Source organism: Lycorma delicatula, chromosome 7, assembly GCF_047948215.1.
Source record: "Lycorma delicatula isolate Av1 chromosome 7, ASM4794821v1, whole genome shotgun sequence".
NCBI classification, from domain to species: domain Eukaryota; kingdom Metazoa; phylum Arthropoda; class Insecta; order Hemiptera; family Fulgoridae; genus Lycorma; species Lycorma delicatula.
In genome coordinates this window covers 23,884,549-24,326,754 of record NC_134461.1, presented here as the reverse complement: position 1 = coordinate 24,326,754, position 442,206 = coordinate 23,884,549, and the positions used below count along the sequence as shown (strand labels likewise).

The window sequence follows — 442,206 nt, the reverse complement described above, 5'->3', positions numbered from 1 at the left end:
TGCTCTCACACAGTGTTTACATTATTCAATATGAATTTGAAAGCCTATATATTATGAACCAATGCCAACATACATTCACCTAGCAGTATCAAATACTGCACTAAATGTAGCCCTCTTAATGAGTTTAGTACACTGAATATGAATTTGAAAGCCTATATTATATGAACTAATGCCAACATACATTCACATAGCAGTATAAGATTCTTCATTTATATTTGCTCTCTCATTGTGTTTACTACATCCAATATGAATTTGAAAGCCTATATAATATGAACCTATGCGAACATACATTGCCCTTTCTGTATCAAATTCTACATCTAATGTAATCCTCTGACTGCATTTACTACATCTAATAAAAATTTTAATGTTAATATAATACGAAACAATGCCAACATACATTCACCTAGCAAGATAAAATTCTTCCTTATATTTGCTCTATCGTTGTATTTACTACATTCTATATGAATTTGACAGCCTATATAATAAAAACTACATTCACTTAGCAGTATCAAATACTGCCTTATTGTTTGAATTAAGTTCATCCAATATGAATTTGAAAGCCTATATAATAAAAACCAATGACAATATACATTCACATAGCAGTATCAAATTCTGAAATTAACATTGCCCTTTCACTGTATTTAGTACATCCAATATTAATTTGAAAGTCTATACAATATAAACCAATGCCAACATACATTCACGTAGCAGTATCAAATACTGTACTTATTGTGGCCCTCTCACTGTGTTTAGTACATCCAATATGAATTTGAAAGCCTATATAATAAAAACCAATGACAATATACATTCACGTAGCAGTATCAAATTCTGAAATTAACATTGCCCTTTCACTGTGTTTAGTACATCCAATATGAATTTGAAAGTCTATACAATATAAACCAATGCCAACATACATTCACGTAGCAGTATCAAATACTGTACTTATTGTAGCCCTCTCACTGTGTTTAGTACATCCAATATGAATTTGAAAGCCTATATAAGAAAAACCAATGACAATATACATTCACGTAGCACTATCAAATACTGTACTTATTGTAGCCCTCTCACTGTGTTTAGTACATCCAATAGGAACTTGAAAGTTTATATAATAAAACCAATGACAATATACATTCACGTAGCAGTATCAAATACTGCACTTATTGTTTGTTTTTAGTTCATCTAATATGAATTTGAAAGGATATATAATATGAACCTATGCGATCATACATTCCCCTTTCAGCATCATATTCAGCACTTTTTGCCCTAACACTTTGTTTACTTCATCCAATATGAGTTTAAAAAGCCATTAAAATAAGAACCAATGCCTACATACATCACTCATTAGTATGAAATAAAGCACATTTTTGCCCTTACACTGTATTTACTACATTCAATATGAATTTGAAACCATTTGTAATATAAACTAATGCCAACATTCATTCACCTAGCAGTATCAAATACTGCACTTAATGTAGCCTCTTAATGAGTTTTGTACACCTAATATGAATTTGAAAGCCTATATTATGAAAAAATGCCAACAAAAATTCACCTATAAGTATCAAATTCAAATCTTAATGTTGGCCTTTTAGTGTGTTTACTACATCCAGTTTGAATTTGAAAGCCTGTATAATATGAAAAAATGATAACATACATTTACCTATCAGTATCAAAGACTGCACTTAATGTAGCCCTCTCACTGTGTTTAGTACATCCAATATGAACTTGAAAGTTTATATAATAAAACCAATGACAATATACATTCAAGTAGCAGTATCAAATACTTCACTTATTGTTTGTATTTAGTTCATCAAACATGAATTTGAAAGGATATATAATATGAACCTATGCGAACATACATTCCCCTTTCAGTATCAAATTCTGCGCCTAATGTTGCACTCTCACTGCGTTTACTTCATCGAATATAAATTTGAAAGCCTATAATATATGAACTAATGACAACACACATTCACTTATGCTTATCAAATTCAACACTTTTTGCCTTTACACTGTGTTTACTACTTTCAATATTAATTTGAAAGCCTATATATTGTGAGTAATTGACAACATACCTTCACCTATCAGTATCAAACTTTTTTACCTAATGTCGTCCTCAAGCTGTTTTTACAACATGCATTATGAATTTGAATGCCAATATAATATGAACCAATGACAGCATACATTCAACTATGTGTATCAATTGCAGCACTGAATGTTGCCCTCTCCCTGTGTTTACATAATCAAATATGAATTATAAAGCCATTATAATATGAATCAATGACAACACACATTCACTTTTGAGTATCAAATTCTGCACTTTTTTTGCTCTCACACAGTGTTTACATTATTCAATATGAATTTGAAAGCCTATATATTATGAACCAATGACAACATACATTCACATAGCAGTATAAAATTCTTCACTTATTTTTGCTCTCTCATTGTGTTTACTACATCCAAAATGAATTTGAAACCATATGTAATAAAAACCAATGCCAACATACATTCACCTAGCAGTATCAAATACTGCATTAAATGTAGCCCTCTTAATGAGTTTAGTACACTGAATATGAATTTGAAAGCCTATATAATATGAACTAATGCCAACATACATTCACATAGCAGTATAAGATTCCTCATTTATATTTGCTCTCTCATTGTGTTTACTACATCCAATATGAATTTGAAAGCCTATATAATATGAACCTATGCGAACATACATTGCCCTTTCTGTATCAAATTCTACATCTAATGTAATCCTCTGACTGCATTTACTACATCTAATAAAAATTTTAATGTTAATATAATACGAAACAATGCCAACATACATTCACCTAGCAAGATAAAATTCTTCCTTATATTTGCTCTATCGTTGTATTTACTACATTCTATATGAATTTGACAGCCTATATAATAAAAACTACATTCACTTAGCAGTATCAAATACTGCCTTATTGTTTGAATTAAGTTCATCTAATATGAATTTGAAAGGATACATAATATTAACCTATGCGAACATACATTCCCCTTTCAGTATCAAATTCTGCGCTTAATGTTGCCCTCTCACTGTGTTTAGTACATCCAATATGAATTTGAAAGCCTATATAATAAAAACCAATGACAATATACATTCACATAGCAGTATCAAATTCTGAAATTAACATTGCCCTTTCACTGTGTTTAGTACATCCAATATGAATTTGAAAGTCTATACAATATAAACCAATGCCAACATACATTCACGTAGCAGTATCAAATACTGTACTTATTGTAGCCCTCTCACAGTGTTTAGTACATCCAATATGAATTTGAAAGCCTATATAATAAAAACCAATGACAATATACATTCACGTAGCAGTATCAAATTCTGAAATTAACATTGCCCTTTCACTGTGTTTAGTACATCCAATATGAATTTGAAAGTCTATACAATATAAACCAATTCCAACATACATTCACGTAGCAGTATCAAATACTGTACTTATTGTAGCCCTCTCACTGTGTTTAGTACATCCAATATGAATTTGAAAGCCTATATAAGAAAAACCAATGACAATATACATTCACGTAGCACTATCAAATACTGTACTTATTGTAGCCCTCTCACTGTGTTTAGTACATCCAATAGGAACTTGAAAGTTTATATAATAAAACCAATGACAATATACATTCACATAGCAGTATCAAATACTGCACTTATTGTTTGTTTTTAGTTCATCTTATATGAATTTGAAAGGATATATAATATGAACCTATGCGATCATACATTCCCCTTTCAGCATCATATTCAGCACTTTTTGCCCTAACACTGTGTTTACTTCATCCAATATGAGTTTAAAAAGCCATTAAAATATGAACCAATGCCAACATACATCACTCATTAGTATGAAATAAAGCACATTTTTGCCCTTACACTGTATTTACTACATTCAATATGAATTTGAAACCATTTGTAATATAAACTAATGCCAACATTCATTCACCTAGCAGTATCAAATACTGCACTTATTGTAGCCTCTTATTGAGTTTTGTACACCTAATATGAATTTGAAAGCCTATATTATGAAAAAATGCCAACATAAATTCACCTATAAGTATCAAATTCAAATCTTAATGTTGGCCTTTTAGTGTGTTTACTACATCCTGTTTGAATTTGAAAGCCTGTATAATATGAAAAAATGATAACATACATTTACCTATCAGTATCAAAGACTGCACTTAATGTAGCCCTCTCACTGTGTTTAGTACATCCAATATGAACTTGAAAGTTTATATAATAAAACCAATGACAATATACATTCAAGTGCAGTATCAAATACTTCACTTATTGTTTGTATTTAGTTCATCTAACATGAATTTGAAAGGATATATAATATGAACCTATGCGAACATACATTCCCCTTTCAGTATCAAATTCTGCGCTTAATGTTGCACTCTCACTGCGTTTACTTCATCGAATATAAATTTGAAAGCCTATAATATATGAACTAATGACAACACACATTCACTTATGCTTATCAAATTCAACACTTTTTGCCTTTACACTGTGTTTACTACTTTCAATATTAATTTGAAAGCCTATATATTGTGAGTAATTGACAACATACCTTCACCTATCAGTATCAAATTTTTTTACCTAATGTCGTCCTCAAGCTGTTTTTACAACATGCATTATGAATTTGAATGCCAATATAATATGAACCAATGACAGCATACATTCAACTATGTGTATCAATTGCAGCACTTAACGTTGCCCTCTCCCTGTGTTTACATAATCTAATATGAATTATAAAGCCATCATAATATGAACCAATGACAACACACATTCACTTATGAGTATCAAATTCAGCACTTTATTTGCTCTCACACTGTGTTTACATTATTCAATATGAATTTGAAAGCCTATATAATATGAACTAATGCCAACATACATTTACCTATCATTATCAAATTTTGCACCATATACTACCCTCTCAAAGTTTGTACTACATCCATTATAAATTTGAAAGCATATATAGTATAAACTAATGACAACATACATTCACTTATGACTATCAAATTCAGCAGTTTTTGCCCTTACACTGTGTTTACTAAATGCAATATGAATTTGATAGCCTATATATTATGAATAATTGACAACATACATTCACCTATCAGTATCAAATTTTTTACTTAATGTTGTCCTCAAGCTGTTTTTACAACATGCATTATGAATTTGACAGCCTATATGACATGAACCTATGTCAACATACATTCACATATCAGTATCAAATTCTGCAATTAATATTGCCCTTTCACTGTGTTTAGTATATCCAATATGAATTTGAAAGCCTATATAATATAAACCAATGCCAAAATACATTCACGTAGCAGTATCAAATTGTGCACTTAATGCTGCCCTCTCTTTGTGTTTACTTCATCCAATATGACTTTAAAAGCCATTACAATATGAACCAATGACAACATACATCACTCATTAGTATAATATTCAGCAAATTTTTTCCCTTACACTGTGTTCACTACATTCAATATGAATTTGCAACCATATGTAATATAAATTAATGCCAACATACATTCACCTAGCAGTATCAAATACTGCACTTAATGTAGCCCTCTAACTGTGTTTACTTCATCGAATATAAAATTGAAAGCCTATATAATATGAACAATTGCCACCATACATTTACCTATCATTATCAAATTTTCACCTAATGGTACCCTCCTCACTGTGTGTTACTACATTCAATATGAATTTGACGGCCTATATATTGTAAAATAATGACAACATACAATCACTTATGATTATCAAATTCAGCACTTTTTGCCCTAACACTGTGTTTACTTCATCCAATATGAATTTTAAAGCCATACAAATATGAACTAATGCCAACATACATCACTCATTAGTATGAAATAAAGCACATTTTTGCACTTACATTGTGTTTACTACATTCAATATGAATTTGAAACCATATGTAATATAAACCAATGCCAACATACATTCACCTAGCAGTATTAAATACTGCACAATATAGCCTGTTAATGAGTTTAGTACAACCAATATGATTTTGAAAGCCTATATAATATGAAACAATGCCAACATACATTCACCTATCAGTATCAAATTTTTTACCTAATGTTGTCCTCAAGCTGTTTTTACTACATGCATAATGAATTTGAATGCCAATATAGTATGAACCAATGACAACATACATTCAACTATGTGTATCAATTGCAGCACTGAATGTTGCCCTCTCCCTGTGTTTACATAACCAAATATGAATTATAAAGCCATTATAATATGAATCAATGACAACACACATTCACTTTTGAGTATCAAATTCAGCACTTTTTTTGCTCTCACACAGTGTTTACATTATTGAATATGAATTTGAAAGCCTATATATTATGAACCAATGACAACATACAACCACATAGCAGTATAAAATTCTTCACTTATTTTTGCTCTCTCATTGTATTTACTACATCCAAAATGAATTTGAAACCATATGTAATAAAAACCAATGCCAACATACATTCATCTAGCAGTATCAAATACTGCACTAAATGTAGCCCTCTTATTGAGTTTAGTACACTGAATATGAATTTGAAAGCCTATATAATATGAACTAATGCCAACGTATATTCACATAGCAGTATAAGATTCTTCATTTATATTTGCTCTCTCATTGTGTTTACTACATCCAATATGAATTTGAAAGGATATATAATATTAACCTATGCGAACATACATTCCCCTTTTAGTATCAAATTCTGTGCTTAATGTTGCCCTCTCACTGTGTTTAGTACATCCAATATAAATTTGAAAGCCTATATAATAAAAACCAATGACAATATACATTCACATAGCAGTATCAAATTCTGAAATTAACATTGCCCTTTCACTGTGTTTAGTACATCCAATATGAATTTGAAAGTCTATACAATATAAACCAATGCCAACATACATTCACGTAGCAGTATCAAATACTGTACTTATTGTAGCCCTCTCACTGTGTTTAGTACATCCAATAGGAACTTGAAAGTTTATATAATAAAACCAATGACAAAATACATTCACATAGCAGTATCAAATACTGCACTTATTGTTTGTTTTTAGTTCATCTAATATGAATTTGAAAGGATATATAATATGAACCTATGCGATCATACATTCCCCTTTCAGCATCATATTCAGCACTTTTTGCCCTAACACTGTGTTTACTTCATCCAATATGAGTTTAAAAAGCCATTAAAATATGAACCAATGCCAACATACATCACTCATTAGTATGAAATAAAGCACATTTTTGCCCTTACACTGTATTTACTACATTCAATATGAATTTGAAACCATTTGTAATATAAACTAATGCCAACATTCATTCACCTAGCAGTATCAAATACTGCACTTAATGTAGCCTCTTAATGAGTTTTGTACACCTAATATGAATTTGAAAGCCTATATAACATGAACCTATGTTAACTTACATTCACCTATCAGTATTAAATACTGCTCTTAATGTAGCCCTCTAACTGTGTTTACTTCATCGAATATAAAATTGAAAGCCTATATAATATGAACAATTGCCACCATACATTTACCTATCATTATCAAATTTTGCACCTAATGGTACCCTCCTCACTGTGTGTTACTACATTCAATATGAATTTGAAAGCCTATATATTATAAAATAATGACAACATACAATCACTTATGATTATCAAATTCAGCACTTTTTGCCCTAACACTGTGTTTACTTCATCCAATATGACTTTTAAAGCCATAAAAATATGAACTAATGCCAACATACATCACTCATTAGTATGAAATAAAGCACATTTTTGCACTTACACTGTGTTTACTACATTCAATATGAATTTGAAACCATATGTAATATAAACCAATGCCAACAAACATTCACCTAGCAGTATTAAATACTGCACTTAATGTAGCCTGTTAATGAGTTTAGTAAACCCAATATGATTTTGAAAGCCTATATAATATGAAACAATGCCAACATACATTCACCTATCAGTATCAAATTTTTTACCTAATGTTGTCCTCAAGCTGTTTTTACTACATGCATTATGAATTTGAATGCCAATATAGTATGAACCAATGACAACATACATTCAACTATGTGTATCATTTGCAGCACTGAATGTTGCCCTCTCCCTGTGTTTACATAATCAAATATGAATTATAAAGCCATTATAATATGAATCAATGACAACACACATTCACTTTTGAGTATCAAATTCAGCACTTTTTTTGCTCTCACACAGTGTTTACATTATTCAATATGAATTTGAAAGCCTATATATTATGAACCAATGCCAACATACATTCACCTAGCAGTATCAAATACTGCACTAAATGTAGCCCTCATAATGAGTTTAGTACACTGAATATGAATTTGAAAGCCTATATTATATGAACTAATGCCAACATACATTCACATAGAGTATAAGATTCTTCATTTATATTTGCTCTCTCATTGTGTTTACTACATCCAATATGAATTTGAAAGCCTATATAATATGAACCTATGCGAACATACATTGCCCTTTCTGTATCAAATTCTACATCTAATGTAATCCTCTGACTGCATTTACTACATCTAATAAAAATTTTAATGTTAATATAATACGAAACAATGCCAACATACATTCACCTAGCAAGATAAAATTCTTCCTTATATTTGCTCTATCGTTGTATTTACTACATTCTATATGAATTTGACAGCCTATATAATAAAAACTACATTCACTTAGCAGTATCAAATACTGCCTTATTGTTTGAATTAAGTTCATCTAATATGAATTTGAAAGGATACATAATATTAACCTATGCGAACATACATTCCCCTTTCAGTATCAAATTCTGCGCTTAATGTTGCCCTCTCACTGTGTTTAGTACATCCAATATGAATTTGAAAGCCTATATAATAAAAACCAATGACAATATACATTCACATAGCAGTATCAAATTCTGAAATTAACATTGCCCTTTCACTGTGTTTAGTACATCCAATATGAATTTGAAAGTCTATACAATATAAACCAATGCCAACATACATTCACGTAGCAGTATCAAATACTGTACTTATTGTAGCCCTCTCACTGTGTTTAGTTCATCCAATATGAATTTGAAAGCCTATATAATAAAAACCAATGACAATATACATTCACGTAGCAGTATCAAATTCTGAAATTAACATTGCCCTTTCACTGTGTTTAGTACATCCAATATGAATTTGAAAGTCTATTCAATATAAACCAATGCCAACATACATTCACGTAGCAGTATCAAATACTGTACTTATTGTAGCCCTCTCACTGTGTTTAGTACATCCAATATGAATTTGAAAGCCTATATAAGAAAAACCAATGACAATATACATTCACGTAGCACTATCAAATACTGTACTTATTGTAGCCCTCTCACTGTGTTTAGTACATCCAATAGGAACTTGAAAGTTTATATAATAAAACCAATGACAAAATACATTCACATAGCAGTATCAAATACTGCACTTATTGTTTGTTTTTAGTTCATCTAATATGAATTTGAAAGGATATATAATATGAACCTATGCGATCATACATTCCCCTTTCAGCATCATATTCAGCACTTTTTGCCCTAACACTGTGTTTACTTCATCCAATATGAGTTTAAAAAGCCATTAAAATATGAACCAATGCCAACATACATCACTCATTAGTATGAAATAAAGCACATTTTTGCCCTTACACTGTATTTACTACATTCAATATGAATTTGAAACCATTTGTAATATAAACTAATGCCAACATTCATTCACCTAGCAGTATCAAATACTGCACTTAATGTAGCCTCTTAATGAGTTTTGTACACCTAATATGAATTTGAAAGCCTATATAACATGAACCTATGTTAACTTACATTCACCTATCAGTATTAAATACTGCTCTTAATGTAGCCCTCTAACTGTGTTTACTTCATCGAATATAAAATTGAAAGCCTATATAATATGAACAATTGCCACCATACATTTACCTATCATTATCAAATTTTGCACCTAATGGTACCCTCCTCACTGTGTGTTACTACATTCAATATGAATTTGAAAGCCTATATATTATAAAATAATGACAACATACAATCACTTATGATTATCAAATTCAGCACTTTTTGCCCTAACACTGTGTTTACTTCATCCAATATGACTTTTAAAGCCATAAAAATATGAACTAATGCCAACATACATCACTCATTAGTATGAAATAAAGCACATTTTTGCACTTACACTGTGTTTACTACATTCAATATGAATTTGAAACCATATGTAATATAAACCAATGCCAACATACATTCACCTATCAGTATCAAATTTTTTACCTAATGTTGTCCTCAAGCTGTTTTTACTACATGCATTATGAATTTGAATGCCAATATAGTATGAACCAATGACAACATACATTCAACTATGTGTATCAATTGCAGCACTGAATGTTGCCCTCTCCCTGTGTTTACATAATCAAATATGAATTATAAAGCCATTATAATATGAATCAATGACAACACACATTCACTTTTGAGTATCAAATTCAGCACTTTTTTTGCTCTCACACAGTGTTTACATTATTCAATATGAATTTGAAAGCCTATATATTATGAACCAATGCCAACATACATTCACCTAGCAGTATCAAATACTGCACTAAATGTAGCCCTCTTAATGAGTTTAGTACACTGAATATGAATTTGAAAGCCTATATAATATGAACCTATGCGAACATACATTGCCCTTTCTGTATCAAATTCTACATCTAATGTAATCCTCTGACTGCATTTACTACATCTAATAAAAATTTTAATGTTAATATAATACGAAACAATGCCAACATACATTCACCTAGCAAGATGAAATTCTTCCTTATATTTGCTCTATCGTTGTATTTACTACATTCTATATGAATTTGACAGCCTATATAATAAAAACTACATTCACTTAGCAGTATCAAATACTGCCTTATTGTTTGAATTAAGTTCATCCAATATGAATTTGAAAGCCTATATAATAAAAACCAATGACAATATACATTCACATAGCAGTATCAAATTCTGAAATTAACATTGCCCTTTCACTGTATTTAGTACATCCAATATTAATTTGAAAGTCTATACAATATAAACCAATGCCAACATACATTCACGTAGCAGTATCAAATACTGTACTTATTGTGGCCCTCTCACTGTGTTTAGTACATCCAATATGAATTTGAAAGCCTATATAATAAAAACCAATGACAATATACATTCACGTAGCAGTATCAAATTCTGAAATTAACATTGCCCTTTCACTGTGTTTAGTACATCCAATATGAATTTGAAAGTCTATACAATATAAACCAATGCCAACATACATTCACGTAGCAGTATCAAATACTGTACTTATTGTAGCCCTCTCACTGTGTTTAGTACATCCAATATGAATTTGAAAGCCTATATAAGAAAAACCAATGACAATATACATTCACGTAGCACTATCAAATACTGTACTTATTGTAGCCCTCTCACTGTGTTTAGTACATCCAATAGGAACTTGAAAGTTTATATAATAAAACCAATGACAATATACATTCACGTAGCAGTATCAAATACTGCACTTATTGTTTGTTTTTAGTTCATCTAATATGAATTTGAAAGGATATATAATATGAACCTATGCGATCATACATTCCCCTTTCAGCATCATATTCAGCACTTTTTGCCCTAACACTGTGTTTACTTCATCCAATATGAGTTTAAAAAGCCATTAAAATATGAACCAATGCCAACATACATCACTCATTAGTATGAAATAAAGCACATTTTTGCCCTTACACTGTATTTACTACATTCAATATGAATTTGAAACCATTTGTAATATAAACTAATGCCAACATTCATTCACCTAGCAGTATCAAATACTGCACTTATTGTAGCCTCTTAATGAGTTTTGTACACCTAATATGAATTTGAAAGCCTATATTATGAAAAAATGCCAACAAACAATCACCTATAAGTATCAAATTCAAATCTTAATGTTGGCCTTTTAGTGTGTTTACTACATCCTGTTTGAATTTGAAAGCCTGTATAATATGAAAAAATGATAACATACATTTACCTATCAGTATCAAAGACTGCACTTAATGTAGCCCTCTCACTGTGTTTAGTACATCCAATATGAACTTGAAAGTTTATATAATAAAACCAATGACAATATACATTCAAGTAGCAGTATCAAATACTTCACTTATTGTTTGTATTTAGTTCATCTAACATGAATTTGAAAGGATATATAATATGAACCTATGCGAACATACATTCCCCTTTCAGTATCAAATTCTGCGCTTAATGTTGCACTCTCACTGCGTTTACTTCATCGAATATAAATTTGAAAGCCTATAATATATGAACTAATGACAACACACATTCACTTATGCTTATCAAATTCAACACTTTTTGCCTTTACACTGTGTTTACTACTTTCAATATTAATTTGAAAGCCTATATATTGTGAGTAATTGACAACATACCTTCACCTATCAGTATCAAATTTTTTTACCTAATGTCGTCCTCAAGCTGTTTTTACAACATGCATTATGAATTTGAATGCCAATATAATATGAACCAATGACAGCATACATTCAACTATGTGTATCAATTGCAGCACTTAACGTTGCCCTCTCCCTGTGTTTACATAATGAAATATGAATTATAAAGCCATTATAATATGAATCAATGACAACACACATTCACTTTTGAGTATCAAATTCAGCACTTTTTTTGCTCTCACACAGTGTTTACATTATTCAATATGAATTTGAAAGCCTATATATTATGAACCAATGCCAACATACATTCACCTAGCAGTATCAAATACTGCACTAAATGTAGCCCTCATAATGAGTTTAGTACACTGAATATGAATTTGAAAGCCTATATTATATGAACTAATGCCAACATACATTCACATAGCAGTATAAGATTCTTCATTTATATTTGCTCTCTCATTGTGTTTACTACATCCAATATGAATTTGAAAGCCTATATAATATGAACCTATGCGAACATACATTCCCCTTTCTGTATCAAATTCTACATCTAATGTAATCCTCTGACTGCATTTACTACATCTAATAAAAATTTTAATGTTAATATAATACGAAACAATGCCAACATACATTCACCTAGCAAGATAAAATTCTTCCTTATATTTGCTCTATCGTTGTATTTACTACATTCTATATGAATTTGACAGCCTATATAATAAAAACTACATTCACTTAGCAGTATCAAATACTGCCTTATTGTTTGAATTAAGTTCATCTAATATGAATTTGAAAGGATACATAATATTAACCTATGCGAACATACATTCCCTTTTCAGTATCAAATTCTGCGCTTAATGTTGCCCTCTCACTGTGTTTAGTACATCCAATATGAATTTGAAAGCCTATATAATAAAAACCAATGACAATATACATTCACATAGCAGTATCAAATTCTGAAATTAACATTGCCCTTTCACTGTGTTTAGTACATCCAATATGAATTTGAAAGTCTATACAATATAAACCAATGCCAACATACATTCACGTAGCAGTATCAAATACTGTACTTATTGTAGCCCTCTCACTGTGTTTAGTACATCCAATATGAATTTGAAAGCCTATATAATAAAAACCAATGACAATATACATTCACGTAGCAGTATCAAATTCTGAAATTAACATTGCCCTTTCACTGTGTTTAGTACATCCAATATGAATTTGAAAGTCTATACAATATAAACCAATGCCAACATACATTCACGTAGCAGTATCAAATACTGTACTTATTGTAGCCCTCTCACTGTGTTTAGTACATCCAATATGAATTTGAAAGCCCATATAAGAAAAACCAATGACAATATACATTCACGTAGCACTATCAAATACTGTACTTATTGTAGCCCTCTCACTGTGTTTAGTACATCCAATAGGAACTTGAAAGTTTATATAATAAAACCAATGACAATATACATTCACATAGCAGTATCAAATACTGCACTTATTGTTTGTTTTTAGTTCATCTTATATGAATTTGAAAGGATATATAATATGAACCTATGCGATCATACATTCCCCTTTCAGCATCATATTCAGCACTTTTTGCCCTAACACTGTGTTTACTTCATCCAATATGAGTTTAAAAAGCCATTAAAATATGAACCAATGCCAACATACATCACTCATTAGTATGAAATAAAGACAATTTTTGCCCTTACACTGTATTTACTACATTCAATATGAATTTGAAACCATTTGTAATATAAACTAATGCCAACATTCATTCACCTAGCAGTATCAAATACTGCACTTATTGTAGCCTCTTAATGAGTTTTGTACACCTAATATGAATTTGAAAGCCTATATTATGAAAAAATGCCAACATAAATTCACCTATAAGTATCAAATTCAAATCTTAATGTTGGCCTTTTAGTGTGTTTACTACATCCTGTTTGAATTTGAAAGCCTGTATAATATGAAAAAATGATAACATACATTTACCTATCAGTATCAAAGACTGCACTTAATGTAGCCCTCTCACTGTGTTTAGTACATCCAATATGAACTTGAAAGTTTATATAATAAAACCAATGACAATATACATTCAAGTGCAGTATCAAATACTTCATTTATTGTTTGTATTTAGTTCATCTAACATGAATTTGAAAGGATATATAATATGAACCTATGCGAACATACATTCCCCTTTCAGTATCAAATTCTGCGCTTAATGTTGCACTCTCACTGCGTTTACTTCATCGAATATAAATTTGAAAGCCTATAATATATGAACTAATGACAACACACATTCACTTATGCTTATCAAATTCAACACTTTTTGCCTTTACACTGTGTTTACTACTTTCAATATTAATTTGAAAGCCTATATATTGTGAGTAATTGACAACATACCTTCACCTATCAGTATCAAATTTTTTTACCTAATGTCGTCCTCAAGCTGTTTTTACAACATGCATTATGAATTTGAATGCCAATATAATATGAACCAATGACAGCATACATTCAACTATGTGTATCAATTGCAGCACTTAACGTTGCCCTCTCCCTGTGTTTACATAATCTAATATGAATTATAAAGCCATCATAATATGAACCAATGACAACACACATTCACTTATGAGTATCAAATTCAGCACTTTATTTGCTCTCACACTGTGTTTACATTATTCAATATGAATTTGAAAGCCTATATAATATGAACTAATGCCAACATACATTTACCTATCATTATCAAATTTTGCACCATATACTACCCTCTCAAAGTTTGTACTACATCCATTATAACTTTGAAAGCATATATAGTATAAACTAATGACAACATACATTCACTTATGACTATCAAATTCAGCAGTTTTTGCCCTTACACTGTGTTTACTAAATTCAATATGAATTTGAAAGCCTATATATTATGAATAATTGACAACATACATTCACCTATCAGTATCAAATTTTTTACTTAATGTTGTCCTCAAGCTGTTTTTACAACATGCATTATGAATTTGATAGCCTATATGACATGAACCTATGTCAACATACATTCACATATCAGTATCAAATTCTGCAATTAATATTGCCCTTTCACTGTGTTTAGTATATCCAATATGAATTTGAAACCCTATATAATATAAACCAATGCCAAAATACATTCACATAGCAGTATCAAATTGTGCACTTAATGCTGCCCTCTCTTTGTGTTTACTTCATCCAATATGATTTAAAAGCCATTAAAATATGAACCAATGACAACATACATCACTCATTAGTATAATATTCAGCAAATTTTTTCCCTTACACTGTGTTCACTACATTCAATATGAATTTGCAACCATATGTAATATAAATTAATGCCAACATACATTCACCTAGCAGTATCAAATACTGCACTTAATGTAGCCCTCTAACTGTGTTTACTTCATCGAATATAAAATTGAAAGCCTATATAATATGAACAATTGCCACCATACATTTACCTATCATTATCAAATTTTCACCTAATGGTACCCTCCTCACTGTGTGTTCCTACATTCAATATGAATTTGACGGCCTATATATTGTAAAATAATGACAACATACAATCACTTATGATTATCAAATTCAGCACTTTTTGCCCTAACACTGTGTTTACTTCATCCAATATGAATTTTAAAGCCATACAAATATGAACTAATGCCAACATACATCACTCATTAGTATGAAATAAAGCACATTTTTGCACTTACATTGTGTTTACTACATTCAATATGAATTTGAAACCATATGTAATATAAACCAATGCCAACATACATTCACCTAGCAGTATTAAATACTGCACAATATAGCCTGTTAATGAGTTTAGTACAACCAATATGATTTTGAAAGCCTATATAATATGAAACAATGCCAACATACATTCACCTATCAGTATCAAATTTTTTACCTAATGTTGTCCTCAAGCTGTTTTTACTACATGCATTATGAATTTGAATGCCAATATAGTATGAACCAATGACAACATACATTCAACTATGTGTATCAATTGCAGCACTGAATGTTGCCCTCTCCCTGTGTTTACATAACCAAATATGAATTATAAAGCCATTATAATATGAATCAATGACAACACACATTCACTTCTGAGTATCAAATTCAGCACTTTTTTTGCTCTCACACAGTGTTTACATTATTGAATATGAATTTGAAAGCCTATATATTATGAACCAATGACAACATACAACCACATAGCAGTATAAAATTCTTCACTTATTTTTGCTCTCTCATTGTATTTACTACATCCAAAATGAATTTGAAACCATATGTAATAAAAACCAATGCCAACATACATTCATCTAGCAGTATCAAATACTGCACTAAATGTAGCCCTCTTATTGAGTTTAGTACACTGAATATGAATTTGAAAGCCTATATAATATGAACTAATGCCAACGTATATTCACATAGCAGTATAAGATTCTTCATTTATATTTGCTCTCTCATTGTGTTTACTACATCCAATATGAATTTGAAAGGATATATAATATTAACCTATGCGAACATACATTCCCCTTTTAGTATCAAATTCTGCGCTTAATGTTGCCCTCTCACTGTGTTTAGTACATCCAATATAAATTTGAAAGTCTATACAATATAAACCAATGCCAACATACATTCACGTAGCAGTATCAAATACTGTACTTATTGTAGCCCTCTCACTGTGTTTAGTACATCCAATATGAATTTGAAAGCCTATATAAGAAAAACCAATGACAATATACATTCACGTAGCACTATCAAATACTGTACTTATTGTAGCCCTCTCACTGTGTTTAGTACATCCAATAGGAACTTGAAAGTTTATATAATAAAACCAATGACAAAATACATTCACTTAGCAGTATCAAATACTGCACTTATTGTTTGTTTTTAGTTCATCTAATATGAATTTGAAAGGATATATAATATGAACCTATGCGATCATACATTCCCCTTTCAGCATCATATTCAGCACTTTTTGCCCTAACACTGTGTTTACTTCATCCAATATGAGTTTAAAAAGCCATTAAAATATGAACCAATGCCAACATACATCACTCATTAGTATGAAATAAAGCACATTTTTGCCCTTACACTGTATTTACTACATTCAATATGAATTTGAAACCATTTGTAATATAAACTAATGCCAACATTCATTCACCTAGCAGTATCAAATACTGCACTTAATGTAGCCTCTTAATGAGTTTTGTACACCTAATATGAATTTGAAAGCCTATATAACATGAACCTATGTTAACTTACATTCACCTATCAGTATTAAATACTGCTCTTAATGTAGCCCTCTAACTGTGTTTACTTCATCGAATATAAAATTGAAAGCCTATATAATATGAACAATTGCCACCATACATTTACCTATCATTATCAAATTTTGCACCTAATGGTACCCTCCTCACTGTGTGTTACTACATTCAATATGAATTTGAAAGCCTATATATTATAAAATAATGACAACATACAATCACTTATGATTATCAAATTCAGCACTTTTTGCCCTAACACTGTGTTTACTTCATCCAATATGACTTTTAAAGCCATAAAAATATGAACTAATGCCAACATACATCACTCATTAGTATGAAATAAAGCACATTTTTGCACTTACACTGTGTTTACTACATTCAATATGAATTTGAAACCATATGTAATATAAACCAATGCCAACATACATTCACCTAGCAGTATTAAATACTGCACTTAATGTAGCCTGTTAATGAGTTTAGTAAACCCAATATGATTTTGAAAGCCTATATAATATGAAACAATGCCAACATACATTCACCTATCAGTATCAAATTTTTTACCTAATGTTGTCCTCAAGCTGTTTTTACTACATGCATTATGAATTTGAATGCCAATATAGTATGAACCAATGACAACATACATTCAACTATGTGTATCAATTGCAGCACTGAATGTTGCCCTCTCCCTGTGTTTACATAATCAAATATGAATTATAAAGCCATTATAATATGAATCAATGACAACACACATTCACTTTTGAGTATCAAATTCAGCACTTTTTTTGCTCTCACACAGTGTTTACATTATTCAATATGAATTTGAAAGCCTATATATTATGAACCAATGCCAACATACATTCACCTAGCAGTATCAAATACTGCACTAAATGTAGCCCTCTTAATGAGTTTAGTACACTGAATATGAATTTGAAAGCCTATATTATATGAACTAATGCCAACATACATTCACATAGCAGTATAAGATTCTTCATTTATATTTGCTCTCTCATTGTGTTTACTACATCCAATATGAATTTGAAAGCCTATATAATATGAACCTATGCGAACATACATTGCCCTTTCTGTATCAAATTCTACATCTAATGTAATCCTCTGACTGCATTTACTACATCTAATAAAAATTTTAATGTTAATATAATACGAAACAATGCCAACATACATTCACCTAGCAAGATGAAATTCTTCCTTATATTTGCTCTATCGTTGTATTTACTACATTCTATATGAATTTGACAGCCTATATAATAAAAACTACATTCACTTAGCAGTATCAAATACTGCTTTATTGTTTGAATTAAGTTCATCTAATATGAATTTGAAAGGATACATAATATTAACCTATGCGAACATACATTCCCTTTTCAGTATCAAATTCTGCGCTTAATGTTGCCCTCTCACTGTGTTTAGTACATCCAATATGAATTTGAAAGCCTATATAATAAAAACCAATGACAATATACATTCACATAGCAGTATCAAATTCTGAAATTAACATTGCCCTTTCACTGTGTTTAGTACATCCAATATGAATTTGAAAGTCTATACAATATAAACCAATGCCAACATACATTCACGTAGCAGTATCAAATACTGTACTTATTGTAGCCCTCTCACTGTGTTTAGTACATCCAATATGAATTTGAAAGCCTATATAATAAAAACCAATGACAATATACATTCACGTAGCAGTATCAAATTCTGAAATTAACATTGCCCTTTCACTGTGTTTAGTACATCCAATATGAATTTGAAAGTCTATACAATATAAACCAATGCCAACATACATTCACGTAGCAGTATCAAATACTGTACTTATTGTAGCCCTCTCACTGTGTTTAGTACATCCAATATGAATTTGAAAGCCCATATAAGAAAAACCAATGACAATATACATTCACGTAGCACTATCAAATACTGTACTTATTGTAGCCCTCTCACTGTGTTTAGTACATCCAATAGGAACTTGAAAGTTTATATAATAAAACCAATGACAATATACATTCACATAGCAGTATCAAATACTGCACTTATTGTTTGTTTTTAGTTCATCTTATATGAATTTGAAAGGATATATAATATGAACCTATGCGATCATACATTCCCCTTTCAGCATCATATTCAGCACTTTTTGCCCTAACACTGTGTTTACTTCATCCAATATGAGTTTAAAAAGCCATTAAAATATGAACCAATGCCAACATACATCACTCATTAGTATGAAATAAAGACAATTTTTGCCCTTACACTGTATTTACTACATTCAATATGAATTTGAAACCATTTGTAATATAAACTAATGCCAACATTCATTCACCTAGCAGTATCAAATACTGCACATATTGTAGCCTCTTAATGAGTTTTGTACACCTAATATGAATTTGAAAGCCTATATTATGAAAAAATGCCAACATAAATTCACCTATAAGTATCAAATTCAAATCTTAATGTTGGCCTTTTAGTGTGTTTACTACATCCTGTTTGAATTTGAAAGCCTGTATAATATGAAAAAATGATAACATACATTTACCTATCAGTATCAAAGACTGCACTTAATGTAGCCCTCTCACTGTGTTTAGTACATCCAATATGAACTTGAAAGTTTATATAATAAAACCAATGACAATATACATTCAAGTGCAGTATCAAATACTTCATTTATTGTTTGTATTTAGTTCATCTAACATGAATTTGAAAGGATATATAATATGAACCTATGCGAACATACATTCCCCTTTCAGTATCAAATTCTGCGCTTAATGTTGCACTCTCACTGCGTTTACTTCATCGAATATAAATTTGAAAGCCTATAATATATGAACTAATGACAACACACATTCACTTATGCTTATCAAATTCAACACTTTTTGCCTTTACACTGTGTTTACTACTTTCAATATTAATTTGAAAGCCTATATATTGTGAGTAATTGACAACATACCTTCACCTATCAGTATCAAATTTTTTTACCTAATGTCGTCCTCAAGCTGTTTTTACAACATGCATTATGAATTTGAATGCCAATATAATATGAACCAATGACAGCATACATTCAACTATGTGTATCAATTGCAGCACTTAACGTTGCCCTCTCCCTGTGTTTACATAATCTAATATGAATTATAAAGCCATCATAATATGAACCAATGACAACACACATTCACTTATGAGTATCAAATTCAGCACTTTATTTGCTCTCACACTGTGTTTACATTATTCAATATGAATTTGAAAGCCTATATAATATGAACTAATGCCAACATACATTTACCTATCATTATCAAATTTTGCACCATATACTACCCTCTCAAAGTTTGTACTACATCCATTATAACTTTGAAAGCATATATAGTATAAACTAATGACAACATACATTCACTTATGACTATCAAATTCAGCAGTTTTTGCCCTTACACTGTGTTTACTAAATTCAATATGAATTTGAAAGCCTATATATTATGAATAATTGACAACATACATTCACCTATCAGTATCAAATTTTTTACTTAATGTTGTCCTCAAGCTGTTTTTACAACATGCATTATGAATTTGATAGCCTATATGACATGAACCTATGTCAACATACATTCACATATCAGTATCAAATTCTGCAATTAATATTGCCCTTTCACTGTGTTTAGTATATCCAATATGAATTTGAAAGCCTATATAATATAAACCAATGCCAAAATACATTCACATAGCAGTATCAAATTGTGCAATTAATGCTGCCCTCTCTTTGTGTTTACTTCATCCAATATGATTTAAAAGCCATTAAAATATGAACCAATGACAACATACATCACTCATTAGTATAATATTCAGCAAATTTTTTCCCTTACACTGTGTTCACTACATTCAATATGAATTTGCAACCATATGTAATATAAATTAATGCCAACATACATTCACCTAGCAGTATCAAATACTGCACTTAATGTAGCCCTCTAACTGTGTTTACTTCATCGAATATAAAATTGAAAGCCTATATAATATGAACAATTGCCACCATACATTTACCTATCATTATCAAATTTTCACCTAATGGTACCCTCCTCACTGTGTGTTCCTACATTCAATATGAATTTGACGGCCTATATATTGTAAAATAATGACAACATACAATCACTTATGATTATCAAATTCAGCACTTTTTGCCCTAACACTGTGTTTACTTCATCCAATATGAATTTTAAAGCCATACAAATATGAACTAATGCCAACATACATCACTCATTAGTATGAAATAAAGCACATTTTTGCACTTACATTGTGTTTACTACATTCAATATGAATTTGAAACCATATGTAATATAAACCAATGCCAACATACATTCACCTAGCAGTATTAAATACTGCACAATATAGCCTGTTAATGAGTTTAGTACAACCAATATGATTTTGAAAGCCTATATAATATGAAACAATGCCAACATACATTCACCTATCAGTATCAAATTTTTTACCTAATGTTGTCCTCAAGCTGTTTTTACTACATGCATTATGAATTTGAATGCCAATATAGTATGAACCAATGACAACATACATTCAACTATGTGTATCAATTGCAGCACTGAATGTTGCCCTCTCCCTGTGTTTACATAACCAAATATGAATTATAAAGCCATTATAATATGAATCAATGACAACACACATTCACTTCTGAGTGTCAAATTCAGCACTTTTTTTGCTCTCAAACAGTGTTTACATTATTGAATATGAATTTGAAAGCCTATATATTATGAACCAATGACAACATACAACCACATAGCAGTATAAAATTCTTCACTTATTTTTGCTCTCTCATTGTATTTACTACATCCAAAATGAATTTGAAACCATATGTAATAAAAACCAATGCCAACATACATTCATCTAGCAGTATCAAATACTGCACTAAATGTAGCCCTCTTATTGAGTTTAGTACACTGAATATGAATTTGAAAGCCTATATAATATGAACTAATGCCAACGTATATTCACATAGCAGTATAAGATTCTTCATTTATATTTGCTCTCTCATTGTGTTTACTACATCCAATATGAATTTGAAAGGATATATAATATTAACCTATGCGAACATACATTCCCCTTTTAGTATCAAATTCTGCGCTTAATGTTGCCCTCTCACTGTGTTTAGTACATCCAATATAAATTTGAAAGCCTATATAACAAAAACCAATGACAATATACATTCACATAGCAGTATCAAATTCTGAAATTAACATTGCCCTTTCACTGTGTTTAGTACATCCAATATTAATTTGAAAGTCTATACAATATAAACCAATGCCAACATACATTCACGTAGCAGTATCAAATACTGTACTTATTGTAGCCCTCTCACTGTGTTTAGTACATCCAATATGAATTTGAAAGCCTATATAATAAAAACCAATGACAATATACATTCACGTAGCAGAATCAAATTCTGAAATTAACATTGCCCTTTCACTGTGTTTAGTACATCCAATATGAATTTGAAAGTCTATACAATATAAACCAATGCCAACATACATTCACGTAGCAGTATCAAATACTGTACTTATTGTAGCCCTCTCACTGTGTTTAGTACATCCAATATGAATTTGAAAGCCTATATAAGAAAAACCAATGACAATATACATTCACGTAGCACTATCAAATACTGTACTTATTGTAGCCCTCTCACTGTGTTTAGTACATCCAATAGGAACTTGAAAGTTTATATAATAAAACCAATGACAAAATACATTCACTTAGCAGTATCAAATACTGCACTTATTGTTTGTTTTTAGTTCATCTAATATGAATTTGAAAGGATATATAATATGAACCTATGCGATCATACATTCCCCTTTCAGCATCATATTCAGCACTTTTTGCCCTAACACTGTGTTTACTTCATCCAATATGAGTTTAAAAAGCCATTAAAATATGAACCAATGCCAACATACATCACTCATTAGTATGAAATAAAGCACATTTTTGCCCTTACACTGTATTTACTACATTCAATATGAATTTGAAACCATTTGTAATATAAACTAATGCCAACATTCATTCACCTAGCAGTATCAAATACTGCACTTAATGTAGCCTCTTAATGAGTTTTGTACACCTAATATGAATTTGAAAGCCTATATAACATGAACCTATGTTAACTTACATTCACCTATCAGTATTAAATACTGCTCTTAATGTAGCCCTCTAACTGTGTTTACTTCATAGAATATAAAATTGAAAGCCTATATAATATGAACAATTGCCACCATACATTTACCTATCATTATCAAATTTTGCACCTAATGGTACCCTCCTCACTGTGTGTTACTACATTCAATATGAATTTGAAAGCCTATATATTATAAAATAATGACAACATACAATCACTTATGATTATCAAATTCAGCACTTTTTGCCCTAACACTGTGTTTAGTTCATCCAATATGACTTTTAAAGCCATAAAAATATGAACTAATGCCAACATACATCACTCATTAGTATGAAATAAAGCACATTTTTGCACTTACACTGTGTTTACTACATTCAATATGAATTTGAAACCATATGTAATATAAACCAATGCCAACATACATTCACCTAGCAGTATTAAATACTGCACTTAATGTAGCCTGTTAATGAGTTTAGTAAACCCAATATGATTTTGAAAGCCTATATAATATGAAACAATGCCAACATACATTCACCTATCAGTATCAAATTTTTTACCTAATGTTGTCCTCAAGCTGTTTTTACTACATGCATTATGAATTTGAATGCCAATATAGTATGAACCAATGACAACATACATTCAACTATGTGTATCAATTGCAGCACTGAATGTTGCCCTCTCCCTGTGTTTACATAATCAAATATGAATTATAAAGCCATTATAATATGAATCAATGACAACACACATTCACTTTTGAGTATCAAATTCAGCACTTTTTTTGCTCTCACACAGTGTTTACATTATTCAATATGAATTTGAAAGCCTATATATTATGAACCAATGCCAACATACATTCACCTAGCAGTATCAAATACTGCACTAAATGTAGCCCTCTTAATGAGTTTAGTACACTGAATATGAATTTGAAAGCCTATATTATATGAACTAATGCCAACATACATTCACATAGCAGTATAAGATTCTTCATTTATATTTGCTCTCTCATTGTGTTTACTACATCCAATATGAATTTGAAAGCCTATATAATATGAACCTATGCGAACATACATTGCCCTTTCTGTATCAAATTCTACATCTAATGTAATCCTCTGACTGCATTTACTACATCTAATAAAAATTTTAATGTTAATATAATACGAAACAATGCCAACATACATTCACCTAGCAAGATGAAATTCTTCCTTATATTTGCTCTATCGTTGTATTTACTACATTCTATATGAATTTGACAGCCTATATAATAAAAACTACATTCACTTAGCAGTATCAAATACTGCCTTATTGTTTGAATTAAGTTCATCCAATATGAATTTGAAAGCCTATATAATAAAAACCAATGACAATATACATTCACATAGCAGTATCAAATTCTGAAATTAACATTGCCCTTTCACTGTATTTAGTACATCCAATATTAATTTGAAAGTCTATACAATATAAACCAATGCCAACATACATTCACGTAGCAGTATCAAATACTGTACTTATTGTGGCCCTCTCACTGTGTTTAGTACATCCAATATGAATTTGAAAGCCTATATAATAAAAACCAATGACAATATACATTCACGTAGCAGTATCAAATTCTGAAATTAACATTGCCCTTTCACTGTGTTTAGTACATCCAATATGAATTTGAAAGTCTATACAATATAAACCAATGCCAACATACATTCACGTAGCAGTATCAAATACTGTACTTATTGTAGCCCTCTCACTGTGTTTAGTACATCCAATATGAATTTGAAAGCCTATATAAGAAAAACCAATGACAATATACATTCACGTAGCACTATCAAATACTGTACTTATTGTAGCCCTCTCACTGTGTTTAGTACATCCAATAGGAACTTGAAAGTTTATATAATAAAACCAATGACAATATACATTCACGTAGCAGTATCAAATACTGCACTTATTGTTTGTTTTTAGTTCATCTAATATGAATTTGAAAGGATATATAATATGAACCTATGCGATCATACATTCCCCTTTCAGCATCATATTCAGCACTTTTTGCCCTAACACTGTGTTTACTTCATCCAATATGAGTTTAAAAAGCCATTAAAATATGAACCAATGCCAACATACATCACTCATTAGTATGAAATAAAGCACATTTTTGCCCTTACACTGTATTTACTACATTCAATATGAATTTGAAACCATTTGTAATATAAACTAATGCCAACATTCATTCACCTAGCAGTATCAAATACTGCACTTATTGTAGCCTCTTAATGAGTTTTGTACACCTAATATGAATTTGAAAGCCTATATTATGAAAAAATGCCAACATAAATTCACCTATAAGTATCAAATTCAAATCTTAATGTTGGCCTTTTAGTGTGTTTACTACATCCTGTTTGAATTTGAAAGCCTGTATAATATGAAAAAATGATAACATACATTTACCTATCAGTATCAAAGACTGCACTTAATGTAGCCCTCTCACTGTGTTTAGTACATCCAATATGAACTTGAAAGTTTATATAATAAAACCAATGACAATATACATTCAAGTAGCAGTATCAAATACTTCACTTATTGTTTGTATTTAGTTCATCTAACATGAATTTGAAAGGATATATAATATGAACCTATGCGAACATACATTCCCCTTTCAGTATCAAATTCTGCGCTTAATGTTGCACTCTCACTGCGTTTACTTCATCGAATATAAATTTGAAGGCCTATAATATATGAACTAATGACAACACACATTCACTTATGCTTATCAAATTCAACACTTTTTGCCTTTACACTGTGTTTACTACTTTCAATATTAATTTGAAAGCCTATATATTGTGAGTAATTGACAACATACCTTCACCTATCAGTATCAAATTTTTTTACCTAATGTCGTCCTCAAGCTGTTTTTACAACATGCATTATGAATTTGAATGCCAATATAATATGAACCAATGACAGCATACATTCAACTATGTGTATCAATTGCAGCACTTAACGTTGCCCTCTCCCTGTGTTTACATAATGAAATATGAATTATAAAGCCATTATAATATGAATCGATGACAACACACATTCACTTTTGAGTATCAAATTCAGCACTTTTTTTGCTCTCACACAGTGTTTACATTATTCAATATGAATTTGAAAGCCTATATATTATGAACCAATGCCAACATACATTCACCTAGCAGTATCAAATACTGCACTAAATGTAGCCCTCATAATGAGTTTAGTACACTGAATATGAATTTGAAAGCCTATATTATATGAACTAATGCCAACATACATTCACATAGCAGTATAAGATTCTTCATTTATATTTGCTCTCTCATTGTGTTTACTACATCCAATATGAATTTGAAAGCCTATATAATATGAACCTATGCGAACATACATTCCCCTTTCTGTATCAAATTCTACATCTAATGTAATCCTCTGACTGCATTTACTACATCTAATAAAAATTTTAATGTTAATATAATACGAAACAATGCCAACATACATTCACCTAGCAAGATAAAATTCTTCCTTATATTTGCTCTATCGTTGTATTTACTACATTCTATATGAATTTGACAGCCTATATAATAAAAACTACATTCACTTAGCAGTATCAAATACTGCCTTATTGTTTGAATTAAGTTCATCTAATATGAATTTGAAAGGATACATAATATTAACCTATGCGAACATACATTCCCTTTTCAGTATCAAATTCTGCGCTTAATGTTGCCCTCTCACTGTGTTTAGTACATCCAATATGAATTTGAAAGCCTATATAATAAAAACCAATGACAATATACATTCACATAGCAGTATCAAATTCTGAAATTAACATTGCCCTTTCACTGTGTTTAGTACATCCAATATGAATTTGAAAGTCTATACAATATAAACCAATGCCAACATACATTCACGTAGCAGTATCAAATACTGTACTTATTGTACCCCTCTCACTGTGTTTAGTACATCCAATATGAATTTGAAAGCCTATATAATAAAAACCAATGACAATATACATTCACGTAGCAGTATCAAATTCTGAAATTAACATTGCCCTTTCACTGTGTTTAGTACATCCAATATGAATTTGAAAGTCTATACAATATAAACCAATGCCAACATACATTCACGTAGCAGTATCAAATACTGTACTTATTGTAGCCCTCTCACTGTGTTTAGTACATCCAATATGAATTTGAAAGCCCATATAAGAAAAACCAATGACAATATACATTCACGTAGCACTATCAAATACTGTACTTATTGTAGCCCTCTCACTGTGTTTAGTACATCCAATAGGAACTTGAAAGTTTATATAATAAAACCAATGACAATATACATTCACATAGCAGTATCAAATACTGCACTTATTGTTTGTTTTTAGTTCATCTTATATGAATTTGAAAGGATATATAATATGAACCTATGCGATCATACATTCCCCTTTCAGCATCATATTCAGCACTTTTTGCCCTAACACTGTGTTTACTTCATCCAATATGAGTTTAAAAAGCCATTAAAATATGAACCAATGCCAACATACATCACTCATTAGTATGAAATAAAGCACATTTTTGCCCTTACACTGTATTTACTACATTCAATATGAATTTGAAACCATTTGTAATATAAACTAATGCCAACATTCATTCACCTAGCAGTATCAAATACTGCACTTATTGTAGCCTCTTAATGAGTTCTGTACACCTAATATAAATTTGAAAGCCTATATTATGAAAAAATGCCAACATAAATTCACCTATAAGTATCAAATTCAAATCTTAATGTTGGCCTTTTAGTGTGTTTACTACATCCTGTTTGAATTTGAAAGCCTGTATAATATGAAAAAATGATAACATACATTTACCTATCAGTATCAAAGACTGCACTTAATGTAGCCCTCTCACTGTGTTTAGTACATCCAATATGAACTTGAAAGTTTATATAATAAAACCAATGACAATATACATTCAAGTGCAGTATCAAATACTTCATTTATTGTTTGTATTTAGTTCATCTAACATGAATTTGAAAGGATATATAATATGAACCTATGCGAACATACATTCCCCTTTCAGTATCAAATTCTGCGCTTAATGTTGCACTCTCACTGCGTTTACTTCATCGAATATAAATTTGAAAGCCTATAATATATGAACTAATGACAACACACATTCACTTATGCTTATCAAATTCAACACTTTTTGCCTTTACACTGTGTTTACTACTTTCAATATTAATTTGAAAGCCTATATATTGTGAGTAATTGACAACATACCTTCACCTATCAGTATCAAATTTTTTTACCTAATGTCGTCCTCAAGCTGTTTTTACAACATGCATTATGAATTTGAATGCCAATATAATATGAACCAATGACAGCATACATTCAACTATGTGTATCAATTGCAGCACTTAACGTTGCCCTCTCCCTGTGTTTACATAATCTAATATGAATTATAAAGCCATCATAATATGAACCAATGACAACACACATTCACTTATGAGTATCAAATTCAGCACTTTATTTGCTCTCACACTGTGTTTACATTATTCAATATGAATTTGAAAGCCTATATAATATGAACTAATGCCAACATACATTTACCTATCATTATCAAATTTTGCACCATATACTACCCTCTCAAAGTTTGTACTACATCCATTATAACTTTGAAAGCATATATAGTATAAACTAATGACAACATACATTCACTTATGACTATCAAATTCAGCAGTTTTTGCCCTTACACTGTGTTTACTAAATTCAATATGAATTTGAAAGCCTATATATTATGAATAATTGACAACATACATTCACCTATCAGTATCAAATTTTTTACTTAATGTTGTCCTCAAGCTGTTTTTACAACATGCATTATGAATTTGATAGCCTATATGACATGAACCTATGTCAACATACATTCACATATCAGTATCAAATTCTGCAATTAATATTGCCCTTTCACTGTGTTTAGTATATCCAATATGAATTTGAAAGCCTATATAATATAAACCAATGCCAAAATACATTCACATAGCAGTATCAAATTGTGCACTTAATGCTGCCCTCTCTTTGTGTTTACTTCATCCAATATGATTTAAAAGCCATTAAAATATGAACCAATGACAACATACATCACTCATTAGTATAATATTCAGCAAATTTTTTCCCTTACACTGTGTTCACTACATTCAATATGAATTTGCAACCATATGTAATATAAATTAATGCCAACATACATTCACCTAGCAGTATCAAATACTGCACTTAATGTAGCCCTCTAACTGTGTTTACTTCATCGAATATAAAATTGAAAGCCTATATAATATGAACAATTGCCACCATACATTTACCTATCATTATCAAATTTTCACCTAATGGTACCCTCCTCACTGTGTGTTCCTACATTCAATATGAATTTGACGGCCTATATATTGTAAAATAATGACAACATACAATCACTTATGATTATCAAATTCAGCACTTTTTGCACTAACACTGTGTTTACTTCATCCAATATGAATTTTAAAGCCATACAAATATGAACTAATGCCAACATACATCACTCATTAGTATGAAATAAAGCACATTTTTGCACTTACATTGTGTTTACTACATTCAATATGAATTTGAAACCATATGTAATATAAACCAATGCCAACATACATTCACCTAGCAGTATTAAATACTGCACAATATAGCCTGTTAATGAGTTTAGTACAACCAATATGATTTTGAAAGCCTATATAATATGAAACAATGCCAACATACATTCACCTATCAGTATCAAATTTTTTACCTAATGTTGTCCTCAAGCTGTTTTTACTACATGCATTATGAATTTGAATGCCAATATAGTATGAACCAATGACAACATACATTCAACTATGTGTATCAATTGCAGCACTGAATGTTGCCCTCTCCCTGTGTTTACATAACCAAATATGAATTATAAAGCCATTATAATATGAATCAATGACAACACACATTCACTTCTGAGTATCAAATTCAGCACTTTTTTTGCTCTCACACAGTGTTTACATTATTGAATATGAATTTGAAAGCCTATATATTATGAACCAATGACAACATACAACCACATAGCAGTATAAAATTCTTCACTTATTTTTGCTCTCTCATTGTATTTACTACATCCAAAATGAATTTGAAACCATATGTAATAAAAACCAATGCCAACATACATTCATCTAGCAGTATCAAATACTGCACTAAATGTAGCCCTCTTATTGAGTTTAGTACACTGAATATGAATTTGAAAGCCTATATAATATGAACTAATGCCAACGTATATTCACATAGCAGTATAAGATTCTTCATTTATATTTGCTCTCTCATTGTGTTTACTACATCCAATATGAATTTGAAAGGATATATAATATTAACCTATGCGAACATACATTCCCCTTTTAGTATCAAATTCTGCGCTTAATGTTGCCCTCTCATTGTGTTTAGTACATCCAATATAAATTTGAAAGCCTATATAACAAAAACCAATGACAATATACATTCACATAGCAGTATCAAATTCTGAAATTAACATTGCCCTTTCACTGTGTTTAGTACATCCAATATTAATTTGAAAGTCTATACAATATAAACCAATGCCAACATACATTCACGTAGCAGTATCAAATACTGTACTTATTGTAGCCCTCTCACTGTGTTTAGTACATCCAATATGAATTTGAAAGCCTATATAATAAAAACCAATGACAATATACATTCACGTAGCAGAATCAAATTCTGAAATTAACATTGCCCTTTCACTGTGTTTAGTACATCCAATATGAATTTGAAAGTCTATACAATATAAACCAATGCCAACATACATTCACGTAGCAGTATCAAATACTGTACTTATTGTAGCCCTCTCACTGTGTTTAGTACATCCAATATGAATTTGAAAGCCTATATAAGAAAAACCAATGACAATATACATTCACGTAGCACTATCAAATACTGTACTTATTGTAGCCCTCTCACTGTGTTTAGTACATCCAATAGGAACTTGAAAGTTTATATAATAAAACCAATGACAAAATACATTCACTTAGCAGTATCAAATACTGCACTTATTGTTTGTTTTTAGTTCATCTAATATGAATTTGAAAGGATATATAATATGAACCTATGCGATCATACATTCCCCTTTCAGCATCATATTCAGCACTTTTTGCCCTAACACTGTGTTTACTTCATCCAATATGAGTTTAAAAAGCCATTAAAATATGAACCAATGCCAACATACATCACTCATTAGTATGAAATAAAGCACATTTTTGCCCTTACACTGTATTTACTACATTCAATATGAATTTGAAACCATTTGTAATATAAACTAATGCCAACATTCATTCACCTAGCAGTATCAAATACTGCACTTAATGTAGCCTCTTAATGAGTTTTGTACACCTAATATGAATTTGAAAGCCTATATAACATGAACCTATGTTAACTTACATTCACCTATCAGTATTAAATACTGCTCTTAATGTAGCCCTCTAACTGTGTTTACTTCATCGAATATAAAATTGAAAGCCTATATAATATGAACAATTGCCACCATACATTTACCTATCATTATCAAATTTTGCACCTAATGGTACCCTCCTCACTGTGTGTTACTACATTCAATATGAATTTGAAAGCCTATATATTATAAAATAATGACAACATACAATCACTTATGATTATCAAATTCAGCACTTTTTGCCCTAACACTGTGTTTACTTCATCCAATATGACTTTTAAAGCCATAAAAATATGAACTAATGCCAACATACATCACTCATTAGTATGAAATAAAGCACATTTTTGCACTTACACTGTGTTTACTACATTCAATATGAATTTGAAACCATATGTAATATAAACCAATGCCAACATACATTCACCTAGCAGTATTAAATACTGCACTTAATGTAGCCTGTTAATGAGTTTAGTAAACCCAATATGATTTTGAAAGCCTATATAATATGAAACAATGCCAACATACATTCACCTATCAGTATCAAATTTTTTACCTAATGTTGTCCTCAAGCTGTTTTTACTACATGCATTATGAATTTGAATGCCAATATAGTATGAACCAATGACAACATACATTCAACTATGTGTATCAATTGCAGCACTGAATGTTGCCCTCTCCCTGTGTTTACATAATCAAATATGAATTATAAAGCCATTATAATATGAATCAATGACAACACACATTCACTTTTGAGTATCAAATTCAGCACTTTTTTTGCTCTCACACAGTGTTTACATTATTCAATATGAATTTGAAAGCCTATATATTATGAACCAATGCCAACATACATTCACCTAGCAGTATCAAATACTGCACTAAATGTAGCCCTCTTAATGAGTTTAGTACACTGAATATGAATTTGAAAGCCTATATTATATGAACTAATGCCAACATACATTCACATAGCAGTATAAGATTCTTCATTTATATTTGCTCTCTCATTGTGTTTACTACATCCAATATGAATTTGAAAGCCTATATAATATGAACCTATGCGAACATACATTGCCCTTTCTGTATCAAATTCTACATCTAATGTAATCCTCTGACTGCATTTACTACATCTAATAAAAATTTTAATGTTAATATAATACGAAACAATGCCAACATACATTCACCTAGCAAGATGAAATTCTTCCTTATATTTGCTCTATCGTTGTATTTACTACATTCTATATGAATTTGACAGCCTATATAATAAAAACTACATTCACTTAGCAGTATCAAATACTGCCTTATTGTTTGAATTAAGTTCATCTAATATGAATTTGAAAGGATACATAATATTAACCTATGCGAACATACATTCCCTTTTCAGTATCAAATTCTGCGCTTAATGTTGCCCTCTCACTGTGTTTAGTACATCCAATATAAATTTGAAAGCCTATATAACAAAAACCAATGACAATATACATTCACATAGCAGTATCAAATTCTGAAATTAACATTGCCCTTTCACTGTGTTTAGTACATCCAATATTAATTTGAAAGTCTATACAATATAAACCAATGCCAACATACATTCACGTAGCAGTATCAAATACTGTACTTATTGTAGCCCTCTCACTGTGTTTAGTACATCCAATATGAATTTGAAAGCCTATATAAAAAAAACCAATGACAATATACATTCACGTAGCAGAATCAAATTCTGAAATTAACATTGCCCTTTCACTGTGTTTAGTACATCCAATATGAATTTGAAAGTCTATACAATATAAACCAATGCCAACATACATTCACGTAGCAGTATCAAATACTGTACTTATTGTAGCCCTCTCACTGTGTTTAGTACATCCAATATGAATTTGAAAGCCTATATAAGAAAAACCAATGACAATATACATTCACGTAGCACTATCAAATACTGTACTTATTGTAGCCCTCTCACTGTGTTTAGTACATCCAATAGGAACTTGAAAGTTTATATAATAAAACCAATGACAAAATACATTCACTTAGCAGTATCAAATACTGCACTTATTGTTTGTTTTTAGTTCATCTAATATGAATTTGAAAGGATATATAATATGAACCTATGCGATCATACATTCCCCTTTCACCATCATATTCAGCACTTTTTGCCCTAACACTGTGTTTACTTCATCCAATATGAGTTTAAAAAGCCATTAAAATATGAACCAATGCCAACATACATCACTCATTAGTATGAAATAAAGCACATTTTTGCCCTTACACTGTATTTACTACATTCAATATGAATTTGAAACCATTTGTAATATAAACTAATGCCAACATTCATTCACCTAGCAGTATCAAATACTGCACTTAATGTAGCCTCTTAATGAGTTTTGTACACCTAATATGAATTTGAAAGCCTATATAACATGAACCTATGTTAACTTACATTCACCTATCAGTATTAAATACTGCTCTTAATGTAGCCCTCTAACTGTGTTTACTTCATCGAATATAAAATTGAAAGCCTATATAATATGAACAATTGCCACCATACATTTACCTATCATTATCAAATTTTGCACCTAATGGTACCCTCCTCACTGTGTGTTACTACATTCAATATGAATTTGAAAGCCTATATATTATAAAATAATGACAACATACAATCACTTATGATTATCAAATTCAGCACTTTTTGCCCTAACACTGTGTTTACTTCATCCAATATGACTTTTAAAGCCATAAAAATATGAACTAATGCCAACATACATCACTCATTAGTATGAAATAAAGCACATTTTTGCACTTACACTGTGTTTACTACATTCAATATGAATTTGAAACCATATGTAATATAAACCAATGCCAACATACATTCACCTAGCAGTATTAAATACTGCACTTAATGTAGCCTGTTAATGAGTTTAGTAAACCCAATATGATTTTGAAAGCCTATATAATATGAAACAATGCCAACATACATTCACCTATCAGTATCAAATTTTTTACCTAATGTTGTCCTCAAGCTGTTTTTACTACATGCATTATGAATTTGAATGCCAATATAGTATGAACCAATGACAACATACATTCAACTATGTGTATCAATTGCAGCACTGAATGTTGCCCTCTCCCTGTGTTTACATAATCAAATATGAATTATAAAGCCATTATAATATGAATCAATGACAACACACATTCACTTTTGAGTATCAAATTCAGCACTTTTTTTGCTCTCACACAGTGTTTACATTATTCAATATGAATTTGAAAGCCTATATATTATGAACCAATGCCAACATACATTCACCTAGCAGTATCAAATACTGCACTAAATGTAGCCCTCTTAATGAGTTTAGTACACTGAATATGAATTTGAAAGCCTATATTATATGAACTAATGCCAACATACATTCACATAGCAGTATAAGATTCTTCATTTATATTTGCTCTCTCATTGTGTTTACTACATCCAATATGAATTTGAAAGCCTATATAATATGAACCTATGCGAACATACATTGCCCTTTCTGTATCAAATTCTACATCTAATGTAATCCTCTGACTGCATTTACTACATCTAATAAAAATTTTAATGTTAATATAATACGAAACAATGCCAACATACATTCACCTAGCAAGATGAAATTCTTCCTTATATTTGCTCTATCGTTGTATTTACTACATTCTATATGAATTTGACAGCCTATATAATAAAAACTACATTCACTTAGCAGTATCAAATACTGCCTTATTGTTTGAATTAAGTTCATCCAATATGAATTTGAAAGCCTATATAATAAAAACCAATGACAATATACATTCACATAGCAGTATCAAATTCTGAAATTAACATTGCCCTTTCACTGTATTTAGTACATCCAATATTAATTTGAAAGTCTATACAATATAAACCAATGCCAACATACATTCACGTAGCAGTATCAAATACTGTACTTATTGTGGCCCTCTCACTGTGTTTAGTACATCCAATATGAATTTGAAAGCCTATATAATAAAAACCAATGACAATATACATTCACGTAGCAGTATCAAATTCTGAAATTAACATTGCCCTTTCACTGTGTTTAGTACATCCAATATGAATTTGAAAGTCTATACAATATAAACCAATGCCAACATACATTCACGTAGCAGTATCAAATACTGTACTTATTGTAGCCCTCTCACTGTGTTTAGTACATCCAATATGAATTTGAAAGCCTATATAAGAAAAACCAATGACAATATACATTCACGTAGCACTATCAAATACTGTACTTATTGTAGCCCTCTCACTGTGTTTAGTACATCCAATAGGAACTTGAAAGTTTATATAATAAAACCAATGACAATATACATTCACGTAGCAGTATCAAATACTGCACTTATTGTTTGTTTTTAGTTCATCTAATATGAATTTGAAAGGATATATAATATGAACCTATGCGATCATACATTCCCCTTTCAGCATCATATTCAGCACTTTTTGCCCTAACACTGTGTTTACTTCATCCAATATGAGTTTAAAAAGCCATTAAAATATGAACCAATGCCAACATACATCACTCATTAGTATGAAATAAAGCACATTTTTGCCCTTACACTGTATTTACTACATTCAATATGAATTTGAAACCATTTGTAATATAAACTAATGCCAACATTCATTCACCTAGCAGTATCAAATACTGCACTTATTGTAGCCTCTTAATGAGTTTTGTACACCTAATATGAATTTGAAAGCCTATATTATGAAAAAATGCCAACATAAATTCACCTATAAGTATCAAATTCAAATCTTAATGTTGGCCTTTTAGTGTGTTTACTACATCCTGTTTGAATTTGAAAGCCTGTATAATATGAAAAAATGATAACATACATTTACCTATCAGTATCAAAGACTGCACTTAATGTAGCCCTCTCACTGTGTTTAGTACATCCAATATGAACTTGAAAGTTTATATAATAAAACCAATGACAATATACATTCAAGTAGCAGTATCAAATACTTCACTTATTGTTTGTATTTAGTTCATCTAACATGAATTTGAAAGGATATATAATATGAACCTATGCGAACATACATTCCCCTTTCAGTATCAAATTCTGCGCTTAATGTTGCACTCTCACTGCGTTTACTTCATCGAATATAAATTTGAAGGCCTATAATATATGAACTAATGACAACACACATTCACTTATGCTTATCAAATTCAACACTTTTTGCCTTTACACTGTGTTTACTACTTTCAATATTAATTTGAAAGCCTATATATTGTGAGTAATTGACAACATACCTTCACCTATCAGTATCAAATTTTTTTACCTAATGTCGTCCTCAAGCTGTTTTTACAACATGCATTATGAATTTGAATGCCAATATAATATGAACCAATGACAGCATACATTCAACTATGTGTATCAATTGCAGCACTTAACGTTGCCCTCTCCCTGTGTTTACATAATGAAATATGAATTATAAAGCCATTATAATATGAATCAATGACAACACACATTCACTTTTGAGTATCAAATTCAGCACTTTTTTTGCTCTCACACAGTGTTTACATTATTCAATATGAATTTGAAAGCCTATATATTATGAACCAATGCCAACATACATTCACCTAGCAGTATCAAATACTGCACTAAATGTAGCCCTCATAATGAGTTTAGTACACTGAATATGAATTTGAAAGCCTATATTATATGAACTAATGCCAACATACATTCACATAGCAGTATAAGATTCTTCATTTATATTTGCTCTCTCATTGTGTTTACTACATCCAATATGAATTTGAAAGCCTATATAATATGAACCTATGCGAACATACATTCCCCTTTCTGTATCAAATTCTACATCTAATGTAATCCTCTGACTGCATTTACTACATCTAATAAAAATTTTAATGTTAATATAATACGAAACAATGCCAACATACATTCACCTAGCAAGATAAAATTCTTCCTTATATTTGCTCTATCTAATGTCGTCCTCAAGCTGTTTTTACAACATGCATTATGAATTTGAATGCCAATATAATATGAACCAATGACAGCATACATTCAACTATGTGTATCAATTGCAGCACTTAACGTTGCCCTCTCCCTGTGTTTACATAATGAAATATGAATTATAAAGCCATTATAATATGAATCAATGACAACACACATTCACTTTTGAGTATCAAATTCAGCACTTTTTTTGCTCTCACACAGTGTTTACATTATTAAATATGAATTTGAAAGCCTATATATTATGAACCAATGCCAACATACATTCACCTAGCAGTATCAAATACTGCACTAAATGTAGCCCTCATAATGAGTTTAGTACACTGAATATGAATTTGAAAGCCTATATTATATGAACTAATGCCAACATACATTCACATAGCAGTATAAGATTCTTCATTTATATTTGCTCTCTCATTGTGTTTACTACATCCAATATGAATTTGAAAGCCTATATAATATGAACCTATGCGAACATACATTCCCCTTTCTGTATCAAATTCTACATCTAATGTAATCCTCTGACTGCATTTACTACATCTAATAAAAATTTTAATGTTAATATAATACGAAACAATGCCAACATACATTCACCTAGCAAGATAAAATTCTTCCTTATATTTGCTCTATCGTTGTATTTACTACATTCTATATGAATTTGACAGCCTATATAATAAAAACTACATTCACTTAGCAGTATCAAATACTGCCTTATTGTTTGAATTAAGTTCATGTAATATGAATTTGAAAGGATACATAATATTAACCTATGCGAACATACATTCCCTTTTCAGTATCAAATTCTGCGCTTAATGTTGCCCTCTCACTGTGTTTAGTACATCCAATATGAATTTGAAAGCCTATATAATAAAAACCAATGACAATATACATTCACATAGCAGTATCAAATTCTGAAATTAACATTGCCCTTTCACTGTGTTTAGTACATCCAATATGAATTTGAAAGTCTATACAATATAAACCAATGCCAACATACATTCACGTAGCAGTATCAAATACTGTACTTATTGTAGCCCTCTCACTGTGTTTAGTACATCCAATATGAATTTGAAAGCCTATATAATAAAAACCAATGACAATATACATTCACGTAGCAGTATCAAATTCTGAAATTAACATTGCCCTTTCACTGTGTTTAGTACATCCAATATGAATTTGAAAGTCTATACAATATAAACCAATGCCAACATACATTCACGTAGCAGTATCAAATACTGTACTTATTGTAGCCCTCTCACTGTGTTTAGTACATCCAATATGAATTTGAAAGCCCATATAAGAAAAACCAATGACAATATACATTCACGTAGCACTATCAAATACTGTACTTATTGTAGCCCTCTCACTGTGTTTAGTACATCCAATAGGAACTTGAAAGTTTATATAATAAAACCAATGACAATATACATTCACATAGCAGTATCAAATACTGCACTTATTGTTTGTTTTTAGTTCATTTTATATGAATTTGAAAGGATATATAATATGAACCTATGCGATCATACATTCCCCTTTCAGCATCATATTCAGCACTTTTTGCCCTAACACTGTGTTTACTTCATCCAATATGAGTTTAAAAAGCCATTAAAATATGAACCAATGCCAACATACATCACTCATTAGTATGAAATAAAGCACATTTTTGCCCTTACACTGTATTTACTACATTCAATATGAATTTGAAACCATTTGTAATATAAACTAATGCCAACATTCATTCACCTAGCAGTATCAAATACTGCACTTATTGTAGCCTCTTAATGAGTTCTGTACACCTAATATGAATTTGAAAGCCTATATTATGAAAAAATGCCAACATAAATTCACCTATAAGTATCAAATTCAAATCTTAATGTTGGCCTTTTAGTGTGTTTACTACATCCTGTTTGAATTTGAAAGCCTGTATAATATGAAAAAATGATAACATACATTTACCTATCAGTATCAAAGACTGCACTTAATGTAGCCCTCTCACTGTGTTTAGTACATCCAATATGAACTTGAAAGTTTATATAATAAAACCAATGACAATATACATTCAAGTGCAGTATCAAATACTTCATTTATTGTTTGTATTTAGTTCATCTAACATGAATTTGAAAGGATATATAATATGAACCTATGCGAACATACATTCCCCTTTCAGTATCAAATTCTGCGCTTAATGTTGCACTCTCACTGCGTTTACTTCATCGAATATAAATTTGAAAGCCTATAATATATGAACTAATGACAACACACATTCACTTATGCTTATCAAATTCAACACTTTTTGCCTTTACACTGTGTTTACTACTTTCAATATTAATTTGAAAGCCTATATATTGTGAGTAATTGACAACATACCTTCACCTATCAGTATCAAATTTTTTTACCTAATGTCGTCCTCAAGCTGTTTTTACAACATGCATTATGAATTTGAATGCCAATATAATATGAACCAATGACAGCATACATTCAACTATGTGTATCAATTGCAGCACTTAACGTTGCCCTCTCCCTGTGTTTACATAATCTAATATGAATTATAAAGCCATCATAATATGAACCAATGACAACACACATTCACTTATGAGTATCAAATTCAGCACTTTATTTGCTCTCACACTGTGTTTACATTATTCAATATGAATTTGAAAGCCTATATAATATGAACTAATGCCAACATACATTTACCTATCATTATCAAATTTTGCACCATATACTACCCTCTCAAAGTTTGTACTACATCCATTATAACTTTGAAAGCATATATAGTATAAACTAATGACAACATACATTCACTTATGACTATCAAATTCAGCAGTTTTTGCCCTTACACTGTGTTTACTAAATTCAATATGAATTTGAAAGCCTATATATTATGAATAATTGACAACATACATTCACCTATCAGTATCAAATTTTTTACTTAATGTTGTCCTCAAGCTGTTTTTACAACATGCATTATGAATTTGATAGCCTATATGACATGAACCTATGTCAACATACATTCACATATCAGTATCAAATTCTGCAATTAATATTGCCCTTTCACTGTGTTTAGTATATCCAATATGAATTTGAAAGCCTATATAATATAAACCAATGCCAAAATACATTCACATAGCAGTATCAAATTGTGCACTTAATGCTGCCCTCTCTTTGTGTTTACTTCATCCAATATGATTTAAAAGCCATTAAAATATGAACCAATGACAACATACATCACTCATTAGTATGAAATAAAGACAATTTTTGCCCTTACACTGTATTTACTACATTCAATATGAATTTGAAACCATTTGTAATATAAACTAATGCCAACATTCATTCACCTAGCAGTATCAAATACTGCACTTATTGTAGCCTCTTAATGAGTTTTGTACACCTAATATGAATTTGAAAGCCTATATTATGAAAAAATGCCAACATAAATTCACCTATAAGTATCAAATTCAAATCTTAATGTTGGCCTTTTAGTGTGTTTACTACATCCTGTTTGAATTTGAAAGCCTGTATAATATGAAAAAATGATAACATACATTTACCTATCAGTATCAAAGACTGCACTTAATGTAGCCCTCTCACTGTGTTTAGTACATCCAATATGAACTTGAAAGTTTATATAATAAAACCAATGACAATATACATTCAAGTGCAGTATCAAATACTTCATTTATTGTTTGTATTTAGTTCATCTAACATGAATTTGAAAGGATATATAATATGAACCTATGCGAACATACATTCCCCTTTCAGTATCAAATTCTGCGCTTAATGTTGCACTCTCACTGCGTTTACTTCATCGAATATAAATTTGAAAGCCTATAATATATGAACTAATGACAACACACATTCACTTATGCTTATCAAATTCAACACTTTTTGCCTTTACACTGTGTTTACTACTTTCAATATTAATTTGAAAGCCTATATATTGTGAGTAATTGACAACATACCTTCACCTATCAGTATCAAATTTTTTTACCTAATGTCGTCCTCAAGCTGTTTTTACAACATGCATTATGAATTTGAATGCCAATATAATATGAACCAATGACAGCATACATTCAACTATGTGTATCAATTGCAGCACTTAACGTTGCCCTCTCCCTGTGTTTACATAATCTAATATGAATTATAAAGCCATCATAATATGAACCAATGACAACACACATTCACTTATGAGTATCAAATTCAGCACTTTATTTGCTCTCACACTGTGTTTACATTATTCAATATGAATTTGAAAGCCTATATAATATGAACTAATGCCAACATACATTTACCTATCATTATCAAATTTTGCACCATATACTACCCTCTCAAAGTTTGTACTACATCCATTATAACTTTGAAAGCATATATAGTATAAACTAATGACAACATACATTCACTTATGACTATCAAATTCAGCAGTTTTTGCCCTTACACTGTGTTTACTAAATTCAATATGAATTTGAAAGCCTATATATTATGAATAATTGACAACATACATTCACCTATCAGTATCAAATTTTTTACTTAATGTTGTCCTCAAGCTGTTTTTACAACATGCATTATGAATTTGATAGCCTATATGACATGAACCTATGTCAACATACATTCACATATCAGTATCAAATTCTGCAATTAATATTGCCCTTTCACTGTGTTTAGTATATCCAATATGAATTTGAAACCCTATATAATATAAACCAATGCCAAAATACATTCACATAGCAGTATCAAATTGTGCACTTAATGCTGCCCTCTCTTTGTGTTTACTTCATCCAATATGATTTAAAAGCCATTAAAATATGAACCAATGACAACATACATCACTCATTAGTATAATATTCAGCAAATTTTTTCCCTTACACTGTGTTCACTACATTCAATATGAATTTGCAACCATATGTAATATAAATTAATGCCAACATACATTCACCTAGCAGTATCAAATACTGCACTTAATGTAGCCCTCTAACTGTGTTTACTTCATCGAATATAAAATTGAAAGCCTATATAATATGAACAATTGCCACCATACATTTACCTATCATTATCAAATTTTCACCTAATGGTACCCTCCTCACTGTGTGTTCCTACATTCAATATGAATTTGACGGCCTATATATTGTAAAATAATGACAACATACAATCACTTATGATTATCAAATTCAGCACTTTTTGCCCTAACACTGTGTTTACTTCATCCAATATGAATTTTAAAGCCATACAAATATGAACTAATGCCAACATACATCCCTCATTAGTATGAAATAATGCACATTTTTGCACTTACATTGTGTTTACTACATTCAATATGAATTTGAAACCATATGTAATATAAACCAATGCCAACATACATTCACCTAGCAGTATTAAATACTGCACAATATAGCCTGTTAATGAGTTTAGTACAACCAATATGATTTTGAAAGCCTATATAATATGAAACAATGCCAACATACATTCACCTATCAGTATCAAATTTTTTACCTAATGTTGTCCTCAAGCTGTTTTTACTACATGCATTATGAATTTGAATGCCAATATAGTATGAACCAATGACAACATACATTCAACTATGTGTATCAATTGCAGCACTGAATGTTGCCCTCTCCCTGTGTTTACATAACCAAATATGAATTATAAAGCCATTATAATATGAATCAATGACAACACACATTCACTTCTGAGTATCAAATTCAGCACTTTTTTTGCTCTCACACAGTGTTTACATTATTGAATATGAATTTGAAAGCCTATATATTATGAACCAATGACAACATACAACCACATAGCAGTATAAAATTCTTCACTTATTTTTGCTCTCTCATTGTATTTACTACATCCAAAATGAATTTGAAACCATATGTAATAAAAACCAATGCCAACATACATTCATCTAGCAGTATCAAATACTGCACTAAATGTAGCCCTCTTATTGAGTTTAGTACACTGAATATGAATTTGAAAGCCTATATAATATGAACTAATGCCAACGTATATTCACATAGCAGTATAAGATTCTTCATTTATATTTGCTCTCTCATTGTGTTTACTACATCCAATATGAATTTGAAAGGATATATAATATTAACCTATGCGAACATACATTCCCCTTTTAGTATCAAATTCTGCGCTTAATGTTGCCCTCTCACTGTGTTTAGTACATCCAATATAAATTTGAAAGCCTATATAACAAAAACCAATGACAATATACATTCACATAGCAGTATCAAATTCTGAAATTAACATTGCCCTTTCACTGTGTTTAGTACATCCAATATTAATTTGAAAGTCTATACAATATAAACCAATGCCAACATACATTCACGTAGCAGTATCAAATACTGTACTTATTGTAGCCCTCTCACTGTGTTTAGTACATCCAATATGAATTTGAAAGCCTATATAAAAAAAACCAATGACAATATACATTCACGTAGCAGAATCAAATTCTGAAATTAACATTGCCCTTTCACTGTGTTTAGTACATCCAATATGAATTTGAAAGTCTATACAATATAAACCAATGCCAACATACATTCACGTAGCAGTATCAAATACTGTACTTATTGTAGCCCTCTCACTGTGTTTAGTACATCCAATATGAATTTGAAAGCCTATATAAGAAAAACCAATGACAATATACATTCACGTAGCACTATCAAATACTGTACTTATTGTAGCCCTCTCACTGTGTTTAGTACATCCAATAGGAACTTGAAAGTTTATATAATAAAACCAATGACAAAATACATTCACTTAGCAGTATCAAATACTGCACTTATTGTTTGTTTTTAGTTCATCTAATATGAATTTGAAAGGATATATAATATGAACCTATGCGATCATACATTCCCCTTTCAGCATCATATTCAGCACTTTTTGCCCTAACACTGTGTTTACTTCATCCAATATGAGTTTAAAAAGCCATTAAAATATGAACCAATGCCAACATACATCACTCATTAGTATGAAATAAAGCACATTTTTGCCCTTACACTGTATTTACTACATTCAATATGAATTTGAAACCATTTGTAATATAAACTAATGCCAACATTCATTCACCTAGCAGTATCAAATACTGCACTTAATGTAGCCTCTTAATGAGTTTTGTACACCTAATATGAATTTGAAAGCCTATATAACATGAACCTATGTTAACTTACATTCACCTATCAGTATTAAATACTGCTCTTAATGTAGCCCTCTAACTGTGTTTACTTCATCGAATATAAAATTGAAAGCCTATATAATATGAACAATTGCCACCATACATTTACCTATCATTATCAAATTTTGCACCTAATGGTACCCTCCTCACTGTGTGTTACTACATTCAATATGAATTTGAAAGCCTATATATTATAAAATAATGACAACATACAATCACTTATGATTATCAAATTCAGCACTTTTTGCCCTAACACTGTGTTTACTTCATCCAATATGACTTTTAAAGCCATAAAAATATGAACTAATGCCAACATACATCACTCATTAGTATGAAATAAAGCACATTTTTGCACTTACACTGTGTTTACTACATTCAATATGAATTTGAAACCATATGTAATATAAACCAATGCCAACATACATTCACCTAGCAGTATTAAATACTGCACTTAATGTAGCCTGTTAATGAGTTTAGTAAACCCAATATGATTTTGAAAGCCTATATAATATGAAACAATGCCAACATACATTCACCTATCAGTATCAAATTTTTTACCTAATGTTGTCCTCAAGCTGTTTTTACTACATGCATTATGAATTTGAATGCCAATATAGTATGAACCAATGACAACATACATTCAACTATGTGTATCAATTGCAGCACTGAATGTTGCCCTCTCCCTGTGTTTACATAACCAAATATGAATTATAAAACCATTATAATATGAATCAATGACAACACACATTCACTTTTGAGTATCAAATTCAGCACTTTTTTTGCTCTCACACAGTGTTTACATTATTCAATATGAATTTGAAAGCCTATATATTATGAACCAATGCCAACATACATTCACCTAGCAGTATCAAATACTGCACTAAATGTAGCCCTCTTAATGAGTTTAGTACACTGAATATGAATTTGAAAGCCTATATTATATGAACTAATGCCAACATACATTCACATAGCAGTATAAGATTCTTCATTTATATTTGCTCTCTCATTGTGTTTACTACATCCAATATGAATTTGAAAGCCTATATAATATGAACCTATGCGAACATACAATGCCCGTTCTGTATGAAATTCTACATCTAATGTAATCCTCTGACTGCATTTACTACATCTAATAAAAATTTTAATGTTAATATAATACGAAACAATGCCAACATACATTCACCTAGCAAGATGAAATTCTTCCTTATATTTGCTCTATCGTTGTATTTACTACATTCTATATGAATTTGACAGCCTATATAATAAAAACTACATTCACTTAGCAGTATCAAATACTGCCTTATTGTTTGAATTAAGTTCATCCAATATGAATTTGAAAGCCTATATAATAAAAACCAATGACAATATACATTCACATAGCAGTATCAAATTCTGAAATTAACATTGCCCTTTCACTGTATTTAGTACATCCAATATTAATTTGAAAGTCTATACAATATAAACCAATGCCAACATACATTCACGTAGCAGTATCAAATACTGTACTTATTGTGGCCCTCTCACTGTGTTTAGTACATCCAATATGAATTTGAAAGCCTATATAATAAAAACCAATGACAATATACATTCACGTAGCAGTATCAAATTCTGAAATTAACATTGCCCTTTCACTGTGTTTAGTACATCCAATATGAATTTGAAAGTCTATACAATATAAACCAATGCCAACATACATTCACGTAGCAGTATCAAATACTGTACTTATTGTAGCCCTCTCACTGTGTTTAGTACATCCAATATGAATTTGAAAGCCTATATAAGAAAAACCAATGACAATATACATTCACGTAGCACTATCAAATACTGTACTTATTGTAGCCCTCTCACTGTGTTTAGTACATCCAATAGGAACTTGAAAGTTTATATAATAAAACCAATGACAATATACATTCACGTAGCAGTATCAAATACTGCACTTATTGTTTGTTTTTAGTTCATCTAATATGAATTTGAAAGGATATATAATATGAACCTATGCGATCATACATTCCCCTTTCAGCATCATATTCAGCACTTTTTGCCCTAACACTGTGTTTACTTCATCCAATATGAGTTTAAAAAGCCATTAAAATATGAACCAATGCCAACATACATCACTCATTAGTATGAAATAAAGCACATTTTTGCCCTTACACTGTATTTACTACATTCAATATGAATTTGAAACCATTTGTAATATAAACTAATGCCAACATTCATTCACCTAGCAGTATCAAATACTGCACTTATTGTAGCCTCTTAATGAGTTTTGTACACCTAATATGAATTTGAAAGCCTATATTATGAAAAAATGCCAACATAGATTCACCTATAAGTATCAAATTCAAATCTTAATGTTGGCCTTTTAGTGTGTTTACTACATCCTGTTTGAATTTGAAAGCCTGTATAATATGAAAAAATGATAACATACATTTACCTATCAGTATCAAAGACTGCACATAATGTAGCCCTCTCACTGTGTTTAGTACATCCAATATGAACTTGAAAGTTTATATAATAAAACCAATGACAATATACATTCAAGTAGCAGTATCAAATACTTCACTTATTGTTTGTATTTAGTTCATCTAACATGAATTTGAAAGGATATATAATATGAACCTATGCGAACATACATTCCCCTTTCAGTATCAAATTCTGCGCTTAATGTTGCACTCTCACTGCGTTTACTTCATCGAATATAAATTTGAAAGCCTATAATATATGAACTAATGACAACACACATTCACTTATGCTTATCAAATTCAACACTTTTTGCCTTTACACTGTGTTTACTACTTTCAATATTAATTTGAAAGCCTATATATTGTGAGTAATTGACAACATACCTTCACCTATCAGTATCAAATTTTTTTACCTAATGTCGTCCTCAAGCTGTTTTTACAACATGCATTATGAATTTGAATGCCAATATAATATGAACCAATGACAGCATACATTCAACTATGTGTATCAATTGCAGCACTTAACGTTGCCCTCTCCCTGTGTTTACATAATGAAATATGAATTATAAAGCCATTATAATATGAATCAATGACAACACACATTCACTTTTGAGTATCAAATTCAGCACTTTTTTTGCTCTCAAACAGTGTTTACATTATTCAATATGAATTTGAAAGCCTATATATTATGAACCAATGCCAACATACATTCACCTAGCAGTATCAAATACTGCACTAAATGTAGCCCTCATAATGAGTTTAGTACACTGAATATGAATTTGAAAGCCTATATTATATGAACTAATGCCAACATACATTCACATAGCAGTATAAGATTCTTCATTTATATTTGCTCTCTCATTGTGTTTACTACATCCAATACGAATTTGAAAGCCTATATAATATGAACCTATGCGAACATACATTCCCCTTTCTGTATCAAATTCTACATCTAATGTAATCCTCTGACTGCATTTACTACATCTAATAAAAATTTTAATGTTAATATAATACGAAACAATGCCAACATACATTCACCTAGCAAGATAAAATTCTTCCTTATATTTGCTCTATCGTTGTATTTACTACATTCTATATGAATTTGACAGCCTATATAATAAAAACTACATTCACTTAGCAGTATCAAATACTGCCTTATTGTTTGAATTAAGTTCATCTAATATGAATTTGAAAGGATACATAATATTAACCTATGCGAACATACATTCCCTTTTCAGTATCAAATTCTGCGCTTAATGTTGCCCTCTCACTGTGTTTAGTACATCCAATATGAATTTGAAAGCCTATATCATAAAAACCAATGACAATATACATTCACATAGCAGTATCAAATTCTGAAATTAACATTGCCCTTTCACTGTGTTTAGTACATCCAATATGAATTTGAAAGTCTATACAATATAAACCAATGCCAACATACATTCACGTAGCAGTATCAAATACTGTACTTATTGTAGCCCTCTCACTGTGTTTAGTACATCCAATATGAATTTGAAAGCCTATATAATAAAAACCAATGACAATATACATTCACGTAGCAGTATCAAATTCTGAAATTAACATTGCCCTTTCACTGTGTTTAGTACATCCAATATGAATTTGAAAGTCTATACAATATAAACCAATGCCAACATACATTCACGTAGCAGTATCAAATACTGTACTTATTGTAGCCCTCTCACTGTGTTTAGTACATCCAATATGAATTTGAAAGCCCATATAAGAAAAACCAATGACAATATACATTCACGTAGCACTATCAAATACTGTACTTATTGTAGCCCTCTCACTGTGTTTAGTACATCCAATAGGAACTTGAAAGTTTATATAATAAAACCAATGACAATATACATTCACATAGCAGTATCAAATACTGCACTTATTGTTTGTTTTTAGTTCATCTTATATGAATTTGAAAGGATATATAATATGAACCTATGCGATCATACATTCCCCTTTCAGCATCATATTCAGCACTTTTTGCCCTAACACTGTGTTTACTTCATCCAATATGAGTTTAAAAAGCTATTAAAATATGAACCAATGCCAACATACATCACTCATTAGTATGAAATAAAGCACATTTTTGCCCTTACACTGTATTTACTACATTCAATATGAATTTGAAACCATTTGTAATATAAACTAATGCCAACATTCATTCACCTAGCAGTATCAAATACTGCACTTATTGTAGCCTCTTAATGAGTTTTGTACACCTAATATGAATTTGAAAGCCTATATTATGAAAAAATGCCAACATAAATTCACCTATAAGTATCAAATTCAAATCTTAATGTTGGCCTTTTAGTGTGTTTACTACATCCTGTTTGAATTTGAAAGCCTGTATAATATGAAAAAATGATAACATACATTTACCTATCAGTATCAAAGACTGCACTTAATGTAGCCCTCTCACTGTGTTTAGTACATCCAATATGAACTTGAAAGTTTATATAATAAAACCATGACAATATACATTCAAGTGCAGTATCAAATACTTCACTTATTGTTTGTATTTAGTTCATCTAACATGAATTTGAAAGGATATATAATATGAACCTATGCGAACATACATTCCCCTTTCAGTATCAAATTCTGCGCTTAATGTTGCACTCTCACTGCGTTTACTTCATCGAATATAAATTTGAAAGCCTATAATATATGAACTAATGACAACACACATTCACTTATGCTTATCAAATTCAACACTTTTTGCCTTTACACTGTGTTTACTACTTTCAATATTAATTTGAAAGCCTATATATTGTGAGTAATTGACAACATACCTTCACCTATCAGTATCAAATTTTTTTACCTAATGTCGTCCTCAAGCTGTTTTTACAACATGCATTATGAATTTGAATGCCAATATAATATGAACCAATGACAGCATACATTCAACTATGTGTATCAATTGCAGCACTTAACGTTGCCCTCTCCCTGTGTTTACATAATCTAATATGAATTATAAAGCCATCATAATATGAACCAATGACAACACACATTCACTTATGAGTATCAAATTCAGCACTTTATTTGCTCTCACACTGTGTTTACATTATTCAATATGAATTTGAAAGCCTATATAATATGAACTAATGCCAACATACATTTACCTATCATTATCAAATTTTGCACCATATACTACCCTCTCAAAGTTTGTACTACATCCATTATAACTTTGAAAGCATATATAGTATAAACTAATGACAACATACATTCACTTATGACTATCAAATTCAGCAGTTTTTGCCCTTACACTGTGTTTACTAAATTCAATATGAATTTGAAAGCCTATATATTATGAATAATTGACAACATACATTCACCTATCAGTATCAAATTTTTTACTTAATGTTGTCCTCAAGCTGTTTTTACAACATGCATTATGAATTTGATAGCCTATATGACATGAACCTATGTCAACATACATTCACATATCAGTATCAAATTATGCAATTAATATTGCCCTTTCACTGTGTTTAGTATATCCAATATGAATTTGAAAGCCTATATAATATAAACCAATGCCAAAATACATTCACATAGCAGTATCAAATTGTGCACTTAATGCTGCCCTCTCTTTGTGTTTACTTCATCCAATATGACTTTAAAAGCCATTAAAATATGAACCAATGACAACATACATCACTCATTAGTATAATATTCAGCAAATTTTTTCCCTTACACTGTGTTCACTACATTCAATATGAATTTGCAACCATATGTAATATAAATTAATGCCAACATACATTCACCTAGCAGTATCAAATACTGCACTTAATGTAGCCCTCTAACTGTGTTTACTTCATCGAATATAAAATTGAAAGCCTATATAATATGAACAATTGCCACCATACATTTACCTATCATTATCAAATTTTCACCTAATGGTACCCTCCTCACTGTGTGTTACTACATTCAATATGAATTTGACGGCCTATATATTGTAAAATAATGACAACATACAATCACTTATGATTATCAAATTCAGCACTTTTTGCCCTAACACTGTGTTTACTTCATCCAATATGAATTTTAAAGCCATACAAATATGAACTAATGCCAACATACATCACTCATTAGTATGAAATAAAGCACATTTTTGCACTTACATTGTGTTTACTACATTCAATATGAATTTGAAACCATATGTAATATAAACCAATGCCAACATACATTCACCTAGCAGTATTAAATACTGCACAATATAGCCTGTTAATGAGTTTAGTACAACCAATATGATTTTGAAAGCCTATATAATATGAAACAATGCCAACATACATTCACCTATCAGTATCAAATTTTTTACCTAATGTTGTCCTCAAGCTGTTTTTACTACATGCATTATGAATTTGAATGCCAATATAGTATGAACCAATGACAACATACATTCAACTATGTGTATCAATTGCAGCACTGAATGTTGCCCTCTCCCTGTGTTTACATAACCAAATATGAATTATAAAGCCATTATAATATGAATCAATGACAACACACATTCACTTCTGAGTATCAAATTCAGCACTTTTTTTGCTCTCACACAGTGTTTACATTATTGAATATGAATTTGAAAGCCTATATATTATGAACCAATGACAACATACAACCACATAGCAGTATAAAATTCTTCACTTATTTTTGCTCTCTCATTGTATTTACTACATCCAAAATGAATTTGAAACCATATGTAATAAAAACCAATGCCAACATACATTCATCTAGCAGTATCAAATACTGCACTAAATGTAGCCCTCTTATTGAGTTTAGTACACTGAATATGAATTTGAAAGCCTATATAATATGAACTAATGCCAACGTGTATTCACATAGCAGTATAAGATTCTTCATTTATATTTGCTCTCTCATTGTGTTTACTACATCCAATATGAATTTGAAAGGATATATAATATTAACCTATGCGAACCTACATTCCCCTTTTAGTATCAAATTCTGCGCTTAATGTTGCCCTCTCACTGTGTTTAGTACATCCAATATAAATTTGAAAGCCTATATAATAAAAACCAATGACAATATACATTCACATAGCAGTATCAAATTCTGAAATTAACATTGCCCTTTCACTGTGTTTAGTACATCCAATATTAATTTGAAAGTCTATACAATATAAACCAATGCCAACATACATTCACGTAGCAGTATCAAATACTGTACTTATTGTAGCCCTCTCACTGTGTTTAGTACATCCAATATGAATTTGAAAGCCTATATAATAAAAACCAATGACAATATACATTCACGTAGCAGAATCAAATTCTGAAATTAACATTGCCCTTTCACTGTGTTTAGTACATCCAATATGAATTTGAAAGTCTATACAATATAAACCAATGCCAACATACATTCACGTAGCAGTATCAAATACTGTACTTATTGTAGCCCTCTCACTGTGTTTAGTACATCCAATATGAATTTGAAAGCCTATATAAGAAAAACCAATGACAATATACATTCACGTAGCACTATCAAATACTGTACTTATTGTAGCCCTCTCACTGTGTTTAGTACATCCAATAGGAACTTGAAAGTTTATATAATAAAACCAATGACAAAATACATTCACATAGCAGTATCAAATACTGCACTTATTGTTTGTTTTTAGTTCATCTAATATGAATTTGAAAGGATATATAATATGAACCTATGCGATCATACATTCCCCTTTCAGCATCATATTCAGCACTTTTTGCCCTAACACTGTGTTTACTTCATCCAATATGAGTTTAAAAAGCCATTAAAATATGAACCAATGCCAACATACATCACTCATTAGTATTAAATAAAGCACATTTTTGCCCTTACACTGTATTTACTACATTCAATATGAATTTGAAACCATTTGTAATATAAACTAATGCCAACATTCATTCACCTAGCAGTATCAAATACTGCACTTAATGTAGCCTCTTAATGAGTTTTGTACACCTAATATGAATTTGAAAGCCTATATTATGAAAAAATGCCAACTTAAATTCACCTATAAGTATCAAATTCAAATCTTAATGTTGGCCTTTTAGTGTGTTTACTACATCCAGTTTGAATTTGAAAGCCTGTATAATATGAAAAAATCATAACATACATTTACCTATCAGTATCAAAGACTGCACTTAATGTAGCCCTCTCACTGTGTTTAGTACATCCAATATGAACTTGAAAGTTTATATAATAAAACCAATGACAATATACATTCAAGTAGCAGTATCAAATACTTCACTTATTGTTTGTATTTAGTTCATCTAACATGAATTTGAAAGGATATATAATATGAACTTATGCGAACATACATTCCCCTTTCAGTATCAAATTCTGCGCTTAATGTTGCACTCTCACTGCGTTTACTTCATCGAATATAAATTTGAAAGCCTATAATATATGAACTGATGACAACACACATTCACTTATGCTTATCAAATTCAACACTTTTTGCCTTTACACTGTGTTTACTACTTTCAATATTAATTTGAAAGCCTATATATTGTGAGTAATTGACAACATACCTTCACCTATCAGTATCAAATTTTTTTACCTAATGTCGTCCTCAAGCTGTTTTTACAACATGCATTATGAATTTGAATGCCAATATAATATGAACCAATGACAGCATACATTCAACTATGTGTATCAATTGCAGCACTGAATGTTGCCCTCTCCCTGTGTTTACATAATGAAATATGAATTATAAAGCCATTATAATATGAATCAATGACAACACACATTCACTTTTGAGTATCAAATTCAGCACTTTTTTTGCTCTCACACAGTGTTTACATTATTCAATATGAATTTGAAAGCCTATATATTATGAACCAATGACAACATACATTCACATAGCAGTATAAAATTCTTCACTTATTTTTGCTCTCTCATTGTGTTTACTACATCCAAAATGAATTTGAAACCATATGTAATAAAAACCAATGCCAACATACATTCACCTAGCAGTATCAAATACTGCACTAAATGTAGCCCTCTTAATGAGTTTAGTACACTGAATATGAATTTGAAAGCCTATATAATATGAACTAATGCCAACATACATTCACATAGCAGTATAAGATTCCTCATTTATATTTGCTCTCTCATTGTGTTTACTACATCCAATATGAATTTGAAAGCCTATATAATATGAACCTATGCGAACATACATTGCCCTTTCTGTATCAAATTCTACATCTAATGTAATCCTCTGACTGCATTTACTACATCTAATAAAAATTTTAATGTTAATATAATACGAAACAATGCCAACATACATTCACCTAGCAAGATAAAATTCTTCCTTATATTTGCTCTATCGTTGTATTTACTACATTCTATATGAATTTGACAGCCTATATAATAAAAACTACATTCACTTAGCAGTATCAAATACTGCCTTATTGTTTGAAATAAGTTCATCTAATATGAATTTGAAAGGATACATAATATTAACCTATGCGAACATACATTCCCCTTTCAGTATCAAATTCTGCGCTTAATGTTGCCCTCTCACTGTGTTTAGTACATCCAATATGAATTTGAAAGCCTATATAATAAAAACCAATGACAATATACATTCACATAGCAGTATCAAATTCTGAAATTAACATTGCCCTTTCACTGTATTTAGTACATCCAATATTAATTTGAAAGTCTATACAATATAAACCAATGCCAACATACATTCACGTAGCAGTATCAAATACTGTACTTATTGTGGCCCTCTCACTGTGTTTAGTACATCCAATATGAATTTGAAAGCCTATATAATAAAAACCAATGACAATATACATTCACGTAGCAGTATCAAATTCTGAAATTAACATTGCCCTTTCACTGTGTTTAGTACATCCAATATAAATTTGAAAGTCTATACAATATAAACCAATGCCAACATACATTCACGTAGCAGTATCAAATACTGTACTTATTGTAGCCCTCTCACTGTGTTTAGTACATCCAATATGAATTTGAACTACATTCAACTATGTGTATCATTTGCAGCACTTAACGTTGCCCTCTCCATGTGTTTACATAATCTAATATGAATTATAAAGCCATTATAATATGAACCAATGACAACACACATTCACTTATGAGTATCAAATTCAGCACTTTATTTGCTCTCACACTGTGTTTACATTATTCAATATGAATTTGAAAGCCTATATAATATGAACTAATGCCAACATACATTTACCTATCATTATCAAATTTTGCACCATATACTACCCTCTCAAAGTTTGTACTACATCCATTATAAATTTGAAAGCCTATATAGTATGAACTAATGACAACATACATTCACGTATGACTATCAAATTCAGCAGTTTTTGCCCTTACACTGTGTTTACTAAATTCAATATGAATTTGAAAGCCTATATATTATGAATAATTGACAACATACATTCACCTATCAGTATCAAATTTTTTACTTAATGTTGTCCTCAAGCTGTTTTTACAACATGCATTATGAATTTGATAGCCTATATGACATGAACCTATGTCAACATACATTCACATATCAGTATCAAATTCTGCAATTAATATTGCCCTTTCACTGTGTTTAGTATATCCAATATGAATTTGAAAGCCTATATAATATAAACCAATGCCAAAATACATTCACGTAGCAGTATCAAATTGTGCACTTAATGCTGCCCTCTCTTTGTGTTTACTTCATCCAATATGACTTTAAAAGCCATTAAAATATGAACCAATGACAACATACATCACTCAGTAGTATAATATTCAGCAAATTTTTTCCCTTACACTGTGTTCACTACATTCAATATGAATTTGCAACCATATGTAATATAAATTAATGCCAACATACATTCACCTAGCAGTATCAAATACTGCACTTAATGTAGCCCTCTAACTGTGTTTACTTCATCGAATATAAAATTGAAAGCCTATATAATATGAACAATTGCCACCATACGTTTACCTATCATTATCAAATTTTGCACCTAATGGTACCCTCCTCACTGTGTGTTACTACATTCAATATGAATTTGACGGCCTATATATTGTAAAATAATGACAACATACAATCACTTATGATTATCAAATTCAGCACTTTTTGCCCTAACACTGTGTTTACTTCATCCAATATGACTTTTAAAGCCATAAAAATATGAACTAATGGCAACATACATCACTCATTAGTATGAAATAAAGCACATTCTTGCACTTACACTGTGTTTACTACATCCAAAATGAATTTGAAACCATATGTAACAAAAACCAATGCCAACATACATTCACCTAGCATTATCAAATACTGCACTAAATGTAGCCCTCTTAATGAGTTTAGTACACTGAATATGAATTTGAAAGCCTATATAATATGAACTAATGCCAACTTACATTCACATAGCAGTATAGGATACTTCATTTATATTTGCTCTCTCATTGTGTTTACTACATCCAATATGAATTTAAAAGCCTATATAATATGAACCTATGCGAACATACATTGCCCTTTCTGTATCAAATTCTACATCTAATGTAATTCTCTGACTGCATTTACTACATCCAATAAAAATTTTAATGTTAATATAATACGAAACAATGCCAACATACATTCACCTAGCAAGATAAAATTCTTCCTTATGTTTGACTATCGTTGTATTTACTACATTCAATATGAATTTGACAGCCTATATAATAAAAACTAATGACAACATACATTCACTTAGCAGTATCAAATACTGCCTTATTGTTTGAATTAAGTTCATCTAATATGAATTTGAAAGGATATATAATATTAACCTATGCGAACATACATTCCCCTTTCAGTATCAAATTCTGCGCTTAATGTTGCCCTCTCACTGTGTTTAGTACATCCAATATGAATTTGAAAGCCTATATAATAAATACCAATGACAATATACATTCACTTAGCAGTATCAAATACTGCCTTATTGTTTGAATTAAGTTCATCTAATATGAATTTGAAAGGATATATAATATTAACCTATGCGAACATACATTCCCCTTTCAGTATCAAATTCTGCGCTTAATGTTGCCCTCTCACTGTGTTTAGTACATCCAATATGAATTTGAAAGCCTATATAATAAAAACCAATGACAATATACATTCACATAGCAGTATCAAATTCTGAAATTAACATTGCCCTTTCACTGTTTTTAGTACATCCAATATGAATTTGAAAGTCTATACAATATAAACCAATGCCAACATACATTCACGTAGCAGTATCAAATACTGTACTTATTGTAGTCCTCTCACTGTGTTTAGTACATCCAATATGAATTTGAAAGCCTATATAATAAAAACCAATGACAATATACATTCACGTAGCAGTATCAAATTCTGAAATTAACATTGCCCTTTCACTGTGTTTAGTACATCCAATATGAATTTGAAAGTCCATACAATATAAACCAATGCCAACATACATTCACGTAGCACTATCAAATACTGTACTTATTGTAGCCCTCTCACTGTGTTTAGTACATCCAATATGAGTTTAAAAAGCCATTAAAATATGAACCAATGCCAACATACATCACTCATTAGTATGAAATAAAGCACATTTTTGCCCTTACACTGTATTTACTACATTCAATATGAATTTGAAACCATTTGTAATATAAACCAATGCCAACATTCATTCACCTAGCAGTATCAAATACTGCACTTAATGTAGCCTCTTAATGAGTTTTGTACACCCAATATGAATTTGAAAGCCTATATAATGAAAAAATGCCAACATAAATTCACCTATATGTATCAAATTCAAATCTTAATGTTGGCCTTTTAGTGTGTTTACAACATCCAGTTTGAATTTGAAAGCCTGTATAATATGAAAAAATGATAACATACATTTACCTATCAGTATCAAAGACTGCACTTAATGTACCCCTCTCACTTTGTTTAGTACATCCAATATGAACTTGAAAGTTTATATAATAAAACCAATGACAAGATACATTCAAGTAGCAGTATCAAATACTTCACTTATTGTTTGTATTTAGTTCATCTAATATGAATTTGAAAGGATATATAATATGAACCTATGCGAACATACATTCCCCTTTCAGTATCAAATTCTGCGCTTAATGTTGCCCTCTCACTGTGTTTACTTCATCGAATATAAATTTGAAAGCCTATAATATATGAACTAATGACAACACACATTCACTTATGCTTATCAAATTCAACACTTTTTGCCTTTACACTGTGTTTACTACTTTCAATATTAATTTGAAAGCCTATATATTGTGAGTAATTGACAACATACCTTCACCTATCAGTATCAAATTTTTTTACCTAATGTCGTCCTCAAGCTGTTTTTACAACATGCATTATGAATTTGAATGCCAATATAATATGAACCAATGACAGCATACATTCAACTATGTGTATCAATTGCAGCACTGAATGTTGCCCTCTCCCTGTGTTTACATAATGAAATATGAATTATAAAGCCATTATAATATGAATCAATGACAACACACATTCACTTTTGAGTATCAAATTCAGCACTTTTTTTGCTCTCACACAGTGTTTACATTATTCAATATGAATTTGAAAGCCTATATATTATGAACCAATGACAACATACATTCACATAGCAGTATAAAATTCTTCACTTATTTTTGCTCTCTCATTGTGTTTACTACATCCAAAATGAATTTGAAACCATATGTAATAAAAACCAATGCCAACATACATTCACCTAGCAGTATCAAATACTGCACTAAATGTAGCCCTCTTAATGAGTTTAGTACACTGAATATGAATTTGAAAGCCTATATAATATGAACTAATGCCAACATACATTCACATAGCAGTATAAGATTCCTCATTTATATTTGCTCTCTCATTGTGTTTACTACATCCAATATGAATTTGAAAGCCTATATAATATGAACCTATGCGAACATACATTGCCCTTTCTGTATCAAATTCTACATCTAATGTAATCCTCTGACTGCATTTACTACATCTAATAAAAATTTTAATGTTAATATAATACGAAACAATGCCAACATACATTCACCTAGCAAGATAAAATTCTTCCTTATATTTGCTCTATCGTTGTATTTACTACATTCAATATGAATTTGACAGCCTATATAATAAAAACTAATGACAACATACATTCACTTAGCAGTATCAAATACTGCCTTATTGTTTGAATTAAGTTCATCTAATATGAATTTGAAAGGATATATAATATTAACCTATGCGAACATACATTCCCCTTTCAGTATCAAATTCTGCGCTTAATGTTGCCCTCTCACTGTGTTTAGTACATCCAATATGAATTTGAAAGCCTATATAATAAATACCAATGACAATATACATTCACGTAGCAGTATCAAATTCTGAAATTAACATTGCCCTTTCACTGTGTTTAGTACATCCAATATGAATTTGAAAGTCTATACCATATAAACCAATGCCAAAATACATTCACGTAGCAGTATCAAATACTGTACTTATTGTAGCCCTTTCACTGTGTTTAGTACATCCAATATGAATTTGAAAGCCTATATAAGAAAAACCAATGACAATATACATTCACGTAGCACTATCAAATACTCTACTTATTGTAGCCCTCTCACTGTGTTTAGTACATCCAATAGGAACTTGAAAGTTTATATAATAAAACCAATGACAATATACATTCACATAGCAGTATCAAATACTGCACTTATTGTTTGTTTTTAGTTCATCTAATATGAATTTGAAAGGATATATAATATGAACCTATGCGATCATACATTCCCCTTTCAGCATCATATTCAGCACTTTTTGCCCTAACACTGTGTTTACTTCATCCAATATGAGTTTAAAAAGCCATTAAAATATGAACCAATGCCAACATACATCACTCATTAGTATGAAATAAAGCACATTTTTGCCCTTACACTGTATTTACTACATTCAATATGAATTTGAAACCATTTGTAATATAAACCAATGCCAACATTCATTCACCTAGCAGTATCAAATACTGCACTTAGTGTAGCCTCTTAATGAGTTTTGTACACCTAATATGAATTTGAAAGCCTATATAATGAAAAAATGCCAACATAAATTCACCTATAAGTATCAAATTCAAATCTTAATGTTGGCCTTTTAGTGTGTTTACAACATCCAGTTTGAATTTGAAAGCCTGTATAATATGAAAAAATGATAACATACATTTACCTATCAGTATCAAAGACTGCACTTAATGTACCCCTCTCACTTTGTTTAGTACATCCAATATGAACTTGAAAGTTTATATAATAAAACCAATGACAATATACATTCAAGTAGCAGTATCAAATACTTCACTTATTGTTTGTATTTAGTTCATCTAATATGAATTTGAAAGGATATATAATATGAACCTATGCGAACATACATTCCCCTTTCAGTATCAAATTCTGCGCTTAATGTTGCCCTCTCACTGTGTTTACTTCATCGAATATAAATTTGAAAGCCTATAATATATGAACTAATGACAACATACATTCACTTATGCTTATCAAATACAACACTTTTTGCCTTAACACTGTGTTTACTACTTTCAATATGAATTTGAAAGCCTATATATTGTGAATAATTGACAACATACCTTCACCTATCAGTATCAAATTTTTTTACCTAATGTCGTCCTCAAGCTTTTTTTACAACATGCATTATGAATTTGAATGCCAATTTAATATGAACCAATGACAGCATACATTCAACTATGTGTATCATTTGCAGCACTTAACGTTGCCCTCTCCATGTGTTTACATAATCTAATATGAATTATAAAGCCATTATAATATGAACCAATGACAACACACATTCACTTATGAGTATCAAATTCAGCACTTTATTTGCTCTCACACTGTGTTTACATTATTCAATATGAATTTGAAAGCCTATATAATATGAACTAATGCCAACATACATTTACCTATCATTATCAAATTTTGCACCATATACTACCCTCTCAAAGTTTGTACTACATCCATTATAAATTTGAAAGCCTATATAGTATGAACTAATGACAACATACATTCACGTATGACTATCAAATTCAGCAGTTTTTGCCCTTACACTGTGTTTACTAAATTCAATATGAATTTGAAAGCCTATATATTATGAATAATTGACAACATACATTCACCTATCAGTATCAAATTTTTTACTTAATGTTGTCCTCAAGCTGTTTTTACAACATGCATTATGAATTTGATAGCCTATATGACATGAACCTATGTCAACATACATTCACATATCAGTATCAAATTCTGCAATTAATATTTCCCTTTCACTGTGTTTAGTATATCCAATATGAATTTGAAAGCCTATATAATATAAACCAATGCCAAAATACATTCACGTAGCAGTATCAAATTGTGCACTTAATGCTGCCCTCTCTTTGTGTTTACTTCATCCAATATGACTTTAAAAGCCATTAAAATATGAACCAATGACAACATACATCACTCAGTAGTATAATATTCAGCAAATTTTTTCCCTTACACTGTGTTCACTACATTCAATATGAATTTGCAACCATATGTAATATAAATTAATGCCAACATACATTCACCTAGCAGTATCAAATACTGCACTTAATGTAGCCCTCTAACTGTGTTTACTTCATCGAATATAAAATTGAAAGCCTATATAATATGAACAATTGCCACCATAAGTTTACCTATCATTATCAAATTTTGCACCTAGTGGTACCCTCCTCACTGTGTGTTACTACATTCAATATGAATTTGACGGCCTATATATTGTAAAATAATGACAACATACAATCACTTATGATTATCAAATTCAGCACTTTTTGCCCTAACACTGTGTTTACTTCATCCAATATGACTTTTAAAGCCATAAAAATATGAACTAATGGCAACATACATCACTCATTAGTATGAAATAAAGCACATTCTTGCACTTACACTGTGTTTACTACATCCAAAATGAATTTGAAACCATATGTAACAAAAACCAATGCCAACATACATTCACCTAGCATTATCAAATACTGCACTAAATGTAGCCCTCTTAATGAGTTTAGTACACTGAATATGAATTTGAAAGCCTATATAATATGAACTAATGCCAACTTACATTCACATAGCAGTATAGGATTCTTCATTTATATTTGCTCTCTCATTGTGTTTACTACATCCAATATGAATTTAAAAGCCTATATAATATGAACCTATGCGAACATACATTGCCCTTTCTGTATCAAATTCTACATCTAATGTAATTCTCTGACTGCATTTACTACATCCAATAAAAATTTTAATGTTAATATAATACGAAACAATGCCAACATACATTCACCTAGCAAGATAAAATTCTGCCTTATGTTTGACTATCGTTGTATTTACTACATTCAATATGAATTTGACAGCCTATATAATAAAAACTAATGACAACATACATTCACTTAGCAGTATCAAATACTGCCTTATTGTTTGAATTAAGTTCATCTAATATGAATTTGAAAGGATATATAATATTAACCTATGCGAACATACATTCCCCTTTCAGTATCAAATTCTGCGCTTAATGTTGCCCTCTCACTGTGTTTAGTACATCCAATATGAATTTGAAAGCCTATATAATAAATACCAATGACAATATACATTCACTTAGCAGTATCAAATACTGCCTTATTGTTTGAATTAAGTTCATCTAATATGAATTTGAAAGGATATATAATATTAACCTATGCGAACATACATTCCCCTTTCAGTATCAAATTCTGCGCTTAATGATGCCCTCTCACTGTGTTTAGTACATCCAATATGAATTTGAAAGCCTATATAATAAAAACCAATGACAATATACATTCACATAGCAGTATCAAATTCTGAAATTAACATTGCCCTTTCACTGTTTTTAGTACATCCAATATGAATTTGAAAGTCTATACAATATAAACCAATGCCAACATACATTCACGTAGCAGTATCAAATACTGTACTTATTGTAGTCCTCTCACTGTGTTTAGTACATCCAATATGAATTTGAAAGCCTATATAATAAAAACCAATGACAATATACATTCACGTAGCAGTATCAAATTCTGAAATTAACATTGCCCTTTCACTGTGTTTAGTACATCCAATATGAATTTGAAAGTCCATACAATATAAACCAATGCCAACATACATTCACGTAGCACTATCAAATACTGTACTTATTGTAGCCCTCTCACTGTGTTTAGTACATCCAATATGAGTTTAAAAAGCCATTAAAATATGAACCAATGCCAACATACATCACTCATTAGTATGAAATAAAGCACATTTTTGCCCTTACACTGTATTTACTACATTCAATATGAATTTGAAACCATATGTAATATAAACCAATGCCAACATTCATTCACCTAGCAGTATCAAATACTGCACTTAATGTAGCCTCTTAATGAGTTTTGTACACCCAATATGAATTTGAAAGCCTATATAATGAAAAAATGCCAACATAAATTCACCTATAAGTATCAAATTCAAATCTTAATGTTGGCCTTTTAGTGTGTTTACAACATCCAGTTTGAATTTGAAAGCCTGTATAATATGAAAAAATGATAACATACATTTACCTATCAGTATCAAAGACTGCACTTAATGTACCCCTCTCACTTTGTTTAGTACATCCAATATGAACTTGAAAGTTTATATAATAAAACCAATGACAATATACATTCAAGTAGCAGTATCAAATACTTCACTTATTGTTTGTATTTAGTTCATCTAATATGAATTTGAAAGGATATATAATATGAACCTATGCGAACATACATTCCCCTTTCAGTATCAAATTCTGCGCTTAATGTTGCCCTCTCACTGTGTTTACTTCATCGAATATAAATTTGAAAGCCTATAATATATGAACTAATGACAACATACATTCACTTATGCTTATCAAATACAACACTTTTTGCCTTAACACTGTGTTTACTACTTTCAATATGAATTTGAAAGCCTATATATTGTGAATAATTGACAACATACCTTCACCTATCAGTATCAAATTTTTTTACCTAATGTCGTCCTCAAGCTGTTTTTACAACATGCATTATGAATTTGAATGCCAATATAATATGAACCAATGACAGCATACATTCAACTATGTGTATCATTTGCAGCACTTAACGTTGCCCTCTCCATGTGTTTACATAATCTAATATGAATTATAAAGCCATTATAATATGAACCAATGACAACACACATTCACTTATGAGTATCAAATTCAGCACTTTATTTGCTCTCACACTGTGTTTACATTATTCAATATGAATTTGAAAGCCTATATAATATGAAATAATGCCAACATACATTTACCTATCATTATCAAATTTTGCACCATATACTACCCTCTCAAAGTTTGTACTACATCCATTATAAATTTGAAAGCCTATATAGTATGAACTAATGACAACATACATTCACGTATGACTATCAAATTCAGCAGTTTTTGCCCTTACACTGTGTTTACTAAATTCAATATGAATTTGAAAGCCTATATATTATGGATAATTGACAACATACATTCACCTATCAGTATCAAATTTTTTACTTAATGTTGTCCTCAAGCTGTTTTTACAACATGCATTATGAATTTGATAGCCTATATGACATGAACCTATGTCAACATACATTCACATATCAGTATCAAATTCTGCAATTAATATTGCCCTTTCACTGTGTTTAGTATATCCAATATGAATTTGAAAGCCTATATAATATAAACCAATGCCAAAATACATTCACGTAGCAGTATCAAATTGTGCACTTAATGCTGCCCTCTCTTTGTGTTTACTTCATCCAATATGACTTTAAAAGCCATTAAAATATGAACCAATGACAACATACATCACTCAGTAGTATAATATTCAGCAAATTTTTTCCCTTACACTGTGTTCACTACATTCAATATGAATTTGCAACCATATGTAATATAAATTAATGCCAACATACATTCACCTAGCAGTATCAAATACTGCACTTAATGTAGCCCTCTAACTGTGTTTACTTCATCGAATATAAAATTGAAAGCCTATATAATAAGAACAATTGCCACCATACGTTTACCTATTATTATCAAATTTTGCACCTAATGGTACCCTCCTCACTGTGTGTTACTACATTCAATATGAATTTGACGGCCTATATATTGTAAAATAATGACAACATACAATCACTTATGATTATCAAATTCAGCACTTTTTGCCCTAACACTGTGTTTACTTCATCCAATATGACTTTTAAAGCCATAAAGATATGAACTAATGGCAACATACATCACTCATTAGTATGAAATAAAGCACATTCTTGCACTTACACTGTGTTTACTACATCCAAGATGAATTTGAAACCATATGTAACAAAAACCAATGCCAACATACATTCACCTAGCATTATCAAATACTGCACTAAATGTAGCCCTCTTAATGAGTTTAGTACACTGAATATGAATTTGAAAGCCTATATAATATAAACCAATGCCAAAATACATTCACGTAGCAGTATCAAATTGTGCACTTAATGCTGCCCTCTCTTTGTGTTTACTTCATCCAATATGACTTTAAAAGCCATTAAAATATGAACCAATGACTACATACATCACTCAGTAGTATAATATTCAGCAAAATTTTTCCCTTACACTGTGTTCACTACATTCAATATGAATTTGCAACCATATGTAATATAAATTAATGCCAACATACATTCACCTAGCAGTATCAAATACTGCACTTAATGTAGCCCTCTAACTGTGTTTACTTCATCGAATATAAAATTGAAAGCCTATATAATATGAACAATTGCCACCATACGTTTACCTATCATTATCAAATTTTGCACCTAATGGTACCCTCCTCACTGTGTGTTACTACATTCAATTTGAATTTGACGGCCTATATATTGTAAAATAATGACAACATACAATCACTTATGATTATCAAATTCAGCACTTTTTGCCCTAACACTGTGTTTACTTCATCCAATATGAATTTTAAAGCCATAAAAATATGAACTAATGCCAACATACATCACTCATTAGTATGAAATAAAGCACATTTTTGCACTTACATTGTGTTTACTACATTCAATATGAATTTGAAACCATATGTAATATAAACCAATGCCAACACACATTCACCTAGCAGTATTAAATACTGCACAATATAGCCTGTTAATGAGTTTAGTACAACCAATATGATTTTGAAAGCCTATATAATATGAAACAATGCCAACATACATTCACCTATCAGTATCAAATTTTTTACCTAATGTTGTCCTCAAGCTGTTTTTACTACATGCATTATGAATTTGAATGCCAATATAGTATGAACCAATGACAACATACATTCAAATATGTGTATCAATTGCAGCACTGAATGTTGCCCTCTCCCTTTGTTTACATAATCAAATATGAATTATAAAGCCATTATAATATGAATCAATGACAACACACATTCACTTTTGAGTATCAAATTCAGCACTTTTTTTGCTCTCACACAGTGTTTACATTATTCAATATGAATTTGAAAGCCTATATATTATGAACCAATGACAACATACATTCACATAGCAGTATAAAATTCTTCACTTATTTTTGCTCTCTCATTGTATTTACTACATCCAAAATGAATTTGAAACCATATGTAATAAAAACCAATGCCAACATACAATTCATCTAGCAGTATCAAATACTGCACTAAATGTAGCCCTCTTATTGAGTTTAGTACACTGAATATGAATTTGAAAGCCTATATAATATGAACTAATGCCAACTTACATTCACATAGCAGTATAAGATTCTTCATTTATATTTGCTCTCTCATTGTGTTTACTACATCCAATATGAATTTGAAAGGATATATAATATTAACCTATGCGAACATACATTCCCCTTTTAGTATCAAATTCTGCGCTTAATGTTGCCCTCTCACTGTGTTTAGTACATCCAATATAAATTTGAAAGCCTATATAATAAAAACCAATGACAATATACATTCACATAGCAGTATCAAATTCTGAAATTAACATTGCCCTTTCACTGTGTTTAGTACATCCAATATGAATTTGAAAGTCTATACAATATAAACCAATGCCAACATACATTCACGTAGCAGTATCAAATACTGTACTTATTGTAGCCCTCTCACTGTGTTTAGTACATCCAATATGAATTTGAAAGCCTATATAATAAAAACCAATGACAATATACATTCACGTAGCAGTATCAAATTCTGAAATTAACATTGCCCTTTCACTGTGTTTAGTACATCCAATATGAATTTGAAGTCTATACAATATAAACCAATGCCAACATACATTCAAGTAGCAGTATCAAATACTGTACTTATTGTAGCCCTCTCACTGTGTTTAGTACATCCAATAGGAACTTGAAAGTTTATATAATAAAACCAATGACAATATACATTCACGTAGCAGTATCAAATACTTCACTTATTGTTTGTTTTTAGTTCATCTTATATGAATTTGGAGGATATATAATATGAACCTATGCGATCATACATTCCCCTTTCAGCATCATATTCAGCATTTTTTGCCCTAACACTGTGTTTACTTCATCCAATATGAGTTTAAAAAGCCATTAAAATATGAACCAATGCCAACATACATCACTCATTAGTATGAAATAAAGCACATTTTTGCCCTTACACTGTATTTACTACATTCAATATGAATTTGAAACCATTTGTAATATAAATCAATGCCAACATTCATTCACCTAGCAGTATCAAATACTGCACTTAATGTAGCCTCTTAATGAGTTTTGTACACCCAATATGAATTTGAAAGCCTATATTATGAAAAAATGCCAACATAAATTCACCTATAAGTATCAGATTCAAATCTTAATGTTGGCCTTTTAGTGTGTTTACTACATCCAGTTTGAATTTGAAAGCCTGTATAATATGAAAAAATGATAACATACATTTACCTATCAGTATCAAAGACTGCAGTTAATGTAGCCCTCTCACTGTGTTTAGTACATCCAATATGAACTTGAAAGTTTATATAATAAAACCAATGACAATATACATTCAAGTAGCAGTATCAAATACTTCACTTATTGTTTGTATTTAGTTCATCTAATATGAATTTGAAAGGATATATAATATGAACCTATGCGAACATACATTCCCTTTTCAGTATCAAATTCTGCGCTTAATGTTGCCCTCTCACTGTGTTTACTTCATCGAATATAAATTTGAAAGCCTATAATATATGAACTAATGACAATATACATTCACTTATGCTTATCAAATTCAACACTTTTTGCCCTAACACTGTGTTTACTACTTTCAATATGAATTTGAAAGCCTATATATTGTGAATAATTGACAACATACCTTCACCTATCAGTATCAAATTTTTTTACCTAATGTCTTCCTCAAGCGTTTTTTACAACATGCATTATGAATTTGAATGCCAATATAATATGAACCAATGACAGCATACATTCAACTATGTGTATCAATTGCCGCACTTAACGTTGCCCTCTCCCTGTGTTTACATAATCTAATATGAATTATAGAGCCATTATAATATGAACCAATGACAACACACATTCACTTATGAGTATCAAATTCAGCACTTTATTTGCTCTCACACTGTGTTTACATTATTCAATATGAATTTGAAAACCTATATAATATGAACTAATGCCAACATACATTCACATAGCAGTATAAGATTCTTCATTTATATTTGCTCTCTCATTGTGTTTACTACATCCAATATGAATTTGAAAGCCTATATAATATGAACCTATGCGAACATACATTGCCCTTTCAGTATCAAATTCTACATCTAATGTAATCCTCTGACTGCATTTACTACATCCAATAAAAATTTTAATGTTAATATAATACGAAACAATGCCAACATACATTCACCTAGCAAGATAAAATTCTTCCTTATGTTTGCTCTATCGTTGTATTTACTACATTAAATATGAATTTGACAGCCTATATAATAAAAACTAATGACAACATACATTCACTTAGCAGTACCAAATACTGCCTTATTGTTTGAATTAAGTTCATCTAATATGAATTTGAAAGGATATATAATATTAACCTATGCGAATATACATTCCCCTTTCAGTATCAAATTCTGCGCTTAATGTTGCCCTCTCACTGTGTTTAGTACATCCAATATGAATTTGAAAGCCTATATAATAAATACCAATGACAATATACATTCACATAGCAGTATCAAATTCTGAAATTAACATTGCCCTTTCACTGTGTTTAGTACATCCAATATGAATTTGAAAGTCTATACAATATAAACCAATGCCAACATACATTCACGTAGCAGTATCAAATACTGTACTTATTGTAGCCCTTTCACTGTGTTTAGTACATCCAATATGAATTTGAAAGCCTATATAAGAAAAACCAATGACAATATACATTCACGTAGCACTATCAAATACTGTACTTATTGTAGCCCTCTCACCGTGTTTAGTACATCCAATAGGAACTTGAAAGTTTATATAATAAAACCAATGACAATATACATTCACGTAGCAGTATCAAATTCTGAAATTAACATTGCCCTTTCACTGTGTTTAGTACATCCAATATGAATTTGAAGTCTATACAATATAAACCAATGCCAACATACATTCAAGTAGCAGTATCAAATACTGTACTTATTGTAGCCCTCTCACTGTGTTTAGTACATCTAATATGAATTTGAAAGCCTATATAAGAAAAACCAATGACAATATACATTCACGTAGCACTATCAAATACTGTACTTATTGTAGCCCCCTCACTGTGTTTAGTACATCCAATAGGAACTTGAAAGTTTATATAATAAAACCAATGACAATATACATTCACGTAGCAGTATCAAATACTGCACTTATTGTTTGTTTTTAGTTCATCTAATATGAATTTGGAGGATATATAATATGAACCTATGCGATCATACATTCCCCTTTCAGCATCATATTCAGCATTTTTTGCCCTAACACTGTGTTTACTTCATCCAATATGAGTTTAAAAAGCCATTAAAATATGAACCAATGCCAACATACATCACTCATTGGTATGAAATAAAGCACATTTTTGCCCTTACACTGTATTTACTACATTCAATATGAATTTGAAACCATTTGTAATATAAATCAATGCCAACATTCATTCACCTAGCAGTATCAAATACTGCACTTAATGTAGCCTCTTAATGAGTTTTGTACACCCAATATGAATTTGAAAGCCTATATTATGAAAAAATGCCAACATAAATTCACCTATAAGTATCAGATTCAAATCTTAATGTTGGCCTTTTAGTGTGTTTACTACATCCAGTTTGAATTTCAAAGCCTGTATAATATGAAAAAATGATAACATACATTTACCTATCAGTATCAAAGACTGCAGTTAATGTAGCCCTCTCACTGTGTTTAGTACATCCAATATGAACTTGAAAGTTTATATAATAAAACCAATGACAATATACATTCAAGTAGCAGTATCAAATACTTCACTTATTGTTTGTATTTAGTTCATCTAATATAAATTTGAAAGGATATATAATATGAACCTATGCGAACATACATTCCCCTTTCAGTATCAAATTCTGCGCTTAATGTTGCCCTCTCTCTGTGTTTACTTCATCGAATATAAATTTGAAAGCCTATAATATATGAACTAATGACAATATACATTCACTTATGCTTATCAAATTCAACACTTTTTGCCTTAACACTGTGTTTACTACTTTCAATATGAATTTGAAAGCCTATATATTGTGAATAATTGACAACATACCTTCACCTATCAGTATCAAATTTTTTTACCTAATGTCTTCCTCAAGCTGTTTTTACAACATGCGTTATGAATTGGAATGCCAATATAATATGAACCAATGACAGCATACGTTCAACTATGTGTATCAATTGCCGCACTTAACGTTGCCCTCTCCATGTGTTTACATAATCTAATATGAATTATAAAGCCATTATAATATGAACCAATGACAACACACATTCACTTATGAGTATCAAATTCAGCACTTTATTTGCTCTCACACTGTGTTTACATTATTCAATATGAATTTGAAAACCTATATAATATGAACTAATGCCAACATACATTCACATAGCAGTATAAGATTCTTCATTTATATTTGCTCTCTCATTGTGTTTACTACATCCAATATGAATTTGAAAGCCTATATAATATGAACCTATGCGAACATACATTGCCCTTTCAGTATCAAATTCTACATCTAATGTAATCCTCTGACTGCATTTACTACATCCAATAAAAATTTTAATGTTAATATAATACGAAACAATGCCAACATACATTCACCTAGCAAGATAAAATTCTTCCTTATGTTTGCTCTATCGTTGTATTTACTACATTAAATATGAATTTGACAGCCTATATAATAAAAACTAATGACAACATACATTCACTTAGCAGTATCAAATACTGCCTTATTGTTTGAATTAAGTTCATCTAATATGAATTTGAAAGGATATATAATATTAACCTATGCGAACATACATTCCCCTTTCAGTATCAAATTCTGCGCTTAATGTTGCCCTCTCACTGTGTTTAGTACATCCAATATGAATTTGAAAGCCTATATAATAAATACCAGTGACAATATACATTCACATAGCAGTATCAAATTCTGAAATTAACATTGCCCTTTCACTGTGTTTAGTACATCCAATATGAATTTGAAAGTCTATACAATATAAACCAATGCCAACATACATTCACGTAGCAGTATCAAATACTGTACTTATTGTAGCCCTTTCACTGTGTTTAGTACATCCAATATGAATTTGAAAGCCTATATAAGAAAAACCAATGACAATATACATTCACGTAGCACTATCAAATACTGTACTTATTGTAGCCCTCTCACTGTGTTTAGTACATCCAATAGGAACTTGAAAGTTTATATAATAAAACCAATGACAATATACATTCACATAGCAGTATCAAATACTGCACTTATTGTTTGTTTTTAGTTCATCTAATATGAATTTGAAAGGATATATAATGTGAACCTATGCGATCATACATTCCCCTTTCAGCATCATATTCAGCACTTTTTGCCCTAACACTGTGTTTACTTCATCCAATATGAGTTTAAAAAGCCATTAAAATATGAACCAATGCCAACATACATCACTCATTAGTAGGAAATAAAGCACATTTTTGCCCTTACACTGTATTTACTACATTCAATATGAATTTGAAACCATTTGTAATATAAATCAATGCCAACATTCATTCACCTAGCAGTATCAAATACTGCACTTAATGTAGCCTCTTAATGAGTTTTGTACACCCAATATGAATTTGAAAGCCTATATTATGAAAAAATGCCAACATAAATTCACCTATAAGTATCAGATTCAAATCTTAATGTTGGCCTTTTAGTGTGTTTACTACATCCAGTTTGAATTTGAAAGCCTGTATAATATGAAAAAATGATAACATACATTTACCTATCAGTATCAAAGACTGCACTTAATGTAGCCCTCTCACTGTGTTTAGTACATCCAATATGAACTTGAAAGTTTATATAATAAAACCAATGACAATATACATTCAAGTAGCAGTATCAAATACTTCACTTTTTGTTTGTATTTAGTTCATCTAATATGAATTTGAAAGGATATATAATATGAACCTATGCGAACATACATTCCCCTTTCAGTATCAAATTCTGCGCTTAATGTTGCTCTCTCACTGTGTTTACTTCATCGAATATAAATTTGAAAGCCTATAATATATGAACTAATGACAACATACATTCACTTATGCTTATCAAATTCAACACTTTTTGCCTTAACACTGTGTTTACTACTTTCAATATGAATTTGAAAGCCTATATATTGTGAATAATTGACAACATACCTTCACCTATCAGTATCAAATTTTTTTACCTAATGTCGTCCTCAAGCTGTTTTTACAATATGCATTATGAATTTGAATGCCAATATAATATGAACCAATGACAGCATACATTCACGTAGCAGTATCAAATACTGTACTTATTGTAGTCCTCTCACTGTGTTTAGTACATCCAATATGAATTTGAAAGCCTATATAATAAAAACCAATCACAATATACATTCACGTAGCAGTATCAAATTCTGAAATTAACATTGCCCTTTCACTGTGTTTAGTACATCCAATATGAATTTGAAAGTCTATACAATATAAACCAATGCCATCATACATTCACGTAGCACTATCAAATACTCTACTTATTGTAGCCCCCTCACTGTGTTTAGTACATCCAATAGGAACTTGAAAGTTTATATAATAAAACCAATGACAATATACATTCACGTAGCAGTATCAAATACTGCACTTATTGTTTGTTTTTAGTTCATCTAATATGAATTTGAAAGGATATATAATATGAACCTATGCGATCATACATTCCCCTTTCAGCATCATATTCAGCATTTTTTGCCCTAACCCTGTGTTTACTTCATCCAATATGAGTTTAAAAAGCCATTAAAATATGAACCAATGCCAACATACATCACTCATTAGTATGAAATAAAGCACATTTTTGCCCTTACACTGTATTTACTACATTCAATATGAATTTGAAACCATTTGTAATATAAACCAATGCCAACATTCATTCACCTAGCAGTATCAAATACTGCACTTGATGTAGCCTCTTAATGAGTTTTGTACACCCAATATGAATTTGAAAGCCTATATTATGAAAAAATGCCAACATAAATTCACCTATAAGTATCAAATTCAAATCTTAATGTTGGCCTTTTAGTGTGTTTACTACATCCAGTTTGAATTTGAAAGCCTGTATAATATGAAAAAATGATAACATACATTTACCTATCAGTATTAATGACTGCACTTAATGTAGCCCTCTCACTGTGTTTAGTACATCCAATATGAACTTGAAAGTTTATATAATAAAACCAATGACAATATACATTCAAGTAGCAGTATCAAATACTTCACTTATTGTTTGTATTTAGTTCATCTAACATGAATTTGAAAGGATATATAATATGAACCTATGCGAACATACATTCCCCTTTCAGTATCAAATTCTGCGCTTAATGTTGCACTCTCACTGCGTTTACTTCATCGAATATAAATTTGAAAGCCTATAATATATGAACTAATGACAACATACATTCACTTATGCTTATCAAATTCAACACTTTTTGCCTTAACACTGTGTTTACTACTTTCAATATGAATTTGAAAGCCTATATATTGTGAATAATTGACAACATACCTTCACCTATCAGTATCAAATTTTTTTACCTAATGTCGTCCTCAAGCTGTTTTTACAATATGCATTATGAATTTGAATGCCAATATAATATGAACCAATGACAGCATACATTCAACTATGTGTATCAATTGCAGCACTTAACGTTGCCCTCTCCCTGTGTTTACATAATCTAATATGAATTATAAAGCCATTATAATATGAACCAATGACAACACACATTCACTTATGAGTATCAAATTCAGCACTTTATTTGCTCTCACACTGTGTTTACATTATTCAATATGAATTTGAAAACCTATATAATACGAAACAATGCCAACATACATTCACCTAGCAAGATAAAATTCTTCCTTATGTTTGCTCTATCGTTGTATTTACTACATTCAATATGAATTTGACAGCCTATATAATAAAAACTAATGACAACATACATTCACTTAGCAGTATCAAATACTGCCTTATTGTTTGAATTAAGTTCATCTAATATGAATTTGAAAGGATATATAATATTAACCTATGCGAACATACATTCCCCTTTCAGTATCAAATTCTGCGCTTAATGTTGCCCTCTCACTGTGTTTAGTACATCCAATATGAATTTGAAAGTCTATACAATATAAACCATTGCCAACATACATTCACGTAGCCGTATCAAATACTGTACTTATTGTAGCCCTCTCACTGTGTTTAGTACATCCAATATGAATTTGAAAGCCTATATAATAAAAACCAATGACAATATACATTCACGTAGCAGTATCAAATTCTGAAATTAACATTGCCCTTTCACTGTGTTTAGTACATCCAATATGAATTTGAAGTCTATACAATATAAACCAATGCCAACATACATTCACGTAGCAGTATCAAATACTGTAGTTATTGTAGCCCTCTCACTGTGTTTAGTACATCCAATATGAATTTGAAAGCCTATATAAGAAAAACCAATGACAATATACATTCACGTAGCACTATCAAATACTCTACTTATTGTAGCCTCCTCACTGTGTTTAGTACATCCAATAGGAACTTGAAAGTTTATATAATAAAACCAATGACAATATACATTCACGTAGCAGTATCAAATACTGCACTTATTGTTTGTTTTTAGTTCATCTAATATGAATTTGAAAGGATATATAATATGAACCTATGCGATCATACATTCCCCTTTCAGCATCATATTCAGCATTTTTTGCCCTAACACTGTGTTTACTTCATCCAATATGAGTTTAAAAAGCCATTAAAATATGAACCAATGCCAACATACATCACTCATTAGTATGAAATAAAGCACATTTTTGCCCTTACACTGTATTTACTACATTCAATATGAATTTGAAACCATTTGTAATATAAACCAATGCCAACATTCATTCACCTAGCAGTATCAAATACTGCACTTGATGTAGCCTCTTAATGAGTTTTGTACACCCAATATGAATTTGAAAGCCTATATTATGAAAAAATGCCAACATAAATTCACCTATAAGTATCAAATTCAAATCTTAATGTTGGCCTTTTAGTGTGTTTACTACATCCAGTTTGAATTTGAAAGCCTGTATAATATAAAAAAATGATAACATACATTTACCTATCAGTATTAATGACTGCACTTAATGTAGCCCTCTCACTGTGTTTAGTACATCGAATATGAACTTGAAAGTTTATATAATAAAACCAATGACAATATACATTCAAGTAGCAGTATCAAATACTTCACTTATTGTTTGTATTTAGTTCATCTAACATGAATTTGAAAGGATATATAATATGAACCTATGCGAACATACATTCCCCTTTCAGTATCAAATTCTGCGCTTAATGTTGCACTCTCACTGCGTTTACTTCATCGAATATAAATTTGAAAGCCTATAATATATGAACTAATGACAACATACATTCACTTATGCTTATCAAATTCAACACTTTTTGCCTTAACACTGTGTTTACTACTTTCAATATGAATTTGAAAGCCTATATATTGTGAATAATTGACAACATACCTTCACCTATCAGTATCAAATTTTTTTACCTAATGTCGTCCTCAAGCTGTTTTTACAACATGCATTATGAATTTGAATGCCAATATAATATGAACTAATGACAACATACATTCAACTATGTGTATCAATTGCAGCACTTAACGTTGCCCTCTCCCTGTGTTTACATAATCTTATATGAATTATAAAGCCATTATAATATGAACCAATGACAACACACATTCACTTATGAGTATCAAATTCAGCACTTTATTTGCTCTCACACTGTGTTTACATTATTCAATATGAATTCAAAAGCCTATATAATATGAACTAATGCCAACATACATTCACATAGCAGTATAAGATTCTTCATTCATATTTGCTCTCTCATTGTGTTTACTACATCCAATATGAATTTGAAAGCCTATATAATATGAACCTACGAATGCGAACATACATTCCCCTTTCTGTATCAAATTCTACATCTAATGTAATCCTCTGACTGCGTTTACTACATCCAATAAAAATTTGAATGCTAATATAATACGAAACAATGCCAACATACATTCACCTAGCAAGATAAAATTCTTCACTTATTTTTGCTGTATTGTTGTGTTTACTACATTCAATATGAATGAGAAAGCCTATATAAGAAAAACTAATGACAACATACATTCCCCTTTCAGCATCAAATTCTGCGCTTAATTCTCACTGTGTTTACTTCATCGAATATAAATTTGAAAGCCTATAATATATGAACTAATGACAACATACATTCACTTATGCTTATCAAATTCAACACTTTTTGCCTTTACACTGTGTTTACTACTTTCAATATGAATTTGAAAGCCTATATATTGTGAATAATTGACAACATACATTCACCTATCTGTATCAAATTTTTTTAGCTAATGTCGTCCTCAAGCTGTTTTTACAACATGCATTATGAATTTGAATGCCAATATAATATGAACCAATGACAGCATACATTCAACTATGTGTCTCAATTGCAGCACTTAACGTTGCCCTCTCCCTGTGTTTACATAATCTAATATGAATTATAAAGCCATTATAATATGAACCAATGACAGCACACATTCACATAGCAGTATCAAATTCTGAAATTAACATTGCCCTTTCACTGTTTTTAGTACATCCAATATGAATTTGAAAGTCTATACAATATAAACCAATGCCAACATACATTCACGTAGCAGTATCAAATACTGTACTTATTGTAGCCTCTCACTGTGTTTATTACATCCAATATGAATTTGAAAGCCTATATAATAAAAACCAATGACAATATACATTCACGTAGCACTATCAAATACTGTACTTATTTTAGCCCTCTCACTGTGTTTAGTACATCCAATAGGAACTTGAAAGTTTATATAATAAAACCAATGACAATATACATTCACGTAGCAGTATCAAATACTGCACTTATTGTTTGTTATTAGTTCATCTAATATGAATTTGAAAGTATATATAATATGAACCTATGCGATCATACATTCCCCTTTCAGCATCATATTCAGCACTTTTTGCCCTAACACTGTGTTTACTTCATCCAATATGAGTTTAAAAAGCCATTAAAATATGAACCAATGCACACATACATCACTCATTAGTATGAAATAAAGCACATATTTGCCCTTACACTGTATTTACTACATTCAATATGAATTTGAAACCATTTGTAATATAAACCAATGCCAACATTCATTCACCTAGCAGTATCAAATACTGCACTTAATGTAGCCTCTTAATGAGTTTTGTACACCCAATATGAATTTGAAAGCCTATATTATGAAAAAATGCCAACATAAATTCACCTATAAGTATCAAATTCAAATCTTAATGTTGGCCTTTTAGTGTGTTTACTACATCCAGTTTGAATTTGAAAGCCTGTATAATATGAAAAAATGATAACAATCATTTACCTATCAGTATCAAAGACTGCACTTAATGTAGCCCTCTCACTGTGTTTAGTACATCCAATATGAACTTGAAAGTTTATATAATAAAACCAATGACAATATACATTCAAGTAGTATTATCAAATACTTCACTTATTTTTTGTATTTAGTTCATCTAATATGAATTTGAAAGGATATATAATATGAACCTATGCGAACATACATTCCCCTTTCAGTATCAAATTCTGCGTTTAATGTTGCCCTCTCACTGTGTTTACTTCATCGAATATAAATTTGAAAGCCTATAATATATGAACTAATGACAACATACATTCACTTATGCTTATCAAATTCAACACTTTTTGCCTTAACACTGTGTTTACTACTTTCAATATGAATTTGAAAGCCTATATATTGTGAATAATTGACAACATACATTCACCTATCTGTATCAAATTTTTTTACCTAATGTCGTCATCAAGCTGTTTTTACAACATGCATTATGAATTTGAATGCCAATATAATATGAACCAATGACAGCATACATTCAACTATGTGTATCAATTGCAGCACTTAACGTTGCCCTCTCCCTGTGTTTACATAATCTAATATGAATTATAAAGCCATTATAATATGAACCAATGACAACACACATTCACATAGCAGTATCAAATTCTGAAATTAACATTGCCCTTTCTCTGTGTTTAGTACATCCAATATGAATTTGAAAGTCTATACAATATAAACCAATGCCAACATACATTCACGTAGCAGTATCAAATACTGTACTTATTGTAGCCCTCTCACTGTGTTAGTACATCCAATATGAATTTGAAAGCCTATATAATAAAAACCAATGACAATATACATTCACGTAGCAGTATCAAATTCTGAAATTAACATTGCCCTTTCACTGTGTTTAGTACATCCAATATGAATTTGAAAGTCTATACAATATAAACCAATGCCAACATACATTCACGTAGCAGTATCAAATACTGTACTTATTGTAGCCCTCTCACTGTGTTTGGTACATCCAATATGAATTTGAAAGCCTATATAAGAAAAACCAATGACAATATACATTCACGTAGCACTATCAAATACTGTACTTATTGTAGCCCTCTCACTGTGTTTAGTACATCCAGTAGGAACTTGAAAGTTTATATAATAAAACCAATGACAATATACATTCACATAGCAGTATCAAATACTGCACTTATTGTTTGTTTTTAGTTCATCTAATATGAATTTGAAAGGATATATAATATGAACCTATGCGATCATACATTCCCCTTTCAGCATCATATTCAGCACTTTTTGCCCTAACACTGTGTTTACTTTATCCAATATGAGTTTAAAAAGCCATTAAAATATGAACCAATGCCAACATACATCACTCATTAGTATGAAATAAAGCACATTTTTGCCCTTACACTCTATTTACTACATTCAATATAAATTTAAAACCATTTGTAATATAAACCAATGCCAACATTCATTCACCTAGCAGTATCAAATACTGCACTTAATGTAGCCTCTTAATGAGTTTTGTACACCCAATATGAATTTGAAAGCCTATATTATGAAAAAATGCTAACATAAATTCACTTATAAGTATCAAATTCAAATCTTAATGTTGGCCTTTTAGTGTGTTTACTACATCCAGTTTGAATTTGAAAGCCTGTATAATATGAAAAAATGATAACATACATTTACCTATCAGTATCAAAGACTGCACTTAATTTAGCCCTCTCACTGTGTTTAGTACATCCAATATGAACTTGAAAGTTTATATAATAAAACCAATGACAATATACATTCAAGTAGCAGTATCAAATACTTCACTTATTGTTTGTATTTAGTTCATCTAACATGAATTTGAAAGGATATATAATATGAACCTATGCGAACATACATTCCCCTTTCAGTATCAAATTCTGCGCTTAATGTTGCACTCTCACTGCGTTTACTTCATAGAATATAAATTTGAAAGCCTATAATATATGAACTAATGACAACACACATTCACTTATGCTTATCAAATTCAACACTTTTTGCCTTTACACTGTGTTTACTACTTTCAATATGAATTTGAAAGCCTATATATTGTGAATAATTGACAACATACATTCACCTATCAGTATAAAAGTTTTTACCTAATGTCGTCCTCAAGCTGTTTTTACTACATGCATTATGAATTTCAAAGCCTATATAGTATGAACCAATGACAACATACATTCAACTATGTGTATCAATTGCAGCACTGAATGTTGCCCTCTCCCTGTGTTTACATAATCAAATATGAATTATAATGCCATTATAATATGAATCAATGACAACACACATTCACTTTTGAGTATCAAATTCAGCACTTTTTTTGCTCTCACACAGTGTTTACATTATTCAATATGAATTTGAAAGCCTATATATTATGAACCAATGACAACATACATTCACATAGCAGTATAAAATTCTTCACTTATTTTTGCTCTCTCATTGTGTTTACTGCATCCAAAATGAATTTGAAACCATATGTAATAAAAACCAATGCCAACATACATTCACCTAGCAGTATCAAATTCTGCACTTAATGTTGCCCTCTCATTGTGTTTACTACATCCAATATGAATTTGAAAGCCTATATAATATGAACATATGCGAACATACATTGCCCTTTCTGTATCAAATTCTACATCTAATGTAATCCTCTGACTGCATTTACTACATCCAATAAAAATTTTAATGTTAATATAATATGAAACAATGCCAACATACATTCACCTAGCAAGATAAAATTCTTCCTTATGTTTGCTCTATCGTTGTATTTACTACATTCAATATGAATTTGACAGCCTATATAATAAAAACTAATGACAACATACATACACTTAGCAGTATCAAATACTGCCTTATTGTTTGAATTAAGTTCATCTAATATAAATTTGAAAGCCTATATAATAAAAACCAATGACAATATACATTCACGAAGCAGTATCAAATTCTGAAATTAACATTGCCCTTTCACTGTTTTTAGTACATCCAATATGAATTTGAAAGTCTATACAATATAAACCAATGCCAACATACATTCACGTAGCAGTATCAAATACTGTACTTATTGTAGCCCTCTCACTGTGTTTAGTACATCCAATATGAATTTGAAAGCCTATATAATAAAAACCAATGACAATATACATTCACGTAGCAGTATCAAATTCTGAAATTAACATTGCCCTTTCACTGTGTTTAGTACATCCAATATGAATTTGAAAGTCTATACAATATAAACCAATGCCAACATACATTCACGTAGCAGTATCAAATACTTCACTTATTGTTTGTATTCAGTTCATCTAATATGAATTTGAAAGGATATATAATATGAACCTATGCGATCATACATTCCCCTTTCAGCATCATATTCAGCACTTTTTGCCCTAACACTGTGTTTACTTCATCCAATATGAGTTTAAAAAGCCATTAAAATATGAACCAATGCACACATACATCACTCATTAGTATGAAATAAAGCACATTTTTGCCCTTACACTGTATTTACTACGTTCAATATGAATTTGAAACCATTTGTAATATAAACCACTGCCAACATTCATTCACCTAGCAGTATCAAATACTGCACTTAATGTAGCCTCCTAATGAGTTTTGTACACCCAATATGAATTTGAAAGCCTATATTATGAAAAAATGCCAACATAAATTCACCTATAAGTATCAAATTCAAATCTTAATGTTGGCCTTTTAGTGTGTTTACTACATCCAGTTTGAATTTGAAAGCCTGTATAATATGATAAAATTATAACAATCATTTACCTATCAGTATCAAAGACTGCACTTAATGTAGCCCTCTCACTGTGTTTAGTACATCCAATATGAACTTGAAAGTTTATATAATAAAACCAATGACAATATACATTCAAGTAGTATTATCAAATACTTCACTTATTTTTTGTATTTAGTTTATCTAATATGAATTTGAAAGGATATATAATATGAACCTATGCGAACATACATTCCCCTTTCAGTATCAAATTCTGCGTTTAATGTTGCCCTCTCACTGTGTTTACTTCATCGAATATAAATTTGAAAGCCTATAATATATGAACTAATGACAACATACATTCACTTATGCTTATCAAATTCAACACTTTTTGCCTTAACACTGTGTTTACTACTTTCAATATGAATTTGAAAGCTTATATATTGTGAATAATTGACAACATACATTCACCTATCTGTATCAAATTTTTTTACCTAATGTCGTCATCAAGCTGTTTTTACAACATGCATTATGAATTTGAATGCCAATATAATATGAACCAATGACAGCATACATTCAACTATGTGTATCAATTGCAGCACTTAACGTTGCCCTCTCCCTGTGTTTACATAATCTAATATGAATTATAAAGCCATTATAATATGAACCAATGACAACACACATTCACTTATGAGTATCAAATTCAGCACTTTATTTGCTCTCACACTGTGTTTACATTATTCAATATGAATTTGAAAACCTATATAATACGAAACAATGCCAACATACATTCACCTAGCAAGATAAAATTCTTCCTTATGTTTGCTCTATCGTTGTATTTACTACATTCAATATGAATTTGACAGCCTATATAATAAAAACTAATGACAACATACATTCACTTAGCAGTATCAAATACTGCCTTATTGTTTGAATTAAGTTCATCTAATATGAATTTGAAAGGATATATAATATTAACCTATGCGAACATACATTCCCCTTTCAGTATCAAATTCTGCGCTTAATGTTGCCCTCTCACTGTGTTTAGTACATCCAATATGAATTTGAAAGTCTATACAATATAAACCATTGCCAACATACATTCACGTAGCCGTATCAAATACTGTACTTATTGTAGCCCTCTCACTGTGTTTAGTACATCCAATATGAATTTGAAAGCCTATATAATAAAAACCAATGACAATATACATTCACGTAGCAGTATCAAATTCTGAAATTAACATTGCCCTTTCACTGTGTTTAGTACATCCAATATGAATTTGAAGTCTATACAATATAAACCAATGCCAACATACATTCACGTAGCAGTATCAAATACTGTAGTTATTGTAGCCCTCTCACTGTGTTTAGTACATCCAATATGAATTTGAAAGCCTATATAAGAAAAACCAATGACAATATACATTCACGTAGCACTATCAAATACTCTACTTATTGTAGCCTCCTCACTGTGTTTAGTACATCCAATAGGAACTTGAAAGTTTATATAATAAAACCAATGACAATATACATTCACGTAGCAGTATCAAATACTGCACTTATTGTTTGTTTTTAGTTCATCTAATATGAATTTGAAAGGATATATAATATGAACCTATGCGATCATACATTCCCCTTTCAGCATCATATTCAGCATTTTTTGCCCTAACACTGTGTTTACTTCATCCAATATGAGTTTAAAAAGCCATTAAAATATGAACCAATGCCAACATACATCACTCATTAGTATGAAATAAAGCACATTTTTGCCCTTACACTGTATTTACTACATTCAATATGAATTTGAAACCATTTGTAATATAAACCAATGCCAACATTCATTCACCTAGCAGTATCAAATACTGCACTTGATGTAGCCTCTTAATGAGTTTTGTACACCCAATATGAATTTGAAAGCCTATATTATGAAAAAATGCCAACATAAATTCACCTATAAGTATCAAATTCAAATCTTAATGTTGGCCTTTTAGTGTGTTTACTACATCCAGTTTGAATTTGAAAGCCTGTATAATATAAAAAAATGATAACATACATTTACCTATCAGTATTAATGACTGCACTTAATGTAGCCCTCTCACTGTGTTTAGTACATCGAATATGAACTTGAAAGTTTATATAATAAAACCAATGACAATATACATTCAAGTAGCAGTATCAAATACTTCACTTATTGTTTGTATTTAGTTCATCTAACATGAATTTGAAAGGATATATAATATGAACCTATGCGAACATACATTCCCCTTTCAGTATCAAATTCTGCGCTTAATGTTGCACTCTCACTGCGTTTACTTCATCGAATATAAATTTGAAAGCCTATAATATATGAACTAATGACAACATACATTCACTTATGATTATCAAATTCAACACTTTTTGCCTTAACACTGTGTTTACTACTTTCAATATGAATTTGAAAGCCTATATATTGTGAATAATTGACAACATACCTTCACCTATCAGTATCAAATTTTTTTACCTAATGTCGTCCTCAAGCTGTTTTTACAACATGCATTATGAATTTGAATGCCAATATAATATGAACTAATGACAACATACATTCAACTATGTGTATCAATTGCAGCACTTAACGTTGCCCTCTCCCTGTGTTTACATAATCTTATATGAATTATAAAGCCATTATAATATGAACCAATGACAACACACATTCACTTATGAGTATCAAATTCAGCACTTTATTTGCTCTCACACTGTGTTTACATTATTCAATATGAATTCAAAAGCCTATATAATATGAACTAATGCCAACATACATTCACATAGCAGTATAAGATTCTTCATTCATATTTGCTCTCTCATTGTGTTTACTACATCCAATATGAATTTGAAAGCCTATATAATATGAACCTACGAATGCGAACATACATTCCCCTTTCTGTATCAAATTCTACATCTAATGTAATCCTCTGACTGCGTTTACTACATCCAATAAAAATTTGAATGCTAATATAATACGAAACAATGCCAACATACATTCACCTAGCAAGATAAAATTCTTCACTTATTTTTGCTGTATTGTTGTGTTTACTACATTCAATATGAATGAGAAAGCCTATATAAGAAAAACTAATGACAACATACATTCCCCTTTCAGCATCAAATTCTGCGCTTAATTCTCACTGTGTTTACTTCATCGAATATAAATTTGAAAGCCTATAATATATGAACTAATGACAACATACATTCACTTATGCTTATCAAATTCAACACTTTTTGCCTTTACACTGTGTTTACTACTTTCAATATGAATTTGAAAGCCTATATATTGTGAATAATTGACAACATACATTCACCTATCTGTATCAAATTTTTTTAGCTAATGTCGTCCTCAAGCTGTTTTTACAACATGCATTATGAATTTGAATGCCAATATAATATGAACCAATGACAGCATACATTCAACTATGTGTCTCAATTGCAGCACTTAACGTTGCCCTCTCCCTGTGTTTACATAATCTAATATGAATTATAAAGCCATTATAATATGAACCAATGACAGCACACATTCACATAGCAGTATCAAATTCTGAAATTAACATTGCCCTTTCACTGTTTTTAGTACATCCAATATGAATTTGAAAGTCTATACAATATAAACCAATGCCAACATACATTCACGTAGCAGTATCAAATACTGTACTTATTGTAGCCTCTCACTGTGTTTATTACATCCAATATGAATTTGAAAGCCTATATAATAAAAACCAATGACAATATACATTCACGTAGCACTATCAAATACTGTACTTATTTTAGCCCTCTCACTGTGTTTAGTACATCCAATAGAAACTTGAAAGTTTATATAATAAAACCAATGACAATATACATTCACGTAGCAGTATCAAATACTGCACTTATTGTTTGTTATTAGTTCATCTAATATGAATTTGAAAGTATATATAATATGAACCTATGCGATCATACATTCCCCTTTCAGCATCATATTCAGCACTTTTTGCCCTAACACTGTGTTTACTTCATCCAATATGAGTTTAAAAAGCCATTAAAATATGAACCAATGCACACATACATCACTCATTAGTATGAAATAAAGCACATATTTGCCCTTACACTGTATTTACTACATTCAATATGAATTTGAAACCATTTGTAATATAAACCAATGCCAACATTCATTCACCTAGCAGTATCAAATACTGCACTTAATGTAGCCTCTTAATGAGTTTTGTACACCCAATATGAATTTGAAAGCCTATATTATGAAAAAATGCCAACATAAATTCACCTATAAGTATCAAATTCAAATCTTAATGTTGGCCTTTTAGTGTGTTTACTACATCCAGTTTGAATTTGAAAGCCTGTATAATATGAAAAAATGATAACAATCATTTACCTATCAGTATCAAAGACTGCACTTAATGTAGCCCTCTCACTGTGTATAGTACATCCAATATGAACTTGAAAGTTTATATAATAAAACCAATGACAATATACATTCAAGTAGTATTATCAAATACTTCACTTATTTTTTGTATTTAGTTCATCTAATATGAATTTGAAAGGATATATAATATGAACCTATGCGAACATACATTCCCCTTTCAGTATCAAATTCTGCGTTTAATGTTGCCCTCTCACTGTGTTTACTTCATCGAATATAAATTTGAAAGCCTATAATATATGAACTAATGACAACATACATTCACTTATGCTTATCAAATTCAACACTTTTTGCCTTAACACTGTGTTTACTACTTTCAATATGAATTTGAAAGCCTATATATTGTGAATAATTGACAACATACATTCACCTATCTGTATCAAATTTTTTTACCTAATGTCGTCATCAAGCTGTTTTTACAACATGCATTATGAATTTGAATGCCAATATAATATGAACCAATGACAGCATACATTCAACTATGTGTATCAATTGCAGCACTTAACGTTGCCCTCTCCCTGTGTTTACATAATCTAATATGAATTATAAAGCCATTATAATATGAACCAATGACAACACACATTCACATAGCAGTATCAAATTCTGAAATTAACATTGCCCTTTCTCTGTGTTTAGTACATCCAATATGAATTTGAAAGTCTATACAATATAAACCAATGCCAACATACATTCACGTAGCAGTATCAAATACTGTACTTATTGTAGCCCTCTCACTGTGTTAGTACATCCAATATGAATTTGAAAGCCTATATAATAAAAACCAATGACAATATACATTCACGTAGCAGTATCAAATTCTGAAATTAACATTGCCCTTTCACTGTGTTTAGTACATCCAATATGAATTTGAAAGTCTATACAATATAAACCAATGCCAACATACATTCACGTAGCAGTATCAAATACTGTACTTATTGTAGCCCTCTCACTGTGTTTGGTACATCCAATATGAATTTGAAAGCCTATATAAGAAAAACCAATGACAATATACATTCACGTAGCACTATCAAATACTGTACTTATTGTAGCCCTCTCACTGTGTTTAGTACATCCAGTAGGAACTTGAAAGTTTATATAATAAAACCAATGACAATATACATTCACATAGCAGTATCAAATACTGCACTTATTGTTTGTTTTTAGTTCATCTAATATGAATTTGAAAGGATATATAATATGAACCTATGCGATCATACATTCCCCTTTCAGCATCATATTCAGCACTTTTTGCCCTAACACTGTGTTTACTTTATCCAATATGAGTTTAAAAAGCCATTAAAATATGAACCAATGCCAACATACATCACTCATTAGTATGAAATAAAGCACATTTTTGCCCTTACACTCTATTTACTACATTCAATATAAATTTAAAACCATTTGTAATATAAACCAATGCCAACATTCATTCACCTAGCAGTATCAAATACTGCACTTAATGTAGCCTCTTAATGAGTTTTGTACACCCAATATGAATTTGAAAGCCTATATTATGAAAAAATGCTAACATAAATTCACTTATAAGTATCAAATTCAAATCTTAATGTTGGCCTTTTAGTGTGTTTACTACATCCAGTTTGAATTTGAAACTAATTTGAAACATTCAACTATGTGTATCAATTGCAGCACTTAACGTTGCCCTCTCCCTGTGTTTACATAATCTAATATGAATTATAAAGCCATTATAATATGAACCAATGACAACACACATTCACTTATGAGTATCAAATTCAGCACTTTATTTGCTCTCACACTGTGTTTACTACATCCAATATGAATTTGAAAGCCTATATAATATGAACCTACGAATGCGAACATACATTCCCCTTTCTGTATCAAATTCTACATCTAATGTAATCCTCTGACTGCGTTTACTACATCCAATAAAAATTTGAATGCTAATATAATACGAAACAATGCCAACATACATTCACCTAGCAAGATAAAATTCTTCACTTATTTTTGCTGTATTGTTGTGTTTACTACATTCAATATGAATGAGAAAGCCTATATAAGAAAAACTAATGACAACATACATTCACGTATCAGTATCAAATACTGCACTTATTGTAGCCCTCTCACTGTGTTTAGTACATCCAATATGAACTTGAAAGTTTATATAATTAAACCAATGACAATATACATTCAAGTAGCAGTATCAAATACTTCATTTATTATTTGTATTTAGTTCATCTAATATGAATTTGAAAGGATATATAATATGAACCTATGCGAACATACATTCCCCTTTCAGCATCAAATTCTGCGCTTAATTCTCACTGTGTTTACTTCATCGAATATAAATTTGAAAGCCTATAATATATGAACTAATGACAACATACATTCACTTATGCTTATCAAATTCAACACTTTTTGCCTTTACACTGTGTTTACTACTTTCAATATGAATTTGAAAGCCTATATATTGTGAATAATTGACAACATACATTCACCTATCAGTATCAAATTTTTTACCTAATGTCGTCCTCAAGCCGTTTTTACTACATGCATTATGAATTTGAAAGCCTATATAACATGAACGTATGTTAACATACATTCACCTATCAGTATTAAATATTGCTCTTAATGTAGCCGTCTAACTGTGTTTACTTCATCGAATATAAAATTGAAAGCCTATATAATATGAACAATTGCCACTATACATTTACCTATCATTATCAAATTTTGCACCTAATGGTACCCTCCTCACTGTGTGTTACTATATTCAATATGAATTTGAAAGCCTATATATTATAAAATAATGACAACATACAATCACTTATGATTATCAAATTCAGCACTTTTTGCCCTAACACTGTGTTTACTTCATCCAATATGACTTTTAAAGCCATAAAAATATGAACTAATGCCAACATACATCACTCATTAGTATGAAATAAAGCACATTTTTGCACTTACTCTGTGTTTACTACATTCAATATGAATTTGAAACTATATGTAATATAAACCAATGCCAACATACATTCACCTAGCAGTATTAAATACTGCACTTAATGTAGCCTGTTAATGAGTTTAGTACACCCAATATGATTTTGAAAGCCTATATAATATGAAACAATGCCAACATACATTCACCTATCAGTATCAAATTTTTTACCTACTGTTGTCCTCAAGCTGTTTTTACTACATGCATTATGAATTTGAAAGCCTATATAACATAAACCTATATTAACATACATTCACCTATCAGTATTAAATACTGCTCTTAATGTACCCCTCTAACTGTGTTTACTTCATCGAATATAAAATTGAAAGCCTATATAATATGAACAATTGCCACCATACATTTACCTATCATTATCAAATTTTGCACCTAATGGTACCCTCCTCACTGTGTGTTACTATATTCAATGTGAATTTGAAAGCCTATATATTATAAAATAATGACAACATACAATCACTTATGATTATCAAATTCAGCACTTTTTGCTCTAACACTGTGTTTACTTCATCCAATATGACTTTTAAAGCCATAAAAATATGAACTAATGCCAACATACATCACTCATTAATATAATATTAAAGAAAACAACACTCATATTAAACACACTCTATTAAACACACTATTAAACACACTCATATTAAACACACTATTAAACAACACTCATATTAAAGAAAAACAAACCAACATACTTGGCGTTTATAGACCTAGAAAAGGCTTTCGATAACGTAGATTGGAATAAAATGTTCAGCATTTTAAAAAAATTAGGGTTCAAATACAGAGATAGAAGAACAATTGCTAACATGTACAGGAACCAAACAGCAACAATAACAATTGAAGAACATAAGAAAGAAGCCCTAATAAGAAACGGAGTCCGACAAGGATGTTCCCTATCTCCGTTACTTTTTAATCTTTACATGGAACTAGCAGTTAATGATGTTAAAGAACAATTTAGATTCGGAATAACAGTACAAGGTGAAAAGATAAAGATGCTACGATTTGCTGATGATATAGTAATTCTAGCCGAGAGTAAAAAGGATTTAGAAGAAACAATGAACGGCATAGATGAAGTCCTACGCAAGAACTATCGCATGAAAATAAACAAGAACAAAACAAAAGTAATGAAATGTAGTAGAAATAACAAAGATGGACCACTGAATGTGAAAATAGGAGGAGAAAAGATTATGGAGGTAGAAGAATTTTGTTATTTGGGAAGTAAAATTACTAAAGATGGACGAAGCAGGAGCGATATAAAATGCCGAATAGCACAAGCTAAACGAGCCTTCAGTAAGAAATATAATTTGTTTACATCAAAAATTAATTTAAATCTCAGGAAAAGATTTTTGAAAGTGTATGTTTGGAGTGTCGCTTTATATGGAAGTGAAACTTGGACAATCGGAGTATCTGAGAAGAAAAGATTAGAAGCTTTTGAAATGTGGTGCTATAGGAGAATGTTAAAAATCAGATGGGTGGATAAAGTGACAAATGAAGAGGTATTGCGGCAAATAGATGAAGAAAGAAGCATTTGGAAGAATATAGTTAAAAGAAGAGACAGACTTATAGGCCACATACTAAGGCATCCTGGAATAGTCGCTTTAATATTGGAAGGACAGGTAGAAGGGAAAAATTGTGTAGGCAGGCCACGTTTGGAGTATGTAAAACAAATTGTTGGGGATGTAGGATGTAGAGGGTATACTGAAATGAAACGACTAGCACTAGATAGGGAATCTTGGAGAGCTGCATCAAACCAGTCAAATGACTGAAGACAAAAAAAAAAAAAAAAAAAAAACATCACTCATTAGTATGAAATAACGCACATTTTTGCACTTACTCTTTGTTTACTACGTTCAATATGAATTTGAAACCATATGTAATATAAACCAATGCCAACATACATTCACCTAGCAGTATTAAATACTGCACTTAATGTAGCCCGTTAATGAGTTTAGTACACCCAATATGATTTTGAAAGCCTATATAATATTAAACAAGGCCAAAATAATTCACCTATAAGTATCAAATTCAAAGATTAATGTTGGCCTTTTAGTGTGTTTACTACATCCAGTTTGAATTTGAAAGCCTGTATAATATGAACAATTACCAACATACATTTACCTATCATTATCAAATTTTGCACCTAATTGTACCCTCTCAAAGTGTGTACTACATCCATTATAAATTTGAAAGCCTATATAGTATGAACTAATGACAACATACATTCACTTAAGATTATCAAATTCAACACTTTTTGCCCTTACACTGTGTTTACTACATCAATATGAATTTGAAAGCCTATATATTATGAACCAAAGACAACATACATTCACCTATCAGTATCAAATTCTGCACCTAATGGTACCCTCTCATTGTGCATACTAAAACCAATATGAATTTGAAAGCCTTTATAACATGAACTTATGTCAACATACATTCACCTATCAGTATCCAATTTTCACTTAATGTTGTCCGAACATTGTTTTTAGTACATTCATTATGAATTTGAAAGCCTATATAATATGAACCAATGCCAACATACATTCACCTATCAGTATTAAATACTGCTTTTAATGTAGCCCTCTGTCTGCGTTTACTACATCCAATAAAAATATGAATGCTATTATTATACGAACCAATGCCAACATACATTCACCTAGCAAGATTAAATTCTTCACTTATTTTTGCTCTCTCATTGTGTTTACTACATTCAATGTGAATTTAAAAGCCTATATAATGTGAATCAATGCTAACATAAATTCTCATATAAGTATCAAATTCAAATCTTAATGTTGGCCTTTTAGTGTGTTTACTACATCCAATGAGAATTTGAAAGCCTGTATAATATGAAAAAATGACAACATACATTAACCTATCACTATCATATACTGCATTCAATGTAGCCCTCTGACTGTGTTTACTACATCCAATATGAATTGGAATGCCTCTAGAATATGAAACAATGGCAACATAATTTACCTATCTGTATCAAATTCTGGACTTAATTTGGCCTTTTCATTGTTGTAACAAAATCATCCAATATAATTTTGAAAGCCTATATAATATGAACAATTACCAACATACATTTACCTATCATTATCAAATTTTGCACCAAGTGATACCCTCTCAAGGTGTGTACTACACCCATTACAAATTTGAAAGCCTATATAGCATGAACTAATGACAACATACATTTACTTATGATTATCAATAAGCACTTTTTTCCCTTACACTGTGTTTACTACATTCAATATGAATTTGAAAGCCTATATATATTTATATATATATATATGAACTAATGCCAACATACATTCACGTAACATTAAAAATTCTTAACTTATTGTTTGTGTTTTGTTCATCCAATATGAAGCTGAAAGGATATATATTATGAACCTATGCGAACATACATTCCCCTTTCAGTATCAAATTCTACGCATAATATTGCCCTCTCACTGTGTTTACTTCATCGAATATAAAATTGAAAGCCTATATAATATGAACCTATGCGAACATACATTACCCTTTTTGTATCAAATTCTACACTTAATGTAACGCTCTCCCTGTCTTTACTACATCCAATATGAATTTTAAAGCCTATATATTATGAACCAATGACAACATACATTCACCTATCAGTATCAAATACTGCACCTAATAGTACCCTCTCACTGTGCTTACTAAAACCAATATGAATTTGAAAGCCTATATAACTTGAACCTATGTCAACATACATTCACCTGACAGTATTAAATACTGCTCTTAATTTAGCCGTCTGCCTGCATTTACTACATCCAATAAAAATATGAATGTTAATATAATACGAACCAATGCCAACATACATTCACCTAGAAAGATCAAATTCTTCACTTATTTTTGCTCTCTCGTGTTTACTATATTCAATATTAATTTGAAAGCCTATATAATATGATTCAATGCCAACATAAATTCACCTATAAGTATCAAATTCAAATCTTAATGTTGGCCTTTAAGTGTGTTTACTACATCTAATTTGAATTTGAATGCCTGTATAATATGAAAAAATGACAACATACATTTACCTACCAGTATCAAATACTGCACTTAATGTAGCCGTCTGATTGTGTTTACTACATCCAATATGAATTGGAGTGCCTCTAGAATATGAAACAATGGCAACATACATTTACCTATCAGTATCAAATTCTAGACTTAATTTGGCTTTACATTGTGTTAACAACAACATCCAATATAAATTGGAAAGACTATATATATATATATATATGAACCAATGCTAACATAAATTAACGTATCAGTATCAAATTCATCACTTATTGTTTGTAATTAGTTAATCTAATATGAATTTGAAAGGATATATAATATGAACCTATGCGAACATACATTCCCCTATCAGTATCAATTCTGCAATTAATATTGCCCTTTCACTGTGTTTACTTCATCGAATATAAAATTGAAAGCCTATATAATATGAACCTATGCGAACATACATTCCCCTTTTTGTATCAAATTCTACACTTAATGTGACGCTCTCCCTGTCTTTACTACATCCAATATGAATTTGAAAGCCTATATATTATGAACCAATGACAACATATATTCACCTATCAGTATCAAATACTGCACCTAATACGTACCCTCTCACTGTGTTTACTAAAACCAATATGAATTTGAAAGCCTATATATTATGAACCAATGACAACATATATTCACCTATCAGTATCAAATACTGCACCTAATACGTACCCTCTCACTGTGTTTACTAAAACCAATATGTATTTGAAAGCCTATATAACTTGAACCTATGTCAACATACATTCACCAAACAGTATTAAATACTGCTCTTAATGTAGCCGTCTGCCTGCGTTTACTACATCCAATAAAAATATGAATGTTAATATAATACGAACCAATGCCAACATACATTCACCGAGCAAGATAAAATTCTTCACTTATTTTTGCTCTCTCGTTGTGTTTACTAAATTCATAATGAATTTGAAAGCCTATATAATATGAATCAATGCCAACATAAATTCACCTATGAGTATCAAATTCATACTTAATGTTGGCCTTTAAGTGTGTTTACTACATCCAATTTGAATTTGAAAGCCTGTATAATATGAAAAATTGACAACATACATTTACCTATCAGTATCAAATACTGCACTCAATGTAGCCCTCTGACTGTGTTTACTACATCCAATATGAATTGGAATGCCTCTAGAATATGAAACAATGGCAACATACATTTTCCTATCTGTATCAAATTCTGGACTTAATTTGGCATTTTCATTGTTGTAACAAAATCATCCAATATAAATTTGAAAGCCTATATAATATGAACAATTACCTATCATTATCAAATTTTGCACCTAATGCTACCCTCTCAATGTGTGTATTACATCCATTATAAATTTGAAAGCCTATATAGCATGAACTAATGACAACATACATTTACTTATGATTATCAAATTCAGCACTTTTTGCCTTTACACTGTGTTTACTACTTTCAATATGAATTTGAAAGCCTATATATTGTGAATAATTGACAACATACATTCACCTATCAGTATCAAATTTTTTACCTAATGTCGTCCTCAAGCTGTTTTTACTACATGCATTATGAATTTGAAAGCCTATATAACATGAACCTATGTTAACATACATTCACCTATCAGTATTAAATATTGCTCTTAATGTAGCCGTCTAACTGTGTTTACTTCATCGAATATAAAATTGAAAGCCTATATAATATGAACAATTGCCACTATACATTTACCTATCATTATCAAATTTTGCACCTAATGGTACCCTCCTCACTGTGTGTTACTATATTCAATATGAATTTGAAAGCCTATATATTATAAAATAATGACAACATACAATCACTTATGATTATCAAATTCAGCACTTTTTGCCCTAACACTGTGTTTACTTCATCCAATATGACTTTTAAAGCCATAAAAATATGAACTAATGCCAACATACATCACTCATTAGTATGAAATAAAGCACATTTTTGCACTTACTCTGTGTTTACTACATTCAATATGAATTTGAAACTATATGTAATATAAACCAATGCCAACATACATTCACCTAGCAGTATTAAATACTGCACTTAATGTAGCCTGTTAATGAGTTTAGTACACCCAATATGATTTTGAAAGCCTATATAATATGAAACAATGCCAACATACATTCACCTATCAGTATCAAATTTTTTACCTACTGTTGTCCTCAAGCTGTTTTTACTACATGCATTATGAATTTGAAAGCCTATATAACATAAACCTATATTAACATACATTCACCTATCAGTATTAAATACTGCTCTTAATGTACCCCTCTAACTGTGTTTACTTCATCGAATATAAAATTGAAAGCCTATATAATATGAACAATTGCCACCATACATTTACCTATCATTATCAAATTTTGCACCTAATGGTACCCTCCTCACTGTGTGTTACTATATTCAATGTGAATTTGAAAGCCTATATATTATAAAATAATGACAACATACAATCACTTATGATTATCAAATTCAGCACTTTTTGCCCTAACACTGTGTTTACTTCATCCAATATGACTTTTAAAGCCATAAAAATATGAACTAATGCCAACATACATCACTCATTAGTATGAAATAACGCACATTTTTGCACTTACTCTTTGTTTACTACGTTCAATATGAATTTGAAACCATATGTAATATAAACCAATGCCAACATACATTCACCTAGCAGTATTAAATACTGCACTTAATGTAGCCCGTTAATGAGTTTAGTACACCCAATATGATTTTGAAAGCCTATATAATATTAAACAAGGCCAAAATAATTCACCTATAAGTATCAAATTCAAAGATTAATGTTGGCCTTTTAGTGTGTTTACTACATCCAGTTTGAATTTGAAAGCCTGTATAATATGAACAATTACCAACATACATTTACCTATCATTATCAAATTTTGCACCTAATTGTACCCTCTCAAAGTGTGTACTACATCCATTATAAATTTGAAAGCCTATATAGTATGAACTAATGACAACATACATTCACTTAAGATTATCAAATTCAACACTTTTTGCCCTTACACTGTGTTTACTACATCAATATGAATTTGAAAGCCTATATATTATGAACCAAAGACAACATACATTCACCTATCAGTATCAAATTCTGCACCTAATGGTACCCTCTCATTGTGTATACTAAAACCAATATGAATTTGAAAGCCTTTATAACATGAACTTATGTCAACATACATTCACCTATCAGTATCCAATTTTCACTTAATGTTGTCCGAACATTGTTTTTAGTACATTCATTATGAATTTGAAAGCCTATATAATATGAACCAATGCCAACATACATTCACCTATCAGTATTAAATACTGCTTTTAATGTAGCCCTCTGTCTGCGTTTACTACATCCAATAAAAATATGAATGCTATTATTATACGAACCAATGCCAACATACATTCACCTAGCAAGATTAAATTCTTCACTTATTTTTGCTCTCTCATTGTGTTTACTACATTCAATGTGAATTTAAAAGCCTATATAATGTGAATCAATGCTAACATAAATTCTCATATAAGTATCAAATTCAAATCTTAATGTTGGCCTTTTAGTGTGTTTACTACATCCAATGAGAATTTGAAAGCCTGTATAATATGAAAAAATGACAACATACATTAACCTATCACTATCATATACTGCATTCAATGTAGCCCTCTGACTGTGTTTACTACATCCAATATGAATTGGAATGCCTCTAGAATATGAAACAATGGCAACATAATTTACCTATCTGTATCAAATTCTGGACTTAATTTGGCCTTTTCATTGTTGTAACAAAATCATCCAATATAATTTTGAAAGCCTATATAATATGAACAATTACCAACATACATTTACCTATCATTATCAAATTTTGCACCTAGTGATACCCTCTCAAGGTGTGTACTACACCCATTACAAATTTGAAAGCCTATATAGCATGAACTAATGACAACATACATTTACTTATGATTATCAATAAGCACTTTTTTCCCTTACACTGTGTTTACTACATTCAATATGAATTTGAAAGCCTATATATATTTATATATATATATATGAACTAATGCCAACATACATTCACGTAACATTAAAAATTCTTAACTTATTGTTTGTGTTTTGTTCATCCAATATGAAGCTGAAAGGATATATATTATGAACCTATGCGAACATACATTCCCCTTTCAGTATCAAATTCTACGCATAATATTGCCCTCTCACTGTGTTTACTTCATCGAATATAAAATTGAAAGCCTATATAATATGAACCTATGCGAACATACATTACCCTTTTTGTATCAAATTCTACACTTAATGTAACGCTCTCCCTGTCTTTACTACATCCAATATGAATTTTAAAGCCTATATATTATGAACCAATGACAACATACATTCACCTATCAGTATCAAATACTGCACCTAATAGTACCCTCTCACTGTGCTTACTAAAACCAATATGAATTTGAAAGCCTATATAACTTGAACCTATGTCAACATACATTCACCTGACAGTATTAAATACTGCTCTTAATTTAGCCGTCTGCCTGCATTTACTACATCCAATAAAAATATGAATGTTAATATAATACGAACCAATGCCAACATACATTCACCTAGAAAGATCAAATTCTTCACTTATTTTTGCTCTCTCGTGTTTACTATATTCAATATTAATTTGAAAGCCTATATAATATGATTCAATGCCAACATAAATTCACCTATAAGTATCAAATTCAAATCTTAATGTTGGCCTTTAAGTGTGTTTACTACATCTAATTTGAATTTGAATGCCTGTATAATATGAAAAAATGACAACATACATTTACCTACCAGTATCAAATACTGCACTTAATGTAGCCGTCTGATTGTGTTTACTACATCCAATATGAATTGGAGTGCCTCTAGAATATGAAACAATGGCAACATACATTTACCTATCAGTATCAAATTCTAGACTTAATTTGGCTTTACATTGTGTTAACAACAACATCCAATATAAATTGGAAAGACTATATATATATATATATATATATGAACCAATGCTAACATAAATTAACGTATCAGTATCAAATTCATCACTTATTGTTTGTAATTAGTTAATCTAATATGAATTTGAAAGGATATATAATATGAACCTATGCGAACATACATTCCCCTATCAGTATCAATTCTGCAATTAATATTGCCCTTTCACTGTGTTTACTTCATCGAATATAAAATTGAAAGCCTATATAATATGAACCTATGCGAACATACATTCCCCTTTTTGTATCAAATTCTACACTTAATGTGACGCTCTCCCTGTCTTTACTACATCCAATATGAATTTGAAAGCCTATATATTATGAACCAATGACAACATATATTCACCTATCAGTATCAAATACTGCACCTAATACGTACCCTCTCACTGTGTTTACTAAAACCAATATGAATTTGAAAGCCTATATATTATGAACCAATGACAACATATATTCACCTATCAGTATCAAATACTGCACCTAATACGTACCCTCTCACTGTGTTTACTAAAACCAATATGTATTTGAAAGCCTATATAACTTGAACCTATGTCAACATACATTCACCAAACAGTATTAAATACTGCTCTTAATGTAGCCGTCTGCCTGCGTTTACTACATCCAATAAAAATATGAATGTTAATATAATACGAACCAATGCCAACATACATTCACCGAGCAAGATAAAATTCTTCACTTATTTTTGCTCTCTCGTTGTGTTTACTAAATTCATAATGAATTTGAAAGCCTATATAATATGAATCAATGCCAACATAAATTCACCTATGAGTATCAAATTCATACTTAATGTTGGCCTTTAAGTGTGTTTACTACATCCAATTTGAATTTGAAAGCCTGTATAATATGAAAAATTGACAACATACATTTACCTATCAGTATCAAATACTGCACTCAATGTAGCCCTCTGACTGTGTTTACTACATCCAATATGAATTGGAATGCCTCTAGAATATGAAACAATGGCAACATACATTTTCCTATCTGTATCAAATTCTGGACTTAATTTGGCATTTTCATTGTTGTAACAAAATCATCCAATATAAATTTGAAAGCCTATATAATATGAACAATTACCTATCATTATCAAATTTTGCACCTAATGCTACCCTCTCAATGTGTGTATTACATCCATTATAAATTTGAAAGCCTATATAGCATGAACTAATGACAACATACATTTACTTATGATTATCAAATTCAGCACTTTTTGCCTTTACACTGTGTTTACTACTTTCAATATGAATTTGAAAGCCTATATATTGTGAATAATTGACAACATACATTCACCTATCAGTATCAAATTTTTTACCTAATGTCGTCCTCAAGCTGTTTTTACTACATGCATTATGAATTTGAAAGCCTATATAACATGAACCTATGTTAACATACATTCACCTATCAGTATTAAATATTGCTCTTAATGTAGCCGTCTAACTGTGTTTACTTCATCGAATATAAAATTGAAAGCCTATATAATATGAACAATTGCCACTATACATTTACCTATCATTATCAAATTTTGCACCTAATGGTACCCTCCTCACTGTGTGTTACTATATTCAATATGAATTTGAAAGCCTATATATTATAAAATAATGACAACATACAATCACTTATGATTATCAAATTCAGCACTTTTTGCCCTAACACTGTGTTTACTTCATCCAATATGACTTTTAAAGCCATAAAAATATGAACTAATGCCAACATACATCACTCATTAGTATGAAATAAAGCACATTTTTGCACTTACTCTGTGTTTACTACATTCAATATGAATTTGAAACTATATGTAATATAAACCAATGCCAACATACATTCACCTAGCAGTATTAAATACTGCACTTAATGTAGCCTGTTAATGAGTTTAGTACACCCAATATGATTTTGAAAGCCTATATAATATGAAACAATGCCAACATACATTCACCTATCAGTATCAAATTTTTTACCTACTGTTGTCCTCAAGCTGTTTTTACTACATGCATTATGAATTTGAAAGCCTATATAACATAAACCTATATTAACATACATTCACCTATCAGTATTAAATACTGCTCTTAATGTACCCCTCTAACTGTGTTTACTTCATCGAATATAAAATTGAAAGCCTATATAATATGAACAATTGCCACCATACATTTACCTATCATTATCAAATTTTGCACCTAATGGTACCCTCCTCACTGTGTGTTACTATATTCAATGTGAATTTGAAAGCCTATATATTATAAAATAATGACAACATACAATCACTTATGATTATCAAATTCAGCACTTTTTGCCCTAACACTGTGTTTACTTCATCCAATATGACTTTTAAAGCCATAAAAATATGAACTAATGCCAACATACATCACTCATTAGTATGAAATAACGCACATTTTTGCACTTACTCTTTGTTTACTACGTTCAATATGAATTTGAAACCATATGTAATATAAACCAATGCCAACATACATTCACCTAGCAGTATTAAATACTGCACTTAATGTAGCCCGTTAATGAGTTTAGTACACCCAATATGATTTTGAAAGCCTATATAATATTAAACAAGGCCAAAATAATTCACCTATAAGTATCAAATTCAAAGATTAATGTTGGCCTTTTAGTGTGTTTACTACATCCAGTTTGAATTTGAAAGCCTGTATAATATGAACAATTACCAACATACATTTACCTATCATTATCAAATTTTGCACCTAATTGTACCCTCTCAAAGTGTGTACTACATCCATTATAAATTTGAAAGCCTATATAGTATGAACTAATGACAACATACATTCACTTAAGATTATCAAATTCAACACTTTTTGCCCTTACACTGTGTTTACTACATCAATATGAATTTGAAAGCCTATATATTATGAACCAAAGACAACATACATTCACCTATCAGTATCAAATTCTGCACCTAATGGTACCCTCTCATTGTGTATACTAAAACCAATATGAATTTGAAAGCCTTTATAACATGAACTTATGTCAACATACATTCACCTATCAGTATCCAATTTTCACTTAATGTTGTCCGAACATTGTTTTTAGTACATTCATTATGAATTTGAAAGCCTATATAATATGAACCAATGCCAACATACATTCACCTATCAGTATTAAATACTGCTTTTAATGTAGCCCTCTGTCTGCGTTTACTACATCCAATAAAAATATGAATGCTATTATTATACGAACCAATGCCAACATACATTCACCTAGCAAGATTAAATTCTTCACTTATTTTTGCTCTCTCATTGTGTTTACTACATTCAATGTGAATTTAAAAGCCTATATAATGTGAATCAATGCTAACATAAATTCTCATATAAGTATCAAATTCAAATCTTAATGTTGGCCTTTTAGTGTGTTTACTACATCCAATGAGAATTTGAAAGCCTGTATAATATGAAAAAATGACAACATACATTAACCTATCACTATCATATACTGCATTCAATGTAGCCCTCTGACTGTGTTTACTACATCCAATATGAATTGGAATGCCTCTAGAATATGAAACAATGGCAACATAATTTACCTATCTGTATCAAATTCTGGACTTAATTTGGCCTTTTCATTGTTGTAACAAAATCATCCAATATAATTTTGAAAGCCTATATAATATGAACAATTACCAACATACATTTACCTATCATTATCAAATTTTGCACCTAGTGATACCCTCTCAAGGTGTGTACTACACCCATTACAAATTTGAAAGCCTATATAGCATGAACTAATGACAACATACATTTACTTATGATTATCAATAAGCACTTTTTTCCCTTACACTGTGTTTACTACATTCAATATGAATTTGAAAGCCTATATATATTTATATATATATATATGAACTAATGCCAACATACATTCACGTAACATTAAAAATTCTTAACTTATTGTTTGTGTTTTGTTCATCCAATATGAAGCTGAAAGGATATATATTATGAACCTATGCGAACATACATTCCCCTTTCAGTATCAAATTCTACGCATAATATTGCCCTCTCACTGTGTTTACTTCATCGAATATAAAATTGAAAGCCTATATAATATGAACCTATGCGAACATACATTACCCTTTTTGTATCAAATTCTACACTTAATGTAACGCTCTCCCTGTCTTTACTACATCCAATATGAATTTTAAAGCCTATATATTATGAACCAATGACAACATACATTCACCTATCAGTATCAAATACTGCACCTAATAGTACCCTCTCACTGTGCTTACTAAAACCAATATGAATTTGAAAGCCTATATAACTTGAACCTATGTCAACATACATTCACCTGACAGTATTAAATACTGCTCTTAATTTAGCCGTCTGCCTGCATTTACTACATCCAATAAAAATATGAATGTTAATATAATACGAACCAATGCCAACATACATTCACCTAGAAAGATCAAATTCTTCACTTATTTTTGCTCTCTCGTGTTTACTATATTCAATATTAATTTGAAAGCCTATATAATATGATTCAATGCCAACATAAATTCACCTATAAGTATCAAATTCAAATCTTAATGTTGGCCTTTAAGTGTGTTTACTACATCTAATTTGAATTTGAATGCCTGTATAATATGAAAAAATGACAACATACATTTACCTACCAGTATCAAATACTGCACTTAATGTAGCCGTCTGATTGTGTTTACTACATCCAATATGAATTGGAGTGCCTCTAGAATATGAAACAATGGCAACATACATTTACCTATCAGTATCAAATTCTAGACTTAATTTGGCTTTACATTGTGTTAACAACAACATCCAATATAAATTGGAAAGACTATATATATATATATATATATATATGAACCAATGCTAACATAAATTAACGTATCAGTATCAAATTCATCACTTATTGTTTGTAATTAGTTAATCTAATATGAATTTGAAAGGATATATAATATGAACCTATGCGAACATACATTCCCCTATCAGTATCAATTCTGCAATTAATATTGCCCTTTCACTGTGTTTACTTCATCGAATATAAAATTGAAAGCCTATATAATATGAACCTATGCGAACATACATTCCCCTTTTTGTATCAAATTCTACACTTAATGTGACGCTCTCCCTGTCTTTACTACATCCAATATGAATTTGAAAGCCTATATATTATGAACCAATGACAACATATATTCACCTATCAGTATCAAATACTGCACCTAATACGTACCCTCTCACTGTGTTTACTAAAACCAATATGAATTTGAAAGCCTATATATTATGAACCAATGACAACATATATTCACCTATCAGTATCAAATACTGCACCTAATACGTACCCTCTCACTGTGTTTACTAAAACCAATATGTATTTGAAAGCCTATATAACTTGAACCTATGTCAACATACATTCACCAAACAGTATTAAATACTGCTCTTAATGTAGCCGTCTGCCTGCGTTTACTACATCCAATAAAAATATGAATGTTAATATAATACGAACCAATGCCAACATACATTCACCGAGCAAGATAAAATTCTTCACTTATTTTTGCTCTCTCGTTGTGTTTACTAAATTCATAATGAATTTGAAAGCCTATATAATATGAATCAATGCCAACATAAATTCACCTATGAGTATCAAATTCATACTTAATGTTGGCCTTTAAGTGTGTTTACTACATCCAATTTGAATTTGAAAGCCTGTATAATATGAAAAATTGACAACATACATTTACCTATCAGTATCAAATACTGCACTCAATGTAGCCCTCTGACTGTGTTTACTACATCCAATATGAATTGGAATGCCTCTAGAATATGAAACAATGGCAACATACATTTTCCTATCTGTATCAAATTCTGGACTTAATTTGGCATTTTCATTGTTGTAACAAAATCATCCAATATAAATTTGAAAGCCTATATAATATGAACAATTACCTATCATTATCAAATTTTGCACCTAATGCTACCCTCTCAATGTGTGTATTACATCCATTATAAATTTGAAAGCCTATATAGCATGAACTAATGACAACATACATTTACTTATGATTATCAAATTCAGCACTTTTTTCCCTTACACTGTGTTTACTACATTCAATATGAATTTGAAAGCCTATATATTATGAATTTATGACTACATACATTCACCTATCGGTATCAAATTTTTTACCTAATGTTGTCCTCAAGCTGTTTTTACTACATGCATAATGAATTTGAAAGCCTATATAATATGAACCAATGCCAACATACATTCACCTAGCAGTATCAAATTCTTCACTTATTGTTGCTCTCTCATTGTGCTTACTACATTCAATATGAATTTGAAAGCCTATATATTATGAACCAATGACAACATTAATTCACCTATCAGTATCAAATTCTGCACCTAATGTAGCCCTCTGACATTGCATTTACTACATCCAATATGAATTTGAATGCCTATATAATATGAATTAATGACAACATACATTCACGTATGAGCATCATATTCTGCACTTTATGTTGTTCTCTTCAAATTCATATTGGATGTAGTAAAGCCAGGGAGAGCGCAACATTAAGTGTAGAATTTGATACTAAAAGGGGAATGTATGTTTGCATAGGTTCATATTAAATATGCTTTCAAATTCATATTGGATGTACTAAACACAGTGAAAGGGCATATTAAGTGCAGAATTTAATGCTGATAGGTGAATGTATTTTGGCATTGGTTCATATTCAATAGGCTTTCAAATTCATATTCGATCTACTAAACTCACTCAGAGGGCTACAATAATTGCAGTATTTGATAGCTGAATGTATGTTGGCATTGGTTTATATTATATAGGCTTTCAAATTCATATTGGATGTACTAAACACAGTGAAAGGGCAATATTAAGTGCAGAATTTGATACTGATAGGTGAATGTATGTTGTCACTGGTTCTTAATATATAAGCTTTCAAATTCATATTGGATGATGTAAACACAGTGAGAGTGTACTATTAAGTGCAAAATTTGATAATCAGTGAATGTATTTTCTCCTTGGGTCATTTTATATAGGCAATCAAATTCCTTTTTGATGTAGTAAACGCAGTCGGGGGCTACATTAAGTGCATTATTTGATACTATTGATAGGTGAATGTATTATGGCATTGGTTCATATTATATAGGCTTTCAAATTAATATTCGATGAAGTAAAAACAGTGAGAGGGCTACATTAAGCGTAGAAATTGATATTGAACGGGGAATGTATGTTTGCATAGGTTCCTATTATATACGCTTTCAAATTCATATTGGATGTACTAAACTCACTCAGAGGGTAACATTAAGTGCAATATTTGATACTGATACATGAATGTATGTTGTCATTGGTTCATATTATAATGGCTTTAAAATTCATATTCGATGAAGTAAACACAGTGAGAGGGCAACATTAAATGCAGAATTTGACACTCAGAGGTGAATGTATGTTCTCATTGGTTCATATTATATAGGCTTTCAAATTCACAAACAATAAGTGAAGAATCAAATTCTTCACTTATTGTTTGTGTTGAGTTCATCCAATATGAATTTGAAAGGATATATAATATGAACCTATGCGAATATACATTCCCCTTTCAGTATCAAATTCTGCGCTTAATGTTGCCCTCTCCCTGTCTTTATTACATCGAATATGAATTTGAAAGACTGTATAAGTTGAACCTATGTCAACATTCATTCACCTATCAGTATCAAATTTTGCACATAATGGTACCCTCTCAAAGTCTGTACTACATCCATGTAGTACACCTTTAAATATGGTTCAGGTCATGCAACATCTGTTATTTCTAGTCTAGATTTATGATATGAAACCGTGGCCTGTATAGCGTTTACATCATCACTTGTACGTTTCAATAGTATTTCTTGCCTGTTGTTTATAGTTATTTTCTTATAATCTTCGGCAAAACCCAACAACATTGAAAGGAGAATGTATAAAGTAAACGCCCCATCTTCGTCTATATTAATTTTATTTGTACCATAAACCCACCCGCCTTGTTCCATCAATAGAATGGATTTGTTTGTTATAAAATTACATTTTTCATAATAGTGGTCACGCCTGCGTTTTTCGGCTGGACATCTTTTGCCCGTTTATTTTGTAAACAATCTCATCAAATGGAAAGGCGCCGGCAAAATTAACCAATTCTGATGTTCTTGATTTTTTTATTATTTCCACCAAGTTTCCCACGAATATGTAGACAACAGTATATGCCCGGACCAATTTACTCGTCCGGTTGATTTATTCTTATTATAATCTTGTCACCCGTTTTAAAGTTGTTTTCATGGGTGTGTTTATGTATTTGTTTATATGTTAACGATTCGTCAGTAGACGCGACTTTTTTAACATTTAAATAATTCGTCTCTATATAAGAAAAAATTATTTTTCATTTCAACAGCCTATTGGTACTTTTTAATTTTCCACCAACAATTTCAAATCCTAGAGATTTTGTTTTTTTTTAGAGATATACTGCTTAAATTTCAGATGGCCACGAAATGGTACTAGTTTCATCAATAAACACTGTTTTGCCAGGCACAATTGCAGTTTTATAGGCCTTTTTCTGTAGGTTTAATTGCTCCTGTGGCCAGGCAACTCGCCACACTTAAAACCCAACTGAAAATCTTTGGGCAATAGTTCAAAAATGAATTGTACCTCTAAAAATTTACATTGCAATGGTTTTATGATGAAAAAATTTTAGCACACTTGGTGAATCGATGCCAAATCATTGTAAATCATGTAAAGCGATTAAGAATTAAGGAAGGCATGTTAATAATCACAAATTATACAAGTATGATTGTTTTTTAATCCAGTTATTTTTATTAAATAACAATATCATGTGATTGTATAATATTTCTTGTTACATGGCATTTTCATTACAGAATCTTTGACCAGGTAAAGCAATGGTATTCATTTGACAGGCGAATTTCCAAATTTTGATAGTATCAAAAAAAGCTGATAGCAATTGAACTTGAGCTTCTGACACTGCAGAGAAGGAAGTTTGATTTGTAGACTACTTGAATAAAAAGAGATATTACTTTTCTGCCATACGTACATTATCCTACACTTAATTTTATGAAGAAAAGTAGTTATAAAGGTTTCTTAAAAAGAGTTAACGAATATTTTAACGTTATACTTATCGCATGACAACACTGTTCAATTGTTTTACATCATTAATGATTGTCTTGCAGTAGTATGCACAGTATAACATGTCCATATAGTTAAAACATTATGGAAATGTGTATTCTGTAAAAAAATTCATATTATAGTGTATAAATTCTGGATCAGTAAAAAAAATAATGCCTAACCTAAGAAAAGTACTGCTGAAGATCAAAAAGTCAATTCCTTGCCAGATTAGGTTCTTGGAAACAACACAGTTAACAATTTTGTACGAAAATAATTTCTAGTAACAAAACCCATTATTACTTTTAATGGGTAGCTCAACTGTCACAATGAAAATCCACAAGAGGTGATAAAGTTGCATTATGTTGCAGTTTATAGGTTGGATATTATCGGGCATTAATTTTTAAAACAAAGTACTTATAATGAATGGTAAATGCTACTGAATTGACTTTTTTGGCCACAATTGATTGATACAGATTTATATATGAGGTTCCTTACTTAAGTCAGTACAACACACTACACTACCAACAAAATAATATATTGATAATAAATTAGAAATATAATTCTTTCATGAAGTAGAGATGTAGATGTCAACTGATCATAACAATAGACTATTGTTATGTCAACAACAAATAAACAAATTGTTCATGAGCTAAGGATGAGGTTTATCATCCAATTTGGGTACTGAAACAATTACGTCCAGGTGTCATTGAAAATTTCAATAATTAAATTTACCAAAAAATGACAGAGCAATATTACTATATTAGAACTAAAGATGTTGAAACATTTTAAAATCTACATATTTTTCTTATTTAAAAAAAAAAAATCTTTTAGATTTTAAATATTTATATACTGGTAGTTTTTCTTTTAATTAGACAAATGTGTTAAAAGACCATGAAAGAAAATTATATCATAAACACGTTCAAAATTTGAATAATATTAGAATTAAAATAATGGGTAGTTTTCTTGCAGATGAGTACCTGCATTTAAAAGGAAAAAATATTTTCCAGGAGTACAAATAATTGCAAATGCACAAGTGCAGTTTATGATATACGTTCAAAGTTATAAAATGCGATAATTTTGCCATACTTATACCAACCTGAAACAGTTTTGTGTGTTTACAATTTACCATGTTCTGATAACCCAAACACCAACTAATTTGCTGCAATGATAAATAATGTCACTGAGCTAAGATTACATATTTTATTTTATGAAATCTAATTTCATATAATTCTGCAGAATTATATGAAATGTTTTCTTATATCTATAAACAAATCTTATAAAAATACATTTCATGAAAATGCTTATAAATGTACGGCAACTATATAAATCCATAGAACTTGATTTAGTGTTGCCTGTTTTAAATGATTTTCATTAGAACAATCTCAAAATTTCATGTAAGTACAGATATAGATTTTTGAACAAGCAATGTTCATGATATTGCAAAAGGCTATTTAACACTTCTAATGATGCCAGACCTTTTCAATTTTCAGGAAAAAAAAATGAGAACTAAAAGAGTAGCAAGAAGTTGCATTTATATTTCGTGTACTCATCAAAGTGACAATTGTCAACAGCCGTAATGTTTACTTATATGCTACTCAGTGGGCATATAATAACCGCTATCTTTTTGTTTCATGTTAATTTAACATAAGTTGAGTAAATGTCAGTAGTCAATCAGCAAACATGCCGATGAAGTATAATACTGTAGATGACAAATAGCATAAATACACATAGTGTTGATTGTCTTTTCATCATAAGAAAATATACATGCAAACACTTTTTTGTCATATCATTTCACGATTTCTGAACTAATGGTTCGCAATAAATTAGTGAAGTAGGTACTTAACTACTGAATGTAGTGAATAATTATATACCAATCTCACTATGAGAGTAATTTTAAAACTAACAATACTGAACAGATTAATTGATAATACTTTTAAAATTTATTTCCTTATCTGAGAAAACCCACAGATCTTTAAAGCAGTTCAATTTATTTACTTAATATAATGTAAAATAAAATGATTTATTTTGGCAACATCATTATTGGTAATGAAAATCTATTCTTCATAATTAATGTATTTTCTCATATTTTACTGTAATATAAACATTAAAAATAAACTGCTATAAGCGAATAATTCACAAGCAAATGAATGTTTCTGTTATAGGTGTTGCTTACAAAATTAACTGGTTTTTACTTGAAAGGTTCCAACTGAGAAATTCATGAAATGCTTAAATGGTAGCAATTAGTCTAATTGAAGGTATTTCCTATTTATCCAAATTCCCTTTATTTCCTTAACCTTTTCAGATCATTTAGTCTTGGAACTGGTTACGTACGGCGTTCTATAAATAATATCTTTTCTGACAAATGATATCGGTAAACAGGTAACACATATTGATTCGTAATGAATAATAGTATACAGTAGAAATGGTTTTTGTCTTTCTGAATAGCCTTTTGAGTGATGGGAGTTTTTATAAAACGTAGTTTTCTGAATCTACTTTCACTTACACTAACATATGTTACTAATCTGTGATTTATGACATGGGTTTTTCAACATATTTTGCCCAATTTTCAACCGATTTGCTTGAAAGTATTATTTTTAAAATCAGCAAACTGTTTCATAAACACAAAACAAAAAAAAAAAAAAAAAAATTCACTAATAAAAAACGCGGTAGAAATGAGTAAAAAAATTCTGCAATTAAATTATCGTAATTTTTGTACTGTTTCAATTTTTTTGTTGTTACAGGTATAAAAAATATCCAATCGTAACGGTTTTTTTGTCAGAATGTTAAATCTCTTTAATATACTGTAATTTTTTCACAAGAGGGTAGCATAAGACTATGAATGGAGGCAATCGGATACAAACATATTTTCGCAGAGTGCTAATCAAGCGCGGATCATTGTGATGGGAGAAGGTTAATATAAACACAGGTAGTTTATATTAAAAGAATTTAAAATATAAACAATGCAGAGTAATAATAGTAATCTTAAAGATTAATTTCAATAAAAAATATAAACACAGTACGTCTGAAAAGTTCCAGAACTAAATTTCTGTAGTTTATACAAGTAGCACCATCTCTCAGACAACCTTAAGGAACTATGTAGTACGATGTCTGATGAGTGTGTGTACAAAATATCATCACGTTTCAGTACTCCAGTCTAAAGTTATATTTGACCGCGTACATTGTGTTCATGTGACCTTGTGTAAGCTCATGACATGGAACAGAGAAGTGCAATAACATTTTATGTTCAGACTTCAAAAATTTTTTGTTGAAACTTACTCTATGATACAGCAAGCATTCGGTAATGAAGTCGCACCTCGCACAACATACAAGTGGTGGAAGCGATTAAAAGCTGGTAGGGAGTCGTTGGATGATAATGAACAAAGCAGGAGGCTGTCAACAGCTGTTCACGGCAAAAACATTGCGAAAGTGCGCACGTAACTGGTCAAACCATGAATTCTAAATTCTATTTGGAAGTAATGAAAAACCTGATGTGTCGCATTTGTCGAGTCCGACTCTCTTGCACAACTACGCCTCAGCACACACGGCAACAGTTTTAACACGTTATTATGCTGCAAATCAAATCATCGTCTTATCCCACCCAATTTGGTTCCAGAAGACTAGTTTTTGTTCCCAAAACTCAAGTTGAAGATGAAAGGCTGCTTTTTCGATGACATTCCGGCCATCCAAACGGCTTGCATCGAGCAGTTGAAGACAATCCCACAAAGTGATTTCTCCAGAACATTTGAAAGGCTCTACCGCCGCTGCAACAAATGTATAACTAGAGAAGGGTTCTATGTAGAGGGGGAGTAAATTCATTTATCTTTAAATCTGTATTTTTATTTAATTTAGTTCGGGAACTTTCCGACATACTGAGTATACCCACAATCTACATAAACAAAAAAAATGAAAAGAATTCAGGATACATCTACAAGTGAAAACAAAGCAAAACGTTCATTTAAACACATTCAGATATGCTTATCTTCTATTTATAACTAGAGAAAAATTTTGCCCTGATTTATGCTTCAAGGGAAAAATGAAGTCGTACTGAAATTTTTATCAACTTAAAAAATTTAAGTTAATTTTTTAGTTTATATGGTTTTTGAAATCAAAAACTGAACGGCCCCAAAAATGCATCCCTGGAAACATTTAAATTAAGGACAATAATTTTGTTATAATAGTAAAAAGAATTTGTAGATAATTTAATTTTAAGAAAATCTTTGGAACTGAATGAAAAGTTTAAAAAAATTTAAACAAACAAGAATCATTTCAAAACTTTAAAATATCCACCAGGATATTAAGTCATCAGTGCCTTGATATGACAGATTGTTTCATATAATTTAACTGTTGAAAATTCTTCTTTTCTAGTTATTTTTTGTTCAAATACTAATGATTTCACATAAACTTACAGATACGGATAGAAGTCCATTGGTATTAAAGTCAGATGATCTAGATCAATTAATTGATCACCTTGTTTGTACCAGTTGTTCATAAATTTTATTTTCAAAAACTCCTAAATTCTTGACAAAAATTTGAGGAGTCTCGACATGTTGGAAAACTATTTCTTGTTAGCAGTGAAAAATTATTTTCTAAGAAATTTAAGTACAACTTTTTTGTGAAGAGATCCTCAAAAGTAAATGGTCAAATAATATGCTTCTCGATAATCTAAAAATTAACAAAAAATCTATACTTTCTACTATCATGTGGATTTTTGAAACTCTAATGACTATACTGCTATGACTATCTGCATCTATCTGCATCTCTTAAAAAATTATCTCATTGGTAAATAAATAGAACCTCCTACTTTATGATGGTTGTCTTAAAGCCAGTAATAGAAATTTAGATGTAGCAGAAAGTTTCAAGGAACTAAAATTTGAACCTACTGGAAGCAGTACAGTTAAGAGATTTATGAAGAGTTCATCATATTGAACTGCATAGATCAACCAAATGCTCTTTGAAATTTGTCTAGTACTGGAATCTGGGCTATAATAAACTTGCCTTATTACATTACATTCTTAAACACGTTTTTCTTTGTATTCAACAGAATAAAGGTGATAAAAAAGAAACACTTGTTTGTTATAAATACTGAAATACTTAAGAAGCAAAGGTTTTTAGATTTGGAATCTTTCTATTAGGGAATTTACAATGGGCAATATAACATACTTGCATGTATTCCCATTAAAATACTCATAAACGACTGATATGGTTGCTTATTCTTTATTTGAAAACCGAAGATGCATTTTTAGAAACCGAGACTCAAGCATTGTAATTTTCAAATTTTAAAGTGTACAAAAATCTTCAAGACAACAGATGAATTAAAATTTGTCATTGGCCGTTAAACTGACAACTCACAAAGACATTTTGCATTTATTTTTGCAAAACTACTTCAAAATAATGAATTTTCATTTAATACTTTCAACATACACAATGAAATTTAAATAATGCTATTTATTGAACTACCATCTTATATAATTGTTATTTTTGACTGATTCTATTTTTAGATATGTTCCAGTATCAAAATAATTCTCATTTCTTGCAATTTGTGTAAAAATTATTTTCTTTGCAAAAAATTGCAATTTCTGATACCTACTTTTTTAAGATGTAGCTTCAGTATGTCTTATTCGATAATTTAAGTCAAAAACTATGAAACTTAACCCTTAATTTAAGCTGTAAGAATTTCAGTATGGTTCCATTTTACCCTCAGGGCAGAAATCAGAGTGAAATTTTTCACAAGCTGTAACTCTATAACAAACTGTTTTTCTTAATTTTTACTTTTAGAGCACGTCCTGAAATTCTTTATTTTTTATTCTCGGTTTTCTTGTTTCTTTCTCTGTACAGATAAAAAAATTTGTAAATATTTAAAAATTTTTGTGATCAATCAGATAGGAATTAGTGAGTTATTTAAATAACATGATTTGAATAAAACAATTTTTTATTTCATTATCATACGGCATCATGCTAGTTTCATCTTTTATCATGGCTTTAAAACAGTTAGAAAAGTGTAAAATAATGCTTAGGAGTCCGATGTTTAGGGATTAGGGATGTTCAGGGAACATCCCTAATGTAAATGAGAGAGATAACTCTCATTTACATTATATGCGTATAACAACTAAACTTTTATATATATAAACAAAGTATTATAATAAAAACAAAGTAATATATATATATAAATTATTTCAAGTGAAATCCTGTACAGAGAAGAGCAAATTCATATATATGCAAATTGGCACAAACAGGTTAGCCTATTAAAGGGATAATCCGTTTCATTTAAATACCAAGCTGATAGCGGATTGTAAAATTTAAATAATGATAGGTTATTATATGCTACATATTTTCATGAAAATATCAATTTCTGAGTAATAAAACAAACACAAAGAAATATTAGAACATACCTGAAAAAATGAACAAAAATCAATATTAATAATAATATTTAAAAATGATTTTCAAATAAATCTTGTATTTTTTTTAAAAAAAAGGTTTTACAATCAATCAATCAAATTTACAAGGCAATTACATTGAAACTGGTATTTTGTCAGTTAATATATTACAACACTATAATAATACATTAACAGAAAAAAACAAAAAACCAAATAATATAGGTTTGTTTATTTTATTTTATTATAATATTATTATTTTGTGTACCAATGTAACAGGAATGAAACAGTAATAGTTTACATAACAGTTATTATAATAATAATAATAATGATGATGATGATGATCATAGTACGGTAATGTAAAATAATATTCAAGTCTAGGAATTATATATAATAATAATAATTATTATTATAATACAGTTAACAGTTGTTTTTATATATTTATCAATAAAAATAACAATAGTCCAGTGTTATTTTTTATTAATATAAATCATCAATCTTTTGACATTAATTAATTCTCATACCTTCTATCTAGATCAATATACACATACACACTACTTATTATTTATTAATAACAGCATCATTTTTTTGAGCTTATTAAACAAGGAATTAGAGACAATCAATGAATAAAAATCGCAACAATTCAATAATCATCGATTTATATTTTGTTTTAAGTAATTTTATTTTGGCTTTGTACACATTAAGCTTCTTAATTTTTTTTGTAAATACATTATCGTATCAGCAATCGTAGTAATAATGGGAATTAATAATTTCAATAATTTATAACAAGGAAATATATATAATAATAATAGCTATAATAAAAAATATTCATAAATATAATATGAATATTCTTATCATTAAAGATCAATAACAAGTCTTTATTCCTTTTTTAGTTATTTTATTTAACACACCTTCGGATGAGAATATACTTTAAAATTACTAAAGATAAAGAAGATTCCATCCATTATTTTCATTATAAAAACACAATACACCAGATCATAAAACATCTTGTCCTGCAGTTGTAGTAGGTAGTTGTTATGGGTACATTTTATATATATATATATATATAATTATATAAAAAAAGAGGATAAATCCATTTCTGCTATTAACAGATTTTTTCTTAATTAATCTACACTACGATGAGACAGGACAATTATTATATTATGTGATATATTAACTGATCGATTACAACGATCACAATTTACTCTTTCTAATGATCTTTCTAACATCAATAATCATGAGATCAATCTTTATAGATCGTTTAAATCAAATTGTCAATTAATAGATTCCATTTCTGTAACAAAATGATTTTCCTCCTTCATTTTCTACTTTCATATAAATATGTCAACAGATTATCCTCAGAAGAAATACATAACTGTCAATTGAATTGTATTTCTTATATTATATAATATCAATCATTATTTAATTACAACCACTCCCACAATTATAAACCACTCCCATCATTTAATTATTAAAACATCGTCATATTATAAGCAGCAGAAAATTAAAACATTTACCATTACAATACATGTGACAGTAATAGTAGTAGTAGTAGTAGTAGTAGTAGTAGTAAGATTAATAGTATTATGTCATCTTCATCAAATTCATTTCATGTTTCATTATTCATGTAATCATATGTAACTGAACATTGCAAGATTTTTTTAAGATTATCTAACAGTGTTATATACGATACTAGAGTATTACATTATAATATCTCCACATAATAAAAAAAACCCAACAAAGAACATATAAGTATACACATCTCAGCATTCTAATAACAATTTCTATTGCCACAAATCACAAACAGTAATTAAGTCCCAATTTTTTTTCTTTATCGCAATCATTATCAATAACACACAAATAACATTAATCATATACCAGCCAAGTAATATAAATGTGTAGTATAATAATAAGTAATATTAAATAATATACAATCAATAAATTAACTAGTTAACTTTATAAAAAAAAGAAAGAAAAAGTAAAAGATGGAAGAGGCTATGCTATAATGTAACAGCAATTTATATATATATATATATATATATATATATATATACCTGTTCAACTATTATCACACAACTTTTTTTATAAACAAATACAGCAAAGTAAAAACAAAATACATTGTAACAATGATAATATATAATTCTTTTAAATAATTAATAATACAATAATACCATTTCAATCACAGTGGCATGAAGGAAATTATAAAATGAAAAATTAAATAAAAGAATAAAATAATACCTTTTCATTGCTCACATTGAAAAATTGTCCACCATGCAATTGTAAACGATTTTTGATGCTATTATGTAATAATTTAATTACTTTATTTTTTTAAATATTTCTCTTGTGACACAATTTTCACAATGAAAAAATTTGTCACACAAAACATGCTTAATAGTAATAATAATAATAATAATAATAAAAATAGTAATAATAATAATAATAATTCAACGTAACAGCTGACAAACAAAATAACAATGAAATCAAATAATGCGATTACAAGGCAGATAGAACTATCAATGAAGATAACATCCAAGATTTTTTATAAATATAATTATTATAATACATAAGCAAAAATAAAAGTAAAAATAAAAAGTATTACATGTTTATAATAATAATAATAATAATAATAATAATAATAATAATAATAATAATAATAGTAATAGTAATAATAATAGTCTATAACATAACACAATAATGTAAAATTTAATGAAATCGATTGAAAAAAAACCCAATATACCATAAATTAACTTTGCAATATTGTTAATTAATTACAAATGTTCAAAGAACTACTAGAATCATTTATATAACACAGCACCCCAAACTAATAATAAAATAATAATAAAAAGGCGTCTTGAAGAGCACACTTTCATTTCAAGGAACTAGCATCACAATGACTGCCGATTTATTAATTAAAATAATTTACTTTATCAAATCATTTTAACAGCATTATTTACTGAATGCACATAAACAAAAATTAAATGTATGTGTATAAAATATATTTGTATTATGAAAATTATATTTTAAAATTATACATACAGTCCCTAACCCATTAAAAACAACCAACATTTTATTATTAAATTATTTCATAGTAAATCACAAGCACATCCATTTTCTTCCTCTTATTTGTCTTTCAGTACTCAATTTCTTTATTTCTCACAAATCCTATGGAAAGAAAAAAAATATTAAGTAAAGGAATCGATAAACCATGAATTGCCAAACAAGTAAATAAATAATATAAATATTGTTAACGGTGGCGATATATAAACAATTATTTATACAATTACTTTATTCATTCAATTAAAAAAAAAGAACTCATGATCATAAATACGAAAAATACACAACACATATTAAAAATGAGTGTGGTATATTATTATATAAATATATACAGTTATTATTTCTTAAAGACAGAGATAAACGCTGAACGATAATAACAACAATACTCTGTCATTATAATTCTTCATAATAAAATATCAATACAAATCCCATTAATTATTTATATAAAATGACAATAAAAAAAATACATATTAACAGCTGTAGGAAAAGAAAGTAAGCAGTACACCAGGTCAAAATATCAAATTTTCATTAGTGGCAAAATTTTTTTATCTTCTCATCCATTTCATTATTGCACGATGCAAAATGGACTCTTCATGATAATGAAAAATATCATCAAAAGAGATCCTCAAAAAATTACCACAGTAATTGTTTTAATAGTAGAATAATAAAAAAAAAAAAACATACTGCGAGCAATTAACATTATGAAATATTATTACTAGCTTGTACCTGAAGACAGTATTAATACATCTGTTATAGTAATAAGAATAACAGATATTTTTAGTATGTATATATATATATATATATATATAAATATACATATACACACACACACACACACATACACACACATAAAAATATATTTAAAAACTCAGTTACAAATGTTAGTACCATTAAGTAATTAATAATAAACATATATAGTTGTTATTAGCACTGATGTAATAATTTTACACAGAATATCTTATCCCATCAGAAATAATTCATCTCTCAGAAATACTCAGTTTTCAATAATCTCAAATGATTTTTTTTTTTTTCAATAAATAAAAAAGACAAATCCTTACAAAGTAGTTATAATATTATCTTTTAAAAGAAGTCAATCGTTTGTGTTAGAAGAATTATGTCCGTCGTGGGAATCCTTTGTATTATCAACGATAGTAGCAGATTGTTTATTTGTTGTATTTGAATTATCATTTACTTTGCAAACGGTTTCATTTTTCGATTCTAATCCAGCAGCATTAGAAGTAGGAGCTGTGTTCGAATTTGATCCATCTAATTTCACATTTACATTCACATTATTGCCGGTGTTACCACCAGTGCCACCTCCACCTGCGAATACAGAAGACTTTATATAAAACTAAAAAAAAGTTAGAGTTATAATTTTATATCAAAACAAAAGGTGGAAAGGATAGAAAGTTCTCCATCCTCGCTTATTATAATCTTGACTCATCAAAATTACTGTTAATGAGATTTTCACTGACAGGAAAAATTATTCCTTATAATTTAATTTAATTAATTTTTCATAAAAATCTTCACGGTATAATTCACTAACATAAATCCAATTTTAGTAAATTTGGAAATTTTTTGGTTTTCATTTTAGTTATAAACAGAATATCATAAATAAAACATGTTTATATAATTCTGTCTTTGACAATATTCATGTTTCTTAATTTGAGCGATATAATTTTTTATCTTATGAACCTTCCACACTTAATATGTCTTCACAATAAAAGGGTATGGAGAAAAAATCCATCCATTAATTTTTTTCAATTGAAGTGCTCAGAAAATTTCTGGAGTACAAATTAAAATGAAATTTTAGGAAAGGCAAACGAATATTTATTATTAAGAATGGAGCAGTTGGCTGTGATAACGAATGAACATTGATTGAAAGAATTGGGATAACTGGCGCTTTACCATGTCATAATTTTGTCTTCAATGATGTCCTTCCCTGATATTTTATGATCCTTGATTTATGAAGTTCTGACTTAAAAATTGGGCTATAAAAAATTGTGCGCCAGTTGGGAGCCAAAGATGTTAACCAACGCACTTAAGGAAACTGTCTTGCTGCAGCGCATGAATTTTTGCAGCGTTATGAAAAGGAAGATGATTTGTACAATCACTATATTATCGGAAATGAAACCTGGGTTTTTTATTCAAACATCAAGACAAAGCAGCTGCTGATGTAATTTCAGCATTCATTATCTCCTAGCCCAAAGAAATTCAAATAAGAATGTTTGGTATAGAAGCTTATTGGCTACTGTTTTTTGGTGGAAAAAGTCTTGACTGTTGAATTAACTGGTACCAACTACTAAGAATGCAGATGCTTATTGTGAAACATAAAAAATTTTTAGAAGAAATGACATTAGATGTTTACTAACAGAATTGAGTTTTTGCCTGACAATACCAAGCTACACATGGCAAATCCAACAGCTAGGCGATTGGAAAAATTCTGTTGGGAAATCTTCACCCAACAACCCTGACTTAATACCAGCAATTACTCATTTTTTTCTTCTTTACCTTAAATGGTGCTTGCATCAGAAAGGTTTGAAAATGATAGTGAACTGAAAAATGGCATTACTATGTGGTTTAAGTCATTGGTGTGGTGAAATTTCTTGAAAAGGTTATGAAGAAACTTCTGAAATACTATGAAAAAATTTTTTAACGAATTTCCAAAGAATTTGGAAATAGCTACTAATACCCTGGTTATGTTTATATAAATATATATAAGATTTTTTTTGTCTGCTTTAACATATTTTATGAAACTTGGTTGGTGAGGTGATGTAAACCTATTGATTTTAGTAAAACTATTGAGGTTTTAGTAAACCTATTGTAGTAAAACTATTGAGTTAAGTAGATGATTTAATTCATCTGAAAAACCTTTTTTTGTGCTCTTAACTGTGCGGTACCGCACATATTTTTCAGATGAATTAAATCATCTACTTAACTCATACTTTCATGAAAACTACCGGCCCATTTAAGTATAAATCCAATACCAAAGATTGCAGAAGTATAGTTTTACTGAAAGTACATTTTATAAAATCTTTTTCTAAAATATTTTTACTACTTTTTTTAATTTTAAATATTAAGCTAAATTATTTTGCAGGTTTTGTCTGTATTATTGTTATAATTTAAAAAATAATGTTTATACATTTTAAAATAATCAGCTTAATTAATATTTGATGTGTACTTAAATGAAGCTGTAGTTTTCAGGAAAACATTAATCAAGTACATGATTTAATTAAGAGGCGACAGGTATCAGAGAAGATCCCTGTACTTTTCTTTGAAAGGTTGGTAAAAAAAAAACAAGAAAACGAACACAATTTCATAAAAAAAAAGTTAATTTCACCTGTAGTACTTCAGTTTTGAAGGGGATTAGAAAAAAAATCAGTTTTGACGTTTTTTAATCATATAGTACTAACATAAAATCGAATACAAAAAGAACAATAAAAGCAACATTATTTTCAAAAATCATTAGCTGTACAACATCTTTTTCTCATAACTAAAACTGGAAATCCATCCTTCCGATGCACTTACTGCCTTAGAGTTATATATACAATGCATTCTGAAAATCACTGCAGTATGCTTTAGAATTATGTGGTGCATTCAGTTCTTTTGGTGTTAGGTTGGTTGTCCTGTGCGTTCGTTGGACACTGCTCAGTAATAAACAAAGACGTCAGTTGCTGAGTTGTGATTGAACATGCTTCGTTTCATTTATCAGAATCAATAGTTGTGAGAAACATAATGGCTCTTTCAGTAGAGAAATGCATTTTTCTCGTTGAACACGTCTCTCGTGAAGGTGACAAAGTATACTGATTTAGTGAAGCACAAGTTTTCTGAAAAGTTTACAAATACTCCTCCTGTCCTCATGGCAATGCAGTTCAAATTCTTATCAAAAAATTTTGAGCAACAGGCTCTGTTAAAAACGCTGATTAAAGTGGAAGACCACCCACACAAAATGAACAGAAGCAGCTTGATATTTTGGATGCTATGGCCAAAAAGTCCATCTATATCAATGCATAAGTTAGCACAGAAGCAAGCTATCAGACTTGCTACTGTATGTAAAGTTGTAAGAAAAGAAATTAAAATTTTTGCCCAAACAAAATAACGTGTATTTAAGAACTAAAACCTAAAGATCACGCCAGAAGACTAAATTATTGTCAATGGTTTAAACGTTTTATTGACCAAAATTCCATAAATATCCTCGATATTACATTTTTTACAAGTCAAGTGTTGTTTCATCTGATAGGGTACAAAAATTCACAAAATACACAATTGTGGTCGAAAACTAACCCCCATGATTACACAATCTTTACATGAAGCGATGATTGGAGTCTGGGTTCGTGTGAGTAGAACATATATCGTGGATCCAGTCTTTTTTAAAAATACATTTTGATTGTGATCATTACTGTGCTGTTTTAACTAAATTCATTAGTCAGTTAACAGAAGTGGAAATCAATTGCAGTTGGTTCCAACAAGATAGCGTCACAGCTAGCAGGTCAATGACTTTTTTATGATACGTCTTTGGTAAACAAATAATTTTGAGGAGTTGTAAAATTGCCCGATCTGACTCCCTTAGATTACTGTCTACAGGGGAGCAGTGAAACAAGCAATGTATTGCAACAGACCACGCATTATTGACTAATTAAAAACCACAATAAACTGCATACATACATCAGCTGATTAAAGTGTTTGAAAATAAACTGAAACATGTGCAGTGTTGTATTGATGTTGGATGAGGTCATTTTCAACACCTATAAACTATTTCAGTTATTGTAATATCAAATTCTATAAAATAATGAATTAAAAATAAAAATTAATAATTATGAAAGTCTTGTCATTATACTTCCATTATTCCAGTGCACAGCAACTTTCCAAATGTACTGTATTATGATATGCAAACATTTTATTATTTTTCAACCACAGTTCCATTTCCTACTCGAGGGCTTCAATGGTTTTGGTAATCTTTTTTTGTAATTTACAATATTGTCTATGACTGTAATAATTTCATGTTATTACAGATTAAAAAATCTAAAAAAAAGCTGGCAAATCTGACTTCAAGGGCTTCATCCTCGACAGATTATTTCTTAGTAAGAAAATTTAAGTGAAACATAAATAAGTATGTAAACACACAAGTAAAGAACTATGTAAAAAAATTATTCTGCTCTTATAAATAATATTTTGAGATGTGGAACCTGGGTTATGTAATTCTCACCTCCTTGACAGATTGAAACTAAAATTAATTGGCATCAATTATGTATATTTACAAGTCATGGTACAAAATTTCATAAACATTAGTTAACTCAATCAGAAGATGTCAAGCAAAATGATAAATGACAAAAAGAAAGAGAAAAGATAAATTAGGCTGACTAATCCCATCCCTGAGTGAAATTTTCTCAAAAAAATGATATACCAGCATAATGGATCATTTAATTATTACAATAATGAATCCAGAAGTTGCAAAAAAGAAAGTATGGTTTTTGCCATCGTACCCTTTATGGAGGTTTGAATACAAAAAAACACATCAGAAAGTATCTTAAATATCTAATAGTATTAAATTATGTAAAAAATTTATCTGGCCTTTTGAGTAAAATTTTAAGATATGGGCAGGGCTCATGGGGTTTGTATCTCCCTGTCTTTAAGGCTGATTATGATCAAAATTTAACAGCATCAATCCAAACATATACAAACATTAACATATGAAATTTCATCCAAATCAGCTCATCGATCTGTAGTGTCAAGAAAAACAAATGGGCAACTTACATGTCCTTCCAAAATTTTTCATGTTAATATTCTGTTTTTTTGTCAAAGAAGGTCCTGGATGTCAATATTTGCAAAAATGATCTAGGCAAAATCTACAAAAATTTGACCTGACTGGCATACTTTTCCCTAAGTATTATACCATATATAACATAAGCTGTGAAATATAATTATATAGCTTGCTTAGTATAGGGAAAGTAGAAACGATAATGTAATGTATTTTTATGAACCCACTTTAATATTTTTTTTTTATGAACAATCCTCTGAAAAGTTATACTCAAGAATTAGTTATAAACATTCTATCACTAGACTCTGCTAAGTCACAGCTTTCTCTAGTCACCAGGCAGGAAGGTAGTTATGGGACAAAGTTCAATCAGTAGGCCAGCTGCCATTGATCTACGCCTAGCTTATTCTTTTTTCATTCAAAGAATATCATCAGTTAAATTTTCAAAAACCAACCTAAGCTGGACAAATCTTTATGTTCATGTCTAAATATATGTAAGTTATGACGGCCTAATATAAAAATGGTTTTATGCTAGTGTTTTTGAGAATATACATTTACAGGTTTCAAATATTACTGTTAATAGAGTGTAGTTATGCATTCATTTTACAGAAAGTTTATTTTTTCCTAGAATGAAAAAATAATGTTAAAAGGAATAAAAAAAATGACATCACTTTGCATTTAATTTAAGGTAAGAACTCAGTAATAATATGATACAATTTATTCATTTTAAGACTTCTTGAAATAATGATGAATTTATGACTTCAGTCTGAGAAATAATAATTTCTCACACTTCACTATTAGCGATAAATTGACTAAATGGAATTAACACTCTTTTGGTTATAAATGAAAGAAAACTCATTCTATTTGGTTATAAATTAAAGTTTTTTAAGGATTTTTACAATAGTTTATCCATAAAATAAAAAAATATATATATACCGACATCATATCTTATATATATAATGTGGTAAATCACTCTGTATATGTGTTTCACATTATACAGACACTTTGGCAGCTCATTCTACATGTAAAAGTAAATAAAAAAGTACATAAATTAGTATGGAAGTGCTTCATTAATGAGTTACAGCTGGTAAAAAGTTTCACCCAGATTTTATTTCCTGCAGTGAAATGAAGCCATAGAGATTCTTGGGATGCAAAAATATAAGTTAATTTGATGGTTTCTTATAAAATTCAATCTGACAAATTGAAAACAAGTCTGAAAACTGTTAACTTCTTAGTCTTTTTTTTTTAGAAAACCAGATAAAAACTCACTTTCTTATATTTAACTTGTAATACCTTTGTTAAATCGCCAATAAACAGTTTAATAAAACTTAAGAATCATTTTCCCGTTAAATTTAGTTTTGTATTGCTCTATATAAAAGTCCTTTTTTATTTAACTGTTATTACTTCATTTTTAATTTATTTATACTATTCTATTTAGAATTAAATTGCCTACAACTTTTATTAAAGAGTTTTATTTGTTTATTGGGAATTTATTAAAGTTATTACATATTAAATGTAAAAAAGTGTGTTTTTCAATTCCAGTTTGTTTTTTTTTTTTTTTAGTTTTTCACCAGGGTTTTCTAAAAGAACTACAGAAGTTACAGTTCTTGGATCATTTTTTTTTCAATTTGTCAAATTGAATTTCATATGAAACCATAAAAAATTAGCTTACCAAGAATTGTGTCCCAAGAATTTCTGTATGCTTTCATTTTACTGGAGGAGATGAAATTGAGAGAAATTTTTCATCATCTGTAACTTATACAAAAGATTTCCAGACCTATGTTTATAAGTAATTTTTTCTTTATTTTTACATGTAGAATTAGCTGCCAAAAGTATTTGCATGATGTGGTACATCACTCTGTATAAAAATAAATTTTTTCATGAATTACTATTGGTTATGATTGTAAATTATTTGCTGTACCAATTTTAATTTAAACTGGTTATTTAATTTTTCTTAATAATGTGCACAGCATCAAAGATTAAAAAAAAAACAGGATTCAATTAACTGTAGAAGTGATGGTTTCAAGATACATATTCGGTAAAACCAAAAAGATAACTTGATCTAACCTATTGTTATCTGATATTAAATATAAAATTTCAAAATCTGCATTTTCAATTTGGTTACAACATTTACTGTAACACTGGCAAGCTAAGTTTCAGTAAGTCTATTTACTGGGGAAAGATAAATAATTTGTTCAAAGAAGAAAAATACAGATGGAATTAAAATTTGTAAAGCTTAGCTTCTTATGTGTTCAAATATTCCGTGAATCCTTTCAGCTATCCTTCCATGTACACAATTAACATCCTAAAAACATTTTGCTCCTCAATTAACGTCCTAAAAATTTCAGTACGACCTCACTTCACCAGGGGAGCTGAATCCATGCAAAATCTTTCACTAGCTGCAAATTGCTAACAAAGTGTTTCCAGACCTGTGATTTATGTGAATTTTTTTCATTTCTTAGAAGAGAGGAAACACCTGTAAAGTAGGTTCGTTTCGTTATGGGAAACCCTGTCACTATCCAGGGTAGGAGTACAAAGCATAATCAGTGAATAAAGTAGAACTACGATACATAACTTTAAAAACGTGATTTTGGTAATTAACAATAATCTAAAACTACTGATTGGATTTGGCTATTTTCACATAATAGAACTTACAATGTTTTATATATATATATATATATATATATATATACATAGCCTTATTCAATTGCAATGTAAACTGTTCATCTAATTATTTTAATAAAATGGCTGTTTTTAGGTCAATGCATTAGGAAAAACATTTAATAAAGTCGTTTGAAACAGGGAAGCCAGAGGATATTGTTTTTGCTTATTGCTGAGTAGCACTTTTTAAATTGAAAATAAATAAGAGATAAGCGATATCTTTAAAGAACTTAAACGCTCTCTTCTTTTCCATTAATAGTAATCCTAACCATTTGAATAATAATGATAAAACATTTGTATGGCTTACTACATTATTATTCAATCATATGGTTCAAACATTGTAATTTTTAATTCTTCAATAGGGTTTATAATAAAGGATGGGATGGTAAAAATTTACAACAGCTTCTTTTGTTCACATTATTTTAAATACTCTTCAGATTAGACTTTTCAACTTTAATTTCTAGTTTTGATAATTTTATAAAATAGAAAATAATTGGTAATAAATTAAAGTTCACACTAATAAAAAAAAAAATCAAATTTCCTTGTTTTATCATTAATTTTCCCTACTATTAATTCAGATATTTTAGAAATGTCCATTATTTAAATCTTTGAAACTAGATGAACTTAATCTAAAAAGTATTTTTATTTTATAATAAAGAAATTCTGAATGAGGTTTTCATTCTGAATTTTTGTATATAAGTTTTTCGTTTCACCATATGATCTTTTTTCTTTTGGACATTTTCTTTTAACAAGAAGAGCATGAATTACATATTCAGGTAAATATGGTAAATATCGTTGGGCAAGCTTCAGATTTAAGTCTTGATCAAATTAAGGTAATAATTATATTAGCTTCAATGGTACGAATAGTAAGTCCTCTGAAACTTAAACAACTGCTGTCTGTGGTAAATTAAAATTACATTTTATTAATATGAACTGATTCTATTTTATAAAATACTATTTTATGAAAACGATATTATAACATCTAATAACTATATCAGCTGGAAACAAATAGCTTCAAAATAAATTAAGAATAAAATTCTTTGAAAACAAAAAATCAGTCTGCATGTTATCTGCATATAACAGACTTTTCAGTTTTACTTCGGATATCATGAAAACTACTGGAGAAACAGTTCTGGAACCTATTTTATTCAAATTTGTAAGTCAAAAACCATAGGAACACACTATTTACGCCCCTCAATTAACATCCTAAATATTTCAATACAACCTCATTTCAACAGGAGAGCTGAATTCTGGGCTAGTTTCAAATCGCTAACAAAGCATTTCATTTATGTGAACTTTTTTCATTACTTTGATGAGAGGAAATACCTGTAAACTGTGTTGGTTTCTTTATGGAACTCTCTGTATAAATGGTTTTTCACTATCCAGGGTAGGAGTAGAAAGTATAATCAGTGAACAAAGTACATAACTTTTCAAAACTGTTATTTTTATAATTAACATTTATAATCCAAAACTACTAATTGGATTTGGATATTTTGACGTAACAGTACTTACCCTGACCAGCAGAATAGTATGGAGAAGTAGCTGGAGATGGTGGCATTTTATTAATCAATGCTTGGGTTGAAGTCTGTGGAATTCTTGTATTTTGTCTATGCCTTCCTTGGTTATTGTTATTATTACTGTTATTTGTATTATTGGCATTATTATGAGCAGCATTGTTATTGTTTGCAGAATTATTAGCAGACTGCTGTTGTATTGTTACAGCTGTCTGATACGGAATAGGACGCTGAATTGGATTTGGGTAACGATTTGTCTGCCCAGCCATGTTACTTCTAACCATTGTTACACTCATCTGTCCTCCACGCTGTTGAACAGCTTGCTGCTGGACTTGCTGTTGTTGTAAAGGCTGTAATAATAAATAAATAAATAAAATCCACTAAGAAAAAATAGAAGATAACCATTACACATAATAAATAAATAATTAAATATTTAACTATAAATCAAAATTCATAGTAAAGTGATTAATCGCCAAGATGGTGATTTTTTAAGTTTAAATGGTTTGTGCTTCGTAATTGTTAGGTGTATTTGTAATAAAATTTCATTTTTTGATTTTATTAGCTGATTTCATTAAATGTATGAATCTGTGCAAATTATTGTTTTCTTCACATTTATACCAATATAAACACTTATTTTGTCTTATTGTATACTATTAGTCTAGATGAACATAACCTCTAAACATGCTAAAATGTTAGCGCTTATTATTGATGGAACTTGATTACTGTCAATGTGCTTTGCTCAGAAGACTAAATAATGAAAAAAGGAGAAAATGATTCAAGGCGAGAAAAATAAACATTTATCAGCCATTACAAATTGTTTATCAGACACAGACAATATATTTCCATTGAAAAAAGAGCATGTACTATTATTATATTTTACGTTATTATATTATTATGCTATTGTTATATTATATACTATTAACTAAGAGTATATAATTATTTATTGTTTTTAGTAGACTTTTAAACACAATTTTCGTTTAATGTGTAATTTGGTGTTCGGTGATTTATTTTATATTCATATATATGGCAGCAAACAAGTGTATAAGATGATTTCAGACACGCCTTCGAAGTAGTTTTTTAAATGCCACAAATAAATGTTATTTAAAAGCAACTTGTGCATAATTTGTAAAAGGTAGAAGTGATTTTGATAGATTAGATAATGGTTTTTATATTGACAATTCCCTAATGGTTTGCCCAGAACATCACGACATAAGCATAAACTCTGCCAATTCAAAAGTAATGAAGCTAGAATACTAATAGCAAAGATGAAATGAAATGTAAGCAGCAAAAAAAGTAGCATTTCACATTGTAGCATGCAAGAGAAGAAATCTAAGCTGCATGAAGCAACTATAGTGGCCTTGGCTGAAGAGGTTGGCGACTACGTAAAATTGATAAGTTGTTAAAAGTCAAATGTGCTTTCTTGGGATATTAAATAGCAAATAAGTAGAAGAAAAATAACTTACTAAAAGAAATGATTCAAGGTGAGAAAAATAAACATTTATCAGACACAGTGTATTTCCACTGAAATGAGAGCACGTACCTGAGATGTTTTACAGTGATGACTAGGAAAAATAAAATTCTACATTTGATCACATGGCCAGCATCATTTTCTGTAAAATATGTAATTGAAAAACTGATGGCTGTTACTATTAAATGAGGGAATACAAGATCTTATTATCTGTAGCATAATAAGTGTTAAATGATGAAATCAGAGGTCATTCTGTGGTTATGACATAACAGCTGAGGAAACTATGAAAGTTATCAGAATTCAATGATCATAATGTTAGTTAGACCTTGTGGAAATTGTGCACGAATTGGCCATATTGAAAAAATGGACTAATTAAACAATCTGCCTAAAATGTAGTAGCAAACATAAAATTAATGACAGTAACCAATCCTTTGTGAACTACACGTAATTGATGTGAAACAAAAAAATTATTAGGAAGATGTGCCAGTGGCAAATCACATTGCTATAGATGCTAAATATTATGACTGGTTGAAATAAAATATTAACAGACTGACTGAGTTGACTGACTATCCATTGAGATCTGAAGTTCCCAAACTACTAAGTTTCATCAAGATAAGCAGTATTTTATCAGATTTGAAAAAGCAACTCATTTTCAATAGCAACAGCGTCAACTTCCCACAACCAAAAATCAACCTACTGCAAATGGTTAATGATATATAACTGAATTTATGTAATAAGTGTTTTGAGATTTCAAGTATGAACAAGATTTCATGGATGGGATCTCATAGAGGGAGAAATTACAGCTGATATCATTTAAATTCAATAGACAACTTTTTTAACTTATAATATTATAAGTAAATAAAAGCAGCTTGAAACATAATTTAAAAAAATTAGAAGCTTTATTGCATATTCTTAATGCAAAGCCATCTGTGATTGCATAGGTGGAAAAATGGTTACTCAAAAATTGTGAACTTAATTTTTATAATATACAAGATTATAATGACTATACGAATGAGTCACTTAAATAAAAACAAAGCTGACAGAATAGTTATTAATGAAAAAAAAAATATTCAGCATGTTCTTCCTAAAGAAGCGATGGGACTATCTAATATACTGACTGCACAGCTGAATAGTTTATATAATAATCAAGTATACAGTAACATGCAAATTAATCCGAACATGTATGGTTTATTAATAACTTTATTTGGAAAAGAATCATAGCAGTAAAATTTTTGAATATCTAGTAATTAATATGTTGTCCTTTATTCTTAATCGCTTCAAGTACACAATTTGGCATCAATGGAGCAAGTATACTCGACATTTTTTTCATTTCTTCATCATGAAACCATATCGGTATTATTCCTTTAGTGAGGTTATTTTTGTGACATAATTCATTTTTGAGTTATTTTTTTACTACTGCCCAAAGATTTTCAATTGGGTTTAAGTCTGAGGAGTTGCTTAGCCATGGGAGTAATTTAATTTCGTTCTTAGAGAAATTTTTCCCCTTTATGAGTGAAACCTTGTTGGAACACTCCTTGCCTTGTAGGAATTTGTTTTGAAGTTGTGCCACAACACTTTCCTTCGGAATCTTGATATACCCATCACTTTTTAATATATAATCTACTTCAAATGCGAAACACTTTTTCTGGATATCCCAAAACATTTTTTCTGAATATGTTTAACTGACTGTTGAATACAAGCCAGTGATTTATCTTTATCTGATCTTTTTTAACATATGGAACCCTTTGCCAATAATTATAAAAATGTGACTCATCAGAAAACAACATTTTCCCAATCTTTTTTTATCCATAAGAGCCCTTTTTTGCACAGTGTAGATGTTTGAAGCAGCTTTTTAACTGCCAACAAGCTTTCCGTCTAGCTGGAAGAAGTTGGCATCTAATAGCTGTAACATGTAAATATGTTCCACTGGCTACTAATTCTCGATTTAAGTACACAACAGATAATTTTAGATCCAGTTTACTTTTTTCACTAATAACCTATCCTGTGTTGGAGTGGTTTTTCTTTTACAGACACATTTATTTTCTTTTAAGGTGAAAAAAACCAGTTTCTTTATATGGTTTTAAAATAGCATTACCTGTCGCCAGTCCAACATTACACTCAGAAGCTATTTACCGATGTGTCATACTGGTAGGCTCAGAAAGAGAAACAATTTTCAAACACTTTGTTGGAGTTATGTCCATTAATATATATTCAAGACATACAGAACAAATAATACAAAAACATGATTTTGTAATAAAAAATGAAATAAACATTCACAAAACACTATTTATATGATGAAAATTGCTAAATAACCAAAGAAAAACCTCACATTACAAAGGTAACTTGAGAAGAATGTGTGTGGTTAAGCAATGGAGCCACAACATAGAAATAAACAAAAAAATTCCCTGTATTTGGATTAATTCTCACGCTACTTTACATAAATAGCTTATATCGTTCGATCATTCTTATGCATGTAACAAAAAGGTTTTCATACCTATGTAACGTACATTAGGTATGTAACTATAACATTACAAGAGCGGTTCGGAAAGTTCAATTTCTCAAGCTCTGCAGAATAGGCATCTGTCTCAGCTATGACTTTGCCATTTGAGGCAAATCTTCACCCAGCAAGTCATTTCTTTGAATTTGGGAACAGGAAATAATTACTTGAAGCTTAATACAGTGCATGCGGAAGCAATCTGAAGTGCAGTTCATAAATTTAAGCAGCAACAACAGAAGATGTGTGCACAGGTGCATTGTCATGGTGAAAAAGCACTTTTTTCTTGCCCAAATCTTAATGGTCTTCAATTGCTCCAACAATGCTGGGTTATACACTCTGGTGATTGTTTTTCTTTTTCCAGATAGTCTAGGAGTATCACATCACGAACATCACAAAAATAGTGGTCTTGACTTTTCTCGCTGATCGAACACTTTTTCCTTCTTTGGAACACTTCTACCGATTTTGATCCACTGTTTGGTTGTGGTGACCAACTTATATAGCTTTCTCATATCCAAATGTTTGTGTAAGATCTGTGCAAGCTCGCATATCTTCAATCATCAATATTTTAATACTGCATTGTGGATTTTTATGATGTTTTCATTGGTCGCGGTTGTAGCAGGGCATCCTGAACACTCATCATCAAAGATGGAGGTTTGACTGCATTTGAATTCAGCTTCCTGCTTTTTTACGATCAAAAACGATGAAGATTCCTTTAATATTGAATCTAACTACTTGGATTTAAACCTTTCACAATAAGATATTTTATTACTGCTTGAATTTTGATATTATCCAGTTTGCACAAAACAACAACACTTATCTACTACCTCTTAACCACAACAATTAAATAACTGAGAAGACATCTTGGAAACTGCTTAGTATGCCCATCTAATGGATATTACATTAACTACAAATTACCATTTGTACTTAATAGTGGTATTTCTATATCAGGCCGTGAACTTTCTGAACCGCCCTCATACACACTTATTTCTTCTCACTTCTGCTTGTCTTTTGTGTGATCACATGTGTATGCATGGGTATAATCGAGACATCTTAGCTAAATTTACATATGAGGGGGTACCCAAAAATAACAGTTTTATCTTTTTTTTCCCAAAAAACCTTTAATCCCCTTCAAAATACTCTCCAACATAGCGAATACATTTGTCCAATCTTTTATTCCATTGTTCCAAACATTTTTTAAAATCTGTCTGTTGTGATGCCCGACAACATCTTGTATTTTTGTATTTTTCTTAACCTCATCCATATCAGCAAAACACTTTCCTTTCAGGTCCCTCTTCATTCACAGGATAAAAAAAGCATGGAGCTAAATCAAATGCAGGGGTGGGGCAAAGGAGTCATGCCATTTTTTGTTAAAAATTGGTATGATGTGAGCAGGTGCATAGTCATGGTGGAAAAACCAGTCACCTGTCTGCCACAAGTCAAGCCTTTTTTACTGGAAACTGTTACACAATCTTCTCAAAACCTCCGGTAGAAATGCCGGTTAACAGTCCTGACTGCCGGAATGAATTCCGAATGCACCACTCTTCTCGAATCGAAAAAATAAATGAAATAAGCATCGCGTTGTCTTGATGTTTGACTTCATTTAACAAGGTTTTTTGAGCAAGGTGATGTTGCAGTCTTCTACTAGCTAGAATGTTGTTTTCGGGAGTCGTAACCTTAGCGTCAAGATTTGTCACCAATAATGATCCTGGAAAAGAATTTGGATCAGTTTGGGATTATTCTACTAAAACATGGCATCATTCCAAGTGGAGGAGTCAGGAGCTGAGGCATAAACTTCACAGTTACCCTTCTCATCTCCAAATCTTCCAATAAAATTTGTTTAATTGATTTCTTCAATGGTTCGTCATCAATCTTCAAGAACAAATGCCCAAATTTTTTTGACATTTTTGTTCGTCCAGAAAGTAGAAGGATATCCAGAATGCAGTGGTCATCAATCAAGATACCACCTTTCTTGAAACGTGAAAACCATTTGTACACTAGAGTATTTCCCATAGCAGTATACTTGTAAGCTGTTTTCAACATCACAATCATTTCTGTGGCCATTTTTCCTGAGTAGGAAGCAAAACTTCATGGCTGCATGCTGTTCATTAAAGTCCACCATGACAAAAAAATTTCAGACAGAGGATTACAAAAGCACAAATAAGCAAGTCAAAGCTTATTTTGATATCAAAAGCATTATTTTAAGTTCACAATAAAATTAACATTTTTATCCCTAGGTTCTGGCATATCTTCAGGAAAAAATGAAGAAAACTGCCAATTTGTTAAAAAAAAAAAAAAAAAATAAGTGGATTCTACATCAAGTTATTACATCTGTACACTCATCTACCTTCCCTGTAAGGCAGGTTTTTGTTAGAAAATGCATAAGAATTTTGATTTTCTTTTAAAATAGAAAATTTAAAAAAAATGCTTTGGTGACTTATTTGAAAAAATCAATATTTTGTTGAAGATACTTGTTTGGATCCATCCAATGACAGAAGTTAAAATTTTTTCTGAACTCTAAAAATCCTTTCAAATTTCTAAATAGCCTTATAAGCAAAGAATTCTAACACTCCTTTTAGTGTAAAGTGAATATGGAGAATATTGACCAACACTGGAAAGTACAATGGTGGCAAGTTCCCAATTAAAAGCAACTACTTTTTTGCTAGAGGGAGAGAAGTATAATCTCTAATATCATGAAAAAGATCACATTTTACTGAGAAAAAACAAACATACTTTTTTATAAATTATAAAATTATCTTTACTGCACAACATTTTTTTCAATGAAATGAGTATTTTTTTTGTAGAAAACAAGCTTTTACCAAACTTGAAAAATATGTTATTGAAACAAATTGGTTGGAAAAAAGGATAAGATGCATTTTTAAAGTAAAAAATAAGATTTAAAAGAAGTTTCTGATATATTTTAAAATCAAGTACAACAGACACTTAAAAATGAGAATTTAAAAAAAATTATTTTTGATTGAAAACTGTGTGCATTTAGGTGCCGAACCTGTGGTAAAGGGAAACTCATTATTTTTAAAAAAGTGTTTGTTTTATATAAAAATCTTATTGAAGCTGAGTTAGGTAATAGTAAAATTTCCTGAAATTCTACAGAAATAAATTCTTTTTTACAATAACTGAGAATAAACCAACTAAAATTTCTTGTAATTATAAGACAAAAAAGGGTAACTTTTAAGCTCTGAAATCAAATACGTGGAGTTTTTTCAATCTATAAAATGTGATTTATAAATGCAATATATGGGCAAGTAGTTTCATTTCAAGATTATACCTAATAATCTAATTTTTTTATCTTTGAGGTAAATGGGAGAGGGAAGACCTCAGCCTACGACAGGAAAAATTTATGTTCTCATTCATTTAGTGAATATTGCTCTAGTAATCCATTGATTGTTTAGTTTCTACATATACTGAAATAGTCTCATAATGCATCAAAGCAACTATGATCAGGGGGAAAAATTATAATGCAACCACATAATTTATACTTAAAAGACTAGATTTCTTTAGATGAACTGTTATAACATCAGGCATGGGTATCAGAATGTTTTTCTAATTTTATTGTATAAATAACAGAACAATTAATATCAGTAGAAACACCATGAATAAAAAGGATAACACAATACAGTTTAATTATAACAATTACACAGTGAAATCACCTTAAGACAACCATTTGCTTACACAAATTAAAGCATCATCTAAAAGAAGCCGGGATTCTTCATCTTTTTTCATCGTAGTCTTTTCTGCATTTTTCAAAGCAGCAGTATTAGCATGCTTATCCAGAATTTCTTTTTTCCAATCATTTTCAATTTCAACCTTATCATCTACATTAAAGTGAAAATTAATGTCAACTCCAATCTACTGACCTAGTTCTATAAATTCTTTTTTAGTGTGAATTACAGTTTCTTCATTCATATTTTCTTCCTGGGGTAACCCAAAATCAATACCACCTTTCTTAAAACACATTTTTAATGTACTTTAGCAAGTAAAATAAACACTCCTTTACGACAATTTTGGATGACATGGGCACTCGCCAAAATTAGCAGCACTTTTCTCTAGAAATAAATTCAATTTTTTTTTCAATTCAACAGTGAAAATGGAGCCTGTCATCCAAGCCTTTCAATTTACGTACCATTCTATCTACTTTCAGTTACAACAAATTGACATATCTTGGCCACAGCGAAATTTTTATTATTAATTGAGGTTCTTTTTCTCCAATAGCACTGACACACAACATCACTATTATTCTTTGTTTTACTTTTTTTAGTACTGTACACATTAGTACTTATGAATGTCTAGGTTTGTTAAAGCTCAATAAAAGTCCCATATTGTCAATGTTGAAAATGTCCTTGAGAGTGTAGTCAATCTGCCACTATGTCTTCACTGATGGATTCACTTTCACTACACAAAGTTTTTAAAACAATATTATTTTGGTGGCAGAATTTTTCCCAATCAACCACTGCTTTTAGTAAATGTCTTGATTTGAAATTGTTGAGAAAAACTTGTCATTTTTCTTGTAGAAGTTTACTGCTAATAGATAATTTTCGTCCTTGGGCACCTTAAAACCAAGCCATAGTTAAATCATTCACTTCTTTGTACAGCTGAAAAGTTTCTATTTTTTTTTTTTTTTATTAGCATTTTAAAACTATTCTTCTTTTAAATTTTTTGGATTTGTGTTTTACCACAATCATATTTTTTCGCTAATCTCTTTATAGTAGTCCATCCAGTGTCTTTAATTACTTTTAATCGCATTTCTAAATATAATGTTTTTATTTTTTGTTTTTCCTGACATTTTACAAATGAAATTAAAAGATAAAAAGTTGGAAACAACATTAAAATAAGACAGATGTACAATTACATGCCTACCTCAACTGAATGCAATAATGACAAAATCAGAACTTTAAGTCTGTCACCAACTGAATCACTTTTGACTGCCACCAACTTGCTGACGGCAGACATAACAATATTTTTAATATTAAAATATTAATATTTTACAATATTGTTAAAATTTTTGTTTTGCTATGTAATATTAGAAGTTTGCATTCTATAACGTAGGCTATGATAAATAACTTGGGCATAGTGACTATAAAAATGAATGAATAAGCAATGAATTTTTGTATATGATTTAAATCTATATTTTCTTGTCTAATTTTTTTAAAATTATATCTATTTTTGTAAATGACTGAAAAGTTTTTGTAGTAGAATTAAAATTTTCTCCTTGTTACATTAAATTTGTAACCGACGTTTAATTTTATATGAAAAAGAAGCAAGGAATTAGTCATCACCTTCAATGAATATTTGATGGTCTCAGTCAGGTTAAGGAGTAGTCGTATTGTAAAACAATAATACCATTGTCAGTACTACAATTTATTTACATTTCAAGAAATACTGGTCTTTTATGGAGGTTGTTGCCATGAAAGATTTCACTGTTTTTTTCCTCATTTTGCAGAAACAAAATGAGAAAAAAAACACAAAACTTGCGTGAAATATTGTATACGCAAAAAAGGGAGACTAAGGGATCATTAAGGAACTAACGAAGAAAGTAATAAGATGGATGTTAAAAAATTTGTCGCCATGAAAATTTAATTTATGAAACATAGGTAAAATTGAAACAAAATTCTAACTGCTGCTGATAAATGAGCATTATTACATGTTATGGGTGCTAATTACCAAAGTATAATTTATGTATGTGAATTGATAAAAGTGAAATGTCGCTCCTGAAAATGGTTCTCAAGCATATCAAGTATCTAATGTTATGCTTATTAGGAAAAGTGAGAAGTTAAGTGGTTTCCCATTGTCTTCTTTAATAGCCATTGCATCATCCATAATGTCTAACCCTTTGAAATTATGGTTGAATTCAGTGATATTCAGCCATACAAATGACATCACTCTAGTCATGATAGGGGCAGGCTATAAAATGAGCACCATTACTGTCAGAAAAAATAACTCTCTCTCTTTTTTTTCTGTTTACCCTCTGGGAATTACCATTCAGATATTACTTCAGAGTATGAATGAGGATATGTATGAGTGTATATTACTTCAGAGTACTACCATTCAGATATTACTTCAGAGTATGAATGAGGATATGCATGAGTGTAAAGTGAAGTGTAGTCTTGTACAGTCTGAGTTCGACCCATTCCTGAGATGTGTGGATAATTGAAACCCAACCACCAAAGAACACCGGTATCCACGATCTAGAATTCAAATCCATATAAAAGTAACTGCCTTTACTAGGACTTGAATGCTGGAACTCTCGACTTCCAAAATCAGCTGATTTTGGAAGATGGGTTCACCACTAGACTAACCTGGTGGTTTGAGAAAAAATAATTCTGGTACTACTTTTAGTACCTTAGATATTTTACATATATACGAATGGAGGGTTCAGTGGGAGTAATGGAGGGGGGAGAGAATGTGAAGCAACTAATTAATGTCTCATTTGTTACAAAACTATTTATTTTATATACTGCTTAACTTCACACACAAAAACATCATACATATCTAAACAAAATTAACCTAATGTATATATAAATGGATCTCCCCTCAATTGTAGAAAACATACTGTGAAACTATAGACAGAAGTTAGTCTCAAAGCTTTAATAAATACAAACAGTTTTTAATAAAACATAACCACCTAGAATACTGCCAAATTTATACTAGTTGGGATTACTATTCAATCTAACATACATAATAAATGATTACATTATAGTTTCCCCGGGCAGAACATCAGGCAACATAAGAAATCCATCTGTAACCGGCGCGCCATAAGTACAAACAACAAAGGATAACTTTTTTTATATTTAACCAAATATTATATGGTAGTACCACTAATCCTTTACCACCTGATTGAATAAATCAAAGTACATTTACCATCCTGCAGGTTTCCAAAAGCAAATAAAAAATTTGAGTGAATTTGTAAACACATGTTGATAATAGTGTGAAGTTTATATTGAGCAGTAGCCTATTTTGAATGAGTTAAGCAAACAGTTAAGCAAAATATACCTACAACACATTTATCATAATATGAACATGTTACATTGTTTCATTTTGCAATGATGTGTTTTTAAAAGTTTCATACTATATAAGTAGAAAATTTTAATTAAAAAAAGGCACAAAATTAAAGTTTTGCTAAGACTATGTATATATCTGGAATAATTATATTGCCATTTTTAAATGATAAAAATTCAAAATAATTTTATAAAATTGATTACTAAATTTCTTTAAATAAAGAGAAGTTAAAAACCAATTATTTCATGTTGTAAACATTGGTGAACATTTGTAATTAAATTACTAACAACAAATTTTCTTATCAACCTTGATATAATGGAGGAACATTTTTCAAACATTATCCTAACCATTAGCTTTTTATTTAAAATATATATAAAATAATATTATATACGACTGTGAATAACATTTTATTAGATTATAAAAAAACTCCTCTGATTACGGCGTAAGTCATCAAAATAATTTAAATGCATTAGGAGCTTGTTAAAAATGATAAAGCATTGCATGTTTGAAAAAAAGTTAACTCATAAATTAAAGAATAAAAATTAATTAATGAATCGCTGAGCAAGAATCTGAAAATTATGACCTGCTTAAGATAGCAACACAGTAATAAAACAGAATGAAGGGATACGATAACAGCCGATAACAGCCTTCACTGTTATGATCAACATGAAGTTTTTAAGAATCAGATGATTCATTTGTCATAAGGATAACAATATATTAGTGTATACATATTTTTTAAGTATAACCTTGAAACTGATCCTGTGTTAAATGAGGTAAGAAATACTTATGCTGTATTAGCAGTTGTTATTAGACAGAATGAAGGTGAATATAGAGTTTATCACTGTTAACAATCAGCTTTACCCTGTAAGCTTTAAACCAATATTCCATAAGTATACATTATCAAAACTTACGTACCACACATGAGATCGATTGCAAGGTTCCTCATCAACTACATTTTTTTTTCTCACTTTTTTCCTACGAAACTAGAAAACTCAGCATAAACTAACAAGTATATTGTGATTACTGACAACTGATAGAGGTACATGTTCTGTCTGAAATTATTGGCTGTGATATAAACATATCAGACAATGTTTAAAGAACACTTATTAAACTGCAATGTAGTAAATGGCAGCATCCACCCTAATGTGATACCCACATGCAAAACAGAAAACTATACTAATTACTTTTAATGTTAATTTAAAATATAATTAATTGAAATGTTCAAAGAGCTGTATATTATTACAAAAACAATAAAAATAATCTTCACTGATAGGGTCTATTACTAAATTCACTCTATAATGAACAGTGTGTAATGCATCTGAACTCAGAAATTGAAAATCAAATGAGAATTTACTTAAAGATAGAAATAATTTGCATGAATGAATGAATACTTGCTATTTGGACCATCCCTTCCTAAAAAGCAAGGGAAGATTGTTTGTTTAAATAAATGAATTAAAATTTTTTTTTCACAAGGTAAAACTAGAATGAAAATGTAAATGTAGTCTATATTAATATGAATTTAATTTTTAGCTAAATAATACAAATATGAAAATAGTTGCAGACAACTGTAAAGGAATTACGGGATTAGCCGAAACAAAAAAAAAAAAAAATACTAATTTAATGTTGGTCCTAATCCATGTCTATTTTAATATTCTGGGCTGACTATAATATTCCTTTATCTTAATCAACAGAGTATAATAACAATCTAAAAAAAGAAAACACATATATTGGTAATATATTTATATAAACTGTACAAAATCAGAAAATGCAAGTATACTTCACTTCAGCAAATTTTATGTCGAAAAATTCTGGCTATGAATTATAGAAGTCACGCAAAAGAAAAGAAAGAAGCAAGAAAAATATTCCATAACAACCTGCCCTGACTCAGTTGATACAAGAAAATGAGGAATCTCCAAAAACTATTCAATATTTTACCTTCACCTTACAATAATTGGTCAGGTAACAACCTAAAGATACCACATGCGACTGACTCCCTCCACAAGGAAGTGCATTAACCCTCAAAAAACTAGGGTACCATCAGGCGCATTCCTAGTAGTTCGAAAGACCTTCAGTGGTCGGACTGAAGGGGAATTGCATCGGGAGAAGGATGCAAATATTTTGCTAATCTCCTATGGAATAATTCAAATAAAAACATTTCAAAATCCGAAAACACAATCCTCAACTTTGTCCATCTTAAAAAAACATATATATATATTTTTTTTAAACCAATTTTTTAAGAATCATACTCCTCTGTACTATGAGGGTGATCCAGAAAGTAACTTACATTTGTGCCCAGCGTGGAGATGGGTGGGGTTTGAGCTGCCATCTTGGCGTCAAAACTACTCACATTCAGTACCAACAAGTATGCTCACACCCCACTCAAAACGCATCTAGCTGTTGTAGCGTATGGACTGTGATTTTTCTACTTTTTTGTTGTGAATTATTGAAATGTGCGCTTCAATAGAAATTCCCGCGAGTTGTAAGGTACATTTAGTGATTAGATTTTCACTGGCAAAAAAACTGAAATCAGTAACTTTGTAAGGTGTATGGAAATGGAATAATGAGTAAAGGTGGAGTGAGGCAGTGGTCGGCTTAGCCTTGTGGCTGATGAAAATCAACGATAAAATTTGTGAAAATCACTGCGTTTTCCCCCCAAATTTCACAAAGTTTACTGCATGAAAATTGTATCGGAGAAGCTTGGTTATCACAAGTTTTGTGCACGATAGGTGCCAAAAATAAAAGGCGGCAAATTTCTAAAGAGAAGTAATTGAAAAGCTTGTGCATCATCATGATAAGTGATACAATTTAAATGGCGACTATTAGAAAAATAAGATTGCCCCTTTTAAATGTATATAATAAAATTTATTTTTTTTATTTGGATGGATCTTTATTTCAAAACATAAGTTACTTTCTGGACAGCCCTCATATATATAATGTATTTGTTTTATTTTACTTTGTTAGATCATCTGAGGTTTACTTACAGGAGTTTGAAAGTAAAGCTGTTTACAGGATAACTCATATGCATGATATTTTATTACAGACTAGATATGCTGATGATATTTATGTAGTCTATAATCCAGTTATAAGTAATGAGCATTTAATCATTTTGAACAAATTAAATTCCTACTATAGTGGATTGAAATTTACCTTTCAAATTGATAATAGAGAAATAAATTGTTTGGATGTTAATATTGAAATTAATAATAAAAATAAACAATGTATTACTTCAGTATGTAGGAAACCTAACAACACCATTATATCCTCAAATCACCCGTGGTAACAAAAAATTAGTACTTACACAAACATGGTAAAATAGAGCAATTAATTACACAAAGTATAATGAAAATAAAAATAAATTAAACAAAAAAATAGGCATTATAATACAAATCACCATATATAACGGTTATGATAATTCTTTAGTAGATAATATATATAATATAAATAGATAATATAAAAAATATATAATATAAAGAAACACATGTCAAAAATTAAAAATAATACACGATTAATAACATTAAACAGCACACTAAAGTTGACAATGTATATTTAAAATATGTATATACTGATAAAATAGTAGAACATATTAAAAAAGTTTATGATAATAATAATAAATTTCAACAACCTGTGTATCAGACAAATATAAACATAATAGATAGATAAATAAACATAACGATTCATCTGATTTATATAATTTTAGTGGTATTTATAAAATTTAATGTAATGATTGTGACCATATTTATATTTATATAGGAAAGACCACTAGATCCTTGAAACATTTTAGAAGTTACAAAAAAGGTCAACTGGATTTCTCTAATGTATCTGATTAAGAATAAACATACAATCTCTCATATTAGGGCAATTTTAAAAATATAATAAGAATACAAATATTAAGGGATTAGACATTTTAGAAAGATACTATATACGAGGTTTGTTCACAAATTAACAAGAATTTTGAAATTTTGTGGGTTGTATTAATCCAATTCTCAAGATTTTTTGTTGTTGTACTGGTAAACATGTCTGAAAAGTACCTGTACACTTTTAGCCATATTGGATGTTTAGTCTGTTGTCAGCTGTCAAAAGGATAACACATGTTTTGGTATGATCGCAATTTTATATTTGTATAAATAATGAATCAGAGAATTTATATTAAATTTTGCTATAAGAATGGAATAAAGTATAGCAATGCTTTAAAAATGTTTTTTTTTAAAAAGCGTTTCCAAGAAAGTCGTGACGATGTCGAGAAGTCGCTGATGATGTTGGGATATCAATTGGATCATGCCATAAAATTTTTTCAGATGCTTTGGGTATGAAACATATGACAGCAAAATTTGTTCCAAAATTCAGCAAATGGAAGTTGTTCAGAAGTCACTACATGACGTCAATAAAGATGCAAGAACTACTGAAACGTGTCATAACAGGTGATGAAACATGGGTTTACGGATATGATGTCAAAACTAAGGTTCAATCGTCCCAGTAGAGGCATTCTGGATCACAAAGACTGAAAAAAGCTCGACAAGTACGGTCGAATGTGAAGGTTATGCTCATCGTGTTCTTAGATTTTAATGGCACAGTGCATCATGAGTTGTTGCCACAAGGTCAAACGATCAATGAGTATTACCTAAATTCAATGCCGTTTGCATGAAACAATCCATGGCTTTTGCACCACGATAATGCACCTGCTCACACTTCATTGCTTGGTCATCAATTTTTAGGCAAAAACAACACAGTAATGATACCCCAGTCACCACATTCACCAGATATGGCCCCGTGTGACTTTTTTTATTCCCAAAAATAAAGAGAACCTTAAAGAATCATCGTCTTACAAGCATAAATGAAATTAAAAGTGAATAGCTGAAACAGCTAAACACTATTCCAAAGATCAAGTTCCAGAAGTGTTTCAGGGATTGGAAAAAGCGCAGGCATAAGTGTACAATATTTAATGGGGACTTGTTTTTTAAGGGGATAACATCAATGTAGATGAATAAATAAAATTCTTTCAAAAAAACAAAAATTTTCATTTTTTTGAATACACCTCGTATATAAACATAAAACTATATTTAATATGATCAAACTTCAGAAAGAATGTGAGGATGACAGTATTTTGAAAGCTGCAATAGATGGCACCACCATCTATTATGGCAGTGATATATAATTTAATATATTTCAATCAGTATAGTAAAGAAAGTTTTCAGTTAAACTGACAAAACATGCATAATTGCTTTACTTAAAATTATTTTTATTTGTTTTAATTTGATTTTATGCCTTGATGTCATATTTTTTCATATGTAAAAATTTTTACAATTTAATTTTAATTTATGTCGTAATGTTAATTTTAATTAATTTTTCATGTTTTAAATTGTGTGTTAATTTAAATGAATGAATAAAAGTTTAAATTCTTAAAATAAAAAGATTTAAGGTTTTAAATTTTAAATAAGAGTTTTAAATAAAATTAATATATATATATATATATATATATATATATATATATATATATATATAAAACTGCCATTAAAAAATTAAATATCTGCCAGCTGATTAGAAAGATCCAGCAGCAAGGGACTAATGTCCAGGCTCTGTGTTATACAGGAGGGATAAAATATCCCCATATACTATTGTTTTCTTTTCGTATGACTTGTGTAGTTTATTTTTATAAAATCGATCAGATTTGCATTAGATTTTAATTGAATTGATCAAAACACATTAATAGAAAATTCTAGAAAGCAAATAATAATTAAAAAAAAAAAACCATAAATTATAATTCTTAAATAGTATGCCCCTGAGGGCATCATACAGATTCACATATTCTACATATGAGCTAAATCCCAGGCTTAGGCTTCCTAATGATAACTGACCTGTGTACAAGTTTGATAAGACGAAAATTTATGATGGCTCTGTGGTGGACTTGGTTGCTGACCTGGTTGTTTGCCAGAACTTCCACCAGCTCCGCCTGCCCCTGCACGAGACTTAGGTGATGGTATCTGAGATGCTAAAAAAATACAAATAAATAATTCAAAACATTTCTAAAAATCTTTCAATTAGGAAGAAAATCCTACGATCAATCAGAATTTATACATAATGAAACATAATAAAGTTAAAATCAGTCATGATCATCTGTTTTGTGTTAATAAATTTCACGTTAAAATTTAAACACTCTATAGTGAATATAATACTCAGTTTAAATTTAATACCAATGTTACTACTAGCATCAGATTATATAAAATCAGTCATAATCACTGGAATTTCAGAATGAAAAGAATTTTAAAAAATGCATATAAAAACAAAACAGGTGAAAAGAAATCAAATGAACAAACTAAATAGTGTAATTTGTCTTTTCCTTTCTTTTTCCTGTTTAGCCTCCAGTAACTACCGTTTAGCTAATTCTTCAGAGGATGAATGAGGATGATATGTATGAGTGTAAATGAAGTGTAGTCTTGTAAATTCTCAGTTCGACCGTTCCTGAGATGTGTGGTTAATTGAAACCCAACCACCAAACAACACCGGTATCCACGATCTAGTATTCAAATCCATGTAAAAATATCTGGCTTTACTAGGACTTGAACGCTGTAACTCTCGACTTCCAAATCAGCTGAATTGACCACACATCGTTCCTGAGATGTGTGGTTAATTGAAACCCAACCACCAAACAACACCGGTATCCACGATCTAGTATTCAAATCCATGTAAAAATATCTGGCTTTACTAGGACTTGAACGCTGTAACTCTCGACTTCCAAATCAGCTGATTTGGGAAGACGCATTAACCACTAGACCAACCCGGTGGGTTAGTGTAATTTGTCTAATTTGAACTAGAATAACTCAAAATTTTTACATACTCCCCAATTTGAATTCAGTTTTATTGACAATATATAATGATGCATCTTTGCTGAATTATGGTTTAGAATATTATAATTACAATGGCAAGTATCACAATGGTAAAAAGTACATATGCATGCATGTTGGCATTTCCTATGCTTAATGAGAGAGATACGCTATCACTGAAATGAAGAAATGTATTATCTTGGAAATTTAGTATGGTGATAACTTAGATATGGTAGAAGCCATTTAATTTCATGACTATCTTGAGAAGCATGTAATTTAGTGAATAATTCACTTTGAGGGCTTATAATCTTTCTACAACACAAACTAAAAATATCACCCCCGAAAAATAATAAAATCAATACAAAAAAGTTTTGTATTATTGTATTTATGTAGAAAGACACAAAGAAAAACATAAAACAGTGGTTTGGAGGAGGGAAATCCTTAACTTCTGTCTGGAGGTAACAGTTATTTGCACGGTTTACTATGTACTGTTACCTTAATGATTAAGGTACCTTCATTAAAATTAATAGATTTTTTTAATAAACTTACCACAACATTAAACATGACTAGACTTTTTTAATTAAATTGAATACTGTCAGTAACGTATCACATTATTTTTAAAGCTTATTATTGTGAGGAAGCAGCTATTTGGTGAAGTCTTTAACTGTGAAATCCAACCACTTATTTGTCATTTTTGGTTTTGGATTTATGACAAATGTGAGTAAAGTGAAGTTTTTTCAATTTTTTTGGTTTTACTTTTCTTATCATAGTTCATAGCTATATAGCTATAAATACCAGGAAATATAAAGAACAAAAATAAAATTAAGGGGTAGTGTTTGTACATACATACGTATGTGTACATATGTTGGCATGTTTGAAGCTTAATAGTAACTTTTGACTGAAAAACCAATTTTGATGAAAAATTGTACAGAGACTCATATATATATATAGAGCAATTTGTTGGTAAAATTTTGGGACCAATATATCCAGGGGGTGGGATAAATAGGATTTTGGTTGAATTTTTTCAAAATTTTGCAATCATAATGCCACTTTATATTAAGCTCAGTACATGCGTGCCTGCTTATCTTACCAGTTTTTAAAAAAATTCCCCCAAAAATAAAAAAGCTATCATTTTTATTTGCAAGTAATTTTTAACCTAACATTTTTTGTATTTTCCTAAGCATAGCAGTGGTGTAAAAAAAATACTTTGGGGGCAATATTGGGCAAGGAGAACTGATCAAATTTAAAGATATTCGTTTTTTTGAATTTTTAAAACTTTTTTAACTTTTAGTTAACTTTTTTCATGTAAAATTATTTTCCATTATTTAAGAATAGATAGCGGAAGCCAGGAACGTATTACAATGTTATTAGCTTTCTTTTTTTTTATTTATATACATTTTATGTATATAAAAAAAACTCTTTTCTTTTGAAATGTAATGTCTTCAAATAAGATATAGGTAAGTTAAATAGAAGTTCCCTTAAATAAACAGCCTGTTTTTAAAATGTATTAAATTCAAAACTAGAAAATTATAGAAATATCTAAAATAATTTTTCACAACAGCATAGGTCTTATACAGTAAGTTACACAAAAAACTGACCCTACAACACAACTTACAAAAGAAAAATTCAAAGGGATTTACAAAGTAACTTTTAGTACACAGAACTGCAACAAATTTTATACTGGCATAACTACAGTTTATTAAAAAAAAAAGAGAGAAATTTTAAGAAATGTCTTGGAGAATACAAACATGCAAAATTATAATTCTACCACTAAGTACTTCAATTTCGAGTGAGTGTCATCTCTTGATGCAGAACATTATTAATAAAATAAGAATTCAGCATATGAGTTCTTACTTTAAGTGATCTGGAGGATAGTGCAGCAGTCAACTTAAACAAAAACCTGGTCAATGAGCTTATTTGTACATGGGGAGGGGGGGGCTAAGATTTTATCAAGTTTTACCCTCATAACCTGATGGACATCTGTCCAGTAAGGAAGTAGAACTCCTAATATCTGACTGTAAAGGAAGCATGGAGGATACAAAACTGATTTAAACGAATAAAAAGGGAATACCAACAAGGAAGACTTTTTCTATGGTATGGAACAGCAGGCTGATCTTACTGAGAAAAATTTTTTGAAAATAAATCAGCAACCACATAAATTTACAATAACTCTGGCAATTAAAAGTCAATGATTTGAAGATGGAATACAGGGCCATTTAAATGGTAAGGGGATGGGAGCAAACAAAAATGAAAATAGTAGCGGTATCTGAAAGAATGAAAAAGGTGCTGATGATTGAAAGGTTTAATTTTCATGTTGAGCAGGATTCCTGAGATGCGAGAGAACTAGAATTGAAATGGCACACTTGGTGCACAAAGAACAGAACATATCGAACTGAGAGTTCATTAACGAAAGTGAAATGAGAACAATGATATACAGTCGGCCCTCAATAATCCGACATTCTTTAGTTAAAAACCTCCAGTAATGCAACATCACAACCCCGTACGGAAAGGAAACCACCTTGTAACAATTTCAGATGCCACACCAACCCCTCCGTTCCAAGTCCTGAGGGGTTTTACCAGAGGTTGTCTTTAGACCGAGGGTCTAAAGACAACCTCCTTGGTCTAATTAGTTAAACTAGATCTCAGTCAGGATGCCATCAATGCAAATGCCTCAGTAAACATTTACATCAATAAAAATTATTTTCTCATCAAACAACTTCACTTTAGGCTTCCTTCAGACATCTTCACCCCTCTTTTCCTATAATATCACCCCTCTGAACTAGCTAATTGAATCTGCGGGAACCCCGCACCTAATCCAATTTCATTACCAACGCTTGTGACTGTAAATTCCTCACTATCGCCATATTGGCTGCCATCAGTAAGTGCTCAGTAGTTAACCTACTAACAATGCAGAGATATAAAACTTTCTCAAAAACCTTTCCCATTACAGGCAAGAGCGTCAAAGGCCAATAAGAACAGTAGGGTCCTTGTCACCACCTTTAAAAAGCAATATCAATTCTACATGCTTCGAACATGCTGGGAAATACCCAGCAGAAAGCATCATATTAAAAACCCTAGTCAGGGGACTGAGAATCACAGGCAACAAGTGAACAAGGAGTTCCACCATGATACAATCACATCCGGGGGTTTTGTCGTGCCATACTAGACCACCTGATGAACCTCAACTTCAGTAATCTCAAGTGACTATACCTCATTATGGAACTCAGTGATTTCTTGCTGGACACATTGGCGATACAAAAGCTCACAAGCCTCAGTACCATCAGGAAGCAAACCATTTAATAAAATGTGTAGGACTAAATCTCTGTCCATCAAACCATCCTGAATCGAAAGAGCTGATAAAAGGACTTCCTTACTACGCTTATGTCCAAGGACTCTGTACACAATGCCCCCAGGGTGCTTATTTCCTTGCTCCAATAAATGAGCACCAGGAATTACGCTTAGAGGACCTAATATAATAATACCTGGCCCTCTTCCTGCGATAATTTGCAAGTAGAGCTGTGCACTGACCAGGATTGCCTTCACGTTGTACAGCTCTCCTGTGTGGGCACACAGATCGCTTCATCAGAATCAAACCCTGAGTCCACCAGCCTGCTACACATTCCCGGCCAGAGCCCTGGGGAATGGAATTATCAGCAGCTGTTACCACCGCAGAAGTAAAATTTTCTGCCAGGTCACCCAATGGGAGCTTGTCCAGGTGCTAAGAAAAGACTTCAAACCCGGACTCAATAAGATTAGAAAATCTAGTCCAATCTGTCCCTCCTGTGCAGGAAACGCCCCTGTGGAACAGGAAAATGCCTTCCATGAACATTGCGCAGTCCATCCTACAGTTCAAAAAGGATCAGTGGATCATCACAAGCAATCATCAACCACAGACCAGTCCAGGATCCCACCAGGGATATTTCTACAAATGGTAATATCAATATTATTGCCACAAAAGGCCCTCTTCTATCGACCATGCCAATGTAGGTGGCCAACTGGTCTGCAATATTAAGACCTCAAAAATCATGCTGCACGATGAAACCTTCAATCAATTCACCTCTAAAATCAGCGATCCCACTGTGTCAAAAAAGCGACTTGGCATTAACAACAGCCAGTATAAGAATTGGGCAATTGCCTATCAATCTACAGATCCTATCCCATCTTGCCAGATGTTTCTCAGCGAGATATCCCTATACTGAAAGTACGCCTGACAAAATTCAAGTTCTGACCACTACATGATGTGTGTCAGAAGGCTGTCGCACAAAGACACTATCAAGCAACCTCCAACACAGGATAGCAGACATGTTATCCTGCCCCATGTAAAACTTTTCCTAGCCATAAAAACCTAGCAGATCACTCTTAATCACATACAGGTACTGCAGCAAAGTAACATCGAGGCTCCATCGTTCAACAATTTCTCCTAACTCAACTTTGACTACATAAGCACCCTAGGCAATCAGTTGCCCAAACTTAACCATCAAGAGATTTAAAGTATAGCTCAACTGCCCGCAAGTAACAGCCGCATTCTCTACCATTAACTGAGTGCTTATGATTTTTGTGCAACCTTTTGCAGTTCACGCAGGTAAGAGCCTCTGACTTCTGAGGACAATCACCGCATTAGTAGCCTTCCTTGCCACAATGCGCACAGACTTAAACAACTTTGATCAAGGTATTTTTTGACCTGACAGGATCCAAAGTCAACAAATAATCTACACTCAGATTTAAACCTCTGAAAGAGACTAGCACTTACCTAAAAAAAAACTCCATGATATCTTTGGGCATCACACCTACCAGTTTTAAAGACCAGCCTACATTCCTGTCTAAAAGCAGCTTTGTCCAAATCGGTGTTTTGTTCCCTTATTAGGGACAGAACATCCCCACAGAAAGACTGCAGTCAATATCACAAACAATGATGTAGGGTCTACGCATCCTTTTAGGGTCAACTTTTACATTCAATTGTTTGATGATCACACAGACTGTCTCCTTGTCAACACTTTTCATTACTGCTGAAATGACATTTTTATTTCTGACTTTTGTGCACACTGTCACAACTGAGAAACACCCTGGCCAAGTGGTGAATATGATGTTTTAAATGAGTAGGCTGTGGTTATGTAGAATACTTTAATAAATTACAATACAGTACTTTTGATCATTGCCTAGCTGTGTCTGGAGTTGACTGGCTGGCGATTTGTACATTACCAGGGTCTATAGACAGTATTAAACTTCTAACAGTATCTTACAACATGTTTCAGTATCACATGATTGCAGGCCATGTAGTTATATTCATTTTAACATGTCTAGTTTTCCTTATCTTAAAGTGTTCAGTCTTCCGAACCTTTAACAGTATCCGAACTTCATTGTTTTTAGTTCTAAAGATGTCCAAACGACAAAAACGTAAGCACGTCACTCTTAATTTTATTTCAGTGCAGAAATTCTAAAACAATTGAGAAAGGCAAAAAAATTGGTGACATACTTCATTGTACAGAATTGGATGTGCAACGATTTATGACTTGCAAAAAATTGAGTAAAAATAGAAAAATATGATAGTGGTAAAAGTGATTGGAAAAAATTAAAATCAGCCATGTTCTCGTTAATAGATGTACTTGGTTTATCCAGGAATGTTCCAAACATACTTTTCTCTTCTGGCGAAATCATCAAAGAAAAAACTAACTTTTTCTATAAAGAAATGATGAAAAAAGAAGATTCTTTTTCCAAGTGATGTGCGATTCAACAAATCCAAGAAGTACTGTGGAATCACTTTCTTTACTAACCACCACAGATGAGAAATTTTCTAGTGATTTTACTACCATCGATCCATATAAAGAAAAACTTACAAAGACAGCCCAAGAGTTGGGTCTTGGTCCTGATGAAGTTTATAATGCTGATGAGAGTGGGTTATTTTGAAGGCTGATACCAAAAAAAAACATTCATTCATTGTGCTGAAAAGAGCACTCCAGGTCACAAAATATCGAAAAACAGAATTATGTTTACGTCTTGTTCAAATGTGAGTGATACCCGTAAACTTGAATTGCTTGTTATAGGCAAGTCCAAAAATCCTTGAGCTTTTAAAGACACAAAACTTCCTGTAAAATACAAAAATCAAAGCTGAGCGTGGATTAAAGACGCAATATTTTTTGAATGGTTTAATGAGCAGTTCAAGTCATCAGTAAAAAAGTTTCTTAAACAAAGAGAATTACAAAGCATTGTTACTTTAGGCAACTGTATAGAGCACCCACATGAGGAAGACTTAACAAAGATGGGTTTATTCGTGTCTTATTTCTTCCCTAAAATGTTACTGCTATCATTCAGCAGATGAATCAAAATATAATCCAAATAATCTATAATCCAGACATTAACACAAATTACAAAAAAATTCAATTGCATGAGATGTGGCTAATAAATAACAAAAACTAATGCTGTAAAATACCTTATTTTAAATTTATACATATTTAGTTATCCCCTTTAACATACATCCCTCCTCCTCTATCCCTACAACGGTCCATGTGAATTTTCCATTGTTCGAAACAGTGCTGGAAATTTTATTTTCCGAGCTCTTTCATGATTCATACTGCTTTTTCTTTCATAGCTTCAACAGTCTGAAATCTTGTTCCTTTTAAAGCAGATTTGACCTTGGAGAACAGATAAGTCACATGGTGCCAGGTCAGGCAAATAAGGTGGATGAATTATCACTGGGATGTTATACTTGGCTAAAAATGTCTTGACACGACAATGCAGTATGTTGTCCTGATGAAGAACCCATGACTTGTTCTTCCACAATTCAGGTTGTTTTTTTCTTATTTTTTCACGGAGTTGAGCAAGGACCTCAAGGTAGTAATGTTGATTAATAGTTTCACCTTCAGGAACCCAGTGAAGGTACACAATCCCATTAATATAAAAAAAAAACAATTCCCAGGCGAACATAATCCTCTATGTCTTCTCAGCCATCTTGGAAACGCTTAACCCAGTCAAAAACCATGCATGTGATAAACATTCATTGCCGCCATATACTTTTTTCAATAAAAGATAAGTTTCAGTAGCAGTTTTTCCAAGTTTCATATGAAATTTCACACCAATCTTTTGCTCTTACAAAACAATTATTTTTCAGCAAAACAAAAAAACAGATGTTATCCAAACGAAGGTCACGGCCAGACTAATATGTCTTCAGAAACTGGAGAAGCAACAATCGAAAGAGAAAGCTGCACACTACACAGCTGTTAGTCATATGAATTTGGCTCATGCGTAGTTCTTCTGTAGCAACATTGTCTTGTTATTTAATAGTCACACCTTGTATAGTGTAACGAGTAAATCAGAAAATTTGCCTATTTTAAAATGTTTAAAAGAAATAAATCTTAGACATAGTGTTTGATCTCAAATAAGCAAGGGAAAAGATTTTGTTTTTTGCAAAATCTTTTGCGAAAATCATAAAAAAACAGTGGAACAAGAACAAATACTGATGACATCCAAAAGCGGTGAGTTTTCAGTTCTGATGTTAAAATAAACATCATTAAGGAGTCGCTAGCCCGAGTGTGCAGTCAGGAGAACTCAGGACTGACACAAGACAACTTAAATGAATGGCTTACCGGAATAGAAGAAGAAAATTATCAATTGATGACCGACCGAGAGGTAATTGAAGATGTTCTAGATCAAAATTTAGACGATGATGAACGAAAATGTAGACAATGATGATATGTAAACGATGGTGTAGGACATCGAAATCGATGTCCTACGCCATCGATTATTACTATAGGTCACAGAAATTCTCTGAGTGTGCTTAATGTTGTATCAAGTTGGCTGAAGAAAATGAAGTGGTAACTACCGATATTTAAACATTAAAATGATGTGAGAAAATAGTTTTGAACTGTCCATTAAGGCAAAAAAAAAAAAAAAAACAAGAAGACTATTGACTAAAATTTTTCTGTTAAGTAGTTAGTTATATGTATTATTGTTATAATAAAATTACATCAGTTATTCAAATTAACAAGTGCATATGAAAATAAATAACATTTTCTATTAGTTATTTCATTGAAATTAAGGTAATTCCAGTTATCCAACACCAAGGCTGTCCAATATGTGTCAGATTATTGAGAGTCTACTGCATTTCCTTTAATATGGTTCTACTGAAGATGAAAATGCTAAGCACTATGTTCTATGAAGGAAATGATTATGTTCTTATTCAACACAATGTTGCTCCAGTAACAAATTAATTCACGGACAGACTGAATCAAATGGAGGAAACATAAACAATTGATTACACATCATGAAGATGGACTTAGTGAAATATGTTAGAGATTCAAAACTTAAGGGATCTGAAATTGGGAAACAGCTACCATGTTAATCATTTATAAAATAACATTGAGAAAGTAAAAATAATATCAAAACAAGTAAATAAGTGACCTAGCAAAAATAAAAAGCCAAGTCAACACAAATGGGTACAAATGTTTTTGTAATAATTAGTTTAGGAGAAACTAAACGAATGGCAGCAGAATTATATGATTTATAAACCACTTAAAAAGAATTTAAAACAGTATTTTTTGAGGTAGTGCAAACATCTAAAATTCGATAGATACAGTGATTGCGATGTAATGGAAAGAAAAAAAGTTGAGGAAATTTTATTTAATTAAGAAGGTATTATCATGTTTACAAGGAACAATAAAAAAATGTTACACTTCTTAGCTACTTATATTGGCTTTATATAACAGCTGTCAACATCCGTACTGTAAATGGAGTTAATCTATTATAAAGGTTTCCTTTCATTTTAGTCTTGATCTTTACTTTTTACTTATATTTTAATATGATATGTTTATATCAATAACTGCTTGTATTCTGTTGTTTTCAACACTATTTCCAACAATGCTGCAGAAAAGCTTAAAGAATATTACTTTTCTCCTGATTTTTCTTAACATTATTCTAAACTAAGCTGTTACAGTTCAGTCCCTAAGTCTTACTAGAAAAAAATCATTACTGTTAACAGTAATTATTGTTAATTACTTGGTTATAATATCTAGGTTGCTTTAGGGGGGGGGGGGGACTACTGAAAAACATTAAAAAAATTATTATTTTGAGTTTTAACCATATAATACATAGTTTAAAAATTCCTTCCTTTCCAGTGCCACCAAAATTACGTTTCTATGTGAACTAGAAATATTTTTATTAATTTTTCAAGTAAATGAAGTCATTCTCTCAAATTTCAGTTTTTTTTTGTAGAATTGTAGTTTCAAATGTTACAACACTACAGAATTTGACAGGTGATGGAAGCAAAAATGTGACTGAACTGAATAATTCTGGAATTTCATGATCTTACTTTAAATTAACTCTTCAGTAAGACTGTAACTTCTTTTAGTAATGAAGGCAAGAACTATCAGTATTTTACTACTTATATTATTATAGATAGAAGCAAGAAACATTTGGTGCAAGACTGTTTTGAGAAAGTGAACTACCAAGAACTTCTTTCGGAGTAGTTGTCTAACTTAAAAGGCTGTTTCTAGGAAGCCACATATTTCAATCTTCATGTAGCTTTTTCTCAAAAACTATAAATGATAGACTGGAAATTTTTACATGTAATGACAGCCCTATTTTATCGTTATGTAATGCATATAACTATGAATTGAAATACTTTTAAAAAATGGTTCAACTTTAGAAAATTTTCAAAAGTATAATAAAAATGGTAAGATTTTATTAAAACTAATAATTCTGCTTAAGTAGATAGAAAAACGTACAACCAAAACAATAAAAAAATCCATATCTGTTATAGGAGCTGAGAAAGAGGTACATCAACAAGGCTAAAATTAACATTATTTATATAAGGTGTACAGTCCCTGCTAAAAAATCCAATGTGCTCATTAAATCTATCTTCTTAGGTGTTATTACTACAATAGAATTTACAAATTAAAACCTTTTATTTATCCACTAAGCAAATTCAAAGTGTGATAATTATAAGAAATTATACTAATTACATTTAATTGAACTAAAACTTCCATCTTAGTTATCCTAAGTGTAAATAGTACAAAATCTTTGTTAAAAATGTAATTATAAATGCGTTACAGATTTTAGAAATTAATACAATTTCTCTTGAACAAGATATTAATAAATATATCTATATTTAATTAAAATCTTAAAAGAACATCTGAATTAAATCAGAAATTCAGTCAGTTAGCATACCTGAAAAAACTGAATTAATGACATCAGGTTGATTGGTGGATGGAGATTTAGCTGGGTCGGTCACATGCTGCTGTGTTATGCTGCTAGACTTAAGATAAGAAGGATTGGGTCCTGGACCAGGACCCGGTTGGCGATACTGTGAACTATAATTCTGCATGCTTGCAGGAGACTGAGTGCTACCAAACTGCATACCAAATTGGGTTTGATGTAACTGTTGAGCGGCTGCAGGTAAATTGGAACTAGCAGGATTATAGTACCCGCCAGTCTGACTGCCAGCAGGGGCAGCAGAATAGAAAGATGAAGACGGTGGTATCTGCGGAGGAACTACGTTGTTAGCTGGCCTTTGTGGCAGCAGCTGTGAATTAGATAAAAAATTCTGGCTCAACATAGGATCAGAATACACATACATCTGAGCAGATGGAGCAGACTGTTGATAAGGAGCTGCTTTTGAGCCTATAGCCCCTATCTGTTGTGTAGCCGGTTTCACAACTGCTGGAGACATATGTGAGTTTGCTGATGAAGAAATAAGCATCGCACTATTACTGTTCAATTGCTGTGATTGGCCAAATGCAGCAGGAGGAGCTGTAATACGGTACTGTGGTAAAGTCGTCTGATAAATATCAGGGCAAGCAGGTGGAGCACTAGGTGGATGAGTTGGCGTCTGATGGAGATACAGTGACTGCTGATTAAATGCATTTGTACTGTTCAAGGAACTAACATATGGCCCAGCAAACTGTGTAAACTGTGATCTAGCTTGTCCTCCAAGAACCTGTAAACAAACAAAGGTAATAAAATAACAAAAAAACATGTGTAAACAATAAAAATCACAGATCGTATGGCAAGTAATAAAACTAATTAAAAAAAAGATCAATTAATAATTAAATAACTCCTGTTTTTAACTATTATTTTTACAATTAAAAGACATTTGTATTAATATTTTTATCCAAGAATGTTTTTTTTCTTTAAACAAATAAAACTTTGGTTACAACAGTCAAAGTATACCAAATCAAATCAAGTCAAGGTAATTCTGAGTAATTACTTATCAACTTCATTTTTTTCATACTTTAATACAGCATATCCATAATAGATATGCTTAGGATAAAAAAAAAAAAAACAAAATATCTGAATGTCGGTAAGCAGGTGACCCATGCAAGGTCAAAATCTACGCCACATTATCAGTACTCTAGTCACTTATCAGTTCTGTGAGTTATAAAGACCTGTTTAGATGCTAATCTGTTCTGTGGAGAAAGGTTAGAGTTAAAGTTAGACTTTTATGGAGAGGTTATGAATAAATTATCAAGGTATGGCAATAATTAACACCATCTTCTCATTTGGGCAGGTTTCTGTAACTCACAAAACTCACAGCCAATTGATTAGAGTACTGATAATGCGAACTCTGATCTTGCAAGGATCACTAACTGTCCAAACCTGATTTTGGAAATCTAGATCTTGTGTTTTCCTGATCCTAACCATATCTACTATGATATATTAAAGTATGAAAAAAATTTAAGTTGATTCAAGAAATTGCTCAGAATTACCAGTCAGTAAAAAGCAAATTGGCAAGGATACAGTGCACCCAAAATTGTCTTAAAACAGAGCACAGAAATAACTGTTAGAGTTTCACTATAAGAAGACATCGCATTTAAATTCAGAAATATCTATACTTTAACATAATTCATTATACTTTTTAAGAGGTCTAAGCTTTACTAACACACATTTCACCTTGGCTATATTTAATACACATTTCAGCTTTTTGAAATTTTTGGCAGCAGCAATTTGATAGTAATCAGTTCCCATATGGTGTACAGGCACCCTTCCACTCAAGTACACAGGCGATTCATGTAGTGTTACCAGCACTTTCTGATCTCATTCTAGTAGAAAAAATGAAGAAAAAAGTTTACATAAACATGGATCTGGAAACACTTGATAGTGAGTTATGGCTACTGAAATATTTCACCTTGATTCCTGGGCAAAGAGTGAAATAAAACCAGGCTGAAATTCTAGGAACCCAAATTAAGGTGAAAACTTGATGGTTTCTTATGGTTTTTGATCTGACAAATTGAATAAAACAGGTTCCAGAATTATCTCAGTTTTCATAATATCCAACATAAAACAGAAGTTTGTTGTCTAAAATAAGTTTTTTTATGTCTGTAATAAAAAAAGCTTTGTTAAATGACTAATAAATGCATAAAACTTATTATTAAAATTTGTAGAGAATTTAATTCCCAGACAACTGATTACAATAGCATACACTTACCATATAAAAACTTTTAAATGTTATCAACTACAGAAAATGAAGTTAACTTAGAATTGAAACGATTTAAAAAAAAAAAAAAATGTAATCTATACATTTAATAATGTTTATAGTAAATTTAAAAAAATTTTTCCTTCAAACATTTGGCTGCATGCTTTCAGACTGCCAGTGCTACTCTGTGCAATTCTGCATGACTTCCTTTAATTAGTGTGGCAGCAGCTTTAATACGAGCAAATGAACTTACATACGCATACAGGAAAAACAAGTTCACACAGATGAACTTTTTTCTTGTACCAGTACTTTTTATCTAATCCCACAAGGAAAAATCGAACAGTGTTAGATCAGGCGATCCTGGTGGCCAGGAGTGTGGTCCACCGCGAAAAATTCACTGCTCCAAAATTGCTCATTTAAGTATGCTGATACGGCACATGAAAAGCTAGGAGGCACATCTCACGCTGAAAATACATTCTGTATCTTTATGCCAGTGGAACATGTAATAGCAGCAGCAATTGTTCCTTAAGGAATTCCAAGTAAATGTCGAAATTTAGACATCCTGAGGGTATGAATGGTCCAATTAGCTGATCGTAAACTAACCCACACCATACACTGACACTAAATCGGTGTTGGAAATTACATTCAATGTCATGTATGGATTGACTTTTGCCAAAGTGTGCTTGTTGCAAAGATTATTGATGCCATCACAAGTAAACTGGGCCTTGTCAGTAAAGAAACTAAATCTGTGCAATTGGCGGTTCATATTCAACCAGTTGGAATATTGCTTACGAAAAGGAGGATTTCTTTGTTAAAAATTTTGTACTTATTGATTACGGTAAGGATACAGCTTTTTGTTACAAAGTGTCTTCCACGCCACCAAGTGGCGTCGTGTACTAACAACCAGATTATGATTATGTAAAGCGGCCTTGATAATAGTTTCATCAATATTGGTATAATGATAAGCAGAAAAATTGCAGTGAGTACTAATGCTGGGAAATGTAACCATTTCTTGTAGCGTATGGAATGTTCCACCAAGTGTTTTAGGAATTAAAACTCTGCGGTTAGGAAAACATACTTTATATTCTGCAGCAGCTGCATTTCCATAATTTTTTCACTGAGTGCACGCTAAATAAAACCACAATAAAAAAACAATATTAAAAATCTAACATAAAACAAAATTACAAGAATCATAGCATGAGATAAATAACCCCTCCTAGAAATTGCTTAAGTATCCACCCATGGTGCAGCCACTATCTACCTTCAATCTCTAGGCAGACAGGTGTTTTTACTCAGTATGGGAGCAACATATACCAATCAAATTTAGTGTTGATCAATCTGAATGTATGAGAACAAAAGTTGCTTTTCCTGTAGAAATTAAAACAACTAAGAATACCAAAATACTTTTTTTTAAGTTTCTAAGAGGGCTACTACTTTATACATCCCATAATTGTGTGGCTAATAAAGGTACTCAACTGAATAAAAGTATTAGCCAGACTGCAACTTGAAGATATTATGCATTATACAGCAACTTGTATGTTATAAATGAACTAGTAGTTTGGCATAAACTACATAAAAGGTTGGAGCGGATGGATTTCTATAGACATAACTGTCACAAACACACCTGAGGCAACTCTATCTCATTATGTAAACCAAGACCGGGATAATAATACTCAACACTAGTAAACTGAACCATGAAATCAAAAGTCTGTTAAATGTGCTCTGTTTCTCCAGGAAAATATATCCAGCCACACAGACCTACCAAAATGTTAACAATTAACACTTCTAGAGAGAATATCAGATCTGGCTGCTGGTAATTTCCTGTAATTCTTGAATTACAGGAATTCTTGAATTCCTGTCTTGTGAGACAAGACAGGAATTAAATTTAGATGATAATTATCATTAATGAAGACAGGACAACCTATGCCAAGAGTATACATGCATCAAACCACTAATTCATTAAGTGTACAAAAATATGAACACACTTGAAAAGCAGTGATGTGTGAAAGTTTCTTCTATAAAGGTCAGAACAATATAAGTTTTTGAATAATTTATATGGTGATCATTAACTGTGCAAGAAGGCCGAGTACAAGGAGAACATATGATTTACTTTAAGAGTTGAAGGCAGTTTGATTTACTATCCTTAGTTATCCATAGCTGGTTAAATTATAATTAAAGACACAAACAAAGGATGAAGAGAAAGTAAAAATTCTATAGGATTGATTTTGTAATACAATTTGAACTTGATCTATCTTTCTTCTACCATTATTCAAGTACATTAATTATAAACAAATGTGACACATATTTTACACTGACAGTACAGAGCAAATAATTGATTTTAAAATCTGATTAAACGTATTATGAAATTGCCATAATAAAACTAAATGAATAATTGTTACTTGATTCATTAATCATTTGTATTTGAGAGCAGAACTGCCCTGTCCTGAAACAAGGATAGTGTAACAAGCATTTTAGTGCTTTATCAATCATATTTATCATATTCAAGTTATAATATCCTCTTCATAGTTATAAATATCCTCTTCAAGTTAAAAACTCATAATTCTATACTATTTGTCACAAAATAAAATGAACCACTTGATGAAAAAGTTTAGTTTTATATCGTATTAAACTAGTTTTCTTACTTGCATTATTCTTGAGAATTTTTTTTTTGTAACTAGTTTTGTTCCTCTATGTATAATTACAATTAATAATGGGTTAGAGAAACCGTTTAGAAGGAAAGAAGAATTTCCATTGAAAGTGGTTGAAATTTTGCTCTCTGACAATGCTAACGTACAATTGCTTCATGGAAATGTGTAAAATGATGTATAAGCAATATACTTGTGTCATATTGTTTTGTTGCTTGTTATGTGTCATTGTGAAGCAGCTGTACCATAATAGAAAGGCAGTTTTGCTGACAGTTTTAAGTAAATTCTGCCTTTAACCAATTTTTAATTCTGCAAGTCATTCATGTCCTAATAAATTGAAATTCTCAAGAATGCAAATAAGAAATCTAGGTTAATATGATATAAAAATAAATTTTTTGTGTGTTAAGAACCCTCTCCATATATCTAAATGTCTTCAATTGAGTCATATTGATTTCCTAAAATTTGAAATTTAGCCAAAACTGCAATCAGAACACACACAGAGCCAGTGTGTCTGTAGTAAATGACCCAATACTTGTCTCACCAGAATGTAGACCATTTCTTCCGCATATTCTTGCACAAATGTTGAATAACACTTTTATAGTATTTCTGGTTGACTGTCTGCCCCCTAATGACAAATCTGTCGAGCACAATATGTGTAGAATTAAAGAAAACCACCAACACATTGTCTTCATAATCGATCAACTATGTTGATGTGCTTTTTTCGGTCATGACGAACTTGGAACTTTCTCACATGATGATTGTGCCTTTATTTCTGGGTCATACCCATAAACCCATGATTTATTGCCTGTAATTACATATTTAACAAATCTGGGTCGGTTTTGGCCCAATTAATCAGTTCTTGGGACACTTCAAAGTTGGTTGCTCTGCTGTTCTGACAACAATTCCGGAATGAATTTCGCAGAACTCAACACATGTTCAAATCTTCAGTTGAAATTGAATGAACCACATAGAAACTTAAATTCAGTTCATCAGCTACTTCCCTAATTGTAAGTCTATGGTCAGAGCACATTAAATCATATACTTTCAGAAAGTTTTAGATGATTTTTGAAGCGGAAGGCTGGCCAGATCAGGGATCATCTTCCCTGATTCGTGGCCTCCTTGAATCCATTAAACCAGATAAAAACATTTGACCAGCTTAGACATTTTAGCCCAAAAGCTGTTATTTATCCCCAAGAGCTCTCGATTCTCTGAAGCTTATTTCCTGGTTTTCAAATAAGATTGATTCCATTTTTACATACGTTCTGCAAAGTCAATCCGCCAAGAATTGAAAACACATCTTCACCCACTAGGATGCCAGCCAGCTCTCTACTGAGTAAAAATATAGACTTCTTTGATCTTTTCAGGCTGTTTCAGGGAAAAAACAAGCTTTCCCTTCCACACCCGCAGGCAAATCTAACCACTCCTATTGAGCAGTGGCGACACCTGTCTTGAAACTTTCCAATCACACTTCGTCTAACTTCTTAAAGACAACCACTTTCACAAGGTGTAATATATTAAATAGCATTCTAAATTTTATACAGTCCTTAACCTAACTAATTAAAAATTAAAATTTGCTTACTATTAAAGAAAAAACTTACGATATTAAAAAGAAATGATGATAAACTTGCAATATTATGAATACTTACTGGAGTAGTGTTGCTCAGTTGAAATGCAGCTTGGTAAATATCACCTTGGGCAGATATCTGCTGTGAAGTGTGCGTAGGATTATAAAGTACTGTAGGAGGTGATGGTATTGCAGACATACTGCTGAACTGAGCTGCAGGCTGCAATAACAAAGATTAGCATAAACAAATAAAAAGTAGGTATTATCAAATGAATATAATATACATTTGAAATTAATTTGTAAAAAAAATTAAAAATGAAAAGTTCTTAAACAGTTGAAGAATAAGAGAACAAATTAAAATAAAAAACCAGGATTAAGATGAACTGTTTACAACTGACAACCAAATATCTAGAAATAATTTACTAAAGGACTAATACAGTAAGAACCTCATAGAAAATGATTAAATTTATTTATTTTTTACATTGTTTCCAGCAATGTAATCAGGGTTGCAAATTCTGATCTACCTTTAGTGAATTTACTGTATTATACCATTACTGGTTACAAGAAACAGGTCCTTAGAACCACCAGATACCTGTAAGAAGCTCTGTAAAAGCAATTACTTCTATTCTTTTTTTCCCAGATAACCTGTTACAAAAACAGGTTATCCATTTAGAACTTTTTTAATTTAACCAGTTTCATAAAGTAACAAGTGTTGGAAACAAATTACACAAATACTAATATATTACAAATAATTCTATAATGGGAAGAATCTTGCTTAATTGTATAATTCAGCTCGAGATGTTCATATGCAGAATTTTTGTAATGGGCTTTTCCCATCCTCTAAATGAGAGTGATGCTAGAATCTTAATGACAAAGCCAACCATCCTTGGTGAGCAGTCTGACTTGGGGACTCTTCTGAACAATGAGCTGAGTAAAGTTGGATAACGTTGGGTTTTGTAATCCCTCTAAAAAGTGTTTTTCTCAAAAACCAGTCATCACTATTTGATAACTCTTTAGCATATGAAAGGACAGTAATTTCTTACATGTTCCGGAGCTGGTTAACACAAAGCGCAATAAACAATATATATAATGAAGCAGTCCTAAATTCAATTTTAAGCTGAATAAAAATATACATTACCTGTCAGTTTACAATTATCGGTTCTTAAGTTGTACACAGCATTAATAGATAATTAACAATAGAATTGAGTAATATATCAATAGTTATTCTTAAAACAATCTTATTAACAATAGAACTGAGTAATATTATCAACAGTTATAATTAATCAATCTTAAAACAATCTTCTAGATTTACAATAAATTATCTGATTTCTATTTACGGATTTGGCAATGAGAGAAGCTTTAGATTAAATGTATTTTATAATATGAACAAAGACAAGACATTATAAAAAAAATTCACTCAAGAAAATATTTACTTAGAAGGTTTAAAATTTATATCAAATAATTATTTTTATCACTTTCATATCCTGCATTATGTCCAGTTGAATTAAATGTAACTATATCTTAACACAGAAGCTGTAAGCTAATATTAACAGACCATCTAATGTTATATTCTGCTTTGTAATATAGTAAAATACACCACGACCTTAGTAAAGAAAAATCTGTATCCGCTCCACAAAGATTAACATTTATAATTTTTAGATGTTGCATTAAATAATTCTTGACATCACCTCTACTAGATTTAGAGATGCATGTAATATTTTAAACATACATGGCAAAGCCAAAACTAGGTAATTCAACATAAGTTTCTGTTAATATCTGTTATTTATCTCTGATGAAAAAATATCATTGAACTATTTTTTCTTTAAGAAAACTGTTATCACATAAAAAATTTTCATAAATTTCTTATTAAAAACAAATATACTACTACTACTAATAAAAGATTCCATTTTACAAGTAGGTCAACAGATGATTTTTCAATGTGGTAAGGAAACTTCAAATATTACTAAAAATTGCCTGATTCAGTGGTTTTATGTAAATATTTTATTACTACAATAAGAAAGTACCAATAAAATGTTTTGGCTTTTATGTTGTCATTGACAGCTGACAGACAATAGGCCTGTCCTGATTTGAATTCCTTCCTACAGACACTTCTATGTTTTACTATTTGCATCAGAATTTGCATGTCCTGTTTTGACATAAGTGAACAAGAAATGTAAGTTTTCAGTTGCAAAAATCTCGACATTATGACTTTTTGAATCAAGAACATCTGTTTCTACTTTTTGGGTTAGAATAGTGGGCAAGGTTGATGTTCCTTTTCGAGATGACGATTTTCCGGCATTGCCCAGAAAACCCAAATTTTGTAGCCTGTTGTGATTAAATGAGAAATTCATCTATGTTTCTCTGAATCTATCAAAAATGGTACTGCAACACAAATAACCTTTCTTTGTGTTGATTAGTGAATATTGTGGAAGCCACCTTAAAAAAAAAATAAATACACTTTGTGTATCCTTCACGAATGACAATTCTGTTGACTATATATTGCGAAAAAAGGATGGAAAATTTTTATGAATATTAAACATGTACCCCAGCAATATTTCCTAATGAATTAACATGACAAAAAAAAATTTCATTAACACAAGTCAAATGCTCAATTTGTCTATGACTGCATATAATACCTGCATTTAATTTCTCTAAATTACCACCATCAAAGTATGATTCAAGTACATTATGATTCAATACGACACCAGAGTACTTTTTTAATCTGTTGATCAATCTACCATGGTTTCATTTTTTTTTCTACCAGTAATTAAAAAACATATTACTTTACACATCACAAGATTTCATTGTTCATTTTAAAAACAAAACAATCTTAGAACTACTTTACAATATTTTCAATGAGAAATTACAATGTAAAAGTTTTTGTTACTATAACTACTGAATACCTCACTGAGGCTATACTTAGATATGAAAAATAAAAAAAAAATAGGGATAAAACTTTCAACATGCACATAATATATGAAAAAAAGACCATCTTCAAACCTACATTTTATTTATAGAATGTGCTCCTGAAAGATAAGGGTAGTTCAAAATGGTTTCTGCCCTTAGGGTGTTGTATTGTCACTTTTTGAGAGGTTTTCTTGTAGTTTTGTCTTGTAGTGTGTTCAACTATCTTTGAATTTCTACAATTTTCGTCTGATTTTTAAGCAGCATTTTTAGTTTGGGAAACGGCTAGAAAGCAACCCATATTGATACTATGGTACTCAACAAACCTTTTTATCATAGTTAAAAAACAAGTAAAGGACAAAGTGTATAGAATGTGAAGGATGTTGTCATGATAGTTTCCAACTATATGATTTTCACAGGTATGGTCTTTGACTGTAAACAGCATCATGAAGAATATAAAGAATCTCTTGAGTGTATCTCATATAACTAGTGTTCATCAAAAAACTCCACAACAGCATTAGATGTAGGAATATTTCCATTACCATTTTTGAACAGATTACACTTATTTATTAATCTGTGTAAACCTCCATAGTATTGCTGATTACTTTCTAAATCTTACTATCATTTCAGCTAGAGTATCAAAGATTTTATAAAGCAAAATGGTACTGTTGTAAGCATTTCCGACATTGTACATAAAGTAATACCAAAAATGTTTAAATACGATTATATCTCTTAATTAAAACTGTTTCCTCAAGTAAAAAATAAGGTCAGATACTTTCTAAATACATTTTGAATTTCTGTCAAAGAACACAAAAAAAGCACCAATAATCCAGGCATAATGGGAGTATGTCAACCAAATAAATCATAAGTTACTCAGATGTTTCACTTAAGTTTTAATCATCTAGCTGAAATCATCTAATCTTACTGCTTTCTTTATTTGAAACATTTAAACAAAATTTTAAATAGATCTTTTTTTCACTCTAGCTTAACAAGTACAGCAGTGGAATGTTGATGAAAAAGTTGTTTTCAAAAAATATATAAAGTAACCAAAGTTTTAAATAGCATGCAGACCAGAGTTTTAATATATGCAGATGATATTGCTGTATGAACCAGCATATGCTGTCTCATTTAAAATGTTTAAAAATTTTCTTATGGAGTTCACAGGCTGTGATCATTAATGTAACTCATAATTAATCTTTCGGTATCGCAATTTTTTATAATGAATGATTTGCAGGGGGGGGGGGGGGTGTCAAACCAATATTAACATGAAATTTCATGCAAAATTTACAAAATTTCAAGAGAAACATAATTCCACAATTATAGCTATAATTGTTGAACTTGTATGTAATGTCAAGATGAGTTTAAATAATTTTTAAATGGAAATTCATCAGTTCTTCAGAAAGTTCAAGTCAGTCAACTTGTGTGTTGTAATTGTTTCATGATGTGAGAACTAGTACACAAGTCTTAACACTTCATCAATCGGGTTATGCCATGCCATCCTGGAGTCTCTGTACTCTCCAGACTTGGCCTCAACAGACCTTTTTGTTTGTTTCCTAAATTCAAATCAACATTAAAAGGCTGAATATTTCATACAATTAAGGCGCTTAAACAAAATTTGTAAATAAATGAAAAAATCCCAATCAAAGCTGTCTGTAGCAGTTGCATATCAATGACAGAGGGCAATAGTTTGAAGAAAACAAGGATGAACAGCTCTCAAGAAAACCCCAAGTTAATTTATAGAACTAAAGTTATGTTAAATTTTTAATAGGCTTTGTAACATTACCTACACTTAAATTGGAGTTATTAACAAAAGTTTAACACTACTAAAATCTGAATTTAACAGTTTATACTGCAAATTGGGATTTTATATTTATAGTTTTCAAAAAATAATCAATGAAAATAAAGTTACCTGATAATTGATGTGTCCACCAGGCTGCGCACTTGATGAATTATACGGTGGTGGAGACAACTGGACAGAATGCGTGGAAGACATCGCAGCAGCTGGCTGTGGTTTCACCTGCGGGTCAATCAGCTGCATCAGGAAGAATGAGCTGTCAGCTGTATACACAACGCAGCCCCACAACACACCCACATGCTAAACACACACTTACACGCATTCACTTGCACAAAATTTGCATATATATATATATTTTTTTTTCTTTTTGCACATGAACTTCTGATAACTGTTGATTATTTTGTATCAATCATTTTAACTAAATGAGGTATAATAGTAAAATTCTTACAAGAATGTTCATTAAAATCATAGAAAAATATTAACGGTTTAAATAAAATTTACTATGCTTTATCTTAATTACTTGTGTAAATTATTACAGACTGCATTTTTTTTCACAGCACTAAGATATTAAAACTACCCCTGTACTGATAAAACATTCTTTAATTCAGAAATGACATAAAATAAACATGTTTTTTTAAGAAAAAATAATGAAGTTTTTTTTCTTACAAAGCATCTTAAAAGAATTCCCTCGACACCTTTTACAATTTTGAAACTGTTCTTACTCAAATAAAACTGTTACAGTTAAAAGGAGAAAACCTTAATTATTTAATAAAGATCAATTGTAAACTAAGATATGCAAATTTTGGAATATTAACTAACATTTGACAAATTGTACTATAATGTTATCATCCCTGCCTCACTGTTCTACAAATCCACCAACAATACATTCACACTAACCCAACCACACATACATTCATTAATTTAACAAAACATTAGTTTGGCTAATACTCATGTAAATTTTATTTGTAATCCATTATCGTTTATGTACAAACACAAATAGTACAATGTTGCCAGAAAGTTTAGCGATAGACCTATAAAAACACAAACTTTTGAAATAAAGTAGTTTTAATGATACAAACTAAGAAAATTATGTAACCTATATAAAGTACATGATTCAGTAGTTAATGGGGCTCCCTTAATCTTGTAGTACTCCTTCATCCTCTTTGGCATGCAGTTGATAAGCTTCAGACATTCATCCTTGGTAATGTTCTGTCAAATCTGTGCCAACATAATCTTTCGCTCGGTCTTACTCTTAGGCTAGACATTGAGCCATCATGTTCCATATATATTCAATGGGGTTTAGGTCATGACTCCTTGCTGGCTATCGAAGAACCTCAACATCTTGCTTAGAAAACCAGTGCTTGGTGTAGTGGGAGGTGTGATATGGGGTGTTGTCTTGGTGATAAGTAAAATTTTTACCAAGCAAATTTTTAACAGATAGTAGCACGACTTCCTCCATTGCTTGGCGGTATTTTACACTATTCGTAGTCTGTTCAACAAAAGAAAGCTCCCCTGGATCCTCAGATGTGATGGAACCCTACATCATCACGGCCTTGCCATTGGCCTGAACTTCCAGAACACATGCAGGCAAAAAGTTTTCAGTCTTTGTACATCACACCCTAATTTTGCACCTAGAAAGTAGTTCAAATTGACTTTCATCTGAGAAGAAAACACGCCTCCAAGCCTCCTTTAACTAGTCAAGTTTAGATGCTACTGATCGGTATGAATTACTGTACTTGTGCATAACAATAATTTGCCACTTGGTATCTTCAGATAAAGATGATAGCCCCATTTTCACAGAACTTTCTTTCACACAACAGTAAAATGCAGTGAGGTTATAAACAACAGTCTGACACAAGGTCATGAGAGCATGTGTACGCAGCCGATGTCACAAAGAACAGCTCTGTGGTCAAAACAGGTCTTAGTGTTGCCAACTGGAAGTTATTACAAAACAAAAAAGCTCAATTGAGTAGAAATGTTTTGTCCCCAGGTTGTATTATTACTTTATGGTCATTATGTCATAACAAAGCTGCAGTAAAAATTTCATAGTCGCAGGACTAGCCATTTTCGTGAAAAACATTTTTAGTCAGGAAAACAGGGGTTTTTAGCCCTGTCATTTTAGAAACAAAAAAACATTCTTTCTATCTCCAAAAGTATTAAAAGCTAGAGCAGTGAAATTTTTACTGAAAACCTGTAATTAGATGCTTAACACCATCATGTAAAAACGTTGACTGAAATGCAGTTAGTTAAGAGTCAAAAGTGGACTCGATGAAATGGCCTGTAAACTTTCTGGCAACTCAGTATAACACTCACAAAATACAAATTAATTCTGAAGTTTTTGAATTTACCGATTCCTCTAAAATAACACCTGCACACTATACTAGTAACAATTGACAAGTGAATTTAGCAATTTATAATACTGCAGGAATTATAAGTCTATTAGGAAAATCATGTTACTGAAAGATCCTGCAACCATTCACTTTGGTTATTTCAAGAAAATATACCTTACTTCATAGGGAAAGCAGCAGCTTAGGATTGTATGCAAAAACACTGGGAACATTGTAAGGAAAACCTAGGATGTACAAATTTCAGTTTTAACATTAATGGTAATGTAACATTACTAGAAGTCTAAAATTTATTATGAACATATAATATTCATTGGCAAATGACAATTCAATTTTTCTTCATGTGATGAAGATTTGTAAAATTTAAACAGATAAGTAAATAATTCGAAAATGCAAACCTAATTAACAGGTTGACAGTAATCCTAATTAACTCAAGAGACTTTGCTTGCTATGGTGATGAGGGTGTTGTATTGGTAACAAATAACATAAATAATTTTTTCTAACAATTAAAGTTCTATATCATGTTTCAATTTTTAGTACACTTTAAGCTAATGAACTTATTAGCAGTTTCTCACGAGTATGAATGTTAGGAGGCACAGCTAACAAGACAATAGATGACCTGACTTGAGACAGGCTATCTGAAACAATTTAGGAGCTTTGCAAGCTCTACGATTTTCAAAATTCACAACTGGATTCCTTTATGGAGCTACCTACAGGAAACAGTACATCATAAAACTCTTAGACATGCAATTGTATGGAACATCACTGATGAAAACCATCCTATACACAATATTAAAAATCAATTAGCATATAACTTTATACTCACAACACTCCTTTAATCAAGTTATACTATATTAATGACTTTTATAAATTAAAAATATTAAATATAAAAAAGTACACCCAGTCTAAATAAAAGAAATCAATTAGTAAATAATATTCTGCTGTTAGGATGCAATCTAATAATTCATTTAATAAATCAAGTCAACAAACATTTTCTGAACAAATAACAATTCTAGTAAATTTTATAAAAAGCAAGATCAAAAATTCATTTAAAATATATTCCACTTAATTACTTTTCGCATTCACTCCACTAAACTGATATAAAATTATCATTACATCAATTGTGGTCGTATATCTCCATGAACAAGTAAGTATACACTAAAAGCAAACAACAGAGCAAAATGTAAAATCTGTCATTCATTATCAACAATGAAATAAATCTCAAAACATTCAATGCACCGACTATTATACAGTTATGACAACAGAAACAATAACACTGAATTATGAAAACTTGTTACTATTTAAGTTAATTGATTTCATATCTGCCTTAAATTAGTTGAAATTAATCTTTATTCCTCTGATAAGAAATGAGTATGCTGATGCTATATTATGTTCAGAAAACAAATTTAAAGCCATTTCACTTCATGCATTAATAATTTGGGTCCACAAAGATTTTATTCTCTTTCTTTAGAAGAATATATATATATATATTAGCTAAAATTTACAGAGTAAATATGGACTACAAAAAGTTTAATTTAAATAAATAATTATATATATATATTTTTTAAAAATAAAGTAGACTAATATATATATATATATAATTATTATTATTATTATATATACATATTTGTTCATATAACAAAGACAAAGCTAGTCCTTAGCTTTACATTTCAAAATGTTGTCGAGATTTATTCTATAACTTCAATAATATTGTTAGTGGAATACCGTATAATGCTGATTTTATAAATTACACATTAATCTTTAGATAACTATGTAACTTATACATGTTAAGTGTGATTAACAGTAAAAAAATTGCTAACACTTACAGGAACCAAACAGCAACAGTAATAATTGAAGAACATAAGAAAGAAGCCGTAATAAGAAAGGAGTCTGACAAGGATGTTCCCTATCACCGTTACTTTTCAATCTTTACATGGAACTAACAGTTAATGATGTTAAATAACAATTTAGATCCAGAGTAACAGTACAAGGTTAAAAGATAAAGATGCTATGATTTGCTGATGTTATAGTAATTCTAGCTGAGAGTAAAAAGGATTTAGAAGAAACAATGAATGGCATGGATGAAGTCCTACGCAAGAATTACCGCATGAAAATAAACAAGAACAAAACGAAAGTAATGAAATGTAATAGAAATAATGAAGATGGACTACTGAATGTGAAAATATTTAGAGAAAAGATTATGAAGGTAGAAGAATTTTGTTATTTGGGAAGTAGAATTACTAAAGATGGACGAAGTAGGAGCAATATAAAATACCAAATAGCACAGGCGAAATGAGCTTTCAGTCAGATTTGTTTACATCAAAAATTAATTTAAATGTCAGGAAAAGATTTTTGAAAGTATATGTTTGAAGCATTGCTTTATATGGTAGTGAAACTTGGACGATTGGAGTACCTGAGAAGAAAAGATTAGAAGCTTTTGAAATGCGGTGCTACAGGAGAATGTTAAAAATCAGGTGGGTGGATAAAGTGACAAATGAAGAGGTGTTGCGGCAAATCAATGAAGGAAGAAGCAATTGGAAAAATATAGTTAAAAGAAGAGACAGACTTATAGGCCACATATTAAGGTATCCTGGAATAGTCGTTTCAATATTAGAGGGTCAGGTAGAAGAAAAAAATTATGCAGGCAGGCAAAGTTTGGAATATATAAAACAAATTGTTATTAGAGATGTAGGATGTAGGGGGATACCGAAATGAAAACGACTAGCACTATATAGGGAATCCTGGAGAGCTGCATCAAACCAGCCAAATGACTGAAGACAAAAAAAAAAACAGTAAAAACTGCAAACATTTCAACATGTCTCATTAGTAGTTTTGAAAATGAAACCCCATTCATTCTAAAGCAATCCACGACAGGCTTTTTAGAAAAATCAAGGAGAAAAGTGATTTCCTATTCCCTTCTTCTCTGAGCTGAATGTACTATATTTCGGTAGGCTCAACTTGCTTACTGAGCCCTTTAAAATCCAAAGAATATACCATGCGTCAGAGAATTATCTGAAAAACTTTGATATTGAGAAATAACTCATTTATTAAGGTACAAAAACGGGTTGTACGATTTTCTAAATATTAAAACTCAAAGTTCTTTTTTTACTTGTAATCAAAGACTTTCAATGTGTACACCATTAATAATTCGCAAAATATCCAGCCACTAATCAATTTCATGTCGTGTTCATTGTAAGATATCCACATCTATGAGTAAGAATAGGTTCACAATCCTTTCGTTAAGGTTATCAATACTTGCCATACGTGTTTTTTTGTGTAAATTATCCTTGATGAAACCCCACAGGAAAAAATCACGAATTATATCTAGTGATCAAGGTGGTCAAGCGATCGGTCCATCACATCCATTCCAGTGAATTTGGACATGTTGAGGAATTCTCACACGCTTATAAATCCCAATGTGGTGGTGCTTCTTCTTTTTGGTATATGACTTTGGATTGCAACTCTTCAAGCAGAGGGTAAACAACCCTTCTAACAAATCCAGAAAGATATTTGCATTAACTAGTTTCCGCAAAAAAAAAAATAATTACCATCAGATGATCGTAAAGCAGTCATACTAAACATTAATTTTTGGGTTATGTCTGATATGATCAAGTGTTATTATGCAGGTTCTTTGATCCCCATATTCGAACGTTTTGAGTGTTCACTTTTCTAGAAAACATAATCTTTTTAAGGTAACGATTATAATTTAAAATTTTTCCAATTATTTTCATAGCAAATTCCTTTCTGGCAGTGGGATCTTATGGTGTAATAAGTTGCAATATTTGTAATTTATAAAGACGCAATTTTAATAATTTATTCAAAACATCAAATGATTTTGATTTTTTCATCTGATGATTTAGACCTGCCTACGCTCTTCTTATGTACAACACTACCAGTTTCTTTAAATTTATCATACCATGAACAAATATTTGTTCGAAAAATTGGCTCTAAGTTATACAGTTCTAAAATTGCATTGAACTTGGGTCTGATTTTGTTTCAATAAACCAGTCAACACATTGTGCCTTCATGGAAATAAGAACCCTTGGGGTGCTGTGTGCAGTCCTTTGTACATAAACATAAGAAGGAAGTCCTTTAGATTCAGGATGGTGTTTTATTGGACAAAGATCGTGTCCTCCACATTTTATTAAATGATTTGCTTCCTGATGACACTGAGACTTAGTATCAACTATGTGTTTAGTGAGAAATCGCTGAGTTCCATGCTGAGGTACAGTCTCTTGAGATTATCAAAGTGGAAGTTCATCAGCTGATCTGTAGTATGGCATGACATAAAGCCCCAGATTTGATTATATCATGGTAAAACTCCTCGTTCACTTGTTGCCTGTGATTCTCAGTCCCCTGACTAGGGTTTTTAATAGGATGCTTTCTGCTGGATATTTCCCAGCATTGTTAGTAGGTTAACTACTGAGCACTTACTGATGGACAGCCAATGTGGCTTCTGGTCTGACAAGAGCACAGAGGACGCCGTATTGAAAGTGATGAAAAGTGCTTCTTCCAATGTATGTAGGTATATGTTAGGTGTTTCTGGATATATCCAGGGCTTTTAATAACTTATAGTGGTCCTCTGCCTTGTTTCAAATGCAGAAACATGGTTGTATATGGAATGAAATAAACATTCTCTCAAGTTATTTTAGCCATCGAACTGTCGCCCTCCATGATGGCAGCTTGGAAATAAGGAAGTCCCTATCCAAAGGGTGCCTGCAGGGCAGTGTATTGAGTCCCCTTCTTTGGATAATTAAGTTCGATTCTATGTTAAGGCTAAGGTTGCTGCATTATTGCTTATGCGGATGATGGGCTATTGCTGGTTGAGGGGGACTTTGAGGGAGATTCTTAGGTTCTGAAGTCTCTAGCATTAAGATGATTTTTAGTCCAGAAAAAACCACGATGATGTTGTTGAAGGGTTGGCTGGCCAATTCAAGTCGAGCAAAGGTTTCAATGGCTGGCCTTCCAATTAGGTATGTTTCTGCTCAGAAATACTTGGGTGTATTCCTTGATAAGAATCTTCGATTCAAGGAACACCTTCAATATGTTACCAAGAAGGCTGTTGCTGCCTTTTTTGGAATTCACAAAGTTATCCATCCTGATTGGGGGTTGAATTTCTGTACCAAGCGTATCCTCTAGAAGGGTGTAAATGAGGCTATTATGTTATACGCCGCGCCTGTATGGGCTCATCACATGATTTTTAGGTGTTATAGGGACATTTTTTTCAGAGCCCAGTGACTCCTTCTATTTGCTGTTGTCAGCAATTACAGGACTCTGTCACAGGAAGCAGTCTTATTGCTTAATAAGACTGCAATAACAGTGTTATTGCTGGCACTAAGCCGATAGATATTCTTGCCATAGAACATAATATTTACAAACAAGATGGTTTTCTTACATATGCGGGAAATTGAAGACCAGGGCTTTACATCTTGGCAAACCAGGTGGGATGACTTCCTTGTTGGTTGTTATAATTGATTATAGTTGGTCATTGGTCGACATAATTGGGAACATGCCTGGCATGTTCTGATTATGCGCGTGGGTAGATGAATTTGCCTCCATCAGTATATTACCCAATTCCTTTCCGAGCATGGTGCTTTTCAGGAGAGATTGGTTAAGTTTCATTTAGTAGATTCAGGTGTATGCCTGGATTGTGGGGTTGATGACATGGTGGACCATGTCCTCCATGTCTATCCTCGATACGAGGCTCAGCGTACCTGAGTAGTAGAACTTGAGAAAGTGAACTCCTTTCTGGATCTCTGAGTTAATTGGAAGGTCCATGGAGAATGGTTGATAGTGGCTGTTTGCCTCAGTTTTCTTGCATTATATAGATAGGCTGAAGGTGTTAAATGAAGTAGGATCCCAGGTAGCTAGGGTTTTGACAAAGACACTTGACTGTCTTGGGGGGGGGGGGGGTGGCAACGAGTCTTGGTTAATTCTAAAGCAGTGATTGAAATTGAAGTCAATTGAAGTTCAAGTCAAGTGATGGAGCCGCTGACGGCGATGGAGTGACTGCGCTACCAAGGGCATGGCAGTCCATGCACAGCCGTGAGGTATGGCAGTGTCTTGTTGAGGGCGGTCTTCAGGTGTGATGTTTATAGTGGGTGATGGGATGTAGCTCCGAATTTTGTTGTTACATATAAGACATTTTGAACGGTATGAGTTTCGCATTGCATTGAGTCATTACTTAGTTGATGATTGAGGTGTTTATAGTCACAAACATTTGTATTAAATTTGAACTAGGTGTGGGGTTTGCACTTCTGCAGACTTGGTTAGCTAATTCAGTAGGTGATATTGTAGGAAAAGAAGAGTAAAAGTGTCTGAAAGAAGACTAAAGCAAAAGCGCTGGCTGAGATAATAATTTTTACTGATGTAAATGTCTGCCGAGCCATTTGCCCTTGGTGGCATCCCAACTGAGGCCTGGCTGATGACTGTGAGATGTAATCAGTTAAGGGGGTCTGAAGACAACCTCCCGTAAAGCCCCTCAGGGCTCAGAACGGAGGTGGTGGCGAAGCGACTGGAATCGACCCACAAGATGGGTGTGTTCCCTTACAGGTTTGAATGTGGATTCATGGTGACTGGCGTATGCGGATACATATGCAATCACAACGCTATTTAATATTTGCCAAGGGAAACTTTATGAGTTACCTATTAAAGAGAGCCCAACCATTCATTAATAGGACTATTACTTTTTTCTAATAAGACAACAGAGTTGTTCAGATAATTCTCAGATAGCTGGTATATATTTAGCTATAAAAGTGGTACATTCACAAAATCTATACCACTGTCTTTAAATCCATCTTTCTAAGTTCTTTTTAATATAATTTCCACAATTTAACAGGGTTTATATTCATTATCAAGGGAGAAAATGTTTATATTCATAAACAGTAAATACACTGTTTGTATATCGCCTATAACCTGTCTGTATTAAACCCGTCAGTTTAACAAATTTCAATCATTTTGAATTGATCCTACATATTTTCAGAATCAATCCATACTCATAGTGCAGTTTAACATAAAATAAAAGTTATATATACATGTTGATGTTCAAAAATATACTTTATAGTGAACTATTTACTGCAAAAACATCAGAAAAAATTGACAGCCCAAAAACTGAAATATTTAATTTACCATGAGTATGTTTTTTTAAATTTTTAATTAATAAAAATTCAGAAAAAAGTTAATGATTGAAGGAAAAGTTAATGCTTGAATCCCATGAACAAAAGACTGTGTCTTACAGATTTTATTTACCAAAAAAATATTTTAAGATTGACTTTGTAAAAAATTGGGAATGCAAAATTTTCTACAAGGAGTGGTAGATTAAAAGAGTATAAAATAAATAATAATGAGGAATTGAAAAGGAATCTGTTGAAAAAAAATAAAGAAGTAAAAAATAATAATGCTATCAAAATTAAATTTATCACAATCCTAAAAGAATTTATCTGAATCAAAAAATTATTTAGCAACTCTTAATACTAAGAGTAGATTAAAGTAAAATAAAAATTTATACTAAATAAAGAAGTATCTTATTTAAAACAAAAGGAAAGCTTATAAAGGAAGTCATGTCAAATGACAAACGTAATACTGTAGAAATAAACTTCAACTTAGATGTCATTTGTTCGATTAGATTTCAATGATTTAAGTGACTAACAATACTTTGAATTTCAACTGAATAAATCATCACTTAACAACTTATTTTATGAATTGCTGTTTGAAAATGAATGAAAACTGATAAATGTAAAAGCTGTCATAAATTGAGACTTATGCTTTTACTAGCATATAATCTTACTGAATTTTCAGTTTAAAACTTATAGTAATTATCTTTTTATATCACAATTTAAAAAATATTAGTCAGTAATGAATTATTAGTAATGGAGAATAGTAATCTCCTGCATTTATGCTCAATGCAATTTTCCAGTTCATATTGTGTTGTTTGTTAAATGGTTTTTTTTAAATAATCTTTTAAAATTTACACAAGCTAAAAAAACATAAAACTCATGACTTTTTATTTGCTTAAATGTTTTATGTTAAAGCATCAAAATAAAAGATTTAAATTTGTGTAAAAAAATTTTAATAAGAAATGATCGTAATTTTTAAATTTTTATTTAAATTATTTTTCTATATTTTAATAAAAAAAGAGTGCATTGAAAAATGCATTAGTTTCCAAAAATTCATGCACAAGACATAAATTATGTTATAATCAACACTACTGCCGACTAAAATAAAATATTTTCATGATTTGACTCTTCCTTCCACAATATCTTCAGTTCCATCTAATGTATTTGGTAGTGTAACATTTTTTAAATCCTAGTCTAATGCTACCAGGCGTTATCGATTCCGTAACAATCTACTGACTTAATAAGCTCAAGGAAGGTTTTTTATTCTTCCAGTAAGAGTTAGTTAATGATTGTTGTTGCTTTGTATCCAACAATTACAATTGTTTTTTTTTTTTTAATATTATCTTTAAAAGGCGTGTTTTACTACAAGTAAAACCTTTTGTTTTTACATTTTCAGTTAAATGACCCCTAAAAGCACCTATATGCACAATTAGCAAGGACTACTGTCTTCTAAGACCTAAATTTCTGGATCAGACTGTTTTAGGCCAATATTTTACCAAAGATTCGATCATCTAATCTTTTTCATTCGCTGATAATATAATGTTTTTTAGTAGTGTTTCTTTTGGCAACGTTTTTGTCTCTAAATAGTGGCAATTTTGAGCAGATAACAGCATAACAGTTATCTGTGATTTTTCATTTCAACTTGCTTTAATATCACAGATTTTTCACCTGTTGCGTTGACTGCTAACACAGCAGTCTACAGCAGTTCTACAAACACTGTAGACATTGCAAGTTTGATCAGCATTACCAATTCTATCTTGTGAATAACAAAATTAATAAAGTGTTTCTAGAAAGCAATAAGTTTTCCTTGTAATCCACTTGTAATCGTTGAGCTAATTTGTACGACACCTTAAGGCTGGCCCATTCCTTTTCATCATGAGCCTACACCAACCTAAACTTCCTTTAAAATTTTCTACACGTTTTTGTTCAACAATTTCACAGTTGTTAATCACGATTGCTTATCTTGTAGTAAAAAACCTTTACTTCTATTTTCTTTAATGAATTCAACTAAATCATTTCTTCCTTGAAAATGGCCAGCCTACCTGTACCTGTAATAACTTCCAGGAAGATATTGTGGTCAGTAAGGCTTGCTCCAACAATGCATGTTTTTTCATTGACACTATATTTTCTGGCTGCACTATAATTACTGGACTTACTGATTTCACTTACTCACTTGTAATTTAAATTTCACATCATAATTTTGGCAAAAACTTTCACTCATTTCTGGGGGGGGGGGGGATTACAATAATTCTTTTGAAATGGAATGATACCTTTAAACAAAATAGTTTCAAACTGAGAATTGAGAGTGTAAACCAAGTTTATAAACAAACAAAACAATAGAATACTGTCATGAATTACAGTGAAACTTGTTTGACAAGTTTACAAATCTATTTAAACGGCAATTTCAAAATTCTCAGACTCAAAGTATATGATTTTAATACAACAACCTTTATGTAAAGGACACCAGTGTTTACCTTGCACGTTCTAATCCTAACTGTTCATAACGCTTAACTTTACATGCAGGTAGATAATAAGTCAGAAGGAAAATTCTTGTATTGAATCACTATATCAAAATATAATAGACACTATCAATCAAATACTCACCAAAAAGTAAATAGACTATTATTTAAAGAAAAAATTAAAATAAATGAAATAAAAAATATGGTTTCACGAAAATGGGAATATTAAAAAAACATTTACTGATTATATATAATCATTTAATCATCTCATTTCTTTATAAGTTTGAAAACGTAGATCTAAGTTTTAAATTTACCTATATTCTGATTTAAAAAGTCAATATCTTTATGAAAATAAGAAATTCTTAATTCAGTACTCTTTTTAATAAAAACAGGTAATACAATGTAATAATAATAATAGGTAACTAAAAGCAGTTATTACTTTAAATATTAACTGAATCTCTGATTTGAGAAAAGGCATCAGTCAGAAAATTTGAAAAGTCAGTTTTTGTTACTAAGAGAAAGAATATAAGTGAATGCAAATTGTGCCGATAAATGGCATCATCGTAGTGGTTGCCTAGATACAATAACATAACGATTCTGCTGGTTTGAGAACAGGTATCAGTAATATGACTCATGCTCTTCTCTTCTCAAGTGGCATTAAGGTATTGGCTGATAACACATTTATTATTTATTTTATCAATGTTTGTTTTTCCTCCTATTTTGTATTGAGAATAAACTATTAGGTTATGTTGTTACTGAAGCGAGCAGCTAAGTTATTTCATAATTTATAATACTTAATTCTGTGATAATTTAAAATCCATCTGATTTGTATTTCATAATTTAGATCTGAAGTAGTTATGTACATTTTTCTTGTTTTACATTAAGAAACTAACGTATGAAACATTGATGTCAATAACAGCCCTATTACAAGGAAGTGTACAATACGGTGCATCTCGTACACTAACCGTAGGGAAAACAAAATTTATCAGAGGATGAAGAGCAGCAAATATTCAATACCTTATCATCAATTTCAACTAAAGATGTACAAGACATATATTTGCAAGGGTTGTTGATAATCTGAGGTAAAACAGAGACAACCATGAAAACCAAAAACAACCCAAATTCGATCCTAGTCAAAAAATTTTTGTACTTTGTTAATTTTAAGAGGAACAGGCAAAAACGTGTGTAAAAGACCTTTCTAAGGTTATTGGAGATTCTGAGAAACACTGTAGATGTATTTCTTCCTTGATATTAAAAAATTCCTTACCTGCTGATGTTTGTGTAAAAATACGGGATCATATATACTCTTTCTCAAAAAAAAACTAGTGCGCTATTATGGAAGACATAGCCAATACTTAGATGCATAGTTAAATGTAAAAACTATACTAGGTGTGGCTATTAAATAACAAGACTAATGCTGCTACAGAACTGCGCATGCGCCAAATTTGTACGACCGCAGCTATATAGCGTGAAACCTTCTCTTTCAATTGTTGCCACACTATAGACATATTAGTCTGGCCATGGCCTTTGTTTGGATAACATCTGTATTTGTTTTGTTGAAAAAATGATAAGTGTTTTATTAGAACAAAGAAGTGTGAAATTTCATATAAAACTTGGAAAAACCAACCACTACTGAAACTTATCGTTTATTAAAAAAAAAAGTAAATGGCCATGAATGTTTATCAAGTGCATGGGTTTTTGAGCGGTTTAAGCATTTCCAAGAAGGCTAAGAAAAGCTCAAATGAGCAATTCAAAGCGATGAAGATTGTTTTTATTTTTCAATATTCATGGGATTGTATACCTTCACTGGGTTTCTGAAGATCAAACTATTAATCAACATTACTACTTTGAGGTCGTTGCTCAACTCTTGTGAAAAAATAAGAAAAAAACGACCCGATTGTAGAAGAACAAGTCATGGATTCTTCATCACGACAATGCACCAGCTCACACTGCATTGTCTGTCAAGATGTTTCTAGCCAAGTAAAACATCCCAGTGTTAGACCATCCGCCTTATTCGCCTGACATGCAACTTTTATCTGTTCCCTGAGGTCAATCTCCATTAAAAGGATCAAGATTTCAGACCGTTCAAGCTATGAAAGAAAAAGTGGCATCATGAAAGAGCTCACAGAAGATTTCCAGCACTGTTTTGAACAATGGAAAATTTGCATGGAGTGTTGTAGGGATAGAGGAGGGGTGTGTATATTGAAGGGGATCTAAATATGTATAAATTTAAAATAAAATATTTTACAGCATTAGACGTTATTTAATAGCCACCTTGTATATAAGATACTCAGAGTAAATATCTGGATACATATGATAAGTATGAATTTTATAATACATTTTTTAGGGAGAATTTTTCATTGCAGTTTGGTAGGCCTAACATTGGTGCTTGCTGTATGTGTGAATAGCTCAATGTAAAAATTAAAAGCCCACACCTTGCTCAAAATGTCAAGAGCAGCAGCTGCAGAACGTTTGGTACATAAAAACCAAAGTAAACGTTTTTACCAGAAATTACAGCTCAGTGTAGGGAGAAAAATAATCAAGATATTGCAGCTATAACTTTTTATTTCATCCAAGTGACATACTTGCCAAATATTCCTGTTCAAGATGTTTTCTATCACTGGCAGCTGAGCACAAATATTTTTTGTAATAAGAATTCAAAAATGAATGCTTCAAAGATTTATTTATATCATGAGAGTATAGCCTGTAAATCACCTAATGAGGTTTGCTCATCTGTATGTGATTACATTAAGGCAAAATAATGTAACCAGAAGTTAGAAAACCTTAGTTAAAAAACTTAAGGTTACAAAAACTTGGTTAAGCGTAACCAAGAAGTACCAAAACTTTATTTTTAGTGATAGTCGTGGTAGTCAAAACTGAAATCATTCAATAATAAAAAATTTTCCTTGCTACAACATATAATGAAAGAAAGGTTTGAAGAAGTAATCCATTATTATAAAGTGTATTGGCATTCTTTTCTCTCATGGGACCGGAACTTCAGGGTTATAAAAAGAAAACTGAAGTGTCATGACAGAATTCACATTCCAAACCAAACATCCATTCAGTGCAGTACAAGTTTAAATTTCATTATTAAAGAAGTTCAAACCAACAACATTTTAGACTTAAAAATGCTAGTGGCCTAATTTCTATAAGAAAAGCTGCATGTCTAATGAAACTTACGGCAAATCTGTCGCAAAGGCTGGTAAGGTTAATTTTGATCCCGCTAGTTACTTAATGTTTTCCTACTCAAACCCCAATCCAGGAGTATTAACAATAAGGGCCTTCATTAACAATGTAGTTTCATACATTTTGCTTGTCAAGAAATGTAGCAGAAAAAACTTCAGTACCAGGACTTGCTTATTTTAGGAAAAAGTCAATCATGAAAGAAAAACTAAATGACAGTAAGTTAATCTCTCATATCTGAATACTTTCTATTCTATGAAGAAATAATGCAGTAGTCACCTTTTGGAAAAGGAGAAAAAAAGGTGGTGTGTTTGAAGATGACGACATTGAGGTATTAGACGAACAACTTTAAAAATCAGAAAAAATAATTTTAACTAAATTTTAATGTCCTACCAATCATTTTTGTACTCTTTTTGACTAAAATACAATATTCTTAAACCTTTATTTCATCAAACCATAATTTTCCCTTCTGATGTTCTTTTAAATTCACTGTTTGAGAAAGGGCACAAGTCGGGAAATTCAAAGGAAATTTGTGAGCAGTATTTGAAATTCTTTTTTATTTTAACCAAGCCACTGTACTTTTTTATACTAAATAATTTTATAAAAAACATTCATTTATGCTTATTAAATCATTTAAATGTTCTAATAACAATTTTTTAGATTTTGAGACTGATGCCCTTTCTCAAATTATCATCAGCTGTACCTCATCACAAATAAAGAAACAAAAAAACTATGATACAACTTAAAAGACCAGTCGAATCCAAATGGCAAGTCAGCTCCTGCACGTAGGCTAACCCCCCTACTACATTTTACGAGAAAATGTAGGGAAAACCTTCGACTCATATTCTGGCAAATACAATAATTACTCTTTTCTTGAATTAACCTTGCCAAAAATTTAACATCCGTTTTGTTATGATTTAATTCAGTTGTGGTTTTGACTTTATTTAAATTTATATTATATAAATTATAATTTTTCAGGTTCCTGCATGGACAATTTACCTTGAGATGCAGACAATCAACACAAAACATCACGTGACAGTATAAAATTCAACAATAATAATAGTAATAAAGCAAGCAACACAATAAATTATAATCACTCAACAATAATAATCAACATAAACAAACGTAAATAAACCAAAACCAGAAACAACTAATGGAAATGTAATTTAAATTATTTTAATTATTAATAAATAATTAAGACAGAATAACAAGAATAGGTGTTGTACTTGCACTTTAGTAGACAAAAGGTTTTGTCCGATATAGAACAGAAAAGTACATCACAACACAGCTGTCAATTCATTTACCTTACATACATTACTTGTGGCCGAACTGGTTGCATCAGGTTTCATCATGTTAGGAACAGCTGACACGTAACTGCCAGCACTGCCTGGAACCGGCACAGACTGACACTGACCTGCAGGACTAAAAATTGGGAGGGGAAAAATTATTAAATATACAAAAAAAAAAAAAAGAAAAGTAATATGAGATTAAATATATTTAACAACTTATAGAATATAACAGAATATACAATATAGACTTATCAGATTACAGCCCTACAATCTGTATATACTTAGTTCAAGAAGTTGGTTATTTTTGTTATGGAAAAAAGATGAATAAACATAATATACAGCACAGAAAAGGTCTACGAATGGTAGGTATTACCTGTAACTGTAAAAAATACAGAAAGATCAATTTTAAATTCAAATAATATAAGCAATTATCCATTACATACACAATAAAGAAATAAACTAGTTATGTGTAAAAGGCCCTATATTAAGGATTTAGAACCTAGCTGCAGGCAACAAGCATCACTGGGTTGCAGATGGGGGAAAAGCCATCAGTATGATGGGTAGCTGTAAATAACAGGTGTCACAAATAAGCAGTGGCAGTGCACTAAAATAATACCACTAAGCTAAAAAGGGTCTTCTGACATGGTGAGTATCAGCCGCCAGGAAATAAGTCAATATTTCCCTTAAGCTCAGTGACAAGGATATTAAATCAGGGGCAGTATGTAAAAGGACCTGGGAGTAGGTTTAAAATATTATGTCTCTTTATTTGGTGCACAGAGGTAGATTGTATGAAAGAAAAAAGAATGAGGATTTTGGAATTAAGTGAAATAAATGGAAGGAAAAGGGTAGAAAACATCTAAAGGAAAGTGAGAGATGAAGGCAAGAGATAAAATCACAAGACCCAGGATAATATAGAAAAGTACGCACCACAGGTAGAAATTATAGAACAATTCTTAGAGAAACTAGAAAGATGCAAAAAGAAAGGAATGGAATAGAGGAGGTACTGGGACCACATCGATGTGGAGGAAGAAATAGGGAAGGTGAAATAAAAATACAGTATTTTTGAACAGAATAAATTTATAGTGGCAACTTGTGGTTTGATAACAAGAGAAAGAAAAATTAAAATGTGAAAGTTGAAAGAAAACAAGAAGATAAGGGAAGAATTTGAAGGAGTATTCAAGAAGGCCATGGTAGGTATAACAGAGCAAGTATGTGGTAAAGGAAACAAAGTGATGGAATGACAATGTAAGGATGCCACTTGAAAAAAAGACAGCATGAAGGAAGTTGAGACAAAGCCATAAGAATGAGGGATAAATATAGGGAAGCAAACAGGAAACTTAAGAAAATTGTAAGTAGAGAGAAGAACAAATGTTGGAAAGAGTTCACAGAAGAGCTGGAAAGGGACACAAGGTAATAAGAAAATGCTTTCTGGTGTCATTAAAACTAAAAAAAGGAGAGAAGATACAACGTTTTTTAAGAACTATCTGTGACATGTGACAGTAAAAGAGGAAGAAATAATTTGTAGATGGAAATAATAATTTTTTCAATTCCTTAACCCAGTGTTTCTCAACCTGTAGGGCGTGATAACACTAAAAAAAAAGGGGGGGACGACACAAGCATATAAAAAAAGTATTAAAAAAATGATTAATTTACTAAAAGGGAAGAAAAATAAAATGCATTTTGACATAATAAATAATAAAATACACATTTACACTGATAATACACTTATAAATAGGATTTCATCAGTACTGCACAATGTATTAACTTATCAGTAATAAATTAAAAACAAGTTTAATATTTATTGGTGACTCACTTGGGCCTGTCTTGCAGAACAAAGTTTTTGAAGGAAGGTTTAATATTAGAAATAGTTAATTCTTTTTCTATATTTAGCTGAGATCTATACTTTGTCTTTAAAACAGCCACAGCAGAAAATCCGGTTTTGCAAAGGTAAAATGTTGAAAATTGTAATAGTTCTGGTTTTTTCAGTGCAGAAAATTTATCACCCACCTCTGCTCAAAATTTAAAGAATGATGATTTATTACTAAATTGTCTTATAATTTTGCCACTTGCTGTGAAGTCTATGAAGATTTCTTTGTTGGCAGTTGAGAGCCCTTCAAAAGTATTTTGAAATGGATCCCTAAAACAGTCTTAATTTGCTATCAAGTTGTCATCAGCAAGAAAATACTTTTTAAATTCTTTTCCAGTATGGCTAACTGATTTTCATTGGTTACAAAAACAACTTTCATTTTAGCCTTGTAAGTTCATCCACATTTGCAAACATTTCTAGGTTTTTTGCTTTAAATTACTGTTCCACAATTACAATTTTCTACAAAAAGCACATCACTCGTATACAACACATGTGTATTTACTCCTTGGAGTTAAAGATTCAAGGTATTTAATTTCTCAACTATGTCGACCAAGTAGCTCAATTCCATCACAAATAAACCATCTTGAAATTTTTCAGCTTCTGTTCGGTTTTCCTCTTCTAGAAAAATGGTGGTTTCATATCTTAATTCATAAATATGTTGCAAAAATTTCCACGTGATAACCATTGTGCCTCTTAATAAAATAGTAATGATGAATGTACTGCACCACCCTTTTATACAAAGTGCAAAAAAAAAGCTTGATTTTACGTCTCATTTTTATATAATTTACTATGGTTACAATTGTCATTAGCACAATATTCATACCAGGACTCATTTTTTGAAAGCCAGAGCTTCTCTGAGGATCATGCAATGATCCTCACACTGTGCACACTATGGAGATTTTTGTTTGAAGTGCTTGTATACTTTGGGGATCTTCCAGACATTGAATGAGCACCATCAGTGCATATTCCGATGCAATTTTCCCACTCTATGTTTGCCTCATTTATAAAATCATTTAAGATAGCAAATAATGCGAGTTCTGTTGGTCTGCAGAAAAGTAGTTCTTCTACTGCTTACATACCAATCACAAAATCAAACATATGCAATAAAATGAGCCTCTATTGCTGTTTCCTCAGAAAGCTGAATTGAAAATAATTTGTCACACAACTTCCTGAAAAGTTGATCCTGTACATCTTCAGCTATATCACCAATTCGACGGGTAACAGTATCATCTGATAGAGGTATGAACTGCAATTGTTTGGCAAAATTATCTCCAAGCATAGTTTCTACAATCTCAATTGCAGCTGGCAAAATAATTCTAAACCATGGTGTAAGGCTTTTTACATCTGTCTATTTTGTATAAAACTTTGTTAAGAGGCAAATAAAGCTTTTTCATTCACAATTTTTTTTTTTAAATGACGTTTGCTTTTCATATGATTTTAATTTTAATTTGAAGAATTCTCAGGGTTTGTTAACATACTCACTATGAAGCGTTTTCAAATATTGTTGTAAGTTTATGAGGTTTCATAATGTCTGCTGCCAAAACTTTTGAGACATTCAGGAGCCTTTCTTTTTCATTTACTTCAGTACTGGTTAAACCCAAAACTCAAGTATTGTTGAAAATATTTTCGGAACCATGCCTGTCTGTGTACTTGTTGATGCTTCACTATTGTCCAATGCTTGCTTACACCCATTTAAAAATTTATCCATGATTCTGTTTAAATCTACTGCCGTTAATATTTAATACTGTGAACTGCAATTAACACACAAATTACAACATACATATCCACGACAGAGTTGCTAGTGATAGAAGGATTAACTCGACTGAGACTGGCTGGAACTGAACAAGGTGCAGCATTTGTACATGAGAATGTCTGATATGGTGGATATAAGACAGAGCAATATAGAGGCATCGATTCTGGTTTTCTCAAGGCAGCATATCAATGTTGCCAAATATCAATAAATTTACTTATTCTTGGTCATTTTTAAGGTTTGCAATTAAGGTTGTAGTATGGCCTTAGCAAAAAATACTCAAAATACATTATTATTGTATACATTGTTAATGTATGAGAAGAGTGAGCGTAATGAAAATGATTGAAAATTGGGTAGCAAATACTGAAAGGTTGAGAAATGCTGCCCCTTAACCCAAATCAACTGGGACTAAGAAGGGAGGAAAAGAACTGGGCAATGGTGAGGGAAGTGGGGTATTATAACAATGAAGGCGGTAGAGGATGCTTTAAGAAAAATGAAAATAGGCCAAGCACCAGGGATTGATGAGGTAAGCACTGATATGATGAAGGCTGCAGAAGTTTGTGGTTTACAATGGCTGTATAGACAGTTCAGATGTATATGGAAAATGAAGGTGAATCCAGAAGACAGGTAAAAGGGAATAATAATCCACATATTTAAAACGGGGGGAAAATGTTACGCAGTAATTACAGAGGTATTACACTACTTTCACACAAAGTTGTTTGAAAGAATATTGGAAAACTGTATCAAAAGAAAGATACATGGGGTTTGGAAAAGGGATGGGATTCAGATATGGTAGATGCACTATAGATGAAATATTTGGGCTTAGACAAGCAAGAGAAAAGTGGAATTTTAATAAGAAATTAGTAAAGGGGTTTCTCGACATAGTAAAGACATGTGATAGCATCAATGGGGAAGTTGTATGGCAAGTGCTAGAAGAAAGTAATGTGAATAAAGCAGACATACAGATGGTTAAAGCTATATGTGACAGGAACCAGAGTTGTTTCAGGACAAGGCTGGGGAGGTCACATTGTTTTGAATTAGAGAACGGGTTTAGACAAGGAAGTGTGATCCCCCCCACCTTTATTTATAACTATGGATGGATTCTTCAAGAAAGTTAAAAAGGAAATAGCAGAAGAAATAATCTAACTCATTTGCAGAAGACCTGGCTATATGGAGATAGGCTGAAAGAGACGTAAAGTATGCAATATATATGTGGAATGAAGAAATTCAGATATGTAGCATGCAATTCAGTGTTAAGAAGAGAGAAGGGATTGTGGAAAAAAGGGAAATTCAGTAGACATGAATGGTAGTAAAATAGACAGGGTAAGAGTTATCTGTGAACAGCTTCGTCTGAGGATGGGGGAGTGGTTAAGGAAATAAGTACAAAAGTACAGAAGACAAGATTTTATCAGTGTAAGAAATCTGTTCTGGAATAAGGAGGTACCTACACAATTTAAGAGAGTTATCTACCCAGCCTACTTGGTGCCAATTCTTACCTACATGGCAGAAAGCTGGAAAGGTGATAGAAAGATGGAGGGTAGAGTACAGGCAACAGAAATGATGCATGCCAGTGAAGCAAAAAAGGAATAGAGTAAGAAGCAGTAAGAGAAATTGAAATTGAGAAACCATGCTGGGTCAATTGGAAGATCTAAGTTCAGATTGTTTGGGCACATTGATAGGATGGATGAGGAAAGATTACCAAACAGGATGCTTTTTTCCTTTCTTTTTTCCTGTTTAGGCTCTGGGAATTACCGTTCAGGTATTACTTCAGAGGATGAATGAGTTTGATATGTATGAGTGTAAATGAAGTGTAGTCTTGTACTGTCTCAATTCGATCATTCCCGAGATGTGTGGTTTATTGAAATCCAACCACCAAAGAACACTGGTATCCACGTCTAGTAATCAAATCTGTATAAAAGTAACAGCTTTTACTAGGATTTGAATGCTGGAACTCTTCGACTTCCAAATTGAAATCAGAAAGGTGATTTGGGAAGACGCGTTCACCACTAGACTGACTCGATGGATTTACCCAACAGGATGCTGCATGCAGAGGAAACAGGTAGAAAACCAAGGGGGTAGACCAAGAATGAAATGGATAAATAGACTGAATACAAAGAATACATTAAATACAAGAATACATGTGATTGAGAAAGTGCACAAGAGAGGATGATATGGTGAGAGTAATGAAAGAAAGTTCATGAATCAAAAAAGTTACAGAAATTTTGTAGAAGGCCCAACCTGAGGAAACTTGGAGGATTAAAGGGAACTGAAGATGATGATGTATAAAAGGATTTATGAAAATAGCAAATTACTTACTTTAAAATGATAGTAAACAATCAATGTGCACTAATACTATACAAAATCAATTTGTTTTTATTCTTGCTCTAATTTGGTCTCAATCACTGCATAAAAAGACACATATACACACAGCTCCCAACAAGTCATAAAAATAAAACTTTATTGACCTCTCTGACAGAGAATTAATATATTTCCAGAAGTTTATGAATGCAAATCTTAGTCAGGCTTGGTACTTTTTCATACATTGCAAAAGGATCTTATTAAGAAGAAACATACATCTAGCAATTGTAATTGGGTGTCAGCTTATAAGGGTAAATTAATAAATAAATTTTAATCATTTAAAAATATTTAGTACATGAAATATTAAGCAGGACGGATAGAGATTAATTATTTTTCTTTTGAAGATTTCAACAGCTATTGCGCATCAGTACTTGAAGTTCAGATAGGTTACAAGCTTAAGGTTAAAAAAAAAAAACTTGAGATTAAAAGTAAGTTGTCAACATTAACAATTTCTGTCTGAAAAACGTGTATTGTTCAAAATAATATAGGCATTAACCACTGTCCTTGAATAACAAACAATAACAAGTTTTTTTTACCCAGAAGTATAGTTTCCTGGTTCAAAATTTAAAAGAAAACTGTTTTCAGGGAAAAGTGCTGAAATACACACATGCGCATATATATGAGCATAACCTCTAATTTTTGTACAGAAAGTTTTTAATAAAAAGCAACATAATCAAAAAAAAAAAACATTTTTTAAGATAGAGCTAAAATGTTGAAAAATGGTCAATTAAAAAGTTATAACCCAAATCTCGTGACTTAAGAAAATTAATATTTTTAAAATTTTAGATGCCACTTTAAAACAATAATCAAGGAAAAATATTTGGGGCGCAAAAGATAATGTAAGTGATTTGGTTAAAGCAGCCTTGAAGAGTTAATTCAGTAAGGAAGAAAAGAATGAATTCTTAATGAAGGGAGATAATAAAAGCATGTTCAGTACTTTGCAAGAGGCATGTAAATAGACAATAATAAATATCTCTTTATTGTATATGAATAATGTATCACTTTTTTTTTAGTAAATTAGATTCACAGATTGAGTAGCAATATAAGTAAATCAAAAATTTACTCTTATTTGACACTAATATTAAAACATGTTAGTTGTGTAATTTTCAAAATATTAACAAAACTTAGATACAAAAGAGTTTGATTTAGGGGATTCTATTAATTTAATGACTGCAAATCTAGAACAAATTTGTTAATAACAGATATCCTTTGCAAAAGTCTCCCAAATCGTCCACATTTTCATTGACATCACTAAGCTGTGCTAATTTTAACAAAAACCTGAACAAAAAAATATTGTTTTCTAAAACAAATAAAAATAATATACAACTGACAATGAAACAAAATAAATGTAACACTTGTATTTTCTAAATTTATTTCTTGTGCAACATATATTTTTTTATTAATTTAATAATTTGATATGTAAAAAAAGGATTATTTAACGTTATAAGAAGTAACACATAATTAATGTTATATTTAAGATAAAATTGTAAAAGGAACAAGGAAAGGAATTAAGAGGAAAAACTATTAGTAAAAATTATTACATACTTGTAAACAATCTCTCCAGTAGTAAGAGAAGTGCCATCTTCTCCCTGCACGACACCAGTAGGATCAACAGTCTTTACATAAGAAGTAGGATCCTCAACGGCATTACCAAATGTTGGAGTAAACGATGATGTAGTAGAAACGACACTACCATCTTCAGCATGGTGCTCCATCACCGATCCTGTACCTAGAGGAGGCTGATCCCATACCTATTTATAAAATTGAGGTATATAATTTAAAAAGAAAATAAGATAAAAACACATTAACAAATATCTAGATAAAAGCCTAAAAGAAAAATCCTCCGCCTATACTACAAACGTTTATAAAAATTTAATACCCATTCTATTTAATACATCATTAAATAAATGAACTAATAAATAGATCTTTTATTGACTGAGAGACAATCTTTACAAAGTTGTTTACCTTTACCCAAAAACCAAACATTTTCTAGACCGAAGGTTAAGATTGTAACATAGTGTAATTGACAAAGCATTTGATTTCTCTTTTAGTATTTCAACAGCATGAATAAACTGTTTAATGGTATATAATTTTGAAATGTAATTTAGGTTTTTGATATATATATTGTGCAATTCATTTTGTTACATACTTTCATCACTCTTACCTAAATTTATTTATATCCGTACAATATTAGGAGATAATGTAAACTTCTGCATTGGTCAAACTGAATTTACTATATTCAGCTTAACTTGGATGTGAAGATGTTTTTCATTGTTTTTATTGGTTAAAAAATACAATTAAAAATCATCACTGAAGGTGATCTAATGATCTAAAGATGTCTCCTATCTCTCCCCTCTTCCATTATCTCCCAATCGGCGGGAGATTTCTTCGATTAATCTAGAAATATTTTTATTAATTTTAATATTTACAAACTGAAAATTTTGACATTAAAACTGTGATAAAGCTAGAAGTAAGCTATATAGCAGAAACCCTAAGACTGTGCAACAAAAGTCCATTAGAAAAAAAGAAAGGAAAATTGTAAGAAAACTTATAGTTCCTAAATTTCAAAATAATCAGGTAAAATTAATTCCATATAACAGACATTATACTAAAATTGAAAAACTGTCAGACACAATAAGGAAAAGACAAATTGAATTTTACTCCCTTTTATTTAGAATGAATAACAGTAGACCGAATAAACAAATTTTTGATTCCTTCCAAAGTAAAAAACATAAGTCCAAGACCTACAAGTACTGAAGAAAACATAAGGGAAAGAGAAACTTTAAAGAGCATAAGAAATGAAAAAAGTTCTAAGAAGACCAAAATGCAAGAACAGGGCTGAGAACAGAATTTTCTGAAGAACAAAACAAATAGATATCAGAAAGAATGAAAAGGTAGTGGGCAAATAGAAAAACAGAAAAAAACAAACCATAAATAAATAAATGATCTAACATGTTCCAAGGTGAACTATTTGGGAAAAAACAAAAACAAAAAAGAACACAGAAATTTTCTTAACATATAGAGTTATTAAATGCAAGATAATGCTAAACAAAAAAAAACAAAAAAACAAAAAAATGGAACAAGAAAAATGAAATTATAAATTTTCTAAATTTTTATAAAATAACCAATTCTGAACAATTAATTTAGCAAATGTTGACAGTCATTTTATCATAAAACAATATTATCTTACATAGTATTACTGTTCACAATCGATACAAGTGTAGGATTTGTACACAAAAATCTCACATCACAGCAAAAAACTAGCAGTAATAATGTGATCACTAAAAGCAAACATTTCCCAAGATACCTTTTTTTGGTATCTTTGAATGTTTATTTAACTGTAAACCTGCTTATAAAATTAAATGATTTTAAAAAGGAAATATGAAACTAATCGGCAATCACCTTTTTTACAGATGCTATCTTGAAATTGAGATCTGCAGCAGAATTTGGTGCAGCATTTATGGATCTTTGAAGGGCTGCAATACTTTTACTTGATTTATCTTCAGATAGTAATTCTGTGTCAAAGAAATCGAGTTTCATGTCTGCAGTGTCTTCATTCTATACAAAATAAAACAACAAAAATAAGTGCAACAAGAAATCATTGAAATAGATCAAAAGAAACATAATACTCAAAATTTTAACTGTATACCTATTAACATTTATTATTGTTTATTCAGTACCATTGCTTCATTCCACAATTTACTGATTCATATTCATGTAATTCTATCTTCTGACTTTCTAATCCTCTTTCAATAGACTGAAATAAGGTATTTCAATAGTGTTTGAAAACTCTACAGCTGTGAGTGAATTTTAATGACGGCTCAATAGCATAACTATTACTTTTAATAAATCTTATTACTTTTCACTGTCACAATTCTACAAAAAACTTGACAACCTAAGGAAAAATATTATATGAAATATTACACTAATGGAAGATTATTTTTAAATAAAATAATAAACTAAGCAATTTTGTTAGCTTTTTATCTTGTAAATAAGTTAAATTATGATTCAAAATATGTGACAGAAACACTAGGCCAATACATTGTAGATTGATGTGGGTCTTCTGGAATGAGTTTTTACAATAACCGTACTGTTTGTACTACTTGCTAAAAATTATATTTTTGTTCAATTATTCGCATTTCCTTGCAACATCCCTTTACACTCCAAATCTTAAATGCATTATATTTATTTTACAAATTCTAAAATTAATATATGATCAATTATCATCTATTAACATGTTAATGATGAATGCTAACCTGCCAGGTTAGTCTAGTTGTTAAACTCATTGCAAAATCGGCTGATTTTTTAATCTGGTAGTTCTAAAGATTGAGCCTTGTAAAGGCAGTTGTTTTTATATGGATTTAAATGCTGGACTGTGGATACTGGTGTTCTTTGGTGGCTGGGTTTCAATTAACCACACATCTCAGAAGTGGTCGACCTGAGATTGTTCCAGACTACATGTTTTCTGGTACATTTATACTTGCATTGCACTATGTCTGCACCCACGTCAGGCCTGGCAAGCCAGAAGCAGTAATTGCATTTGCCTATATACAAACACACCCAGACCTGGCAGTAGCTGGAAAACTGGTTGGAGAAAACACATGTTGAATAGTGTAGTCTTGGTATCCTATGAATTCTCCCACATATGACTGTAGACGCCAATCAAAGTTAATTCTCTAACTTATTTCAACAGGTTTTATTGGGAGCCAGCCAGTTCAGATAGGTGTTATGCTATACAGTCAGTCAAATGTTTTTCCTACCAGATGGTGAAGTCATTCTCCACAAACATACAGGAAGGTTTTTTATAATTTTTTCAAATTTGGCTTTTCATACCATTTTTTCCTATTGTGTTTTTAATTAATAGTAGTTTTTTATTTAACCAAAAATTGAATTTTAATAACCGTTTGTAATTGCTGGGACTTTATGTTCAACATTAAAAAATGTAAGAATACATTATTTTAAATTTGTTTAAAGCATTATTGTTTTTAGTTTTTAGTTTAAAAAAATAAATAATTTTTTTTCTGTAAAAGAAAAAAAAATTACTAGCTCTTTAAATTAAAAAATTTAGTCCAAAAATAAAATTTCAAGCTTTCAACAAAATAGAAATAATGACAATTTGACAATTTTAAACGAACTTGTTAAAATTTATAAACAATTATCAAAATAAATAACATTAGAACTGAGCAACAATTTAATTGAATTTATTATTTTTTTTTTACTTAAATATTTTTGTAAAATTTGTAAATAGAAAAGCTTTAGAAAAGGATTGTTGGTGCTATTTTTTTTCCATGTAGTAAACACAGATTTCAAAGCCATTCACATCTTACAATTACCATTCGACAATTTCTCTACAGCACATTTGAAATCAGGAATGGCAGTTTTTATTTGTCATTTTCCCTTGAAAAGAATGGAATCTTTTCACACTGTAAAATTTCTTTTGTTTTCAGCTAGATGTTCACGGCATTTAACACACTTTCTTTGAACAACACTAACTCATACTTGTTTATCTTTTTCAAAACTGCTACTGATATTTCTCTTTTGACATAGTAACATTTGGTATTTATTTTCCACATGATTCTTGTCTTCTCTGATTCACGCTATTTGAGCATATTGAATATAGGTCTCACTGCATCATTGTCTCTAATCACAGCCACTTTGTTTTCATTTCAACTGAATTATCACTAATTTTATTCATCAGAATTCATAGTTTGTAACGATTAAAACATGAATTACAAAGCCAGATTCAAAGAAAGAACGAAAATGTAACTATAAAAATATTAATAAAATTAAATGCACAAAGCAGAAAAAAATAACATTTTATTATTTGATATATCGGATCAGCCACCTTTTGTGTATAACCATATTTTAATAGCTTTTTTAGTGGCTAGGTATCAGAATTTCTTTGTGAACTGATATTTTACTAATGAAATAAAATTTTCTTATTCTTTTAATTATTTTATTTTAACTATCAATTTCTTCCTTAACGGATACCCAACAATATTTTCAAAATAGTAATTTGGTTGTCATATTCTACTATATCCTTTTTTACTGTACTAACGAAAAATCCAAAAATATACTCTTTTTTCTTCATTAACAATATATTTAAGTATCCAAATCATGTAAAAATATATTAGGTAAAAAATTGTCTACTGTGAATGGAGATGCTGACAACATTTGACCAACAGCACGTCCGTGATTTATAAATTATTGTTTACAATGCAAACAGCGTATAGCGAGATTTTGGAGCGTAGCCTTCTAAACCTACTGTAACATTTCAAAAAAAGATTTTGTACAGAAAAGTCTTGAGAAGCACTTATCAGGTAGTGTTAGCGATTGCACAGCTTGCACACTGTCAGTATGTGTGTGTGTAGAAAAGAAAGGAAAAAATATAGAAATACTAGCCTAAAAGGATGTGCTTGAGGAGATCCATTGCAGGTCCTAACTGTATGCAAGAATGAAGGTTCCTCCTATTTTTGAGACATCATGGTTTTAATAGACATGAAATCAAACACAGCTGAAAAGCCTAGTCATAAAATCATAATTTACTTACTTTACTAAAGGATATAGGCATTTGGAGAGGTTCAGTTTTTGTTTCTTGACCTTTCATATCTGAACCAGGTGGTTTAAATCCACTTAATGTCATTGCATGTGAATTTTCTTCAATGCCTTCCATTTTTCGTTCTGTAACAAATATGTTTAATGAACATACCTCAAATTAAAAGTAAAAAAACACAAGAAAATGATTAATATGCATGTTTTAAAAGTACAACACATTTTATGGTTTATCATAATCAATTGTAATGAACTTTTATTAACAGAGCAATAAAAAATAACACTAATCTGATAAAAGTTTCAATTCTTAAATTACTGCTTAATATTTAATAAAATAATTATTAAATGTTCCACATCTCACATAGTAAGCATAGCTCATAAACAGGGAAAAATACAGCCAGTTCCTTTATTTTATCAGTAAATAGGCCAAAAATACAGGAAAAATGTATCTATCTGATATCACATTATGAGATAAAACAATTTTCAAGCCTCACGCTCAGGGCTCAAAATGTTAAAGTGTAGCTGACTAACAAATGTAAATTTCTCAGCATTTTAATTTAAATCAATTTTCCTGTAAATAAATTATTAGGTACTTTACCACTTTATGTTTGGTTTGATTCTTCATCTGTTGTTATTTTATTATACTTTTTGTTGACAATCTCAAGTATTTCTCAACTATTTTCTGTTCACCTCAAAAGTACTATATAAAGAATATAAAATTCAGCATAAAAAAAAGAAAGATATAATAAAGAACTTAAATAATACAAACAAATGCAATCATATACAATCTAAGCAGAATATATAAAAAAATAACATAGGATGATTAGCTATAGAGTACTTGAGAACAAAAAAGAATGTATACATTGTTGTTTGTACATGTTTTGCATACATTGTGGTAACCTTTTACTAACAATAAGTTAATGTGCTGTTGTATTACTTCTATATGTTGTAAATTTTATACTGTAGGGCAATTTATAACTAGAGTGAAATCTAAGTATGAGCCTGCTGTATTTAAATACGAGAAAATTTTATCCTGCAGAAATTTCAAGGATGATTACATTGGTAATGAGATTATGAATGAATCAAGTGGGAGAAAATAGTGAATTATATTCAATGAAGGTGATTAAATGTTCACAACCAAGACTGATAACTGTCAAGACAATCCACTCTAAAGAATGAAAAACTGAACTAAAAATATACAAATATCTTTACAGGTAGAAAAAAAATCACCACAACTGATGAATTAATAGCTCATTTTCTCAAGATTTAAATTTCTCTTTACACGAAATTGTTCATACAAATAAATCTGTGCAAACTGGTTCCTTGACTATTGTATGACAAAATGTGATTAAAAGCAGCTTTTCTTAACAGATATAAAAGAGAGCAATAAGTTTCTTAAATCATATTACTATTAGCGATGAACGCGTTATCTACTATAGAATAACTAAAAGTAAACCCATTAAATGACCGGTATCATTCAGGAACAGCTTCAAAATAGAAGCAAACCAAACAAAATAAACAGATTACAGAATTTGATGGCAATGTTTTCAGGAACTAGCAAGACCTATTATTTACTGATTGCTTGCTAAATAGAACAATAAATTCACAAGCTTATGGTAAAACATTATTTAGGGTTCCATCACACAGTACAAAATAGACTTACCACACCTTCATTTAGTGGTAATACCTTCTTTCATGATAATACTTTTCAGTAACAACTCATACAAAACTTTTAAAATTTGACTGGGAAATATTCCAGTAACAATAATTCTGATCCTTGTGATTTTTATTTGGCAGCAGTCATTCTGAGTATGGTTAAAAAGCAGTCACGGAAAATGGCTGAAAAAATACTAGCAAAATTAAGTAATGATGGAATAGACTGACACCACACGATGAATGTTTACTTTACTGAACAAAGAAAATAAAGTTTTAATAAAGTACCCTGTAAAAACTTGTTTCATTGTTAACAAATTTACTTTCTGGATGACCCTTGTAGAGAAGTTATCTGATTCTGTGAGGAATAATCATTTTTAACAAACACAGGAAAGACATTGAAATTCTTTAAACTATCAGTAATGTTTAATAATAACAGATAAAAATGATCAGAGAGAAAAGCCACATCTCTGGCTATCAAACTCTTCACCCCCTCAATAAACTATTTCAGATGAAAATTAAATGGAACATTAAATTAAGCAACTATGAAAGTATGTTGTGTAAAAAAAATTCTACTCTATTATTCAAAATTGAATATGAACAGCTCAATTCAGTGTGATTCTAGTAGTGTTACTGAAAATATTGCATGCTTGTTTGTTCCTGTAAAAATCTTTTGAAATGGCTGGTCATAGAAAATCCCGCTGACTATGAAGCGAGTGCCATCATCTGTTTCCTTCATGCCAAAAACTTATCCGCTGTTGAAATTCATTGTGAACTTTATGTAGTATATGGTCATGAGTGACAGTATGGTAAGACAATGGTGCCATATGTCTCAGGAAGACTGAACAAACATTCATGACAATGAAACAAGTGGTTGATTCTCAATTGCCACAGATGAACTTGTTGCAAGTGAAGATGTGAAAAATTTGAGAAAATTGTTGATTCACAATATAAGAGAATTATTTGAATTTTCCCCTAACACATTGCGAACAGTGCTGTATGAAATTTTAACCAATAGGTTACACTTCCACAAATTTTGTACTCACTGTTGCCTAAGCTTCTTTCTCGTCAACACACAAAAAAGAGTATGGCATCAGCACTAACCTTTCTTCACCATTAGCGTAACAAGGATAAATTGTTTGATCGCATCATAACAGGCCGAGACACGGGTTAAATTTATTAAAGTGAAAACAAAAGTTCAATCAATGCAGTGGGGCACACCAGTTCTCGTAAACCTATAAAGGCCTGTTACACACTTTCTTCAAAAAAGCTGATGGCATCAGTTTTTTTGCGATCATTAAAATATGATCCTGATTTGATTTTACAGAAAGAGGTACAATTACTGCTAAAACTTACAACGAGACATTGAAGAAATTCAGAAGGGGCATAAAAAACAAACAACACAGCATGCTGAGTTCAGGTATTGGTTTTCTTCATGAATACGCTCATTCACATACTGCAGTACACACCCAATGCCAAATCAACAGTTTCAAATGGGAGTTGTTTAACTATCCTCCTACAATCCTAATTTGGCTCCCAGTGATCATCTTCTCCCGAAAATGATGAAATGGTTAGCAACACAGCATTTTGAAAATGACGAATAGTTGAAAAACTGTGTTATTACCTGGCTTAATTCAAAGGTGGCAGGGTTTTATGTCGAGGGAATTCAAAAACTTATTTACTGATATGCCAAGTGCCTCAATTTGGATGGCCATTATGTAGAAAAGTAGCTATAAGATGTATATAATAAATTGCTTTTTTATCAATTGATGTTTTTTGATTAATGTATCAGAAGATACTTTCTGAAAATCCTTTGTATTCTATTTGAAGGCGTTAAAAAAAAACTTTGACCAGTTTCAAAAAAGTGTAGACCCACTACTACCTCCCTTCAATCACTAAAAATGAAAATATTAAAGTACTCAAATTGTATGTTTTCAAAAAATGCTCTACTTCTAGAGAGTAAAACAGTCTTAATATAACAACTGCTAAGAAGATTAAGTTATCAATTACCTCTGCTTCTATCAATCTTCTGATTCTTGAATTTATTTTTCATGGCTTGCATTTGATCCCCAGGAGTGGACTTGTAATTAGTGTTTTCAAAAATAATTGTTTGAACTGGCGCAGTAGTACCATCCAGCACAGCTTTCTCTATTGTCTATAATAAAATTAAAAAAAGAAATGTATAAATAACAGTTTTTAGTTCACTTGAGATTAATATGAACTGTGACTAAAACTAAGTCATCACACAAAATAATTTAATTTTTTTTTAATAATACCTAAGAGGAAAAGTCAACCACAACAAAGTACAAATTTTACAAACTTTTCTTGGTTACTACTTTTTCTCAGATCATTACAATTTTTCTTTGAGATATTTATAGAAAAAAGGAACAAAAAACAAATATAGTAAAACTTCTCTAAAGCAGAAATTAGCAGTAGGATATCAAAATAATTTATGCATTGGCGGATCTCCATTTTACAGAACAGTTTTATTTCCAAGAAGAAAGATGGTACATTTATCTATATCTATTGTAGTTCTCTACTACATTTCCTGTTTATTTTAATGTTTTACATCTTATTTTCAGGTATTTACTAAAAATAAAAATAATAGCAATAAAATAAACAAAATATTTCCTCTTAACGTAAGTTTAAATTAACATTTAGTTCAAATTTGTAAGAATCACAAGCAATAAATCTGTAATAAGTAGTAATGATAAATAGAATTTATTCTAATAAACGGTGACACAGTAACATAACACAGCACATTTTGTGTAGATCATTTCAACATCTTACATTGTTATAAAAAAAGAACTTACATAGTTTTGAAAAATTTTATTTCAGAAAGATTGTGAAAGAAATTTCTACCATCAATCCACATTTCTTAATCAAACCATTATAATTCTTTATACAGTGCAATATTTCAGCTTTACAAATGCTTTGAAAAGTAATAAAAAGGCTTCTACCTATCACAGGCCATATACAAGGTGCGACAATAAAGTAATGAGATTGATGTGAAAAAAATGTTGCTTACCGTTTTAGTCATGTTTAGTGTTTTCTCCTTCAAAGTAGTTCCCCTCTGATTGCATACACTTATTCCAGCGCTTCTGACATTGATGGTAACATTTCTGGAACTCATATTCTGCAATATCCTGCAATACCCTTGTTACAGCTTTTTGGACATCTTGAGTTGTTTGAAAATGGTGTCCCTTGACCACCATTTTGACTCTTGGAAATAGAAAAAAGTCGCACGGAGCGATATCTGGTGAATAAGGTGGCTGTAGTAGTACTGAAATTTGTTTTGAGGTTAAAAATTGCTGTACTGACAGAGCAGTATGGGATGGCGCATTATCGTGATGCAGAATCCAATTATCAGCAATGTTGGCACGGACATGAAGAACTCGTTTACAAAGTCTTTTAAAGTTTCTTTGTAGAAATATTGGTTAACTGTTTGTCCAGGAGGCGCCCACTCTTTATGAACAATTCCCTTGGAATCGAAGAAGCACACAAGCATGCATTTCACTTTTGACTTTGACATGCGAGCTTTTTTTGGTCTGGGTGATCCCTTTGAGCACCATTGTGAACTTTGGCGTTTTGTCTCTGGATCGTATTGAAAAAACCAACCTTCATCACCAGTGATAACACGGCTCAACAAATCTGGATTGATTTCCGTTTGCTCTAACAGATCGGCTGCCACATTTTTCCGTGTTTCTCGCTGTTGTTGTGTGAGATTTTTGGGGACCATTTTTGCACAAATCTTTCTCATACCAAGATCTTCAGTTAATATTAGACGAACCGTTTCTCGATTGATGTTGAGTTCTTCTGCAATCACTTTAACGGATAATCTTCGATCAGATCGTACGATTTCACGCACTCTGGTCAAGTTGACATCTGTCCGTGAGGTTGATGGTCGTCCACTACGGTCTTCATCTTCAACATTCGTTCTGCCTTCACTAAAAATTTTATGTCACTGAAAAACTTGAGTTCTTGACATAACCTACTCTCCAAAAGCCTTCTGAAGCTTACCATAAGTTGTCGTCGCGTTTCACCCAATTTAACGCAAAAAGTAATGGCATACCGTTGCGCAATATTTTGTGGTTTCATTTCTGTGACGAGACACAAACACGTGTTCACTTATTACAGGACAACTCACAACTGAGCAGTTGCATCAATGTGCCGCTTGGACTAGAAGTAGCTTATAGACCAAGGTCAAAGATGGTGTGCCTACGCAAGCTGCAGGGTTGCCACATCTTGCAAAGAAAAATCAGTCTCATTACTTTATTGTTGCACCTCGTATGTATTACACATTGTGAAGTGACTAGGTTTGAAGAGTACCTCAGTTACTGTTACTTTTTAATGCCTTACTGGAAAGCCACTTTAGAAAGGATTTACTAAAATGTTGCTAAACTAAATTGTAAAGATCAATTTTATCTTTCCTTACATTTTATTTTTTATATTCAATACTGAAGTCTACCAGAGTGCTCAAACTTCTATATTTTTCTGACAAAATTTTCACTTTTCTAAATTTTTATAAATCTTCTGATTTCAAACTTTATCAACTGTACAATTATTTGCACCTTCTAGTAATAACATATTTAAAATACCTCAACTCTTTCTTTTTTCCAATAATCCATTTCTACTCTCAACATAAAATTTTTAAAGATCTTAATTCCTTAATACCTAATCCGTTTAATACTGCCAGACTTATTTTTCTTTGTGGGTGAAAGCTTCCTTTTCCTTGTTATAGTCATCTTTTGGTATCTTCCTAAATGTGTACATCCCCTTTATAATTTTTACTGTCAAAGAATACAATTCTGCAACTTGTAAAAATCTAAAGCCAGGTCCTCCCACCAAGCTGCCTCTACCTCACTCCTATAACCTGGCATATGTAACATGTGCTACTGGTTGTAATAAAAGTATTGCGTATGTGCTATTAAAAAATATTTTTTTGTAAATGACTGCACCATATCACACAAAAATCATAACATTATTGTTTATTTATTATTATAAATAAACAACCCATTTCATATACTTTGTATTACATCAGTTACTGTTTACTTATAGCAAATACTTAGTTTAACATACTTAAAAAAAAAAAAACAATCCTTTCAAGAAATAAATAGCTTTGTATATACCTTGAACAAAGGTAATAATATATAATGCTATTAGGCATAAATAATTTTATGTGTAGTAACAAATTACCAGAACATATTTCATTACTATAATAGTGACGCCATGATTAGATACGGTGTTAAGTCATTGCAAATTAATTGATGTGACTTTTTGGATACACTACTTTGGCTACTAGTGTAAGTAGAGAGAAGTCATTTGAGTGATGTAAAGAGCAGTGGAGGGGATGCCATAGCTTACTTTGGACCCACCTTCAGATGTTACCATACATTATAGTAATTGATCATGCTCTTTTATCTTAAACTGTGACAAATAACTTGTCTTCTCAACTGAATTCCACTGTTTTTTATTCACTAAAACTTTACTTCCAAATTGAATTCTTTCATAGTTGTAATACCATGAACAAGTGTTCATATTTAAAAATTTTTTTCAAACACATAATATAATTACATTCTGAAAACAAATCATTCATTTCATTCAGAGGTCCTGGGATCGAATTCCAGACAGGCATGGCATTTTTCATATTCATATTTTATATACCCATGCATAAGTTTTGAAAACTTATATGGTGAATTAATTATCCAAAATAAAAAGCTTATTCATTACCTCTCTCCCAATTTTGTTAGCAAGTTTATCGCCACTAGTCGGACTACTGCGCTGGCTACTAGTACCAGACTGAGGCCTATCTTGAACCTCCATAACACCAGTAACTGTAGTACCACCACCTCCACTGCTGTAATTAAATAATAAAAAATACATGGCAGTTAAAATTAATCATTAATCAGTTGTATGATAATTATCAATAATCACTAATATACTTTACCTGCACTAGATTACCATGTTACTTTAATTAATAAATTAATATAACTTTAGCAAAACTTACTGTCCTTGAAAAATGTCCATATCTAAGCTCCCATATATATGGTACCTGAAAAATTTACCCAGAGCGATTGCAGTAAAGAAGCTAAACTAAGTGATATACCCACTTCCCCTACTGATTTAGACCAGTTTTATGGCTTTTATTTTTTTCACTATCATCAAATAGAACATTTTGACAGATACTGATAAGAAAACTGGGATAGATGGTTACTTTTTTACTCAGGTGCACTGTAAATTACTTTTATCTGTGAAACAATAAATTACCATAATGCCTTGATGTCATGAGTATAACACAGGTCTTAGAACTAAGAGGAAATTATAGATAAAACTAATTAAAAATCGCAACATCAATCTCAAATTCTTTAGCTAGCACTTATAGCGTTAATTTTTAAAATGGAACTATAATTCTACTACATGGTATTGATAATGAACACTGGAAAGTTCACATCCTTCAGTTTCGTATACAATGCAGAATTTATTTTTAATATGGAATTCAACTGTGGAACTTTCATCATTCAAAAAATATTTCTATTCATCCAAGTAGGTCCGCCATTATAATAATAAACCAACATTTTCTTTTCTTTTAGACACTGTAGTTAACTACATCTTATCAGAAAAGCAATTGAATAACATAAAACTAAACCTTAGCAACAAACCTTAGTAACATAAAACTAAATCTTACAACCATGACATAAATTTTTACATCAAAGCTAAAGAGCCCATACGCATCGGTCACCAACAAAGATCAATCTCATAAACAATGAAAATTTATGACGGAAGGAAACATTTCTGAAAACCAAAGTATTACAGATACTATAACATAATGATATTAGATGACAATGTCACTAACTGCTTGAATTAGAGATACTTTTTGAGGAATAAAAGTTCAACAATTGAATTCTGTATTAAAAATAAATGCTGCAATGTACAGAAAGCTGAAGAATATGCTCTTGATCACTGTTTATTATCAGTAAAACATAGTAGAATTATAGTTCTATCTTAAGAATAAATGTTACAATAAATGCTGGCTAAAGAATTTCAGTGATAGACCTCATAGTTAAGTTTAAGTCTTGTGTTATTCACCTCACATTTTACTGTTTAGTGAACTTTAGCCTCTAAAAAGCCATCACCACCAACAATCAAACAGTTAGATTCCTATAAATAAATTATCCGTTTATCAAACCTTGTTTATGATAATCTAGTTACTGGTTAATTACGAGTTTACAAATCACAATAAGAATTGTTTAACACGTTGATGAAGATAAACTAATAATTAAGAAATAAATAATTCTGAAGCCAAATAAAGAGAATTATACCAACCAAGTAGCATCTGTGCTGTTTGTCAATGGCGCTGACAACTGTAGGGCAGATGGTGGTGATGAATTTGAACTATTTCGCAACGATGGAGCTATTGGCTTATCCCATGCATTTTGGGTAGGAGGAGCTGGAGCTGTTAACTCTAAATATGAGAAAGTAGAAAAACATTAGTATAGCATTAAGAAACATCTTTTAAGATTAACATAAAAAAATAAAATAACTTTTTTACAAAATAAAACTGACTTCAAACAAAGTAAATGTTATAACAAAAACTGTAGACATTATTCCTATAAAAAGCTTTTGCATATTTCAAATCTATACAAAACTATCAACTATTTTACACGAGTTGAAAGTTTTGTAAATGCTTTATTATATTTTCTTACAATAAATCCTCAACATTTTCCAGTCAAAATGTGTTGAATATGTGTCCTACGTCACTAAAGTATAAATCAGTTAGCAATACAATACAACTGTGCAAAATTCTGGACATTTAAAACGTTTTGACTATACATATAGGTAACAGCTACAATGATTTCAATGTAAAAACCTTTCCCAGGAATCACGAGTCAGTAAGAAAGGCACAAACAATGTTAGATTCCGATTGAAAAAAAATCTAGATTTTTGTTACCAGTTATCAAACAGTGTAATTTTATAATAAAACAAAAAAGATTTTTGAAATGAGGTTTTTTAATACCATACAGTTTATAATTAAATTTTGATCAATACATGGATTTGCCAACACAGTATATATAAGCAGACAACTGGTACAATATCTAGGACAACATTGATTATATGCTAGCATGATAGTAAAAATGAAGTGATTTTTTTAGGCACTGAAGCTAAGCATTATAAATGGATATCCTGACTAGTACAAAAAAAAAATAGAGTGCTATTAGAATGCTAAGGTGATAATTCTGTTCTTAGTTTAAACGATTTTTTTTTTTGGGGTGGGGAAACGTTTTTACATTATCATCCCCCAGAAAACAAAAATATAAAAACAAAATACAAAACACACACTAGAAATTAAACTTAAAGTAAAATATGAAACACAGAAACAAAATACAAAACTTAAAACTAAAACATTAAACACGGATAACATGAAAATGTTAAATTAAATTCATAATGGTATAAAAAGAAAATAAAAAAATAAAACACTACTAAGAAGCATCTAAAATACAAACACTTTGAAAAAATAAAAACACCCTGCCCAAAACTTCTTTGTCATTGCCCAGGATTTGACGAATGTTCCTGGGCAATTTAAATTGGAAATGCAAGGCTGCATAATGCATGCAATCCACAAGGAGGTGGTGCATTATCAAGCGGCAGTTGCATCATATGCATACTGGCGCATTTACTGCTGACATTACTTACCTGTAAGTAGCTCTCATATGTCCTATTCACAATCAGCAGAGGACCACTTCCTCACGACGAATTTTACTGTATGAGGAATCCCACGGCAACACAGAACCTTTAATGAGCCAGAATTTGTTATCTACTGTAGCCGTCCAGTCATCCTTGCCACTATGCGCGAAAAGTGAGTTTTATGTAGCTAATAGTCTGATGCGATAACACGGATAGTGAAGTATGGTTGACTACATGCGTCTTTAGCAATGCAATCTGCACGTTCATTACCTAGAATCCCTACATGGCTAGGAATTCAGCAGAAACTAACTTGCATGTTGTGATAGTTTCATTTGGCAATTGCATTGTAAATTTTGTTGACGACAGGATGTCTAGAATAAAAATCTTCTAAGGCCTGGAGAGCACTGCACAAGTGCCTTCAAATAAGGATATGACGGTACTTAGGGGTTCTTCAAAGCCTTATGTATAGTGTAAATTTAGCAGTAAAGACAATCGTAATGCCAGGTAGACCAAACATAAAGTTAGGCCATTAACAATAAATGTGCATCCAACAGTATCATTCTGTTTTGATCCATCCGTGTATACTATGCATCTGGGTTTGTCTTTGAAAGAATATGGTGAAACATTTGCCAAAAGAAAATAGGTGGTGTTGATTCTTTATTGTATATCGTGAGGTCAAACATAAAATTTATGAGGTTGATTCTCCACGGAGGATACCTACATTGACATAATGGAAAAATAGAGGGTGTCAATATTCAGAAGGTGCAGTAAACATCAGGCACGAATACCCACAGGTGCAGTATTACAAGGACAGTCCTCAAATCTTTGAAAGTAAGGGTTTCCAAGGACTGCGTCAAAAGTCGGGTGATTTGGCTGTCCCTTAGACAGGTAAAATAAGATGCTAAAACCTGGTTCATATTGGATGTAATATGTAATTTTAAGTGAAATGAGTCTTAAATACTCATTAAAGGTCATTTAAGACTCCAAAAATAACAAGGAAAAGTTTAATGGGCCAAGTTAAAAATTAATTCAGGTTAATCTCATACTCATTTTACAAAGAGCAGATGAAACTAAACAATGAATAAGAAAGTCATTCATTGAATAGTTTTAAAACATATAAATCAACTGATAGAATAGAGTTGTGCCTACCCTGATGAAATAAAAAGTTGTAATCTTTTGTTCAAGTCAAGATTTGTTAGAAAACAGGAAATAGAAAACATTTTAAAAAAATAATATGAGAAAATTGAAAGTGTACAACCAATTCCTGTCCTTGATTTTCCCTTTAAAAGATGCACAATCAGAATTATTTTTTTAAGACTTGACTATTGCCAGTGTTACCTGCACCAATTCTGTACTAAATTTCACTTTTTTTTTACCTCAATAAGGCATGAATCGCTTATATACTTTCCTTTCTTCTTTGTTAGCAATTATTCCCAATTTTATTGGGCTTCCATAAATTCAGTAGAGCTAAACACCCTTCCAGACAAAAACTACATAATGCAATCAGCATGAAATAAATAAGCTGTTGCTCATCTATCTGCATATAGTTCTGGTTTTCATTGTACATTGATCAAAATATATTTGATGTTGTAATACACTATGCATTTTAGCTACATAAGTACCAGTACATGAATGAAAATTTGCTTTTATTTTACTAACTAATCATTAAAATAATGACTACTTACAGATCTAAACATAGTATATGATTAGAAAACCTAAACCTGGCTCAAGATAAAATTCTAAATAGTATTCATTAATAACTAAAAAGAAATATTAATCTGCTATTCAATACCGGTTAACTAAACTCTACTTTTACTAAAAAAAAAATCTATCAACAATTTAAATAATTAAAACGTGCATAGCTGAACTTTAATTCAATTCGAATAAATAAATACATAAAATAACTAAGCAAGAAAAAATATAACAGTATTTTTATGTCTCCTTCTGATGGCTGTTATAAATTAACCACTTCAGCTATCAATCTTTACTTTAGAATAACAATACAATTGTACATTTTATTTCAATAAAACATTTTTTAAGTCGCAATTATGGTAGTTTTATTATAACACTTGTGACATTTACTGTTTAACCAATTTAACCATTTACTGGTTCGCCCTTTACACATGTACATAACATAAAGAAATAAAATAAACACTTAAAATTATACAAGAATCAAAGTACTAAAATTATCAAAATTATTGTGACCCATTAGAACCTTTGTTCATACAAAATGGTCTACTCCAATTAGTATGTGAAAAGCACAAATTTAGACAAAATATTAATCATTTAATTTAAGAAGAAAGTATTATAACTGAAATTACCTTTCATTGGAAAAAGAGAGACATTCTGGTTGATTTTATTCATCTCTGAAACATCAAATGGTGCCTGCTGCTGCTGCTGTTGTTGCTGTTGTTGCTGCTGCTGTGAAGCTTTCTGTTTTTCTTTCTGCTTTTCAAATCGTGGTGGTAAATTCTTTGGACGAGCATAACTCTTTGAAGACGACTGCTTATTGGTCTGCATTCCTCCACAAACAGCTGTAATTGTAGCCGAACCGGGAGACTGGTTATTAGCAGGAGAATTCTTCATAGATGATGATTTGTTTCGATCACGATCCTTATTGCTTCCACCTCGACCAGCTGCTACAGGTTTTTCATCGATGAGCTTCTGTCCCTGTTGTTGCTTCATATTTTTCTTACTCCGGACCTCCTTGAAACCTCCACTGTCTGCAGCAAAAACCGAATGGTCTTCTTCCAATGACCCCTCTGGCTGGCCATCAACAATGACCACACCTACGAGCAACCAACAAACACTCCATGCCTCACACACAAAACCGACAAACAAACAAAACTAAAAATAAAGAAACTAAAAAAAATTAAATGAAAGAAAATTAAAAACATCCGGATTTAACGGGGTTAAATAAGTATTTAAAAATTAGTAATAAAAAAAAGCATCACAACCAGCCACGTCAAGGTTATGAATTTTTTATAGTAATATAAAACTAATTAAATAATCAAAACGTTATTAAAATAAATTAACATTTTAAAGCAAAAGCAATCAAACATTGTAGCAAATAAAAACATAAGTAAATTAAACTATTTGGATGCAAAAAGAAAAGTATATAAATTCACACATACCAGACATATGCAACAGTGTGACACACATGGAACTAAAATACTTAACAAAAAATGTAAGCAAAAACTAATTTCATGTCTATATTATTATTATTATCTAAAATAGAGAAACAATTGATACTAAAAAAATTTTCCTCACACATTTAATAACGTACCAAGTACCATTTTTTCTTCCACACTCACTCAGTAATTACAAAGTGTAGCATTTGCTAACATGCATACATGTATAAACATTGGTATTTCCATTTCATAAAAACCCACGTTTACAAATATGCTTAATAAATTTATTATAAATAAAATCTTCTTAACAAATACCCAACTCTTCCCAGAATTTGTAAAATTAATTACTACAGCCACATAATTTATGATAACAAATTAATTACAAACAGTTATTATACACAAATGTTTTATGAAAACTAAACCAAAGATAAGATAACTAAACGGGAGCGTGTTTATAAGTTGATATATATAAACATTATCATCTCAATCTATTATTTTTTATGCAAAAAATTTCAGCATCAAGAAAATAACCGGGCATAATAATACAGCATATTTCATTACAACTTAAAAAAAAGTCACGAGGACATTAGTTAACATGACCTTTAATGTGTAAAAATTTAAGGTCAAATTTCTGTGAATAAATAACTATCTTATTCAGACTCTATGGAGAGAATCAGAGAGAGGATTTGAATCAGCCAGAACTACCTTAACCCTAATAGTGAAAAAATTGCAGCTGCAATGTTAGTATCTATGACCGTAGCAGTAACAATGACACAAGAAGTTTTGATTCAATTACTTTTTACACTCTTAATATTTACTTACTGCTAGGATTTGTTTCTTTATGGTAGTACGTACTTCAATTTCCCTTTTACAACACTAATATGATAGTTCTGTTTAAAAAGATCCCTTTCACAAGCCTTTGAAAATGACTACAAAAAAAAAATCAGTATTTTGTGGTATCTGTTAACAACACCAGATCTAATCTGGTTGTATACAAACTTTTTCACACATAACTTATATCCGAGCATTTGTTTGTTTCTGTATTTTATTTTAATATTCATTTAGCATATTTCATATGTGGTTTTTCATATTTTGTGTAAAATTTAATAAATTTTAATGGAGTGTGAAAATATTTAACGTAAAAATAAACAGAAAATAATTCCAGTCGATGATAATCAACATGATTAAGCAAGTGTGAATGCATCATATATTTTACAATTTTTACAGTGCAAGATAATGTTTTTCTTTAATATAAATTAAATAAAGAACAATTTGCATAAAATCAAATCAGTTTTAGTGAAGGATATAATTTTTGAATTAGTTATAAAAGACATTGAATGTATCCCTTATTCAGTGAAAATATCAACAATAAATTAAATTTATCTTTTTTATATATATACATGTGTGTGTGTATATATAAACTAACAGTCAGGGCTCAACCAGCAGTCTAGTCGGGGTGCTCCACCCTTTGGATCCTGACACGTTCATTAAATTCATAGTTGAGAGAATGAAATACTTTACAGTTATTCATTAAATAAAAAATTAATCCTTTTACTTAATTATATTTCTGTTGCCATGGTGACAAATATAATAATGAAGTAAAAGGATTAATTTTAAATATCTTTATAAGATTGAATATCTTAATCCCCAAGCAAGCTAGGAACTCAATCTATGGCTTAAAATCTTCCCTATGATAACACGAATGTATCCTGAAAATTTGAAAGTAATCAAGTGAATTGGTTCTTGTGTGATTCTTTCACATTTATATATAGGATATATTTAAAATCCAAAATTTGACCTTTATTTAATAATAAACTCAATCTAAACAAAATGTAAAATTGAATTCTCAGTAATTGTAAAAAAAAAGAAGAGAACTGAAAAAAAAACTGAAACAAAACAGCAGTCCAGCCAGTGGAAGAAAGCTTTATCAGCCAAACCAAAAAATGCACACCGAGTGAAATCAAATGTGAAGTCCATGATTGTTTGTTTTTTTGACATCAAAAGAGCTGTTCATGTTGAATTTGTTTCTCAGAGCACCACAGTTACCAACATATCTGCAAGTGCCAACAACAATTGTGCAAGGCAGTAGAAAAACAATCAGAATTGTGGCGATTGGGAAACTGGCTGCTTCATCATGACAATGTACCTGCCCATACAGCGTTGAAAATCAACAAGTTTTTGACGAAAAGCAGCATGATAATGGTTTCTCACCCCCCTTACTCGCCTGACAGTCCCCTGTGACTTTTTATTTTCAAAAGAGAAGAAAAACCTAAACGGAAGTATTTTCAGGACATAAAACATGTTAAAAAAAAAACAAAATCAATGAAGGCACTTGGATTAGCTTAATTAGTTCTAAGAACATAAAAAATGTTTTGAATAGTGGAAAAACTGTTGGTACAAGTGCGTATTATCTAATGGACAGTAGTTTGAAGAGGAATTGGTGTTTTCTTAAATAAAAAGAAAATTAAATAAAGAATTCTCTTTTTTTATACCCCCTCATGTACAAAAATATAAAACAAAAAATATTATGATTAATTTATTTCAAATTTTATAAACCAACACCAAATTAAAATAACAATTACAAACTAATTTGAAGCAGAATTCAAAGTTGCCAAATTCTGAAATGAATTTTTTTTAAATCTTAATTTTTTTATGTACATTCTTTTAGAACTTTTTTAATTAAACTATTTTGTTGACTCTATACTACATTTCTTCATTTAAAACGCAAATATACTTAAAAATTGCCCAAATAAAGAAAATTATTTACAGAAATATATAAGTTGAGAAACATAATCGATTAAAAAATATATATATATAAATGAAAAATGACAATTACAGCATATGTACTAAGAACTCCTCTCCAGAACACCTAGGAATAATTTATTTTTTGAATTTTCTACCAATTTTGTAGATTTTTAGAGTAAAATACTTAGTAAAGAAAGACATCAAATTTGAAAATATGTAACAAAGATTAAATACAAAATAATGATGATAAAACTAATAAAAAGTAGATTAAAAGTGTTGGTGCAAACCATGTTAAAAGAAACTTGTTAAAAGAAATCTGCCAATTAATTATCAAGAAGTCTGGTCTTCATTAAAGAGCATTTGGTTTTAAGATTACTCATATTTTTTTTTTTAAATATTAAATATTGATAAAATAGGAAAACTATCTTTTCTTTTGTTGTTTAAATTTTTTTTTTAAATTAATTAAGCTATTTTTACACCATCATGGAATGAAAAAAGCACCACTTTATGTTACTGAGTCCCTATTAGAAAAAGTGGTCAGATGAAGTTTCATAATCATGTAACATTGAAATTTTTTCAACAATAGAAAGTTGGTAAAAAAATACTCTCATCCTTACAGTACTAAATGAAGTTCAAAAAACTTTCCTTTTTTATGATTGGCCATTTTCAAAATGTTTTGGGATCCTAAACACTCTTCTTTCCTAAGGATGCTCTCCTAAGAATCATTCAAAATGTTAAAACATCTATGCCCTTTATTTTGAACGGCCCATAACTGATAATACATTATAAAATGAAACAAGAAAAATTCCTATTCTTCTAAGACCATAAATGGTTTGTTTATAAAAATCATTACCATTATTTCATTTGTATGTTTTTTTTTTACGATTTTACTTTTTATTTAAACAATCTAATGCATCCTATTTCCTTTGTGGATTTTCAAGATAGCTTACAATGTGACAACTAGTGTGTTGTAACACTGGAACTGGTTTTCACTTGATTGAGTCACCATGAACCACTTCCAGACTGAAATTGATATAAGCTGGTATTATACTACCAATTATATAAGCTTAAGAAAAAAAACAAAAATCCAGGTTTCCCCAAAATACAAGCTTTTATTTTTAAAATATGAACATATATTAACCCTTTCCACTGTGTTAGAATGACCCTACATATTTTTATCATCTCATTTCTCATGCATTACTATTCTAAAAATGAATTTTTAAGAATAATTATTTAATCCTACTCGTTTTGATTGCTAGCTACTACCTACAACATAACTTATATCTATAATGATATAAATATACCTTATGGTGAGTAACAAATACATTTTGAATTTATTTTTCCATTTATCAGAATCAGTATATATAATAGTTTAATTACTCTGAAAATTAAAAACGTTTGACCATGTGGCATTCATCAGGTTCAAAACACACATCTCTTTACAATCTAGGTTTGTCCACAAAATTTTTTTTGTTTATGATCAATTAAACAATACATTATGAATTAAAAATTTGGAATTACATTATGAATACAAATTTGAAATTAATTAAAAATAAAAGGTTATTTACTTTCAGGTAAATGAATTAAGTTAGGTTATTTACCTTTTTTAAAAATACATTTACCTTTGTAAATCGAGGCAATTTAAGGGAAATTTCTTATCAGAAGGATAATTAATCAGTTTTATTTTACAACTTTTATTACAGATTTTCTATTTTTTGAAACCTCAAGTACGATTGGTTTATGGTACAAAAAATTCTATTAATTTCAAAGTATAGTAGTGTACACCCAAATCCTGATTCCTGAATTTTCTAAATCATCTTTGGGCAATTGTATAAATTAAAAACAACTTGCTGACAAAAATACATTACAGAATTATGTTTGGAAAGGTTTATTTTGACATTCTTATTTAAGTTATTTTAAACAAACATTATAGATTACTTATAATTTACATACAAAGGTGAAATAAAACAAATACTTTTCATTCAGAATAATAGATACAACAGATAAGACGAGACTTTGTGGCAGGTCCACTGTGAACAGTAACTCTATATACTATGGAATTAATCCAGCAGTAAGCTACATGATATTCAACTCTGTAAGTCTACTTATTTCTCAGTATGATGTGTTGTACACCAGTGCTCTGCTATGAAATATGAAATGTTTGGTTTATTGTAGCTATAAATGTATAAAGCACCTACCTTCAATAGAATACAGCATTTTTTTTTTTTGAATCATCAAGCAAGCTTTGAAATTAACTCTTCCATTTATGTACTAACATTTATTTTCTATGCTAGCAGCTGTTTTATCTCTACTTTATTATTTTTTTAAAGATAATTATAATAGGTATCTTTATATAAGAATTAGAGCATGTTTATTCAGATTCAAAATTCTTCATAAAATTTTATATTTGCATTTTCCCAACAATTAAAACTTAAAATTATGACGAATAAAGAGAGAAATAAATAGAAAATCTGTGTAACTCTGAAATACGCTTCACATATTTCAGTTATACAACTATTTCCTTCATTTACAGCTGCCTTATCTTAGCTCTAAATGATACATTCAAAGACTTTTCGTAAGTACCTTAAATTGGAGAGAAATAAACACTACAAAGCTGAAACAATCCATAAACTAATTTTTTTTAATTTAAATACCAGTTTATACCTAAGGTAAAGGTTAACACTGGCAATTTGGCCATAAACTACGTGAATGATATCTGCAGTGATCAGCAGAGTTAAAAATTAAAAAGTGCAGTTAAGTTTTCTTCAGTTTTATTACATAAAACAAACGGGTACACAATAAAGAGTAAACAAATTACTTTGACATTATGCAACAAGACCATCGAAAATTTACTTATCTGTTAAAAAAATAGACACTTTTTCAACAAAAATCTTACTGAATATTATCAGTATTAAACAATTAATCTTCTCCCAAGTGTTCTCTTTTCCACTGTACAACTTTTCCCAAGAATCCTTCCATTCTGAGAAGCAACAACTTTCCATGTAAAAGGTATATCTAGAAAATAAGTTGTTTTTAAATAATTGCGCTGCAGAGCTATCATCACAACTCTACTTAATCATGCTAAGTTGATATATTAAGTGATTGACGAACACCATCCTTATTCATTTGTCAATTCTGTTGGTTTTTGTAGTGTTTATACTGATTATGATAATCGAGACACATGTGAAATTCTGTCTACGATTCATTTCTTGAATGCAAGTAACTAAGCTAGGTGAAATTCATTATCAGATTTACAACATTTATGAAAAAATGCAATGAATGATTCCATGATGTGGAGAAGAGTGTGACTGTTTAATGAAGGATACAGTAATGTGCGCAATGACGAACACAGTAAGTGACCATCTTTTTTTATAGACAATCTGGTCATGCATTGATGACATGATTAAAGATAAAGAGAACACACGATTCTCTACCATCTTTTTATCATCATCTCTTTCTATGCATTTTCCAGAAATTTCATGTTTGCTTCTAAAAATTGTGTCTAAGAAATAAAATTATCAGATATGCTTGGTGTCTAAGATTCTTACAGAAAATCTGAAAATGAAACGATTGGGTAGTGCTTTGGAATTTTTTATTCTGCAAATAACAAGGCCACAACTTCTGGAGCTATACAGTCATTGGGACAAGGTAAGGTATGGGTGATATACGTTAATGGCTTTAACGAAACTTACAATCTACAGAATGGTGACATTTCACTGCCCAGAAAAACAAAATACAAGCTGATGTTTTCCACTCAGAAGATCATGTGCATAGTTGTTTGGAGAAAAAAATAAGTTTTGTTTGTAAAATTTTCATCTCAAGACTGCACAATCAATACGCATGCGTATTGTGAAATGCAGAAAAACTTAGGTCATGTGATTCAGAACAAGTGAAGCGACTTGCTCATTGATTTCACTTGCACAAGTGAACTGGATGTGTCTACTGATGGATGATAATGATTTTCCTGGATGATTCATCAGTAGACTCCTAGCCTTCAAGGATTCTTGTTTACTATATAAAACACCTGATCCATAGCATATGTACAGCTCAATGATTCCTCCCAGAATGTTTCTTCAATAAATTTCTGTGTTTTATAAAACATTTTCCCAAGCTAAACTCAAATTTCACTGCAACGTTTTGTTGGTGTACGTCTTATTGAAAAAAAAATCACCAAAGGTACTGAAAAATGCTTACTTTGAATGAATGCTACACAAAAACTAATCTAATAAGACACATGTGGGTAGAAGAAACTATTCATTAATTCTTATAAAAGGAGGTAAAGCGAACCACATTTCTCAAAATATTTTGATAAGCACCCAAGAAAAGTTTCATTATGTATGTATGTATATATCCAGGGTGATATTAAAGTATGTAAATGACTTCATATTTCAAATATTCATAATACAAATATTATCCATATTTTATGATTGATGGAAACTAAGAAGTAGAAACAAGTGCGGATCTACACAGTTACTAAATTACTACTTACATTGTGTTTGACATTATTTTTTGTTACTTTGAATTAAACTTTTAATATTTTATTATTGTCTTTATGTATAATAATATTTATTTTAAAATTTAGTTTAATGTTTTTGGTCCTAAATTACTTAATACAATAAATTTTACAAAAATTGAAACAATTTTTAAATTTGAAAAATGTAAAAATGTAAATTTAGACTAGTAAATCAGGTGCAGTTATTAACTTTTGATTTTGGCTTCTTACTTCAATATACAAGTACAGTATTTGATTATCTCTAAATTAAATACATATAATGGAGAATTAAGTTGTAGTAGTTCAAATTTTTGTCATTATCTTCTTTTATTCATTGTTTTATAAAATAATAATACATCCTTTAAGTGAAACTAACAGAATAACTCTGTTGATGCACTGGTTAGGGTATGCCCTTTACAAGAGGAAAATGATTTATTTAATAATACATTAAAAAAAAAAAAAAAAACAGAGAACCAATAAATAAATCAACTGTGACCACGACAATAGTATACAATAGAAGAAACCATTACTTAATTTTAAAATTAACACTATTGTCATAAATCAAGTAAAAATGTAAATTGACCTATCATTTAGTTTGTAGCAATGTTGCAAATTATTTGTTATTATGTGTTTATTGTTAACAAGGCTGTATTAGTGTTAAGGGCATTAATTCCAACATTAATAAGTTTATTAATGCATGTATAATTCTGAATGTAATGTAAAATATAAGTTACTGCAGAATATATTACCTAATTTTACAACAATTTTTCCACTTTTGCAACTTTGAATGTTTATAATTCGAAAACAAAGGCATTTATCACCATTTTCTCCTGAAATTTTACATTGAAATCACAGTGTGTGTGTGTGTGTGTGTGTGTGTGTGTGTGTGCATGCACCCGCACAAGCGAGAGATATAATTAGGAGACAAGAAATAAAAAGAAACCCCCTCATTATGGTTAAAAAAAAAATCTTAAATGATCTTTCTTTTCTATTGTCATTGGACTGAAAACACAAAATGAGCCTGGTGTGATGTTATTTGCAGATGTGGAAATCATATTTTTACCCCATTACTTGGATGATAAGGCTTGAGGAATATTTGTGGTAAACAGTTTTAAACAGAATGTTACTTTCTGAAAATACACACTTTTTCCCCAGGGTGCTGCAAACCGTACCATGAAGCAACTATATTTATTTAGTACTGTAAAAGTGAATATAAGTTTTAAGTTATCTACAAATGAAAATGCAAAATTAAATTTGGTAAGCATTTGTTAGAACAAATTGTTAATGTAATTTGAATTTATATTTACATAAAAGGTTTTATCTGTAAGTAACTTTAGGTAGTACATTAGAAATTCACAATCATTGCTCTAATACTGTGTTTTCAGTAAGCCCTCTGCAGTGAATTAATAAATTATATCTTGCTTATAAATTAATAAAATTATGTACCTGCTTGGCAACTCAACACTTTATCATCGTACCAAAAATAATTTTTTTTTTTTTTTTTAATAATAATTTTTCTGAAATTTTCTAAAAGTTATACTTTAAAAGAAATGCAATTCAAATAAAATTTACCTTTATACAAAGTGCTGAAAGCGGAGTCCCTCTTATTTCAGGAGAATTCAACTCTTCTATACTTATTATTGATTACATCTTGTAAAGTTCTCTGATTAACAGAAAGTCTTTTTAAGAGGAAATGGGTATTTTCGATACTTCAATAGTCTTTGGTTAGTATTTAAGAATGACATACAAAATTTTACAAAAATTAGTATACAAAATTTTTACAGAAAAGTCAGCAGTGTAAAATGTCAAGCAAAACTTGAAAGCCATGATCCAATAGAAATTATGTAATCATAAATGATACCTCCAAATAATAAAAAGTTTAAGGAGTATGTACAATTGCATCATCTGACAACTTAATTATTCAATATCTTGTTCATTTTGAGCATTCTGAAGAACAGAAAGATACTTTATGAGCAATAACATCAGCTCTATGTTTTCAAAGAACATGGGATGGACCTGCAATTTACAGTTTTGAAAATGTTTTTAAATTTTCTAAAAATGCACTTTTTTTAAGGCAAACAAAGAGCTACTGTTTAAGAAACCAACCAATAGAATGTCTATTTTGTCAAAACAAATTTTGAAAATTTGTACCAAAGTACCTTTGGTACAATGTAATGTACAGGCTAAATAAAATAAATACTTTAGTGTTATAAAGGTACTAACAGAACCATAACATTTTTTAAGGTAAACACAAAAATCCATCGTTCAGAAAATAAACTGCATAAAATATATATGAGAATTGCAGATATATAAGGAAGCTAAGGAGAGCGCTCCCTGCAAAATTAAAAGTAACAGAAAGTTTTCCAATTTTGGCTACAATATCATCTGATACAACACATTTCTGTGTTGCTAGTTTAAACTGATGATACATTAGCACAGAATTTACACGACCAAACAGAATGCGACAAAATAATTTGTGTTGATTATTAGACAATTTTTTAAAAACAGCTTCAATAGTATTTGTTATTTACTGAATGTTGGTAATATAGCAATTATCTGAGGGACGTACTGGAGCAAAACCTACGAGTGAGAAATTCACAGTCCAACCTAGTATTTCTATAAACGCTGACTTTACAAAGGACAACTTCTTCATAACGACTGCCTTGCACTTACAACTGTCAAAGGGTGCATATTTTTAATATTATGCAACTTGTCATCTATTAATTCTGCCAAACTGCATTCAGCTAATGTTCTCAGACTACAGCAGTTTACTCATGAACAGTCTGCAGATTCTCTGTATTCCACAAACAAGAATTTTGTAATTTCATACATGGCAGGTGAAATCAAAACTATTCATGAAAAAATTTATATTCACTACTTCCATTCTAAACTGTTTAATATAATTCTTAAAAATCCTTATACTATTCACAATATCAGACCCTCAGTAAAATCTATGGAGCTGATACTGAAACCTTGAACAGAAAATACTTCTTTTTTTTTTTACAATTGTGAGCTGTTTCTATGTTATCACTAAATTAAATAATACAAACTGATTGTTTTTCATACTACTCTGAACAATTAACAAAAACCATACAAGAACAAAAAGCAAACATCATTATTTGTAAAGCTCAATGAACATGAGAGACAGTACAGATCACGCTTATTCACACACTCCAAAAGGACTTCTTGAACACACCATACTAAACATATAATACTCTTGTCTTTTTTTTGTAAATTAATTAAGTAAAACTGATGATAGTTTTTATACATGTTTTCCTACATAATTAATAAAAAAAAAAAAAATTATTTATGTTTGTTTTACTTATGAGTGGGGATTCACTTATCTGTATTTCCAGAATCACTACGAGCACAAGGCAAGGAATTCTTGAATCAATTTATTACTTATTTATTCTAATTTAAGTAGTACGGATGTAATGGATCTACAAACTCCTTAATGAATTTTTACAGCAATTTATCTTCATTTTCATTTATCCAAAAAAAGTCCTGATCTCATCGAATTCATATAGCCTGCTTCAAGTAAATTTTATTTTTTTATAGGCACAAATAACAAGAACAGTAAATTATTAAGAAAATGTTTAATTTAGCCTAGTCTACACATTATTAAATAAGTTTTTTATAAGTTACATTACAGCATTAAGTGCTAAAGGCATGAGTTACATCAGCAAAAGAGTGTTTTTTTTTTTTTTTTAATAAGTTATATTAACAAATGAATGTTTTTTGTTTGAGTTATGGATAAAAACTGATTAAAAATACAACCATTAATAAGCGATATACGAATGTATTGAAATTACCTTAAATTAATACTAGTGAAAAATGGAAAAAATTATAACATTACACTGTGGAAAGCGTTAAAATGACAATTTTTGCACGATCATAACAATATCTATGAAGAATCATAATTCCTATTTCATAGCAGTTCTTACAAATTACTTAACACTGAAGAAGAAAAAATACAACCTACTATCTATAAAAGAAAACTTTTCAAGTATTTATACTCTTTAAAAGCTAACGATGCCTAACCTGAATCATGAGTACATCTACCAAATAAAAATAAAATAAAAAATAAAACAAAAAATATTTTATATACAAAAAGTATATTAACAAATACACATATTAAAAAAAGAAGATATTATAAACAGAGATTCATAGTTGCACTATAGTACTCACTAGCCGCATTATTAAGATCAAGTCCATCCAAATTATTTGTTTTATCCTTTTCATTACGTGATACACCATGTTGTTCACTAGATTTATCACCAGCGGACATTTCTTTATTCTTGCCAGATGGGCCACCAGGGCCTCCTCCTTGTCTGTTGCCGTTTACTTGATTATTTCCACCGCTTCCACCAGGTACTCCTCCTGGACCTGATGCACGTTCTTTTCTTTCATAACTGCACTTTTCACCTCCTCCTCTAAAAGATTTATAAAAAAAATTAATTTTTATTACAACAGTAAAAAAAAATTAAACTATTTATTAAAATAATGAGTTTATCTTAATTAATAAAGTATCAAAACAGCATTAGAAAGCCTGTATAATATGTAAAGGACAAGAAAGCAATTGTTTCTGCAGAAAATTATTTATAATAAAATAATAAAAACTACATTATTAGTTACGATGTTAAGGATAAGTCATCATTGGCTGAAAACAAATTAAATAAAGCTATTGGGTCATTTTCTATGTTAAGTTAAACAACACTGAATCTATCATGGTTTGGAAGGGTACTGTACGTTGTTAACATCAATGATATCTGACATCAGACATCTGACACATTTACTGGTGGGTATATGTTAAGGTGATCAATATGTATTTTAACACTTTTCTACTGTTAGCAATAAAATGAGATGACTGTACATGTCTGCCTACATCCTGCATCGTTCTATGAAGAAAGTAATCTGTTCTGGAGACAAAACTTTAAAAAAACAAAATTATGTACGATATGCATATTACAAGATCCTAAGTTGAAGTAGTCTCTAGTACTGAATACACAGACATAGTTCTAAATACAAATAAAGATTTTTCTTACAGTTGTCTGTTCTAGGGTAGCTCATTAGATATAGGGAAGAAAAACTTATGTCATGGTTATTCCCATGGTGGATAAAGATGTTTCAATCTCACAAAAAATGATTAACAGGATATGCATCTAGTATAGCAAGCAGTTCAGTAAGGCACTTGCAGAAGAGAGTAGATGTATTGTAAGTAAAGGAAAAAGTTCCTTGTTAGAATGGCTCTTCTACACCTTTCAGAAGCTTTGAAATGCTCATGTTTATTCTTCCTGTGTTTGGACGAGCAAAAAATCTGATCTTATTAGCTGAGGTGCTAAAAGTTGAAGTCAACCCCTTATAATTCTAACAGACATGTAAATAAACAAAAATGTGATAAGAGAAAAAATATGAAACATTATGAAGATAGACTTATTATATATACACAATATTTTTAACTTGCCTAGCAGCAGATCCAGGATTATTTCTTCGTCCAGTTCTTCCAGAGGTTGAATGTCTACTTGAATGATAATTACGGCGACGTGAATTATCTTCACGATGTTTCTCTTCTCTATCCTCGACTTCACTATTTTCACTAGTAGTCTCCCATGCACCATCTTCGGCCTGATCACCACGTTGTGACTGTTGCTGTTGATGTGGCTGTTGGTCACCATGATGTTGATGCTGTAAATGTCGGGCTCGACCACGTCCCTCACGTGACTTACGACGTTCTCTTTTTTCACTTTCAGATTTCCGCTGTAAACGCGGTGGAATATGAGATGATTTGGAATTTTGTCTCACACCTAAATATAAAAATTTCATAGTTAACAAAATTTGATTAATTATAAAAATAATAAATTTTAAGAACCAAAAATGAAAATGATGTAACTTTTGAACTTTTTCATTAGTCCCATCACCCAATTAAAATTTTTTTGTTGTACAAAAATTTGTAAAGCTGAAACATTTTTCTACAACTTTTTCTAAACATCATAAGAAATCACAGTATATAAATATTGTATTTATAATTATATACATACGAGGTCTGTAAATAAATGAGACTAGTTTTTTTGGCAGCTAAAGTGGCAACACTGTAAAGTTACTAGTAACCATATGGTTATATGAACAGCTGATTTATATTTGCTATTAATATTATTTTTAGTCTGTTGTTGCCTTGTGAGATGTAAACAAACTTTTGGTGAAACAAGTTTTTTTGTGCATTACAAAAATTAGTGATACTAATTATGAGCAACGTTGTGCAATCAAGTTTTGTGTTGATGAGAATGCTACTGAAACTTTTGCAAAATTGAAAGGGCGTATGGAGTGACGGTCTGTCACGAGCATGAGGAGTATTTAGGTGGTTTGCAGTGTTTTCAGATGGCCGGAAATCAGTTGCAGACAATCCACGCTCTGGAAGATCATTAACGTCAAAAAGTGTTGACAATGTTGAGCAAATCAGTGACTTGATACAGTACAACCAGTGATTAACTGTCAAAATGATTGCAGAACAATTGAATTTGAACCATACCACAATCCATCAAAATTTGTCAAACCAACTGGACATAAAACGTTTTGTGCAAAATTGGTCACAAAAAACCTCACTGTTGAACAGAAAAAACAACAGGGTGGAAGTGTGCTGCGACCATCTTGGGCGAATTGAAACTGATCCTGATTTTCTAAAAAATGTTACTACTGGTGTTGAATCTTGGATATTTGAATACGACCCAAAAACAAAACACCAGAGCAAGGAGTGGCACACTTCAAACCCACCACGTCCCAAAGAAGCAAAAATGAGCAAATCAAAACCATGTTAATTTGTTTCTTCGATAGTAATGGCATTGTCCATAAGGAGTTTATGCCTACAGGACAGGCTGTAAATCAATATGTTTACAGGGAAATTCTTGAAAACTGCAGAAATGAGTTGTCCACGTGATACCAGCCATCAAAGACAACTGCTGCATCATAACAATGCCACCTTGTCACATCACACTCTCAACTAATGAGCTTTTTGGCAAAGAAAAACATTCCTGCAGTTCCTCAACCAACTTATTTACCTGACTTTAGTCCCTGCGACTTTTTCCTATTTCTGACTAAACACCTCAAAGGACACCATTTTGGAACAGTGGAAATCATTAAAAAAAATATATATATATATATATAAAATCAACCATCTGAAGGATATTCCAGTTTCTGAGTTCCAACACTGCAATGAAGGGTGAGAAAACAGATTGAAGTGTTGCGTGGCTTTCCAAGGGAACTATTTAGAAGATAATAGAGCTTATTTATATTGGATTGTAAGTAAAATATTTATCTGAACCACTGTCATTACTTTATTTACAGACCTCAGATGTATATTTATATATATATAAATATATATTATGCTGAAATTGATTAATTCACCAAGTAAGAAAATTAATTCACTTTAAACACAAAAACTTAACTTATGGTTTTTTATAAATAAAAAAAGACTCTTAACACAGTTTGGACAAAAAATTTATTTTTATTTCATTAGCAACTGAACAAGTAAATGAGTAATCATAATTAAAAAAATATGTATGTGTAAATGTACATATATAAAAAGAGCATTTAAAATGGCCGCCACTTCTTAAACACACATTTCTAGAGTATAAAAAGGATCATTATTCATATTACAATAATAAATATTTTGTAACATAACAGCTGCAAATGATGAAATTAAACTATTGCTTCTAAATTCATGATGTGTTTTTTAAAACCATATTTATAAAACTATTACATATTCAACTAACTAATTTCTCCCACCAATTTCTTCAAAGATATTATCCAACTATGGCTAATGTAATAAGAGATTAGATGCAAAGAAAAAAACTGCCTTTACAACTGAAGCTAAACTAAGAAGTTGGCTTCAAGGAATAAATGCCCTAATTCAAACAAAATTAAAACTTTTTATGATAAATATGTTAATATATTACTTAGTTTGTGAAAAACTATTTTAATTTCTTTAATCTTACAATCGAAAGGAAAAATTTCAGTTTTAATTTAAATATAACTAAAAACCTTACTCATTACTTTAAAGAAAAAGCACAAAAAAGTTATAATTTATACATTAGAAACAGTTCTAAAATTATTAATTTCATCTTTGTTGAATTTTGATTATAAAAATTTAAGCCAAAATCTTCATCTACTAAATTTTCTATTTATTATTATCTTTCATCTATTAAAAGTTGCTTAATCTTACAACTTTATTCCTTTTTCTAAGGACACAATTACAGCCACCTTCACAAATTTTTTATGTCAATTATTATGTAATTAATATAAAGGGAAGGAAAGAAGTGTGTATGTGTGTGTTTTACATACTTCACAGATTGTTACAAACTAAAGAAACAAATTAACATTTTTAATTACACGCAAACGGGAGATATTTGGTGATGTGCAGTTAGTAGCATTGTTCTGCATAACCTCTTCTGTAAACAAATGTTGTTGGATTGTAGATATTTCATTTAGTTTTGGCTTTAGTGGATTATGTTGCACTCAAATAACAAATTTAGAGGGATTTAAGTGTTAGAAACAATTTTTGTAAATTGCAATTTTCAGGGGCAAGGATAAAACATAAAATTTTACTTGAAACTGAGCAAAATGTTTACAAAAACATCTTAACTTTTGAAACAAGCTTACAAGGATGATTGCTCTGGGTTGTACACAATGTTATGAATGGTTTTCACAATTTAAAAGCGATTGTCAGTCAACTGCAGAAGATCCTTAACCAGGAAGGCCTTCAACTTCAACTGATGACACCCACATTCAAAAAATTAATGATTAGTGCATACAAATCACCAATTGACTGTCAGAGAACTTGCAGAAGAGGTTACCATCTTGATTGGATCGTACCATGATATTTTGACTGAAAAATTGAACGTGCATTTAGTTGCAGCAAAGTTTGTTCCTTGTTTGATGACTGAACAGCAAAAAGAACTTCGAGTGGATGTTTGTCAACGTCTTGAACAAGCCAACGGCAATGATACAGTCATGCAAAGGATCATAATCGAAGATGAAAATTGGGTTTACGGCTATGATAGCGAGACAAAAGTTGAATTGTCAAAGAATCGCTACTAACACTTAAAAACATGTTGCACTCAAATAACAATAAACTGAAGACTAAATGAGATATCAACAATCCAAGAACATATGATTATAGAGGAGGTTATGCAAAACAAAATGCTGCCGACTTTGCAAGTCATTAATTATTTCTGTTGGCGCATAATTAAAACTGTTTGGTTATTTTCTAAACAGACCTCATACAATCTATTTATCCAAGGAAAATATTCACATAATTCATTCAGAAATGTACACAAATGTAAATATTTCAATGAATAAACAACAGCAATGTATATATGTAAGTTATAAAGGAGTGGGTGTAATTGGCTGCAAGGGAAAAAACTGACACTAAAAGCTAATTAAAATTTAGATGAACTTAAGTATTCCACAAATTCAAATAGTCTAGTATTAGTAAAATAATCACCAATATTTTGTGTTTCTTAGTTTTGCGACAGGTCATATAATGTATGCAGTCTAGAAGAATGTGATGAACATGAAAGGGAACAATAAGTGTTCTAAGGAACTTGTAAAACAACAATGAGGAACCCATAACTAAAACTCAATCTATTGTGCTGCCCCAAACAAAAATAATTAAGGACAATTTCTTCAACTCTCACACGGAGATATTTAACCATTAATACACATCAAAGCCTTTATTTAATAAACTTCCCAACATCACCTCAACAACTTTGGGTTGAGTTTCCATTTGGCTGTGTTGCCCTTCATATGTCAATAAAAAACCACATTCCTAAATATTTACATACACCCACATGGTAAATATCTAAATTAAATAATCGCATCTACCACTGTAACTGAAAATTTGCTATTTTAAAATTGCCCAACTACTTCAACCTGATTTTTAAATCTTTTCTACACAATAAAATAGATCAATGAATGCTGTTGCAAAAATTGAAGTTATAACTTCATGAATGTAATATTCTATATCAATTTATTTCCAAGCAAGAAATACTTAATTTTATAAATAAAATAACCAAATGTAAATGTTGAACTAATACTCTCTAATAACATTGTGAGGTTTTCATGTTAATTAATTTACATATACAATACTGTTTATATTTTAATTTTACCAAATACGTAAAATTTCACGTATTTTTAATAAAAAATGATTAACTTGTCTCAGAACATAATATTACGTTACAATTTTTTTTTTTTTAAGTAGGGCCTTTAAGGAATGTCAATATATTTGTTTCCTATCCAGAAAAATTAACCACACAAAAATTATGCCTTCTCAACTGAAATTAATATTTATTATATTAATTTCATATTCTTACACACAACATAGAAAAAAATTTATAAACCTGGACTATATGTATGTATATATATTAGTGTTCCTCCACTGTGGCTTTACCTGTGTTATTTTTTTAATAGCAAACTTGATTTATTTGAAAATAAAAATTAATTAATCAAGAATATTGTTTTTAGATTTCCAATAAATCCTGATAAAACGATAAATAAAAATTTTTAAGAAAACTATAGAAGGAATGTACAATAAACAACGAATTGTTCTTAACGCTTTAATATATATGGCCCTGATACAGGACGATTTAGAATGCAGCACTGAAAAGTGCTGTTTGAGATATTTTTATTTCAGGACTTCTTTAAAAACTACATTTGCATGTTTTTTTATGTGGTGCTAGAATGAATAAGCTGCTTTTTTCACATAACATCTGTGAATCTTGTTCTGGTTAACAGATGACTCTGTCAAATGTTGGCGGTCAGTTAATGGTAAGGGTTTATATGCCTCAAAATGACCAGTGGATAAATCACTGTACAATACGCACATCCTTAGAACAGAGTAGCAGTACCAAAAGTAGTATTAAATTTACAATTACGGTAAACCTTGAATACAAATGGATGTAATCTACCAGCTCACACACCTCACCAAAGTCGAACCTTTGGACATTTGAATGAAATATTTACTGCACCAAGGAATACTTGTGACCCCAATTACTTTCTGTTCATAGCTGAGAATTCCTCCCGATTCTCCACCACATGTAACACAATTATTTCTTGCACTTCAGTGACCAATAGCTGTATATAGTACAAGAGATGACAAAGAGATCGAAAAAGACACGCTCACCTACAAGGGTATAATTGCATGAGGTAACAATTCACCATTAACATTTAAATATTCAATGCAAAGTTTTGTGCATTAGATTAATTAATTTTGATGAATTTCTAGCATCCCCATCGCAACTTTGCCCCTGCTAATTGGTTACTTTCATTTCCCGCCACGGTCTGGGGATTTTAGCCATTCAAGGCTCACTTTACTCATCCTTTTTATCTAGGCAGAGAGCTTTGCCCCTTTAACCCCACTGTCTTTATTAAACTCACGCTTGTAAGAATAATAATAATATTAGTTATTTTACCCAAACTTCATATGGGTAAAAATGTACTTTGCCCGGTTCTTAGCATTACCCACCATACACCACTAGAAGGTGACTTGTTCTTTGTTTCTCTTTTTTTAATTTTTTAATTAATTTTATGTTTTCTAGTTAAGTAACTGGAAGTGCAACCAGTTGCATCACACATGCAATAATAACAGTGGCTGTATTGGTTGAGCCACCACACTGTACAACATCTTACCCCTTAAAAAAATCAATATTCAAAAAACCCAAAAATGGTTATAGATATTTATCTGAGTATTTGCAATCATTATTCAAATTTTTTTACCTTTCTTCACCCCCTTTCGAAGTTGGAAAAGTCTAGAAATTGGTTTTTATATATTTACACAAAAATTAAGACACACCAAAAATCAAGTTGATACCTTCATTTGTTACTGAGAAATTAAAAAAAAAAAAAATAGCCAGGTTTCAAAAACAATTTTAATTCTTTAAACTCAGAATTCCAAAATATGCATAAATTAGTTTTTAGATATTCTCATGAACATTGCACACATCAAAAATCTAGTTCATATCTTCATTTGTCACAGAGAAATTAAAAAAACAGTAAATTTCATTATTACTCCTCAGGACAAGTTACTTTATAGGTACAGACATGTATGTGTTCACAAAGTAACCTACATTTGGCTATAAATAAAATAAAAAAACTGCATAGATAAAAATATTTTATTATATACATTTTAAACTACAGCTTTTAACTATTTTTCAACATTGTCTGCATTTAAATTCAAGCATTTGTCATTGTGTTTCACTAATTTACAAATACCTTTAAAATTCAGTCGCCTGAATACCTAGCCAACCTTCCACAATATTTTGAAGTTCACCGTCGTCATCAGCATGCAGCTATTTCAGCAGTCCACAGTGAAACTTTGAAAAACTTAAGGGAGTCATTCAGAACAAATGTTGTGGTATGCTGTCAAACGATGTTTTTTTTTTGCATGATACTCATCCTAACAAAGCTCAAAGAACTCAAGAACTTCTGAATCAATTCCAATGGGAAATTTGTTATCATCCCCCCCTTACAGCCCAGAATTGGTGCCGAGTAATTTTAATCTCTTCACTGACATGAAGAAATGGCTTGCATCACAGCAGTTCAATGACAACAAACTTCAAAATGCCATGAAAGGTTAGCTAGGTACCCAGATGGTTGAATTTTATGAAGGCATTTATAAATTAGTGAAAATGCTATGACTAATGCTTGAATTTAAATGGAGACTATGTTGAAAAGTAGTAAAAAGTTGTACATAATAAAATATTTTTATCTATGCAGGTTTTTTATTTGTAGCCAAATGGAAGCTGCTTTCCAAACTACCCTCGTATATATACACTTAATGTATTTCAAGGAAAGCATATTAGCCATGGAAATTTTTATGTTTCAAATAATGTGTTATTACTGCTTTGTTAGTCAATTAATTAACAGGACCACATTAAAATGATGATCCCTAACACAGCCTGACTTGCAGCCTGCTTGTTTTGAAGCAAAATACTTGTAAACAATTTTACTGGAATATGTAACATTATAACCAAGTTACTGCTATAACACATGTTCTGTTATGCATCAAGACACTTTAAGTACAAATCTAAGGAAGTAATATATTAAATTTGATTTTATTATGTATTAATTAAAGTATAATATACTCATTTAAGAGTGATTAGAGTGGGTAAACTTGACTGTAATCTTTGATGAGAAATCCGGATGGGGAATCTTCATTGCAATTGAAAACAGTACATATACAGAATGAGCTGTGCTTTTAATGCTTCTTGATAACGATTTCAATAATTTTACAAAATAACTGACAAAAAACTTTTGCTATAACTTGCATGTTTTATTTTTATTTAATACTAATACTAACAACAAATGCAACTACTTTTATTAATTTTTTTTTCGAATTACTTACAAAAACATTTAAGAACATATAATTAAACTATCAAAAATGCAATCTGAAAATAGAAGTAATGAATTGTAAAATTGTTATTTTTAGGCTAACAATAACTAATAGGAATTAGAACTTAGAGATATTTTCTCTTATCACACAATGTCTATCTTAAAAAGAAATTCAATTCATTTAGCCATAAGATAATAATGGTCACATATTTTTAAAACATACATCTTATTAAAATCTAGACTGTAGCAAAGGAAAACATATTAAATCTCTAGCTAGGAAACAAAACTTCAATCTCTCAGAAAATAATAATACTAAAAGTATTAAGATGCGATACCAAGCAGAAAATTTCTAAGTTAGGGCTTTGAGGTAAACTCCAATACATTTTAGAACATTAATAATGTCAACAAAATCTAAAAGAATTAAACGGTGTAAGATGCCAATACAGTGAAAAACTTTATTTCTTGTAAAGTGATAAGTGATATGAAGCACGATATAGAGCCACCTTATTCCCAGAACTCTCTTTAATTCTGTTCGCTTCATACGAGACTTTTGCATTAAAGAAATTTTTTATCTTTGCCTTACATAGGAAATTTTCTACTTAGTATATCAAACAAAAATAAACTTCTTATTACAGCTTGAGAGTGGAAAGTTGTAATAGATTTTTCCCTTCTCATAGTGAGGCCTTATTATATCTAGATTTTGCTAGAATACATTTCCAATATATCAAGTACGAGCATCCAAAAGTTCCATTTGAGAACAAAAATAAGACTAAACCATTATTACAATGCTCAGTAGGCTACTTCCATAAGTTACAATTTCATAAATGGGAAAGTTTTTACTTTTAGGAACACTTTTCTATTCTTGAGTCATAGTTAATTTCTGGATTAAGAGAAAATTTTATTGCGATGTATATTTAAGCTGTTGAAAAACCATATCACTAATGTTCTTCTCCCATGCAAGAAAAAATGTCCTAATTTTGAGAGGGCTACTGGGTAGGAAGGGTGTCCACTGCCTGAAAGGGGCTTCAGTTTTCTTATGAATATGGTTATTATTTGTCTCATACTGGAGTTCTCCAGAGGATAATAATTCTTTCTCATTGCTCTTTATTTTTTCTCATCCATTCCATACACCGCAATTTTTAGAACAGTGTACAGGTCTGAATACAAATAATTAATATTCAGGTTACTGTCAGAAATAACAGCAGCATAATTTTTTGTCATAACAGATAAAATACACAATATGGATTTTTTTTACGATTACATAGTTCATCGACAATAAATAAACTTTAAAAAGAGATAGGCTTAAATTCGATAAATTCTCACTGAAAATACTACCATCACAGTTGTAAAAACCTCTTAAACCTCTGCTGCAGTAACAAGCTGAAAGTTTTGGTGTGTGGTCAGATAAAAATTAATGTATCTACTCAATGGCATGACTATTGAACAACAGCATTTAAATCCTTTTTTTTAATTTCCAAAAAAACAGACCTTAAAGGAACAAAATAAAAACTACTTGCAAATTTAATATAGAATATTCAATTTTAAACCGTATTTAACCTTTTCAAAGTGATTAGCAGTTTTATCTTTTTAAAAAGTAATATGATAAAAGACTGAATGATATGGGGATTTTTATTGTTACAAGAAATTCAATTTTAAAATAAGTAGGTGTAAAGGGATTTTAATAAGTACGAGTTTAGGGATTTTGTTAATAAAATTACCAAGATGAATGCCGATTTGAACAAGCAAAAAGCTTTATGGAGATAACGAGATCCAATAACATCAATACAGATTTAGGAATAAAGAATTCTTTAAAAAAATTGTAAAGTGATGTAATGCTTTACGGTAGCATGATATGAACAATAGGGCAGTCTGGACACAATGTATGAAGGAGAATGTTGAAAAATACATGGGTCAACATAACTGAAGAAATTAGGTCAGTGGGCTTCATGTATTAACTGTTTTCAGTAGATCATACTTATCTTTATTTTTTAGAAGGATGTATAGATATAAAAACTGTAGTAAATTACTAGACAAAATATTACTATTTATAAAATAGATATATAATGAACTAAAATATTGAATTTAACCGATAACAGAATAGAAAAGAAGAGAACTGCATTAAACCAGTCAACTGACTGATGACTCAAAAAAAGATTATTATAATTGAACCTCCTTATCAACATCAATTTGAATTACATAAACACAATGACTTAAAAATCTGTTTAGTATTTTCATCTAAATAGGCTTTTCAAAGTGGGGGAACTTTTTTTTATCAACTGGAAATTTAAAAAAAAATTTGAAAATAATTCTAACAAGCTGTTGAAGAATGGTTTTTTATTACCTTGATAAAATAGTAAGCAACTAAGATCTCAAGGCTTAATATAATTTACAGAATTAAATTTAAAATGTGAAAATGATTTTTTTTATTAAATGCACCAGATTTATTTTGAAGCAAGGTAACATTTTTTTTTTTTTAATCATATATTTTACTACATTCAATATTTACAGATGAATTTATTTTCAATCTGATAAGTCAAAAAAACTTTGAAGTCAATGTTAAAAACCTTTGACGATATAACTAACTTAGAAATTAATAAAGTAAAAATAAAGAACAACAAACCAAAAATTAATCATACATTAAAAGCCAGATCCATAGAATCACCAAAAATTACATCTTTATAATTCCATTAGTTGAAATTTTATAGACAAGCCTTGAGCAAAACAGCAGAAAAAATGAGGAAAGAAGATATTTTCCGTAAAGTCTCAAAATTGTTCATTTTAGTTATCCAAACAATTTTTGCAAATACAAATAATTTTGGGTTTCAAATAATCTAAATTTTGATGAGCAATTTTGATTTACACATCTAAATAATGAACTGTATCTGAAAAAAAAAATTAGTAATAACAATATCAAAACTTATTCAAAATTAAGCTCGTTAAGAAAGTCTTAATAAAAAAAATAAAGTAATATATTAACTTTTATAATAGAAAAACCCATTAGAATTTTAAAACAAGCATGTATTCAAAATGTAAAATTCCATGAAATTAAGCTTGCATATATTTGGCATTCCAGGTGGTTAAAATATTTACAAGTATGCTTATGTTAAAGGAAATTATGTTAAAAATGAGAATAAAGTACAAAAATGAAGTATAATGTGAAGGATTGAACCAAGAGGATATATGTACCATATATATATATATATTTTTTAACAACTAAAATCTGGCTCTCATGTTTAAATAATAAAATATTTCTGAAGAAAAAATTAAACTCAAAAATTATGAAAAAGGTAATGGAAAGCATCTCAGGCATGTCTGGCAAAGGACGATTATTTTTTAAACAGCTATGCCATTTTCAGGAACTAATGTCTTGTGTAAGGTCATATACACAGCAGCTATTAACAATGGAAAATACAAAATTAATCCATTCATTCAATGTTTATGACTTTAAGATTACACAAAAGTCTATGCTTTACCAAGGTAAGAAGCATAGATATACACAGCTTTCATACTGTTTTTTCATGCTATGAAAGCAAGTTCTAGAAAAACTTAATATGCAATAATACAGATTGAAAATTTTTTTTTACAAGACTGAATACCTAGTCTTTAATGGAGGTAATCTTACCTCCCTATCCAAATGAAACTTTCCTAAAGATCAAAGATTTCTCTAACATCAGAAATTTCTTTATGCTGCTTTCAAATAAAATTTAAAAAAAAAATAAAAATATGTTCATACAAAAAAAAATTAACCATTCTTTATGCCCAAGAAAGCATTATTATACATAGAAAAAATTATTGCTTTATAGAGTAATAATTTAAATCTTAATAAACTCAATAAAAATGAAACCCATTCCTCCATGTAATAAAAACCTGATACTGCTTCATTATATAGGCACAATTTAAATTGTTTCTGGCATTTAAAGTAACCCAAATGCAGTAGCTTCAAACTGTTACATATAAGTGTAACAGTTTTATTAACTTTGCATCAGTTTAAGTGATGGCCAATACAAAATTGTTGAAAATTATTCTATATAAATAAATTACAAAATAAACTGAAAAAATACAATAATAATAATATTAATAATGTAATAAAAAACAAAATTTTTAAGACCTTAGTTAAAATGTAAAACCATGAATAACAATATTACCATAATTTTTTAATATTAGTAGCCATACGACGATAAACATATCCACCTTCAAAGGTTGTTATGCTTAAATTTTCATTAGTAGTCATTATTAAATTGATGACTATAGGATGAAACAGAAAATTAATCAAAACAGAAAGCTTTGTTTAAATATTTCTAATATCAAATGAAAAAAAAAAACAGATTATGACCACAAAGTAGATGTATAGAGTGTGAAAGTGTGAGTTTTTATCTCAAAGTTATGATAAAAACTTGCTCAAAACATCCTAGTATGAAAACCAGTTTTGAGACTTAAAATTTTAAAGAAGCTGCTTTTGGATTTCTAATCTTCATTCATTAACAATAATCACCTCTATAAAACCAAAGAATGGTACAGTTTTCATGTAAATCACCACAACACTTAAATTAACAAGGAAGGGCCTTATTATAACCCACTGAAATTTTTAATACATTACACGATTAAAAAAATTTTTTTTTTAGTAAAAATATTACACTGACCCAGCAATACTTAATTAAAAAAAAAAAAAAATTAAATAAATTTTCTGCATTTATGTTTAACAAGTACATAATTACATCAAGAACACCTGAGTAGTTATTTATATGTTATTTATTCAGTATTTTCATATATTTAATTTACTGTTATTTCATGAATTTATATTTTAATTACTTATATGGACTTGTAACCACTTCTACTTTTTATTTCATAACTGAGTATTTTGTAATACTGTTCTAACAAGTTGAAGTTTTCCTTCACAGGTGATGCTGGGTGGTTATTTTTTTTATCCATTAAATAGCATATTAACAATTCCTAATGTGACCACCAATATATTAGGTACTGATCGAAATAAAATATTTGATTTACTAATTACATATTTTACGATATTGGTTTTAAGGTTAGATAGTCATTAAAAAACAAAAATGAGAATAATCTTTATTTGAATTTATTCCTTATTAATCCTACGGATAGTATTTCAAACTTTTTATTATTTTATGGTAGTTCTAAATTTTAACCAATAATATCTCAAACGAGCAGCAACTATGAAGCAAAATAAATTTAATTGGGTTTGAAAATTAAAAAGTTATTTAGCAACAATGAGCTGTACTGAGTAATTTAATGCATACTGTAAAACCAACAATTAGCAAAAAATGAGTGCTCAAGAACCACCAGCTACAACTAGCTTTAAATTTAATGTACACCAAACTATTGTAAATTTTTCCTTACCTCAGGAGAAATTCTGGAGTAAAAAACTTTTACTAACTAAAAAATAAAGTAAAAATAAAGCCCCTCTCAACAAAGTGAAAAATTTTCATTTTTAAATACATGGGACACTCCATAAATAATTTATCATGTAGCATAACTGCTGAGTTGATGATTTTTAGTGAAAAGTGAACACATGTAGTTGAAGATTTCAGGAATCACTGCATGCGGTTGTTACTCCTATCAGTTGTTACTCAACAATAGCACATATGGCAGAATAGAGTGCCATATGTATCACCACATGTGCTGATACTAACACAATCTTGAATTAAAAAAAAATTGTTAAAAATGTCATTTGCAGGTACCTCAGGCATTGTAAACGTTCCAAATATCTTGCAAGATTGAAACTTTGTGTGCTAAAAATTACAAGATTAGAAGAGCGTTTGTATTGAGCAGACAATAGACCATAATTCAGTTTCCCATTTAGTTACTAATTTTTCTCAAGAATATGGAAGAATTAATAATGGACGTGGAGTTCAAGACGACCAATAACCTTCTTTTTCTTTCTTTCTTTCTTTAAGACTGCCAAGGGATGCGGAAGGATACAATCAGAATTCGATTATAGTACTCATTACTTTTAGAAATGATCTACAGAAAAGAGAATTTTAGCATAACAGGTTCATCAGTGTTCAACTGCTGAAAAGCATCTGGATATTTCATATCGCTGGACATTTTTATTTGAATTGTCACTAATGATTTAAACATGGGGGTAGAAAGTTTGCATAATCGAATAAATGAATGGAGAAATTCATTTAGAGAAAAGTTCACCATGCACATAAAATGATCAATTCGATAACCGCTAACACAAAGGTGTAAAAAAATGATGAATTTTGATTACCCAGGAAACATCATGACAGGTAGTTCCATATAGAAAAAGAACGATAGAAACATATCACCATAACACTACACTTAAATATTATACAAAAACATGTAGAAAATGCAAGCCAGTACTTGGAGAAGGTATACTCCAAGGACGATGGAAGGTATACTGGAGGATTTTATTAAGTACGATGAAAATATTACTTCAAATACCATACATTCCAGAAATGATGTCACCTTTGACTTGCTCTGCAAATTAAAAAAGTCAATTTGTGGATACTATTTCTCTTTTCTTGAAGAGATTTCTACAATGGTTATGTAGTGTATTTAGGAGCCAAACAAAATATAGTGACTACAGTGGAATAATATTTTCTAAAATACTGATAGGCAGTTACTGAAAAGCAAGGGGACTGATTGTAATGAGAATACCTAAAATAAAATACATTTGTAGGCAAAAATAAAGAAAAGTGTGTATAATTTATGAAATGTCCTTTTGTATAACCTCATTCGCCTTTGTAAAATAAAAGCATTAGGAAAACAGCAAAGTATAGAAGAGTAACCCAAATAATTATTTTTTTTTAATTTGAGATGTTTTTGAAATTTCAGATCATAAAAATTTGTTAAGCAAATTTATAACCCAAGTACTAACAAGCAATTTAAGTTCACGATCAGTAAGTATTCTTAAAAGAAGCAGAAAAAATTATACCTAAATTAGTTCACATTTAAATATAAATATTTTAACTCATGTAGACATTCACCATCTTAATTTCTGTAAACATTAGCCTTAGCTGGATTATGCTTTAAATTAAAATTAAATATTGAACGATTAAACTAAAGTAAAAAAACTGAACAAGAATATTATACTCGATAATTATAATCTAACTCGATGTAAAACACATACAAAAATTACTTTTCTTAAAAGAAATACACACGTAAATTTTATCCTAGTATTTAATAGAAAAAACAAAATAATAAAAAACATTAAAAATTAATATACCTGAAATGTTTTTCATATCTTCAAATTAAGAATATACTTAAATAACGATTATTAAATTTTCAAATTCTTCTTTAAAAATCTTGATATAGAACAATATTTTATGAAACAAATTCAATCGACAACAATTTAGAAATTTATTTACAAAAAACTGTATAAGTTAAATGCATTTAAAAATTGGCAAAGCCAAATTTTGACAAGTCCAAATTTACTGTAAAAAAAATAAACAAACATTGTTTGTAATTATTAATATTTATATTATGTAATACCACCTTCGGGGTTTACTTTTTAAACTTTCCATCATTTAATAAAAAAAAACTATCGTTCTTAAAATTTTACTTATTACTAGAAAAGCAGCAGAATTTGATAAATTAATTTTATTATATTAATATTCCCAGACATGACTAGAAAAATGGGGAATCTTTTAAAGAAAATTTTATAATTAACTGTACATAATTAACATTTAATAAAGGTTTTTCATCAATTAATAAATATGTCATAACTAACCTACCTGTAAATGAGTGGTTAGTGTAAATTATCAGATATTGTTAAAACTGTTGTTTCACTAAAAGACTTAAAAGATTAAAATGCACGTTTTAAAAATTTACTTTTAACAATTAAAATCTATGTACTGAATCAGGAGTAACCGATCTGAGTTTAGGATCAGGAAGACTGTAGAGTGATTTAAACTAATAAGGTACCTGAATAATGCTAGCTGTAATAATGTAGCATTGAGTACTTACTCAGAGACCTACATGTAAAAAAACAATATATTTCAGATAATATTTCATAGATGTATGTTTTATATAACTTTTATAATTTCAAAATGTGCTTTCAGATGTTCAAGTTACTATGCAGCTCCTTCATTAGGATGTAACAACTGTTGAAGAAGCCAGGAAACTACTACAGTATATAAGTTGTCAATTGATATATTTATCTGCTCAGTATTCCTTCATTTAACTATTTAACATCAGATTTTATGTGGCATTAAATTCAACAGTTTGTGTTGAGCACAAAAATTTATGAACCGTAGAAAAATTTAAATGAGACTAATAAAAATATATATATATATTTTGTAAATGTATCCAATTCTACTAGCAATTTTATGATTTGCAAACGTGATGATTTTATGTTTTGTGCACTTAACAAGGTAGTAAAGCTGTGTATGCACCCACCAGGTTGGTCTAGTTAGTGGTGAACATATCTCCGCAAATCGGCTGATGTCAAAGTCAAGAGTTCCAACGTTCAAATCCTAGTAAAGGCATTTATACGGATCATAATACTAGATCATGGATACCAGTGTTCTTTGGTGGTTGGGTTTCAATTAACCACACATCTCAGAAATGGTCAACCTGAGACTATACAAGACTACACTACACACACTTCAGTTACACTCATACATATAATCCTCATTCATCCTCTGAAGTAATACCTGACGTTGATTCCCAGAAACTAAACAGGAAAAAAAAGCTGTGTATGCACTCTAAATATCTTTTAGGTGAATACACATCCAGTCTGCCCGCCATATACAGTGCTAACACTGTTGTTTGTCTGTTGATTGATAGGATCTTTTGTATTTTGTTTATGGTTCTGAAAGTAACAAATTAACCTTTATCATAAACATTTTGGTAGTTTTGTGGGAATGTTTATCGATGTATGTCAGTGTTATGTATTACTGTGCAGTTATGAGTTATTAGGTATGTTTGTTATTTATTTTACATGTGTTTAAGAGTAGTAAGTAGTAAATAACATGTACTGCATAAATTATTGTATTTAAATGTATTCATCCAATTCCACCGATGGATGTCCTAATGTGATTCGCATTAAAAAGTTTGAGTTTATTTGGAGCGACTATTACAATAGCTTTTTATAAATTTTTAAACTTTCAAATTACTTTGGGCATGGCTGTCGAATAAGATTATTTCTGAATACAAAGTATATAATTAAAAATACCATACATGACTCTCATGGCTTCATGACCTTTTCTTCAAATTACACAAATATAAAATATAATACAGTATCTGACGACAGAAAATATCAACAACAGCATCATAAATAGAGCAATATTTTATAAATGGATAATTACTAAAATACTTCCAAAACCATCATCAAAATATATATCACAAGACATACAGCAACAGAATATATAATAACCAATGAGTATTTTGTAAGCTGTAGGGACTGTACCAAATATTACATCGTATATACCTGATGCATACATAACTATAAAGAACATATAAGTATAACAAAATAAAACCTAGAAAAAACGTAGATATTAAAATTAACTCCAAACACCAGTTTATTAACATATAATGAATATTAATGGCAATGCAAATAAAAAAATTATTAACAAAGCATGGATCAAATATATTATTCAATTGTAAATTTAAATGAGTATTTTAACACTTCAAGAGAAGCACAGTTAACAGACAGATTGAACATGCAATTCACTAGCAATACTACAGATAAAAGGACTGCACAATAGCTCCAATAAGATCTACTGAAAGCAAAATTCCACACATTTATATTATGAATTTTTTCTAATAGAAAATAACAGTAATTAAAAAAATTAAAATAACAGAAAACCATAACATAAAATAAAATAACTTCTACCATACAACTCAACTTGATTTTTAAATGTAGTGTCAATGCTGATCTCAAGAGCAATTGTTTATGCACTAGATATATTTACTTTGATAATTCAGATATGATAATGCTTCTACCTTCTATTTTCAGTAAAAATATTGATTGTGTTAATATTTTGAGTTTTTTAAAAAGTTGTTTTCATAGTAAAAGTGTCCATAAAGTTGCACCCAGATTTATACAAGAAAAAAAATTAGAACACATCATATATGCAGTATGCATTTTTCTCAATCCTGCTCCATAAATCCATAGTGAAACTGGGTCACTGAAAATGGATATTTCAACTAACCCTCCATTTTTTTAATACATCAAAACCAATATATATATATATATACACACATAATACACAAAATAATTTAATGACAATACAACATACATTAAATTGTGCTGGAATTTATTTCTAATTATTTAGATTACTTAGCTCATGGGAAAAATAATATGGATACAACTTCACAGAAAATTTCAGATAGATGTCTACGAATGTCTACTGGGCTTAACAGTCCAATATCTAAACATGAATTATGAAAAAACAATTTAAAAATATAATATTTAATAAACTCTGAAGTGTACGCCATGTCTTATAAAATAATTGCAGAGGGCTTCTGATTCTATTTCTTAAAAGAAGCCTTGTTATTTATTTACTTATGATCCATTAAAAAAGAATTAAACCAAAAGTCTTTGGCTAGTTTAACAATTTAAAAATTATATAACATTTTTTAAAACTCTTCTGAAAAATTTCAAGATCTATTAAAAAATATCATATTTATTCAAATACCCCCCCGCACTTATTTTCTTGGCATTGGAGAAAAAATAAGATGCAGGGCTTACTTGAAATACAGCCTTTAGCCAGCATAATTTATGTAAACGTTTTTTTCTTAGAAGTACCTAAATTCCATCACATTAGGCTTTCTTTTATCAATACCGGATGCCGCTTATATAGAATACATCCTTAATTATTAACATCCTGTTCATATTATCGATAGGAACGAAGTTATCGTATTTTTATAAAACTAATTCATTCTGTATAGGCTGCATTCAGTTCTAATGACACTACACTTACAGTATCAGTTACCCATCGTCATCTTGTCTATAATCATAGTTATTACTTTTTGTATATGTGGATGAATATGTGCATTTTATCTATTTATTTTGTCTTGTAAAGTTTAATACGGTGATTTATTTTAATTACGGCATTAAAATGAGTACAGAAGGACAGCGTCTATGATCTTTTACAGTAAATAAAAAACTGCGCATTACAGAAGAGGCTGAAAAAATTGGAAATTGGGTGGCAGGAAGAAAATTTGACATAGATGAAAGTTGCATTCGAGATTGGCGTAAGAAGAAACAACTTCTGGTGAAAGGCACTGGTAATAAAAAGGCTTTTTGTGGCTTAAAACCAAAATACACAGACATAAAAAAAAAATTGTATGACTGTTATGGATAAAAGGAAATGCGGTTATGCTGTCACGACAAAAATGTGTCAATCATATGCTCGTGAAATCGCTAAATCATTGAATAAAGTTGATTTTAAAGCAAGCCGTGGATGGATAACACGATTTTTTGCATGAAATGATTTGTCAATAAAGACGACCATTTCTCAACGACTTCCAGACGCTTATGAACAAAAAATATTACATTTTCAAATAGGAAACTGGCCTTCTCAAATAGGAAACTGTGAACAAACCCCTGCATATTTTGAAATGCCATTTGACAAAACCGTAAACAATAAAGGTGAAAAAAGTATTACGATTCATACCGGTGGTAATGAAAAACAAAGGTATAGTGTTATGCTTTGCATTACTTCTGATAGATCAAAATTACTTCCGTACATTGTTTTTATTATCAGAGCACAGGGAATCAGGTGATCTTAAGTAAATCAGATTTACTTAATAAAAAAAATACTGGTATGCTAGTATTGGGGGCATACAACTGATAAAGTGAAAGACATTTCAAAAAAAGAGTATGACAGACCAAGTAATAACTCCAGGCAGATTGACAAATCTATTGCAACCACTAGATTTCTGCATTAATAAACCGTTCAAATCTGCATTAAAACAACTGTACAGTAAATGGATGGCTGATGAAAATTTCTTTCTCACACCTACAGGAAGAATCAAACGCCCAGTTTGTGTTTGGATAAAAGATGCTTTGGAAGGTATTTCCACGGAATTAATAAGAAAAAGTTTTAAAAAATGGGAAATATCTAATGAACTTGATGGTAGTGAAGAAGATCACCTTTGGCAGAGCGACGTGGAGACTATCTGTAACTCTTCTACACACATTGACAGTGACAGTGATTAATTAAAAATAAAATCCCATAGAAAAGTGTATTGAAATGATCCTTTCAACATGATATTTTCTTTTCATTTTACTGGCCTACTGATTCTGAACTAAACTAGTACGGTAATTAATTATTAATGTAATATTAATATTGTAATTTAAATGAACGAATTAAATGCTTTACTTTCTGAATATTTTTGTAATTTTTTTTAAACATATCTGTTGCACTTTAAAATACCGGTGTATACTCAATTTTTTTTTTAGATTTTCGGTCTGGAAAATCAAGCTGCGGGGCTATTCGTGGGCAGGGGGTACTCGAATAAATATGGTAATTGCATTTGGATTCAAGCAGCTAAAGTTAGCAAGGTATAAACCATAGTATCAAAATGCATGTCCATGATTTCTCATAGTACGGTTGAAAAAGTAAGCTGAGGAAGGCAGCCTTTGAGTGACTTCTGTAACATGAACTCATCACACTTCTATTTGGTGTGTAATAAGGAACACTTTGAATAGAAATGAGCAGTATAATAATCTGTTTAAAAAATGGACAAGTTTTAAGTTGTTAGTGGTTAACTTATCAGCTGATTTTTTTCTTTGACTGTGAAGGAGTTGTGCATTATGAATACAGGACATATGAAAAAACTGTTAATCAGTATCATAAAATGGTTCTCCGTCATCTTTATGATCCAATTTGCCGCAAGAGATTGGTTAGGAGCGACACAATATTAGATACATTTTAACAATAATACAGCCCATTCTTTAATTTGATCCAGGATTTCTTGGTCGAAGAATTCTGATGTACAACACTTCAGGTTCCTTTTACTCACAAGAAATGGTTCACGATTTACATTGTTTTCTTAATATATTATTTACTATAATTATTATTATATTTTTTTGCTTTTACTATTACATTACATTGCTCATGATTTATATTGAAATGTCTATGAAACAACATCGAATCAAGGTCAGAGAACAAATAAAGGATACAACAGCATGATCCCAATAGCCACATAAAAAAGACTACCAAAAATGTTTCTAGCAATGGGTGACTAAATTAAGCAAGTACCTAGAGTTACAAGAGGGATAATATCACAAAGGATACTAAAGGATCTTTTGGAATAGATAAAATTTCCTTTTGGAAGTAAGAATGTAGGACCCTGTTAGAAGTCAAAGATAGGCTATTTTTTCCAAAGTAGCCTGTGTTCGGATACTTTTTAAACAGAATGTGAGTATCAACAGTAGCTAGATATGCATATAAAACAAGATGGTTCTTCAACCTTAAATATCCCTCACCAATAATAAAATCTCTTCTCAATCTAGGTAATGATACACATCATTATCTACTTCTTAAGAACAATTAATTAACAGCATTGCTTTATGTATAGAGGACTTAAGCGAGACACATATAACCTGAACCATACTTATCTTAAAACAAATAAAGTATTATGCTAAGATAATACACAATAAATGTTACTAAATAAATAAAAGAAGACACTAAATGTTCATCAACAGATCTATTAAGGCTGTTAATTAAATATAAATAATCTTATTACCACTATCATCTTATTTAACAATATTCAACTCGCTCTAAAAAAGACTAACATTTTACAAATGTGCACTTATTACTAAAAGCAAGAGTGTTTAAAATTTCTAATCCCATCTCTGAAGAGTCACTTTTTAAAGTTGACTGAACAAAAATGGGTAAAAAAATAAGTTAAATTTCACACAATTGGTCTTTTTTTTTTCACTGTTCAATTAAAAACAAATATTTCCAACAAGGTTTATTATTAGAGCAAAAAAAAAAAATAACTGCAGTTTACAAAAGTTGCATATCTAAAAATCTTCCTTTCAAGAAAAAAAAATTATTTTACTTTTACAAACATTTCCTATGTAGTAGATTACTCTTATAAAATAGGGCCTCCTGATCTAGTTACTAAGTAAATTGTTTGGAAATTTTCACAGAAAGTATATTAGGAATTATTTTCTAATAAGGAGTAACGATCAAAGCTTCTATTCAATTTTATATATAACAAAAAAAAACCATTCATAACACTAAACAAAAACTTAACTACTAGAGGTTACTTTCCTTCTAGTCTAGTCTGCAGGCAGTTTATATGACAAAACATATAATTGTAATATCATTTCTATACAATCTGAAATTTTTCTAAGAAAAAAGGACTAGATGGCATTCAATTTCAGATTGTATGTCTGCCATGAAACCGTTATGAACAAAGTATTGGGCATCACCATCAACTGCTAACCTCATGTTTAAACTTACGAGTCATACAGACATTACTACAGACCAAAGCTAGAGAAAATATGATTTTTGGAGATGGAAAAATTTAATTTAAAAAAAGGCTTGAAAATATTTAAAAAATTTAAAAAATTGAAAATAAATTTTCAAAACAAAAACTCTTAATGCACTTTTGTGGGAGAAGTACTATGAAATACAGTTTCAAACTTAAACGGATTATCAGTTAAATATTCTACACTTTTAAAAAAATTATTTAGTACCATGGAAAAGGTTTTCGATTACAATTAAAAATTAAAAAAGAGAAACTGCAATATCCAAAACCAACAATTTATCTTTTCAAATCATAAATTTGTGTTGTACATTTACTGGAAATGTAATCATGAATTTTTACATATCTTTGAATTTAGTATTATTTTTTCAGCAGCCTATCTAGTTAAAATAACAGATATTTATTATAAAAAGGTAATCTTTAAATTAAGTTCTTTCTTTAGATATCACACTCAGAACTTGTTCTTAACCCCTTCTCAGTCGCCAACACATACATTCGTTAGCAACAAGTGTCAAAAAAAGGGTCACTGTCGGATATATTAATCACACCATTTTTGTCTGATTTTATTTCGTTCTGTGCCGTATAAATGCTGCACATTTGTCTTTCTAGATTGTAGTTAACATTACTCCCGTAAGAAATCGCTTTTACGTTAGCAGATATCAATATTGTTGATGTCTGCTATCGTTGTGATAGTCTTGTTTTTGTCGATACTGTACTGTTTAAGTTTTGTTTTGATAGTAGCTGGTCCGCTAATTTTTCTTTAATTTTTTGAGCCGTAGGTTTATCGGTTTTATTTGTGAGTATTGAATCGGTATGTTTGAAAGCATGTAAGTGGAACTTTTTATTTTGTTATTTTTTTATTTACTATGTTATCCTAAAAACAGTCTGGTTTAGCAATTTTGAGGTTACTTTTTTTTTCTTCTGAAAGCAAGTGTGTAGAACTTTTTATATTTTATCTATTTTTTTTTTTTTTTACAAAGGCTTTATTTAAACTATCTGATCTAGCTATTTTGAGATTAAACGATCTTGATTCTGACAGTGATTGTTTTAGTGATAGTTCAGGCGATTTAGATGACTGAGGAAATTTTTTTACAAGAAGACTATGATGGTAACTACGATAATTTAGTTTTACAAAATGATGATGATAATGTAAATTTGCCTAATGTAAAAGATCTAAATCGGGTGAGGTACCATTTATCTGATCAGTTCTGTGAGCCTCTCCACTATACTGGTCAGTCTCGTTATATGTGTTTGATGTAGATGAATGATGTGTATAGTTTTTTTAATTTTTTGTCACAGATGAACTTAGAGATGAAAATTGAAAAAAATAACTATGCGGAACATTTTCTTTCCAACAAAGTGTTAGCCCAATTACACTGATTTCATAATTGGAAAGCCACCAATAAAAATGAAATTTTCGTTTTTGCTATTTACTTAATGCAAGATCTAATTAGGAAGCCTGATGTAGACAGATATTTTACTGGAAAGACTTTGTTTTCAACTTCAGGTTTTCCAACACTCGTGACACAACGATGGCTAAAAATCTTGTACCGCTTCTTACATTTTAGTGATAATAATATCCGAAAATAAAACAAAAAGCTTTTTAAAATAAAACCAGAAATTGATTTTCTAATTTATAAATTTTCTTTAGTATATAAACCAGAAAAAACACTTGCCATAGATGGAAGTCTATTATTGTGGAAAGGACAGTTGAGTTTTAGAGTAGTTTATCAAAATTAAAAGAGCACGGCGGTTTGGTTTAAAAACATATATTTATCGGATACTAAAAACTACTGGTAAAGAAATTGATATTGTTACTAATCCAAATTATGGCCATGCTATAACTGTAGTGGTTGCCTGTTGAATGAGTTGCTCAATAAATGACCACTTCATATATACAGATAATTTTTACCACAGTCCAGTAAAGAATTTACTATTCTAGTAAAGAACTTAGTCTAAATTTGCCCTTGCTCTTACAAACCAAAATGCAGATTTGTTAGGGATAGTAGGAAAGCAACAGGAGAGGCATACCCAAAGACGTAATCAAAGAAAAACTACAGAGGAATGAGGTTATCAGCTTTATGAGAAAAACAACCCAAAATTATGCTGATGAAATGGATTGATACACGCCCAGTTCTTTGTTTATAAACTTGACATAAACTCGACATAGTTGAAGTCAAAAGCAAAGGGGAAAAATCATGGTACCCACAATTACGAATGATTTTCAATGATCAGATGTTAAGTGCTTATCCACTAGAAAGATAACGCCAAAAAATTTGTTATAAAAAAGTTTAAAACATATTATAATCATGTGCATATTTAATGCTCATGTCGCCTATCAAAAACGTGGAAGTAAAATGTCTTCTCTTCAGTTCAGGGAAGCCCTTGTTGAAGCCATTGTATACTGGAAAACAAAAGAAAGGTAGAGCATCAATGTAAGATCCATTACATTCAAAAGAACGACATTTTCCAGACAATGAACAAAATATAGACAGAAAAAACTGCAAACAGAAGATGCATAATTTGCTCACATAAGAAGAAGTGACACGGAAGTAGATATCAGTTTCGGAATGTGATGTCAGACTGTGCATAAAGTGTTTTTCACATGTAAAATCAGGTTTTTAGCTTATAAATAGACAAAACAAAGAAAGATAAGCAATAGAAAAATGGGACAAAATAAAATTTTGTAGGGTCAAAAAAATCTGTCTGGTAAGGGGTTAATTTCTTTACATGGAAAAAATTAATTTATTACAATATTTATCCAATAGGCTCAATAAATAGCACTGCACTCAATGTTAAGGTACTATTTTTGACAGATAAAAATAAGCTACAACATAAACAATTTAAAACTAAAATTAAATATAAATTTCCATTATAATAAACTGAACCCTTTAATGAGGATCAGGATGAAAGGTATAATCTAATATAACCACACACCACACAATTTCATAAAGGCGAGACAGAAGTAACCACAGTCAATGACTAATGTATGCTATTAATACTGCTCTAAAAACCTTTTACATTATGTTTAGAAAATAATTATGATTAATTACACGATAGTCCCTAGGGTATACTAGCAAATAAACACAAAGTTTTTTCTGATAGAAAAAAAATATGGTAACAAAAATTAGAAGTGAGAATTAAATTACCATAGAAAATAATCATGAGATCAAGTACTTTTAATATTAGAATTATACTCATACAAGTTTTGTAAAACAAGTTTTATTTCTTAACAAAAACTTGTGCTATGTATCAATTAAAAACTGGGAGGGGAGGTTGTTTCATATTACTGAAAGGAAGCAATCATGGCACAGTACAATTAAATGTACATTTTTTCAAAATGTAATCATAAATATAACAATTGAAAAAAATTCCAATACAGTTAAATCTCACTAATGGTATATTAATCAGAATAATAGGACTGGAACAAATCTGATGTAATACATCACTTACAAATAAGGGGTCTCGAACTGAATGCAAAAACTGGTAGATTATGGTAGCAACATTGAGTCTTTATTCATTTTTTTTTTTTTTGAGTTTTTTTAATTTACTATGAAATTATAGAATCTGTTACAGATATGTATTGTGCACTTTGTGATATTTATGGTGTTCATCATTTGGTTAAAAAATTAGAAGAAAATTTTCGCTCCTTGATGTGGAAACCTCAACTGACAAAAGAAATATAAGAAGTCAAGAGAATATTACAGATGAACAAGCAAGTGTTCATGAATATCAAAATTTCTGTTTCACATCATTCACAACAATTGAACCATCTTCAACAACATTAATTTTGCATCATGATCTCGGTATACACCTATGTAAGATTTAACTATATCAAGAATTAAAGCCACAAGACCATTGTCTGCATAGAAGGATTGCTGATCTAGAGCTGCTTCAAGTGGATTAAAATTTTTATCAGAAAATCATATTTTAAAATGAGGCTCATTTTTGGCTTGATGGCTTTGTAAACAAGCAAAATTGCCGTATTCAGGATGATTCCACAAATTATTCATCAGCAACCATTACATTTGGAAAAAAAAGTAAGTTTGTAACTGACTGGTGGCATAATTGGGCAATTTTTTATTTTTTTTGGGGAGGGAGATATTGTTTAACATTAAATGGTGAATGATATCTAGCTATGATTCATGATTTTTTACTTGCGAATTTGAAAAATTTTGATTTGAATGAGATGTGAATTGAACATGATGGTGCCTGCCACATGCCACAGAGCTGCTGAAAATTCAGTTTGAGTCAAAAGAGTGACGATTCGATAATTTCATGAAATGCTAATATCAATTGGTCATTTCGACTTTTTTCTCTGGTGTTACGTTGTCATAAGTTTAAAGCAACAAACTACTAACAATTGATGACTTGAAAGCAAATACTCAACGCATTATTAGTGGAATTCAAGTTGATTAGTGTAAAAGTTACACAAACTTTTATTGACAGGCGCTATGTCAAGCAAAATTGTGGAGGCCATAAGAATGATATTCTTTAAACATAATGTAGTGTTATAAGCTTCAAAATAAAAAACAAAAAACACTTGATTGATATTAACCATACTTTTTGTTTTATTTCAATTTTACTTTTTACGCTGAAAATGAAAAACCCTTTAAATGGCAGGAATAATAATTCTAGTGATAGTTTACTTTGGAACACAATTGAGGGATAACATGTCATGCTGCAGGAGTACTATTGCAGTAGATTGGTCTTTGTGGTAATTACTCAGTAATTATATTCATTCATTACATAGTTAACACATTCAATGCTGATCCAAAATTCATATATCCACTCACTAGTACACTTATTTATTATCTGTCATAGATGTAATGTTTGACTTCAGATTTATTTTATTATATGGCCTAAAGAACTTTTAAATTATTTATTACTTTTTAATTTCAGTAAATAATTTTTAATTCAAAAGGGTGGTTTTTAAAATTATGTTTGAAAATATTCAACCGATTAATCTAGCTAATTTAATTATTACACAGAGCAATTATAATTAGTCAGTTATTACTTCAATACTGGTATATATTAATTTCAGTTATTTTAATAGTAACACAAAAGTAACTATAAAAGAATACTATTTTTTTTACACTGAATAGGACTTTTTTTTTACCAAAAATATAACAAATTCAACCAAGTCAATTTGCACCAGATTTTATTATGACTAATTGTGAATGATTGAATAGTTTTCTGACGTGAAAGAGAATTCTATAGATTAACTGAATTTAACTGTACTTGCCCATTTTTGTAGCAGAGATTACACTTTGTCAAAGTAGGCAGGCAGTAAAAGGGCACAACAAGCTATTTTTACACAAAAAAAAAAAACATTACAATCGGATTACAAGTTAACTCAGGAGTCTTATACTGAAATCCAGTGAGCAAAGTACATACACTAGGGTAATGAAAAATTAATTAGTTCTTTTTTTTTTTCAATACAAAGAAAAATAATGTAACTTAAATCTTAAAAGTTTAAAAAAAAAAACTTATTTAAAATACTATAAAACATATAAAAACACTTATTTAAAACGATTAAATCTCTACTTTAAAACCCCCTACTTAAAACCATTCCACTTAAACCACCTACTTTAAATTTACAAAACCGTAAGCTGAATTTTTCTAAAACTTTAAATCTGTAGTAGGATTTGCCTGCTAAGAAATTAAAAGTAGAAAACCATGAAGATGGCTGTAAAAGAATTTAAAATGAAAAAGAATAAAATTAAATATTTTGTTAGGAAGATTATCTGTAAAAAAAATTTATAATAACCACAGACAAGTTAAATACACTGTAAATGATCAAAGCCAAAATGATTAGTTCCAAAGCAAAACTTAATTGTTATTGGTTTAATGTACACCAGTTCTCACAAACAAATAAAAACATTAAATCAATTATCAAAATGAAAAAGCATTATGAGTAATAAAAAAATATTTGTAGTGATGTCAAAATAACAACCAAATAAATAGTTTATAACAAAAGGTTTTAAAAATAAAAATATAGTAATTTCTCTAGTCTGCACTTATTATTCACATGCTAGCTGTTGATATTAAAAGAAATGGAAAATCTGTTTTGAATACTTTTTCTATCCAAAAACAAAAAAAAACAAGACTTGGAGGAACAAATGCCTATGGCTAAGCTGCTGAACGTATATCTTATTGTGAAACAAATTCATTAAATACATTTTTTCTTTAGATTAATCTGACAACATTTCTGAGTTCAGATATATTTATGGATTACAGATTAAGCTTAACATTTAAGAGCTGAAATGGCAATGATTTTGTACAATATTTAAAGAAAACACTTTAAAGAACAACACTAAACAACTTTTTTCTTTAGGGCAGCAGGTATATAAATAATCTGGATTACTACCACTATTTTAATTTACATTTACGGAATACTCTTCACGTAATATTATTACAGTCACCAAAAATAAATGTAAATAAAATAATTATATTTTTGAGAGTTTCAAAGTAAATGTAAATAAATAGTGTTGGTTATTTTATTTTTATAAGCTGTGATAGTTTGCAGAGTATTCAGTTCTACAAAACATTAAAAATATAAATTAAGAGATTACAATTTTGTGGATACCTTGGAGGAAATAGCTGTAACTGAAAAGAAATTCATTTAATATATTTTTATTTAATAATCTTCCTAAAATTGCAATTATTTTAATTTGCTGTATGAGGTCTGTTTAAAAGCACCTACAGATCAGGTTTTAAGAAAAAATCTGAAATACTCAGTTTTGCCTAAAAAATTATCTTCCAATTATTATCTTTATGATAAAATGCAATTAAACCACTGCTTTTTCCACTGTCAAATCATTTCTAGTATTGTTTTGAAATTACATTCCACTGTGTCACTACATTTTTCATTTTGTCCTATTAGCCCTTATATCGTATACCTTTTAAAAGGCTGGAGAATTGATGGAAAACTAGGCGGCCATTGTCTGGAGAATTAATTGATTGATGATACTGGATAATAACTTGTACACGTTCTGACTAGGTGAAAGAAGCAGGGGCAACTAATGACATAATTTCAAGTGAGGCAAAATATATATGGTTTTTTTGTGGCTAACAGAATGTACGAAAATGGGTGATAGCTTCTTGATCATATCATCAGAAATTTCTCTGACGCTCAACCAAACAAATACTTTATGATTTAATTTTCAGAACTTTTTCAATAAAAACATTTTTGTTGTAAATGATCTAGCAGAACAATGAAAGCCACCTCAATCAAAGTTTGCCTAGCATCTTTACGTGATGCTTGCTTAATCTTTATATGTTTAAACTATATAAATTTCAACATACGGATGAGCTTTTAGAAATACTTAAAAGGAGTTGAACTATGCTCAACACAGCTGTCATATAACATGATATAATTAAATCAAAACAACATTATAAAAGATGACGGGGGGGAGTGAAGGATGGACTACAAAAAATCATACTTACACAGCAAGATTAAATACAATGCTGTGCTAAGCCCTGCCTGTTAACTTCAGCCACCTCAGCTTTGTAGAAAGAATACAAGATACTTTTTGAACACACCTCATATAAAAGAATAACACCTACTTCTGTTCAAAATATTCAGGTCTAGCAGTTATTCATGGTTTACAATTTACTTTTAATTACTATATCTCCCGGTAAATAATGAAGGATTGCAACTATTTCTCTTTTTCAAGTCTTGTTTAATTATAATCCTTACTTATAGCGACTTATATGACTTTACTACCGGAGAATACATCTTGTTTCCTGACATTAATGATCAAAATGCAATTAACAAAACTGATTTCACAAAAGTTAATTTCAATTATTTGATGAAAAACTTTCAGGAAACAAGGTTTTAAAAATCAACAACCATAAAAAAAACTCGTATAACTGTTTCAAAAATATTTAATACATAAATAAAATAAATAGCTATAATAACAAACCCGCTGTGTTAAGAAACACAGCAGTTAACAATGTGCCTAGATTATTTCTTTTCTACGATTATAATTTTTTCTAAATTAATTTTGTGACAACTTTTCTTTGGTTCAATGGCCATTTATATACTTCAAAATTAAAAAAAACCATTATTACATATCATATTAACCGATATTTCCAAGAACGCACAATGATAAGGATAACTAGAAAATGCATATCATTATTTCCAGTAATTATTTACCTTTAATGTATAATCTAATAAATGGAAGTTTTATATCAATAACTGTATTTTTTCAACTAATTACAAATATTTTACTTATCTCCATGGGAAATTAAGTTATCGCGAAATATATACGAAGCATTTTATTTTAAATTGTACTAATAGTAAAACAACTAATTATGCAAATATTAAGACAGTTAATTCTAAATAATAAAAACATAATAAATTAATATTTAAAATTTAATAACTATTTAAAAATAAATATTACTTTTATAAATATTACAATAACACAACACGTGCATCAAACCAATAAATATAAAAAGTAAAAAATCTGTGATTAAAATCGATACAATGGTTATATTTTTCTCTCAATGAAAATTCAACACGCTCTATGCATTACACTAATGGCCCATTTTAAAAATTTTAATTCTATTATTTATTTATTATTTTTTTTTTTTATTAATAAAACCAACAAAAAGCTTTAGATATAAATATGTATAAATATATATATATTTTAAAAAATTAATATTACATCACTAATATATTATAAATATCACATACATGCATCACTATGTTCAATAAATAATATTTTCAGTAAAAACCATCATGTTTAAAAAAAACACCATTACAAAAAAAAATACGTTTAAATATGCTTGGTAGCAGTGCTTATAGAAGTTATATAGAGGTGATGATAGTGTGGTAGGTATGTATAGAGTTAATACTGTAAAAAGTACCGTATAAAAACATTACTCATATTTTGTGGCTAAGGTTTTAGGTAGCAGGTATTTAGCAGGTTCATATTAAAAAAAAAGTAGAAGTACATATTTTGTAAATTAAGGAGGCGGTGTCGTACCTATGATGCTGGAGGATAGCGCCTGTTGGCTTAACTTCATCTTGTCATCGACTGAAGACATTACATCATTGTTATGCTCTCCATCTTTGCTTGAACTCTGTGCTTGTGAATGCTTCTCTTTATCATCTAACTTCCCGGTAGAATCGGAACCGCTAAGCTGTGAAGAAACAAATGGTTTTCTTGTAGGTGCACCATATACGCAACTATTATTGGGACCGATATTTGCTCTGGCCGCACCTCTTGTTCGGAAACCACCTCTGCCTCTACGAGATGGCTCTCCACGAGGAGCAAAACCTTCACGACCACCTCCACTAGATGGCCTTGGATTATCATAACCAGAACGTCTATCATATCGTCTGCCATCAGATCCTGATGGATAGCTTTTATCTCCATCACGTCTTGAATCATGATTTCTATCATCTCTATCAGACTTTCGACTGCCCTGTTTTGGTGATCTAGAAAAAAACAAAAGTATATGAATAAATAATAGAAAAGTGCTTTTAAATTATAAATCAAAATAATACATTCTCCCCCTCTCACTCTCTTTCATAGAAAAATAATCATTTACATAAGCATATTAAACATTTTAATATATTCTGAATGGCCACGTGAGAGATAAACTTTCATGACACTGCTTTAGTTAATTTTACAATTTCAATAATATCTTTACTAACACGCTGCAAGCCTAATACTGGAAGAAAAGAAAGGTAGGTCTCACAAATAATACTAATAATAATAAAAGAATCAACCATATAATCTAAATAAGCATAGATTTTTAGTAAAGTACTAACTTAAATTAAATTACACAATAAAACATACTTCAGAAAATATTTTTTTTTATTCTCAGGTCCATACCATTTTCAATTCTGATTTTGAAAACCCACTACTCAATTCAATTCTGGAATAAAATGTATCATATACTTTTATATGGATTTTATTATAAAATAATCCCATATAATTCTCTTTTCCTAATTAGACCTGTGGTACACAGTACCAAAACATAGAAAACATTCTCAGTAACAATTTTTCCAAACTCGATTTTAATGACTTCAACCGATACACCACTTTTAATAAAACAGAAAATAAGGTATAAACTTTATATCAGAAGACCTACTCATAATTTATTTACAAAAAGAGAATTATAACCTCTAAAACAGAGAAAATTCATTAGATAAAAAAGACAAAATTAAATCAATATGTTAAAGAATATCTTCTTGTATTTTACTGCAAACATGGTTTAGTTGTTCTATGAATTCACTACCAATTATGAAATTCTGTTAAGACAAAGTAATGCATTACCATTTTACTTAAAAAAATTTATCATTTTCATGATTAACTTTTTACATATAATGATAGAACACAATACCAAATTTTATAGATGAACTGGATGATTCAACAAGTTTTCCACAGAAATTCAAGTTTATATAAAGCTAGCCAATTTGGTGTATTCATTAGTGATTTTTGTGAATAATTATAAATTGCAACAAATTAAACAATATGATTATAATACAATTATTTCAAATATAAAGTGCCATTTTAATCGATTTGATAATCATTAGTTACACTAAATTGTAATCTACTGAAGATGTATTATATAACAGCATAAAACATATGGAATTTTAAAGCATATTAATTATGCTGTTCCAAATTCTATTTATTAAAAAAACAGTTCAAGAAATGGAAAAATTATATTTTAAACTAATATTCACAAAGAACTCAAATTACCTGGGTGCAGTCCGTCGATCATCTCTACGTTCTCTTTTTTCTTCCTTGCCAGACTCTGTAGATATAGATGCAGAAGCAGAGACTTCATCACCAGACACTTCTGACTCTGAATGGCCCCAGCCACGAGCAGATTGCGATCTTGAGGCGCCACGTCCTGGTCCCCTTCTTCCTCTAGGTTCTCCTCCTCTTCCTCCCCAACTGCCTCTGTTGTATACAGCATAAGTACTTCCCCAAGGGTCCTTTGATCGCGCCTCATTGGCACGAGGACCTCTACCACCTCTACCTCCACTGCTCTTATCAGGACGGCCAATAACTTCTGTTTCTTCACACTTTTTAACAGCTGGATCAGCACCATCTACAGGTACCACTTTCTGAGATGATTGTGATTGTTCATCTGATGGTGGTGCTGGTGGCGGAGGTGGAGGTGGAGGAGATTGTGATGGCAGTGATTGTGGCAGCTGTTGTTGCGGCTGCAGTTCTGCTTAAAGTAAAACAAGATTGTCAGGAACTATTTTAAATACAGATTATAAAAATCTAAACATATGTTAATTTAAAAAAATTTTAAACTTATGAAAGCAAACACACACGCGCGCACACGAGGCTCGGCTGATAAATTTTGCAAACTAGAGTGCTACACGGAGACAAAAGGTACTATCAAGTTGGGCATTGCTGCACATGATAAACTAAAATCCCCCTCTACAAACCTGCAATAATGCGTTGAAATCCAATTACCGGTTTGTTTTCAGTAGCAGTTAAAATGGAGTCAAGTACAGTCAGTATGTCAACACTGTTAAAACAGCACACAATGAACAAATTTTTAATAGCAGAAAATGTGAATCCTAAGAATATTTTTCATCATTTAAAAGCAGTTTACGGTAGTGAAACTGTTGACTGGAGTACTGTGAGTAGGTGGGGGCTTTGAAATTTTGCAAATGTAAAGCTGGTAAAGCAACAATTAAGGAAGCACCTGGCAGCGGACGACCAGTTTCTGTGACTGACAAGAAACATAAAAAGAAGATGGATGATTTTCTTCAAAGTGACCAGTTAATGACTCAGCAATGCATCACTATTCAGTTAGGCATATCTAAAGAACGAGTAGGCCATGTTATGGAGCAATTGGGTAACCGTAAAATCTGTACACAATGGGTACCACACAAACACTCTGATGGCCCTCTGCAAGCTGAAGTTTGAGCCTATTCCGCATCAACCATACTCGCCGGATTTGGCTCTGTGCGACTGACTTCCACTACTTCCCTCATCATAAGAGGGATCTCAAAGGTAATCATTACACCACCGATGATGAAGTGAAGGAAGCTGCCACAATTTTTCAGTGATGAAATGCAAAAACCTTGTCACAAGTTGGGAAAAGTGTTTCAGTATAAACAGGGATTATACTGAAAAATAAATACTGCATTTTGTAGCTAAGGTATTGTATTTTTATTCATTTTTTTATTTAATTCCAATATCTCTTTCATTCCCATGCTACGCATACATGTGCAAGATTACTGAGCCGAGCCTTGTATATAGTTAATAAATTAAGAGAAAAAAAATTTCCTATGACGATAAGGCATGGATAAAAATTTTAATTAAACAAGAATTAAATATGGCCTAGGAAAATTACTTAAAATTGATTTTAAATCAAGCAATTTTACTATCCTAATTAAAAATGATTTTAAATTAAGATTTTTATAATACGCTCAAAAAAATGATGATCGTAAACCGATGATCACCCGTGAAAGGGTGATCGTAAATTTCTCATTCAAATGGATGTGTGGACATGCATTATCGCACAGCTGGACAATGCCGTCGGTCAGCCCCCCATGTTGCCAATTTTGAATGGCGCACCATAACTTACGTACAGTATCAAAGTAAGCTTTTACATTTATAGTCGTTCCACGTGGCATGAAATCAATCAGCAGTATGCCAAATTCACCACAAAAGACTGTGGCCATCAGTTTACGTCCACATGGACGTGGCTTGACCTTTGTTGGTCTGGTTGGTGATTGAGGATGACACTATTCACTTGACTGCCTTTTTCTCTCTGGCGTGCAATACAAAATTCATGTTTCAACACAGATAATTGAATTAAGGAACTAATCACCTTTTTCTATGTAGCGCATCAAAAATTCCAAAGCAGATCCCATTTAGATTTTTTTATGATGTTCTGTTAAAATGTGGCACCCAACGTACACAAACCTTTCTGAAGCCTAAATAGTCATTGAACAATGTGATAACAGCTCTTAAAACATCCGGAAAAATAAGGGTCAGGTTGGAAATCGTTAGTAACAATCTTTTCAGATTTTATCAACAACATGTTTCAACAAGTCCTCTGTGATTATCGATGACCTCCCTGAACGTTCATCATGCACATTAATTCTGTTATTTCTAAACCTTACACAGCATTTTTAGACATTTCTTTCATTCATTACATTAGCATCATACACAGCAACCAACTGTCTATGAATTTGAGCTGGCTTAAATTTTTTTTTTTTTATTTCACACTTGGCGGCACAAAATCAATTTTCCCATTCATTTTATAACGTAATAACTTACATGTAATCAAAGATACTACAACGCGACAACTTACAGACAACAATGCAGTGTGTACATACAGTGATGACACAGGTTCACCAACTTTAAGGGAGAAATTTCCCAGCGATCTTTAAGATATCCTCATATAATTTTGGGACATAACTTACAATATACAGAGTGAGAGAATAAGTGTTTCTAGAATCATAAATACTCACAATTCACTTAAAATACAGAAATTTAACTATGATGAAATTTCACATGTAGTTATATTAAACTACTAGCATTACAAACATTTTTAAAGACGAATTTAGTTATATGTAGAATATTTTTTAAACTGATTAATAACAACATAAGGAAAAAAGAGAATCTATTATTACTTCACATGGTGCAGAAGGTACAAATATTATAAAAATTAAGGAATCTCTACACAAAACTAACACATTTTTTTACTTCATATGGAGGTAACAAATTTACCTCTTATGTAAAAGAAAATTAACACAGTTTGGACAAGCATTAGTTACAAACTGAACGAACACCTTTTATGGATTTCCTAATAAACATTCAATATTTGATGTAACTTTTCTCTTAAGTGAGATAAGTAATATTGTGCACTAATACTATTCTGATGCCACTGACCTCTTTTTTTGCAATTGAGAAAATTTTTCTACGCTCTTTTTTATCAAAAAAGGAAAATATTTTGTTAATTTTTATAATGAGACATTTAGATATTAAAGGATTTCATAGTATCAAAGGAATGGGTTAAAATAAAAAAAAGATACTCTTAATAGGAAAAAAATTGATTAACAGTTAATTAAATGCCAAAAAAATAATTTATTTACTCCACCCAGAACGGTAATCTACCTCACTGTTATCAGTATAAAACATTCTTTCCTTTTTTTTTCTAGCCTAGTTTTTATCATTTCTTCAGCTGCTACTTTAGCCTTAGCAATATTTTTTAATATCAACTGCATGGTGTGACAATATTAGTTTGTACTGCTGCATAATGATGTGTGTGTGACACATACACATGCATGTGTTACATTTACCTATATGCAGCTATTGTTAAGTTATATTTTAACATTCGTTTTTGAAAAAAAAATTAATGTAAGGGTAACTTACTCAGTTTTTTCAATAAAATATGCATTGCAGGTGACCATTATCTGTTTTATTGCACCCAGTATGGATTCAAATAGAACTGCATTGAAAAACAAGTACTGTTATTGATCTTAATGAAATAACTTTCAATGTGCTGATGTACCACACCACAATGTTTTATGTTACACAATTTTGCTGATCCCTTTACGTGACAGAATCTGCCCTTTCAATTTTGTTGATTAGTAGACCAGGAATCTGAGTACATCAATGTATAGACTTCAATGTGGTCTTTTATAGCAAACAGCAGATTAGTAAAAGAGTTATTTGGTAATTTAACAAGAAAAAACCTTTCTTCTAGTCAGTCTAGTTGCTAAATGCCAACAGTGCTGCAGAAAACTATGGCCTGTATGATTTTTCCTACTGGAAAACAAAACTCTCATCAACTTCTACAATTCCATCTTCTGTTTTTCCTAAGCAATAAATACAAACTTCCTGTAAGTAATTACTCCAATCTACAATTCCACCTTGATATTTCTCATTCTAATCTGCACAATCACAGCAGTCAGTTCATGTGCCAATCAATAATTAAAGCAAACAATAGAAACCTAGCCTAGAATTTCTAAATCAATTCCCAACATATATAATTATTTTTTCACACCATGTCTTGTCTACTACATATGATCATACATACCCTATCTACTTTTATATCATATGATCCACTATTTGAAAAAATACACTTTTCTTGCAAGAACGCAATCACGGCTTCAATCAGTACTCAGCAAATCCCAAATTCACATACTTGATAACTGATAAATTATCAACATGAAAGTACCTTCTGCACAATTGAAATGTGAAGTTAAAGTAAATGTAAAAACTAAATGACAAGCAAAGATCTATCAGGTCTGACACTTTTTTAAGTTTGTATCAGTCATTAGGTCAGCAGATAAAATAATAAATTGTTACATTATCTTAAAATAAATCAAGTTCTGTTTCGTTTCATTTCATTTTATAAAGTATCGCTAAACTGTATCCGCATTAATTTCAAACTTTATTGGCATCCTCATACAACAGAAAAAATACTTCAAAAGAATAATACTTAGTAAAAAAATAATAAAAAATTTGTTAATATTAAAATGAAAAAAGAAAATGTCTCACTACATTTCACACTTTCCCATTATTCACTACTCAGTTCACCTTAATAATCAAAGTTAGCCTTTTTTTTAATGATATCTATAGAATATAATATGATACTTATTATTATTACATAAAAACATTTTAAATAAAATTCTATTAAGTTAAACAAAGATCTTGCTAATAAGAAAACTGTAACAATCTCTCTCTAAAATAAATTTTACCAAGCAGTCTTTCTACACATCAATTTTACTTTTACACACTTTCCTTTAACAGCTCTTGACCAGCCTCGAAACCTCACTTACTCTTTTAAGGCTATATTCAAGCATATCAGGTAAAAGTTTCCTGTGTTCTATAATACAAAAATTATTCTACTTTACAGCAATACAGTCAAAGAAAATATGGCCAACTTGTAAAACCTACAAGCAGGTTCTTCAGTGTCATGTAGATGAATCAGATTACATGTATTGTGACTGTAGCATGATCACTCAACAAACATGCTATTTCATTGGTTATTTGACGTGGTAATTTCTATTATACATTTACTGCAGATAAAAAAAGAATTTACATTAACTTTAATCTAGTGAAGTGTTACAATAAAACACATCTAAATAATGCATACCATTAGTAGTTTTTGTATCATCCAGCAGTTCAGTCTTCAAATTATGTTTTTCTCCAGAAGTAACATTAGGTAGGGCAGGCGACTGTGATGATGGCTTTAACAGAGCTTCATCAGTAGCATCTGCCCATGATTCAGACTCTAATTGCACTATGGGTGTGGGAGATGAGACTGGAGCGACACTTGAATTGCGGGACCACGCATCACTCCCACTGTTATCATTTGACAATTTTCGCTCCTGAGATTTGTCCACCTGATTAAAAGAGAAGCAAAAACGAACTTTTAGAACAGAAAAATGTATCATCCACATACATTTACATTACTCCTGTTATTAAATTGATTGCAAAATGACTAAGAGTGCAACATATACACCTACGCTGAGCCACATGAACGCCAATCATTACAGAATGCTATAACAAACTGCTAAATGTTTAAGAGACTTACACCTTAGTAGAACATTTATTGCTCTATCATTTTAATTCTCACTTTTCTTTCTAGGAAACAAAAAATTAACATGATCATCAGGAAATAATTAAAAATTAGTTACGGCTTTTCATAATTAGGTTAAACATGTACGAAATATATAAGAAACAATTCTATTAACAGGAGTGAAATTTTTAACATTGTTCTACGGAACTTTTGGTGTAACAGGCAAAAAATAATGTAACTTCAAGGAAGTCATTTTAACAGATTATGCTAAAAATTAGATTTATTGCTACAATTTCCGATTATTCCCATTCGGAAGAGCGCATGAACTTGAGCCAATCATGGCTTTACTTCCTTCTCTTTTCTTCCCAAAACCTCTGCATCCATTCACTATGTTTCTTCTTCCTTTCCTCCATCCATCTTCTTCCTTCGTTGCTCTTTTTCGCTCTTGTTCAATTTTCTTATTTCTAATTTCATCTCTAAACTTTCTTCTGTCCATGATTTCTTCTTCTGAGATGTTCAGTTGTTCCAAGCCATCTTGTGTTTCTTTCTTCCAAATAGACTTTAATTTACTTGCCTTACAATGTTGAAAATTTTCTTAGCAAGTCTATCTTCACCCATCCTGTGTAAGCGTCTGTAGAATTGTAGATGCCTTTTCCTAAACTTGTTGATGATGGAGTCTGTGTTTTAAAAATTAGACTTATATTATATATTTTCTTGTTACTTTCATTGAATCTAACAGCCTTTTTTTAACAGAATGTCTTCTATTTTATTATTTTATTTAATTATCAGTTTTTAATTTACGTCATTAGTTTCATTTTAGTATATGCTATTAGAGAATAAAAAATATAAATAAAAAAACTGTATACAAATTGAAACCTAATCCATTAAAACAATTCAGCTTTCAATTTTTGTAGTAACCAAAATATTTTTATGAAGTAAACCTAATATAATAACTTCTAAACAGATTTTCTATTAATTTTTTATGTTATAATTATTCTTGTATTTTTTATTTAATAAGGGATATGAAGTCTGCCAACACATAGTCACTTTTGTTCTTAGGCTTGTTGTATACCTACCAAACAATAAAGTACCCCTTGGACAGGTTCACATAGTCTTCGATTAATAAATAAGATAAGAGTGAGATGATGTATGGAAACAGATAAAATAACTGTTAGGAGCTGTAACCAACAGCCACTAATTCAAATTTTTCGTTTGTATTTACTTACTGCGGACTTTATTTACACCCTTTTACTCTGAATTGAATTCTCTACCCGTTTTTTTTTAAACTTTTATATGTTTATTAACCATCAAACAAAGTTATTTTATGCCTAACATAATACAGTGTGTTTTTCAAAACCAAATTTCTTGAAAACTACTACAAATACAGGTTTGTAATCTTTTTTCTCAAGTTAATTTCATATAAAACCACTAAATTAACCACCTAATTTGGATCCCAAGAATTACAGTCTGGCTTAATTTTACCAAAAATTAAAAGAAATCAGAGCGAAATCTTTCACCAGCCTATACTCACTAGCAAAGAATTTCTGAACCTTTATTTATATAAACTTTTTTCTTTATTTTTGCCAGTAGAACAGGTTCAGAAAGTTTGTTATGTTCTTCAAATAAATGCAACATAAATGAATCTCCCTTAAATGCTATCAAAAATTATTTTTACTCTTAAAATTAAAAGCTACTGGAAGAGTAGATCAGGCTTATAAGGAGCAGAAAATTTGTATTAATATGAAACTGAATATTATAACTGGATATTTTTTCAGTTATTTGTTTTTGAATCTTATGAAGCAAAATTAAAAAAAAATTTTACATATTTATAAAACATCAACCAAAATGACTACTTTTATTTACCTATTACTGAAATCTGTAGCACTAAAAATAAATTTGTCAGTTTAATTTATAAAAATATACAACCACTAAATTTCTGCTATGTTATATTCACCATTTTCTACTATCATCACTAAATCACTATCACCTTAAAATGTTTTATACATCTTCAATAAATTACACAAATTACAAATGCAAATATATTTAATTGAATAAATTATTTTCATAAAAAATATATTATTGTACATCAACACTGTGGATAATACAGTAGAAGCAGACTTTTACTTTACACAAATAATATCATAATTTCTTCATCTTTCTACCAGTTCTGGTACTAGCTTCACTGCAAACAGCAATTTTTTTCCAGTTTAATAGCAGCTGAACAGAACTTTTAACATCAGCATTACTGTTATCTTATATGCTTCAAATACTTGGTATATTTGAAATATCCTTTAAAGCAAGCAATTCTTGTGCTAATTCTTCCAAAGTATGAAACTATAAATTGTAACAGATACTGACCAATTATTATCAGTTGAATTTTAGAAAGTATAAACATTCTATTCAATTCTACCATAAATATAAAACATTTTCCATTTCCTCATATTGAAATATTAATCCAACTAAAAATACTTTTGATCATCTGATTAATCCACACCCCTGAAATCGTTATATTTACTACCTCTTGTTTATTGGTTATAAAGTTAAAAGATCCTATTCATTTTGTTTGATGAATACTTCTTGCTGTTGCTATTCATGGTAGACATAGTATGCTTTTGTAAGTCTTTTCTTTGAATCCTTACAGTTAATGCAATATTCTGTTTCTACATCAGGCATCATCGTAAGACTGATGCCCTACTGTTGATGTTTCTAATTTTATTGGCTATGTTCTGAAGCTGTTCTTAGTAACTTTTAATTCTGACCATATGTCTCTAAATAGTTTTTAAGAATAGGTTTAAAAAAAAACTTGTTTACATGATCCAGTGATAGCTAAAAAAAAAACATGGGGTCATTGAGCAGGTTTTGCACAATGTAGTTTGCAATCATAAAAAAAATTGAAAATAACTTTGAATTTATCTCAGTAGAATAAAATTGAATAATAACTGGACATTGTCAGTTTCTTATCAGACTTATAGTGTCAAATAAAATCAGGAAATAAAGGCTTTTATTTCTTTCCAAGTAATGGCTTCCAAAGTTTATCCCTAATATGCACAAACATATCAAGCAGTGATGTAGTTAGAAAAATTTTTTAATTTTAGAAGAGCTATGTTTAAGAAAATCAATAAATTAAAGACCTGATCGGTCTTCATCAATTTATTAGCACTACATGACTGAGGTTTTTTTTTAGCCGAAATAATATTCTTTGAAACCCTCAGGCTAATAAAATTTGAAAGCCTACTCACTATTTCAGCAACTACAATCATCAGCTTCAAGTAAATTAGCCAAAATTGAAGTATCTGTGGAGGAAGGTTGTTCCAAATTCAATATAACATTATTTTCATCAAATCTTCACTTGCCATACTACTATCTCATTTCTGTCACTGTATGAAATTTTTGTTGTAAAACTGTTACTTGTGTAATCGCACACTAGTAATTTGTTAATGGATATTTTCACTCCTAGATGGCTGTAATCTAACCAGATTTACTTAATAGTTAATTGAGAATTAGAAGAAAAAAACATCATACACAGAAAGACTTAGATCATTAATAACGATAAATACACTAGAAGAAAAACCAAAATAACCCCCCCCCCCCCACCAGTCAACTGATAGCATAATAGATTAACATTATCAATATTACATTTTATAATTTTACAGAAAAAAATTATCTTGAAAATTATACTAAATTTAGAAGGAAAATACAATTTTTAGTGGTTATAAGAATTTGCAGATATCAACAAAAAAAAAAAAAAGAAAGAAATATGGGAAATTTAAATGTCTAATCAATAAGTTTTTATATTTTAAAACTTGCTTCCATTTTTAACATAAAATTTTATGAACAACTATTTCAGATATGACATTATTCCACCCAATATAATGAACCTTGCTGCACAATTTCATAAAAATCTGAAAGCCACATTTAGCTAAAGCAGCATTACAACACTAACAACCACAAGGCAACCAAATGCCTAAAGGTTACGTTAAATAAAATAGGACCTCATTTCAATCAATTAATGAATAGTCTTAGCGATTACACTGTAACTCAATCCTATAGTGTTGCCTAGGCTTTGAATAAAAGCAAGGTGTAATAATCTTAAGGATTGAACAAGCTCCTGGGTTATTAGTTACACACATTTACACAAGAGTTAACATTTAATTTCTAAGAAATTACATTTAATATTTTACATAAATTCCTTCAGCTGACCTGTGAATCAGTCTTCTTAAGCGGTTCTGTCTTTTTATCAGAACGTACTAATGGAATCAAATTACGTTTTGCTTCATTACGTTGTTCAGAAGCTTCTAACTTTTCTCGAGTAATAGGACCAGGTATATGATGACGTTGTTGCGTGTAAGGCGGCTGTAAGATAAGAAAAAAAAAATCATAACATTTAAAAAAAATTTATTATTACTTTATAAATACGAAATACAAATAATATCAACAGGTTAAAAGTTCAACTTTAAAGATTATAAGACCTCAGAGATGAAATAGTCATATAAAGGTAAAAAGTAATAGGCAAATGTTCTATTAGAAAAACATCCTACATCTGAAAAACTTAAAGTTGTTAATATTGACTTTTACCTTGTTTATTAAAACCAAGGCATGAGTTAACAAGGCACAAAACCATAATTTATTCAGCAAATGAAAAGTTAACAATACATAAACAGAAATTCAATTAATCAATAGATTAACTGCTCACTAAATGCATCTCTTTATGAAAATTATCTGGTCACTATTTACTCATGCCTAATCTTCCAATATATAATTCCTAACAATTAGCACAATTGTAATATTGAAATTCAATAAATAAACTACTGTAATTCTTTCAAGCCTGTTGACATCTGGAGGATTGAATTAAGTGTCTAGTTCTTTATAACTATTAAATCAGTGCAATGTTGTCGCTACATTTTCCACTGCTTTGTGCTCGAAAGCACTCTTAATGTAATGAAATTAAGCACTTTAATGAAATTAAAGAAAACTATAAATCTGTCATCAAATTTATAGACTATACCAATGAAGAATAATAAGGAACAAAATTGATGACTGTACCTTATAACTTCATGAAATGATTACATTTGAATGAATAGCTTTGCATTCAAAATTGTATATAGTGACTTCAACAATTCAAACAATTAGTTTGTATATAAATAAAGTAGTTAATAAACTACTTCCAGGCACTAATAATTTTATAATAATTTATTTTATAATTTTATTTTGAGTTTTATCCAATGATAAAATATAGTAGTACATGAAAAATTATTACTAAGCACTTTAATGTTATTCTGTAAGTTGATAATAAATAAAAATTTAAAATTTTAAATTTTTTTTATTTTCTACTGAAGATTAATTTCATCACATGAAATAATTAAACTGCAGTAATGATCTGCATTAAAAAAATTTCACAATTCAGGTAGCTGAATATAATATATCTACTTCTCATTATTTTGGCAGTAAAATTATAAAGTCTATGTGAAAATAAATTTATTAGTAATTTAACAAAGTTAGGAATAAGAAGGAATTTTTTTATATACTTGTCTGGAGCTGAACAATTAAAAACAACAACAAAAAAAAACTTGGATAATATGAAAGATGCCTTATACAATTAAGCAGCACTAATAAACATATACCGATTAAATTAACTAAGCAGAAGTTAACTACCTTGACAAAAATCTACCCGAACTTCTCCATTTTAGTCATCAAACTCTATGAAAACAATCTAAATACAGGTTTGGTAACTGTAAAGGAGTTTTGTTTTAGATATGGCTACTTCTGTGTTAGATACTTCTCCTCCGAGCATTTATTTAAAATAGGACAAGTCCCAGTTAATAAGATGACCGGTTAACTAGTGCTAATTAAAGAGAATTTAAAACATTACATACATTTCTTAAAGGAAGCGTTTCTCTTCGATCTTCACGTCTCATTTTTTCTTCTCTAGATTCTGAATCATATGGACTATCTGCCCAAGATGAACTTCTATCATTATGTAATAATGATTCTGTTATAGGCCTGAAATAAAATACCAATCGCTAATAAAACAATTTTACAAAAGGAAAAATAAATCATAATCACAGATAAAAATAAGTCTAATTATATTAAACAAGAATTCTATCAAAACCAATTTTTTAAATGCAAACAAATATTTTATCAAATATATAATAGAAGCATTCTTTATTTTTTTTACTGCAAATCTCTAGTTGTAGCAAAATTGTGGAAGAATCTAAGTATATGGCTTGGATAAATAACAACCTGATCACATGGTTTAATAGTTGCTCATGTTTTTAATTTCCGAAATGGATATCAATGCAACACCATTTTAATTTACTTATTAGCAGACCCAGCAATGCTTCACTATTGGCCAGTTTTGAATATATATATATAGATTAAATGAACACAATTGAAAGTTTGATAAAACAATAACAAAATGAACATTATGGAACTTCACAAAATTTAACCTTTCCCTTTCCTTTTTCCCCTTTTCATTTTAACATATCCCCTTTTCCTAACCAGCCCCCATTTATCTTTCACTTACTTCCTTTCCCCATTTCCCTTTTCCTGTTTTTCCCTTTCCCTTTTTTACTTTTTTCCATTTTACACTTTTTGATTTTTCCTCTTCCCTTTTCCGATTTTTCCCTTTCTCCCTTTTTCCCCACGTGTAAATCGGTCCAGTAGTTTTTTAGTCTATAGCGGACACACATATAGAAAAAGTTAAAATGGAATTATAAAAATATTTAGTACAGCATGTGTTGCTTTTATGTTCAACAGATAGCACTGTTTTTCAAAAAAGCATATTTTTACCTGTCACAGGTGTGACATTTTAGGTATGTAAATAGTAAGTATACAAAAACATGCGCGTATTCGAATGCAATATTGTGTCAAAATTTCAAAGCAATTGGTGAAGAACTTTCTGAGATTTATGATTTTGAACAAACAAACATTTATTTACATTTTTATTTATATATAGTTTTAAAAGCAATTTTCCCCCTCGTTATAACAATATCTGGCTACCATGGATTATTATTATTATTATTATTATTATTATTATTAGAACGTAATATTTTGGGTAATGGGTTAAAATAATATAATTATTAAGATGATGAAACTATCAATAAAAATGTTAGCAGTCAGTTTCCTGACCCCTCCTATTAATTCTTTACATGAAGGGGAAAAAAAAATCAGCAAATAAACAATTTTCAGATATTTAATAATTTCATAGGCAGGTCTAACCTGCAAATATTTCTACAACTGTATGGAGCAAGGTACATCATAAACTGGCTGTATCAATTGAGAAAAATGGTGTTATAAAGCCTGATGAAATACCAATAGAATGTGACCGGTTTTCATAATTTTTCTATTGAAGACCCTATTTGGCCACAAAATGTTTACCCGTTTTTAGCCACAAGAACATGTCATAAAACAAGTTCATTAGTATATTTAAGATGCTTCATTTGAATAATTCCACTTGGATTGCATGTAAACCTGGTCAAGAATCTTTGCCCAAATCAGACTTAACAGAAAAATTCACAAGTGTATTCTATCCCTATAGGAGTCTCACTGTTTATGAGGGAGTTCTTCTGCTCCAAAACCATGTGGGATTCAATGTTTACATAAAATACTATAAGAATCAAATACAGAGGGCTGACACACAGGTTCACATCCAAAATTTGATAATTCTATCAAAGCTCTCTTATATTAAACCTTTGCCTAGCAAGAAAGCTAGTATTTGCTTCAGGCATGATAAATACCGATCGATTGTACATTAGTCTAGCCATTTGATGAATTATGGAAAAATAAAACACTACAAGTAAAGTCTGCAAATAGAAAATTGATCTCTGACCTGCAAAAAGATTTGGTTTAAACTGTAAAAAGATAAAATTTCATTTAGATGAAATTTTAGTCTTTGCCAACAACATATGTCTCAGTAAGGTCAAAAACGGAAAGATTTGGGTTAAGTCAGATGTTATATCGTTTTACAAGAAGAATGCAGCTAATGTTGATAGAGGTAACCATCAGTTATTGTCCATTTCATAAAGTTTATAAGTGTTAAAATAAGGTTGCTTTTTTGACATATTTATGAAAGTTGTTGTTAACACTAAAATATTACATGGATCTATAAGACCAGATAAATTGTGCCCATTTATTTCTAGTTGTGTTAACAGCTGGTGGATCAGGAAGCAATTGAGCTCAGGCAGTCACCAGGTATTTCTTATAGTATAAATCAGTTTAACAAGCCACCTCTGTAAAATATTACCAGCTACATCAAATAGGCTAGAGAAGAACTCTGAAAAACTAAGGCTGAAGGCAAGAAAGTAAAGGACACATGATCCTACAGCAAGCCTTAACAGTGCACCATGAGCATCCCCAACGCCCCTTTTAATTTCACACTAAAGCCAAATTATAAAAAAATAAATGTAAAATTTTATTACAGTGTAAGGATTTAATTTAAAATAAAAGCGTTTAAAATTTTCCAGTAAAACCAGTAATCTGTAGGATAATAAAAATATTTATAGATCAATCCTGTAAATATTAAAGTGAAGTGGTGGTGATTAGGAAAACTTAAGTTTGCCGTTTTTAAGTTTTGTGTTTAAGGAAACATTTAAAAAAGAATTTAACAAAAAAGATTCACATTAAAATAAATTGTAGACAATCTGCGAAAATACTTTTATTCTAATTCTTCCAAGTCCAAAAAATGTATTTTTGTCAGTTAGACATTTGTCCAACATTTTGGCCAACATATGTATGTATATACACATATGTTGGCCTGTATTTGGCCTTATAATTCTGGATTCTGTTTGACAGATTTTCTTCAAACTTGGTCGACAAATTACTACCATTATGAAGGTAAAATGTTTTTTTTTTTTTTCAAAAATTGGAGATTTTATAAAAAAAATCTTTACTCTAATACTTAAAATCTTTCTTTTTAGGACAATTTTAATAAAAAAATTTTGTTACAAAAGTTGACATCTTTTTATCAAAATTACAAATTACCAAAAAGATTTATTTATTACTTATCCCCTCTATATTTTCTACATAAATAACCACTGTAAATATTTTTCTCATCCCACTTAAATTGTCTGTGGTAACAAAAAATATTTTAAATGATTTTTTTTTATATTTAATTGGAATTTAAATCTACCTACCAAGTTACTCATTACATTTAAAATGTAGGAATCTTAATTTTTGATAGCCCTTTACCCATTAGTATTTGTTGAAGAAAAAAAAATAACTCAAAATTTTCACAATCTTCTACAAAATTACAACTTTAATTAGAATAATGGATGCAATCTTTGTATTTTTTAAATGATTTTAATAAATTCTTTTTGTTAATTTATTATCACCACTTAGAGATTATGTTCTTAAACAATTGATTTTATTCAAATATGCTTCTTTAGAATGAGATCCCCAAAAATGAAAAACTTTTTTTCAATTATACTGTTCAAAAAATTATACTGTTGCACTTTCATAAGTCCTCCACAAGTATCAGTTTTTTTTTTTGTATTTATTTATTTAATTATGTATCATAAAATTAGAAAGAAATATTTTTATATAAAAATATGAATAAAGAATTCATAATTTTGATAATTATTTAATAAAAAGAAATTATTTTAAAATTACTAAATGATTTTAAAACTTTCTGGAACATCTTCATAAAAAAAAATGCCCAGCACAAACAATATTGTGTGGTCACTGTAATAAAGAAAGAACAGCATTGTAATAAAGACAATTACAAACAAGGTGAAGCAACTTATGAAAAGTCGAATACTACAAAAATTTCACAACAGTATGAATATACAATAACCTATCTCCCAACATTTTTAATGTTGAACACAGATATAATATTTTTAGAAGCTGAGCATATTCTCAGTAAGAATCAGATTTAGAACTGAACAGCAGATAACAATTACTAATACTGTGAATAGCACAAATAGTAACCCTAGAATATGCAACTTACAACAAAAAATAAACTGCTAATATGAAGTTCCTTCCTTCAAAAAAATATAAGACCCTAAAGCACAGAATGACTCAAACAGTGGAAGGAGAAACCCAAAAGATTGAAGAAATAAGTCGATTCAAAAGATTTATATTGCAAACTTAGATTAGACAAAGAATGCGTCCCAAAATATATACTGTACTGTAAGCTAAACTATCAGTAATAGCACTTAAAGAGGGCTAGAACAGGTTAGTTCAACTTAAGTTGATCCAAAAATCAAAGAAGAATTTGTTAATACACATTGTGGACATGTATGAATTGTGTGATATTACAAGCTTGATTTTTTTTTGGGGGGGTAAACTATTCACATTATCAACACCTCAAACAAACATACATATATATTGTAAATGATTTTTTTTTTTTAATCATATTAAAGCAAAAAAAATCTTACTAGTATCACAGCTAACACATCAAAAACTTACTTAAAACTAATATCAGCCAGAATCTTAAAAATAAGATATACTTTATTTATAAAAAAAAATAAGAGCAAATATAAAATTTAATGAAGTCTGAGAGAAATGTAAATGGTCTCTTCTCAGATAACTAAAAAATTAAAGAACTAAGATTAAAACTATAATAATAAGAATGGTTAGCACACGAATATAAGAGTTGAATTAGAAATTGACGGTTGACATCATCTGGCAAATAATACTCATTTTATGGAGCATGTTGATATTTTGTAGGAATACCTGGAATTGTTCCTACTTCGCAGGAACAATACCTGATTTAAAACCTTTTTATCATTGCCTAGGATATAATGAATGTTTCTCAGCAATTTAAATTTATGATGTAAGCCCACTTAACATACACAATCCACAAGGATATGGTGCACAGTGAAGTAGAGTCACATCATATACACAATGTATTTTCTAATGACAGCAGATTCCTGTTGAGTAGCTTTGTATGTCCTAACCACAATTGGCAGACCACTTTCTCTCGAAGAATCCCATGGCAATACAGTATCCTTGACAGTTTATTTTCTGTTGCTGCAGTCCAATCAACTTGCCACTTTGCTTGAAGTGTGTTTTACAGAATTAATAAAATTGGTAATATAACACTGAGTGGTGAAGTGGTTAACTACATGTGCCATTACCAACAAAATCCACATGTTCATTATCCAAAATTCCCATGTGGCTAGGGATACAGCAGAAACTCACTTGTGTGTTGCAATGGTTCAACTCTGCAATCGCATTATAGATTTTGTTAACAATATAATGTCTAGAATATAAGCCTTCTAAAGGTTGGTGTGCACTACAAGAGTCACTACAAATAAGGATATAATAGTATCTTCGGTTAATGATGTTCAAAGCCTTGTTGATTGCGTACAGTTCAGCAGTAAAGACATTTGTGTTACTAAGCAGATCAAACAAATATGTTCTGTCATGAACAACAAATGTGCATATCTAACAGTATCTTTCTGTTTCAATCCGTCTATGTATGCTACTTAGTCTGGGTTTGTCTTGGAGAGAAATTCATAAAACATTTGCTGAAAGACAATAGGAATTGATTTTTTATTTTATATGGTAAGGCCAAAATTAAAATTTATGTAATAGAGTCTCCACAGAGGATATGAACAGGAATAGGTTGGGAAAATAGGTGTCAAAATTTAAAAGGTAGAGTAACGCCAGGTACAAACACCCATTGGTGCTATATAACGTGGACGGTCTGCATACTGTTGTAAATGAGGGTTCAGTAAGTAATGCTTTAAAATCTAGTTGATTCAGTTATACTTCAAGAGGGCAGAATAAAACGCAAGCAGCTGGTCCCATCTATCAAATAGTGAAGGCTCACCACAATTAACAAATATATGCTTATGACAGTGCTTGGTCTAAATGCACCTGTAGAAAAACGAAGGAAAGTGTGATGTACAGCATCCAACATCTTAAGCATGACATGAAGCGCTGAAGAATAGACTATGCAACCATTATCCCAATGGAACCAAACTAAAGAATAATAAAAGTACAATCTATATGATTGATAGTCTGCCCAATTGGTGTTGCTATAGACTCGCAACATATGGAGAATTGCATAACATATTGTTTTTAACTGATTAATGCATTTGACCCAAGTAAGACAGCTAACAAAAAACATGCCTAAATATTTAACATCAAAAGAGATAGCAACTGGTTCTCTGTTGAGAAAGACTTGTGGAATTAAAAGGGTCTCACACGTGAGAAAAACTACACATTTTGTTTTCTTACCTTGAAACAAGCTTTAACAAGAAATAACATATTTTGTAGTAATCTCTCAGCTGTGACTGTTGAACAGGACGTGATATATATATATATATATATAAAATCATCATCAAATAAAGAACATAAAATAAGTAGCTGCACACTAAAATTAGTAATACTGTTGATGATTATAGCAAGCAAGGTGGCATTTAATACACTTTACAAGGAGGCACTCAATTATCCAAGGTGATGCTACTCATCAAAGAATTTCCAAAATGAACACAGAAAAATCAGTCATTTAAGAAACCCTCAATAAACGCAAGCACATTGCCCATGACTCCCTATTCTTTAAGGGTATTTAAATACCACATTGCCAAACTATTCAAAGAAGATAGCAATGAGGCAATGACAGAGCATAAAAGCATTTTGCACAGCTGTCTCCAGTAGATGGTCGATGGATGAACGTCCTTGGAAGAAACCAGACTATTCTGGAGATATTAGGGCATGGTTTTCTAAATACCATGTAAGCCTGTGGTTCACCACTCTTTCCATCAGTTTGCATAAAATCTTGTCAAGGAGAAGGGTGGTAGCATGAAGAGTATGCTTTGCCTTTCCAGGTTTAAGTACCGATACAACAATGGCTTCCAATCAAATGTGCAGGAAGACCTGTGCAGAGAACAAACAATTATAAATACACAACAGATTGTTGTAGTGCTGAACTGGGAAGGTCTGAGAGCATACTGAGATGAATGTTGTAAAGTCCAGGGTAGATATCACATGAGTTTTTTAGTGCAGGCATTACATTAAAGTATGCATTTTAGCGCATTTACTGTACAGAGCCCTTAATCCACCATCCAAATCAGCAACATTAAACAGTAGTATTTCCATTGCATATTATAGCTCTGAAATTTTTAAGCATATGAAAACATGAGGGACACCAAACAAAAACAATCTGCCAAGTTTGTTGGGTGTGCAGAAAATGACATAAGAATCATGACATTAATCATAGTCCAAGAATAAATAGTTTATGCAATCCGCAAGCTTCTTCCACAGAGTAGAGATGGAAATAATGTGTGAAATATTCTCTATGTAATTCATTCCTAATTTTCTCCTGACATCTAAGAATACCCAATAACATACTGCTCTAGCCATATAGTACAAATTCAGATGTTCATTTGTAGGTCTGTGATCAAATTTATGCAATGCCTGCTGTTGTCGTTTCCTAATCACGTTTTGACAATCATCATTCCACCAAGGAACAGAGAGACACCTAGGTTTTCCAGATGTTTGTGGAATGTATCCACTAGCATTATCAAGTACCAGGGAGATAAAAGAAGTTGATTCATGGTATCCACACTATCATCATACTGAGATGAGATGGCTTTATGGTAACCGCTCCATTTGCTCTTTCAACAATAAATTTCTGTGGTGTTTTGTTTCACTGTTGTAATTCATCACAGATAAACCAATTAACTAAGTCTTTTCTCACTTTGTTTATAATATTTCCTTGAGAGGAACAGACTGATGAGTTCCATAAAATACGATTAGCATTTAAGTCCCTTAATATTAAAAATGGGAATTGAATTTGTGTGAATAGATTTAGTATATCTAGATCATCTCTCAAAGTTAGATGAAAGATATAGACCGAAAATATGTAATTGAAGAACATGATGGCGACAGCAGGGATGAGAGCAACTAGTTGTATCCTTGTCACAGACACCTAACCTGGCATGAAGATAGAAACCCTGTCCTAGGGGCTGTTTATTTGAAAAGAAACTTAACTGCATCTTGTCTTTGGAGATGCTTTTCTTGGAAGCACATTATTAAAGGTATAACAAATTCAATGGAGGTAAGAAGACCTCAGAATCTTCCACTGGATAATGTTCATAAACAAAGGGGAATACTACAAATACATTTGCCTAGAGTACATTCTGTTTGAAAGCTATCAAGTATTGTAACCATAAGAATAAAATAGTTTGTAGATAATCCAGTTCTGCTTCTTATAATTTTTCATTTTAATAAAATCAGATGCCCTGGGTTCAGGTGGTTCCATATGTTCCAGCATACAAGGTGGTGGAGGGAGAGATTTTGGAAAATGGGAAGTCGCAGATGACAACCCGGAGGGGGTATATGTGTGGGCTCCCTTAACAAGGAGCTTATTAGTGGCTTAACACCGACTATATTTACACCTGCCTGTAAAGGCAAAACCTTCAGGGAGAGCAACTTTCAGAGGGATCAAACTAATTGTGGTTTTACTAGCTGCAACTACAGAATTCTTGTTCATCTTAATTAGCTCTGAAATAGTGGCTGTGAGTGAAGCAACTTGATCAAATAGCTTTTTTAACTCACTGAAGGAGTGCACTGTTGGTTACCCAAATTTGCAGGGGCTTGCCTTGATGTAAAGACGGTAAAAGTGATATCTGGTTTAACCAGGTTCTGAGAATTCAGTGTTTTTTCATATTCTCTTCGTGCAGCCAGAAAAGATAGTTTCTGCTCGGTACAAATTTTAAGAACTTACTTCTTTTCTTTAAAAGTTGTGCAGCTCATGACCAAGCTGAATGTGATCCACCACAGTTAGAGCAAACCTTTCTTCCAGCCAGCAGTTAGTGTTTTGACCCTTTTTAGCCCACTGAATACATATATCAATTTTAAATCAAAGCATAGTGTGGCCATACACCTTACATTGTAAACAATGTCATGAGTTGGGGATGAATTGTACCAAACTAACAAGTAACCTAATCCTTGCATCATGAAATGGTGTAGCAGATCTAAATATGAATTTGTAATTTCTGAATTGTATCTCAGTAGGCTGAATCATTGTCACTCCCATGTGCAAGTACAATTATTGTTTAATAGTCTACTGTAAGCTATCAATTGCCTGGCACCGTGGCATGCAAATGATAAGCAATTAAAAACTTTACTGTCTTTATTATTGATGTTTAATAATGATATCAATTGTAATGCTTGACACCACTATTCAGTTCAGTAAAAGAAATTATTTCAGTCTTGTATTATAATGTTACTCCATGCAATACAATATAAATTTTGATATATAATTTTTAGGACGGTTTTATTTTCAATAAATTTAATTAACCTTGTGTTTTTGTGCTAATCAGGATTTAACAATGAGTGATTCCATCGTGAAACATAAACCAGCAAAAACACCTATATAAGCTTAAAATAAGATAACCCTGAAACTACAGCCAGAGACATTGTTCAGAAAGCAAGTAGTGCAACAGGAGTTAGCAAAAGAACAATTTTTAACATAATAAAGAAACAAAAGGACATAATCTTTAGTCTTTGGACCTAATGGACCTACACAAAATTGTTATCATGACACTGCAGGAAATAAGGAACACTGACCAGGATCTCAAGGATATAGGTTCACGAAGGTATACCTGGGAAGTGATGAAAAGTGTCCCACAATTTGAAAAGGCTTTTTTTTAGTCAGCATCAAAATAAACTCCATACAAAAATTCAAGTCACAATCCCAAGAATCTCAACAGTCACCCTAAAAGGATCTAATAAAATCTATACTATAATAAAAAAAATGTTCACGTCCCCGTTAATAATAAAACAAATCTCCAAAAGACCGTATAGAAACAGAAAAGTTCTGGAACTTACTTGACAATAGCATAAATAAAATCAGAAACTTCAACGCTCAACTAGGCACAAAAAGAATATACTGTGAGACCATCAGAAAATGGCCCGACCAAAAGAGACAAAATCCACAACTAATCTTGAAATCTACATATTTTAAGATGAAACCCTCAAAACGTGACTACACTGAAGGAGAATGACAACTAGACCACGTCTTCATGGACAAACACCACCACAAAGAGATCCACAAACAAAGGTCCTCAGAGGAGTAGATACAAGCTCAAATTACTACGTAGTCAAAATTAAAATTAAATTCATCACTCACCAAAGGAAGCAACAAAACCAAGCCCCTAAAAATTAAAAGAAAAATAGACCCTACCCAACTAATTAAGAATGAAAATTACCAAACAGCAACTGAAAAAATAACCATCATGGATAAACTCGAAGACCTAGTCAATAGCTTTAAACAAATTACTGAAGAATTGGCCCCAATAAAAACCCTGTAAAAAGCATCAATGGTGGAAAAGCGAATGTGACAAAACAGTGGAAAAGAGACATCAAGCATGGCTATTACACCAGTAATAGCCATGAAAACACTTCCAACATCTAGTAAAACACAAAGAAAGAAACCACCCAAACCCTAAGGGAAATAAAAGGGTACCACAAAGAACATTGAAATCAATAAAATAAAAATTCAACAAAACGCAGTCGAGAGACTAACACAAAACCTTTAAAAAAACAACTCTAAAAACATGAACTCACAACCCTACTAATGAAGGATGAAAACTATAATCTGGCCCATAACAATAATGTCAATGCGGAAATCCAACCTTAATATTTCATAAACTCCTAAATTCCAAAGAACCAATAGAACTGCTAAATTTTGACACAACATACAAAATTCTTTTAAGAATTATCGTTAACAGGATTGGTTTAAAACTCAAGAAAGAACTGGAATATCAGGGAGGTTTCAGAGCTGGAGGAGCTGTCCAGACCAGATCACGACTCTCAAGCTAAAAATGGATTACAACAGAAAAAGATGCAGAGCCATTGTGATAACATTTGTAGACTTCAAGAAAGTATACGATTGCATCCACAGAAATTACCTACTAAAATGTCTGAGATACCTTGAACTACATCCCAAATTAATAAACATGATAAATAGGCTAAAACAAAGATATTAGAACTTCATAACATTGCAAATAAAATTGGCTTCAAAATATCATTCAAAAAGACGGAAATTATGCCCTGAATACCAACAGAATTAAAAGAGATATACATAAACCGTAACAAGTCAAAATAGTATCCAGGGTAAATACCTCGGAGAAATAATAACAAACAACCTAAAGAAAAACCCTCAATCCAAACAACACACAAACAAAAACACAAAAATTAACCTAATACACCTACTAAAAAAATATCTATCCATAAAAGCATTAATAACACTACAACACAGTTAAAAAACTGGAAGCCACATATGCAGCAGACACTTTGTTCCACATGAACAAACAATCAGACTGGCAAACTTCAGAAAATTCAAAGAAGGATTGAAAGAACCAAGCAACAGGTAAACAAACGGTATGAGAATGACGAGCAGTGATGGATCGTGCCCAACACTCTTGTACAAAGTGTTATAAACAATCACCGATACCATGCATAAGAGAAAACTAAGATTCTTTAGACACATCATGAAAATGCAAGATTTGAGACTTCTGAAACAGCTGATACAGTACAATCTCGACTTGAAAAATACCAAGACAGAATGTAGATGGATCAGAGAACTAAGAAGATCTGAAGGAAATAGGTCTTACACCAGAAAATACCAGACAATATAAAATTAAACTAAAAAATCAAGAACAAGAACAATAACACGTGCTTCACACTCACAAGAAAGTAACTCACAAGACAAACATTTTCAACACCAGAAAGGGCACAGAGAACAAAACATATTAAAAATTACTAGGAGGACTGCAAGGCTCAAAAAGTCCCTTCAAGAGACTTTGATAAGAATTGACTAAAGAAATCCTATGAGATCATAAAAAATGAAAAAGAATATGATGGTAAACATGTTAGCTCTAAAAAGTGTGTGAAAATGACTAGAAATTTTTCTAAAATTGCTATCAGAAAAAAGTTAATTATATTTCAAAAACGAGCTTCCTAACTTGAATAAAATATTAAATTCTGTGAATACAGATTCTGAACGGCTGAATTTTTCTAGACATACACTACTTAGCAATTTAAAAATCAATTTTTGTTTCATGTGCATAAAAAATAATTCTTCATTGATTGAATGCGAAGATATTATTTCATGGCGTAGGGAATATTTAAGAGAAATTAAGAAATTTTGTGGAGTAAGGAAATTTATTATGTAGATGAAACTTGAGTTAATGCAGGACATATATAGAAAAAAGGTATGGGAGGATAAATTAACAAAAGAGTACAAAAAATATGCTTTTATGAAAGGTTTATCAACTGGGATGAAAACCCCAGATGAAAAAGGTAAATAAATAACTCAGGAAGAGGAGGAGGAGGAGGAGGAGGAGGTTTAATGATTAATACACACGAACTGAAAATGGGCTTTTGAATGGTAGTTTAAATAAGAGTATCTTCCCAAGGGTAACATCATGATGAAATGAATGGTGACAATTTTATGTAGCGGTTTAAAAAACTGTCAAAATTGTTGTTAAAGGATCTGTCATAGTAATGGATAATACAACATTGCCTGAAAACTAAAAAATTCCAAACGCTTCTACCCAAAAATCAGAATTTGCCAAATAGTTAAAATTGAAAAACATTGCGTATACAGAAAACATGTTAAAAGTAGAAGTTATAGAAACAGAACTTATAAACTCAGTTAAACAAAAATAAATTCATTAGGTTGATGAAATAGCCGAATTAAAATATTGTGTCTCATTGCGTCTTCCTCTATACTACTGCAATTTTAACGCGATAGAATTGATATGAATGCAAATCAAAGGCTATGTTGGGAGTAATAATACATTTAAGTGATATAAAAAAAATGTATTGGTAGAAGGTGATAACAGAGTAGATGCAAATGCTTCGAAAAATTGTATTCAACATGTAATAACAGAAGAAAAAAGCACAGGAAGCAGCAGATAATTTTTGTGAAAATATTATTGAAGATATTGTGATAAATTTGGGAAATGATGACAATGGTTCAACAGGCAGCAGCTTAGCAGATATTGAAGAAATTCATGAAGTAACAAATTTTTTTTTTCTATTTTACTTGATGAAATTGTAATATAGCAATAACATACCTTTTTAAATTTTTAAGATAAAAATAAAACAGATAAAATCATTTTAACACAATTTTCTAATTTTCAAAGTTATTTTTATTTCATTTTTATGTTAAAAGTAAAACGTTTTTTCTCAGATGGTTTGCGCTAAATTAAATTACAATCATTTTACTGTTATGTTTTAGTTTGGTGCATGCTTTCGTGAAAAAAGTTGTACTTTCATTTTCTCCAGTGGTATGGGAAGGATGGATGTTAATACATGGAAAGGAATACATGAAATGGAATACTCCATTCTGCTCTGATATTTCATTATTCACTTCACCTCTACTACACCTTGAGGACAAAGCTCATTGGCAGTTACATTAACGTCATTCTCCAGAGCGTCCTGGCAAAAAATTACTCCTAGACTGGTATTCAAGGTTTTGTGGCGTACCGCACACTTATGTTTATGCCACCAATATTGATGAGATGTAAGAAACATTGACACTCTTCTAGTCACTAAACACCTCTATCAGTATCAATCTGTTTTCTTAATCTCCCGACATTAAACCACTTGAACCCATTACTACTTATTATCAGCAGTTACCACTTATTAATCAGCAAAGGCAAGACCTTATAAACGGAGTCCCTTTCCTTAGTGGATATGTTACCATTTAAATTATTTTCTTAGGAATTGTTATCCTTGTCAGATAACGCTGAGCAAGGCCTTTTCACACATTATTAGTGGTTTTTCAGATGGAACAACCATGCCTATTATTTCAGGACTGGTAAATTTTGTCCCACAAGTACCAAGTAAAGGTAGGTCGGCCTTAATTCTTCCCACCACTCATTTGATATAAGTTTGATCATGTAGAAAATATGCAGACATATCTACCCAAGTACAAAAAACATACCTTGGTATACAAAACAAAAATATCCACCAAAACTGCAAAAATTTAAAGAAATGTTTTACATATGTATTCAACAGGAAATACAATCACATAAATAATAAAACGTTTTAATTACATAATAAAAAATTTTAAATGTATAACTCCAGAATGTGCACATTGTTAACATAGTATTTAAATCTGTTATGTTACTCTCCATTCCTTTTTAATCTTATAAATATATATAAAAATTACATATTCATCTTTATAATGAGTATTCTCATGAGATAGACATAAGGCTTAACCGTAAAGCATAGTTTTAAAAATAAAGTATCTAATGTTTGACTACTGAGACAGACCTGGTGGATGGTGTTGAGTGATATCAGTAGCAGAGGAAAGACCATTTTTTGGTGGCTTGGAGACATGAACTTCACCCCACTACACCTCATATCATTCTGTTTAAGAAAAATGTTGGCCAACATATTCAAATAAAAAATCTTATAAGAAAAATCATTACACCTAGATCATTCTGCCTGAAGCCAAGAAACTTTGCCACAAAACTTCATAAAACTTTTGGAATAAAAAAGTAAAGATTTGGCCATGACCATATAAATACGCTAACAGATGAAAATGCTGAAAAAAGGGCCAGTTAGAATAGGACCTCTCTTTATTTGATCATTAACATCCCGAGCAACCACTGTTTTTTAGATGACAATTTAAAAGCACAAAATGAGCTAAGATAGTAAATTGCACCCTACCGACCTCATTTCCAAGAAAGCAGTATCTTAGAAATTTAAGAATTCAAAGTAAGGAAAAATATTAATGCACAGACTCATCCAGTTTGTAAATAACACTTCAGTTAGAAAATTACAGATGCATTCTGCTACATCAAAGAAAAAAAAACATATAAAATTTCATGTCAAAACTGTAAAATATACTCACTTTACTTCATCTCTCATAGAATCACGAGAATTCCTTGAATCTCGTGATGTTCGACTATCACGACTATCAGGACGTTGTGGCCGATCCCTTTCTTTATCAACACGTCTATCCAAACTGTCCCTCCACTCAGACTCCCTATTTTCTCTTTCTTTATCCCGTACATCAAACGGATCCTAAGAAAAAAGAAAAACAATTACCAGCACATTTCATGAACTTATCACAGAAAAAAGTTCTGTTTCTTGCTGTCCTATTATATTATAAAGTTATTTAATTGTATTACAAATCTATTTAAACAGCTATTAACATGTATTTATTTTAAGTTTACAAGATAATACAGTTGCAATGCCTTTTTTTGAAGTAAATAGGTTTTCCAAGTTCTCCTGATAAATAATTCTGTAAATTATACAGTTAATGTACACTGAAATGTGAACTTACATCTTAAATTTCATAAAATTTAATTTCTTTCCTAAGTGTTAAGGTAGGCTAATTTCTTTCAAACTGTATTTTTTTAGTTTTTAACCTAAACAATTTCATTTAGTTTAGTAGGCTAACTTTTATCTTATTGCTCAACATAGGTTTTTGTTAATTTATTTTACATAATCTTATGTAAATAATTATTTTTCTTTACTAGTAACTCACATGTGGTTTTTTTATATCACTTTCACGATCTCGTTCATCAAAATAATGTGATTCAGATTCATGACGGTCTTCTGTATCCAACTCCCTATCTCTGTCTGCTCCTCTATCCCTGTAAAACAAAATCTGTGAAAATTATTTAACTAATTGAAAAGCATAATTCAATTTTTACACAAATTCAAAATCGACATAAACCCTCCACCCTTTCACTTTTCTTACCAATCATTCTTTCTTCTTTTGAATAAATACTATAGGTATTGTTAATATTTCCTTATTTGATTACTCTCTAAATAAGGACTGGAAGCTCAGTATTAAACTGTATTAAAAATAAATAGGCTGGTTATGTGTTGAATTTTTTATATAAAAAAGAAAAAATACAATTTAATGTACTTTTGTATTAATATTAAAAAATTTTTTTAGAAATTAAGGTTTAAATAACAAAGATCATCCAAAAATACAGAATGTTTCAGGAGAAAGTGTTTTTAATAACTTTTACCACAGGAATAGAATTATGGTAAATTAATTTTTTTCTCTACCAAAAATATTATTTAGTGATGAAATAATTCAGCTTAACAGTTCATTAAAATCATTAGTTAACTAATTTTATACATTTACACAATTTAAAAATTAAAACGACCATTTATTTATTATTTTTTTTATAAGAAAATATGTAAGGTGATAAGGATAACACTTTTTGACATGTTGGTTGTACTATCATCCTTACAACCTGATTGTTCTGCAACATCAGGAACACCTTACCTACTACCATCCTGAAAATTAACAGGTGTAAAAAATAAGGATTAAATTGATAAAGATAAGTTTAATACTTGAGCGGCTCATGAAACCGTTCATGAGCGGTTCATGGAGAAAATATAAATATGAATTCAGCATAGATGAGTAATATCTCAGTAGTTTACACTGTCATTCTGTCACTCAGAAGTGCAAGTCTTGCTTTACTGCAAGACACATGCAACTCTTGCAAGCATTGGTCCCACGTGACAAAATTGCTTTATGTGTATAATAATGTACTAAGCTAACTCTTGTCTGGGGCAGTGGCATGCCGATGATGAGAAATTAAAAATTTTGTTAAGTCTTTGTTATTGATGTTTAATAATAATAACACTATTTGTAATGCTTGTTATATGTAATCATGTTATAATGTATATTACAACTTCATAGTTTATTTTTATGTAGGATACAATTCTATAGTTCATTTTTATAACAGTTTCATTCAGTGTTATTTCCACTAATTTTAATTTACTCTGTGATTTTGTGCCGATCAAGTTTTAACAATGAGTGAATTCTGTCGTGTATCATAAACCGGGAAATCCCTTAAGTAGCTCAGAAAAAAAATTAAAACATATATACAATCTTAAAACAAGATAACCCTGAAACTGCAGTCAGAGAAATTTCTCAGAAAGAAAGTAGTACAATATGCATTACAAAAGAACAATTTTTAACACAATAAAAAAACTCAAAATTGATAAATTTATCAATATTGTTATTTCAACATGTTAGCTCTTTTTTTCTGTTTAACCTCCAGGTCCGCAGTTAAGCAATTTTTTTCTGCAGAGGATGAGATGAATTCTTTGTAGCGTGTGTGAAAAATGCCTTGCCTGATCGGGATTCAAACCCAGGACCTACAGATGAAAGGCCAAGACGCTACCACTCGCACCACAGAGGCCGGCCAACATGTTAGCTCTAAATAAAAGTCTTTTTTACAACATGTTAGCTCTAAAAAGACTGAAACACATGAAAAATATTGAATAGTTAAACGATTTTACTAAAACCGTTATCAGTAAATAAGTTTATACATTTTATTTCAATAACGAGCTAGCTAACTTGAACAAAAAATACGAATACCAACTATGAACTGCCAAATTTTTCTACAAGTACATAACGTATTTTAAAATCAATGAATTTTTGTTTCAAGCTTAGAAAAAGTAATTCTTTTATTAATTGAATGCAAAGATATTATTTCATGGTGTAGGAAATATTTAAGAAAAAATAGCCTATTTCATGGAGAGAGTACGACAAGTTATTAACTAGATGGAACTTGGATTAATACAGGAGATGTATAGGAAAAGAATCATTTATCTTTTCCAGCTAGGTTAAAGAAATAAGAGTGAAAAACACTTTTATGGAAGGTTTGTCAGCTGGGGTGAAATCCCCAGCTGGAAACGGCAGATGATTTATAATAATGCACGTAGAAAATGAAAACAGTTTTTAAACGGTGGTTTATGAGTATTTGAATCCAGATCTTCCCAAGAGTATCACAATAAAATGAATGGTATGAGACAATTTTATTCAGTGGTTTAAAAAAAATTGTAAAGATTGTTGCTGAAGGGTCAGTCATATTAATGGGCAATGGGATGTAACATTAGCTTAAAGCCGGAAAAATTTCCAACGCTTCAACCCAAAAATCAGAAATTGGCGAATGGTTAAAATCAAAGAAAATCACATATACCGAAGATATGTTAAAAATAGAACTTTTCTTTTAAAAATAGTAAAATCAGTTAAAACAAAAATAAACTAATTATCAAGTAGATGAAATAGACCACAAAATCAAAAACTTTTGCGTGTTGTATCTTCCTCCAAACCAATACACAATTTTAACCCAATAGAACTGATACAGGCACAATTCACAGGCTACATTAGGAATAATAATGCAATATTTAAGTTAAGTGATATAAAAAATTTATTGATGGGTGCAAATACTTGGAAAAATTTTATTCAACATGTAATTAAAGAAGAAAAATGCACTGAAGCGGACATTTTGTGTAAAAATGGTATTTAAGATATTGTGATAAATTTAGGAAACAAACAGCAGCTTGTCAAATATTGAGGAAATAAATTGAAGTAAACACATTTTCATCTGTTTTACTTGATGGAATTTTAATATAACAGTAATATACGTACTTTCTTCAAAATTTTTTTTCTATGATAAATATATCATTTTATCATAATTTTTAAATTACAAAAGAATTTTTACTTCATTTTTATATTACCAGTACAGAAAAGCATCATTTCTTGGATGGATTGGGCTAAATAAAATTAGAACCATCATACTGTTGGTTTTCGTTGCTGCATGGTTTTGTGAAACAAGGTTTAGTTTTTGTTGATTCCTGTACTTTAAAACAGATTTTCATGTTAATAAGAATACAGTTTCATGGGCGACTTTGACAATTATTACTGAATAATGGCCATAATAATAATAATAATAATAACCATAAAGAAAATTATGAGAGCTGTCCAGAAATTAACTTAAATTTTGAAATAAAAAACCAACCAAATAACAATGCACAAACTTTTCAATTCCTTCTCCGTAGAAATCTGCCACCTTAGATTTTTGACATCCATCTTGCAGAAAACTTGTAATAACCAAGCTTCCCCGATATAATTTCATGCAGTAAACTTCATGAAATTTGGAGGAAATGAAGCAAGAGTTCCGTAATCTTAATGCAACAATTTTCACAAATTTTATCATTGATTTTCATCGTCATTTCATCAGTCACAAGGCTAGGCCGACCACTGTCGTCCTCATCATGAACACTGGTATAACCATTTTTAAACTTAATGCACCACTGCCTCACTCCACCTCCACTCATTATTCCAGCTCAAAGTCCTGATGAATTTCAATTGGTTAGAGGTTTTTTACCAGTAAAAACCTAATCGCTGAACACAACTCACAATTAGTAGGATTTTCTATTGGAGCATACATTTCAATAATTCACAACAAACAAAGTAGAAAAATCACAGTCCATACACTACAACAGCTTGATGCTAACTCAGTGTAGAAACATTTTGACACCAAGATGTGGCTCTATCCCCACCCATCTTCATGCTAGGCACAAACGTAAGTTACTTTCCATATCAGCCTCATATAAAAGACATTTTTCACCTTTTAACAACGTAGGTCAAATTTAAACTCATGGCAAACTCAAAGTTAATTTACTTAGTCCAAAATCTTTATACTGTTATTTTAATAGGGCAAGAAATCACTTTTTAAGAAAATTTTTGTTAACGTATATGAATAAATAATGTACCTTAATCTCAAGATGAGAAAGAGAGCTGATACTAAATGATTATTAGCTAAAAATAAGATATAAAAAAAAGTAACATGCAAAATAGTCTTGAGTTTTATGTTGCTAAAAAGCTGTTATAAACAGCTGAATAAATTGCTTAAAAAAAAAAAAATATCAAAATATGTTGCAGACTATGTGCGCTAAGTACTCACAATCGTACATAATCACGACCGTAACCTCTATTATAGTCATTAGGGCCATTATAATATCCACTGCCAGTAGAACTAACAGGTGGAGCTTTCCCTCTGCCATCGTACAGTCCACCAGTTGAACCAGCCAACCTATTACCTCCACTACTACTGCTTGTGCTGCTGGCTGAACTCTCTGGACCTCCTCTGGCTCGATACCTGAAAAAGCAAATTATCACTATTTAAATATTTACTAATACACAAGTTTATTATTTTTTTTATAATTTTATTGAGTTCGTCAAATGAGTATTCAAAGATGATGACAAAACAATATTGGCTATTTCTTCTTACAAGAAAATTAAAGAACTATTTCTAAAAGCAACTTTTAATTTAATATAAATTGTAATATAAATCGAATCTTATATTTTGCAAATTGTTAGGCTTATACAGAGTGTACCATATAAAATGCAACCCATCAATCACTCATCCATGAAATTTCAAAAGTCAAGCTTACTCCCCTACTCGTTACTGAAATGGACTCGTCCAACATCTGAGCATCGCGGCGACGCAGTAGAACACTACCGATAGTAACAACAATGCAATCATAATGTTCAGGGTATTGCTAGAGACAAGATGGTGTTTTCACTAGATGAACGTGTTTTCATTGTTGAGTTGTACTTCAGTACGAAATCAGTGGTGGCAATGCAAGATTTGTTTCGCCATAAGTACCCAGATAAACCAGCTCCTAACAAAGCATCAGTATTAAGGTTAGTCGCAAAATTTAGAGAGACCGGTTCTGTTAATAACAAGGAACACAAAAGATCTGCATCGGTGTTGAATACAGAGATACAGTCGCTGAAATCAAAGACCGATTACTCGCCTTGCCAAATAAATCAATCAGACGTTTGTCTGCTGAAATTTGTCTAAATCAACTGTTCATCGGGTGACCAAACAATTACAATTACTACCTTATCACATTCAAACGGTTTATCGACTTCTTGAGCCCGACAAAGAAAAACGGCTACAATATTGTCAATGGTTCGGTCGATTTCTGCGTGAGGGAATTAATGTTATGGATTCGTTATTTTTCACAGATGAAGCACAGTTTCATTTGGATGGCTACGTAAACAGCCAAAACAGTAGAATTTGGAGTGCTGAAAATCCCCACGTTTATCACGTAAAACAATTACACCCGCAGAAGTTGGGTGTGTGGTGCGCGATATCGCAGAAGAAAATAATCGGTCCTATTTTTTTCGAGTACACCATTAATGCAGAACAATATCAGGATATTTTATTTCAGTTCATTGCACTCTTGGAAGAGGACACTGCTGGCTACAACATGACGGTGCGACATCGCACTACGCAGGTTCAACTTCTAATTTCGTTGAGGAATTCTTTAGTAATCGTGTTATCGGTCGAGGCTTGTGGCCACCAAGATCTCCAGATTTGACTGCGGCGGATTTTTTTCTATGGGGTTACCGCAAAGAAAAAGCCTACAGCAACAAACCACGAACACTTGAAAGACAATATTGAACAAGCTGTAAATATCCAAATATCCAGCTATAAACTTTGAAAAGTTGCAAGAAATGCTGTAAAAAGAATTGAAGCTTGTATTCAAGAAGATGGCGGCCACTTCCAACACTTACTCTAAATGTAAGGTAATGGATGGTAATTATAAAAATTACATTTACATTTACACATGCCTTTTTATTATTTCAATACCTACCAATATACAATATAAGGTTGGGTTGCGTTTTATATGGGACACCTGTATTTATATGATTTATTATTCATTATTTTTAACATTTAGCTCTTAATAAATTAAAAGAGAAAATATGTTATCAGATATTATAAAGTAGGAGATTATAGTTTAATTTCAAAGACTTTTTCAAGTCTTCTAGACCTGTCCACCTTCCTCAAACTTCAAATATCTACCTAAGCTACCTTATCATTCAATTCAGATTTACTATTTTTCAGGATTTGTTTTCACTGCTATTATGTATGAAAATAAAATGTAGCTGAAATTATGTTCAAGTACAACTGTAGAGAGTGATTCAGGAGGAAAGGAAAATAATTTCCTGGCTGAATCTAGAGCTTGAAATAAGGAAAAAAGTTCATACAAACATATGTCTGAAAACACTTTGTTATAGAGTTACAGCTAGAAAAAAATTTCACCCCCATAGTAAAATGACGTCACACTGAAATTTTTAAGGTGTTTTATATATATAAGCAGGTGAACTTGATTGTTGCTTACGCTTTTTGAACACAAAAATCAAATAAAACAGGTTCCAGAACTGTGTCTCCAGCGTTAAGTTTTTTGCTCTCTTTTGTTTTCAATAATAAAAGTTGATTTTTTCATACACTTTATTGCATCAATTTTCTTAGAATGAAGTTTTCTACAAGTTTTAATAATAAAATATAAAATTTATCCATTTACTAGTCGTTCAACAAAGTTATTGTATTTCACACCTTAAAAAATGTTTTTTGTCAAAACATTTTTCTGTTTTACATTGGATAGCACTACAGGAATACAGTTCTAACACCTGTTTTATTTTATTTTTCAGGTAAAAACCATAAAAAAACCATGAAGTTTACTTCTTAATAATGCCCTAAAAACTTCATTCAGTATGACCTCATTTCACTGTGGGAACTGAAATCCAGGCAAAACATTTTGCTAGCCATAATTCAATAACTGAGCATTTTCAGACATGCGTTTGTCTGAACTTTTTATTTCAGGCTCCAAAATCAATTCTAAAATTATTTCCCTTTCTTCCTGAATCATCTTGTATATGTAATATAATTAATGTATAACTTAATATTTAAATACAAATTAAATTTTTTTTACAATTTTTTCAATCTTCATTACTTCCAGAAGTTGCAACTGGGAAAAAATAAAAAGAAAAAACTGTATAATATACCCTAGACAAGCCCAAAATATTAACAAATATTTTGTTATATATATTGTTATATATAATATTTGGATATTCAATCTGTGAAAATATATGAGAAAAAGACAGAAAATTAGTATATAGTTGCGGAAAAGAATATAGCAACAATGTGTATTGGATGTTCCAGGATGTAATAATAGGTTCCAGGAAATAATTCAGGACACCAAAATAAGTAAAAAATTTCATATAGACATGTCCTATTTTGCTTTGTTTTCTTTCTGGATGCCATTTTTTGATTTTCAACAAAAAAAATTATTTCTCAGAAACAGGTAAACCTACTTTAATTAAAATTGGTAAATCTAAGACTAGTGTCGTATTCTACAAAATAAAAAGTCTTGAAAATGTCGACTTCAAAAATTTCAAAATTTTAATTATACCATCTTAATTTTTTATAATCTTCAATTGATCTTTTTTTTACTTTTGCAGACTTTATTAAGCATTTTATTTTTAGCAAAATAGCACCTCATTTGTAAAAATCCGTTGATAAACTATAGTTACTGAGACAATTAACCAAGCGGTATGCTTTCACACCATAACGCAAGCTGATAATTTTTTTCTATGTTATTTCCTCCACTAAATGTAATAAAAATTATTAAAAAATAATAATAAATTAATAAAAATGATCACCTTGCATTACGGTGGATAAGCATACTGACAGGTTAATTGTCTGCTATAATTCGATTGTTTGTCAACAGATTTTTACAAAGGAGATGTCATTTTGTTCAAAATAAATGCTTAATAAATTTCAAAAAAGTAAAAAAATCTTATCAAACAAATAATTACAAAGATATTGAAGATTAAATTATTAAGATGGCTGCCATTTTGAAATCTTTGGTGACATTTTCAAAAATTTTTATTTTGTAGAACAAGACACTCGTCTCAGATTTACCAAATTTAATTAAAGTAGATTCACCTGTTCCTGAGAAATAATTTTTTTGTTGAGAATCACTAAATAACATCCAGAAGGAAAACAAAACAAAAAAATAGGAATTACAGCATTATGAACGTTTTTGCTCACTTTGGTATACTGAATCAGTTCCTGAAGTTCGGCTAATACATCCCAGAACATCCTGAATACAAATTCAGATAAACCTAAGTAAAATGTATCAGCTGTGAGGGTGTATCAGCTAAAGTTTCTGAATTCAATAAAAATGACTTTTATTATTCCATTATTTAGATTATTTCATTTAATTCAAACTAATATGATTTATTTTTTGGCAATACTAGTATCCAAAAAATTTAACAAAAGCAGAACCACACTTTTGATTTCTATTTTAAGTAGGGATGTTAGAGCTAAATAATCATTTATGAATCAATAATTAATAATACACAGTAAAACTTGTTATTAAAAATACATTTCTGAAATGCAATACAGTATATATCAATGAAGCGCTTAAAGAAAAAACCGTAAGTGTTCAAAACACACACGCACGCATATACATACCCTAATTTATTTTTAAATCCATAGTTTATAATTTTTTTTTACAGTACTACAAAAATTACATGGAATACCTGTCAGGCCGATCACGATCTCGTTCCCACTCCCGTTCTCGATCACGGTCATAACAGTCTGGTGTATGCCTGTCTCTACGTCCATCAGACTTAGGTGGACCACGGAGATCATCATCTCTCTCTCTATCAGATAACTCACTCTCTGTTCTATTACGACGAGCACCAGAAGATCTGTTACTACCACCACCTCCTATTCAGAATGAATTAGAAAAATTAATTTATTGATATACATCTAATTTTATTAACATATAAAATAATCCCAAGCATGCAGAACATATGGTGATACAAAATGCATTTTACAGTATAGTTGAGATTTTAAGAAAAATAAATCTTAAACATACCAATTGTTCCATAAAGAATTAAGACCTGTTAATATCAATTGGATTTAAAAATTAGTTAAAACTTATTAAAATATTAATTTATTATTGATGGTGAAAGATGATGTGAAATCTGAAATAGTTATTGAAAACCGATACTAATTCAGGAAATATTTAAATTTAGATGGAGTACAAAACAGTAACAGATACAACAGACATTTTATGATGAATTACAAAGCAAGCAAGTATGACTGGACAGAAGCTTACAACAAAAAACAAAAGAAAAAATTCAGCAAGCCAAATACGCTAATAACAGGGGTGGTAATAGAAAATAGTATAGAAAATAAAAATCAAACTGTAAAAGACAAATGAACAAATAGTGATAATTTAGAAAATAGAATACACAGTAGACACGTTAAATTAAAAATGTTAACCCGATTTAATGCTGTTTTATTTAAGTAAAACCATGATTTTTTTACTTAAATTTCCAATCTGTAGGCAGAGTGATAGCATCTTGGCCTTTAATCCAAAGGTCCTGGGTTTGAATCTAGGTCAGACATGGCAATTTTCATATGCTACAAAATTCCATTTTCATATCCCATGGACAAGCTTCAAGCTTATGTGAGAAAATCAAGAAAAACTGTTTTAACTATTAAAAAAATGGATGTATGGTGATAAAATAACTAACATTATAGATTTTTTTCACTATTGCGTTAAAGTAATGTAAGGTGTGATCATTAGTAAAACTGATCTATGCCAATTGCATACATAAAAGACAAAAATAAATACAAGTGGGAACAGAAAGTATGGTAAAAATTTCAGTAATTCAATACCCAAGAAACAGTATAACACTTTAAATTAACAAGTACATTCCAAACCAATAAATTTTAATCAAATGTAAATAAATTTAATAAATCTATTTCTAAACTTACAACAAAAATTAGGAATTTGGGATTTTTTCAGTGTATGTTTAGTAATGAAATTAAGTAATTTAGAACAAATGATTTTTTTTCTTAAAATTACCTTGAATTAAATGAGGTGTCCATGAGTAAAAACACTTTCACGCAATATGTTACTATAGAAAAAAATAATTCTAATCAGTTTGCTTATTAATTTTACCCTGAAAATAATTAATTGAATAAATTAAAATTAGAAGGCTGAGAATTATTTTTAAACAACTTTATACTTTTCATAACTTCAAAAACAATTTCAATTATGTTCACTCAAGCTAATTAATTATAAATTCGAAAGATCACTTTTACTATTTTAAATAATTTTTTATAATACGTACATTTTATAAAACATCCAAACCAAAAAAACTATGCAGGTAACCTATCCAAACCTATAATAAACTAACAATAAATAAAACATCTTTGGTACGTAGTCTTATTTATATAATAGTTTTCACTTACTAACAATCTTTACTGTTCGAGTGCTTTCAGATTATTAATTCATTCTCAGGAACAATGATGCGTTGTACATTATAATTATTTACTTCACATACCATTAATTATACTAAATTAAATTTTATAAAAATATAAATATTACAATTGATCATAAAAAGGTAAAATAAAGTTAACGTTATTAGTCATGTCAGTATGAAAGTCTCTATTGTTATCAAATAATGTTATTCATAACAACTGAGATCTTTTTTTATGGCACAGTTTAACAATATTATTGGCGATCAATTGTTATATTTATATTTTTATAAAATTCATTTAATCTAATTAATGATATGTAAAATAAATAATTGTAATTTCTGAGATTATTGTTCCTAAGGATGGATTAATAATCTGAAAGCACTAACATTACTACTAAAGATTGTTGGAACTATTATATAAATAATTTATATATACAAACGGGCCATGATTAATAACATACATAATCTTAATATATGTTTTATGAGACAAATTATCATATCATAAATCTCTTTTTTTACTAAATCTATTCAACGGTTTTTTTTTTAAATTTATTTAAAGTTTTAATAAATAACATTTTAATTCATTACATCATAATTCTAGAAAAAGAAATCAAGAATAACAATTGTATATCTTATCTAATATCTAGTGACAGTACTTGGAATCTTAAATTATAATCATTCATTAAAAAAAGAATTAGGATTGGATGACCACAAAAGCCTGCTAAACATTATCCAGCAACTCATAAACTTTACTTGTGTCAATTGTGTGATATAAGGCTTGTGTCAAATCACAGCAAGGCACACTCATATAAGAGAATTGATGGGGACATTGTTTTTAAATTATGTATAAAAATACATGCACCTGTGCGCGCATAATTATTAAGCTTCCAACACAACAATAAATATTTTCCTGCCAGTTTTCTATTCAGCTTGAAAATATAATTGTAGGCATCTTACTCCCATTGCTGATTGTGCCATTGTTGTATTGTATATACAAGTTTGGAGCCTTTTTCATATTCAGCCTTTCTCCTTTCTTCTTTCTCCCATTTCTTCCTCCTCCTTCCACTACATCTAATATTTTCTTTAAATGTTTTCAACTTTTTTTTTATTTTTCTCATTAAAACTCGGTTCCTATGGAGACTACACAATAACTAATCTTATTGTAAAACTTTTTAGTCTCACAAGTGTCTGACTAGTTTGATCTTTCTCAATTTCTTTCTGTTATGTGCTCACCTTGTAGCTTCAACATAATCGCTACAACCTATATCTAAGTTACATGTTTTATATAATCCAAACTAAGTCCAACTCAAGCCTCTCCACATACCACTATTACCAAATTAACTAAACCTTGATATGTCTGTGGGAAAGAAAAAATAAAATAATATGCATGCACACTAGAGTGGTCCTTAAATAAGGGTAAACATTTTTTCCCTTGATTTTCTTTGTGGCACGTGCTATTTTGATCTACTCTATAAAAAAGAATTACTGTAATATCTTGAGATTTTTTAACTCAGTTAAGTCGTACTACCCGTAAAGTTTCAAAAACTAGGTAGGAATTAATAATTAAATTCAGTTGCAAAAGAAATTATGTTTAATTAACATGTAATTAATATGTGGATATAGTACAGCAATTTGAATGTTATATATAATATTAATAAAAAAAGTTTTATTAAAATACAGTATGTTAGATTTTACTTCATCTTAAGATATCAAAGTTGATTTCTTAGAGTTCACATAATTGCTTCTAAATTGCTTAATTAATAAGTACTGCTTTTGTTTATCTTTTGTATGAAGTTTGTTGTACTGTTTCATCAGTGTAACCCCACATTCAGCTATGTCATTAATAACAAGTGAACTAGTCATTGCCTCAATTTTCTTGTAGGATTAATTTTCATTACACTCAGTTACATCTGTTTGCAAAAATTTTGATGGTAGCTCTAGGATTTTGAAAAACCTCAGGCTGTTACTGAATACAAAATCTTGCAGGCCCTTTTTAAGAATGACACCTGGATCAATTTGGGCACATTTCAATAGTTTATCATTGACTTGGTCCAACATTTTCCTTTTAGTTTCTTCAGGGACATCAAAAAATGCAAATGTAACAAGCTCTTCTAATAGGTACCACAAATGTTGGAGAAATCTTTTCATAGCGCACTTTGAAATTTCCTCATTAATACTTCCTTTTAAATATATCAAAAATTCCAAGTCATTTCTAGAGGCAAACGGATATGCTTGAGAGCAGGTGTTAACGTAAACTTTCACAACAAATGAGTAAATATTAAAAATTCCTGCATCTTCTTTTTTTGGGAAGTTTGAACTGATCTCTAAATAAATAGATCTTAAGCAAGTAAATTGCCTTTGCCACCCATTTAACTCAATGCAATCTCCCTGGAGCTCTAAAGTCAATACCTCTTTCTGGCACTCCTCCAAAGAATATTATTGTGAGCTTTAAAAGTTCTTTGTAGTCGTTTTGTGGTTGAAACTGAAGTTGGTTTTTAGCGAACTCAAAATGGTATTGATGCAGTGTTAGTCACATTTTATGAACTAAACCATAAGATGTGGCAGCTTTAAAATTACTGTGATGGATCGAGTTTCACAAACATTTAAATAGCTTAAACATCTATATGTCAGGCCCTGTTGAAACTCCAATTGACTTCCTAATAACTGCATAAGTTCAACTCAAGCATAATTTTGAAAATATGATGACGGCAGCTAAAGCATTTCTTTTTTCATCTTTTGCTCTAGGACACATGCTCCACTATATAATCCAGTATTTACTGAGGTTATAACAAAACTCATACATTTTACTTCGTCTGTGACTCCCCAGGATTCCAGTTTCATTACAGCACAAGCTATTGCCTCTCCTGTTCCAGATTGAAGTTTTGGAACAAGTAACTGCTCAATGCTTTTTTTCTTAAAATGATAGGTTAATCTTTCAACCGTTTCACTACCTGAAATATCTTCTAAGATTTTTCTGTCCCAATGAATGGTCAAAGGTACATTAGCTGAAAATCCACTTGTTAAGTCTTACACTCTCTTTTCTCTGCTTTGGATTCTAATGCGTTGAACAGAACATTTGTTTACATTATACTTAGAAGGGTCATATTCCACACTTTCTAGTGTATTAGTCAAAGCAACAGCTGCTTTTCTGTCACTTAACTTTGCTGCATCAAGGCTTGCAGCTATGTTACTGTTTAAAATATTTCTTCTACCTCTTTTCTTTGGAGGTAGATTACAAGATGAAACACTTCATATATAGAATTATTTTCACTTTCAGACGAGCTGTTTTAATCTTCATATCCATCCGGAGGAATTGATCTTTGTTCAAAAAACAATTTTCAATTCTCTTCATGCTTTTTTCTCTGTAGACTTTGCTTCTTTCTTTACAAAGTTTTTAACAACATTCCCATTTTACCAAGTCATTCTTTTTGTCTTTGAGCAAGCAGAAAATCTTTCTTCTTTTTATTTTAATCATATTAAGAGCATTAGCGTGGGCAATATCAGAAAGGTCTTCCAGAGCAATCTTCTAGTCATCTTTCTGCTTCAAACTTTCTGAGCACTTGGCTTGGTTTCTTCTTTTTCTTTTTCAGCATTTGTCATTCCTTGAATAGACCTTCAATTTTATTAACTACATGTTTTTTTTTAATCTAGTAAGAATTAGCCTATTCCCAAATCAGAAGCACATCACTAGCAGCACAGAGAGCTGAGGCTCTTATATTTAAGTTAATTCATTTTTGTAATGAAAAAAATGCTAAGAACTTCTTTTTTAGATGAAGACCTCGTTTGGTTAAGTGATGTTGACATTTGACCAAAAAGCCAAATATCTATAGATGTTCTCGTCGTCACAATGGCTCCTTTACTACAAGGTTCCATACTTAAATGTCTACAATCAGTATTAAATAATTCCAAACTTAGTAATGTAATGACTTGGTAACATAATGAAATAAAGCCACTACTTTAACAAATTATTGTAAACTGGAATATTATGTTATTGCAAACAACTAAATATATTTTTAGTTAGAATAATTTAGAAAAGAACACAGCTGCACAAACACTCCTCACAGTACAGTAGCCAACAGGAAACTGAGCTCTCAAGTCAGGCTCTGCATGACACTGGCAAGCGCACGTTTGGACATGAAATGTTTATGTTCATACAGTACTGTATGAACATAAACGTTGCAAGAGGCTGTCCCTATTGAGTGAGTTATGATTGGTTGAGATGATGATCAATGTCATTTTGGTGTTCACCATTTTAATTTACTCTGACAGAAATTTTGCAAAAATCCTCTATCTTCAAAATTCTTGGTAGCAACCTCTAAAACATTTTTTAAAAATTAGAATTTTTTATGGAAATCTTTTTTTTAAAAAACAGAAATAAAAGGGTGCCCTGGGTAAATTTTAAAAGTTAGTTTTTAAGGACCATCCTAGCATGCGCACAGACATACGCGCATTCTAATTTCTCCCTATTAACAAGATTCAGTAATAAATTTCCTCTTCTATTCACATTAAGCCTTCATTTTGAATTTTATTCAAATTACATAATTTTCAACATCCTCCTGCAATAGCACATAACAAAGATCTGTATTCTTTTCTATTTTAATCTATATTGATTCGGTTAAATTTTTCTGCAGAAACACACTCTTTACTTGTACCAATCCCCTTTTTTATTTTTACTTAATCTATACTTGGTAATTTTACTACATTAAGACCAAAATTCTCCAACTACTAGTATATTATGATTCAATATTCTTTCAATACGTCATTATCCTCCTTTCTAATTACATTTAATTATCTTTTTTCTACTCTTAAACTAAACTTCTCTCCTAATATAAAATTTAGGCAATTTGGAATTTTCCTTTTTTTTGTTTCTGTCAAAACAACAACCTAACTAGAAAATTTCACATATTTTTTTCTTATGGATTACAAGTCCATGTTTAAATTTATCCTTCACTCCTTTGTTGCTTATAAGAGTAGAAAAGCAGTAAATAAGTCTTGCCTTACATCTTTCTGACTTCAAATTTGCCTTCCTTTATCTTCTACGCATATCAATAGCTTTAAGAAAAATTAAATCCAGGAGAACTCTCGCTATTAATATATTATATAAAAATAGATTACTCAAATTAGAAAAGAATTTATACATGTAAATTTTTATTCAGTTTAATTTAACATAGGAACACTTATTTGAACAAAAGAAAATTTTAATTAAGAATACTTGAATTATGAAGGGGGAAAATCATGAAATTAGAGGAAAGTTTCAGGAATTCTCCAACTGGAAAGTTAGAAGATTAAAGGAAAAGGATTTAAAAATTACGCCAACATTGACTTTATTCCATCTATAAAGACAGAATATAAATAGAAAATAAATGCAATGGAGAAGAGAATACCATTATTATTAAGATTATTAAAAATGATAAGATAAGGAATGTATTAGCAGAGAAACATTTACTTAAGTTTGGAGAAGTTGCAAAGAAAGCAGATCATGTGGTAAAAAACAATGTTAGTTATGTTGGAAAACAGCAGTAATATAAGGAGAGTGAGGACAGGTCAATGAGAGGGGCTAAAGATATACTAGTCTAATTCGTACAAAAAATTAGTTTTGGTATGTAAAATCTACCTGCTGTATGTAATTTTACCTGTCAGGAATGTTTAAATATATAAATGAAGAACATCAAATACTGTACTGTCTATTTAATTCAAAATTACCTGGTACATGATTAGCATTTGGTCCAACAGAGCCACTGTTACTGCCAGACCATGGAACTGGTTGAGGAGATCCACCAGAATTCTGTCTATAGAAGAATCCAGACCTCTGCTGGTCACCATGTTGCTGTTGCTGTTGCTGTTGCTGTTGCTGCTGCTGCTGCTGCTGCTGTTGTTGTTGCTGTTGTTGCTGCTGCTGCTGTTGTTGCTGATGTTTTTGGAATCGTGGTGGCAGATTATTCTTAAAATGACATGAAGAGCCTGTCTGACCACCTTGTTGTCCAGTTCCAGTTTGATCTCTTTCAGGACGCATTTCTCTATCCCTTTGCCTTTCTCTTTCTCTTTCTCTATCCCTGTCTCTATCTCTATCACGTTCTCTATCTCGGATACCTACATCTCTTCGATTTTCCAACTAAGATAAACAGATAAAATCAAGCATAAGCTATGGTGAAACCATAAATTTTTGTTTATACCAAATGAAATAAAAGAAATTTAATTAAACTTTGACTTAGGTTTATCGAGATGGAACAGCACAGTAAACATAATTAGGGGTTAAATTATAATCTGGTAAAGGTGAGGCCCTCCTACAATTGAACATAACAAATGGCATCCCAGTCATACAACTGTATTGAGTATCTCGGCTTCATTGTTGGAGAGGTTTTAAAGCAGGTGAATATCACCAACTACTGTATCAAGATTATAAAATCAAGAAAATATAAATGTCTACAACTTTAACTCTTCAAGAGTGAAGAGTCTTTAATTCTGCAAATCAACTATCAACCTAACACCACTTCACTAATATTTTAAAAAGAAAAAACTTCAGAAGAAAATTATTAATATTAATCATTAATATTAATATTATTAATCAGAACTGGCAAAACGACTGAAAACAAACCACAAACAACTGAGGTTTAGATATGACAGAATTAGATAAATACAAGCAACATACAACATGCAAGTAACTTAACTAAGGTCACCTTACAAACATGGGTGTATATACATGTTACATATGTAATGAATGAAATCTCAAAGATAGCAACAATAACACATCAGATACATACAAAGGAAAGAATCACTCATAGAATAGCATAGGATAAGGGAGCCGCCGCAAAGATACTATAGGCACAGGTGATCCAAGAAACACAAATGAACTTGTTCAAAATTGAAGAATTTCTATTTCTTTTGTTTCTGCAAGACTGTTTTAGGTACAACAAAAAGGTTTCTAGTTACACAATCAAATTAACATTTTAAAACAAATCTCACCTGGCTGGCAGAAGGCGGTGCTGTTTGAACAGCACCACTGATTTGTTCTTTGACATCATTCCTGTCTTTATCTTTTTCTCTGTCATTTCTATCTCTATCCCGTTCCCATTCGGATAACGTTATATTAGTACTGTGTGTAATTTGATTATCTTGATGCTGGTGATGTCCACTGCTAGTAGCAGTATCTTTGCCATCCAGTGTAGATGATGTAGATGAGCTAGTTTGTCCTTGGTTCTGATTTTGTTTATTTTTCATTTTTTCTTCTAATTTTTGTAATTTTCTGTGAGCTGCCAGTTTACATTCCTCAAAACGTTTTTCCTCTTCTTCTTTTCGTTGTTTTGCACGCTCAACAGCTACAGCCACTTCTTCATAAGTCTGACGTTTCTTTTCACGCCATACATCATCATCTTCATTGACTCCTCGACTACCCTACAAAAGAAAAAAAATAATATCTAAAGTTGAAAAAAAACAAGATCAGCTGACAACATATATAAACAACAATTATAAAAATATTTAAGAAAACTTAATATTTAATTTTGCCAATTATTTTGTACCATAATTACCTTAAAACGTTAATAAGATAAGAGCAGACTCATTAGACAATATATACAAACAGAGAATATACACGTTTAAGATAAATAGTTGCTCAACAATTTCACTATCAAAATTATAGTAAACAAGTGATCCCCACACTGGCTGAGTTAACAGCCATAGCGTAATTTCTACACATTCTAATTCTCATTTCTCAGCAACATTATACAACAAAAACTAAAAAAAATGTTCAGTACAAAATCTTATACTTTTTATTCAAAAAACAAGATTCCACAAAATGTAACTTTTAAGTGATGGATGCAAATTTAATTTCAAAGTCACAAAAATCTACTCATCCCTGTTACAAGTTTTTTTAGAAAATTGAAGAAGATATCAATTTTCTCCTCTTCCAAAAACCTCATTGCTACCAATGTAAAGACTGTTCCTAAAAGATAGGACACAGCCCTTTGGGAGACTGGTGCAGAATAGAGTATTGAAATGTCCTATTAACTATCAATGATTATCTCTAATTTATAAGTTCTGGAGTTTAACAAACTCATTCTTATATCCTACCAAATGGTAATTCTCGCCCTTCTACAGATCTTGTAGCAACACAAAAAACACCTACCTTATCAATACCTCAAACTAGTCAACAAGACAAAGGGAAGCAAAAAAAATAAATAACCCAACCACTCATAACTTTTGGCACTATAAAAAAAGTTGGAAAATTTTCTTCTACGAATAAGACTGTTCCAACCTAAACAATTATACCTAACTCCTTAAAAACTGCCTTAAAATGTTATCTAGAATGTACAATGATTAGTAGAATTTAGAAGTCTAACTATTAAAATAATTAGAAATTTGTGAAGAAAATCAAATTTTGTTTGATAAAAAAGATTTTTTTATCAGTCATAATACACAAGGGAGAATCAGATCATATAAAACTTTTGTTGTCATTGATGCACAGCTAATGGAGAGGGGTGTGGCATCTCAGTGTTGTATGTAGGGATGCACAGAAGGGATTCTAGTCTTAGAAAGCCAGCTCACTGCTTTTTACTAGTCACAATGTCACTTTTTGCTTTATCAATTCAATTCAATTCAGGGACAAAGTGAATGATTGGAATAAGCAGTTTTCAGAAGGACGAGAGCCAGTTGAAAGTGAAGTTCACTAACGTTGCCCAAAGATAAGTGCTACTGCTGAAAACATTCTCATGGTTCGTTGCCTTATAAAGGAAGACTGTCGATTAACAACTGCAGAAATTGCTTCTGAAATCTGAATCTGCTTCTGAAACCTGAATCTAAATCTTTTAATAAATCATTTAATTAAATTTTTATTTAATTGAAATCTGAATAAGATTCAGATTTCAATACAATTGAAATGCTTAGGCAATCATTACTTGTGATCTTAGATTTACAAACGTGGCAGCACAATAGATCTTCTCACCAAAGGTCAGAAGCTCTATCGGCTAGACGTGTGCCAGCAGGTGTTACCAGCAGTTGCCAGAGTAGTTACTAAGCTGAAGGAGATTTTTTTTTGTATCAAATCATGACCTTTTCTTTTTCCTGTTTAGCCTCCGGTAACTACCGTTCAGATAATTCTTCAGAGAATGATGAATGAGGATGATATGTATGAGTGTAGATGATGTGTAGTCTTGTACATTCTCGGTTCGACCAGCAATGAATCCATTACACCCCAGAATCAAAATAGCAACTATGGAATGGCGACAAATGGGAGAAACTGCACCCATTAAAGCCAAAACTCAACTGTCAGCTGGAAAGGTTCTGGCCACAGTATTTTTTGATTTCAAGGAGTTTTGCATGTTGAATTCCTCCATGAATGTCATACAGTGAATTCTGCGTACTACTGCCAACGTTTAGACAAAGTAAAAAACTCGCTCATTGTCAAAAAACACATCAATTTACAATCCAAGACATCATTCTGCTTCACAACATTTGGCCTCATACTGCGGCTCAAACTCAAGAAAAAATTGCATCCTACAACTGGACTACACTGGAGCACCCTCCATACAATCTGGACTTATCGCCCTGCGATTATAATTTGTTTGGGCCACTAAAAGAAGCACTTGGAGGATAGAAATTTGAAGACAATGCTATGTTAAAGTGTTCATGTGCAATTGGTTGACGTCACACCAACCTTCATTTTACGATAGCGAGATCAAAACGCTACCTATCTGCTAGGAAAAATGTGTTTCCAAAAGAGGAAATTATGTAGAAAAATAATACTGTATGTATTTTTATTATCCTTCAATGCATTATAAAACAAAAATTCTGGTTTATATTTGATTTATCTTCGTACATCAATCAGAATTAATACATACAGATTTTATTTCATACCTGCTGTGGTCTCATTCCTTGAGGTCCAAATGAACTCATAAGTGAGGACGGAGTCCGATTTGGCCAACTCCTTCCATCAACCATTGATAATTTTTCCTGAAACAAAAAATCAAATCCTGAATCATCCTTAAAAAAAAATTATATTTAAAGCTAGGTAACTTTATTTAAGGTGATACTTCCAAAGTCATTAGTTAAAAATGCCAAAGGTATTTTGTATATGAACCGAAAAAAAGAAAGTTATCAATAATCTTAATTATTCAATAATGTATACAAACCGTTTTATTACCTGTGGCTTCTGACAGTGTATAATATAATTAAGAAGTTTCAGCAGATCATTCAAGTTAAACATGATGTTTGTAAAGTTTCTACTTTGCTGAGTAAACAGCATACTGTTCTTTGAATGTAATTAAGAGAAACCAATTGAGTAACCATGTATTACTAAGCACAGATTCCTAACAAAAACAAGCCCTAAAAAAATTATTTTTCTTCATTAAAATAAAAAATAAAAGCATAAAGTAATTGTGAAAAGTCATTTTTAACACAGCACCAACAATCTGTCTAACAATTTTTTATACAACTGAATCAGTGAGATGAAAAAGGAATACTTTCCGCTCCGAGTAACTTGCAGAAAAAACTAAATACTGACACTAGGAAGCGTTCTACATAAAAACTTCAGTTGTTCAATTGCAGCTCTAAGACAGCATATCAAATTTGGGGGGGGGTCTTTTATTCAAGGCAAGTCTTACAAACGGATATTTCAGAAAATGAAAATAAAAATAACTGTGTTGCCGAACTATGAATTTAGTATGTTTTATTAAACTAACTATTCTAAGTTATACAGATAAAACAAGTCTGATAAAACAAATGAAAGACTTATGAATTTACAGTTCAAACCAATTGCCATTATTTTAACAATGCAAAATGTGTGATATTGTGTTTTAATTACCTGGAACACAGTTGTTTACTCGAAGTCACTGCTGTTTCATCATTACCCTCATCTTCACTGTCATCGATGTCAGTTTCTCCCTCAGTTTTGTCATCAAAATCCTTGAATATGAAGTGATCTTCCATTCCGACCAACGGGCAGGAGATGGTCAATCTTCTGAAACTCTTGATTTTCGTTTTCGGAGTAATTTCCTCCCAGGATTTGACAGTGCACTTGCAAAGAAGCTCTATTGAAGATTTCTGCATTAGTCCACTCTTTGTAGATGTGTGATCATTTAGTGTAAAACTTCCTAACGTGGTCCTTGAACGGCTTATTGATGCTCACATCCAAAGGTTGCAGCACAGAAGTGAGGCCTCCCAGAATAACTGCAGCATCTGTGTGTGCATTTCAATGATTCAGTTCTTCACAGAATTTTCACGAAGGCCATAGAAGCTATCTAAAATGAAAATTCCTTGTTTCCTTAACATTGCTCCAGGAAGGTGATCCCAAATAACTTCTAGCCAATTGTACATTAGTTTCGCATCCATTCACCCCTTATCTTATACGCAAACATGTAAACCTCTTTGTAATTTTTCCTTTGGCACAGTTTTTCTTTTAGAAATTACATAAGGAGGTAATTTTTTCCATCTGCACAAATGACTAACATAAATGTGAATCTCATTTTTTCGGCTCCAGCTGTTTTCACCAGTACACTCCCCACTTTATTTACAGTCATGTTCTGCGGCATTTCAGAAAAGGCATGCGTTTCATCAGTATTTCCAATCTGAGATACGAGGTACGATTTTTCCTTTTATGCAGTATCATTGAAACTTTAAAACTTTGTCAGTATATTCTGCTGGTAGTCGTTGGCACAAAGAAGTTGTCCACCTCAAAGTGAATTCCTTTCTTCTCATTAATCGCACCACCCACCCACAAGTAGCGTTAAGTCATTCGCATTTACATGGTGTTTTGCTACTCTGTGCCCTTTCATTTGTATCATTTCACAAGTCATTACATAACACTCTCTTCTCTTCTCTTCCACCCACTCAATCACTATATCATCCACTGCGGGATGGCGTTCTTTTTTAGGACTACAAAAAGATAAGAGTTACTTTTTTTGTGACTAAGTTTATATCTCTTTATTTCTCCAGTAACAAATCATGTTTAGTTGTATCAAACACTACCAACCTGCTGCTCGTACAACATTTTTTCATCAAATTCCAAACATCTAATTTAAACCATGCAGTGAAACTTTTCCAGGAATTCATTTTACTGGTAACCCAGACAAAATACTGAGAAACTCACTTTCAATAAGGTTGCTATTGTTCTAACCAAAGGGTCTTGTTTTACTAGTAAAAAGAAAGCAGGTAGTAGGATTGAAGCTGCTACTATATAAAGGTCAATGTCATCAAATACAATAACATTGCTTCACAAACACTGAAAGGGTAAAATTTGTCCTTTGCTAACAACTAACTGTATGTACAGTAACAAAAAATTCTGGTAGAACTGTTTTTCAAGGAATTACCACCCTGTCAAACTGACGGGATCTAACATTCGCAATTTTTTTTTTTCTAAAATTTGCCTACAAAACTTGGAGGAGTCTTACAATCGAGGGGTTATTATTTTCATATAATTACTATATATACAAGAATCGCATATATCCATGGATGTACAGTAATCACAGTATTTTTACTGATCATATTTTGAAAGTTTGCTATTTAAAATTAATTAGTCACTCAAATAAATGTTTTTAATTATTATCAGTAGAGAGAAAGCTGCTCCTCGATCAACAGTAAAATGCATACTATTTGTAAATTATTAACAAATATATACAAATTATAAATATATAACAAATTATATACAAATATTAATATTAATATTAGCATTAATATACGTTAATGCTAACATAATTACACTTTTTCTAGTTGCTAAGTAGTTGAATGAGTCTCTGATAACAGAACAACATATTTCAAACACATTTATCACATAATATTAATATTCAGCAATCTATAATTATATATATGAATATGGTACAACAGTAGTATTAGATTCTGTTTATAAAGCAAAAAACACCTCATTTTTACTCATTTTTTGCATGCCCATGCAGGTATCACAAAAATGTATACCTGGCTAATCATTTACAGTTCCAAATATAAACAATAAAATTTTGAATGAAAAAATAATTTCTCTTTTGTTTTTATTTTGTAATTTTTAAAGAAATTTTTATATCTTACGATCAAATAGAGAGAATCTGTGAATTTCTCAAATAAATAAAAAATTATGGGGTAAACAAAATTTTGATAAATTTATATTTTACAAGGGCTTGCAAAAAAAGAATTGTTTCAGCTGAAAAGTGAAAGCCAATACAGTTGGAATCTGCTTTTAATTGTACGAATTCATGAAAACTGAGTTTTCCACCTCCTCACTGGAAAGTCTAAGCTTAACTTCCACTTCATTAGTACCAGTTTAAAAGGAATAATTTAGGTAGGTAAATAGATTGAGATAAAAAAAAATTAATTTTTTTCATGTAAAAGATAATCAGTCAGAAGTTTTGCTCCTGTAGACAATAAGAGCAGAGAATCCCCACTGAATAACTATAAGCAGAATCTATTCAGCTAGTTATTAATAATCAAAATTTACAGTATTAAAAACAAATTAAAAGTTTATGACATATTAACAAATTTATTGAATGCATCCATATACAACAGACTCACCCGACTACCAGTTCTATCATCTCTATCACCAGAGTCTGTATCAGCCGGAGGCTGTTGCTCTCTTTCTCTATTATCTCTATCTCTGTGTTGCTGCTGTGGAGGAGTACGAGCTCCTTTAGCATCTCTACCAGTTCTTGCACTAGTTGATTCTTCATCTTGTCCCGTCTCATCATCACTGAATGCCAATTTCTGACTGATAGAAATAAAAAAGAAAAAAATATTATAACATGCACTGACAAACATAAAATTAGCCCTATGAAGACAACTTATGATTTTTCATCACGTTCAGTTTTATTCTAAAAAGACTAACTGGCAATTTTCCATCAATCTCATTTTATGTGAGAAAGATGGTTTGGTGAAATTTTGTCAGTGTCAAAATGACGTTTGTACTGATCACATGTTTGTTTGCCATGGTAAATGTGGCAGTCTGATTGTTAGAGGTTACGTTTTTATTGTTTAAAGTAGCACATGGCATCACAATTAATATTTGGATGGTAAATAAAAGTAATTTTTTTTTTTAACTTAACTGTTTACTTTTAGACAAGATTTAATCATCTTCGTTGCAAAATACATAAATATCGTTTGTTTGCTATCGTTTTGAGTTGGCCATGAAATCATAGTTAGTTTGGAGTGAAAAGGAATGCTTTATTTTATCTACATAGTTTTTTTTTACAATATTGTATTTATTAGTGTGTTGCATAGTACGTACGTATAAGTGCGGATAACATTGTGCGTTTATCATTGTTTTTGGTTGTTTGTGATGTTCAGATAATATTTATTTTATTTTAAAGTTTTGTTTTCTTTTTTCCAGAAATATTTATTAGCGAGTTGCTATAATAGGCAAAATGAGTGGTTATTTCAAACACAGACTGAAATTGATCAAGAACTTAGGAACGTTCAATATTCCAATGATAGTAGTTTGTGTATAGACAGTTCCAAAAATTTTAATTTTACAAGTTTGACTAAAATTGATCAATTTCTTGCCAAGTCATGAAATGTTTAGGTTTAACAGAAAACAGCACAACAATTCTAAAAATCATGATTTTCATTGTAAAACTGTTACTTGATTTTGAATTAAGTGACTTCAAACTCATTTTTTTTGGTTTTTTCTTTCAGTTTTTTGGTTCTTTAATCTTTAGACAAATTTTCGAATAAGATATGACCACAAAAACATTTTTAATTTATATTCCATTGGTTTTCCTACATTTAATAAATAACCACTAAAAAATATTGGTAAGAAATTTCATACATTTTTTAGCACAAATATACAAATAGTCAGTCACCACAAGGTACTGTATAGTTTTTTTTTTTACAGACAATAACATAAGCAAGCAATTTTTTATCCATCTCCAAAAAAGGTCTGGCCCTCAAAGGGTTAATAAATCAAATTGTGTAAATCCAAACAAATAACAAAAGACATTAAAAAATTGATTTACACCTTCAAAAATATTATGGAAGCATCTTCAAAATGATACATTATTTAGTGTACAATGATTGCATTGTACACAAAAGGAACATTCTTTAGGCTTGTCTTAGACCACTTACGGCTTTTTAATGGCCAACAGTTAGTTAATGCTAGCACAAGATAACATCAGAAATCGCACATCCAGGAATCACAACTGATTTCTCTAACAGGTCACCATGCTTCTTTACTTTTTATTATACAATATCATACTAATGAGTTTTGACAGATCATTCTAAATCCACTAGTTACAATCTCAGTTAACAATGTAATTTTTTAGTAGCCAGCTATGATGTTTAACTTCCATATCATCTCCAAATTAACAAACTGATCTTTTTTTAGTTAACACTAGCTTCAACTGCTCCCAGAAATTTAATAGAAAAGTCTATCCAGGTGTTTTCATTAAAAATAACACACATTAAGTCATAAATATTAATTTAGACACACAACTTTCTATAAAATACATCATCATATTAATTAAGAAACATTATGCACTACAGCTAACAATGCATTTATATGCACATTACATGTTGGATATTTAAATGTAAAACTGAATCAATCCTCAGTTTAGTTATGAATTTCAGTAAAAGTTTTTTTATGAAATTTTATTTTTAACAGCTGCTAAAATCCGAACATTACATCAACTAAGAACAGATGCAGAACAACCTTTTGAATTTCTTTTTTTTCATTAGTATTTACAACTCAACAGAACTTAAATATTTATCTGGAGGTGGAATTTGTTGAAGACACAATACAAAACAGATTTAAATTGTCAAATTACATAGTGTGACAAATCAATTATTCAAACATCTATCAACCAGACCACCGGCAAATCAGGTAAAAAAAAAAAAAGAAATCATTTTACATTACTTAGCTGTTCAGTACCTAAATCAAATTCTTTGATTTATACTAAAATATTTAAGTTTTGACAGTGTATAAAAAAAAGTATTGATGCCGAAATATGGAGCAAACAGCAACTACAATGAATATTATCAAATAACATTGAGGAAGATTTAAAATAGAAATTTTAGTTCACCAATTAAAAAACTTAAGAATATCATCTAAATTGGTCCTGGACTACAAAAAAAGTAATACTGATTTTTAGGTTATTTCAGAATTATCTGAATTTCAAAAGGCAGAATAAGATAAAATGAATCATATTAAGAATTTGGTACAAAGACTGCAGTCCTTTACTTAAAGGAAATTTTATACCAAAAAAAACTGACAAGAAAAAGAATCTGTCACTATCCTTTAAATGATTTTGTGATCGGTGATTAGAAACCAATTACACTGGCAAAATAACAGAAAATTTACAATTTCTGTAACCACAACATTTTATATAAAACTTTGTGAGATTATTAAATATTATTAATTTATATAAAGTATTTTAAACTGTATGATTCTCTAAAAAAACAAATGTTTTATTTTTAAACTGGAGTTTTTTTACTTTAATTAGAAAATGCAATATTAACAGTATTTTCTACATTCATAATTGGTATTCAGAATTTAAAAAATGAATTGCAGAGTAAAACATCCACCTCCTTAAAACAAGGTGATTTGTAAGTTAGTATATGGTAAATCCTTACAAAATAGACTTGTTACACAACCAGAAAAATTTCCAATATTCTATTGCTTATGTATTATTTCCATTAATTTGGAACATGTTTTATCAACACATAAACTACAGCTAATTATATAGTTAACTTAAAAGTTTCTAAAATTTCTTGTTGATATCTTCAGAAGTCATTTGCAATAATCCACAAGAAAGATCAATATCAAAGAAAGTATTGTACATTGCATACAAATAGGTGCTATATGCATCACTGCTTGTTTGTGAATAACATCCTAACAAAAATTAAAGAAACCAACAGTAGAATTGATACCTACTTATAATCAATATCATCTTGAGTTGCCCAACCGGCATCACGACCGATATCATCCATTCTATTAAGGTCCTCTTCTTTAATAATTGGCCTCGGTGTCAGTTCTTCAGGATCTGCACCAGAAGCATTAGATCGTGGAGCTCCCATCATCCTATATAACAAATGCAAGAAAAAATAAAATTCACTAATCTGATATTGACACTCTACATTAGTAAATCCCAAACAACTTACATAATTTTTATGTTAACAATTCTTCATGTCTGCTTAATTAATAAAAAGTAAGCCGCAAGATTAACCATCTTAATATGAATATATACTTAAATAATAGATTGGTTAACTACGCAATAATACTTTTTAGGTACACCAGTAAACAAAATTTTAGCAACACCAGTAAACAAAAACCTTACAAACTGAATGTTCTAAAGTATATATCTATAGTTTTGTTTTTGTATATATTTCAGAGAGTAGAATCTCAGAAAAGAAAGGGATAAGAAATGATCAAACGCTGATATCACTATCACATTATACAGAATTTGGATGCTACATCTGTCAACCTGGAAGGATTCCATTAATGTGCTATCCTAAAAAGCTTATAAGATTTCAGCACAGCACAAATCTACTGTTAATGCTATGCATAATTATGATGTTAAATCAAATATAAATGGGATTTTTGTCTTCAGTTGGTAGGACTGGGCCTGCACTTCTAGTATGCTTGGGTGGGGTCATCAGGAGTGAGGAGAGCCAGCCATCCCACACTCCCAACCAATTTGTAATTAACGCTCACGATGTCGAAGCAACAGGCGCACCCCTCTACTGCGCAACAACACAATTATAAAATTTCTTGCTTGTGAAGGAGTTCCAAGCGACAGAAATTTTCTGGAATCGATTGCAAAATTCAGGGACCAAACATTGTCAAGGACTCATGTATTTACCTGGCATAGAATTCAAGGAAAAACGAGAACAAAAAGAAATCAGGAACACAATCACCGTCCTTGAACCAGCATTTCAGACAAAAACATTCGCGCGGTTCAAGACATTCTTGAAGACAATCGACAGGTGAGAGTATCTGAAAATGCAGGTTGAAATAAGTTATGGGAGGTAGCAAGCGATCATCACAAACCTAGTTCCATACAGTGTGTGCCAGATGGGTCCTTCGCCTTTTGACTGCAGATCAAAAGTTGAAATGTTTGAAGGTCTGTCAGAGGTTTACAGCAAGGTTTGCAAAAGAATCTGATATATCTTTGAGTCGTGGGTCCACCACTACACTCCCCAGTCGAAACAAGCCAGTATGGAGTGGCGGAGGAAGAGGGAGGAGGCAGCCCAGTGAAAGCCGACTCGACTGTCAGCTGGTAAGGTACTTTCAACTGTTTTTTTTTCGACCAGCAAGGCATTTTGCTCATTGATTTTTTCCCATACGCGATGTATAATCAATGCTGCTTACTACTGCGAGCTGTTAAACAAGATGAGGGCTGCCATATCGCCACAAAGACAAGAACAACCGACTAAAGAGGCCATCCTCCTCCATGACGACACCAAGCCCCATACTGAAGTTCTAATGGTCTCAAAACTAGAAGAAATGTGCTTTATATGCACAAATTATCAACACCATCATTGGAAGCAAAAAAGACAATAAGGCAATAGAGTTTAGTCATGTTTTAAAAGATAATTTCTACAAATTAAATGTTTTATTAAAAACATCTAGATACTGTATACTATAAAAGAATAAAACAATTTCTAGTTATAATGCAGAGTTAATATACTATTAAACTGCAATATTTTTCACTCAAAACCAACAAGCATTGACAGTACAGGTGGGTGTCATCACTAATTAAATTTTTGTTAAAACTGATGTGCAATTAGAAACATATTTTTATGTTAAATAAAAAAACTAAAATCTTGATAATTCAAAAAGTGGTTTAATTAAAAATCCTTCAAAGATGAAACAGCAACTTATAATTGCAGAATTTAAATATTATCACATAATAAATTAGAAATTTTATTTTCAACTTAATTTGAAAATAAAATTATAAATAAAATGATCGCACTAAAAGAATATCACTTTCAATGTTATTAATCTTACCTATCAGGCATGTATGGAAACCGTGGTGGTCTAGCAGGTCCATGTACAGGACCTTGAAAATTTTGTGGAAATCCTCCCAGATAATTAGGTCTCATCATCTGCAAATGAAAATTATATTTTAATTACAAATAAAACTTAAGATTAATATAAAAGTGAATAAATATTTAATAATAACAATATAATTGTGAATTAAAACTCAATTATATATGGAAATATTAATGTAAAACTTATTAAGTAATATTACATTCACTTACAAATGACGGCATGACTCCCTTGAAGTGGGGAAGCATATGAGGAGCTTGGTGTGTAGGGCCTGCCGGGCCCCCTCCCACCCCAGACGGGCCCAAGCTGCTCCGAACTCCAGCCAAGTCTGGTCCTAATGATAAACAAATCATAGTATAATTTGAAATAGACATTTAGAATATACAAAAGATGACTTGATCTACACAAACAAAACGCATACAGCTTTTTGCTAATTATAACATTAATATTTTTTGTACATAACTTAGTATAAGTAAGCATTCATTTAAAACAAATATTCAACACACACAGATCATCATCAATGACTCCAAATAAATTAATACTACTTAGACTAACTAAGGTATAGTAATGATTTAGGAAATACAAGGTCAGAATACCCTGGAAAAAAATTGCAGAAAAATGTTGTAAAACAAACCTCTACAATAGAGAATTGGGTAAAATTTAAATATAATTAGAGTTTATTACACGAGTTGACATTAACTTAGAAAATTGTTGTTAAAGCAAACTTACTTATTACCAGACTAGAATGTTTATCTTCATAAGTAAAACAACATTATGTATGTACTTCCTGAAATTACAATAACATGATGATATAATGCTTGTAATGTTAAATAATAATGTAATGTGCAGTGCATTAAAAATCAAAAAAAAAACTGTGAAGAATGAGAAATTAAGAAGGAAATAATTCTACTCCAAAAAAATTATCCACAGAAAATTAAGAATAAAATATCATGATTGAGTTTTGTATTACCATAAACTATCAAATTTTTTTTTTTACTAAACTTGACCACAATTATAATTTTTAAATTCACAGCATGAAGAAATTTATTTTTATTTTACTACAAAATAAAAAAGTTACATATAAAATATATCAATTTTTTTTTTCAAAGGTAATCAATCTAATTAGAAAATACGTAACCCAAATATAAAGGAAAAGAATAGAAACAGTCAATTTACTATTCTTGCTACTTCTACAACAGAGGTCAACATCATTTGGGAAATAATAGCTTTATTATGAAGGATAATAATTACCCCCGTACCATTACCATAATTAATGTAAAGAAAAGCTTGAATGCTGTGAAAGAATGAAATCCATTTCTCTTATCCATTTTTATGGAAGTTTTTAAAAATAAAACTATTTAATGTGGCATGTGAATTCTTGAAATATCATTTTGTGAATAGAGGCTACAAAAAAATGGAGAGCTGGAATCACCAAGTATGAATCGACAGGGGTTGTAGAATGAATGGAAGAGTCAAGAATTTTTTGTAAAGGAAACTGAAGTTAACTCTTTGTTCGAAGGAGAAATTGTTGGCCAAGATAAATGGTATGTGGATGCATTTGATGGTAATGGGAGAAAAGGACTGGTGACAACAACCTAGCATTTAGTTCAGGGCAGATTATATCAGCCCACCGTATCCATATCACAAAGTCCTGCCTTCTCTGAACTCTGGTGTTGCTTGGTTCCGGTGAAGTATTCCTTAAAAGACCTTTCATGGCTGACTATCAAGGGGTCACTTGTGGTAAGACTAGGTCTTGAGTTACACCTCTACATGTGATGCAGTGAGGTGATGAAGGTGTATGACTTGATATTTGAAGTTAGTAGTTTGTTTAGATTTAGTTCACCAGAAAAATGTCTCTAATTTGTTCCAAATATATCCCGGCACATTTCATGGAGTCTTTTGTTAAAGTTGTTATTTTTGAGAAAAGTTAAAAAGTTTAATCTTTTAACATTACATCAAACCTTTTTTTATAAAAAAAATGTTTAAATTGTCAAGTTGAAAACTTCAACAATTAGCGTAAAAAATTAGTTTTTACAATGGTTTCTGATAAAGGAAGCACAATAAAAACTAAATTTATTCTTAAATATACAATTCTGCTAACTATTTATAGTAATTGTTATGTGTACAACAATTAATAGTGTAGAATTTGTAATAACTATCGGTAATGAAAATATTATTCAATGAAATAAGTAAACATGGTGAGCAATAGCAATTTTTTCTACAGCAACAACTGCTAAATCAACTAAATCACTTTTAAAGCATATCTGAAATATGTTATATGATACTGCACTATTCTCTCAAATTTACATTGTTTTTAAGCAAAAACATTTTAAAATCTTATCTTTTTAAATCAAGGCATTTATATCAAACAGAAGTTCATATAGGTAAGTAAACAAACTTTATTAATTTATTAATAAAATTCTGAGCTCCTAATTTATTATTTACTTGTTCTATAATCACATTAAATGAAATAGATAGTATAAATCTACATATAATGTTTCCAGATCCTGAATGTAAGTTATAAAAATAAATATTTAATGATATGCTATTGCTCACCTGGAGGGAAGTGGAGGGGGCCCTGGGCAGGAGCAGTCCCCGTCTGGCTGCCAGCTGTTGCTCCCATCGGCCCCTGAGGGCGGCTGCCCCCTTGGCTCCAGCTGCCTTCTGTCTGTGGTCGTAGGCTGGGTCCTGGACCATACTGGTTGTCTGATTTGACAGTGGTCCCTGATGCGCTGGTAGTTTCTCCAAACAGAGATGGGAACTCTTGTTGGAAAGACGGTGACTGATGGGCTAAGAAGCTCGGTACCGTTTCGCTGCTGCTGTTCGACATGATTGCACTCCATGATTTGTCGTGTCCGTGGCTTGTTGCTGTGCCTGCAGTTGGCTGTGGGGCTGGAGTTGAGGGGGCGGCTGTGGTTGTGGTGGTCGGGGTCGAAGACCCTGATACTGGGGCACTGAGGGTTGCAGGAGCACCTTGAGTGGGTGTCGATGCTGTACTCTGGGTAGTAGTGGCCTAATCAAAAAAAAAATTAAGATTATTTAGACAAATAATGCATTACAAGAAACTAAAGAAATATTAACCACACAACAAATCAAAACAAAATTTATTTTATCTTTTTTTAAGATGATTTTCAAAATCCTAGGAAATTAATGTCAATTTTCAATCCATTTTAACCTAAATAAAAATGAAATGACAGCCTATGAGAAACACTAAGTGTAATAAATCCACTACCCTTCAATAAAGAGGTTAGTAAAAGGTACCAGACAATAACTAAAGCTAGAAATTAAAATAAATATTAAATATGTTTGACAGTTTTGGGTTTCTCTGTTTCTAGCACAAGATTTGTCATAGTGTCATTATTACAGTTTGTCAGTTACCGTAAACAACGATATGAGAATAGTCACAAGATAAAAAAAATCAACAATCTAAGCATCAATGATAAAATAAATCTAACAAGCACAAGAATTAATAAACTAATTGAATACTCTACTTAACTACTAGGTTAGGGGTTAAATAACTGCAGGGCGAGTACAATTTTCAAATTAAAAAAAATTCTGAATATCATTCTGAACTGAATATAAGTAATCATTATACATGAAATCTTATAACTATTTTTTCTTCACCTTTGAATTACATATATGTAATATTCCCATTAAAATAAATATATAAAAAATGATTTTAATACTTACAAGTTTATATCAGCCCAGAGTAGTGGAAAGTAAAAACAGAGGTATTTATTTTTTAACCAATACTTAACTGCAACCTTTCCTATTTATTATTCATTATGCACACTCACTGTATACATCATATTACTTCATAAAAAAAATTAAATATATAAATACAGAATTGCTTACCAATAAAGCATTTAAGACAGAAATGTAAAATAAAAAAATTTTAAACTATGGTAAAATATTTTTTGAAGGAAAGAATACATCCGATAGGACTGAAGGAAAAATTATTACAAAATATTGTTACTGTAACCCATAAACGATTATTATAAACTTACAGTAGTCGGTGTTGCTGAAGTCGTAGATGAGGGGGGAGGACCAGTCTCTCCAGGTTTGGATCCCCATCCTGTACCACCTGTTGGAACTAGACTATAAGCTGGATCGTTACCGCTATGCTCAGACTTTAAACTTGGCAAATTAGCTGGTGCACGACGAGTGGCTGGAACTTTACCCAACGTTTGCATTCCATGTTTTCTTTGATGTGCTACGTTCTTTTGTTGATGCGGTTCCAAAGATTCTCCCTTAAAGAAAATAACCTTTTTAAATTAATCTGTTAAAAAAAGCATTTCAAAAAATTTTCTTTTCAAGGATTTGATTAAAATTAGATCCGTTTAATATGTAAAAAAAATTTAACAAACCATACAGAACTTAAAAAACCAAAAACCATATGTAACAAACCATACAAAACCAAAAAAAATGGCACCATATTTCAAGAAGCATAAATGTGTTATACAGTTTCTAAATAAATAACAGTAGTTTACATTATGGCATCATCTTATTTACAAAATTAACTAGATTCCACTACTTCTGTAAAATGAATTTATTTATTTTTTTATTTCAATAAAATAACAAAATACTTTTATTTACTGAAATTATAAAATGCTGTAATATTTTTTTAGAAAATGCAGTGAATATCATCCATTTTTTTAATTTATGTTCCACTGCAGACAATGCATAAACTACAGTTTGTTTGTTTTTTTTTTAATAGAATGCTTTTGTGATTATAGTTTCTCTTTTGCTTACTTCCTGTTATTATCCTGAATCTGACTTTTTTTACCTGCTATGAAAAAATTCTAGCAATAATGAAATCATGATTTATTAGATCCCCATTGTTATGAGAGTACACAATAATCAACCAGTAAAATAAAACATCTGCTTTACTAGAAATATAGCAGATAATTAGCAAACCTTAATTATTCAAAAACAGGCAGAGAAAATTCCACGATTGAAAAAAGTCAGCACCGGATTTTTTTTATTAAAATGAAGAATAAAGTCCTCACTTTTTGCATATAGAACAAGCAAGCAAGCACATAATTTTTATTATAATTTATAAAAATGATTATAAAATGGTTAATTATACTTTAGCTTTAAATAACATAATTACAAGTTATGCCAAAAGTTAAGTTATAAAAAGGAAAATATAAAAACATAAAATTCTTAATTTTCATGTTAAATAATTAAAATGAAGTTGCTGCTCTTTAATTTGAAAATAGTGAAAAGTTCAACCAAAATACAATAACAATAACAAAATATGTTCGAAACATAATAAGAAAGTTATTAAATGATATAGTAATTTAAAATGTTTAATTTACATTATCACAAATAAAAAAGTGCACTAATTACTAAAAAAAAATCTCATGTGGAGCCCACATAACTTCCTTGTTGCCTATTAAATTTCACAGAAACATTTTTTTTACAATCAGAGGTTAATAATTATTAATAAATTAATACATTTAAAATAAAAAAATTAAAAAGGAGTTAGTCAAAAAAGTGAAAAAAAATTCTTTATACAATTTCAGAGGTTAATTTATTATAACAAAAAAATAAATGAAGTCTGATTCTCTAATCCATGTACCTTCCCCTTGCATAATCCAAATATTTCATTAATTAAAATTTTATTTGACTATAACTCTGGAACCAATGAAAACAACTACCACTTATAATATACGAAAAGCTCTCAATGAGGGCTAATTACTGTAGTTAAGAAAAAGTCCAAAATCCAAAAAAATTTGGATTTGGTTTCTGGACCCTTTTGGTCCAGTCGATTGCAATCAAAAGGGAAGGTGAACAACTAGATGTTACAACAGTCCTAAATCCAAAATTTCAACATTCTGTGGCTAATTGTTTTTGAGTTATGTGAGATACATATGTACATAGATCTCACCGAAACTAGTCAAATTGGATTCAGGGATGGTCAAAATGGATATTACTGTTAAATCTGAAAAACCAAAATTTTTTGCAATCACAATACTTCCTTTACTTTGTATAAGGAAGTAAAAATATAATATTTTTTTAGTTTCTCTCTTGATTTTTAACAAATTAACAATTACAAACTATATAACTAACCTTCTTAATTTGTCAAACTTTTTCTTTAGTTTTTTAATGCCATTGTTTAGTTTTATTTTTGTAACAATTTGCGTTACTCAATATTTCTAAAGTTTATTATAATATAAAATATATGAATAAGCCAACAACAAAATACACTGTCTCTATGGAAAGAGGGTACTTGCATATTAACACCACCGCAGCTACAGCTTTATTTAAAAACAAAGTAGTCAATCGGATTTCAGTGGAAAATAGGCTGATATAGAGTTTAACATAGATTCAAAACAGTCTCTTTACTAATTTTAATAAATGGTTATTTATATTATTTTATAAATATCATTTAACCAGACTTAACCTACACTTGCTTCGCTCACTAACCTTGACTAATTAACAGGAGTGTTTTGATTATTTAAATAATAAATAATTGCAATAATTACTGAATTTGTTAAATAAATACTCAAAAAATTACGGTGTTAATTAGTCAAGGTTAGCGAGCGAAGCGAGCGTAGGTTAATTTTTGGTTAAATTATATTTATAAAATAAATAAATATAAATAACCATTTATTAAAATTAATAAAGAGACTGTTCATTTTCCACCAAAATCCGATTGACTACTTTGTTTTTAAATAAAGCTGTAGCTGCGGTGGCGTTAATATGTAAGTACCGAAAAAAGTTCTGGCAAGAAAAATATTAAGAAAAAATCTATTTACTGCTTAATATAAGAAATGGGATTTGGAGAAACAATGTAAAACTGAATATGAAAAATATTATGTAAAATGCAGGGATATTATATGTCATTTTATATAGCAAGTTTTAACACAAATTTTCTCAATTATGCCTGAAAATACATTGACTACTTGAATGCTCAGACTGGGTGTTATTTTTACTACACAAAAATTTAATATAAAAGCAAATGATGATGGCAAAAAATATAGAAGGATGTTAGGTAAATAAAAATAAATATTGTATAAATGACTTCATCACTATTAACATTCCTTTTCAGTTGTTTTATTCCATTACTGAAATGATCAATCCTAAATAAATATCAGCTCAGTATGTTACTCAAGTTTGTATCTGGTAAGTTCACTGAAGAGACATACACTCTGTGTTTGCAGTACAATTAAGAGGAAATTCTAAAGCCATATAATTATTTATAGTTTAAGTCGCAAACAAATAAAATCAAATCTACATACAGTTCTACACTATTGGTTTAAAACTATTCACACATGGGTTGCCATGAAATGTGGTTGAATGAACTATAATAATGGAACACCACAACAGATACCCAAATAAACTGACAACCAAAGAAATGAACAAAAAAGATTTATAAAATCATTTTAGCAAAACTATATTGAGTCAGAAAACAACTGAATATGGCCAATTAATTTCACAATATCCCACATGAACATTTGAATATGGAAAAGCTAATTTTCAACCAAAAGATTATTTGAACTGATATTTCATTTCAGAATTCAAGCAATAGCCAAATGAATTGTTGTGCATAATCATAACAGTTGATGAAATAAACCAAAACTTAAAACAATGGATACAGAGAGACAAACAGGTACCAAAGAAGGAAGAGTCCTTGCAACGGTCAAATCAGCAGAATTCAAGTACAAATTTGCATCTGCAACTCTTATATTTGGCTCACTATGGTTTCGTTCCACTTTTGTACAGAAGTGACTCTGAACAAAGTATTGACTACAGTAATCTGAGTATGACATTTACAGAAATTTTAAGTATGACTACAGTATTTTGAGTTAATTCTATAAAAATTACATAATGATCCTCAAACATCATAAAGCTAAATATAAATGTCAAGCTAAAAAATGTTGATAATTTTTCTAGATGAAAAATTGTTTTTTTCTTTTTCATTTACCTTACTCAATAAACCGCCTCCAATGTTTAAATAATCTACACTCAACACCTTTTATAACAAAAAAAGTCTTTCATTAAAGTTACATTTTAAAAACTTATAATGAAACAACCACCAAACAAACCTCCTCTACAAAATGAAAAATAATCTTATCACCCAGCTAAGTGCAGCGCTAATATACAGATTGAATTCAAAACTTCCTGAAGTTTTAAATCTATTAAAAATAGATTTTAAAAAAATTGTAATTAAGAATCATAAACTAAATCTTTAAACTTACAATTAATAATAATATAACATCTGGCTTATTAGTCATAATTATGATGAATAAGCAAATTACACCACAAAAAAATTATAACTTTGTTATGGCCACACCAGACAAAAAATAAAAAAAAATAGTTGCAAAATAACAAATATTAAGTTAACATACTTACTCTATACAAATAATTTATATCGATTGAATGAAATTTTGACCTTCCTTTCTCCCCCTTCGAAGCAATCCCTGACAGTGTAGACATGCTGTCTGCAGGGCACCATTTAGATCAAACAGACCCTTGGAACGAACCCTTTTTCTGTAAATGAGAATTTTACAGTTAATAAAAAAAAAGAATAAAATAACCAATAATGTAAACAGATAAATGAGATTAAAAAAATTTTACAATAGAAAAACATGCATTTTCAATAAAAGGACTTAAAGGTCAGGGTAATCCATAAGCATAACCTCAATTTAATATTTGTTTTAACACCTTAAAAAAATTTTAAGAACTTGCTTAATCATATTACTCTAAATCTCAGGGACAGACTTAACATAAAACACAGTTTGAAGGTAGTATCAAAGAAAAGAAGGCAAATAAATTGTCAACAGAGAATTTTTTCATTCAAGTTTAAAAATTAAATTGAACATTAAGACTGTAGTTAAACAATAACTGAATAAAATTCTGATTACAAAAATAATTTAAAAAATCAAAATCATTACAAATAGTGCTAGTAATTTTTTATTAGTAATCACTTAAAATCTTGTTAGGATCATATATATTAAAAGGTTATCCAGAATCAGTGAAACCTATATTAAAGGGTGGAAGGAAAAACTTCATACAAAGAAAACAAATATTATTATTCAAAGCACAATAGAGATGTAGCAAATGGGATATTAAAAGATAAACACAGAATTATAATCCACTACATCAGTCATACTTTACAAATAAGTCCTTGTCACATCAGCAAATCTCTCATCTAGTAAGTTGTGATAAATTTAATTTTAAACAACTTTAGAGTTTTACAGCCTTACTAAAACTAATAAATCAGTTAATTTAGCAGTAATATTTTTTCATTCAAGTTTAAAAATTGTATCAGACATTAAAACTGTAATTAAGCAGTAATTGAATAAAATTCTGATAAAGAAAAAGAATTATAAAACTAATGAAAAAGAATTTTAAAAAATCAAAATTTTCACAAATAATGCTAGTAATTTTTTATTAGTAATCCCTTAAAAACTTGTTCTGGCAACTTAAAAAAGTTAAAGAAACTATCTTACAAGCAATTCTGGCAAAACTATATATAATTATCACTCTTGCACTCCTTAGTTTAATAAATACTTACACTTTCCAATCTTTTAAAAAGACCAAAAATTAACCATGTATTTAAAACAAAGAATTGTTGCCATTCGATTATTAAATGTTGCCTTTTGATTATTCTTGCAGTTTAAATTTTAATCATACACTGAGTAAACAAGCAAAACATTGCGTAAAACACAATGTAAATGTAATGCAAATGTAAATGTAATTATGTTAGCATCATATAGATACATGATTAAACAATAATGAAACAATATAACCATAAGATAAAATACTTCTTATTTAGGACATACTGCAATAAAGAATGGACAATAAGGAACATCAAAAGTGGATTAGAGCAAGTATGAGAACGCATCTTGTAGTAAAGAATTCTACTAGTATTAGATGGAAATATAAGTAAAAAATAATTCTTTGCAGATTTTTAAAGCATGTCACTTTGTGGTGGCAAACTCAAATACAAAAACAAAAAAGAAGGAAATGTAGGAAAGAGAAAAATACTAAAAATAAGGCACACTAAATTAAAAAAAATTAAATTCAGATACAAGAAATCCTCAATTCATCCGGAAAAAAATTTTAGATAGAAAGTTGAGGTTTTCCATTTTTAACACTCATTTTTCTGATTTCCTTCAGTTACGTCAAAATTTGTTAAGTTTTAAGCAGGTTAATGTTACTTTGTTTGAACTCAATATATTTAAAAATAATAAAGTTACTAGTTTCCGTAACTTAAAAGCAGTGAAAAATTGGCATAGGTACATACTCATAATTTTTTAACATTAATTAACTTCACTGACCATATTTGAGTGAAAAAGAATGAAATAAATTTATACACAAACATCTTTGAACATTCAATAATATTTTGTAAAGGTAGTAGTTATATGATTTTCATAGGGAAGTTCGTCAATTTTGTTAGCTTATATCTACAAAGAAATATTACAGTTTAAATACAGGACTGGAATAAGTTCATTATGTATGAACTTATTCTGCAGCCTTAATGTTTTAAATTTTTCAAAGAAACAGTATGATTACTTTAAATTATGTCTAGAATGATAAAAAATCTCATCAGTCATGTGTACATGAATTGAAATTGAAGTTAATTTTATCACGGCCAAGCTTTTCACATTTATAAGTGCATGAAGTTAACAGATTACTATCTTTCTGTTTGTTTAAAATTAATATTGCTTTATATAATTAGTTTAAATACTGAGCTTTTGACAAGAACAGGCTGCAACCCATATTTAAAAAAATAAAAGTAAATCTTGCAAAAAAAATGAATATACGAATAGTAAAACAAAAAAATAAATAACAGCAAATAAAAACTAATATAAATATTTATTTCCTATATGCCAGGAATTTTAAAGTTTATTTAATAGCTAACAAGCCTTTCTTTGTGTTATTACTTCTATTATGTACTTCAGTCAACGTAGAGACTGGCAACATAGTGAACTTTTAACTCTCAGAAAACTCTTATCAGTGTCAACAGTTTGCAATGGTATTAAGAAACTACTGCACCTCAGATACTTTATATTGAATACACAAGTCTGGGATAAATAGGAAGTATAACAGGGTTAATAAATAGTGTAATACATAGTACGGACATAATGGCTTTACTCTCTAAGTTAAATGTACAATTTATTAAAAAATTACTGTAGTACTGTTAAGTGGTTCAAAACCACTAAAAAAAAAAATGATTTTAACTACTCATATCTATTTTCCACTAAGTAAATGCAACATCAAAAAAAAAAAAAACAGTCCTGGATTTCATGAAAACATAATCGTACACAAAGTGCATGTAGTCTTCAAGTAAACTGAAGCAGGACGAACATAAATGCAGTACTTGGTCAGCATTTTTCAATTTCTTGAACATGAATTACAAAAGCGCATTAGAAAGGAAATTATCCCTGCTGTTTAGTACATTATGTATCTTATCTATCAGTATTATGTATCTTGAATGTCTAAAATACTTTCTACAGTTTAAATTGTTTATTATGAAGTTTTTCTTTATATAAAAACAATTTTTTACGATTTTGTGTATATAACTAATAATATTAATCTGCATCACGCAGAAAAAACTGAAAATACTATGGGTTGTTTTGACAGTTTATTCTATCTTGGTTAAAGTCAAACTGTTTGCCTAATAGAGAAGTTTCCACAGTTAAGGAGGCCCATATTTATATATTTCTGGAGCACTATGGCTGTTTGGAAAAAGTATTTTATTTATACCTAAGCATTTGTATCCTCTGTATCCTTTTTAGTCAGAATCTTCAATTACATGCGTCAGTGTAATGTATTTCTGTTTGAAATATGCATTTTATTTTTTTATTCGTACAGCAGCAGAGTCAATAAACAAGTGATAAATACCCATTTTCTATGTTTTTAAAGCAGGTATTTTTACAAATGCTCTTAACATCTTTAATATAAACATGCCGTTAATTAACTACCTAAAGAATTCAAAAAATGACTAATCAATTAACTAACAATAGCACAACTATCAATCAATAAAACAAACAAATTCTTAAGATATTATAAATTTATAACAAAATCATTATTTGATAAAATGATATACCACATAAATGACTATGATATAATAAGCAGTACTAACATTTTTATCTTAATGAAGTGTAAGCAACAACATGATTTAAAAGTTACTTTTTATTACGTAATTATCCAATAGATTTCACATAACTCATCAAACTTTCAATTCCATTCTGAAGCGGGTATTTTCCTTTAATTTTTTTATTAAATACTTTAAAAAAGAAATTAAATCCAATGAATGTTAAACCCTTACAGCCTCAAGGTAACGATATATCATACAAAAGTACTTGTGCTAAAAAAAAAAGTCTCACCCGTATGATATATCGGTAAGTAGTTTTAATGTTCATATATTTCTTTACGTTACTGTTAGTTAGATCGCTCATATAGTATCTTTTCTTAAAGCTTACAATTTGTAGATATCGATAGTGTAGGGTGTTTTCATTTTACGATACGTATTTTAGAAAATAATCGATTTCAATATTCCGATAATCTCTGATGTAAACAGAAGTTTGTTCCGTGCATTCATGGTTATGTTTTGGTTACTCCGTGCATTTATACGGGATTTTTTATAGATATAATAATTATTTTATGAAATTAGAGTTTCAATTATAGTGTTAGTTGTAGTTTTAGTTACCGTGATCCGTAAAATATTCAGATTTATTCGTTAGTAAGGTGTTTTTTTCTACAATGTCCGGGCCTAGTAGATGTCTTACCAATGCAGAAATGAACAACTTTTTTGTTGATGATACTGATAGCAATTTCGAATTATCTAGTGACAGTGGGGCTGAAGAAGATGATGAATTAATCACATGGGGATTCAGAAGAAGATGAGGCATACAGAAACATCATTGAACCGGAAGATAATGTCCCTCTTCTACATCAATTTTTGGAACTCCCCGGCCCAAAGCATATGCCTAATCCAGGTTCCACATCTATAATTTATTTTTATTTATTATTTACACTTAATTTATTTGAACTGATGGTAAAAGAAACCAATAGATTAGCCAATCAATATTTAAATGCAAATAGAGATAGGCTGTCTGAACCATACAGAAAATGGAAAAATATTACCATTTCTGAAATGAAAGGTTTTATAGCTTGCATACTGAATATGGGGATAATTAGAGTTACTGGAAATTAGAGTTACTGGAGTACAGTATCATCACAGGCAACCCCTTGGTTTGGTAAAATGTTTTCAGCGCACCATTTTAGAATTATTTTGAAACTTCAAAGTATAAATGTAACAAAAAAATGTTAACAAAAATTTCAATAACTCTGTATGAATTTTTAAGTTAAATTTTTTATTATTTTGTTCACAAATAAGTTTAGTTTTCAGAAACAGTGATAGATTAGATATAAATAGCAAGGATTTTTTTCAAATAAAGAACAAATTCAGTATTTTTTTTTAAAATGAAAAAAAGTTGAATTTTATTTTTTAAATAATTAATCAAGGCTGTAACACCATTTTGGATAGCAGCACCACAATCTACATAGTTTACTGAATAATTACAATTTTTTTCATAATTTTATCTTGTATATTGTTATTTCTGTGGCATTTCTACCAAACATCTACTTTTTCTGAAAACGTGCTTGAGGCTTTTAACTAGTACTTATAAAATAGCCTTGAGGCCATAAAGGTTAATAAACAGTCAGAGCAAAAGTGTGGGTAAACAGCGAAGTCCGCTGAAAACAATAAAGAACAGAAAGAACTTAACTGGAAATTGCTGAGAACTTCTTTTTTTTTAAGACCTCACCAGCTCACAACCAGAATGATTGTTTACCTTGTAAAATACGAATAAAATAATGCCAAAGCTTCAGACAGACAATAGTAAAATTTAAAAAATTTTTTAATGAAAGCTATAAAAGTATACAAAGGAGTTGATGCCCACTAATGAAAGAAATTTAAGTCAAATCGATATGTAGTCATCTTATAAAAAAATCAACTTTCTCTTAAAATTGTATGGTGTATAACTGAAAAAAAAAAATCAACGAAAATACATGTATGAATTGCCAATATTATAAGGAGAGTGTATATGCCTTAAGTATACAGGAGGGAGAGCATAGGGGAAAATTAGTTACAATTCGGATAAATGTAGACTGCTTCAAATATTTTCAAGTAAATTGAAAAGTTCTTAATTTGTCATATCACCCAACACAATGCCAATTCTGTGAAATAGTTCAAACTGTACACATTTATATACAATTCTTAAGCAGAATGTAATGCATAGTTATCCAAGGGATATACTGGAGCAATACAAATGGCAGATGAGGTATCCACGTATCAAATTAGGGCCCCCCCCTCATATGCAGACTGTCACCACTAGATTTAAATAAAAAATTCTTAAGGCTAGCACGTATATATGTACTTTTTATATGTAATCACACATACGTATATTAAAAATGTCACACACACACACACAATTTATAAATGTAAGTTGTTACTATAAATACATTAATACCATATTAACTTGCATTAATTCATGTACTTTTTTAAACAATTTTAAATGGGTTTACAATGAAACAATGTGATATCAGTGAGAAAACAATATTTATTTGATTAAATATTTTATTTTTGAATATTTCTTTAATAATTCAGATGCAGGAATTACACAAGTAAATATTCAGATTTAATAAATTATTATTATTATAAATAGTATGTAATAAAAAAATCATCTGCATTAGCATAAAAAAAAAAGAAAAGTAAATTAAACTACACTGAGGTTTCTCGATTTTGAGTTCTCAATTACATTTGTCACTGCTGCTGCTGCTGCTATGGCTGTACACATACAAATAAGCTATTTGACACTCAAAAATCTTTAAATGAAGTTTACTCAAAAATGGGGCAAAGTAGAAAGCAGCTATTTTGGATTTAAAGTACGAACCCCCATTTCTACCACCCTGCAGAAGGACATCATTCAATTCCATTATAAGCTGCCCATTGTAAAAGAAGGGCATCACCTGCCCTTGTAAAAGAGAGTTGTGAATCTTTGCAATGACTAATTTGGATAGCGATGAACCGATGGCGGGTAGAATCTATAGATTACATGACAGAAAAATGTTAAGACCAGTAAATATGTTCATTCGTCAAAGCAGTCAAACTGGAAGAACTAAATAATAAGAGGAAACTAACCTCAAACATTATAATTGCTAACCTAAAAAAAAACCACAGGTTCTACGTGAACACCTTTCATGGTCCATAAAACATCTAATGATATTCAATTTCATGCCACACATTATGAAAAATATATGGTTATTACATTAATTATACCTCTGATTCTTCTTTTAAATATGAGGGATATCTCTAAAGTAAAAACCACTGAGAAATCTCTCTCCTTAAGGTTGGCGAACCATGGCCATTCTAGTAATGTACACACTTCATTGTAGTCTGCAAGCTGTCATGTTGTAGTACCTTTGATTACGTGTAAGTTATTATGTTATAAAATAAATAGGAAAATTGATGTTGCCCCCAACTCTGAAATAAATGGAGTCATACATTTTTAAACCATCAAAACATTAAGCTGCCTGAAATTCATAGTGATAATGTAATGAATAAAAGAAACATCTGAAAATAGTGTGATAGGTCTAGAAATAACAGAATTAATGTGCATGATGAAAATTCAAGGAGGCCCTCGATAATCACCTAGGAGTTGTTGAAACACACTGATGATAATCAGAAAAGATCATCGCTCCTAGCAACGAAAAGATTGATTTTCGACCTGGCCCTTCTCTTTTTCTTGATGTTTTAAGAGCTGTTATTGGTCGCATTGTTCATGACCATTTAGAATTCTGAAAGGTTTGTGCATGTTGGGTGCCGCACGTCTCAACGGAACGTCACAAAAAACCCAAATAAGATCTGGTTTGGAATTTTTGATGCGCTACACACAAAAAGGTGATGAGTTCCTTAATTCAATAGTTACCGGCAATGAAACATGGATTTCGTACTACACGCCAGAGAGAAAACGGCAGTCAAGTAAATTGCATCATTCTAAATCACCAACAAAGGTCAAGCCACAGTTGTTTGAGATCTATTTGGCATACTGCTGATTGATTTCATCCACATGGTACGACTATAAATGCAGAAGCCTACTACGAAACTACATAAGTTACAGCGTGCCATTCAAAATTGGTGACATGGGCAGCTGACCTTGGCACCATCCTGCTGCATGATAATGCACAGCCACATGTTGCGGGTTCAACACGTGATTTACTGAGAACATTTGGATGGGAAATTTACAATTGCCCACCACCATTTAGTCCAGACTTAGCTCCTTCTGATTACAATTTCTTTAGGAAATTAAAAGCATTTTTGAGTAAGCTATTTGCGGATGACTATGAGCTTAAAAATCCTGTTAATCAGTGGCTAAATGGACTGGTGGCAGAAGAATACGATGAGAATATATTGAAACTGGTGTATCACTATGATACATGTCTTACTTAATTCATGTGGCGATTATATAGAGAAGCAGTATAAGGTATTGTAGTTTAAGAGAAATAAAAAATATTTATAAAATTTTCAGAATAAATGTTTTTACTATGAAAGTGGTCTTTAGTTTAAAGATAACCCCTTCCTTGTACACAGATACTGACAATCTTTGTTGCACACACCCTATCTCTGACAAACTCCCAAAGGAAAAAATCAAGTGGTGTCAGGGGATCGAGGTGGCCAAGGAACTGGTCCATCATGGCCAATCCAATGTCAAGGAAATTGTTCTAGTAGGTAGTCCCTAACATGTACACCCAAGTGTGGTGAGGGCCACACTGGCCCTCACCACACTTGGAAGTAAAAATGCTGCTGGAAGTAAAAATTGGGTTAGCAATGCTTGATTTGTGGGCTGCACACTCCTGTCCATATGTCTAGATAACTAGCGCTATTCCGGTAATTCTTATTCACCCAGGGAATAAGAATTGTCAAGGTTTCCTTTTTTTGTGTAATATAAATTTCTGTATCCTTAAACAGTTGATAGTAATGTTTAATAGTCTTTATTAGAGGATTAGAGAGCCATACTCTTAATGAAAATTCCTATATTAATAACAGATCCGCTCTCATGAAACCATAAAACACACATTTTGCTTTCTCCAGCATAATAATCACTGCACAACACCCCCCCCCCCCTGATGTTACATTGCGCCAATGATTTATGTTCACCCTACATATCAGAAGGAAAACGTAACACAATTAAGTGGATAAATAAGCTCAGAGGAGCACTTTGGGGAGGCAAAAGAATAACTCATAATGGGCAACACTAGGAATAAAAAAAAGTGATGTATTTAAATAAACCTCTTTGATTTCATTTATTTAAAAAGTTTCTTTGTTCTCCAGAAACCAAGAAGTTGCAGAAAAAAGGCCATTTTGATATTTATGTAAAATTTGCGATTAATCATTATTATTTCATGCCTTAATTCTTTTCTGTTTCCATCATTCTTTTGAAGACATTCATAAAATATTTACTGACAAGAAAAATTAATAAAAAATGTATATAAATAACCCCATTATAGGTATAAAGTTACAAAGTTTTATAAATGAAAATCCTACACAGTATATAATACCATATGGCCTATGCACATTTTAATTTTTAGGTTATTACAGAAAAACCATGAAAAATAATTCCTTTACAGAAGACAAAATACCTAAACAATAAAATTACACTCTTATATTAGCAGGAAAATTTCTTATTTCCATGGTGGAGTGATAGCATCTTGGACTTTCATCTGGAGATCACAGGTTTGAATCACAGTCAGGCATGGCATTTTTCATACGCTACAAAATTCCATTTCCACATCCCATGCTCAAGCTTCAAAAGTCTAGGTGGCAATATCAAAAAAAGAAAGAAGTAATCTCCAGAATGTTATGAGAAAATCCCTAAATATTTTGAAAATTTTTAACACATACATTCCTTTGGCTATTTCTTACATTAACATAAATAAATTTCTTGACTTCAGAAAAAAATTAACAATAGTTTAACTTAATGAATTTTTTCTGCAATCATGAACCATTTATTTTTATATATTCATACACACATTATCATACTATTATTATACTTTGTTTAAATTCAAAGTTGCTCCTCTAGTAACTGTCATTTAACCTTTGCAAACATGTAAAAGTTATACATTATTAGTCAGATAAAAATATAAACATAATGAGCTCTGAGGCACATAAAAGACCAAATATAATTTTAATTAAATGATTCTTAAAATAAAACATTTATTTATGTTTTGAAAACATTCTTATGCATGTTCTTATCAAAACAATACTGGTTAAAAAAGTATATAATAGTAATATTTTTGTACATCTCCTAATAAATTCTTCATAGGAACAAAATCGCAAATTCTATGGTCAACTACCCTGGATGAGGGTATAGTTAGTTACATCCCAACCCCGTAGGGGAAGACACCTGCCTAGTGACATTCCGGTCGCCATCCCCACCCCCATTCCTTGCCCTGTTGGGCTTTAACGGGAGTCGTCTATCAACCTCTGACATTTTACATCTCATAGTAATAAGCCTGGCCTCGTTGGGATGCCACCGATGCAAATTCCTCGGTAGCCAATTGCATCGGTGATTTAATGACTCAGCTTATTGCTTTCTCTGTAGGCCTCGTCTGGACATCTTGAATATCCTACATCGTCTCCCTCTGAACTAGCTAACCGAGCTTGCGGAAGCGCAAACCCCACGCCTAGTTCTACTTGTTATGAGCCAATTTTGGGAATGTCTCTTAATTTGAGGCAAAATAACACAACATACACCAAACAACGAAATTTAGTCCTAGTTCCCTTAGTGAACTCAGCTTGCTTTAAATAAACCCCTGACTTAGGTTAACAAACTCCAGTCTGGTCTACCAAGGAGAGAGGCGTATTGATCGCCTACTCCCACTCAGCTCCATCGCAGAGTCCCACTACACCTCACGGCTGCATGGTGTCCCATGCCCTTTGGCAGTGCAGCCGAGGATATAGTTACAATGAAAGCTTATCAAATGCTTGTCACATATTTACACAGTCCTCCCCAGTTATAAGACATTCTGTTATACTGGATACATTAAGTAAGCCTCCCCTTACCCTTTTACTCTACTAAAAAAAAAATTCACTCATAACAATATTTAATATTGCATGGGAAAATGTCAAACAATACTACTCACAAATTCTGGAAAAAATGATCAGAATGTTGCTCCATACAAGAGGAAAATAAGTTTTTGCAGTTCTATACAATAATTCAGACTTATTATTTTATTTTGTTTCCTTTTGAAGAAGTGTATACTCATTCTAATCAAAAATTCTAAACAAAAAAAAACTTTGAACCATAAAATAATAGTTACATGTCAAGAACGCACTACAACAAAAATAAAAATAACAATACTGCTAATAATAGATACCCCCATACAATGAAATGTCCAAGTTTCAACTCAAAGCATCTAACAAACATGTTTCTAACTTCCCTGTTCAAATGTTTGCAACCTTATATTAGTGTAACTCAAAAACGCCTCAACCAATCTTAAACGAATTTTTAAATGCCCATCTTCAGGACATACAACTATACAGCCTACCTAAATTTCAATGAAATTTATCAAGTAGTTTGGAGATTTTCAAGCCAGAAAATTTTAAACAATGGCGTACAAGATATAAGGGAACGATAATTTAAGTAATGGTATTTTTGTACTTATCAAAATACCATTAGGTATTTATCAAAATACCATTAGGTATTTTGATAAGTACCTTAAAATATACAGAAAATCCATTTTCATCTCCCACTCCCATCAAATGACCAAAAGTAATACCATAATTTTCTTTGAGAAAAGTCAGTAAAAAGTAAACATAAAATGATAACTAAACATAAAATGAATAACATTTTATCCATTAGTATACAATAATTTAATCAATTAAAAGATATAGTTAAAGTAACGTAACGGGGTATTCCATTCTAATTCAACAAATGATCAGTGCTGTATTTTTGATTTTGATGATAATTGATATATAACTACTCACCTTGCATGGCCAAAAAATATTTTTTATATTTAAAAAAAATTTTTTTTGAGCAAGACTAATTTCTAACTCGCCAACAAGTAAGAACTGCCATTTTTGTCACTTTTTCCATGAGCTGTAGCATTCTTATTTTACATCGGACAGGAGGTCAAAAAGGGCTTTTTGTAAAGAGTAAAGATGGAAATTGAACTTTGTGTACTCAAGATTCATTTTGGTACGTAACCAAATCACGTAATGTTTACCGAAGTTAAGTTTGCAAATTTTTTTTTTTCAAATTTTGTGCCCAAAATAAAAAATAACAGGCTTAAGGTAAAAGGCCTGTTTTTTTACCTTTTAACTCTAAAAAATTGGACTGTTACAGTGTCCTTCATTTAAAAAAAATTACCACCAAATCGTAAGATTATGAAAATTTCTCGTTTATGGGACCCAAAAACCACATTTAGGACAAGTGGCAAAAATCTGAAATGTTTACAGTAAGTACTTTTTATGTACTTTAAAACTACATAAAATTCATTTTGTAATGAAGCCAATAAAACTGCTAAAACCACCATTCCTTCTAACCGTAAATAAAGTATCCAAAAATAATGATATGTATTTTTTTTTTCATAAAAATTACAACTTAATTCATTAGAATAAATATATTGATAATTAATAAATAGTCAATTACAGAATGATAAATAATAATTACAAAATGATAAACAATTCAAATACATTAACAAATTGTTCAATTCACTTTTACCTTATTTTACTCCTGCTAATGGAAGTTATGAATAAATCTTGCACTTTTTGATAATAAACTAACATAACTTGGAGATCCTGCCATTTTTTTTTTTTTTTTTTTTTTTGAGTAGAACTGATAAGTCCTCATTCATCTTTGGCAGGTGTAATGTTGTGTCCTCTTCCAGTAGTAATAAAAAAAGCTCTGAAGGTGTGAGAATCTTTAAAATATTTTCCAGTTGAAACCATGTTTGATTATCCCTCAATGATTTCTTGAATGAAGTACCAGGACCCTGCGGATGGAAAAAGTGTATTCGGTATTCCTTTTCATCTTTATGTATTTTGACCTCAATGACTTCACCTAACCACCACTTGCCATCGTATACACAGCAGACATAATTTTTGCATTTTGGCTTTGGTAAATCTATAAAGCAATCAGAAACAGTAATGTCCTTGTGTACCGATACTAACATAAATGTTCCAATTCAGAGGTCGTCCGAACTTTCAGAATACATTTCTGACTTGTTTGAACATAACTGTGAAAGGTTTTTGTTCCTGGGACTGTTGCAACTACCTGATAATGAGAACTGAGGTATTCTTCAACTCTTGAACATTTTTATTACAGCAGAAAATAAATGTTATATTTTAATATTGTCTTTACAATAATTGTACACTTCAGAAGGTGTAACAATTAGATAGATTGTTGACTCTCCTTTGAAGGCTTGCTTTAGTCAGCCCTTTTTGTCCTACCAATACTATCACATGGTTCTTTTCCATGGTATGAGGCAAAAAAATATCATTCAGCTGTGATATCAAAACCTTCTTGATGGTAGCACAAATTTATGAAATTTTTTTCTTTTCATACTGGGCTGAGGAGCCATCAGAAAAATAAAAAAATTGTTTAACCTGTGGTAACAGTGTTTTTACTTTATAACTTGCTGTGCTTCAAGTACTCACTACTAATCAAACAGTAGCTTTGGCTTTGTAACTTTCCTCCTTTTTTTAAACATATGAGAAATGGATGTACTGTGGCAGTTTCAAAGTTTTTGACCAGTGATGTGACTGAACTTCATCCTGCATCACTAAAGGGAAATTTTGAGAGAAATCTCCCATTATAATACATTCACCCACCAACAAGTTTTCCTTTTTAATGTTGAGGAAATAAGCTCTCCTTTTTTTGAACAAAATGATGCCTTTTTAGAGTAAATTTTCAGTAAGTTTATCTAAGTACTCTTGAAATGAAAGAATTTGAGTAGCTGGTTCACAACGGTCAACAGAAACCCACTGTTTGAAAATAATTTCAGAATCAATAATCACAGCACTCTTGCAGTAATATGAGCACTTCATTAGTGTCTGGACATTTTTCATATTGTGACAAACTACAAATTGAAAACATTATCTTGTGTTTACAGATTTATAAAATAAATGTATGCATTTCAATTTTGGAAGTTATAAAAGTGGAATAATCTCTCTTATTAAAGCATTCATTATTCATAAATACAGTTTGTAATACACAATAAATCCTGTTTATAAGTGAACTACATTACTGCTACATACTATTTATTCTTAAACAGATTACTGGATACTATGGCACAATTCAATAAATAGTTTATGACTGTACTAAATATAAAATAAATTCAGTTGTAAAAACATTTACCATATACACTTACTTGCCATATAAAAGAATAGTCTACATTCATTACCAGAAATGATTAATTTATGATGGCAAGATCATTCGCTGTTAAAACCAATGATACGCCTGCAACAAATGCCTTAAACCATGTCTTCCTTCACACAAACATCTGGGGAACTCAGTACACTAGTCACTCAATATAAAAAAAATAATTTAAAAAAGTATTAGTGACAACCACAAACAAAAATAATAGCGAGTGAGTGTGACACACACACATGTGCATGTCAAAACCAAAGTACAAATAGGCTGTTTTATCAAACTGATCAAAGAAATTAAGAAAAGAGATTTGTTGCAAATGAGAAGTAAGTTAGTTTATTTAAATGGTCATATATGACAAAGCTAATGTTAAAATAACAAACTTAGCCAATGCTTAGAAAGCAATGTTCAATAGAGCAAATTAAAACTGATCTGTAAGAACAGAGTACTGCAGATATACAAGAGCTACTGCTACGACGAAACCAAAATTAACAGAAGACAGCATATATTGTGAACTTGTTAGTTACATTGTTAACTTGTAAGTTAAAAGCAGACAATAAAGATCTTGGCTAAAGAATAGTGAGGAATTATTCATTATACCCATTTCAAGAAAACAACCCATTCTGAATTGCGAGAAGCTTTTTGATGTGGATACCAGCATCTAAAGTTACATGAAAACTCTCAACACTCAGAAGTCTGAAGTTAAATATTATTCAAATATGGGTGACACGATAAATAGGTTCAACTTGAGATGGAACAGTTTTATTAAACAAGACAAGAAACAGGGAGAGTACTCATAAAAAAATTATTTAAAATGTTTCAGACCTTTGTAGTCCAGATGACATGACATGTAAACACATATATTTAACCACAAACAAGTATTAACAAAATTTTCTTTTACTATTTTTACTATAGTTATTCTCTTGGTACATTACTTATGTAACAATTTTTTCTGCTAAAAGTATTGAATTTTCCCCAAAACTGATCTATACTAACATGAATTTAAACTTACAATTAGATAAATTACAGCACCTTTCTATTTTAATTATATGCAGAAAAAGGTAATAAAATTACTACCACAATTTTTAACAACCATTATACAGTTGGAAATTTTTTTTTTATTTTTTAATAATTAATTTTAAGATTTAAGTTATTAATTTTACTGCCTTCTTCCATTTAATCTTGATTATCTGTTCTTGCCACCCATTGGAAACATAAAAACTGTATTTTACATGCAGTACACAACATTTGAGAGTTTACTTATCTAGATAACATACAAGGGGCCATGGAAATAACAACAATATGGACATATAATAATATTTAATGGAATTACCACTTTAATACAATTTTTTAATTCATACTACAGACAGTACAGAACAAATAGGAAAAAATGCTGACCATTATCTTGTGTATCTAATTTCTAATGTGCTACAAAAGTACAAATTTAATACAACTAACCAAACTGCAATTACATCTTGTTCATGTGTTATGTTCTTACTGCTTACATTCTTGTTTAGGAATACATTTATTCTGATCTTTATCAGTAAAATGATATAATTACTGAATGTCAATGTTAACATTTGTTTATTCGTACAAATCAAAACAGTTACATTCATTCAAAATATAATTTCTTTGTAAAATACAGTCTTTTAAAAGGAAATATAACTTGTGATATAAACACTGTAAATGACATTAATGTTGTGAATGCACTGCATCAATTTATAACATACATTGACACTGCATTAACTGATAGCCTATACTGAACAGAAAAAGTTAGCTATTTGAGTGCTTTATTGCTACTTTTGAGTACTATATTTTGCACTATGCATAGCTGCTCACCACACTTTCATATATCTATAAAAAATAATGTACAGTAAGGTGTCATTTAAATCAAAGTTTGTCACTAATTACAGGTGCCAATAAAATGTTTCAAGACCTCTCTAAATAATGTACATATTTTCTAGCCTTAATAACATAAGCTGTATGTTTATTGGATATATATGTATACACACAGGTATGTATAATCTTTCATCATAAATAAAGTATTTGAGTAAAATTGTAATTCTAATGATTGCTGTAATATTACTAGTATTATATACTTAATTGAGAATATGCCATGTACTTTAATGCAATAGTTATGTTAAAAAATAAGGCACATTCAAAAAATCAATAATCTTGGCACACGTTTTCACTGTGCTGATTGTAAATACACAAAAGAGTGTTTCTTTATTACAATTTTTGAAATGTTAAGATTTTAAAATGAAAAATTACATAGCAGCAAAGGTAATGTTTTGAATTTGTATCAATACTTCTGTTTAATTTATTTTTCTTGTAATCCATATCAAACGTTTATTATCCGTTCTTCATTTAAATTTGTAAACTGATTTCAGTTATTCATAGATTACAATGAAAATTATAAAATTTACATTAAATGAGTTTCTGAATTTCATGCGATAAAAACAACATAGCCTAACACTCACTTTGCTTGCTAACTGCATCCAGTTAATTGACTAATTTTAGGCTGGTCAATAATCTCATGCAATAACCAACTATTTAGTCTGAAAATAATGTAAAAATCTTGCACAATACTGAATTACAAAATTTTTAAGTAATTTAGGAGAGAAGTAACTCAGGTGAAATGTGTCGAATTGATGCTTTTTTGATGCTACACGCGAGTCATTTTTATTAGATTAGTGCATAAAAATATAGTAATTTAAATATTAATGTTTATGTCATGAGCAACTTTTATAAATATTAACATATATTTATTAACACTTGTCAATAATTGTTTATTCCTGATTAACCCAAAGATTGACTTTTGAATGTGCGTCATTTTTATAAATAATAACAAAAAAGATTAATTCCCTTAAATCTCTAGAGTAGGAAAAAAGTTTGTTATTAGTACAGTTACTTTTCCATTACTGTTGTGCAATATATATATATATATATATATATATGAATGCTATACAGATTCTCAGGAGGGCTTTCCCATTATGACACCTGTCTTGAGTAATAAAAAGAAAAAACGGATTGGCATATATTAAACTAATTAAACAGTGATTTTTGCTAAGCTAGAGGTATAAAAACCAGTAAGCCAAGAAATTTCCTCTTCCTTTTTGAGATTATTTTTCAACAATTACCAAATAAAAACTATTTTTTACCTAAAATATATATATATATATATATATATATATATATGCAGACAATTCAAATAGTCATTAATACTGGATATGAAGGAAATGTAGGTAATAATTTCCTTTCTTTGCTCTTTTCTATAAAATCAATAACACATTTTAATCAAAAACAATTTAATGTAGTATTTATCTGATCAGAAATACATAAAATAAGCAAATTTAAATCCTGTAACAAATGGCAAATTCTGATTTTGAAAAACAGGTTTTAGTAGTAATAAGTTGAATTGCACAATTTAATTACTGTTCCAACTATTCTTATCTCTAATGAGAATAATTGCATTTATTAAACACAAAATGAATTTTAATGATTCATTATTGTTTAAAAAATATAGTAAGGTTATTGCTGCCACCATATAGAATTCAGTCAAAATCTGTGCAAGCTTAACTTACACTTTGAAAATACAAGCACCAGAAATGATCCATGATCAGAAAAGACTAGAATTCGCTAAACTTTTTAACAATCTGTTGGAGAGATGTTAGTAAAGAAATTGTGACTTTAGTAAAGAAAATGTTTTCATCAGTAAGTGTTTGCATTAGGATGGAAATATTTAGAAAAAATTTATACAAGATTCTAAAGCAAGAACTTAAGGTGTTACTGATCGAGATTATTACATGCACCTAATATAGATCAGTTTAGCAGAAAGGTGGAATTTGAGAAAGTAATTATTCGTTATGAAGCACATCTTTATTTCTCTATCTCAGGGTTATAAGGTCTAATCTAAGTATGGTTCTAACTGAATGGCCTAATAAACCTGAAAGGTCATTATAAAATGCTGACCAAGGACAATGGTTCCCACAGTGCAAAATAACACAAAATTCAATAAAGAAACAATCACAGATAGAGATGTTATAACATGCTGTTATTTCCAAGCTATCAAACAATATGTTGACACTGGCCATCAATAAATTTACAGCAACATGATGGACACCTCTTTGATATACTGAAGTTACAGAATGTATCTATGAAAGCTTTCCAAATAGATGGGACACTAGCCTACAAAGGTCATAAAATTTCAAACACAAGCTAATAAATTCATGTAAAACAAAAATGTGATGTTAAATCATCAGAAGAAAAATTCAAATTCACTTTAGAATGTAAAAACAATTTGAATAAAATTCCTTACAAATACACTTTAGTAAAATATAGCAATTATAATATCCTGACAGTGATATGATGTTTCTTTATTAAATCTGAAGAATCATTACTATTTTAGAGTTAACAAAAAAATAATCAAATTAAATAAAAATTAATTAAATAATAACTATGAAAAAGTAGGTACAATTTCTATAATGTAGTACTGCAATAATAATAATAATGCTGAAGGGATTCTGCCCTAAAAATTTCACCAATACTGCAGTATTCTTACTTTTAACTTCAAGGCCTTCAAACAAAAACAAATGAAAATTGGGGTGTATAATAAATTTTTACCTTACAATGAAAACTATTAATAAGGAAAAACAGTAGTCTTGAACAGGGTAATTTAAAAGCCATATGAATAAAAATCTGAAAAAGCCTATTAACAAAAATAAAAATACTAGTGGTTAACATCTCTTTTTAAACTGATGATTCCAAAGCTCATAAATATTTCAGGATGTAGCATCCTAGAAATTCAAGAGCTTAGGGTAAAATAATCACTAAAACAATGTTTCATTTAACTGGATGCTCTAAATTATTGAAATTAAATAATAGGCTATTCAGTAGTTGAAACCACTTAAATAAAAATATTTTTTTTTTTAAGTTTAAACCAAATTCTTCAAGAATTTCTGTTGATAAACAGGAAAATATATCAAACAGGATATCAAAAATTACATCATCTCTCATTCTTAAATTACTTCCTTACTAGTAGTAACGTAAAATAATATGTTTAATCATGTTACCTTAAAATCATTTAATTTGCCACTTAGATAATAACAAGTACTTACTTCAACAGTCAAAAATATTTAATATTCAACTCTATCAAGGTTCATTATGAATAAGTGATAAGAATTGAACAATAAAATATAAATTCCTACAATACAATATACATTCAGAAACAATATAAAATTTCAATCCAAAACTCCTTTTTTCTAATAGCTCTAGTTACATTGCTGTTACTAATGTAAACAGCCTGAAAAGTGTTTTCACTAAAAAAATCAAGTACTAAACAAGTAATTTACAAATACAAATGTTTATTTTTTTTTTAAATATGCTAACTTCATTTAAAAAATACTAACATCTCTTTATCCATTTATCCGAATAACTGAAATTTATGACCAATTTTAAATTATGTGAATAAAATAATTTAACTATTAAATATGTCAAATTAAATATAAAACATACTGGTTTCTGATTCAATCATAGATAGTATAATCATTAGGACAAAAATAAAAATTACTACAATGTGAATAAAAAAAATTTCAATTTATTGTTGTTTGTTTATAAGTTTGGAATGTTTATCTAAGTACATATTACATAACCTTAAGATTAATATCAACTATAAACTAATCAAAAAATACACAAGTTCACTGTAAAATATATCAATCATTATTATTAGGCTAGGCTAGATATCAGTTCCATTAGGTGTCTAATGACTTCTGTGTAGCTGACTAATACAATCTGAAAACCCTATTATGATGCAACAACAAATACTCAATAAAGAAAGGCTAACCTGTATCTATCAGTTTTAATATTTACACCATCAAATGTATAAAATTAACATAATTTTATTTATACGGCGATTTAGGTAAGGCATACATCACTTAAAAGTTAGTAAGGCTAAGCATCTTAAATTATAATCATATACTAGCAAATGTTAAATTTTTCCTAAGCCTAATTAAAAATATTCAACACTAAGTAAAATAACTATCAGCAGCAAAACCATAACTTTTGTTTATAATATTTTTTTAAGAAACCGATTGCATAGAATACAACGAAAAAATTAGATTAGTTAGCAAAATAACCTTTAAACAAAGATAACTACAAAATAAACAGGAATAAACCATTGCTAGCAAGAATCTACCAAAATACTCCACATTACGACTATTGAACAAGTGAAAGGCGATACAAACATTCATTCAATGTATACGCAATTTTTAACAGGCCTAGGGAAGCACAAAATTTCACGGAGCACAAACCATAGAATTTAAAAGTAACAAAGGAATATACTTACAACTATATTACAAAAATAAACAAATAAGACGCCACACACAATTTATACAATAAAGGTTTTGTTTACAAATTAAATACGCGAACTTAATTTCTATTACGACAAATGTAAGTATAACGAAAATCGTCAATACAAATCTTCTACCCAACTGTTTAACATAAAGGTAATTAATAATAAAAATTAACTTAGAATAAAAATTTTAATATTTTACCTTGGTCCGTTCGATTGGGTAAACAAAATAAGAAAGAAATAATCCTTCTAGACACAAGTGTGGGACGGATGACTTCGGATATTAAAATAAAATTCCTGTTCTTAGAGTGTTCACCTATCTATCACAAGATGGCGACTTTACAACGGGTTTCGTTCATTTCTTCTTACCAGATCAATAATATGACGTCACATAAGAAATCGCTCATGGATTTCATCGCTACTCACAGAATATTAAAACAAAGATGAGAAACTTTTTCTTTCAAAACATTTTTATGTAAATTAATATTTGTAATACTTTAAAGTTTATTACTTGTTTTTAAAATAATCTAAATACCAAAAGGTTTACTGATATATCATATCTATTTTTAAAACTATGCTTTCGCATAAATATTCCTAACTTAGAAGAAAAACATTTATTGAATTTCAAACATCTACACTGATGATAGTTTCAAGTTTTTCTAAACCTTATTTTCCACATATGTCAAAAATAAATCCCTCATGAAATTCATTAACACTGTTTCAGCCACTTTACGACTAATTTCAGGCTGCAGCAGATGTTATCAAGTTGTAATGTTTACTTTTTAAGTTGTTGAGTGATACGTTAATAGTTGTGAATTCCGCTACGAAAAGTTTCATTGCCGAGGCCCACTCTTTGTATTCTGCGAGTATCTTTGATTTAGTAGTTTTGACTTAAGTATTATGCTAACGTTGCTAATTCCCAAAGTCTGAACAGTTATTTTAAATCTTGATTGTACATTGCGATATTGATCTATTGCTGATTATTATTTTTGCTGTAAGCATTGGACACAAATAAGAATTACCTTTACAAGCTACAACAAAGAAAAAACGAAACTACCACAAAAATTGTCGATTTATTTGCAAGCGAATTAATGCATATTGAAAAATAAAATTGTTAAATATTGTTATAGTACTATCATTTACCCATACTGTTGGGTTGCCCTACATTATGTTGATCTTCCAAAAAAAATTTTTTATTTATTATTTATTTTAAGTAAATGTAAAATCAAAAATTAAATAAACAGTTACATGGGTATGAAAATATTTATTTTTAAGAAAATAAGATATCATTTTACAAATAAAATAAGATTCCACAATAATGCAAAGTAAGAAAGCATAATTTTAAAGGAGCAATTTAAATATTTTGCACAGTGGAATATATTTCAATTGATTTATTATAATATTACTTTTTGTGAAAGAAAAATATACTTACCATTCACAGATGTTTCCAAAATCTCAATAATTATATACTTAAAATGTGATGAAAAATATCATTTTTTTTAGAAATAAAATATAGGTTGCAAAGTCTTTTCTTGTCTAAAAAAAATTTTCTTATCAAGAGATGTTTATAAATAACAATTTTTACAAATTTTATTTACTATTTGAATAAAATGATAAATCCCATTTAAATTCATATATTTCTAACCATCTAAAACATTTATTTCATACTATTGATAAGCAATAATTGATGTTAATTTTAAAACATTCTCATTTTATTTTATAAATGTAAATGAACATTTTTTTCTAGTGGAATTGTTAATTACATAATTTGGATTTTTTATTGTATAATGTGTTAACACAAAATGCGTTTGCAATATACAACACCACTAATACATCCCCCCAATGGTTCAAGAATATTTGTAGTACATTTTTTAAATTAGAGAGGATATTCAGTTTTTCTAACAACTGCATTTGGAGGAAGAAAATAAGAAATAATTTTCAAAAACCCTTAATAATCACTTCAACACAATTTCTGAAATTTTTTAATGTGAATACTTTGCAATTTCTGTTAAAGCTTGTAGTTTGATTTAACCTACTTTTTAACTGAAATGTACACACAGTTTACAAATATTTAGAATATTATTTATTATTGTATATGTAATTTTTTTTATCTGAATTACCTAGTCTTTGAGTCCTTCATTAAGGAACAAGGTGAACAGATTAAAATTCAGATGGACACATCCACACTTTAGGGACAGGCAAGGAATATAAACCCAATGTTTGATATAAATATATTTATATGATAAAAACCTTAATTAAAATAAACAAAAGGATTTTTAAGTACAAAATCTAAATTTATCTATTTCAGTATGAGGTATTTAACAAAAATTGTAACTATTAAAATTAAACTGGTTGTCAATTATGGATATTTCTATTGGCTTATTAGGTACATGCCCATTCTTTTCATAGTTTCTATAGGTGCAACGAAGGACTTTAAATTACTTTAAAAAATAGTTTTAATGATGTCACTGGTTCCTTCTGAAACTAATTAAAATTATTAATGCAATTACAAATTCTTACTCTCAGGTTTATATACTTCTGAAATCATAAGTAACTTAAACATTTTAGATAGAGTTTTATTTTACAATATAAAGTCCATAAATATCAATGAATAGTTTAAATGTAACAAAATGAAACTAGTTGTGTGGCCAATCAAAAAAAAAAATTGTTTACATGACTTACAATGGGAATATATTCACCCGTGGAAAAGTGACCATATGGGAACATCAACCAAAATTCTTGTACAGTTTTATAAAGAAAAGATGTAATTTTGTTCAATTACTTACAAACCCAGAAAGGAGATTTATGAGAAAAGTTTATCTTGTAAAAAGAAAGAATCCAGAATGAAAAAAAAACAAAATATACTCATTTTGCATGAGTTATTTTTCACATGAAAAGTTACAATCTTGTCTGGGAATGGTTACAATCTTCAAAATAAGCTTCTAGAGAATGTATACAGCAATCCTAACATGTTTTCTACAGCCTCAAAATCGACAGATAAGTCCTTTTTCTGAAGATAATCTAAACTGTCTGCAATTGTGCTTGAATGTCTCTGTGAGAGATCTGCTATAATTTAATTCCATTTTGTAATTAAAATAGTCATAAAGGGCTAGGTCAGGAGAGTACAGAAGGTGTGAGATAATTACATTATTTTCTTTCAATGCATCATTTTACAAGGTTGACTGCCATAAGACATCAAATGATGTCTCGATTATATCCATTATTACTATGACACATCATCATTTGATGTCTCAATTTCACAGTATATCACTGCTGCAAGACATCAGTTTGTCTTAGAGTAGTGTTATGGGAATTTTATTTTTCTTTATCTTACTATATATTGGTTTAAAGATTAAAAAAAAAATCATAGTTTCTGGTGGTGGTATATTTAGCACATAAGTATGATTTTTTATTAAAAGTCAGTACGCAAAGCAATTTTTTGCAATGTCTTGAAATTAATTACAAGTAATACCACTTTATTATTTTAATATTTACTTTGCAGCAATGAAAGTGCTTTTTTAACTTCATAAATGTAGCAGTGTTTGGTATATTACTGTGGCAGTCAACCTGTTAAGGATGGTGTGTAATTATAACAACCATCTTACATTCTTCCATAATTTTGGGTATTTTTTCTGCATATTTTCTCTAAGTACCTCAAAACATGATAAAAACATCAAAAGTGCTGTTGTGGCAAATCTGATATAAATCAATAAGACATCCTGGCAGATCTTAGTGAACGAAACATTGAATATCAAAAAATAACTAGTGTGCATTGTTACACTTCAGAGCTGACATAATCTTTTTGGTTTTCAGTCTTGCTTACTGTGTGGATTTCAACCATGACTACTAATTTTTCTTTAGATTGAATTCAAGAATTAAAATTCTCCAGATTGTTCTGGAGAAGAATTGGTGAAGCTAAGCATCAACATGCTGCTGTTTTTGATTGAGTGATAAACTTCACAGCAATATGATGCATATTCAAATTTTCTGTTAATATTATGTGGCAGGCAGTGCAAAGTAACTTAACAACAATGTCATGTAGCCTATGGATTTTTTAATGATAAATCTCATTAGTAGTTAATTTTCCAATATCCATGTAAAATTTGATAGAAGTAAGTTGTTTAAATTTATTATCCATAACAGACTGGTACTAACACAAGGTTATCTAATCATTGTACTGACATCACAATATGACCACTTTGCTGACAAATTGAACACGGTTAGGAGTAATAAACCATTACCAGTCCATCAGGTAATGCATTTTTAAAGAGTGGTTACTATAAGTGCAGAATCTGCACATTCTGGTAAGATTCTGATACCATCTTATACATACAACTTTGCTACATATTTTATGCAATGTGACAATAAATATTAATTTGAAGATTAATTAAAATGAAAGGCAGTGTAAAGGATTGAAGAGAAAGAAATCAGATAACCGGTTCTCCAAGACTGGCTTTTGGCTGTCAATGAGCAGGAATTAAAAAAAACAATAGAATTAAATCTTTTTATTTTTAAACTACCAGGCAGTTGTTTTACAATATATTTTATGTAAAACTGAGAAATTTAACGATCATTTTTAATTAATGAAGAATGACCATAATTAATTAATAGTTACAATCAGTCTTTGAATATTTTTTATTATAATATAAAAATATGTTTAAAACACATACACTCACATATTGGCATCAACAGAATGTTAAATTTATACAATATTTCTTTGTTAAAACTTTAATTACAATTGAATCTATTACCAATAAAATTCTTCTACTCTTTCAACAAAAATTTAGTTAATTGATAAATGCAAATGATTATTATACGTGATTATGCAAATGCACTTGGCATAATACTAGAGCATATACTAAATATAGAGATACAGCAAATAATACATGGGGAACAACAAATGAATCTATCACAGAAATGAAGTTCATTAGGTTTAAAAAACCAATAGGGATTCAGATCCTTCCTATTTAGATTTGGGTTGGATAACTCTTGCACTAAGTATTGCAATTACTTGCAAGTACAATAATGCAATACTTTTAATTACCTTGACTGAACAAATATTTGTCTAAATTTAAAAAATTTTTTTTATTAATAAACAATTTTTACAAAATAAAAGTAAAAAGCTATAATTTAATGTGTAAATGTAAAAAAAATAAAGATTATTAAAAAAAAATCACCGAAGATGGGTTTAGGGCTGAAAATGTTTTGAACATGAAAAAGTAAAGTTAAGAGTGTTCTCTTATTTTGTACTTTGCGGAGGTTGAAAGAATATTTTATATATATATATATATATATATGTACACACATATATATATATATAGAATGATTCTGTTCTGAACTACATGGCACTCTCTCAGGAAATAATTCTACAGCTAAAAATGTTTGAATAAACATAGGTCCAAGAACGCTTTGTTAGCGAGTCAGAGCTAGTGAAAGATTTTGCCCAGATTTCTGATCCACCAGTAATAAACAGTCAGATTGAATCTCATAGGGCATAAATAACTTTGTTAAATGTTAAAGTGTTCAATATTTTTTACTTTATTTATAAAAAATTTAATTCTGAGTTAGTGATTTTTCATTCAATAAAATTTAACATTTCTTGAAATATCGATTGTTTTTTATTGGGTCTATTCACATCATGAATTAACTCAAGAATTAAATTTTTTATAAATTATGTAAAAAGATATTAAACCCTTAATAAAGTTAGCCTTTTTAACAAAGTTATTGTACATCAAACCCAAACAATTGTGTTTTTTGACTTCAATTTTCTCAACAATTGCAAGATATACAGTTCTGAGACCTATTTTTTCCAATTTTTCATGTCACAAAACATGTAGGACCACGAATTTTACATCATAATTTATACCCTGTGAATTTCAATGTGGCCGCATATTACTGGTGGATCAGAAATTCAGGTGAAATCTTTCGCAAGCTGTAACTTGCTAACAAAGCATTTTTGACCTATCTTTCTTCAAACTTTTTTTCTTATTTTTAGCTATAGAATCACTTTTTAACAGATTGCTGAGCAGTTCAGAATCACCCCTGTATAACAAATTTATATTACATATAAACACAAATTTATACTTATATATATATATATATATATATATAAATTTTTAATTTCATGTATAAGAAATATATGAAAGAATTTTAAACCAAAATTTTAAGTTATCACTGTTGATACTCAATCTAATTGGCATGTCATACAAAAATTTTATGCCTGTAGGATATACTTCAATAAAAATTAAATTAATATAAATTACATTACATAAAATCAATCTATCAATGAAATTTTTTGAACACAGCTTCTATCCAAGAAAATACACTCAGCTTATTCTGTCACAGTAGCTTATCTTATCAACATCCCCATAGCATCATTTGAGATTGCTGTCTTATGATTATAATTTATCCAGTGAAAGAGAAAAAAATGCAATTTAACTTTTAAAAAATAACTTAAAAAAATTCAGTTAGTATAAAGTGAAATACAACAAATATTTTCCCATGCATCTTAAATAAAAGTTATTACATGATACAATTAATAATAATAAATTGATTTTAGGTCACTGTAATAACCTTCAATTTAAATTTAAAAAAATAAAACTTCTTGTTAATTTTTTCAAGAGAAAATATTTAAAATTTATTTTTGTTTCCAGTAAAAATTAAATCCTGCTTTCCATATGGATTTCATTATTGTTACATTCTTCCTCATAATAGCCATGTACCCTCCTACTTTCTGGATCAAATGGTGTTTGTAAATGTACATCTGCATCATATAATTCACCCATTACTTCAATTTGATATTTCCCATTTTTAACAAAATCTTTTGTCACTGGTGATCCATCTGGATTACGCACATACCTGTATATAAATAAAAAATAAATGTATATTTTAAAATATTCTTTATATTAGATCTATTACAAAATATTGTAAAACAATCAGAATTTAATAATACATCACAATGACATAGATCGTTAACTATTTTTTTTTGTAAGTTTTTGAAGTGAAAACTTCTTTAGGCGCGTTGTGTCAGAATTTTTTGTACATATGAAAATTATATGGAACATGGGAAAAAATTTGCTGACTCGTAATCAAAATCTGTAACGTAATGCAAGACACTAAGCGTATATATATGAAAGAGAAAAAGGTACAGAGTGAGAATATATATATGCTTATATGAGTATATAATATAATATATAGTAGCAAGGGATGGGAGGTGGGAGAAAAAACTGCCGGTGATTCACAGTAATTCTCCCTCTCTATCGCTCTCTTTCAATATATATGCCCATGCATGCATATACGTATAGATTAGTATACAGTAAAGATAGACTACGAATTATGTTGCTGTGAATATAATATTGTGTAATTAATATTAAATATTATATTAATATTGTGTAATAATATTACTGTGTAATTATATTGTTGCTGTGAATTGTGTTTTGTACCATGTTGGTTCTCTGTTGTGGTTGTATACATATATGCATTGAAATGTTTGTTTATTATATGTCAAAGTGTTTGTTTATATGAAACATTTCAATACATACTCATAATAATAATAATTAAAAAAATTGTTTAAATTCAGTGTAAGTGTAACATATAATATTTGTGAAGAATACTGGATAAAAAAGTGAGTACATCAAAAATATATTTCATGTTTATATTTTTTATTATAAAGTGTGCACGTGACACATTCAAAAAGCATATACTGCATCATATTATGTATTATGTATGTATGTTTTATATATATATATAATTATATTGATTTTAGGTCACTGTAATAACCTTCAATTTAATTTCAAAAAATAAAATTTCTTGTTAATTTTTTCAAGAGCAAATATTTGAAATTTATTTTTGTTTTCAGTAAAAATTAAATCATACTTTCCATATGGATTTCATTATTGTTACATTCTTCCTCATAATAACCATGTGCCCTTCTACTTTCTGGATCAAATGGTGTTTGTACATCTGCATCATGTACTGCATAATATTATGTATTATGTATGTATGCATTATATATATATATAATTATATAACAATGTCACACAATAAAAATAGAAGTGCTACAAGATATGGCACAACAATAGATGCAGTATTTACAAGATATTTGGATAAATTTCAGTCAAGAGTATTTAATTCATACAAGCCAATTGTTTTATTTTTAGAACATGATGATAATACAAATAATGTAAACATTTCAGAAATAGAATAAAATGTATCATTGTTAACTATAATACACATTATTATTAACATGTAAATATATGTTTTAATAAGATTAGCACACATTAGAAATAGTAATATAATTATAAACCACTAATCGGTATTCATCATTTGAAGTTTTAACTTCTGTCAGCCAGTCCCGCGACTGCATTTTTTTGTTATATGTAGTGGAGAAGATGACTAAAAAATTAATGAATGAACCTTCTGCTATTTTGCATGAATACCAATCCAGTTCCATAGCTGCTTAGTACAAAAGTTTTATCCTGCCATTGGATTTTTAATGCTTGAAAATCAATTTGCTAGTTTTTATGATACTTTGGGAGGATTATACTGCTTCAGAAGATTTAAATTGAGTGGCAATATTGATAAACTTATGAGAACTAGTATGTAAAAAAAATGAAGAGATTACTGCTGCTGTACAAGATATGCTTTTCAACACAGACTTAAAGATTTGAATTGTTAGTCTCAAATGAACACAATACCCTTAGCCTAAGCTTGGTAGTTTTGTAATACATTTAATCTTATACAATTACTTTCAGTAATCATTATAGATGCACCAGAACATCCAAGTATACATTTATTTTAAAATTGACCTATCTATAGAACCACTGGGTCAACCTTTTATCAATCGATTTATTCCTTGTACTTTGAGAACAGTAGCCTGTCCAAATAATAATTTTTATGTACTATTCTTAAAATATACGTAACATTTCAATAATAATAAATCCATTGTAAAAAGTTAATCGTTTTAAATAGATTTAATTCTTACAATGAAAAATTAAATTTGCTGTAGAAACCAATAATAATGTAAGATTGATAGCCTGTCCAAATAATAATTTTTATGTTCTATCCTTAAAATATACGTTACATTTCAATAATAATAAATCCATTGTAAAAAGTTAATCGTTTTAAATAGATTTAATTCTTACAATGAAAAATTAAAATTTGCTGTAGAAACCAATAATAATGTAAGATTGATATATTTCTTTGATATAAAAGTAATCAGTACAGAAAACAATGAAATAGTTTTTAGAAAAAAACTTACACATCAAAATACTACTGTCTACAGACAATCAAATCATCCTTAGTCAAATAAAATAAATGCATATTATTTATGTTATACACAAAACACACAAATGCATATAGTAAAAAAACAAATAGGCAAAGAAATAAAATCAAATTTAAACTAAGCAAATTAGATATAAGGATATTTTTATAGAGAATATTATAAACGAATACAAAAAGATAAATATTTTCTTAATTCCATTTGAAAAAAGTGATAAAATTAAAAATGTTTAAAAACCCACAAAGCCATTTTGAAAAAAACATATAGACTGCAGCACCTCCTGGCGACTTATAACCATAAAACTAATCTAAGAACATACTCTGAAGTGATACCTATGCAATGCAAAATACCGCAACAAAATTGGTTCAGTAGTTTTTGAGGAAAATTGTAACAAAACTTACACACAACCATTTACCCCAAATGCATATACCATTTCCGTTCCGTCAGGGGTAAAAAAAATTTATATATATATATGTTATTTAGATCCATATCTTTTTATAGATTATCCATAAAATAAGTTATGCTTATTTTTTGGCAAGTATTTTTCTTAAAAGTACACAATGTTAATTCAGTTGATCATGATAATTATCAATTTTAAGTAATGATCAAGAAAATGCAGTATCTGAGTTAGTGTTTATAAAATTCAGGATGAACCAATGGATTTGAAAAATCTTTTTATATAAATTGGTAAGTTTACCAATTTATTTTTTATTTTTATTTTTTTTTTTTTAGCTTGTGCATATTAATTTTGTGTTTATGATTTTTGTTGATAATTAATAATTATAATATGTCTCTAACAACTGCAAAATTGAGTTTTATTTTCATGATGTTATCTTTACATTCCATACAGATTAAAGTAATAAGGCTTTCACTTCAATGGTTTCAATTTGTGCACGTTATCTCAATTAATGTCTTGTGTGCTTTATTGTTTGTAAGTAATTATGCATGCAGAACATTGCTTGTTGAATGAAATGTGACAAATGAAGAAGATATAGCAAATTATATTACTGAAATGTTTGCTGTATTTCACTAGAAATATTTACCAGTAAGGCTGCAAATAGGTAAAAATAAGATTATTTTTTTATTCACTGAAGATGCACAAAAAAAACACTTCAAGTTTTTCTTTTATATATTTTTTTAAAACTTTTTATAAATCTAAAAGTTTCTCTGGATGAATTTTGTAAAATACTTAAAGTAATCAAATTAAAGCAGAGAGAATCATATACGAGGAGTGTGAGAAAAGTAATGAGATTGGTAACAATGCGAGCGATCTGGCAGAGTATAAGAATTAAAGCAAATGAAATTTGGAACAATTCTCATATTTTATAAAAAAGTTAAATAAAACTTACCCTTGACCAACACTTGTTCCTAATGCATAAGCAAACTCTCCACGCCTTAAATATCCAACTGGTTGTCCATCTCTCCAAATACATTCAAGGCCCCATAATGGTACATTTCTTAAACAGAAAGCAATTACTATGATGAAGTGCAATATAGTAATTAGACTCTATCGATAATTGGTCACAAACATGTACAACAAGTAGTAAAAAATTGATGTAGCATACAAGAAGTCACCATTAAAAAAAAATTCATAAACGTGAAGATATGTTCCCTCTGGTGCCATATAAAAATCATATTCACATAAAAGTGAGTAAATGTAACTTTTAATTTAAATAAATTTAGTCATGGTAAAATATGAATGTATAAATTACAGTTTTCAGTCTAAGGGCTTTTATTTTATTTTTTATATTTGTTGATTTTGAAGATTACATGAATAATATTATTATTTTGTTATACAATTTTCAGACCTGCTGATCAAAAGATAACCTTACATTAAAAAAGCATTTTTGAACCAACCACAGTCTTAATGACTGCTTGAATTTATTAAAATTATGAATTAGAGAAGATTTCTTCTCTATTGTGGAATTATTCATAAAAATTTATTTTGCAAATATTAAGGTTTCTTCTTGAAAAGATCCAACCTATGTGCTTGAGAAAAAGCAAAATCTCTATGTTGAGTATTGTATCCGTAGTTAATTGAATCAGTAATTAGATTATTTTTGACAGAAAATAAAATGATTTCATATGTAAATAGGGATGGAATTGTTAATGTATTATAATTAATAAAAGACTCATGGTAGGAACCGATTAAGGTATTATAAAGACCTTAATTGGTTTTTTATGATAAATTTGGTAGCCTGGCTGCTCTACACTGAAAATACTTCAAAAAAAGTAGAAAAATCATCATGCATCAAGTATATGTGTAACAAAAAGTTGTATCAAAATATTTTTATAAATGTTGATAATGAATCAGATTGTATGAACAGTGAACAGATTGATAAAGATTAACACAGATTTTTTTTGCTTGCATAAAAACCAGAAATGATTATCAAAATCAAACCACTGCTATATTTACACTGATTTTCCCAAGGTTAAGCCACATAATTTACAGTTAAATTAACGTAACCCGTAATTTAAATTATGAATAATTTCATTAATTATAATATAAATGTAATATTACAATGGCTATTAAATGAATGATAGAATATGACATTCACTATTGAGCCAATTTTGATGTTCCCTGCACTGGTAATTCATTAATGTTCCCTGCATTGGTAACATTAATGTAGCAAGCCTCCAGTTCCATACAATCATATATGATTACTTTTAAATTTTCTTGAAAAACATAATATATTGACCAGTTTTCAGTATGATTTTTTGAAAAATGTTCTACTGACACAACTATTTACCAATATTTGGAAAATATTTTAAATAATAAGAATAAAAGCAGCAGGTTCATTTGTTAATACAGTATAACAGTAGAACTGCTTCAGTAAAATGTAAACAGTAAAACTTATCCTGTTCATTGAAAAATAGTATTATTACTTGAAAGAGGTAAGATAATAGAGCTATCGACAAATTAACCATACGTTGGGTGTTAAAAACAAACTGGTTTTCATGGCAACATAGCATGTACACAATAGTCAATAGCTAAGCTTAAATAATGTCATACATACAGTCAGTTGCCATTTTGTTCAACACTACTTGATTAGTACATGGTGAAATATGTAGATTTTATGAGGTATGTAGGTAGTACCTTTCATTTTTTCTTCAAGCAGAAGGAATGGATCTGTAGACAAGATGCATCGTCAGCTATGTGTAGTTTATAGCAAAAGTGTATTGAATGATGGTTCTGTGAGAGAGTGGTGCAAGAAATTCGAGAAAGGCAAACTATTATGCATGACAAGAGAAGAAGAGGGCAACATTCCATTGCGAGAGATGAACTTGTTAAAAAAACTAAATATGCTGTTCATGATAAATGCCACATTACAATTAATGAACTTAGTGAAAATTTTCCTGAAATTTCAAGGTCGATTCTTTACAGAGTTGTTAGAGACAGATTGCACTTTTGTAAATACTGTGTATGATGGGTACTAAACAACTTAGAGATGCCCACAAAATGAAAAGAATGGGGGCAGCATTGACTTCATCAGCAATACCAGAATAAAGGAAGTGAATTTCTTGAGAGTACTGTTACTGCAGGCATGAATCAGTTTATCAATATTGAAACAAAAGAACAGAGCAAACAGCGGTAGTACATGCACTCCCTGAACAAGAATGAAAAATTTTAACAAAAAAATAATGGGTCCTGTGTTTTGGGACTGTAAAGGAGTTTTTGATGGCAGAATTTATGCTAAATACTACAATAATAGCAGACCTTTTATTGTGAAATGTTGGCAAAGCTTAGGAGAGCGATGCAGAATTAATGGCAATGAAGGAGATTGTTTTTACATGACAATGAATGGCCTCAGACCAGTTTTAAGGTGTACTAAACAAGTTTAATAGGCAGATTTTTTACCATTCTTCATATAGTCCTGATTTGGGACTGTCTGATTTTCATATGTTCACAAAACTAAAGAACTGATTGGCTATTCAACACTTAAAAATATCAAGCCAAAGAACAAAATGGATGGGTACTTTGGCCTTGCTTTTCTTTGAAGAGGGAATATACGTACAAGCTGTTGTCATGATATGACAAGAGCCTGAATTTGGGAAATGATAATGCCCAACAATAATAGAAGTATATATGAAACTTATTTTATGTAGTATTTTTTCACTTTAATTTGATTACACTGGGGGTTAATTTATAAATAGAGCTGATAAAATTAAAGACTAAAAAATGATCGCCTGTTAAATCAGTTCTCTAGCAATTTACTAATTTAATTACTGGAAAAAGTTAAAAATTCTAAAACATACTAAACCAGGATTATCAAATGGATTTTTATCATGTAGATCCCAATGTGTTAAAATAACTAAACTCTAATGAAATAATTTACATAAAAATGACTTACTCTTTTAATTTAAAATAAGCATACTGTTTCTTAATTCCTTCTTGTTTTACTTTGTTAACAGCAGCTTGACCAAGATATTCACCATCTCGACGAAGAGTATGTTTTAAATTGGCTTCTAATGGGTTATCTGACATCCTTAAATCCTTATTCCATAACCTATATCCTAAAAATGCCAGAAAATTCAGTAGTAATTATACATAACATATTTTTTGAAATGAAAAACTCAAAAAAGATACTAATTAGTAAAAACTGAGATTATATCTGAATGCTATGATTATCTACCCTGTCATAACATCCCTCAATCACATAACTTGCTATACTGATTGTGATTTAATATAATAGTATTCTCTCATATACTTCTGCTTGCCCACCTACGTATTTTTTAAGCGATTAATGTAAATATACGAGTATAAGCTTTACTAGAGTTTCATTAGAAAATGCCTTAGCAGCCAGTTTCCTGTATGAATCAAATGAGGAAGACCTTCATCTGCAACTTGTAGCACCTATATCTACTTAAAGGAAAAGCATGGGTAATTTGAAAATTAAAAAAAAAATTCCCGGTATATTTACAATGAGTATTTCTTAAATGCTCAGGCTAGTGCAGTTTGCAGAGAAATCAACTACAGTGGGACACAGATTTTCCAGATGTTCAATTATTCAGACTGCTTACATCCAAACTAAGCAATTAATAAAATTTAACACACTATTTACAAAATCTAAAATACTATTCAAATTAAGCATTGCCTAAAGGTAAATGTATTTTTATCAATCTTGTTTTACTGTGTTTTTAACTAAACGTTTTTTCACTAGCACATAACATATGTAAATTTAGGTTTGTGTTAAACTAGTTATAAAAATTAACTCCTGTAAAGGTTGATGGAAACACATTAATTGATCAAGCATTAACTACGATATAATAATGTTTGTTTTTATTCTGTTGTGCATATATAGTAGATAAAAACTAATCACATCATTACTGTATTCTTTGCTTGATATAAGTTTCATAACTGTGCAGGTATGCTGTATGCTGTATAATTTTCATGATGTCATGATGAAATCACACAGTTTGCTCAACAGGATATTTTAACCATACATCATTAAACTTCTATAAATTCACTGATCTTAATAGTTTTGAGTGCTAATTAATTTAACAATAGTACTGTTAACATATGTGTCGATATTGTTATGGTTTGTTAACATTATGTCTGCAAGAAAATGAAAATGACAACAATCAAAGAGAAATTGAAAATAACGTATCAGGTAAATCATTAGAAAAAATAATGTTTTTAAATGTATATTTTAATTACTAATTGTCACTAAGTTTTATTCTATTAAATGTATTGAAATTTTTAAGTAGCAACTCAATTTTTCCAATACATTTTTTTGTAAATTTCATCTTAAAGCCTTTTAAATTACATTTTTATAAAACAATAGGGTGGTAGGGTTTAATTTGTTTCAGAGAATGTTTGTAAATTCTGATTTTTTTATTAACAATTTCTACTCGTTGGATTTTTTGTACTGTATTACTGTTGCTGTTTTTTATTTCATTGTACATATGTTCTGAGTATGAATTTAATTTTACTGAAATATGTTTATTTTTTGTATTTTTATTAAGTGTGATACACATTACACATTATAATGTTATTTCCAGTATATATGATGCACCTTTTCTAATTTTTCTGTTATCCAGATTTGGTCTTACAAAGGTCAATCTGGATATTAAGTGTTCCACTGTATTTGTGGAAAATCATTGCTAACATACATTTATGTCATTCTGTCAGTTTTTCACTAATATATCTTCTTAAGTTTAATAAAGTTTACTTAAAACTAAAAAAAAAAATATGTTTGTTTCTCTTTTGGGCTAACCTGTAATATGCATTTTTTATCTCTGAATATGCTAGTGATCATATACATATTTCACAATTTAGTCATTAAGACAATGAATGGATAGATATAATGTAATAAGAATTGTTTGGGGCTATATCAAGTATACAGCTATGCAATTCACAAGTAGACAAATATGCAATTCATTAAAACTGGATGTAAATTTTATAAATTAATTCTTGAGGTTTTTTTTATGAAAACATACAACATTGAATATATATCTTTAAAATTAGTATTCATTTCACTAAAAGTAAAAAAAAAATTGTATTTCATATTTATTATAACATATACATAATTTAAAAGGAAGTAAAATAAAATGTTTTCAAAATTCTACATAACGAAGTAGTAATAATAATTTTGTCAATGATTGGTCTAATGTAAAATTAATTAATGAAAATTAATTCACACACTTATAGTGACACTATCATTATACATCGTATATTCACTTAATGTAGTCTTTATATAGGGGTTTTCGCTAAAATTTCTCTAATCAATTTATCAACCAATTAATCAGAATAAATAAAAATAAACAAACTAAGTTTGCTTTATGTGAACAAAAAATATTTTTGCGGATATTTTCAGTCAAAATTAAGAAATGTACAACAATTTTTTTTCAGAGCCAAACTGTAAAGAAAAAATAAAATCCCCACACTTAATAAGAGTAAATATTTGTCTTGATAAGTATTTAGTAAAGAATACTAACTAAATTTCATAATTATTTCTTATCTGGCTGGCCTGCAATCTCAGGAGGCTATTATCAGTTACTAGCAAGAGCATCCAGTTTCACTCATCATGATCTTCTGTCAAAGAAGTAGTAAATGTTGTTTCCAGAAAAAAATTGTAGACTCACAGAAAACTTATATCTGGATAGGAACAAGACTCAAATTTTTTGGTATCGTTAAGTTTTTACTGGCCGATAGAAAAGAGGGCACTGAAAAATAACTTTCAGTATTCTTATCTTTCAATTTTGAATTGCCTTCCTTTTCAATACTGCAAAGGGAGATAAAAATTGAGTGCATCATTTTGACCCAGAAGAAAAATGTCACGAGCAAGGAATATTTATACTTGGTTGGTCACAATAAAAAAATTCAAAACATAACCCTTTTTAAAAAATTCTCTTGATAGTGTTCTGGGATTCCAAACATTTGAGTAAATAGTTGCCAAGGCCACTCTAAATTCGTGTGAGATATAGAGACATTAAAATACCTTAGGAAACATATATATCGTGTTGAACAACCTATGAAATCAATAATTCTGCAACATGATAATTCTTGGCCATAGACATTGGGTGCAACCACCAAGGCTCTTGTGAAGTTGAAATGTGAACCTATTCCAAGCCCTTCATGCTCATCAAATTTGACACAAAGCTAATCAAAGAAAAAAAAATTGCAAGGTCCCAAGCAATCTTGTCTTCTTTTCACAATGAAAAAGGGATATTATGGGTATTCATTTCACCACATATGTTGAACTGAAGGACGCAATGAGGTCATGCATCAAACATTCTTCACTGGTGGAATGAGAAAACATTTTCACCATTGGGAGAGATAGGTAACTGTAAATGTTGACTATGTTGAAAAATAAATGTACGTTTTTGTAGTAAATAATATTTACTTTTATGCCATTTTTATTTCATTTGACTATCCCTTTTCATTTGTGAATTATAAGCCACTCATAAAAAAAGCGAGAAAGAAAATATATGGAGAGTAGACCAGTGTATAAACTTTTTGGCAAATGACAACACTTGAATGTAAACAACTAAATATTGTAAATAATAAATACTCTTACCTTTTTCAGCAATGAGAGAATACAATGCACGGAACCCAGCAAGCCTTAAACCTAGTTTAGCTCCTTCAGCCCATATAGCTTTATAAACAGGAATACATGATACTTCAGGAATATGCAATTCCCACCCTAATTCACCAACAAATGTTGTTCTAATTGCTCTTACACTATGACCAGCCAATTTTACCATCCTTGTAGTAGATAGTGGAAATAATTCATTTGATAGATCACAGTCAACTAAATTTTTAAGCAAATCACGACTGCAATAAAAAAAAAATATAAAAAAATTTAAAAGACATTAAAAACAACAGATACTAACACTAAGGCTAGTGATTTAGTTGTTACATCTGCATATCTCAGGAGAAAATCAGTGTTTTATACCACTTTTGTAGGAAACATTTTTTTAAATTTTGAACAGAAGTTCTCATCTCTTGAACAGAAGTATATTTAGCAATCTACTTACAAAAAATGAGGTGTAGTGTAAGCCACCTTTTCGTGATGCACCCTGAGTAACACTAAATGGCTTACTTAGATATAGTTAGCCCATGATGGCAGAACTTGATGATAATCAATCTGGAATCTGGAAATGAAGCAGTTTCTGTTCGGTTGTCTGGGAGAGGGCTTCATTAAGATCGAATAGCATAGGATTTGATAAGTTTTATTTTGTTTTACTGGCCATTTTACAACTCCTATATAATGCCAATGATACACCTATGTACAGTACATATAATGAAAATAAAACCTTTTGTTGGAGATCAAAACTGCATTAATACTGAACCTGAAAGCATTTACACCCATCTTATAGCCCAATAATAATCATTGTACTTTTATTTGTGCAAGTTTAATTTATTACCGTTTATATATTTTATTAAGCTATAATTCATTATTACGTAATTATTATTAATAATTCAATAAATAAGTATTTAAGTTGGTGTATTTTTAAATTAAAAAAAAAAAAAAATCTTCTTGAATGTATATTGTATCTGTAATTACACTAGATTAGATGTACAATTTTTTTTTACAATATTTATAATTTTTTATTATTTATAATTTTCAGATTCTTTTTTTGTATGATTGTTTTCATTGTTGGATGTATTATCACTATCCCTGATTTGAGAGTATCACTGACAGTGACACGTCACTGTCAGTGATACTCTCAAATCTGATACTGTCAGTATCAGTGTCAGTGTCCCGTCGTCGTTTCATCATCATCATTATTATTATTATCTTCTTGAATGTATATTGTATCTGTAATTACACTGAATTAGATGTACAATTATTATTGTACCTTTAAATAAAAAACAAACCCAACTATCTTATTAATTTATTTTCTTTACATGTGTACTTCTAAATGGAAGTAAAATGTTTACAATAAATGATTTTTTTTCTCATAAAATGATTTCATTATTATTTATGTGTAAAGTTGTAGTCTAATGTTGCGACACTCCCCCCCCCTTTTTTTTTACTGTGACCCCCAGGTTGATAAAAGCTGTTTTAAACAATTCTAGTCGAAAGATTAAGGTAAACTTATAAACAACTAACCTCCAGTCTAATTTGCCCATCATGTCCTAATGCATGTTCCTTGTATATGGCTGCATAACATAAAGACTTTTATCTCAAAGAAGATAGAAATAGTATGAACCTTAAAAAAAACTAACCAGATATCCTCACATATGAAAAAAATTACAGGAGAGATAAACATTTAATGCTTTTACGAAAGAAAAATTTTATAAAAATGTTATTAATAAATTTAAAATGCTAAAAGTAAATTATTAATTATTGATTATCTATTTATTATTCAAAAATGAAATTTCTGTATAACTACTGATAAAGTAACTTTTCAACTATCTGATTGATCATTTTTACTGACCCATGAAAAGATTAGATAGGAGTCCAGGCAGGGAGTTAAATGTTATTGTTCTATCTACTTATTTATCACAGGTATGTAGCTATTATTGAAATTGGATAATCTAGAAATGAAAGTTCAAAGAGAATTTCAGTAATTCCTGTGATTAGATAAATAGAAAGTTTTCTTGGTTTGACATGACAATCACATTGAAAACTTTATTAAAAATAGAAATCAAATTAACAAAAAAGGTTTACTATGAAAGTAAAGGTAAACAAATATTACCATTTTTGAATTTATAAAGGTAATAAAATCACATTTCATATTTTCAAAAAACATATGCACATAGATTGATATATCACCAGTGATACTTTTCATACAACTCACATGAACTAACAACTTACAGGATGATTGTTCGTAGAGCAAACTTGGTGCTACATGACATGAAAACTTATCACAGATAAATGAATTTAATGTTATAGCTGAAATCAATCTTTTACAAGATATATCACTGACAACTGAGGCGTGTCAAATGTCATGAATAAAAAATAAAGCTGACATTGTAACTTGTATTTAATTGTATGACATTGTATTATATGTAATATAAGTAACGTTTTTTTGACATTGTAACTTGTATTTAATTGTGTGACATTGTATTAGATTTAATATGAGTAACGTGTTTTTTACTAGTATTAAGTAGATGTGTATTATTGTTAAGATGTTGAAGTTCTCGCGCATGCAATCTGTAACGTAAGAAACTTTGTTGGAAGGGGAAGGTAATTATTTTTTTTCCTCCGGCCGGCTAGTAAGTGTGTGGGAAGGGCACTGGCACTCTCACTCTAAATTTGGAAGAAGCAGGATCAAGAAATTAAGATCGGTGAGCGGGTATGCTGTGAACGGCGGAAGACGAATAACATAGTGAAGAGTCGAATGCGTATGAAGATGACTTTCTTTTCATAATGTAGCGAGCATCCGGCCGGCATCAAAGGGTGACTCCTAATATAAAAATTATTAATTTTAAGATACATTATGTCAATAAAATTTCTTTGTTCAACCATTCAAATTTCTTAGGATTGTATTTCAGTTCATTTAAAAAAGATCCTTCAAAAAACCAAACAATTTCAGCATTTTAGTAATAATTTTTTGAGACCATTTAAAATTTTCATTTTTTTTTGTGTTGTTCTTGGCACATCATCGGTGCAGGGCGAAGTGTGGTCAGCCGAGAACGGCGCACAACATAAAGAAAAAGATTTAGCAAATACTTCAGAAAAACTATACTGTAGAAAAAGAAGGGTTGGATAAAGCATAGATAAAAATTACTCAACATAGCAGCAGGTAAAAAACCATAACTTAACAATACTGTAGCTAGATCTTGAAAATTAGCTTTTGCTAATGCTAAGCTAAAACTAAACCTGCTGAAAGAGAGGGTATTTATAAAACAGTTGCAATTAAGGAAATCTACGACAAACTAAATGAAAAATTGAAACTAGAATGAAGATTCATCTGGTTCGCTATTAATATACTGGTTATGATAAGACAAATCAGCTGCAAAATAACATTGTCTAAAAGCAAGTTACACAATTGGTTTATTACACAAAAGTTTTCAAAAATATCTAACAAATAGGGATTAGATAGTTACGTAACTTACTTTAGCAATGATACAGGAAAAATTTCGTTGTTGAAAAACTATTGGAGACCAATGTGTAAAAGGCTTTTACATTTATTAAAAAAAGACCTTTTTGTAAAATTTTTTTATCAAAAAAAATTATTTCCATTCTGTTAAATTTTCTTCATAACAGGGGATATACTGGTTTATCATTATAATGGGGATGACTGGTTTATCATTTATACTATATCTTTCTTAAAATGAGTTTGGTCTTATCAAATCCTATATAACAGGTATTCATTAAGTTGTGGTCGAGCAATGTAAGTTGAAGTTATAAAGGTTTAAAACTTTTTAAACTAGCTTTATATTTTTAATTGGGATTCCCTAAAACAGTATTCATAATTGTTTAGACAGCACAGTTGGTTTTATTTTTTACTTTAAACTCAAGATAAAAATATTAGTTTTGTAGTGTTTCTTGAGTGTTGTTTATTTATTCATTAATTATTATTATTTTAATTTCTTTTTATTATTATTTTTATTTACACTATTTCCTCAATACATAATGATGGTAATTGAAATGGCCATGTATTTTTTTGTTGTAAATAGTCTTTAAGTACCTTCTAGTTTCTCAATCTAATGCCAGCCTCCGTGGTGCGAGTGGTAGCATTTTGGCCTTTCACCCGGAGGTCCTGGGTTCAAATCCTGGTCAGGTATGGCATTTTTCACACACCTTACAAAGCATCCATCTCATCCTCTGTGGAAAAAAATGCTTAACTGTGGACCGGAGGTTAAAAAAAAGGAAAAGTTTCTCAATCTAATATAATACACAATAAAAGGAAAACATACCTCTTTGGTCCCTGAACAGATAGAAGTCCAATGGCATGAGATAAATCGGTAATGCTGACTCTAAATGATTTTTCTCTAATAACAGAATTAATATGCGCTCTTGTCTGTGATGCAATTGCCCCACCAGCTACTATATACATTCCTCTTCCCTACAAAAAAGAATATACATGATTCATTTTTAATGTATAAACATATAAATACATAAAACAGTGTAAGAATGTCATTTATTATATGTAATAAAATAATTCAAAAAGTAACCTTTGCCATTTATTTTTCTAAAAAATCTGTCCAGATTAATGTTTTACCTCCAGATAACTACCTCATGACAGATGTTTCCGTAATATTAGATTGATCTTAAAAGCATAAGAATGGTTGGTGATTAAAAGAAAATTGATTCAATATTTGTATATGTCCTGTTATTCTTCACATAGTACAATTCTTTTCTAACCGTATCTTATATTGAAAAATGCATTTTATTATACCCTAAGCATTTGATATATCATAATTTCAGCCAATTAGGCCAAAATGGTTTCATCTCTCCACATCTTGAATTACTGTTTTGTTTTTAAAGGTCAAACAGGTTATTACTGAACAAAAAATATTATCAATAGAACGCTTTAATGCAGTGAAAATTTCCAAATTTTGTGGAAAAGCTGTAAAAAAAATAAAACAAACCAGTATTCCTCAGTTTTAAAATATTTTATAATACAACATTGCTGTGATTTTTATTTCTGGCTTAATAAAATCAGCCAAAAGGACATCTTATTGGTTCCATAAAATAACTGCCAAAAGAATTTGTAAATTTTCACTAGTATATTTCTTTGGGTGCACCCTAATAAATATGTAATGCAATTTCTTTCCAGCAATGGTGCTTTTAGGGACAGACTGCAGAAATTCGGCCTGGTAGATTCTGGGATGTGTTCTCAGTGTGGACAATTGGACGAAACCTACCATGTTCTTTATGAGTGCTCAAAGTACGAGTTAGTGCATACAGAGACCATCTGTCAGCTTGATCTTATCAGGTCGGTATTGGATCTCCGTGTAAATTGGAGAAGCCAGGCCGAATGGGCAATAGTGGAGAGTTTTATAGTGTACTTAGCAAAGGAAAGGATGGCTGAGGGGATCCAGAGCTCTGCTTGGATTTCTCTTTTATTCTATTTTTGTTGATGTTCTGTTTTATAAATTATGTTTTTGTTGTTGTTCTTGTCCTTTGTTTTGTTTCAATGTTGTTATTGTTCTGTATAATATTTTTTTTGTTTTGTGTTGTGTGTTGAACTCACTACCTCCTACAGGTAGGTAGTTCAAATCCTTTGTTTAGTTAGGTATTTTCAGTCTTGCTTAAAACTCAGTGAGATAAGTTTTGTTTTAAGTTCATTAAATAGTAATACACTGAATGTGACTCAAAATCAGGAATGTCACTTGTGGCATTCACATTGGTGGCATCCTGGCCAAGGCAGACTGGAATATGTCAAAAGTCGAGGTTTCAAAGATGACCTCTGGTAAAGCTCATAAGGGCACAGAACGGAGGGGGTGGTGAAGGGTGTCTTCCCTTACAGGGTCAGAATGTCTTTGGTATTTTGACTTTATATTAATATAAGAAATTAAGCTAAATATTACTACATTAATATATTTATTAGAACTTTCCCATTCAAATGTTCTCAGTAAATTACGTATTGAACCCACGACAAGTAGACATGCATTATCATGTAGCAGGATGCCGGCATCGGTCAGCCGCCCATGTCGCCGATCTTTATGGTGTACATAAGTTATGTTATGTATAGTTTTGAAGTAATCTTCTGCATTTACAGTCTTTCCACTTGGCATGAAATCAATCACCAGTATGCCAAAATGATCTGAAAAGACTGCAGCCATCAGTTTGTGCCCAAATGGTTGTGGCTTGATCCTTGTTGGTCTGGTTGGTGATTGAGAATGACGCTATCCAGTTGACTGCCTTTTTCTCTCTGGCATGTAATATGAAATCCGTGTTTCATCGCACATAACAACTGAAATAAAGAACTCATTACCTTTTTCAGTGTAGTGCATCAAAAATTCCAAAGCAGATTGGATTTTTTGTCGTTTCATTAAGATGTGCGGCACACAATGGGCACAAACTTTCTGAAGCCTAAATGGTCATGAACAATGCGACCGATAACAGCTCTTGAAACATCTGGAAAAAGAAGGGCCAGGTCGGAAATTGTTGAGCGACAATCTTTCCTGATTTCATCATCGACATGTTTCAACAAATTCTCGGTGATTATAAATCGCCTCCCTGAACATTCTTTAACATGCACATTAATTCTGTTATTTCTAAACCTTTCACACTATTTTCAGACATTTCTTTCATTCATTACATTACCACCATACACAGCAACCAACTGCCTATGAATTTCAGCCGGCTTGAAGTTTTGATGGTTTAAAAAACGTATGACTCCACGTATTTCACAGTCAGCGACAACATAGATTGTCCTATTGATTTTATAACACAATAATTCACATGTTTTTAAAGCTACTACAACGCGAAAATTTACAGACAACAATGCAGTGTGTACATTACTAGCATGGCCATGAACAACACAGGTTTGTCAACCTTAAGGAGAGAAATTTCCCAGCAGTCTTGACTTTATAGATATTGCTCGTAGTTATACTGTACACTAATTATAAAACAGCAATACAATTAATACATACACCCGCTATAGTGTACTTATTATATAGTGGAAAGTATGCTAATTGGCTTAAAATATCTATTTTGGATTTTTGCAGAGCTCAATGTTTCATACTAACCCCTCCGTACCTAGCTCTTACGGGCTTTACCGGAGGTCATTTTCAAAACCTTGGCAAAAGGCATCTCTCAGCCTTGTTCCTGCCTCTGTCAAGATGCCACCAATGCAAATGCCACATGTGACATTCCCATTGGTGTACTACTACCCCTAAAAAACAACAAAACTAAAAACAAAACACATCTTACAATAGTCTCAAACAAGACTGAGTAAACAAAATAAGGAAAGGAACTGAAATCCACTACCACTGCCTATCTGAAAGTAAAAAAAGTGAGTTCAACACGCAATTACAATAAAACAAACCAACAACATAAACTTAGCAACTACAAAACAAACAAAAGAAGAACATGAGAAAGCTCAGGCGGCACCCTAAATACCCTCGGCAATCCTTTTTTTTACAACACACTCTCAATTTATGAGCTTTTGGCACAGAAAAATATTCCTGTAGTTCCTCAACCACCTTATTCACCTGACTTGAGTCCCTGCTACTTTTTCTTGTTCCCGACTTTAAAAAACACCTCAAAGGACATCATTTTGGAATAGTAGAAAATATTATAAAAAAAGTAACTGACCATTTGAAGGATATTCTGGTTTCTGAGTTCCAACACTGTTATGAAGAGTGGGAAAAGTGTTTGAAGCATTGTGTGGCTTCGCAAGGGAACTAATTTGAAGGTGATAGAGTCCATGTATAGATGAATTGTAAATAAAACATTTTTCTGAACCAGTCTCATTACTTTATTTACAGACCTTGTGTGTATATATATATGTACATATCTTACATGTATAAACAATGAAAAAAAACTATTCCCTAGGACATTAATGATAGTAAATTAAATTTCACTTTAAACAAAAATTTACCTTAAATATAGGATTAGCCTGAGTACCAGAACCAGTATTAATAGCAGATACTAATAAATCAGCTTCTACACCTCCTTGTTTATTAAGTAAACAAGAATAAACGGTTTGATTAACTGGACCATTTGTATCAGCAGTAAACAACCAATCTGCAGCTTTTTGTGTATCAGGACCACATAAATAAAGTTTGCTGAAATATGACATATCAAACAGAGCAACATTCTCTCTGCATGCTAAACATTCTCCACCAATCTGGAAAAAAAAAGATTAATAATAAATAATAAATTAAAATGTGAAAGTACAAATTTCAGAACGTATTAAGCACTGCATGAATTTTCAACAGCCATGCATTAAAATATTTTACATTTCAACTAGACTGATTTCGTGTAATCCTCAATTTTTTTTCTGTTCACAGTAAATCTCAAAATATTTGCTTCAACTATCATTCAATTTATGCCATGCTTTATATTCCAATTTTTACTTTCCTTTACTTTTTCCACTATGTCTCCTTCAGCTACTAAAATGAACCCTTTTAGATCATACTGTAAGTCATTAAGTCCCTACAAAAATTTTCACTAAAAAGACAGAGCTAAGTGTGAGCACTATTTTTCAAGTAAAAGAATGTGCAGTAATTTCTGTTGTAGAGATTACACCTGCAGGTCATGAACTCAATTAGTTAATTGACATTGTTTGTTAAAGACTCACCACTTCCACACATGCTATGGTTCTTCACAAGTGAGTTGTAAAATCTTAAAATGAATAAGATAAATGACACTGTTACCAATAAAATTCATAGTAACTAATTTCTATATGCACCTGATTTATTTATGCAATGAGTAATTCATAAAAGAAATTATGTATGTAATATGCAGTATTTCAGAATAGTAGACTGAACATGCATAACAAATATTATTCTGAGTGACACTCGATCATCACCAAAACTTGAAAAAAATCATAACAAAACAATTACAACTAGTGTTCTTATCATAATGTTTAATGTGATGTGTAGAAGAAGGTGATGATTATTTAAGGTGATAAGGATAATTTCTTGATTTGAATGTTACCAGAGATGAAAGATAATGTTATACGGTGCTCTGAAAACAAAATGCAACTCACTTGAATGACAGCAATGTCAATTATAAAAAAACAATTGAATTGTAAGAAAAATATTCTCTCTGGAAGTTGATGTTTATAATCTTTTAGAATGTTTGATGTAGTGTTGATCAATTATATGTAGAAGAAATGATAACTGCAAATCCACTATAAAATAATCCAGAGATTGCACCACTGTGCTAAAATTTGCAATGGGTCTATTTACAAAGAATGAAGTTTTATTGCATGAAAAACTTATTAACATATTTATATCTATACTAGCTGACTCGGCAATGCTTCGCTACTGCTAGATTTGAGTATATATATAAATTAAATAAACACAAATGCAAGTTTGATAAAACATTAAAAACTGAACATTACGGAACATCACAAAATTTAAACCTTCCTTTTTTTCTCTCTTTCCCTCTTCCAATCTTCTCTTCACCACTACCTCTCTACCACTCTTTCCTTTTTTCACAAAAATATTTCTTTTTGCTTAACTAATATATATATATATATATATATTCATGAATATATATATTAGAATATATATATGAATATGAGCCAAATAAATATACAAATTTGGGAAATTGCTGAAATTTGTAGTACAAGTATCAGCAACATCCATTTCATTATCCATGATAAACTGAATTACTGCAAAATGAGTTTCAGTTGGGTTTTAAGATCATAAAAACACAGACACCTAAATTCACATTTGTGTGAAACAGGAAGTTTTTATCATAAAATAATGCTTTTTTAGATTGCTTAATAACTTATGATGAAACATGGACTCACCATTTTTAGTCAGAATCCAAATGTTAGAGTATGGAAGAGAAATACCCAAGTTCGCCAACCACATAAAAATTCAAAATCTATGCATCAACCAATAGAGATGCTAAAGATGTTTTGGAATTAGGGCTCAATTTATAGTGATTTTTTTTTTAAAGAAAAATCTACAATCAAGGGTGGATATTTCTGTGACAAGATAGAAAATAAAGTTAAATTTGCAGTGATAAGGAAATAACATGAATCTTTCTCAAAGAAATAGAATTTCTTCTGTGTGATAAAGCCTGCCCCCGTACTTCTGAAAAGACAGGGAAGCTATCCAAAAGTTGTGTGAGGAGATAATACCACATCCAATTTACATCATTAATCTTGTACCACCAAATTTTTTTTTGTTGGTCTCCTCAAAGTTTTTATATGGCATCAAATTCAGCAACAATGAGGAGGTCAAGAATGCAGTACAAGAGTGGCTCAGACACCAAAGTGAACAATTTTGATTAATGAAATGAGAAGCTCACAGAAAGATGGGTCAATTTGTAACCAGGGATTATGTTGAAAAGTAGCATTAGTTTCATTGTCATTAAATTAATGATAATATTTTTACAATCATTTGTAATTTTTACAGTCAATTATTATCAATCCTCACATGAATGTATGAGTAATACAAACTTCAATATTCATTTTTTTAATACCAGCATAATTTAAAATTGGTTATTGTTTATAAAGCTTATTATCTTGATGTTTCTGTTCACAAGGTAAATAAAAAGCATTCATTGGTATTCTTTAAGTAAGTTAATACTATTTTTGCTTTTAGAGGTAGTTTTATTTGTATGATTTATACTTATCAAAGAATGATATGCTTGATTATATAATTTAATTCTCATTAAATTATTCAAATTCTTATTCTATTCTTATTATGCAAATATCTTTTTATAACAGATTCAATAGACTTACCACATGGTGGTGTTTAGAAAATCTAAAACTATGTTCTCCTTTTATTAGATTTTCATAACGTTTGTCAGTACTTCTTTTTGTACCATATGCTCCATACCAGTCATACGGTGGAATTGGTGCAGTTCCCTGAGGTAAAAACCATCCTGGACGCTCATATGCTTGCATTTCTTCAAAAACTGCTCCAGTTTTTAACAATTCCTATAAAATATCAAAATATACAGTAATAGACATACAGTAAACCTAATATTTACATAATAAAAAAATATAACAAGAAGTGTAGACATCCTAAAAACTTTTATATGAACACAAAGTATAATAATCTGTTTAAAATGATTTTAAGGAAGTACCTGATGAAAAGGATCTGTTTTGAGATTACGTCCAGCAAAAAATTCATTATGTGGATATTTAATACTGTATTTTCTAACGTAGCTTTCATGACCTCTCTCTTTACACCACTGTTTATTTTCCATCTGTTCTTGAGTAAAACGTCTACAAAAAGAAAATTGAATGACTTCTTAACCATAAAAATAACAATGAAATTAAAGGTAGTTTTTTATATAAAATAAATGAAGAAATAAATAAAATATATATTATATATTTAAAAAAATCTATTTTTATATAAATGAATCTGTCATCAATTACATGAACCTCAAATTAATTCCGATATTACTTGCTAATTTTAACTTTTTGCTGGTCTACTTCCCATCTTTTTTTCTCTGCAGGAATATAACAGCTCACTAATTGATCATCTGTCATATCACATCCTCTTACACACTGACATCAATTTACTTCTTTTATATAAAATGTCTTATTTCTCTGTTGATGGTCCTTTCAATTTTGAAAGGGCAAAACTCTTTTAAAAATTTCTGAAATTAATCGATATTAAGTAAAAATAAGCCTGTATATGTTTTAGACATACTAAAGCATTTGATGAAATTAAAATACCTGACATCACAACTGTACATATGTATACTTGGTCTGCCATTAACAATCCACTGTGAAATCTGTTCACCACATCCACCACCCAACATGACTCCTGCTGAATTGAAACCACAATTATGAAACATACCATGCAGTCTTGGATCTTCACCTGTGAAAAGGTGAAATAAAAAAATATCACTATCCAGCACATTGATAAATACACATATTTATTCACATGTTTGTAACAGGTATAATTCCAACACTAATTTATCCCACTAAAGTTTAAATAGTCACTAATAAATAATAAATTTAGGTTTTGATAAAATCAAAACCTAAACCGACAACGATTGTTAACGTCTATATGCCTACAAGCGCCCATGATGATGATGAGGTAGAGTGTGTATACAAAGAGATTGATGAAGCAATTAAACACGTAAAAGGAGATGAAAATTTAATAATAGTTGGAGATTGGAATGCAAGCATTGGAAAAGGCAAGGAAGGAAATATAGTGGATGAATACGGGCTGGGCAAAAGGAATGAAAGAGGGGACCGACTTATAGAGTTTTGCACAAAGTATAATTTAGTAATTGCCAACACCCATTTTAAAAATCATAATAGAAGAATATACACTTGGAAAAAGCCAGGCGATACTACAAGGTATCAGATAGATTATATCATGGTTAAGCAAAGATTTAGAAATCAACTCGTTGACTGCAAAACTTACCCTGGAGCAGACATTGATAGCGACCATAATTTGGTGATAATGAAATGTAGATTGGGGTTTAAAAACCTGAAGAAAAGGTGTCAGATGCATCGGTGGAATTTAGAGAAGCTTGAGGAAGAGGAGGTAAAGAATATTTTTGAGGAGGACATCGCAAGAGGTCTGAGTAAAAAAGATAAGGTAGAAAATGTAGAAGAAGAATGGGAGAATGTGAAATTCTTAAATCAGCAGAAGCAAACTTAGGACGAATAAAGAAAACTGGTAGAAAACCTTGGGTTTCAGACGATACATTGCAGCTGATGGCTGAACGTAGAAAATATAAGAATGCTAGTGATGAAGAAAGTAAAAACTATCGGCAATTAAGAAATGCTATAAACAGGAAATGCTGCAAACTGGCGAAAGAAGAGTGGATTAAAGAAAAGTGTTCAGAAGTGGAAAGAGAAATGAACATTGGTAAAATAGACGGAGCATACAGGAAAGTTAAGGAAAATATTGGGGTACATAAATTAAAATTTAATAATGTGTTAAACAAAGATGGTACACCAATATGTAATACGAAAGGTAAAGTCGACAGATGGGTGGAATATATTGAAGAGTTATACGGAGGAAATGAATTAGAAAATGGTGTTATAGAGGAAGAAGAGGAAGTTGAGGAGGATGAAATGGGAGAAACAATACTGAGATCTGAATTTAAGAGAGCATTAAAAGATTTAAATGGCAGAAAGGCTCCTGGAATAGACGGAATACCTGTAGAATTACTGCGCAGTGCAGGTGAGGAAGCGATTGATAGATTATACAAACTGGTGTGTAATATTTATGAAAAACGGGAATTTCCATCAGACTTCAAAAAAATGTTATAGTTATGATACCAAAGAAAGCAGGGGCAGATAAATGTGAAGAATACAGAACAATTAGTTTAACTAGTCATGCATCAAAAATCTTAACTAGAATTCTATACAGAAGAATTGAGAGGAGAGTGGAAGAAGTGTTAGGAGAAGACCAATTTGGTTTCAGGAAAAGTATAGGGACAAGGGAAGCAATTTTAGGCCTCAGATTAATAGTAGAAGGAAGATTACAGAAAAACAAACCAACATACTTGGCGTTTATAGACCTAGAAAAGGCATTCGATAACGTAGACTGGAATAAAATGCTCTGCATTTTAAAAAAATTAGGGTTCAAATACAGAGATAGAAGAACAATTGCTAACATGTACCGGAACCAAACAGCAACAGTAATAATCGAAGAACATAAGAAAGAAGCCGTAATAAGAAAGGAAGTCCGACAAGGATGTTCCCTATCTCCGTTGCTTTTTAATCTTTACATGGAACTAGCAGTTAATGATGTTAAAGAACAATTTAGATTCGGAGTAACAGTACAAGGTGAAAAGATAAAGATGCTATGATTTGCTGATGATATAGTAATTCTAGCCGAGAGTAAAAAGGATTTAGAAGAAACAATGAACGGCATAGATGAAGTCCTACGCAAGAACTATCGCATGAAAATAAACAAGAACAAAACAAAAGTAATGAAATGTAGTAGAAATAACAAAGATGGACCACTGAATGTGAAAATAGGAGGAGAAAAGATTATGGAGGTAGAAGAATTTTGTTATTTGGGAATTAGAATTACTAAAGATGGACGAAGCAGGAGCGATATAAAATGCCGAATAGCACAAGCGAAACGAGCCTTCAGTAACAAATATAATTTGTTTACATCAAAAATTAATTTAAATGTCAGGAAAAGATTTTTGAAAGTATATGTTTGGAGTGTCGCTTTATATGGAAGTGAAACTTGGACGATCGGAGTATCTGAGAAGAAAAGATTAGAAGCTTTTGAAATGTGGTGCTATAGGAGAATGTTAAAAATCAGATGGGTGGATAAAGTGACAAATGAAGAGGTATTGCGGCAAATAGATGAAGAAAGAAGCATTTGGAAAAATATAGTTAAAAGAAGAGACAGACTTATAGGCCACATACTAAGGCATCCTGGAATAGTAGCTTTAATATTGGAAGGACAGGTAGAAGGGAAAAATTGTGTAGGCAGGCCACGTTTGGAATATGTAAAACAAATTGTTAGGGATGTAGGATGTAGAGGGTATACTGAAATGAAACGACCAGCACTAGATAGGGAATCTTGGAGAGCTGCATCAAACCAGTCAAATGACTGAAGACAAAAAAAAAAAAATAATAATAAACACCATGCAGAAAACTGCAACCAACATTGACTAACTTTGTGATCTATAAAAATCAGTTAAATAAATACTTTTTTTTAGTTACGATTTTATCTTACTTAACACCCTTCAGTTTTCAGGATGATACTTTCTAGTTCATTAAACATTTTACAGAAGACTTGAAGTTGTAAGGAAAATGCAGTTTTCCTGTGATTGAACTCATTTTTAAATCCAGAAAAAAGATTAGAGCAATAACAAAGATATTCATTGATTATCATTTTATTTACTCTTCATTTAAACTAGTAAAAGTGTTAGTTATGAAATATGAATACTTAAGGAATAAATTTTTCAGTATGGAATAAAGAAAAAAAATTATAAAAACAATGGCCTAGAAATGCTTTATTTTCCAGTTATGCAAATCAAAAGTTGTCCCTAAACTTACATTTCAAATGTAACATCAACTGGTTGTTTTTTTAATGATTTATTATTATTATAACTTCACAGATACTTTTACCAGTACAGTATCATTTATAGTGACATCGGATACAATGACATACTGGATATAGTGACCAAAAACTTGACTCTTGGTTGGTTTGGTATGATGTTAATACATAAATACAGTATATATATTGTTTATAATTACATCAGTTGTGGTGAAATATCAGTTATTATGAGTTATTTTTACTACTGCAATGCAACATTTCATCGTTTATAATGATGGATGGAAGTGACTTGTCAGTAATGTAGTATATCTACATTGTAGCTATAGAGATATTTTGACAGTTGAAATTAGTCACCTTTTCCTTTTTACCTGCATATGTACTACAGGTCTTGTTTTTCTTACCTTCTTCCTGTACCAGATTATAGTAAACTGAAGCAGCCACATTCAGTTGTTATTAATCTTTTGCTATGAGCGTATCACATCATGCGGGTACAGTATTTTATTTTATGTATCCTGTGATTTAATTTTAACTTCACAAAAAACATTCACGATAGAGGAAAGGACACACATTATCTGGCGGTTAGAGAATGGTGAACTTAATAAGGACATTGCCCAAGAATTAGGCATAGGTTATTTGACAATATCGGCGATATGGAAGAACTGTGAAAAAAAGAAAACTTTTGAAACACATTCTATGAAATCAAAAAATTACAGCCTAGTCAACATAATAATGTACACCAAGTGCTATTAAAATGGTTTAAATACAAGAGGGCTAGTGATATCCCTATTAGCAAATGTAATGCAAACTAAGGCGAACAACTTTTCTGAAAAATTTGGTAAACCTCATGAAATAACTTCAGCTTGAATGCAACAGTTCTATCAGCATCATGATTTTGTGTCATGATCTTGTTTCAAGAGAATAAGCGGCGAGATCGCAGCAGCTCCAACTGGTATGTCAGAAAAATGGTTAGAAACCATTTGGCCAAAATTAAAAGAGGGCTATTAGGATGACAAAATTCTATAATGCTGATGAATCCGATCTTTTTTTTAAACTGACGCCAGAAAGAACCCTTTATTTAAAGGCAAAACATGTTTGTTTTGCCTTTCTTTCATATTCGGTTTTTAAAAGTCTTTGGGGCATTTTTAATATTTGTCATAAATTCTGTTTTTTAAAAGAAATTTGTAAACCTGTTTTTTTAGCTAACATTTTAAAAAGATTATTTGAATTTTTGCAGTTTTACTATCTGGGGACAACATTGTCAGATCATCTGCAAAGGACAAACAACTGATTTTGAAATTCTTATCCTTATTTGCTAGTTTCACATTTTCTAATTTTAAAATTTCATCTGTTTCATGTTAAACGGTAAGAGCGACAGATCACCATCTTGCCTCATACCCAGTTTGATTTCAACAGGTTCAGAGCTTAGTCCTTAAAATGTTATTTTTGAGAAAGTATTTGTAAAGGTTTCTTTTACTCAATTCAACCATTGTTTTATTGTCTACTCCAAATTCCTCTAATACGTTATGTTTTATTAATCAATTATTTTTTTTACTTTTCTTCTATATTATTGACTGAGGAAATTATCTAGGGTTAAATTGATCTTTCAATATTTCATCTGTTTATGGGCTTGTAACTCAGTAATGATAATGTTTTATGACAGTTATGTTTGATTTTTATGAAATTTTACAGCGCAAGATTCCTTATTACTAAGCAGAATGATGCTTGTGTAATATCTTTTACATAAAATCTTATGTTTTAAAATGATGAACAGTACTGTAAACAAGAGTGCCAACCACTTGACTCTCATTACTGAGTTACTGCTGGGTTGATGTTTTTTCTACATAATATGCAAAGATTAATTTTACAGGAAGGAGAAACAAAAGTTGCAAAATTGTACTGTAATAATGGAAGTACTGCCCTAACATATCTGGTGTCCTTGGAAATAGATGCTTACGGTAAACTTTTTGGCCAAAAATTAAATCTTTCCTGAAGTTAGATCAACAATTCCATTTTGTATTTTATTTTAACTTTTACTTATTAATAATTAAATTTAATTGTAGAGCTCAAGCTGTTAAATTTTCTATAAAATGAATGATTACAAAAAGCTTATAAAATTGCTTAAAATAAAATCACAAATGTTCATAAAAAGAAAAAGAAGTGTAAAAATTAATTTCATTCTTAAACATAAACATTATATTCATATTACCAACAAGTGGCATTTCATCTGGTGTAAAACAATGTGGACCACAAACAGATGATTTAACTCCAGCTGTTCCAAATGATGGAATTAATTCAGTTGCATTTGTCATATGACCACTGAACATACTCCAGTCAAGTTCAAATAAATCAAAAGCAAATTTCTCTGGCATCTGAAAATAATAAGCAAATGTTATAAATGCTATACATATCAACTTACAGAGATAATTGTGGATAATTGATCACAATAATACATTTAAATATAATTAATATATTATTTTAACAATAGAAGTAAAAAATAATCTTTAAAATCATGATTGAAATGCATCACTGCAATAACTACTGCTGTTATCTGCTAACAAACTAGTATTAAGATCATCTTTAATTTTGTAGTGTTTAGTTTTATGTTGAGAACTTACTTATGCATTTATGGATACAAAACCAGGATGGTAAAGTCAGTGTTAAAGTGCAAAGCTATAAAATATCTTTCACATTTAAAAAAAAAAAAAACATGAAAAAGATATTTTAAATTAGTACATTATGCAAGGAGAAGTAATGAAATATAGTAATTTAGTTACCTATTGGTGTACCTTCAAATTAACTTCTGCTTGCTAACTGCTAAATTGGACTAAAATCTAAGTAAAAAAAACAGCTTATAACAGCTTAAAAAAAAACAGTAAACAATACCTCCTTCTGATTGGCCAGTGACTGAAAAGAGTAGGCTTTTGATTGGTTGAACACCTGTATCGTAATGAAAATCTGTTTCATAATGACCCTCATTATGATACAAGTTACAGCCACATAATTCAAATGTTATAAAACAACTGTAGAAAAAATATTTTATTTAACGAACCAAATGGATGCTGCACGATAAGTATTACAGACCTTCTATTCTTTCTCAATTTCCACAGCAAACAATTTCAAGATAATAGAGTATTTATTTCAGTTTAGAAATAGGTGTAAAATGACTAAAATTATTTACCAGAATTAAACACCTGACTAAGTTCAATACTGAATTAAATAAATAAAAAAAGATCATACAAAAGATCATACAAAATTGATACATACAAAATTTGACATGCTTTTATGATATAAAACAGATAAATACTCAAAAGTATATATATATTTTTTGTTTACCCTTTTAACTAACTAACATATTCTGATTCATTCTGCAAATCACTATATGTTGAACTCTTGCATACATAAATCAAATAGGTTGCCATGGGAGATTGAAACAGTTTATTTATCTGCGGGGATCACATATGGAAAAAATTGTTATCAAATCCTCTAGGACTAAGCACTTCAACATTTAACATATTAGGTCATTTGGTAAGCAAAGTAATTAGCAACAAACCACTGAATTCTCCAATGGAAATCTGAATGAATGGTTCATAGTCCCTTAAATATTTCCATGTATAATAAAATTCTGGGAATAGACAAGGAATTTTTTTAAGGAAAGCCTATTCTAACATTATCTTATTAACTGAAATTAAAGCAATTTACAGAATTTAATTGAGATAATCAACGCAAAATCATTAATTAATAATGTGCTGCTCTAATTCCAAGTAGATACCTGAATTTTTTTGAGGAAAAAATGAATCAGAAAAAGCACTAATATTCTGCAATGGCAATGTCCACTCATTTTTTTTGGATATGTCTCACTGTACAGTCTTTCTGTCAACAGGTTGTCCCTGTATCACTACCAACCTTCCTCCCTTATTCTTGATCCATTTTCTTCCAGGACTTTCTGAGATATTTGTGTATCAAACATCCCCATGGATTCATGGTAAAGATATGAGGAGCTGTAGCATTACATCCATGGTGTTTTTGGTTTGATTTGGGTGGCTCTCTCTATATAATTTTGCTGTTTCCTATTCACAAAGCCCAAAACAGAGGAATGCATATCCGGTAAACTTCGGCCTTTTAATCACTCTTACTAGAAATGTATTTACAGTACTGCTATCCTTAATAATAGCTAATAAATTTTGACCGATAAAAGTAGAACACCAATTATACAGCTTGACCTTTCCAAAATGAAATCTGGTTAATAAAAATTCAGACAACTGGAAAACTGGCTGCTACAAAATTTCATTGGGCTAAATGACCAAAGCAATCTCATGGAAAAAAAAAGTTAATCATATGTAGTGGATGTATCACTCTAATGTTTAATGGTTATCACACTTAACAAAATGACAAAAATAAATATATTTCACTAAAATTAAAAAGAAACTCAAAACATATGCACAATGTAATAAAAATCAGATACAGTAGTATTTTTAAAAATCCAATGAGTAGAAATTTGCTAATAAAAGAATAAGAATTTACAAAATTATCTGAAAGAAATTATAGTTGACTACCCTACTGTTATATACTGAAGTAAAGCTTTATCTGAATAGTATTTAAAATTATTTTAAAAACAAGGTCTGCTCAGAAAATAACTGAACTTTGTTTTTTTAATCTATTATTAATTTTACATATTATTGGTCCTTATCTCCCTTCAAATTATTCCCCTCCCCTATTCATACTTTTCCCAGCAGTTTCCACTTCGCAAGGCAGTCCTCGATAGCTTTATTTGAAATGGCCTTTAAGGTCTATGACGAATTTGCTTTAATGTCATTAATACTCTCAAAACTACTATCATCACGGATTTTAATTTTGGAAATAAGAAAAAATCACAAGGAGCCAGGTATGGAGATTAGCGAGGCTGAGGGAGGAAAGTCATCTGATTTTTGACCTGAATTGACAAAGCTGAGTATACAGGTGCATTGTCATGGTGAAGGAACCATGAGTTGCCTTGCCACAACTCTGGTCTCTTTCTGTGGATTTTTTCATGTAACCATTGTAAAATGCCTTGATAGTATACACGGTTCACCATTTCACTTTGAGGCAAGAATTCAAAATGCATAATTCCATTAAAATGCATCAATTCCATAAAAAAAACCAGAGAGCATCACTTTGATATTGGATCGAGACTGACATGCTTTCTTGGGGCATGGAGATCCTTTACCAATCCATTGTGATGACTGCTGAACTTTTGTCTCGATGTCATAGCCGTAAACCCAGCTTTCGTCTCTCATTATGATCTTTGCATGAATGTTTCATCATCATCGGCTTGTTCAAAAAGTTGTCGAACTAACATCCTCTTGATGTTTTTTCTGCTGTTTGGTCAAATGAGAAACAAACTTTGCTGTAACTTGCATGTTCAATTTTTCAGTCAAAATGGCATGATCCAACTGATATGCTAACCTCTTCTGCAAGTTCTCTGACAATAAATTGGCGATTTTTACGCACCAGATCAATAATTTTGTGAAAGAGAGTATCAGAGTGTTAACAGTTGAAGTCATCCTGGTTGAGGGTCATCTTCAATTGACTGATGACCACTTTTAAATTGTGAAAACCATTAGCAACATTGCCCTGACCCAGAGCATCATCTCCGTAAGTCTGTTTCAAAAGTTGAAATGTTTCTGTGAAAGTTTTCCCCAGTTTCACACAAAGTTTCACACAAAGTGTATCGTTGCTTCTGAAAATTACACATTATAAAAATTGCTACTAACATTTAAACATGTTGCACTTAAATCACACATAAACTAAATGAGATATCAATAATCCAGCAACATGTGGTTATGGAAGAGCTTATGCGGAACACAATGCTGGCAACAGCATGTCACTAAATATCTCTGTTGGCGTGTAATTAAAAATGTTCATTTTCTGAATATTTATTATTTATTATTCTGAATATTATTTTCTGAATAGATCTTGTAGTATGTTAATTTTTTTTGAATTGCCTATTCAAGGATGTAAGCAGTTAGGATAGTTGAACATCTGGAAAACCAGAGAACCACTGAATCTAATAAATCTGTACTCTCATGACAAGATAATCAGCACTTTGTTATGTTATCTATATCATCAAAGAACTTACCTAAACAAAAATTACAATATAAGGTTATTACAAATATAATTGACCTACCTTATCAAGTAATACAGGATTTTTTTCAAATCCGCCAACAAACATAGAATCACCATTAATTCTAATGTAAATAGATGAATCCATATCTCTGACATTTGGCAATCCAACAACACCAGGCATACTTTCACTGACAACATAAGCATGTTTAAGAATTGTTAATGGTAAACTCAATCCAGCTAATTTGGCAACTTCATCTGACCACGCACCTATTAATACACAAAAAAAACATTGCTAAACATGAACACCATTTATGAGAAAGTTATTTTTGTAACATGAAATTCTTACAATGAGATCTAAATTTATTTTTATTGGATTGAATGAGGAAGACTTCGGCATGATCTTTATACCTTGGTAAACCTCCTAAAACTATCTTAATAGAACATATCTTTATGGCATGCCCTTCTGTTTAATTTCAGCAGTAATCAGTTAACAGTGTAATAACTAGAGACTGGATTATATGTAACAAATAAAGCTGAAAATATGCATGAAAACTGTCAAAATATGCAACTTTAAATATTAAAAAAATAGTAATTTTTTGTTTTTTTATTTCAAAATCAGCATACAATTAGTAAGTAGTTGAATAAGATATCGATAAATTTGATAATTAACATTTTGTTACTTTTGTAAACATAAACAATCAGAAGTACTGTTCCGCAGCTGCCTAGTGCGCTCCAAGAGCCGTGGAGCTAATAGGTTTGGCCAGCTACAACATAAGATTTCATTTATTAACAAGATACGCTACTGAAAAATATTGTAAATATAGCAAAAATATGCATCAATAGATTTAAAGGAAAATATGCAATAACCGATGTGAATTGGCTTAATATGCAAATGCATATAATCCAGTCTCTAGTAATAACAAGGCTATAAATAGAATATTTTAATACACTGGAATGAATATTCTAAGAATAACACATTCAAAACAATTTGAATATCTTTATTTCTAGAAAATTTTACAAAATTATTAAATCATCATAACAATTTTTTTATACTACTGTAAGTATTAAACTTTACAACACAAGTATGACAATTTTGAAAATATTTTAAATTGAAATATGTAAAAATCTATTCTACATATATCTATTTTATTTTTTTTTATAGTGTTTCTATAAATTAATTTTAATGGTGTTAGAGTGAATTTTTGTACCTTTCATCATCTAGTCAAATTTTCTGCTTACAGAGATAAAATTTATTAACATATAAAAAGGAGAAAAAAAACAACTGAATAATGAAAACACTTTTTTTACTGTTCTCACTATCATTAAAGGAATCAATAAATGTGCACAAGAATATAAACCATACAGAAAACTAATAAGGAAAGAATAAATCAAATGACCTTACTCATGTAAACGTTTAGCTTTTAAAAGCATAATTCACAAACTTATGCCATCAAAAAATTACAAAAAAAATTGCTACACAACAAAATACTATCATTGTAGCTCATCAAACTCATTATTCAAATCATTCCTACACAATGTAAAAAATTCACTACCTCATATAACAAAGACTTACAAAAAAATAGCTCGCAAACATTTAAAAATTACACTGAATCTAGCCTCTATAATATTAAAAAAAAAAACACAAAACATAAAAAAACAATACCTTAAAATATATAAACTGCACTATTACAACAGAACAATTTTCTTATTGGACAAATGAAATGCAGCTTCATATGTTCATAAAAAGTATAAGAGTAAAATATTATGTTAAATTTTCTCTTTTTAACCAACAAATTAAAATAAATGAAATATAAGAAAAAACAAAACTAATTAAAATAGTTTTAAAATTCCATCAAATAGTTATCACATTTTTTCCTTGTAAATATAATTATGAAAAAAAACCAATCATGGTTAGGAAAAATTGAAATCCAAATCCATCCTTCTCTTTTAATTGTCTAGAACAATTTTTAAAGAGTTTGTACTATATTTAACTACAAAAGGATCAATAATAATCTAGATATACTTGTTTCCTGCTTCACCTACTCTTTATATAAATGTTATAAATTTAGTTATATATAATTTACCTGATCAGAGTTGTAGCATCTCAGCCTTTCATCCAGAGGTCCCGGGTTCAAATCCTAATCAGGTATTGCACTTTTCATATGCTACAAAATTCATTTCCACATCACTTGATGCACAAGTATCAAGCTTATGTAGTGATATAAAAAAAGTTACAGTTGTTTTAAAAATTATTGCAGTTATAAAAATGACCTACTTAGCATAAAATTTTCTTCAGTTTTGTTTTAAAATCTTCTTCTTCTTCTTTGGTCATCAATCCAAAGATAGGTTTGCAAAGTTCTCCACATTAACTGACTTTATGCTTTCTGTTTCATTTCTATAGAAGAGTCGCAATACATTAATTATTTACTGCATATTCTGGAGTCTTGGTCGTTCTCACTCAATGTACCATCTACTTTTTATAATTTTTTTTCATAGCACATAATATGACCAATAATTTCATTTCCTGATATTTTTCCAAATGTTTCTTTCCTCACCTGTTCTGGTAACAACCTACTAGCACATTCTGTTGATCCATGGCATTTTTAAAATTTTCTGATAGCATTACTCAAATATCTCTCACCTTTTTTATTCTTCTACTTTTATTGTCCAGACCACATAGCCAAATAGTACTGTACAATATACATAGGTCTTGAGGAACTTTTTCCTTGTTGCCAAATTGATTTTTTTTAACTATCAGTAGCTTTCACTCACTATTAAATGCAAAATTTACCTGAGCAATCCTACTTAGAATACCTCTCCTACTTTTTCCATTATTAGTTACTTGTCAATCTAAATATGAGAACTCTTTTATGCCTTTTAACCTCTTTCCATTTAGATGTACTTCTCCATTACACTGACTGCCCTTACTGCAAGCCATAACTTTCATTTTATTCACATTTTTCTTTAAATTACGAGGGCAAGTCAAAAAGCAAAGTGAAATTTAAAAAAATCAATATATTTATTTGTACTTACATAAATTATTTTTCAACATAATCCCCTCCTACTTCTTCTATGCACTTAGTCCATCTTTTAACGAACTTTTGAATTCCTTCCTGGAAGAAAGTTTTTGGTCTGGTGAGCAGAAATTTTTTCACAGCTTCTACGGCCTCTTCATCAGATCAATGATTCCCCTGCAACTCTTCTTTTAATGGGCCAAAAAGATGGAAATCACTTGAAGTCAGGTCTGGATTGTATGGAGGGTGGTCCAACAGCTCAAAGTCGAGATCCTGAAGGCCAAGGACTGTTTTTTTGGCCATATGAGGTCAAGCGTTATCCTGAAGCAACATCACACCTTTAGAAAGTTTACCACGTCTTTTGGATTTGATTTTTTGCTTCGATAAATGCCATAGCTCACACCAGTTGTCACTATTTACTGACTGATCATTGGGTGTGAAGTAAACCAAAAGTGAATCTTCCATATCCCAGAATATTGTTATCATCACCTATCCTGCAGACATCTGAATTTTGAACTTTTTTGAGTTTTTTTACTTTTTTGCCGAGATGAAGGATGTTTCCACACTAAACTTTGTTACTTACTCTCGGATTCAAAGTGATGGACCCATGTCTCATCTACGGCTATTATTCGCTTAAAAAATGAGTCTCTTTCATCTTCGTAACATTTCAAAAGCTTCTAGGAAATTTTCAAACATTTCTCTTTTTGGATGATGGTCAATTGGACCTTTGGAAAAAGTTAGTCTGGAAACCAATTCAAAGCAATGAATAAATATAAATGAAATAGGATTAATCGATGCTGGATACAGTAATAGTATATGATACTGGCATTTTTTAGTGGCTAATGACCGTAACAGTCAATTATTTAAAGGAAAAGGAATTAAATTCTTGATATTACCTGAACAGTTAACAACACAACTTGTCTTAATTATTCCTAGCTCAGTCTCAACAGCTTCAACTTGTCTAGTACCAGTAATAGAGTTTTCTCCAGTTACAATTTTTAATACTGGGCAATTTTCAATAACCTAAAATAAAACATAATAATACAATAATATTTAAAAATAAATAAGTTACACATTTACCTATTCATTGTAATATTATTTTACTGCTATTAGAATCTATAATTTATATAAAAGAATACCAAAATATAATCAGAAATGGCAAGAATATTTACTGCTTTCTAAGCATTAATTCATTTTCAGCATATTAACATATTTGCTACTATGCAGAATGTCTCAGCTTTCCTGATAAAAAACCCTAACACTGGAAATAAACAATAATCATTAAGAACAAAATACCTAATAAAAATTTACATGCATTAAAAACTTAAAGCCAAATAAAAAAAAACAAAGATAAAATTTTAAATACTTGTGGTCTTAATATAGATTTTTCATTTTCATTTCAATAAAATAAATGAAATTATTTCACTGCAAAATTAATTAGATGCAAACTTAACTAATTAAAGTCTGTACAAAATGTTCTTGAACTTTATTTTTTATATTCTTTAAAGTCATATCTGAAATCAAGTGAGCATTATCTATTTCAAATAACTTCCCTCTTGAAGTAATGCACTAATCCTAATGCCATTTTCACTCCTGAAAACAGTACTGAGGCCTCTTTCAGGATTGTGCATCGGTGTGTCTAAATTTTCTTTAATATCATTAATCATCTCAAAATGTCATCCTTTCAAAGAAGATGTCAGTTTAGAAATAAGAAAGCTTTGCTGAAAGTGAGTTAAGTGAGAGAGCACAGATAACTTAGTTTTGGTCAAAAAGTCACAAAACAAGAGCCATGTATGCGAGTTAGATATCAGGGGAAACATTTTACAGCTACTTGATACCTTTATTTTTTAAAGAATGTCATGACATGATCCTATCATTATATTGTATTCTTCTATGAATTCCTAAACTGCCAAATGACAATCAGAGCACATAATTTCATCAATACGAAATAGTGTGAGCATCATCACATAATTTGTTGAGGTCCAACATAAACACGAGTCATCATCTTTTGACCAAGAACCATCCTTAAACTGATTAAACCATTAATTCAAACACATTCAACTCATGCAACAATCACAATAATCTTGTTTCATTTGTAAAGTAACCATAAATGTTTTGCTTAGTTTTAAGCAAAATCAAATATTTTTCATGAACATCAGCCATCTTATATAGCTAAGTATGATCAAAAAGCAAATAGTGCACAGTATAATATATCATGAACGGTCATAAACAAACAACTGTAGGGCTCAGTGAATAATCAAAGAAGAATTATGCAACTGATGAAAGATCAGTGATGCATGATGCACTACACAGCATACTTACTTACTTACTGTGTAATAACTTTAAAATTTTACATGTTATTAAAAAAAATTCTGAATACTCTATATATGGTCATGGATTACTGGGAGTAGAATGTACAAAAAAACTTCCAAAATTTGAAACAGTAGAATTCTTTATGACTGTAATTTTTTATATAACATTTTTAGACCACAGTAAATCACAAATACCAAGGTTCTATTTAAATGAGAAAATATTTTTCCTTTTATAAACTTTTTAACATTTTTTATGTCTACAGAACTGTTGTATAATAAATTATGCACATTAAAAATTCTACAAATTACCTGAGCACCACTATTCTTAGCACCACTAGTCAATGCATCACAGACAGCAGATGGATCGGCAGCTCCATCATTTGGAGAATACAATGCACCACAGACTGTTTTAGAATCAATTAATGGAAAAATAGACTCTACTTCAGCAGGAGTTATAATGCTAGCAGGTATACCAAAACTTTTCGCTATTGTTACCATGCGTTTATATTCTTCAAGCCGTTCCTGAAACAAACACAAAAAAACTGTTATTTTAGCTTTATCTATCTAGCACTAAAAAGTCATATCAAAAAGTGCAGAGACACTTTAATCATAAAAAGTTTTTTGCAATTTTCTCACCTAAATATTATTTGATAAAAACTTACATAAATTTAATGTCGCTTCTATTTCACTTTTTACTTCTTAATTTTGTAAATTTTTATGTACAATTTGTACATATTTAGTTTTTTTTATACATACTCATTTTAGAAGTTCTTGACACCTGCTTGCCCTAATGGAGATGTCTAACACCATGAAAAAACATGCTACCTTTCTCCAATCTTCTGATTAATGTTAATCATTTCCTGTTGTCAGCCAAAGTAAAAAAATTAATAAGACATAACCTTCATAAAATTAGAGCTTATGAACGTTTCCCACTAGAAAACACAGTTTTAGTTTAGTTATTTGAAATAACATTTTTTTTTTAAATCTTAATGGTTGATTCTTTTAAAAATATTTTTTCAGCCAATGCCATTCTACTTATATTGAGAACATATATAGCCTGTAATACTAGTCACAATCATAATAATGATAAAATAGCTACTGAAAGAGTAAAGACAAATATCATTTATAAGATATATAAGAGGATAATATTCAAAAATATTTGATTTATGATCGGATGGTTTATTTCTTTGAACAAGGAATGGCTATAAAGGCACCATGGACAATAAATAATTTTTTGAAAGTTTATCAAGTTTTCTTTAAATCAAATCTACTTGATGCTCCCACAGGATTGAGAAATAAGACTTAACTGAGCCACTAGTAATAGAGGATTAGTAATAACGTACTTAGTGACTGCTATGTTGAAGCAATGCATATTACGGATTTTTTTACAATGAAAGAAGGGTTTAATAATTTTTGGCTTTACTCTATATGTCGCATTCTTTTTTATGGCTGTATTACTTGTAAAGCATCTGATGTTAAGAGACACCAGTCAGGTTGCTTTATCTGATAGTAATGATTTAATTATAAAGTCAGTGTCTGTGCTCAATGTAGTGTAGATGTCATGCATAAGTCTAAATACAAGTATTCCTGTGTTTTGATGGGGTTGGCTTGCTAATATACAATAGCTCAATGAAGAATATTACAGACCATTTAATTCCTACAGTTTCTTAATAAACCTGGTATGGGATGCTGATCATTTTTTTAAATTCCTGTCACTTAGGGGATGACTTGTGATTGATATTAAGACATCTGTGATCATTATGATATGCCATTTAATGTAAAGTATAATAAACTCTAAAAAACTGAGACAAAAAACACGTAACTATGTATGGTAACTTTTTTAGCAAGCCGAGCAGCTGCACATGGTCCTGTCACATTTCTTTCCTCAAGACTTAAAATGTTTAATAGAAAAAAATTGGTTGAACTTTATATTAACATCAACTTTATATGGTTTATAACATGTTGTTGTGCAGTAGGTAAATACTGATCAGTCTTTTTTTACAAGTAAAGTCTTTCCTTTTTTTCCAATTAATAATTATTTTAAATTACTCAAAATCCAGTAAAATAACTAACCTGCAAAATTTCAGAACAATAAAATATTTATCTTTGTAATATCTATCTAATATTTTTATTAATCTGGTATTTTAATATGATTCTTTATACTACTTCTTTATATAAGCAAACATCAATATACAGAGAGATCCAAAAGTTGCGCACATCAAAATTAAAGTGTCTATAGATAATAGTATATTTAAACAAGTTCTATTGGCTGCCGCAAGATAGCACCATACATATTAACAACAACACCTATACGCCATTGTGATGTGTAGTGATTACACGACGTTTGCAGTAGTGCTTTGTTTATTGCTTGGTAAACATGTATTTTCCCAAGAGCAATGAGTTTTCATTGTTGAATATTATTTTTCCAGTCACTCTTATTCACATGTGGTAGGCAAATATTGTGGGAAATATCCAGATGTGGTAGTGCCTAACAATTCGAGCATACTGAGATTAATCGCATATTTTAGAGAATAAGGATCGGTTGCAGACAAGAAGAGAACTAGGAGACCAGCCATTTTGATTGATGCTACACCAGCTGAGGTTAAGAATGAGCTGGAGTGTAAAAGAAATCAATTAAAAGAAAAACATGGAATAACGTTGACTGTGACTGAATAACAAGACGCTTAAGTGTGAAGTAAAAGATCGATACTTTACAAGGATTGTATCGCCATACTGATGATGGTGGGGGATACTTTATATCGTCAATTGAGGTGAAGAGATAGAAGTGTCCACATGGTTGGTGTCTTATATACCGATTAGTCCATTTGAAAGATATTCTATCCAGATTGTTTCCAAATTCAATAACTGATGAGTTTGACTTTACCAAATACCCTACTTTTGGGTATACCATATCTTGTATATGTCATACACATACAAGATATCGAATCCGAGTTAACGAGCTTAATCGACCGGGTTGTAGTGCGTGTGTACGATATCCGTACATTTTTTTTAAAGAAAACTTTGAAAAAACAATAGAAACAATGAATTCTTAATGTTTAATGTAGCTTACAATTTGGTTTGAACTGATGGATTCAATGTTTTAAGAATATGTTTGTAAAACCTTCCATGCAACCACGAGTGTTTTATGGTATGTTTTTTGGGAAGATTCACTTGTTAAGAAAATAAAATTTCAAATGTGCTGAAGGTGCTACCTCAAAGGTGGTGTGGAAACACAACAGTATCTTGTTAAACAAATCTCTATTTGGTAAAGGTTTTGCAGAGAGAGAGAAAATTAGCTGAAACATGTGTTAGTTGTACATGACCAAATGATAAAAACTTCATTCTTAGAACACTCGATGTACAAACATGTTCAACCCTGTATGTGTAGGTGCATACTGTGCAATTGTCCACATGGTAGGTTGGATGGGTGATAAAGATGCTTATCTCATTTGACCAATTATTGTTAGGTGTTTCCTATGCAGACAGATGTGTGGATGATAGTAATGTCCCAAGTGGATGTTTGTGGTTGTCAGACCAGGTGTAAATATTTACCCCAACCATGTACTGACATTCTCTTGAAGAGAATACATCATGTCTGATTGGTCAAGAAATCATTTTGCTCAATGTCTGAACCAGACTTCACACATCACCGACACTAAAAGTGTTAGCAATCTCTTTGTTCAAAAACAGTACAAGATAAGTTGTGAGAAATGGTGTCAACCAAGTATGAGAAGAATTTCATCTGTTCCATCCAGGTTTAACGAATTTCTACCAAAAAGGTTTGGTGATATGATGATTGACCAAGATCTCAAGAATGTTGTAGAGATGAAGTTGAAATTTGTTCAAGAGTCGATTTGGAAGAACGTTTGAGTGGTCTTTGAATAAACTGTTGTTTTCAGGGCAAGGCAGCTAAGAAATAAAAGGCTCTTTTCAGGGCTGCCCTAAACCCCCTAAAGTAACACACATCTACTTTTTGTTAAAAAATATTTATATTTTTTCAAACAACAGTTTATATACTTAACTGGATGAATTTGAGTGGAATCAAATCTGTATTTATTGACATAAATGGTGAGGAGGTTATAGCCTTAAAGTTTCAATATGGTTAGCAATAACCATAACCAATATGACTTATATTAACATAGTATTTATATAACGATTACATAATATAAAGAAAATTGGGAGAATTCCAGAATTTTATGTACTCTTGCAACTCAGATGGTCTTCATACGCTGGTGATAGGGTATTGCTTCATTTGATGCATGCACAAGCACAAGCATACACATTTTCAAGCATCTATTGATTTAACAATGGCGTAATGATGTAGTTCAGGAAACTTCCACTAGATGTTACAATGCATTTGGGTGGGTGTGTAATAGAATGGCTAGTGCGCATGCACTACTTCCAAAAGCTGCCAGTTGTGTTGCATTACAGAAAGGTTTGTTGATAAGTGTACATCATTTCTGTTGAAGCACATACACACACACACACACACACACACACACACACACACACACACACAACCACACACACACACACACACACACACACACACACACACACACACACACACACAGACACACACACACATACACACACACACACACACACACACACACACACACACACACACACACACACACACACACACACATATATATATATTTTCATATGAGGGGCAATCCAAGATAGTGGTGCTGCGATATCAGTGCTCCTAGCAGCAGAAGTAAGAATTATTGATGCAGTAGTCTATTTCCACACTACTGATATTACACTTTAATAATGACGTCATTGTATCATCAATTTATTAGATGTCACTATGAGAATTATCTGTAAGTGAAGTGAACAGGATGGTAACTGCAAAATACTAACATTGAGAATAAAGAAGTATAAAAAGTGACTGATAGTGTTAAAGGTATGGACAATCAGAATAACAAAGGTAATTATAGTATGTATATAATATATCTGGATAAGAAATAAAACAATATTATAAATAAAAAAATTGATATAAAAACTAATTAAAACAACCTGTAAAAGAAAGAATTATATGCAATGTGAGCAAGAGTTATCATATTTTACACCTTCACTTGTGATGTTTTAATTTCTGTTCTTTGATGTTTATTATTTCTTTAAAGATAAAAACCTGATAATTAAAACAAAATAAAGAACAAAACCTCCTCTATGAATCATGAGACCTTGCCATTGGTGAGGGGGCTTGAGTGCTCAGGGATACAGAGTAGCTGGACCGAAGGTGCAACCATATCGGAGAGGTATCTGTTGGGAGCCAGACTAAGGAATGATTCCTGAAAGAGGGCAGTAGCTCTTTCAGTAGTTGTTAGGGGCGTGAGTCACAATGACTTAACGGCCATATCAACATTACTCAGTCCTCTGAGTACTGCGCAGCTGAAAGCAATGGAAAACTACAGCTGTTTTTTTTCCCAAGAAAATGTGGCTCTCTGCATTTTCACATATACAATAATGGAGGCGCCTTCCTTGGTAAAATATTCCGGAGGTAAAATAGTCCCCCGTTCGGATCTCCGGGTGGGGACTACTAAGGAAGGGGTCACCAGAAAACTAAAAAATAACATTCTATGAGTCGGAGCGTGGAATGTTAGAAGCTTAAATAAGGTTGGTAGGCTAGAAAATTTAAAAAGGGAAATGGATAGGGTGAATGTGGATATAGTAGGAATTAGTGAGGTTCGGTGGGAAGAGGAAGGCGACTTTTGGTCAGGTGACTTTAGAGTAATTAATTCAGCGTCAAATAATGGGCAGGCAGGAGTAGGTTTCGTGATGAACAAGAAGATAGGGAGGAGAGTGGAGTATTTCAAGATGCATAGCGATAGAATCATTGTAATAAGGATAAAATCAAAACCTAAACCGACAACGATTGTTAACGTCTATATGCCTACAAGCGCCCATGATGATGATGAGGTAGAGTGTGTATACGAAGAGATTGATGAAGTAATTAAACACGTAAAAGGAGATGAAAATTTAATAATAGTTGGAGATTGGAATGCAAGCATTGGAAAAGGCAAGGAAGGAAATATAGTGGGTGAATACAGGCTGGGCAAAAGGAATAAAAGAGGGGACCGACTTATAGAGTTTTCACGAAGTATAATTTAGTAACTGCCAACACCCAATTTAAAAATCATAATAGAAGAATATACACTTGGAAAAAGCCAGGCGATACTACAAGGTATCAGATAGATTATATCATGGTTAAGCAAAGATTTAGAAATCAACTCGTTGACTGCAAAACTTACCCTGGAGCAGACATTGATAGCGACCATAATTTGGTGATAATGAAATGTAGATTGGGGTTTAAAAACCTGAAGAAAAGGTGTCAGATGAATCGGTGGAATTTAGAGAAGCTTGAGGAAGAGGAGGTAAAGAATATTTTTGAGGAGGACATCGCAAGAGGTCTGAGAAAAAAAGATAAGGTAGAAAATGTAGAAGAAGAATGGGAGAATTTTAAAAAGGAAATTCTTAAATCAGCAGAAGCAAACTTAGGACAAATAAAGAAAACTGGTAGAAAACCTTGGGTTTCAGACGATACATTGCAGCTGATGGCTGAACGTAGAAAATATAAGAATGCTAGTGATGAAGAAAGTAAAAACTATCGGCAATTAAGAAATGCTATAAACAGGAAATGCTGCAAACTGGCGAAAGAAGAGTGGATTAAAGAAAAGTGTTCAGAAGTGGAAAGAGAAATGAACATTGGTAAAATAGACGGAGCATACAGGAAAGTTAAGGAAAATATTGGGGTACATAAATTAAAATCTAATAATGTGTTAAACAAAGATGGTACATCAATATATAATACGAAAGGTAAAGTCGATAGATGGGTGGAATATATTGAAGAGTAATACGGAGGAAATGAATTAGCAAATGGTGTTATAGAGGAAGAAGAGGAAGTTGAGGAGGATGAAATGGGAGAAACAATACTGAGATCTGAATTTAAGAGAGCATTAAAAGATTTAAATGGCAGAAAGGCTCCTGGAATAGACGGAATACCTGTAGAATTACTGTGCAGTGCAGGTGAGGAAGCGATTGATAGATTATGCAAACTGGTGTGTAATATTTATGAAAAACGGGAATTTCAATCAGACTTCAAAAAAATGTTATAGTCATGATACCAAAGAAAGCAGGGGCAGATAAATGTGAAGAATACAGAACAATTAGTTTAACTAGTCATGCATCAAAAATCTTAACTAGAATTCTATACAGAAGAATTGAGAGGAGAGTGGAAGAAGTGTTAGGAGAAGACCAATTTGGTTTCAGGAAAAGTATAGGGACAAGGGAAGCAATTTTAGGCCTCAGATTAATAGTAGAAGGAAGATTACAGAAAAACAAACCGACATACTTGGCGTTTATAGACCTAGAAAAGGCATTCGATAACGTAGACTGGAATAAAATGCTCTGCATTTTAAAAAAATTAGGATTCAAATACAGAGATAGAAGAACAATTGCTGACATGTACAGGAACCAAACAGCAACAGTAACAATTGAAGAACATAAGAAAGAAGCCGTAATAAGAAAGGGAGTCCGACAAGGATGTTCCCTATCTCCGTTACTTTTTAATCTTTACATGGAACTAGCAGTTAATGATGTTAAAGAACAATTTAGATTCGGAGTAACAGTACAAGGTGAAAAGATAAAGATGCTACGATTTGCTGATGATATAGTAATTCTAGCCGAGAGTAAAAAGGATTTAGAAGAAACAATGAACGGCATAGATGAAGTCCTACGCAAGAACTATCGCATGAAAATAAACAAGAACAAAACAAAAGTAATGAAATGTAGTAGAAATAACAAAGATGGACCACTGAATGTGAAAATAGGAGGAGAAAAGATTATGGAGGTAGAAGAATTTTGTTATTTGGGAAGTAGAATTACTAAAGATGGACGAAGCAGGAGCGATATAAAATGCCGAATAGCACAAGCTAAACAAGCCTTCAGTAAGAAATATAATTTGTTTACATCAAAAATTAATTTAAATGTCAGGAAAAGATTTTTGAAAGTGTATGTTTGGAGTGTCGCTCTATATGGAAGTGAAACTTGGACAATCGGAGTATCTGAGAAGAAAAGATTAGAAGCTTTTGAAATGTGGTGCTATAGGAGAATGTTAAAAATCAGATGAGTGGATAAAGTGACAAATGAAGAGGTATTGCGGCAAATAGATGAAGAAAGAAGCATTTGGAAAAATATAGTTAAAAGAAGAGACATACTTATAGGCCACATACTAAGGCATCCTGGAATAGTCGCTTTAATATTGGAAGGACAGGTAGAAGGGAAAAATTGTGTAGGCAGGCCGCGTTTGGAATATGTAAAACAAATTGTTAGGGATGTAGGATGTAGAAGGTGTACTGAAATGAAACGACTAGCACTAGATAGGGAATCTTGGAGAGCTGCATCAAACCAGTCAAATGACTGAAGACAAAAAAAAAAATGAACAAAAGACATAAGTAAATAAAAACCAATGGGAAATTCTCAAATAAACTAAAAACAAACAATGCATGAAAATTCTATTACATCCCATTAAGTTAGCTTATAGAGTTCAAGTAAACAAACTGCACGTATGAATGTTCAGGCAACCAATTCACAAGCATCTCTTGTAAATCCTGATGCATATAAAAAAAACCATGCAACGTTAATATTCAGTAACCACTAGCAGTTAACACTAGTAACCACTATATTTTAAATTATTATACATATTTTAAATTTAAATAAATTAACTGAACATTTGACATTTTATTTGAATTTTTTAAGAGTTATGAATTTATCAATTGTCCACAAACAGTAAAATTTCCCCAATATATTAGATTAAATTTCTACAATAATAAATTCAAATCAGTTTTTGTCATCTGATTGTGAAAAATCCATAGAGTTGTCAGTATTGAGATACAACAGGAGGCTGAAATATTTTTTCTATTATATTATCCAATTCCCAATAATTTGGTTCAACAGTATCCATTACATGTTTTATGCAGTTTTTTTATTCCTGCTGGCCTGTTTTATCTATGGCTTTTAAGCATAAATTTTTAACATCATTTTCAAAGCAGTATTTTAGGCTGCTACATAACTTTTGACTTGTCCACAAATTAACTCAATTGGGTTGAGTACACAATGATAGGGAGGTAATCAAAGCATGGTTTTACCACTGGATTCTGTTAACTCATCAATTTTATACACATTAAAATTACCTTTAATGTATGAAACCCTTTGCAATAATTTGATCTTAAGTTCATCCTTTTCAAAAATCACTCCTTTTGAACAAAGCACATTTTGATATCATTCTTTTTCCAAGACATGGGTGGAATTCTTTCCTTTTTACATGAATGATAAGGGGCATTGTCTAAAATAATAATTAAATTATCTTCCAGAGGAGGTAACATATCGCTAACCCATTTCTCAATAAATAAAATTATGTACTTTTTATGAATCACATTTTTAACAAATTGTCAAATTTTTTTTCAATTGACCTGCGAGATTTTGGTTTCTTAGCAGACCATAATTCAATAGTAGATGGTAGACCAATTCAATAGCAGACCATAATTCAATAGTAGTATTCGCAAATCATGCTGTATACCGAAGCAGCACAATTTCCACTTATGAAAGCAGTTTTGTTAATGACATCTGAAATCAACATCATTGGATTACTCTATAATTTTCTTTTGTAAGCATTTAAAATTATGTGTTTTCCACACAATTTAAGGGCTTTTTTGACTTTTTTTTGGAAGGGATATCAATAATCGTGCATTACTATCAGTTGAATATTTATCAGACATGGTGTCGAAATAATGGTATAACTCAAGTCATACAGATACAAATCTAGAAATACACTATACTCGTGTTCTAGTAAACTTAAAAATATTGCATTAACATTAAAATAACATTAACATTAAGTTAACATTAACTTTAAATAACATTAGAGTAAATAGGTAAGTAACAGAAACACAAAAATTGAACACGAGAACAAAAGAGTGACCATATGAAAAGATCAAAGTTTTTAATAGAACTGAAAGACATAATATTATAAATTTATAAACATTTGATTACATGAAAACTATATGAATAATTAATTTCTTTTTTGTCTTCAGTCATTTGACTGGTTTGATGCAGCTCTCCAAGACTCCCAATCTAGTACTAGTCGTTTCACTTCGATATACCCCCTACATCTTACATCCCTAATAATTTGTTTTACATACCCAAAATGATGCCTGCCTGCACAATTTTTTCCTTCTACCTGTCCTTCCGATATTAAAGCGACTATTCCAGGATGCCTTAATATGTGGCCTATAAGTCTGTCTCTTCTTTTAACTATATTTTTCCAAATGCTTCTTTCTTCATCTATTTGCTGCAACACCTCTTTATTTGCCATTTTATCCACCCATCTGATTTTTAACATTGTCCTATAGCACCAGATTTCAAAAGCTTCTATTTTTTTCTTCTCAGGTACTCTGATCGTCCAAGTTTCACTACCATATAAAGCTATGCTCCAAACATATACTTCAAAAATCTTTTCCTGAGGTTTAAATAAATTTTTGATATGAACAAATTATATTTCTGACTGAAGGCTTGTTTCACCTGTACTATTTGGCATTTTATATTGCTCCTGCTTTCTCCACCTTTAGTAATTCTACTTCCCAAATAACAAAATTCTTCTATCTCCATAATAGTTTCTCTTCCTATTTTTACATTCAGTGGTCCATCTTCATTACTTGTACTACATTTCATTGTCTAATTAATTGTACAGCAATTAATATGAGTAATGGTTAATGTGTTGTATATAGATACAGCTGTATTGTGAATCAGCACTGATACAAGGGATGTGACTCAGGAGAAACATGATGAAATCACTAACACAAATGCAACGTTTGTTTATTCTTAACTCTACAAGCTAACTGAATACAGTATAGATAAAAATAATAAATTTTTATTAAAACCAATATTACTAATTAACAAACCTGTGTTCGAGCAACATAAATTCCACCATTATTAACCCACTTTGGATTAACTCCTGTTTCTTTTTCAAGTCCCATAATAATGTTCCTAGTAGCATTCAGTAGTTGTATTTGTGTATCATTCGACTGCAAAGTCCAAACAATACCGGTATTATGCCATGTTGAACCAGCTGTTAGTTTAGCACGTTCTAACAGTACGACTCTAACTCCTCGTTTAGCTAGTTGATATAATGTGTTGCAACCGGCTCCCCCTCCACCTGTTTAAATGAATCACTTTCAAAATACTTGAAAAAACTTTTTACAAGATCTTTAAAGAATATCATATATAACTCCTATAATTTTAACAGTTTCTTCAATATGATTAAGATGATTCTCTATCTTAAAGTAGTTACGAAACTTGTTCAGTAAATGGTTAAATAATATTTATCTGCTCTGTGTTCACTTTAATAAAATTTATTGCTTGCAAATTTCAAATTAAAAATTATATTAAAATGGAAAAAAAAAACATAAATTTATACACTTAAATAATATAAGTAACACCACGAAGTTGACAAAAGAGCACATTAAATAAACAAAAAAACACAACATAAAGGAAATATAAAATAACTGTTTTTCATCTAAATATTAAATAGGTAATAATGTTTCCATGTGAGCACCATCTGAAATAGTCTGAAACATTTCTGAGAAGGGAACTGGATCACACTTCTGAAAGAACTTCCTGAAATCTTAGTAAGGTTTGACTTTTTCTAAAACCTTTATGTATTTATTTATTTATGATCCAAGACGTTTATTTATTTACACAAGAAAATCAAATGACATATATATAAACACAATAAATGAATGAATGAATTAATTAGTAAAAAACCAATAATAGCAATCCATTATATTAACAGAAATATTACTCATCAGCTGCCTCATAAAAAACAAACAACAAAAATTTTTTTTGTCTACTGATCTAGAAAATAGGGTATTCCATACCTATTACTTTTAGCAGACTTGAAATTTCTTTTGTACAATGTGTACTCTATGTTTGTAGTAAGGTAGGCTTACCATACATCTGGGATTTGTCTGGACAGTACTAGTTTTTTAGTGCTGTCCGGGATTCTTAAAATGTCCAGGGTTTGAGAATTTTATGACTGGCGAGGATTTTTTTTAATTTTAGACCTATATGTTCAACATCGCATTTTTAAAAATTTCTTACAGCCATGCATCTTTCAGCCGATCTTGAAACAAGCGCTAGTCTTACCACAACTTTTTACTTAGTCATTTGGCAAGATAACAGGAGCAATATGTATACGTTGTTTTCATGTGTGTAGTAACTTATCTACATATTTTTAATAATTTTATCTCTATTCGTTTTTTGTCTCATCGTTTAGCAATGGGCAAAAGAAAATGTGTGTTTAATGTTAACCTGCAACAGGAATACAAATTTATACACTCTGTATTGGAGAATTTTCTGTTGAATATAAAGGAAAGGGTGATATTGAAGACCATGTGAAAACAGCTAAACATAGGAGTGCTATTAAAGCTACTGCTTCAGCAAACACAAGAATTTTATTAAAGCCAATGATGGGAATAACAATAACAGTGATCTGGAGGGTGCTGTTAAAGAAGCAACATTTTCATACCACACTGCTAGACATGAAATCAGTTTCAACATCAGACTGCATATCTAAACTGGTTAAAAAGTTATAAGACCCAAAATTTTCATCTGCTAGAACCAAAACTGAGGCAATTATTGTTAACATTATTTCACCATTTATATTCGATAATGTGTTGCGTTCTTTGGAAAACATTAATGTAACAGTGATGATGGATAGCTCAAACAGAAGTGAAGTAAAACTTGTTCCGATTGTTGTAAGGTATTTTTGTTTGGAGGAGGGAATTCAAGTTAAACTTTTAAATTTTGATGAAGTGTCAGGTGAAACTGCTCAAATTTTGACTAAGTATCTTTTGCAGTGTATGAAAAAATACAAACTTAAAGAAAATTTGGTTTGTTATACTATAACATTAACAGTAATTTTGGTGGTGTAAAGAGAAAGGGAAGTGAAAATGTGTTCAGAAAAGTTTAAAGTGATTTAGATAGACCTATTTTAGGAATTAGTTGTTCAGTTCACATTACACACAATTCAGTACAAACACCATGTGATTCTCTACCCCTGGACATAGAAGTTATTGTAATAAAAATTGATAAATCTTTTCACATATATACAGTAAGAGTAACAAAGCTTAAAGAGTACTGTGAATTTGTGGAAACAGATTACAAAAAAGTATTATCTCATAGCAGCACAAGGTTCCTTAGTTTGTTACCTACAATAGAAAGAATTGTTTCCATTTTTGGTGGCCTAAAATCATATTTCTTATCTTATGACAAATACCCAAAATTATTATTTAATTTTTTGAAAATCTAGAAAGTGAACTGTTTTTGAAATTTTTATATGGTCCTTTACAGTTATTTAATAATGTAGTTCTGAAATTGGAAGCTAATTCTATCACAGCAACAGAAGCATTTCAGACATATTCTGAATTAATCTGTCAACTTCAGGAAAGAAAACCCACAAATTTATACCATCTTCTGCACACTAAAAGAAAATAATGATATTCAGGAACAAAAATTCTTCTCAAGCATAGAAAATTATTATAATTCTAGTTTCCAATACTTAGAGTTGTGGAGAACCAGTTTTGATAAAGATGGTAAGTTTCAGTGGATAAATTTACAAACTGAAGTAGCCTGGTCTGATTTAGAAGAGAGTGCACAAGTTAATGAAATTATAAAAGATTCCATAAATATTGATGACCTATTTGATGAACGTACATTGTTGAACCAGATAATTTAAAACCAAAGGGAAGGTTGTGGTTCAAGTTCTGAAAAAGTACCAGATACTATTGAAGAGAAGTAGAAAGCAATTTTTAAGGTGTTTCAATAGACTGATATTTCATGCGGCAATATTTCTAAAATGGTTGAGTTTGCAATGTGTTTGCCTGGCACATCTGCTCCAGTTAAGAGAGTTTTTTCAATTACGGGAAACATTTGGTCTGCAGAAAGGGGTAAACTTTCAGTATCTACTGTTAAATATCTGCTAAATATTAAAAATAATTCAGAACTTTCTTGTTGTGAATTTTATGATGTAATTAAAACAAATAAACCATTTCTGAAAAAAGTTATGTCTAGTGAAAAATACATATATATAGATAAAAGTTTAATGTTTCAGTAAACTGTTAGGGTTTTAAGTAATTTCAAAAATATATCCTGGGTTGGACCCAAAAAAATATGGTAAGTCTATATTAACATAGCATAATTTGATATATGAATCATCAAAGCAAGGAAATGAGAAAAGTAATAACTGAAAAAAGCCATTTTCTGATTTTAATGATTGTAAATATTACATCTCTTCTGTACAATGTCCTCCGACTCAAAATTATTAGTCAGTTCCAAAAGCACTAAATATCAACAAGCAAAATTGGCAGATTCCACTGTTTATTAATTAATTTTTATATTTAAATAATTTTCATAATTTTTCAATCTTCCGGAAATAAATTAACTGTAAAAAAATTTAAATATCTAATGTTTACAAAATTGTACTTTTAACTGTTATCATCCAAATTTATTTTATCTTTGTCATACTACCACAAATTCTAATTGCCCTGATTAATAACTACGTTCAATATATTCATAATTATCGTAATACACACTTGTGATGCCCTTTAATAAAGATTTTACTTGATTTTTTTTTATAGAAAAAATCCTAACATAGTCCTTTATTTTATCCATGTAATAGCACAACTACCCATTTCTGACATGATTTGAATATTATATTTATTTTTAAGTGTATAAGCGTTTTAGTTTAATATTAAAATACTACCTTCAATTATTATTAATAATCATTTAAAGAAATAATTCAAATTAATAAAAGAAAAAAATTTGTTGAAACAATAACTTGTTCTAACAAATCCATTACGGATTGAAATTAAACATTTTAGTATTTGGTAAACCAGTTCGAATGCGTAATACCAGAGCATAAAGGATCTTTCATAAACATAACATTGTATTTTTATTAAATTAAATGATTAAAATTTATAGTTTAACTATTAACTTGTTAACATCTATGGGTGCCAAACGGCACCTGCAAATCTTTATTCTCTACAAGCCTTAATTTTGGAGGTGCTGTTAGTAAAGTATGATTTTAATCCTTTGTAAGGTTGATAACAGTGGGTAAAACCATTACTATTTGAATATGCCATTTAGTGTGACTGTAGTTTTGTTTTTCTGACTTCATGTTGTACTCCAGTTATAATAGAAAATCCATCAAGTTTTTTTTTGCCAAATGTTTTACCTTGGTTGGTGATCCTAAAAATCATATGACATTTTAGTTTTTCAATAATCTGGATAGTTATTTTATTAACTTTAACTAAACATAGCAGGTGCCAAGCGGCATTCCTAAGCACCTACACTAATAATTTAGACAAAGTTGATTTTGTTACTTATTTTTAGTGTCTGTTTTTTTTGAACATTTATTTTAAGTGCTCTTTCTGTTTTTCAAATGTAATAGATAAGAATGATAATTAGATATGGCTAACATAGCTATTATGTCAACACAAAGAAAAATACTAGAGCAATACACCTTGTAAAGTGAATTTTCGAATATTTCTACCAAAACATCACCATTTAAAAATAACTGGGAAAATCTTTCCTAGGGTATTCACAAAATAAATTTTTTATAATTAATATTTTTTACAATATAATATGTGTGAAACCCATTCGCAATGGCGGTTTTCATGTCTCTGAATATGAATAAATATTGATGATACGAGAAGAAAGTGAAGTTCTTATTCCTCATGTTGAATCTATATTTATTGAACCACCTGATCCCATGGTATATTCAGAAGATTCATCTGATGAAGATGACGGCAGACTGATAAATAACTTCAGCAATCATCAGCTACTTGCTGGAACTAAAGCAGTTTTTTCTGATTTTCCGAGAATTGGAGCCAGTGAGTCTATTGGTTTTGTGCGTGATAACATACTGTTAGTCAACAGCATAGTAGTGGTTCAGATAGCCCTTCTTGTTCAAGTCATAATAATGATGGAAGTATTACTTCAATGTCATGCCTTCTTAGTAGGCTTAATTGTTTCAAGAATGTGAGCAAACAATAACAAATAGGGGCACAACAAAGTTTTTCCGCAAAGTAATTATACAAAATTTTTGTGAAATGTCTCAGTGCGATATTTTCGAATTATTTTTTGATGATGAGGTCCTAAATGTATTGTTAACTGAGACTAACCGTTAAGCCCTTTTCACAAATAACCCAAATCCTTTCGTCACCAACGAAGAAAAAAAAGTATTTCTGGGTATACTAAATGTGTCAGGCTACAATACATTGTTAGGAAAACGTCGATACTGGAAAATGAATTCTGATATGAGAAAAGAACTTGTGTATGGGTCAATGAAAAGAGATTGGTTTCTGTCAATAAATTATTCACTCGGTAAACAACGTAGGCTTTTTGCAAATGACAAAATGTGGAAATTTCACTCTTAAATCTTATAAAAAAGAGGTTTGCAGAGAATTTTATTAAAAAAAAAGATAATTTTATAAATAAAAATGTAAATTTTCGTTTGTTAATTGACACAATGTTGCATTCGAATATGCACGTATTTTTATATACCTAAGATGTTACATCTGTGTTACGTAAAAAATGCTTCTTTTGAAAAACAATGCTATCTGTTGGATGTAAAAGCTATACACGCTCTACTAAATATTTTACAATTCCATTTCAGTGTTTCCGATATGTGTATTTGCTGTAGACTAAAAAACTACTGGACTGATTTACACGGTAAAAAGGAAGAAAGGGTAAAATCAGAAAAGGGAAAGAGAAAAATCGAAAAAGGTAAAAACGGGGAAAAGGAAATGGGAAAATAGAAAAAAGAAAAGAGGAAAGGCAGAAAGAGAAATTCGGGAAGGAAAGGGAAAGAGAATATGGTAAAAATTAAAATGGGAAAAGAAGAATGGAAAAAGGGAAAAGGAAAAATTGAGAAAGGTAAAAGGGAGAGGTTAAAGTTTGTGAAGTTCCATAATGTTCATTTTGATAATGCTTATCAAACTTTAAATTATGTTCATTTAATCTAAATATATACTCAAAAATAACAATAGCGAAGCATTGCCGGGTCTGCTTGTATAGGTATATATAAAAATAGATGTTTGTTTGTCCCATATGCGTTTCTCATCCATTAATCCGATTGCGATGAAACTTTGGTGAGTTGTTGTGGGCACGCCCGTGAAGGTGCGTAAAAAAAGTTCCATAAAAAAATTGGGTACTTACGTATTAACGTCACCGCAGCTACAGCTTTATTTAAAAACAAAGTAGTCAATCGAATTTCGGTGGAAAATGGGCCGATATAGAGTTCAAAACAGTCACTTTATTAATTTTAATAATGGTTATTTATATTTATTTATTTTATAAATATAATTTAACCAAACTTAACCTACGCTCGCTAACCTTGACTAATTAACAGCAGTGTTTTGATTATTTAAATAATAAATAATTGCAATAATTACTGAATTATTAAATAAATACTCAAAAAATTACGGTGTTAATTAGTCAAGGTTAGCGAGCGAAGCGAGCGTAGGTTAAGATTGGTTAAATTATATTTATAAAATAAATAAATATAGGTGCTTGAGTGCTCAGGGATACAGAGTAGTTGGACCGAAGGTGCAATCATATCGGAGAGGTATCTGTTGAGAGCCAGACTAAGGAATGATTCCTGAAAGAGGGCAGCAGCTCTTTCAGTAGTTGTTAGGGGCGTAAGTCAGAATGATTTAAACGGCTATATCAACATCTCTCAGTCCTCTGAGTACTGCGCAGCTGAAAGCAATGGAAAAGTACAGCTGCTTTTTTTCCAAGAAAATGTGGCTCTCTGGATTTTCATATAGCAATGATGGAGGCGCCTTCCTCGGTAAAATATTCCGGAGGTAAACTAGTCCACCGTTCCGATCTCCGGATGGGGACTACTAAGGAAGGGGTCACCAGAAAATTAAAAAATAACATTCTACGAGTCGGAGCGTGGAATGTTAGAAGTTTAAAAAAGGTTGGTAGGCTAGAAAATTTAAAAAGGGAAATGGATAGGATAAATGTGGATGTGCGACTAGCACTAGATAGGGAATCTTGGAGAGCTGCATCAAACCAGTCAAATGACTGAAGACAAAAAAAAATATATAAATAACCATTTATTAAAATTAATAAAGAGACAGTTCATTTTCCACCGAAATCCGATTGACTACTTTGTTTTTAAATAAAGCTGTAGCTGCGGTGGCGTTAATACGTAAGTACCAAAAATTGTTTTTATGGTCGACTTTGGCTCATATTCAGATATATATTAGTTACGTGAAAAAAATGGAAATTCTGAGCAATTATTCCCCAACCCTCTTTTTCCCATATTGCAATATGTTATATTAGAGGTCAACATGAAGCAGTTGAAGATAACGAAAAAGTCAATGTCCATGTTCGGTAATGAGATAACCAAATATATAAAAATAAATTAATATAACAATTAAATCTAAAAGTGTACATAAAATCTAACCAAACTTAACCTACGCTTGCTAGTCAAGGTCAGCGACCGTAGGTTAAGTTTGGTTAGATTATATTTACAATTATATTGGTAACGTTCCGGCAAATTTTTTCTCCTGTTCCGTCTTTATGTTTACCTCTAATATAACATATTGCAATACGGGAAAAAATTGAGGGTGGGGTGATAATTGCTCAGAATCATCAAAAAAAGATTTTTTGCAAAAAACGGGCCCGCTAGGTGGCGCTGGGGTCGACATATTTCGAAAAATTGTATTTATGGACCGATTTGCTACATATTCAGAATATATATTAGTTACGTGAACAGAATGATTTTCGCAAAAACTATCACCGTTAGGTGGCGCCGGTGTCGAGATATTTACGAAACAAACGAATAAATATACAAAGAGACTTTTTTCTTCTATTTATATATATAAAAGGCAATCTTGTATGTGTGTGCGCTATAGACTAAAAAACTACTGGACCTATTTACGCACGGGGAAAATGATAAAAGGGAAATATCATCGCATTCATTCGATTGCGATGAAACTTTTGCGAGTAGTTGTGCGCACGTCCGCGATGGTTTCTGAATTAGTTTGGACCTGCTAGGTGGCGCTGCGGTCGAGATATTTCGGAAAATTGTATTTAGGTCCGATTTGGCTCGTATTCAGAATATATATTAGTTACGTGAAAATAAATATTTCTGCATAAAAATAGACCCGCTAGATGGCGTAGGGTCGAGATAATTTGAAAGATTGCATTTTTGGTCCGATTTTGATATTTAAGACACAAATATACAAACTTTCTTCTTTACACAAAAACATATATATATATATATATATATATAGAGAGAGAGAGAGAGAAAGAGAGAAGATAAAAGATTACCCGTGCGGACAAGATACATATTACAAAATACATTTTTTTTTTAATTCGTTCGGAAGATCTCGCAAGTAAAAGCATTCAAGCTCTGACACTTTGTTTTTAAGTGGTCAGAAAAAGGAAAAATTTTACAAGGAGGACTTTTAAATATTAAAACAATACTTCTCACTTTTTTTGTTACTCTTTATACATTCTCACTTTTTTTTTATTACTCTTATTTAAATATGTTTTGCCCTATTTTGGGCGAGTTTTGATCCATCCTTCAAAGAATCTACGTGTGTTTATTACGAATGTATAATTAATTAATGCAATAATATTATATATATGAATTACTAGATCAAAGATACTAAAAAGCGAATAACGTATTTAGTGAATAAAGGATAAAAAATAAAAAAATGTATTTAACAAATTTGTATACGATTGTAGTCGTCCCAAAGCATTACTTTTGCTATGAAATCAATTATGCCACCCAAACGACAAGCGACTGGTCGATCTACACCTCAAGCACAAAAAAAGGCATTACGAACTTTACAAACAGCCGAGTAATGGGAAGCAAAACTGGAAACCGGTCGAGTACGCACTGCTCGATCCATACGAACCCTGCATGCTGATTTAAATCTTGGTGCATTCCATTACTATTATAATTACGTATAATTACGTCTTCATCCAAGTGTGGTTACTGGAAAAATGGATAAATTATGCATGTATTGCAGTGCCCTCAAATTTACGAATGAAACTCCAGGAATGTATTGCGGGGGTGGAAAAGTGAAACTGGCACAGTTATATTCACCACCCGAACCATTATCAACATTGGTGTCAGATGACACAATCGAAGCATTTTTTGTCAAATATACGCAAGTACAATTCATTTTTCCAAACGGCATTGTTCAGTGCAACAAATATCATGAGCAAGAATAACATGACAACATTCACAGTGGATGGGCAAATTTATCATAGTGCAGGGTACTACCACTGTCGAACGCAGATTACACATTTATTTCATCGGAAAAACGGATGAACAAATCGATCAACGTTATCGATTCAATACGGGCACTAAACAAGAAATGTCGCTGCATTACAAACTTTATTCGATCAATACAACGAATTAATTCGATTGTTCAGAACTGCCCTTGAACAAATACCAGCCGATAACTACAAAGTTGTAGTTAGAGCAGATAAAACACCTATCGGTCAACACGAAAAACAGTACAATGCACAAACAATTGATGAAGTGGCGATCGTTATAGTTGGCGAAGAAATTAACTCGCGTAATAAAATTCTTCATCGCAGACATAGTGATGTTCAACGAGTCTCAGAAACTTATTGCTCAAACGACGAATTGCAATATCCGTTTTTATTTTGGAATGGAGAAGATGGATATCATTTCAACATCAAATTGAGCAATTCACAAACAGATGAGGAAACGAATAAGAAAGTCAGTGCCATGAATTCATATCGATTGATGATTCGTGAAAACGCTGAAAATCATATCTTGAAGTGTCGACAATTGTTCCTTCAGTACAATGTCGATATGTATGCGAAAATCGAAACTGAACGACTCCTCTACATTCGATTAAATCAAACCAAGTAGGGTTCCGAAGAGTACATTCATTTACGTGATGCAATTGTTAATGATGGCAGTGTGATTCCCAATGAATTGGGAAAAATGGTCATATTACCGACATTTACAGGTAGTCCACGACATGCATGTATACGCACAAGATGCAACGACGTATATTCACGCATACGGCCGCCCAAATTTGTTTATTACATTCTCATGCAATCCTACGTGGGATGAAATAAAGGAACTTCTGTTAACTGGACAATCATCAACGGATCGTCATGTTATTTCCGCGCGTGTTCAAACAAAAATTGAAAGTCTTTAATGGATTTAATTGTCAAGCAACATGTTTTTGGAGAGACACGCTGTTGGATGTATTCCATTGAATGGCAAAAAAGAGTCTCATGCACACATTTTGATTTGGTTGATCGAAAGGATCACACCAGATGAAACTGATGAACTCATCTCAGCAGAAATGCCAGATGTCGACATTGATCCAGACTTATTTGAAGTCGTCACCAAAAACATGATTCATGGTCCATTTGGCTTACTCAACAACAATTCACCATACATATCTGATAAGAAATACACGAAACGATACCAAAGAGATTTACTTGCTGAGAATATCACTGGCAATGACATATACACTCTATTGTCAACGATCAACTGAGTGTGGCGGCAAATCCATCACTTTAAAAGTACAGAACAATGATGCTACAGTCGATAATCATTGGGTTGTACCGTATTCACCATTACTCTTGAAAACATACAAAGTACAGATCAATGTCGAGTACTGCAATTCGGTGAAATCGAACATGTAAATTTGTAAATATGTCAACAAAGGAAGTGATATGGCAGTTTTTGGAGTGCAAATGCAACTGCATCAATGAAATCTACTAATATCAACTGGGATAATAGATTAGTAGCAATGAAACAATATGGTACATTTTATAATTTTCAATCCATGAACGACATCCAACAATTGTTCATTTGGCAGTGTACCTTGAAAATGGACAACGCATGTACTCCATAACAGAAAATTCCCGTGCATTATCACCAGCGCCAACAACGTTAACTGCATTTTTCTCATTGTGCAGGGATGATATGTTTGCAAAGACGCTACTTTATTCTGAAGTGCCAACATACTACACATGGAATGCATCAACGAAAACATTTCAATGTCGCAAACAAAGTAAAGCAGTTGAAGGGCATCCTAATTTATATTTGACTGATGCGTTAGGCTGTCTGTACACTATTCACCAAAACAAATGCAGAATGCTTTTACTTGCGATTACTGTTAATCAACGTATGTGGACCGACATCTTTCCAAGAATTGAGGACAGTAAATGGTAAAGTATGTGCAACTTATCGTGAAGCTTGCCAAAAATTAAATCTTGAAAACTATGCACATTGGGATGATTCAATCGATGATGCATCGAATAAAACTCAACCACAGCAAATATGCACATTATTTGCATTATTGTCAATGTGTTTCCCATCCAACCCAAAATATCTTTGGGAAAAATGCAGACTACATGAGTGAAGACATCCTACATCGTTTGCATGCAACGACTCTATATATATCTGGACATTCAATTCACACCAAACGTATATAATGATGCATAGGTTTTGATTGAAGACATATGTTTGACAATCGCTATCAAAGCACTGGTACAATTGGGAATGGCTGTGCTGAATCAATCTACAAACAACATTTTCGATCGTGATTTGCAACAACAAACACACTTCGATGTGTTTGTTGTTGCAACAACATTGACACTTCGATGTCAATGAATTGGGTACATTTGTTCAAACGAATCTTCCAAAATTGGTTCCAGAACAACGCATAGTGTATGACGGAATTATGCATGTACAAGCCCAAGAGGCAAATTGTATTTTCTAGATGCACCTGGAGACACAGGCAAAACTTTTCTCATTTCACTTATTTTGGCAACCATACGATCACAAAAAAATATTGCACTGGCAATTGCATCATCTGGAATTGTGGCAACTCTTTTGGATGATGGGCAAACAGTGGATTCAGCACTGAAATTGCCGTTAAATATGCAAATCACTGAGACATCAATATGAAATATCAACAAAAATTCTGGAATGGGTAAATTACTCAAATCATGTCAACTCATTATATGGGATGAATGTACTGTGGTGCACAAAAAATCATTAGAAGCGCTTCATCGAACACTAAAAGATTTGAGAGGAAATGAACAGCTCTTCGATGGCGCACTCATTTTATTGTCTGGTAATTTTCGACAAACTCTACCAGTTATACGACATTTAACACCCACTGATGAACTTAATACATGTCTCAAATCATCAGCTTTATGAAGACAAAAGTTTACTTTGAAGACAAATATGTGTGTACAACTACAACATGATGCATCCTCTGAACATTTCACAAAACAACTACTGGATATTGGGAATAGGAAAATGATAATCAATGAATCACAAAATGTATCACATTGCCAACAAGCTTCTATAAAATCACAGCAACCACAGACAAATTGATTCACAAAGTTTTCCCAAATATCACAAAGAATTACAAAAATCATCAGTGGCTCAGTGCACATGCTACATTAGCAGCCAAAAAATAATGATGTCAAAGCCATCAATTGCGAAATACCAAGCAAAGCGACAATGTATAAGTCTATTGATACTGTAATTAATCAAGAAGAGGTTGTCAATTATCTAACTAAATAAATTCTTGATCTCACCTGATTTGTCAGACATGCTGTCGCACGTTTTAACATTGAAATTGGTGTGCTTATCATTCCTCTCCAAAAGATTAATCCATCACGACTTTGCAACAGTATCAGGCTTTCAGTGATAAAGATGATGAAAAATATCATCGAAGCTACAATTTTAAATGGATTATTTAAAGGAGATGTACTGTTGCCACGCATCCCACTGGTTCTGACAGATATGCCATTCGAATTCAAACGTTTGCAGTTTCCGGTAAATGCGACTCGCATTTACAATGACCATCAACAAAGCACAGGGACAATCGCTACATGTGTGTGGACTAAATTTGGAAAATCCATGCTTCTCACATGGACAGTTGTATGTGGCCTGCTCACACATAGAAAAACCTTCTGATTGATTCGTATATGTACCAGATGGAAAAACAAAAAATATAGTATATCCGAAAGCACTTCAATAAACAGAATTAAAACACAAATACTTTCTTTCTTTGAGTGGCATTGCAATGCATGCCTGGGTATTAGCTAGTAATGAGTAAAAATTCCACATGATGAAAGAGTTGTACAATTGATTCTAAATGAAGACAATGAGAACGCCTAGCGGTGCCATGTGGCAATTGTTGCTCACCACACCCAGCAAGGGAGTATAAGCACCTAGTGATGTCAAGCAGCACTCGCTGAATTTTCATAATAATCTTTACATAAGGCTACAGTAAATAATATAAAGACCATTTTTGTAGTGAAAATAATGTAATGAAATGATATTTATAATAAAAAAAATGAAAGTGTTACAAACAATTAATTCAGGCATTAATGGGTTAAGTGAACTTATCATCTTAAGTTTGTATTTTACATTTTAAATTTGTAGTTCAAGTGCAAATGTGAACACTCTCTTAATGACGTGACAGATTCTTATGAAGGGTTAAAATGATCATTAATTGCTTGCAAAAACTCTTGAGTGAAATATACTGTTAATATTAATGCATTAAATAGTTAGAATCTTATTGGAATCCTTAAATTATTAAATTCTTATTTTAAAATATTAATCAAACTATTTCTGTAGCAGTCTATAACTATAACACTAATTTTAAAAACATATTTATTAAAAGTAATCTTTTAAAAGTTTCATTAAAATGAGATAATAATGTAATTACCAATTATTACAACATCAGCAGTATCCGGTAATATATCTGATGAAAAATCCATTTGTTGAACATTTTGATTTTTTGACAGTTGATTAGAAAATCTACGAAACAATTTTTCTGGATGTAAAGCATACTAAAAAAAAACCAAACAAGAAATTAATTTTAACGAAAATTAAGTAACTATTTGATATTATTTAAAATATTATTGAACAACGTGAGTAAACATGTTAACATTTTAAAATTATGAATAACTAATTTTCAAATCACATGAAAATTATGCTTCCTATATACAGAATTAAAATAGCTATCCAATACTCTAGACATGCTGGTTAAAATATGGGCAAATTTTTCTATTGGTTGATATGTGCTGCGGAATGAAAGGTGCATTGAACACTGTAGGGAAAACTAAGTTATTTTTTCATTTTATTCGTGATTTATTATTGTACGTCAAAGTTAGCTTTAAAACCCCGATATTATTTTTTATACTCGTATATATAATTTATTCAAAATTATATTAATAATTCTATTACTAATAAAATTGAATTATTGTATCAATAATAATTTATAAAAAATTAATTGATAGCAGCAAAATGTATAAAATAAGATGAAATGATATCAGTTGCTAACATGGATATATATGTGTATGTATAATAAGTTTTCTAAAGTCAATCTATTTGCCCGTCTCCGTGGCATGAGTGGTAACATCTCAATCTTTCATTCAAAGGTCCCAGGTTCAAATCCCAGTCAGACATGGTATTTTCATGTGCTACAAAAATTGTCATTCATTTCATCCTCTGAAGTAACACTGGTGGTACTGGTCATCCTCTGAACGATGGTCCCGTAGGTTAGAAAATGTCAATCTTTCCAACACCCATACTCCTCTGTACTTACCAGAAAAAACCAAATTGATCCAACCATTTTTGTGGAAATCCACATCTTCAGTTGTAGTTTATTTTAAACTGTTTATATCAAATTACATACTACACTCAAATTTATCAAGGTAATTATACACTTTTATTTTTATTTTTTTTTTATTTAAAAAATAAATTAACCCTTTTTTAAAATAGAAATTAAAAACTATATATATATATATATATATATATATATATATATATATATATATAAAATATGACGTCAAATTTGGTAAAATTAAAATAATAAATAACTAGGATGAAATGCACCATGTAACTTGGCCAGTCAATGTTACAGTACTGCCATAAAATTAAAAGTTTTAATTTATGTTTAATTAAAATTTTTTTTGTCTTCAGTCATTTAACTAGTTTGATGTAGCTCTCCAAGAATCCCAATCTAGTGCCAGTTGTTTCATTTCGGTATACCCCCTACATCCCTAATAATTTGTTTTACATATTCTAAATGTTGCCTGCCTGCACAATTTTTCTCATCTACCTGACCCTCCAGTACTAAAGCGACTATTCCAGGATGTCACTATGGTGCCTTAAGTTTGTCTCTTCTTTTAACTTTACCAAATGCTTCTTTCTTCATGAATTTTCCACAACAACTCTTCATTTGTCACTTTATCCACCCACCTGATTTTTAATGTTCTCCTATAGCTTCACATTTCAAAAGCTTTTAATCTTTTCTTCTCAGGTACTCAGATATCTGATTGTCCAAGTTTCACTTCCATACACAGCTACACTCCAAACATATACTTTCAAAAATGTTTTTCTGACTTTAAATTAATTTTTAATGTGAACAAATTATATTTCTAATTATGTTTCACCTATGCTATTTGCCATTTTATATCGCTCCTGTTTCATCTATCTTTAATCATTCTACTTCCCAAATAACAAAATTCTTCTACCTCCATAATCTCTTCTCTTCTTATTTTTACATTCAGTGGTCCATCTACATTATTTCTACTACATTTCATTACTTTTGTTTTGTTCTTGTTTATTTTCATGCGGTAGTTCATGCGTAGGACTTCAACCGTGCCATGCCGTTCATTGTTTCTTCTACATCTTTTTTACTCTCGGCTAGAATTACTATATGAACAGCAAATCGTAGCATCTTTATCTTTTCACCTTGTACTGTTACTCCGAATCTAAATTGTTCTTTAACAACATTAACTGTCAGTTCTATGTAAAGATTAAAAAGTAACGGTGGTAGGGAACATCCTTGTCGGACTCCCTTTCTTATTACGGTTTCTTTCTTATGTTCTTCAATTATTACTGTTGCTGTTTGGTTCCTGTAAATGTTAGCAACTGTTCACTATCTCTGTATTTAAACCCTAATTTTTTTAAAATGCTGAACATTTTATTCCAGTCTAATTTATCAAATTCCTTTTCTAGGTTAATAAATGCCAAGTGTGTTTGTTTGTTTTTCTTTAATATTCCTTCTACTATTAATCTGAGGCCTAAAATTGCTTCCCTTGTCCCTATACTTTTCCTGAAACCAAATTGGTCTTCTCCTAACACTTCTTCCACTCTCCTCTCAATTCTTCTGTACAGAATTCTAGTTAATTTTTTTGATGCATGACTAGTTAAGCTAATTGTTCTATATTCTTCACATTTATCTGCTTCTGCTTTCTTTGATATCATGACTATAACACTTTTTTTTAAGTCTGACGGAACTTCCCCTTTTTCATAAATATTACACACCAGTGTGTATAATCTATCAATTGCTTCCTCACCTCACTGTGCAGTAATTCTGCAGGTACTCCATTAATTCCAGGAGCCTTTCTGCCATTCAAATCTATTAATGCTCCTTAAATTCAGATCTCAGTAATGTTTCTCCTTTTCATCCTCTTCTTCCTCTAAACACCATTTTCTAATTCATTTCCTCTGTATAACTCTTCAATATATTCCACCCATCTATCGACTTTACCTTTCGTATTATATATTGGTGTACTATCTTTGTTTTAACACATTATTAGATTTTAATTTATGCACCCCAACATTTTCCTTAACTTTCCTGTATGTTCTGTCTATTTTACCAATGATCATTTCTCTTTCCACTTCTGATCACTTTTCTTTAATCCACTCTTTTTTTACTAGTTTGCATTTCCTGTTTATAGTATTTCTTAACTGTCAATAGTTCCTTTTATTTTCTTCATCACTAGCATTGTTATAATTTCTACATTCATCCATCAGCTGCAATATATCCTCTGATATCCAAGGTTTTCTTCCAGTTCTCTTTGTTCCACCTAAGTTCGCTTCTGCTGATTTAAGAATTTCCTTTTTCACATTCTCCCATTCTTCTTCTATATTTTCTACCTCATATTTTTTATTCAGACTTCTTGCGATGTCCTCCTCAAAAATCTTCTTTACCTCCTCTTCCTCAAGCTTCTCTAAATTCCACCGATTCATATGACACCTTTTCTTCAGGTGTTTAAACCCCAATCTAAATTTTGTTATCACTAAATTATGGTCGCTAACAATGTATGCTCCAGGATAAGCTTTGCAGTCGAGTTGATTTCTAAATCTTTGCTTAAACTGGGTGTTGGCAGTTACTAAATTATACTTCATGCAAAACTGTATAAGTTGATCCCTTCTTTCATTCCTTTTGCCCAGTCTGTATTCACCCATATTTCCTTCCTTGCCTTTTCCAATGCTTACATTCCAATCTCCAACTATTATTAAATTTTCATCCCCTTTTATGTGTTTAATTACTTCAATTTCTTTATATACACACTACCTCATCATCATCATCATGGGCACTTGTAGGCACATAGATGTTAATAACTGTTATTGGCTTAGGTTTTGATTTTATCCTTATTACAATGATTCTTACATTTTAAAATACTCTACTCTCTTCCCTACCTTCTTTCATTACACAACCTACTCCTGCCTGCCCTTTATTTGAAGCTGAGTTAATTATTCTAAAATCACCTGACCAAAAGTCGTTTTCCTCTTCCCACCAAACCTCACTAATTCCTACTACATCTACATTTAACCTATCCATTTCCCTCTTTAAATTTTCTAACCTAACAACCTTTTTTAGACTTTTAACATTTCACACTCCGACTCTTAGAATTTTATTTTTTAATTTTCTGGTGACCCCTTCCTTAGTAGTACCCATCTGGAGATCTGAACAGGGAACTAGTTTACCTACGGAATATTTTATCAAGGAAGGCACCTCCATCTTTGTTACGTGAAAATCCAAAGATACATTTTCTAAGAAAAAAGCAGTTGTAGTTTTCCATTGTTTTTAGCTGTGCAGTACTGAGAAAATTGCATGATGTTGGTATGGCCGTTTAAGTCCTCCTGACCTTACACCCTTAACAACTACTGAAAGAGCTGCTGCCTTCTTTCAGGAATCATTCCTTAGCCTGGCTCTCAATAGATACCTCTCTGATATGGTTGCATCTTTGGTCCAGCTACTCTGTATCACTGAGCACTCAAGCCCCTTCACCATCAGCAAGGTCTCATGATTCATAGAGGGAGTTTTAAAATAAAAAAAAAGTTTTATATTTACCTTGATAAATTTGAATGTATTTGAGTGTAGTATGTAATTTGATATTAACAGTTTAAAATAAATTAACAACTGAAGATATGGGTTTCCACAAAAACGCTTTTGTAAAGATATGAAAAAAATAAGGTAAATGATGTCTTATTTAACATATACTTCTATACTAAGGAGGATCAATTTGTAATTTGGTTTATAAACCAAATTATATATATATATATATATATATATATATATATACATATAAATGTTTGTATGTGTGAGAATGCACAGTTTAAAGTAAAAATAATTCTGTTTATCTTGATTCCACCAACTCACTCATCTGGACTAATTTGGTAATGAAGTATTTTAAATACATATTGTTTATTATTTATTGTTTAAGAGACTTCACAACTCCATTTCTTTTTTAATTTTTATCAGATTTTTTAATTTAAAGTTGGTACGATATTATGAAATGCACATTAAAATGAATTTATCTCTTTTTTTTAAATCAGAAAATTTCAATGTTATGTATTTACTCATATTTAAATTACAGATTATACATTAAAAATTCATCAATTAAATATATGTTTACAAACAAGTATAAGTTGTTATAGCTACACAATCACACTGAATTCTCCAACGCCTCGTTCAAAGAAATTTGACTGACATGGTAACTATTATAACCTCATTCCCTCTTTTATAGGTTTATGTTCTTCAACATAAAAAATTTAATTTTAAAGTTTCAATTTATTATTATTATATACATTAAAAAAATTAACACTTATTGTCATCTCAAAATACCAAATAATATTTTCATTATCTGAACTTAATCCATCAAATCCATATCTATTCCCATCTAGTCCACATAAATTAGGGACGGAGAATTATAGTGTAATAAAATAATTAAATTTTTAATCATGTAATTTTGATAAGATCTAGGCTATTTATACAAATTTATTTCTAAAATTTTTTCAGTAATATTTTTCCATAGTTTATTTAATATACATTAATCTTCTTGATATTTAATTATAAAAGAAACCATTGATATCTCTGACTTATTTAGATTACAATAAAAGCCACCATATTAATCGCTAACCAAAAAGCCAGTAGTTTAAGAGTTTGCAGCAAATTGTTATTTACGCAATAAAATTTTAAGAATGGGTGAAATAAGAGATAATTTAAAAAAAATTAAAGTGAGAGCTTTCATGCAGAAAAGAAGTTAGTAACTACTAACCCATAATAAAGAAATAATAAAAAAAAATGTTAAAATCTATGCATAGGTTTATAGCTATAAAACACAACAATAAAAAAAAAATCAGAATGAAGAAGTATAGTTTTAGAAACCAGAAAATTGTATTCAGCTAAGTTAAAGTCGACATGCCCATCAGCTAAATAGTTATGTAGACACTTAATAGCAGAGTATATTTGAGATAATCTCAAATTTGAGTCATCTCCTCTACAAACCATATTTTTACTTTCTTAGCTATAGTGATATATGCTGCTATAGCATTTACAAGAAAGAATACAATCAGTAAAAAAAAAAAAACAAATATCTAAAAAAATAAATTGTAAATATCTGGGAAAAAATCTTTATTCCAATGCTCTCAAGCCCAAAAAATCTGTTTTTGTCATAAGATGTTTGTGGATATGTATTTGGAGAGGGGGAGAAGAATGTAAAAAATATTTGTAAAAATTAGAAAAAGGGATGGGGGTGATTCGATTGAAATAAAATTTTAAATCTTTACTGGGCCACTTCAGCAAAAAGGTTTTCTTACAAAAAGTTTTTTTATTGAAAAAAAACAATGTTTTTATATAATCTAATTTTTTTACATATACAACCCCTCCTCAGAAAAGCAGTTACGGGAGTTTTATGCATCTATATTTTCTCCATCAACAGGCCTTCAAATTACTATAAAATTTTCCCCATCCCATTCCAATAGTCTATGGTAAAGAAAATTTTTTTTTTAAATTTAAGTCCATCTCATACGTTACGCATTGCATTAAAAACATCTTAATATTTTGTTAGCCCTTACCCTTCATTATTTCTTGAAAAAAAAAAATTAAGTCAAAGATTTTCACTTCCTTCCTAGAAAATGACAATTTTGTTTACTTAGAATTATGACTGTATTTTTGTATTTTTTAAACAACTTTAAAAACTTCTTTTTTTAAATGTATTACCACCTCTTAAGATTATTTTCTTAAAAATTAATTTTACCAGAGTGCTTCCACTTGAGTATGGGAGTTCCTAAAATGCAAAAAATAAATTTTCTTTGCAATTTCAAATTTTTACTGCCCAAAAAATATTTTTTTTAAACAATAAAGTTGCTAAAATAACTTAATGTCCTCTGTACGGCAGCTCCCAAATTAAAAAAAAATTAAAAAATTTTTTTTAATGTAACTTGACTGGTGTAGCTGGGAAATTTGTGCAATTCATTGTGGCTTTATAAAAAGATTTTTATTGCAAAGCTTAACTGAAGTTTATAGCATTACAGAATTGTTATCAAAACAGGAATGATGATAGTATATTAACGAGTTAAATAACAAAACTTTAACCAAAATGAAAAGATTTTTATAACCTTGCTAAATTAAAAAGAAACTTAATACAGTGTTCCATATAAAACGCAACCTATCTATCTCATCTATGTCTCAACCTATCTAATGTCAAAAAGACATTTATAAGTTATTAAATATTTTACTTCCAAACTATTCAATACCTTAAATTCTAGAGTAAATGCTGCAAGTGACCGCCATCATCACGAATACATGTTTCCTTCCTTCCAATGTATTTCTTGCAAGTATTTCTTGTATTTTTTTCAGAGTTTGTGGGTTGATATTTAAAAACAACTTGTTTGATACTGACCTTCAGTTGTTCAAGTGTTTATGGTTTATTGCTGTAAGCTTTTTCTTTGAGATAACCCTGAAGAAAAAATCTGGCACAGTCAAATCTGGAGATCTTAGTCACCTTAACCCACAACCAATAATGCAATCACCAAAGACTTCATAAACAAAATCAGAAGTTAAATGTGCATAGTGTGATGTTGCACTGTCATGTTGGAACTAGCAGTATTGATCTTCCACTTCCAAGAGTGCAATGAATTGCAATAAAATATTCTGATATTGTTCTGCAGTAATCGTGTACTTGAAGAAAAGAGGAACAATAATTTTTTTTGTGATATCCTACACTATACACCCATTTTCTGCAAGTGCAATTGTTATTGATGATATGTGTGGGGATTTTCAGCACTCCACATCCTACTGTTTTGGCTATTTATGTAGCCATCCGGATGAAACCATGCCTTGTCGTGAAAAAATTGAGTCCATAATATGAATACTCTCACGCACGAATCGTCAAAACCTATGAAAATATTCTAACCATTTTTCTTTGTCTGGATCAATTAATTGATGAACTGTTTGAATTCGTTATGGTTGTAAGTTTAATTTTTTTTTCACCTGATGAATGGTTGATTTTGGTAAATTAATTTCAGCTGACAAGCATCTAACTGATTTTTTTGGTGAGGCAGTTAATCGGTCTTTGATTTCAGAGACTATGTCTGCATTAAACATTGTCGATTTTTTATGTTCCTTGTTATTAACAGAACCTGTCTTTAAATTTAGCCACTAATCTCAAAACTGATATCTTGTTAGGTGATGGTTTATTATGGTAATAATAGCAAAAAGATTCTTGCACTACAACCACTGACCATTTGCTAAAGTACAACTCAAGAATAAAAACATGTTTATTTTGTGAAAATACAATCTTCTCAGAGAAAACAATGCACTGAGCAGTATGACCACTTTGTTATGGCTACCAGTAGCAGTCTACTGCGTCGGCGCAATTTTACTTGTTGGATGAGTCCATTCCAGTAAAACATAGGGGTGTTGGGCAGTCAATTCAAATATTACAGGAAGCTGATTGGTTGGTTGTGTTTTAGATGGGATATCTTATGCAATAGATATGCAATTACACATACATAGAGATAAAAAAATAGCGGCTTAAATTTTAAGCATAATTTTTTTACCAATCTGATTCTATTATAAATATAGCTATGATAGCAAAATATTTTCATTTCTTTAGAATATATTACAAAAAGAAGTATAAAAAAACTTATAAAAATATGCCTTAATTTTATAGAATAAATCATTAAAATAATAATATTATCATTAAAAAAAGATTATTTAAAACATGATAAGAAGCTGCTAAAAGTTGTTTTTAATTTATGACAGAACAATAAAATAAATAAAAAAAAAAAAAAAATTAGATTGTCAATAAATAATTAATATCAGCAGTAGATAACATATGAAGAGATTATTTACAGAATCTATATTCAGAAATGAGTCAATAAAATTATTTTAATTAAAACAATTAAATGTACTTGATATATTTACCCATTATTATATTTTTACTTTAAAAATACTTTGAATAGCTGTTTATCTAAGATTTCACAAAATCAATGTTAGAGTTGTGAAAATTATATCAGTACACTAAAAGTTAAGAAAAAAATTTTTTTTTCCCGATTTTATTTTGTAATTAACAACTACTGCTGCGATTTCTGAATGTACTATAATATGACAAAACAAATTTTGTGATAATTAAACTATAAATCATCTGTGAATGTCTCCAACTATCTATTAGTAGTTACCTAACAACTCCAATATAATTATTTGCTACACAGAAAACCCAGACAAAATAAACAATACAACCAAATTATGTAAGGTGCTCTTCTTTACAATTTTTTACAGTACATAACCAAATGTACTAGTATAATTACTTCATTTGTTATATTTATTGTTTGATTGATTTAAAATAAAAATGGAAAAACTTTAAATCTACATAAGGACACTTAAAATTTAAGCAGTAGTATAGCTTACTTCTATAGTATAATTGCTATATAACTCTTTAAAAGTGGATACAACAAAACCTTTTTGTGATAGAGTTATTTAATTACTTTTTTTAGCTTGGGTGTTGCATCAAACTCATAAACTGCTAAGGTTATTAGCCAAAAAATCTCAACTGTGAGAACAGATTTATTAAATCTGGTTCTTTCTGAATTTTATGAAAATGAGAACATCAAATGATTCAATATTCAAAGTATTAGAATATAATTGATATATAAAACTATAGAATTTTTAACATTAGAAAATTTGGTTTTATCACCAATAAAACCAATGCAATTTCATTAATCTCATTTTTTTTAATTCAAAAGTGTTAATCTGTACACAATAGAGAACAGCTTTCAATTGGTTATATATAAAATGTTAATAAAAACCAGATATATTAAGAGAAATTATAGTATTGGTCAAGATGTTATATATCTATCTCGAATTAAACTTATCGGTTTCAGCTTTACTTTTGAAAATGGGCTAATCTATATAGTCTATTTTAGGCAATCTGGCTGTTGATTGATTGTTCCCTTCTTCTGCCCACTCATTCCTTAACCTTCATTACTTCTTTGGATGATTGTCATAAGAACTTGGTCAACCATCGTCCTAGCTTTTTTTTATGGCACCATCTCACACCCAGCAGATAGCTATTTCTTTACTATGGTTGAATAGGGTGACTGACTATTGTCCAGAGATTCTATACAAAAATCTAAGTTAATATTTTATTGAATAAAACTGTCATCTAATTGTCCAAAAATATAAATCTGAATTGAGATTAATATATATTCTACAATAAAACAATATACATAATTAAACTTAAAAACAATATACATAATAAAACATTTCTATAGTAATTTTCTATACAATTGTGAAATAAATATGAAAGTGAAGGATTTGTAAAATAGTACAGAAATCTCTAGATATATTATATAGTTAATAATATTCTGAATGATAAATCATTTGAAAGGCAAAACCATATCATTATATTTCAAATCTAGCTTTATTTCAAATTTCATTGGAATTTAATCTTTAATTTAATTGATTTTTAAAAAAACTTACGCTAATGATTCTAAATCTTTGCTTTCATTAATTGTCATTTGTTACATAAATAAGTCAAGAATTAAAAATCTATCATTATAATTTACAAGGATAGAAAATTGACTTTTTTGGGTATAATTATACTTTTCCAGTATCAAAATGTTTAGTTTTAAGTAGCACAGACTTAATTTAAAATAATAATGGTCATTACCTGAAAATGTTATCTTTTACTGTAATCTTTTTAATAATAAAATAATCTTTTGCAAAATCTTTTGAGTGTAGTAATTTTTTTTCATCAAAATCTATTTCAGGTTAATATGGGATTTGGATTACAGAAATGGATTATTCTACATTATCACTTAATTAATAGATTACTATACAAACTGACTAGCTTATAATGTTAGTTAAGTATGCTAACTAATTAATTCTATATAAAAATTTTACATACAAATCAAATATTGGTTGGAAACACAGTCATGAAATACATCATTAAACTAAATTCTTTTAAAATAAACACTTATAATTAAGTAAATAAATAAATAAGTTATACCTTATTAACAGTGCAGCGGAACATTTTTACACTTTATAACTTTCAATTGATGAAATAAATAAATTCAAAACTGAGCTTTATTATACACATTAAGAGATATCAATTATAGAAAACTGAGAAAGACAGACACGAGAAATCTAAAAAGAAAGAAAAATCAGTTGTACATAATCAACTACTATGTACATACGTATAAACATATATACAGATAATGGTACAATATATAATAATAAAGTTACAGTAGTTTATTGAAGATAGTAGTTTAATAATCCATTAATTTGAAGGGTATCGACCTATGACCCTAATAACAGAATTCATGATCACGTCCTTCATATCTATTCCAGCTATTCACATTGACATTACTCTATAAAGTATAAAAAAGGAATCACATTTATATAAATTGTCAAAATAAAACTGTTACTTTAACACGTTAATGATGAACTAGAAAAAAAAATTTCAACTTAAAAAAAAATTGATTTCACTTTGTACTTTTAAAATGAAATTTTTATGTTAACATTAATATGTCATGCTACTGAATGTAGAATAGACTTCAAGTTACTGTATGTGACCAGTTCCAAACTTAACTAGATACGGTTTTATCACTGGAATTTTTCAGTTACTTTATTTATTTTTAAATTGGACCTACTGTTGTGGTCAAAACTACTGTTCATTATTATCGAAACCAATTAATTAAACATTGTTTTTGTTAGTGTTTCTATAAACTGATTTTGAAAGGCTAATTTTGATATGTTTTTAATGTTTTATTTATTCTTTGTCAACAAGCAACTCATTTGTCCAATACAGTATTTTTTAATAGTCATTACAAAAATAAATTTTTTAACTTATTCCTGATAAGATGTATCAAATAAGATTTCCAGATAAATGAGTGCTTTATTTGAATTTGGATGAAATTTCAATATTGTAAACATATTTATACACTTGAAAATGATTTTTAAATGTAACAATTAACATATCAATAGAAATTTTTTTACAGTTTTTTTAATTAATATTTTCCATATGAGGTCGGACACATTTTTTTTTGTTTTTATTATTTAAAGAAATATGATATACATTCATTCAAGTAAATGACAAATATAAAAAATGTTCTTAAAAACTGCACTAATAAAAAATTAATTTTAATCTTCTTTAAAATTTAATTTTTGAAAGTTGCTGTTAATGAGAAAACACTTAAAATGTAAATCTTGAAGATATTCCCTACCACCGACTTACTAACTGCTAATAAAGTGAATGACAATTTAAAAATTTAAAGAACTAGAAATTGATTTAATCAACTGAAGTTGATTTTATTTTTTTAAATTCAGAAGGATCTACAACAGGCAGTCCCTGTAACAAAAAAAAACCACTTTCAAGAAACATACAGACAAGAAATCTGTATATTGAACAGTAATACGTAACAATGATATTAAATAACTAGCTAATAGTAATATTAAATAATAATAGCTAATGCTCTCTAGAATAAGGGAATATTTATATAAATTACTTGTTAAAAACAAGAATAGAATGCAAAGAAATGATTTAAGCACTGAAGATTAAAACTTTTGGAATATGGGAAGGGAATATGTATTACTTTCTTGTATTTATGTAAGTTTTCGACCAAATTCTTTTGAATTTTCATACAAAAATGTAACGAATATTAGAAAAGTCAGGTTGTATATTATGATAAAATAATTTAACATAAGCAATGACAAAAAAAATATTATCAAAATTATGTATTGTATTATGGCTAATAAATTTTATAAAAAAAAATATGAGAAAAAACATGATAGAATTTAAAGCAAAACTTACAGTAGATCTTATTTGTTTTAATATCTGTAAATTACTTATACATACATAAAATATATACGAGTATAAGCTATAACTAGGATTGAAATAAATTAAATGATTAATACACAACAATCTGTCAATAATAAAACTGAATTAATACGATACTGGTAAACACTTTTGTAATGGAGTAATGACACAAATTACTTTTTAACAGCATAAAGTGTATATAAAAAAACATTTCATTAATAATTACACATTATCAATTAAAAAAATTATATTTTATAATTTCATGATTAAATTACAATTTTTTTATTATTATTAAAAAAAATACAGAAAAAAAAATTTTTTACACTGTAAGCAACAACTTTAAAAGTAATATTAGTAAAACTACCCGCAAAAACATAAAAAATTAATATAAGGCAATTCTCCAATAATGATGGCATAATGACTATAAATAAATGATTAACATGGTCAATGATAATTATAACATTTAATCATTATTTGTTTATGTTTACTTATAAAAACTAAATTATAATTAGCTGAATTGATGATATGCAAACAGAAATCACTGACACGTAAATGTTAAAGAAGGAAACAAAATTAATCTTTGATCCCAAATAGGTTCATTGTTAAATTTAATCATCTGTTGAGCAAATAAATTTATTAAATAATAAACATTTATTTACAATATTGTATTGTGTTTTTTTATTTTTATAATAAAAACAATACAATAATAAATCATAATTAGTATTATTAAATAATCAAATTATGTTAACTTTTATAGGTACATATGCAAATTAAAAAAAAATATATATTTAAATCTATATTACAATGATTTATGATTATTATGATTGACTCGTTAATACTGTGTTACAAATAAAATTAAAAAAACATCAAAAAACACTAGATTTTTCTAGAAAATTAACTAAATAATACAAATTGCACACAAAGCTTGTGTACATACTCATAAACAAAATCCCATTCTATCATGCTCAAAATTAACTTCTTTCTGTTTTAATAACATTTTGGGAAATCTATGAGAAGTAATTTCTTAAAAGGTATATTCCTTGTTTAAAATTATATCAGTCTACAATGTCTAATATTTTTAGTTTTGACACATGTATAAACAATTAGACTTTATTACAGAAAATAGGCCCTCATAAAAGTGTTATAGATAAGATTATATATATTTGATGATAAGATTTAATTCCTGACTTTTTCATAAACATCAATCACATTGATGATTGATAGATAATTGTTTATATATTGGTACACTGATAATTGTACCATAAAGACATAATCTCATTTGTGGTAATAAAATTGAATATTTACTTGTTGAACTTAATTATGGCTTTTAATGATATGTGCCCAATCTGTTAAGGCAGTTGATGTTTGTTGTTTGAGTGCATGGGTACATTTTAGATGTGCTAATTGGAAACCATCAGATTAAAAGCTTTTAATTTGTATGAGTGAGGCATATGTAAGGTTGATTTGCAGTACCTTGCTGGGATGGAAAATTAATGGTTTACTATTGATGATGAATGTAATAATAGTGTACTTATGATTTACAGCTAGAGATTATGAACTTAAATAAAGTAATATTGCAGTTGCAGGATTTGGATGATCTTAGAAGACAAAATATTAATCTCTCTAAACTTCTTTTAGAAATTATTATGGCCATGGAGCAGCGGTTAACTAGGACATCTGTTCAATGTAGTTGCAAGTATTTAGATAAACAGTGTGGTTTCTCTCCTTTTAAGTGTGGTAATATTATTTGGTGGTATAAATTAAATAATATTAAAACAGTATCAGAGTCAAGATGAATTAAAAACATCATTTAATAATTCAAATAAATTAAATAGTAATGATATGGCTTTAAAGAAAAATTGTAATGTAGTAGTTGGTAAAGGTATCGTATCTTGCACACCCTCAATGAATAAGCTGGTAATAGTAGGGGTTACCCACAGTTGGGGATTGCTACAACCCACCGGGTTGGTATAGTGGTGAATGCATCTTCCCAAATCAGCTGATTTTTTTTTTCTCGCTGGAGAGTTCCAGCGTTCAAGTCAGTTATTTTTACATGGATTTGAATACTAGTTCGTGATACCGGTGTTCTTTGGTGGTTGGGTTTCAATTAACCACACATCTCAGGAATGGTCGAACTGAGACTAAACTTCATTTACACTCATACATATCATCCTCTGAAAGGTAATTACCGGAGGCTAAACAGGAAAATGAAAGAAAGGGGATTGCAAAAATTCTTGAAAAGAAAATGGATGGCTATATTATGTGAATCCAAGGTTTTGTCTGAGGCCTCAATAAGTATTGTTCAAACTCTTCAGCTTGCTGGGACCCTCACAGGTAAGGTTATTTAATTTTTTTGGGAGTGTAAATGATGTACTTTCTCATAATAATTATGGTAAAAATATTGATGCTTTGCATAAAATCTTAGCTATGACTTTTTCAGTTAATTTTATTTTTAGCACTATTCCATATCCAAAGCAAAACACAAAATTTAAATCATTAGTGGAACATACTAACTGTATTATTTAAGGAAATAAAGCAATTTTTTAGGAAAAAATATAAAAAAATTAAATGTTATTTTTATTAATGAAAGATTGGTAAAAAAATTTACATACAGTGATCATGCTGATAAAAAGGGTAAACAGATTATTTATAATAAGTTGAAGGAAATTATTCATTTTAATAATGTGCAAATAAAAGCAAAACTACTATGAATGAACCTAGTAATTTAAATTTACATGAAATTGAATTAAACAAATATTTCATTACATCTAATAATGACAATGTTAAGATGACTTCCATTGAAAAGTGACTACATCAGATGGTATTAGTAAATTTAATAACAAAACCTGTAAAATATTATCTAGTTTACAAAAGTAATAAGTGGAAATAAATTCACAGCTTTGGATAAGTAGCTACAGACTGGTAGAATTGCTATCACAAAAAAAAATTTGTACAGAAAATTTTTTTATAAAACATGTTGTTATCACACCAGCAAGGAAATAGATACTGAGATGAATGACTGATAAGAAAGGTAATTTTTTAATTGTACAATTAAATATTCAGTGTTTAAGGAATAAACATTTAGTTTTTGAGCAGTTTTACTATGACCATAAGGATGTCTAGGGTTTAAATGAACACTCGTTAGATTCTGGTGAAATTGAGTTGTATGTACCCTCTGGTTATATCATAGGCTCCACATTTTCTCATTCACTTTTAAAAAAATGGGAGCTCATGTATATCCCTAAGGAATAATCATAAGTAGCAGATAATGAGTTTGAGTAATGTTGGCACTGCAAAGAATTTCGAGATATGTAGTTTGTTGCATACTGTTTCAAGAATGTTGAGACAGTATGGTAAAAAGTATTTAAACCGCAGTAATGTGCATAAGTGGACGGAACAGTTTAATTCAAACAGAACAAGTGTAACTGATCTCCATTGCTCTGGAAGACCAGTTGAAGTTTTGACTAGCACGCTGCAAAATCACATAAATTATCGAATTTACAAAGGCAGATGAGTCAAAATTTCCCAAATTGCTAGTTTGTGTAATATTAGTGTTGGAACTGTGCATTTTAATCATTCACGACTGAATGCATGACAGGGTTATTTCATTTTTGTTTCCACATCAACTAGACTCCATCACTCAGATCTTACTTGTTTTTTTTATCTAATCTTCTAATCTGTTTTCTAATGTGTTCAAGATGGGTTCAAAGACGGTTGACTCAAGCCCATTTGTTCTGAGCTCAAAGAACGGTTTGAACTTTCTACACATGGATACACCATTTGAATCCGAATCCAAACAGCAAAGTCTTGAGTGAAATCATCCGGACTTGCCCACCAAAAAAATTCAAAACTCATGTGACAGTCAGTAAAGTGATGTTGATGGTCTTCTGGGACTTGCAAGGCCCAATTTTTAGTAACTATTTAGAAGAACAATTTACTGTGAGTATGATTCTATGACAAACAGCGAGTACTATTCTAACATGTCCAACAGAAAGTGAGACCCATGATAAGGCGTAAATGTCAGGGTGCTCTCTCAAAAGGGTATATATGTTACCCCACTATATAAAAGGGACTACCCCAGCATTTGTCTGTACAGATCGAAGAAAATCATGGTAAAATCTTGATCAGACACAATAAATTTAAAAAAAAAAAATAATAATAATGAATGTTTGTGAGGCATGTTTTAATTAAGGGTTATTTCAACTTTGCAAATTATACTTTGGTTACAAAGTTTCTTCCAAAATCTCCAGGTATGCAAACGTTTGCAGCTATACATGCAAAGTGTGAGCTTTGAGCAGTAATTCGTTTCTTAACACTGAAAAACAGATTTCCTGCAAATATCCAAAAATAAATTTGTAGTGTTAATGGATCAAATGTTAGTTTGTAGAAAATCTGAAAACAGTGTGATTTATTTCAAGAAGACAGAATGTTCATGAGAACAAACATAGCTCTGTATTTGGCCAAAAATGGTTTGCTGAAAAAAGTGAATGAAAAAAATTTGTAAAATTAAGCGATTTACAGTTTTACAATAATCAAATGATTTTCCAAAAGTTCTATCTTTTCTGAAATTTCAACAGAAAAAATGGTTACAAAAAATTGTACACCATGAGTGCCAAAAAATGTTGAGATGGGAAAAATGTCATGCTTCAAATATTTACAGTATTACCAAAATTAAGAAGAAACGCTGCTTAACCTGTCTGTAACTGATGAAGAGACTTTGATATCGTACACTAATATTGAAAGCACCATTTGATGCAACAGCAGTAAAATGTTTGAGTAGGAAGCTTATGTGTAATGCTTTTTGTGAGAACAAAAGGAAATTACTTGGAGAGTTTTTTGATCATAGAGATGCTGTAAATGCCAATACATATAAAACTTTTAAACTTTACCTTGAGCTATTCAGATTATAAGAAGTAGAAAACTGTCTATCGGGATTTTGTTTCTTATGACAATGTTCAACCGTGCACTGTAATAAAAATGATGCAAGAATTAAAGGGACTTTCTGAGTATTCTTTGAACATCAAAAGTTCAGCCTTATTCTCACACCCAGCAATTATTGTCTTTTTATCAGTTTAAATTAATGGCTTGCAATGCAGAGGTTTGAAAATGATCAACTGAAAAACAAAGTAGTTCATTAGTTTAAATTGCTGGCAGGAAATATTTCTGAACATGGAATAATAAAACTACTAAAATGATATAAAAAATGTCTTACAGTAATTGACGACTGTATAGAAATGTAACACATTCATGTAGACAAATGTCCTACCTCACTTCTCTTTGTCTGCCATTTTGTATTTTTTTTTTTCAATAAAATTGTTCATAAGAAAGGATTAAGATATTTTAATGTAATTTGTTTTACATGTACCTGACAATATTCTACAAAATAAATAAATTTGAAAATGAGAAAATGATGGTCAATAAATATTTTTAATCAGTAACAGCTCTAGTAAATTTACTTTTATTGAATTATATTTTGTTAGATAAGACGTTTATAATTGCAAACAAAGTGACACCTCATTAGTTCAAACAACTGGATGTGGCTGAAATTGTTAATATGGATCACAGTTAAAATGTTAAAAACTATGTAATCTGACCATTTTTGTGCCTTTTTTTCATTTACTAATAAATTAATTTCAACTATGAATAATTCAATTAATGAAGGAAGTGAAAACATCACAAAATTATCCAACTGATACAAAAGAAAACAAGAGCGTGAAGTGAGATAGGGCATTTACCCACAAGAACGTAATTGTTTATTTTAATGTCCTGAATCAATCTCTTAAGTTTGGCCAACACCTCCCAGGACAATGTGTATATGTAAGTTTATTTTAATGTATTTCACCCAATTTTGTTTTTAAATCAAAAAAGTCCTTATTAAAAAAAAAATAACCATGCCTTGTACTTATTACAGGATATCTAAACTAGAAAACAAGAACATTTCAGTACCGGAAATATAAAAAAATTTATTAGCAGCCATTAACAAAAGTTCAACAGTTTTAATAATAAATAAACTATTTACTCACCATCTTTATTCACTGATAAAAATTTACTTCACGAATTAAATAAACAATTAATAAGTCTTTATTGTGATGTAACAATTTTATTCCTCTTTATGTAAACATATATACACTTTTTCATTAAATTTCTGTAATTTGATAGTAAATATGAATTCTAATTAATCATTTACTGTTCCTCAAATATCAATGTAACATTGTTTTCAATGAAATAATTTTTTACATTTCTACCACAATTATTTATACATCTAATATAATGAAATAAAATATAAATATAACAATGCTAAATTTCAGAATTACTCAATTTTCATATCATATTGTTACACTTAATCATCAGCATTTTAAACAACTCCATTTATTTTCATATAAATTATAAATGAAATTTTCAAGTAGTACTTTAATTATTAAATTAAGAAACATAATTTTTTGAATCTAAAAAGTAAAAGCGTGAAAAAAACCAGTGTTTTCAAGAAACATCTCAGACAGGTACATTAAAAAATAAAAGAGAAGGGAGATACGGTAAGTATTTATGCAGCCAAAGGATTAGCATGGATTGTAACACTGTTTATTCTAGTATCAGTAAGTGGTTTATAACTTTTTGGGTTAACTGGAAGCTTTTCAAGTTCATCCAGAACATCAAATCCATCTATTAATCTGAAAAAAGTAAAGTAACAACATTTAAAATACTTTCAATGCAAGAATCAGTATAAAAATAATACAAAAAATTCTATATGAAGAATGTCTAATATTACAAGACAACAAATAATTTCATTTCATTTATTTCCATTTACACACAAAAAAAATATCACTGAATTTTAGTATCCATGATGCAATTTATAAATAAAGTATGAAAAAAACATAAAACCAACATACAAAATGGCTCAAAAAATAAAAAAAATTCAATTCTTTATATTTTGACTTTTAGAAGCCAGTTAAATTATCTCAGTTACCTAAAAGTTACCTCAATGTACCTACAAATTTCTAAACAAAAACTAAAAATTTATATAACCTACAATTAAAATACTAAGAATTGAAGAAAAAGTGCATTTTAAAAATTTTTAGGTTATTGTTTATAACTAGTTCATGAAAATATTAAAAACCAAATGTTAATTACATTTTAATTGCTACACATGCACCAACCAATTTTTTTAAGTTTTAAATGTATATCAACTTGAGGTCAGTTTAACGCTGCCAAACTTCAGAAGAGAAACAAACACACTGAACATTTATTGTAAAAGTGAATTTGTTAAATTTATTTACCTATCAGAGAAATACTTAAAAATATAAATAAACATTTTAAATCTTGGAAATTACACTGTTTCAACTATATAATATTAGCTTTTGTAGAGTAGTTTGTTGTTTAATTTTTATAATAATTTTGCAAAATACCTGCAAATGAGTATATTGTGTAGTATTGTTATTTAACGATTAAGATATTGAAAAGTTTTAATAATTGCTATCATTTTTCAACAGTAACTGTTATAAATACACTGATTGCAGACTAAAAGTAGTAAAAAAAAACTGCAGTAAAAAAAAAAACCTTACAAACATCTTTTCCATTTCTTCTACAATACATTTTGACAATTACGTTCACTGTTATCCCTAAAACAGGGGTAGTTAGTAACATGTTTATCATATTTCTCTCATCAAATTTTACTCCATATTCGTATGTCACATTATTTTACTTTTTAAAAATTAAAGTTGTATTCATGATGACAAACTAGAGGACAGAAATTTTTAACTTTCTATAAAACAAAATTTTTGTAGCAATATGCTTCTACATTTGTTTCTATCACCCAATTATAAACACTTTTGAAATATCATCTTTTTTTAGACTTTTCAAGTAAAGAGATACAAATTATACAAGTATAGGAAAAATGAAAAACTTAAACATAATTTGGGATTGCGGGAATCACCAAAAAATAATTCCCAATGAATAGTAAAATTACTAACTTAACTTATAAACAAACCAAAATTATTTCTATTAATTCTAAAATATTATAATTGCTTCACATCATATAAAATTTTAAACACAATATTGTTACTGTGATTTTATTGCAGTTTTAAAAATAACAGATCAAAAAACAATTACACAGGTATAACGATACGCTAATCATGATCATTGTTGCTGTATTTTTTCTTTTGTTTGAGAAAATTATAATATTTTTAACTACTAATAAAAATGATGCACAGTGATAATAATTTTGAGTTTACTAGCAATAAATTTCATAACAGGTTTGCTACTTTTTACGCATTCTTGGTATTTAAATTACTGCTATGTAAATTTCTGGTACAAAGATATTTAGTAGCACAATATGTAACCTACGTTTCCTTCAATTGGCTTTTACAACTAATCCTATTATACTCAAGAGAGTAGGAAATGACTGCTATATATGCAGTAAGATTAATAGTGTCATTGCAAAATACAAAACTGAAGGTGATGTTGGTACTATGGACATATGTACTATGAGTTAGATTAATCTCCTATTACATAGTGAATGCAGTACAGTGACTGCTGGCACAGTTCCAATTGACATTCTTGCATTAGAAAGACATAGGCTACACACATTAGTAAGATCTGACAAAAAGAGAAATGAAAGAGAGGCATTGTTTTATCAGCAACAGAAGAGATGGAACACACCATTAAAAAAGTGGTACCTATAATGTACACCATACATAAAAAAGTAAATTGGACTTGGCACGGAGAAATGAATACCACCTTATGCGGTTTTTGTTGGGGTATGGTGGCTTTAAAAACCGACTGCATGGTCGTTGTGGTCTGTTTCCAGAATGTGTGGCGAGTCAAGATGTGGAAGATGATACACAGCATATTTTTTGAGTGCACAGGTTTTGTGTAATGAGTGCCATGCGTTTGAGGGGAAAGTTGGCCAGATGCCACATCCAGAGGTGTTTGTAATATAGGAAAGGTAATATAAGGATTAATGAAGGCAGGTGTATATTTTTATCGCATATTTGGGTATTTCTATTAAATGTGTAACAATCTTGTATAAATATATTACAATAATTTTTTCTAAAAGTCAATTTTGACTTACCTGCCAAATAAAGTATATTTTAAATCCAAATGAGGTTGTGCGCTATATGATATAAAAAACTGACTAGCGTTTGAATTTGGTCCATTATTAGCCATTGAAACAGTCCCTCTTGCATTATGCTATAAAAAATAGAAAAATAAATATATTCACATAAATTTATTATTTTTTTTTTGTCTTCAGCCATTTGACTGGTTTGATGCAGCTCTCCAAGATTCCCTATCTAGTGCTAGTCATTTCATTTCAGTATACCTTCTACATCCTACATCCCTAACAATTTGTTTTACATATTCCAAACGTGGCCTGCCTACACAATTTTTTCCTTCTACCTGTCCTTCCAATATTAAAGCGACTATTCCAGGATGCCTTAGTATGTGGCCTATAAGTCTGCCTCTTCTTTTAACTATATTTTTCCAAATGCTTCTTTCTTCATCTATTTGCCGCAATACCTTTTTATTTGTCACTTTATCCACCCATCTGATTTTTAACATTCTCCTATAGCACCACATTTCAAAAGCTTCTAATTTTTTCTTCTCAGGTACTCTGATCGTCCAAGTTTCACTACCATATAAAGCTATGCTCCAAACATATACTTCAAAAATCTTTTCCTGAGGTTTAAATAAAAACTTGTACTGTTACTCCGAATCTAAATTGTTCTTTAACATCATTAACTGCTAGTTCCATGTAAAGATTAAAAAGTAACGGAGATAGGGAACATCCTTGTCGGACTCCCTTTCTTATTACGGCTTCTTTCTTATGTTCTTCAATTATTACTGTTGTTGTTTGGTTCCTGTACATGTTAGCAATTGTTCTTCTATCTCTGTATTTGAACCCTAATTTTTTTTAAATGCTGAACATTTATTCCAGTCCACGTTATCAAATGCCTTTTCTAGGTCTATAAACGCCAAGTATGTTGGTTTGTTTTTTTTAATCTTCCTTCTACTATTAATCTGAGGCCTAAAATTGCTTCCCTTGTCCCTATACTTTTCCTGAAACCAAATTGGTCTTCTCCTAACACTTATTCCACTCTCCTCTCAATTCTTCTGTACAGAATTCTAGTTAATTTTTTTGATGCATGACTAGTTAAACTAATTGTTCTGTATTCTTCACATTTATCTGCCCCTGCTTTCTTTGGTATCATGACTATAACACTTTTTTTGAAGTCTGACAGAAATTCCCCTTTTTCATAAATATTACACACCAGTTTGTATAATCTATCAATTGCTTCCTCACCTGCACTGCGCAGTAATTCTACAGGTATTCCGTCTATTCCAGAAGCCTTTCTGCCATTTAAATCTTTTACTGCTCTCTTAAATTCAGATCTCAGTAATGTTTCTCCTTTTCATCCTCTTCGACTTCCTCTTCTTCCTCTATAACACCAGTCTCTAATTCATTTCTTCCATATAACTCTTCAATATATTCCACCCACACATCAACCTTTCCTTTCATATTATAAATCGGTGTACTATCTTTGTTTTAACACATTATTAGATTTTAATTTATGTACCCCAAAATTTTCCTTAACTTTCCTGTATGCTCCGTCTATTTTACCAATGTTCAATTCTCTTTCTACTTCTGAACACTTTTCTTTAATCCACTCTTCTTTCGCCAGTTTGCACTTCCTGTTTATAGCATTTCTTAATTGCTGATAGTTCCTTTTACTTTCTTCATCACTAGCATTCTTATATTTTCTACGCTCATCCATCAGCTGCAATATATCGCCTGAAACCCAAGTTTTTCTACCAGTTCTCTTTTTTCGCCTAAGTTTGCTTCTGCTGATTTAAGAATTTCCTTTTTAACATTCTCCCATTCTTCTTCTACATTTTCTACCTTATCTTCTTTACTCAGACCTCTTGCGATGTCCTCCTCAAAAATCTTCTTTACCTCCTCTTCCTCAAGCTTCTCTAAATTCCACCGATGCATCTGACACCTTTTCTTCAGGTTTTTAAACCCCAATCTACATTTCATTATCACCAAATTATGGTCGCTATCAATGTCTGCTCCAGGGTAAGTTTTGCAGTCAACAAGCTGATTTCTAAATCTTTGCTTGACCATGATATAATCTATCTGATACCTTGCAGTATCGCCTGGCTTTTTCCAAGTGTATATTCTTCTATTATGATTTTTAAGTTGGGTGTTGGCAATTATTAAATTATACTTTGTGCAAAACTCTATAAGTCGGTCCCCTCTTTCATTCCTTTTGCCCAGCCCATATTCACCCAATAATTTCCTTCCTTGCCTTTTCCAATTTCCAACTATTATTAAATTTTCATCTCCTTTTACGTGTTTAATTGCTTCATCAATCTCTTCGTATACACACTCTACCTCATCATCATCATAAATTTATCTACTTAACAAAATATTAAAGCTAGTATACTAGTTCTAGACTATAATTCTCTTAGTATACAGCATAATCACAATGCAGTATGTAAACTGAAAGTTGAAGGCCTTTTAATTTTTAAGCCAAGTATCTCACACTGCAAATACATCAATGATGTACAGCTGTTTTTAAAGCTTATTCTTATTAAGTTTTTCAATTGTAATATTCTTTAAACAAGTTATTTTAGAAGTTTACAAGAGTTAACCAAGGAAAAAAGTACCAAATTATTAATCCATTTTTTTATAGTTTTTGAGTATATAAGCAAAGTTTCACCTTTTACACGAAACCATTAAGTTTTTAAAGGATTTAAAAAAAAAATTTCATTCCTCAGATGCCTAGAAAACAGTATCTCCTTATTTAAAGATTAATAAAATCTCAAAACAAATTAAATGAATATGACGATTTTGATAAGCAAAATAGCAAGGAAACTGATACAGACACTTTTTATTTTTAGAAGAGAAATTGAGCACAGAATTTATGTTGTCGGTGAATTGGTACACAACAAGTAATCAACTCAAATGTGGCTTTTTGTGAAACAAACCACAAATAGGAAATGGAGTTCTTAAACAGTACTGCAAGCAAAGACGGTTCCCACTTCCTGATCCCAATAAAGAAGTGGCTGTCTGATGACTAAAGTTGTCGACAAAATATTAAACATGGAACCAGAGTGAGGGTGGCTTAATTTCTGTTGAATACATCCAAGGTAGAAGAAATAAACAAGAAGGGAACAGTTCATTTCCAATGACTACCCCCTGATCAGTTTAGTTTACAGTCTTGCCCTGCGTTGAGTTCATACTTATACACTACGCACTTACTTACCATGCTTAGTACTTCAACGCCTTGACAAGTAAAATATTTTTTCAAAATACTATTTTGTTCACTATCTTTAAAAAAGACAATAATCACACTTGTTTTAATTATTCAAATATATAAGAAATACCTTATTTTTCTGTTTCTTACATTTATTTTAAGTTACAGTAACATTTCTTCAGAATTTTTATTCCCTACCTAATAAGCAAATTATTAAAACTTTTTTTCTCTGATATGGAAATGGATCAAATCTATTCTCTAAAAACATTTATAGGTAAATTTATAAATTCAGAAAAGGACAATATTAAAATGAGCTCATTACTGCTAGGATGTACATAGGATCACTACTGTATAATCCTAGAGCCAGGCTTCACCTTCTGTTGTAAGAAGTGTAATATTATGTTTTACTGTGTAGTACTGTACTTTATTCATAATAGTAAGACCTTTGGAGAATTACTAATTAAAAATTTGCAAATAAAATTTTCTACAAATTTCACACAAAAAACAAATGGTTTTCCAGTTATAAAAGAAAAATCCAAACAATGAAAATTTCAGAAGAATCCAAAAGTTTAAATATTTAAATGAAATAATTAACTCAAATGTTTTAGAAAAAGAAAGGATAAAAGCCAGAACACAAAAAGTGCAAGCACCTTATCATCCTACCCACCAGGTTGGTATAGTGGTGAATGCGTCTTTGCAAATCAGCTGATTTTGAAGTTGAGAGTTCCAACGTTAAAAAATCCTAGTAAATGCAGTTACTTTATGTGGATTTGAATACTAAATTGTGAATACTGGTGTTCTTTGGTGGTTGGGTTTCAGTTAACCACACATCTCTGAAATAGTTGACCTGAGACTGTACAAGACTACACTTCACTTACACTCATACATATCATCCTCTGAAGTTAATACCTGATGGTGATTCCTGGAGGCTAAACAGGTGGAAAAAACAACCTATCTTGAAAGAAACATTTGCAACAAAAAATCCTTATCCAAAAGACAAAAAAGACATCATAAAACCATAATTTTACTGAGAGCATTGTATAAGGTGGAAGGCCTACAGAATTTCTCAGGAAAAAATATATTAATAGTTGAAAAAAGAATTTTGGAAAAACTCTACACCCAAAACTTGAAGATCATATTTATTAAGAAAATGTTGAAAAAAATGAACTATACAATTAGAAAAAGAAGACTCAAATCTTATGGCCACTTATGAGGTCTTATTATTTAATCTATTAAATAATAAGATTAATGCTGCTACAGAAGAACTGCACATGCGCCAAATTTGAACGACCAAAAGCTGTGTAGTTGAAGTCTTCTCTTTTGACTGTTGACACTCCAGTTTCTGTAGACATATTAGTATGGCCGTGAACTTCATTTGGAAAACACCTGTTTTTTTTTTGTTTTGACAAAAAATTGATAACTGCTTTATTAGAGCAAAGAATTGTTGTGAAATTTCATATGAAACTTGGAAAAACCACTACTCAAACTTATTTTTTATTAAAAAAAAGTATATGGCAATGAATGATTATCACATGTGCGGGTTTTTGAGTGATTTAAGCATTTCCAAGATGGCCAGATGACGTTGAAGATGGTGTTCACCTGAGTCGCCCTTCAATGTCAACAATGGATAAAAATATTGAAAAAATTGGTAATCTGATCCGATCTAACCATTGGTTAACTATTTGTACAATTGCTGGAACTTTAGGAATTGACAAAGAATGCATAAGGCAAATTTTACATAACAATTTTAACATGCAAAAAGTGTGTGTGAAAATGGTGCCTAAAATTCTCACAATTGAACAAAAAACGCTCGTGAAAATGTTTGTTCTGACACTTTGAATGCCATTGAAAGTGACCCAAACTTCTTGGAAAGAATGATAACATATGATGAATTGGTTTTTCACTCATGATCCAGAAACTAAGCATCAATCCATGCATTGGAAGGCCCCAACTTCACCAAAGGGTAAAAAAGTTTGAATGAGCAAATCAAAATTCAAAGCGATGATTTTTTTCTCAATATTCATGGGATTCTGTACCTTCACTGAGTTCCTGAAGGTCAAACTATTAATCAACATTACTACTACCTTGAGGTCCTTGCTCAACTCCTGAAAAAATAAGAAAAAACGACCTGAATTGTGGAGAACAAGTCAGGGGTTCTTCATCAGGACAATGCACCAGCTCACACTGCATTGTCTGTCAAGATATTTCTAGCCAAGTATAACATCCCAGTGTTAGACCATCTGCCTTATTCAGGTGAATAAGGCAGATGGTCATAGGTGAAAAGTAGTCATATGGCAGCATATGACTTTTATTTGTTCCCCAAGGTCAAATTTACATTAAAAGGAACAAGATTTCAAACCGCTGAAGTTGTGAAAGAAAAAGCAGCACGTGTCATGAAAGAGCTCACAGAAGAAGACTTCCAGCACTGTTTTAAACAATGGAAAATTCGTATAGAGCATTGTAGGTATAGAGGAGGGGTGTATACTGAAGGGGAAAATAACTAAATATGTATAAATTTAAAATAAAATATTTTACAACATTAGTCTTGTTATTTATTTAATAGTCACATCTCATACATAAAACTAGATTAACAAAGCAAATATTTAACTTTTTTAAAAAAAGAAAAACCAAAGTAAGCTGGTTCAAAGAAATTCAAAAAGATCTTAACTTAATACTTTCAAAGAAATAATTTTCAACAGACAATCTTTCACAAAACTAGTGAATGAAAGCCTCCGGAGAAATAAAAAAGGTAAAAGTGGATGTGGTGAAGAAAAGAAAGAAAAATTAAGAGAAAGAATGAATGAATTTTGGAAATGAAAAATTGAGGACTACACGCATGTATGATGGTTGGAGATGTGATAGAAAAAAAAAATTTTTTTAAATAGATCTTTGGTTACTGTCATCAGTACTAAAAGTCCACTTATCAAAGTGTGGCAAGTCTTTCTGCCATTTGTCATCATGGAGCATCTGAGCCACAGCTCTGGTTGTTTTTGCTGAATGTCCTCCTTCAGCCATGTTAAAACCTGGCAGTAGAACTTGATACTGATGTTCTGACTACTAGTAATGAATTCTTGATACACAATGCTGCAAATGTCGAAAAAGAGATGAGCATGCACTTGTTTGAACTACAGATCTGACTTGCCTTTTTCAGTCATGCATGCCACTCAAAATCAAACAAAGCTAAACCAAGGCACCATTTATTAATTTGGACACCCCTTCATTTCTTTCTTGTATAAGAATACTAGTAACAAGTAAGGTGAAAGATAACTTTTCATTAAAGGAACAAAGTATCATTAATAGGAGTGATGCTAAACATAGGTACCACAAATGATTGTTTATACATTGATTTAATATAAAATTAATTTTTAAAAAACCCACAAAACTCATTTTAAAAGTTTTTACCAAAATAAAAAACAAATTATACAATAAAAACTGGTCAAAATATTCAACTAACCTTTAGATTTTCTTTAAATTCATCTTCAAACTTTCTACCCCAAATAGAATTTCCACCTTTACTGGTGTTTGTGGGATCACCAGTCTGTACAATAAATCCTTTTATATTACGATGAAACAGGCATCCATTATAATAATCACTAGCACACAGTGCAAGAAAATTCTAAAAAAAAATTTGCAATCTTAGATAATAACAAAAACAAACAAAAGATAACTTAATCATCAAAAAACTGGTAGATGGCTAAGAGGTCATGTCATTAATAAGCAACTTCGGTATTAATATAGTAGGTGATCTACTTCTGTATGTTAGTTGGTTAGTTCTTAGATGGCACCACTGAAACGCTATACTGAAGTAAGAAAATAAATACAAAAAAGAATGAATAAATGGACTAATCTAAGAATAAATTAACCTTGCTCATGTTATAATTATAAATATAATCTAACCAAACTTAATCTATGCTCGTTTTGAGCGAAGTGAGCGTAGGTTAAGTTTGATTAAATATAATTTACATTTATAATAAGCATATATCATTTTTCAACATGAGCAAGGTTAATTTATTCTTAAATTAGTTCATTTATTCATTCTTTTTTGTATTTATTTTCTTATTTCCATATACCATTTCAGTGGTGCCATATAACTAACTAACTGCAGAGGTACATCACCTGTTACATTAAAACTGAAATTTCTTTATTTCTATTGTAGTTGAATTTACATTTCTATTTTATAATTTTTATATATTTACAAAAGATGCATAAATTTAAATTGTATTTTGATTTGTAAATAAACACACTTTTACTGTTGTTATTAGTTATCTTAGACATATAAATATTACAGCGTAGTAGATTAAAAAAAGTGTTCTTTTCTTTCGATCATAACTAAGGGCATGACAGGCATATTTCAAAAACACTTTCACATGATTATTGCAAATTCTTAAATACATTTTAATGAGAAGCAAAAATTCTAAAATGAAGAAAACTGGAAACCTCCAACAAAAATTAATTTTTGTTTTTACATTTTTTTGGTTGCCATACTGCTTACCTTGTAGACTATATTTGTCCTTATTTGTCTATATTTGTAGTAAACTTTTAAATTATGTACTTTTTATATGTATTCATTTTATTTTTATTTTTTTTTAATTCAAGGTAGGTTTTCAGAAATAAAACAAATAACATAAATAATAACTAATGATAAGGTAGCTTTAAAAAGTTCTCAGAATCAGTGCCTTTCATTAAAATTATTGCAGGAGAAATTATTGTTTTACAAGTTGTCAGTATTCATGACTTCTAAACACAGTCGGCATTGTGAAACAGCAATGAAAAATAATTTTATGAGGGGGCACAAGTGTTTCTGTGAGAAACATGTTAAAGTGCAATGATTGTGTTCATAGAAAGTGCCAATCTACTGGAACAAATAATAAAACACTCAACATATCTAAAGTGACATAGCAATATTTGGATCTTGCATAATACTTTCTTTAGTGACAAAACATGGTTTCACAAAATCTCCCTCTGTAAAGAGCCATAACAACCAATATTGGAGTGCGTACAATCTTCATGTTTTCCACAAAACAACATTACATTCAAAGTTTGGTGCACAATTTTTTGGAAGAGAACAGAATCCAATATTTTTCATGAGGACAGTAACATCTGAGCACTACCTACATTAAAACTGATTTCATAACACTGTCAAGATGAATGCATTCTTAACTGGAGGAAAACAGTGCAACAGCCCACAAAGCAAATAATGAAATGTTGCTACAATGTCAGTTCTTCAGAGAGAAAGTCATTTCCTGTGGTCTACGTTCCTTGGTTGCCATTTTTATCTACAATGGATTTTTTCTTTGGGGGTTATTTAAAAGAAAAGGCATTTGGAAATAATCCTTGCACTACTGAAATATTACAGTTGAAATATCCCATATCATTGCTGTAACCGTTTAAAAAGTGGCCGTTAACATGAAGAAACGTGCCGATGCCTGTATAAATGGAGGTCATTGAAACACTTACTAAACAAAATTACTGTAAGTTACGAAATTATTTAATATTTATTTTTTTAATTTTAATTAAGTTTTTTCATGTGGTTTCCATGAGGTTCTTTCCTTGTGGGTTGCATAACTTTTTGCCCACTTTGCGTAATTATATGTATTTGCCTGAAATTAAAAAAAATAAAATTTCAGCCAAAAAATCATTTAAAAGATTTCACTAATGTCAACATCTTGTAAAAATTCTCCTAAAACATCAATTTATGATGACTGAGAAATACGTTTCCTAGTACAATACAAAATATCTGGAACATAAACCATACTTTCCTCGGTTAGGCACTAGCGTACTTGCTAACATGAAGTCAAATTTGGATACAAAGTAACACAAATATTCTATATCATCACTGATATTAACAAAGCAGCTTAAATATTAAGTTCACAAGAATAGGTTCCAGTAATTTTTTCAAAACATTTATGAATGAAAACTTGATTTGATATTTTAGTGCCACAAAAACTTTTAACATTAACATTAATTATATGCATTATATCTTATACTATTGTGTTTCTTTAATACTGATAATAAATTAAAAAACAAAGTTATTTTTCAACAAGAGGTTATTTTATTTAAGAATTGTTGTTTTTACAGCTATTTTGTACGCAAAGTTAGAATAAATAAATAGGCATACACAGACATAAAAATCATATATTTTTAAAAATAATGCTAAGTAGAAAATATACATAATGGACAACAAAAATACAAAGTACGGAATTACTGATTTGTTATTTCATATTGGTATTAATAAAAATACATAACTTACCTCACAGGTTTTTGGGCATGCCTCACAAAACAACTCAACTTTCAAATCACCAATATCTGTATGAATAGTAACAGACTGAAACCAACAATGAATCTTTATTAAACACTTGTAAAAAGTACTTTTTACATATAATTTTGAATATTTATTAAATAAATGATTAGTAATTTTGGTAAAATGAATTATTCAATAACTGAAACTTCAAATATATTTTTTATAAAATTTCTACTTTTTAATAAAAAATTCAGTGGTCTATAAAATAGGCAATGGTTTATTGATACATCGAGTACAGGTTATATGCAAACATATTAATGTCTGAATTGAACATTGGATAAAACCTACAAAAAACCACTGAGGAAAAGGATAATTTAAGTAAAACTACACACAATGAGAAAATTAAGTATAGCTACAAGTTAAAAATTCTGTAAGAGAATTGATGTTAAAGGTCCTCTTCAGGCAATGAGCAACTACTAATAACTTTGAATTTATCAGCCCAATTCACACTCCAACAAATTTCTTTTCCACTAATTGGAAAAGTAAAAGCTAAAAGAAGAAAGTACAAACTAAAGGAAGAAAACGCCCTGCCCATTGCAAGAATTGTATGAAATTTGTGCATATCTTGCTTTACTAAACTATTCAGTCACATCCCAAAATATATGTTTTAAATATAGACACAACTTTTTTATTATTGTTTTGATCATAAATATATTTTTCTTTACTCAGAAAATCCTATTTACCCTTGATGACCCTGGTCTTATTTAATAATTCTTTCATACGACTAAAAATTTTACTATAATTTTTTAAGAAAAATCCAGTTCAGTAAAGCATTAACTAGTCGTATTACATGAATTTTGTGATAAAATCAGAACTATTATCGGATTCTCCTCTTCAAATTTTAAAGCCGGATATCTTTCTTAATGAATAAAGTTATTACAATATTTAATTACAGCGACTAAATGAAATATTCATCACAGCGTATTAAAATTTATTATAAACCAAATTTAAATATTACAAAAATATATCCTTTTGTAAACTAATTTTAATAAAAAGATAACACCAGATTTCTTACCATAGTAGCATAAACTGTATAGGTTATGATGTACGAACAATCATAAACAAACTACACGTGATGTACTCCGGTGTAGTAGCGCTTGTACTAACTAAGCATTACTACATTGGACTTCAAAGTTAATGATCTTTACTGACTGAAATCTCTTCAGCAGACAGCTTTTATTATTAGCTGCTTTAAAAAATTCATATTTTTGCGTTATTGACAAGTGCCCATAAATTTGTAATTTGTCGCAGGAAGTCAAATCGTGCAGGCTGATTTGATTTACCAACCGGCTTGGTCTAGTGATGAACTCGTCTTCCTAAATCACGTGATTTGGAAGTCGACAGTTCCAACGTTCAAATCCTAGTAAAGTCAGTTATTTTTACACGGATTTGAATACTAGATCGTAGATGCCGGTGTTCTTTGGTGGTTGGCTTCAATTAACCACACACATCAGGAATGATCGAACTGAAACCTGTACAACACTACACTTCATTTACACTCATACATATCATCCTCTGAAGTATTATCTGAAAGGTAATTACTGAAGGCTAAACAGGAAAAAGAAAGGCTGATTTGATTTAAATAC

The 442,206-nt window shown here is 30.3% G+C and overlaps 3 protein-coding genes across 12 annotated transcripts; all 3 read right to left on the bottom strand.

Annotated features, from left to right (window-relative positions):
- Nucleotides 1–115,571: 115,571 nt before the first annotated feature.
- Nucleotides 115,572–341,194, bottom strand: LOC142328426 (uncharacterized). 9 transcript variants are annotated; one of them, XM_075372155.1, is made up of 38 exons: nucleotides 341,019–341,194; nucleotides 332,821–333,091; nucleotides 320,438–320,575; nucleotides 316,084–316,326; nucleotides 314,633–315,089; nucleotides 312,289–312,410; nucleotides 312,035–312,132; nucleotides 309,959–310,105; nucleotides 306,610–306,802; nucleotides 302,971–303,066; nucleotides 300,085–300,513; nucleotides 298,825–299,233; nucleotides 291,385–291,574; nucleotides 286,949–287,143; nucleotides 282,715–282,823; nucleotides 282,076–282,248; nucleotides 267,128–267,254; nucleotides 265,455–265,607; nucleotides 260,829–261,078; nucleotides 255,449–255,929; nucleotides 253,724–254,178; nucleotides 222,376–222,715; nucleotides 221,100–221,344; nucleotides 208,865–209,332; nucleotides 205,185–205,323; nucleotides 203,592–203,718; nucleotides 199,872–200,016; nucleotides 196,207–196,337; nucleotides 193,059–193,214; nucleotides 191,202–191,407; nucleotides 183,697–183,814; nucleotides 167,405–167,527; nucleotides 162,674–162,811; nucleotides 156,138–156,906; nucleotides 145,014–145,147; nucleotides 128,184–128,535; nucleotides 119,314–119,578; nucleotides 115,572–118,363 (listed from the first exon to the last, which is right to left on the bottom strand). In XM_075372155.1, the coding sequence occupies exons 3-37, from the start codon at nucleotides 320,519–320,521 to the stop codon at nucleotides 119,346–119,348; spliced, it is 8,235 nt and encodes a 2,744-aa protein (XP_075228270.1). In that variant the 5' UTR covers nucleotides 320,522–320,575; nucleotides 332,821–333,091; nucleotides 341,019–341,194; the 3' UTR covers nucleotides 115,572–118,363; nucleotides 119,314–119,345. The 9 variants fall into 9 exon arrangements, 8 of the variants coding, with proteins under 8 accessions (XP_075228270.1, XP_075228275.1, XP_075228276.1 ...); XR_012757269.1 differs by lacking the exon at nucleotides 332,821–333,091 and having other exon boundaries at nucleotides 119,144–119,578; XM_075372160.1 differs by lacking the exon at nucleotides 332,821–333,091 and having other exon boundaries at nucleotides 167,405–167,500.
- Nucleotides 341,195–345,433: 4,239 nt separating this feature from the next.
- On the bottom strand, nucleotides 345,434–422,206 carry Sardh (Sarcosine dehydrogenase). 2 transcript variants are annotated; one of them, XM_075371898.1, is made up of 17 exons: nucleotides 422,060–422,206; nucleotides 420,257–420,393; nucleotides 409,390–409,513; nucleotides 395,521–395,774; nucleotides 384,866–385,078; nucleotides 383,141–383,267; nucleotides 379,292–379,497; nucleotides 375,335–375,497; nucleotides 369,819–369,963; nucleotides 369,221–369,362; nucleotides 368,874–369,071; nucleotides 366,048–366,296; nucleotides 362,413–362,561; nucleotides 358,118–358,374; nucleotides 354,449–354,611; nucleotides 351,446–351,553; nucleotides 345,434–347,674 (listed from the first exon to the last, which is right to left on the bottom strand). In XM_075371898.1, exons 2-17 carry the CDS (start codon nucleotides 420,278–420,280, stop codon nucleotides 347,476–347,478), a joined length of 2,721 nt encoding a protein of 906 aa, XP_075228013.1. In that variant the 5' UTR covers nucleotides 420,281–420,393; nucleotides 422,060–422,206; the 3' UTR covers nucleotides 345,434–347,475. The 2 variants fall into 2 exon arrangements, with proteins under 2 accessions (XP_075228013.1, XP_075228014.1); XM_075371899.1 differs by lacking the exon at nucleotides 422,060–422,206 and having other exon boundaries at nucleotides 420,257–420,439.
- Nucleotides 422,207–424,892: 2,686 nt separating this feature from the next.
- On the bottom strand, nucleotides 424,893–441,965 carry LOC142328116 (peptidyl-prolyl cis-trans isomerase-like 3). Its single transcript, XM_075371635.1, has 5 exons — nucleotides 441,636–441,965; nucleotides 440,570–440,644; nucleotides 437,774–437,935; nucleotides 431,133–431,251; nucleotides 424,893–428,733 (listed from the first exon to the last, which is right to left on the bottom strand). The coding sequence occupies exons 1-5, from the start codon at nucleotides 441,636–441,638 to the stop codon at nucleotides 428,607–428,609; spliced, it is 486 nt and encodes a 161-aa protein (XP_075227750.1). The 5' UTR covers nucleotides 441,639–441,965; the 3' UTR covers nucleotides 424,893–428,606.
- Between the last annotated feature and the right edge of the window lie 241 nt (nucleotides 441,966–442,206).

What these genes read in the sequence shown, in the direction of transcription:
- LOC142328426 (XM_075372155.1), bottom strand. Translation starts at nt 320,521, where the DNA reads ATGTCTACACTGTCAGGGATTGCTTCGAAGGGGGAGAAAGGAAGGTCA. An exon ending in CTTCAGCAACACCGACTACT is followed by an intron (nt 315,090 to 316,083) that starts GTAAGTTTATAA and finishes TTTTTTGATTAG; the next exon opens with GCCACTACTACCCAGAGTAC. An exon ending in AGATAGCATCTGTAAAAAAG is followed by an intron (nt 191,408 to 193,058) that starts GTGATTGCCGAT and finishes TTTTATAAATAG; the next exon opens with GTATGGGATCAGCCTCCTCT.
- Sardh (XM_075371898.1), bottom strand. Translation starts at nt 420,280, where the DNA reads ATGTTCCGCTGCACTGTTAATAAG. An exon ending in TCCGCTGCACTGTTAATAAG is followed by an intron (nt 409,514 to 420,256) that starts GTATAACTTATT and finishes GTTTTTTTTTAG; the next exon opens with TATGCTTTACATCCAGAAAA. An exon ending in ATCCTGTATTACTTGATAAG is followed by an intron (nt 375,498 to 379,291) that starts GTAGGTCAATTA and finishes TATTATTTTCAG; the next exon opens with ATGCCAGAGAAATTTGCTTT.
- LOC142328116 (XM_075371635.1), bottom strand. An exon ending in CATGCCCAAAAACCTGTGAG is followed by an intron (nt 437,936 to 440,569) that starts GTAAGTTATGTA and finishes ATTTTTTTTTAG; the next exon opens with AATTTTCTTGCACTGTGTGC. An exon ending in AATTTAAAGAAAATCTAAAG is followed by an intron (nt 431,252 to 437,773) that starts GTTAGTTGAATA and finishes TATTTTTTATAG; the next exon opens with CATAATGCAAGAGGGACTGT.